General features: G+C 37.7%; 28 protein-coding genes, 1 long non-coding RNA gene and 1 pseudogene across 54 annotated transcripts; 20 read left to right on the top strand and 10 right to left on the bottom strand.

The window, feature by feature from the left end:
- The first annotated feature begins 274 nt into the window (after positions 1 to 274).
- Positions 275 to 42,983, top strand: sertad2b (SERTA domain containing 2b). Of its 3 annotated transcripts, none has more exons than XM_079439832.1 (2): positions 275 to 356; positions 38,802 to 42,977. In XM_079439832.1, exon 2 carries the CDS (start codon positions 38,809 to 38,811, stop codon positions 39,922 to 39,924), a length of 1,116 nt encoding a protein of 371 aa, XP_079295958.1. In that variant the 5' UTR covers positions 275 to 356; positions 38,802 to 38,808; the 3' UTR covers positions 39,925 to 42,977. The 3 variants fall into 3 exon arrangements, with proteins under 3 accessions (XP_079295958.1, XP_079295957.1, XP_079295959.1); XM_079439831.1 differs by lacking the exon at positions 275 to 356 and adding an exon at positions 27,098 to 27,299 and having other exon boundaries at positions 38,802 to 42,983; XM_079439833.1 differs by lacking the exon at positions 275 to 356 and adding an exon at positions 27,122 to 27,299 and having other exon boundaries at positions 38,805 to 42,977.
- Positions 42,984 to 47,173: 4,190 nt separating this feature from the next.
- On the top strand, positions 47,174 to 56,351 carry LOC306883888 (galectin-related protein B-like). 2 transcript variants are annotated; one of them, XM_079439391.1, is made up of 6 exons: positions 47,174 to 47,279; positions 49,287 to 49,401; positions 49,819 to 49,905; positions 49,994 to 50,082; positions 51,783 to 51,969; positions 52,438 to 56,351. In XM_079439391.1, the coding sequence occupies exons 2-6, from the start codon at positions 49,369 to 49,371 to the stop codon at positions 52,579 to 52,581; spliced, it is 540 nt and encodes a 179-aa protein (XP_079295517.1). In that variant the 5' UTR covers positions 47,174 to 47,279; positions 49,287 to 49,368; the 3' UTR covers positions 52,582 to 56,351. The 2 variants fall into 2 exon arrangements, with proteins under 2 accessions (XP_079295517.1, XP_079295516.1); XM_079439390.1 differs by lacking the exon at positions 47,174 to 47,279 and having other exon boundaries at positions 49,134 to 49,401.
- A 646-nt stretch (positions 56,352 to 56,997) lies between these two features.
- On the top strand, positions 56,998 to 59,011 carry echs1 (enoyl CoA hydratase, short chain, 1, mitochondrial). The gene is made up of 8 exons (XM_079440946.1): positions 56,998 to 57,128; positions 57,530 to 57,727; positions 57,815 to 57,942; positions 58,027 to 58,126; positions 58,232 to 58,336; positions 58,420 to 58,539; positions 58,708 to 58,775; positions 58,864 to 59,011. Exons 1-8 carry the CDS (start codon positions 57,038 to 57,040, stop codon positions 58,927 to 58,929), a joined length of 876 nt encoding a protein of 291 aa, XP_079297072.1. The 5' UTR covers positions 56,998 to 57,037; the 3' UTR covers positions 58,930 to 59,011.
- A 2,785-nt stretch (positions 59,012 to 61,796) lies between these two features.
- LOC306884507 (fucose mutarotase) lies at positions 61,797 to 64,404 on the top strand. The gene is made up of 6 exons (XM_079440427.1): positions 61,797 to 61,951; positions 62,435 to 62,503; positions 62,822 to 62,889; positions 63,036 to 63,134; positions 63,352 to 63,425; positions 63,537 to 64,404. The coding sequence occupies exons 1-6, from the start codon at positions 61,867 to 61,869 to the stop codon at positions 63,601 to 63,603; spliced, it is 462 nt and encodes a 153-aa protein (XP_079296553.1). The 5' UTR covers positions 61,797 to 61,866; the 3' UTR covers positions 63,604 to 64,404.
- A 32-nt stretch (positions 64,405 to 64,436) lies between these two features.
- On the bottom strand, positions 64,437 to 77,517 carry LOC306884506 (uncharacterized protein). Of its 4 annotated transcripts, none has more exons than XM_079440425.1 (5): positions 77,228 to 77,517; positions 73,479 to 73,577; positions 70,160 to 72,535; positions 65,082 to 67,627; positions 64,437 to 64,971 (listed from the first exon to the last, which is right to left on the bottom strand). In XM_079440425.1, the coding sequence occupies exons 4-5, from the start codon at positions 65,195 to 65,197 to the stop codon at positions 64,443 to 64,445; spliced, it is 645 nt and encodes a 214-aa protein (XP_079296551.1). In that variant the 5' UTR covers positions 65,198 to 67,627; positions 70,160 to 72,535; positions 73,479 to 73,577; positions 77,228 to 77,517; the 3' UTR covers positions 64,437 to 64,442. The 4 variants fall into 4 exon arrangements, with proteins under 4 accessions (XP_079296551.1, XP_079296552.1, XP_079296549.1 ...); XM_079440426.1 differs by having other exon boundaries at positions 65,082 to 65,119; positions 65,496 to 72,535; XM_079440423.1 differs by having other exon boundaries at positions 65,082 to 72,535.
- Positions 77,518 to 103,846: 26,329 nt separating this feature from the next.
- On the top strand, positions 103,847 to 106,488 carry LOC306884175 (homeobox protein MSH-C). The gene is made up of 2 exons (XM_079439894.1): positions 103,847 to 104,406; positions 104,915 to 106,488. Exons 1-2 carry the CDS (start codon positions 103,998 to 104,000, stop codon positions 105,328 to 105,330), a joined length of 825 nt encoding a protein of 274 aa, XP_079296020.1. The 5' UTR covers positions 103,847 to 103,997; the 3' UTR covers positions 105,331 to 106,488.
- A 728-nt stretch (positions 106,489 to 107,216) lies between these two features.
- LOC306884565 (zinc finger protein 511-like) lies at positions 107,217 to 109,886 on the bottom strand. Its single transcript, XM_079440529.1, has 6 exons — positions 109,645 to 109,886; positions 109,373 to 109,446; positions 108,777 to 108,978; positions 107,841 to 107,965; positions 107,495 to 107,674; positions 107,217 to 107,387 (listed from the first exon to the last, which is right to left on the bottom strand). The coding sequence occupies exons 1-6, from the start codon at positions 109,840 to 109,842 to the stop codon at positions 107,321 to 107,323; spliced, it is 846 nt and encodes a 281-aa protein (XP_079296655.1). The 5' UTR covers positions 109,843 to 109,886; the 3' UTR covers positions 107,217 to 107,320.
- A 1,904-nt stretch (positions 109,887 to 111,790) lies between these two features.
- LOC306884124 (disintegrin and metalloproteinase domain-containing protein 8-like) lies at positions 111,791 to 119,521 on the top strand. The gene is made up of 25 exons (XM_079439815.1): positions 111,791 to 111,911; positions 112,029 to 112,135; positions 112,233 to 112,306; positions 112,433 to 112,511; positions 112,593 to 112,669; positions 112,941 to 113,124; positions 113,482 to 113,547; positions 113,636 to 113,704; positions 113,809 to 113,978; positions 114,176 to 114,257; positions 114,388 to 114,521; positions 114,650 to 114,827; positions 115,453 to 115,542; positions 115,663 to 115,858; positions 116,058 to 116,124; positions 116,221 to 116,389; positions 116,475 to 116,552; positions 116,801 to 116,885; positions 116,985 to 117,102; positions 117,198 to 117,381; positions 117,491 to 117,520; positions 117,615 to 117,671; positions 118,320 to 118,397; positions 118,487 to 118,561; positions 118,704 to 119,521. The coding sequence occupies exons 1-25, from the start codon at positions 111,860 to 111,862 to the stop codon at positions 118,746 to 118,748; spliced, it is 2,544 nt and encodes an 847-aa protein (XP_079295941.1). The 5' UTR covers positions 111,791 to 111,859; the 3' UTR covers positions 118,749 to 119,521.
- Positions 119,522 to 119,617: 96 nt separating this feature from the next.
- On the top strand, positions 119,618 to 127,097 carry LOC306884771 (sperm flagellar protein 1-like). 2 transcript variants are annotated; one of them, XM_079440958.1, is made up of 7 exons: positions 119,618 to 119,808; positions 120,075 to 120,186; positions 120,494 to 120,644; positions 120,749 to 120,791; positions 124,036 to 124,076; positions 124,191 to 124,287; positions 125,717 to 126,780. In XM_079440958.1, exons 1-6 carry the CDS (start codon positions 119,691 to 119,693, stop codon positions 124,284 to 124,286), a joined length of 561 nt encoding a protein of 186 aa, XP_079297084.1. In that variant the 5' UTR covers positions 119,618 to 119,690; the 3' UTR covers position 124,287; positions 125,717 to 126,780. The 2 variants fall into 2 exon arrangements, with proteins under 2 accessions (XP_079297084.1, XP_079297083.1); XM_079440957.1 differs by having other exon boundaries at positions 119,622 to 119,808; positions 124,036 to 124,081; positions 125,717 to 127,097.
- A 6,482-nt stretch (positions 127,098 to 133,579) lies between these two features.
- Positions 133,580 to 140,405, bottom strand: LOC306884159 (erlin-1). 4 transcript variants are annotated; one of them, XM_079439868.1, is made up of 12 exons: positions 140,303 to 140,405; positions 139,243 to 139,370; positions 138,616 to 138,697; positions 138,355 to 138,401; positions 138,148 to 138,209; positions 137,854 to 137,979; positions 137,612 to 137,685; positions 137,469 to 137,527; positions 136,571 to 136,662; positions 136,395 to 136,484; positions 136,231 to 136,310; positions 133,580 to 135,200 (listed from the first exon to the last, which is right to left on the bottom strand). In XM_079439868.1, exons 2-12 carry the CDS (start codon positions 139,353 to 139,355, stop codon positions 134,985 to 134,987), a joined length of 1,041 nt encoding a protein of 346 aa, XP_079295994.1. In that variant the 5' UTR covers positions 139,356 to 139,370; positions 140,303 to 140,405; the 3' UTR covers positions 133,580 to 134,984. The 4 variants fall into 4 exon arrangements, with proteins under 4 accessions (XP_079295994.1, XP_079295996.1, XP_079295993.1 ...); XM_079439870.1 differs by having other exon boundaries at positions 140,315 to 140,357; XM_079439867.1 differs by having other exon boundaries at positions 140,247 to 140,352.
- A 354-nt stretch (positions 140,406 to 140,759) lies between these two features.
- Positions 140,760 to 169,598, top strand: LOC306884185 (cilia- and flagella-associated protein 43-like; annotated as a pseudogene). Its single transcript has 35 exons — positions 140,760 to 140,810; positions 141,152 to 141,405; positions 141,533 to 141,629; positions 141,724 to 141,891; positions 142,015 to 142,165; positions 142,381 to 142,543; positions 142,640 to 142,719; positions 142,831 to 142,962; positions 144,834 to 144,914; positions 145,028 to 145,176; positions 145,278 to 145,381; positions 145,833 to 145,982; positions 146,100 to 146,255; positions 154,895 to 154,986; positions 159,549 to 159,716; positions 159,841 to 159,972; positions 160,362 to 160,487; positions 160,596 to 160,684; positions 160,834 to 160,950; positions 161,122 to 161,310; positions 161,481 to 161,688; positions 161,906 to 161,995; positions 162,999 to 163,079; positions 163,176 to 163,302; positions 163,644 to 163,763; positions 164,208 to 164,315; positions 164,550 to 164,636; positions 164,723 to 164,811; positions 164,912 to 165,116; positions 165,223 to 165,335; positions 165,412 to 165,571; positions 165,829 to 165,993; positions 166,244 to 166,324; positions 166,500 to 166,653; positions 169,464 to 169,598. The product of its transcript is annotated as a cilia- and flagella-associated protein 43-like (transcript).
- Positions 169,599 to 170,901: 1,303 nt separating this feature from the next.
- Positions 170,902 to 188,054, top strand: LOC306884100 (uncharacterized protein). The gene is made up of 57 exons (XM_079439776.1): positions 170,902 to 171,093; positions 172,182 to 172,242; positions 172,442 to 172,492; positions 172,683 to 172,790; positions 172,936 to 173,160; positions 173,301 to 173,348; positions 173,433 to 173,462; positions 174,112 to 174,159; positions 174,465 to 174,605; positions 174,854 to 175,027; positions 175,263 to 175,337; positions 175,443 to 175,517; positions 176,392 to 176,466; positions 176,570 to 176,722; positions 176,843 to 176,932; positions 177,089 to 177,133; positions 177,231 to 177,392; positions 177,810 to 178,049; positions 178,158 to 178,208; positions 178,346 to 178,372; positions 178,491 to 178,517; positions 178,614 to 178,667; positions 179,031 to 179,135; positions 179,305 to 179,358; positions 179,566 to 179,583; positions 179,695 to 179,748; positions 179,850 to 179,885; positions 179,976 to 180,011; positions 180,107 to 180,160; positions 180,670 to 180,705; positions 180,826 to 180,897; positions 181,093 to 181,119; positions 181,252 to 181,287; positions 181,458 to 181,493; positions 181,573 to 181,653; positions 181,838 to 181,873; positions 181,980 to 182,063; positions 182,147 to 182,215; positions 182,447 to 182,497; positions 182,578 to 182,640; positions 182,733 to 182,792; positions 182,911 to 182,937; positions 183,068 to 183,112; positions 183,266 to 183,343; positions 183,424 to 183,471; positions 183,702 to 183,839; positions 183,921 to 184,028; positions 184,113 to 184,211; positions 184,301 to 184,417; positions 184,504 to 184,608; positions 184,692 to 184,835; positions 184,923 to 185,063; positions 185,291 to 185,476; positions 186,824 to 186,985; positions 187,085 to 187,165; positions 187,281 to 187,343; positions 187,500 to 188,054. Exons 2-57 carry the CDS (start codon positions 172,188 to 172,190, stop codon positions 187,541 to 187,543), a joined length of 4,548 nt encoding a protein of 1,515 aa, XP_079295902.1. The 5' UTR covers positions 170,902 to 171,093; positions 172,182 to 172,187; the 3' UTR covers positions 187,544 to 188,054.
- A 70-nt stretch (positions 188,055 to 188,124) lies between these two features.
- On the bottom strand, positions 188,125 to 214,778 carry LOC306884101 (STE20-like serine/threonine-protein kinase). 2 transcript variants are annotated; one of them, XM_079439777.1, is made up of 19 exons: positions 213,753 to 214,720; positions 209,289 to 209,453; positions 207,453 to 207,501; positions 206,390 to 206,539; positions 205,890 to 205,962; positions 205,552 to 205,746; positions 205,121 to 205,202; positions 204,898 to 205,029; positions 203,595 to 204,734; positions 203,382 to 203,512; positions 203,134 to 203,257; positions 201,237 to 201,416; positions 197,473 to 197,565; positions 194,818 to 194,947; positions 194,087 to 194,211; positions 193,814 to 194,002; positions 193,598 to 193,723; positions 193,344 to 193,457; positions 188,125 to 189,820 (listed from the first exon to the last, which is right to left on the bottom strand). In XM_079439777.1, the coding sequence occupies exons 1-19, from the start codon at positions 213,900 to 213,902 to the stop codon at positions 189,674 to 189,676; spliced, it is 3,495 nt and encodes a 1,164-aa protein (XP_079295903.1). In that variant the 5' UTR covers positions 213,903 to 214,720; the 3' UTR covers positions 188,125 to 189,673. The 2 variants fall into 2 exon arrangements, with proteins under 2 accessions (XP_079295903.1, XP_079295904.1); XM_079439778.1 differs by lacking the exon at positions 197,473 to 197,565 and having other exon boundaries at positions 213,753 to 214,778.
- A 1,112-nt stretch (positions 214,779 to 215,890) lies between these two features.
- LOC306883942 (dual specificity protein phosphatase 13A-like) lies at positions 215,891 to 216,988 on the top strand. Its single transcript, XM_079439481.1, has 3 exons — positions 215,891 to 216,022; positions 216,113 to 216,330; positions 216,506 to 216,988. The coding sequence occupies exons 1-3, from the start codon at positions 215,895 to 215,897 to the stop codon at positions 216,706 to 216,708; spliced, it is 549 nt and encodes a 182-aa protein (XP_079295607.1). The 5' UTR covers positions 215,891 to 215,894; the 3' UTR covers positions 216,709 to 216,988.
- Positions 216,989 to 233,853: 16,865 nt separating this feature from the next.
- On the bottom strand, positions 233,854 to 263,648 carry LOC306884635 (histone acetyltransferase KAT6B-like). Of its 3 annotated transcripts, none has more exons than XM_079440689.1 (17): positions 263,526 to 263,648; positions 259,370 to 260,241; positions 249,948 to 250,056; positions 247,573 to 247,688; positions 247,285 to 247,366; positions 245,695 to 245,827; positions 244,301 to 245,196; positions 243,533 to 243,654; positions 242,934 to 243,034; positions 242,629 to 242,770; positions 242,091 to 242,252; positions 241,748 to 241,841; positions 240,647 to 240,878; positions 240,299 to 240,455; positions 238,783 to 239,022; positions 237,816 to 238,092; positions 233,854 to 237,720 (listed from the first exon to the last, which is right to left on the bottom strand). In XM_079440689.1, exons 2-17 carry the CDS (start codon positions 259,988 to 259,990, stop codon positions 235,103 to 235,105), a joined length of 6,102 nt encoding a protein of 2,033 aa, XP_079296815.1. In that variant the 5' UTR covers positions 259,991 to 260,241; positions 263,526 to 263,648; the 3' UTR covers positions 233,854 to 235,102. The 3 variants fall into 3 exon arrangements, with proteins under 3 accessions (XP_079296815.1, XP_079296814.1, XP_079296816.1); XM_079440688.1 differs by lacking the exon at positions 263,526 to 263,648 and adding an exon at positions 262,110 to 262,273; XM_079440690.1 differs by lacking the exon at positions 263,526 to 263,648 and adding an exon at positions 262,110 to 262,273 and having other exon boundaries at positions 233,860 to 237,717.
- Positions 263,649 to 266,456: 2,808 nt separating this feature from the next.
- On the bottom strand, positions 266,457 to 427,842 carry LOC306884107 (adenosine kinase-like). Of its 2 annotated transcripts, none has more exons than XM_079439791.1 (11): positions 427,688 to 427,842; positions 420,577 to 420,651; positions 418,338 to 418,391; positions 388,226 to 388,304; positions 344,098 to 344,270; positions 338,749 to 338,857; positions 303,825 to 303,995; positions 290,253 to 290,288; positions 281,573 to 281,687; positions 270,081 to 270,167; positions 266,457 to 267,090 (listed from the first exon to the last, which is right to left on the bottom strand). In XM_079439791.1, the coding sequence occupies exons 1-11, from the start codon at positions 427,741 to 427,743 to the stop codon at positions 266,966 to 266,968; spliced, it is 1,080 nt and encodes a 359-aa protein (XP_079295917.1). In that variant the 5' UTR covers positions 427,744 to 427,842; the 3' UTR covers positions 266,457 to 266,965. The 2 variants fall into 2 exon arrangements, with proteins under 2 accessions (XP_079295917.1, XP_079295918.1); XM_079439792.1 differs by lacking the exon at positions 427,688 to 427,842 and adding an exon at positions 421,850 to 421,934 and having other exon boundaries at positions 266,465 to 267,090.
- On the bottom strand, positions 370,804 to 372,412 carry LOC306884108. The gene is made up of 3 exons (XR_013785414.1): positions 372,283 to 372,412; positions 371,966 to 372,043; positions 370,804 to 370,920 (listed from the first exon to the last, which is right to left on the bottom strand). It is a non-coding gene; the product is annotated as an uncharacterized lncRNA (long non-coding RNA).
- A 1,350-nt stretch (positions 427,843 to 429,192) lies between the features above and the next one.
- LOC306883891 (AP-3 complex subunit mu-1-like) lies at positions 429,193 to 437,985 on the top strand. The gene is made up of 9 exons (XM_079439395.1): positions 429,193 to 429,515; positions 430,342 to 430,622; positions 430,821 to 430,992; positions 431,068 to 431,205; positions 431,485 to 431,570; positions 432,146 to 432,279; positions 432,388 to 432,595; positions 432,713 to 432,857; positions 435,202 to 437,985. Exons 1-9 carry the CDS (start codon positions 429,434 to 429,436, stop codon positions 435,300 to 435,302), a joined length of 1,347 nt encoding a protein of 448 aa, XP_079295521.1. The 5' UTR covers positions 429,193 to 429,433; the 3' UTR covers positions 435,303 to 437,985.
- LOC306883890 (vinculin-like) lies at positions 436,292 to 476,986 on the bottom strand. 2 transcript variants are annotated; one of them, XM_079439393.1, is made up of 22 exons: positions 476,637 to 476,986; positions 467,861 to 467,931; positions 464,515 to 464,665; positions 461,879 to 461,987; positions 460,487 to 460,609; positions 459,952 to 460,112; positions 454,123 to 454,213; positions 450,974 to 451,121; positions 450,044 to 450,197; positions 448,435 to 448,610; positions 447,816 to 448,006; positions 445,921 to 446,120; positions 445,488 to 445,616; positions 444,717 to 444,866; positions 443,494 to 443,602; positions 443,107 to 443,409; positions 442,894 to 443,018; positions 442,629 to 442,814; positions 439,955 to 440,146; positions 438,459 to 438,662; positions 438,253 to 438,357; positions 436,292 to 438,177 (listed from the first exon to the last, which is right to left on the bottom strand). In XM_079439393.1, exons 1-22 carry the CDS (start codon positions 476,802 to 476,804, stop codon positions 438,031 to 438,033), a joined length of 3,393 nt encoding a protein of 1,130 aa, XP_079295519.1. In that variant the 5' UTR covers positions 476,805 to 476,986; the 3' UTR covers positions 436,292 to 438,030. The 2 variants fall into 2 exon arrangements, with proteins under 2 accessions (XP_079295519.1, XP_079295520.1); XM_079439394.1 differs by lacking the exon at positions 439,955 to 440,146.
- A 6,677-nt stretch (positions 476,987 to 483,663) lies between these two features.
- On the bottom strand, positions 483,664 to 488,260 carry LOC306884419 (urokinase-type plasminogen activator-like). Of its 2 annotated transcripts, none has more exons than XM_079440250.1 (11): positions 488,170 to 488,260; positions 487,140 to 487,233; positions 487,001 to 487,043; positions 486,752 to 486,887; positions 486,537 to 486,634; positions 486,403 to 486,447; positions 486,068 to 486,245; positions 485,335 to 485,486; positions 485,111 to 485,251; positions 484,628 to 484,776; positions 483,664 to 484,510 (listed from the first exon to the last, which is right to left on the bottom strand). In XM_079440250.1, the coding sequence occupies exons 2-11, from the start codon at positions 487,194 to 487,196 to the stop codon at positions 484,313 to 484,315; spliced, it is 1,197 nt and encodes a 398-aa protein (XP_079296376.1). In that variant the 5' UTR covers positions 487,197 to 487,233; positions 488,170 to 488,260; the 3' UTR covers positions 483,664 to 484,312. The 2 variants fall into 2 exon arrangements, with proteins under 2 accessions (XP_079296376.1, XP_079296377.1); XM_079440251.1 differs by having other exon boundaries at positions 488,175 to 488,215.
- Positions 488,261 to 493,482: 5,222 nt separating this feature from the next.
- Positions 493,483 to 502,089, top strand: LOC306884411 (inhibitor of nuclear factor kappa-B kinase subunit alpha-like). The gene is made up of 23 exons (XM_079440234.1): positions 493,483 to 493,856; positions 494,001 to 494,065; positions 494,297 to 494,401; positions 494,507 to 494,601; positions 494,746 to 494,863; positions 494,957 to 495,026; positions 495,117 to 495,205; positions 495,280 to 495,369; positions 495,962 to 496,086; positions 496,175 to 496,282; positions 496,371 to 496,506; positions 496,645 to 496,839; positions 496,937 to 497,039; positions 498,035 to 498,158; positions 498,251 to 498,402; positions 498,495 to 498,556; positions 500,183 to 500,292; positions 500,382 to 500,431; positions 500,582 to 500,690; positions 500,839 to 500,986; positions 501,205 to 501,332; positions 501,447 to 501,546; positions 501,654 to 502,089. The coding sequence occupies exons 3-23, from the start codon at positions 494,297 to 494,299 to the stop codon at positions 501,711 to 501,713; spliced, it is 2,277 nt and encodes a 758-aa protein (XP_079296360.1). The 5' UTR covers positions 493,483 to 493,856; positions 494,001 to 494,065; the 3' UTR covers positions 501,714 to 502,089.
- A 2,377-nt stretch (positions 502,090 to 504,466) lies between these two features.
- Positions 504,467 to 508,213, top strand: gsto1 (glutathione S-transferase omega 1). Its single transcript, XM_079440261.1, has 7 exons — positions 504,467 to 504,589; positions 504,813 to 504,879; positions 505,491 to 505,599; positions 505,762 to 505,984; positions 506,081 to 506,182; positions 506,334 to 506,440; positions 506,739 to 508,213. The coding sequence occupies exons 2-7, from the start codon at positions 504,849 to 504,851 to the stop codon at positions 506,887 to 506,889; spliced, it is 723 nt and encodes a 240-aa protein (XP_079296387.1). The 5' UTR covers positions 504,467 to 504,589; positions 504,813 to 504,848; the 3' UTR covers positions 506,890 to 508,213.
- Positions 508,214 to 508,382: 169 nt separating this feature from the next.
- Positions 508,383 to 512,102, top strand: LOC306884428 (glutathione S-transferase omega-1-like). 3 transcript variants are annotated; one of them, XM_079440264.1, is made up of 7 exons: positions 508,383 to 508,472; positions 508,985 to 509,075; positions 509,462 to 509,570; positions 509,777 to 509,999; positions 510,099 to 510,200; positions 510,277 to 510,383; positions 511,006 to 512,102. In XM_079440264.1, exons 2-7 carry the CDS (start codon positions 509,045 to 509,047, stop codon positions 511,154 to 511,156), a joined length of 723 nt encoding a protein of 240 aa, XP_079296390.1. In that variant the 5' UTR covers positions 508,383 to 508,472; positions 508,985 to 509,044; the 3' UTR covers positions 511,157 to 512,102. The 3 variants fall into 3 exon arrangements, with proteins under 3 accessions (XP_079296390.1, XP_079296388.1, XP_079296389.1); XM_079440262.1 differs by lacking the exon at positions 508,383 to 508,472 and adding an exon at positions 508,526 to 508,827; XM_079440263.1 differs by lacking the exon at positions 508,383 to 508,472 and adding an exon at positions 508,757 to 508,827 and having other exon boundaries at positions 509,019 to 509,075.
- Positions 512,103 to 513,203: 1,101 nt separating this feature from the next.
- Positions 513,204 to 517,787, bottom strand: LOC306884186 (inositol 1,4,5-trisphosphate receptor-interacting protein-like; the record flags this gene model as incomplete). The annotated part of the gene is made up of 2 exons (XM_079439908.1): positions 517,683 to 517,787; positions 513,204 to 514,837 (listed from the first exon to the last, which is right to left on the bottom strand). Exon 2 carries the CDS (start codon positions 514,821 to 514,823, stop codon positions 513,204 to 513,206), a length of 1,620 nt encoding a protein of 539 aa, XP_079296034.1. The 5' UTR covers positions 514,824 to 514,837; positions 517,683 to 517,787.
- Positions 517,788 to 523,342: 5,555 nt separating this feature from the next.
- Positions 523,343 to 524,883, top strand: LOC306884424 (calcium homeostasis modulator protein 3-like; the record flags this gene model as incomplete). The annotated part of the gene is made up of 3 exons (XM_079440258.1): positions 523,343 to 523,629; positions 523,939 to 524,194; positions 524,431 to 524,883. 3 exons carry the CDS (start codon positions 523,343 to 523,345, stop codon positions 524,881 to 524,883), a joined length of 996 nt encoding a protein of 331 aa, XP_079296384.1.
- A 1,015-nt stretch (positions 524,884 to 525,898) lies between these two features.
- LOC306884422 (calcium homeostasis modulator 1-like) lies at positions 525,899 to 527,599 on the top strand (the record flags this gene model as incomplete). The annotated part of the gene is made up of 2 exons (XM_079440256.1): positions 525,899 to 526,447; positions 527,093 to 527,599. The coding sequence occupies 2 exons, from the start codon at positions 525,899 to 525,901 to the stop codon at positions 527,597 to 527,599; spliced, it is 1,056 nt and encodes a 351-aa protein (XP_079296382.1).
- Positions 527,600 to 529,368: 1,769 nt separating this feature from the next.
- On the top strand, positions 529,369 to 530,390 carry LOC306884187 (calcium homeostasis modulator protein 2-like; the record flags this gene model as incomplete). The annotated part of the gene is made up of 2 exons (XM_079439909.1): positions 529,369 to 529,914; positions 530,007 to 530,390. 2 exons carry the CDS (start codon positions 529,369 to 529,371, stop codon positions 530,388 to 530,390), a joined length of 930 nt encoding a protein of 309 aa, XP_079296035.1.
- A 3,259-nt stretch (positions 530,391 to 533,649) lies between these two features.
- Positions 533,650 to 535,564, top strand: LOC306884426 (calcium homeostasis modulator protein 2-like). Its single transcript, XM_079440260.1, has 2 exons — positions 533,650 to 534,754; positions 534,880 to 535,564. The coding sequence occupies exons 1-2, from the start codon at positions 534,209 to 534,211 to the stop codon at positions 535,261 to 535,263; spliced, it is 930 nt and encodes a 309-aa protein (XP_079296386.1). The 5' UTR covers positions 533,650 to 534,208; the 3' UTR covers positions 535,264 to 535,564.
- LOC306884430 (RING finger protein 122-like) lies at positions 533,691 to 543,492 on the top strand. 7 transcript variants are annotated; one of them, XM_079440270.1, is made up of 9 exons: positions 538,180 to 538,511; positions 538,611 to 538,662; positions 538,852 to 538,922; positions 539,028 to 539,139; positions 541,100 to 541,256; positions 541,604 to 541,646; positions 541,736 to 541,777; positions 542,181 to 542,263; positions 542,656 to 543,492. In XM_079440270.1, the coding sequence occupies exons 5-9, from the start codon at positions 541,147 to 541,149 to the stop codon at positions 542,774 to 542,776; spliced, it is 399 nt and encodes a 132-aa protein (XP_079296396.1). In that variant the 5' UTR covers positions 538,180 to 538,511; positions 538,611 to 538,662; positions 538,852 to 538,922; positions 539,028 to 539,139; positions 541,100 to 541,146; the 3' UTR covers positions 542,777 to 543,492. The 7 variants fall into 7 exon arrangements, with proteins under 7 accessions (XP_079296398.1, XP_079296392.1, XP_079296393.1 ...); XM_079440269.1 differs by having other exon boundaries at positions 538,202 to 538,511; positions 538,852 to 538,933; XM_079440267.1 differs by lacking the exon at positions 538,611 to 538,662 and having other exon boundaries at positions 538,178 to 538,511; positions 538,852 to 538,933.
- Positions 543,493 to 547,954: 4,462 nt separating this feature from the next.
- LOC306884188 (ATP synthase membrane subunit K, mitochondrial-like) lies at positions 547,955 to 548,301 on the top strand (the record flags this gene model as incomplete). Its single annotated transcript, XM_079439910.1, has 2 exons — positions 547,955 to 548,041; positions 548,212 to 548,301. The coding sequence occupies 2 exons, from the start codon at positions 547,955 to 547,957 to the stop codon at positions 548,299 to 548,301; spliced, it is 177 nt and encodes a 58-aa protein (XP_079296036.1).
- Positions 548,302 to 551,062: the final 2,761 nt, after the last annotated feature.

Below are 551,062 nucleotides of genomic sequence, written 5' to 3' on the forward strand. Positions count from 1 at the left end.
CTGTTCTGCATTTTGATTGGCTGAATCTGCCAGAGGGGGCGGGGCGTATGAACTGGGACTTCGCCTCGTCTCACAGATCAACCTATCATTCAAATCCAATGTCTTGCAACAGCGACTACGAGGAGAGTCACCGAAGGCAACCTGCCTACTACTTTTGGGGACACTTTGAAGTCTGACTCTCATACTGTTGACTCTTTTCTCAGACTGATGAGGCACGGGGCGCTCAAAAAGTGCCATGTGAGTTCATGTCGATTAGCAAGGCATGCAGAATGCACTGATACAATGTAAACGCATTCGAGAATAAATCCGCTGAGATTTACACTCATTTAACTGGATCGTACAAGTCCTTCAGAAGGGTGAGTGGACCTTACTACTGAATTATCAAAATAAAGTCCTGTTTTGACAGGTCAGACTTGATGTGGGTCGCTCCTGCAAGCGTGTATTGACCCCAGCAGTAACCTGTTTGCATACAGTACGTGCGTCTACAAACTTGGCATATCTGTAAACACAGCCTGCCAGTAGAAGCCCACCTTTTCGGTTACCTGAAAAATGTGCAAATTAAGGTGCATTTAGGAAAAATGTCAATTTTAGACTAAGCACTTTGGTCAGTGCAGTGAATTCACATGACCAGCTTGAACAAATCTGTGCCAAAGAAAAATTTTGATTGCATAAAATGCACCTCAATCAATTATGAAAGTAGCCTAATTTAATGAAAAGTCTTTTAAAGTTGTGATGAAATGGAAGCAGTGACTTTAAAATAACTTTTCTTTCATATTGTGACATATATTCAAGAGTAATGGGTTATTGAAAAAAAAGTAGGGCAAGGACTTGGTTCAGTTCACTGGTTGTTGATTGGACCTTGATATGTAGACGGGGTTTAAGTGGACTTAATGATTGGAGAAGTCCTGCATAGGCCACCCAGAGAACAGTCTGTTATTTCACAAGACAGAGTTATGATATTTTGATTGAAAAATAACATATGCATGAATTAATCATTTACAGTAATATTAATATGCATTAAGAAAATAATTTTATTGCACACCAACTTGAAAAAGTTGACCTTCTGGAAAATAATTATTACACTGCTAAAAAAATAATATGTTACATGCATGAACCTTGAACTGCAGTAGACTGAAATAACTGCCTTGTACAGTTTCTCAAACATTTAATTTTCTAGTTAGATAATAGAGATCTAAGTAGAGGATGCCTGGAAGTGAACATGTAGACATCAGCATGGGTCAAATGGGACGTACCGATAAGGAAGCCCCACTGGTTTTGTGTTTCCCGCCTATCCGAAATCAAGTGGTTAAGGCAAGAGTTTGGCAGTGGCGGATTAGAGACACATCTAATTTAGTTGATAATCCAGATTAGGGTGTGTGCTGTGTACAGTGCTCTGTTGGGTCAGAGAGCTCAGAGTTCAGACTCGTCACCTTATTAGAGGTTACTGTTGACCAATTAATACACTCTCCTGCCAACCTGTTACGTTCTAATAATATGCATGGTGTCAAAATTTTAAGTTTAATTTTTACACAGTATTTTATTCTAAAGCGATATGACTAAACAAGACATTTTGTTGCTTACTTATTTTCCAATAGGCCTACAATGGCAAGCTTTTAAACTTTAAAAGGATGCAAAAGTGACTTTGGTTGTTGAATACAGTTGTCGCTCCCATAAATAACAAAACTCTGCGTTTACAGAATAGGATTAAGCACTAAGAAGACAATTTACAACTGTATTTAGCTGCAGTGTGTAGCCTGCGTGGATAATGACAGTGTCCTGCATGGATATGACATTTACCAGTTAGGAGCAAGTCTTAATTCCATAGTCTGTTTTGTATTCCTTTAACATGTGCTTAGGCCCAGCCTGTGTCTTTAATAGACTTCTCATGGAAGACTTCAATCCAAAACATGGCCATAGTTACATTTTCTGCCAGTCTATAATGTTTTAATGTGCTATAAATTATGAGTCCAGTGTTACTGAATTGCTCAAATGCATTTGCATTGAATTCTGTGTAAATGAACTGCCAGTGCCTGGGGCAGTGACCTGCTTTTCATTATAATGTGCAGGAAGCACATTCACTGTATTGCACTCTGAAGCGTCAAGCTGACGCTGACGACCTGGGGATTTTGAATGCTAAACCTCTAGAGAGATGTGTCAAAACTACCCTTAAGAACTTTATAATCTGTGGCTTGCATTTTCTTGTATTGCTGTTTTGTATTGCTATAATATGTTATAAACTGTTAATGTCACCACAGTTTGATCAGGATCAGACATGTCATTTTTTGATTAATTTGTTATCCTGCAGTTGGTCCAGGTATTTTTCATGTGTATTTTGTGTTGATTTTCAAGATGCTTCTAATTGGCTAAAGTAAAGCACATTGGAAACAGACATTTTGTTTTTAAGATTTCAAAAACAACTTTCATAGCACAAGAAAATTCTAGATAAATATTTTTCATACCTTCACAAATTCTTTATCATTCCCCCCAGAAATTACCTAAATTTTACATACGATAAATGTATACATACAACATCAACACCAACTACTTTTATTTTTTACTCAAATTATGGTTACAGGGGTATATTATCAATTAAAAAAGACTTATTTTCTCTCAGTTCCTTGCACAAAACTATTTTATTATGACATCAAAACTTTTCATTAAACACTTGTAGACTAATATATGTTGAGATTTGCATCATAAAATCAGCTTCTGATGTAATAAACTTGGAACGGATCTGAGAGCTAAAGACTATAAAGAAGCTCAGAACCAAGCAAAAATAACAAGCTAGCTTCAACAAATGTATTATCTCATGTTTGATTTTGTTAACACTATTGCTTAAGTTTGGGGTACGTATAGATGTGTTATTTTCAAATGCAATAGGGAATTAACCTTTTAACACCACTCACATATTTCATTTCCAAACTGGCGTAATATATAACTAATGTAACAAAACATTGCCAGATTCATGTTCATCTGTTTCAGATAAAACTTAACATGGTTTTAGCACCACTTACTGGACATTTCACTTTGAAAGTGTTGCAAAATGTGCAAGAACCAGTCATTCATTTAAAAGAAAATATGCCAGGGTTGAGAAATGTGGTTGATCCTCTCATCCTCAAAGTCAGACTTCTGATACAAGTGGCTCTGTTTAAGTTTATTTCAGCAATTTTCTTTGAATGAGTAAAGAAAGATCCAGTCATTTATACTACACTTTTAGACATTTGAAAGAATATAGTGACACAAACAAGTAGCACTTGAGAACTACTGCTTTTAATTGTAATACTATTATAATTGAGTGCTGATGTTGAGTCAGTGTTCTCGAGTATTTACTCTCAAATGATTTGCAGTAGCAGTGGCAGCGAAGGCCCCAGCAGGTCGGGAAGCTTTGTAGAGATCGGGTGTCTCTGGAACAGCAGCAATGCCAGAGTTAGTCGACTGTCTCTCTGACACAAACACACACACACACACATCGAGAGAGAGAGAGAGAGAGAGAAAGCGAGAGAGAGAGGCCGCTCTCCTGCAGCCAGTTGTACTGCAGCATTAATATTTCATACACCCACCTTTAAAGAAGGAGGAGGCCTGAGAGAACGAGCCGGAGAGGGGCCTCAGAAAAGCATAGCTCAGAGGGGATTCTCCATGGCTCAACAAAACATGCTAAGCATCTGCACACACCATGACAATGCATGAAGCTTCACATGCTCTCCAATCCTAAATTCATTTTCAACCTTATATATGCTCAGAAATGACTGTTCTGCCCTTGTGGATTTAATGTGATACACAAAGCTGTGTATTCATCCAGTCTGACATGGAAATATTGAATATTTCAGTAGGTTTTTTTGTTGTTGTTGTTGTTGCAAATGGATTTTCTGGTCAGAATGTTTTTTGGAGGTAATTTATGTCAATTGTTGCTTGTTGATTACTTGCAGTCTATTAATATTTAACCTTTTTTATAGTTGTATTGATCTAGGACCTTTTATATTTGACACCAAAACTTCCGCTTTATTTATATTGAGCTAGTTAAAATATTCAAACTGTAGATGTGAGCATTTTTTTTGGATATTGTACTTCCCCTTACGAATTTACTATATTATTCAGTTGTTTAACTGTGGCATTTCTGATAATTAAAGGATCCAGATTATCTAAACTCTGAAAACAAATGCCATAGTTGTAATAAAAATACAACAAACTTCCTCATTCCTCATTCGACTGATTATTGAATATGAATCTAACCATGTTTCCATAGTTGGTGTTATTACTGTAAATGGTACTTTTGGTAACACTTTATTTTAAGGTGTCCATAATACAGAGTAATTACCTAGTTAAGTACTTAGTAGCAGCAGTTGTATTTACATGAAATAAAATGTACTTACCATGTAACTAAGTTATGGAACAGCCTGTAATTACAGTTTGTAATTATGTAGATGTAATAGGCAGCTACTGTTACACACATGTAACAGACCGAGTCTGTTACACAGCTACTTATGTAACCAAAAGATTGATGTATATGTGTTGCAGACTTTATACAATTTAATTATAAAAGTACACAGACTTAAGCTTAAAATAAAGTGCATCAAGATTGTACTTAAGTGTACTTTGTGTGTATCTATACTATACACCTTATCCAGCTGCACCTTAGTTTGATTTAACCCACCAGTACACAGCTTAAATACATGTAATACCTTTCTAATTACATTAAAATGACATATTACACATTATAAGCTACTTAAAATAAAGTGCATCAAGATTGTACTTAAGTGTACAAGTAGCTGTGTAACAGACTCGGTCTGTTACATATGTGTAACAGTAGCTGCCTATTACATCTACATAATTACAAACTGTAATTACAGGCAGTTTCATAACTTAGTTACATGGTAAGTACATTTTGTTTCATGTAAGTACAACTGCTGCTACTAAGTACTTAATTAGGCAATTACTATGTATTATGACACTGTTACCGCACTTTTTTTTCTGTTGGGGTTTAGAATATTGACATTTTTCTGATTTCTTTCATAATGTTTTAAAGTATAAAATTCTTAAAGTATAAAGTTTCACACAAGTAATCTGCTTTATGTTATTCAGTCATACATATTGTGGTTCAGTTAGCAGCCGCGTTTAGAGGTTCTCATATAAAAACACAGATTGCATTAGATATTATTCAATTCCATAAAATCACTTGCAAAAAATGCAGGAAAACCCCTGATAAAGAATCTCTGTCTGTTTATCTGGCATATTTTCAATGCAGCCTTTCTTCCCTCCGCTAGCATGAGAAACATTTGTGCTGCATGCATAAGTTGTGCATGAGAAGAATTTTCCCTCTCTTCTTGTATAAAATATTCTTGGTTGTCATGAGATGTTTGAATATTGTGGGTGGAAAATGGCAAATCAATAAACATTTCTGAATACATTAATACATTGTCTGTAGGCACCTCTTTAAGTTGGACAGAGACTAGTGTCTGTTTGTCAGTTTTGTGCCGTAAATGTGTGGAATCATCATAAGCTCATTTACGTACATAGCTCTGAAATGGTTCTATATTAATTTTTTCATTTAAGAAAAACAAAATAGCTGTATATAATAGTTGAATATTATTGTGGTGTAGTATGTTTTCTCCCTGAGGGTTGCTTTGATACGCTCCTGTGTGTATTGCAGAAAACAGGGGAATTCTGATGACTAAGCACTGAAGCACACATCTTCTGCTGGACATACAAGATCTCTCTGACCTGCAGTGAACATGTCTTAAAGGGACAGTTCACCCTGAAATAAACATTCAGTCATCATTTACTTACCGTCATATCATTCTTTATTTCTTCTTTGAACACTAAAATTAAAAATGTGCTGATTGCACTGTCTATACAGTTATAGTCAATAGTGGTAGTTGCTTTTGAAAAAAGGATGAATTAAAACGGTCCATCAAGGAACACTCCACTTTTTTTGAAAATAGGCTCATTTTCCAACTCCCCAAGAGTTAAACCAGGGGCGTCATGCACTCATTATTTTTGAGGGGGCACAAGTTGGAGGGTTTGTGGTCGTAAAGTGACACACAGTAGCCACAGCCACAACACTTTATTTATTTTTTCCTTTTTATTCAAAACATTCCCAAACGCATTAACTATATAATGAAATATCTAAATTCTCACATTTATAGATTATGTTAGTTGATCTAGTGGGCGATGGTTAAAGTAACCTAATAATGTAATCTATTAAATAGGCTATGGGTGTCATGACATAACATATTTTAATACGACTGACTTTATATTTTTATCGTATCGCATTTTATTTCTCCTTTTTCCTACTACTTGTTTCACTTCCGTTTCATTTTTTTTAAATAACCAATTCTCAATTCTTGTGTAAGTAAGTTGTGTTTTTTTAGCATGTTTGGCAGTGTTATTTTTAAGGATTACTGATAAACTACTGTGTTTGATTTGTATTTGAATTTATTATGTCTGTATATGGCTTTTATTAAGTTTTAGTTTTATTTAATTTAAGTTATTTTAATACTTCAACAAACTAAATGGAAATGATATATATATATATATATATATATAGGCTATATATAATTTATAAATTTGTATGTATATGTATGTATGTATGTATGTGTGTGTGTGTGTGGTTATACGTATATATATATATATAGTTGTTTTTTTTATGTTTGGCTTAGTGTTATGTTAGAATCATTATTATACTCTTATACCTTTTGTTCTTTAATATTTTGAATAGTTTTTAGCTTTATTTTTTGTTGTTCATTTAAATGTTAAATTTTTAAATTTTGTTGTATGCATTTGTCATTTTTATTTAATTTCTTTATTTTTAAAATGTTTATAGGTAGTATGTATAAAGTTTTAGCTTTTAGTTTTGGGTCTGTTTTAGTTGTTTAAATACTACAATTGATTGCTTCTGTTATCCTCATTTGTAAGTCAAAGCGTCTGCTAAATGACTAAATAATAATAATAATATTTCATGTGAATTTAACATTGAAAGTTAATGTGAATAAGAGCATTGTAAGTTAGTCTACTAATCATAACACTTTCATTGTACAGAAAGAGAGCAAAGAACATTTTTACTGACATTCTAGAGTTCAAGCACTCTCAAAAACTCCCATTAAAATCACTGAAGGTTTTTACACTATGAAATGAATATCTTACTTACATATTCATATACACACATTTGCACTTTGTTGTTTCTGAGGGGGGAATTCGTCAGAAAGAGGTATTCAGTCCGCGAGCAAGTGAAGAAATCACCGTGATTTTAGCGATGACTCATCTGAACGCCTTCTGATTGGCCATTGCATTCATAAGCTCAACAGCATCGTGTGTGATTGGTTGTAATGCGCAGCGCTGTAAAAACGCCTCTGGCTCAGCGCCAGCTGAACACAGATTTGAATTTAGCAGCTGATGATAGACGCAATCATGCCAGTGTGATTGTATTAAATATAGAAAATATTAATTGGCTATTTTTTGTCTTTTGGAAGCTGCATTCAAAATCCATTTGGCTCAAAAATCTGAGGGGGCACGTGCCCCCTCACTATGAATGGGCATAACAAGTTAAAACAGTTGAGTTTTACCGTTTTTGAATCCATTCAGACCATCTCCGGGTCTGGCGGTAGCACTTTTAGCTTAGCATAGATCATGGAATCTGATTAAACCGTCTAGCTCAAAGATTACCAAAGAGTTTCATATTTTTCCTATCAAATGGGTGCATCAGGCGCAATATTACTCATGGTTCTATGAACTGGATTAACTGAATTATTAAAAAACTATTCATTATTGCTATTTGAATGTGCCAGTGAATAATGACTCAATTTCTATACTGTTCAAAATTTCTATACTGTTCAAAATTTGGGGCCAGTATATATATATATATATATATATATATATATATATATATATATATATATATATATATATATATGGATTAAATTGATAAAAAAGCATTTCTAATGTTACAAAAGACTTTCCATTCAATTCTGAAAAAAAAGTATCACATTGTCCACAAAAATATGTAACCATTTTTAGAATTTATAATAATTAAAAATGTTTCTCAAAGAGCAAATCAGCATATTAAAATGATTTCTGGAGGAACGTGACACTGAAGCTGAAATAATAGCTGCTGAAAAGTTTATATTTTAAAATATATGACCATAGAGAACAGTTATTTTAAATTGTATATATATTTTTTAAATATTTATTAATTCAGTCACACTTTATATTAGATGGTCTTAACTACTATGTACTAACATCAAAAAGTAAGTACAATGTACTTATTGTGGCCATATTGCATTGCAAAACAATTTTGCTGCTATTGAGGTGGGATATGGGTAAGGTTAGGGACAGGTTTGGTGGTATGGGTAGGTTTAGGGGTGGGTTAAGGTGTAAGGGATGCGTCAACAGTTTAAATATAAATGTAATTACAGAAAATAATTACAGATGTAACTACATAATGGTATTTTTAAAAATATAAGTACAATGTAAAAACATGTATGTACACGTAAGTGCATTGTATCAAATGATTAATTTAAATGTAGGTACATAGTAGTTAAGAAAACCACCTAATATAAAGTGGGACCATTAATTCTAATGTATTAAATTGCATTTCACAATATTACTGTTCTTAGTATGTTCAATCAAATAAATGCAGACTTGGTGAGTATAACTTTTTTTTCAAAAACATTATTTATTTTTTTTGACCCCAAACGTTTGAACTATACTGTATATAGAATATATGAGTCTTTTATTTTGTAGTCTTTTAAGTCTTTTTTTTTGAAAGATGCTTGAATGTGCCTGCACTTATTGCAATTAAAAGAACCAATACATAGCCAATACATTCTTATCTGAAAATGTGAGAATATGCTGACAGAATTTTCATTTAAATACAATTGAAGGGGACAGAATCAGCCAGGATGAATTTAATTCAAGGTTTTGCATGCCAGAGATAATTCCATTCGTACAGTATTGTGTTTATTGATCTATTACCTTTGGTTAATTTCATTACGGAAAGAAGCAGGTAGCCTACATAGACATTAAAGTCCTGCATCCTGCCTGATCTCTTTGTATGTCAGAGACATGGCGTTGTTGTTGCTTTTCAAATGGTCTCTTCTCTAGTCTGATTGTGCTGTGAATTGTTGGTATTATTGAATAATAGATGAGGAGAATCCGGGGGTGTGTCTGTCTCTGGGATCTTATCAGACAGGCTGCAGGACACTGTGTACAGTAAGAAAGATCAAACCCCAACCTCTCATACAAGAAGTTACAAACCTCAGCTTATTTTCTGCCACCAACACCAGATATGTCTTGATGTGCAGCTTTATTTTCAATTTATACCATGTTTTTACAAAGTGTCATTACTTTGCATGCTTGGTACCTTATCAGAGTACTTAAATAATAAACCTCTTGTCATTTCACAGTCGCTCTGGTCCCTGTGGTCGTGATTGCGTTTACATCAGTGGGGTAATTATCAGCTGATTAACTACTGTGGGATCATTGCTCAGTGTGCACCATGTGTTAACATCTGAGCCCCATGTTGTATTCAAAGATGCAAAACCGGCGCTGGTTTGGTGCCCTGTGTCATAAATGTATGCCAGGCCTGCACAACAGAGCCTTTAGTGAGGCTCTGAGCTGCAGGAATAAAGGGCGCATTCTCACACTGGCCCTCTCGTCCAGCCTCCTCATTATGTCTGTGGAGTGGAGCAAAGTCGACTCGACTCTTATTATAAAACTGTCTATTATCACACCGCATTGAGCCAACTTCTCTTCTCCTGCCGCCAGAAGCTGTAAAATAACTATCTTGTACAAAAAGGCCTCTTAGTTAACATAGAAACAATGGAGCTGGCGTGTTGAAGCAAGTTCACTCTTTTAAGCAGTGGTCTTTAGAAATGTTTTGATGGCCTGACAGCATATTTTTTAAAATTGATAAAGTGAATTGAAAATGTTTTGAACAGCACTGATACTGATACTTCTTGATTTAAAAAAAAGAGTAAAAATTTATAGACTATGGATCATCAACAGGTAGACTTCCAAGTATTTGGTCTCTAATATTTGTGATTTTTTTTCTTTATTTTTCTGTTGTCTGCAAAACTGCTTTTGAACCATGAGTATTTAACATTTTTTAATTTAATTTAATTTATTGTTTTAAAGTAAAAAATAATACAAAAGTCAAAACAGAATTTTAATTCAAACATAAATTAAAATTCTATTAAAATATAGTTTTTTTATTTTCATTACAAGTTAAAATTAAAGTTCGGCAAAATATTTTGTCACATCCACACACACAAACACTTTTTATATATTAAATACATTTAAAGTGTGATGTTTAAATACAGTCCCCTCCATAAGTATTGGTACAGTAAAGACAAAATTGCTCTGTTGGCTGTGGAGTCAAGACATTTGCAAATATGATTAAAAGATGAATATGAGACAAAACTACAGAATGTCACATTTTATTATTAGCCATTTCAACACCTACATGTTTTACCAAAAAAAAAGAACTTTTAGAGTTCATCCCACTCATTGATGATTGTGAGCGTATTGGGACAGTTGAACATAAGGCAGATATAAAAGATTAAAAGCTATTATTTAGTTGCAGATCCCTTGTGCGCAATCACAGCAGTGAGTCTGTGACCCATAGACATCACCAGACTCTTGGTCTCATCCTTTGAAATACTTTTCCCAGCCTTTAATGCAGCCAATTCCAATTGTTGCTTGTTTTGGGGAGTTTCTGCCTTTACTCTCCTCTTCAGCTGGTGAAATTCATGTTCAATTGGATTTAAATCTGGAGATTGACCAATTCTTTGCCCTTATAAATTCCTTGACTGAACTGGCAGGGTGTTTTGGGTCATTGTCCTGATGCAATATGAAGCACTTCCCGATGAATCTGGTGGCATTTTCTTGAATATTGGTAGGCACGATGGTTTTGTACCCTTCCAAATTCATTCTGCTACTGTCATCATACATTAAGTCATCAGTAAAGTTGAAAGGGCCTGTTCCAGAGACAGCCATGCATGCCCCTGCCATGACACCCCCTCCACCATGCTTTACAGATGAAGCTGTATGCTTAGGATCATTGCAGTTCCCTTTTTTTCTCCACATTTTTGCTTTCCCATCACTTAGATAAAGGTTCATCTTTGTCTCATCAGTCCATAAACACAGTTCCAAAACTCTTCTGGCTCACCTTTGTTGTTTTTTGCAAACTCTAATCTTGCCTTTCTAATTTTGGTGCTGGTCAGAGGTTTGCATCTTGCTGTGTAGCATCTGTAATTCTATGTCAAAGTCTCCTGAGGACAGTAAATTGTCAGAGCATCACCCCAGCCTTAAAAAGTTGTTGGTGATTTTACAGACACTTCTTTTAGGATTCATTTTCACAGCTTTTATGATTTGTCTGTCATCAACTACTGTTGTTTTCTCAGCCGATCAGGTCGTTGTTGGTTGCTGGTGTCACTGGTGGTTTCCAAACTCTTGATTTCTCCATGCCCTTTGTTTTTGCTAGAGCTCTAACTGATCTCCTCTTTTCTTTTAGCATCCAAATTGCTTGCTTTTCTCTCAAAGTCAGCTCCCTCGTCTTCATCCTGGTTTGTGTGTGTCATCATCGAATGGCAAGATTCAGAATGCAGAAGTAATGGATATGGAGCCCCCACTGCTCTCCCCTCATCAACCAGAGCCATCTGGAAGCTTTTTCTACTGCCTCCACGTTGTTGCCTATGGCTCTTCTTCGGTTAGCAACTGTTATGCCCAGCATACCGTAGGCCTTGCTCAGGGAGTGACTGGAAAATCCCCTGCTGCCCACCTCTACTGGCATACACCTGGTCCTTCATCCGTTCCTCCGACAATCCTCCACCAGTTCTTGGTATTTCTCCCTTTCTCTCTTGAGCCTCCTCCATCCTCTCCTCCCAGGGCACTGTCAGCTCCACCAAGATCAGTTGTTTTGTGACCTCAGAGACCAAGATGATGTCAGGTCTCAAATTGAACTGGGTGATGTATGTTGGAATTTTCAGCTGCCTTTCCAGGTCGACTGTCATTGCCCAGTCCCGGGCTGTGGAGAGCAAACTTACAGAGCAGTTTTTCGATGCTCTCTCTGGCTTTTAGCCTTCCCTGATGAAATGAATGGCCTTGGCTGTATCTTGGGTGTGTCGGCTGTCCTTGATCCCCTTGCTGATTGCCTCAGCGATGGATTTGAGAACCTGGTCGTGCCTTGTCAATACCGGCCCTCACCCAGCGCCTTGGAGCAGCTGCTTAGGATGTGTTCTAATGCCTTGACCTGCATACCTGGGCATGCAGGTGTTTCTATTTTGCCCCATATGCACAGGTTGGATGGACTTGGGAGGACATCATAGACCCCCTGAATCAAGAACTTGATCCTCTGGGGGTTCCACTTCCAGATGTCCTTGCAAGTGACATTCTGCTCCATCGCCTGCTCTCACTTCATCCAGGCGCCTTGCTGCCGCATGGCCACTGCTCTGCTGGTTCGCTCTTCCTCGACTGAAGTTTGCACCTCCTCCTGTACCAGCCTCTGCCTCGCCTTTCCGCTGGCAGAGTCATATCGGGTCGCTCTTAGGCTCCCAAGTCCGGCTCTGCCTTGCGCCACTGTTCCAATGATGGCCTTATGCTTCAGCCGAGTCTCTGCTTGCTGATCTGCCTCGGCTGCCCTCCACTTCCTCCCTGTCCTCACAACAATCCCTGCATCGGACATTTTGGCATCTCTGGATCCAGAGTACTGCAGGTGTTCCCGTGCCCGTGCAATGATGAACTCCTCCCTGACTGAGCTAAAAGGGAGCCTGAGCTTGTTGGTGTTCCCATATAGCCCGATGCTGCTTAGGCTACGCGGTAGACCCAGCCATCTACGTAGATAGCTGCTCACCTTTTGCTCAAAACTTTCCACCACAGTCATGGGGACCTCATAGATAAGCAGAGGCCAGAGGATTCTTGGGAGGATTCCATGCTGGTAGACCCAGGCCTTGAATCTTCCAGGGAGCCCAGACTTATCCACTGTTCTCAACCATCCCTCCAGGTCAGCACCGGTTGCCTTGATGAGTCTCTGAAGAATTAATGCAACAGGACACAGCTGATCACTTAGAAAGACCTGTGAAGCAACTGTTCCAATACTTATGCTCACATAAGATAGAGGGATGAAACTCTAAAAGTGCTGAACTTCTTAGCTGGTAAAACATCTATGTGTTCAATCATCCAATAATAAAATGTGACATTCTGTAGTTTTATCTCATATTCATCTTTTAGCATCTGCAGAAGCTCTAATAGCACAGCAGCTGTCTCCGAGAGAGGCACGCCATTCAGACGCCTTTACCGTTTTATCAAACAGATGCTCGATATCTAATCCAACTCGTTCACCTAGCGTGTCAGGGTCAAAATCATGACTGAGTGTGAGAAAAGGCTGTGGGCACTGTGTGCCATATGAGATTCATGCCCTCCTTCTCGTGGTGATCGGGTGGGTTGTCAGCGTTGTGACCTGGTGTTTGACAGGCACTGCTCCTCCCTGTTGTCAGCTGGCTGTTGGGAAACTTAAAGCTCTGTTAGAAGACACCTATTGTATTTCTCTTTAATCCTCCTCATTATGGTGTCCAACATAAAGTTTGGAAGAGATAGAAAGTTTATCGTACAGAAAGAGACACCACCACCCTCTTTATTTCAGTCTATGTCTTTTTACAAACCTGCATTGGGCTTCAAAAGTCAATGATTACATTGAAAATCTGGGATTCAAAGACTAATTTAAACCTGGAAATTAACCAAAAATTGTATTGCATGGATTAGGGGTGTGCAATGTATATAATGCAATATGTGCGAGCTGATCGTTATTGTGTTTACAATCACTATGCACAAAATAAATAAAAAATACACCCAAAATTCGAGATAGTGGGGCATAAAACTACCCTGTATAAATTATGATAAACAATATCGCAAGAGTTAGAGTGCTGCTTTTTCTCACAAGTCATTGTGATTATAAATGTAACATTGATTGACAACAGTTCAATAAACAATAAGTTCATATTAATTAACTTACATTTTAGACACAATAATGTCATTATTGTCTGTTTCGCATTTGAAAATAGTTCTAAACAAACCCACAACAGAATTGTTGAATGTTTTTTTTAACAAATTGGGTGAGTCAGTTATTCAATAAACCAGTCATAAAGATAGCTGCTGTGTCCAAAATCAAAACAATTCCCTACTGTACAGTAGGATAAAAACAGAGTAATATGTCTAAATCGATAGTATTCGAAAAACGAAGGCAAAGAGTACCTGGATGACCTACTACTTCCGGCGGGATTCTGAATTGCGCATTAGATGGTCTCTTTAATATCTCATGGAAAAGGATTTGTGAATGGCAATAACGCAACACAACTGACACTGGTAGGTCACATGACAGTAACAACATGGCAGATGTAGTCTGAATTTCATCCACATTCATACTATATAGAAAATACTTTTTAACGATCGCAAAATAAGTTAAAATGTAAATGTAATACACACTGTGATGTAGTACATTATGTGATTTCGGACACGGCACCACATCTTTCCTGAATGAATCAGCCATTTGAACAAAACATTTGAATGTATGACTCAATGACTCAATCATTAAAACTGTGACTTGGTGCCACCTACTGGCATATTATTTCTATTATTTTCTTTCCTTTTTTTTTTTCAATCATTAGCTATTTCAACATTGGGATTTCATTTTTTGTCAATAGCAAACACCCTGCTATGGATACATGATATATTGGTATCAGTCGATATCAGTTTTTTAACATTTATTATAATAATATTGGCCCAATATTGTCCCCTTGCTTATTTGTGTCTGGCCTCCCTCTCACTGTATCTTAAATATGTCTGCCTTAGACTGGGCAAGAAGCATTTAATATGCTTTCAATGTTTCGACCCAATGTTATATTTACCATGCCAGTTAAAATAATGTCTTGTCTCACTACTCTCAATGTTTACATTTAGCCTGCATTTGCTGAATATATGTGATTTTTGCTGCCACTGTTGGGACTTAGTCTGTGTAAAAGTTTATATTCTTTTAGTCTCAAATTTTCAGACTGTCTTTCCCAAATGTATGTTGACAGATTAGACTTGTGACAATGTGTTTACCTTAGTAAGTTCCTCAGCAAGTGAATCACAACAACAAAAATGACAAGTTGGTATGGAGCTTTAGTTTGATTTGTTTACTTATTGGTTTGTTTCAACAGGACACGAGTAGTCTACTGTTCGTACTACTGTTCTGGCTAGACTCCTAATCGCTCTTAGTGCAGAATATATATTTTGCCAAGTGAATGTGGACAAAGGACTTGGTGTTTGTGTGTGAGGATGGTGGGAGGGGTGAGGGTATGAGGACAGAAGGGGTGTGTGTGTGTGAGCAGGGGCAGAGCGAACGGTTCGTAATGTGGTAGTGGTGCTGGAAAGGGCTGAAGGGGAGGGATGTGCTTTTGTTTTGCTCTCTGTTGCTGAGCAATGGGGACTAAAGCATTGGGAACAGCTGTGATGGCCAAAGCTTTTCTCTTTCACTCTGCCGGAGAAGCCCTAAGGCACATACACAGATACGGCAGCCTAATATGTGTGTGTGTGTGTGTAAGTGTGAACCAGGAGAGGGAAAAAGAGGGAAAAGGAGGCTGATATTAACTGAAGGAGGCATTAGTGCTCTTATGAAGGTCAGGTAATCACTGTGTAAGTGAGTGCAATTAGTACAAAGAAAAAGTGACTGCTGAAGCAAATTAGTTCAGATGGCTTTGTGTTGAAGAGGATGCTGGGAAATGTAGTCACACAAAAAGGGAATGAGATGTAGAGAGTTACAGGCATGGATATACATCATAGATATAGTGACAGTAAGAATTGTATGTAGTTATTATTTTTTGGAAAGAAATTAATATAATAATCGATCAAGGATGCACAAAATTGATTGAAAGTGACAGAAAAACATTTATACTGTGTTTATATATTAATGGTATATAATATAATACATTTCTTTTGAACTTTCTATTCATCAAAGAATACTGAAAAAAAATGTATGAGGGTTTCCGCAAAAATATATAGCAGCAACTGTTTTAAACACAGACAATAACAAGAAAAATAGTTTCATTAGCACAAAATCAACATTAAAATGATTCTGAAGAATCGTGTGATGCTGAAGACTGAAGTAATGGCTGCTGAGAATTCTACTTTGCCATGACAGAAATAAATTACATTTCAGAATATATTAAAATAGAAAAATCTTGTAAATTTGTAATAAAATTACACAATATTACTGTTGATGTAGTTTTGTTAATCATGTATTTAATAAATTATTCATATTTATTAATTTGCGAGTTTTATCATTTTGTAAAACTGTTTGAGTTTTTTAAAATTTGTATTTGAACTGTAAAGTTGTTTAAATTAGTTTTTATAGTCATTTGACAGTTTAGGGCGTTACCATTAGACATTGGTGTTATTTTAAAAGAACATTCCTACAAATTGTTCTATTTTAATATCAGAATTCTCGATTTCAGGTGCCAATAGCCTCGTGGGCAGCGCGCCAATATATAGCACTGTTGTGCTTCGGGCATTCCAAGTTCGGGTCCCGGCTCTTTCCCGATCCCATCCCCCCCTCTCTCACAATAAAGGCAAAACAAATGTGTAAAAATTCTGTAAAAAATTCAACCATTGACCGATTAACCATTTTAGAAGAAAAAAGCATGCTGAATGCATTTGAGACCTGTTTTACTTTGTGCATAACTTACATCTTTCGGGTGTATCCTTATCTTAAATGGTATAAAGCCATGGTATTATTTTGATTTTGCATAAAGAATTGTCCTGACACTAAACTAACTAATCTCCATTAAACTTCACAGACTTCACTGAACATCCAACAGAGGCAGCGCAATAAAATAGGAGCTGACTAAAATGTACATTTTGCTAAAATATTTGTTCAGCACGAAGTTCATAGTGACATGATGTGTTTGTGTTGTAGAGTTGTTAGTCTGGACCTTAGTCATTGGAGCTGCAAACGCACTCCATAGGGGTCTTCCTCCATCCATTGTAAACAGACTCCTCTAACGCACCCACCACAAAGATCACTCCACTGTGCTCCTCGAACAACCACACTGACCAGGCTGAACAATGTACCCATAAATGGCCTGGCTCAAGGGAGTCTGGACAGCAAATATGTAATTATTGTCTCATTTTTCTGTTTTACAGGACAAAAATTGGGTCATCAAACTCTGAATTTGGCTAATATTGATACTGGTATGAAAACATCGCACTGTGATCAGTGATTATTGGTATAGCTCTTATCCCAAGTGACATCTCAGCAGTGGCTTCCGTCCAGGGCCGTCCAATCATTTCATTACCCACAATCCTAAGCACTCTGGTGCCTTTCATTTTTCTGTGTTTGATGTTCTTAGTGACATCTGTGGCTTCATTCTCTTCAACAGGCCATTTCAGAGGGAGCAGACACGGCAACAAATGCTGTAGTGTTTTCAGCAAGTAAACAGAAACTAAAATAACTGAAGCAGTGGACCACAAAATACCAAAATTAAATAGGGGAAAAAAAGAAGAACATGGAAATTGGGATTTGAGACATTCTGTAGGAGTCCATAATTTTGAAATCACAAGAGACATGTTGAATACGGAGGTGCTGGCATGCAGTAGCCCTAAATACCAAAATGATTGCTTTTTGCTATGAGTTGTTTTTCATCAAGACATTCTATCTTTTTCATTTGAAACCTGCTGTTTTTCGCTACTTCTTCTTATTCTTCTGTCATGTCTTTTAGTTTGAAGCCATGTTGGTGAAAACGTTTTTTATGACTCAGACCATCTTCAGCTGTGAAATAAATTTTCATAAATTCATGCTTATTTAAATCGGTGCTGCTGTCCGTACCACTGATTAAACAACTGTACCCTATCAAACAACTGCTTGATGTGAGAAAGACAAATATCTGTTATGTTTAGAGAAAACAGTTTCAGAGTTTGCAGATGGTGCAATGTCCAAAGCTCGAATGTTTATTGAATTAGTCAACCAGAGAAACAAGGCAAGTCATGATAGGAGAATGTTTGCCGTCAAGTGTGACTACTGAAGAAACGTACCTGTTTTCTGCAATTACCATCTCTCCCAACATGGGTTTGGTATGGTTATATTAGTCGTGAGTCTATGAATAGCACAATAGGAATGCAATAATTCATGGGGCATTAAGTGCACAGACACACACCAGAAAGACTTGCTTAGTTTTCGTGCTCGCCCATGTAATTATGTTTTCATTTAAACACATTATTTACAGACATTATGGCAAATTACTCACAAGCACACGTGATAAAGTTTTGATGGAGCCAGTGGACACACTCAGAGAACGTGCCAGTGCGTGTCCAACAACACTGAAAAATAGAACTGCACTTGTTATGTGGGTCAAGAAAAGTACATTATATTTACATTTACATTTAGTCATTTGGCAGACGCTTTTATCCAAAGCGACTTACAATTGGGGAATACAAAAAGCGATTCATCTTGAAGAGGCAATCAGACAGAGGAAGTGCTCGTAACACCAAGTCTCAGTCATTGTTCAAATAAGTACAAGCTAGTAAGCGGAGAGAAAGATAGAGGGAAAGAGGTTTTTTTTTTTTTTTGAGTTTAGGATGAAGTCAAGTACTGCCGAAAGAGATGGTATAAAAGTAGTATTTGTAGTATTTGATGTAGTGTGGAAATCTCAAGTAAAAGTATTTTCCTTACAGCTTCAATACATGTGAGTACAACCTAAATCTTTATTGTCAGTAACACTTTCAAATATATATTTCACAGTATTTTTTTAAATAAGTACAATGAATTAACACATGATGTTTTACAACTTTGTGTTCTTTTTCTAAGATATAATAATAAAAGATCCTGCTTAATATGGTTTTCTTGTCAATAAAAGTCTTTCTTGGTCCCACTTTATATTAAGAGGCCTTACTATGCACTTTTACATTTAAATTAATCATTTGGTACAGTGCACTTATTGTGTACATATGTTTTTATGTTGTAATTATTATTATTTTTAATTACCTGTGTGTAATTACATCTGTAATTAATGTATTACATTTAGAATTACACTGTTGACCCATCCCTTACACCTTATCCCACCCTTAAAAATACCCATACCACCAAACCTGTCTCGTATCCCACCTCAGTAGCAGCAAAAGTGTTTTGCTATAAAATATGAACATAATAAGTACATTGTACTTATTTTTTGTTGGAAGTAGATAGTAGTTAAGGCCACTTAATATAAAGTGTTAAAATTATAATAGTAATATAACACTGGTGTTTTAGACCTTATGCCTCTCAAAAAAATGTATCAAAATGAATTTTTATTTATTCAAATGAAAATGATGGTCATTCAAGTCATTGCATGAGTTACAGAATTTTAAATAAATTAATAGACGCGGACAAAAAATAAAAAACGGTGTCGTGTCATTGACCCTTTTCCTTCGTATTTACATTGAATTATTATCTCTTTATCCTCCTACAGAGAATTTCCTTTTAGTCGTGGCAACAACCTTTAATGAAATATCTTCCTTTTCCTGCTAGATTTTATTGAATAGGTTCTGTGCCAAAACATCATGCCATTAATTTAAGACCTTTCCGCTCGTTCTGGGTCTTTGTGTCCACTCAAAAATTTGGCTCCCAATAAACACATCTTGAGCGTTTTGAAGTTCCCCAGCCCCAGCCAGGAGAGTCACAGAATGAAATAGAAAAACAGCATGATGTATGGTGTCCTGTCATATTCCAAAACCACAACCATCACTGCGTTGGTTTTGCTCCAGCCGGGGTGTGTAAGTGTATTTATGTGAGCGTATGTTCATGTGAGACGTGCAAACCGACTAATGTCTGGTGGAGGGTTGGAAAACGCTGTTATATCAATATTGTTTTGCATAATCACCATGGAAATGGGATAAAACACAAGTGTGTACACAAAGTTCAGCGTTCTTTAATTTTTTTTTTCTTAAAGCACAGCAGGCCTCATAGCATGGCCTGTTGTTCTTTGCCTTAAGACACAGCACCTTAGGGAGAGCAGTGATGGATGACTTACAATAACCCTTTTTCATTTATCTTCTGTTTCCTTGCTATTGAGATGATGATTGTTATCCAGCTATCACATTTTCTGTTTATTTTAAAATAACTGTTATCACAGCATTGCTAGTAGGCTTTCTTGTAAATTCCCCTGCTTGCTCGTGTTAAGATGATCCCTATAATTAAATATCCGAGTTCTTTGTGTATCCACTCTTTATCTTGTCCTCTCTTCTTTACCTGCCCACCTCCTGCAAGGCAAGAGTGTTACGCACACACATTCTCATATCTCTCAGTTTTCCCTCCAGGTTTCTCTTTCTGAAATGTTGCATGACTCAGGGTTTGTAGCATTGCTCTGCACATGTATGCAGTAAGAGGAGTTGGGTCGTGAGGGTCTGATTCTGATGTGGAGGCGGCACAGGAGGGAAATGCAATAACGTTGGCCATAGGGAAAGTGGGCAGCTGGATTCGCATAGGGAAGATTCATGTCATGCTTGTCTGACAGCCTGGCACGTGGTGCACCTCAGACACGGGCCGAGCACGGCAAATAATAAATAAATGAAGAACAAAAGGGAATCAGATTTCAGACCGGCTTTGACTTCTCACCTTCCCTGGCCACTATGGCTGGGCAATATAGTAGACGAGAAATATGTTTTTCAGGATGATTTTATTTTTTTCTGCATTCAGAGAAACCATCCATTTCAACAGCCTTTTTTTGGCAAATATTTCTAAATAAATATAGCATTTTTTTAAATAGCTAAAAGAAAATATATCGAAGCTTGATGAATCCAGGAAAAATTTAGATTTTCTTGATTTTCTTGAAAAATCTTGATTTAAAAAAAAAAATTGATATGCAATATAAGTCAGTCCTCTGTCGTGTGTCATGTGTTCCCGCCTCTTGTGTCCATATTTGGTTTGTTTCCTGTCCTTGTTTAGTGTGATTATTAGTTCATTCTTGTCCAGCTGTGTTTGTGTCATTAACCTGTGTATTTAAGTTCCTGCCTGTTCAGTTTCGTGTAGTCTGGTCTACTCGTTACTCCCCGGTGTTCCTGTCTGTGTCAGCCTTGCCTTGTCTTGCCCTGCCTTGTTTGGAGTCATTAAAGGGGACCTAACACACACAGTTTCACCCAATCTCATGTTAATCTTGAGTACCTATAGAGTAGTACTGCATCCTTCATATCTCCAAAAAGTCTTTAGTTTTATCATATTAATAAAAGAAAGATACAGCTTTATGATTCTCTCTGGAAAAAGCCAAGCTCCTGGAGGCGTGCCGTGTGGGCGGAGCTAAAGAGTGACGAGCACTTGCGCCAATCGCCAACAAAACACAGACATTTGATGCCGTTTCACTTACCGTCTGCAGTTCTGAATCATGACCGGGATCTTTTATAGCCGGGACTGCTCCATCTTTCAGTATTAAACGATGTGCAAATCCAGCGTCGAACTGGGCCTTGTTTATAAAACGTTCGTCAACAAACACACTTGAGAAACTCAATTTCTGCCCCGAAAAAACAAATTGTATCCACTGTTCACGTAACGCTGGGTTCTTTTGGGAAGCTGAACAAGGTCATCTTTCCCTTACAACCAAAAACACACTTCTTTAGAGACATTCTTCCCGAGCGAGTCCCTTGCAATGCAAGCGGATGAAGCGCGTTGATGTTCGCGCTCTAGCTCTCGCTCCAGTTGATGTGTGCACTGGCGCGTTCTTCCGGGAGAAATGCCCATATAAGGAGTTCCACCGTCGTTTACGTCAGCAAGAACCATAATCGAAAAAACCTCTCCGAAGCTTGTCCTAACCCGGAAATTTTTGATTTTTGAGATTTTATACATCCAAATTGTTTTTTGAAACTTTGTCCATGGTTAGCATGTGAATCCAACTCTTTAACAGTGTAAACAACTCTGAATGCATGAAACAGGATTGTACCCCTCCTTTAAAGACTATTATTTGAGTTTACATCCTCGTCTCCGTGTTCCTGTATCCTCCTCGTTTGTGCACCGTGACAGAAGACCAGACCACAACAGTAAGCAGCACCCACTCACCTCGTTTTGTTTTGTTAGTTTTTTGAAAAGTTTTTATTTATTTCTGTTTGTTCTGTCCGCCGGCTGTGGCTATCCCAAGCCCGCTGGCTGTTCGTCAAGTTCACCGGTTGCCGATCCCTCAATCCGCCATTTGCGGGAGATCGACGCTGCCGTCCGCGGCTCTCCCAAGAGAGTCTTGTGGCAAGCCCGCCTGCAGTTAATGTGGCAAGCCCGCCGCTGACTCAAGCCCGCCGGCCACCGCTATGGATCCAGGTTCCCAGGTCCCGTGGATCCAGTCCACATGTCACGGCCAGGAGTGCCGTTTTAAGTCTTGTTGTGCCCACAGGAACATTTTAATCACCTTGTCATGTCAGTCTTGTCTTGTCCACGGAGACTCGTTGAGGGCAGCCTGCCCCTCCTGTCATGGAAGTGGAGGTGGTTGCTGAGGGACCCTGTGAGGGCCCCTGACTCCTTGTCATGCCCAGAAGAAGTCTCAGATTCCAAGCTTGCCCAGGAAGGCTTCTTGTTCCTGTGGGGTGTCCTGTCCTGTCTTGTTCCTGTTTGTTTAGCCCCGGAGGGCTCCTGATACCCCGTAGCTGCCCCATGGAAATTTTTGGGGGTAGAAGGGTTCCGGCTGGAGTAGCCTGGCTGAGGGACAAGGCCACGGCCACAAGCACCACCTGCCATGGCCTCCTGAGCTCCCTGCACCGCCATGGCCTCCAAAGCTGCCTTGCAGAGCTGCAATGTCACACAGAGAACATTTGACTTTCTTTATTTTGAGTCATGACAAGTAATTGAATCAGTTTTAAATTGACGGACAGTTTAGATGGACTCTTTTTCTGTTTTACATCGAGAAAAGAATAGTTTTTTTTCAACCCCAGTGCTACTGAAACGAGTTTTAACATGCTCATATTCATGAGTCATGAGACAAGAAAAGATATGTGAAACATGTAATTGCACAGAAACTTGAATTTTTAAAAAGAAATTAATACTTTTGTTTAGCAAGGTTGCATGATCAAAAGTTACAGTAAAGTTATGTTCCAAAAGGTTTCTGTTTCAAATAAATGCTGTACAGTTATTTTAAATTATATTTATTTCACAATATAACTGTTTTACTATATTTTTATCACATAAATGTAGCCTTGTTGAGCATCTTACCAACCCCAAACCTTTGAATAGTAGTGTATATCTACAATTCTATATGGCAAAAAACAAGATTTTTTTTTTTTTTTTTTTTTCATATTTTCAAATATATTTACTTATATTTCATAATATACAAAAATCCACCAAAAACAATCCATCCCAGAAATACATTTACATATGTTATGTTTGATTGATTTGTTGTCTGTAACATATGAACATAGCACATTTGAATATAAATAAATAATTTTTAATAAAGCCTAAATGTAGGCTGCTGTAAGGAAAATATATTTTTTTTCCCCTGGTTATAAAATATACAGTATATATAAAATACATTTTAATATAATATATAATTTCTTTCCATATGGGATTCTTCCAGGCCACTGATTTAAACAGGTATTTATCGATGGCCGCAATCAGTTATGACGTTAAGATGAGGGAGCACCCCCTGCTGAAGTGTGTCTGCATGATAATGAGCCAAATTAGATAATGAGGGAGACAGACGTGCCAAGGGTACTCAACGGAGTGGACTGTGGTGTGGAGGGGGAGGGTTTAGCAGGAGTTTAGTCAGGACCGTTTCTGCTGGCACCAGAACCCTGTGTGTCACTGGGACCCTGAAGAGGCCTGTAATTAACAACACTGCAATCAAGCAGCTCTTTTGTTTGCATGACTATGTGTAATAGAGCAACACCAAATATCTGTTATCATATCATGGAGTGGAGGGCTTCACATTTTACCTCAATTATGCATGACCTGTTGTCCTGAGGCCTTTCAGTTAAAGGGACAGTTCACCCATAAATTAAAATTCTGGCAGTACTTACTCACCCTCATGACGTTCCAAACCATTCTTCTGTGGTACCATAAAGAACATATTTTAAAGGGATCTATTTACTGTATATGTGTCTGTGTGTCTATATGTGTATGTATGTTTTAATGTGTACACTCTTAAAAATAAAGATTCTTTATTGCCATGTATGGTTCCATTAAGAACTTTTAACATTCATGGAACATTTCTATTGCACACAAACAAAAATGTTTTTTAGATTAAAAAAGAAAAAAAATGTTTTTCATACAATTTGTTTTTCACTGTTCACTTAAAGGTTTTTTGGGGAAAAATGGTTCTTCTGAGACCCCCCGTTTGGAATCTTTATTTTTAGGACTGTATGTAATAAAAACTTTAATAAGAGTTTTTGTTTGTTGATTTGTTTGTTTGTTTCTCAACTTAAATGGGATAGTTCACCAAAAAATGAAAATCCTGTCTAAACTCTTGGTTAGAGTTTAAATAAACTTTACTCTCCAAAATGAGTCTCTTTCTTCAGTTAAACACAAAAGAAAATATTTTTGAAGAACGTCAATTACAAACAGTTGCTGGTAGCCATTGACTTCCATAGTTTTTTTTCTATACTTTAAGTCAATGCCTACCAGCAACTGTTACACACATTCTTCAAAATATCTTATTTTGCTTTCAACAGAAGAAAGAAATTCATACAGGTTTGGAACAACATGAGGGTGAGTAAATTATGATTCAATTTTCATTTTTGGGTTAACTATCCCTTTAAATATGAAAGATTTGCACATCATAGTAGGATTAGCTCAGGAAATAAAGCAGTTGCTCATTATTCAGTAATGACTCATATGTTTTTTGAATGAATGCCCACACTGTTCGTGCCATGTTCAATGCTCTTGCTGAAGAGGCAATTGTTGGGAGGTTCCCACAACAAATGATCATACACTGTCACAACGTATAAGACAGGCTTCGTAAAAAAGGCAGGAGAGAGAAAGGGAGGGGAGAAAGGGAGACACAGAGAGACGGGGGAGAGAGAGAGAGAGAAATGGGACGGGCTGCGCTTCCTTGCTTGTAGTGTGGGGGAACAAAGGGGATGTTGTAGATGCCGCCCAGCGGCCAGCACTACTCCGTCCTACCTCGACTGCTCACTGAGCCATTTCCTGTTTTTGACCTGAAATCTTTATTTAGAACCACCCTTCTGCTCAGCTCTCTCCTCATTTATAACAACACGGAGACACAGGAACACGGATTCACACCGCTGCTTTTTATCTCACGTTCAATCCGGTGCTGTTTTAATGTGTGAAATTTGAGAGCCATAGCTCTTGAGAAGTGTGAGATGTATATGTGGCTTTAGATATGAAATAAAGTTAGTATGTTTCGTGCAATTAACTGTTGTTTTTTGTTTGTGCAATATGCAAGCCTTTCTCTAACATTTGAACAAGCAACATCCTAAACCTAAGCACGCTGCTGACTTAAAATAGATGAGCATTGTGCCCGTCATTATACCTCATTGCCAAATACACTGGCGATGGTACATGAACGGTGTACGCTGTATGGAAACGTGCCCTGTGTTATTGCAGTGGTAGAAATAAATCACACTGCATTGCTGAAGTGTGCAAACTGTGTTAGTTGGTTCCCTTGGAGAGAGAGAGAGTAAAGTTTATTTATGTGTTTTGAATTGTGTATTTACTTTGGAAATAATGCTTAATTGCCACATAAATACAGGGGATCAAGTCTAAAAATAAGGGCAGACAGTGAAGCATTTTATTCCGGGATGATGCATTGCTTAAAAGAAGTGTGCCACTTTTATGATCTCGTATGTCATCTTGTGTCCAGTTTAAAATTATGTGTATTTATATCTGGCAGAGCAATCATTCAGACAGTTTTAAAGCATGACTTTTTGCATCAGATATGCTTGAGGTTGGCAACAAATTTGTGAGCTGTTTATTATACATTTGAATTGTATTGTTTGATTTAACTGTTATTATACAGCTGGTGTATTAATTTAGAGGGATACAGTATAAAGCAGGTTATGAGCCATGCAGTGCTTGTCCTTGCCATGTGGTGGCAGTTCGATAGCTTGAGGCATCTACAGGAGCATCATCAGTAAGGTCATACAGTATGTAGCTGTTGGGAACTATAGGGTCAAGCATGCATATTGCTCTCTAATATGCTCACTCTTCATAAACAACCCCTTTTTCATTACATGCACTCAAGAACATCTTTTTTTAGCCTTTGTATGACAGTACACTTTGGTATCACATGGTTTAAAAGCATTAGAAATTTGATTTATTTGTTTTATGTATGCATTAAAAAACATTTTTGATGAACTTTTAATGATACAAAATTTAATATTTAGTGCTGTCCATTCTGTACACAACTTTTTTAAAGCATAGCAGTAAATAATCACATTGCATTTTCTCAATTTTAATTTTAACACAAACTGTCATGTTGACTGCATTCCTCATGCTCAACCCTGTAACTTAAGTAAAAATGATCAAACAAATATTTTCCTTCACTAGCTAGCCTGTACTGACCAACAGCTTAATTTAGGCTAAAAGTGCAACCCTATTAAGCATACTTCTGTATTATTTTTCTTTTACATTTATTTAATGTTTATTATAAGAAAATTGATAAAAGTAGCCTACACAAATCTGGGGTTTAAACAGTCATACATTTGAGTAAAAAAATTGCAAACTCAAAATAAAATTATATGCAATTTAGCTTGACCTGCTGAAGTTGTCATTCACATTTTCTGCAGACTAAGCAGCTCCTTTCAACGAGCAAAACCTGTTTAATTTTTAAGAGCTTCAGGCGCTGTTAGGTTCAGATGAAACCAGACATATCGACTACAAAAACTTTTTGTCAGTCCCATTTCTACTGCCTATACGCTATATAAAGAGAGAATAGGGCCATGTTTCGAAACCTATTGAGCTGCCTACTTCATCACAGACGCGTTTGGCGTCAGCTCGACTCGCGCAAGTGTCTCGCGACGCGCCCGTGACGCTGTCTAGGTAGGCAGCCAGCTAGTATTTGAGACACAGCCCGAGAGTTAGTGGGTGGACGCGTGGAGGCAGTGCTTGCGTGTGTAGGGGTTGGACTTTTCCGAGGCCAGGCTCTGTAGTCGAGCACAAGTCTCTCTCGACGTCATTCGCATTGGAAGGCGATTGTGTCGGTCATAGTGAATGACTCCGGGCTCGCGGATAGTCTGCTGTCCTTTTCTCTCTCCACAAACTCACTGCCGACCTTCCTCATCAGCTGCGAGAGTTTTATCGGTGCCGACTGTCAACAATAAAATAAAGAACCATCCCGATGCTTCAATTTATTCCTCCACTTGAAGCAGACGAGGTAAGCGCGGAGCTTATTCATAAATAACTGAGATCATGTAAGTGGCGTGGAAACGCTGCGGCGTCGCTGATGTTGCACATAGCAGAGGCAACAGTCATACGTGTATTCACGCATTGTTGTCTGGCGGTCGGTGTGAGTTTAGGAAAGTTCACAGGCATGTCGCAACCCAAGGCAGACCCTCTCTGTAGCCGAACCGAGTCGCCAGTTGAGTAAAATTTTGATATTTCTAAACGTTTTTAATGGTTGCGCTCTATTGTATACTGATATTAAAGATAGCTACTGATCCGATTGACTGAAGAGCTCGGCTCTGGGACAGAGATCCAGAACCAGACAGACACTTTAGACTAAGGTGCATGATGTTGGGCTTTACTGTAACTGTATGCAGTTTCAACTCACTAAAATAGAAGTTTAATTTTTGTTTACTGATTTTTAACTAAAATCAAAGTGACAGCATGTTTATTGCACTTTCCAACGACTTTGAATTTCACTGCTGATGAAATTGAAACTCTGAAATGACTGTGACATGTTAAATGAATGGAAATAAGACATAACATTATGATGGTTTTTACAGTCTCACTTTGTACAAAGTTGAATGTTCACTTCACGGTTGAATTAGACATGGTTTTGATTCGATGGTAAACAGGCATTGATTGGCTTTGACACAGTAGATGGTTTTATTTTTGGCTTCTGATTACGATAAATAAATTTAAGCCGTCATGGAACAAATTCACATAGCTACTGGAAAATGGCAGTGGGGGGATTGTGAGGGACAGTGTCTTTATGTCTCATTAGTGTGTGAGTAATATCTTTCTTCACTGTTTTTGAAAATTCACTTTAAAATTTAAATTGTATAAGAAAAATCTTAAGTCACAATCTGCAGCAATAAGTTTATAACAGTGTAGTGAAGATACTATGTTGTTTTCATCACTTAAACTGTTTATTCATTATCTTTACTGTAAAGAAGTCAGTGTAATCTGTGGCGACTCACAGCAGAAGTTATTTTGCAATTGCTATCCTTGTCAGACACACTGGCATTCAAAGTCCGAATAACTCACATGCACACACACACACACACACACACACACTCACACACACTCAGTAAATTCAGAGGATCAAGGTCCAGCTGGATTTTCTAGTGAATGCACGGTTCACATTAAGCAAAGTAGATTACAACTCCTGTTTTTGTCAGTCTGCTCGTCAAATTGCTGTCTTATTTCCTTTAAACAAAAAGACTGACTCTGTGACATTTACATGTTGTACCCTCCGTGTCATCTTTAAATGTGCGCTTCCTTCCTGCAACACAGTCACAGAAGAAAAATGAGGTTTTGTCCCTCATTTAATTCTAAATGTCACAAAGTGGGTGTATTCAGTGTCCAGAAATCACCTCGCTGACTTTTTGAAGAGTGGACATCAGAAAGTTGTTCTGCACCAGTACATGTTGTTGTGCCACTCATGTTTTTCCTGTAAGGTTTATGCTGCAAAATTGGGCTTTGTTTGTTAGTCTTGTGAATTAGATAATTTTCAGTTTACTTTCAGTAAAATAGCCTGTCTCACATTCTAATCACTTGAGACGAGATATGATTCTGTACCTGATTAGTGAAAAGAGGAGGACTAGTAACGCCAAAGAAGGAAAACTAATAATTGTTTAATAGTTTCATTTCCATCACCTGTTGCTTGTTGAGTTTTATTTTCATTTAAATGGTGTGTGTAACTGTGTGTTTGCATGCCTATCTTACACTTTCACATAGTGCTGTAAGACTGCTGCTCCAAGTGCTCTGGTCAAACCGGTTTGAATTGCGTTCCTCTCTCAGCTACTATTTAGCTGTTTTTAACAGGAGTGTGACGTTTAGGAGAAGTTTAAGGGAAGTTTTAATCATTCCTCTCTTATATTGCACTCCCCATTTTTTTTTTGTTTAACATTAATTACAGCTCAGCATAAGTTACTCCAGAAACAGTGGAATTTTTTTTAAGGAATGATTTTAGTGTGAAATTACTGTGAGTGATTTCTGTAAACATACGTGCAAACTTTTCATACATCCTTCCTTAATTTATGCATAAGGTGTCCAACAAAGTGAACATCTCCAGTGTTAGTGTGTACAGTTTATGTGCATGATACAGTGCTTTGCAACATTCAGTGCCTGTGGGGAAATCTGTAATGTGGGTTGTCTTGTTACTCTTGCTGACGTAAAGAAGCTTCTCAGAGTATGTGCCGCCTCTTTGCTGCTCTCTGAGACCGAGATCCACAGCTCTGCCTGCTCTGAAGTGTCATCCACTCCATCTATCTTTCATTTATGAGAGACTTTTGTAAAATTACAGTTTTATGCTGATTGATAGATTGATAGCTGCACTAGTCATATTAGTTGGGTGATATTTGCATTGGAAAATGCCTGTTCATGGGTTCCACAAAAAAAAAATGTTTTTAACATTGCACTGATAATTAGATTTTTTTTTTTTTTTTGAGCACAAAATGAGCATATTTGAATTATTTATGAAGGATCATGTGACACCTGAAGACTGGAGTAATGGCTGCTGAAAATTCAGCTTTGCCATCATAGGAATAAATGATCAAATATATAGAAATAGAAAGCAGTTGTTTTAAATTGTAATAATGTTTCACAATATTACTGTTTTACTGTATTTTTGACAAATAAATTCAGCTTTAAGATAATTCTTTCAAATTCAAAAAAATATATAATTTAGCAGAATTATATCAGCCATTACTCATTCTTTTTACATATCGTTACTAGTTATGACTCACAGTGGCCCAAAAAAGCTGTGTCAAACGGACATCTTATCTGCTAATTTGAAGAGCATTAGTTGCAGAATGAGTTTTCATCAGCTCTCTTAGACACTCTGAAAGTAAAGACAGACAGCTCTAAAGTTTTACGTGGCTACACAGTGCAGACTTGCTTGTTACTGATGTTTTTGTTTATTACATTTCAGTTTTGGCCAATACAAGTGAGATCATGTTCTAAAAAACTGCAGTAAAGCAACAGATGCATATCTGTTGGCTGCCTTTAGTGTAAGACTTTATGGTATAGTAAAGGCTTTACAACAGGCTCTGGTGAGGTACAGTACAGATCCAGCATGTGGCAGTTTTACAGACATGTTATTTTGTTAGTTTTTAATATGTCAGACGGTTGTCTGACCCCTGCAGCTTTCACTCGGTGCTGTGTGAGAATGTGGCGTCTGGGCCTTCTCCATCTGTCTGTCTCAATCGCTCTATGTTTACCGTCTCACACATCTCTCTCTCCATCTATCCTTTCTCCCACAGCCTTCTCTCAATCTGTCTTGCCTCTTTCCCTGTTTCTGTTAGTATGTCTCACTTTCTTACTGTTTTGCTTGTTTGTTCAGTGTCATTGAGCCTTCATCAGGAGGTCCCATATAAACGACAGCACTGCAACAAATTTCAGCAAGTACAGAGCCCAGGTGAAGAGCATGGTGAAACATGTGCTGGAAATGTTTCTGTATAATAAGACTACAGAAATTAGTTTCTCAGTTTCTCCCCTTGCCTATCATCTTCGTTATTGAAGAGCCCATAAAAAGCACAATTAAAATTTTGTGAAAGTTAGTTCTTATTGATGAACTACACAGATTTTTGTCCAATCAAATCTTTAGAATGAGAATGCCCCTCCCCTTAATTCCAAGTGCCACTGTCGAGCAAGTAGAGATAGATAGATAGATAGATAGATAGATAGATAGATGTGATTCATCTTGTAGCTGGTTGGTTTGGTTCTTGACTTAAAACTCTTAAAGACTTTTTAAAAATCCCTATGAGCAAAATAGCATTAACCAGTAGCATCATCTGCTTCATGACTGGTGATGTCCTTTATGTGTGTTTATGTCCGTTATGTCTGATGCACCCATTTTCCATTAGTAAATCTCAGTGTTTTGCAACATGCATGTGACTTTGTCTACATTCGTGCATGTATTTGTGCAGGTGTTTGAGAGCTAGAGACAGTGTGAGTGAGTGTGTATGTGTGTTTGTGGGAATCAGTACCCTCCGGATCAGAAATAGCACTGTGAGGGGGGAGGGGAGCTCTAAAGCACAGGCATGGAAACGTGCAGATCCTGTTACAGGATCATAATATCACTGAAAACTCTGCGCTCTGTGCTCCATCCTCTCCGCTGCACTTGTTTGCCTGCTCACGCCATCCTTTCTGCTGCATTCTCTCAGTCCATCTCCACCAGTACACCCAGTGCCGAAGCTCCGACATCACACCCGGTCCCTCATGAGCCGTATGTGTTGTGTGTAGGATTGGAACAGAACGTACAGCCTGCTTAGCAGCCCTGACATATTTCCAGACTTTATTCTGACAACTCAGTCAGAGCTCTCCTCCCGAAAGGCCTCGTAATTTTTTAGGTTAATTCCACCTTTATCCGGTGCTGTGTCTCAGACACTTAGCTACCGGATGGAGCTGTAACCAGGATCTAAGTTGCGCTTCTGAAGGCGTCCTTTAAAGGTGGGCTTCTGCCAGCCATTTTGTCAAACTCTATAAAGCCCGTCTTGCACCATAGACATTTTTTGACGCTGTGTTTTTTCTTCTCCTTGGAGAGTTTTCACTCAGGGTCATTGCTCAGCGCTGGTGCATTAGGGAGCAAAGAGACAGGTTGTCTGTTTATGAATGTCTCTTTGCGTGAGGGAACACTGTGTGCTGCCCCAGCACTTCTTACTGAGGAGAACTCGACATTCCCCTCTTTTTACCTCCTCTCTGGCTCCTCCTGTTGTCTCCCTATGGTTAATATATCCAGGTCAGGAGCCAGTGTACAGGTTGCCCAGTCACTCTGGTGAAGGTAAGTTGCAATTGACAAGCATAGAGAGTAAAAGAACCAAGAGAACCAAGAAGTGATGAAGATCTTCCCTCCTGCATTGTCTATCTCTTTGGTTGTGTCTCATCATCGTTCTCAGTTCCACTATAATGTGAGTCACTTTATCTTGAACACATGTGTACACTAGCAAGGGCCTTCAGTCCTCTATAGACACTGATGATTCTTTGATTTGATCACAAGATTAAAAAATAATAGTTAAATAATTATAAAAAATTAGACAGTATTAATCAAAAGCCTCTCTAAATAGCATGCCATTGTGCATATTTGTTATAGCCACAACTGTTATAAAATATGTGCTTAAGTTTGGGTTAAGTTGTTAGGCCTAATTGTAACCTTATAATGTAAAAGGGCTCCTTATAGTTTTAAGCATAAGCTGAGGTAGGTTTTTATCACTAAGAAAATTTAAACTATAACTGAATGTATTTAAAGAAAGAGCAACTTGTTCAGTAAACCACTGTTTATTTAAAAAAAAAAAGTTTGGTTTTTCCTTGCTGTCCCAAAATCATACCGAACCGTATGAACGTTAAAACCGAGGTACGTACCGAACCGTCATATTTGTGTACCGTTACACCCCTAATATATATACACACACATACATACAAATATAATAAAGCCACAAAAAATTATAAATTAACAAATAAAAAAAGACAAATTAAATAAAAAATAATTCCTGAATAATAAGCTGTTATGGATGTGCATGTGAGTGGCAAATCTGTACTGGTTTTTATGATGCTTTCTGAGAATTTCTAGTTGCATGTTTCAGTGCAGTGGAATGAATCTGACAATGGAACTGGACTGGCCTAGAAACACCCTGGCCAGTGTGCTTCTGAACTAGGGAGCAGAAGGATACACACTTTGGCCTTTCACACTGAAGATGAAAGTAAAATGATGGAGTGAAGCAGAAGCAGTCAAAGGCACAACCAGAAGGAATGCGTAGGGTGGGGCGGCAGTGGCATTTGAGTGCTGGAGACAGTCGCATCCACTCCTCAGCGTGAGTCACAAGGATGCGTTCAGCTGCCGTGGCATTCCTCTGTGTGGATTACTGTGGGAAACTTTATTTGCTAGAGACTTTCTTGAAAGCTTCAGACAATGGCATACAGTTCTAGGGCCACTCTGGGTGAGTTTATAGCCACAATGAAAGACTAAACTGTTTGTGGTACTCCATGATTTTTGCCTGTTTTTTACAGTTACATTTTTGTCTTTCTCTTTGAATCACTCAAATCTGAACATAAATTTGCTGTGACTTTTTAGTTGACTTTTTGTTTAAGATGCTATTTTTATTATTTGATTCATTCTTGGATTCATTTTCTGTTACTCATCCTTCCAATAACCTCTCGAAAACAGCCTGAAATTGCAACTTTTTGGCAAAACTCTAGTCTAACATTTTTATGGATGTTATCATTTTAATTTTAATATCTTGACTATCATTTGTGTTCATGTCTGTCACTGATCTGTTATTAATTTATTTATTGGGTTATTTTTCCATTTCAAACTTGTTTTAGTGATCATCTCATGGCTTATAGTTTTAAATGCCTCTCTAAATTTTCTTTAAACTCACTAATCCCCCCCCCCCCCCCCCCCCCTTCACTAAATTAACTGAACTGGACTGCATATGATTGTAAATCTTGTTTACTTGTTCATAAACCCTCCATATTATGAATTATTTGTGTGCTCTGCATGTAAACGCCATGCTTTGGAATCCATCTCCGGCAGACGTAACCTGTTTTTCTCTCTAGCTAGTCGTTTATTGTTTTAGAATCATCGTCTCAGAAGCAGTGCAGTGAAAGAAGAGAAACATTTCTTTCTTTAACTTTCCTCAGCCCCTCTTCTCCCCCAAACTCCCTCTCTCTCGCGCGGTCTTTGTCAACTCTTTGGGTGGATTCCCAGCTGACATGTCATGGTAACAGGCAGTAAGGTAACAGGCCCAGCCATTTGCACTTCCTGAGTGAGAAGAGCTGCCTGACAGATCTGCGTCTGCGCAGAGTGAGTGTGTGTGTGTGTGTATGCAGGCAGGCTGTCAGTCTGTATTAGGTTCAAGCACACTGCAATGCTGCCTACTGCTACCGGGCTTCACTTTATGCTAATGAGGGGAGGCCTCAGGAACGGGCTTCCTTCTCTTTCTGTCTCTCTCACTCACTCCTTACTGCCTGTCTCTGTGCTTTCCATGTGAGCTAGAGAGAAGACTGATCTGTTGTTTTAAATGACTTGTACATGTTTTACTCGATAAATAACCCTCACATTCTGACCTTAAAGTTGGTGTGAAATCAAAATCGACTCTTTTTACTTTTTTAACCCATATTCATGGTCTTTTTGTGAATGATTCATTGGCACTCTTTATTCTAAAGGAAAAAATATCAGTCTTCATAATCTTTCATGAAAATTTAATAACTTCTGAAACAGCTTTCAGGAATAAATTAAATTTTAAAAACTGTTATAATACAAAGCAGTCATTTTGATTTGTAATAATCTCACTTCTAATAATAATGCATTCATGTTCATTTTAAGAGACTTCATCCAAAAACATTGAAAATAGTCTTACTGACCTCAAACTTTTGAACGTTAAGGTATGTTGCATTTAGTCTCGGGTAGCCAGACCTTCAGACTGACGGCTGAAGGTCTGGAGTGGATGGCCTCATTCATTGGCCAAGGCCCGCCCATGAGGCCGTTTGATCGACATGTCAAACAACCAATCACAGTTCGTTTCGTTCAGCGTCACGTTTCGGGGCGTGGAAATGTCGTCACAATAACAGACCGGTGTGTGAAATGCCGCGAACTTTAAATATTTCACATACTTTTGAAAATCCAGCATTTAGTTGATCCTGATAAGCGTTCGTCGTCACATTTGTAAACACAACGGCTTTCTTCTTTCGTGAGGGGCTTTGGCACCACGGCATCTTTGTTTCCCGGCGGACTGAAAATAAACGCGACACTCGCATCTCCCGGAAATCTGGTGTAATTCAACCAGTCAGATTACATTCCTGAAGCGTTTCCAGAAAAGTGCCATATGCATCAGACATTTAGCCAACGTTGCGTGGGCGTGACGTCTGAGGCTGAAACTATGTTGCATTAAACTATTAAAAAAGAGGTGGCAAATGCCGTTTCAAACATGCTAGAGTATCACAGAATGAATCAAATGTAGCACGACTGGTAGATTATAGTGCAATAAATTCCAAGGTCTTGACCTCAGTTCTCTGGAAAAACACATCCTGTAGTGATCAAATGTACGGTATAATTTGAATACAGTAAAACTCGCTTTGGATAAAAGTGGCTAGCAAATGAGTAAATTAAATTTAAACAAATACTTCAATACATGACAGAAACCTTTCATCAACGGATCCTTTTCTAAAATAGCTTCCACATTTGAGTCATGCTAAGTTGTAAGCACAGTGAAATGTTCCAGTGTATAACTTTAAGATTTTAAGTCCATCTGTCAATGGTGTCTCCATAACCCCAACCCTTTTTCCTCTCTTCTTGCAGAGCAATAGTGAATTAGTGTACTGTAATGTTACAGTGGCTCATGTGATCTGTTTTAAATCTCGTAGCATGAACCTAGTGCACAGTAGATGAGAACACAGCTGTCTAACATTCAAAGCTCAGCATAGGTCACACACTCGCTCCTCCTCTCTGTCCCCCTTTTCCACCGAACACTCAGCTGGATCTTGTCTTCCTGCAGCCAGCATGTGTTTAAGCAGGGAGTGATCAGGGCTTTGCGCTCGTGTGACACATTCTTACCGTGAGTACTTACTGAAAGTCTGACACACATTTGCCTCCCTCCTCGCTGCAGTACGGCTCAGGAAGGAGTAGTCAGAGCTGTATTCCTGTAAACGCTCCTGTGGTAGCAGCTCATGCAGTACAGTTATTTCCAGCAGTACGTCTTTCCCCGTAACTTGAGGGTGAATTCTCATGCTTAGATATTGTTGTCGTTAATGTCCTGTTCGAGATGCTGTGATTGCATAAACATTGTGCGTACATGTGAGTGCCTTCCCATATTGTTACCTTGTCTGTTTGGCACAGTTGTAACGCGAGGCATTTTGGTCTCTTTGTGACGAATGTACAGAGCCTGTACTGACTTTCACCCCAGCGATGGCACCGAATGCTAATATGACAACCAAGCTTCAAGTCACAAATCTGTTTATTGAGACAATTTATTGTATTTTTAACCAAGTCTGTTTGGTCATACCAACTGTTGTATTCATCTATTGGTTATATAGTTTCAAACATGTTTTTATGTAAATAGTCATAATAAAACACTATTACAAGAGTTTTTTTATTTTTTTTTGGATTATCTCTTTTAAGCATAAAATTGGTGTTTTTGTGAATCATCAAAATGTCGAGCCAAGATTGAGTGATGTTCTGGTCCTATTTCCCCTGGCGCTTTCTGTACTTTCCTGTCACCTTCTTCACCATGATTTCAAATAAAAGCCTAAAAAAAAATATTTTAAAAAAGTTTTTGTTATTCTGGACAATGTTATTATTTTAAAGTGAAATGTGCAGCTTCTGTGAGAATAACAAAAATAATCAAACAGGTTCCCCAAACACACCCCCTAACTGCTATTAGTCAGATAAACCACTGGCCACGCCCCCGAAATCACCTCATTGGTTGAGCCAGTGCTGCTATGTTGGACTTGTCAGAATCCTCAAACAAACGGAGCAATGTTTTGATAGCGTCACAGTGTTTATACTTTTCAGCAGATTTAATGCTGCCATTAATGCACCTGGGAAACTTGTACCTCCGAGTCAGGCGTTCGTTATTATGACGTCATGTATTCAAGTAGGAGCCGAAAGTAGCCTAAACAAAACAAAATAATTACATTGTGAATGATCAACCCATCTGATTTCAAAATTATTAAAAACATTGTTTTCTATTACTTTTATATATAGATTAGTGCTGTCATACGATTAATCGCGATTTATCGCATCCAAAATAAACGTTTTTGTTTGCATAATATATGAGTGTGTACTGTGTATATTTATGTATATATAAATACAAACACATGCATGTACAGTATATATATATATATTTAAGAAAAATATGTTATGTTTATATATTAGATATATTTATATATAATATAATTATATAAATGTATATACATATAAATTCAAAATATATACTCTATGAGTGTGTATTTATATATACATAATAAATAAACACTACACATACATATATGATGTAAACAAAAACTTTTATTTTGGATGCGATTAATCGTTTAACAGTGTTGTCTATATTGTGAAGCAGTTAGGGATGTAACGATTACCGGTTTGACGATAAATCATGATAAAATTCCCCGCGGTTAGTATTACCGTTTCATATTTTAATTATCATTAAAACCGTATTCGATTACCGTGATTTAAACAACTCGCGATAATTAAATACTGTCCAGCATAAAGCAGAGTTTTCAGTAACAGTCTCACGAGCGCACAGCAGCACAGTAGTTTCGTTCTGAGTGAAAATAGGGCGGAAAAGCTGGGAGGTTTTAAAAGAGTGCTAAGGGAATTATACAAATTAATATATCAATGAATTAATCATATGAATGTACCTCTGAAGGATCTGACTGTCTTCAGAAACAATTCGATGGCATTTTGTTTTCATCTTCGCTCCATGTAATACCTAAAGGAAGTGTTCGCGGAGTTCACAGGAATCAGCTGTAATTCAGCTTTTCCGTATAAAGCGCCACCTGCTGCCAGAGAGTGGATTTACAGACACTTAATTACATTCAGTCTGCGTGCAGTTTCTGTCTGGCCAAAAAATTGACCAAATTTGCATGACCTGCTGTAAATTTTAACCGGTTGATGAAAAACAAACTTATGTACATTTAAACAATTCAGATATGCTATATAGGATTATTTATGGAGCAGATAAAATACATATAATCATTTATTAATTATCATTTTAATTTAACCCTTTTCTTTAAAGGCTGAAATGTGTGGTCTACCTTTATGTTAAACTTTTTCAAAGCTTTATTTGAACATTTACATTATTTATTTGAACATGCTATTAAACTGGTGTCAGTCAAATTGTCATTTAAAATCCAGACCTCACTGGTAATGTTATTGTTTTAGTGATTATGCAAACAAAAAGTCATTTTATTTGCTGTTTGTTGATTTTTAAGTATGAAACTTGGTGAAGTGATTTATGTTTCGGTACTTTTTGAACATCTCCAGCACATTTTAATAATACCGTGATAATACTGATAACCGTGATAATTTTGGTCACTATAATCGTGATTAGAAATTTTCATACCGTTACATCCCTAGAAGCAGTGTTTCCGCCATGTTTCAAATCAAAACTCCCATTCCAATGTCACAGTTCAGCAACTCAGCTAGAATTCCCGGTTTCCCACTTGGAAATACAACTTCATTCATGTGTTCAGAACTCATAAATATGATATTTTGAACTTCACCTGAAGGCCAAATAACCTAAAACTTGTTGTTATCTCTGCATGTTCAACTGCTATGGAGAAAGTATTTTACCATATAAGAATTACACACTTAGGCCTTTAACATATCAGTTTCTAGAAATGTGTGTTTTTTTACCATTAGTTATTTTTCTATAGATCAAGAGATTTGTATGGAACTAGTGCTGAGTCATCAGCGACATAAACAGCAATGAGTCATAAAGGTAATGAGTGGCTGCATGGCTAACACTCTCTCTGTCTCTCTTTACTTCCTAAGCAGATATATGTTGGGTAAAGGGGCAAAGCGGAAACTAGATGAGGATGAAGAGGGGCTGGAAGGCAAAGCGTTGGCGGCAGGGGCCGGAGCGACGGCAGACGGGCTCTCGAAGGTCTCCTACACCCTGCAGAGGCAGACCATCTTCAACATGTCTCTGATGAAGCTGTACAACCACCGGGCCCTCACCGAGCCCAGCTTGGAAAAGCGCGTGCTCATCAACAACATGTTGAGGCGCATCCAGGATGAACTGAAGCAGGAGGGCAACCTGCGGCCGCTCTTCTTCCCCCCTTCCCCTCCCCCCGACGACCCCGTGGATGAAGGTTTCCGCGAGGCCCAGCCTGCCTTCAGTGTGTTGTCCATGGTAGCTCCGCCGCTGTCCCAGTCGCCGGCACTCTCCTCTCCAGTCCTCACATCGCCTTCGTCAGGGCTGTCAAACCCAGCGCCTTTGGAGGCCTGCCTCACCCCAGCTTCGCTTTTAGAGGAGGACAGTGTCACGCTTTGCACATCACCCTCTCCGCTGGCTCCTCCTCTTCCGCCAACTCTTCCCAGACTCCCTTCATCTGTGGCCAGAGACAGCTTTTCTTCTGCCCTGGATGAGATTGAGGAGCTCTGTCCTTCACCCTTACCTACAACTACATCAGTGCCTGGTGCTACCTCCCCCTCGTCCCTTACGGTGTCCCTCCAAATGCCGTTGTATCCCCCCAGCTTAAACTCAGGGGCCTTGGACTCCAAAGACTGCAGTAAGCCCTGCAGCCCAAAGCTTGAAGGGCTGGTCCCGCTGCCTGAGGAACGCTCTGCGCTCCCTAACGCACCAGAGACTCTTCCTCCTAACAGCCTGGACATGAGCACCTCACCCTCCGCCTCGTCCTCGGGCTTTCTGACAGACCTGGCCCTGGATGACATCCTCTTTGCAGACATTGACACCTCCATGTACGACTTCGACCCCTGCACCTCGTCCTCGGGCACGGCCCCCTCGAAACTGGCACCCATGGTGACTGCAGACGAGCTCCTCAAGACTCTTTCGCCCTACAGCAGTGGCGCTCCTGCTGTCAGCTCGAACCAGCCTTTCAAAATGGACCTCACCGAACTGGACCATATTATGGAGGTGCTTGTGGGATCATGACCAGGTTTGGAAGGGAACTGGGGAAGAAATGCAAATCCAATCAAAGAGTTTTTAAATATGATCTGAGAACGAAAACTGAAGAATCACTTTGTGAGTGTTTTTTTTTTTTTGTACAGTTTTGTGTTTGTTTTGTTTTTAAAAACAAAGGAAATTGACCATTTTAATGGTGATGTTGCCCAGTACTACTTCCCAACACTGTGCATGCACTGTGCTTGCCTTTCCCAAAAATGAACATGAAGAAATCTTATGGAACACACTTTGGCTTCTGGCAGATCTGCGTGCCTTCATCATTTATGACCACTTGCTAAATTCCTGTTTGTTTGTCTTGTCTTATATTCCTTGTCATCACTTCTAATCGAACAAGATGTATTATCAGAGGAGTAGCATCTCTCTTTCCCCTTCTCAGCATACAGGTGCAAGAATGTGCAACGGCAGCCTATTTTCATATTTTTCTTTCATTTTTACGAAGCACAATGAGAGTTATTTTATGTTAACATTTTTTCTATTCAAAGCTGTTTTATTGCTTTTTAGTAATATTTAAAGAAGTCTGTTAATATGTGGTCATTTATTAAATTTTTTCATCTGCTTCTATTTTAGCGTTTGTTAAAGGGATAGTCCACCATTTACTCACTCTCATGTCTTTCCAAACCTAAATAAGTTTCTTGATATTTTAAGATATTTTCTTTTCTTTTTTTTTGTCCATATAATGAAAGTCAATGGGGTCCAATGTTGTTTTGCACCCTGTTTACCTTTTTTAAAATAGCTTTTCATGTTTCACAGAAGAAATAAAGTTACACAGGTTTGGAACGACATGGTGAGTAAATGAAGATAAGATTTTAATTGCAGGAGAACTATCTCTTTAACATTCAATCAGTGAAATGCATACATTTATCAAATATGCTTTACCGGATTATTTATACATGGATGTGTGTAGTGGTCAGATATTTACAGTCAACCAAACAAATTTCTTGTGATCTGCCATAACGGCTCAGATTCCATGTGTTTACATCTCAGCTGGCAATAAGTGAACATTTGTTCTGATGCACATGGTTTTACAGATACATTTCTTTGATAAGCCAATGCTAAAACCCCTTTATGCTACAAATAATGTATGCAATCAATGCTTTTCTGATCAGTAATAAGCAAACTGTCAACTTTTCTCAGCCATTTCCTTTTTATCTGTGTCAAGGCATTGTCGTAACTTCTCTTTTTTGGACTTTGGTTTGGCTTCATATCATCACTCAGTGAGTGGCTGGTTCAGTTTTAATGCTACACTAATGCACAACAAGAGGGTCTATGCATGTCTGTTCATGCAAAATGGGGGAAAAAAACTGTACCGGGCAAGAAGGTTTATGGTTGCTATTCAGTTTTTTTTTTGTTTTTTTGTTTTTTACCATTTCCATCATCATCATCATCTGTTTTGCCAATCATTTCTTTCATATTCATCTCTCACCAGTACAACGGTACATTTCTGTTAACATACTAATGCATGCAGGATTATAGCTCATAATTGTACAGATGTCAGAGGATTTTTGTATGGTTTGGTCTTATTTATAGCATTGTTTGTTTGAGTTTTATTAATGGTATCTGTTCATGTTCCAATCAGACTCTCTCTCTGTTGTCCTGCTGGGTTTTAGTGTCGTTTGGCCAGTAGAAATGGTCACATTACATTTAGGTGGAGTTTAGTTATGCACAGGTATGATGGGAGAGTATTCTGCATGTATGTGCAATAAACAACACAGTGTAAACACTTGGTATAAACCACTGATGTTGATCAGATTAGGTTTGGAAGGATTATTTTATGTGCACCTGACATAAAAGGAAAGGGACCATTTATTATATCAACTGTATTAGTTTCACATAGTGTTTGTCACACTAAACTAACTTACATTAATAATGTTAGATATACATGCCGACAAAAACTGTGCATAATATGCCTTCCTGGTAAGAATCGATTAAAATGTAGAGTGCAATGTCAGAGAGGGAAGTAAGCGTTTATTTTTAAATGAAATCTTATTTGTCATATAAGTGTGACCATTAATAATCTGGGATTTGAACTTCCTGTCACAGAGACCTAAGACAGAGGTGATAATTTAGATTGTTACCACCCAGAGTTCAAAAGAGAGATTGTCTGAGATTTGAAAACATGAGTGAACAAGAGCCGAGCGGACAAATCTATGGAATCAAAACTATGATTAATATTACTTATTATAGGATTTTTTTGGATTTGGAGTGTTTTTGTTTTGTTATTTATTTTTGTTTCCTGTGTAAATATATTTATTTTTTTGATGTTAAGCTAACATCCAGATTGTAATTTGTACAGAATATGAGATAGGAATGTATTATGCTTATGGGAATGTATCACTGCTTATTAATTGAGGTGGAAGCCATTTTTTTTGTCTTGTTTAATGCATTATTTTGTGTCTGTTTAGTTTCTTGTATTATAATTTGGGGTGGTGTTTGTGCTAGTCGTCTAGGTCAACACTCCCTGCCCCTATTTAATTATAAGTATTTAATGTTTTATATATTTCAGATTGTGTGCAAGGGAAAGGTTTGTGAAGCAATACTTTATTCTCTACAAACTTCAGAATTTCAATCTTCCAAAGCCTATTTCTGGGAAAAATGTAAAAAAAAGAAGAAAGGCAGCATGATTTCTGATGACATTGGTTGTTGTTTTTTAATTGTATCTCACTGTCCCATGGTTCAGACCACACATTCGGGGAAGTTTAACGTGGTTTCAGGATCGTGACCACTGGGATTGTGTGTGTGTGTGTGTGTGTGTGTGTGTGTATATGTATGAGAAAGAGAGACAACATGTGGTGGAGGGTCTAAACCCTATTTCTGCTCATTAAGAAAGGCTGTATCTTCAGGCCTTGGAGCTGTGCCTTTTTCTATGCAATATTACAAACATATTCATTTTGAGAAAAATAACCCATCAACTGATGATCACTGTATTTGCATCAAGGTGTGGACTGTAGAATATATATAAAATATGGACATGTGTCTATGAATTTGAAACAGTCTTACTTTTCTAGTTTTATATCATACAATAAATGGATAAAAATTACACTCTGTGTTTGTTTTCTTCATCACACTAAAGCATGCCACTATTAAAGGTTATACAGTGAGTGCATACACTCTTAAAAATGATGGTTCTTTATAGGATCTGTGGTTCTATGAAGAACCTTTAACATCCATGAAACCTGTGCACAAAATGATTCTTTATACTTGAAACGGGTTCTTTGGACTGTTCAAATGTATTTAAACTAAGAAAAAAAAGGTTATTTTAAGGACTGTTCCATAAAGGTCTTTTACCACAAATGAACAGGTAAAGGTGTTTAATTTCGGAGTCATTCATCTGCCCTGCATGAAACAGCAGACATTTCTCCGCATCAACAGTTGCCTCCATTTTGTACCTATGACTCATGAGCTGGTAGCGGGAGTCTATTTCCAGTATTAGGGCCACACAGCTGTGTATCAGGGACAGTTTTAGCACATGGCAGTGTCTGTGTAAAGTGTAGGGGGATGGCCGGCTCAAAACATGGTCAAACTGATCTCAGGTCAGCAAGAATGTTTTTTCCCTTGTGGATCATGTTGCTTTTTATGAGAGTGGTGAGTCAGTGTATGAGCTGTTGGATCACTCACTCTGACCATCTCGCTTTTACTATGTTTTTCTTTCCTTTATCTAAAACAACTCTAGTTGTTTCTCTCTAACCTTTCAGTTCAGCTCTATGCGGACACAACTTTAATACTGCGCTGTCATAAAAGGCTTGTTTTCGTTTTCCGGCCCTTTATAGTCAAGCTTAACAAGTTTCATTTTTCATGTGCAGGTAGTGGGTGAAATATTTGACTTCTTATATTGTATTGTTTCCAGTAAGCGTTATGGGGCCTGTGTCATAAAGCTGACTAATTTGCTGTGGTTGGTATCCGTCCTTTCCCTTCAACGTTCTTTGTTGGCCCACTTTTATCCACATGAAGAAATGGGTCAAACTGAAGAAAAAAAAGAACGTATGTTTCCTTACTGCAGCTCACTGTAATGCATGACTGGAAGGTGTCAGAAAACCCAAACACTCTAAATGACTGATAGGTAGAGTGCACCTCTCAAGTCTTCAAATACAATAAAATAATATTTTTTTGACAGGTTTGATTTTTCAGCAGTCAGATTGTATGTATTAATTTATTATTGTTTACATAGACAGGTATATTCCTCTAACTTTTTAACCTCTTGACCTCTGACTGACTCAATTCCAGTAATACTCACTTTTCAGCATCCAGTCATTGATGAATAAAAGTTACATTCAGCATTTTCCACTTGAAAATCCTGTTTTTCACGTCATGTCAGATTAAAAAAGTCATTGTTTCACATTAACTTTAATGATTATAATTTAATTTTATATTTAATTTTGAGAAGGTGGGGGGTCTTCAAGCCTCTTCTTTTGCTCCGATAGTCCCAGGCCAAGAATAGTCAATGGACAAAAATACACCAGAGTGATTTTTCGTTCTTTTTCATGACAGTTGACACACCTGTCCAAGGAGCCAGTGTCGTGACAAACCTTCAAATTGGGTCTCCATCAACTATCAGTTATACAAAGTAAAAACAAACAGCATTAATATATTTAATTGCTTAATATACACTTTCAAAAAAAGAACAAAGCTGGGACTGATCAATGAGGTATAAAAGTTAATCTTTGTATCTTGTTTATCCCTAAATAGTACATATTAGTGCTTTAAAAGTAGGCCTACATCTTAGTGACACTTTTGTACTTTTTTTCTGAGTGTTTCGTTTGGACATAATGTCATTTATTTCACTTGATAAACTGTTAATTAATAACAATAATAAACAAATCATTTTTATAACAGTATTATCTGGACACTGTACACTGAAATTAATACACGGTTACATTAAAGATTGTTGTAAATACAGGGTAAGTCCAAATGTGTAGTGTATGATAAGCTATAAGGCTATTCAGTATCTGTGCTAACTGAAACAGACATTAATGGTCAATATCATGTAGTTTAAACAATATATATCATATTGTGATTTTGTAGAATTGTAAGCAGGCACTAAAAAACGGGACTCATTGAAGTTCTTTGAGCCAATAGGATCACTTGGGAACCTAAAGGAGACCTGATTTAGAGGGAGGTTACGATTTGTCAGCAAGGTCAAAATAATCCAAATGATTTTACTGTGAGCTTTGATTAACTGTGTACTATCCCTACTCCTCATTCTCTTTTACTGTACAGAAAGAGAGCAGCTCGGACATTCCCCTAAATTCATCTGAAACAACATGCGGCTGAGTTAATGATGACAGAATATTTATTTTTGAGTGAACTATCCCTTTAAATTGAATGAGAGGTAGAAAGTAAACTGCCCATGCAGCTGCATTTCTAATTTGATTCTGCTCAGTTCACAGGCCATGAAGTAGACAGTCTTCCTTGTTTCTGTGGAGGCAGAGAGAGAAGAAAGAAGAATGAGAGAGACTGCAAAAGCCTTGCTCTCCCCCTCCATCTCCTCCCCTTCTCCCTGTCAGGTTGGCTTTGTGCAAATATCTGAATGATCTTGTTCTGCTGTGACCACGGAAGGAAAGAAGCCACACCTCCTCTCCGCCAACCACAAGCCCAGCTCAGCAGGCACACAAGCAGTTGCATGTTTATGTAACACACACACACACACACACACACACACACACACACCAGCCCATAGCTGCCCCCTCTGGCAGGAATTTGAATAGTGCACGATAGCGGCATCTTCACCCCTCCTCTGAAGAATGCATGGTAATGCTTTATTTACAGTGTCCCTGATACAGATATTACAACACTGTTACTGTACTTGCTTACACACAGTTATGGTTAGCTAAATTCAGCATTATCACTCTATAAATAAACATACATTTATCTATCTGCAGAATCTGTCTGGTATAGATCATAAATCATAAAGGAAGCATTTCAACGGGGAGAGATATTCATTGGCTTAATATCTGACATAAAAAAAAATGTCAAATTAAATTTCAGTTTCCATATTAAACAGGAGAGCAACTGCTTGACCAATTTACACTAAATAATACACTGTTGTCTTTTGTATCGTTATAAATCTATTGTGAGGACTGAAAGTAAGGCTGAAAGTAATATTTAACCATATGATACTAGCAAACCTTTGAAATACATAGAGGAAAAATATTTTACATTTTTACATACTGTTACATTAAGCATAGATTGAAAGTTGAACAAATGACTTGGAGTTAGCCAGTAAACTTTCCCGATTTGTTGTAATTTAAAATGCATTAGCTGGAAAAGACTTTTAATTATGCAACATCTACATTACCTACCAAAAGCAATAAAGGAGCAAAGCTTAATAGAGTCAAACATCCCGTGTTGTATGCAGTATTTTGCAGCACCAATCAATACATTACATTTGATCAGTATGTATGCTGGGCAAAAACACATTGGCATTGTTATCACCATGCTCTACCAACTGAGCAGTGGGAGAATTCTAAACTATCTTCTTTAAGTCCCCATGCTTGCTCAAGCATACCAAATTAGTTTTTTGAAATGTAAAGTCTTATGGGTATTCCCCCATTGTGGGATCCTTCAAATCAAGGACCATCCAGTCATGCAATAACCAAGTTATTTCTCTATTTTTATTTATTTATAAAGTCATTTATAGTGTTACGACATACATTGATTTACCTCTAAAATTCAGAATTTGTATTTAATTTTTTAATGTCAGAATACAGTCTATTATTGTTTGAATTTACTGTAAAAAAAAGCAATGTAGAACTCTGTAAATTCATAATAAATAGTATTTCATATTTAAAATATTAAATATAAATATTTAATAGCCATAATAAAATAATATGTTTGACTTGATAAATGTAAAGTAATAAATGAATCAAATCAATTACATTTATGAGAAATATTTTTAAAGTTACCTGAAAAACAAACAAGTACTTTGAATGAAAACATTGGTGGATAATGTAAGATTTAAAGGCAGCAGACATATAGACTCATAGGAGCTTAGAAGATTCACAAGAATGAAAGTTTGTGCCATTTAACAGTGACCTTATGCCGGGTTACATTTGTATCAAAGGTCACTGAGAGTTAATTATTATGAAGGACGCTGAGCCCTAAAGGATGGAGCCAAGACTGTCAGACTTGCTGGTTTTTTAAACGTATTGCATAACACAGACACTTCATTCAGATCAATGTTTTATACAGTTTTATACGGTGTTGCTTTGAATGTGTTTGCAATGTTTTGGCAGACATGTGACTGTACATAAGTTCATGTGATCTTTTGTGTCCGTGTGTGTGCATGTGTGTTGAGGGGAAAGGCCCAGAGTGAGGAGCCAGAACAGGAAGTAAGAAACAGACCACACACAGCTGCTGCATGGAGAGAGTGGGTGTGAGGAAGTGTGTGGGAGCTTGACATTCACAAAAACACACAATAAGCCATATTCAGTGAGGGAGCGAGACAGAGAAAAAGAAACAGATTGCAATATATTGATATGGGGGAAGCAGGCTGAAAGAAAAATCTTGAATAAGACATCCTAAATTCTAAGTTTGTTACAGCTGTTCACCGGATGTTTATTTCTTTAATGCCTCGGAACACTTTTAGGCATCCAACAGCATTTTCTACAGTTAGTCATATTAGCAGGTGACGGTTAATGTCAGTTAGAGGGTCGAACATTGGCATCATGTGTGGCAGGTGGGTGAGGTGTCCAGCAGGCCCAAGTGGGCATGAACAGAGCATGGCGGGCAGTGCCAGGTCTGTCTGTGGTGCTTTCCGCCTGAGCAGGTGAGGAGAATGGAGCTGTGGGAGAGCAGTGCAGAGCGGCTGCAGCATTAACCTAATTACAGGCTGGCCCTGCTAAATAAACACTTATTAAATTTGCATGCTCAAATACACTTCTGGACAGAGCAGGTCACAGTGCATGCAGCCTTTTGCTGTCACCCAAAAGTCCACACTTTATTAAAGAATATTCATTAGTTCTAAAAGCACATGATGTGATGACCCTGCTCAAAATAAATTAAAATAAAATAATGTATGAAATTAAATTAAATATACCACATATAAAATCCAAGGTGCAAGGTCTTTCCCTCTACAGCCTGAAATGCTTGAATAGGATCGAGCACCCCCATGAACCTGCATATAGGAAAAGTGGTTTGAAAATAAAATAAATTAGTTTAGAAGATGATAATAATAATAATCATTATTATTATTATTATTAACGAATGTAGGGAAGTGGAATTCGGACACCACAGAAATTAAATTAAATCAAATAAAAATATAAAATTAAATTAAATAGTTTAGAAGATTTAAAAAAATTACGTTTTTTTTTTAATGAATCCAGGGAAGTGGAATCCTTAGATAAGTTATTTAACTGAATACTAACTTATTATATGTTAGGTTCAGACACCACAGAACCACCACTCTCTGACCAAAACCTCGACCTCTCATTTAGTTGGTTAACTGCACAGTTACCAAGGGTCAGGGTTTGTCTGCTTTAGTTGGACCTTGATGGCCTCTGCTGGTAGATGCTGGAACTACACCATCTGCCTCTGAAAAGCATCTTTCTCCATTGACTGACATGCAGAATTAGCCATGTTCTGATTTTAGGCACTAACCACTTCACAAGACGTTAATTGAGGTACTAGAGTTGTGTAGTCCTTGTGGATTATTGTGATTCTGACGGCACCCGTTTACTGCAGATGTATGATTGGTGAGCAAGTTGTGGAATGCTACGTTTCTCCAAATAAACAAACAAACAAACTCATCTACATCTACGGATGGACCGATGATAAATTAAATGTTCAAGAAATTTCCACTTTTATTTGACTTTTCACTATTCCTTTTTAACACAATCACTTCTGTCACTAGGTCATTCGTATCAGCCGCCACAAGGGGTCTCACTGAAGGCGCACATTTTAAAGATCACAAATACCTGAACAATGTCAATTCGTTCTCAGAATTAAACAACAAAATCCAACACAACAGACAAAACATGCAAAGCAAGGAATACATTTACCTAACAACAAATATTCAAGCAATATTAACAAAATAAGAGTCATTACAATTAACATAAAAAAATTCCAGCGACAGTCTCCTAGACCGTTCAGGAAAGAAAATTGCCATGTTTTAAAACGTGTTAAACTGTATCCACTTTTTATTCAGTTGGTAATTATGTTCCGATCCAATGAGATTTGTGCAGATTAGGTTCATATGGAGGCTGGATTAACCTCCACCCGTACGATAATCCGCGTCAGCATATTTCTTTCACAGTAGCAACACAATAGTTGTTTCTTAATTCGTTTCGAGGATTCCTGTTTGCTTTACAGTTTTCTTGTTGAACTTCGGCACCTTGCAGCTCCCCGTCCAGTCTGCCACGACACTGACAGATTCCTGGGCTGGACCGCCTTTGATAAGCATCCTATGGTATTTTGTTCAAGATGGCGGTGGCGAGCATGGAAAAGGACGCGATAGTAAGTCACAAATACCTTTGAAATCTTAAATGCTTCCGATTTTCGTGAATTAGCTATTACTGTAAGTAAAATAGATGTATTTAGTAAGAAGCGCAGTGGAAATCAGCATGCATCACATGCAATGAAGTGACTCGTTCATCTCTCATACCTAGAGTTGAAAAAAAATCATGATTTTGTTGAAATGCAGAGGTGGAAAACCGCAATGAACGAAGAATACTTCAAGCCCTCTTTATCTCTGATGCATTTAATGCACATCCTGTTTTTTCTGTGTTTAAAGCTGAAGTGCAGATGTAGAAGGCGTGTCGTTTTATTGTTAAAATCTGCATGTGCATCTGCATGACAGCACTCGTGTTTTATTGCATTTCTCACATTTAAGGGCTTTTTAAACCTTGTAAATCTTCTCTTTTTCACCTGAAGAACACCGAAGATGATCTTCACCTTAATAACTCGTTTGGAGATTCTGGGCTTATCTCCCCTGATAAAGAAGACATCTCTCGTATTCTGGTAGAGTAGATGTTTATAAGCATCGTGGTTATCTTATGCTATAGTTTCTGTTGCATTGATTATTTTTGTTCCCCATCTGAAATACCAGACAGTTCCTTTTAGTGGACGGATCAGAGGTGGGATGAGGCCTGGGAAGAAAATTATTATAATGGGCATCATTGATCCAGAGCCAGACAGGTATGTTTTCATAAATTTAAGAATGTACACATTCTAGCAGTTGCAAAGAGTTACATCAGACAGAAGCTCTGTCTCAAAACCTTGTAAACTTCCTTAAACGGCATTTTTGGGTATCACTGGCCTATATGTTGTCTAGATAGGCAGCACTATGTTTTGAGAAACAGCCTCTTGTTTCGGATTGCTTTGGGTTGTAGACACCGCATGGGTGTGTGCACTGTTGAGTGATGATGGGTGTTTGCATCAGCTGTTAAGGAAACGCATCATAACTGTGAGAGCATTGGGTGTGTCTTGAAAACTTTACATTTTAGTATGTTTATTCAAATAATCAGTGGTAAATCTTTTGATTCACAGCTAGTTCACGTTAACCTTATGTTGTTCCAGCCATTATGAGTGTCTTTTGTGATTTACTGTATACATGGGTATAGATACTCCAGGAACACTTTAGGGGTACATTTCCTAGAAGTCACCATTCATGTTGTTGCAGTTGCGTCGCTGCTTTACTTTTATTTTAAATATAGAATACAGTATATCTCCCCATTAGCAGAGCTGGGCTAGGGTGAAACATTCATGTATGTTTTATTAAGTATTTAGGTATTGTAAGGAAGTGGAGCACCAACAGGCATGTTCCATATGAGAGCCTAAGAATGGGCAAGGCTTAACGCTAATTTGTGATTTATTACACTACGGTTCAAAAATTTGGGTTTGGTAAGGTCTTTTATGCTCACCAATTCTGTATTTGATAATAATAATATATTTGATCTATATACACTAAAAACGGTAATGTTGTAAAGAAATTATTTCAATTTAAAAACGTTTTTTATTATTATTTGAATTTATTTTGACGTGTAATGAATTCCTGTGTTGGAAAAGCTGAATTTCAACAACCATTACTCCAGTCTTCAGTGTCATATGATCTTTCAGAAATCATTCTGATATGATGATTTGGTGCTCAAGAAACATTTCTTATGTTGAAAACGGTTGTGCTGTTTAATTTTTTGCTTTCAGGATTCTTCGAATGGAAAATTCTATCCCCATTTTGATAAATCTCTTGTATTTTATTTTTTATTTTTTTTGTATTTAATAACGCTTGATTAATGTAATTCACCCCTGCTGAATAATAATAAGGGATGTGTTTTGCTGGAATTGTTCTCTGAGAATCATTTATTAATGTGCTTGTCATTTTTGTTTTGAGAGTATAGTACTGGTTCCTGGACTAAGGGGATGGAGCAGTTTGTTAAATTGGTGGCTTAGTCTTTAATTAAAATGCTGCATAATTACAATTTAAGCATGCACATTACAGTCCTGATATGCTAGTGGTTAAGTGGTACTAATGTGTCATTTAAACTCAGGAATTCAGCCTTTCTAAACAGACTGCTGATCCATTAGGAATGCACTGTGATGCTCATTCAGTGTGAGAATGGATTTCAGTACAAGCCTAAATTACTACAAATTCATGTAAAGTAGATGCATGCTATTTCTCTGTAATGTTTGATATATTGGCACGCGGTTTATAATGCTGCATCATGCAACACTTGGCATATTTTTATTAACACTAATGGCTAGTCATATGGTTATGATGACATAACATATCAAACCTATTAGTACAGATGAATGAATCTATAAAGAAGTCCAAGAACTCTAGGCAGTGTATTGCAACAGAAATGGGCTGTTTACATGCTTAAAGTTTGTTTTCTGTACAGCTTTGACATCAGTTTGACCTGTGGCCACAATGAGGAGAATGATGAAGAGCTCACTGATGTGGCCCTTAAACTCAGTGCACGATTCACCGAAAGGCAGTTCCTGAGGAATGCACGGGTTTCTGGGAAATGGAGTGAGGAAGAGGCACCCATAGCTTACTTCCCTTTCATCCCAGACCAGCCTTTTAGGGTAATGAGCTGAAACACTGACATCTACATGCTCTCTAATCTGAGATCTCTAATCTGCACGGAGCATGAGTCCAGGGTTTGTGCAAAACTGATTGCAGCTGCTTCATTACTTAGTATATCAGACTTAACCGACACTGCTGATGTATATAAATGTATCTTTTCAGACATGAGGAAATACCCACTTAATGTGATGTATATTCCTTTTATAATAGCCAGTTACAGAATTATTCTGTATAGTAGAGAGTTGTACGACCAAAGTGGGTAAAGATGCTTGAAGATAATGAGTGCTTATTGTTTGTAATCTGGTCTGAAGGCGAACCAAAAAATGGGTCACTGTTGAGCTGAGATAAGCAGTCATGCAAAGTAAGACAAGCACTGCCTTTCAACACACTGTTCACAATGTGTCTCAGTGACTGACAAAGGATTCTTTTGATTTGATCTCATTTTGCTCTTTCTCTCATTTATACAGATTGAGATCCATTGTGAGCACCAGCGTTTTAGGATCTTTGTGGATGGACACCAGCTGTTTGACTTTTATCACAAAGTAAAGTCTTTGCCAGCCATTAATATGATCCGGATAGTTGGGAGTCTTCATATCACCAAGCTGGGCTAACCAAGCATACCTGAGCACGCGCAAGAAAGGACTTCTCACAGGTGACCATCTGCACCTGTGCGTTTGCCGCAGCTCACACAAAGACATCAAAAACATCTGCATTTCCACTACTCTTTTGCTCTCTAACCTCACATTGTAATGATTTCTGAGTATTGTATCATAACAGGTTTGGTGAATGGTTGCAATATCAGATGTGTGTTTTCCAGTATCTTTGCTTCACTTGTAGCTTATTTGTTTAGCTTCAATAATTTTTCAGGGATCGCACACTTTGATATGCACTCTGTGGCAGTAACACACGCCACTGGGATTTAGCTGCTCTCCATGGACACCGCCAATGTACTTGTGCTTGTAGTCTAGCAGTGTAGGTTCAAAATGGTCCAAAACTCAGGAAATCAGATAAAGCTGATTTTACTTCATTTCACTCTGATGATAAATTTGCTTTAAATTATTATGAGTTACTCTGAAATGCTTTGACTGCTAGAATATAGGAGCTTCAGGTTCAGCATTTGCTGTTCCACCTGGGTTTAATTTCTGTTATTTAATCTGAATAATTAAAATATTTTGGAAGGAATATTTATTTTATCTCCAAATTGTGTAGCGGGGATATGGTAGGCATTTAAATAGTGTACCTTTCCTTTCCCGTCTCTGTTCATTGCAACCTATTAATTTTGGGAGATCTATAATGTGTTACATTGAAATTTTGTAGAATGTCACATGAGGATTATTTAATTTGAGGTAGAGGAAGTGTTTATTTTTGGAAATTTGATCATCCAGTCATTCTCTTCCAAGCCAGCACAGTATTTAAGTACAACAGTATCATGTTAAATCCTTGGCAACCAAACCAACACAGATGTTGTTTAATTACATTGTTTTCAGTGAGGAATGACTTCAGTACAGTAGTTTTGCAAAAAATAACTCTGCTTATCTGTTTACGCTTTATTATGAGCACCTCGTGAAAGTTGAAGGAGCAGATATAACAGGGCTGAATTGTTTCTTGAATGTACTATCATCCACTGATAGGCTTCGTAATAGCTTAGCTGTGGGTGTAAAATGAGCGTCTTCAAAACAAAACCTTGTTCTCTCCTCCTCCTTCGTACTCCTTATGTCACTCCTCTTCAAATATAAAGGCATAGTCGATGGTCAGCATGTTTCTCTATTCAGCTGAGACCCTCTGCCCTGTACACCCACAATGCTGTCCACTCGGATGTCTTCTGCTCAACTCCACTTGTAGGATTGGATTGGTATGATAGCAGTGATTATTATTGCAACTTATTACATTACAGTATCCAAAAAAACACTTCTTGGCTTACGTTAATTTGCATGACGTGTATATATATATACACTACCTTTAAAAAGTTTGGGTTCAAAAGGAATGTTTTCGAAACTGTTTTGAAACTAACTGCAGTAAAAACAATATTGTTTGAAATATTATTTCAATTTCAAATAACTTTTTTCCATTTTATTTTAAAATGTAGTTTATTTCTATGAAGGGAAAGCTGAATTTTCACTCTGGTCTTCAATGTCACATGATGATCCTTCAGAAATCATTCTGATATGCTGATTTGATGCTCAAGAAACATTTATTTTTATCAGTGCTGAGAACATCTGTGCTGCTTATTTTTTGGAAACTAAGTGTATATTAATTTCTTAACACTTACTGACCCTAAATTTTGAATGGTGGTGTATGTAGTACTATTGTCACATCAACTCTTGTGTTGATGAATGTGGCCTGTTCTGTAGTGAAAGAGTCAGCAATGCATCTCATGAGTCAGTATTACTGTATATTTAGTATTATGGTCACTATTGTAATATTATTTAATACTATATTTCTAGTCAGTCTGTGTCCTGGAACACATGGAATCGGAGGCAGTGACGAATGAAGTTGAAGGACCGCTGTTTTGTCTGCTTTACTGGTCGATCTACTTGACTGAATTTCATGTGATGAAATAATGCTATTATACGCCAGAGAGTACTTAGCACCAGCCAAAAACATTTGCCCACATCAGCATCTGGTCAACATTTGAAGTCAGAATATTTATTCAGTGCAATATTAAAGGTCCTTAATCTGTTGAGAAGGTACTCCTTATAGAAAACTCCAGCTAAATAAAGTATTGTACATTTTAATGTGAAATAGGTCATTTTTATACTTGGCTGATTTTCTCTGCAGTTGTTTGTGCCTCAAACTCATGCAGAAATTGTTTAATCTAGACTGAGAATTGGTACGGCAGCACAAGCAATATGGTCCTTGACCACACACCCATGTGACGTGTTGTGGCAAATGCACTTTGATTTACATTTACATTTATGCATTTAGCAGACGCTTTTATCCAAAGCGACTTGCATTGCATTCAAGTTACAGTTTTTACATTTTAAAATGCTTAGCTAAATGAAACCTGGTCATCTGGACCAATATGATACACTTAACAGTATTGCTATTTAACTACTAAAACTGTGAGTTGTGAGCTTCATTCTGTCTGGTGAGGTTTAAATGTTGACCATGCTTAATTTAGTCTTTGAACAATGAATGTGTGAAATTACACCTTGATAACTGAAAAATGGGGAGGGAGAATATGTATTTACAAAAATAACAAGTGAGAGAGAACACACAAGGAGAGAATGTCATTAGTGTTGAATTTGCTTTAAGAAACCTTAGCATACTAATAGATTGTTAATGTATTTGGCAGACGCTGTTATCCAAAGTGACTTAGCTCATTGAAGTTTTAACAAACATGCATTTCTCCCTATGATCCTGCTAATATTCCCAATTACTGATACCAGTTCTAATGCTTCCATCTTTATTGACCTTTCTTGTCTTGTATCTCAAAAGTAACAATCTATCAAACTGGTTCACATTTATGAGGGTTGAAAATGAATGTCCTGGTTGTAAAACCATTGTTCTGAAGCCTTCAAACTTTGGATGTACATATACTAAGCAGGGCCTCTGTATGCTTTTTTTTTAACATGTATATTTTTTTTTTTGCTACTGCAATGTCTTGACACTAAAGAGTGTTTGTATGGTGTATGTGATATTTAGTCTGAGTTTTCACTGGTTTCCAGTTGATCAACATTTTAGTTGATTCCTTAAGACTGTAGGTAGCATGGTATGTTTCTTTTTCCTCTTTTGGTCTTTTAGAGCTTTGCTTTTAGAGCGTAATATGTCAGTTCTTTTATTTAAAGGGACTATTTCAGATGTGTTTGTATTACTAAAGTGGCCCATTACTTAGAGGTAGTTTGTGGTGTTGGATGTAGTTGCACAATCATTTTCATGAATTAAAACTTGTTGGTTGAGTGCTTTCGAAACTTGGTATTTATCAGAAATGTGCCTATTGAAATATGGCGTTGGTGTTTGGGATCTAAAATTGTATTCTTATTAATGATTTACACCTACAGACTTCAATTTTGAGTTGCACTTTTCAAAGTATTTTTTATTTTTTTGTAATGCACTTAATGTGTGGTTGAAGCTGCTATTGAAACTAATCAAAAACAATAAATTCATAATTTATCACCCAGAATCCCCTGTAAAATACTTCAATATGTATGGTACAACTAAAGGGTAGCATTTGAGTGAAAAAAAAAAAAAATTGTGCATTACAAATACCGAAAAGTACACTTGTGGTTATTAATTCTGTTTGGTCCTCTGTATAAACCTAAATATGTGAATGCATTGTGTTTTGATTTTAAAGGCAAGATTTGGTTAATTTTGTAACCTCCATGAATTTCGGTGCTTTTCTAATGGATTTGCTGACCAATAAATCAGGACTTTGAACTCATTTAATGTCTCCTGTGTACACTTGGCATGAGCTTCACCTGATTTTTAAAACTGCTTGGCGCTTTACCAATTCAAACAAAACGCAATACAGTAAATGGCATCAAACTCTGTAAATACTGTTAAACTGCAAGAGTAAAGTGCACTCTACTGGTTGGTTTCTTTAATTGGAGAAAGATTATTTTATTTCATTGACTAATATGTATAACATGTTTTGAAGCCATAATTAACATTACCCTCAGATCAGCCCTTCTGTATGTTATACGTTTTCTACTGGCAATACAAAAACAGAAAAGGCAGTGCATTTGTCACATTGTTCATTCACGAAAGTGACCGATAGAGGGAGCTACGCGCAAAAACATTCCGTTGCCATATATTCTTTTCTATATAATTCTAGTGTTAAAGTCTAATCATTAACACTCTAAACATTTCTGAAAGACGTGCAACGTGTGTTTGGTTCAATGCTAATTAATAATGATAGTCTTCTGAGATAGTTATTAAAAAAATCCAACAAAAGACGAAGACAACCACACGCCTATTCTTTATTAGTACAGAAAGCAGTGGTCAAATAATAAAGGAAGAGGGATTTTCAATACAGTACCTGGCATCCCGACTACGCATTGACGTACCCATTGACAGCCAACCAGCGCGACTCCAGCGTCGCAGTGTTCCCCTTGACCCCGCACAACCATGGCGCTGCTCTGCAGATCCACAGGGTTACTCCTCAAACACAGTAAACTGCTGCCGTCTGCATTAGCAGCAACAAGGCAATGCAGTTCAGGTAACAAAAATCATGTCTCCGTAAAATGAATGGCTTCTTTTTCAGTGTCACCATGGAGTTGTGCTTTGGTTGGAAACTTGAGTCATTTTCCTGCGCTAGCTCTGTGACTACCGACTGTGTTGTAACGTTACTAGTATCTGCAACTTAATAATGGAAAAACTGAGCTTTATAGTAGCCGCAGTTACATTTCTGTGCGACTGTTTACAGTTGAAACATATTTAAGAATAAAATAACAATATAGATACAAAAATAGTGCGCATGCTAGAGATATCTCCACAATTAAAAGCCACGACAGCTTGTGAACTCTAATGAGATGCTAAATCAATACTGTTTTACGTTATTTAAAAATTGCATGGATCCATTGCGAGTTAGTATGGCCCCCACCTTCATCTGTATTGCAGGTGGCCAGTATCAGTACATACTAGTTGACAAAAAGGGTGAAAAGAAGGATGTTGGCTTCATCCAGCTGAACCGACCAAAGGCTCTGAATGCTCTTTGTGATGGGCTTATGATGGAGGTGGGCAAAGCCCTTGATGCATTCGAGGCTGACAGCGAAGTGGGAGCAATTATCATCACAGGAAGCGAAAAAGCCTTCGCAGGTGTGAAACCGTCTTATGAAATTAGTTGGGTGTTTTATAGAATAGTTTTGGACTGATTGTGTTTTATTGACACTTTTGCATTCATAGCTGGAGCTGATATTAAAGAGATGCAGCATCGAACCTTTCAAGAGTGCTATGGAGGAAACTTCTTAGCGCACTGGAACAGGGTATCAACAGTTAAAAAGCCTGTTATTGCAGCTGTCAATGGGTTTGCGGTAGGTCAAATATCTAAATGCATTCTCTAGAAACGCTCTCCTTGAGTGCTTCAAGCATAAACACACATTTATTTTCCTGTATAGCTTGGTGGAGGATGTGAGTTTGCCATGATGTGTGACATAATCTACGCCGGGGAGAAAGCACAGTTTGGACAGCCAGAAATCCTGCTCGGGACCATTCCTGGTACAGTTCTTTTTTATGATGTTGATTTAATTGTTGAAGAATAACTATGAATAGGAATACTGAAAACACAAGGCAGCTGAAATGACATGATTTCTTTGGCTCCAGGTGCTGGTGGCACTCAAAGGCTTACAAGAGCAGTGGGAAAATCCCTTGCAATGGAGATGGTTCTCACAGGAGACCGAATCTCAGCTCAGGAGGCAAAACAGTCTGGTTTGTCTTTCAAACTTTCTTTTGCACTATAGCTTCTTTCTTCTCTCAATTTAAGAAGTGGACTAATGTATTCATCTTTATAGGTCTGGTAAGTAAAGTGTTTCCTGTGGATCAGCTGGTATCAGAAGCGATCAAATGTGGAGAGAAAATAGCTGGCAATTCCAAACTTGTCTCAGCCATGGCAAAGGAAGCTGTTAATGCAGGTAAGAGTTTCATTAAAGAGATAGTTGATACTTTTATTGTTGAAATATATTCTGCTCGTATTTCATGAATGACTTACATTAGGTTCATGCATCCAAATCGGATTTAAAAATACATATAGTCCTGTGCAGCCATTTAGAAACTGAGTTTTATTTGATCTTTAATTACAGCATTTGAACTGAATTTAGCTGAGGGCAATCGACTTGAGAAAAGATTGTTCCATGCAACCTTTGCGACGGTGCGTCCCTTTTTTCCCCACTTATTCATTTCCTTTTTTGAAGAAAAAGATGACTTAATTCTTGAACTTGCTGTGTTCTAATTTTCAGGAGGACAGAAAGGAGGGCATGACTGCTTTTGTCGAGAAGCGAAAGGCTGCTTTCCAGGACAAGTAAAATTCCAGTGGAAAATATGGTGATTTTTAAACCATGGTGTTTAGTTTGTGATCAAATGCTGTTATTAAAATACTCTACTTTGCCTTAATTTTCTTATCAAGTGTTTATGAAAAACATCTGGATCTGTACTTTTGGGTTGACAGATTTGCATGTGTTTCAATGAGCTCACATTTAGCTTGGTTTATACATTACCCATTTCTTATTAATGTCTGGGTATTGTTGATTGTCTGGTATTATCACTTTGACACCACCTTTGCTGATACACCATAAATAGAGGCATCCAGTACAGTAACTGTGTAATTTAAACAGTCATGCTTTGTACTAATATAGCCTACACTTTAGCAGTTAAGAGAGAGAAAATGGGATTGCCATAACCTTTCTAAATTGTTTGTAATTACTGTGAAACACTGTTGAAGGTTTTGCAAAAACCCCTCTGATTTGATTTTGTATGTTGATTATTTGACTAAAACTCATTGGGAATTCCACTTAGTACACTCTAGGTGGTGCTGTGGGTGTATTTTCAGTCACTCGAGCGGTTTATTCATTGAGGGAGCCTAATAAAGTCGCTGTAGTAGTATTTTTGTAGTGATTTTTTTAAATGATATATCTGCTATTTGACCAATTATTTCAATGTAATGTAATATTATTAAGTGTTTTCATCTGATATAGTGCAAAATGGGGTTTTGGCGAACTATAGTGTATAAATACAGCGCAATGCAGGTTTCGTGCGGCATAGAGAAGTTTGTTTATAACCAACGACAGAACCAACATATTCATAGCAAAAACTCTTAATCGAACCTTGTTCTTAGTCGGCATACTTTTTTTTTTTTTTTTTACATAACTGTATGTAGGCTATAAACGATGATTTCTAAATAACTAGCATTTTCATGTTATTAATATGCGCTTTTTTATTTTTTAAATGTTACTTTAATAACTTGCTATTTGTATCCGTCTTTCAATAATTTAAATGCAAGTTATGAAATATCTCAGCTTTTTAAACTAAACTGCTCAAACTTTCTAGTTGCTGATGAATAACTGCAATGTCGTTTAATCATAACTTTCATCAGTTGTCAGGTTAAAGATCACCAGAGAACTTACTACCCACTTTGACGCATTAAACGCTGACTATTTTATGTGAAATACAGCGTCCAGAAGGACCACATCAAATATAATTAAAGGAAGAGGCTATTCATCTCAATTGCAGATCAACAGAGCATTTTCTCACTTGAAAATCTCGGCTTTTTTCGCACGGCGTCTTTCCAAGCACTCTCAAAAGTCCATAGCCTAATTGATTTTAATTTTCATTCAATATTCCCTCAGACTCCAGCTTTCTTCTCAGCCCCTGGAACAAAACTTTTAAAAGAGGAGAAAAAAACTTTCTCTCCACACACCGCAACAGCACAAAGGTCTCCTTAAAGACAGCAAAAGAGAGGTTCCACTTTGAAGTCTATCCCCTGCTAACGAAAGGTCAAAATAATAAATGTAGACCGAATTGAGGCGCTCAGCGCAGACAAAAGGGGCAAAACGTTACATTTTGGCCGAGGCAGCTCCTCATAGCGTGATAAACTCATTTAAAAAAGCAGAACCAAAGATGGAGCAGCATGGTTCCTCGGTCAAAGAAAAGAGCTTTGAACTGATCAGACGGTCTTGGCTCCTCCGAATGTCTTTTCTTCCATCAGTCTTCCATCTTTCCACTTTCACTCTACATTTCGCAGCTGCAAAGCCTCCACACACCTCTTTTGGAGCAAATTTCCCTGAATTACAACCACATCACCAGCAGTTCCTCTTCATCAGTAGCAGTTGCACGTCTAGGTGTCGTTCTTCATTTAGAGGCGAGTTTAACTTCAATCAGCTTTCTAGTTTCTTTTTTCCAAATAAATGTCATCTCATAGTTTTCCTAATGACATTACAATTTGCTTAAACATTGAATAGCTACTTTATTATCATTATAATTATTTAGCATTGGATCTTGTGGGAATTTAATTTAACACCATTGTGGAACAGTCAGGAGCAATAATGTACAATTTCACGCGCAGAAAACCTGTGCGCGCGGATCTTTGAAAATCAGTTTAAAGTGCTGTAATTTCAGCCACACCGCAAACGATGGGCTCGAGTAGCCTACAAGGATCTTTCCTCAACATTTTAGATCACCTTAAGTTTTATAACAAGATAGCTTAATGGTTCACACTGTGCGCAAAATTACTGCTTGGTCGTCAGAGATGCAGAGTCATGCATGGAAATGATTTGAATGGATAATGATTTTGAAAACACCTGTTGGTCTGCTATGCACTATTTTAAGATCTATGCGGATATTACAACTAGGCTTCTCTAGCACTGCTACTGATGTTGTTTGGTCATTTTAATGGCTAGTAGTTTGCTAATTAATCATTTATATATTTTTGAAATGTAAATGCAAAAATAGGATAACTAGCACATATATATATATATATATATATATATATATATATATATATATATATAGGCTATATATATATATATAGGCTAAAAAAACTTGGTAGGCTATATCGACCGATCGAGTGGATGTTTATGGTTACCTCTCACGCAAAGGCCATTTCTGTTTGCTTTCTGATATCTTGTCAATTGTATTATTTGCATTGTGGGTATCTGAAATCATGTAGGCCTAATTATGACTCGAATAACAATAACTTTATGAAAAGGCAATGCTTCAAATGAATATACCTTCTCATTCTGAAACGGAAGGTAACATTAGACCTATATGCATAACCAGTCATGCTTAAATATGAAATAAATAGTTAAAACTAGGCTGCTGTCATGAGTCCCCAGAGGTACGCAAATTACGCAGGCTATTGGAAACGCAGGTTGCGCTAGAGACGTACTGTAGCTCTACCAATTGAAATACATTAAAGGGTCACATGATTCTCCACAAACTCTCTCGTGGTCTGTCACTGCTTTGAAATGGTTGTACTAAAAGGAATCCCGTCCATACTTACGCCTGAATTATTGTATGTTTTGGCGCAAATGGGTCATGGAGATGAACTAGGTAAGTCGTTAATAAGATCAGATCGAGCGTCACGCCAACCTTCTGAAGCCTGGCGTTCTTGTCACGCATGTGATATCTGGATGAATATAAGACGATATAGCTACCTGTTAAGATACATATATACTGTCATTGGTTTATACGAGGTTAGATACGATGTAAAAACGCCACGGATAAATCCTAGTTCGTGCAGTAAAGCAGGAAGTCGTATTGCTTTCTCAGCGCTCCGTACCGCGCAACTTTCGCTTTCATTTCGATCATCAAAATGTCAGTCAAAAAACTTTGTAGGCTGTCTCATAAAAATGTCACTTTTTTATTATCTCTAAGCCAAAACACATATCCGCATATTCGACTCCCGTTGATTCTCTGTCCGTCTGTAGTTTGAGTGGATCTGGTTTGTCTTGTGAGCTCAGACGAGACATCAGTGCAATACTTTTATAAGAAATGAACTCTGTGTATGGATTGTCATGTATCACTTTTTTGTAGTTCTTGCAGACGCAAATTTTCCAACCTCATCTATTTGTAAATGTGGTCCAGTGGAGATAAGAGCGGATGGTATGTGTCCTACAAGCGTCTAAACTTTTACAAAATGTAGCAGGTATTGTTTCTACAATGAAACCGTTAATAATTATTACATGCACTTTTGTAGTTAAAGACATTGTTTTGCACATTTCTTACACTGTTAAAAATAAATCTCATGTTAATTTTTTTTATGCTTTTACAGAAGAAATGACAACTGATCATTTGTAGCCTAAGTTATTGTAGTTCCAGATGTACTCAGCCCAAAATAATTCTTAATATGCAAATGACATTTTTGTCACTGATTGTTGTGCATTTAGTTGTTTAATCAAGTATATGCTTTTACTTTTTAAGGTGTAGGTATACCAGAGCTTCTGAAGGCAATACTGAAGCTTTTTCCTCTTGATACCTACGATGACTCGGTTGGTAATAACATTTGTACCATTACCTGGCATCTTTTATTATTTTTTTAATGGCTAAACCACAAATTTCACCTCCGTTTGTTAATGTATGTAACTTATCATAATTGTAGATTGTGTCTGTCACTAAATAAGGTCTGATTTGTTAGGCAGCTGTCATGGACCTTGTGCAGAGTGACAAATTAAAGGGGCTGAAAGTGCCGGTATGGGACCAGTACTCTAACCTCCTGAAACAAGCAGGATCAGATGTAAGCTATTATATACATAAAGGGTCATAACTCATATGATGAGGACTATTCATCACTGCTTAAATTATATTTGACCAAACTAGGTTTTCAAAGGGAATACAAATCATGTGTCCAGGACATAAAATATTATCTCAATAATATAATATTTTATTTTAAATATATATATAATCACATTAACAAACAGTCTTAAAATTTAGTATGCTTTTTTTTCTTTCAGGGTAACTTCAGGTTTGTTGAGCGGTTTGCATTTTATGAGCGTGCCAAGAAGGCATTTGCTGTAGTGGCAACTGGGTGAGCATTTCTATTTATGATCTATGAAATGTCTGTTTAACTCTTAAATTATTATATATTTATATTTAAGAAAAATAATAATTCTGGATGATTCATAAATCTGTCTGACAGGGAGACTGCACTGTATGGAAATCTCATAATCAAGAAAGGTGTCATTCCGCCTGGTGAACAGTGCTGAAAGAAGGCTGTTTGGTACAGTTTTTCAGTGCCAGAATTTTTACACCAAATTATACCGCACATACAAAATACCTTTATGTATAAAAAAAGATTGTATATATAAAAAGTGTGTTATTAATTTAATGCCATCCTTTTATATTTTGATTGCAAAATGACTCTGTTCAAAAAGTTCAAGAATTTTCTGTTCATATTTTCTGTAATGTGATGTTGTAAAATAAGCAATAGGACAATTTCTTTAATAAATAGATTAGAGAAAATCTGCAATAAAATACAATTTGAAAATACAATGCATTTTTCTTTTCTTTTTTAATGAAAGTTTTGTGAAATGAAAGTCAGCTCTGTTTAACCTTTAAAGATTTAATCTTAAAGTTTAAATATAACTGGTCAAATTGTGCTTTTCATGTTCAACAGGTGTAGCTCAATCCCCACCTGCACATTTCATTTTGTTGCCCATTGTTCTGTGAATTAACAGCTGCTGAATTGAGCTCTCTGAATGTTCTCATGTTAGGACTATGGAAATGTGAAATGTTTGTTCTTCTTATACTTTGCCTTGATAAATACTTTCTTCTTTTAAATAATTTGATTAAAATGTATTTAATTTACTCAGTTATTTCAAACTGATTCAATAAAAAAAGTGATCCATATGGCTTATTAATTATGGTCACAGTCTTCTCAGCATTAATGAGTTTGAGACATGCTAAACAGATAAACTGTTTTCTTTTTCTATGTTCAATATTAGCTATATTAAACACATTTTATTTTAAGATTTAAAATTAAAACTACACATAATGAATTAACATTCAGTATTACAATCCTTTAGATGTGACATGACTTATCATATCATTGTTTATGATAAAGCTCATCCAGGTCTATCTCTGGCTCTGTGTGCACCCTTTTGGGCCGAATGGGGAATATATTCATCGGCAGAGCCTGCTGGTCAGACTGATGTCCTTTAACATCTGCGTGGTACAGGTCATCTTTGTCATCTTCAGGGCTTGAGTAGATGGGCCTGACATTACCTCCAATTACATCCTTCTCTCCTCTCATTGGCTCGTCAGCTACATCAAACATGCCGTGGTATAGATCATCCCTATCTTCTTCTGGTTTGTCATACATCCGTACCTGATCGTGTCCCAGTGGTTGAAAGTAGTTTTCAGGCTGTTTTGCATCACCTGGATGTTTTATGTCAAAGGAGTGGTAGAGAGCGTCTTTATCCTCTTCAAGTCTGTCATATTTCTGCTGTATTTCTCCTTTTACGGCTTTCCAGATCAACATGTTGGGATCAATGTCAGAATCTGTAATGTCCATGTCCTGTGGTGGCTCCACCTCCTTCATTTCCAGGATCATCTTCCCATTGGGATGATCAAAACTACAATGGATAATATCTTATTTGAATGATTTGTAAATATTCTTACAGATTTATTATATACAGACCTATTTAGATCCTTCTCAGTGTGCAGAAGGCAAGACAATACTTACTCTATAGTGTCCTGAACTGCTTTGCCCAAGACTTTTTCCTGCAGGACAAATGTAAATGTAAAATTATAAATGTATACATTTTTTATATGTAAAATCAACAAGTCAAACATTAGCATATAGATTATTTAAAAAAACAAAAAAACATTTTAAATAATTCAGTTAAAAGATGAAAGGGTACTGCCAACTCAGAAATCACAGATTTATATATTAGAAAGTTCATTAAAATTAATGTTAAATTCTTTACACCCTTTTCATCTTGCTCAAAATGGCAAGAAGGGTCAGGGCAGACCTTGTAAAAACAGTTGTAATTAAAAGGGCCTATAGCCATTGTTTATTTTTTTTTCTTTTGTAACTTAAGGCAGTCAAAATATTTAGCTGTAAATTAAGAGTGTCCATATTAAAAGTAAAACTTACCCTGGGTCTGTATGGCTTGGCTGAAGTGCTGAACAGCAGCACTGATAAGCAGACTACAAAAGAAAACCTTTATGTGGGAAGCAAAACGTGAGTGTTGAAGCTCATACTTTTAGCTCAGAGAAACAAAATATTTATATATCCATGTAACCGTGAAGCTCATCAAAACTCACCTGATCATAGTGGTTCCTCATACAGTGACAATCACGAAATATGAATGGTGTTTTACATGGAGCTGATAACTGATTTACCCGTAATAAAGATCAAAGTTCAGCAATAAACTGACTTTGGGTCTGAACTCAAGGAACTGCAAGGAATTTTGATGTAGCCTAGCTATTATTTTTTTATCTTGTGACTGAGTGTGTGTGTGTGTGTGTGTGTGTGTGTGTGTGTGTCATAGGCCCTACGCTATTATTTTTATTAATTTGTATTATTATTAGGCTATTATTATTATATTTGCTTTTATCGTTGATATAGGCTAATGGTATTCACCTATAGGCAATTAATCCTTCACTGAAATAAACACTATACAACTCAGTCAATGCTGCGTTTATAGGTTTTATTATTAAAATTATTAAAATAATTTGGTATTTTAATTTTTGCACTTCATTCCGAATACTGATATTATGTAATCTCAATCATGATAAAGGAAGCAAGACTCACCTGTCAACATAAAGTCGAAAGTGCAGTACAATTGAAAACAGATAGGCTAATCATTCGACAGTTATCTGACCTACAGTATATTGTCGAAGATTAATAAATGTATAGCCTTTCCCATAGTCATTTACACGTGCATAATTATAATGATGATGACTGTGAAAGGCTAGGGAATCGGCCTTTGGACTCAATTCGAGAGTTAGGCTATTGCAGACTATCCTTGTTTCATATTTAACGTAGCCTATATGGACAAATAAGGAAACACGTTAAGATCGAATATTTAATAAAGTAGCCATGATTTAATAATGACATGACTAATAGGAATAACGTAAACCATGTGACATTTTTATTCAACACGAAAATCCCAATGTTTTGGTTTTAAAGATGTTTGAGACAGACATCCGACAACTAGACGAGAGTAAATGCAGTAGGGTCAGGTTTGGGTTGAGGATTAAGGATTAAAGGTTAGTTAGACTTCGGGATTCTGCCAGGGCTCCAGCCACCCAAGTGGTGCTCTTTTCCCAAGCATCAAATAAAAACACAACCCTGCAGTCACGCCACAAGATGCACAAGAGCTCTTGAAATGATATCCATCGTATCTGTGTAGCCTATAACGTTTATCGATGTATGTGAAAACTATAAAATATCTATTACAGATGACTAAAAGTAACTATTTTTAAAGCACATGCTGTTGAAGTTGGAACTGTCTGTGGAGTGAAACTGCATGTAGGCTAGCTGATTTGCTAATTTGTCTAAAGAATAACAAAACGGGAACAAGACCTGAAGCTCAATGTGAATGTTATGATGAACTGCAAAACAAATCGTGACCAGGTTCAACACTTTAAAAGTGGAAATTGTATATTTTGCGATGCATTTACTACAAATAATTTTATTGATAATTTTTGCAAAGTAGCATTAAAATTTTGTAATCCTTCAGTGGCAGGGCAAACAACTGCAGCCAATAAATCATACTAAAAAGCCTCTAAGACCCTGAATTGGAGTTGATTCACGTTCCAAAAATTGCTGCGTGATAGGCCGCACAGCATCATGTTTGTTCAGAAAGCCCCTTTGTAAAAGCGATTGATATCCCACGGTGACTAACGGCACCCGTGCAGGCGCTCTCATCTCCCACGGAACTGAGTCAAAAATCTGTGCAGCAGCAAACAGCGTCTAACTGTGCGGCATGAGACTGAGGGCAGATGAGCATTCTGTGATCTTGATGCCAAGTGCTTGGCCTCATTATTGGGCTTATTGCGGGATCAAGAGCGAGATGATGTTTACTCACGGCTCGAGTGCAGACAACTTGAGTCACGGTCTCACTCTCACCTGGAAGGCTGATTCAAAAGGCTCTCAGCACAGGAAATGTGGCACCTGAGTTCCTTGCATGAGGAATTTATTCCAGTCAGTGAATTAGCAAAGCCTTCAAGGCATCTCTGTAGAAAACATTCTCCTTTTCTCACTACTGTGACTGTGCATACCTGTAATTAGACAGATTGTGATTTTAATACAGCCGAAGCCTGTGGGGCCCCATACTGCGCTTTGATGCTTGTTTCACAGCCATAATACTCAAGTGGTTAAAACGGAGAATGATCAAACCTGCTTGGTTAATGAATACAAATTATGGCATTAGTTATTACATAGTCTCGTGGACTGTGTTATGATGTCTATTTGTTTTTCTAAATTAATGAAGATTTGTTTTGTGACAGTATATATGCTCCCCTCACAAACCATGACTAAAGAGAACGCGTTTGCTTATTTGGTAGCTTTATGAAGCAGACTTATGCTGTACAAACCACAGGAAATAGCATAGAAGGAAAACATAAGTGTAACTTAGAAGAATCTGAGAGGATAGTGTGTAAATCAACTGAATGTCTGCCATGTCTTTTTTAAACAAATCCATTTTAAACAATGGATTATTTGTTTAGAAAGAATTTCCATCCCAAATATTCAGGGCACTTATAAAGAAACATACTGAAAAGGTTTATGGGATATGACTTTTAAGTTAAAAGGTATTAAAGCATAATAAATAAATAAATAAATAACTTCAAGGACTTTCAGAACTTTATTTCAAGGTCTTTGTTACACGTTACATGTACTTACTAATATAATAACAATTAATTATGCATAATTACATTGCAAGCAATCCTAAACCAAACCCTAACCATATAGTAAGTACATGTAGTTAATTAATATGACTCATTAATATGAATGTATAATTACACTGTAACAAAGACACCTTAATAAACCGAATATATTAAACAACCTTATTCTATAAAACAGTGCTGTTGCCATCAATTTTAAATATGCAATTCAAATGCAGTAATACACCATATCAAAATTGTAACCAAAAATAAATATACTAAAATGTATTTGAAATACATTAATTTAATGTTCAATATATTTAATTGTATAATACACATTTAAAGTATACTACAAATACATTTACATGTTTATGTGCTTAATAATTGTGTTTTTAGTATACTGAACTGGTATATTTAATGTCTGCTAAATTCACTTTAATTGTGCAGAAGTAGTGCTGAAGTCCAACTAAAGACATACTTAAGTATATTTGATTGTGCTAAAGTGGAACTATTACAAGTATACTTCAGGTACACTTTAAAAATCTTGCATTTAAAGACCGATATTATTCAAAGATCATACAATCCGCATCAATGACATTAAAACATATTTTATACTTAGCCTAATATTAAGAAATGTGCAAGTAGTACTCCAAATAAAGTTTAATAATAATTTTTATATCAGTAAGTCTCAAGCGATATGTCAGTACATTTGTTAATAGATTTGAACTATACTTCATTTGAAATAAATGTATTTTATCAAATGCATTAAGTCTTTAGCTTTTGTCATTTCTTGCGGATACTTTCTTGCAGAGTTTAAATGAGTAGCTGCAGCGTTTTTATGGTTATGAGGGTTATTATTTTAAGGTCACAAGGGTTATCAGTTATCTTAATGATTACTTAAACAATAATCCTTAGCGTTATTACACTAAATCTGTTTATCAGAATAATATTTTTGTTGTGTGTGTGTGTCTATATGTGCGTGATCACCTTTCTGAAGTGAGCAAATAATCTCTTTACACAAATATTTGATTCTGATTCTAGTTAAATGTTTACTTTATCTTTGCAGCTGATTTTCTTTATCCAGAAGTCCCAATGTAATATGTACTTTTTTTTATATATTGTAGGTCATTCATAGTCTGCTAATTCTACAGTTCATTTTATTACATTTTATAATGTTTTATTTTAAAAAGAAAGAGTGAAGCACAATGTTTCTTAAAATAATGACCATCAAAAGGTCTCTGTTGTCAAAGAATGTAAATTATCTTGCATTTCAAAATATTGTCTATAAATAATACATTTGAAACAATAACAAATTATTGTCTATTTACTTTTATTTAATACTAGGTTTCTCAAGTTTTGCCTTCTATTCTTGTGCACTGGCAGTCCACTAATTTATCTTAATAACAGAATAAACTCAAGAACTTATACACATATAACTTAAAATAACATTTTGTGCAAAGGGGCATCAATAGTAATTTCTGGTCCTGTCAGAAATGTGCTACACGTGGCTGATGAACATCCACACCCAGCCAAGCTGGATTTAATTAAATTGACACTGCTGTGCCTTTTCTCTCCATCAGCCGCACAGTTGCTGAGTGACGGACTGTAGGAGCTAATGGCCCACGGCATGGAACTAAATTAAGTGCTACAAAGTATTTATTGGGGCCAGTTATGTGGACCTCGTGCTTGATAAGGCACCTTCGTTGCCAAGGTAAACATGGTTTGTATATAGAAACATTTCGGGAGAGAGAAGCTCTAGAGTGGATGTGTAAAGATAAAAGACGAGACTTGGTAAACAAAACCTAGAATAATCGGCAGACTCTCATGATCAATAAAACATGAATGTTACTCATTAAGACAACTGTTAATCATGCCCACTGAAATTTCATTTCATTGAATGTCAAATAGCAAAAAACACACATTGCTGACCTTGCATGTAGACACTTGACTCACTCCAAGTTTATCCAAGTTTCAAATGTTTATGTCCTCACTGTTGTATGAATCCGTATTGAACAGTTGGTGGGTAGTCATCACAGATATTGGGTTTCCAACCATTAAAATCAATGCAAAAAATATTTATTGACCCCTCTGCCATAAATGAAGAGCATTTGCTAAAATGCAAAAATATACAAACATTCAATATCTACTCAAAAGTTAAAATATGCTTATAGAAAATGCTTTGAGTATTTAGACAGCTCTTCAGAAGTGCCTAATGCAACAAATTTATTACTAAGAACTAGCTGATTTATTAATCAACACGACTGCGTGAAACCCTTAACCACAGATGTCAGCAACATCATCACAGCCATATTTCTATACCCCAAATACCCTCACAAACCATATGCCTTGTGTAGACATGATGAGTTATCAAATCTAAATGAAATATCTTGATTTAACAGCAGCACAGACACGCATTTTTCTCTCATAACTTTTAAGGGCCGACTAGATATGATCTCATTTACTCATAAAATGTAAACCTGGATTTATTTTTCTTGGGCTCGGTCCAAACTCCCACTGTGTATGTTCTTCTTTGAGTCTCTCCAGGAATGTTCCAGAACTCTGCGCTGCTCAGTCACTGCGGCTAACAGAGAAACACGAGTTCTGTGTGAAACTCTGCCCGCGCTCACCGTCGCCTACAGAGCGCTACAGCACATGCCTAAACTATATATACGCCGCACAACACTGTGATTGTTTTTACTATCATTGCAGATGTTCAAATAAAGCAGAATTAACTGCAGTATGGCAATAATACACCTTTTGTTGCTGTAGATGTCAGAGGTATATTCAAATTACTGAAAACTAAACATATTCGGTGTGATTACAGTGATGGTATTCCTTTTCATATTCTGCAAACTCTAATTTTAAGCTTGGCCGGCAATTTTCATTTTCACTAAATCTGTGGACTAAGCACAGTGCAAACAAGCTGATTGATTTATTTGTTCTGGCTGTACATTACGAACACTATTTGTTTTACTTGGTCAAAGAGCAGTCTGTGGCATTGGAATGAGAAAAGCATGTTACCATTATTCCTTCATGGATGTAACCCTAGCAAAATTGTTCGCCTCACTTTAGGAGTCAATGTGTCACCCAAATCTGCCTCTGTTCAGCATCTCGCCAATTAATGTGGATGAATATTTTGACGTGTCACTGTAAATCTGTGAAACCACAGGTTGTATTGAATTGTCAAAGCCAAATATACTTTGGGTTCATTAAGGGCTAAGTGGCTGAAAATGATATTTACTGGTTCATGCTCTCTAGTTCTAAAGGACTTAGTTCATGCCAGATTTGATTGAGTTTGATTACTCAGCATTCATGACTTAGAACCCCCTAATTTTCAGTCCAGCGGATGACGGTGCATTTGAACACATTACGTGATTTACTGCTGATGGTGTTTTCATCTTGAAGCAAATGACAAAAGATATTTTCTGATGCTTTTCTGACTGATATCTTCATTAGTAACATTTTATTTTACCTACTGGTCAGGTCTGAACTGGTCAGCTACAATTCTCACACCAAACCTTCTGAAAAAAGGATTGTAAAATCAGTTGTATTATTAAAATAAATGTATTAGAAATTCTAACCAAATCACTTTATGTTACTGTAAATGTACAGCAAATGTATGTTAATGAATTTATAGCTGCAACAAAGTTACATTATAGTTGTATAATACTTTATAATTGTTTGGTATAATTTAGAGATTTATTGCACATTCAAAACAAAATTCTAAATGTGTCTTGTTAAGTAAAAAAAAAAGTTCAGTAAAGGAAAAATATATTCAGAAAAATGTGTTGTTTTTGTAGTGGTGCTAGTGAAAATGTTTTAGGTTAGGTAAAAATCTGCTAACAGGCCGACCATGCTCATTTACTTAAGGAAGACAGACTAACAAGTAATGTCTCCAATTCTGAAAATGAAAGAGCTTTAAATAATCAGACATCAGTTACAATCTGAAAATCTTTACAAATCACATTGGCTGGAGGTACACCTTTGCGTTTGTGAAAGGGGAAGTTGTTTGGAAGTCGTTCAAAAGTTTTGTGACTGCAAATGAAAAACAGTAGCAGACATGAACACCACTAACTTCCTCCTCTGAACGAAGGATGGCTCCATGTCGTCTACTTCTTCTGTATGAAGGTTTGCCTATATTGGATCCATGTGTGTCAGTTTTCCCTTGGAGGCTTGGGAGACTCCACTTTCTAAACATGCTGCCACCCAGAGGACATGTACATCTACATGTATTGCAAAAATGGGTGGTAGAATTTGCTCAAAAGTGAAGCACTCCATCCAGTGATGAGATATTCATTTTGAAACCTGAAGAGAGAGAGAGAAAGATTTTTTTTTTTTTAAATTGGTTTTAATTTGGACAGAAACTAAACATTTATATGGCAGATCAAAGCATTGGCTGATTGAAGAGACACATGATGAAACTGATATAAAGGAAAAGTGTATCCAAAAACAATATCCATAAAAAGTTTAGAAATTTGTAACAAATATGTCACAACAGATTTAAATGTTAAATTTTTTATTATATATTTTTTTGTGTGTATATATGGCCTTATGACTACACTGAAAGAATGATGTGCATACAATTACAAACCTTTTTTTTTTTTTTTTAAGTGGAAAAATTGAGTTCTGTACCTTTTCAAAATAACAATATCATCTCATTTAAAAACCATTAAATTAGCTAAATCTGTTTGGAAGAGGGACTCGAAAACCCCTTACGTTTATTAGTAAACAATCTATCCAAAACTAAGCATAGCTAATCTCTAGCTTTCATCATAATGGGAAGAATAGTAATTGGCTACTTTGTTTGACCTACTTCAGAGCACAAATATTGTCATTAGTCATAGACCAAATCCTTTAATGACATCCTGTCATTATGCTCAAGCTAATATGCTAATGGTACAAATGAATTATAAAAGAGCAGAGTTGGTTTTCATTAGCGTTCGGCTCTTAGTGAATAGCTGGGGCACAATGTTTTAATCTAAACCATGCGTGCTTTCATTTAAACCGTGGAGAAAATGAGTGCCAGCTCAGTTTGGATAAGGCCATTTCTGGTGAATCGCAGGCAGGGGATCGCAGTTGGATTTTGATTTTTGTTATGTTAGAGAAATTATCAGAATTCTCAGAGCCAGCCTGAGCATTGCATAAATCACACAGGGTGAAATTTAAACAAATAGCCATAATTAGTGGAAAACTGCTTAGTCACAATCAAGCCGGTGTGACGAATTAGGTGTAGCATGTTTATACTTACTAAAAACGAACTAAATGAAGTTGAGCTGCCGATCAGAACGGAACGATTCGTTTGGATTCTGTCCTGTCTGCGTCTGGTCTGAAAGACCATCACACAGTCCTGTGGAAACATGACGGTTGGTTAGTACTTTTCAGTGTTAAAGAAAACAGCAGTGATTTTGTCACAGCCAACCACATTTAACAGTATCTTCACCTGCCGTGTTTGCTTGAGAATAATCATCGTGCCGTGAGAGCGGTATAAAACCAGTGTTTTAAAATCATGAAAAGGAACAATAAAGAGTAAAGTGACTCGTGAGCTGTCAGCAAATAATGACTGCGTAACACACTCACACTCGCACTGGCATAGATACGGAGTCCAGTGTGTGCCAAGAATAAATTATCTGTCTGTAACTATTTAAAGGCACTATTATGGTGTGATTTATGCACAGAAAACTGCATTGTGGGCTCGAACATTTTCCAAGTGCTGCAGCTTGCAGCAATTTAAATTATATGGGGGGAAAACCACCAAAACGACTATTTGACTGTGGTCCCATATTGAAATTGATATATTTATATGGATTAATTTGGCTCAAAGGAGCAGTTATACATTTTTAAATCTATTTAAGGGACTGCAACGGTCCTTCATAGTAAACATTTCATAAATTCTACACATGTGGGGTTCACGGTCCATGGATGGCATAACTGAAACAGAAAAAAATTGCTTTGATTTGTTTCAACAGCATTATTAGGCTTATTCTTCTTTAATTAACACTGCAAATGGCTGAATGTTGCATGAAATTTACAGCATGAGTGTACACATATCCTAAGGGCCAGATTGGGCTAATGCAAATTTTGAACAACCTTCTGTTTCTTCAGCTGTAATTTTCAAATAAAAAGTACACATACCATGTGATGTAGACTAAATCACATGCCCTGTGTATAAAGGTCACTTTTTCTTAAATTGATTGTTCACACATTTAAATGAAAACGATGGTTGACACGCTGCATATGATGACTGATAAACTGTCAACAAAGTAACAAAAAGTCTTGAATAGATTAATTCAGGATAATTTGGACATTTTTCCTGGTCATCTCAACGGTGTCCCAGTTACCATGAATTCACCTTATGTGTTTACTGAATTTTTCTCACAGCTGAAAGGAGATTTAAAATCATGCAACATGTACAATCTTAGAAAGCTGTTAGTCCTGCTTAAAAGAACCAAACTCAGAAACAGTTTACCCAAAAAATTAAAATGTGCTAAAAAAAATAAAAATTACACCCCTTCAGGCCATCCAAGATGTAGATGAGTTTGTTTTTTCTTAAGAACAGATTAGGATAAATTTTGCATTATATCACTCTGCAATAAATGGGTGCTTTCAGAATGAGAGTTAAAGCTAATTTGTTTATAACAAACACACAGCTTCACAGGATGTTAGTTGGTGGACTAGAGTTGGGGCGGATTACTTGTGGATTGATGTGATTTTTTTATTTGCTGTTTGGACTCTCATTCTGACGGCACCCATTCACTGCAGAAGATCCATTGGTGAACAAGTGATGTAATGCTAAATTTCCCCAAATTTCATTTCTGGGAGAGATATTCATTTACATTTTTCCCACACGTTTTTCAAAATTCATGTGAACAACTTTCAGACCCCTGAAATGAATCAAGTGTGAAAGCACTCTAAAATATGCATTCTCTCGAGTATGTGGCCACAATGTTGGATGAGTTGTTTAGCCTCTGTGGTCTCCACCTCAGGTTTCCCAATGTAACAAATACCAAATGTGATTCTTTCATTTTTTTATTTATTTTATTTAATGATAGAGTTGTCCCCTATTCTTCAGCTTCAGTTTACATTACCTTGAATAAATTCCATAAATAACATGACAGACATTAAGAAGTCGGATTCATTCATAGTGAATCGGCTTGCTCGCTGGGCTCGTATAAGCAATGAACACATCAAAAAATTGTGCCAGAAAAAAATATGTCTCTAATTAAATTACAAATTATTGGACAGAATATTTTAAGTAACTTCAATGTAGTTTCATATTTTTTGTTTTGTTTGTAGCTCAGATACGTAGTGTAGTACTTTAAAAAAAAAAAAACAAGACTATAGCTTGACTACTTGACATTACAATTAGCCTGAAGCTTGCCAAGTTTTAATGTAGCTTCCACAACACTAAATGTTTTGTAATTTTATTTGGTCATAAGTACTGTAGAGGATCTCATGAAACTCAAAAAATGTCATTATTGCCAGCCTTGAGCTGGTTACTTGACGTAGCAATTGTGCTTATGAATATACTCAATAGAGAAATGCTGGGAGGTTACAGTCATGGCCATCCACGTACTATTTGGGTGTTATATTTTCTTTACAACCAAGTTAAAGAACGCAATGGAAATATGCATGCTTTGTTCGGTGGTAAATTGATAAGTGCTGTCTGTGTCAGCCAAGGCCGCAGTATATTTCCACATTTGCTAGGCATATGTGAGTAATTAGAAATAACTCATTTGGCAGACTGTCTGGTAATAGTGAGGAAATCAGTGTAATGTTTGGCTCATGGACCTCAGGGCCATACAATTATCATTTACAACGTGTTTGTTTTTTACACACAACTGCCATTTGCTAGATATGCCTCACGTGATGGAAGGCAATCTCAATTCATTGCAACAACACCTTTTAATCTCTTTATGCTATGAGCCAGTGGAAAAATTAGTTGTGCAATAATTTAGTTTCAACATGGTTTCAATATAATGTATTATGCATATTATCTCTTCTCAAATTATTACTAATGAATCAAAAATAACAGAACGCAGAAGTGGAAACTCTTAGTAGTAGTCTATGGCTTTTTAACCAAATGACAATTTGCCAACTGGGGTGTTTGTAACATGCTAAAAGATGAAAGATATTCTCAGTTTTATTTGATTCTAAATTATGACTGATCATTGCTTGTTATCTTGACTAATTATCAGTTAACTTTATCGTGCATATGCCAGAGTCATTATAATTGATGATTCTTAGTTTCTTTCACTGTAATTTTCAAATTCAACTTCCACATCCAAAAAATGGTTATGGTAGAGGAAATGACCCTCTCAATTAAGTCAATGAGCAGTAACTAGCATAATTATAAACCTTTCCAGCATATAATAAATACATATGAGATAATTTAAACTGCATCTTAAAAGTGCAAAAATTACAAGCCATTCACTTAGACCTCCATGACTGACTGACGACAATATAAAATGTTATGATGAATGGGTCATGGTGTCTCTGCAATAAAGTCACATTTGATTTTCATTCCAAAACATGCAGTGGGTGAACTTCACTTGGAAATAAGACAGCCATTCATCCAGCTATTAGAGGATGAGTGTCTAGCTAAGATTAACTGACAACACAGACCAAGACCAAGCAGCAGAATAAAATAAATGAATAACATCTGCCCATGAAAACGACACTCATGTCATGAATGAAGCTTGTGCAATACTTTCTCTAAGAAAGTCTCTTAGAGTCTGTTCTAACTGTGTCTGTTGTACTGTTTGTTTCTCTTGTGATTTATGGCAGATGTCCTTGGTCTTTAAACATCCCTGCCTGTGATGTCCAACAATATACTGTATGTCACTATAAGTCACAAAAACATACATTTACCTTAAGAGTAATTCACATTGATGTTTTGAGCTGTCTGCTGCCAGATTCTGGGGTCAGAATAAACTCTGAAGTTACTAACTTAAAGGGTTAGTTCACCCCAAAATGAAAATTCTGTCATTAATTACTCACCCTCATGTCTTTCCAAACCCATAAGACCTCTGTTCATCTTCGGAACACAAATTAAGATATTTTTGATGAAATCGGAGAGCTCTCTGACCCTGCATAGACAGCAATGCAACGGAACTGTTCCCAGGACCAGAAACGTAGCAAGGACATCAGTAAAACAGTCCATGTGACATCAGCGACTCAACTTCAATTTTGCAAAGCTACGAGAATAGGCTACTTTTTGTGAGCAAAGAAAACAAAAATAATGTAAATCATTCAACAATTCTTCTCCCCGAGTTATGCATGCACGCACTTTCCCCTGAATGTAATCAACATCAGCATTGTTTACGTTCAGGGCAAAGTGCACGCATGCGCCATGGTACTCTACAAAATGGTGGAAGACGGCCTAGGGGGAAAATAATTTTTAAATAAAGCCATTATTTATGTTTTCTTTGTGCACAAAAAGTATTCTCGTAGCTTCACAAAATTGAAGTTGGGCCACTGATATCACATGGACTGTTTTACCGATGTTCTTACTATGTTTCTGGGTCTGGGAACATTTCAGTTGTGTTGCTGTCTATGAAGGGTCGTATATAGAGAGCTCTCCGATTTTATCAAAAACATCTTAATTTGTGTTCCAAAGATGAACGAAGGACTTAAGAGTTTTAAACGACATGAGGGTGAGTAATTAATCACAGAATTTTCATATTTCGGTGAACTATCTCTTTAACAATATTCCTAAGTATCATGAGTTTTCGAAACAGTCCCACAAACAACCAACTTTTTCCAATGACTAGCAGTGTAGCGCGACCAAACACCACATCACCGTTTATAATGCCAGACCCAGGACTGAGGGAATTCATTCTGAATCGACTCACTTAGACGGTTCATATAAGCGATGGGCACATCAAAAAAATTATTCAGCGTCCTTGTGCTTGTTTTTATTTTTGGTTAGGGTGTTGTGTGAAATAGTATAAATATTTGCTGCCTGATTAAGTTTTATACTGTCTGTCAGCCTTTTTTAGATTCTTCATTCATTTAAAACCACTCATTGTGCCAGAATATCGCTCTGATTAAATAATAAATTACTGGACAGAATTATAATTATTGGAAATATTTCTGAAAAAACATATTACCATTTTCAGTAACTTCAGTGTAGGTAACTACTTTTTTGTTTGTTTATAGCTCATAGTGTGCTAACAAGCCTACTTTTTCAAATATAGCATGACTATAGTTTTAAAGTAGATTCCCCAACACTGCTTACATCAGTGTTAATGGATGTAAACTAAAACACAGCAGGTCTTTTTGAGACATTTCTTTTCAAAACAAAGAAATTTCCATCCATTTGTGTTTATAATGGACAGATATCGGTTCAAGCAAGACAACAGGCCCACATATTATTTTGGATCTCATTTGCTTTGAGCTCCACAGGAGCAGTGGGAAAAAAGCAAAAGTGGAGGAGTTGTATTATCAGAGGCCCTAACTCATCTTTAGGGGAGCTCGAATCTGCCCATTGTCTGAGAAGAGGAGCGCGCCCCACACTGTGGCGCCGTGCATTTGAATTGCTGACATGGCAGAAAGCTGTCTGGGTCACAGAGTCACCTGGCACCAGCGGTAATGGCCGGCGAGGCAGGGCGTTTGGGGGGGGTGATAGTTTTGAGGGTGTGCTACATACAGCCGCTGCCGGGCATCGGGGCCATTATGGCGATGCTGAAATGCTCCCCTTCTCCATGATGACAGGCCAATCTTCCTCCAACAATACAGTGTAATTTGTGAGGGGACCTCGCTGTGAGAGTGAGGATGGGTAATTAAGGGAAGAGAGGACAGTCGGGGACACACACAAGCCAACAGTGATGACAGCCATCAGCTGACTGGTGTATGGAGCCTTGTTATACGCTCCATCATCATGGAACTAAACGCTCCCTTGACCCGGCGATGAGCTCGGAGCGAAGCTCAGTGGGGCGGGTGGCTAAGGGGGGCCGTTCGGAGCCTGTTCTTCTCAGGGGAGAGAGAGGAACCAGAGAGAACAGTGTGGGGAGCATTGTCCCCCGGCTTTCTCGTACGTGGGAAAAGCCTTGGAGTTGTACGACGGGAAGTTATTATGAGGCCTCGTTCAGACCCCCCTCCATTACTGTTACTGCCCAACAAAGCCAGCTCAGTCCCAGAGCCCAGCACTGACATGTTGTGGCTGAGCTCTCGCCACAGTCCTAACTGCTGAATTAGGAACTTTCATTTGGCTATTAAGTCATGAATGGGATCTTCCCTCTACTGGCTCTTTAAATGTGAGGGCCTTTATGCTTTTCAGGGGAGTTTAGGCCCTATACTTAGGGGAAAATGATTGGCTCTTTTGTGGACTGAGATAATCTCTCTTGTCACTTAACAGCTCAGACTGCAGTCAAAGAAACGACACAAAAGTCCTATTTAGTGAAAAGGCCATCTCTAACACTAATACACAGCTTGGTACCCATTTGTGTACTAAATGGACATTAAGCTGCTTAAGAACAGAATACGATATGACTTTAAGCAGTGAGGGAAGTTACTGAGACTGGTCATATTGTCCATGTGTTCATGGATCCTGCTGTAAATCTAACATAAACTTGCATTTATTCATTTAAAGTGGGGTTTTATTCAAGTCAACTTACACAAAAGTAAGCAATATACCATGAGATCCAACCATATTTGCAGTAAACAATGGCAAGTTTCAACTATAAGCTAGGTTTGTAAAGCTAGAGCAAAAGTGAGCAAAAGTTTTATTTTTTAATTTATTAAAAATGTTATTCTGCAAGAATGCATTAAATTGATTTTTCTTTCAAATAAATGCTATCCTTTTAAACTTTCAATTCTTTAAAAGAATCCTGAACAAAATAGTAAGCAGCACAACTGTTTTTAACACTGAAAACAATCATCATATTACAATATTTTCTGCCATCGCAGAAATAAATTACATTTTAAAATATATAAACATAGAAAACAGTTATTTTGGATTGTTGGACAACTTCACAATATTACTATTTTTTGCAGTATTTATGATTAAATAAATGCAGTTTTTGAAAGTAATGAAACATTTGACTTGTAATGTATACAAATATTTTTTTTATTAAAAACATTATTTTATTATATCATTATTTTAATGCTATTTATATTTACAATTTACAGGAATACATATACATTTACATTAAAATCATATGTGAATAAATATTTATGTACTATATACAGTAAAGGACAATATACATAATTCAGACTGGAGGCTTTTTATCCTCCTTCAGTGAGAATGGAGCCTGTTATTGCAATTGTTCTGAACAGCGTACATGGTTAATCACAGTGGCCAGAGTTCATCACACTTGAGGTTTAACATCGTCTCACTGCCCCCACAAAGTTTCAGTGGCTTCTATCTTTCTTCAGTGCTTCACACCAGAGCAGATACAATCCATATGAGTGTGTGTGTGTGTGTGTGTGTGTGTGTGTGTCTGGAGCTGCTTGGCACAGTCATGGGCAGACTGTGGCTTCCCCCTCACAGACAGCGCACTTTCAACCACATTTCAACCCTCATATTCACCATGTGACCGCTGATCTGCTGACAGATACTTGATTTACAATTGCTTTGCAGATTTTTATTGCAAATGTTAACGTGACACAAACCACTCATGGAAGTCATTTTGGCATCGGCGGTGATGGCTGTATTAAAGTACTTATGTTTTGCAAAAGCAATGGATTAATGATATGCTTTCCACATCATCTTCTCTGGATTTTTGGGTCCTGTTCTGACATTGCATCAGTCATCAAATCCAGGACCTCTGTATCTCTTAAAGGGATAGTTCACCCAAAATGAAACATTCTGTCATCATTTCCAGAACGACTTCTGTGTTCTGCAGAAGAAAGAAATGCACAGTCCTAAAAATAAAGGTTCCAAAGGGGGGTTTGTAATGATGCAAGAAGAACCATTTTGTGGTCTAAAAAGAACCTCTCTGTGTACAGTTCTTAGAAAAATCTTAGTATGAAGAAGAACCTTTTTCATTATGAAGAACCTTTTGTGCAATGGAAAGTTTCAAGTTTTTCGTGGAACCATCAATGCCAATAAAGAACTTTTATTTTTAAGAGTGCATACAGGCTGGGATTGACATGAGGGTGAATAAATAATGACAAAATTTTGGGGTGAACACTTCTTCACTGCTTCAGTGTACCTCTGTGATAAATACATAAAAAAATGTATGTTAAATTATATTTAGGAGGTTCCAAATTAACAAAATAAAGGCAATAATGTAGCTGGTGGTGTGAAGCTGGACAGTAACTGTTGAAAGCTCAGTACATGACTAAAATACAGCCATGCATGCCTACAGGGTGCCCTGCATTTTAACGTCCCCTTAATTAGGCTCTTTTAAAATGCCTAATTATACATTTATTGTAGTTCACAAACACACAGACGCACTCACACACACACAAACACACCTTCCCTGCCACAAACACATGCATAAACATATGGTAACGCTTAAATCCATTTAATAGCTATTTACTGTGATCTGTACTTTTTTATTTAAACACATTTTCCACTCTGCAAATGCTATTTTTTTATAAAACCACTTTTTTCTGTTTTGAATTACATTATTATTATGCCAGCACTTAGAACATTAGCTGTTACATCTGCGTGTGAAGTGATGCACTTGTGTATTGGAAAAAGTCAAACAACAATTACCCCCGTTAGGCTGGAAGAAGCTGATGTCAGGCTATCAGTCCCTGCTCTCCTTAGCAACACTGGGCCACCCTGATAATAATAAACGAGACTCTCTCAGCGAGGAAAAAAGGCTCTTTGGCAGAGTGTGAATCATGCAGTTTTAATAAACAGTCATGAGAGCTGGCCAGGCTAAAGCTTTGAGGTCAGCAGTAGTTCTGCCATCTACAGCGAGTCTCGATCGCTGCGTACTGAAGGCCCTCAAAAATGAAACCCGACTCCACAGCAGCACAACGGGACATGTGTTCACTCTTACTCTAATGTGAAAATGGACACTTATACATTCAGCTGTGACCTGTTTTATGGTTTTACACAGTCATAGAGCCCTATAACCTCTAATGGGACACAAACCTGTGCCACAGAGCAATAACACTCCACCAGCTGTTTCACAGGGAGAGTGACAACGAATCTTTAAAATCTTAAAATAAAATTACACCATGCATGGAAGAGGAAAAGCAACGAGGAGCAGAAACACGGACACTTCACAGTCACTCTAACAATTAAACTGGTTATTTTATAGCTGTTGGACTTTAACTATCTCAAATTTATATGTAATATTTTCTTGGTAAATAAGTAATATTTTAATGTACAAAATAGGGTGCATAAACAAGCACGCTACAAATCACTTTAAAATGAGCTCATAAAGACTCAGTAAATAATGTTTTGTTTAAGGATGACAGATACAACTTCAGGAGGCCTAAAATGGCCCATTAAGCATTTGGTTCTTTGTACTTTGGCAGGAGAATAACAGCTGGCAGACTGGGCACTCCTCGTTTGGCGGCTAAAGAGGGAAGAATTTGTTTTTTTAAGGTAATTACTCAATTCAGAACTGACACGTACCTAATTGATATGGAATATGAAACTGCTTGTTAAATATATTTTGCTATTGCAATCAATCTAATGAAATCAGATAATAAAAGTAAGCTTCATACCACATTTACATCTGAAGGACCTGAAAATGTTTTCATTATACTTTGCCCCACGGTATATTAAAGTATAAGTAAGATAGGGTGTTCCATAATTCATTTGAATTAATATTGTAGTAATAAATGGCAAAAATGACTGATTGTGTCCTACTTTTCTCAAGACAGTAAGTACACTGTACAACACTACCTTTAGAGAAAAAAAGCCATAATTCCCAGACACTGTAGAAGAAGTGATCTGTGGGTACAATTATCACACATCATGTCCTTGAAATAGAGGAATGTGAATTGTACTCTGTGGCTGTAATCTCTTATTGATATATTCAAACTATTCTTTTTGGCTGGAAGAAATGCACAACATTTGAGAACACCATTTTTCATCGTTTTCTTGATAGGTGATTAACTGGAGTTTTCCAGGAATCAAATGACACACATTATAGCAAGTTTTATGTGTATCCATTTTTGTCCTTTGGCTGCTCCTTTGCTTTCATGTAAACTCCTGATCTTTTCAAGTGCACTAGGAAATCTGTGGGATGTTTGTTAAACTAAAGGGTGTGTTATACACAGGTGATTTGTTTAATGGTACGTTGTCAGGAATTAATGTACTATTAATGATGTCTAATTAATTGCTAAATTTCATTAATTACTCTTTGTCTAAACTAAATGGTAATTGAGCACTTTGTCAAGTCTTTGGCCTGTAACATATTTAATTAACGTAACACTGTTCACAGCAACTTAAAATGACTTTGAAAAACAAAGCTCACATTACATTTGTTTGCGAATGAATCAAACAAAACTATAAAAATGTTTATCATCTAACAAATAAAGCATCATGTGATAAAATCTATTAACTTGCTTCATTCATCACAAAATTATTTAATCTGGCTTACACCAGTTGTTTTTATGGGTCAGAACATGTACAAATAGCTTCTGTGAAAGTTGTTCACTTTTACAGTGAACAACAGCAATAATTCAGAAAGAATGGTTACTCTGTGAATCTTTCACAGAACGTAACTTTGAGGACAGAGTCAGTGTGGGGTTGAACACATGGCCAGCGCTCAGTCAGGTGAAAGTGTCTCCCCCATGCTGGCATCTGAAATACCCGTCTCCAGGTCCCACTGTGGCCCCTGCCTGCCAGCTGGAGCCCCTGACCTCTCTAATGCAGCCAGGCCCAGAGTGCCGTCACTGAGCAATACACAGAAATGAATGAACGGGTAAAGCAGGACCATCTGAAGCCCAGTGGGGTTAATATACAATGTAAACACTGAACTAATATTAGATGAAATTCAAATTTAATATGACCAGACAAGGAAACAAGTATAATTTGATAAAAATCACATTTTAGCACTATTGCACAAATCATTAAAATGCACATTTTGGGTTTGATCTTTCAATTTCTCAAATTTTCTCAATTAAAGGGCCTACTTGAGCTTGCAAGGATATTTTTTACACACCGAAAAAGGTATTTAAAACTGCAAAAGTTATAAGTTATTTCTACCTCATCTAACTCTTTAATTCAGTTTCATTGGTGTAACCTAATGTATATAAGTTGATTCAGTGAATAAATATTAAAATTAAATGATATTTTTGACTAATGAAAATCAAGGCAAAATAGTCAAAACAATAATTTGGAAGTTACTACGTGAAGCAGATTTTTTTATGTTAAAGGAATAGTTTACTAAAAGATGAAAAATTGCTGAACATTTGGAAAATTTAAAAATCTAAATGTTTAAAACTTAAATCCATATTATGGATAGAATACTCATTTTATAGGCAGAAGCAACGGAAGTTAAAATGTCTTGATGGATTTATTTATTACAAACACACAGCTTTTCACTTCACAAAATATTAATAGATTGACTGAATCATGTGGATTATAGTTGTCAACAGCTGTTAGGACTCTCATTCTGACGGCACCCATCCACTAGTGAATAAGTGATGTTATGCTGAATTTCTCCAAATCTGTTCAGATGGGGTAACAAACTAATCTACATCATGGATGGCGTGAGAGTGATGGGCAAACCATTATTTTAACTTACACCGTGGAATACAAAAAGCTAAAAAGACAAACAGACAAGTCAACTTTTTGTGGTAGTAAAAAAACACTAAACCACTCACCTGGATTTTCTGAATTGATATATTTCTCCAAAAAACAACAGGCTAATGCATTGTTTTCTCAAATTATAGAAACACAATGTCTATGACCTGTCGCTGACAAAATTACAGCGCTATTTTAAATCATTATGGGTTATTCAAGGAGCCAGAATGGATTGGACACTACAGACCCAAAAGCTCCGTGGAGAATGTAACTCTGGAAAGTAGACCTGCAGGCAGACAGTCGTAAATTCCCCAACATGAAAACCTTTCTTTCCTGTACTGATATCTCCCTCTTAGGCACTAAATCTTCACTGTTAACTTGAGGCCATTAGAACCAAACACAGGGATTGCTGACTAATTGATAACATTACGATTTGAAACATTCTCAGAGGCCCTAATTGAAAACATTAGGGAGGAGGCCAGGAGATGTCTGGGGAATGAGAGGAGGGAATCGAAGGGGGTCTTTGATCTTGGAGCTTGTCTGTCATCCTGTTTTCCTTCAAGGTTTCCTGGTTTGTTTCAGTAGACTGAGGCAGACTCTTGGGGACAGGACGTTAATGGATCACTTAAAAGAGACCTATTCTTTACGAGGAGGCTAAAGCGTTATCAGCTGGGTTAAAGACAGTCAGGCCGCAGAACTGCATTTATGGGGGGGGGGGGGGGGGGGGGGGGGGGGGTGACAGATAACCCTACTGAGTATTACAGTAGCTTTTTGTTGCAGGGGAGGAACTGCACTTTTCAGGGAGGAAAAATGGGAGAAAATCATTGCAGAGTTCAGGACATTGTTTGAATCAATTTGTCACATTGATGCAAAACCAAGTTTTTACAGAATGCAAGAGCAGAACGTAACGTAATCATGTGTTTGTGGCTTCATCCAAACATTTTACAGGAAAAAAAACAGCTAAAAAAAACCCCCCATCAATTTTGTTTTTAAAATAGGTGCTTAAAACGTTAAACAACAGACAAAAGGTTGGATTATAGAATCTTACTACAGCTGACAGAATCAATTAACCCTTGAATGTCCCAAACAATAATTTATATAGAATCATGTAGTTTTACTTAAATGACTACTACAAAGTGCTTGAATGATTTACAACAAATATGTTAACAAAACGATCATCAAATCTTCCATAGTTTCACCGATATTGTGGTCTTCGGCTAACGGTGTGTAAAAGTTCAAGCAGTAACAAGTGCCCCCCCCCCCCCCCCCCTTTGTTAATTGAACGTTATGAAATATATTGGCAGAAAAAGGCTTGAGTGAGTAGTTTACATAGGGTCATTTTAACATTTCTCAGCTTTAGTAGAAAAAGCAAATAAGTTATGGTTATGTCAAACTCTAACACATTCTAATCACTGTTGTCTTTGCAAAGAGAAATCTCCAGGTAGGCATCATGGCTTCTTATCATTGAGATAGACTGACATCAAACTTGCAGTAAATGTACTGATACAGCCTAATATGAAAATAAACTGTCAAGACCGTTTGAATTTGATCTTGGCCAGTCCAGCATTCTAAAATCTTTACACTTGATCCAAAGCACCAGCAGAAAATTACTTTCTGTCCCATGCATTTGGATTACAAACAAAGCCTGAATAAGGTGGGATATATCATTGTCCATTTTTTTTCTCCACTGTGAATTAGCATCAGTTGTCTCAGTTGAGTAAAGACTGCGCAGAGGAGGACCCATCTGAGTACATAACACAACATGATTCTCCAAGCTGTCCAGGCTCCGGAGCACAGTTGGCTTTGATAATGGGATTCCAAATCACAGTTGGCTTTGAGCAGAAACATTTACTTTAGAGAGATTTTTTGTTTGCGTGTCAAAGCCCCATCCATTCCAATGGCTCTGAATTATAGTGGAGATCATGCTGTTCCAGCATGAAATGGTGCCTGCAACAGAAAGATCAGATTTCATGAATTTTGGCCTTTCATCCTTATGAAAGAAATGTGTGCGCCGTCTCAAAACGTTATGAACGGCAACTCTAAAGTTTGCGTATAAAGCGCACTGTATTCTGAAAAATTTGAGAAAATGACATTCAATTGTAAAAGCAAATTTCACTGAAGAGGCAATTTGCTGAATACTATAAAGACCATATCGTCATTTTAAATGTTCCTGAGATCTGAATATCTAATGGCATCCAAATTGGGAGATATCAGACACATAAAACCATTGAAAATGCTAAAAATGCTAGCTCTTATGTATCATTTAAAATGGATAGCATTCATGACGGCACTCCTGTTTGCGCCCTCAGGCTTTCACACTTTAATTGGACTGGTGCCACGGCTGCAGTGGGGCTGGAGATCAATGGATTGCACGGCCAGTGGAGCGTCCGTGACCCATACAGTCGGACTCTCACTGAGCGTCTGCCTCTCGCTGCCTGTCTCACTCTCCTGCCCCAGGCTACATCGTCTCTATGTATCCAGGCACGTCAATCAAACAAGCCTTATCACAGTCTGAGTCAGTGTGAGTCCTCGCTTAAATGCTCTTAATTGCAGCATGATTACATTTGGTTATCTGTGTCTTAAAGGAATACGTTCTGTTTTGTTTATGGTGTGGGGTGACAAAATTTAATCAAGTTTTAAGACGGTAATTGCTATCAGACCATGTTTTCATGAAAACAATGAGACCACAGCTGTATTTACAAGCTTTTTCATATTGAAAAGCAAAACATTTAAGCTTAAAACAAATTTATGAGATCATTAAGAAGTAACTATGAGAGTTGTAACATTTTTAATTTAGCAAAATGATGACAGCAAAACATCAAAGGACACCTGGTTTTTATGAACAGACTGTTGTGTTTTTTCCTTATGCTACACCATAAATAACCAAAAAGTTCAGATTGGAGAACTTTTGCAAATCATTGTGGGGAATATTACTTTTTATCTACTTTGAAACATGATTTGTACTTGTTACTACACTTAAAACAAATTGGTTTAGAGACAATATTTACTCAGAAAGTGGTGGTACATTTCAAATTTACCTACAAAAGATACACTAAAAACACCTAAAATGTTATGATTAATTTAATGTTGCTTGCCATTTCATCTAATTTCACAATTTCACAAATAGAAAGAATAAAACAGTATTTTCTTGTAAAACTTAATCGAATTATATTTGTTTTATTTACTTAGAAAAAAATAAAATTTTTACAGTGCACGTTCATTTCAACAAAACTGAGCCGACCTCTTCACTATCACAATACTTGTGATACTCATAGGAATCAGCTTCTCCTACAATATTCGATCATTCATACACCTCTATATTATGATTAACCCCTAAACCACCTAATATTTAAGATCACAGAGCTCGTCACCTTGGAAGAGTTTTAAGGTGTGCTGGTCCAAATTTAATTCTATTTGAGGAAGAGATAGTAATTCATATCTGCAGGGCTTTGCATAGGAAGTACCCGGGCCCTTTGCTTTTGAACCTTTGGGTTTGCTTTAATGTGGGTCAGTTGGAGGTGTAGTCCAGAGGTGTGGGGTGATATTACAGACTGCTAGAGAGAGTGTTTGCTCTCTGCTTATTATGGAGAGGAGCCAGTCTTCTCTGAGACCGTGGGGAGAAGATGGCAGCACTGATAGCAGCCACATGGGTTCCATCAGACTAATTGAAGCAGGCTGCTCTGCACCAAAACTGAGCCCTGAAGGACGTGACAAAACCAATTGATTTAAAGGCAATAGAAACAGTACTCAAAAAATGACATTTCTACCAACAGCCCTTAATGCGAAGCAGGGTTGTTTACGGCCGAGTAGGTGTCTCCCGAATATGTACTTTACTTTTGCTGATTAGAGAGAAGTTTGGGCTTACACGCTGCAGGGTTTCAGAAACAGAGCTGCACTTCAAAAACAGAGGAGTGATGAAGGCATTCTTTCCAGTGCAAGAACCCAAGTATGATATTACAATAATCTGAGTGATTCGGCGCTTATGTCAGATCCATTTGGAGCACTAAAAGATGTTGACAGAGACAAGGATGAACAAAGGACGGCTCACATGCACCATGGAACATTTTTAAAAATGCATGTAACATGATCAGAGATATGACAACAAAATAAAGGTCATTTTAAAAGGATTTGTCATAAAACAGAATAGATCTACATGTGCATCATTCATACATTATGCATTCTGTATAAATAACTTTAAGTGCAAGCTAAGATAATTTTTTGACAAACAATTAATTACTAATATTAGCAGATCAAATGATTGGTCACCAATATATCAAGATTTCTGTACAGTGCTTATGAAGAAAGTCATACTGAAAAGACCTTTCCAAAGAATGTACATCTGATCATCTTAAGTGTCATCATCTGACTGCAATGAAAAGCACTCTCATAGTGTCAGAGAAGCATCTTTCATAGTGTGTCAGTCTCATAAACACTAATTTTTATTACATAATTTAAAAAAACATACTTGAAACTACAATCAAGATATCCTTCAGAAAAAAGTAGTAAGCTAAACTACAAACACCTAAAAAAGGTTGACCATCAATTTATACTAAAATGCTCATCACCAATAATAATAAAACTCCACATTCATGAAACTAAAAATTGTTTAATACACATCAGCATTTGACTATAATATTATATCATTGTAATAAATATTATTATATTATGTAGATTGCTAGGGAAAAAAACTGCTGAAATGAATCAATAAATCATTTATTTATTGTTTGAAATGGGTCATTTTACTGAACCAAACTGAGTAACTAAAATGAATCAGATTTTTCCAGCATCTGCGTTTCTATATTATCTCAGTCACACAATAGTGTCATGCTATAGTAATTAGGAAAAGTAACTTGTTACCAGTAAAGCTACGCTGTTTTGGAAAGCTATTGTCAAGCTACTGCAAAATGTAGGTAGGTTAGTGTCGTCACTGCTTTGAATTAGTTACTCCTTATAACATTAGAAGCTAAGAGACAAATCAATAAGGCTTTCGAAAGGTCCCTAGAGCAGATTAACATAGGTTTTAGATGCAGATATGCTAGGTTAAACAGCCAGTGGTCACAACAAGCGGTTGACCTAGAATATATATTTCTAATTGTGTCATTACACTAAACTGGACATCCTTGTGTGTGATGAGGCAGGGAGAGGCAGGGTTCACATGTCCGGCCTGCACATTGTTCAGAGCCATTGTCCCCGGGATTGTCTGGCTCCAGACCTCAGAAACCCTAATTACATGTCTGCAAAAACCACATACAATACCAGACCAACAAGGCAGCTTATCACTTGAGACTCTCCATGCACAATTTTCATCCCCATTGTTTTGCTTTTCTCTGTCTTGTGTCAGAAGTAAAAGGAAACTGATTGTGTGCTCATATACTGTAACAAATAAAGCAAGCAAACAATGAAATGTGCATAGGCATATAAGTGTCCTATGATTTAACAGGGGGCACAGAGTACTGGCCATGGTTTTCAGTGGTCAAATGTAAAACTGTAAAAAGAAACTTCAGTGCGTAATGGGAAGAAGGCTCTTCTTCATCAACAACAACAAATGTGTATGTCTGGGTATTTATAACATTTGTGAGAATTAATGAAAATGTTATTAAAGATCACTGCCTAATGAAAGAGATAACTGATAAAAAGATGAAACAGGCCCACATGCAATCCATAACTTGCTTCTGCTTATCTGGTGTTTCTTCAAAGGCTGCACCAAAAGAACATTAAGGCTATCTGAGTCAGTAATAAGACATGACATACAGAGAAAAACATACAACCAGGGTCAAATATGGTGCTTGTTAAGATAACGAATGCCCCATGTGAACACTATGCTGTACAGCTCTCACATACCCACTCACATGAAACTGAAGCCAAATAACAGACGTTTGCACTAAACTGTATTTTATCCTGAATATTGCAAGTTTTCACTGTCCACAAACATTCCTTTGCGTTCTACATGGCAAAGACCCACATTCTCTGACTAAACAGATGCCAATGAAGTCCAAGCAATAAAAATATATAAATATAATGCATGTTATGTGCCAAATATTAAAGACAGTTACTTTAATGAGGATTACTTTATCCATTTTAGAGCTTCACTTTCTGTATTTAAACTACAATATTATGAAAAATCACGTTTCTTCTAAGATACAGTCTTGCACCCCATAGTTGGCAATGAGAAGATGTGTAGTTTACTGGTCTATATTAAAATAAAACAAGCTACTAAAAGTCAACAGGGAAGCTTGGGCTCTTTTTAAACTGTGCCTCATATAAATAATGCAGAACTTGGTGATTCTTACTAAACTGGATTATAATTGCATTATTGGTTTACGTAGCCTCCTGAAGTATCCCAAAGGGAAGTTCTTTGGCAAAGACTTGCTTTAATATGTCTTGAAATTGTTACCAGCTGACTTGGCTACAGGAAATGCGTCTCTCTTAAAAACCTCAAAGCAAATAATACAAGTAGCATGCAATATACATAACCCTGTTTGGTTTTATTGCCGTCCATTCAATGGCGATATGTAGACATCTTGCCTCTCGGTATTTCATTACAAGTATTTTTGTTTAATACTTTGCACAAACTCCGTGATATCATTTAGTCTCATCAATCTGTCGTCTCCCAGGGCTTAGTTTTATCCACGCTTCTATGAAAGCATCTCTTGACCTTCTAACCCTCCTGAGACTATCATCAGAGCCTTGTGGAGCCAGATCAAACCCATAATAGCCCTGTGTTCTTTTTTCTCTCTTTCTCTGCATGAGACAGGACACAATGTCTTCAGGCAGTGGTGTAAAGTACACCCTGCCAGCAAACTTAGATCTTAAATATCACACTAAGAAGGTATTTCACCTTCTCAGCTTAAACAAGCAGAACTTTTTTTTAGAACCTGTTTACAACTACACTGAATCAGTCAAATAGATACATTTTTTGTATGACATTATGCTTAACTTTGGGCTGTGGGAGAGATTTCATTAGTTTCCTTTTTCAGACAGGCATAGAAAGACAAAGTGTGTTTGGATGGTGACATCATACATGCTGAAGCATTCAAAAGGGCCCAGTGCAGAAAGTCTGGTCTGCATATCTGGTCTGGTATCTACCTGGTCTCCAACTTTATCATCACTTCTACGGAGTGGAGAATAACAAACTCTGAAGGTTCACAGTACAGAACAGAACTTGGAGTAATATAAAAGTAGCCACAGAAATTACCCCCACCCCCCCCCCCCCCCAAAAGACAGAATACATTAGACAAGAAATATCCTACATGTAATATGCCAATTGGAAAATGTGAGAACATTGGCAGGACTTTGACAGGAATCTGAAACGTGGCACCACATCATATTTAATATAGTTAATTGTGAATAGAAAATAAATACATTTCCGTTACTTAGATTTAATAATATAGATTATTACAAAAAATAAAAAAATAAAACTTTAATATTAAAATAAATATATATTTTTATATGTATATTAAAAAACAATCGTGTTATTTGTTTAGTAGAATGTTTAGTAGAATTAGACTATTAGATGCATACTGGATAAATGGATAAAATTTTCATTGCACTTTTTTTTTGTCCATTTCTGTTGATTCAGGTAGTTGTGTTATGTTGTAACGCAAGTTAAAGCACATGTAATTCCATTTGCGTTCCATCACCTTAAACTGTGTGTCTAAAATTCCAAGGTAACTAGTAAATAGAGTAGTAATTCACCCTATCGAATCGTGAATGTAATTAAGAGAAAAGTAAACAGCCCTGGGCAGGCAATAACACGAAGTGGAGTTGATTCAAGAAAACCCTCCGACAGTACTTAGTGAAATTAGACCAGAGCTGATAACATCTACTTACCAAACTTAATTAGTTCAGGCACTCAGATGTTTCAAAGCATTCCAGGCTGTCTATGGTAAGGCTGTCCCATCATAGCTTTTTTTCTTGGCACACACGATACTTCTCAACTGCTGTTTTATCACTGTTATTTGTCATACCAAGACGTGCACCGGTCTAATACAATGGATATTTTAAAGCAGTCGAAAACTCAGCTGTCTTTGATCTAAAAAGGAAAAAGAACCCACACAGAATCTATGAAACAAGTTCAGAGAGAAGACACGTGATTGAGATATACTTTGTCAAAAACAACTAACGCCGCTTTTCGTTGACATCGCGGATGACACGCAAAACACGAAAGCAGAGGGGGGAGCAGGCACACTGGTGTGAATTGAGAAGTCTTTGTTTTCTCAATGCGGCCCCTGCTCCAAACCTCGCTGATGTGAAGGAAAGTCATGCAGTGGTGACTTTCGGCCGTCAGCATCGGGGAGTCCTGCTCCCTTGTCTACTTAAGCCTCTTGATATGAGTGTGAAAGCTGTTGTTAATAAAAGTTTCAAAGGGAGAGATGAAAAGGAGGAGAAATTGAGCAGCCTGGGCAGCATTATTGCCGCTCTGTATGGTGGCCGCCCTGGCGGAGGTGTTCCGCCGACCGCAGGGGCTCGCAGAGGTCGCCGGAGATGTCGCCACCGTCGCCCAAGGGCAGGGGCGAAATCACTCGCCTCTCACAAGCTTCAAAGAGCTGGGCAATTACACTCAAGTAGCCAAATGAATAGATGTCTCAGCTTGCCAGCAGTTTCTTCAGAAAAACAGAGGAAGCCTTTGAGAGGGAGAGGAGGGGAGAGCCACACCTTATGAGTAATGTGTAACAACTCGTTTGATAATTGCAGGGGGAAAAAGCTGCCCGTCTTCTATCCCGAAAAAAGCAACCCGCGCCAGCCGCTGGCTCTGATCGCAGACAGAAAAACCGGAGAGAAAAAGGCAGAGTGGCAGTGCTCCATATGAGCAATGTTGTTTAGAGAAGGCATCCATTGTGAATGCTACTCTCGAGCAGTGGCACATACGAAGTCAGCTTCCCATTGAGTGGGCTGAAAAGGGCCTTTGATTGGAAATTGCTCTGGCAGGAGAGCACACCTGCAGAGAGCGCTCTATAGAGCCTTTTGGAGGGCCCAGCAGCTGCCAGAGCTGTAAGTCTGGGCACCTAGTGGGCCGAAGAATAGAAGCTGTGGAGTCTTTCAATGCAAAGCCACTTAGTAACAGAAGGCATGTGCCAAGCTTGCAAAGGCAGAATGAAAAGTGCCCTTCGGAGTTGACTAAATATCAGGGGGGCACTTCTTCCAAACTCGCCCAACCCCCTCTTGCACTTCTATTTGGGAGAACAATAACAGACCTGAGAGCCCAAACCGCAGAAATATACCAACAATCGCCAGGGAGAGGGGCGAGGAACTCAGCCGGAGTGTGGAAGCCATCAATTACACAGAGCAAAAGTTAAAAACCCAGCGGGACCAACGCATTAGAATGCAGAGATATGCAGGCCTGCAGGCGATGGACGGCTCTACTGTGCTGTGGTCGAGGCCCCAGAAATGTACTGTGTGGAAGAATATGGACCATGACTGAGAAAATTCGACCACAGGCCTCGGTTTTAATGCGAGTTTCCGTCTTTCATTGTTCGGAACGCTATCTTTCGGAGGCTTGTATAATGCAGAATTGCTCTTAAAGGGACAGCGCACCCCAAAAGACTAAAATTTGTCATCATTTAATCACACTTATATCATTCCAAACTTGTGTGAAGATATTTTGAGAAATGCTGTTTTCACTATTTGGACAGAAATCAGTTCAAAATGTCTTCTTGTGAAAAAAGAACAACATGAGGGTGAGTAAACAATGACAGAATTTCCAGTTTTGGCTGAACTGTCTCTTTAAAGATACAACTTCCTGAATGCAGCTGGAACATAATTTTAACAAACGTGGTCTCCGTATAAACACAACATGAGGTTTAACAAGACTTCCACTGTATACCACTTTGGAAAATCTCATCTGAAAGACTTCAAGGGATCAAAAGCAGTTGACTGTCCGGGCACTGAGGTCCCGGATCCCCTCGTGTTCTTTCGGCTGAATCCCTCTGAAGGCGCCGCCTGACACATAGAGAGCCATGTGCAGGAATCACACAAAGCATTGTCAATTGAAGTATCTCCCAGCAGCTAATTTATGATGCCCTCAAAGCAATTTTCACAGTTAGAAAAGTGCAATTGTATTTTCCAGCTCATTAAACCCAAGCACAACAAAGCTTTCATCCTCCCGCAACCCCCTCCCTCTCTTTCCACCCCTCCAACCCACAGTCTGCATTTCAAAAGAGGCAACATGAAAACACAAGCCTCCGCTAAGTGTAAAATAAACATTTCGCTCTCATTTCTATGTTTTTACGGTCACCAACAGGAATCTCTTTGCGCGTACGGCACGGATGAGAGCGCGGGGGCTTGAAGTGTTCATAAATGTGGCGCAGCTTAGATTCAGTGAGAATTTAAGGCTTGTTTATTCAGAGGGCCTCTTTCCTCTCCTCCCTCCCCTTTGTTCTGGGTTTCATGGGAGGACTTGGAAATTGTAATCTCAGGACAATCAGCCTGACTTATTTGTTCAGGCCCTGTCTCACTCGTAATCGCAGTAAACCCTTTAAATCATGTGAGTACCTGTTAAAGAGCCTCACTGTGGGTGCCTGCATTCCCCGGCCTCTGAAATCTCTCTGCTTGAAACACTCTCTCAGTATCAAGTGCTTAATAAGTGTTAGCAGTTAAATCAATCTCATGTTAAAAAGTCCTCTTGATAGATGGATCTTGTTTAGTTTTGATCTTTGTTTGTAGGACTTGAAAACGGTTTGGTTTCTGGGGTTCTTTACGAGTATGATGCTAGAATATGCTGACTATGACTTCTTTTCTTGTCTGTTTTTGACTGTGAACTCTGAGCTTCTAATTATAAACAAGAACCAGCATATCTGCCACAAAGAAATCAGGAATTACATTTGCAATGATTCAAATGACAAACATGGTCTTTGAATACACAGAAGTATCAATGACGTACAGACAAATGCTTTTGGAGTGGTTGACAAGTAGGCTCTGCACAAGAACTGCCACTTTGATGCAATACTACATTTCTGCTGAGGGAAACGTGCTCTGAGGAACATTAAGTGCTGGTTTTCTGTCAGGCTTCAATCAAAGTTGGACTGAAGAACCAAAAGGGATAATTCACACTTCTGTGGAAACCTAACTCATCGATTCATACAGAGAGATTTTGTGGACAGAGTGAGAGCGGATGGAGCATTTGAACGTGTGGACACATTCTTTGGTTCCTCACTAAACCACAAAATGGCCACAATTAGTTTCTCATCCCAACAGTCAAAACCATGTGACCACGCTCATTGTCCTTTGCTTTCCCTCAAAAATCTTGGCTTGAATCTACAGCTAAAGTCCAGAAAAATTGCCTCAATTGTCCGCCGTCATCTTTGTGGTGCACCTTAAGTGTTATTTGCTTTTTAGTGTAATGGATATTACATTTCCACTGGAGCAGAAGAGAAAAGGAGAAAGTGACTGTAAATGCCAGTAAATGAAAAAAAAATATGCTTAGTCTGTCAGGGCATGCAATTAAACTTGATAAACTTGAACATTTAGGCAATTCCCTCACAGCATGTTTTATAAATGATCCTGACATGAAAATGACACTGCAAAGCCTCATCTCATTTTCTCAAAATCTACTTGCACACAACAATATCCTCTCATTAAAGGGATAGTTCATCCAAAAATTTAAATTCTGTCAACATATACTCACCCTCATGTTGTTCCAAACCTGTATGACTTACTTTATTCTGTGGAACACAAAAGAAGATATGTTATTTGGGACATATGCCAAAATTTCTTAAAGAAAAAAATCTGAAAGTCATACAGGGGGATAAACAACATGAAGATGAGTGAATGATGACAGAATCCCCCACTTCATAAAAAAAGTCTGATTTATTGTCTCTCATGAACCTCTTAAGACCCTGCGCCTCATATGAGGACATTATATTTTAGTGAATTTCTCTGAGACTATACATGCCACAGTTTTAAGTCTGGATGTCCTGTACAGAGCACATTCAGGGCTTTTCAGAGATATCAAATGATTGGATGTTTCACCATGACCACTCCCTCTGCTTGGTCTTCAAAAATGTCTGAAATTAATTTAGTGACACTCTTATAGAAATATGATAATATTTTGTAATTATCATTTAAATCTGTCAACTTTTAAATTGTGTGTCATAAATCAACATCTCAGGAAAACGTTATGGGGTTTCAAATCAAAATATGACCTTCTGTTACGAAACAGGACGTTGATTTCATACATGTCCTCATATGAGGACACCGGGACTAAAAGCATGTTTATTACGTATTTTGGGAGACATAACAAATGAATAGGGAAAGAAATGATGTTTCAATATTCTATGAAATATTATATATTATTATGAAAATCTGGTCAATTATTACTCCCATTATTATACTTCTTTCTTCATTACATGTTGCTCCAAAAATACATTAATATGCAAATTAGATTTAGTTTAGATACATTGCATATAATGAGAAAACCCGTTTATGGCCATTTTACACACATTTTGCATAAAGAAAAAAGGTATATCGAATCATTCTGTTATAATATAGTTGAGACTCATCTTTATACAAAGATTGGTTAAAAAAAAAATCTTAAACTAAAAATGTATTGGTGATTTAAAAAATCCATTGTTTTTGCCCATGCATGTTCATTCATGTCTTTTTAGTTTTTCAAAGAAATTGAGCCCCGATGTCCTCAGACGATTACATAGCATAACTTATGAATGAAATATCTATTTTTTTATTTTTTTTTACATTATTCTAAATGCTCTAAACAATTTAAAGACAAATGAAAATTTTTGCCTAAAACTTTTTTCTCGGGTCTTAAAGTTAAACAAGTTATTTCTACAAAAGAAAACCATGTATTTCTTTTAAAAAATATAAACCAATTAATGGTGTAACAAGCTGTATGTGTTCAGTTTTCATTGCTGACTACTGAATAATTTCATTTTCCTCTTCTTTGTTTTCTCTTTGTGCTTTGTAGCTAGTAAAGTTAGCCAGCTAACAAGCCATAAAATAGCAAAATACTGTGCCCAAGAGAGTCATTCATTTGGTTATGCTGCTTTAAATGATGTTTCAGTTGAGTTTCAGACTAAGGTTGGCATTTGGGTTATTTTCAATAAAATACCATTGATTTTTATTGCACATACATACATATCTGATATGCACTTGTTCGTTTGCACAAAACACTCCATGACCACAAATCATTTTTAATCTATGCATACAAAATAATGTGTATCAGTTTGTATAAAAATGAATGAGAAATGGATGGGCTGCATTAATAGGTTCATGGCTCTGTGGTGGGTTCAATCTCTCAGCTGGGATGCTCAACAGTTCATGGGCGGCTTACCCTTATAATTGTTCCAAAACATGAGTGCGACAGTTGAGCTAAAGCAGGCAAGATTTTTCTGTGGGGAAGTCAAATGGCTTTAGGATTGGGACCATGATGTTAGCCTAAACTGATTGGGTCAGGTCAAGCTCTTGTTAAGTCAAATAAAAGGTCAAGATACTTTCTACTTATCCGTGTCACCCGAGGCCTCTGTTTTAAGTGCCCCCTCTGGGCAGAGTGAAAAATCTTAAGGAAACCCTATGCGCATGGACATAAACACAAGCCCAACTTGCCAAAGCAGTTTCCCTTTCGGGGTAGTTAAGCATTTATGAGGTCTGACCTCCGTCGGTTTCACTCGCAATAACCCATTGGGTTCTAGTTCAAAAACGGCAAGAGAACGCTGGTCAGAAATTGAAGAAATACTAGAGAAATAACTCGACCCAGGCCTGTTCCTAAACCGTTTATCTTAAGCAACAAGTTTTATTCTGTTTAAACAAACTACTACTATCCACAGATGACATATCTCAATACAGTATTTGAATGTGACACTCTCAGGTCACTTGATAAACTTAACAAATAATAAAATAAAGAGACAACAAAAATGAACCCGTAACAGACACCTCAGTCTAGAGCAATATAGGTTTTGTTAACATTTACATAACACTTTTTGGAGGCCTGGGATTCAATTGCTGCTCTTGTTTGCTGTCACTGATACAGCAATAATCATTATCCAAGCGGTAATTCTCCCCAGATTTGGCAAAGTCATGATTGTGAGATGTAAATGATAGTTTTAATTTTCCCTCAGTGGGATACAGGCGTTGCGCTCTGCCTACGTCTGTCACATCAACACTTCATCTTGGCCACCATTTCACAGAGGGCTATAACTGTGTCCCATTGTGCCTCCGACAAGGGTTTAAGGTTCCAATTGTCTCTATAAAACCCGGGAACAATGCTCAGATGTAATCCTGTTGGAGCTTGATGCCACTTGCTGGATTTTTATGCGAGCGGTCAGTTAACGGACATAATGTCCCTTGTGGCAACAACTTCATCTTAGGCATTTAAGCAAACGGTTACTCTACAAAACTTGACTCTCACTGTTGTGATCACCCTGGCAACACAACGAGAGTTACTCATACTCAAACACATACTCACTACAGACTAAATGAGACTGCAGTTTCTAACATTTTTAAAGTGGTACAATTAGCGCAATTGCTCTAGTCTAGAACATACTTGTTTGCATTCAAGCCTCTAAGGTTTTGAGTCTTTGTACCGGATCAGCCAACTTTCAGTCACATTGTGAAAATGTCAATCCTACTCCATGGCGACCTTGAAGAACTGATCTGCTTTCAAGGTCTATAATGACTTCTGACATAGTTTACTTGCCTCCACGCTGTGACAGAAATGTCTTCTGGAGTCAAAGGCGGAAATCTCTGAAACAGGGCACCACTTTGGAAGCCTAAAGCCAAACATAGTGAGATTATACTTCAAGGGGGATTTTTTTTCATAAAGGTATATGTATAAAAATGTGAACGATAATAGGATAGATGTATAATATTCTGAATATTGTCCTGCATAATTATGTTGATTTGACAGGCTCAAATCATTTGCAAGCAATAACCTCCTACCACTAAATTATATGGACATACGGAATGGAAAAATAAAATAATAATTATCAAAACTTAAATCTTGGGCAAGAACCTAATATGCACAAAAGGCTGAAAAGCAGCCAAATTTAAGGACAGCATGGAGAGACTGCACCCCACTAAGACACCGCTTGACACAGAGAAGAAAACGCTCAAAATTGGACTACTGTAATGTATGTATGTAAATTGATCTTGACAAGCCAAAGTATTATCCACAGAACAAGATCTGATTAAAAAAACAAAAGCCTTGAAGCCAAAAGTTCAAGTTCTGTGCCTTGGAGTATTCAAAAAAACTGATCTCATTTAAAATGGTTACTTGCGCCCTTTGAAACCTCTGCAAGGATTTTCTTTGATCGTCTAAAAGCCTATGATTATCATAACATGATGCCAATACAATCTGTACGGATATGCCACAAGATTTAATGTTTGTAGACGGCCCATTTTCGCGGAGACTACAGAAAAGCATAGACTTGGTTCTGAAGATGGAAATCTGTGAAGATGACAGTCAAAGATTTTATATGCTTAGAAGTATTGCTTTCTCAAAGGTTTTCATGGTCCAAAGAGAAATGAGGCACAGATCAGAAAGACACTAACATGCTAGGATGAGATCACAAAATAGAGCTGTAAAACCACAGAGATGAGATAGGTCTGTGACCTTAAACTCCATAAAGGGCATGTGTATGTGTGCATGTGTGTGTGTCTGAGGAGGGGATTGCCTCTCTGTATGGCATAACCACACATCTGTGATTGGCTCGACGTACAGCATGTCAGCACGGCTGGAGAGGGTATGAAACGTCTTGAACTATTAACGTCAGTTGGGCCAAGACGATGCCAATTTAACTAGAACTTCAACTATGCATCACACATTTGTGTAGGAATACTATTGCATCATACAACATATTAGCATGATTCTGAAACATTTGTCTAAATTGGCATTAAAAATACATTTAATGTCGTGTAAATCTGGAATATTTATTTAACTATGCGAGTTTTCGGTTTTCGAACACTTAAGTTTGCTCATGTCCAGTGAACTAGGAGCAAACAGAAATGTATCACTCTATAACTGACACAACTTTTGACAACAACTGACAATAACTTGACACAATTTTCCCTTTGAAAAGATGCATTTTCCAACCACAAGAGTCTCTCAGCAATCAGCGTAGAATTCTGCTTGGCTTTATTTTTTTTTAAACATGAAAATCAAAGCTAAGGATGCATGAGAAATCTATGTAACCCCCCTTGGACATAGACAAACATTCCATCAAGAATCAGATCTTTGCAAAACTTTGAACTCATGCACAGAGGACTAACATAAACAGTATTGTACTGCTTAAGAGCAGTTGTTCCATTGGCAGAGCAATAGTCAAATCATGCGGGATTCCCAAAGAATAACATTGCGTGTTTACATTTCAAGTAATTATACTAACCTCAAGAAGAGTAACAGGAAAAAATAATTCAATAAAAAAGGTTGAGAGTCAAGGGAGACTGGAGGAAAGTTACGCATGACATTAAATTCCCCAGAGATGAAATAATGTCCTGAGATGACGGCAAAGGAAATTACTTAATAGCTATATAGAAGCAAAAGGCAATAGCGATGTCCTCAGATAGAAATCTTAATGTGGTCTTTTAACATATCAACTCTGACACTGGCTCTAAGAATATGAAAAGCTTGGTTTGTTAACAAATAATGAGGACATTGTGGCACAGTACAGCTTAAGTCTGGCTTAAATCCTGGTAGTACCAGGAAAATATATATACATACATATCTTCAGAAGCATTTTACAGTCCACATATACAATTGTAGTATCAAAAAGCAAATATATCACGTCTCACATAAATGCCAAGAACATTTAATTTATCCTATCTACTGAATTAATTTAGCAGTAGATAGTAAGCTAAAAGTACTCTTTAACTAAGAATTCTGCATACAAAAACAATCTCACTTTAAAGAGGTAATAATTGTACAGTTTTTAAAAATCACTCGACTTTTGAAAATATCCATATCAGATATGCAAATATTCCAGTTATTTGTCAGTACAGAGTACAAGCAAATAGTTTTAAAGGTCCTGTTTTCTATGCACATGTTTATATAAATATAAAAGCTGTTTGGGCTCTTTCACATCTTAACCCTGTCAGCTTCTGCCATTTTGGGGTAATGAGTAGCACATAGACACACTACACTACTTACAGTATTTTGCTTTGTAATAAATCAGAGAACCACTTCCTTAGTAAATGTTTCAATATGTGCACTGGTTTTGAAGAACACTTGGAGTGGTATTCTCATGGGAGGAGGTTACATGGGCCTAGCAATTACATTCACCGAGGATTTCGCTGAAATACCGCCTTACCGAAAGCAGGCACTGTGGATCAGCAGAAAAAGCAGTACACTTTTTTCTCACCGGTGTTGTTGGACTGAAAGACATGTAGGCTATAAAGCAGGAAGTCCACAACAGCACTCATTTTAAAAGACATAGCCTTAACAGATAGAAAAAGTTCATTCTTGATCTGTCTAACAAATATTACTATACAATGTAATATTTAATAGGCTGCACCAGCAACTCTTAATTTTATAAAATATCAAATATCGGACAGTATTACTGGTTTGAGTAAGAATCACTGCCAAACCGCAGTTGTGAACGATGAATCATGGTTCTAAAGTAGATTCAATTACACATCTGGCTAATAATAGCTGACCTAATATTGCGGGTCATCTGTCGAGGTGAACAAACAAAAATAGAAAGCGTCTAATACCGTTTTTAGTCCCTAAAGGGTCTGCATTTGAAACCGATCAAACGTAGCCTATGTCATCATGATCCATAAAGAGGACGCTATTCTACTCATAAAAACAAACATTCGAGTCTCACAAATTTAAAAACCTGAATGTATTTTCATAGCATGATTTTAAAACTAGTGCATGATTTAAAAACTAAAAATTGCTTAAATTCAATATGAAAAAACTATTATTAATCGTTGGTTATTAATTTTAGTTTACCTTGGCTCAAAGGCCTAAATCCGTTTTGAAAGTAGGGTAGAAACTTTACTGGGATGATGGCCTACTGACTTATTTTCCCTTTTATATTTTCACAGAAATCTGCAAAGTAAACATGCTCCAATAATAAAAATGATCAAGTCCAAACCTTCTAAAAGGAGACATGTAGTAAGGCAACAGTTAACTGAGTGGTGCGCGCTGTCTGTGGGAACTGATTGCCCTCTGGCTATTGCCTTGACATTAAACTCTTCGAGGACAATTGGTTAAGTGGAGTTAACTGTTGCATATTCTCCCTGAGGTAGCTTCCTTTTTGATCTTGCCGAGACTGGCGCCTTCCAAAACAGGGCTTGTCTGCGTTATGAAATGCTTTGACTTACGGTGAGGGGTTGCCAGTTGCGCCTCAATAGAGGCTTTCTGCAGCCTTAAAGGGCCAAGACAAGCTTTAAATTGTAGTAATGCAGCGTGACAAAATCATCGTCAATTCAGTCACATCATTTTGTCCCGTCACAGTTTTACGGAAAAAGCTGAGAATGTTTTTTTTTTTTTTTTTTTTAAACCGACTATGCGTTTTAGAAATTAAATTTAAAAAAAGCAACTTAAAATATATATATCCATCACAGGCCTTAATTTTAGTAGGCTATATGTAGGCTACACATTCAATAAAACCCCTTAAAATTCTATCCCACATGCGTTATAAAAACGTTTTTCCACTATCTCCACTATACAGCGCTTTTATAAAGAAAACTCCCAGAAATGTAGACGAAGAGGCCAAGGAAGTGGTTTGTTTCGCTGTATGTTTTCAATAAGAGTTCAGTTAATGAGTACGGAGGCCCGCTATACAGACATCCCCTCTGGTTAATTGCAACAAAACTTCTCAAATGGCTCCTTGCCTCCAAGACTGGAGCCCCCAGAGCAATCAATAAACCACCTCGGCAAGACAAGTATGATTAACCATGCAACATTTCTTTCAAAATCATTGTGACGTCTCAAAGAAACTGGTTTGACCAATCAGGATGAGCACCCGGAAAGTCATGTGGGTGAAATGTCAAGCCGATTGGAGGGCGGCAGGGAAAAAAGAGAACTTTTGGAAGTTTATAGCTGCGAGTGCGCTCTGCTAGGAGAGTGAGGCAAGCGTCGCAAACGCGCGACGGGACAAGGGAAAGGCACTGCTGGACGAGTAAAATTCAGGGCGACTCACATATTCTTATTGTATGGCCCCTTTATCATCCATGATGAATTCTTATCAAGGGCCACTCTCCCAAGAAGGAAAACTACAGGAACGCAAAAGCGCGGACAAAGAGGAGGCTCAAACCAACGATAAAGCGACTGTCAAAGGATGTAAAGGCAAGGCGCTGAGTCTTCCGTTCAGTGTGGAATCTTTAATATCAGACAGAACAAGCACACGGACTTTATACACGTCATCTGAATCTGGTATTATATCTCCGACATCCGGTGGAGATGAGCGGCTGAGGCTCTCGCCCATGGCTCTTTACGCAGATAGAAAGATCCCAGTGGAGAGCGTCTCCAACCTATCCGACTGCAAGAGAGGAGATATGGAAGAACTAAATGACAAGGGACAGTCCGGCTGGTTTCAGACACCCTCGTACACTTCTCCGCCAAGTGAGTGGCTCAGCAGGGAAACCTGCAATAATGTGACATGATGACGCATGACAGTTATAAACATGCATAGGCTTTTACATAGGCTAGGCTAGTAAAACGCACTGATAAAAATACCAGGAAAATCAATTAATATGTAGGCCTATATTATATTTAATCAAGCCGTTTAGATTTTTTTTATAAAAATTAAAAGAATGTGAGAGAAATAGTTGACCAGCTACTTCTGCAAATAAAAGTTCCCCAAAAAAAAAAAACCCGCATTCCAGTTTAATAAAGACAGTTTAGAGGACCGATTTGAATTAAAAACAGGCTATATTTCCATATCTGCATGTAGCCTATACATTTTAAGATTAACCTGATTTCGCACATGATGCACATGCTCCTCTGAAAATAAACGTGTGGCTTCTGCAAAAAACTAGCCAATGTAATATAGTTGCATTACTGTAAAGTAATATCACTGTGATATAATTTGTCAAATGAATCAGTTCAATGTTTTGTTATTTGTCCACAGGGCACTCAAGTCCACCGCCGTGTACCCTCAGAAAGCATAAGAACAACCGAAAACCGCGGACCCCGTTCACCACCTCGCAGCTGCTCGCTTTGGAGAGAAAATTTCGTCAAAAACAGTATCTTTCTATTGCAGAGAGAGCGGAATTTTCCAATTCACTCAACCTCACAGAGACTCAAGTTAAAATCTGGTTTCAAAACAGGCGAGCGAAGGCAAAAAGACTACAAGAGGCCGAACTAGAGAAACTCAAACTTGCAACCAAGCCATTATTACCTGCCTTCGCCTTTCCGTTCCCCCTCGGAACACACGTTGGTTCTGCACCCCTCTACGGACCGTCCAGTTCCTTTCCTAGACCTGCGTTACCAGTCCCTGGACTTTTCGGAGGCCCAGTGACCTACGGAATGTATTATTTGTCTTAACCATGTGAGCACGTCCTTCAATTCACCGTCTGTAGCTGCTGCGGTTCTGCCAGTCAAAGACGAGTGAAATAAGAGCAAATTAGTTTTGTTTAAAGAACTCTACAGCAATTTAAAATAAATTATTCTTGATCTACACAGTTTATTCCAAAAGTGAGAGTCCACAAATTGGCTTTAAAAGTGCAATGAATCTTCCCTGAATACTTTTATCTTGTATTATAAGTATACAGATAACACACTATGTGGCTAATTGTCTTAGTCTCAGAGAAAATAATTTCCAAGAGATTATTTCTACTGAGGACACAGCCGATTTGACAAGTGTCTAGATCAGCATCACTTGTTGATGAGTGATGCGCTAGAAAACACCTAGTGTGCTCTGAAATGGTCTGTGCCAGTTCCAACAAAGCTCTTAGATTAAGGAAATTACCTTAGAATTATTACTAAGGTTTTTCTAATTTAAAGAGCTTTGTGCGACTGACAGCAGAATCATAAAGTAAAAATGTAAAAACTGATTACAGTTGTCTTATGACATTGCTACTTTCCATACTTGGCTATAGGCTGCCAAATTCGGGCCTAAATGGATAGTCAATGTGAGCCTTTTTAAAATGAATACGTGTATTTTCACGCAAACCAAATATTTTGTAGTAGCCTATATTACAAAGATTGTACACAGTTAGCTACAGTTTGCGAAATGTACACATAGGTCTTTTTTTCCTTTCCTTTTTTCATTAATTGGACAGGCTACACGGTTTTATGTTGAAATACGTGGCTTGAAGAGGAACTAGATGCAGAGACAACCAGCATCGTCCATTATACCATAATTTTACTAAACTTTTCCTCCCAAACATTTTTACATGCCGTTGGATACAGAGGATTTTTGGCCTGTGTTTATTGATTTTTCGCCTGTTTAGCCATAATCCCTTCAGTAGACTACATGTATGCTAGTTTGCTAGGTTGTAAGATTAATGTCTAGATTTTTATTATTGTAAATACACGTATATATTACAGATTTTGCATTCCCCATTTGAATAAATTACAAACATGATTGCTGATATTTATACACTGTGTTTACATTTGTCTTCTGTAAATTATTGTATATTTTATATGTATATACAAATTAGAAAAATAATCTTTTGCATTAAAAAAATTAATCTCACAGAGACTGATGTGTACAATGGTATTATTTATAAGTTTAAAAACACAAACTTTTAATTCAGTAATCCTCCAGATGATTTTTTTTTGTCATGCATAAACCTAAAAACTCTAATCGATGCGCTACGCAACTAGCTTTTGAGATTTGTAGCCTAACTGTTGCTGTATTGAATTGTTTCGGAGACCGACGATGAACGTTTAATTTACGCTAATAATCAGCGCTAAATGGACAAGAATAATAATTTCCAAGACACGAATATATTATAATACACAAAACACGAAGAAATAATAATAATACAATAACAAGCAAAATAAAACATATAAATCAAGAATACACGACCAATTTTTTTTTTATTTTTTAAATCTGAAGCAGTCTACATGCAGATACGAGCACTTCAGATAATCTTCTACGGCTTGCCATAAACCTTCACGCTATTTATAATGTTACAAAATCCAAATCCCCGTGAAACCGACTGGAGAACACATTAGTTGCAACGCGTCTTGAGTTGATTTGTGTTCGAAACATCCAGCGAGATGCGTGTGCCATTAGTTGAAAGTTCTCGAAACGCTTACATTTATTGGAATACATTCTACATATTTATCAAGTTTAATATTTTTGAACATATTTTAAGTCATTTTTCTCGACATTTGACTTTCAAACTCCTTGCCACAACCGACTGCAAAGTTTTTCATCTGATTACTAACCTCAACCATAAAAAGAGACAAGACATCTTTTTAAAGACTGCTTTGACAAGTTTTATTACAAAAATACTGCTCTGGACAAACAAATGCTTTACCAAGCAAACGTGGTAAATTGTTTGCATTTAATAAAAGCTTTGGCCTACTTCTTCCTTCTTCCTCTGAAGCCTCTGACTGAGCCTTGACCGAAGCAAATGGATGATGGAACTCTGGAGGAAAGATAATAATCAACACAAATAGTTCTGATCACTGAGTCTACAGGGTAATGAAACTTAATCAAGCATTTATATTAATCCATGACCATGAATCCACCCACTTGTATGAATATCTTGGCTTTAGATTAGCTGTATGCATTGGTTCTGTTTCTACAGTCTTCACGCTTTCTGGCTCTGGGGTCAAGGAGAAATCCATCGACTCGCTTTCTTGGTGAATAGTTGCTGTTTCAGAAACCTCCATATTTGCATCCTTCTGCTGTTGGATCTTTCTTTCTCGTATTCTGTTGATTTGCATGAGATTATGATAAAAAAAAATTCTCAAGTGATAAAACTGGCTAATTATATGAGGCTGTTAAGGTAAAATATGAAATGACTGGATATGAGAGCAAAAGTAAAATTTCTATAGTCTAAAATGGCCCATAATTTACATAAGTATTAACATCAAACCTTCCACTTTTCTTTGCTTTGTCAAATCTGAAGTCGGCTGGATAGCTATGTGTTCTGATAAGATGATCTTTCCTCTCTTTACTTGTTTTGAATTTCAGTCCACATCCCTCAACCAAGCACTCATACTGAAAATCCACATTAACAACACACAATCAGCAAAAGGAAAATGTTTTCATAAAAATAAGCAAAGCTGAAAAACATTTGCTGGTTTAAACAGTGTATGAGGAGGAGGAAACTTGTACTCATGTATTCTTTTACAACTGGTATTTCTGTCCCATTAAAATCAGTGTTTCAAACCACTGAAAAGCAATGCATTTAAAGCAACTCGCTGTTGAAACCAGTAGATGACAGCATTTCGCTACATAAAAGATATTTGATCTCATTTGGTTAATGTATACTCTTCTTTCCACATGTATAATATAGTTACGATTACCAATTTCTAAATGATTTTATGTAGTATTTCCAGTGAGAAAGTGATATAAAACATTGAAAGTATATGTGGTGAGTATTCACTACAAAAAAACAAACTGCAAAAAAAAAAAAAAGTTTTTTTTGCAGTCGTTGTTCTTATCTAGCACGCATTTAAACCCAAATAAATCATGGAAGACTGCCTGCAATGACACTCAACTTCTTATCAACTTAATCAAACTGTGGTAACTTTTTGATCAATGCTGCTGGGCAACTTTGGTTAATGTTGCCGTCAGCGGGCAACAAGTGAAGACACAGGGCCCACGACCGATCTAAAGTATCCAGATAGAAATTTGTTACCCATTCTCAGTGGGAAAGTGTCAAAGCAACATTGTTCAAAAAAAGTTGCCCCGTGTATCATCAGCCTATATATAGTATGCACATAATCCTACAAATACCACACAACTTCATAAAACAACATGCATCGCTACCTACACTCCTATAATCTGGTGTTACAAATGATATTACCATGCATTGTTTCTCTGCCATGACCTGGAAGAGAGAGTCATGCCACTCCAGGATGTGCATCTCCAGCAGACGGTTTGATGGAAATGAGCGCTTGCAGTTGGAACACACATTTCGATGTAATGAATTGTAGTGGTGTTCATACCCTTCCAAAGTGTCAAATAACTGCCTGCACCCCGCAATGTGACATCTGAACTCAGAGATACTGTGAAGAGGGTTGAAATATTAGTGGCACATTGGTATCAAGTCAAAAGGATGTTGCTCAAAATGTTTCACCGCTCATCCAAGTGATATCATCAGTAAACTTATAGTGGAGATTCCCCAGCACTTGACCTCATCTTATACGGTCACATGACTCAATAATAATAATAAAATCTACACTTACATAATGACAGCTACACAGAAAGAAACACATCCCGTTGACCATAATAAATATACAACGACCTGGACAGATATTCTTCATAGACATGATTAGTTATACCTAGTTTTAAAAGCAAATAAGATTAATAATAATTATCTCAATTGTATCTACCGATTAATTTATGATTATTAATCATTTGTTAATTCATATTTGCTTAATTTCAAAGCACGTTACTCACGTCGGAGGATGTTCATCATCTGTAATAGCAGTCACGACATCCTGTAGGTACATGTGCCTGTGTATGTCGCCATCCTGTTAAATTACACATTAAGAAATCAGGATTTTGCTAAATATCCCATCATCATGTCATTACAATCATGTAATTTCTACTAATTTCGACACTCTTAACTAACACATACATTGAAAGATAAACAGGCAATAGTTGCTTTATTAGCAGAGAGGAACTTTTCTGAAGTGCAATAAAAACAAAGACCAATCTACGTTACATACCTCAAAATATTCATCATCTACAGCAAATTCAAGTCGTTGAGGTCTGAAGCCAAAAGGTGAAACAGCACTTTCATTCCCTCTTTCAATTTGTTGTAAACCATGCCACTCAGATTGCCTATTTTCAATCACCGGAATCTTTTCTGAAAGAATTTTTGGTGTTGCAGATCCCAACAGTTCGATTAATTCAGGTTGCAGCATTATATCAACATTCTACATGTAGCCTACAACCCGCCTTGCGATTCCCTGTCAAAATAAAAGTCCTCAAACTTGAGGGCACGCTGGGTGAACGATTGCTTGAGAAACTGCCTTGTCATTTTATTTTGATACAAAACAAAGTGTAATATAATAATTAAAACACGGTTTTTGTTTTATAGTGTTTCATATAAGTTATATTATATTATATTATATTATAAGCAGTGCCTACACTACCAAAAGGAACTAAAGCAAAACTCTCAAAGCTGCACCTGCAGAATATAACCACAGGATGTCAGCACAGTCATTCCAGTTCTGGTTTTCATCCATCCATCCATCCATTTTCCAAACCTCTTGTCCTACAGTAGCCTATCACATAATATTAATAATTAATATCTTAATATATTGGCTAAACTGACAACAATTAAATCATTTGAAATTATATTAGTTCTCTTGTATTGGTTCTCAATCACAATTAATTTATTTATTTATTATTGTTTCATTACTAATGTTTCATGTCCTTGGCAATATATTAATAACTATTAATAACTAATAACTAATATTCCAAGTGTTTTTTCATATTTATCTTTTTCTAGTCAAAATATTAAAATATGAGTTTTATTTGGAATGTTGTTTTAAATGGTATTCATTTAGTTTTTTTTTGTTTTTCCAACTGTAGTCTTTTGTTGCCTAATATCCTTTTTGCAATAACGAACAAAACCTGGTTCCTTAATGACATCATTGTAGCGGCCTAAAAGCCAACCAAAGCCGCAGGAGCTGAGTGCGGAATAGCTTGTGACGTGTCAATCATCTTTTCCCATTGCATCTTGAGGTTTATTTTGATCCACCAAAAATTTACAATGAAAGACTTCTTGAGGCATTTGAAGATCATTTTTTAATCAAGGAAGTTTGATGAATTTACGGTCAACAAAAAAAGTGTGCTCCCACACTCACCCCCTTCCTTCCTTCCTTCCTTCCTCTCCTCACAACAGGTGCTTTAATTCTCACATAATTAGTGGCACTCCCAAATTTTCCCATGATCACATGACATCACACATAAATATTTACATGGCTCCTATAATCATCTTCCAGGAGATGACATAATTTCTGTTGGGGAAGCAGCACAAAAATAGGGGTACGATGTGTATTTTAGACATTTTGGCTTTTTATTTAAACTATTTAAATATATGGCTATTTGAGGCAAATCGTTCAATTTATATTCACAGTGTTGCTATTGTGATATATCTTCAAATAAAATATAAGCCATTAAATATTTATATATTCATATAGGCTAGGCCTACCTGTAGGCTATGTAAGTTATTATAAATTAAGCTTTCAGATGAATCTCTTTTACTAGGATTGTGCCTTGTCTGTCATTGGTAATTAAATTATTCAAATTGTCAAAATGCAATTTTAAATAGAGTAGTTAATTTATTATTGTTATATTAATTTCACTTTAAAAATGATAGCCTATCAAAAGTCATTTACATTCTGCAAAAATTTAGCCTAAAGGCTTCTTGGCCCAGACAGGGTGCCATCTTACCTTGGTAGTGGGCCTTTATGAATAATTTTACAATTTGTTCTCCTCTGCACAATCTGAACATTCTCCTTAGGGGTGCATCTTCCCCCATCTTAACCGTTCAGTCTATGAAGTTTTGAGGTATTAATTTGAACAGAAATACATACACAATATTCACTTTAGTTACAGAGTTGAAAAAATAGCTACAAACTCTTAGCGCTCTAAAGTAAATTCCATTCTGTGCGGTGGCCTACATAGGCCTATAATTAGTGTATAACAAAAAATAAATAAAAAAGTATAGTTGTGCCACATTAACACAATGAAAAAAATACTGATACATTTACAGCGTGACTCAGTGACACGTTTGCCTTTACCGGATGAGGATGTCGTATTAGTCTCTTCATGTTAATTAACCGGATAACCGAGGCGGAGCTTGAACTTTTAAGTAGCGGAGTTCCCACAGCAGCCCACGAGTCCCGGATCGAGTCCACAGGACAGTGAACCATGCGATACACTGGATTATTTATATCACTGCTTTCTTTTGTTTATACATGGGGTGAGCGCGCAGCATTATGAGGATTCTTTTACAGCACGAATCATGTCACAGTGCGTGATGTGTTTTTAATTTACTGTTAACACATACTGATGATTTGTTTATTCATTGTTGCTTTAGAGAATCTCGAGGCAGCTTTATCTCATGTGATGCGCTACGATGTGGTGCGACTCCGACCTCAGGCGCTGAAAGCGCGAGCGAGGAGGAGCGCCTCTTCTTCACTCAAGGTCCGCTCTTTTTACTAGTTTTTGTAAACTACTACTGACATCTCTTGGGATGCTTGATTTGACTTTTATTCATGCATGCTTGCTTTCACCCGTTCAGATATATCCTGAACAACTTGAATATGATTTGGCAGTTGATGGAAGGAACTTCACCATTTCTTTGCACAAAAATAGGTGAGAATGTGACTATTTAGAAATACAGGCTTTAACAACTTGCTCTAAACAAAATGTGGAGGACTTGTATTCTTACCCAGCCTAATTAAACTTTCTTTCATTCTTTCTTTTTTTCTTTTTCAACAGGGAGCTTTTAGGAAAACATTACACCCTCTCACATTATACCAAAGATGGGATTTCAGAGACAAAGTCTTCAGACAATATTGTATGTTTAAACAGTAGCTTATTTCTGTCTTTACACAGTATGTGAATGTTGCTGCTTAACTGTTTATGTTTTTGACTTTAGGATCATTGCTACTATCAGGGACACGTCCATAATTTTGAGGACTCCTCAGTCAGTGTTGGACTTTGCTCTGGCATGGAGTAAGAAAAATGTCAATTTTAAGCAAATTTTGTAAACTATAGATGTGATTGAATATAAAATGCACTAAAATGTGTATTAAAATATGTTAAAATTACTGAGTCCACTTACAGTAAAAAAATATATTTCAGAGTTTCATTTCTTGGACTGTGCCTGTAATAAGTTGCTTTAGATAGTGTATACTAAATGACTTCTAAATGTGCACAATTAATATCAACAAATATTTCCTACATCTCTCCCTCTTTAAAATATTGTATCTTGTTCATCTTCTAGAGGGTTTCTGAGGGTCAAAAATCAAGTTTATTTGATTGAGCCCCTAGAAGAGTCTTTGGATGGTGACCATGCAATTTATAAGCAAGAGCATTTAAGGACCAAGCAAGGGGCCTTTGGATACATTAATGACACAGTCTATAACCTTGGTCCAAAGTCTAGTGGGCTGTATACAGGCAAAAATATGGTAATGATTTTCTAATGATTCAGTTCAGTTCATATAGTGCTTTTTGCGATACACATTGTTTCAGTACAGATTTACATGAGATGTATGTTTCTACATTAGAATGAAAAGAGATTTGTTATCAAAGTAATATTCATATGGCAGAATTATTCAGTTAATTAATGGCATGTATTCAAGCAAGTAATGATCTCTTGTGGATTGTAAGCTTATTATGAGAAATATATTTAGCATCATATATTAAACCATATATTTAGTGTAAATCCTGTACTTGCTCCTTATTTTGTTATTAAGCAACATGTATAATTTGTACCTCAACATGAACAGTTTAATGACAATAACTTTATTTCAACTGCTCTTCAGAAAAACAAAGCCCCCAGAGGAGGACCGCGGATTGTTGAGATGGTTTTGGTTGTTGATCTTACAGAGGTATGAATTTGGTTTAATGGAAAAAATATCTTGAGTACCGATGTGTCGTGTTTATATTGTTAAAATATATCTACATATTTTCCTTCAGTACGAGCAGTTTGGAAGTTTTAAGAAAACTGAAGAAAGAATGATGTTGGTCGCAAATCACGTAGATAAGGTATCAGACAACTTTGGTCTTTCATTAATTAACGGGTTATGCATGGTGATTACTATAGGATTTTTAAAATATTATTTATAGAATTTTTTGTTGTTCACATTCAGCTTTACCGGCCTTTAAACATACGTGTCAGGTTGGTTGGACTTGAGATTTGGTCTAATAGAAACTTGATTGATGTCAGCAATATACCAAAAATTACTCTGGAACGATTTTTACAATGGCGTCAAGATAGCCTGCTCAAGAGGAAGAAGCATGACAATGCCCATTTTGTTACGTGAGTCACTGCCTGCTCATCTTAATCACTTTCTTTCCTGTGAATGCCACATTTTTACTCCCACTAAACAGTTCCCTTTAAAATGCGTCTTACCACAAGCTTGAAAACATGTTATTTTTTATTTTTAAAATAGTACAGTGGAACAACAACAAAAAATCCTTTAATGCCTCAAGTTCGTTCTCTTTTTTTTAAATCAGTGCTCTAGATTTTGAAGGAACAACAGTTGGGTTGGCCACAATGCATTCAATGTGCTCTCCATCCTCTGGTGCTGTGAATGAGGTATTTTTATGAGCATATGTTTATGTATGTAAATTAATAGATTAAAAATTTTACTTTTCTAATGTTTGAAAGAAAGTGTTGGTTGTGGTGAGTAATATAATGACATTTGATGTTTTTTTTCTTTACAAAGGACCATAATAAAAATCCAATTGCAGTGGCTTCTACCATTGCCCATGAAATGGGACATAATCTGGGCATGTCACATGATGATTCAAACTGTGCATGCTCCTCTGACAAGGGCTGCGTTATGGCAGACACCATTGGGTGAGGCTAATTGAAAATACTTTTGATTAGAATATATTTATGCAATGGCACAAGAGATAGGCAACTTTTGTATTTTTTCTGCAGTTTTTTTCACAGACCATAACATTTCTTACATACTTTTCCAACAGGTATGTTTACCCTGATTCCTTTAGTACTTGCAGTCAATCGTACTTAAAGGCGTTTTTGCAGAGCTATGACACCAGCTGTCTACTAGACGTGCCAAATGAGGGTGAATTATATGGAGGCCCAGTTTGTGGAAATGCTTTCGTTGATAAAGGAGAGGAGTGTGACTGCGGTACTGTTGAGGTGTGACATGTTAGTTTATAAAATTTCCCAGTTGATGCAACTTTGGCTTCTTAGTTAAAGTATGACTAAAATAGATTTGTGTATTTGACTCTATATAGTCATTAAGAATACAGCACAAACAGTACTGTTCTGTAATGTTATTATAACTTATTGTGAAGTATTACAATTTAAAATAACTGTTTTCTATTTTATTATATTTTAAATGGTAATTTATTCATGTGATGGCAAAGCTTTACTTCAGTCTTCAGTGTCACATGAAATCATTCTCATATGCTGATTTGCTGCTCGGGAAACATTTCTTATTATTATCAATCTTAAATAGTTTTGCTGCTTAATGTTTTTTTCAGTAATCTTTGATGAATAGAAAATTCAAAAGAACCACGTTATGTCTTTACTATGTCTTCACTTTTTATAAATTTCATGTGTCCTTGCTGAATAAAAGTATCAATATCTTTAAAAAATCTTACCGATCCCAATTATAGTTTTTTAAAGACAAAACATTAGTCTCAAGCCAAAATACTGACCCTAGACTTTTGAATGATAGTGTATTCTGGATAAACGTTCTTCTTCCTTTTTTTTTTCTTTTACCTTTTTTGACCATTTTTTTGAAAATGTTGAATTTTAGGAATGTAAGAATCCCTGCTGCAATGCCACCACCTGTCAACTGACCAAAGGTGCCCACTGTGCACATGGAGAGTGCTGCCACAATTGTCAGGTATCAGCAAAGCTGGCCATCAAGCTCCACAGGAAGATCATAATAAAGTTGTTATTGGACTGAAAATACATGTAAAAGTAGATTATTGCCTTATTCTGTTTTGCTAATCCTCCCTTGTAGCTGAAACATTCAGATAGCCTATGCAGAAAGAGTGCTCACGACTGTGATTTGGACGAGTACTGTACTGGAGAGTCAGCCTTCTGTCCTGAAGACGAATATAAGATGAATGGGCTCCCTTGCAATTATAATCAGGGCTACTGTTACAATGGACAATGTCCTACACATAAGGAGCACTGCAAGATGCTGTGGGGATCAGGTACTATTTTTACTGAGCCATTGCTCATACACTGCTTTATGGGTCCTCTTTTATGCTTTTACATACACTTTAACACAAAATCTGTACAGCTTTTTTGTTAAATTAATGTTTTTTTTATGTAAAATAAAGTTTCTTATAGAAATGGAGGAAAATCTATAATTTATAATAATATTTTAACATCAATATCTTGTACGTTTAGATGCTGAAGTGGATGCTGCCACCTGCTTTCAGTATAATGTATTTGACAGAACCTCCAAGAGTGACGAGTAAGTGTATCTTAAATTTTCTTTGATGGCTGAAGGCTAAAAATAGTATTTTGTACATTGTTCTCTAATGACACAATGGTGTTCTGAATCCTACAGGCACATGATGTGTGGGAAAATATACTGTTATGGTGGGAATCTGTACCCCATAACCAATACAAAAAACCCAGTAATATTTAATTCGAGAACCTGCTACATGACTGTGGATTCCTCGCCCACAGATGACTTGGGGATGGTTCCAGCAGGCACCAAATGTGGCATTAATAAGGCAAGTAAATAATGAATGTATATTACCTTGTAAAAAAAAACAGTGTATAAATCCTTTATTTTATATTTTTCTTTATAACCAACAGGTGTGTTATCACAACCTTTGCCAAGACATCAGTATATACGGCACTGAGGACTGCTCTGATAAATGCAACAATCGTGGGGTGTGTGATTTCTTTTTTTCATTTCCATTTTTCCATTAATTTTATAACATATTTTATGTTCTTTCTCTCTTTTTTTTTTAAGAAAACCATTATTGCATGCAATATTTGCCATTCTGTGATATTCCGAGTCATATTGCTTGAATGTGCTAAAACTATGCATCCTAGTATTTAAAAAAGAAAATCCATTTTGAATTTGCATTGGAGACAGATCATTTAAAAGCATAAACATGTAAACTTATATTCTAAAGGTGTGTAACCATGAGAGGAAGTGTCACTGTGATCCAGGCTGGGCACCACCTTATTGTGATGTTCAATTCTCAGAACAACAAAAAAGTAAACCACATCCTTGCTATATCGTTATAACTTCACGTAATTCAGTCATTGACCAAACAAAACTAATTCTGTGTCATTGTCAAATGTTTACCTTTACAGTGAAAAAAGTATCTGTGATAATTGGTGTGACTGCAGTTATAGTCGTTCTTGGATTGATCATTATTATTGGAGCACTTGTGTGTCACAGGAACAAAATAGCAGAATTTAGAAAGAAAAGGTAGGATCTGTTATGCACCTGACAATCATGAACTATCAATTTCATTTATCATTTCAATTACTGTACTATTAATGAAATACATTCTATTCTAAAAGGTCTTTGAAGGACATCCACACTTCCTCAGGCCAGTGTAATCCGGCATTCCAACCAGGAAGTGCAAAGAACAGCCCCAGATTCACACAAACACGCATAAATCCACCAACTTTCCTTGAGTCATCCACTACTCTGGCCTGCAAAGCTCTCTATTCTCCAGCTACGCCCTCTAGACCAGCACCAATGGTAAAGTCATTCATTTAGCCTTGAAATGGGCTGTTCAATTTGTTCTTACATTAAAAGTCCATTTTAGGATCAAAGACTTAATCATTCACTTATTTCTCACTGTGCACAGCCTCCAAAGAATGCATCACAAACAGAGCAGGTAGTTTATCCTCTCAAAAAAATGTATTTAAATCTATTATTTAAATCTAAAACCATTTTAACAAAAATGAAAATGTATGCCCATATACTATTAGATTGTGAAGCCTTCCGTTCCACCTCTTGGTATTTCCAGAAACATTCATCCTGTTCAGGTGAGGCACAGAGTATCTTAAAATACACTACTACCATTCAAAAGTTTGGGATCATTACGATATATTTTCAAAGAGATAAATACTTTATTAAGCAAGGATGCATTAAATCGATCGAAAGAGACAGTATAAAGACATTTATTATATCATAAAATAATTTTCTATTCATCAAAGAATCCTGAAAAAAACATATGATTTCCACCACAAAAGTTTTCAAAACGGATAATAATAAGAAATGTTTCTTGAGCACTAAATCAGCATTAGTGCTTGATTTCTGTAGATTGATAGCAGATTAATTTCTGAAGGATCACGTAAGACTGGCAGCGGAAAATTCAGGTTTAGGCCATCACAGGAAAAAATTACATTTTCAAATATATTTAAATAGGAAACAGTTGTTTTAAGTTGTAGTAATATTTCACAATATAAATGTTTTTACTGTAATTTACCAAATAAATGCAGCCTAGGTTGAGTACAACAGATTTCTACAAAATGCACCAACCCCAAACTTTTGAATGAGAATACACTGTTTAATTAAGTATAATTTAAATTTTAATTTTGGTTACTTTTAACGACTCTAAGCTTATTACGGAGGTGACATAAAACAGAGGTGACTTGTCATTGTGTCATTTCTCATGTCATGTCTAAATTTAGTTTCAGGCAAAGCCCCTACTTCCATCAACTAAACCACTTCCTCCATCAAGACCATTGCCACCACTGGCATCTAAACCAGTAAGAGGCTATTTTTTACTTTACCATCTGGCACCATCTGACATAAATACCATTCAATACTATTAACCATTCTTTGTATGCACTGATAGGTGACAAAGTCAAAACCACCTCCAGTGCCTCCTGTAAAACCCACTGGAATGCAGCCAGCGTTCACTCCACCTCAGGTATTGTAAGGTCACAAACTATAAAAACGCTTTCAATTATTTGAAAAATGACATTGTTAATGCTAATTTATTCAAACTGCTTGACAGTCTAGTTGTGTGAATAAATGTCAGTGTTTTAAAAGCTCTTTTGCATTTACTGTAGGTAATCCAGAAAGTTGCACTGAAACCTCCTGCTAAACCCAGATGATCTGGAACAATATGAGTTACTCTGAATCATTGGGAGCTTCAGAAGGACCTTGGTTAACAAAACATGGGCAGCAGTTTATGAGCTGAAGAAAGCTTGTTGTTTTTTGTGGTTAACTCTGAATAACAAGATGAAGTTAAGGAGAAGGTAAAACGGAATGAAAGATTTGCACCGTAGGAATCGCTTTATACTTTCGGTACTGCTTGTTTGTAATTTCTTTTATTGTATTTTGGCTTTCTTTTTCAGTTTATTTATTTTATACTTTAATTTTAAAGAATGTTATGTGCAGCTGTTTACAGTCCGTTCAGATTGTGTCTCTATGGAAGTCTACAGAGTTCCTCCTTTAAAGTCCACATCACATTGCTGCATAGAAAATAATGTAGAAAAGTTTTTTGTTGTTTTTGCAGTGTATTATGGTGCATTCATTCTTGTTTATGCAGCTTTTATTCAACATTTTATATCTTGTAATTGAGATTTCATTATTTTGTGTAGAATTTCTTATTTACTTTTTGAAATTACAAGAGGCGACCTGTATAAAGGCTTGTGCCATATGGCCTTTCTGAAGCATAATCCGTCCTTACTTTAGTAATTTGCCTTATTTATAAGTTTCTTAAGTTACATCTTTGTTGTTTGGTTGTGATCCTTGTGGTTTTGGCACAGACAAAGGCTATATTTGCCCACCAAATATTTAAATTCAAAACGTGCAATGATCTCAGCTGGTCTGATTTTACAATTTTTTTGTTAGCTATAATAAAGTTTTTTCACACTTCTCTTTTAATCAGTTTATTTGGTTTATTTCCAGATATTTGAATCGCCGTCACACGTGTATGACCTCTACAGCGCCCTGTATTTTCGTTGCCTAGTAACGATTCAAACACACATACTAAGTAATGCGTGTACCATTGAGATAGTTGCGGGTTTTAATCACGCAGAAGCTTGTTTCAAATGATGGACGGGCCTAAACAATTAGACGAAGAAACTTTGCAAGACCTCTACGCGTGGATAGACAAGATACCGCTCTCCAGACCCAAACGGAATATAACAAGAGATTTTAGCGATGGAGGTATTTAATTCCTACAAGAAGCAATTAAAACCGCCAGCTAATTAACTATTCATGATATTTGTTGACATTTTTAGCAGTGTTGCCCTGCATTTGAGTTATATGAAAGTAAATAGCCTGAATACTGTGTGTGTGCGCGCGCTATAATTGCAATATAATATTATACTTAGAATAGTATGCCATTCAAAACTATAATCTAATTAGCTATATAACATTTTACTAAGTTCGGTATTGTTGTCATTGAGTATTTTAACTATTTCCATAAGCAGTTATGACTGCAGAGGTAGTGAAGCATTTCTTCCCTAAGCTGGTGGATCTGCACAACTACACGCCCGCGCATTCCACGCAACAGAAGCTGAGTAACTGGAGCACCCTGAACAGGCAAGCATATTTATTTGTTCTCCACGCAGACAGTAATGCAAACACCGCACTGCTTATCTGACCCCCTCTTGTCGCTTGATACATTCCCCGGGGGATTGCAGGAATGTGACATTATACCTCAGCAACAACACTGGGATCTCCAGCTGAACTGTTAACACTGGTTGGATCTAAAAATCTAGTGAACTGACTACCTAGACAGTATATGTAGGGCAGTTAGGGGAATAGACAGCAGTTTTCTACCAAATAAACATCTTTTATGTTTGTCTAGAATTGAGCAACACACAACTGCATGATGTTCTCATTTCAGAAAAGTTTTCTCCAAGCTGAACTTCCATATACCTGAAGAGACGGTGAAGAATATTGTAGTCAGCACAGCAGGCTACATCGAACCAGTCCTTTGCTCTCTGAGAGAGAAGATAGAGGAGAAACAGGCAGGAAAACACTTAGATGGCACACTGGTGGGTCTGTGTGTGTATTTGTATTTGCATTGCTGCAGCATCTTTCTTTCGATATCATTTCCTGAATGATCAGTAATTTAACCCTGCTTTAATCTTTTTTACAGGACTTGGAATATTACAGCACTACAACTGGACAGTCGAGATCAGGTAAATACTGTAAAACAAAAATGTGGATACAGTAGGGCAGTGAAGGTCATCTTGAGGAGAAATGACAAGGAGACCATGGCCCAGTAGCGGGTGGGGGAGGGCCTGCCAAGGACCCCCTGGGCTGCGGTCTGCTATAGTAGAAGACGCACTGACTCTGGCTTTGAGTCTAGGTTCATTAAGACGGATTTTATGAAACAGTCCCTCTGCTATTCAATGTGATTTAGTGTTCAGCAAGTTAAAGGGATAATTCTCCAAAAATGAAATAGTTTAATCACACTAATGATGTTCCATTAGACTTTGGTTAGTTCTGTGAACCGAATTAAGATATTTTTAATGAAACTTAACTTGTTTCTGTTCCATTGAAAGTTGAGGTTACCAAACTCCAAAAAGGTAATAAAGACATCATAAAACAAATCCATATGAGTCTTGTGAAGAGATGTGATCGATTCATATGGATTCATTTTACAACACCTTTTTGGATCTTATAAGTTTTGGCGAGCAGGACTTTTAAATGGAGGGAGAGAAACCTTAGGTTTCATTAAAAATATCTTAATTTGTGTTTCGAAGATTAACCAGTCTTATGTGTTTGGAGCAACATGAGAGAAAGTAAATGATGACAGTTTTTTGGGGAAAATGTCACATTTAAGCTCAAGAAGAAGGCCAAACCCTTTACAGACCATTCCTTTTTTAACCGTTTGTCTACTGTAGAGTCGTGAGGATGCTGTAGCTTATTATGACAAACTTAGACATGCAAACCAAACACAAAGATCTACAACTTTACTGGTACAATACATTCATCTGTACACATCATCTTCACACAGGAAGGAAATAAACAAATGACTTCATTTCTGCTTTTTTTTACATGCACAAAATGATTCATAATGCTAACCGCAATAACCTTCCAAATAAATGAAGTCAGTGGCCAAGTAGCAGAAGTCCCACACCATATGTTTTTTGAAGATGAAGAGAAGATGTGAACTGTAGATTTGTGTTGTTTGTCTCCTCATATGAATTGTGATGATTCTTGTTGATGCAAGTAAGAATGGTAATGTAATTCAACTACTTAATGAGCTCATCAGTTGGATCTGAATACTTGGAAATGTTTCATTAGATTATTTAGGAAGCTTAGCATTCATGAGGTTTGTGGTCATAAATAGTCTGACTGTCATAATATTCGGAAAACAGCCCTTGCCAAACTGCAAACCAAACAAGCAAGATTAGCAAGTTACTGTAAGTGTCGCAAATACCAAGATGAGTGTTTTATGATGGTCATGCCATGTGTCTGTGAGGCTTTGTGTGCTCAGACCTTCTGGTTAGTTCACCCAAAAAACATTTCTGTCATCATTTACTCACTTTCATTCTGTATGAGTTTATTTCTTCTGTGGTACACAAGTTCAAGTTCAAGTTGAGCTTTATTGTCATTCCGCTACATGTGGGGACATACAGTGGAACGAAATGTCGTGCCTCGCAGGACCACGGTGCTACATAATTACAGACATACAACAATGAAGTAAAAAAACACTATAAACCTGTACACAACTAACCTACTGACAGATTTAACTATAAGTATACTATATATAAGTATTTACCCTATACAAACAAAAAAAATAGAGGATAAAAAATACAAACTATACGAATGCTTCACAAATACTGTGCATGTGCAAAGAGAGACATTTGAGTCAGCAGCTGGTTGGGGAACAGTGCGGGATGATTTGTAGTGCATGAGCATGTAAACATACATATATTGCTGAGTCTTTTGTGGGATTGTGTACACGCAGCAGTGTGTCCATAAAGTGTCCATAGTGCACATAGTGTAAAGTGTCCATAGTGCACATAGAGGAGAGTGTGGTACTACAGGTGGTTTGTACAGGCCCACTCACCTGTGTGTAGCACACTTCGGATTGCACATGGGGGTCCATGTTTCAGGGGTAGGGGTTCCAGAGGGAGGCGGGGTGATTTGAGTTCAGGGCTCTCACAGCCTGGGAGAAAAAGCTGTTGAGCAGTCTGGCGGAGCGGGCTATGATGCTCCGGTACCGTCTTCCTGATGGTAGGAAAAGAAGATGTTTTAGAAGAAGTATTTTAAAAGAAGATATTTTAAAGAAAATGCTTTTGGCCATACAGTAAACAAAACCCCACTGTACTGCACTAAATTTCATTGTATGGACAATAAATGCACACTAAAAACACTAACACTATTTTTACCTTGCTGCCCTATCAGGCAATGAATCTGCAGGCAATGTTTGCAGATAAAGGTACCTTCTGAGGCAGCGTAAAGGTTTAATACTCTGTAGCAAAATAAAAAGCTTTTGGAAAAAGTTGGTCAAATTTACTTTATTATATTAAAATGGACTAACAAAATGGTCAGCTGTGTTTGGAAATAGGGCAAATGCACTGCATTTTCAGCACTCTTAACAGTACATAGAAGGGGACCAGATAGGTCAACTCTCCATTTCCCACACCTCATCATCATAGCGTCTTAGTCGTAACATCATCTGGTTTCAGGTCCAACTCCCTCTTTTCATGAAAGAAAAGGTCCTGCGTCCATCAACTCCATTCATCAGATAGCCCTTATCACTTCTAACAGGCTCAACGCATTTGGCTAAAAGCCCTTTTTGTCCACACAAAATTCAAGCAAACAGTAGATGATTGAGTCTATTATGAGACCAGAGAGGCTATAGATTGTTTCTGATATATCATATTATCGAAGTGCAGACTATTTCTATTAAACAGGAGTCCTGTGCTTTTTACTTTTATTTTTCCTGTAGGTGCTGTTAAAATTTTACTTGTTATTTTATCTTTTATGAGATGTTTATAAGGTGAAGCACAGCTGGTGTTGATGATTCAGAGCTTAGAGCCAAATAAAACTCTCCCACTCCACAGTTATAGCCTGGTGCCCTGTCAATGTGTCTTTTTGACCTTATTGTGTTTAATGGGTTCAACTGGAGTCTAATTAGTTTAGCCTTCCTGGTTAAGCAGTTCTCATGAGCTTAAAAATCTTAAAGTATGGGGGAGTACTGCTCAGCTAGAGGAAATTGATGCAGGGTATCATGAGAGTAAAGTCTCAGTGCATGAATTTAGCCTGGAGGGATCCTGAATCCGCTGTCTATGTCAAGACCCGGCACTTGAGTTTTAGGCTGTCACCGAAGACACATTTGTATAACACATTTCCCTTTGTTAAATCTAAAATGTTTAAAAGAAAGATGTTTATTTTTTTTATTAATCCCTTTCTCTGTTTTCTCTGAAGCCCCTCATACCAGTCCAGCCACTGTGAAGAAGAAAGACAAAGTAAGGTACTGAATGATAAACTGTGATGTGAAAACGACTTTCTGAGGTTCATGAAGTCTTTCATATAGGCCTAAAAATACACATTTATAATGGACTTGTTGGAATCTTGTGTAGTGCTGCTGCAGCCTTGAGACCAAATGTGGATCCAGATGTCCGTTTGCTCTTGGAGGAAAAGGAGCAAGCCATTTTGGCTTTGCAGGAGACTGTTGAGGTAAGGTTTTGATGTTAAAATGCCGTCTCCTTTTCAGTTTAATATCCAGAAACAAGTATATTTGTTGAGTTCTCGGAAAAGTGTAAGCACTGTTGCTATCTGGTGTTTTCAGCATTGCAATGCAAACAGTATTCAGTATAACAGTATTTTTTTTTTTGCATTATTACCGTAATGCACCTTTAAAGCTGGCATGAAATTAAATCTGTTTTCTAAATGCATGTTATTGGTGTCATTGTGAAAAATACATCAATGCATGTTATTTTGTAATACAAAAAATTTGTAGTAAAATAAAAATATCATCATTCAATGTTTTTGTGAAATGACAGACCTCTCTCCTGATGTATGCTAGGGTTCTCCAATCATTTAGTCCACTTAAATCCCCTGCACGCTTGCATTCATCTACATCTACAAATTATGAATAGTACCATGTCCCCATTCTATATTTTCTTTCTTACGGTGTTAGACTTGCATATACATCACAATACAGAAGAATCTGTTTCATTGTGACTGTAATGTACATAAGAATTAGTATAAATTCATTTGAAATCTTTATTTCTTGCATAAGATCTTTTAAAAAAATGCAGATATTCTTTAAAAATGTTAAATCTTATGACTTACAAATCGCAAAAAGTAATAAGTTCCAGCACTTTTTACATACAATGCAAAAGGAAATTTGACCTTCCTGTGCTGTTCTCCTGGCAAGTGGTCAAGGGCTGCAGATCACAAGTTCTTTGACATGCTTCCTGTCATTGCTGCAAATGTGGTAAAAAAAGTGATTAAACTGATTAAAAAGTTCAGCAGCTCTGATATTTGTCACTTGGCAGTTAGTAAGACAGTTTTAAGGTTGCAGCAGCACATTTAAATGCTTGAAGATTAATAATTTCAACAGTTTGCATTTCAATAAAAAATATTCAGTAACTGGTTGTCACGGTTGGTGGTTGTAGTAAAGGCGCCCACAACGACGACTAACAAAAGGTATATTTATTAGCATCAACACACTATAAACCATTACAAACTTAAGATCCAACAAAGATGGGGACAAAACTGAATGCTTATAAAGAAAACAAAGGAGTAAACTAGATAATTAATCAAACACAGGTGACAGGACTAAATGATAATGACTAATTAACTAAATCAGAACAGGAACTACCAAATAAGGTCAAAACAGAACTGAAAGGAAAACTGACATGTGACACTGGTCTATTTTATGAAAATTTTATCAACTTCTGCATCAAATAGTCATCAAAGTTTCTATGGAAGGAAATGACAATGCTACAGAATGATTGTGACAGCAAATCAGCAAAAAATGAGAGCAAACCCGTTTGTTCTTTTGTGACACTGTAAAGCCTTTGGTTTGCAGGCATTATATATCATAAACATACAATGGCTGTTGAATATCATGTACAGTAAATGTTTTACTTTGCTCCAGATTTTACAGATTAAGGTAGACCGATTGGAACATCTTGTGCATCTTAAGGATCTACGCATCGAGGACTTGACAAAGCACTTAGAGCGATATAAGGCACGCAACTCATTATCTCATTATTAACATATAGATCCACCATCAGGAATTTTATTTCAGGAAAAGGATACTATATGCATACTTAAGACTCATAATAAACTGTTACAGAGATATGAAATCATCTAATTTTCCTCACCTGTTTTCTGATCTGTGATTGTTAGAGCACTCAGAAGCACTGATGTCAATAACTAGCATATTGTATCAGCTGAGACCATCTATAGGAGTTTATGTACTTATGTACTGGGAGATTTCAACAATTCTGTGGGTGATTTAGTTTACTCTGAACAGTGACTGCAATTGGTATGAAAGTGTTTCCATTTCATGTAGAATTATTGAACATTATTTATAGTCACTTTGATGTGACAGTATTGTGATTTTTTAAAATCTTAGAACTTCATTTTCTAGAGCTTTCCAGTAGATTCAGTTTAAAAAAAGAATTTACTGTTAATTGTACTGTTATCTGAGGTCCACTTATAATGTTATCAAGATTTTTACACCAAAAAACAAACAAAAAAACACATCATTTAGAAGTGATTGGCTATTTTCTGTCCTGGTTTTAACCCCCCTCATCAGAACACTCTGTTTGAATAGGCGTGGCGGATTGAAGACTCTGAAGTAAACACCCGCTGCTATGATTGGCTAATAGTTGTGTATTTTTGACAGCCTACATCCTTCAAAGATGGATGCTGCTGTGATTTAGGTTAAAAATGCATAAATACTCAGTACAAATCAAACGATCTATAATAACAGACAAAGAAAAAGTGATCATATAATGAAAACAGTTACACTTGTGTGGTGCGACATCGGATCCAATATTTGGCACAGCATCCTCTTCTAGTTTCAATCTTTCTTATAATCTTGTGTTGAATTGTGCCTTGTTTGTAAATGAATCCACAGTAAAAATGAAGTGAACAGAGGACCAAGTTCTTACTGATGTGGTCTGGAACTTCATTAAATATAAAGTTTATCATTATCTCTCGTTATCTACACTACATGCGCGAATCGGTGGGCGAGGCTACACAGGCTGTGATGTAGAAGCAGGCATTGATTTTCTGCTGCGAAGGTGGTGTTTAGCCACACACTTACATCATAAAGTGTCACATTCTAAAACCTGTCGTTTTGGCAGATTGGTTTCAATATAAGACTGACGAGAAAGTTTTGAGTTCTGAAACTTACAAAATGTTTTTATAGTACAATGACCTCTTATATGTCAAAGATCAAGGGCATTTTGATTTCTTAGTTCATGTCCCCTTTATAAAAGAAAAATAAAAGAATTAAATATTTTCTCATTTAGGCTTCACTGTATTTTGGACTTTTGCTGAGCAGTGTACATTGTTCATAAGTCACCTGACTTCACAATATTACTAGGTTTCACGTCATAAGACCAGTATCATGGTCTGCCATGTTTGGGGTTGATGTTAGACTCAAAGTAAAGAGTTTGCATTAAAATGGATTTCATTCTGACCTCAGCATGGAAACTGACTCCTTTGGCCTTTATGACAAAGGCTATGCATGCTTATTTATATAAATACAAAAATATCCCATGCATGCAGACATTTAATAGGAAATAGATGATCAAATTTCACTTCTCCTTTCTTTAAGAATAAATATATATTATACCTCATTTGACACATAGGGAACATGCATTGACATTGCATGTCAGATTGTGTTGTTGACACATATCTTTTTTAGAAACATCATTTCATCGGTTCCTTTTTGCTCAAAGGGTTCGTCAGAAACAAAGAGTGGCTTTGAAAGCTCCCTTGAAGAAGGCTTGTCAGCACTCAGTTGCCCATGCCAGTCTTAGATTCACTTCCCCCTTGTGCCTATCCAATGTGTACAGGGGTACAGTTCCCCGTTTTCACCACAAGTTATTCTTTATCATAAAGTCATCAAAGGGGAGACCTGTAATTTGGGGCTTTAATTCAAGAATGCAGATTTGGCTCCAGCAAAATTGCAGCTGCTCATCCTCTCTCTGCTCTTTTGGCCAGAGGAGTTCACAAAGCCATTTTCGGACCAGTATTTCAAGTATTTGCAATCACTTTGTGTCTCTCCCGTGAGGCATGTGTTTATGCTAACATCAACCCCATGTGGAAACCTCAGACCAAATGTAAACATTTCTGAAGCAAAGTTGAGAATTGTAAAAAGTTTTCTCTGTCTATATGTAAGAGATTATTATGAATTACGAATGATTTCTTATAATTGGTTGAATATATATCCTGAAAGAGATATGTTTCATATGGGAAATAATTATAAGAATCTGATACTCTGAGTATTTCACGTGTCCATAAAGTTCTCAGAGCTCCCTGGTGACTCAAACTGAGCTCTCGGAAAGAGACCAGCAGAACTTGGAAGTTGGATCTTTGGGTGGTAAAGCAGCATTAAAGCTCTCTGAGTCATACTGAATTACAGTCAAAAGCATGCCCGAGCCTCTCAGCATGCAGATGACATGAAGCACACTGTGAGAACGTCTGGAACGGGAGTTGTTCTCATAAAGAGAGAATGAGTGGGGTTCTCCCCCTGGTCTATAACAATGTCTCATTTTTAAGACCATCAGTTTTAAAGAGTCCAATCCAATAGAGAAAAAGTAAACTGAAGTACTGCAGATAAACCTCTTCAGGGGGGGTTTCCACGATTGTTCAAATGAAAGCGTTTACTCCTTCACTACCTTTTAAGGGTCTGTTTCAAGTGTGCGTGTTTAGTGCTTACACTTCAAAGAAATCTGGTCTTCAAATGTTTTATTTGTCATGTTTTATGCACAACTCCTTTCATAATCATGTTTAAGTTGTTTTCAAGTATGTTTTTGCAGTTATTTATAATTCTGAATATTCTGGGTACACAGAGCACAATCGACAAAAACTGATTGATTATTGAATATTGATTACAACAAAACTTAATTTCAACTTGTACCTCCTTTATATAAAATAATAAACAAGAATCTTAAGTTTGCATTTCACTTTTTTTTCATTTTGAGGAATACTGAAAATGTTTTTTGCAGGGGAGATGAGTAAATGTATGTTCATATTTGTCTAGATCTACAGTAAGCATCATGTTAACACAGCGCACACAACGCCTCTGCACTTGCTCGCGATTTCTCTCAACATGGGAACAGGAGAGCTGTTAGTCAATAAATGGAAAATCAAAGTAACTGGTGTTACTTATTTAAAGTATTATTTAAAAGTTACTCATATTTCATTAAAAAGTAATGCATTACTTTGTAGTTACTTGTGGGGGAAAAGTAATCTGATTACTTAACTTGTGTTACTTGTAAAGCATTACACCCAACATTGATTCTGGATCTTTTTTTAAAGAAAATGAAAAAAAAATCATGGTGAAAAAATGTGGTGATTCAGCTTAACTTGCACTGAACCCAGAATATTCCTTTAAGAGCAATGGATAATAGTAGGCCTGTAAACCTCAAACTGAAAGTCTTCACCGCTGTGCTGTTTGGATTTGCACTGCAGAGACGTTCATTATGGCAATTTATCAACATTTGGAAGGTTGAGATCATCAGGTCAAGTAAAGAAGTGTAAAATGTCATGACAATAGTGTTGTTTTGTTTTGCACACAGTAAAAACAAACAAAACTCAAGGCATGACACTGCATAGTAAATTCATAAAAATGTGATGGTACAGTTCCAGTGAATAAAAAAAACAATATTTGTTTGAAAAAGTTCAGCTGTATGGGATAGCCTTGATTACTATCCCAGTACATCTGTTTCTGTTCTGAAGCCTTTCTTTCTTTTATGTTGTATAAATGACTCTTGGAAGATTAATGAGGGAGGAGTTTGTAATGCAATGAAATCCACATGGTAATCAAACTGAATGAAAAACATTTAAGAAAACGTTCTGTAAATAAAAATGTCTTTTTATAACAGGTAATTGGCATGTTTATTGTGTTTTCCAACATACAGTCACTTCTTTTTTCATGAGATCGCTGAAGATGAGAGAGCTCCATAAACTACTTTGGGATTGACTTGCATGGATGTTTCCTTTGCATCCTTGCTGTATATAACTGCAGATGTTCACATAACACAATCTGTGTTCTCTGTTGAACTTTTCGCCTATGTAATCTGTAAACAAGCTGTCTGCTGTCATCAGAAACATGATCCATCAGTGAATATCTGTTAGTCTAAATGAGATGCATCCTGGCTGATACAATAAAGAAAAATACTTTGCTGATTACTATTCTAGACACGACTGTTGCAGGACTGAAGATGGCCTAATTTAAGTTTCATTATTGTGCCAGTGTTGAAATGAACTAGTCCAGGAGGAAACGGATGACAAGCATGGGAACAGTCTTGGAGTGCAAAACGGAGTGAGTGATAAACTCAGATTTCAGACAGGTGTTATCAGGGAGAGATGTTAACCCTGTGACACACCTAGGGGTGAAACAAACCTCAAAGCATAGCTTTCAAATCTTACCCCTTAAAAACAGACCTGCACTGAGTCAGTATGAGTAAAGGGTTGTGCAAGCAGTAAGATAACTGTTCCTTCCTTTGGCTAGATAAGAGAAGCACACGCATGCACATTAACACTTGCCAAATGCTAGATACAAGTAAAAACTGACAAGAAATGGCAAAGCTGAATTTGCAGGAGTCATTATGATCCTTCAGAAATCACTGTAATATTAACTTTATTTTCAGAATCACTGACTCATACAACCTCTGTAACAAAACTGCAATGGGCTTGTATTGCATTCTCATGCTTTTAGACAAACAATTGATTTTGCTGAGGTGGAAGTTTTCATAAATAAAAGTTTTTAAGAAATTAAATAATTTTTGTATGCTGATATGGCACTAAAGAAACATTTATTATTAACAGTGTTAGAAACAGTTGCGCTGCTTAATATTTTTAAGTGTTTTATTCTTTGATGAATAGAAAGTTGAAAAGAACAACATATATATAAAATAGAAATTTGATATACATTATAAATGTCATCTTAATTAAATTTAATGCATCCTTGCTAAAGAAAAATATTAATTCCTTGAAAAACGTATGACTTTTGAATGGTACTATGTGTGTGTATATAATGCGAAATACATTTCATAACCAGTCAGAATTATTTCAAGTCTTATGCTGTCTACAGTTTCTTACTGATATTCTGTTAAAACCACAATGTCATGTGTCACAAAATCAGATTTGAGCTTGTTGAAATCTCCTTAGACTGGCCTGCATTATTGTGTTAATCAGAGCTGGTTGAGAGAAGCCAGGCTTATCATCTATCATGTCCTTACAGAAGCTGCCCCATGACTCCCTGGTAAATTCCGGCAGCACGGCGCTTCAGGGTACGGAGCAGGGCGATGAGCCAGACTGAACACAGAACACAATTGTTTAGGCTGCTGCTAGTAATTCATAAATCTCATCATAGTTGTCATGGGAACATGGCAGTCACTTATGCCAGAGTCCCTCCAAACAGCTACAAAACCTGGGCATTGCCCTTCCTGCAATGGTTGTAGGCAGGTCACACATTTGCCATCAGCTCAACAAAAACAGAAAAAACAAAGGTTCTACTGGCATGTGTCCTGCTAGGATGATGGCCTAGTTTTACAAATAAATAAAAGGATTTAGTGGATATTTCATCTAACAGTGCACATGTGGCTTATTTTCATTTCATTTCAGTGAACTATGGAAAGAAAAGTTGGCCAGCGTCCCTGTGCTGAGTAAGACTGTGTAAGTGATGTATCCAGTGTAAGTCATTTGGGAGTCATTAAAATCTTGCTGTCCTGTGAACTTTGTTTAACATGACTTAGAGTCAGTTCTGTTCAGTTAATAAAAATTTTCATTTCATAAGTAAACAATGTTTAAATCAAATAAGGCAATGGAATTTGCAATCATGTTGGCCTGCCAAATCAACCACAATCAAAAATACTGTTGGTCTCTTTCACCTCCCACCTTTTTGGTGGAGCCACTTCCTATATATCATTGATGAGTAGTGGAGGAAGGAAATATGTGGTACACCCTGAACACACAAGCACATTTTAAACTAAAATATACAGACTCATTTTCATTTCAAAATTAGACACATTAATTGAAGAAACAGCGTGCCTTTTATCCAATCTACAGGTCTTAATGCTAAATTCACTGTCAGGAACAGGAAATGTACTCTGCGTCTGGGGTTTGACTCAGTCTGGTGACCAGATCTGAATGGTTGATATTTACTCAGGAGTTCCTGGGGGAACTCAAGCTTCTGTTCTCTCTTGAAGGTCAGCTGGAGACATATACCTTTTTGCTCACTTCCTGAAGTGACTGTTTCCTTCCTTTGTCATTCTTCCACTCATGTACTGTTAGTAAGCATGAGTCCTGCATCAAAAAGTTGAAGCAGGCTAATTTGTTGTTACGATGAGAGTTTTTGACATTTCCTGGACTTGGACAAACACCACTGACTGAGACACTGTGAGTTTATTTGTAAAGCAAACAGGACTATATGGGTCATAACTGCTTGTCGGTATTGCTCATCAAGCGGTTGAGTTATTTTTGGAGAATAACTGGCTATCAGATTATTCACAAAACAATGTAAGATTGAATACAAGAGTAACAAACACTCTTTTTTTAATGTCAGCATGGACCTTTTTTCTCTTTGTCATCAGGTTAGAGATTTAAACACATTCCATACTCTAGACATCAAATAAATCTCCTATTAAATTTTAGCATGTAATCATATATCATTCTGCTTTTAAAACAGGTGAAAATCCCATAAACATACATTTCAGGAGCAACCAAAGTCACATCTGAAGATCTGAATATTAGAATAAGAGTGGCACCTTGAATAGCCATCATGGTGGCAAGCTTTGCACTTATGCTTTAGATTTGAAAATATAGTTCTTAAATGCGTAAGATCTAGTCTCTAGTTCTTATTTCCGGGAAATATAGCCGACTCACATTAAACTATGCACACTTAATTCATGATCCAATCTATGACACTAACCTTTGTGAAACTTCCTTAATAGGACATGATGTACACTTCCTTAATGTGCAAGGCAAGAACAGTATGATCACACAACTGCAACACCAAGAAAACAGTCATTTTCCTGGTATCAAAATAGGTTTTATTTCACAGAACTGAACATCGTCAAAATTTTATAAATTTTGCATATAAACGTTTTAAAATTAGGAGCTTAAATTATGCTGACATAAAAAAGTGACATTCAGAGAGTGGGTTTATTCCAGGGCAGTCAAGTTCTGTCCTCTCTCATTTAATCAGCCATTAAAATTACAGGGATCATATGAACAGAAAAATCTTTGAGAATTGCTTCAAAGATTTTGAGACAATTAAACTTGCACCCTGAAGGAAAACAAAAAGTACATTTTAAGGGGGAATGGGAGAAGCCAGACTAACTGCATTAAATTAATGTTTGTCTCTTTAATGGAAAATTATGTAGAGGATGTAAGACTATGTGCTGTGTGACAGATTTACACAGACAACATGACCTTATATCTGACCTTACAACTTATGTTTGATGTAGGGTACAATAAAATAAAAAAAAATCCAGGTCAAGTCTCTTTTCCTGAGAGATAGTACTAGTAGACACTATTCAAAGATTTGTTTGATTGAATGCATTGTTATTATTTTTGATTTAGATGATTTTGAGTCACGTAGGTCTAGTTTGATTCTTAAAGAACACCAGCCTCCCCTAGTGGTTATATTCTGATGAAGTTTTTGAGGCTTCAGAAAATCATCATCTGGCTCCCAGCATGCAATAATATGTTGTTAGAACGTATGATCATTAATGCATTCACCCATCAAAAAAAAAACAATAGTGCCTAATAATACAGCAGCCCTTATTTTTATTGAATTCCCTATGAAATAAACTCCTTCCAGTAATAACAAGACAAGCAAGTTTGATTAAAATCATAAAGGCATTTTCAGTCATAAAGAAACAGACTCAACTATATAGAATCCTTTAGCCGTCCATCTCAAAGCTTTTCAAAGGCTGGAGCCCCGGATCAACACTTTAACATCTTATGAAACTTTATGAAAGCCACATACCCATGTTCAGTATGACACCCTCTAAGAACCAACAATTCAAAAACAGGCACAGGGCACCAACAAACTAACACACTGCACAACACTATACCAAACCCACTATTATATTAAATTAAATTCACACCAAAGTATTCAGGTGTCAAAATTCTCAAAGATCAACAAGAAACAAGCAGGGATGATTTTAAAACAATCTGATTCTTACATACACATGTAAAAGCCACTGATCTCTGCAGTTGTGGCTGGACTAAATTAAGATTTTAGTGATAATGACGTTAGTGATTATGGAAATGAGGACTTTTCTACAGGGATGGTTTACCTAAAAATTAAAATTCTGTCATCAGATACTTACCCTCATGTTGTTCCAAACAAAAAAAGTTTTTGTCCATATATTGAAAGTTAATGGGGTCCAAGGGAGGTAAAACACTGGATCCCACTGATTTATTGTATGGATAAAATAATAATATACATTTTTTTTTTTTTATATCTTTTTTTATATATTCCACAGAAGAAAGACAGCCATAGAGGTTTGGAGTGACATGAGGGTGTATAAATGATGACACAATTTTAAACTTTAGGATGAAGTATCCCTTCAACAACATATGAAGGAAAAATAGATGACAAATTTTGGCTACAAAATGAGTTTTATCGGATTGTAGCTGCATTGGCCATTGCCTTTGATCGCAATTAATGTGATGCCTTATAATTCCAGTTATGTAAAAGACAACACATAAAGGTAAACCTTGAAATGTTCACATACTTCACAGATGCATCTGCATCTGCCAAATAATTAGCATGGATTTGTGAAACAGAAGCAAAAGTTGAGTGCAAAAAAAGAGGAAAAAGCATGCTGATGTCAGTCAGGGAGGGGATTTGGATCGCATCAATTTGACCTGGCAATATTCACAGTTCCTGGACATTCCTTTTTTGTCCACAAGTGACTGCTGGAAAACCACAGGCTCTGTGTGTCAGTCTCCTCAGCTGACTGACTCACAGCACAGTTAGCCAAGCACACAACCCCACTGCAGAAAAAGAGTGAAAAGTATCCATGTCAGCATGCCTCACAAGCACCCATGCCCCACAAGAAAGAGAAAGAGAAAGAGAGAGAGAGAGAGAAAGAGAGAAAGAGAGAGGGGGGGGAGAGAGAGAGAGAGAGCAGAGGAAGAGGGGGGGTGGACAGCTCTCAGACCCCTCAGTGGCCTTCTGCAGTTTTGGGCTTGGACGCTTTCTTAAGACTCTCTTTCATAGTCAAGGCCTCCAGCTGCTCTGCCGCACCCTGGCCCGCGGTCGGACGGGAGGCACTGTTGTCTACAAACATGTTTGGGATGTCTTGACCAAAGTAGATCTTGCTGTTCGCGGCTATGGCCTGATATTTCATCAGTTCCAGATACTCTGGTGTCAGCTTCAGCTGTGGAGGAGGGAGACAGTGGTGTAATAAATGACATGAAACACATCCTGTGTGGAATCATCTCTGCTGAAGAAATGTGTCAATGTGCCTTCATGTGTTCAGAGTGGACACTAGTACCACTATGACAACAGCTAGAGCTTCCCACAGTATATTTGAGCTTTGGTTAAGCTGAAAAGTGTAAAAATATTTTACACAAAATCTACTTTATTATGTGTTTTTGTACATATTAGATTGTACAGATATGCACTAAAAGTGAACAAACTTACTGTTAAAGGGATAGTTTACCTTCAGTTGCTGGTCCCATTTGACTTCATAGTATGGGGGGGGGGGGCACTATGCAAATCAATGGGGACCAGCAACTGAATGTGAACTATCCCGTTAAACCAGTCTGTGATTTAGGAATAGTTCAGCCAAAAATAAAAATATTGCTTAAAATGTACTTCATATAAAAACCATCCAAGATGTAGGTTTTCATTGATACAGATTAAGAAATTTAGCATTATTTTATCTAGAAGCAACAGTTTGAAGTTAAAAAAATCTTAATGATGAATTTATTTATAACTAACACACAGCTTTTCACTTCATAAGACATTAACTGATGAACTGGAGTGGTGTGGATGGATTATTGTGATGTTTATATCAGCTATTTGGACTCTCATTCTGACGGCACCCATTCACTGCAATGATGAGCTGGTGATGTAATACTAAATTTCTCCAAATCTGTTCTGATGAAGAAACAAACTCATCTAAATCTTAGATGGCCGGAGGCAGAGTACATTTTCAACCAAATTTCATTCTTGAGTGAACAATTCCTTTAAACCTGTAGTTTTAACATTTTTTAAATGCACCAAATATAATTTTTTAAATTTCTCTAAAAAAGTTACAGCAATAAAGCATTGAATGTTGAGTATTCAGTCTTACACCAATATTTCATATTTTCCTAATATTAAATTGTTAAAAAAAAAAAAAATACATTAGGATTTACACACAAATGTGAAAATTAAAAAAAAAGTGTTTTTTTTTTTTTTACCCTGTTGGCTTCTGCAAATTTTGCAGCAGTGTAAAATTCAGCATCTGCTCTTGCCCTCTCTCTTGCCAGGAAAGCAGCATCTGTTACAATCAAATAAATGTGTCTAATGAGCAACACACCCTGTATGGCACGTACTATGAAAATTCTCAGTAGATAAACCAGACCTTCAATTTCAGAGATCTTTTTCTCTGTTTCCTTCTCCATCACTTTTTGTTGGAAGTGAATCTCTGCCACCTGAGCCATTTTCTGAGCCTCTGCAATAAGAGCAACACATAAGATGAACGAGGACAAACCATGACTCTATACATGATCAGCATTATATTTGGAAGTTTAGACTCACCTATGATGGCCTTCTTTCTCTCAGTTTCAGCCTCCTTCTCCACCACTTTCTGTGTCTGAACGGTGATGAGCAACCTGGTTTTCTCCGCTTCCCTGCAGATGATGAAAGCGAGGGAAATTTTGATTAAAACCATTGATAAGATGCATCCATGGACAATTTATAATGTTACAAAAGATTATTTCAAATAAATCCTGTTCTTCAGAACTTTCTATTTTTCAGCAAAATCTAAAATTGTTAATAATGGGAAAGTCGTGGCCTAATGGTTAGAGAGTCGGACTCGTAATCCAGAGGTTGTGGGTTCGAGTCTCGGGCCGGCAGAGCAAGGCACCGAACCCCCAACTGCTCCCCGGGCACCGCAGCATAAATGGCTGCCCACTGCTCCGGGTGTGTGTTCACGGTGTGTGTGTGTGTTCACTGCTGTGTGTGTGCATTTTGGATGGGTTAAATGCAGAGCACGAATTCTGAGTATGGGTCACCATAGTTGGCCGTATATCAATAGAAATAGAAAGTTTCTTTAGCAGCAAATCAGCATATTAGAAAGATTTCTAATATGCTGTGTCAGTGTCACTGAAGGATCATGTGACACTGGAGTAATGATGCTGAAAATTCAGCTTTATCATCATAGGAATAAATTACATTTTAAAATATATTAACACAGAAAATAGTTCATTTAAATTGTAATAAAAACTTCACAGTATTTCTGTTTCTACTGTATTTTTGTTTAATAAACGCAGTCTTGGCGAGAATAAAAGACTTATTTCAAAAGTTTATAAAATGTCAACACATACCTTTTAAAAATCAACAAGAGTAAAAAGTGCTTAAAACTGCTCAAGGAAAAAAAAATAGAATTTAAATGAAAAAAATAAAAAACATGGTACAGAATAATATATTAACTCACATTAGCTCATAGTTTCTTCTGATTGCCTCAGGAATTTTAGGTTTGGTGACTCGCACAGCCTGCAAAATATCACAGAATCATGTAATTCTGCTCAAGACAAAACTGAAACCACAGAGTCAAAACCATAGAGATAAAAACCATACCTGAATTGTGAGGCCAGGAGCCATAGAATTCAAGTCCTTCTGCAGTGCAGTCTTTAAATTCTCATCAATTATGTCTGTCAAACAAAAACGACACAAATGCAAGTCCATGACAAATGTTCTTGCAGTGAGAAGGAACCAAAGACAAAACTAATGACACAGCAGAAACTGCAGCACTCTTATAAACAACTGAAAGTTCATAGTATACTTGGCTGAATAAAGTGTTTGATATATCAGTGACTTACCGAACAGTTCTATGTAGACTTCCTGTAGTGTGTGCACACTGCAGAACTGGTTTAACTCATGATGAATTTTGTTGAAGATTAGCGTCTTGTCATAATCTGCGGTGTAGTTCTTCACTATGTCCACCACTGTGGAGGAAGAGAACAAAAGCGTGACCTTGTTTGTCAAAAAGCCTAACATTTAATTTTTCCTTCCACTGAAGACGGTCAGTCATACAGGTTTGAAGAAGGCTTGAGGGTGAGTAAATGGTGACAGAACCTTTATTTTTGGGTGAACTATCCCTTTAAGGCTCTTACCTGCTGATGGAACCAGCATGTTGACCACCTCAATCCTGTCAAAATATATCATGACACCCCCACTGTGGAAGACATTAGAAGAAATTATTATTTTCATTCAGGAGCCCCAGAAAACATCCAGTGCAATTTAATGATGATCAAAAATGATCCATTTTAAGTAGTTTTTCAGGACATACTTGATGGAATAACAACAACACAAAGGATTACCTGGTTCCACAAGGCACATTTTTTATTTCATCTGTTTGCAGAGTTGTCTATAAACATGAAAAGAAAAAAAATCAGCATCTTCAACTAAATTCTAGCTTGGATTCTTTTCTAGCCTTCTAATAAAAACTTTTGCTAAATGCATAAATGCAAATGTTTTAAATGTCATAGAAAAATCACAATAAATGATATACAATATGTACAGCTGTAATAAAACAAGAATTCATTTTTATTGAGCCAACTGTAAATACATAACATTTGTACCTGCACTGATCTATAAGAAGTGATGAAAGGCAGCATTATATGGTAACCCGGGCCATTAGGACCTGTCAGCAAAGCTCCTCCTCTGAAAACAAATGGGAAAAAACATGAACCAGGATTAGGAAGCAAAGTAATTAGGTCCATTATAAATATGGCATCAATTTAACTTTTGTTGAACTATACTATATTACATTACTATAAAGAAGCTGTGAAAATACCTAAAGAGATAGTTGACCCAAAAATGAAAATTCTGGCATCATTTACTTAACCTCATGTCATTTCAAACCTGCGACTTTCAATGACTCTCATTGTTCTTTGGAACACCAAGGAAAATATAGAATGTTGATAATCAGATGGTATTGGTGACCACTGACATACATTATATTGACAAAAAAAAAAAGTTTCTCTTTAATCTTTTTCTCAAAATATATTCTTTTATGTTCTATAGAAAACAAAAGACAGTTTTCTTTGTTGGATCAACTATGCCTTAAATGAAAAGCTGGAAAAATACAATGTTAACTGATCTAGCCTTTCCACCAACCTACACCTAAAATACAGGCATTTTGTTAATTATTAACATAAACAACATAGGTCCTGTGCATATTTTCAATGCAACTTCCTTACACTCACCTGTAATACACAGCTAAATGTCCTTCCTCAATCTTGTGTATGGAAGAATGAAGCAGAATGGCCATCACACTGGCCATTGCTGCGACTACTGCCCCAACATGTGCCATTATCATTTAGCCAGCAGTCACCTGCAGAGAGAAGTTTGCAGAAGTGAAAGTTGAGCTGATCCTTAGAAAAAACAAAACAAAAAAAACACTCAGTTTAGGTGACAAAATATCAGCTTAGAACACAAGCAAGGGCCCTGATTGCAAACATGTAATCAGATCAGCCTGTGCTGCATAACCTCCCTCAACGGATCCCACACACACATAAATAATCTCTGGAGAGCTGCACAGCAAACGGAGATAACAGGTTTTCAAAGTCCATTAGACCCACCCACAGCCCACCACACACGGAAGTAATGTTGCCAAATGCAAATGTACAATACAAATATATACAAATACATTCTTATGGCAACATCGTACATGTAAGAGCTGCATGACCCCCTTTAGCTATTTTAGGGAAACGAGTGTTAATCATAAGGCTGTCAGTGACCAGATATTGCAGTCTGGCCCTGTTTCAACACCTAGGACGCTCCCTATAAAGACAGCAAGAGCACAAGCGCAGCTTTTTGTTCGAATGCAGATGGTGCTGTCTAGATAGGGAACTCAGTGGCTTTTTATAACACAGCCTCTCCATTCCCTGTCATAGCTATTTAGGCTAGCTACTTCCTCAAAGTGCTGAACTACTCGCACGTACTACTGTATATGGCATGATATGATATACTACTGATATGAATGAGCGTAATGTGTCGGTACACACGATTCAACAACCCTTACAGTCATTCACGTGATCTAGCCATCACAGCGCTCACAAGACTGAATTTAAGCTAACCAACGCCCGCGGCTGGCTAACTAAGCTAACGTTAATTATTTGAAATGCAAGCAAACCTTGTAGCAAAACAACCTTCGGTAAAGTTAAACGACATATACGAGGGGATAATAGTAGCCGCAGCAGGCATTTACCGATCATTCAATTAATTGATGGTCAATGCTGTCCTTTCGCTTTTGCAAGACATTACTTTATTACTCACGACGCCGTGCCCAACATTGCAGGTTTGAAGGTTCCCACTGAAACGCTTTGTGAATCCGAGAGTGATTTCCCTTTCAAAATCCGCCTCAAACACACTTTCAAAATAAAAGTCACCAATGGGATACGTTACAGCTTTCCTGCTGGGATAAAATGACACAGACAAGTCGTTAAATTGAACAACCTAACTACTAGCCAATTAATAATAATAATAATAATAATAATAATTATTATTATTATTATTTTATTCGTCGCGTTTGTAAAGATATTTATAAAACGTTCTCATCTAATCTTTGAAACTACCTTATGACATTAATTAAAAAACTATTAAAACATAAAATTATTACAAACAATATGTGTGTAATATCAAAGAGTATAGAAGCAATAAAATTTATTTGGTAATATATATGTTTATGTGTACGAAATGTTGCTATGGAAACGCACGCTCAGAGGGTGAGCTGACGGATTGAAATGGATGTGCTGGGAAACTTGGAAGTTCGGTGAGTTGCGAATCATTTCTTTAAGAAAACTTGGACAATCTTTAACATTGTTTCCATAGCAGATTATTAATTTGGAGCCTGTACAGTTATCCTGTCTGGAAAACAAAAACAATTTTGCATCATTATCATAGCTAGCTACCTAGCATTGAGCAGAAAACTGCGGGTGTTATAAAGTAAATACATTTTAAACGTACTAATCTCAAAATCTGGTAGAGAAAATCAACTTAAAAACACAAACTGTATAAATACAAATAAAACATGATCAAATCATGTATTCAATGCGTAGAAAGTAAATAGTAAATAATGCTAACGTTACTTTTATTTTTATAACTATGTGAAAGGTGGGTGCAAGGATTCAACAATGGCACATTTAGATTTGTCAACAAGAAAACAACATGCTACACGTGCGGGAACTTCACTGTTTTCCTCAATATGGAAACTAAATCGAGGAAGACTCTGCAGAGTCCTGGTTCTGATATTGGGGCCTTTACAGCCAGTGGGCATCTCCGGTGTCTTGCCTTCTGTGACCTCAAACTCAATCCTTCCATCTTTGTCTACAACTATCCAGAGCTTGAGCAGATGTGTGAACTGAAAGGTCAGTCATTTTCCTTGAACAACAAGCCACTATGGCTGATTGTAGTTGCTCTTAAACTGTTTTAGTGCACACAAACTTTTATAAATGTATAAAAGTTACACTTTTAGTGCTCTTTTCATGTTTTTAGGCACAACTAAACTGGACTATACAGCTTTGGCACTGTGTGACACTGACCCTTATTTAGTCTGTGCTTCCTTCATGCCTGATCACACCATTTCTTTATGGTAAAATGCATGTTTTATATTAGTCTGATGTTTGCTACAGCAATTATTTATAGTTTGCCTTTTTTAATATAATATTTTAATATCCACTATTTAGGAACTGGGAGAGCGGCATTCTCCTTTGTAACCATCCACTTTTGGAAGAGGACATCACAGCATTGGTTTTTAACCCCATGAACTGGTGTCAAATTGGTGCTGTAAATGTGAGGTCCCTTACTATCTGGAATGTTGAAAGATGTGACAACTATCATTTGATGAAGCCTAGGTTGAGTGTCTCTCCAGCAGATGTCACTGTTATTTATACATGGATTTCATAAACCAACATTAGGATTAATGCACAGACAGTGTTTATTTTACCCATTATGCTTTCTTTATGTTTTCTTGGCAGTCCTGTCGATCTCCCTGCCGCCGATGGTTCAGTTATTGAGTGTGAAACAAACCTGTCTGGTATGCTCAGTAGGGAGTTGGCACACTTAGATCCTCAGATGCCCATTTCAGCAATCGCTGGGCTGAGTGGAGACAGAGCTGACGATTTTGTGGTATGGGTTATTTCTCCAGTAGAATGTTTTCTTACATACCAGTAGTTCTCATGAATATTTTTATTTTTAAGCTTTTATCAGTGATTTTTTTGACAATATTTTATGAACAAAATAAAAGTACAGATGTTGTATTCAACGTCTTAATCAAAAGATTTACATAACACTTTATTTTTTGTTAGAGTCACAGCATAATATAATTTTTTCTGTCCCAACAGCCTTTGAAACAAATAAAACCAAAACTGTATCCAAGTGCCATCTGCTGGTCAACTTCTTCTGATCTATATGTTGGTTCCAAGGAAGGTTTCCTGCTTTGTGTGAATCCTGACACTTTACTTGTCTCTGTCCTATATAAACCTCATACTGATTTAAATCCCACAGGTAAACTCATACTTGATACATTTCAGAGACTAACGTTAGTTCCTTGTCTTCTTGAGAGTTTATTTTAATTGCATTTGTTGTAATTTTACATCACAGATGACAGTAAAACATCCATGCAGGAAGGCAGCTTCCAGAGCTTAGTACTACAAGACTGTAATGTTTTTGCTGCAGGAATGGTAAGAAATTGTATTTATCATCACACTAATATGAGCCCTGAAACTACACATTAATCTGTTTTCAAGTGAGACATAATCCCAAATTCAAGAGAATTTCCAAACCTATTACAGGAAGGCATTATACGAAACATACACATTAAAGGAAACAAATTGGAAATAGTGCAGACTTGGGCTTTGGATGAGGCAGCCTCGACTGTATGCTTTTCCCCTGATGGTGAGACACTGCTGATAGTTTCTAATGCAGTAAGTGTTTATATGTTATAATGTTAGTGTATTTGATCGTATATGATTCATATTAATGTAAAAACAGTTCTGTTATAATATACATTATATGAATATAATATTTAATTAAAAAATATCTCACAATGAACTCACAGTATTCTTATATTATTGCCAGAATACAATACAATAAAGACAATGCTGAGAAACATAATTAATACATTTCGGTTTTGCTTCTTAGGGTTGTGTTTACAGATTGAAACCACTGCTGAATGATAACATTGTCAAAGTTCTGGATATACTCTGTGGAGATTTTGTAGCTGTTGCTCCATTATACACTGTGTGACGAGTCGGCTGCCTCCCCATTATACACTGTGTGACGAGTCGGCTGCCTCCCCCCTTATTATCATCACCACCCCGTCCCGTATTCGCCGCCCTTCACCAGGCTCCCGACGGGAGTGGGTGTGCGAGAGGAGGGGCGCTGAATAGCCACGGCTGGCGGCGTGTGATGAGGCGCACCTGATGTGAATGGAGCCTCATCACCGCCGCTGCTTTAAATGCCGAGCGCGCCTCTCCTTGAGAGGCCGGTCTCTTCCCCGTGCATGCACGCTGGTGTCCTCGTGGGCCCAGGAAGGGTGCGTCGAGGAGGAGGAGGAGGATTGCCGCACCCGTGAGACGGCTGACGGGCCAGGATGCCGGGCCGTCGAATCCCCCAGAAGCGCCGGGAACCCAGGAGTTGGAAGAAGCCGCGCAAGCAGGGTTGCCAGATCCCAGAAATATTTCCAGCCCAATGACAACTCAAAATCCGCCCTAATGGAATGAAAACTAGCCCAATTTTTCAGTGTCCAATCAGATTAGACAACGGCTGGATTCTGAATTAATTAGTGCTGTGCATTTCGTTCGATGTAAACTAATGCCTTTTTTCGAAATTTCTTCCACAACACTTCCTAAGTGGTCAACAGTGTAAGTGCTTGAGTGACAAGCAACATGGGCAGCCAGCTTCAACTCTGCCTCTTTCACAGGTGCATTACTTCTTAGAAAGGAACTGCCTGTGTCAAATAATGTTCTGGCATTTGAGAAAGGAGCCGCATTTTTTTTTATGTTTTTCAGTCGCAGCATGAGCTACCAGATCACCGTGGTGAGCTCTTACTTCACATTTGCAATATTTGCAGAACGCTTTTCTATCATCATTTGGAACACTTCGAATCCACTCCTTTAATCCTTTCTCTGTCTCCCATTCTTTGCGATACTACTTTCCATACTTTCCCCATTTACCTGACATTTTAGAATGCTGCTTGTTCATCCACAGACAACCGAACCGACGCTTCTGACTACAACGCTCTCATGGAGTGACGTGATGATGATGCTTGATTTGTGATGTCAAAAGCACATGTGGCGCGCGCGCCTACTCGCGTCTCGCGAGCAGCAGCGTTTGTTGCCAAGTATTCATTCCCGGGGATCAACACCCACTAATAAAAGGTTCCCTTTTATCTTTGTCCACAATTATTTTATTTATTTTTTTGCGGCCGCGGTACATTATAAATGTAGCCCAAAAAACCGCAACCCGCAACTCCGTATTTTTTCCCGCAACTCCTTTTCTAAAATAGCCCAATTGTGCGGGAAAACCGCTACCCTGGCAACCATGCGCGCAAGAGACGCCGCCGCCACTCGCTCCCGGCCCCGAGAGGGGAGCGTGTGCGGCCACCGAACTCCGCCCCTTCCCTTCTGAACACTACCCTCCTGCACAAGCCCCGCAGCACAACGAGGACACCAGATTCCCCGTTTATTTGGACACTTTTCCCCCTTTGGACACTTTATTTTATTTTACCTTTTGTTTAATAAAAACCTCTCCGAATATTGAAAAAAATAAGGTATCTGTATCTTCATTTTTGCAGTCAGTCAGAGAAGCAGGAGACGTACAGCTGTGGGCTCTGGATGATGGACTTTGCATGGGCTCCATCTCTCTGCAAACACATGTTAGTGCTATAATTGGAGATTCAATACGACTTCACAGTAATTATTTTTCCCAAATCAGGTGAATAAGTTTGCTCTACTTAAATCTGTGTTATCTGGTATGACTTTACCTCAGGTAACCAGTATGGCATGCTGCCCCATAGCACAGTATGTTGTTGTAGGAACAGCCACTGGAGACATTCTGTTTGTGGAAATGACCACAAAACAAATACCCAGACTAGTTCACAGAGTTCATCTCTACCATGTCCCTGTAGACCATTTGGTGTGAGTTTCACTGTACTGTGATTATTTGCTATCATCTTCTTGTGAATTGGGGCATTGTGAACTGAATGTTGAGAATACTGTATATTATATTTGTTTAACAGGTTTGATCAAGGTGGCAACTTCTTAATCACAGGAGCATCAGACTCACACATGTTTGTGCTGAATGCAAGACCATCAAAAGGGTTTGAAATTATTGGATGGTTTGGTAATTCTCAGGACAACATACACTATTCAGTTCTCTCTATTTGGGGTCGGTGAGATTTTCTTTTTTAAATAAATGTTTAATTTTATTCAACAAGGATGCTTTAAATTGATCAAATGTGAGAGTAAAGAAATGTAATGTTACAAAATATTTCTATTTCTAATAAATTCTGTACTATTGAATTTATTTATCAAAGAATCCTGAACAAAATACATCATGAATTCCACAAAAAAGCAACACTGATTATAATTAAAAGGTTCTAGATTGTAATAATATTTCACTATATTACTGTTTTACTATAATTTTGATCACATGATAAAATAATTGGTGAGCAAGAGGGTTGTTTAAAAACATTCAAAAATCTCAATACCCTAAACTTTTGAACTGTATTATATTTAAAATTTATGCCTAAAGTTTAAAGTAATTTCTAAAAAGTCTTTTTACATTCTTCCAGAGGCTCCAGGTGCCATTGTAAACCTTTCCACTCAGTTCCACACGGAAAGGAAACAGGTTAAAGTGCTGGTGCTATGCAGCAAGACAGAGAGAGAAATCATTGAGGGAAATGTGCTTCTGCTACTGACGTTGTTTGCGCAACAGCTTACAGGTATCAGGAAAACACACCATAACTTAGGCTGGCATGCAGAAAGCTTCTCTAAAAAATAGGAGAACAAATGATTCCAAAATTCCAGCACTCCTTCTCATAATGCTGTGCCACTTCCAGACTCGTCAGGTTGTGTGGATGTCTATGGCCGTCTGTGTAAAGATGTCCTGCACAGCTGCCTATATGAGATCCCTCACGCTCTCTGCTCTTGTGTCCTGGGCCTGGCCATAAACAAGATATTTGGTTATGTTGTGGAAAATCGTGCTCTCGTCGATGGTCTGGATCTCAGTCATGCAATTAGAAAGGCTCAAAAACAGCAGAGTTTCAAATGTGAAAGAAAAGACTTTATTATAACAAGACAATAAAGTCGAGAAGCAGCTGTCCCATTGACTGATTCTGATTCTGTGAGTGTTGGTACAGAGTATATATATATTTCTTATTGCCCATATTTGGTAGTTCCTGTTATTCTCATTGTCTATGTCTGTTTGATTTACCACATTTAATTACTTGTTCACCTTGTCTATTTTTTAATGGTGGCATTCGTCTGTATTCGTCATTTTTAAAAAGTAAAAGTTCTTCTTCTACTCTCATTGGTTGGCAGTGATCCCAGACGACATACATCACAGTTGGTTACATGTATCTGTCATATTCCTCATATTCTGGAAATCACCCAAAGTTCCCCAGGTTATCCTAAGTTTACTGTACTCCTTGACCGGTGTATACGGCCTATAAAACATCTATACTCAGTATGACCAATAGATGGCACTCTAAGACCATTTATCAGTATTCAGACATCCAGTACAGTAGGATATCACACTTTTGCATAGACTAGTACATGTTTGCATAGAACAGTGCATGAATTACATTTTTAAGCATGTTTTATCATTTTGAATAAGATAATGTTATAGTGAGTAAACAAAAATATACAATATATTCCTCTCTTTGAGACTTTACTAAGTCTCACAATCATGTTCATTACCTAGAGTGCAGTTCCATGAGTCCACCCCTCAGTTCATACCCTCTTTCAGCCAGTGTATGGCCTCTCATAACCTCTTGTCAGATTGTTTCTTCATGATACCGCACTCCAGAGGAAGCCAGACCCAAACATCTCTCCTCACCTTTGACTAGAGAAGAGTAAAAGAATCTGTCTTCCTATCCAACCATACTTTTCGGGATTAATAATTCAATCATTAATGTGTGTGTAAGCTTGTGCACAAAATGTTCAAGCCTTGCCCATGGTAGTCATGGTTATGTAGAATATATGAGTGATTAATCAACACATCTAGAAAATAGATTTAAAACACTGGTTTGTCCCACGCAGCCAGAGGAACTCTAGGCATTTCCGGTAGCCTAGAGCGCTATCTGGTGATGTTATCTTTCGTTGCCAGAGGAGCTTCCTCTAGCCCTATCTGGTGTTGGAGTAGATGGTGGGTTTTTTAAACCCCAGTTGAATCTACTCGTGTTGCTAAGCACTGAGGTGCTCGTCGATCCTTCCTTCTTCCTTTCTGACAGCATGTTCCAGTGTATACAGCAATCATTGTTATAGTAACTAATGGAATGTTAGTGTAATAGCATAAAAATAAGTATAGAAAAAATACATATTGATCTCTGAAGGCTGGGCTAAATGAATAAACACTGTTATTGCACTCCTGACTTGGGTCAGACCCTCAATCACCTTTCAGATACCAATTAATCCTTCTTTGTCAGTCCCTTTTTCTGGTTGCAATGCCTCATAACATGGACAATGACCTGCTTCATACCCTTATCGTTCCCTTTTTCTTTCAGTATTCACATTATACATGATTAGTAAATAATTTCAATATAAATGATATAAGGAGTAAATATAAATGATATAAGGAGTAAATGACTTCAGGAAGGGGCATATGCCAAAGGAAAATACATAGTACCCCTATCTCTCTCCCTACACTATCCCACACCTCTAATATATCTACAAAAGTAAAAATAAAGAAGTATAAAAAATTAAAAGGCACCCCTTCCCTACCACTCCGTTGTTCTTTCAGGAAAGGTTTCACAGAATAGTCTCTTCTAGGTCAAAGTCGTCTAGTTCGTCCAGTCCAGGGCCCACAGTGTATCCGTGAGCATATTCAATGTCAACTCCGGTTGGTCTTACTGATATGCTTAGCATCTGTTTGGCTGCAGCACTGGCTAGCATGGATCTGATGAAAGGTATAACACAACAAAACAGTGCAAAAAACACAACAATAGCAATTGCTATTACGATGCCCACCTTAATCAACCACCCTTTCCAAGACCCAAAAATTGAATTTAACCAGTCTCCAATCTGCAGATCTGTTCCAGCATTCAAGGTTACTTCTTCTCTCAGATTTTTCAGTTTGTCCATCGCTTGGGTGAACAATCCATCTGGCGCTGTATTATTTGGGATATAGGTACAACAGTCAGAACCAAACATTACACAAACTCCTCCTTTCTCCGCCAACAGCCAATTCAAAGCTTGTCTATTTTGCCATGTCATTTTGCTTGTTGCATCTAATTGTTCTCCAAGAGCACTTAAGGCATCATTGGTGTAATTAATGAACCTCTGCTGATTATAGTAAATGTAATTAATCCATTCAGTGTTTTTGTTGGTGGCTATCCATACAAGTAGAGACTCAAAGCCAGACTTTACCTCATTTCTTGCTTTAAATTTATCTGGTATTCCTCTAGGTTGGCCAATTGCATCTAAGTACACCTTTGGGTCTGGAGCATACGCTCTCTTTGCTCTGCTTACTTGTGATTTGGGGTTCTTTACACTATCTATGTTTCCCTCAATTATTGTTATTCCTTGCATCAATCTTACTCTGGTACAAATACCTTTCCAATCTTTTGGGAGTGTGGTTCGCAATCTTTTTCCTCCACACATCCAATAGTAATCTGCCACGGCTTCTGTTTGATCCATTAGATAATAAATAAAAGGAAAGTGAATTGTAGCTTCTGCACATTTGTCTATTAATCTCACAATTGTCATATTTGTTTTTATAGTTGCGGTAGCATACATTATACTATGAAACTTAGCTACATGTGGATTTCGAAACATGAATACATCCATATGCCAAATTACCGCACAGTTGCCCCCAAATTCACCCACATCTTGTTTTCCGTTGGTTCTGTTGAAGCATTCATAATCTAATGTGTAGTCAATATCATAGGCTGATGGGATCTCTCTTTTATTTCGAGCAACTCTAATATTCATCTGATTACACTCTTTTCCTATTCTTATTTTGCCAAAATCTCTATAGTAGCCCTTGTTTCCTAGCATAAGTAAGCATTCTGCTGGACAATATGTGGCATTTATAAAACGTATCCCTTTAGCTTTAGTGTCTTTACAATATTGAGCATAATGTTTACCACATTGGATGAAATCATAGGGACTGGGCACTACTGTTAATTTTTCGAGAGGGGATGGAGAACAAAACACACAACTATCCATTCCTGCTACTTTTGCAGTGTATTCTGCCCATTTGAACCACTCATTGTCATGGGCTGCACCTAGCAGTCCTTCTTTCTTTAAATCTGATGTTTTAGCATTGTTTTCATTATCGTTAGCCCTACTTACTGACCCCTTTCTAACATGTCCGTTTGCATAAATACCTGGTTTCTGATCAGTCATTTTAAGAGAATAATTCAGCAATGGTGTTTGGATCAAGCGTGAGGAATTCATCAGGTTGATATCTGGGTTGAACACTAGTTGATGGCTGTGGTTCGAATGGTCTTGTGGATTGCCCCGCGTCTTGGGCAATCTCTGCAGCAGATATATCATCACCAAGATCACGATCAGTTTCACCCTGACTTTCATGTTCCACTTCCGGAGGCTGCACCCCATCTTCAGTCAGTGCTGCGGCTTCTGCGCGCTCTGTTTCCCTGAAATGAGGTTCATCAGCATTACTTTCTTCCCCCTCCCCGTTACTTTCAGGACTCTGCTCTCTTGGAGGGGGCCCTACTTGCTCATTTTCTTCCCCACCTCTCTCTGGACTGTGCTCCCTTGAAGGGAGCTCTACTATCTGTTCTTCTCGTCTTCTGGGTCTCAATCTGGGTACTCTAGTGCAATGATTTAAATGGTACCAAGTTGTGCTACCTTGCACCTGTACTGCTGTTGGGGTGGCTCTTTCTACAGTGTATGGCCCTTCCCTTCTTGGCTCATTCCATTTCCTTCTAAAGACCCTCAAATATACCTGATCTCCAGGTTGTATAACACTAGGTGTTTCCTCTTCCTCTCTTGGACCTCTATTCTGTTCTTGTGTATGGATGGCTTCATGAATTTTCGTCAGCTGTTTCATATATGCTTTTAACTCCATTTGCAACTGTTCAAGGGGCGGTCCTTCATATGGACCTCTCAAATATGGGACTGGCATTGGTCTACCTGTCAGCATTTCATGTGGGGTCAAGTTTGTTATCCTATTTGTTTGCATACGATAACTCATCAACGCCAGGGGCAGTGCATCTACCCAATTTAATTTTGTATCGGCGCAAATTTTGTTCAATTTTGCCTTGAGAGTCCCATTAATTCTCTCCACGATCCCTTGGGACTGAGGTCTATAGACGCAACCTAGACGTTGCTTTACCCTTAACTGTTGTATTACTGCCTTTACTGTTCTTTGAATGAATGCTGACCCATTGTCTGAACTAATTTGGGATGGTATTCCAAATCTGGGAATTACTTCTCTGGTCAGAAATTTAATCACTGTTTGAGCCCCTTGGTCTGCTGATGGAACAGCTTCCACCCATCTACTAAATCTGTCAATTATAACCAGTAAATATCTTTTACCTCTGACAGTTCTTATCATATCTGCATAGTCCATTACCAAATGTTTGAATGGCCCTTCTGGGACAGGAATGTGACCTACGGGTGCGGTTGTTCCCTTTCTTACATTATTTTGGGCACAGACGTCACACTCAGACAGATACTCATCCACCATTGCTTGTAAATAAGGTGACCAAAATCCTTGGCGTTTTACCTTTCTAATCACTTCCCCCCTCGCGCAATGGTCGAAACCATGCGCGTCAGAGATCAGGATTGTAAGCAATGGTGTGGGAGCTATCATTTGTCCTTCATGTGACCGCCAAAGCCCATTTGCGTCTCTTGTCGCTCCTCTCTGTTGCCATACACTGAGTTCATATGGGGTAGCTTGTTGCTGCATCCGTGCTACATCTGCTAATTGAGGCTGAGGTTGAATTAGAATGGACGGAGCCATTATTGCTGTAGTGCAGCCAGATGCTTGTCTAGCATATTTATCTGCTTCATTATTGCCCCTAATCACAAAGTCATTACCCTTCTTGTGTGCTTGGCATTTAACGATGGCCAATCTCTTTGGATGCATCATAGCTGTTATTAGATCAATTATCTGATCACCATGTTGTACTGGTGTACCATCACTTTTCTTAAATCCCCTTTGCTTCCAAACTGCTCCAAAAAGGTGACATACACCATGAGCATACGCAGAATCAGTATAAATATTTGCTGATATGCCTTTAGCTAATTTACAGGCTTCAGTAAGAGCTTTCAACTCTGCCAGTTGTGCTGAGCATGGTTGTTCACAATGCTGCACCACCACTGGAATAAAGTCATCACTGTCACATCTAACAATTGCAAATCCTGCGTGATTACCCAAATGGTCTCTGAAGCATGATCCATCTACAAAGTAATCAACCTGTGCCTCAGAGATGGGTGTTGATTCTAAATCTGGTCTTAATCTGGTGAATGCTAAGGAGTCAGCTACACATTCGTGAGGTATTCCCTCATCTTGCAAAGGTATGTGATTGGCTGGATTGACTGTTGTGCATCTCTTTATCGTTATATCTGGAAAGGTCAATAATGTTGAATATGCCAGACACCTAGAAGGGGTAAGAACGAATTTACCCTGTTCCCACAACTCCACTATCTTATGATGTGCATATATTATGACTGGATAACCCATAGTTATTGTAGAGGCTTTTTCATATGCAAAGTACACTGCTGCTAATCCTTGTTGATAGCATGGCGGGTATCCTTCAGCCACACTGTCTAATTTTGTGCTGTAGTAGGCAATTGGTTGTTTTTTCCTTCCACTACAAGTCTCTTGCATAAGTACTGCAGATGCATAGCCATCTTTTCTATTTGCAACATACAAATGAAATACTTGGTCATATGCTGGTGTTGCTAATGCAGGTGCAGACTGCAATTCTCTTTTTAATGATTCAAATGCTATTAATGCATCTGTTGTCCATGTCAGTGGTGCCCTAAGATTTTGATGACCCACTTGTTTCATTAAGGCTCTTAACGGGGCTGTTTTAATGGCATAGTCTTCAATCCAATCTGAACTAAAACCTGTCATTCCTAGAAAAGTCATCATCTGCCCTACTGTTTGAGGTTGGGGTACTTTGCTAATGCCCTCTAATTGACTGGGTGATATTGCTTTCATCCCATGTGATATTGTTCGTCCTAAGTACTCAACCTGTGGCAGGCAATATTGGAGCTTGTCTTTGGAAACCTTATGTCCCCCCTCTGCTAATTTAGTAAGCACTTTAATTGAGTCCTGATGACACTGTTCCAGAGTTGCAGAAGCAAGAAGCAAATCATCTACATACTGTATTAGGGTACTATCTAACCTGAGGTCCTCTAGATCTGTTTTTAATACCTGATTAAAAATGTGGGGCGAGTGCTTGAAGCCCTGGGGCATTCGAGTATAACTTAATTTTTTACCTTGATAGGTGAACGCAAACAATGGTCTGCTTTCCTCTGACAGGGGAACACTGAAAAAGGCAGAACACAGATCAATCACAGTGTAATAATTAGCAGTAGATGGAACATTGGTTAGCAGCGTATGCGGATTTGGAACCTCCGCAGGCCAGTCCTCCACAATCTCATTTACTGCTCTCAGGTCATGCACCAGACGCCATTTGGATTTATCTGCTTTAGCTACTGGCAATATTGGAGTGTTGCTAGGACTATTGATTTCAATTAGCACTCCTGCTGTCATTAACCCCTCAATTGTCTTTTTTATTCCTTCTACAGCTTCTGGTTTCAAGGGGTATTGTTTTTTCCTAGGTACTGTAGCTCCAGGTCTAAGTATTATTCTAACCGGGTTAGCTGACTTTACTAGCCCTACATCAGTATCATGTTGTGACCATAATTCTGATGGCACTTGCCTCTCCATTTCTCTTATTAATTCAGTCTGTTTTGTTTGATGTTCCTCAACTTTTGGTTTGCTTTTTGTATTTACAATCATTCTAGGAACTCCCATCATTGGAGTTGCACATAAAATTTTAAGATACTGATCATCTGTTGATTGAAATATTAGAGGATTTTCTGTAACTTCCCACTTACTTTTTTCTGCTTTTTTCATCATGGGGCCTAAGTCTTTGGAAACACAGTCTTTATTTACATACAGAGTGACATGGGGAACTGAGTTAGGCACATCAAACCACTCATCAATGAATTCTTCTCTATCTACCTGCAGAGCTGCACCTTTTGGTCCTATCACTATATATTGTGACATCATGGGGATAGTTAGTTCCTTTGTGTCTTTTAGCCACCTTTTTTCAAATTCTGGCTCTTTGCTTTCATCATACTTCATAGTACAATGAAATTCAGTTTTTGGTAGACTTGGTTCACAAAGTTGTTCTCTTATGTATCTTCCCCATTTGCTAAGTGTTTTTTCTACGTCTTCATACAAATCCCCTAACCAATATATATTAGCACATGGCTCTTGTGTTTGTTGTAATTCTGTCAAATTCATTTGTCTCACTGCTCTATCATTTATATAAATTCCATCTGGAGTACACCATATTTGCATTTTCAATTTACATATAGCATCCCTACCTAACAGGTTGACAGGTGTATGTTCTGAAACTAAAATTGGTAATCTTATTTCTGTGTCTTCTAAGCTTATGCTTACAGGGGTCGTCATAGGAAGTAGCTGAGTCACTCCCGAGAATCCTACTGTCTTTATATATTTTCCAGACATGGGGAGGTGCGAGGCATATCTTGGATTTAAGCATGAGTACGATGCCCCTGTATCAAGCATAAGAGTTATTGGTTTTCCTTCAATATTAACTCGCAACATTGGTTCTTGATCGGCATCCGAAGATATCATTGGAAGTTGGTTCCTCCCCTCAGGATTCTCTGGGCAGCCCTAGTAACCTTGATTAGGACCACGCCACGGGTTGACAGGTCCTTGAACTCGGGTCTGCATTGGTTGTTGTTCATAACCAACCCCTGTTGTCATCAGTTGGTCTTGCATCCAAGGATTGGAGGGACAGTCTCTTTTAAGATGTCCAGGCTGATTGCATCCCCAGCATATTCCTGGTCTCTGTTGATTGTTGTTGAATCTGCCTCTACCACGCCCTCCTTGTTGTGGTCTGTTCCAATTCCTGTTGTTTGCTTGCTCTGGCTTGAGATATATTACCACTGGTTGCTGTCCTTGTGGTGCATTCCCTGGTCCAGCAGGTGGCGCCTGTGTTGTCACAATCTGATTTGCTGGTGCAGCCACATTCATTGGTGCTGGTGGATTAACTGGCACTGAAGTGTTGACAGGTGCCATAACAGCTGAGGAGTCTTCTTTTTGCACAGCAAGGATCCTTTTCTTTTTGTTCAGGAGCTCTTCAAGTTGCATTTGGGTCAGCTTTCTTTGTAGTTCTTTTTCTTGATTTCTCATCTTCAGTTCTTGCTTTCTGTATTGTTCCACAGCATGAACCACATGGTCTCTGAATTCTTTGTGTGACTTTGAATTCAGACCTACCACATCTTCCAGCTTCAGTTTTACTGATGCAGGCATGGCTTCCACAATTGCAGTCCTGAAGAGTGCTGTCAGTACTCTGTCTTGTTCAGGATCTCTTTCCAGTTCTTCTTTCCATCGTCTCAGTTGTTTCTGAATGTAGGTGGTAGGATTTTCTATTTCTCCCATTGGCTCTCCCTTCAGGCAGCTTGGGTCAGTTTGCATTGGGTACTCAGCTCTCAGCACCCTCCAAATATCACGTCGATGTTTGTCAAAGGAGGTTCCATCTGCTTCAGGTCTGTCCACTGCATGCAGAAGGCCAGACTGCTTTAGGATGTCATTCATCTTGGAGGCTCCTAGGCACTTTACAAGCAATGCTTTGATGTCACCAAGTGCCAAAAGCTTTCCAGTTGTTTCTTCTTCCACTGTTTTGATCCATTTTCCAGCTCCTTCATGAATATCTGGGAGACGGGACACTAGAGAGTCCAAATCTTGACTAGCCCACGGTATATATTGGGCATGCCCTTGCTTGATGAGAATTGGGCACTGATGTCTTGATTCACCATCCTTGGCTTCTTCTGTTGTTCTTGTTGGAGATCTCATCGTCCGTGCTGATCTGTCTTCATTTCTTTGCCTTTGCACTTGATGCTGATCTTTCAGTGGCTCTATGTCCTGTAAGGTCAGTATCCCTTCAACTTGTTTGTACTGTTTTCGCTGAACTGGGTAACGCAGACTTGAATGAGGCTGCTTTGACTGAAGATGCAATAATTCATTTGCTTCTTGTTGTAATGATCTCTCTACCTGCTCATATTCTTCTCTTGTCATGTTAATAGCTTGCTTGATTTTCTCTCTTGTCCTGTTGCATCTTTCCTCCATCTCAGCCAGTTCTTCCTGTATTGAGTCAGCAGAGGGCGCTCCTTCCTCAGATGATCTTTCTGACTCACTCTCCTCACTTCTCTCACTGCCTCCACCTGCTGCTGTTTCGCGCTTATAACGCTCTTCCATCTCCTTTAGCATCGATTCAAGCTCATGACGTGTGGGAGGTGCTCCTGATTTCTTTTTCTCCTTGTAGTCTCTGGCCCCCCTTCCTTCAATTCTTGGCTCTTCTTTGTAGATTGCTCTCTCTCTCTCTCTTCTCGGCTGTGGTGCTGGTGTAGATGTCCACTGCCCCTCCTCCTGCAGCTCCAGCCTTTCCTCCTGTGGCTCCAGCCCCTCCTTCACGACCCTGCAAGCATATTCTTTCTCCCTACTTTCTAATAACAATGATTCTGGGCAGCTCTGCGCTTCTATCTCTTCGTCTGAGCTTGTTTCATGTACATACCCCTCAAATTCTATGGGTCCTTTTATATCTATTTTTCCCTGTATGATTGGCATCTGATTGACGGCCTGGTCACAGCAAGGAGCATATGGAGGTGGTCTTTCTTCTTTTACTTCACCCGTTTTGTTTCCCCTTTCCAATTTCCATAATTTAATCCCATATTGCTTGAATAAATTCAACACCCCTAATTCTTGTTCCCTCTTGTCATTTCGTTTTCTAGATTTGTCATTGGTCTTGTGATTTTTAATCAGCACTTCCATCTCTCTACACATAGCCACATTAAATGTTCCCTCTACCGGCCACTTGGTGGCCAATTTCTTTGTTCTTTTTGCCCATTTTTTCGAGAGTCCCCCTATATTTTCTTTACATGCTGGATTTTCAGAGGCCAATAATTCTACTGGACTAGACATTATAAAATTTTTCCCTATCAATTTATTTAGCAAATAGTTTTTATCTAATTATTTCTCTGTTTATTAGGTGATTTTACCTCTATAATCCCAGTGGTTTAAAACTTAATAGCTAATTCTTCACCAAGCTCATCAGACGAGGATCACTAAAAGTATCCGACCCCTGATTACACCTGGACTTGTACTGGGCTGAGGACTTTATCACCTTTTTTAAGAAATCTGGTTAGTGTATCTCAAATATTTTAGAATAATCACAATGTGTTTTCTGGTTAATAACTTAAAAGGTAACCCAAAGCCCTTTGTTTCTTTTATCCGAAGATTAGCTTTTGTCCAAATGATGTGTTCCCCCAAGCTGAAAGCTTCAAAACTCCACAGTCTCCTCTCATGAAATTTGCGACCTGTTGCTGTCAATCCTCCTGTCCAAATTGAGTAATTGAGAGATGGCATTAATTCTATACAAAATTCTTTTATCCTAATTATATTGATATTCAATTCATTTCTTGTGCACCACATCGGATACAGAGGTTCCATATAGTCAATCAATAAGCTTCTTTCCGGCATTGTTAAAATTTTTCTACCTCTTTTTCCCCTTTTCTTTTTTCCCTTTATTTCCCCCTCTGCCATCCTTTCTTTTTCTTGTCTTTTTCTAATTTAATTGAGTATTGTTTTTAGCAATTTGCACTGAGATGAATCCGATCTTTCCTGATCTCCGTGAATCTCCACCCTCACGTGACGTATGAACTGAGGCTGTAACTTCTGCTCAATCGTCACTAGTAGGCGCCTCAGAGTTCTGCCAGTCACAAAGAGAGGCTGCGCACTTCCTATCTCTGGTGACTCAAACAACACTCTGGACGTCCAAATCACTTCTCTCGTCTCAGCTTCCACTCTGAGATGGATGTTATCTAGAATTGTAGCTCCTTTTTCGAGCACTGGCCAGGGTGCCCAACTATTTTTAATATACGGTGCTACAACTGGTTCAACTGGGATGTCAATTGCATTTGACTCAGCTCCCATCCAAGGAAGAGCTGCATCCCAAAGTCTAAACAAATTGTATTTCAATCGCCGAATCGTTATATGTTTCATTACCACATCTTGCCAATTTATTCCTGGCCATTCAGCTGATTTTTCTCCCAAATTTGTAATCTTAATCAATTTTCTGAAAAAGATATTTTTCTTGTATTCTGTCAATTTCTGTTCATGCCCATAGAGATCAATAAAGCTGGATTCCAACCAAAAATGATTGCGAATACCTTGTGTCTGTACCAATACTGCCTGAAACTGATTTTCTTGTTCAGTGTCAGGGTCATTCAAATCGATGTGTTTTATTTTTTCTGTCCGCTTCATGTCTCCGTATGGGCAAACTCAGAATAACAGAATCTCTCTCTCCCTCTCCTTCCTTTTCGCACACACACACACACACTGCTCGAGCACTTCACACACACAGAAAGCCTCAGCCCCCACCCTCGCGGGTCCCCTCTTCTCTCCCTGGCGCAACAATGGGAAGACAGGCGCTCAGATTGCCTTTTTCAATTCTTTTTCTTTTTATCAACAATTTAGTTTCACAATTTGGATCACAGCGTCGACACTGTGGAGAATGCCCAAACAAACGACACAACCAATTTTTTGGGGTGTTTCTAGTTCTTTCAATTTTCAATAATCCGTTAAAATATTCCATTCAATACAATATGATCTTTTTCAAATCTTAACGTGATTTTCTTCTGCAGTTTTATCAAATAACCGTGCACTTTTACTTTTAGACAAACATATATTACTCAAGTGTACCAACACTTACATATGACATATAACATATAACGAACAAAAACTAACTGTTTCGTTTCGAAACGATCTGCCCGAGCAGTCACCCTCTGTCCCAGGGCCGGTAACCGCAGATCCACGCCTCTCACTTAGGCGTTTGCCGGCATTCAGCGTCCCTCTTAACTAGACGCTCACACTTCTAGCCCTTCTTCACTAGGCTTTTTCACTACTACTTTATTTTGGCACCATCTGTGCTCTTTTAACTAATGGGCATATCCTTTAACACTTGAAACTCATCAATCCATATGCACCTTTTTACATTTAAATAATTTTACGTCCGTTAGCTGGTGAGGCCCTGTCCCAAAACACCGCCACAGGCTCAACCCTTAGTCAACCAGCAAACAATCTCCTTATATCCAAATATATAAGCAAAACTTGCTTACCTTGAGGCCTCGTAATTTCGGATTGTTTGCGTGTTAACCCAGGTCCCTCGCCTGCAACGGCCCTTCAAGACGCCGGAGCCTCAATCCAGTCCCATCTGGGGTGCCACTTTTATGTTGTGGAAAATCGTGCTCTCGTCGATGGTCTGGATCTCAGTCATGCAATTAGAAAGGCTCAAAAACAGCAGAGTTTCAAATGTGAAAGAAAAGACTTTATTATAACAAGACAATAAAGTCGAGAAGCAGCTGTCCCATTGACTGATTCTGATTCTGTGAGTGTTGGTACAGAGTATATATATATTTCTTATTGCCCATATTTGGTAGTTCCTGTTATTCTCATTGTCTATGTCTGTTTGATTTACCACATTTAATTACTTGTTCACCTTGTCTATTTTTTAATGGTGGCATTCGTCTGTATTCGTCATTTTTAAAAAGTAAAAGTTCTTCTTCTACTCTCATTGGTTGGCAGTGATCCCAGACGACATACATCACAGTTGGTTACATGTATCTGTCATATTCCTCATATTCTGGAAATCACCCAAAGTTCCCCAGGTTATCCTAAGTTTACTGTACTCCTTGACCGGTGTATACGGCCTATAAAACATCTATACTCAGTATGACCAATAGATGGCACTCTAAGACCATTTATCAGTATTCAGACATCCAGTACAGTAGGATATCACACTTTTGCATAGACTAGTACATGTTTGCATAGAACAGTGCATGAATTACATTTTTAAGCATGTTTTATCATTTTGAATAAGATAATGTTATAGTGAGTAAACAAAAATATACAATAGTTACTGCCAACAGAGAAAAGTATTGCAAAGTTTCCGTATCCCTGAGGTGGTATAAGAACAGACAACACCCACAGTCTGATGACAGTTTTATTTTGTGTTTTTGGCACTGCTCCTTACTGTTTCTCATGTGATATACAGCGTGGAGAAAAGCCCTCTAATGCACAGGAAGCAGTTCATCTGATCCTAGAGAAGGAGGCAGGGGGCCATTTACTGAGTCCTGCTTTTCTACAGCTCTCCCCACATCAAATCTGCCTGGCAACAGTTGGCAGGGATGGACTGCTGCGCATTTGTGAGATCTCAACAATGGTATTGTTTGTTAAAGCCAATCTCTACAAGTTCACCCATGTTTATGAGTACTGGGCAAAGTGAAACATGTTTCTTGGCCCAAATATCTGATGAGTATGTAAATGTGTGTACTTTTGACATGCAGGACTGGTATGTGCAGCCTGCAGTGCCACTCATGTTGGCAGGGTGGAGTCGGATCTGTTTGTTTCACCCCAGACAGTCAGACCCTCATCACCTCGGGCCTGAGGGACGGCTCTCTTGTCTGCAGCAGGCTCAGGTGAGCTCAGGCCTCTCAAAAAAACATTAAACAGACAAATATTACTATAGAGCTTTGATCTAGAGCAATATTTTCTCTCTCTGGTAGTTTCAAAATGCCCTTAAAGCTGGACCTAAAGCGTTTTTGTTTTTACAATGCATTCAGATTTAACAGGTTAAAGCTTTCTGGAGCTGGCAAAGCAAATGCAGCTACCCAGTATGCTCAGTCAGTTGCTGATTCTTTTGAGTCAGTGGTATCCTCAGAGAACACCGTCCTCTCCAAAATGACTGACTGGGATCCACAGTTCTTCGTGACTCAGTAAGAGAAAGGATCGTCCTCTCTTTCATATTATTGTTTCTATACACACATTTGAATTTGAAAGGTTAATCTTTGTCTCTGGATCATTCCAGATCAAAGCAATGATGGAGGAGAATGAGAGCCTGCCAGACATGGAAAAACCTGAGCACCAGGAATTTAACCTGGATGTGGAAGAGCAACAGAGGATGCAGCTCGAGGGAGAACAGGAAGTTACCAGGGTAAACATGGCTATTTACAGATGATGAAGAGCAGATTAATTAGACATCTTCTGTACAAACAAGCTTTCCAGTTTATATAGAATTTTTTCCTACCGTATTTTGTTTAAGGTGAGGAAAGAGATCAAGATGCTATCAGAGGGAGATCCTGAAGAAAGAATGCTGGGATTCCATGCAAGTGAAAGGCAAAGATCATTAAGGTCTCTAGTCTAAAAAGAAATTTGATTTTATGTAGGGGAAAAACTGTAATAATATCCACATCCATCGATTTCACCTGGCTTACCTGGAACTAGAAATACTATACAGCTGCCAAACGTCAGTGTCTTTGTGTACATTTTGTTGCCCTCAGGCCTTTCATTCAGAAAATGAGGTGAAGAACTACCCCATGAAGGAACGCACTGAAAAGGAACTTGAAGAGCTTCAAAGGATTGAGACCATGAGGCAGATTGAACAGGAAAATTCACAAGTACGTGTACAGTGTGTTACTTAAACAATAATGAGTCAGCTATTGGAACAGATTCCTCCATAGCAACTAAAACCTTAGAAAAGATACTGAACATATAGTAGCGCACCTTGATACATTACTTGTTTCTGTTATTTCACAAGATTTGACAAATAATATGAATATTCTTCATAGCTTCAAGAGATGATTTTAAACACAATCTCTGGAGACAAAGAGGAAGAAGAGGTAGAGGACAGTAAGACCGAGAGTCCTGCTCTGACTGGAAGTCTAAGTGCTCTATACGGAGGTGTCAATTCTCATCTCTACAGCCAGTTTAACTTACACATCAGAGAGCAGAAAATCAACCAAATCACCTTGCCAAAGGTGATGACTTCTCTGGTTTATACTTGATACTTGAACTTCATGTTTTATTATGTTTCATTTGGGAATTGGCATCTGCTTTTGAATACAGAAAATGTTTAAATAGTAATAAAGGGTTATACAGTATGGTTTACTACTGGTCATTTGATATATTTCATGGTTGTTTAATGAAGGATGTTATCTACAAAGTGAAGAGTGCATTCAACAAAGAATTTGAGGCAGTTTACAAGCAGAAGGAACAGGAAATCAACCGTTTTAGAGAGAAGAACAAGCGTATCTCTGAAATTATGACCGAGCTGGAACCTCAGTGAGACCCTGTGGGAGCCTAGTCTCACGGATAATGAGTGTCCTGAGAGAGCTCTTACTGTTACCGACTCAGAGGTAACACAGCCAGTCTATATATAAGATTTTTAAAAATCTAAGGTTAATCCAGGATTTATCTTAGCTTTATTGGTCTAACAAGTCTGAACATTGACCTATTTTTAATCTTTCAAACTTACATAGTTTTTATATAATTTAATTCATGTAATTATGGCAAACACTGATTTATTACTTTGAACAATGGGCCTGACAGACAAGTGTGTGTGTGTGTTTCTAGATCAAGGTTGAGAAATACCTCACCCCTGAGCAAAAAGAAAAAGAAGAACAGCTAAGAGAGGAAGACAAACAGCAAAGGCTTGCAACCAAGGTATAACATTACTGTACCTCACAACAGATGTGCTTTTAACAGCACATTTTAACATGAATCACAGAATTGATCATCTATTAATTATATATTCATGTATAATTACACCAAATTTACACCAAACCTTTAAACAAAAGTGTACATTAGAGTGTATAAACTTTTTCATATGTGTGCGTGTGTGTGTGTATATATATATATATATATATATATATATATATATATATATATATATATATATATATATATATATGTCTACTTGAAAGTTTGTGAACCCTTTAGAATTTTCTATATTTCTGCATAAATATGAACCAAAACGTCATCAGATTTTCATATAAGTCGTGAAAGTAGACAAAGAGAACCCAATCAAACAAGTGAGAGAAAAATATTTTCTTTGTCATTTATTTATGAGAAAAATGATCCAGTGTTACATAACTGTGCGTTGCAAAAGTATGTGAAAATTCTAAAGGGTTCACAAACTTTCCAGCAGCACTGTGTATATATATATATATATATTATATAATATTAATGCTATATTATATAATTGATCAAAAAGGGACATTTATTATATTACAAAAGATTGAACTTTCTATTCATCTTATGTATCACGGTATCAATAATAATATTAAACAACTGTTTTCAAATGTAATAATAATAAGAAATGCTTCTTGAGCACCAAATCAGCATATTAGAATTATTTCAGAAGGATCATTGGACACTGAGTAATGGCTGCTGAAATTTTTGCTTTGCCATTACAGAAATGTTACATTTTAAAATAATTTAAAATATATTCAAATAGAAAACCGTTGTTTTAAATTGTAATGATATTTAACTGATCAAATAAATGCAGACTTGGTGAGAATAAGAGACTTTTGAAAAGTAGTGTAGTATATATAATGCATTAAACTGAAATATGAAAGCTGTCTTATATAGGCAGAAACTGTAACATAGATATATCAGTTTGTCTCATGATATAGATGATAACAACTGTTCTGCATTTCCAATGCAGTCTGAACACGTGAGAGATCAAGCGCTCAGTGTTATGATGGGTGGAGTTCTGGAGCTTAAAAAAGAGGATGTGCTGAAGATGGTGAGCAGAATGAATCCTACTGGAATGCATAACTTAATTACCAAAAAAAAGATAAAGGCAGGGCAAAGTAACATTCAAAATATGCATATCTTACAGGAAGTACCTCAGCCTGAGTTCATGTCTAAACCTGAGGTACAGTGGACAGAAGAAGAGAGAAAGAGCTTCAAAGAGTTTGAGGAAAAAAGCAAAGGAGCTCAGTGAGGAGAAAGAGAAATACATAAAAGTATGATAACTCCTTGATAACACCTTACAGGGATACTTCATTCAACTGTCAGGCTTCAAAAATGAAAATAAAAACTGAAGTGTTCCATACAGTACACACACATACTGTATTACAAATCATCTGAAACCATCCAATAACTTTTTTTGTGAGAAACAGACATCACAAAGTCTTGTTAACAAAATGTACTGCTCTAAAATCAGTCACAGTAAATGCGAAAACCAATTGTGCTTGGCATCATTGATGTCAAATCTGCATATTTGGGTGAACTTTTCTTATTATCAATCACTCCCTTCCATTTCAAATCATTTTAACATGGTGGACCCCTTTTCCTGTTTCTTTAGACGCTAGAGACAGAAATGAAGAAACTGCTGACTTCTATTAAAAAGACTACCCAGATGTTTGATGAAAAACTCACAAAGCTGTTTGAAAGAAAAGTGAAATCAGAGATGGTCATATACCAAGTAAGATGATACAGTACATCACTGCACCTCATGTCACCTTTTCAGGGGCCTATTGTGTGCAGTCACATAATTGTAGTTATGTAACAGTAACTGCACATATAATACTTAAAATATATATATATTGTAATATATCTATAATATAATTAGGTATATTACAATAGACAGTTTTGCATGTACAGGTATATTATTGTACATACAAAACTGTCTATTGTAATATACCTGTACATACAATATTATCCATTTGTATATTGTTATTCCTTATTTACTTATTCTAGTTTTATTCTTTTATTATCTGTGTTTTGTCTTGTCACTGTCATTCTGTTGCACTGTGGAAGCTCCTGTCATGAAAACAAATTCCTCGTTTGTGTAAACATACCTGCCAATAAAGCTCATTCTGATTCTGATTCAGATTCTGATTATAGATTGTGAGTTTTTATTTTTCAGGAGGAGCTCAAGATTGCAAATCTGGTTCACTCCATTCAAACCGAAGAAGAGATCCTTAGCAGAGAGAAACAGTTGAGCCTTAAACTTGCAAAGGCACGAATTGTAAAGGTGATCTATACATATTCTATCTTTTATCTTTTTTCAGCCCTGCTGTTGTCTGTTCACAGTAACTCTATATAACGTCAGAAATTGGCAGTTATAACACGAGACAATTATAATGTTCCTGATGATGAGACAAAAATGTAATGCAAGAACAAACTTGTGTGGCACGCTAATCCGTTCCTGTGAGACTGATGGTTTTGCACACGTTGAAGTGTATGAGTCACTTATCTTTCCCGTCAGAATGAAATTGGGGAGGAATTGAAAAAACACAAGGAGACTGTTGATGAGTTTAGAGAGGAGTATGATAACACAGTCACTGAGGACAAAGTAAGATTATGAACATGTTTGCATATCCATATCCATAATGTGAAATATATCAAGAAAGTATCATTTAATCATTTGCCTTTTTTAAGCTTCTTGACAAAGGATTTCGCAAAGAGTTTTTTGACGTTCCTGGACACATAATTGACCAGCTCTATAAGCTTTACAAACGCAGACCAAAGTATTATTTCAGAGGAGTTGCAACTTCATAAGGCACGTGCATAAGACATGCAATTGTCTGACTAGTTACCTTTGAAAACAGTAATGGTGTTCTTTAACAGGGTTCAGAGGATAAAAACACAGACTGAAAATAACCAGTTTAAAGAGGGAGCACTATTAGGAACAGCACCATCTGATGGACTGACCCTGATGATGAAGGCCATGGAAGAGTTGGACGCACCAGAGAACATGTCGGAAGGATTAGATCCATTTGTGTGGGAGAGGTTTTGCCTGGCCAGACGGGCCAAAGTGGAAAGTGAACAAAAGGTGAGAATGGGTAGAGAGAGCGCAAATGTGCTAGAAGTCACCCAAATCACATCTTAAGCCATGTTCCTCAAAATCCAAAATTACCTTTTAACATTGACTCCTGTAGGTCAAACTAAAAGCATTGACCCTGGCAGAGATGCAGGCTTTTCTTCAGAGGAGAACAGATGAGGACGAGAAAGCTCAGCTTGAAATAAAAAATCTTATTGATGAACTCAATAGGTGAGGAATAAAAATGAAAGCACACTGGAAATAGGATGTTATTGAGTATCTATGACCATTGCTGTTATTGTCCTAGGATCTGTGAAGAAAAGATGAGGTTTCGACTAGACAGTATGGTGCAGATCGTTCTACAGCAAGGTCAGGTGGAAGTGGAGGCTGGGGACTTCATCGCTGACTATACTAATGCTCTGCTAATACATCGCAAAGTAATTGAGGACCTCAACAGCACCATCAGGGTACATGGAATTACTCATCTTTTGTACTAGAAGTAAATGAAGGGCGTAAATTGACACATTAAGACAATAGTTGATTAAATGCAATTTAGATTATTTCAGCAAGTAAAAACTATTGATCAAACACAATGGCATTTTTGATAATATTTTATAACAAGATTTCAGTTTCAGTTATAGTTTTTTAAATACAGTATTCTCAGTTTGAGGTTAATTTGATTTAAATTATCAAATAACTTATCTATTACATTTTTATCTATCAGGCTTTAGGAGATCAGAAGATCGCCAGCATGGTGGAGTGTAAAGACTTCCGCAAAGGAATCATACAGCAGGAGTGGGACCACAGGAGAATGAGAATGCAGCTGGAGGATCTCAGCAATAAAGCCAGAGACATACAGACCCTGCGCATCACTCAGGAGATTCAAGATGTATGTATGGATTTAATCTGTAGTCTTTCATTTAAAGTAATATTGCTTGAAATAATCTTCATTCATTTAGTGTCTTTTACCTGACAGGCATATGATTGACAAAGTAAGCTAGTGAAAATTGAAAAGGATGATTTAACCGATTTAAGATAAGACGACACTTTGGCTCAGGACTACCTTTGTCTTTGCTGTAAAGTGAAATTGAATGACATATTACAATTACAAATTCTTTCTTTGCGTTTTTTCACATCAGTGCCTAAATTAAACAAGTAATGACAACAGGGTGTCAAAGCAGCTCACAACTCTGGAGACAACCCTTGATTTACAGAAAACGGTAAACTTGCTCATAACTGTTTAAGTGCATAGCAAAGATATTAGGCACAGTGTAACTTTCCAGATGCATATTTCTCAGGGCAGATGTTCCTTTGTTGTAAATTCAGTCTGGATGATTACATGAATCAAATTCATTGACAGATATAAAAGTTTGGTTGGTTTCACTTTTTGCCCAGACTCATCAAAAGAAAGTTGAGGCTTGCAAGAAACAGATAAAGCACCTGGACAGGCAAGGTGTGCAAATGCAAGAGAAGAACGCAGCCCTCGACTTGAAAGTGGCTGACATGGAGATATCTGTTGCAGAGAGAAGAAATATTTACGAGGCTGTTGGTAATTGACTTTATATCTTGTCCCATTTAAGAAACAATTTGTTTTTAGCAAAAATAGACTACTTTGTAGTTTAGAGAACAAGGGGCCTTATTCATGAAACATGAGGAGAGATTTCTGTGTTAATCATTCCTGAATGCATTCTTACATAGGCCTACGCTACTGTTTAAAAAAGATTTTTTTAAAGAAATTAATACTTTTATTAAGGAAGGACACATTAACTTAATCAAAAGTGACAGTAAAGACATTTACACAAGATTTATATTTCAAATAAGGCAATGCAAGGCAAGGCACAGCGCATTTAGTTCTAAAGCACATTTAAAAACAGCCAAAGCTGACCAAAGTGCTGTACATAAATACTAGGAAAATAAAACATATAATAAGAAAACAAAAAATAGGCATTTTTGTTGCGTTTTTTGTATGATGCAGCCACTGAAAAAGCATGATCACCTTTAAACTTCAAATGGGACCTTGGCACAGTCAGCATCAACCTATTTGAGGACCTTAAGTTCCTAGAACATTTCCGGTGGTTTAGGAGATCTGTAATACATTGCGAAGCATTTAACCCCTTATACATATATAGCAAAACCTTAAATTTAACACAGTATTTAAATGCGGGTGGTGATGGCGCAGTGGATAAAACACATGCCTTTGGTGTGAGAGACCCGGGTTCGAATCCACTGTGAAACACCAATGTGTCCCTGAGCAAGACACTAAACCCCTAGTTGCTCCAGAGGCGTGCGACCTCTGACATATATAGCAATTATAAGTCGCTTTGGATAAAAGCGTCAGCTAAATGAATAAATGTAAATGTAAATGGTAACCAGTGTAGAGACACCAGAACAGGAGAGATGTGTTCCCTTTTAATTATACCAGTAAGCAGCAATAGTATGTCCCTGCACAACCAGAGGCTGCCGTTCTAGAACCGCATTTCTAGGACCCTATTTTTTGTGACAGTGCCATCTAGCCAGTTCTATTTCAACAGAGAAGACCTGATTCAAACATCAAACAAACAGATGCAAAAACATTTTTTATCTATCTTATTTTTCATGTAAGAGCTGGCATAAACTTGAGTGTTCGAGGGGGTGTCAGATATCTCAATTTTGCCTATTTAGCTGTGCAAAACAGTTCATTGTGCTGCTGGATGTTGTAAACTGGTATTTGAATACAAATTATTTTACTGCTATAAAATAGTATGAGCCACTAATACATACATACAAAAAAATGTATAATTAAAATACAAAAAAAAAACCTATAAGTTCATAGAAATGTGGTCCTGAATCTGTAGTCTCCGGTTGTGCAGTAATAAGAAGCCTGACAGCAGCGTTTTGTACCATTTGAAGGCAGGCTAGAGAATCACTGTCTCAAAAAATAAATGCTGATTTCTTTAACTTTCTATTCATCAAAAATTCCTAGGGGAAAAACACACTCACGGTTTCCACAATAATAGTAAGAAGCACATTTACTTTGAACATTGATAATATAAAATATGTTTCTTAATCAGAATATTATGAGTTATGAACGATCATGTGTGGCTGGAGACTCAAGTAATGGTGCTGCTGAAAATTAAGTATTACCACAACAGGAGAATAATGCATTTTAAAATGTATTCAAATAGAAAAATAATAATATTTAAATTGTATTAATATTTCACAATATTACTGATCAAATAATCTGAATGTATTCTTTTCTGAAAAGGCTTTTTACATCCCATTTAAATATCAACAAAAGAATACAATACAATGAATTTAAGTTGTCTGTGAAGTCTTCCTCTGTCCTGTCAAAGTGCAGTATTTTGTCATCTAACCCTAAACTGTCTATAAGCTGAGACTGACTTGTTTTCCCTCTGAGGGTAATTCACACAGCACAGACTGAGCACAGGATCTCCATTTGTCTATGAGTCTCTGTAGCTGGGTCAGGTCATTCTATGAGAAAAGACAATATAAAGAAAATAAAATAAAAAAAACTTCTAGAACACCATCCTTGAGCAATACTCGACATAGAAATAGATGTTTGCCTTTTTTCTATACATCTTGGCCATCTTTAATCTTCGCAAGGTTTCTGATTTGTCCTTGACTGCTTTTCTTAGCTCTTCACATCGCTGAATCAAGTCTTTTTGTGCAGGCTCAGCTGTGTGAAGTGAACAGTCTCTTTGCTCGCTCATATCATTCCGATTCACATCAGTATCGGTCACACTGTCTCCCGGTTGTTGTGAGGTCTGTGATTGACTGTCATCTTCAATTTTAAGGCGTTTAGAATAACATATGATAGATCTAAACATATTTCTTCAGTCTTCTTGTCTCGTGCAGTTTAAAGAGACTAATAGGATTCCAAAGCTGAATCAGAGGTGAAATTGGTGACAAGGTTTGAATGAACCCATATTTAAAAATGAAAAAGAAGGATGTCGAAATAAATGAATCAAACTCTGAATCATTATAGTGATGAATCCATTAATTATGTAGCTTATATAACAAACATAGGCCTACTCAATAAGCATCTTGCACAAAACCACTGCAAAAACAGTAGTTAAGAAGATAAGAACTCTCTTTTCAAATTAAGATGAATATATTGCTGGTTCAGTTTGTTCATGTTCGTTTTTTTTTTTTTCAACCAACCCCGTTACTCTTCTGCTTCTACTGGAAATCTGTTTTGTCTTGTTATAACTTGTCTATGAAATTTAAATGGTTTAGTAGCCGTATAGTCATGCAACTACGCCTTCTCACGTTTCTAAGATTTGTATGGGGTCTACAGTGAAGGATGCATATGGGGTGGAACTACAAATTTTGTGACTAATGTGCATTTTGTATCAACAGGGTGTGCACACTGGGAAAAACTGTATCCATAGAAAATGGCATGTAAATCCCAAGGGAAGCAACACCCTTTTCCCGTGGAAAATTTGTATGTGCATGTATTCCTTTTAGAATGTTTGCATTGTTCTTTGATCCAGCTGTCTTCAGATTATAATGAGTAATAAAATGACTTAATATGTATCACATAGGATTGGCTAAATGGTATGCATTAGCACTAATGCATAAAACTGTAAGGATAGGTACTAGTTAAAATCTTGCTGGTAATGAAGTCTGACATATCCTCGTTTGACCCCATTTTATACAAATGTTCTCTCAATAATCAGCTGACACATTCAGCTAAAGTACAATTATTATAGTCATGTTCCTACAGTTTATTTAAAGATGCATGATTTTATGTGTTTAAACATGATTTGATTCCCAGAAAATGTATGAGCTTATCAAATGGGGTGGTATCTTTTCAAAAAGTACTAATATAAACAATTTAGGTACTAATATGTACTAATATCTGCTAAATTACTAAATAATAAATAATATATACTTTTAAAGTAATATGTACCTTTTTCCTGAGAATGTATATCTGGAATGCAATGTATGTTGCTCATAAAGCACTTCTGTAGTGTATTTTAATAAGAGATGAAGCATGAGCCGTTCGAGGCGAAGCATCATGCCTTAACTTCCTAGATGGAACTTTATTTTACAATGGCTTAAAAAATGTATTTTAGATAAATCACTTCAGTCTGAACAAAATGCAATGCTACACTAATAAAAAGGATTTTTTTGTGAAGTAGGCTAAATACTACATTAAAAACAAATGTAATTTCTACATTAAATAATTTAGTTCATGCAAGAATGAAAAAATTAAAGTAAATTTTATATTAGTACTCAATTTAAGCTTGTTGAAATTAAAGTTTGAATTTATAAGTATATTTTACTTGGAATTGTTTGTTATGTTTACATTGATTCTTTAAGTAAATATCAAAGTCATGATCGTGTTGTTCCCATCATGCACTTGGGCATGAATAATTAATAAGGTGAATTTTTTTTTGCTGTGAAATGTACTTAAGAATTTCAGATTTAACTTAAAATAATTAAGTAAAAATTACTCATCAAACTGTAACTGGCCATGTTAAATTTTCTTATTTCCTTTGCTAATTTTACCTAACTTAGTTAAGTAAATTGTACTTGCATTTTACTTAAAATTTATCTGTGCAAAAATAAAAATTAAGTAAATCTTAATTAAGTAAACAGTAGATTAAACTTTTTTTTCTGCATATGTGTCAGTTTAGACGAAGTTACTGACGCACAAATAACGCATCCAGCCACACCTGCGTTCACCTGAACATGTCCTGAAGCTTTAGTTTGCTGGAACATAAAGGACAAAACTGTGATTCCTGAGGGTATTGTCTTCTTTAAAAGTCTGTCTGTGTACCTGCCAAAAGTCAGGGGAGTGGCTCGGTATAAAATCCTACCCAGAAGTACTGTGGAGACTTGCCGGTCAAATAAGAGAGAAAACCAGAAAGAAAACAGCAGAAGGCAGGTAACAACATTCATACTGCACAGGTGAAGTTCACAGGCAACTCTTAAGTGGACTTTATCTATAATCTCATTCTCTTCAGATTCTCAAGGATCAAAGGTAAAACATTTTATTGATGATATTGCTTTCAAACATTTATCCTTTTTTTTCTTACACAAAAAAGCAACTATAAATTATTTGCAGTAGCCTACATTTGTGCTTCAGACTATATAAATATATATATTTCTTCATATTTATTCATAATTATTGCTTTTTATATGGTTCTATCAGGCTGTTGCTCTTCTGAAAACTTTTGAATGTAACAATCAGATTTCTTTATATCTTGTTTCTGTGCAGGACTGCACCAAAGACTAGAACCCAGACTGAAACAGTAGCAACCAAAACACCTTTATGATATAAATTATGAAATGTTTTTAATGTTTAATTGTTTTATTCTAAAGTTCACAGTAGATGTGGGGAAAAAGTTGCGTTAAACTCAACTTTCTTTCTTTTTTTCAATCCAACCATTAGCAAATAAAGGCATTATTTGTCTGTGGTGGACCATTCACTGAGTTTAGCTTTTTTCATGTATTGTGGTTTGCAGGGAAACAGTAGCTGGTCTTGCATTTGAAATTGAAGATGTGAGGAGGGTGGGGTGGTGATAAATTGCTTTACTCTCTCCACTGTAAATACGAGTCTGTAGTTGTACTCGCTAGTCTTTTGTTGGAGCAAATAGTTGCCCCTTAGGCATTATTTTTCATTAATGTTGAATATGGGTATGTGTCATTTATAATTACTTTTTTGATGTGGAATAGGCTGCAATTCTGTAACATCCATACCTTGAAATCTGAGCAGAATCTGTCAGGAAAGCGAAGAAATCCTTTTATCAGTGTGCATGCAGTTACCATTTCTTGTGAAAACTTGTTGTTGTGAAGGACAAAGACAGAAAAACATAACATCTTGTAAAAACCTATTTCATACAGGGATATATCACAAATGAAGTATAACTGATTAAATAAGTTTGTGTAATATGCATAATATGTATTGCATCTCTTCTCGTCCAGTACTATCCCACAGTTCAGCTGTAATAGAAACAGCTTAATGCTTTATCAATATAGTAGCCTATATCTTTCATTATGTCTAGATGAAGAATGATTCTGCTTTGTATCACACTAATGATTTGTAATTGTTTTGCTACATTTATTTAGCATGGAATGGATGATTTAAGACAACAAAGAAACTTTTCAGGAGGAAGTTCAGGGGAGAGAGGTAAAGGTGTTTGATTAGCTCGATTTGATCAATTTGCTGCGAACATGAACCAAAATCTTTTGTGAAGATCTTTTCATTGTGAAGACTGTGCCACTAGTGCTTCTCTAATGTTACTTAGAAGCTGTTTTATTCAGCTATATATTTTTGAATTTCAAAGCAAGAACTGTTCACATTTATAAGACATGTATTATGAAAACAGGCATCACGGAAACAACAATCTCTACTACGAGAATTACATCTTTACCTCCACGTAAGTTACCCCCGTTCACCCTCCCATGTACAGTTGTACCTGTTCTCACCTGTCTGATTTATTCATATTCAAAGCCTTCTCTACAGAATTTGTGCATCATGGGAAAATTCATACTGTGGCTGTAACTTGAGCATTTTTTTTTCAGTATGTCAAAGTGGACATTGCTAACTTACTGTGTTTTAACCCCCAGGAGGCTTCAGTGCATCCGCAAACAAGGGCATGTCAAGCGCTTCTGGGTCTTCTGGCCTGGAGAACAACATTTTGACTCAAAACAACAGCAGTCCTTTTTTCTCATCCTGTAAGACAATCAAAAATGATTTTTGAAGAGCTACTCAATAAATAGTTTCAGGTTTTGCTCTGATACAGTATTTATATGAATACTCTGTTTAATATATCTCATATATCTGTAAATGGCTAAAATTGTCCCTGCTTCTGTGTCTCAGCATCTGTGGGTGTGAGTGCAAGTGTGTTAGGATCTGAATATCTGGTAGAAGAGACAACTGGGAGCAGGAAGACAGGTGGTGCCTCTGGAGTTCTCGAGAGTGTCTCTGGATCAGGAACAGGGTCGAGGGTGAGATCCATCTCCACTAATGGCATGAGAAGAACGAAAGACTCCCCTTTGTTTGTGGAGAGGAAAAGCAAAACTTCTCATTCACGTCGTTATGATGGTTAGTCACAGCTAAGACACCTGCCTTAAATAAATAAATAAAATCTATATGTTGTAGCATTTTTAGCCAGTCCTTCATAATTACTCTAGCATGTAATATATATATACTGTACATATATATATATATATTAACTTCAACAGGAAGTTCAAGTGACAACTCATCTCCAGAACTAAAAAGAAAGGACTATGGTAAGCCAAATAAAAATGATTAACGTAGTTTTATATTATGGAGACAAGAAATATAAACTTTTGTTTCAATTGCTCTGTTTCCAGGTTCAACTAGAGGAAGGAGTCAAAGCAGGGGTGAGATTATTATTTACACTAATGCAAATAGTATATAAATGACTTTGCATAGGATAATCATCTTTACTGTACAATGATATTAGCTTTATAACTGTTTTACTACTTAATTGAAAAAGCACCCCCTCCCCACACATGCAGTGTTTCTTTCTGATTGGCTTAAAACGGTTACACCTTTAATTTAGGCCTGTTTCTTTCATTGTCAGAAATGTATTCACAACTAGGCTATTGATTCTTATTCGTAACTCGAAACATTCAGCTGTCAAATATTTCTAAAAAAAAAAAATAGCTACCATTGTTTATTGCAACGCTACATAACAGAGAGCTCATCGCGGAAAGTTGTTTCCTACATAGCTGTGTTCCTATTTTGTATTATTTGGCAAGTTTTTTTTCCCTAGTAGGCTAATTAATGAAATAATTTCCACTCAATTAAATATTCAACATCTATAGAATTGGAAAAGTATAGAGGAATAAACTGCACAGTGTGCGGTAAGTCGTCAATAGAAAGTTGCATTCAGTGTTTCTCAACACTGGTTCCTGGACACTATTGATCAGTTACATAGGCTATTTAAATATATGTGATAAATGTGTGTGTTGGTGTTGAAATAAAGTGGAGATAATTATTAGTTGTCTATCTGTGTTTCTGTTTTAGAGACGGAAATCAGGACCAGGCTACAGAGTGCATCTCCCTCCACTAGATGTATGTTATCCCTCTATTTCTTTCTAATTCAGTTGTCTTAGAAAATCACATACATAATTTAATAATATAATTCGATCTAAAGAAAAAAATAATTGAATGAAACTAGTATGTTGAGAAATGTTTTGAGCCCCATTAAAACTTGAGGAAACAAGTAAACAAATGTAGCCTATACAGCTACAGTTTTTTCTTCTCAGAGGCTCAAGAGAAAGCTATATTATGTTGTTGAACGCCACAGTGGACAGTAATATGAGATAGTGAACCTCAAGGCACGTTTAGACACGACTAATACAGTGCTGCTGCTACAGGGACAGAGCTGGACGATGTGAAGAAGCTGCTAAAGGGATCACGATCGGCCAGCGTCAGCCCCACACGATCTCCCTCCTCCTCTCCTCTCCCTATACCTCGCAAGGCCAGCACCTTAGACACCAAGATCTCTACCAAGCAAGGTATGGAAAGCTGGGTTAGAAGAGCTCAGGTCGTTGACAGATCATGCATTATTAGTAAAGCTTAGATATTAGTACATGTTAGTAAAGATTTTCTAGTAGTTAACACTCCTACTACTACCACCACACCCATGGTGTGCAGAGCCATTTATTTTGATGCACCAAAAAAGTCTAAATTCCCCAGTTCATCTGTGCATCGAGATCTTGTGTTCAATTCCAAGGCGTTAAGAATTCTTTTAATTTTTTTTCAGCCGAGCAATATGACACCACTATTCTTGATGCTGACCTGGCCTCATACTCATGGAACAGCTCCACACTGCCTTCTACAGTCTCCACTGGCACTGCTTACGGCTTCCACAGCAACACCAACAACATGTCAACGGGAGCTACTCTTGTTAACGGCACATCACCATCCTCCTTGTCAGGTCTGCACAGTTGAGCATTGATTTACTAAGATGACCTGATAATAAAGAGAATTTATCAAGTCATCACAAATATCACACTCTATTTTCTGGTGTATTATAAATAAAATTAGAATTGCATTTGGTAAACATTGTCACATTCTTTACTTGCATAATAAAATAAATAAATACAATTACTGACACAAGCTGAAAGCACGGACATGTATAAGCAAAATTTTTTTTCTTTCTTCAATTACAGTGTATGGCTTCCATAACAATTTAGCTCCTGCAAGTGCAGTTCTAACTTCCAGTGGAGTTAACACACACTCAGCAGGTATCCTCTGAGGCATATAATATTAAATAATTGTGATGACATTGCTTTGACAAATGACAAGTTAATAATATTCCTTGTAAGCATGTTCATTTGTTTATGTTTTAGGATATGGAGTGCAGAAGAATTATTTGACAAGTCCCAGAAGCACTCTTGGTGTTGGCACAGGCGTCTCCACTGCAGGTGTGTGTTACGTTTACATCTGTCAATGGCCAATGGGTCAATGAGAGAGAGTTTTGGGACAGTTGATAGAATCATCACTTGTCGCCACTTGTTGTCACTCGTCTCTGTCGCCCAGTGCTGAATTATGAAAGAAGTAAACAGTGTTCTGCTGTTTAAATATGTTACTATGTGGTTAACATAAATGCAGTTTTGTCAAAATTGCATAAATTGAGGCTTAGCGGCAGTAGTTAGGATGGAATGAAAGTGATCAACAAATCAGTTTTCACTGTATTTCATTGTTTTGCAACAAAAGTGCTTTCAAAAATACAAAGAATCATGAAATTTAATGCAAATTATAAATACAATATTATATAAATACACTACTTTTCAATAAGTTAGGGGTTGGTATGGTTTTTGAAAGAAGTCTCTTAAGCTCACTAAGGCTGCATTTATTTGATCAAATTACAGTAAAACTAATATTGTTAAATAATATTACTGCACAATTTAATATGCTAACTCTTTTCTAATCTATTATATTTTAAAATATGACAGCAATGCTTAGTGTCACATGATCCTTTAGAAATCATTCTAACTTGCTGATTTGCTGCTCAAGAAGCATTTCTTCGGATGATTGACATCTTATGATTATCAGTGTTGAAAACAGTTGTGCTACTTATTTTTATTATTATTATTTATTATTATTTTTGTGGAAACTATGATAGATTTACTGACAGTTTTGACCAATTTAATTTATCCTTGCCTTTACCTGTTTGGGTCAGTGAAAATGTTGTAAAAATCAGAACTATCATTAGGACTTCAGGAAGTCATTGTTGCTTGATGAACAGAGATACTTGAGATTCGAACGTCTTTGTTTATTTGTTGTGTGTATTTTTAGGATATGGAGTGCAGAAGAATTATTCCTCAAGTCCCAACAGCACTCTTGCTGTCAGCACAGGTGTCTCCACTTCAGGTGTTTGTTATACTCACACAGGAAAAAGATTTATGGCAACTGTAGTTCTCTAAGATGCATTCAGTGTAGCTTGATAAACAGGCAGATTTTGTGTCATATTTAGGAACTGGTACAAGGACCCTTAATGAGAATGTGTCAAAGAGATACCTGACGTTGGAGAAAGAGAACATTCCAGTGAAAAGAGAAACCGACGAACTTATCCTGACCAAAGACAGTGGCAAGCAGTTTACAAACATCACCCCTAATGGGACAGCAGGTAAACACAGGACACTAAATGTTGTACTTGATGTTGCAAGGGGAATTATTTGTGGTGTTTGAATTAAAGCAATTCAGAATATAACGTGGTTAATGAATACACACAATATTTGCTTTAAAGGGTCGTATTCAGATGTTTCAGTGAAGAAGGAAACTATGATGACCAGCTATTCTGAAAGTGCTCCTGTGAAGTCTAGCTCTGGCACACATTGTAAGGACCTAATTTTCATGTATCTCAATGTTTTTTTTTTTTTTATTTACATGTTTTCATCTTGAGGGATAGTAGCTTAATAGATGTCACTGCTTGTCTCAAAGAAATATTAAAAATATATGTTGACATCACAAAACATGTTTTACCTCTCCAAAGATGGGTGTACATCAGTGTCAACAAAAGATAAAGCTACATATGCAGGTAAAACTTTGAAAAAAAACATTGCACATAGTACAGTGTAAAGTCATACTGCATAAAACTGAGACTTACATGTCTCTTGCTGTGTGTGTCCTTTCAGAGTTTCGTAAGGTTAAGGTTGTTGATGATGATGATGGCTGTAATTGTGGAGGGGGTCTTTGTGGATGTGGGCCAAAATGCTGTTCCTGGTGGAAGTGGCTGCTGGGGTTTTTGCTCAGCCTCCTGCTGCTCCTCGGCCTTCTGTTTGGACTTATTGCTTTATGTAAGTCTAGTCATTTTAATGAAAGACATGATTCAGTTATTCACTATTTCTCTTGGGGTACAGTTATTGCTAAAAAAACATTTGAAACAGCTTGTAGCTTCATTTTAAAACTGTGCAGCAGAGGTTGAGGCAAATTATGATTCACCAAATAATTTCAATAAAATATAGAATTGTATTCAAAATTTTATTCAAAATGTATTTAAAAAATAATAAGCAAAAAAAAAAATCATTCTTACCTCTGTGGATTTGGTTAAAGTTGGGAGAAGGGAATTGTATCTTATGTATCAATGTGTAATTATCAACAGAGGATTTCTGTTTGTGTGAAGTTCAACTCAAGAATAGGTTTTCTACCTAACTAAGATATATGTGCTATTGCATATTGTATTCTAATCTGTAGCAAATCTCTTTTCCTTGAAGCTGAGGAGGTAAAGAACCTAAAGTCTCGTGTCAGCGCTCTTGAGGGAACTTCCTCCTCCATGAAAGCCCACTCGAGTCGTCAGTCCGCTCCTATTGATGACATTGGCATGTATAAAGAAGCTGGAAGTAAAGCGGCATATGTTAATTCACTGGATTCTGCAGTTTATTCAGACAATCCTGTACTGCAGAGAAATGTACAGCAAATACTGAGAGCAGAGCTGCAGTCTGAAGCCATGAAAGGTACAAACAACACCTAAACATGTACATTGTTTATAAAATTTCACGCATTCATGCATATGTTTAATACAAATAACAATACATTTAATACATATTTTTTTGTGTGTCTAGCGTTCCTTGCTTCTTCACTTAAAGCTGAAAGAGGACTTCCAGGGCCTAAAGGTACACCAGATATTTAGTTTTTACTGAACTTTCAGTACAGAAAACTTTATTTGTACATTCTATGGAGATTTAATAGTCAGAAACCTGCTTTTCCATCACTACATCAATCACACATTTGCTCTTTTCACCACTTTTAGGTGACACTGGATCTCCAGGAATAAAGGGTTTGTGCAATTTTAAAACTGGCAGTGAAAAATCTGTGAATTAGTTTAACTGTATGTTTATATTGATATGCTTACAGTCTTAAATATGAAAACTTAAACAATTTAAACTGTTTTTCAGGAGATAATGGTTTTCCAGGCCTGCCAGGTAAGAATAATGTTTGATCCTCTGTAGAGCTAATCTTAACAGATGTGCAGAATGAAGTCTTAACAGATTTCATTGTTTTTTGATGTGCATCTCTAGGTCCACCAGGAATGCCAGGACATCCAGGAAGAGAAGGACAAAAAGGAAGTGCAGGTACCTGAAACATTATTTTGTGGGAAAATTATTCACCATCCTTAATTCTGTGTTTAAATCACAAAGTAAATTAACAAGTACCCCAAAAGATAAGGCCTAGCGGTTAAGGTTTAGAAATACAGCCCATAAATGCTGCACCTGACAGGTGCTAATACTGTAGCACTAACAAATAACTTTAAATAGTCAATTCTTACAGTCCAGTTGACAGACTAGTCCCTACCTACATTCAAGATACATCTCTACTGTGAACACTTGACTCAGTCCTGTTCATGCTCTTACTTAAAAAAAAAAAAAAAAAAAAAAAAAATAGAATGAACCTTTTCCAGATGTTGCCTTATCAAAACTTTAAAATGTGTATGACAGGTGAACGTGGTCCAGAAGGACCACCAGGTTTCAGAGGAAGAGATGGTCAGCCTGGACCCCGTGGAGAGCCAGGACCCCCAGGAGCCGGAGAGAAGGGTGAAAGGGGTAAGATACTGCATGCTTTGAGAATATGGCTCTTAAACATGATCCTAGCATTTGTTTTTTAGTATTTCATTCATTACAATTTGGGTTCTCATACACAACATAAATTTAAGAATAAAACTGCTGTTTTGATCTCATTTACAATGTGTCTGTGTATCTGTTTTTTCTTCAGGTATTCCTGGTCCTCCTGGCTCTCCTGGTCTTGTTGGTCCACCTGGGCCTAAAGGTCAATACACAAAACACAATTTATATAAAGGCTGATACTCATTATATTCAGTGAAATTAGCTGTAAAGAATCATTTGAGATTGGCAAATGCAATGCATTGGCATAAATATATGTACTTAAATATGAATGTTTACATAATAATTAAGCAGTAATGCAATATTAGCATGTGTTTGATCTTTGTTCTCTTTTTGTTTGTTTGTTCAACAGGTGCTAGTGGTTTACATGGTAATCAACTCTTTCATTAAAAAAAATATTTTAGTGGCATTTTGTAATTTTTTGTGTTCTGAAATAATGACATTAAATCTGTAACAAAAAAAAAAAATGTTTTCTGTGTAGGTGAACAAGGACCTCTAGGCTTCAGAGGTGAACCTGGCCCTGCCGGTGCTAAAGGTGTGTATCACAATGAACACTTGGTGTGTTTTCACAAAGCATTACAGTACGTATATGAATAAAATCCTAATGTTTATTAAAAAAAAAAAAATTCTTTCCAGGTGATAGAGGACTTCCTGGTCCACCTGGAATTAAAGGTTTGTAGCTAATTATATGTCAGCCTGACATACAGTATCCTGTTCTTAATTATAGTCAATGTGAATTCATGGAAAATTGTTTTGTGTCAGGTGATCATGGTGATAGAGGAGAAAGTGGATTGCCAGGTGTGTATATTTGTACTGAGCCATAAGAACTTTATTAATTTGTGCCATTTTGACAAATATTTGATTCATTGTTAAATCACTGTACCCTCCTTCAGGTGTTCCTGGTGCTGCAGGACGACAAGGGCCAACTGGGGAGAAAGGATCAGCAGGTGATTCATCTGTAGGAACAGACACAAACCTGAGATTTTTGGCTTTTAATAAATTAAATTTTGTTTTAATAAATGCTGTTCATTCTATTCATCACGGTTTGCACAAAAATATTATGCAGCAAATATTAAGGACACCGAAGACCGGAGTAATGGTTGCTGAAAATGTATCTTTTCCATTACAGGAATAAATTGCCTGTTAAAATATAATAACATACAATACAGCTTTTTAAAATTGTAATAATATTTCACAATATTTTTGCATTATATCTAAATGATATATCTAAATGAATGGAAAATGGCCAGGTTTTGTTAGCTAAAACTATTTGTTTTCCAAAAACTATATCAGTAAATAGTATAACTATATTGTATATTCCAAGACTGGATCTACTTAGTTGGCTGTGGGTGCATGCAATCTGTTAAAGCTCTGTTATTGTCTGGATCTATTTAATGCGACGCTTAGATTGGTATAAAAGAAGTTCTTGGATAATAATTTTGTCATTTCATTTTAGGGCCTCAAGGACCTGATGGTGAAAAGGGCCAAAGAGGTTAGAGGCATTTTCAGATTAGATGATTCCAAGCCAAATAATTTTTTTTCTTGTGTACCTATATCTACATCTTTATTTTAATCTGTGTCTGTATTCTGTATCATTTTTGCTCATATCTAGGAGAGCCAGGGTCAATTGGCTTACCAGGAATCAGAGGACCACATGGACCACCCGGTGATCCTGGGCAACCAGGTATAAAAACATGAATCCTCATTTAATATAAATTAAAAATAGAAAAACATGATCCTCATTTTGAGAAAATGACCTTAATCTGCATGTTATAACACAGTTATACACATTCAAATTACTAAAGTTTAATCATGTTTGAAAAAATAGGTGAATTGTGGTAGTTTTTTTATGTTTTTTCTTCTGTTCTCTTTAAATCAGGAACTCAAGGGATTCAAGGACCTCCAGGTAATCGGTCACTTGAACTGCATTCTTTTCTCTGCATAATGTTTGCTTTACATTTGTATGCAATTTAGATTTTTATAGTTTATCTCAACTATGTATGAAAATATAATGGTCAACATGTTTCTTTTTGCATAGGTATACCTGGCAATCCTGGTCAGCCTGGAGCTAAAGGTGCTGTGTGGTGGCTGTTTTAGTGAAATAGACCATAGGATCAATGTTTAGCTGCCTTTTGAAATCTCGCATTTTTAGCAATATATTTTGTCTTATTATTGGACATTAGAATCATATGTGTGCTACTAAGTCTACGAATGTCTAAATAATTAATCTGAAAATGTTCACAGGTGAGACTGGTGAGCCTGGAAGAGTGATCAATGCAGGTAAGAATACGTAAAGTATTAAAACACATTTAACAGTTCACTGCGCAGTCAACTTACATTGAGAGCTTTCATTGTACAGCAGGTTCTAGCTCAGTGGCAATCCCAGGACCTCCTGGAAGCCCTGGTCCTCCTGGCCCACCTGGATCTCCAGGACTCTCAGGTATGTTCATAATCTTTATTCTTTTAAAAACCCAGATTACAAAACCTCCTGATAATCAGTGAAATCACTACGTGCTTTGTATATTTGAACAGTCCAATGAATGACACCTACTTGAATTAATTGCACTGTTTGGGTACATCAGTATATTTATCGTTTGATTTTATCATATGTCTTGTGACGCTAGGACCCGCTGGCCCTGCTGGACTTCCCGGTCAGCCTGGTAAATTTGTATTTTTCATCTGGTGTTCCTGTGTAATATTGTATATTAGTAAAATAAAAAATATATCCAAATGGCCTTCCATCCATCCACCTTGATTTTTGTGCAGGTCCTAAAGGTGATAAGGGAAATCAAGGACAACCGGGTATTGCTGTTAGCACTGGTGAGACTTTGGTTGCAGCGCGAGCAGAAAGTGAGTCTTTATTTAAAAGATCTAATTTGAACATTAGTAACTTATAGAAATGCATTAATTTAACACGTGTGTGTCCTTTTTAGGACAGTATGGTGCTGCACATGTTGGTGTTTCTGGACCACCTGGTCCCCCAGGGCCTCCTGGACGTCCAGGTACAATAACATTATCCATTAAAGGTTTAAGGATCAACATCTGATTTTTTTGCCACATACATTGTCTTTTGAATGTGAAATGTAATATGTCTGAAATTATTTAGCTATATATATATATATATATATATATATATATATATATATATATATATAGCTTTAAAATAAACAATACTTTTAGAGCAGATTATATTTGAACGCATTTAATCAAATTTCACTGTTTACTCCCTTTAGGTGATACTAGACCAGGTCCACCGGGACCACCTGGCGAACCAGGCACACCAGGTAAGATGAACATTCATGCTTATTTTCATATTTTCCTGAAGTGGCATACTCTACTCAACTCTTTTGTTACCGTCTCATAGGATATGGCAGACCTGGTCCTAAAGGAGACAAGGGAGATCCAGGAAACTTTGTGCCTAATTCAGGTTTGATTCCAGCATATATATGGGTCTATGCATTATTTTAAGAGTGTTGTGGTTTCTTAAGTCTCACAATTTTACAAATGTTGCCTACACAGGGACATTTTTTGCAGGACCACCTGGGCCACCAGGACTTCCAGGGTCTAAAGGAGCGACAGGTGAGTCTTACCCAGAACTTGTGTTTAGTTGATTCTACTTGTTGATACCTTTATTCCAGTCAGAAAGTAGGATATTTAACTATTATCAGATAGTTTATGATATATTTATGTATTTCAGGTGCCCAAGGTCCAAGAGGATACCAAGGTGAGGATCCATTCTCCAGCCAACACTTCATATTGGTCACAAGAATTGATATAAACAGTAAAACACATAAAGTACTTAGATCCCCATGCCTTATAATAGTGCTTCATTTGTCATATGTGACATTTTTTAGGAGAACCAGGTCAACCCGGCCTTCCAGGGAGTCCCAGTAGAGTTAGTAAGTTAACATTTTTGTTTGGTTTATGACCCTATATTTAATTTAGACCCTATAATACTTCATTTGCTTTTCATTAAAATATTGTCAAGAGATTATACGTTTTTAAGTGTAGTAAATAATACAGAATTAATGATTTATTTTTATTCTATATAGTCTCTGAGTACGGTGTGGCTCAAGGTCCACCCGGTCCCCCAGGACCTCCTGGACCACCTGGACAAGATGGGCGTAAAGGTAAAAACCTTGAATAATGATGAAGAGACATTGTATTCATTACTCTCTAGAGTACAATAATCTTTAAAATAATTTCCCAGGGGATCCTGGAGTACCAGGTACATCAACATTCCAAGGAGAATCAAGAGGTAAATGTTAATATGTTCACCCAAAAATTACAACCCTCATCTTCTTCCAAATTCATCAGACTATCGTTCATCTTTTGTTCAACACATACTAAGTTTTTTTTTAAGTTCTCTAATCCTATTAATTTTTGGGTGAACTAAATCTTTAATATAGAACCATTATTAGATAATCAAATGAGGTTCCTAAAGCAAAACCGTATCGTAACCCTTGTATCTCTTCTTGTTGCCTTCAGTATCAGGAGCAGTTGCAGTGGGGCCCCAAGGACGGCCTGGTCCTCCGGGACCTCCTGGTCCACCCGGTCCTACAAGTCATTCTAGTGGATCCCATTCTACTGCAGATTATCGTCGTTACATCATGGAGTATATGCAGAGTGAGTACCTGTTCATTTGGATGATCACACTCCTGCTCCTGAGGGTCATTTTCTCATGAATGTGTGACATCTTTTCCACAGGTGACAGCATGAGGCAGCATTTGTCTGGTATTCAGGGGCCACCTGGTCCACCTGGGCCTTCAGTGTCTGTAGAGGACGTGGCGTCTCGGGTTATCGCTTACATTCAGCGTAAGTTAAGATCTGCTGTGTAATGTTTAATGTATGTCTGTGTATCCTGCTTCATTTGTGGTAAAATATAACATTTTGATTCAGGCTCTGGAATTAGCGGTAACAGTATTAGCCAAGGACCTCCAGGACCTCCTGGCCCACCTGGAAGTATGAGTGCAGAATACATCATTTCCCTTTTACAGAGTGAGTAAACCATGTCAGACCCGATTGTGTATAAATGGTCTTTTGAATCTTGAATCTAAGAATTGACCCAGTGACTTTCTTTTGCTCAGGAGAAGATGTGAGGCGTTATGTGATTGGCCCTCCAGGACCACCGGGTTCACCTGGCATTAGTGCTAGTACCTTTAGCGCACAGGAAGTGGCAAACTATGCCATCAGAATGATGAATGGTGTGTCTTTAACCTGAATCTTATTTTGAAGTGGCAATAGATTGAATGCTGCCTTTCTAATGGCATTTGTGAATTTGTGTTTTTAGAGCAGGGGATGACAGTCAGAACTGGACCACCAGGTCCTCCCGGCCCACCTGGGCAGCCTGGCCAGCCAGGTGCTTCCTACAGTGAAATAACCACTCTGCTTCAGAGTATGTACTTGTGTTTTTGTAATATTTTGTTTTATAACATAAGGGTTTCCTTTCTTAATATTCCACTTTGATTGTGTTTAAAGGGTCAGGGCTTAGTGGAAGCGTTGGACGTCCTGGGCCCCCTGGTCCTCAAGGTATACAGGGACCCCCTGGTCCGGCTGGCACCCCAGGAGGTTCCTCCGCAGTCTCTGGTTACAAACTAGAGGACATCCAACTCTATCTACAGAGTGAGTCCTCTCATGAGTTGCATTGTACTGTCTGACACACATTTGCAGTTTTGCAAAAAACTCATTATATGATTCTCTGTTATTTAGAGTCTGGTTTTAGGGGACCTCCTGGCCTACCTGGCCCACCAGGACCCCAGGGTCCTCCAGGAGACACTAAGGGCCTTGCATCATATTCAGGATCTTCTGCACGAGAACAGATCCATGTTGAGCTGCAGGACTACCTAAACAGTGAGTGTCACTCACCACACACTCTAATCTGGGAACTGACACCTCAGTGTAACTTTACGTTGGTGGACGTTTGACTGATTTTAACAAGTGATCTCACTCCATTCTACATTCTCAAAGTTAAATGCATTATTTTAACACTCTCTGTGTCCTAGATTTGTCTGACCAGTTTCTGGAAACATTTTGTGGTTGTTTGCCGCATCAATAATTTGTCTAATATTTTTTTTCAGGTGACACCGTGAGGCGCTACGTTCATGGTCCCCCGGGGCCTCCCGGACCGCCTGGTCAGAAGGGTGAACGTGGTGAAACCGGACACAGTTATCACAGTGCCAGAGGCCAATACCGCCATGGCACTGAGATCAGTGAACCAGTGGACTACTCCAATGTCGCACTCAAAGTCACTGATTACATAAAGAGTGAGTACAGTATCATTCAAGTCTTATGCGCCAGAGTTATATTCATAATAAAGCAGTAAAATTAACTTAATCTTATGATTCCTGAAAATATCCACACCATTGAATCATTCATTTAATTTGGTGTAACAGAATATGTTGACATGCTTTATTGTTCAAAAAACACATTATTTTTCAAATACTGTACATTATTGTAGTTCCTCTATGCCCCGCCTCTCTCAAACGCGTCGTTTTCTACAAAGCCCCTCCTTCCGACAAGCGTAGTCTGCTCTGATTGGCCAACTGACCCAGTATATTGTGATTGGCTGAACACCACAAGCACGCGTCGGAAATGTAACGCCCCTTACCATAATCGCGAGCTTCAGTGTTCAAGTTAGTTTTATCAGTCCAAGCCCGAAAGGAGAACAGAGTCGCCAAATAAAGCGATTTTGGTTTCGCATTGAAACACGCAGCGTCTCCCTATCATGGCTGCATCAACACTACTGCGGTTACTGAAACCACGCCTTCTTTTTTGCGTCAACATTTGGGCTGCATTATGCAAATATTTCCACATTGTGCGTAGACATGTGGGGGCGTGTTTGAATGAGGCGTTTTAGGGGGCGTGGACGAGTCTTAACTTGGATAAAGAGTATCTCTTTGGGTTTGAAACTTTAGTCTTTGCAACTTTAGGGATCTCATCTATGCACGAACAATTTGTAACACTCCAAAGAGAAAGAAAAACGTGTAATTGCATCATATGACCCCTTTCATTTAACCAATTTGTTCTCCTCTCTAAGTAGATGCTTTTTAAAGAAAGTAATTGTCACGTTTAAAAAAGTATGTTCAAATAGTATGAATGTATTCTGGACTTAATGCATTCACCTTTTTATTTATAGGCATTACATAATTGAAAAAGTTAATGGGATTGATGGAGAACAGTAGAAAAACTCGAATTTATATTAAATTAATCCATTTTTATTTATTTGCCAAGTTTTTAAATATGCACAAATTTACTATGCTATGCAGAAAACAGCTATGTTAATGTTTTCTGTCTTGTCACATTCTGTTATATATTGCATGAATCACGATTTGTTCAAAAACACTGACTCATTTAGGAACAAAACACCACTAACTGTGTATGATTCTGGTTTGCTGTACTGCGAGTATATGGCAGTGTTGTGTCTAAAAGACAAAAGTAGTACAAAGCACTGTAACAATAAACAAATCCATCCTTTTTCCAAAATCCTGTGCAGCTGCAGAGATACCAGAGCCAATCTGAGTGTCTTGGGCTATAGTCAGGGAAACACTGTGGACAGATGGTCAGTCCATCACAGGGCTAATGAGCAAATCCATCTGGCTTGTTTCCTTTAGATCAAGGTATACTGCAGGATCTGACAGAGGGATATTGGAGAACACAAACAGGAAGGATCCAAGGACCCGCTGGGCCTCCTGGTCCTCCCGGGCCACCCGGGTACAGCCGTGTGATTGGTGCCTATGGGAATGTGACGGCTGACTTAATGGACTTCTTTAAAAGTTAGTACTTTTACTCGCATACTTTATCACATATACTTATACATTTAATCACCGTATTTGTCTTGAATCATTATTCCTAAACATTATTTATCTTTTCAGCATATGGGACCATCCCAGGGCCTCCTGGCAGGACAGGACTCAAAGGAGACAGAGGATACCCTGGACCTAAAGGAGAAAAAGGTACCAGTCATGATTCATATAGCCCTACTGGTCAAGAAATTGAACTGAAGTGCTGCCTGCTTGAACATGAAAGTGAAGAGCTGTGATTATAAAACTGTTTGTATGTGATCTACAGGGAGCTCAGGGATACCCGGCATTCCGGGACAAAGAGGACCAGAGGGACCAAGGGGAGAAAAGGGTGAAAAAGGTTAGAAAGTCATAGTATACTTGGTTTCTCATCATATACTGTATCCTAGCATGAAAAGTTTTTATATCATCATCAAATAATGATGTATTTTAAGGCAGCGCTGGATCCAGCGGTCATTCTGACATGTATCTCCATATTGAATTTTAGGTGATTTCCAGACTGGTAGATGGATTCGGAACAATGGTGTGTAAGGACACACATTTGCAGCAGCACACTTTTGTGGATGCACTGCCGGTGTAAAGAAACAATACATATCTTTAAGCAGATAAATTCATAAACTAGCCTCTTTTTATGAAGTAACACAGCTCAGAGGCTTGTTTGGGTCCTATTTTATCACAGTATACAGTTTTATAATCAACCAAATGCATGCAATATTGTAATCCATACATTTCAAACAATTTTCAGCTTTACTAGTGTGGGTTTAAGACATCAGTCTTACTTTTCATTATCTAACATTTAATATAGCACTTGAAATGTACTTTTTACACAGTAGTGGGCTTTGTAATTGCCTTTTTGTGTGTGTTTTGTATTGTTTGAATCTTGTCTATGGTGAAGTTTGCATTGCAAATGCAGTTTTTTTTGTTTTTTTTGAAAAGTAGCATGGATGGTACACTAAAAAAGGGATCTTAAACACTTGAAATTTTTCAGACCATGTGCTGTAATGTGAGTTATTACAAATAAAAAGCCACTGAATGTGTAACAAAGAATGGAGTATGATTTTACTCCTACCCAAACGGTTTCGATACTGAGCTACAAAAAACACCAAACAAATCAAAGAAAATACAATGAGTTTTATTTACAGCATTATTACAGTATACCAATGGACACAAGCGATTAGATGCATAAATTGAGCTCAAAAATTGCATCAGATATTCCATCAAAGTGCTGCAGGAGTTTAAGGTCACTGTTCAGCAGTATGACACTGGGATATCGGCCCTTTCTTTCCGTCTCTGAACAAGTATCCTGATGTGTAATGCACTGTTTGTGCAAATACTAACTTTTAAAACCAGCCTTTGTAAAATGCTTCATCTATTCAAAATGTTCATGTCTCTGGTAAATTACAGCATTTGGGATTTCTTTCAGCATGCAAAAAGTATATGAGCACAGCATGTCATTTATGGATAAGATACAGGTGTGTAATTTCTTGCACAGAACGCGTTATCAAAAATAGAGCTTGAATCAGATGAAAAGTCCTCAGCAACCGCGAGAAATGTTCATGCCTTCCCACTGAAGCACTTTTGCAGACTGCAATGGACTAAACACCGCTCTACATCTATCAAACTGTGTCCTTTAATAAAAAGAAAACCTAAACTTCAGATAAACCATCTAGCATGTGCAAGTTCATATTGCCCTTATATATATTGATGAAACAGAAAATAAACGAACAATAAAAACGTTCAACTTCAGTGAAATCCATAAATAACTTTTTAAACACCATATAGGAAACATTCAAGAAGTCAAAGACTGCCCTATTCTTCTTCAAATATGTGAAATTAATTTGCTCATAAAAAAATAAACTCAGGTACTCTGGACCACAAAGTGGCTTGCCAAATGAGAAATGACATCATTGTATACAAATATTTGGGCACCGTTTCCTTCATAATGCACTAAAGAGATCACTACTGCATACGTTTTTGTTTTAAAGTGTGCAATGTCATCTTACGGGATACATTCCTTGACTGCAAATACCTTGAACCATAAGACAAATAATAAAAAGTTAAAATGAGTAGTTTGTTTTAAAAGTATCTTTACGTGGACGTTAAAAACAGAGTAGGCCAGATTCACAGGAGTACTCAAAAAATACAACATGTAACAGCTGCTACAAGACCATAACAGCACTGATGCTTCATTTACTAGCTGTGCAACTTGAACATTTAGAGAATTGAGTGTAACAGTGACTAGTGTGTCCACGTGTTCTTTTTAAATGTGACTTCTCACCATTTAAGTGGTATTTTCTGTGTGATGTTTTGTTTGTTCTGGGCATCATGTGACCCTTGTTAAGGCTGTCTCATGCATGTATTCTACAAAGACAAGATGATGTTGCCTGAGTGTATTCATTCCTAATTTGTGCTAAAGTCTCGAGCACAAATGAACCTTAACAGAAGAAAACTAAATTGTTAATCCATTGGATTCAATGTGGCAAAAAAGCATGTCTAGGTAATGCATGAGGTTTGTTCTTCATCAATGTTAGATTCCAACTTTCAGGTATTTTGGAATTTCGTTTCAACCCCATGCAACTATTCTGATCTCATACCTTTAAAAGGTTAATGGGCTCTTGACTGGAACAACTCTTCCTCACTTTAGATAAAGCTCAGTGAAGATTAAGAACCGGAGGAGTGCACACTGGGAATGGGGTAGAATTTAGAGACTCTGCTCTGGGCGGTGGGATTGAGGCATTCGGACTCTCCACTCATCTTAAAGAAGACTTCCTGTTCCTGCAGTTTACGTGTGAACTCTTCCTCCAGAGCCTGAGAGAGAACAGGAGAGATTTATACAGTATGTGTACTTAAAGAATAGTCCTACTCAAAATATAAGATGGCTCATTATTCATTCCAGAGTACTGTGATCGAATTCTAATATTTACTTAAAATTATATTTTAATGTTGATAATGCTGTTCTTTTGAACATCTATTCTGAAAACAACAACAACGACAAACAAAACTTATCAGTTTCCAAAAAATCTTAAAGGGATAGTTCACCCAAAAATGAAAATGTTGTCATTAATTATTCACCCTCATGTCGTTCCAAACCTGCAAGACCTTCATTCATCTATGGAACACAAATTATTATTATTTTTTTTGATGAAATTCGAGAGCTTTCTGACCCTGCATGACAACAACGCAACTACCACCTTCAAGGCCCAGAAAAGTAGTAAGAACATAGTTAAAATAGTCCATGTGACACCATCGTGGTACTCATGAACGTGTGGCGGAGACTGACACAGAAGAGAAGAAATTGTTTAATAAAGTCAATTTTTTTTTTTGATTGTGCACAAAAAAATAATGCTCGTAGCTTCATAAAATTAAGGTTCAGCTACCGATGTCACATGGATGATTTTTAAAGATCTGGGCCTTGAAGGTGGTAGTTGTGTTGCTGTCTATGCAGGGACAGAAAGCTCATTTCATAAAAAATTGTCCTCTGAAGATGGAAAAAAAAAAAAAGGTCTTACAGGTAGTCCTGTCACAATAATCAATATATCGACTTGTTGCACAATATATGTACATGACCTCAATAAGTTTTTGTGACGCATTATATTAAATTATTATATTTACATAAAAATGTATGTTTTTGGCATTCCACTTGCGCCTATGTCTTTTGCAGCTTCTCATACATAACATGGTTTAGTCATGAGGTGCTAATTCAAATTTAAAAAATGCTTCTACAAAAAAAAAAAAAAAAAAAAAAAAAATTCATCTGCAGAAATGGCCTTGTTTACGGATCTGTGCCTTTGTTCATATGGACATATGACTGCTAGGTAGTGATTGTGTTTTTCAGTAATAATGTGCTCCAAAGTATGTGAGTGGAGTAGTATGATTTTGACTGGAGCGAGGAGCAGATTTTTTAAAAGTCGGAGCGTCATGGTTTTCACTGAATAAGGTTTAAAAACCTTATTCAGTTGGAAGATGTCTCCAGTACTGCCCCGCGAGCGCGAGGTCTCTCTCCCGGCGCAGTGTCGCCTCTCTCTGCGTCTGTTCTGAGCAGCGAGCGGCAGAGAAGCAACGCTTTCAGTTTGCCTTAAAGCAGCAGACTCATCAATAAATAATTTACAAAACAGCGTTTCAAAGCACTTGTCGCTTACTGACTGTTTGGACTTAAATATGAACATAATTTGTCTGTTAATATGCGCAGTTTATTACTCCGATGCAAAACGGTGCTTAGCTCGTTTGCAAGCCATAATGTCTCTCGCTCGCCTCGCACGGTCGTAGCTCATTTTCTCATGGGCGGGCAAAGCAGAGAAAGGGGAGGTAACCTTTCCCCCCGTATGACGACATAAGGGGAAAATTCCAGATCGGGCCATCTGAGCTTTTATTTTCTCAAAGGCGAAGCAGGATACCCAGGGCTCGGTTTACACCTATCGCCATTTCTAGCCACTGGGGGACCATAGTCACGCTAGGGGAACTCATTAATGTTAAAAAACCTCATAAAGTGACATTTTCATGCCATGGGACCTTTAAACAAGTACTACAACACATTCACACGCAATCGCTCTCTCAATAATGCATTCAAACAAATGCAATCTTACAGTGCTACTTCATCTGCATCGATCCGTAGGTAAAATAACTGACGAAAATGTACTGTTAATTTCATCACAAACGAAATTTGCAATTATACATTTTAATGCTGACAACAATGCCATTAGCTTGTCATGTGGTTGGAAAAAAGTTTGCACACTAGTGTTCCAATAAGCCACTTGAAAACTCTCCTGTTATTTAATTTTTTAATATAGGCCTACGTTATGTATGAACAGAACTGTGATATTTCAAACATACTGAAATACGTTAGATGCGGATATGTTTCTGATATCAGTGAGCGCGGAGCGGAGTGATTATTAAATGCTCAGAGCGCGAAGGGGCAATTGCTGATGCTCCACTCCGCTCACAAAAAAAAAAGTGTTCTTGCATTATTATGCTGTTATATTATGATTATATATTAAGTGGCATAAAATGGTCTTAAAATCACAATAAAATCGCTTATCGCAATTATTTCTGGGGCAATATATTGCACAACAAGAAGTTGCTATTGCTAACTTGCAGGTTTGGAACGACATGAGGATGAGTAATTTAGGGCTGCCCTCGACTAAGGATTTTTCTGGTCGACTAGTAGATGTTCATTTTAAGCATTAGTCGACTATTAAATGTTTATTAATAAACCATTTAAATCATTATAAATGAGCCTTTAATTGCCTACATAGTCTAATAAGCGCTCAAGCACACGCATAAAGCTTGCCACAGTGCACCGCAGAAGTAATGATTATGAATGTCTTAGGGAAAAACAGTAACAGGCTGCATTAACATTTTAATATTTTGATAAACTAGTGGTTTCTTTGTTCTCGGTTTAAGAGATGAAGTCTGCGGCACTGACCTGTCATCTCTGCAGTAGTGATGCGCCTGTATGCATGTTTCATATGGATTACATAATCTGAGAATATTTGTCTTCCATTTGAATTGGTTCATTTGAAAGTAGACATTTCGCTCTCTATAAATGTGTTTTCATATCTGTAAGGCAAGCATACATGGGAGTCACAGAGGCTGAGAGAGCAGAAATCGCATCCTGTTTGCTTTCATTATTCTACAAAAGTGCAATGTTTTGTTGTTATTGTGAGTGCGCACAAATAAACGTAGAGTCTTTACAGATTTGAAAGATGTATTACTCTTATCTGTATGACCAATAATTATGGAGTATTTTAAGAGCAGGTGAGCGCACCGGTGCCTCCATCTGTCATGTACGGAGCACGCTACTGTTCAGCTTCCACACTCTGCACAGACACTATAGTGCACATCCTCTAGGTTAACATTAGATTGAGCGGCCATGTAAAGGTCTTAAACTTACATATTTCAGATGATAAGCCATATTTGAGGTCGATGAATGATAGGCGAGCGTTTGGTTGTCCTGACCGATGTAGTGTATTACCATAGACTAGCCGTTAACGAGCTGTCCTTCACGATCTGTGTGACTTCACCTGTGGATATTTTTATTTATTTTTTCTGCAACTAAGCGACTAATAAAATGGACAAATTTTCAACTAACTAACGATTAGTCGACTATTAGGGGCAGCCCTAGTAATTAATGACAATTTTCATTTTTGGGTGAACTATCACTTTAAGTAGCACAACTGAAAACTTGAGTAACAGCTGTTAAAATTCAGCTTTGCCATGACAGGAATAAATTACATTTCAAAATATACTAAAATGGAATATTTATATATTAGGTTTATTTTTATATTTTCTATGTACTTGAAGTGATGAATGAAATGAAATGAAAACCGAATACCTTTTTCCTGGGCCGAAGCTTCTCCCGCCAGTCCTTCAGCTCCTGACCATGCTCCTCATCCAGCTCCTTCAGCTTCTGAGTCTCATGCTCAATCAGGAGGTGGCATTTCTCATTCTGATGGCAAAAAGACAACAAATCAGTTGTTACAACCAAAGATAGAGGGCAGCATAATTTAATTTAAAAGTAAACGTAATTGAAAATGCAGGCACCAAGGAAAGTGGTCAACAGTAAGATTGTATATATGTGTTACAGACCTGCATCTGTTGAAGTTCTCTGATGTTGGAGTCACACTGCAGCTGCAGGTCTCTCATCTGGTTCTCATGTTTCTGATGCTGATGGAGTCTCTCATTCTTCTGTCTCTTGTCCTCCTGAGCGGCAAACTGCTCGAAATAAAGCAGAAAACACCCTCAGGTTTGAACACAAGCCTGATTCCTCTGATCTTTATAAAGCTTCCTGACAGAGGGTCTGACCTGTTTGATCTTCTCTCTGTCCTGCTCTGGTGTTCCTGTGCCAGTGATCCGCAGGCTCTTTTTAAACATCGCCATACGGGTCTTGGCTTCACTGCGCTGGATCTTGGGCAGCCGAGCTCTTTCCTGTGCCTGCCTGTTCTTCATCTCCTCTATCAGCCGCTGGTTATAACCCTGCATCTGCTCCATCTCCTGATGACCCGTCGTGTGGGAATAACCATGAGTGGCTACAAAACATACCAGTCTTTTATTCACTGAATAGACTGACAGACTCACCTTGTCATGCCTTTTGAGGAGCTGATGTCTCTGCATGAAGTATTGATCCTTCAGTTGCTGCTTCAGCAACTGGTGTTTCTCCTGCAGGTGGCGCTCCTCCAGCTCCCACATGGCTGCCTCACGAGCTGTGGGTTAGTGAGCCAAAGAAAAAAGGAAATAGAATGATTCTCAGCCATTAGAACCAGACCGTTCAACTTCATGCAGGTTTAGACAAGTTCTGCAGACATGAAGTCATGCAGTTCATTACACATCATAGACGGCAAATCTCAACACGACATGTCTGGAATCATTTTCACACACACATATCTCATCAAATGAGATCTGGGCTGCACCTCAAGAGACATATGGCTGGCCTTTATAAGAACTTGAGAACTTTATAATTGGACCCCTGTCTGAAAATAACACGCAGTTTAGCTCAATTCCAGGTAGAGAGAGCTTTACTGTCTGTAGAAGCAGGTAACATATTTGGCTTGTTTCCTTTGTGGTTGGAGTTGAAAGTGTGACCTAGAAAAATCTATCACCACATACGCGCAGCTAATTTATTTATAATGAACATAACCACAATTTAACACAAAAGGTCTACAGGACTTCCTCATAGCATCAAACAGTGAAGTCTGAAGTGCACCTATTTGAGGACTTACTGCAGGCAAACAAAAACGTTAACACAAATGCTTTACATTATTGTTAATGTAAGAATATTTACAATGGCCACTATTTATAAAGTGCCTGACCTCTCATGAGCTGCTGCTTGTGGTTGAGACAGTCTTTCTCTATAGTAGCGATCTCTAGTTTGTGCTGCTGGATGATCTTCTTCAGAGCTCCATCCAGCTCCTGCTGCTGTCTCTGTAGAAATTCTTGCTCCTAAGATAGATATGTGGAGAAAAAACGAGAGAGAGAGAAAGAAGGGAAGGAGGAGGAGGAATCGGGTACAGAAACAACGGGGGTTATAAATTAGTAACTGTACATTATCATGCTCCAAGGGGAAGCAGTGAAAGATCACATGAGCACTACCACAGCACTGATAACACTGCATTAAGAGGAAAGTCACATACTTAAACCATTTAACAAAGATAAAACATTTATAATTCATGATAAATGGATAAAGATTTGTGAAAGGAAGCAACTAGAGAACAGATTAACAATACATATAAAGTCACAGTACAGCGTAACATAACCTAAAGGAAGGCCCAGACTGAGGTTGTATCATATTTTCTGTGTTGATTTGGGAGGGGGAATCATCAGGATGGATTAAAACGTGGTCAAATGTGTATTACAACTTTACTAGTTGCTGAAAGCTTGAAATGAACAAACGATTTAATGAACGCAAAAAGTTTGTACACGACCTTTGAAAAGTTTTTGGTTGGCAACATTAAAAAAAAAAGTGTTTTTGAAATAAGTCTCTTACGCTCACCAAAGCTACATTTATTAGATCAATATTAAAATACTGTAAAAACAGTACTATTGTGAAATATTACAATTTAAAATAACTTCAAATGTAACTTATTCCTGTAATGGCAAAGCTAAATTTTCATCATTCAATCATTCCTCCAGTCTTCAGTGTCACATGAACCATGAAACATTTCTTATTATTATCAATGTTGAATACAGTTATGTTGATTATTTTTTGTGGAATTCAATTCTTTGATTAATAGAAAGTTTTAAAACAGCATTTACCTGTATTTAAAATGGATTCACTTTCACTTGATCAATTTAACGCATTCTTGACTAAATAAAAAGTATACATTTCTTTAAAAATATTACAAAAATTTTACTGACCGCAAACTTTTGAATGGTAGTGAATGAATTTGTATAATTTTATAAATTACATTCATTCCAATCCTGTCAAACCAAAGCAGATTTCAGATCCATGCAGGCCTGCCTAAAGGACATGTATAATAATATTGAAATATGACTCAACCAGAGCAATACTGTTAATATATACATAATGTATAAGCTGATACAATACTATTAAATAATAATAATAATAATAATAATAAACATAATGCATTTCAAAAGTCACCCTGATCTTCGACTCCTGCTCTGAACTTGGCCTTCAGTGGCATATAGAAAAAAAGCAGCACAGGTGCCGCACAGAAACATGACTAGAGTTTCAGTAACAGTATGAGAGAGTGAGGGGATAGAAGAGATGCCGAGACACTGCAGCAACACAGGCGACAGCACTCCAAAACAACAGAGCACCTTCCTGCCCCCATGTGCCGTCCACATCACATTCAAACGCTACTGCGCTGTTACAAAGGGACGTGCTTCAGTGGAATCGTGTTGAACTTAACCAAATCAGTTCTGCTACTGTCACTCAGCAAATATACACTGTAATTCAGGTGTGACAAAGTGTACTGAATCCAGGCAGGCTCACATCAACCTCTCTGTTCTGAGAGAGATCTGCTGACAACTTGCATTTTAGTACTGGATTGTATATCATTTTATGGCCTATTTTCTCCTATTTTAATGTTTGTAAGCTAATGCTATTTTAATGACTAAACTACAATTTAGCTAAAATATTAGAACCGTTACACTGTGAATGTGCATTTGTGTGTGCATGTGTTCTGTATCTTGCGTGACGGATGGGCACATGTGAGAGGGTTGAGTCACGAGGAGAGTGGAGACTTACATCCTGCATCTGAGCGTTGAACAGAGCACATGAGGACAACTGAAAAGACTGTATCATAACCTGGGCCACACCCTGTGGAGCAAAACACAGCCAACTCCACCATGTCAGGAACAGGGGACACACACCAGCACTCAAGCGTATCACACGCAAACCAGACACACATCTCACAATATCATCTAGTCTTCTCATTGCATTGCAGTAATCAGTTTCCTGGGTCAAGTGCAGTGAAATGAGTTCTTCCAGACGATGGACAGAGCGGGTTTAAAAGCTGGTGAGTCTGAAGGACCACGATCAGTTGATCACGTCCTTGACATGCGTGACGAGATGCAGCAGTCATTGTTAGTCTGTTTTACTCCTCGAGATCGATGCAACATCCTATGTGGCCAAAGTATGTGTACACCCCCCCCTCCCCTTAAACCGGTTTGGCTACTTTAGCTACACATTTTCAACAGGTGCATAAAAATCAAGCTGCATGTTTCAGAGAGAAGCACAACACTGTTCAGTTACACACCAGCAACTCATTTGCAGCAGATACTGAGTTTGGGCCTCTTATAACATAGATGGGAAGTCAATGATGAGCCATCAGAACAGCCATCAGAAAGTACAGGACAAAGTCTCCATTAATGCCCATGCACAGTTTATTTTTAAATAGGAAATCTATGGAATAACCTTGATTTTAGTCAGTCTTACGATTTAAGACCAGAGGGGCAGAACACAGAAGTGAAAGTGTGTAAGTAGTAGCTGGTAACCAAATTACCTCTTTGTGTTGAATGACTGCTAGGTCTTCCTTTAAGCATTTCATGAGCTCTTTTCTCATGTGTTTAGGGGACATTCCGACCTCTTGTTTGACCTACAGTGTGAGCATGCAGACTGTTGGGAATGAAGGTTTTACTTGCATAGGGACTGATTATGTAATTCATTAGTCGAAGACTCTCATGCAAAATATGCCAGGATGGGTTAATTTACTACAATGATGAACGGTTTAGTATTTGAGAGATAATCATTCCCAAACCATTGATGATTTCTGACTGGGTTAGCAGTTAATATAAAGATAAATCCAATAGCCCATGATCAGCTACTACCGGTAAGAGTTGTTCAGAAGCCGAAGAACAGTGAAAGCCCACTAACAGCTGCTAATATAGATCCCTCTTTTACCTCCACAACCATTATAGCCATCAGAATATAGATCCCTTCAAAGTAATCCCTAAAAGATGCACACTTCAATATTGCTGACATTTATTCTTTTGTGAAGGAAGCTGAACTGTTGTGTCAGCAGGTCATTGTTTTCAGTAGATCAGCATGAGAAATCAAGTGTCAAAATGTCAAATTGTTAGGAAACAGAGACATATTTTGCTGGGGGTCAAAACTATTGAACTGACTCTAGATTGCCTTCGTTCTCAAAAATGCCAATCATTGCTCAACTGAAAATATTAACACTTGCTTTTAGTGACAAACCAACAGTCTGTAGACTAATGGTGCGTTCACACCGGACGCGACTTGCGCGAATAAATCGCGCTATTCGCGCGTAGTTGGACGCGTGAACATTTTGGGTTTACTCGCTTCATTCGCGCGTGAAATTCGCTTCATTCGCACGTGAAATTCACTGCACAACAGACGCGAATTCGCGTCATGGGCGGGGCTTCTGCAGGCGGCACAATGACTGCCACAGAGAGCATATGTATAGAATTTGGCAAATAAAATCAGCCCTTTATGTGCTATGGAAACACTGGACGCGTGTATTTCAGCCGAGAATGTAGTTGTTTAAAACTCAAATCTGCGGTTTATTTATAAAAACAGCCCCTATTTGAAAATGTGCTTCGCCGATTTCGGAGCCGTGAGCTCCAGGCGATCACCGGGCGCTCGTGCTCATGTATCCCAAAGAGAGGAGCATAACCTCGGCTAGTCCTTCTGACATTTGCCGCTGGCTCTGATGTCTCTGTAGTGGATAAACATAAGATATAATTTGTTTTGGGTAAATCTAACAGGTAATCTTTGGTCTATAGTACACCTCCGGATACAGCTACGATGATTTAGTCCTCTATTGTTGTTTTGATTTCTGCCTCCGCTCGTAATCACGTCACTACTAGAGCAAGCTCCTGATTGGTTAGCGCGGCGCGAATATCCGCCAAAGTTCAGATTACTTCGCGGGAATCGCGCGTTCCGCGCGTCAAACGCTCGAAACGCTCAATTCACGCCGCGTCATTCGCGCCGACTCATTCGCGCGAATCGCGCCTCAGGATGTCTATTCGCGTCTTTGCATTGACTTAACCTTTAAATCACTCGCGCTTAATGCTTCATTCGCGTCTGGTGTGAACGCACCATAACCCAGCATGATTAATCAGCTAAAATGATTTGCATTGGCTAACTGCCATGTCTAATTGGCAGATTAATAAAAGGGATATTTCCAATGTCTTTTTTTTTTTTTAAGTAAATGCATTTTTGTGAATTTTGAATAAATATTACACAACTTGAGCAATTTTTTTCCATTCTAAAAGTAAATATATTATAATTTCATATACACTAACATTAAATTGTTTGGGATCAGTAAGATTTTTTCATGTTTAAGAAGTTTTTAATGTGAAAAAGTCTCTTATGCTCACCAAGGGTGCATTTATTTGATCAAAAATATTTATTTTTTAAAAATACAATTAGAGTTTTAAATAAATATTTTCTATTTTAATATATGTAATTAATTTCTGTGATGGGAAAACTGAATTTTAGTCTTTAGTGTCACTTGGTCCTCCAGAAATCATCCTAATATCCTGATTTGTTGCTCAAGAAACATTTAATATTTTCATCAATGTTAAAAACAGCTGCGCTGCTGAAAGGTCTTGTAATAATTATACATTTCAGGATTCTTTGATGAGCAACGTTCAAAAGCAGCATTTATTTGAAATAAGAAATGTCTTCACTGTCACTTTTGATCAATTTAATGCATCCTTGCTTAAGCATAATTTTAATCATACTAACCCCCAAACTTTTAAATGGTACTGTATATATTACTTTATCTGCTTCTCAGCAATTGAGGTGTGCATTTTGGAAATGAAGTTCAATTTAAACAGTATTTTTTAAAATGAAAGGAAACTTAAATCTCTAGTACGTAGAGTCTATAAATACAGTGTGTTCCTATCAAGAGAAGATGCCCTTCACCACAGCACTGATCTCCACGCATTACATCACACTCACACAGGCAACATAATTAGTGACATTTACAAAAGCATAATATCAAAAACAGTACATTTTACATGCATTTGCTCTCAGTAAAAAAATAATAAATGTTTACACTTGATATGTAGAAATAATAAATATCAAGAAATATTTGAACAGTGTCATGAAAGAGAGAAAGAGAGGGAGAGAAAACGAGACACTGCTTTATCTAAATCCATTAAGGCACTCGGTTCATGCATATGACAGCATTAGAGAGGAGCAAGCTGTCTACTACAAGTACCAAAGAAAAACCAAAACCAAAATGAGTGAAAATAGTGATCATTTACAGTTTGCCAAACGCTCTGAGCATGTATTATGCTGGCTGATAATGCAACGAGAGACAGCCAAAATGTGCTTTATTATTATAATGTTAATAACTATGACGGCAAATGCACCATGCACCACCACCTAAAAGCAAACAAGACCAGTCATATATCCTCACTTCACTCGCCATTACCATGAAGCCATGCATGCACTGAAATCCCTCCATTTGAACACACCAGCAGGAGGAAGATGAGATGAAGTGAAAAGAGCCTTTATTTTGCTCCTAAGCCATTGCTTAGCACCCAATTAACCTTTAAAGCTGTCCCTGCAGCCTCTATGAGGATGGAGGTAATTGAATGTGAGAGCCAGAGTTTCATTAAGAAACCATAACATGATAAGAAAAGAACTGCTTTGCATTTACAAGTCTGAATAGAAAGCAGGAGACACAGCCGAGATGTGTCTAAGAGGACAGATGAGGAAATCAATTTCATTTGCAGCTGCATTGTGATTCAGAAGCAAAGCTGCCAATGTACATTAGCGAAACGACAGAGTGTCTGTTTGGTTTTTGCATCCCCAGAAAATAAGAATGAAAAAAAGCTGCTAAAAGCATACTAATTAGGGATGAGCATGAGTAATCCAACGGTCAAGTACTCATTCTCCAAACTAGTTGACTAGCAAATGCAACTCACAAATAGATTGTCACCTTTGTCTGCTATACTCTAATGAAATGTGTAAAAAAAAAAAAAAAAAACACACACCTTCATTGTGGCAGCTTACGAATTAAACTTTTTTTTTTCCCAAAAGAAAAGCATAGGTTGCTAAAGATTTTTTTTTTCCAACAATGTGAAATAGCTTAGCATTATTGAATATTGCATTTTTAACTGAAAAATAAATGTGTCAACTAATTTTGTAATTAAGTATCAGTGTACCTGGCTATTAAATTACCCTAAATGCTCATCCTCAGTACCAACAATTAGCAGCTCATCGCCTGAACAACAAATGCATGCAAAGCAAATACAGTGCATCTCTACATCTCTCTTTCTCGGTTACCTCTTTTCTGCGGTTCTTCAGCATGTTCTGGAACTTGGAGAGCTCCTTATCCTGCTCTGCTTTGATCCTCTTGGCCTCATCTCTTAGCCGGTTGGTGTGGTCCTGCTCCAGACGCTCTATGGTCTGTTTCTGCTGTTTCTCAAGGTTCTCGACCTCTTGGTCATACTGACATTTCTTCCCCTGGACAGAGAGTGAGAAAGAAGAATACTGAATTACTGTTACTGACCACAAATGTGTGTCAATCAACTTGCGCTTTCTGCTTGTGTCCCCCCAAGACATCATCAGTCTGTTAAAAAAGTTAACTAGGGATTCACGATATTATCGGAACGTTATCGGAATCGGCCAGTAAAGACTTAAAATGTAAACATCGGCTGATTTGAAAAGATATGCTGATATGGCTTGCCTATAAGACGGATAAGCTCACATTTGGGAAGTCGTGGCCTAATGGTTAGAGAGTCGGACTTGTAATCCAAAGGTTGTGGGTTCGAGTCTCTGGCCAGCAGGAATTGTAGGTGGGGGGAGTGAATGTCCAGCACTCTCTCCACCCTCAATACCACGACTGAGGTGCCCTTGAGCAAGGCACCGAACCCCCAACTGCTCCCCGGGCGCTGCAGCATAAAATGGCTGCCCACTGCTCCGGGTGTATGTTCACGGTGTGTGTGTGTGCACGTTGGATGGGTTAAATGCAGAGCACGAATTCCGAGTATGGGTCACCATACTTGGCTGAATGTCACTTCACACTTCACATGTGCTCAGGGGGTGATAGTGATAAGATCACGTCAGCAGCGTGCTCATTCTTGAAGTGAACTTTTGCCTGAATGATGATTAGATTCACTGTTCTGGATCGCTGCATTTAATTTGAGAATGCACGTACAGAAGCACCTGTCCAGTGTTCGAGAGAGTCAACAGTTTCTACTAGCAAGTGCAGTAGCAGAATAATAAGAATAAAAAGAAAGAAAGTAAATTACACAAATATCAATAAGATACTAGTGTTTCTGAATAAATAAAGCAGTATATACATGAATAAAAAAAAATAAAAAAAATCACAAACATGACGCTTGTAAATTAAATAATTTAATATACACAGATTTATATTTAGCAATACGTAATATATTTTTCAAGCGGATTATGACAGCTTAAATATGAGGAGCTCTAAAAATTTTTTTACAGAAAAAAAAAAATCTATTAATGTTAAATTCAAATAAATAAACAGCAGAGATTGATTTTATTAGTTATTTTCAAGGCTTTCATTAAAAAAAATACTTTAATAAAAAGTTTATTACTCCTAACAAAAGTTTTTGCTCAAAACTAACCAAAATTAAAAATAATTTGTTTATAATTTCCTCACAGAAGAGACTTGGGAGTTGTTTCAAAACAAAGGGAAACATATCAGTATCGACTATCGGCCAAAATGATTTTAAAAATATTGGCATATCAGATATCGGCAAAATCTAATATAGTCTCTAAAGTTAACAGTAAGTAGCCCAACCAAAATACTAAACAAAGGCTACAATTAAGTCATGATGTTTAATCAAAAGCAATTTGAAGACAGATTTTGGACCAAATTTGACTTTGGGTGGAGCTATATCACACAACATTACAAAAACATGAACGAAGCATTGCTTGCTACAGTGGTGGCTGGATAGGACAAAATTTCAGATTAACATGAGAGATGGCTAGAATATGGTGTAATACACTGCCTTTCATTTAAATCAATCTTGATGCATTTAGATACTTGTAACATATGCATAGTGCTACATTTGAGTGCAGTGAATAAAACTAAAACTGTTCTTTCAGTGTTTAAGGATAAAACAAAAGAGTGTACAATAAACAGTGGATGATAATGGACTACAATGTTGAATGTAAACAAAACTAATGAGGGAATGAGGGTGCTGACCGTCATTTCCTGCTCGAAGCGCCTGAAGAGCTGCTCTTTTTGCTGCTGCAGTTTATTGCTGAGCTGCTGTTGAGCTCTTTGCTCCTCTTTTTGCAGAAGCCTCAGTTCTCGTAGCTCCTGACGTCTATAGAACAACAAATGTCACACTTTTTCTGACAATCTAAAATGTGATTTACGCATTATCAGATACATTATCATTTGCCTATAGCAAAATAACTAGAAACAGTAAATTATGTCAGCTTACATACCTTAAAAATCTCAGTTCCTCACTCTTGGTGTCATTGTCGGTGACAATCTTGGATGTGGTGACGCTGACTTCCACCCCATCGACCATAAACTTGCGAGTCTTTTTCAGTGTTTTCTTTTGGCGCTTGCTATCCTGTGGGATTGAATAAAGTTTAATGAAGATATTTTCTTCCAGGACCTTGATTTTAAGCACATCTGGGCAGAGTTATATGTACCTGTATTGAAACAGATCCTTCTTTGCTTTTGGAGAGGAAGCTGGAGATTGACAAATTAATGTCAATGCTGTTAGTATCTGCAGCAGAACTGCTGCCTGAGTCAGAGTCTTTTTCCTTTTCAACATCAGGTTTCGCTACCTCTGCATTCTGGTCACTCTCAGGCAAGGTTGGTGCTTCCTGGATCTCAGGTCTGTCTTCATGGGCTTCTTGAGGTTCCTCTGTTGCACTAACCTCCTCTTCTTTTACACCATTGATGACAACAACAGGGAATTCATTCAAGGAGTTGTTCTCTACTACATCTACCCCCTTGGTTGCAAGATCTTCTTTGGGTTCTGAGCTCTCACCCTTAACTCCAGCTTTTTCTTGGTCCTCTGTTGCCACTGGAGGAAGATCCTCCTTTACCTCTTCTGTAGAAACATCTGGTGAAATTTCAATTTGCACCTCTAACTCTTCTGTTGGGACATGTGGTGAGGGTACGGTTCTTTCATCTTCTGCTGGTTCCTTTTTATTCATTTCTTCCTCGGTCTCAATTTTGTCTTCAGTTTTTTCTGTAACCTCAATTGGTTCAGTGATGGTTTCTTCAGTAACACCATCAGATTTGTTCTCTGGTTTGGCTATATCTGAAGGCATAGTAGGTTCCTCTTCATCTGTGGTGGTTTGCGTTTTGTCTTCTTGCTGTGTTTCTTTACTCTCTTCTTTTTTCTTCTCTGGTGGCTCTTCCACCTTTAATTCCTTCTTTTCTTCCTCCCCAGTTTCCTCACTGACGGTTACAATCTCTTGGAGGACAGTGTCATTTGACACTGGAGGATTTGGATGACCAGAAGTCTCTACTTCTGTGGTCACGGGTGTGTGAGATTCTTCATGTTTTGGAACAGCCTCCTCACCAGAACGTGACTCCTCAGTACTGGTGTCTGATGGACTGGCCTCATTCATCTTCTCATCCTTAGCATGGTTGGGTTCGCTCGCATCCACCACCATGTCAGAGGTCTTATCTCTAGCTTGATCCTCTGAACTTGGTTTTCTTTCAGGTTCAGCATTCTCCGTGACTGACTCAAGAGTTGGTGTGTTCTGATACTGCCTCTCATCCTCCGAGCTGCCAACGCTGGTGTCCGATAATGCACGTTTGTGTCCAGGCACCACCTATATATACAAAATAGACAAAGGGACTGCAGCAACAAAATACTGTGTGCTGTGCATGCAGATAATCAAAGAATTCTGCATGGAAACAACAGCACCATATTATCATGACAATATCAGATTCTCTGAATGGGTTTCTGCATTCTTAAAGTGGTGGTTTGCATACCGGCTGGGACTCTGGCTCTTCTTCCTCCTCTTCCTCTTTGCCCTCTTCAAACTCCTCATACACTTCGGCTTTAGCCTCAGCAATCAGCTGTCGCAGTGGTTTGTTATTCACCACATTTGAAACAAATGGATGCTGAAAGCAGATCATAGCTGATCACTATCTTGTGCATTCTAATTTTTAACCTTTAAATTGAACTGCATCAAGAAATACAAGATGGCCCAACCTGTAAGAGCTGCAATGCACTCCACCTATTGTCTACATTTTTATCCAGTGCTTTCCGCAGGAAATCACTGAACTCAGGAGACCTGTTTAACAAAGCAGAGGAACAAATATGAACTCCGTGCTACATGTGAAAGGGCTCTTCATTTGGGGTATTACAGTCAAAACTATTAAGCAACAGGCTATGCAGTTCCAGGCTGACCATGAGTTGGTACTCCGGTACTCCTCAGCTCAATAGCCTACAGCCTGGATTTTTCATTTTTCAGATGGGAGGTGATTTATCATATCAGTCAGTTTTTCCAAAAATGACCCTTTAACTAAACTCACTGAAAAATTCTGGCCTCAGAAACAATGAATATAGTTTATATTGTTAATCACATTTTGCTTTATTAATGACACGTGGAAGATCATGGCACTGTGAGTCATAACTCTCACCATCGTGAAGGAGTTGCGAGTGTGGGGGGCTCAGACTTTGCTATTTTTAGCAGGACTCTCATTGGGTTCATCTCGTGGTTGGGCGGCTCGATCTGTGCCAGCTCGATCAGAGTCACCCCCAGGGACCAGATGTCCGCTTTGTAGTCATACGGCCTGTCCTTTGACGTCTCACACATCACCACCTCGGGTGCCATCCTTACATTTAAGAGAGAGGGAGGGAGGGGATTTTGAAAAATTGAGAATAAAGAAGCTTATTATGTGCCATATTCATAGCTCTGTTCTAACGTAGGGACAGATCTCATGATTCAATGCAAGACTTTGTAAATTGAGTGACTAACCAGTATGGTGTTCCAATGAAAGAGTCTCTTCTCTGAAGGGTCTTTGTATTATTTGCAGACACTCCAAAGTCAGCTGAGAAGAAACATTGATCAAAATTAGAGACACACAGTATGGCTGACAACAATTTGCAAAAAAAGAGACTTGATTTTAATCAATAAGTAAACTTAAAAGCTAAAATAAACCCATTTCAGTTTTCTTATATACGTGCATATTAACTGCTAAAGACACTTATGATACTTTTTACCAAAGGACTTTTCCATGACTTTTTAGGTTACAGGATAAGATTTTTTTTTGTTTTATTACAGAGAATATTTGAAAAAGAAAGTGAAAAAGAAAACAGGAAAAATGAAAAAATAAATAATAAATAACTAAATAAATTGAAATTATAAAAATATATACATGAATAACTTGAAAATATATATACAAATTACATTATTAAATAAATAATTAATTACATTTAAAATAAACACTTTTTAGGTAAACTTTATGAGGCTATTACCCAATTTGACATCTCCATCTGAGGTAAAGAGAATATTTCCAGCTTTCAGGTCCCGGTGTATAATCTTATTCTCATGGAGGTAAACCAGCGCTTCCAGAGACTGTTTACACACAACCCGGATCTGAGGCTCTGTCAATGGCCGCTCCAGCTCTACAGACACACACACGCAAAATGGCTGTAAACAGAGTCACTGCTAAGCAAGCACACTTTATCAGCTCTTTTTATTTGCAGTGATATGTATTTAAGTTAAACCAGACAAATAAACTACAATGTAACAGTGACAAAGGGCTATGGCTCATATTAATATACATATTCTCTGTTGTTGTTTTTGACTAGGTAGAGCACACTTGTCCCTTGTGACTGAAGCAATGTGAACAGGTCTTTATTACAGCAGCGCTGCTGGGATAGGCCCTCATAGAACAGACAGAAGGCAACAGAGGGAGTCATAACAGCACAAACAATGAGTCAACAAAAGCATTTCCATCGTAAGAACACCTCCCACAGCAACACCTCTCTTATAGGCTAAATGTAGAAGAGGCCAGATTTTCATCACAGCAGACTAAACAGTCATAAGAAAGAGACGTTTTATTCTTACAGGACATTGTTTACAATTGTGAAATGTTTTTTCCATCAACTACGGTGATGAGATTTGTGATTGGAAACAGTTTTTGTAAATAATACAGACGACGCTGTACAAAAAGAGGAGAAATGGGACTATTTGTTAGACATTTATGCATTGTTTTTGGCTGTATTAATACCACTGAGAGCCATGAAAATTTTGCTGATAGGGCATGTCACTGAAAAGATCTGATGCGTGTGGGGACGTTTCAACAATGCTTCCAACCAACACAGAAAAAGGCTGAGTAGCTTTAAAAAGAGCCTAACCACTCCTTGAAATCTGACTTTGATAATTATATGGTCCAGTCCAGTGGCAAAAATGAGCACATCGTGCTGGTGTGCCAGTGAGGTCTGGAGGAATGGAACATCATCGCACAGTACAACAGACACGGGCGACCACAGTGCCTTCTATTTCCTTCAATTAAACAAAGACCATAAAACTTACCCAACATCACAGCGTCCACTGCTCCTCCAGCACAAAACTCGATGAGAATCTAAAGGGGGTGAAATAAAGAGATCCAGAAGATGAATGAATGATGAATGATCTAAGAATGACACCGATTCCACAGTGTGCAATGTAGAGTTTCCTTTGATTACAACCATATGATTGATTTGGTTGGGTGGGTGTTTATCCCTCTTGGTAGAAATCACGTTCTGGGGGCACAAAGAGTGGGCCGAAAGGGCATTTTAGCGTTGTCAATTAAAGGGGCAGGGACACAAGCCCCTAGCACTCCCTGTGCACACCACTGTTTTTGGGGGGATATACCGCTGTATATTTTTAAATTCCTCCTTGTTTTGTTATCGCTACCACATGTACATAACTTAAGACATTCTATACATTAATAGGTGCGCAAATATATCTACAACAATGTAAACGGTGTTACACAATATTTGGGTACATTATGGGCATATTATTTGTTTCTTCTAGCTGCCATTCAAAGCACTAATGACTTCCCTTACAAACCTGTTCAGAGATCTTTGTTAATGCCCCTCTCAGGTGTCATTAGAACAACCCACGATGAGATGAGAGTATTTTGTGAAATTGCTAACCCAATTACTAGTTTTATTAGATTACCCAAGCATTCACTTATTTTTTAGTATATTGGATAATGGGACTGAAACTTAAAACTCTGACTGAAATGATAAAAGCATTATGTAAGTGAACACCATCATATTACGCTGAAGATAACAGGTGCTGCAGGAAAATCAATACAAACCTTATACTATGCTATCACCCATGAGAGAAGAGTAGACATAGATGACAGAGAATTACACAGTCAGTCACATTTGCAATCTCATCACAAACCCAGGGAACTTACAGTTTATTAGACACACCTCTTCACTTTGCTGGAGAGCTTCAGCTCTTCCATATAATGTTAACTCATACTGTGTCTGAATTAACTATGAACACTGACAGGAGGCTGAAGTGTTATGACAAACCACTGACTGCTGTGCAGATTTTAGGCTGCTTTCTATGAATATTTTACACAGCTGACACTGAGTGTAGGAACGATCTCGCTATGCATTAAGAAGCATGCTTGTGCTGCTATGAGCTATGCATTCATATCTCTTGATTAGCAGCCAGGCTAAGCAGACTGGACTTGCATCTAATTAATTCATGAGCACTTTCTCTGGTCATTTGAAATAGGCCATTGTCCTTCTATACATGCCAACCGCAGAGGGGAGGATCATATGAAACCATTCTGCCATAATTATCCTGGGAGCTCTATGGTAGAAAAATAGGATCCACTGACACTCTTTAGACAGGGATGAATAGAGAGGTATTGTTGTAGTCTAATATGGAGCTGTTAAGCCTTGCCATTGTCATTATTCAGTATTAAATTATGAAACATGAAATCAGCAGGTTTATGAATTGTTAAAGAAATCCTGTGATGTGTTTTTGAACGTTACTGAGAAAAAAATAATAGGGGAATGGACTTGGGATCATAACACATAAGATTTCACTGAGAAAAATTATTAGCTTGATTTAATTAATTAATTTAATTAAAAATACAACATTCAAAACTTACACGGAGTATCAAACTTGTTACAAAGATGCCCAGAATGAACATTATGTTTCTTTAATAGGCTGTAAGTGCATGAGACATGATTTGTGTACAAACACTTAACTAACAGCATAGTGCTACTCTTTGATGAGTAAGGCGAGAGTGAAGTGTGCTCTCAATCCTACTCCTCCTACAGAGGTCAGTGTGTGTATGTGTGTCTGGCTGGCTGCAGTACAGCTGAAGTAACCAAACCCTTCCTGAGAAGAGTCACTCACCCATAGTTTGCTCTCATAATAGAAAGCATCCAGCAGTTTGACTATGTACTGATGGTCACATGAGGCGAGGATGTCGATCTCCACCATGTAGTCCTCCAGCTCCTCTTCTGTTTTGGTATCGATCACTTTAGCTGCAGCCAGGATCCCGGTCTGTTTGTTCTGAGCCTGTGATAAAAGCAACCAGTGGGAAACATTCAACAGGTAGCAAAAGCATACAATGTGTTCTATGATGCTGTACAGGCCTGGTATTCAAACTTAATGTAATAACGGTTAGTGTCATTGCAAGTCACAGATCTATGACGCAGATGGCCAACTCAGATTGACGGCCAGTCCACCCAGTGTATTTAAGTACAAGTATAAGCAAAAAGTAATACAATTCTGGTGGATGAGTGCTGATCTATCAGTTGTGTGCATCTATTCTGTGGCAAATGGTAAATGCAGGAGCCGAGTGATCAATCCAATCCAAGTGCAACAGCCATCTCAACATCTCAATTACCTCAACATCTACACATTGTGTTATGGTGTTTGGGTATATTTGAATCTAGAAATGGAACTGCTCTAAATTTGTTTTTGTCTTTTTGTTTTTTACATGAGAGAAATCTGCATTCCTATTTTTCTTTAATTTATTGCAATGATGTACTTTAGTTTGAGAGAAGGCTCTGTGGTCGTCCTATTTCACTAAGGTCCACTCTAAAATTTCAGGCCTCGCCACTGCTATAATGTGCCACTGCACACTAACAATCAATCGGGCACAATCAATTTGAAGCTCAATTTCTCTGGTCTCAGCCTCAGACTGCCCACATAGCATTTGCTAAACATTTGATGCATAAGGCACACTAAACTGGAAACACTCCTGCAAAGTCTAAATCTGATTGGCTGACTTCTACTACGTTTCTGGGAGCCTAGTGTGTGGCAGTCTTTATTGGTCTGTCAGGAAACAAAGCCATGTCCACTGGTGGTGGTTGAGGAGAGACCCCCACATGATTGTAAAGCGCTTTGGGTGTACGGCAATACACAATAAATGCGCTATATAAATGCATCATTCATTCATTCATTCCTTGAAGACAACGAGCACCTCACATGAGATACTAAACTCCAGATTTCAAAAAGTTTGTGAAGGTGAACGCTAGTCTATTACTGTAGAAACATTTACCTGCCTCTAATCAAGAGATGGAACAAAACAATGTTATTAGACTCTTTACATGTCAGTCAGATGGGCCTCTTTCTTCCTATCATCTGATATGAAGTGCAGCTTCAGAGATTGTATTTTTACAAATAAAAAACACTGTTAACGTGACCTCTGAACCGTCTGATATATGTTGCTTTGTACTAATGGCATGATAGGACATCTCAGTATCACCTTGTGGTAAAAGGAATTATCAAATAAAACTATCAATAAAAAGAAGGAACTTAGGTGTACAACCTGTAAATGAGAGCTAAAATGACAGAGAGAAACAAATTCCTGAATGTACCCTGAGATTAGTCCATTGCCTTTGACCTACTTCATTACAAAAGCACTTATTCACAGCTTTACTCTAACAGGAGAGACATTCAGAATGAAACCTTTAACCAAAGCACACTGGCCTTTCTAACAGATTAATTTGTTAAATACTCTGTTTTGAACAATAAGCCAATAGACATCATATTTGTAACCGTGCTATGAAACTAATGGAAAAAAGAACATTTGTATATAGAGATGTGTGTGTATGTATGTATATATATATATATATATATATATATATATATATATATATATATATATATATATATATATATATATATATATATATATATATATATATATATATATATATACATATGATAACAAAAAAACGGAAACGTCTTGTAAAAGTTTAGCCCTTCCCTGTAACCTGCAACTGACACACACCAGCAACACCATCTATTCTTCAAAAAAGCAGAAGAAAAAAAAAAAAGGAAACAAGAAGAGTTACCTCATCTAGAGGCGTGCCAGAGGCTGTTTGAGGAAATACATATCATCCCTATGAGCTACGTGGAGATCTCAAAGCTTCAATACAAAACCAATTAAAATCCTCCAGTTGTGTTAAGTGTTTGCATTAGCTAACCGTTCCAGAATATTCTATTCAAAGAGGAAGTGACTAATGGCGGGTGTAACGTGTTATTCCATTCAAACTCTTTCCATCTATGCCAAGAAACACTGTTTCTATTCTGGGATCAAGCTCTTAGTGTTTACAGCTACCCAAAAACACAGAAGAGCAGACAGAGAAAGGAAAGTGTCAAGTGTAGAGTGAAGTGTGCGAGTGGGTCAGAGTGTAATGTAACCGTCTTCTCTCGATATATTTCAATTTGCACTGCTTCACACCTGTTTCTACCCTCAGACCAACAGGAAATTAACACAGCATCTGCATATTTGAAACAACCACAAAGAAGGGTTAACTTTGGTTTCACAGAACCAGCGAGTCTGGGTGGGTCACACTTGTCATCAGAAGAGTAAATAACTGTCGTAACTGTATTGTAATAGTAGAGATAAGAATACACACTGACAATTAAATGGCAAACCTATCTCATTGTTTTAAGAAAGATAAAAGATTGGTCAATAAAACCAAAAAACAAATTCAGGTCTTATAGCAGTCAAGCAAAGCTTAAATTCACAATATAACGAAGTAAGTAGCGACACATCTTATCTTACATACTGTGATGTGCGCAATTGTAACAGATTATCCAAAAAGAAAGTTCCATCCATTGGTTGTTGATTAGATTTTGAGATTGCAGCTTGTAGTGGACTGTGGAGGGGCAGGCTTTAAGCAGACTAAATGAATTGAGAATTCCTGCCTATGTCTGTTGTTTTCACTGAAAGATCCAGTTATGACATTTTAACTAAACATTATGAGGTCAAAAACAAAGAAACATGCAGCCTGAACAAATTGTTCACAGTAAGATCTATAACATGTTTTGACAAAAATAGATAAGGCGAATTGTCATTTCATGCTTACTTTAAGTTTGCAACAAATCAAATCTCAGAAATCCACGTACTAAACTTGTCAAGGAAAACATGTAGGACGGGGCTTGATTTTATCCATCTGGAAATGACCGAATGGTGGGCGTTAGATATCAGAATGTAGCCACGTCGAATGTGAGTTTGCTATAATAAAAGCTGCCTGAATAGCTATTTGACTATTGATTAATATATCCAATAGCCAACATGGCTTAAGTGATGCCACTGGGCAAGGAAAGTTGTTTCAGAGGAGTGTTATTGCATTCGGATATATGATTACTAAGACAAACAACTGTTTTTCCTTTTTGTAATAACATTCGCTGATGAATCGTTCACTGAGCATGAATGTGCAATAATTTTGTGTTTTGAATAGTTTTGAAAAGTTTTAAAGAGGAGGCACAAAACACAGCACACTGCATCTCGCTATAGGCAAGAGAGGGGAGAAGAAAAAAAAACAGTAACTCAGACTCATGTTTCCTCACTAATTTGGAATAAGATGTCCATAAATTGAAGACACCGATTATATTTTGCTAAATATATTTGTATAAAAAGCATCAAATTAGCTTAGTCTTTAAACGACAACGACTAATCTGACAGCATTTCGAGCCTGTTACTAAAAGTTACCTCAAGATGCATTTGTACGATATATTGAGTATGACACACCCAACTTGTGGTGTCAGAAACACAATGCATTCCATAAACGGGAGCAGTATGGAAACATTCTCAACCAGATTAAAGCCTGAGGCAGGGAATGACAGGAATGGTGTGAATTGTGTGAAGCTTAATTATCAACTAAAACTGGTCCTACAACACCAGAAAAATATACATGAACTAGGTATCTGAGAATGAAAAGAGATAAAACAAAGCCAAATATTAAGTTTGACTCTGTAGTTGTCTAATTCATGCTCAATTAAGACAGGAATGTCATTAGGTTTAACATATATGCATTGTATGAAGTTGTCATATCCTTCACTTCTCTACTGCCCTCATTTATTCATCCCCAAGTTGTTCCAAACCTGTTTGAGTTGCTTGCTTCTGTTAAACACAAAAGAAGATATTTTGAATAATGCTGGTAACCAAACAATGTGTGGTCCCCATTGACTTCCATAGAATTTTTTCCACTAGTTATCAATATTCTTCAAAATATCTTCTTTTGTGAATTTTCATTTTTGAGTGGACAATCTCTTTAAATGTGTATAATTGTATCTCTGAACTCAAATGACCTTTCAGGTCTCATTTGGTCAGTCTGATGATATGCACCACAATGTGCAAGAAACAGGCCGATATGAAGAAATGCGTTACATGGTTTTAAAGAAAAAAAGTGTGTTCCCCAGATAAAAACAAAGTCATGCAGGTTTGAAAAGACATAAAAGGTAAATAAATAATGACAAAATTTACATTTTGGAGTGTACCTTTAAGATTAATCAGTAGAGCAAGGGAAAACTACAAATACACGCAGGTAACAAAGTCACCTACTGGTTGATATTTACCTTGTAGACTTTACCAAAGGCTCCATCCCCAAGTTCTCCCACGATCTCCCAAACCTCCTCTGGGTTAATGTCTCTGTGAACGTGCTCATACTGTTTCTTCTTCTTCTCCGTGCCCAGCTTAAATATCTTCCGAAAATTGAAAAAGGACATTTTCTAAACGCAGTCTAAATGCCAATAGGTAAAAAAAAAAAAAAAAAAAAAAAAGACTGACACAACATAAACTGTTAATACTGTACTAAACGAATCACTTGGGGAGTTGGCTAATGGGCTAGCTGTGGATGATCGATCCCCGGCTAACTCATTAAACTACACAGTTGCAGACAGTAATCCCGTGAATTTTGGCGAAGATATTAGTCTCTCTGGAAGAGGCAAAGATCAGGCTTTATGTGGCATTTCGCGTATCCATAACAGTGAATCATCAAGGCAAGTCCTACCACCATACAGGGATGGAAAAGTAACAGTCCACTTCCTCAGCTAGCTTCACAACGGCTACATGTGTGTGATCCTCTGTATTTACCTCACCCGTCTAATAAAAAATACAGCTTCCTAGTCAAACAAGCATCGAGTATTCAAATATGTCGTTTAAAAAAAACTAAGGTACAGTAAAATCCATAAGGGTGGAGGCGGATAGGTAGCTAGCACACCGTAAAAATGCGGAGCGGATGCTGATGGCCAAACTCCTGTCTGAGCTCAGTCTACTCCTCGCGGGGAGGGGTGTGTTTTACAGCTTAGCCGACCAAAACTGTTCCAATAAAACCGATTAAACAAACCACAGCACGCCAGTGGACGCTGCTCACGGTGTTAAGAAGGACGTTTGGCGCGCCTCAATCAACGGTCGCTCGGGTCTCTCGCGACCAACTTCTCGAGGATGTTGCGGGAAAACTCGAAGCGCGAGCGTTTGGACAGGGAAGGCGCGTGCTCGGCTGAGGAAAGACTGGCGCAGGCGCAGTTGGTGCTGAACGTGTAGCGTTCTGACAGACTGCAACCAATAAAGGTGGTGGGGGATTTGATTCATTCCACTGAATCGACTCTCTAGAATCACTCAGTTTAATCTTTCCTTTAGTTCGTTCAGAAACAGCACTTCAGTTCATTCAGTTTGTTGAACTCAGACTCATCACAGAAGAGACTCGTTCATTGAAAGGGCGTATTCGTTCAGTATCACCACTTTTGGGGAGTAACTAGTACATTTAACTAAATTACGTAATTTAATTACAAAATAAATGTAATTGTAATCAGTTACAGTTACTGAGAAAAAAATGTGTAGTTAAATTACAGTTAGGCTACTTATGAATATGTTAACGATTACAAAGGGATTTTTTTTTTCACACACACCCACATACAGATTTAATTGATATCTTTCATAAATTGCATTGACTGCTCTAACATATGAGACACCAATGTTTAAGGAGGTTAGAACACGTTTATTCGATAACTGTTTTATTTCCTATATGGGCTGATGCATATTTATTTTTAAGATGAACTGTTTTTGCCAAGCCATTGTTAGATGCCAGTGTTTCCTGTCATAGCTATGCAAAGACTTGATTTCAAAAACATTATCATAGCTATTAAACCATCTTGTTATGGTTTTAAATCTGTATTTAATCTCAGAACAAACTCAAAGTAAGTCTGATTTTATGGCTGTGCTTCTAATTCAAGTGATGGAGGATTTTGAAAGTCTGATAGTAATCAGTGTTTAGTCCTACTGTAATGTTAAAGATTAACAGTTGAAAACATTACATGTTTAGAAAAGTAATCAAATATAATCAGTAACATTACTTTTTTTAAAAGTAACTGAAATACACTACTTATTAGATTTTAAACAGGGTAACCTGTAATCTGTAACCAATTACATTTCCAAAGTAACCTTGATATTGTTCCTTCACAGCCCACACTCATAAACTCGTGAAATAATCAGTATTTGAAAGCAAAAAAAGCAGTCACACACTTTTGGTTTACTAACAATTTACTGCATAAAGGCATACCTAGACAATAATTGGGAAAGGGGCAAGGGCATGCTTGTTGAATGAATGGCCATACACTGACATCTACTGCGGTAAACAGGGTAATGCAGAAGTGTCACACCTGGTAATGTCACTCATGTAGCCTACTCATGAAGCCACTGCTCTTCTGTTATTCCTGAAAATGGAGAACGTGGATCGAATTTTGTCTGAAAGTCCCTCTATTGAAGAGCTGGAGGATATTTTACATGGGGGTCAGCTATCCTGTAACCATGTCGATGAAGTGTGGCCTAATTTGTTTCTGGGGGACATGTAAGTGCATTTATGTGGGACTTCTCTTCTTCTAAGGTGTTGATTAAAAGAAAACAATCACCCTTTATTATGTCATTCTTTCATATACAGGTACATGTCTCACGACAGATATGGCCTATGGAGACTGGGTATAACTCATGTTTTGAATGCTGCACATGGTAAAATGTGTTGCAAAGGAAGAGATGATTTTTATGGGACAGCCGTAAAGTACTATGGCGTGCCGGCAAATGACCTGCCTACATTTGATATTTCACCATTTTTCTACCCTTCAGCACACTACATTCATGATGCTCTCAGCACAACAGGTGGTATGTAAAAAATATAATTTATGCATTTTAAAAACAGTATGACATTTTTAGACGAACAACACTTGTTAGGATTTTTGTTTACTTTTTAAAATTCATTTGAATTTTTGATTTTTCAAAATGTATTTATCAGTTAATAAGAGAATAGATAAAGTATTGAAGCATATTTTTTCAACAGCTAAAGTGTTTGTGCATTGTGCTGTGGGAGTGAGCCGTTCAGCTGCTCTGGTCTTAGCTTACCTAATGATATACTGCAATTGCTCTCTGGTGGATGCCATCTTGAAAGTGAAAGAAAGAAGATGGATCTTTCCAAACCGAGGATTTCTGAAGCAGTTGATAACGCTCAACAATGAATTAAACTACAAGGCGCAGTCAAAGTAATTTTTTTTAAAACAAGTATGCAATTCAGAAATCTGTAAATTAATAATAACGCCTAATAAATTTTGAACAGTAGGCCTACTGCTGATAAAGAACTTTCATTAACTTGATTATAAACAAACTTGATTTATAATAACAGCTTTGTGTCATACTCCTGTTAAACTTAATGTAATATGTAAGAATTCCAAAGCAATACTTGTACTATATATGGTCAATAAAGGGGTCATTTTTGGGCTCTGTAAATGTTCATTTTTCATTTAACTAATAAATGAATGATGTATTTATTGTTTGATAGCCTATTAATTACGGAATACCTCACCACATTGAGCACAAATTAAACCTCAAAGTCTTTATATCTTTTGTATAATTTATCAAAACATAAGTTGTCCGAAAATGATTAAGGACATGAATCTTTCAAGGATTTAAATCTTGAACTGAACTTAATGCAAATGTATTCAAACCAAGCTGATCGGCAAACACAGTTACTCTGTTTCCCTCTTTGTTCCACTATGCAGTAAAATACTCCAAATGTTCATTGATGTTCACAATTGTCACTTATTGTCCTGTTCTCTCTTCATCGGATGAATCATCTCTAAACTTAACTTGTGGAACAGATCACAATGTCCTACCACAGAAATGGAACAAGCTAGAATGGAAAATGGACATGAAATATATCTTAAAATAGCCGGGGTACGAAGTGTGTAAATCATCATTAACACATGTGAATGCTTTACAATATATTGTAAATTCAGAGAAGATTAAAGTTTTCAATGTTATTATTTAGGTTTAAACCGATGAAACGCGCTATGTGGTGCCTGCTATTTTTTTCCGCGCTAGTCAGAATGGACCAATCAGAGTCATTTGTGATTACTGGCCCAGACATTTTATTTAATAATAGTAAGCTAATGTCGTAATGTACCTGCATATGCTGTCTGATACCATGCCTTGGTATTCATATATTTCATGTGGTGTTGCAGCTTATATGCAAATGGCGCTTATTTAAAGATTGATAGCATACGAGCAATGTCTAATGACTGCCAGAGTGGTTGCCCTGTTTCATTACATAACACATATTTCACTTTTTCTATAGGGCCATTGCTCAAAATAGAAATGCTTTGAAGAAAATGGGCATCACTCACTTCTTAAATGCTGCTCAAGCAAGGCAGCATTGGGGACCAGAGTTATTACGGCAATACAATTGTGTATTATGGCATCCCAGCAGAAGACTCTTCATCATTTGATCTTAGTGTTTACTTTAAACCGGCTTCTCATTTCATCCACAAAGCCTTGAGGAAGAAGAACGGTAAGTGACCACAGTCAATTATATTAATTTAATGCAAAAATACAAAACAAGGGAATCTAAAATAAATGCACTAGGGAGAATTTTGAAGTATTTGAAACTAAAACAGTGATTTATATAAATAGCCTAGAGTAGTTAAGTATTTATGCAACCTTTCACTATCCTAATAACCCATGACTTCAAAACTAATTTGACCACCGATTCCATCAACATTGTTGAACTTATTAAAATCATTGTTACACAACAAACAGGTTTCTTTTACTGTACATGATTTTAGAAAAAAAACAACTCATTCTGTTGTTGAAATACTCTGAAAAAAAAGTTACTTTACCTTTTAAAATTTTCCTCTGAACTTAATAAACTGCTCATCTTCATTCTGAAATTCATTATAATATCTGTTTTTAAGGAAATGAAGTAGTTAGTTTTAATTATAGTATTAGTCTGCTCCTGACAGTTACGATGTCTTTTATCTATAGGAAAGGTGCTTGTTCATTGCATCATGGGAATGAGTCAGTCTGCCACTTTGGTTCTAGCGTACCTTATGCTGCGTCAGCATCTTACTCTCCGCACTGCCATCCAAACAGTTGTACTGCGAAGAGCAATCGATCCTAACAGGAACTTTTTGAGTCTTCTCCTGGATTTAGACATTCAGCTACATAGAAAGCGAATGCTGTGTCCTATTCTCTGATAGAAAAACACAAATGTCATGAACACACAAATGCACATGCATTCATTTTATATAACTAAAAGGTAAAGAGGTAACCACCATTGGTATGTTTACATTATTTATGATTAGGTTATTAAACAAAGAAATAAAGTTTAAGAATTTCGCTATAAAAAAAAAAATAATATTGAATGAAAGTTTTAATACTGACTTGAGAAATTTGTAACTTAATTTACATTTGACATGTTTGCATAGTCATATTAACATAGGTTGCTTTAATGCGCAATAGTGTAAATGAAGGAAATGAGGATGGTGTTTTTTTTAGAAAGTCTATATGATATATTCAAGTTGCAGCTCTATGAACCACAGTACACAAGTGCCACATGCTCCTCACACTGCGAATAATATTTAAAAGTGGAGTCAGTATTCAGAATACCAAATTAAGCAGTATTAAATGATTGAATTGTGGTTTATTATTCAGCTGCAGAGAAAACCCTCACTGTGAGCAGTATTAGCTTTTACATTGCTTTTGGCTGCCGCATTTGGAGAAATATACGGGCCAAGCACAACACTCTTCTGTTGACTCAATCCTAAAAGCCTTGTTTAAATGACTGAGCAGCACTCGCTGATGTGATTTTAGTGCACCTTTTTGTTTTAATAGCAGAGTAATGCGTGTTATTTAGCTCACTGATTCACAGAAGTTCCTTTGTTATCTTGGAGAATATTTAGAGGTGTATAATTGCACAGTTTTGTTAATGCACTGTATACATTTAATTGCACATTCGACTCTTATTCAAAGTATTTGTGAAAGTGTAACAACTGCATAATGGATTCACGTTCAGATGTTTCGTACAAACAAGGTGCCAAATAAACATACTATTTATATTATTTGTTCAAATAAAATAAATGTGAAAGTTCTTTGGATTTTACTTTTTTGTACTTGTATACTCATAACAAATAAGAACAACTAAATGTAATTTCTAAAATTAAAAATAACGTTTATGGTATGTAATATATTTCCATTGATTTCTCTCATGTTAAGACTATGAAAAGCCACACGCTCATCCGAGTACAGCATTCTTCATGTAGTTTTGCTTTACTTTTCCTTGTGCTTCTGGCTGTTTCCAGCAGGGTGCAGTGGTGTGTCATGAAATGTTTGCAAACGGGTTTCTTCCAACAGTGTAATCAAATTAAAATCTTGCTGTTTTTTATGCTGATATTTTTCTTTGACTTCTCAAATGTTGTCCTTCATACGCTACATTAACACACGCTTCTTTTGTTGAGTTCAGTCACATTCAAAGAAATCTAGATAAATAGGCTGCAGATTCAAACCTGTTCTTTATCACTTGTCAATGACATTTCATCATGCAGATGTACTTGAAGGACCCCATAACCTGACCTACCAAAACCGTTACAGAACAGCATTAACCCCCACAAACCTCGAGGAGAGAAACTAATTCCCCTGGACTGGCTCTTCCTGTCGTCACCCTGACAGCATGACCTGCAGCTGTGCAGCCAGAGGAAGCAGGACCAACACGAGTCCCCAGACACACATCGCTTTCAGAGAACATTCAATTAAGACACTACTTTGCTTCCTGATTATCTGCTTGGCATACAGTGTATGATGATAAATCATGGAAACATTCGAGAATAGAAACAGAGAACAGACGCAAGCAGCTAAGCCATATTCTCAGCTAAGCCAAGTCATCATCTGATTTGACTGTGGAAGAACCAGAGGCACAGACGGGGTGACGTTGATGACCACATTAGTGTCACACAAGTGCTCTGGAAAGCAGATGCATCTGTACATGATTACATTGTGTCAGTGTTTTCTTAGGGAAGACTGTCAAGATAAGATATCATGGATAAGAACAAACAAACAAATCAACCCAGCAGCATCATATATTTTGGCTAAAACAAACCGCTTTGAAGAAATAGCAATAGTAAAAGGAGAGCTAAAATACATGCATTCTTTTCCCTTTTTAAATGCTTTATTTGATCATACAGTGAAACGGTTAATCTGTTTTCTGTTGAAATATATTTTAAAATGTAATTTATTCCTGTGATGGCAAAGCTGAATTTTCAACAGCCATAACTCCGGTGTCACGTGATCCTTCAGAAATCAATCTAATATGCTGATTTGGTGCTCAAGAAACATTTTTTTTTTATTATTAATCAATGTTGAAAACAGTTGTGCTGTCTAATAAGTTTGTGGAAACTGATACAATTTTATTTGAAATAGAAATTGTAACATGTTTTTACTGTCACTTTTGAGCAATTTAATGCATTTCTCATTGCTGAATAAAAGTATTAAAAAAAACTAACTGACCCCAAGCTTTTAAACAGTAGAGAATGTTATTGTATGACTGTTTACTTTGAATTCAGGAAGTCTCCATGACGTTTAAAAAACCACAAAAGAAAAGCAGTCTGAATGATTCATGGATTGGATCTACTACTGCAATTTGAAACTGGCAAATTTGGACCACTTAATAGAAATGACATATACTGCTTTTCCAAATAAAGATTAAAGAAAGCCAAGCACAGTCACTGTAATGCACTTCAGTGTATTATTTGATTTCAACAGGACAAGGACTTTTAAAAAAAGTCTATTAAAATCCATGAAACATACTGTGTGTATACTGTGATTATTTCGTATACAGTATAAGGTTTCGAGAATAGTGAGTAATAAGCAGACCTTGAGAAGGAACAGGTGTATGCGGCTTTCACACCCAGGCCATTAATTCCTTTTTATTAGCTTCATAAAACCATAATTACTACGGGGCTCAAAGCTTATTTTACCAGCATGGAAAGAACAACTCTTAGTTAAGTCTTTTCCTGCTTTACACATATAGCCTAATTTACTGAAGCATTTGAGCACTAACTAAACACTTTCAGCTGGAGTGCAAAGACGACAGCATATATTTGAGAGGGGTATCTGACACACTCCAATTACCCAACATGTCACTGCACTTGCATGTGCAAAGATCTCACCATTTATCAAAGACTCGCCCTTAAGGCAAATGAAAGGAACATCTGGATTTCAAGAGTGTTTAACCTAGCAGCTGGTGAGACCTCGTGAGATTATGTGTATTTCCCTGCACAATGACATGATAAAGATGTATGCGTTCAATGAAAGCCGCTGATGACCCACCTTTACCTTCGTCTGCACTGCAAGAGTGATTTACAATATTGGGAGTCTAGCTAAGATATACACAATATGTGCAGAACATGCTCAAAAGATCATTGTCTAGGGAAAGACATTCTTCTAAAAGCAAACCTGACTGCCCACTAAGACCTGGAAGAGCTCTTTGTATCCAGGGAGTTTTATAATTATACACCATTTAAAAAAAGAAACAGCCTCCAGAGACATATCTGTGGACTGGCTGTCGACAACGTCCCTGACCAAGGAGAGAAGAGTAGGCAATCTGAGAACGAGGGGGAAAAAAGGGACACCGGCTGCAAAATGTAAGTTCACAAAAGGAGGGGAGATTTTAGAGGCTTTTAGAAAGTAACATTTTGGTGTTTTGGAGAGCTATTATGGAGGCTAACTTCACTGAATCGCTCTCGGCTCTGGCATTGCACGTTTTCTTTCCCAAACCTGAGCTGTAAACATTTGCCACAACAGTCAAGGAATCCTAAGTGGAATGATATTCCATAAAAAGCCCTCAGTATTCATTTTAATGATGTTAAGAGCTGAAGTGAAGTGCCAGTGTGCTCTCAGCCTCTTAGCAACAAGAAGATTTTATGGGCGAAAGCCTCAGGTGGGCTCAACTAGTTTGATGGGCTACTGGAGAATGCATCTAAACTGCATGTCAGGCAGCGTGATAATTTCCAATACCTTACTGCAATTTTCAAATAAAAATAAATGTCCCTTTTTAAATATTTTTGGGCCAGGATGTCTCTCAAGGAGCTGTGTGCCTATGAAACACCATCCGTTGCCGAAATGCAGAACTTCATGTTGGTTGACAGACAGCCCACTGGACATGTCAACCAAGTGTGGCCTAATATGTACATTGGCAATGAGTATGTATTATGTTTTCCATTTAAATGGAAATTGAATGAAAATGTACAGAACTACAGATGTTCTCTGTGTTTGTTTTTTCTCAGGGTTGCGGCACGAGACAAGTCAATGTTATATAGCATGGGGATCACACACATTGTGAACGCTGCTAGTGGACCCCCCCATGTCAACACTGGACCCCGCTTTTACAAAGACATGGATATTGATTACTATGGAGTGGAGGCTGATGATTCCTCAGATTTCATCATAAGTGTGTTTTTCTATCCCACAGCAAGGTTTATACGAGCTGCTTTGTCAAAAAACGGTGAGTTAAATTGGAGGAAACATCCTCATGTACATTCTTAATGCAATATTCAATAACATATCACTGGAAAGTCTTTAGCCATCTAAAATATATGAAAAAAAATCAGTACCTTGCTTTGCCCAACTTTGGGAATGCTTTATTTTCCCGCCTACCGCTGTATGCGACGCATGCAAAGTCACGCGCTACGACTGCTAAACATGGTGTTTCCACTTTGTCTATTTTTTTCTTTCTATTTTACAGCTTCTTTTTTAAAAAGAAGTTAATAGTTTTTAAAATCGCAATCACAATACATGATCATAATATTCCATAATATGCATACATGTGCATTATACGCGTGTAGACCACGTGTAGAAGGTTGTTTGTGCGGGACGTAACCCAAACAGTGATGAGAAAAATTTGCTTTTCTAAAGTCAGAAAAAATAGAACAATACTGAACTGCTTCATAGAATGATTCATTTTTCCGAGGCACTGAAAAAAGCTAGAAAATTTGCACTCAAAACTGTATAAATGCAATGTGAACATAGCCCAAGGTTACATAAAAACACATGCTTAGAAATTAATCGATTTTATTAAATAGCTACCATTATATAAGAAATGTCTGTTTTTATTTTCCGTTCTTTTATTTTTATGTTTTGGCTAATTAGGTCATTTAGAAAACAATTACCTATCACATTCCCTTTTCATTATATGTGAATGTTTATTCAAATCTATTGAATTAATTAAAACTGAACCTAGATTATAATTGGACTTGGCCGTAGGGTTGAAGGCTTAAAACAGTACGACCTAACAAAACCACTGAAGCATTCTTTTGGCTATATAGCCTACTAAAAGTAGCATTTGCACTGTAAAAAATGGCATGCATTGATTCTGTTCTGTTCTTCAGGAAGAGTGTTTGTCCATTGTCTGATGGGAGTGAGCCGCTCTGCCACCCTGGTGTTGGCCTTCCTCATGATCTGTGAGGATCTTACTCTAATGAAGGCCATTAAAGCAGTACGGCTACACAGGGACATCTGTCCTAATCCTGGCTTTCTTAACCAGCTTCGACATCTTGACGTGAGCCTCATCCGAGAGAGGAAGAAAAAACTGGAAGCTTACAAATTGTAACTAAAAACTTGGTAACAATGTGATGAATCCCATTTCAAGAGCACATCCCTTAAGGGCCTCCTTCCCCATGGCCTTAACCCAGTTCTATTGGGCCAGATCTTATTTGCTAATATCTATTGTAGTGCAACAGCAAAGTGGGTATCAAAAGGCAAAATTGAAGATTTTCCCCATAAATAGCAAATAACCACCAAAGGGCAACAGGGTCGCAAAATAAATGGCAGGTTTTTAAATTTCTTCCAGATGAGATATACTTTGAACTCGTCTCGAAATGAGCCAGCAAGCATGTTTGGTTTTTTTACTGAAGCGAAATGAAACGGCTGTGGCTTACTCTTTATCATGGGAAGGTGGAAGAGCCATGCATGACTACATGACTTAAGGGTTGGTCCCCTGTAGTGAGTTTCTAATGGGTATCATATGCTTCAACATATTTACAGTTTCTGGTCAAAAACACAAGTGTTGTGACCTGCAGATATTGATGACCAAAGAAGAATGTGATGATAAAGCATTTAAATTATTTCTCAGTCCAGTGGAACAGATCAAAAATGTCACATTGTTCCCTCTGAAACGTATTTTCTTGTTGGTATGTGAAAAATTACACAGTACCTCAGGAATTATGTGGCGTTTTGTTTTAAAAGAGGACCTCTGTTAATTTTCACCTAATTTCCCACTTTGAAGGCAAGAAAGGTCAAATGTGTAATGTGTGTAAACACAAACTGTCCCATGAAAATGTGCATTGATCATTCTACTCCGAACACATGCATTGAATTAACACAGGCTATATAAGGCTATAATCTTTGATTCCAGGGATTTCTAACCTTTTTTGACAGAAAAGCTCCTAAAGACAAACCACTGGCCTCTCAACTGCAGGCAGTGTATGAGACGCCATCTATATCTGATCTGCGGTGTCTGCTGCTGACAAACAGACAGCCTTTCGGACCTGTCAGTCTTATCTGGCCCAGCCTCTACATCGGAGATGAGTAAGAACCACCACAGTCTTGGGAGTAAAACTACTGGTGAAAATCCAAAGTTTCACACTATAGGTGTCTGTGTTTGCAGTTTATTCTGTGTAAATGATGTAATCAAAAACATGAAGACGTGTTAAACAGCTGCTCATTTCAGGTCAACGGCTCGTGATAAAGGACTCCTCGCTGATCTGGGAATCACTCATGTTGTAAACTGTGCCGACGGACCGCATCGCATCAACACGGGTGCCCAGTTCTACTCAGACATGAGTATAAGTTACTGTGGAGTGGAGTGTTCAGATCACCCCCAGTTTGATTTGAGCCAGTATTTCTGCTCCACTGCATCCTTCATTAAAGCTGCACTCACTCAAAATGGCAAGTCTGACATCCTTGACCTTTTTCTGACTAATTTTGTCAGTGATTGCATTGAAATTAAAAGAAGCAGAGCAAAAGAATAAATGGAGCAGTCCAAAGTCAGCAGGCAATACAGTCGTTTTAATAAGTGAAATATGTAAATCGTAACCAATGTCAGAGATACCGAATAAGTTAGGATGTTCTTTGTGTGCTGCAGGCAAAGTGCTGGTCCACTGCGCAATGGGAGTCAGTCGCTCCGGAGCCTTGGTCCTGGCCTTCCTCATGATGTACGAGAACCTCACTCTTACGGACGCCATCATTGCTGTCAGGTTGAACAGGGACATCTGTCCCAACTCAGGCTTTCTAGAGCAGCTGAGAGCTTTGGATAACCAATTACAGAGATAATTCACTCAAAACTGAAGGCTCTGTCATTTACTCACCATCATATTTTTTCAAACCTGAGACAAATGTAGTCATGTGGATACCTTTTATGATACTAGAAAAAGCATAGTAAAGTCAAGTCACTATTATTTTAATAACGCTTTTAACAATGTAAATTGTGTCAAAGCAGCTTTAAAATTAGCTTGAAATTAAGCTGGGTGGCTTTTTGTCAGCTTTACAGTATTTAGACGGGGAAATAATGTGTCGAAATAGTGCCATTCTCTAGCCAAACAAAATCAGCCGTTTAAATCTAGTTTGCAGCAGAGTCAGATTGTGCCAAGGACTCATCTGGTTCCTGTAGTCTAGGAGACAGGGTCTTCACTGGGGATCAGTCTCTGGGGCTCATCTAGTTGTCCTGGTCTCCGCTAATGTTTAGGCCTGTAGAGGTCATCTCTAGGTGCTGATCCACCATCTGATCTGGATACGGACTGGATCCGGGTGGCTGCAGTGACCATCTGATCTGGATACAGTCTGGATCTGGGTGGCTACGGTGACCTCGGAATAAGAAAGAAACAGACTAATATTAGCGTAGATGCCACTCTTCTAATGATGTAACAAGTACATCGGTGTTTTGGGAAGTGTTCCCGGTTCCGGTTGACCTAATTAATGCAGCATATCCTTAGCTGCTGCATTTTGAACCAGCTGGAGTTTGTTTATTAAACGCGCAGAGCCACCACCCAATAAAGCATTACGATAATCTAGCCTCAAGGTCTTGAACGCATGAATTAATGTTTCTGCATTTCACATTGAGAGCATAGGTCGTAATTTAGATATATTTTTAAGATGGAAAAATGCAGTTTTACAAATGCTAGAAACATGTTTTTTGAGGGAAAGATTGCTATCAAAAAGTACGGCTAGGTTCCTAACTGATGACGAAGAATTTACAGAGCAGCCATCAAGTATTAGACAGAATAGGTTATTACATGCAAAAGTTTTTGGTCCATATTTTTTCAGAATTTAGCAGTACGAAATTGCTAGTCATCCAGTTTTTGATATCAACTATACATTCCGTTAGTTTCGTACTATCTGATGCGATACTGTGGCTGACAGCTGCATAGTTACAAGTTTATCTCGAATAGTTTCGTTCTTGGAAGTAAAGTAGTTCATAAAGTCATCACTACTGTGCTGGGTACTGTCTGCACCTGCTGATGTTATATTTTTTTGTTAATTTAGCCACTGTATTGAATAAATACTTGGGGTTGTGTTTGTTTTCTTCTAAAAGAGACGTAAAGTAAGCAGATCTAGCAGTTTTTAAGGCTTTCCTGTAGGAGAGAGTATTTTCCCGCCAAGCAATACGAAATACCTCTAATTTTGTTTTTCTCCAGCTGCGCTCCATTTTCCGGGCTGCTCTCTTTAGGGCCTGAGTGTGCTCATTATACCACGGTGTTGGACTCTTTTCCTTAATCTTCCTTAAGCATAAAGGAGAAACCGTATCTAAAGTGCTAGAAAAGAGAGAGTCCATAGTTTTGGTTACGTCATCAAGTTGTTCTGAGCTACTGGATATGTTGAGTAACTGAGATAAGTCAGGAAGATTATTTATAAAGCAGACTTTTGTGGTAGAAGTGATGGTTCTACCATATTTGTAGCAAGGAGTTGGCTTTACAGCTTTAGCTATATGGAATATACATGAAACTAGATAATGATCTGAAATCATAACTCTGCTGCAAAATTTCAACGCCACTGACATCAATTTCATGTGACAGTATCAAATCTAGAGTATGATTTCGACAATGAATAGGTCCTGACAAGTGTTGTTTAATACCAATAGTTTAGAATGTCTATAAATGCTGATCCCTACTAATCTTTTTCATTATCAACTTAGATATTAGAATAAACAACAATTAGGACTTTATCTGCAGCCAGCACCAACTCTAATAGAAAATCAGCAAATTCTTTAATAAAGTCTGCATGGTGCCCTGTATACAGTAGCTAGTACAAACATCACAGGGGATTTATCATCATCACTTGTTTCTTTGGATAACGTTATATGAAGCAGCTTAACTTCGAACGATTTATGTTAGAAACCCAACCTCTGAGAAATACTGAAAATATTGTTATAAATTGTAGAAACACCTCCCCTTTCACCTTTTGGACACGGCTCATGTTTGTAACCGTAATCTTGGGGGGTAGACTCGTTTAAAGTAATGCAATCATCTGGTTTTAGCCAGGTTTCTGTCAAACAAAGCACATCTAGTTTATGGTCAGTGATCATATCATTTACAAAAAGTGCTTTTGTAGAAAGGGATCTAATATTCAATAAGCCAAGCGTTATCATTTGTTTATCTGTATTATATCTGTTTTTTGTTTGTTGAACATCAGTTAAATTTTTACTCTTAATTTGGTTTGGATGTTTTCTGTATTTTATAGTTCAGGGAACAGACAGTCTCTATAGTGTGATATCTAGGTGAAGGAGTCTCTATGTGCTGAGAATTAACTGACTTCTGTGACGTGGGGCAGCTAGCAGACAGTCGGTTTAGCCAGTCTGTCTGCTTCCTGATCTGGGCCCCAGTTAGTAAAGTACGAATTCTAAGACTATGTGCCATATTTCTAGAGACAAGCGCGGCACCAACCCAGGAGGGATGAAGAAGACCATCTCTTTTCAACAGGTCAGGTCTGCCCCAAAACTTCTTCCAATTGTCTATGAAACATATGTTATTCTGCGGGCAGCACTTAGACATCCAGTCACTGAGTGATGTCAGTCTGCTATGAATCTCATCACCATGGTAAGCAGGGAGCAGACCAGAGCATATTACAGTGTCTGACATCGTACTTGCAAGTTCACACACCTCTTTAACATCGTTAGCGCCAATGTGAATAACAATCTTACTGAATTTACATTTAGCATTAGCCAGCACTTTTAAAATTTGCCAAGATATCAAGCACTCTGGCTCCTGGTAAACATTGGACTATGGTGGCTGGTGTCTCTATTTTCACGTTCTGTACAATAAAAAAAAAAAAAAATCGCCAATAACCAGATCACTTTCATCAGGTTTCTCAGTGGGTGCGTCACTGAAAGGGGAGAACGTTTTTGATGTTTTGATTGGAACGGAAGAGCGGTGTTTTGACCCGCGACTATGTCGCATCACAGTCACCCAGTTGCCCTGCTGCACGGGCTCTACCGGAACCAAACAATGTACAGGACTCCCTGAGCTAGTCGCATCCAAAGCAGTATCTACAGCCCTCACATTCTTACTGTCCTCAACTAATGTTTGGATGCGTGAAATCTTCTGTCAGCAGAGAAGCAAAGAAACCGAGCGAGAGAGAGAGAGAGAGAAGCAGTAGAAAACGTGAATGGAGATGTGATTGACAAGCTAATAGGCTAACACGCTGCTACTGCACTCACGGTTTAGATTAAGAGATTAAAGGTGGATGATGTCAAATTAGTCTTAAATCAGAAATATGGTGAGAATCAAATTATACTTTAGCTATTTAAACAACAGATAGATATTTCTTCAGATAAACAAAGCTACACGGAGCTACAGACAGCAGCAAGGCAGGCAGGAACAGGAAGCAATCTCAACAGAAGAGATATCAACAGAGATATTGGAAAAGCATACATTGTGTTATTTAATTTTTTTTTTATCATTTCTACTTTTGTGAAAAATGGAAATCAAGTCTGGAATGATTGGGGGTGAGTAAATGACATGATATTTTGATAACATATGACGACATCTTTTTAAAACGAACAAAAGCACTGAACAATCAAAAAAAAAAGTTCAGAAGTTTGGGGCCAGTAAGATTTTTTCTTTAAATGATTTTAAAAGTCTCATTATGCTCTCCAAGACAGCATTTGTTTGACAGAAATACAGTCATTCCTGTTATTGCTCCGGTCTTCAGTCATGTTATTCTTCAGAAATAATTCTATGCTGATTTGCCAATCAAGAAAGATGTCTTATTGTTAATGTTGAAACCCGTTGCTGCTTAATATTTTTGTGGAAACCGTGATACATTTTTTACCCAAAATTCTTCAATAAATAGTTCAAAAGAACAGCATTTTTTTAACCGAAAACGTTTGTAACATTATAATGTAACTTTATAATTTTTAAATCAATTTAATGCACCCTTCCTGAATAAAATTATTATTTCTTTTGAAACAGTAGTGTAAATAATGATACTTTAACATATGCACGGGACATTGAGTAAGCAGCTTCATACCAAATTATGAATCAACTTTAATGGAAGATGAACTGCTGAAATGCAGTATGTCTGTAATACTGTTTCAACAGAGAGAAGCTATAAATAAGATCATTGTGCTGCTATCTCAGGCATGAAGTATGAACGTCACTCCCCACATACCGCGCAGATATATCTTTACATTTTCTACATTTCACACATATGCTATAACATACTTTAAAGGAGTATATAAAACAATGTCTAACGGAAATGTAGCTCGAGACACTAATTTCTTTTGGAACATATGTGCTGGAATGATTTGAAATTCATGAAAATTAAGACCTCGCCTCACAGTAGAGCTGCTTTTGTGGGAAAGAAAGAAGATTTCAAGGTTGAAGGAATAAGTGAACCTGACAAAACAGTAAAAGGAATTCAACATCACCAATTTAATGAGTTCCCTGTCAAGGTGAGTGATGGTGGTGACTGAGTATGAGAGGAGGGGGGAAAAAAATAACATCCAGTGCTGATGGTTTTGAAAACCATCCCTCTCCGGAGATGATTCATGTGTCCTTTTCACATATCTGGGAAGCGAAAAGCAATTACCATTCCATTTGCAGCGGCCAAGCTCGCATTACAGAGACTGTGTTAAACTCGGTTCAAAAAAGAAACACCTTTTGGATTAAATTACAAGCACAGCTCTACAGAGATTTCCTATTTTTGTCAAATTTAGTCACTGGGCGCCAGGAAGGACAGCTGCCTGTAGGAGGGCTCGCAGCAGGCAGTGTAAGGAGGGAATAATTGGCTTGTGGAATTGGGCCCAGGCTGTACCGTCTCCTCTGGGACAAAAGTCAGATTCACTGGCCTTTGACTGAAGCTGCCATCTTCCTCCCTTGTATCTGTCACAAACCACAAACATGACAACACAGGCACGATCCGTGATGAGAACATGATTTTTTTCAAATTTGCATAATGATATGATATTCCATTCCTCAGGGCCATGGGGCATGTTTGGGGGTGTTTTATAGACCAATTTTTCCCATGTAGATTTTGAGCAGTTTTTAAGGAGCTAACATGCTGTGCAGAGATGTACAAACAAGGTTTCCTTTCATAACGGCGGTTTATACTGACAATGAGGGAGCATTTTCACATTTCTGTTTGGAATGTTTGGAATAAATTATAGCAGGGTTAACTTCTGCAGACATACTTGGGAGACCACAGCAAATATCATTTTAGTATCAACATTTGCTTCAATAGCAAACATGGGAATATATCTAAGCAATATAGTGTTACAAATATAAAATAAATTCTCTTTAAACTTATTTTTGCCATTTTCTCCTTTTTTATTGGAATAGGACAGTATTGCAGACAGAAGTGAAGTGGGAGGGGGTGGGGGATCGGGAAAGGTCCTGGGACTTGAACTCGGGACACCCAAAGCACAACGACGCTACATATCGGTGTGCTGCCCATGAGGATATTGGCGCTGACAACATTTTTCTTAAATTTTTTAAAATTCTCCTAGAAATAACATTAATGACCATTAATATCTGTTTTAGTTAGCTTACAAACTAGAATAGCATACTCAATTAGCCTGATTAGATTTATACAGCATACATTTGCACTTACCCTTCTTGTATTCACAACTATCTTTAATATATGTGACCCTTCACAAAGAGCTTGATTGACAGAGACATTATGATAATGGTATTACTACATATTTTCATGATGTTCATTCATGTTTATTTCACGCTATAAACAAGTAAAGAGGAAGAGATGTGGAAGAGCCTGACTGCGGTGACTACCAATGAGTGCAGAAAGTGATCCACAGCTTGGATGCCAGTCAGATTGCTTACTAGAATCTGACAGATCATTGATTTAATCACTTTAGTCACACAATAGGGAAACCGTTACATGAATCCGGACCGAATACATGGTGCTGCATTTGTGTCTACAGCTGGAGGTCGCAAACGTGCCACTTCCCTCATCAGCTCCTGCGCTGCGAAGGTCACAACACATAGATCAATAGCCTAAAAATATCATTTCAAATACGCAGGCTATTCTGGGCCAAGCAAACATGCCGTGTCTACTTGGTACAAACGGACCACCCGAGGCAGTTAATATTGGAGGCAAGCACCACACCATTAGTGAGACAAATGTAATCTTTTTTCATGTTTACACATGCAATCACTGATGTGCTAAGTGGTGTATTTTGGAAAGCCAATCTTGTGTTTGAAGAGAGGGAGCAATTGTTCAGACTGCAGGGAATACAGGACTTATTCTGATATTTCCACAGGCCCTAACTATAGTAAGCAAAGTTTCAGCACACTAGCTTAGAAAACGTATTTGCAACCATCTACTGAAAATTGACATCTGTTTTGACAGAGCATTTCAACTGTCATATCAGTGTAATCATGCATACTTGCAAGTTTTAAGACACTGACACCAGAAGCCTTGTGAAAATAATTAGTCAAGTGTTTGCTTTCAGGCTGAACTAATAGAGCCTGCAGATCAGAAAACAGCTTTGACAGCTTTTACAGGTCCCTTATTAGCTGCATTAAAACCATAGCATGCTAACATACAATTACAAAAATGTAACAATGTTTTTTTTTAGTTCCACTCCAAGGCATAGTAATACTCACATGTTCAGCAATGGGAATTAAAAGGAAGATGCATTCAAAGAACACACACACTAGTGCAGATTAATTTAGAAAGTGACTGTACTTAAGTATTTCAACAGCAGGAATTACCAGGAGGAAAAAAAACATATCCATCCATCTGGTCCATGTCTAAATGAGTAAAATGATAGTAAAGCTAATAGCAACACAACTATGTCAAATAGATTAACATGTAAAAGGGATAAAAGTGAAGTTAAAGTGTTTGGTTCGATGGAAGACAACTCTAGATTGCCACCAACTTCAGAAACAAGGAACGAAACGTTCTCAACGCGGCAGAGGGGAAATCGAATAATGTTACTAATGCTACCTAGGCTTGAACATTGATTACTATGGAGTGGAGGCAAACGACTTGGCTACTTTAAACCTCTCGGAGTTTCTCTACCCTGGAGCTCAATTTATTGACCATGCACTCAGCAAAGCAGAAAGTAAGTAAAGAGAGAGACAGGGCATGTTAAATCTCTTTAGATAAGAGGGATGTAACAGGCACTCAAGGACTCAATCAAGTGAGCCCAGTAGAATTCAAATGAGAGGCCCAAAAAAGCAGAACTGATGGAGGCAAGTGTTCCTGATGCAGCTTCTCCCAGGAGAGAACAGTGCTCTCTTGTTGGATTATTAGCGCTGGCCTGTGAAGTCAGCACTAATATCAGTGACTGAGATACATTCTTATGCATGTAAACCCAATGGAAAATGGAAGGTGAACTGGAATTCAATTGGATTATCCTCAAAATGGTTTGATCTCTGTACTTTAGTTTAGACGATTTGGCTTAAAGTCGATTAGTTCATCGTTTAAGGTTTACAGATAAAGCATAAGGAAATATGAAATTTCTTTGACACAGCCAGCTACTATCATATTTAGTGATTTGTAATGTTTGTACGGCAGGATTATATGGTCTAAAAAATAAAAGGTACTTCCTTTTGCTCTAGCACACTATATTTAATGTGTAGGTCTATATCATTTCTAGTCTAGGTATATATTGGCTCATTTTTATTGCTAAGGCAGCTATGCTGTTGCATTAGATACATGTTAGTGTTTTGCAGCTAAATTTATCCATCCTCTACAGTCAAAAGCATCCGTTTGTCCATTCAGTAGTCCCTGCACTCCACAAAATTGTTTCCAATGCATTTGAAAATCTGTTGGCTGTAATAGATCGGTTCAAGAAAGAAAGCACGAGTTTGGATAAGCATGAGATGAAAACAGAGTCCATACACACTTAAGTCTGTCAGTGGCTCATAATTTATTTTCTGCTAAAATGTACAGCATTTAAGTGACCGACTAAAAAGGTAACTCATAAATACAGGACTGTTGCTCTGTTAATTAGTACAGTCCGGATATCCCTCTTACGTCAAACTGCCATTCTGTACAGGTACAAAGGCTACAAAATAAGCTATACAAACAGACACCGATACAATTTACCTTTTTACATGCCATCTGTTTTGTCTATCAACAAGGCTATGCTCTACATTTCAGTAAAATATAAATCAGATGTTTTATAAAGATAAAAAAAAAAAAAAAAAAAAAAAAAAATCTACAGATGGAATGAAAATGTAAGTTTAAAGGCATTTCATAAAAGACTAACTTTGGAGTAAATTGACACTCGTAATAATTTTGCAACTCTGCCCCATTTGAAATGGTTTCGTTTCCCCTTCCCCTTTGATTTAGATTTCTACATGTACAAATACTGACATTGACTGTTCTTTGCTATTGTGACAGAAATTGCTTTAAATTGTATAAAAACAGAAAGCTGCCTCAGGTAAAGAAACTTGTTATAAAGTAACAAATTATACACAATTAGCAATAGAACCTTCCAAGCCGAACGTGACAATGTTTTCAAATCTTTACAGTATTAGAATCAACAAAAATAGAGTTTAATTTTTCCTTCCATATGAGGGAAACCTAACCAAGGCCATACATTTAATATAAAATTGCTTGCTATTAAGCACAACACTGTACAGTACTACTTTGATGCACTGTCACTAACAAAGATGTTATAGCATGCTAAGTATAACCTTACATTTAAAAAAATATAAAAGTAGATTTACAATAATTTAAATAATATGAAGGCATGAGTACAGACTTACATATATAACCTTGCGATTGCTAAAGGTACATTGAAAAGGCTCTTTTGTCCAAAAAACATACAATGCAGGCACATTTAAAGGTTCCATAATGCAGGTTCCAACTTAAAGAAAATGTAACCTCCATTCAACTGCAATGCAGTTCGGGGGAGATTTATGCTTACACAATGTTACATTTTAAATCTTATGCTGTAAGGCTTCCCAAACAGGGGAGAAAAGCTAAAATTTAGCCAATAAACAAAACTTTTTTTGCATTCTTACCAAGTGCTGGTTCTTTCAGAAAGATCCATAAAAGCGAACATTAACCATGAAAATAACTAAACTAAATACCTCAAGTCAACTAGCTGACTTTGCAACGTCACGACCCTTCACTTTCAGGTCGTTGATTATCGTCTCATGTAAGGCCCATTTAAGGGTTGTTTGGACATGCCAGTGTTCACATAACCATGATGACCTGCTGGGCTGTACATCATATTGCCATGGGGAGGGGCCTGCATGGGCTGCTGTGGGTAAGGCTGAGTACCCATCATGCCCATCTGCATAGAGTACTGTGGAGATTGATTCATATAGGCAGGATTGCCATGGTAGCCCCCGTTCATCATGGGCTGCGTCACTCTGTAAGAGTTCATCGCCATATTGACGTTCACGTTCATCGAGTTGACGTTGTAAGACGGAGCGGGCATGAGGTTCACCCCCATGTTCATCCGCGGCGGCATAGCCAGCGTCCTCCTGGGAGTCTGCATGGCCACAGTCTGAGGACCCCTACCGTACATCTGCTGCTGGTGGTGGGGCGGCAGAGGGGCCGATTTAGAGCGGATGGACACGGTGTGGTGGTGGTGATTCTTGGGGGCCATTTGTGTCTGTAGTCTCTGAGACTGGGCCAGGTTCATGTTAGGTGTAGCCATGTTGCGCTGCAGCATCATGGGCGGTGGAGTCATGTTGGGTGGTGGAGTCACCGTAGCCTGCGACTGAGGGCCTCCGCCAGATTGCGACAGGGACACCAGCGTGGGATTGTGAGGGCCGAGCTGCGCGGACAACGAGCCGTTGTTATTTGCATAGGATGAGATGGAGTGCGAGGCAGAATGGCTGAAGGGCAAGGAGTGGTCCATGAGGGTATTGGTGAGCTGTTGTAGCTTATGCAGGCTGAACGTAGCTGAGTGCTGACTGTAGTGTCCACCTCCATACTCTCCCTGGCCCATTCGGTCATACAGGCCCAGGTTGCCAGAGGGGTTGTTGGACTCTGGGATGTCGGGCAGCTGCATGGGAGTAGGGAAGCTGGCCGGCATGGAGCAGTGCGAAAGAGGTTGCTGGTACTGGTGTTGGTGTTGTGGGTGTTGGTGATGTTGATGGTGCGGATGGTGCTGGTGATGGCTGTGGTGGTGACTGTGGCTATGCCCGTGGCTGTGTCCGTGCGGATGGCTGGGCTGCCTCTCCGGCACACAGCCTTGCGGAGACTTTACACTGCATCCCTGAGGGGAGCTCATGCTGGTTTGCTGGAGCATGCTGCAAGTGCCAGTATTGTTCACCACAGGACCGGCCATCTGCTGGGACACAGCACAGCTGCTCTGACTGTGGCTGCCACCGGAGGAGAGGTTGCCATAGGAACAGCTGCTCTGGGAGGAGGCGCCCGCTCCTGCTCCCGTGCCACAAATGCTGTTACCCAGCGTGGAGTCGTAACTGCTGGGATTCTCGTAATTCTCTGTGGTGCTCTCGATGCTACCTAGGTCACTGAAGCCACTGTCCACCACCTGCTGAGAGTGGTCCGACACCGAGGGCACATCCATTATTGGACTAGTCTCCATGTTATGAAGTGAGTGCACAGAGACGGTGCCCTGATCGGGGCTGATCTGCGTGTAGCCACTTTCTAAAATGGACACCGCTGGACTGTTGACTGATCGTACAGATTGGCTCGGGTGAGAATGGACAGAAGACAGAGGACTGCTGTGATCGGACTGCTGGCAGTCGTCCACGGGAGTCATCTGAGGGCTCTGCTCAACGTGAACATACCTCTGTAGGCTGTGGCAGGCCTCCTGAGTCTCCGCGCAATCCTGAAAGTGCCTCTCCTGCTCAGACTCTTGAGTCAGAGACTGCACTGCTTGGGCCGTCTCCATGTCAAGCTCAGGGCAAATGTTATGGTCCTCTTTTATTGCCGGGGTCAACGGGCCCATGTGCTTTTCTTCAGGCCTCTGACTGTTATCCTCTTCCTCTGTTTCGGAGTCTGGACGGTGATCCGACTCCACAGGGTCACCCTGTTGCATGGCCAAGCTCACGAGAGTGCTTTCAGACGCAAGCTCCTCTGAGCAATGAGGCGGTGGGTCTACAGGGCTTGGCTGCACTTTAGGATCTTTACTGGTATTACTAGGAGTTGGAACTGGCTCTGGGTCTTCCGTAAGGTCTCTTTCTGGAACTGGCACTGGGTCATCTATTCTCTGCTCGTGGCTGTCATCTTCATCATCCGCATCATGATCGTCCACATGAGATGGTTCCGGCTCTTCTTCCTCATCCTCTTCTTCATCTCGTTCACCTGAGCCCTTACCAACCCTGCCTTCTGCTTCACCCTCTGGCTTCAGGTCTTTGACTTCCTCTGTATTTTGAGTTGACTCTTCAGCATCATCTATTGGACCTGATTTTGTCTCACTGGTCTCATCAACGCAGGGTGAATTTTCCACTGAGTCAGATTTGTCTGTTGGCTCATTCTCGTTTACTTTGTGAGACTCAGGTGGCTCGGGACTGTGGGGCTCAGAATCGCAGGGGACCAGCTCTGGATCCTCTGGTCTGGGCTCTCTAATGGACTCACATGGTCCTGAGAAGGAGGCAGGGCTGGCATCCTGCTCCTCTTCTTGCTCCTGCTCCACTGTGACCATTGGCGTCTCAGGAGGCGTGTAGAGGTTGAGCTTAAAGCCCATTTTGCGCTCCTTTAGTCTCCATTTGGGAGGGCCTCGTTTGACACCTTTGGGCCAGCCTTTCTTCCGTTTTAGAGGTCGAGGATTGTCCTTTTTCACTGCTTCAGAAACACCAAAAAAAGAGGTTCCATGTTAATTTATCTTTCAAACATGCAACAAAACATTATGTTGTAAATATTAACATGTATGGCTTTACCTTCCACATTCCCATCTTCTTTAGACTGATTTAAGTGATTGTCATCTTCATATCTCCTTGGTCTACCAGGCCGACGCATGGCTAATCTCTGGCTCTTCTCCTCTTCCTCATCCTCACTGCCACCCCTCCTGCTGGGCTGTGGCAGAAGGCTTTCAACATCAGAGTTTTCGAATGGCTCATCTAGCACCTCTGTTCGCTCCGATATGGTCTCAGTCGTGACACTGCTGTTGATTCGTGTTCTCCTTCGCCCTCTCTTCCGTCGCAGAGTTGGAGCCCGCTAAGAGAAAAAAAACAAAAAACACCACACATTTAAGCGGGCTATTCACTTAACAGAGAGGTGCATATTGTATGCTTGAGAACAACTTGTGCTTGAGAATGGAATAAATACAGGGAGATGTCAAAGACGGTTAGACTTAACAACTGTCATGGCAAGAGTTGGCCACTTTTTTGTCGAACTGTCCCTGGTGCCATTTAATCCAAAAAGCAGAGGTTTGGAGGAGACCGATACGGTCAAGGGTGATGCTAAACATAGGGAAATGTGGCTGCGTTGTGAATGGGTTGCTTCATGATCTAAATGCAAAAGCCCATCATTTAGACCACAGTGCCTACACCACAGGCCATTCATTTGGAAAGCTTAGCCTGCCCAAAACCCCAAATGAGAGTGTTCAGAATCAAGCTGACCGCAAGTTCCTCACAACATACTCTCCCCCAGGCATTCTGGGATAGCAGTACCCCAATGCAAATAATCTGCAGCATTACTTGGTGATACAGAACACAAATCACAAAAGCAATATTACTTAATTATGGACTTAAGAACTGATGGAAATTTCTGACTAATGGATAGTTTTGGATCTTTTTCCATCCAACTAAATACGCCTCCCAAATGATGAGGGACATTCAATGTGAACAATGATATACAGAACTAAAAAAAAAAAAATTGCACACTACCATTTATTCTGATGTTTACCTTTCGCTTGAGCCCTTGTCCAGACTGGGATTTGATTGCACAGTCTTCACCATAATCATCATTGCTGCTGCTTTCTTCACTCACTTCGAACTCTTTCCCAGCACTGTTGGAAAACAGTGGATCTGAGTATCTTCTGCTGAAGTTCTTGCACTTGGTTAGTTTAGGTCTTGTGCTAGTGTAGCCCACCCTCATTGCCAAATTCCTGGTCGATGTACTACAGCCCGCACGACGGTCTCCTGCCTGTTGTGCCACAAAAACACAAACATGAGCTCGTCTGAGCCGCTCTGTACAGGCTGAAGCCAAGCAGACAAATAACATCTCAGTTATTCATTTTGCTTCTGCAGCACCCCTGCAGTGCAGAGATTGTCTCTTGATTAGCCGTTGATCTCTGCAACATTTATTTTTAAGCGGCTGTGGAAGATTACATATCATGGGATATTCAGAGGCATTAATAATACAGGGCTTTGATTTAGGTCACTCAGGAAGCTGGGTTACTGTTGAAAGTGCTTTCAGCTATCTCTGTGAACTCACCCTGAACTCCTGAAACGCAAACGATGGGATAAATTTAGCTCACTTTTCATGCAAGCATCATCTTGTAGCTAATAATGCAGAGCCAAGGATGGAATGAGTGACCTGCGCTCATCGTGATCGCCATGACCTGCCTATTGAATAGGTCTGAATTAAAAACATAAGCTCTGATTTTAGACTCAGCCACCAGAACAGCTTTTGATCATCTTACCAATTATGGTCCAGTTCAGCATTATGCAAAAACAGTCAAGCTGTGTCAGAGGCCAAAAGGAAACAATAACGGAACATTTGACAAAATCTGCTGTTTCCACTGTATTATCTGTGGCAAACGATAACAATGCATGCAGAACATAGTAATTTGATGCGAGACAGATGTAATTATAAAGTGGACTTCAAGTCACCCTGTGGAACATACTGATCAAGCCTCTGTATATGTCTGGAAAACCGCCTAGATGTTTCTTGTCTATTTATATAAAGGTTGTTGCAGAGGGGTTCACACTATGAATTCAGCAACATTCCTAAGGTACAATGCATACTTCTGGGGGCTTTTTTGACATTTGAAACAATATAGGTATACCTGTGGTTGTCTGTGATTACCACAACAACGTGATCACTGATAGTGAGTAGAAAGTCTTACAAGACATGAATTTGTAAAAGAAAAGATCTATGGCAGCTCAGATTTCTTATATTTTGAATGACAGAAGCCTGATTTTATGCCAAATCAAATCTGAAAGCTCGGACTATAAATCATTATTAAAAGCTTAACATAATGACTGTAGTGTAAAGCAAAAAAGTGGCTTTAAACAGATTTAACTTATGTATTTGCAATGGCTCAATTCATTCCTGATGGGAAACTTAAAGAAATCCTTGATAGTTTAGTTTTAAGTATTAGAGCTCTCTGTACTTGGACAGACCAATAAAAACTGTGTTCACTAAAATCAGGTGTGTTCACTCCCTGATCAAATCATGAATAGACCTTTAAGCCTACCTGTGCTATAGCACTCTTCAGCTCCCCCGGAGGGCTTCTGCAGACTGAAACTGGAGTCCAACTCAGGCAGTCAGGATCAACCTCATGAAGCCGTGGCTTCATTCTCAGTCTATCCATGTGCTCTTCAATGAGCTGATGCCTTCGAATTATTACAAACCTAGACAAACATGTTAGAAAATATTAAAAACAAAAATTGTAATGTGGTATTGATGCACATGCAAATATAGCCATAATGTGTCCACCCCCCACCCCCTCTGGAATATAGAAATGTCTTTAGAGATGATGCAGTGTACTGAAAGCACGTGAGTGAATTGTCAGATTGACAGATACCACCACAGTCAAACCCACCTGCCATCCTGGAAATCAATCATGTTGAACTGCTGAAGTGTGGTAGCTATGTCATGTGGACACATGCCCGTGGCTCGGCTCATTCCCCTGATGCTGACACTCTTATCTGGGTGGTTGTGCAGGTACTCAAGTATGACACTTTTCCAATAAGCCAAGTAGGACAGACGACCCAGATCAGATAGAGGCTTCTCTGGGGAGCCAGCCTGGCCCTCTAGCCTGGAAAGTAAGTAACCTGGAAAGACAGGAAAAGAAAGAGAGCAGATGAGGAAAGATTGTTTATGAGTATTGTTGTCAGATCGGGTTTGAGTGTCACTATGACAAAACATGAAAACTCAAAATCACAAATTATGAAGACATGGAGTAATGTTTATGTGCAGATTTTTAAGGTCTTGAGGCACATTTCACTAGCTTGAATTGAATGATATTTTACATATAAACAAAAGCAAGTTTCTCAGAGCTAAACAGTTGTATACGAGGAATTTAATGATTATGGTTTTGATTCTAATGGCTAAGGACTTGTCTCAGTTCTTGTGATGTCAGTGTTACATTAAAAAAAGCAATATTACAGTAAAATATTTTAAGACAATTACAAACAAGTCCAGTGTAGATAACCACTAACTGTACATGCGTGCGTGTACACACACACACACACACACACGTGTATACAAGTCATTTATGTAATTTCAATTTTAATCTGACTCATAAGAGTTATTAATTAACAAAGAAAATTTTTGGTCTGTTTTTTGATTGGTTAAAGTTTGAGCTGATCTTGCACTAAGCAAAGTCAGCTTTAGATCCAAGTATTTTAGTCTTTTGCATTAACACAAAGTATGCAAATGCTCTTCTGATTCTACACAGCGAGGAAATCAAAACATTCACAAGCAAACCAATTATACCATACACTACATTCAACTGCATATAAAGGACATGCAAACCCAGTACTCAGTACAATGAAACAGGCAGTCTTTCCATCATGACTGTCTAGTCTGAAACAGATCCTCTTTTTGCTTTCATGCAAAGCACAGAAGCATCTGTTCATGATACAAACAATCTTATGCTCACTTCTCATAAGCCTTCCAAACTAGTTAATAAATAACTTACTGAAATCAATGAGGAACCTCCCAAATCCTTGCCTTTGGTACTGAGGCATGATCATTATGCAGGAGACATTGTACTTCTGCTGGCAAAGCTTTTCCTGTGGGAGAGAAAGAGAGAAAGATAGTGTGTCAGCGCACTGCCAATGCATGCAATTCACTGCACCTGCCGTTGTCCTGAACTGAACCAAACAACCACACAAAACCCCTTCAAACATATTGCAGAAAAGGCTCAGATCCAAAAACGAGCACCGTACAAGAAATACTATCTTTAGCAACCCACTAGATAACCCCGCTGTTACTCTTACTCAGCTGTCGTAGGATTAGATACATTTAAGGGGTTGCAATACCTTTGAGAAGTATCCAACAAGATGACAACCTCTCATATCATTCTGTGTTAGAACGTAGAAGAGAAAAGGCTCCACATCGTAATACAAAGTCTTGTGATCCAGAAAAAGTTTTGCAAGCAAACAAAGGTTTTGACAGAAAATTTTGCTGATATTTCCATCAACCTGAGGAAAGATGACAAAATGGAAAACAATTAGAGTCAGGTAGGCCATATAAGGGCAGTTCTTGCTAGTGGAGCACCTGTGAAGTCCACAACTCATAAAACAGAATGCAATGAAAGGTCTTTAACACTTTTGGAGGCCTGCTAAAATTTATGCATTTCCTGTTCACTAGACAAACAAGATCATTGAAGAACTGGCTTAATCTGACATAATTCATGCAAGTCCAGTTCTCATCCATGATGCAGAGATGTGTCTTTCGACAATCTTGGCACTTCATAGCCTTTAATCTCTGGACATAACCCCCTCTTGTTTTAATTGCAAATGCATATGAAGTTCTGCATGTGCCCCCTCTGTGCAAGATTTAAGAGCAAGCACTGACCTCAAACACAGAGAGGTTATCCTTCCTGTAGATCTCATTAGCTGGCGGGTGAAACCACCCACATTTCTTTGAATGCCTCTGCAGAATGTCTTGGCTTTTCATGTACTTTAAGCAGAACTCGCAGAGATAAAGCTTCGGTAATCTGAGGAGGTGAGCGGCAATTAATTATAACGAAGAATGTGCCATAAGTAACAAGAGCATGGAGAAACTCTAAAGTCACATACTAGTTTACATTTGCTTAAGGCTGTATCTGGCAAACATTTTTAGTGCTGTAAAAAATGTTTCTGAATTAATTTCAGACTTACCTTGAGTATTCTGGAGGGTATGGTGAGGAATACCAAGTTTGTATTTCATATTTCCCAAATTCAATCAAAGGAGGGGATTGTCCTTGATCGCCACCAGCTTTCTGTTTTTGTAATAAATCACAAGTTAGAAACCGATTTAAAACACTTAAAATAATTAGATTTTTACATTACAGCCACAATGCTAAGGTGTTTGCCAAGGGTTGTGTCCAGATGCTCTAATAAAGCTCACTTAAACCAGGCTAAGATGGTCTGCTGGTCTAAGGTGATTTATGCTGGTCTCTCAGTAAGGAAAATGCCCAAAACCAGTCAAAAGACCAGACTGGGAGACCAGTTAATAAGGCAGCACAATTTTAGAAAGGGAATAACAATAATAAAAATAGTAAACAAAATTAAATACTACTATTGCAAATTTCCACTAAATATACATACATACATACACATGTACATATACACATGTATATATATAAAAAAAATAAAAATAAGTACAACTGTAAAATTACAGCAGCAATATTTAGGTCTTAATTTCTTCGACTGTCAAGCTTTTTATTTAGCTCTTAAACATTCTCTTCTGTTGACAGTGGGTGGTTTACTCTCCACACCTTTGCTGTGATCTCCTTGATGCGTCTAAACAATTTTAGATCCTCTTCAGCCACGTGGTCATTGAGTAAAGTCATCCTTCCTTCCTGTGGTTCTCTTCTTGAGCATCTCTCGGCATTAAAGGCTGTGAGAGGTCAGAAAAAAGGTATTTGCACAATATAGCACAAAAGAACTGAAAAGGTGCTGACACAAAACCCAAAGCTAATATAAACAAGCACTAACTAACTTAGACTCGATAACATGGCATTCAAAATCACAACTGCTAGCATGCAAATCAGTACAGTCATGGAAAGAAAGGCTGATAGGAAAGGCTCATATCAACATTGCTGGCCAACACACTAACCTCAAACCTCTAACCACACATCACAGTTTGTTTCTAGGCAACAGTGACCTCTAAACAAATACTCCATTTGTGCAGAGGTTGAGAGGGAACCAAACCAGGAGCAAGGGTCATTTGAAATGCAAACACTTTACATTAAAGTGCTTGTTACTAAAGGCAAAAAGCATTAATAACTTGGGTTTGAGAGGCAGGTGTGAGCAGCATGAGGACGTGAGCAGAGAGCAGAAATCTAAGGCTTTAGTGGCTTCAGAATTAATATAATAAAAAAAGATTGAAGAAAAAGGTTAAAAACAAAAATGCAGAGATGCAGTATTAGTTGAAAAACAAAAAAATCCATGTTACTTTGCTTCTAAAAATTAGGAAAATGAGTAAAACGGTTGAAGATGAAAAAGCCAGTTGGCCGTTTGGAGGTTCAGGCCCCTGTGCTTACCATGGTTTGGGTCTGGTTTTACTCTTCCGTCTGCCAATCTGCCCTTCCCTGGTGTGGTGTTCTCCCTCTGCGGGGAGGCCTTAAACCTAAACCTGCCTAGCAGCTTGTGCTTTCTCAAGAAGGGTGTTCGTTTGAAATGGAGCGGCGACTTAAACGGCCGGCCGCGCTTGGGTGCCCATCCTGAGGCTGAACCGGACAGGGATGCTAATTTACTACCAAAACCCTTGACAGACTTCTTTCCTTGAAGCTGCAGCGTTTTGGGTGAGGTGGAAACTTCCTGTCTGCGGCGCACTCGCTTGGGCGGTGCGTAGCTGGGGAGTCCCTTTTGGCGGGACTGTCCCTGAGTGGTAAAGATGTGAGACAGTCCATCAAAGAGTCCCTTCAGCTGGTTGTTGCCAGGGAGGCTACTGAGGGACGGGCCGCTAGACTGGGAGGAGGAGCTGTGGGGGGAGTGGGCAGAGGAGGGCGAGGACGACTGGGCGGGGTTCAGCGAGATGGGGCTGTGTCCTTGTGAAGGGGACGGGGTAAGGAGAACGCTAGACGGGGCGTTTAACCTCACACCTGGCATCATCACACTGCCATGGCATTTCCGATAGCCCCGTTTCCTCGGCCTGTGCTGTTTTGAGGAGCCCGATGCCTCACTGCGCAACCGGCGACCCAAGGGCGATGGCGTGAAAAATTTGGAAAGCCCATCAATGAGACCTTTGGTTTTCTTGTTGATTGGGGGCAACGTAGTTAGGGTGGGTGTGGATGTGAGGGGGTCAGTGAGACTCCTGCCGTCTGTGGTGGGTATAAAGGTGCTTGATGAGGGTGGGGTACAGAAAGTGCTTATGGAACCCCTACCATGCCGTGCTTTTTCAGACAGCTCAACGGATCCCGGACCACCACTGTCAGACCTGTGAAAGCAGATGGTTGCATTTAGAACACAAGCCACAAATGAACAAGAATCAGTGTGCACATCTCGACTGTGACTAAGCCTGAGCCCTGATTTCACAGTTTCAACAACACATTCCACCGTGTCTATCAGTGCTCATCAAGCCTTTAGGAAAGATGTAATCCCTCGGGTCTTGTACAGTTAAAAGCTTGCTGACCCAGACTCACCCAGTCTGACTGACAGCGTTCCGACTGAGCTTTACTGCACAGCCATATGTTAAAAATAGACTTGCAAAGAATGCCCCAGGCTAAAAGTACATTGTAGCAGCCATGCTAATTTTAAACCTTTTGGAAGAGAGGGTATGAAACCTACATATACTCTCAAGGCAAGGTTGTGAAGGACAAAAATCAGAGTAGGCCATCAAAAAAGAGCATTTACAGTTTAGGCAACATACTGATTGTGAGACCTGTAACCTTAAGCCTGAAGCATAACGAACAAGAGATGAAATTAGTTATCGTACACTGTTGGATGTGCTAGATTTTTTCTTGGCCTTCCTGGCTTTGCATATCGCCTTTTGATCTGGGCCGCTGTCTTGTGTAGCAACCGTTTTCCCTCCTGCTCCTTTGGCCTGCATACTTGGCAGATCCACATTCCTGGGGGAGGTCCAGGGAAAAAAGAGAGAGAGCGAGAGAGAGAGAGAGAAAAAAGAGTGGGAGAGACAAAAAGAAAGAAGCATTTCAAGGATGGTTCATCATGTCTGCAGCTGTGACACTTTTCAGATACGTCTTTGTAGTGCTGAGCAGAGATGACCCGCTGTGCCTTTCCCTTCATTTCCACTGTCTTTAGAAGAAAAGAAACAGAGCAGAGGAAAAACAAGCTTTCTACAGGTAACATACCAACAAGGAAGCACTGAATAAATGGCTTTGAAGTTGTGTGGGGTGCTCTTTTCCTGACATGGCTTCAGCCTTCTCATCCTCTTTAGAGAGGAAAATAACAAATGAACGCAAATTGAATGATTAGACCTTTAGTTTATCAGATTTTGCGCAACTAATTAAAGCTAAATTTGCACTGATGTTCAGCATAGAACTGAAACTCATATCTTGTGCAGAAATACGTGGCACTGACTCACAAGATAGGCATCACATCCTACAACAGAGAGCAAATTCATAGTGGAGACCAAATGGAATTGCAAAAATGAATAAAGATACAGAAGCTGACAGAGGCTAAGCATTACACATTTTCTGTATTCTTGTGATCTTGACATCAAGACAATAAATGAAACTCAACAAATTTTATATTGAGAAAACAAGAAAAACAAAGCCTCAATTCTCAGACAGGTAGACTAATTATTTGAGGCCTGATATTAGAAAAAGTGTCTAAGTCATTATATTGTTTGGCTTTCTCCATATCAATAAAAACATCTATTGCTGAACAACAATCCGTGTGAATATACTTTGCAGTCACGTGAATAAAAGTTTGTCATTTTGTCTACAGCAGACTGTCGCAAAGTCCCACAGGCAGAAACGCAGAAAGACGTCTTTGGTCTCGCTTTTACGAGACGTCTAGCGTCTCTCACTATGAATAACCATGTTATTTTTGCTATCATTAATCACACTAATTTAATGTGCTAAATTGACACTGAACATATAAGTTTTAGTTAAAGCATTTGCATTTCACCCATAACAAAACCCAAATGAAATTTGATGGGATTTCTTATGGCAGAATGTCACCTCCCTCCAGCAGTTTCAGACATTCAGCACTGAAGGCTCTTCTAAAATTAAGTGAAATGAACCTGTTCTGCTCTATTGAAACACTTTATGATGCTTCTCCCTTTTTATCTTGGCACTTACATGCCCATTTCAGACAAACTGCCATTAACTGAAAAGGACAAGCACAGTCATTTACAAGCCAGAGGCGAAATCATTAACAACGAGAAAGAGGCTGGAAAGAGAGGGAGAGAAAGAGAGAGATACAGCCACTAAATAGTTCAGGACACAAGGTACATATCATCTTACTATTATGTAACCAGAAGCCTTTGTGTAATGGCACATTTAACAGCTTCACCTTGAGAATGGAAAAATACATAGAGGCAAACAAAAGCCTAATGTACCTTTTGGCATTCTGGAGAGCGGTGGGTCACAACACTCCATATGGAAACCCCTGTCACAGGAGTCGCAGAAGAGCATCTCGTCCTGGATCCACACACACACACACACACACACACACACACACACACACACACACACAGTGTCGGACACACAAAAAATAAGATGCAATCTACACAACAGTAAACAACATCCTGCAGTAAAAGTGTCAGAACACAAGCAGCACTCTGACACTATAAGAGATGTCAGCAGGAACTGGGCCAAGGCCATCAGTGCATTTGAAAAGAACTTACAGCATTCTTCCCCTGAATCTGACAGGAACTGCATGTTTTGCATTCGATGCATTGCCATCGCAGGGCCTTGACATTTGCAGTCAAATCAGCGGAGAACTTCAGGCATGATGGATGGCCTTTGAGGAGAAATGTGGAATAAAACAAAAAGGCTTTAGAGAGAGAGTCTCCAAACAAGCTCAATTAAAAGAGCGACATTACCTAATCCTTTAACTTTGGCAGGAAACACAAAAGCCCTTGCTGAAACATTACAGGATAAATGTTAACAGAGACTTAATCAAGCGGAGAGAGAACATCAAAACTAAACAAATGAAAGATTCCCCCGACCGTGGATCAGTTAAATATTTACTCGTGGCATCAACAGTGCGAAAAACCATGCGTGAAGACTTTCCAAAATCGGTGTCTAAAAGCACTGTATTATCAAACACTTCTGAGCAGCTAATTAAGGATAATTTGATCTTAACGAGGCAGAAATGGTACGCGCGTACACCGTAATGGCAGTCGATCCGTTATAGTCATGTAAAAGCATGCACTCCTGTTCCCTGAGGGCTGCGAATCAGCTGCGGTTTACAGTGGGAGCACATTTTCTATACTTTCATGAACACTTAATGAAAACCACCTCTGCGTTGTTAAGTCAAACTCAGCCATAAAAATGTCACCGGGGGAACAATTCCTTGTGGCATTTCAAAATCACTGTTCAAAACAAATTACGACATAAGAGCAGGTAATTTAACAGGAACATGGCAATTCTGTCTGGAGGAGGGAAAAAATAAATAAATTAGAGTAAAAGAAACAAGCAAGTGAACTTGAAGCGGGGGGAAAAAAACATTAGGACCAAAAACAACAACAAAAAAAGAAACAGACTGAATCTGGGCTGAAAATATAAACCGCACATTAAGCAGATTGAACAGAAAAGCCCCGTTCACACTACAAGCGACACGATCCCATTCATTTCAATGGAGAGCTGGCAATTTCCGGCGACACGAGCGACAACGACCGTTGGTGAACAGATGGGCCGTGTCCAGCGATGCGACAGTTCAGAATGCTTCAACTTTATGCAAATGAAGAGCGACTTTCAGGAGCGACAGCCAATAGGAAAGACGGTAGACGGTTCTTCAATGGAAGAAAGTAGGCTCTGTTTCTCATTCATTTTTGTTTGTATATATGGATTTAATTTAGATTTAGATTATATTTAGTCTTTTACCTCCAAAATGTTTGTACTTGGTGGCAAGAAACCTGATTCGTTGTCAAGGCAACCAGTAGTGGGAACGCCCACTAGCGACCTCAAAAGTCGCTGCTAGTATGAACGGGGCTAAATTCAGACATGAAAAATTATCCAGGTAAACATATTTAATGCAAACACTGGCTAATGAAGATGATGTCTTGTCAGAAAGAGTGTTTATAGTTGAGACACACACCACCACTCTGATGCGAGATGAGAAAAGTGCAGAGAAATGCAGATGGACAGCAAACACTGCTGCACATCAATCTTATACAAGACAGTGAAAGCATATTGCGGTCAAAATTCAAACTCCATTGCAAATTGAGTTCAGATTTGTTTTTCCTAATTGTGCATGCACAATGTGTGGCAATTCAAATACTTGAAAATAGAATGCATATTTTGAGTTTGCATTTTCCTTTTGGATCCTGGCTGATTAATAAAGATAAATTCCTGTTCTTAAAAAGACCTATCTGCCTCATGCACTCATACGGACTAACCAACACCTAATGTAATATACTCTAGGGTACATTATGTGCTTAAAAAAAAATATACGAATTAAATTCAATTAAAAAATGTAAATGAATTAAAGTTATTTTGAGGGAATTGTGATCCTTTTTACACACAGAAAATAGTCTATAAAAGTAGAAGATCTCTTTTGAACAGTTGTTTAAACAATATTTTAAAAAGTAGCCTGTGTGTTATTGAAAGAAAACACCAATTGAAGGAAGTTATTGCCAATGATACAGAATTGATACAGATACAGTTGTTACAAACAAGTTACAAAAGTTTTGATTTTCATTCGAATTGTCCAGAATGTACAGCTTCTCTTTTGGCCAACAATTTAGGTGCATCACTATCTCTGACAAACTTGTTTGACACTGCTGATGATTGAAATACTGTAGCTGTACTACTGAAAAATCATACTAAAAAAGAATTCCTAAAATTTTAACAACTGACAATTATGAGCAGCTATTCAAACAAAGATTGCTGGTTTGTTACAGCTAAATGGTTAGTTACAAAGTTTGAATCACACTTCAACCAATAACATTCCCTGTTATAAGATAACTTGCTTTTGCCCACTTGGCACAGACGCTCAGATGATGCACTGTCCATATATAGGCACCACTCAGGCTGAGAGTTCAAACACTGGTCTTACCGCTACTCCCACAGTCAGCACAGGACAGCAGCTCCTCTGGCCTCTTGTCTCGATTGGACTCCTTTGTGCCCAAACAGAAGCTGCATATGGGTATGGGATCAGCACGTGGCTAGAGAGAGAGAGAGAGAGAGAGAGAGAGAAAAAAAAAAAAAAAAAAAGAGCACACTTATAATTGATATAAATTTTAATTTAAAGAAATGTTGGCACTTTGTTGCTAGTTATTCAAATTCCTCATCAAAAATTTTTTTAAAAAAAAGTCTACATGTTTTACAAAACTAACACTAAAGATGTACTCCAAATAAACCCCCAACAGCTGAATGAGCGCAGTGGCTTAAATCATATTATGTACACACACCAAGATTTGAAACACAGTACGACTATTATTAAACACAAGGCACATGAGTGGCATAGACAATGAGTACAGATTGGAAGATAAAAGATTTGGCATGTGTTTTGATTAGCTCTGTTTGAATATCGGGTGTCAAACTAGACAGGTGGTTACAAACCCAGGGAGCCAGCTAGTCATTAAGCATGTGATTATAGAGGACAGATACGCTGTGCTAGATATAAAGCAGTTCCTGGCAGAGGAAGGGTACAAACACGAGTCAAATCAATCTCAAATCACTCCATTAAATGAAAATGCACATCATAGGGATGTTAGACGTACCGATACTTTAGCACCAAGTAACAATATGAAAATAAAGATACTAGTAAGAACGATACTAGCCTTTCTGCAGTATTGATAGTACAGACTCAAATGGGATTGAGCGCTGTCTGACTGATGATGGCTGCTGATCCAAACGATCAGCTCTGTGAATTTGGCATTGCAATGTAAATGCAACCTATTAGTGGTTATGTATAATAATATATTAAAATTAAAACCAAGCAATCAATCAAGCCTAAAAAAAGAAAAATTAAAACCTCACATCGGTCTTCACTTAGAAAGACTACTTAACTTAGACTATTCAAAAGTTTAAAGTCAGTAGGATTTAAAAAAAAAAGAAAAGAAAAACACCTTTAATCAGCAAGGATAAAACTCATCAAAAGTTACATGTAGAAACTTAGATTATTGTAAAGCAATTCTATTTTGAATAACTTATGTTCTTTTGAACCTCTTGGAAAAAAAGATCATAGTTTCCACAAAAATATTAAGCAGCACAACTTTTTTTTTAAACATTGATAAGAAATATTTATTGAGCACCAAATCAGTATATTATGACTTTTGAAGGACCATGTGACACTGAAGACTAGAGTAATGACTGCTGAACATTCAGCTCTGCCATCACAGAAATAAATTACACTTTCAAATATACTTAAATAGAAAAGATATTTCAAATTGCAATAGTATTTCATAACATTACCATTTTTACTGTATTTTTGATCAAATAAATAGAGCCTTGGTAAGCATAATATAATCAATAGGCATATATATGTTGTTATTGTGACATACTAGCACTGAACAGTGTGGAGTGTTCAGGTATCCAAGATCAGATGCAAATCTAGACACAGAATCCATGAGACGTGATACCACAAACAAAAGGAAATTAAATCCAAATGTCTGGAGACGTGCTGCATTTGACTACTGTAAAGATTACATTCTTGTGTAAAAGCCTTATAAAAGTCAGTAGCCAAAACAGACATCAAACATACATGCAATAAATCTGGTACTACTGATGAAGGATAAAGGATGCCCAGCAGGATGTGTGTGCACGTCACCCCACACACACACACCGCCGAGCGCTGTGATACACAACGCTGAGCCTGTGTAAATATTGGCAATGGGATGTTATACAACTGCGAGAGGTGTAGCCAGTGCCCTCTGAACGAGGGCAACGCAAGGTGCTGATGCCAAAAGAAGATTAGAGGGAACCGAACAGGCTCAGCGAATAACTCGAGATAAGACTGTATCTTTCCTCCCACAAAAGCCTGTGGCATGCAGGACTCGAGTAGTGGAGATCAGAAAAAAGGTTACATGGAATCTGACGGGAAAGTCTGTCACCACACCCTCTGGTTTCCAAACAGTTGCGTCTAAATCTCCGCAAGGGTTGCGTAAGCCCATTCAAGCTCAAGTCCTTAGATTCAGCATCAGACGCTCACAAAAACACACCAGTCTCCTGAGAAGAGGAACCGGTACAACTTGAGAGTAAACAAGCAAGCAATTCAGCTCAATTCTCTCCCAAAAGGCTTGTCAGCAAGAGACGGAGCGTTCTGTTGGGGGATGGTGTATATTAGATGCAGATGGGGCATTAGGAGACGGAGTAAAACTACATCTAGTGGGTATGTGCTCTGTACCATCTCAAGAGAGCCACTCAGGCTGAGCTCCCGCTGTGCCGTGTTGATAAATATTGAGTGTCTGTTCTGGTGAGAAACCTGTTGAGAGTAATGCCAGACTAATTGTTTTATGCAACAGGCAATCAATCCCTAGCCTATTAATCATTTTGGCAGACCATCAATTTGCAGATGGGTTATTAATAAACATCGCAAGTTTTCATTTAAGTGCCAATTGAAAGGCTCCAATCGATGGCCCCTGAATGATACGCACAGCTCTTCATACAAATGACGAGTTGGTTAGTGCTCAGAAATAAATGCGTGCTCATTGCTTATAAAGGGCTTCTCTCCCCGAGGGCAACGTAATCACGATACACAACAAAAATCCCACCATGCACATAATGCTTGACCTCAATTGCCTCCAAACAATACATCTGTATTCACGCACAGGAGGGGAAAAGCACAGGCACCGTCGTCTCGTATAAATACAAATAAACCCTCTACTGCAGCTCTACATACCACATCATTCAATAACATTAGCGCTAAATTGATTTCAATGGCAGAATTCCACTGCCTCTCGTTGGATTTCAGCAGCACATGAAACACGCATTTACTTCACACGCATAGTGTGTTCATGTGCACAAAAAAAAAAGAAAGAAAAAAAAAAAGCATAGCTACTTGAAAGCCTGGCATGCTTGACATTGAGTTAGATATGATCTGAACGCAAGCTACTTGATATGTAGGAAAAACGAAACAAAAATAAACACGCAGGCAGATTCTCAGATGATTTCTTAGCACTCAAGACATAAATATATGATGTGAACTTCTGTATGTGTAGCCAAACTGTCATTATGGAGGTGATTATAAGCACTATTTAAATGTCATGTAAATCCCGCTAGAATCCAAACCGTTTTCTAGAAGGGCCATCATGTTTTCTCCCCACTGCAATTTTACACCAAACCTTCAGTATAAATTTAACACCTCTAAGAGTTGCAATCATAAATACATGGGCTTTTATTGCCAGCTTAATGGAGATCCGGAACCACCACAAACATTTAGGACTAAAATTACAATTAATACATTAATATGGGGTTCAAGTTTGTTTTTTGCCAATACAATAGAAGTCAACAGGGTCTAATGTTGTTTGGTTCCCAAAATATCTTTTGTTCCACAGAAGTCAGTCAGTGATAAAAGTTTGGAGTGATAGCAAGGTAAGTAAAAGATGATTCCTTGATGATAACCACCCCCAATAATGAGCATTTAGGATTAAATTTAGAACAGCACACTCCATTTACTATTGCTGAAGTGTTTAGTATGTACTGTTTATGGCATGAACAGTGTACCTACAGTTTCATATAGGTGTCTTGTTAAATTGGCTAAAACTGATGCACAACAGAGTTACTGAAGAGAATACAATGCTGCACTGTAATTGACTAGACCTTCCATTTCCAGTCTGCTGGATTAACCAGAATTTACGTCAGTCACAATTTTTAACCTCTTTCCTGACTCGTCATTTAATGATTAATGACATTGTAAGACATATGACAATGTCGCAAACTACTGTTTCAGATATGTACTATGGAATATCGCTTCCTAGTATTTTTTAAAAAGCACTACAACTTAATTTAGCACTGAAAAATAATGTAAGCAGCATATAGTTTATACTGCGCAGTAAGTCTTAGTATTCCATTCCAATCCTAGCCATGGTTACATATTTGACTGAATGTACACCAACTTAGCAACAAACCTAGTGTCTACTTGCTCATAAATTACACTAGGACACATTCTCACGTCAGTGAGAACAAATATGTGCTGGCTGGTGACTACACCCTGCTGAATATTGTGACAAATATGTGATCTGGAATGTTTGCAAAAGGCACATTCCACAGATGACACAGCATTCCCATCTAAAACGGGCAATAATAGCGTTGTTACTCCGAAACGGTCTATTTCGCTGAGGGACACCAATCCTTTTACCTGAAGCACTCAGCTCATTAATTAACAATATCCTTCTATTTAAGGCAACATCGCAAAGCAACACCACAAACATGCATTTGTCAGTTGTTTTGTCCACTAAGTGGAGCTAGCGCGCATCCACACCAGGCTGATGACAGAACGTTCTGTGCCATGTTTGGCTCTGAATTAAAGGCCAATGAATCCTGACTGCAGAGGCTGCACTGGGAACAAGCAAGTGCTACAGGTGCAAGAGTGCAAAACACTTAAAAAAGAGCTACGAAACGAATGGCTGTGATGACCACAGGGGCACCTACGTGTCTTTATTTGAACAATGCAGAAGTGAAATGCTTAGAGGAAGAACATGAGGTTCTCAGTGATGTTTACAATTTGAAAAAAAAAAAAAAAAAAAAAAGTTACTTTCAATTGTGTTGTGCACAAATTATTTTTAATTAAAAAAGGCTAAAACTCACTTTACTACACTCTAGACTAATGAGACAACCAAATGAAACTACAATGTGAATGAATTTATGAAATTAATTAGCTTACAATCCAATGGACAATAGAGAAATTAAACCATTGGCTTGCCATTGCTTTGTACATTTTCAATAAATCCTTCAACATTTGTTATCCAAGAGGCTTTTAATATGTGTTGAAATTGCAAATACATTGCAAGTGTAGTGCATTGTTTAAACATCAATACATATGGTTTTACAAATAATGTGAGAATATGCACAAATCTAAATAGTGGAATAAGTAAATGATTAACGATTACACACCCGCGTCCTAGTAGTTTCATAAAAACAGTTCAAGAGGAACAGGTAACCACTCTTTGGTGTAGTTGAAAGTCAATAGTATCTCCATTCATCCACCACTGTTTCTACTACTCCAGAAAAGCTAAGTATGCCTACTTCGGCATGAGGCCAAATGTTGTGAAAAACATGCACAGTGTTTCTTACAGGTCTAAAGGATTGCATGCTAATTAATCACTTAATAAAAACACTAGCTAAACTAGTTGGACAATGTATCTGCTTGTTGTTGAGCAATTAGTCAACCTCTGCAAACATATAAACTCTGCTTTTCTGTAGTTCAAACAGGACAGCATGAGTTTGACTCGCATTGAATTGCATGAATTCAAAGACAAACTGCAATATAGGTTGCGTCACATAAAAGCATCTGCCAAATACATAACTAACATTTAACTTTACGTGAGCCATTCGTAAAGCAGAGTAATGTTGATCAGTAAAAACCACTTAAAGCAAAGTAAACATGGCTTCATTCCACATCAAACGTGACTGCTGTGCCTCTTATCTACATAAGCTTCCTGAGATCTCACCTTGGATAGCCACAAGTAGAAGCATATCACTTTTGAATGGTGGTGTGCATGCGGTTATGCCTTGCCCTCATCCCATAACCAGACACTGACAGTAATTGACACGTAAATTGTGTCTCTCTTGGCTCGGTTTGTGTGATCCAATGCAGTGACATGCACATCAGCATCATTTTTCAAGTGGTTTGAGACCAAATAGAGCCAGAGAGAGAGAGAAGTACAGTTTTATTTAAGCCTGACAACGTCTCATGCTTCAGTGTGAAAGAGGAATGTAGGGCAGATCTGTTCTAACGCTGACCCGTGACTCGTCCTATTACATTTTCCAACAGCTCTATTAGCTCTTCCAGGTCTCTAAAGCCCAGGAACTTAACGAGGATGGCAGGGCTATTACATTACCATTACTTCATTCAGGTCAGTCTGCCTGATGAACAGCAACATGGCACACGCTCAGGTATCTGAGACTCAGGTTAGCAAAGTGACAATTACTCCAGCACTAATTAAGCCATCTCCACTTCAGGCTGTGTCTGACCCTTGCTAATTATGCATATATGTGGTGGCAGAGGCTTAGTGCTTGGGGACTTGAGTTGTTAACACAACGCAAACAGGTTCAATGGCAACAAAAATTGATCCAGGTGCTCTAGAGTTACAGAGATCTCAATCTTGACCCATCAATAGTGACTTTGAGGAAACCACTAAACCCAAACAGCAAGTACAAATCTGTACTACTGGCCTGCTTAGGCCAGCAAAAACAATTTTTGTGTTAGCTTCTCATCTTGCCTTAATATGCATCTCAAAACATTAGCGAGTATGAGTTTCTTCTCATAAGCCGCAGGCTCTTTGAGACTGCTGTGCAAACAATAATGCTGATTGAACAGTTAAAAATATACCAGATACACGGAAACAAAGTGGTGCTGCTTTGAAAGGAGCTTTTAGCAGAAGTCACAGAGGATGAAGATGACATCGACAAACTTCACACTGAGTTGAACAAACAGTCGCACGCACACAGAAGAACAGTAATAAATTTCACCTATGTGGGTTAGCTGACTTAAGCATATCAAGTCATTTTCCAACTGCAAGTTCACTCTAGAGCAGTTTTTTCTTTGCATTTTTGGTCTTAAGTACTACAGATGCAGCAGTAAACCCTGTGTACACTATCAGAGATGTACAGCTTTATACAAATGCAGAGTAACTTAATACAGCGACTGCCAGTGGGTGTGAAAACAGTGGAATTACATTGGTAACCATTACTAGCAAAACCACTACTAGGAACACCAACTTGCATCTAAGCAGTGGCAAAATGAAGCCTTTGGTGGTGCACCTCTTAGAAACCAATCAAATGTTTTAGTTAATATTTATTGCAAATCTGTATTGAGTTAATAAAATGTACATAAAATGTTAATATATATATAAAGTAACTTTGGTGCGTATTTATATTTTTCAGTTCCTTTTTACACAACTAAAGAATCACTATTAATTATATTAATCTATTAACAGACCTTGATCAAACCAAAACTGAAACGTTTACAAGACCACCCCTGGTTAGGAATCAACCAACTGGACTATTTGATTAATCGTAAATTAATCATGTACTTTTGGTTGCAACTAAACTTTTAAGGCAAAATTCTGCAGTTTCTTAGGGAGACTAAAGTAAAATGCATTTCTAAAACCATAATGCCGTAATGAAATTTCTAGAAAGTGAGCAAACTGCATCAGCCACAGCTGGTAAACAGCAGTCTAGTACTGTTTCAACACCATTACTGGAAAACAGATGTAATCAGCAAAGCTTTAACAGACCTTCATTGAATTACTATCTTTTAAACTAAGTAAGAGTTTCAAGAACGTCAAAAAGAGAGGCCATCCATGAGATCTAATACACCTTCAACGCAAAATCTAATCCTGCCAGCTAATGGGACAAAAGAAAGCCGGATTTGGCCCTCTCTTTTCTCATAATTTAACCCCTCGCAGAATATGATAAAGAGGCCTGGAGCAGCTGCAGACTGACCAGTCCCCAAGCACACAATTAACAACAAAAGAGCCCTTTTAACGCATTGAGCTAATCAGCAGCCAGCCCACCACTGCAGTCCCCCTGAACCATCTGCAAGATGGCAGACCGTCTCCGTGATTGTGAAAAAAAAGACTGGCACCATGCTATCATGTCCTAGGGTCAATGAAGCACATTGCTTAGCAACAGTCAAGCCCCCATGCATGGAAACCAAAAGCTTTAGCTTTCAAAGAGAAACTCAAAGAGTGGACAAGGGAATGTGCTGCAAGATTTGATTACCAAATGGCCTCTGATTGTTCACTGACCACTGTAGGAAAAGAGAGCATTAAGAGCCACCTAGCTTGGACCTTAAGTGACCAGCAAGTGACAAACAATGAAACACTTACATTTTCATTGGTCTATAGACTATGCCTACATTGTGCCTAAACTATGTGAGATGAGAGAGATAAAGAGCTATATGTAGTCCAAACTAAACAAATGATATATATGAAGTCTGGAAATACCAGTCTGCAATGTCACGACTGGTGCAGGAATAATTTAAAGGCATAATAAAAAGATTGCAGCTTTTAAAACAAATGTTTAGAGGGAAAGGACAGACAAGTTTGAGTCCCGGTTGAAAGCAACCAGAAACAGGACACCAGAGAAGGGGAATCTATAATAATCCCTGTAATAATAATTAGGTTATAATGGGTTGTCAACATTTCCTAATCAAATTTGCCAAGAATAATGTAGGGATCTCCATCATTAAGCTTAAAGATGAAGTCAAAATAAAAACTAAAATAAAACCATTTACTTTAAAAATTCTAATTGCAATCTTTTTAAATGATTAATTAGTGCACATTATTGCAAAAAAAAAAAAAAAAAACAGCTTTATTTTAGAAATATTTTATCGCTGGCTCAGCCTCTGAAACGTTTTAGCTGACGTCACAAAACTCTTAAGTCAACCCATCTACTCCAACCAGCTTCATATGGGCACATAATGGACATTTCACAATCCAAACAATTTCTAAATGATACATTTAGTTCACAGCCTACATTTTCACTCATTAAATACACTTAACATGTTTTACATTACAGATGTAGAATGGCTTGCAAATGCTGTTTCGTGTTGACTTAAGATTTTTAAATATGGAAATCGCACCAGCGAGGTCTGGATGATGAAGCTTCAGGACAACAAACACAGTAACAAAAAACAATTCCTTAGTTCAATAACGCACAGCTACTCCAATATCTGTAGCATATCATGCCCTCATTTAGAAAGCTATCTTGGAGCAAACCAAAGATGATTAAGGAATAATAACAAGGTCTACTCATTTTTCACACAACATTTCAATCACACAATGTTAAAATCGAAGCCAAGCTCACTCATGTGGATGACAAAATGGTTTAGGGCCAATGGTGAAGAAACGCTTTACCTAAACACTGAGTTAGGCTAGGGTTTCAAGATGTGTCAACAATTTTGAATGACAAAGCCACTTTTGTATAGTTAAGCCCTGAAAAGCTACAAACACTGGACTTAATACTGACTTCCTGGATGTTACAACCTCTAAATGACAGTGGTGACTCTGGTACGCATGTCAACATACGAGTATTTCTGGAAGGAGTATTTCTGTTCCAGACACTTCTTGTGTACACTAGATTTTGAAACTCTGCTGAGGTCTCAAAACAACAGTCTACGCTAACAAGTTAAACTGTCTGGATGAAAACACCACAAATCTGCTTGGTACTGAATGAAGAGGTTCCCAAGGTCGTTCATAGGTAAAACCTTGGCTTTAAATAAGTTTGCATTTGCAGAAACAAAAAAAGTTTTGATATTCACAGCTTTTGAGACAAGCGCACACAGCCTGATACAAAAAGTTCTAGATGTACCTGGTCTCTCTCATGAGGGAGTAGTGTCACGGGTGGGAGGTCGACACCAAAGACCCCCACGCTCCTGAAGCAAGCTTTGCCTCCCAGCCCACCACTGTTCATCCTGTAGAGAGGCCCATCCTTGAGCAGCCGCCCGTTGTTAACCGCCCTCTTAGCAGCTAGCCGCAGCCTCTGCTGAAACCTGGGGTTCGCCACAACATTCACCAAGTCGCCCTGGCTTCTAAGGAATCTCTCGATGTTCCTTAGAGAGGAGCCAGCCGGGACGCCCAGACCTTCGATAGCCCTCCTAAGGATTTTATTCCAATCCACATGACGCAGATCTCCAGCAGGTATCACAGATCCAAGCGAGACCGGGCCAGAGCCTCCCAGCTTGAAAGGCCCAATCCTTCCCGGGTTATCCGGGTCTTTGTATGAAGCGCACCCTTTGCTGGTAACCTTAAGGATGGATCCATCCTTCACAGAGAACTCCAGCTGCTGGAGTACGACGCCCTTGTCTAGTCCATGTGAGGTTGAGACGGCATGGCAAATCCGCTCCTCCGAAGGCCGCTGCTTCTGCCTTTTGATCTTCTGGATAGCCTCAAGAATCCACTCTGTGTACAGGGGATTGGCCAGTTTCACCATGGTGAAATAAATTGTTTCATTAAGGTGTGATCCATGAATACATTCCTTTACTTTTAAGAGCGAACAATATGCATCCACAAACAAAAGCCAGCCATTAGTACATTATGCCGAGCAGGATATGGGACTGATGTAACTCCTCAAAGATCAGACTGGCTATTCATTTCTTTTCCCCTTTGTCAGAAAGAAAAAAAAAATCCCTTGTGGTAAATCCAAAGTCAGAGGACTTGCTGAAAAATCCTTTCGTGTTTCACCTGTGGGTGTGAAGAGGAGAAAAACAGAAAATACATGTTACTTTGCAATAAAACAAACACTCTCTCCAGAGCTAGTTACATGGGCATGGCAACCTGATCCAGGGGGTTAGGCTAACCAACACTACCACTCGTTTACATTAGTCATACTTCTACATTAGTCATGCTATTTTACAGAAGTACAATGTAAAATAGGTTTAAACAAAGTGAGAGTTTTCAAAAAATGTGAAAAACAACAACATGATTATATAAACCATGTCATTGTTAAACTAACCCCTTGTATGCATGTATGCATGCATGTATGTCTGTACACACAAAATCGTTAATCTATATACTATTACTATACAACTGATACAGACATATGCATGTAGGCTATATATTTACATGTGTGTGATTAAATTGGCTTAGTTAAACGCTACAGTGCCCTTTATTTTTTATTTGCATGCATACACACACATGCATTTACACACACACACACACACACACACATATACATATATATATATATTCCCAGCCATTTTTCCATTTGAAATAGAACATGTGACTTCAGGTGTTAGGTGCACACTTTCCATAAAAGGAAAAATCACCAGTCCAAATCAGACAGACCAGTATAACCATGAGATTAAGATGAACATGTTAATTCACATTTTGATAAAATGTGAGCCACTTTATGAGTAGCTGGTACTCAAAACCTGTCTGCCCACCTATACAGCAAAAATGCTACACGTGTTTATGATGCCCATATATGCAGTCTAGCTAGGGAGCTCACTATATTGAGACATTCATTCACTCCAAAACAACGCAACAATATATTTTGCGCATATATATATATATATATATATATATATATATATATATATATATATATATATATATATATGCGCATATATATATATATATATATATATATATATATATATATATATATATATATATATATATATATATTTTTTTTTTTTTCCTCTCTCTTTTCTTTTTCCTAAAACACAGCACACCATGGATAACATAACATTTTATTCAGCTCATTGATTTATGATAGCGTAAAAACCCAAACAGCATAAGCAGGGGAAGAACAGTGCTGCGAGCAGCCAGCAGGTGACATGCAGGGAACAATTTCTCAAAAATTCCTCCGCTCGCCAACAGCAGCCGTGTAAACTCAACCACAACTTATCTGCCATAATATTGTTACATAAAGCCTCGCACACATACTGAGGGGAACACTTGACCCATTCCTCTGAGACATTAGAGAAACAGATCCAAGAAAAGCTACGGTAAATAATTGAACGGCGCAACTTGGTTAGCCAGCAAAATAACCACTAAATAACTCGAGTTTAACTGGGGAGGCATGACAGCACACACAGTGTTAGCAGCACATAAAAAACAAGACAAAAAAGTCTTATCAACTGACACTCACTCCTTGTGGATGTTCTGCTCAAACTTAAAAACACAACATCCAGCGTTGTTTAAGATTTGACACTTGTTTCATCGATTTTAAATCTCGTCTACACTCTTCCAGCTTTGGTCACATACTACGACTTGGCCGTGACATTTCACATTAAGACTCTAGCAACATCATCTCAAATGTTGACAGCTAAAACCAAACACAGCATCACAAACGCGTACTGACATTCTTACTTCAGCTCGAGTCCTCTGATTAAAGCAGAGATAGTGAGCTAAAGTCATGCGAATCTCAAAAGCATTCGCTTCTTATCTCCAGCATCGGCTTTCTAAACAGCCCCGGAGCCCAAGTCTAGCACGCTAAGCTAAAGCTGGTTAAATTAGGTTATGCTTTATGACTACTTCCGACAGATGACTATCTATAATTTATGATGACAAAGTCAACACGTCAATTAACCTACGGTCTCGCAAACCTTTTTTCTGGACGCTTTAACACGGTGGACAGGTCAGGTGACTTCGCCGCTTTGCCCGGTCGCGTTACTAAACAGACGCCATTTTGTTACAATGTTGTAGTTTACATGAATCCGACATGACACTGATTACAACCCAATGGAGTCTCATTAAACCTTACCTTCACAAAGACGGTCCCGCCCAAGAAACTTTAATATTGGTTAGAAAGGGCAAATACGTATCCCTGGTTTGATAACCAAAGTGTCAATCACAAGAAAACAGTTCAGCCTCTCAGGAATCGGTTGGCTTCATAATCTGTCAATAATCCCTTGACCCGCCTCTTAAAGGGACAGTTCAACACCGCTGAACAATCTGTCATCATTTACTCGCTCTCATGTTTTTCCAAACCTCTATGACTTTTTTTTTCTTCGGTGGAGCACAAAATGAGACATTAAGTAGAAAGTGAGGAACTGACAGCCTCAATCATTATTTACCTTCAGTGTTTTTAGTTTTTTTACACATACAATAAAAGTGATAAGTAACTGAAGGCTGTCATTCTTCATATCTCATTTTTAGTCATATGGGATTATTACAACGCGAGGAGGAGTAAATGACAATATTTAAATTTTTAAACAAAACTATCCCTTTAAGGTGTCAACTGCTCTTTAGTCCATCTACGTATGGAATGCGATGCCTGCCATTCTATCCGCATTAGAAGTACAGTTAACAGGGATATATTTCATCATCATGTAATATGAGTTTAAAACTACTTGATGGCTCTTTAATGTAAGATCAGCCGAAACTCGCTCTATACCTTTAAGAAGGCTCCCCCTTATGAGCATCGCACAACACTGCAATATGAGCAGATCGTCCAAGTCACACTTTTTGGACAATAATGTAATGGTGAATAATTAGTCCAAGTGCTCGAGTTATCCCTGGCATTCCCCGTGCTGTGCGCACTGTAATCTAATATTATAATTAGTTTGCACTTTACAAAAGACACGGGAGGCCACGAAATATCGAGCGCACGTACAGCCTCACGAAGGACGCAAATAGACATTTATAAATCCTGCGAATGCCTAAACGGGTGATGGCATATAATTTCTCCCGTTACTCCGAAACGCTAAAAGCAGCGATGAAGACTGCCATTTGTTAACGCGCTTCTGTCTAAAGCATGGAAACTGCGCTCATATTTCAAGATCAAGCAACTGAGAACAGATCGCATCTGGAAAATTCCATTTATGCGGGTCAAGCAGTAGCTTGCGATACTTGCGCGTAACCCAATAACCTTAATAGCCCGAATTAATTTACACGCTCGCGTCAAGTTACATCACTCACGACAACTTAAACTTGAACGATTAAAACATGCCACCGATAACGAGCCACTCAAGACACCGCCGAGATAAATGCCCGACAACGCTGGCAAAGCGAACATTTACCTTTAAGTTCCTCGCGCGATCTCTCCACACTCCTCGTATAAGCAATAAAACGCTTATTTGCGAAGCTGATGATATATGTGTAAAGTAGCCTGATATATCCAACGGGGTCCTGTTTGATTCGGAAGATGAACGCACGCGTAGGCAGAGGGAACCTGATAACAACTAATTGAAAGGTTAATCTACATAGGAGTCTGTGACAAAGTAGTACCCTCCCCTTTCGGCACTCCATCAGCCACTGAGGAGGACTAACTCGCTGTAACCGCTATGTGACATCACATCGCTCATTGGGAAACAATGTACATTGTTTCAGACTACATGGCATGGGTGGGAAAATGAGGAGACATAATGCGCCCTGTCTGTGAGGAGGAAAAGGAAACTTTTAATATCGCTTATTGGGATACGAATGTATGCATACAAAATCGGCTCCAAGGCAATAGCCGTATGCAATTATGATTTGGGGAAAAAGACAAGATGCTGTCTGTCTGATATACAATGTTTCTGAAGAGGAAGGTGAAACTTTTAATGTCACCCAGCACAAATCAGTTTATTATGAATACGCGCATATAGCATAATTATAATAAAAGTTTCACACTGTTTAATTATGGCTTTATAATTGCTGAGAAGGTGTTGCGAATTTAATTGATGTTGGTTTGCAATATAAATACCAACATCAATTAATTGCAGTGAGATGTGCTTCACCACAGTTGGAATAACAACCCCCCCTGACAGTTTGCAAACGCACCTGAAAGCCCATGGCTTCGCCCTGCGGTGAAAATTTGGTGTAGCGCAGGGCAATCTAAACCATGGACGTTACTTTTTACTGTGCCTGAAAGGAAAACAAATTGCACATTAAATAAAAGTTGAGCCATGCAGGATGTGCTTACAGTTTGGCAAAAGCCTTCATATTGGCTTCCAGCAAAGCCAATATGATTTGACACCAAAGGGTTGTCTTCAGTGGTCTTTTTTGAAACACTGGGTTGAGCTGCTTACAGCAGCTGGTCTGGGTGTCATGTCACGCCACTAAATATTGTGTTATATGTAATCACACTGCCTTCAGTTGGATCCACTTTATAGTTTTGACGTTTTAGATCATTACTGTGCTGTTATTTTAAAGTTACAACTAGGTATTGTTGTTTTTGATCATCTGCACGATCATAACATTACCTGTCAATTCTCAGGTGTAACTGGTGTTATTTTCAGCCAGAGACCCTTTTTTGTAGCACTGTAATGTATGTGGCTATTGCAAGTCAGTGTTACTTATTTGTTTGCCAAAAGGCAAGGTACATTTGTTTACAGTTACGCAGATACATTGGAATTATTCATGTTTGCATATTTCAACCACTGGCACATTCATATTCACATGCAGACAGAGGCAGGATAAATGTCCAGCACAAGGGTATAATAGCACTAGGGTAAGTAGATTAGCTCAAACTGATGACCTTCCCGATACTGCTGCATTTTTTGAACTACAAAAATACAACTGTGTTGAATGTTCCAACTAAGCAAAGACAAACATTTCCTGGACTAGATGGTTTTCTTCTTTATGATATTATAAATAACAATATTTGCTATAGTGGACCAAACCAAATCAAATAGCTCTAAGCATATTAAGCATCAATCATTATGAAATGAATAAACTTTAAATGAAGTCACAGAGTAGCTGGTCTGATTCATTGTTTTAAATAAACTGCTCCTGTTGCTTTCCAACTTGATACAGTTTGGCATTTTTAATGATTACACATTTATATCAAGTTGTGTACTGAAAACGTTTGGTAACACTTTATTTTAAGGTGTCCTTGTTACACGTTGCATGTACTTAACCAATATAATAACAATTAACTATGCATAATTACATGCAAGTAACCCTAAACCAAACCAAAATGTGTGTCTAACCCACTTTATATTAAGTGTCTTCAACTACTATGTACTGACATTTAAATCAACCATTTGATACAATGGACTTATTGTGTAGATCCATATATTTAGACTGTACTTGTATTTAAATCATACCTGCATGTAATTAGTTGTAATTTATTTCTGTCAATACATCTGTAATTACACTGTTGACCTCAACCTACCCCTTAAAATTCAAGTCAAATTTATTTATAAAATACAACTGGCCCTCAAATCTACCCATACCATTAAACCTATCCCTAACCGTAGCCATATCTCACCTCAAGTACATAATATTTATGTACTGTATATAGTTGAAGACACCTAATATAAAGAGAAATCAAAATTTCCACTATATCTGAAGTGTTGTGACTAACTTTATTCTTCCATAATGTTTTCTATACCCATTGACTGAAATGTTGTCCAACAGCAACACACCTGTGAATCAACTTATGTTTTAGAAACCTCACAGGCAGCTTTCGCAGGTCTTAAAAACACCCAGCATCATTGTAAAACACAGCGGGAGGATTAGAGAAGTGGAAAAAAACACAAGCGCGACTGTGTGTGTGTGAGCTGAAAATGTGAAATGTGCTCAAGGACTTTGTCCTTCGCTGTCATTAAGGATTTCACATGAACTCGTGGGTTGTTTAAAACCATGTGCTCAGTGATGCCAGGGCCTGAACAGGTTTGTCAGTGACAGAAACTGAATCTGCTATGATTGCTGTCACACACCGGGACAAAGGGTCAGCTGTACCTTCAGTCTCTCTAATGATGCTCACAAATAGCTACTCCTCATCCCATATCACAGAGATGATCCAATGCAGACCTGCCACTGTCATCAAGAGGACAGGTAGAAGCTGGAGGCTTTCTAACCATCCAACAGGACACAGAAGTTGAGAGAGTAAAAGTGGAGTTCAGGTTCTCTGTTGAACAAAAACACAGATTAAGCAAAATATAAACGCATTTCAAGTAATAAACATCCATTCTGTATAAATCATTATAGGGTTATAATGATTTACAAAAGAAGAATACAAGTGACACCAGTAATACAGCCTTTTTTGTTTATTTTGGCAGTTTGTGACACATTTAAGTGTTTCCCACAAATACATTTGGTTTACAACAACAAGACTGGCCAATGAGATTTCTTTGACATAAAATGAGCCTTTGATTTCAATAAAGTTCAACTGGCTATGTTTGTTTGTACTACCGGCTTCAGTTTTTACAGCTAATTACAACTAAAATAATTTTGTTAGCAAACACTAGATCTGGAAAGACACTAGTTATGATCATCTATCATAATCATGATTCTAAAATGGATTTAGTAAAAACTATTTCCAACAGAAATTCCTCTTTTGTAAACAGTTTTTAATGTGAAATATGTCTCTGTGATCGCATTAGGCTGTGAATCAGAGAAAACAGAGGCACAGCAGAAGGCAGGCAGTGAACAAGAGAGGAAAGAGGAACAGAAGATAAAAAGTCAATTAAAAAAAGGCATTAGTCCTATAAAACACTCGGACGGCCGTATCTTCCGGTCTCTCAGCGGCCCATCAATGGAAGTCTGGCTTTTCTGGGAATGTGCAGCCCGCGTGGCGAATAATGACGTTAGCAGCATAGTGTCCAGCGCGGATGCACTGCTCAAAGGTCTTATCCTGTACCAGCTGAGACAGGAAACCTGCACACACAAGCAAACAGACATTGAAAAAAAAAAAAAAAAAAGACAAATCAGATTCGCTGCTTGCAAAAGATTGGACAGACAGAAAGCATGTGCAAACATATGTTTAATGAACGCATACATGCACACACATCTGAGCGCGTAAACACACAAACATATGCTGGCGAATGTTAGCTCAGAAAAGTAGTCGGGTATCGATTTTGTTGCATGTACTTTCTTTTAAAAAATTAAGGAAATCAGGCTTAAGGGGGAAAGGTGATGCAAAAGGCCCCCTTTAGTGATGTGTGATACAGAAATCCTCCAGCTGCCCCCAGGCTCTGAACCCTCCCACCTAGATCTCTGCTCTCTGCAGCAGCGCCGGAGCGCATTGAAAAACAGCTGGCAAATTCATTTTCCAACACGGCAGAGCGCTGGCCTCCAACCTCTTGTTGGAACGGATAAAGGAGTTAAAAAAATCAATACGACGTTTGAGCAAACACGCTCACAGCTCTATTAGTCGCAAGGTTGTCCTGGAAGAGCTACAGGAAGACATGTTAGCAAATCAGGCTCGTGGCCTTTGAAAAGCAGAGGGCCGCGGAAGAGGCGTCATATGAAGATAAATTACGCGGACCCGAAAGACCCGTGCGAACGGCGTGATCAACATCGATATTTCTGTTTTTCATGGGGAGCCAAACAGCGTTGTGCTTTACGCTTTTGATGGATGGCTTCACAGTTCAGATTGGAGTAGACACGCAGCTGCTATCTGAACACGCGGTTATTAGCGAAACCCGCAGATTAAAGATAACGGCTATGGGGAGTCTGGAAACTCCATAATCCATCATGAAAGTGATCCATTTCCCAGTTACTGTGTTATCTGAGGTTAAATAGTACAATAGTACGTTGGCGGCTTCATGTGACTAAACTAAGCCAAATGAATGAAGTATAACTACAATTCATCTACAAATTGTCATTCCAGAGCAGCTGTGCAGGAAATAAATAAGCATTGCGTGTCAGAGCTCTTGCATCACGGTTCAGTTCCCCAGAGGTTACAGATCAAACCTAATCCTGGATTAAATGGTCCTGTCAATAGTGATTTTCCATTGAACATACTTTCGTCTAGGACCGGTCTGAGTCTAGGACACCTGTTTCAACAATACAAGCCATTTGTGTGCTGACTGTGATTTCTTTCTTCTGCGATTTATGCATTAATTAATCTATTAGGTTATTACACCTTGTGTTGTAGAGAGACTAAAATATTTGTAATGAATATTTGAATATTTAGAGTGATCTTTTCTTTAAACATACTTGTGTCAAAAACTAATCTGTGCCTAGAGCCTTTGGGCCGGTACTCTGTGTTTCTGCATAGCAGGAACCAGGATCTAAATAAAGTTCCGGGTACAAATTTGCCCCTCAGAAAGTCCCTGCTCGCGAGGTAGTACTTTTTCAAAGGTGCAGAGCTTTCGGGGGCGGGACTTGGGCGCTGAACATGCTGATTGGTTGAGTTCACACAGCACTTCAACCACCCTATTGACATAAGTTTTTCTAATATTACTGTTATTGTGTCATGAAATGTAGTTTTAAATGTATTTCAGGCGAGAATGTAGTTGTTTAAAACTCAAATCTGCGGTTTATTTATAAAGACAGCGCCTATTTGAAAATGTGGTTTGTCGATTTCGGAGAAGTGAGCTCCATGCGATCACCGGGCGCTCCGTGCTCATGTATCCTGACGAGAGGAGCATAACCTCGGCTAGTCCTTTTGACATTTGCCGCTGGCTCTGATGTCTCTGTAGTGGTTAAACATGATATATAATTCACTTTGGGTAAATCTAACAGGTAATCTTTGATCTTTATTCTATTAATCTATTAATATGTTAAAATGAAAAGAGGCAATGCTGTTTGATATAATATTTAGTTTCATTGAAATGTACATTCCCTGAACTACATTTCCGTGGCTATTAATACGTTTAAATGAAAATGAAAAGAGGCAGTGGTGTTTGATATATTTCATCTTATTGTAAATACAGTGAGTAAAACTGCAGTAGCCGAGGCGAGCTGACTGATGTTATCAAGTACGCTGCTCTTTGCAAAATTACCGGACTTGCATCGTCCTGACCGCGGGAGCTCCCACTCCCGAGACGAACTCGCAAAGTCTGATCTACAGAGGACGCAAGTCCGAAATTTGCGTACTTGGTATTGAGAAATGCGCACAGACCTACGTTACCAGACTACTTGCCTATTCTTCTCGGTACTTTAGACCGCGATGGAAATGCAGCCATCAACAGGTCTGGGGTAAAAAAAAAAAAAAAAAGTTCCTGGGACAAATTATTCCAGGTAATTTCGGTGGAAAAGCGGTTTAGGACACCAGTTTCAACATTTCAATTCATTTGCATGCTGACTGGATTTTCTTTTTCTGTTATTTACGCATTAAATATTAGGTTAATTAGTTTAGTAGGTTATCAGATCTTGTGTTAGAGGTTTAATTAATTAAAATAATGTTTGAATATTTGTATGAAAATTTATTTCATAACAACAATCCCTTTGTTATTATAATTCAATCAATTTGTATGCTGACCGGAATTATATTCTTCTGTAATTTAATAATGAATTATTGGGTTAATTAATATATTAGATTAGGCTATGAATACTTGTAATATTTGTTTAAACATTAATAATAAAAATAATAATCATAATAATATTACTATAGAATTTATTGAACACAAAAGATGATATTTTGAAAAGTCTCAGTGCTTTTTAATCCATACAGTCAATGGAAGTCAATGGGGTCCAAATGTTGTTCTGGACACCACTGACTTCCATTGTATTGACAAAAACAGTTGAAATCATAATCATCATTATCAGTTTTGCAGGAAAAAGAAAAGTCATAAAGTCTTGCAACAACATGAAGGTGAGTAGATGACAATTTTAATTTTTAGGTGAACTATTGCTTAAAGTATTGAAGTTATTAAAGATGTACTTTGAAAGTACATCTTTATAGCTTAGTCCCACAGTACCTCCAACAAAGGCATCTCCAGCACCGTTGGTGTCCACTATCTCGCTCTGGTCCATCTCCAGGACAGGGAATGTCTCCACCTTGTCATCTGTGGAAAAGACGGTTCACAGTAAGTGTGAGCGTGTTAAACTATTGTTGGACTGAAAAATGAGCCTCATTCACAAACCGGCTGTTTGGCAGACGTGCAAGACTTTCTGCTGTCAAAAATGGTCGTTTTTTTTTTTGACAAAAGACTGTATATTTTCCCATAGAAGCTCAAAGAACCTTTTCATTTTACAATAGTGTCAAGTGTAGATTTAAAGCTGCAAAAATAAAAGCCAGTCATCTTTTTGTCAGCTCGCACACCTCGTTTCTTCCTTGCAAACAAATCTAGTTAGCATGATGCTAATTATCTATGACACAGCAGAAACGGCAACAAACTTAGTACTGAGAAAAGATGGAGAAGTTCCCACAAGACATGCAGAAAGGAACAGAAGGATGCGCCATTTTCACTTGATGAGCTGTAAGAGCCCTGCTTGGGCCTTGAACTCAAGGAGAGGCAATTATATAGTTTGCCGGTTCTTCGGCATGACAATTCTTGCACAGAAATGGATCTGCTTTCCAAAATAGCATTTGAAAGACAGCGTCAGTCTATTTTCAGCATTCAGTTTGAATAATCTGTCCCCATTTGGGCTAAAATAATGCATTAACTGTCCCGCGGTTCGCTCTCGAATGCCTTCTGCTGTACGCTTGTGTTTTATTCATGGCATTAGCCTCCATTAGGGTTGAATGAGGCTGATATAACTTTGCTTTGCAGTAAGAAGAGCACTTCAGAGAACCCAATATTAGATTCTTGAGGACCTCCAGAAAATTCCACATGTGGCAAGTCTGGCAACCCACTCCAGTGCCGTGATTTACCATTTGAAACTGAGCTACTGCTGTCTTCAAGTGTACCTGGTAAACCTCTACTCCACAGTTAGGCAGTCCCTATTACGACAAGTTACAAATTCAAGTCTAGGGAAAAAAAGTGGGAAGTAGCCAAAACAAAAACAATAGATGACACAATTGCTGTCACTTCTGCATACCATTAGATAAGCATAACTGAATACACCAGGATACTGCATTACTTTTACACCACTTGATTTATGCATTAGGATTCATTAATCTATCAGGGTTGTGTTCTAAAGAGAATATTTCTAAAGAGAATGTTTGAATATTTGCATGAAATTAATGATAATATTAATAAAATATTAACATCACATACAATAATGTTAAGTAATAAACCACTATTAAATAAAACAATGAATAAAATAAAATCAACATAATATACAATATTAGTATAATTACATAATATTAATGCACATAATGTATTAGTGTATTATTATAAATACATAAAGTATATTAATATTTATTTATATTTGTGCATTTATTTAATAATGACTTATTTCCTTTGAATAATGCAAACAGTGAAGGGCATGTCTTAAAGTGGGCATGAAATGAAAATTAAGGAAATCTATTTTTTAACTGCATGTTATTGATCTTACTGTGAACGATTCATTATTGCATGTGTTTTTTTATTTTTAATAAAATTTGTTTTTAAACAACAGACACTCTGGTGTGGATTCTAGATTTCATTTAGTTGGCTTAAACCCTGCCTCTCCTCAATCAACTGCAAGCATGCATTTATTTTTTAGAGCAACACCCACATCTCAACAACAGATAAATCCAACCAAATCCCACCCCACATTTTTTCTTTTTTGATATACAATTACACTCAAAAAAAGAAGAAACGATTGGTCGCTACCCCCATTTGATCGTGACTTAAAGTTTGACATGTTTTGACACCTGAAAGTCAAAATGACTCAATCAGCAAAGTCATTCATCTGTCAACTGCAGAGTTGCCTTTTGCCATCTTTGTCAACATATCCCTTTCCTACATTACTCTGGTATCAGAGAATTCAGAGCATCCCATAAGCAAATACAAATTCTTCTGGTCATTTATGTGCACGTAACTCAAAATTACATTACTACACTTGAAGGCTGCATGAAACTTTACATTTCCTGACACAAACAAGAGGACCCCAGGTAGAAAGAGTCTCAGCTAGCCCTTGAGATGATTCTTTCACCAAAACAACCCGTAATCTGAGACAACACAGGGCTTTAAAGCATACACCTGCTAATTGAAGTGAAGTGACATACTGCCAATATGGTGACCCATACTCGGAATTCGTGCTCTGCATTTAACCCATCCAACGTGCACACACACAGCAGTGAACACACACCCGGAGCAGAGGGCAGCCATTTATGCTGCGGCGCCCGGGGAGCAGTTGGGGGTTCGGTGCCTTGCTCAAGGGCACCTCAGTCGTGGTATTGAGGGTGGAGAGAGCGCTGGACATTCACTCCCCCCACCTACAATCCCTGCCGGCCCGAGACTCGAACCCGCAACTTTTGGATTATGAGTCTGACTCTCTAACCATTAGGCCACGACTTCTCCACGAATTGTAGTCTGTAGGTGTCAAAGACCATCACTTTGTGTGGAGAACTTCAGAGGAAACCTTCAGAAGCAGACAGTAAACAACACAGAACGTGAGCAAAGGCTTTCAACTGATGCAACAATGAGCACTCAAGACACGTCTGCTGCGTGTGTGAGCGGTTTCTCACTAAACGTGGCAGTCGATTGTGTCTTTGATAATTAATTACACAAAAAGCAGATCCTTTTAGAATCAGCTAATTAGCAGTAAAACGACTATGCTTAATTAATGCAGGCAATGAAGCATGCTCGCCCGCCTTCCTCTTGAAATGATTAACTAGAGGATCTTCCATGTGAATTAAGTTAACAGAAACTCATGATCTATCTATTATTTTGCAATTAAAGCTTACAATATTTCCATTGCCATCATAGCATGCTTTCGCCATCATGACAAACTACAAAAGGACGCAAATACACGCGTGTATATGGAGCCTACAGCTGCAGTTTTGGTTGAACAGACAAATGACTCAAGGTGGAAAAAAAAATGACCAGACGCAAATGAATATGTTCAAAATGAAACTGTATGTGGTTCCTTCCTTCCTGTACATAGGCTAACCTGATTCTACTTCCTTTTATGACTCAGAAACAGCGCAGCCTGAGAGTGAGAGAAAAAATAGCCATTAACTGTTCCTCCCTTTGATACCCATTACTGAACTGAAGAGGTTCTAGACAACAATGGACATCAAACTGACGATTAAGGCTCGTATGAAGCAACGACACTCTTTTCTTCAGATTTGCGAGGGAGGTAGCAAAGAGACAAAGCAATTCAGCATGGTGAGAATAGGTACTTGCAAAGACTAACCCCTCTGCCCTTTGATGACAGGTCACGCACCAGAGGCATGCTGGGAAATGTCCAAACATCCCAGCCGTGGTGAGTCATCTGTAAAAAAAATTATGTGGTTCTTGGAAGTACATGGTACAACATTAGGTCATATCCAAGGGTCAGAGTCCACAATAAAAAAATATGCTACAATAAAAAATATCTTAAAACACGAGCACGCTGCCTATTAAGTCCATGTAAATTGCTGCACGGAACAAATGTCAATACAATAAAACCTTGGTGTGTAAAACAGATTTAAACTTGATTTAGGGTTCGGAGGGAGGGCTGGGAGCTCTAAGAGCTCGAGAAATATACACTGCCAGTCTTCAAGCTTGGTAAACAAGGCTGAACTTGCATATGTGCTAGTCCGCTTGCATTGATGTTTAATGGTGCATGTTGCTCTAGGTGGTTCCCATAACCTCACTTTGTCTCCTACAAGCTGCATCAATTGATATGATAATGGGGGGAGGACGTGTGAAATGAGAGGGGCTGCGCTGGAGGACGAGGCGTCCAACCACTTGGATGCCAAATGGTGTCCAGGAGCCTCTCTCAGCTCTCAATGGGGACAATGACAAGAGTTTCAAGGAATGGAGGCAAGAGGCAGATGCTTAGTAAAAAGAAAGATTCACACTACTAATTGGTCCAATAGGATGTTTTCATTACTGTCCATGTGTGTCATCGTTAACCAACATCCACAGCGAAAATAATATAATAATTCAGTACTGTCTTCCAGTACTCAAACTCAAAATGAGGGATGGGAAGACTTCTTTTGTAGTTTTGTGAAAGAAATGTTTGGAAAAATGAAACGCAATTCCACATAATAAATAAATATAAAATAATATTTGTAAAATGTGTTTACGCAGACTTTTTACAAGTTGCTTAAATGCAATCCAATAATGGGCCTTAGCTATAAATTAAATACAAAATGTTTTGTCAACTCAATGTGTAAATAACAAGTGAATCAAAAGCCTTGAAGCACACCATAAAGTGTGTTTGATTCACAAAAATGTTTTGATTCATTAGTCGTTAGCTCAGGAATCAGTGGTTGAATTATACTGCTCAAACTGTGGGTTTCATTCATTTTGAAGAACTGACTCATAAGAGTCATTCACACTACACTGGTTGTGGAATATATTTTTGATTCACTCATTCAAAACAAATTGCTACAGAGTGTGTTTTTTACTCCCAAAAAAAAAACCATCCTATTAGTCTCATTTGTTTGTGAATCACACTGTTTGGTGCAGTAGAATTAGAAGAGTTGTTGTAGAACCCCTAACTGTACCACAGGAAACACATGAAGAATGAACGCAAGGAACCATTAACAGAATCAATCGGTTAATTCCCATATATTTTTTAAAGGAACAGCTAATAACCAGAATACTAAGCCAATTCTTGAGTGTCAAATGAAAGGCAAAACGGTATGAGGGAAAGGACAAGACAGCTGAACAAAAGAAAATACTTTTAAGAGTAAAAATGAATTAAGGTTTTACAAGAGTTTCTGGTCCAATGTGAATGAGGACAATTTACATAAGCACGCAAGAGCAAACTAGGGCAAATAAAAACAGAGAAATTAAATTCCTAAATCGCTACACGCTGCTCTCATTCCCCCAAAACCATCCTTGATGGACATCTCCTTCCATTTCATCAAACCGGAGAGAACACATCACATCTTTATTCAAAACATATTATTGAACTTGGCTCTCAACATGCTGCTTTGGTTAGTCTGAGAGCGTTCCAGGACCAATTTCATGTTAATGTATAACACAAAAGAGGCCATTGGCAGGGCTCTTTAATAGGCATGGCAATTAAAACTTTGCTGCCAAAACCTGTCTTTGTTGTTACTGGCTTGTGGTCGTCCCTGTAAACATAGTCTCTGGGCAGTTCACAGGGAGTTCCATCACTTTTGTGGTTTTGCCATTCTTCGCTTTACATGTTCATGCAGAAAGTGAAAATACTTTCCTCTGCAAGACTATCCAGGGAGCGGAAAAAAAGGGGCAACGAAGTTACATCTCCTGAGCTGTGAGGTTATATTAATAGCTCCTGTACAGCTGTTTCTTTTTGGTGCTGTGTTTGACACTTGTGTGCACATATCAGAAGTGAGATGTTGCTTTCAGGGTTTTGCATCCCTTTGGCACAGGCCTTTCAGGAGGAAGAGGAAAACGCGGCTCTGCTCGCAAAGGCACTCCAGGAACAAGCAGCACTGTAAACACGTATTTGACTGGCTCAAAATAAAACAGGCCGGCGAAGACAAACCATGCATGCGTGACTATTTATAGAGACTGAGCATCAGAAAAGCCATCGTAACATTTACAGCGCTCTGGAGTCATGCCAATTACGTGTAATAAATTCTCTTGTTATCACTAGTTATGTGCGACGTAATATGATTATGCTCGTAATGTGACAAGCCAGAACCATGAACGCCTCGGGTCATGCGATAATTACTCTTTTACTGTATCTTAGGCATTGTCGTTTCCAATATATCACTGCGACTTTCAAAAAGTGATCGCACAGTGGATTATTCTTCGGCTGTTCAGACAGCAACAGAAATGTTTCACGTCTCCAATAAATACCTGAGCTACTGAATGACAAGCTATTCACTACACAATGAGACATGACACAAAACCAATGAGCGGGAGAGAGATTCAAGGCCTTCAGACAGCTGCGGAACGGTGAGAGATTATTCCTCTCAAATCCACTTCTCGTCAGCTCCAGAGCCAAACAAAAGCTCCAAGGAGTAAACAAGGATGGCCCTCCTCTTGACAAACAGACTGAGGAAACTGCCCTCGCTTGCCTTCTTTTCTCTGATCCACTATCTCCACGCTAGGGCTGGTCAGAGAAACATGAGCGTGACAAACACATTTAGCTGCTAATAAAGGGCACCCACCATGCCGAGAGTGGCAGGAGATAACCGGCACAAATAATCAGAGGAGTCTGGGACGGAGAGAGCTTTAAGAGGCAGTTTTGCCCTTTTCAAAGCGAGACATTGATCAGATCCCCTCGCCTCTGAGCCATGCTAATTAGCTGAAGACGAGCGGTGATGATGTCACGATCGATTTGGCGGACGTGAGGAGGTCTTCATCCGTTGCCCTTCCCATCACGAGTGAGATACTGAATGAATGTGATGCGTATGCTCAAATTTCATGGGGTGAATTCAAAATTGGTGTTCAAAAACAGACAAAATCTATGATAGCTGGTTTCCACCTCTGAGTAAAAATAAAGGTAATTGTGAGTTTTAAATAAAACATTATAGAAAGTCACAATTGTGAGATATAAAGTTGTACATATGAGAAAATAATATCAAAATTGAGATAAAACACTATATAATATAAAGTTAATAGTGAAAAAAACTAAAATAGGAGATAAAATGTCACATTTAGAGATGTCATTATGAAAAATAAGTTTACAGTTATGAGAAGGTCAGCTTATTTCCACATCAGAGTAAAAATAAAGGTAATTGGGAGTTTAAAATAAGAAAAAAAACACTTTTGAGATCTAAAGTTATGAGAATTAAAGACTGGGAGATACAAAGTTGAGATGTGAGATGTATAGTCACTATTATGATAAGCAAGCAGCAAAAAAAAATTGTAATAAGATATTAAGTTGAAATTGTGAGAGAAATGTACATTTGTGAGATTTGAAATCAAAACAAAGCAAAAAATAAATAAAATTTAAGTTGCAGGTATGAGGAAGAGATGATAAAAAGAAAAATTTCGCAATTCACAATGACACACTGTAAAATGTGTCAAGAAAAATGTTGAGAAATAAAGTCTTAATTGTGAGAAATAAAGTCCCAACTGTGAAAAAATCGTTTCAGTTATGAAACAATATTACAGATGTGACATAAAATCACAATTTTAGACTTTACTTTTTAATTTTTACTCTGACATCCAAACTATGGTGCCTAAACAGGAAAGTTCAGTCCACCTTGTGTCAGTAAAGTCATCACAGAGGCCGTTTACATAATCAATCAATGCTACGTCTTATATCTCTTTTCTTTTGCTTTTTAAGCCTATCAAAACAAGCAGCCGCTAACTGACTGTTTACAGCATTTCGGTTTTAGCTCAGCTGCTTCAAAGGTGCATTGCATTAATGAGACACAAACAAGGACGGGCAAACACTACAGAATAATAGCCCTAACATAACACAAGAAAAATGTGAGGGAGAGCGTGAACACTCACACACACAGGAGGACGTGTGCGTTTATGAGTGCATAATGACCTTTGCTAAGGGCTCACGGAGATGGAGGAAAACAGACTGAAACGAAAAGGCTCCTCTAGGGAGTTCATTAGGTGCAGGTAAATCTGACAGCGCATTAGACACATTCCTCCCGAATAAGTTTCAAGACGAGCAGCACCTCTCCAGGAGCAGGAATGAAAATGTTCCTCTTTAGTAGACGACAAAAACAAAACGGATTACATGGAGCGACTTTAGAATTATATCGCAATTGAAGTAAAGGCAATTTATTTCTCTCACTCTTAGAGTCACAATGATACAGAAGTAGCGACAGAACTTTTCTTCCATATTGTGATGTACATCTGAGAGAAACAGATTATTGAAAAAGGAAAAAAAATGTAGGGCAGGACTTGGTTACATACATTAGTTGTTGGAAGCAGATCTGAATGCAAGCTTGCAGTGACTTATAGCAAAGGGGCAGGGTTTATGCAGAATAAATCATTGCAGAAGTCCTGTGTGTCACCAAGGAAAAGTTGTAAAGCTATGACATTTTTTTTTTTTTAAAGAAATCAAACACATGCATGGATGAACTATTCACAATCTATAACATGCATTTAGAAAATGGGATGAATTTTCATTTAATGCCAAAACACCAGGGAAACTTTGGAGAAGAATTTTAGAGTCATACAGAATCACATGAGGGTGAGTAAACGATGACAATTTTCATTTTTGGGTGGACTATCCCTTTAAATCACATCATGTGCTTGAGCTGGGACAACCACATCCAAGCCCCGTGTTTTCCAGCCAGATAAGGATATGGTCACGTCCAGATATCACTGAACAGTGGAGTTTACAAGTCAACTGGAAATAAACAAAACTACAGCAGCCTCGCTCTCTTTCTGCAGAAATGCAAAGACGCCCCTCCTGTTGTGGTGTTAGTTTCACTTCTTGTGATATTAAAAGGAACACAACAAAGGTTATCTCTCTCTCGAACCTCAGTTCCAGGAAGTTAGAGTAAAGTGTGACACTTATGAGTCATGACTCTGCCCGAAACTGTCAGCCTGCCCTCGTTGGGCTACATTCCTACGCATCAAGTAGTTTGGGATTAAACGGGACATTCTATTTTGCAAAGCGGTCACGAAGAGTGCGATTAAGTTAGCTTAATACGTGAACTCACGGAGGAGGGAAAGTACTAATAGAATATCACAGACTCTCTTCCTCCCCGTGACGCCGTCGTCCCTGCCGGAGCCCCTGGGCGACCCTGCACACTCAGCCATCATTAGATCAAAGACTGTGGGTTCCGCGCTCTTAATACGAACCTGTAATAGGTGCGCCAGCAGGGCCGCGCTCTGTTCAGCGATGTCACAAAGGTGCTTCATTAAGGGCTCCTCTTCTGGCAGCTTTCATTAAGGAAATTAATGTTGAGGGGGGAGGACAGCCTGCGTTTATGCCGCGAGAGAAAGCCGGCACGCACAAAGAGGAACTACACAATAACAAATCTGCATCTCTTTGGAGCGTCGCCCCCAGGGCCCATCATCCCAGCCTTCTTAATCACCATTAAAACAACTTCATTGTGACATTCAGAGCCTGTTGAATGATCACATCCCCACATAGAGAGCAAATTGCAAATGAAATGTAGAGATCAGACAGCATCAGAGCACAGCCTCTGGGAGGTTGAGCAAATCTTCAATTCTCTTTTATATTGATGTTTATTGGCGGAGGCAGCGGGGAGCAATATAACGTCCCTCTCCTTCTCCGTCGCCCCTGCTATTTGAACCCACTTATTTCTGCGCTCGTGCGACACCTGACATTCTTTACGGCCAACCACCTCGTGCGCGGCATCCTCGTTCACTTCGCATAGGTTCGCCGGGGTTGTCGCCGACCCCACGGCTCCTTTTGAAAGGACTGCAGGAGGTTAGCCAAGCCCGCCTTTTTCCTCAGCGTAGTGTAAAATGCCTCCAGGAGAGTATTTTCTCTAAAGCCGATGCTTAGGCTGAAAGTTAGCTAGGAACAAGTGGGAGCAAGGCGGTTCTGTAGCAAAAGGAAAGGATTGTCTTGTAGCGCTTTCCTCTGATGAGGCTTTACAGGAGTAGCAATTGCCTGAGCAGCCTTATCAGCCCAGGGGGACTAATGCTATTAGCGTTTGTGTGATAAACGCAGCGCAGTGGAACCAGCTTTGCCGCGTTACTCTGGTAACATGTTGTGTAAATTGTATAATACAGAGCTCTGCAACAGCTCTGTTTAACAACACTTCAATCCTTTAGTGCAGACTTGTGAATAGGATTAGACCTATAAGCTAACAGGGGCGAGGGACTCGGAGAGGCCTGCGGTGTCATCAGGATTGTCATGTGTCAAGTCACTCTAAGAGTGAGGCCTATAAAATCAGAGAACAATCTTAACATGGTATCTTATTGCATCAGTGGTCGGAAACCTTAGGCACTCATGTCACCTTTGGCAAACAAGTGAAAATAGTGACAATGTTATAGGATTGTAATTTTATTTAACTGTTTAAGAATGTTCAATAAAAATAAGCTTTGACGAAAATAAACATGGTTTAAATCAAATTAATCCATTAATTAAATATGGTCAGAAAAAAAGGCCGATTTATACAATCGTTATTAAATAATTCAAATTAACAGCATGATGACACACTGCATTCAAAACATTTTTCTTTAAAGGAATTAATACTTTAATTCAGCAAGGATTAAATTGATGACGTGACAGTAAAGATATTTATAATGTTATGAAATGTTACATGTTGTTCTTTTGAACTTTCTATTCAAAGAATTGTGAAATAAACACCATAATTCCACAAAAAGTATTAAGCAGTACAACTGTTCAACATCAATAATAATAAGAAAAGTTTTTGAGAACCAACTTAGTAATGGCTTCTAAAAACAGTTTTGCCTTCACAGGAATTAATTACATTTTTAAAAGATATTAAAGTAATATTTCGGTATATTACTTTTTACTGTATTTTTTGGTCAAATAATTGTAGCCTTGGTGAACACAAGAGATTTCTTTCAAAACCATAACAAAATTACCAACTCCAAATGTAAATGAACAAAAATGTGACTTTATATCAAGATTTTAGTTTTCACCATTTTTAGCTGAGAGGGAGGAAAAACTGGAAGAATACTGGATTCAAGCTTTTGTTTCTTGCATGAGCACCAAGGCTCAACTAGCTGGTGCGTATGTGCTAGGCCAAACCTCTTCAGGGTTTTTGCATCTAAAGGTCATGTACCATGTTTACCTCATTGTTTTTCCAGGGTCTCCAGAGCGTTGCAAGGGCAGCCGCTCTGTGTTCCCGAGAGATTTAAATAATGTCCAACCTTGACAGAATTCATTGTAAGAACACTGTGAAATTCAATGAATCAAAATACAAAAGGCAATAAAAGGCGAATTATCCTGAACAAATGGAATTTAGCCGAGACTGGGCACTGGCGGACTGTAAAGAGAGGAATGCCGTTCTGGCAGGTGCAAAAGGAGAAGAAATGAAGAGCAGGAGAAGAAGAGCATAAACAGCTCAGCCTGTCCCCTTTACATTCCTGCCGCCTCCCTGCTTTCTACTTCAAACCCCGCTGGTTTAATCAGCTACAACTGTTTTGCTTTCCCCACTATTCGGTTAAACTTATCCACTCCACAGAAAGATCTCCCACCACTCAGTTACCATAGCAATGTGACTGCAACAGCCCTTTGGATTCAAATTCTGCATCTGAGAGATAGGAGGTCATTGCCAAGGGCGAATTCATTTCACACTGAGCAACATCGAAAGCCGCCAGAGAGAACGGCATTCTATTCTTAAGATGACCTTGTTTGAGGCTATTCACTAATGTTTACAAAGGAAATCTATCAACATCATTCCAACTGTAAATAACTAAATAAAGTGTTTCTGGGGGTTGTGTTATTTCTTTTTAACACGAGATGGTCCTGATCTAAAAGCGTGATTATGAAAACCTAATTCCGAAGAGATGAAAACTGACCCACGCACCTCTGGTCATTATAGTTCCTTCTTTGCCTTGGGTGAAGACAACAATCCTCTGCCTTTTCTTGTTCTCTTTGGGTAAGGTTTGGGCCTTCTTCGCAATCTCCTCAATGTCTTCAGTCTGCACAGGAGAAAAAATAAAACGCATACTTGAGGGTAAGCAGAAAATATTAAGTTCTTCCAGATCAGATTAGATTTACTTTAATACTGCAGCTTGTAAAACATGCACCTGAGTCATCATCGTACCTACTGAGCATGTTTAGTGACTGCAATTGCCAACTACATCTCACTCAGAATGGCTGTTGTGCTGAAATGCTAAATGTCATGTGTAATCACATCACCCATGACTCAAGTATTCATTCCAAAGAAATGTTTAAATGCTAACAAGATACTAAAATGACGCATGTATTGCTCAGTGGCTTTAAAGCAATCCAATGATGTATTCAGTGTTCTGGCTTTTGAACGGCTACATCTGCAATACGCCAAGTTTCTTTCAAAAAGAAAGTTGGACAGTCTAGCAGCTATTCGAAATAATGGGAGCGAACCAATGATTGAATAAACAAGTTTAAAAGTAACTGTCAACAAAAACAAAAAAATGGCAAAACTGATGTTCTGAAAATAAGTAATCTGATACAAACGTAGGATCTAGTCTCAAATGCTTCTTTAGCACTAAATGAGGCAGGCAATCTTTCAGAAATTGTTTTGGAGAGCATATTTGTGTAGACAAAGACAAAAGTAACATGTATCACTGTCTCTGTATATTAAAAATATATTTCTGTGGATTTGAGGTTTACTAGTTAACAGTCAGACTGATTGACTGACAAAGCACAGTTGGTCGCAAACTGTTTGATTCACTAAAAAGAATAATTCAAAAGAAACAAACATTCAGAGTCATTCATTTGGGAACTGGCAGAGCTGTATGGGTTTGAGTCATGACAAAGAAAAAGAATCAAATTGAGACTTAACAGTATGTTTTTAGTTCATTTAGAACCACCTCATAAGAGTCATTCGTTTGGGAATCGGACAACATTGCTCGTTCTGTAGATTCTTATGCTGTTTTGCTATAGTGCAGGAAATTCTGTGAGAGTATTTTTGCACAAAGAACCATTAACACCTTCAAACATCATTTGGCTCAGGGTTTTTCTTTCATAATCTCTTTCTCTTTCATAATACTGTTGTGGAACAAGCCATTACTACTACTGCTACTACAATACTTGTTGAATTTGACTGTAAGGACTTCTAATGAGTCCAGTAATAGAGATGCCACTAACAGAACATTTTTGTCTAGAAATAAATACAATAGTAAAATATACCTATAGCAGCATGCTGTACATGCTAAAAAACCTGCACCTCCTGATCTGACCTTTCTAGTATTGCACAGCTTACTTGTTTGTCCAGTACAGTCTGCTGTTTAAGTGGACTCCAAGCAACCTGTAGAACTACACCAACTCCACGCTCTCTCCCTGGAGCCTCGCAAACTTCTGCCTGCTGGTAAAATAGTCTATGATTTAGGAGATTGTGGAGGCGTTCGCTGGTATCGCGCTTGAGCTGGTTACCAAGTCGGAGAGTCATGTTGAGGGCACTGAAGAAGTCAAATTACAAGATCCTGGATCCTGGGAGTGGGCTCCAAGCATGCAGATCAGAGCACTGTCCACACCTACAGCAGGTCCAAAAGTATTTGGAGTCTTTTGGAAACCAAAATTTATAAGTTTCATTGCATTAAATAACAAAATATGAATTCAAATGACATCTGCAAATAAATAATACTATAACTTCCATATATAAATTATTTTTCAGATATATAATTTATTAAATATATAAATTAAATATTAGTATAGAACTAACAGTTAAGTGTGTATGTGAGTGCTTGATGTTTAGGGAATTGAGTTAGATCATCTGCATTTCCTAGTCCTCACACCTCCCAGCTGGCACTGGACAGAAGGAGCTGGGGTGGGGGGTGTGTGTGTGCGTGGAATGGGTGGTGCCGGTGCAGGGGGGTGGGTTGATCTAAGGGGTTGAGTGCTGGTAGTTCGATACCATCCCCCCACCCCCAGTCACACAAAGCCCCAGTAAGAGGGTCTGAGGCAGTCCAACCCTGCCAAAGCTTTGAGTCTGTCACATGTCCACTGCCAAAAGCAGGCTAGAGAGGCTGCTTGGCAATGGCAGCCACCAGCCCTTGACAGTTTTGTTAATGGCGAGGTAGTGTGGTGTCCCAGGCAGGCCCAGCTGCCTCATCACCTCTGTCTCCCTCCACACTCGACTGAAAGGGTCCGCTTTCCTGCAGTCTGACCAATCAGCAGAGCGCCGAACGGATTCAATCAGATTACTGCAGCACTTGCTGTTCAAGATATTGACTTTGGTGTGAGTTTACACTGCCAGGCAGTTGTTTTCGTTTGCATTTGTATTGCAAGTGAAATTGGCTCAGTGATTCACGTTTTTCAATAAGACACTAAAGGTGCGGACAATTTTCTATTGTCAATAGAGAAGCAATATAAGAAGCACAGCTCGCATAGAAGACACTTAAAAACCAAGGCAGCTTTCTGTTGCAAAGCTAAATTTTGTGACCAGTTGAACGCAATATGAAATCTGCTTTGGTAATTCCCAATCGTTTTGATTCGTATTGAAATGACTAGATTTTGAGACCTTGCAGTGCTTGGATATATAGCGCAACTGTGCTTCGGGCGACCCAAGGTCAACTGTTCTATCTGAATAAAAGCAAAATTGCCAAAAACAAATCTTGAAAAATAAACAAATAAAATCACCCAAAGGGAATTTACAAGACAATGATACATGCGACCAGACCTTAAGACCAAATTTACTGTGAAGCATCAGGTTAAAATGTACTAATGACCCACATTTTGATAGGAAAAAAAAAAAAAGTCCCCCCCCCCCCCCCCCAAACAAGTATAAAGCTACTTCATAAATATGGATGAAATCATTAATACAGCGTGCTTTGGGGAAGGTTAACAAACAGAATGCAAAACTAACTAGATAATTACGTCTTCTCTGGAAAACTCAACCACAGACAGTACAGGCCCAAGGCTAGACCCAGAAAGCAGGCGAGTACGAATGTGGTGGCTTGTTTTAAGCAGAGCCCAGGGCTCTATAAAAACCTTACTGTTTTACGGTATCAGCTGACTGTGCACTGTAAATCTGTCAGGGGCTGCGGGTCTATAGGTATCCTGTGACGAGAAGTGGCTGCCTACAAGCCCACCATTATCCCGTCATTATAACTATCAAACACATGATAGCCATGAGAGAGTGTTGCTACACATGCTCATGAACATTTAACCGCCAGGAGACCCAGAGGGGGGGGGGGGGGGGGGGGGGGGATGTACAGGCACCTATGGAGTCATATATTCCTATGGCGCTCCATTCAACTGTGCAGATTAAATGTCTGATGTGCTTGAATAGCATTACTCATTCATAATTTACTCTCTTTTCTTGGCCTCGAACAATGCACATAAGAAATGCAAACTCTTCGTGTCAAACCAGCTTTTTTTTGTTACTCCTAGAAGAGCGAGGAGGTGTTTAATTTCAGACATAGGGGAGTCTGCACGCATAGAAACTTGCAAGGCGCTTGTAAAAGCCGAGAAGTCTGTTATATGTATTCAGGATACAGCGATTGCCCATTGAAAAACAGATGTTTAGCTGGAATCCGAGGACCCTGAGCTCTGAATAAAAGCCCCCAGCAGCCGCTGCCTACTCGTTTTCTTTCTACATATATATCTTGGCGCTGCAACATCTGCGATCACAGTTTGTCTTTAACCCTGCTTGGCATTTCAGTTATGATTACAGTGTATGCCTGTGACTTATTAGAATGCAAGGCTTCATTAGCAGAAGTAGAACACCTCTGCAGCTTCATTAGATTAATCATCACTTCTAAAGAGTCATTTAATTTTTAGTATCATGATTTTGAGGGGTGGGGGGTGGGTGGGGTAGAGGAGGGGCGAGTTGCATGCGGAAGAGTTGGGAGAGAGAGAGAGTGAGTGAGGGAGGATTTGGGAGGTGTGGGGTATAAATTAGCCTTCCCGCCTCACTCTCAGGCACTTATCTCTGCATAGCTATCTGCTGGTGTGAATACATATATGCCTGAGGGACCGAGAGGGACTGAACGCCTGTTCGCTTTGATCTGAATATCAACTGTCAGAGCTATTCTCATAATTAACCCATCAAGACACATCACAACAGGATCCTTCAGTCCAGACAGAGAAAGGCAAGAGCCCTTCTGGGAATAAAGAGGCTTTCTGTGCGCATCTCTCCTGCAGACAGGTGCTGCGGTTGGGGGGCAGAGGGCTGCGGAGACTGTTAGGAGCAGCTGCCGTGGGATGTGTGCTCCCATGTTGCCGTTTCCCCCACTGGCGCTAACTTGCTCCAGCTAAATTGCGTAGGGGGCTTTTAATCACTTCCCCAAACACAGCCTTTAATCACCACTAAAAGGTTGATCATTCCCAAGGAGGAGAGAAGGGAGAGGCGTTGTGGGAGTCTACAGAGGTGCTAATGGAGAGGTTAATACTGTGATACTGGATTCCAGGGCTTGTTGAAGGCAATTTGTCACTGAGACTGAATGTAAAAAGTGAGACAAGTTGAGGCTGTGGTTTAGAAGTCATGCTTCTTTATTGTCTTAAAGAGATATTTCACACAAAAATGAAAATCCTGTCCTCATTTACTCACCTTCATGTCATTTTAAAAATGAGCCTTAAAAGTATACACTTGTTGCTTGAAACATATGCGTGTTAAATTTTAATACTATTTTTAATATTATATTATATAATATTATTATATATATTATAGTATTTATTAAAAATAAAACTATTTTTAATAATTATTATAATAACAATCTTTGGTAATATGATGAAAGCATGAACAACAATTAAAGTGCCCTATTATGGATTTTTGAAAATGACCTTTCATGCAGTGTGTAACACAGCTCTAAGTGAATGAAAACATCCTGCAAAGTTTTAAATCTGAAAGTGCACCGTGTATAAAGTTATTGTCTCTCAAAAGAAGAGAATCATTGAAACGTGAACATGAAACATTAGCATATAGCCCGCCCACTTCTTGGTCTTTTCCAGTAGATCTAAATGAAAATGCAAATTCATTCTTTGCCACTAGGTGGCGCTTTTGGAGCAGTAAAACATCAGTTTCCCCGGTAACGCTGTACACAAAGCAGCACTGCTGCTTTATCAGGCATTACAGGTATTTAAATGAGACCCATCGGACCAATCACTGCAGATTAGCCACACGCAAGGATTGGTTTGGAAAATGGAATCGTTGAGCAAGTAAGGTAAAAATAAATGCATATTATATTTTGACCCTGCATGCATGCCAACCTGACTCCCAACCTGACTCCCAAAACCAAAATATGAACCTTTCATAAGCAAGGCACTTTAAACAATTATAAAAAACAGACCAAATTAATTCCTAGAATTACATCAAAAAGTTACATGACTTTGCCTCAAGGCATGTGATGAGCAATTGGCTCAAGAAAAAAAAAAAGTTGCTGCTGATCTCTGGCAAGAGATCTGATCTCTGGTTTGCATTTTGAAGTAACTCATTAACTAAAAAGTGCCACAGCAGCTGGGACGGATAGGATGGGACGGAAATGCTGCTTTTTCACAATTTCCCAATGGCTTTCTTTCTTTTGTGTAACACCAAAGATGATTTTTTTGGAAAATGTTTTTGTTAGTGTTGGTTTTGGACCCCATTAACTTTCATTGTATGGACAAAAACTGATAAAATATTCTTCTAAATATTTTCTGTTGTGTTCTACAGAAGAAAGTCATTCAGTCAGGTTTGGAATGACATGAGGGTGAGTAAATTATGACAGACTTCTTTGGGTGAACTAACCCTTCAGTGTAAAAAACCAGACTACATAGTTCCCTGCTAAGGTCTCAGACATGCATTAGCATATTCATGCCATTGACTACTTGCTACTCAATAACGGTTTTTGATCAGAGGGGTGTGTAATGAAGGTTTTAAGCGTAAAAAACATAATAAGCACAAGCTTAATTAAGCTTAAGCATAATATCTCTCCATTAACCATCAGTTCATGAAAGCCATAATGTAGCTGTCAGTGATTATCATAAGAGATGTTCTCCTTTAATAATGATGAAAGCAGGCGAAAAAACCCTGCCTTATTAGGGTGTCCAATTCTGTGTCCATATTAAAGCTAATAAAACAGCTCCTTCATTGTAATCTGTAGGAGGAACAGCAGCCAATAGAACATCAATTACCCTGCGGCGGATTCAACATCTAAGGGTATTTAAGTAAAACAGATGAGGATCGGATCACACTGCGAGCCAGATCTAATGCCGGCTCAATACAGAGAGAAAATAACACTCTTATCTACCTTCTTGAGATGTAAATTGATTTATTAACAAGGCATCTCTTTGAAGCAAGGGAAATGGATTGACGCTAAGCAGACGTGTTTGATTTTCACTTTCATAAAGCGTGTAGATTTTCACGAGATGCAGAGTTGTATTGTAAAAACACTCTTCTTTCACACTTCTTGAATGTTGCCACATTGTTTAAGACGTGAGAAAAATATTATCTTTACAAAGGTACAGCATGTCTAGCAGCGTCTGCTAGGGAGTTCTTTGGATAATCACAGAGCTTATTGGAAGTTTGTATTGAAGAACATGCTTCCTGGGAAGACTACGAGATTTAGAGTGCCTACAACCACAATAATGCATATATTATCCAGGTTTCGATCCATGTATTTTATGCAAATTCTGAGATATTGCATAAAAATGCTGGGAGGATATATCAATATAATGAAACTTAATACAATAATAATAAAAAAAAATTCTAAATCCAAAATGCACCTTAAAAATGTCTAAATTTGAAAAAATATATTTAATAAATGTTATATTATATATTTAAAAAATTGGCAAGACCTGGCAAACTACAATGAAAACACGTTCCTGAAATTGTATAAATTCAAAATGCACCTTAAAGTATAAACCTGGTGGATGATTTTTTTTATATATTTGTGTTACAAATTAAGCATTATATTATATTAGGTTATGAAAGGCAAGCAAAAAAAAAAAAAAAAAAACCAAAAAAAATAATAATTTACTGAATAACTTCCTAAATGTCCATTTAAAAAGTCAGAAGTAATTATAAAAAGGACCACAGCTGATACAATTTCCATTTCTATTTTGCGCCAAGTGATGATTTTGTTCTCCTAAACACTGGAAACGGTGTATTTGAAAACTGTTTTCAAAATATTATGATTTTTCGAATAAATTAAATTCCCAACTTGGATGGAAATAGCTTTTGTGGCTTTATTGCTTTATTACCCAATAAAATAAAACCTCAGTTTTCGCTCTAGGTATGAGTGGGGTACAAAGTTTATTGTCAATAAATGAGGGGGAGCACATCTGTGATGTTACAAACCACAAAAACTGAGAATCGGTCTGCAGACGTGCAGATGTGGAAAGTCAGCTGATGTGTGGAGGCGTGTATGAATAAGATCGAAAGACAAAAGATGACATGCTTCTTAGCAGGTTTGGGGCCTGAAACGAGAGCGTTTTCTCGATTTCTCTCCGTCCTGTCACTAAATGCTTATATTTCAGCTGCCATACTCTGTTGAGATGTTTATTTCTGAAGCAAAATCAGGGGCAAAGACTCGTATGTCAAAGATTCCCTTTTCTCTGAGCCCTAAATCAACATGACGTGTGTGAAATCAGTGAAGAGGTACTCACAGTGTGTGACAGTGCTTGCCATATTTACTCTGTGCGATGCAAGCTCTCGCCCCCTCCATCTCCCTGGCTCACAAACTGCTGCTCCTCCTCTCTCTCTCTCTCTCTCGCCCCTGCATGCTCTCTATCTCTCCCTCCCTCTCTCTCTCTAACTTACTCTGCTGCCAGAATCTGCTTTGCATTCCAGTCACGTCGATCGCACCTTGAGTGATCCTGGAAGACAATTATTCATACTGAGACGAAACACATTCAGGCGGATAGCACTGCATTTGAAAAAAGATAAGCCACTTCAATTATTTAAGCGTGCTGTTCCTAAACTCACATTTACTTTGCTTATGAATTCACATTTACCCCCCCCCCCCCCACACATTTCCTTGCTATTCAGAGAGATAACTCATATTGTTTTGACGTGTTATGTGCAAACAAGGCCAATCAGTGTTTCCACATTCTCAGACTGGAGGGGAAGGTGATCCTGATGAAATTGGTGATGAGTTGTGTAATTGAGCAGATCCTCATGCGGTCTAATGAAGCTAACAAGGTGGGTTCCTCGACAAAGGCACCTGCCAGCCCTGTCCAGTACACCGACAGAATTGAAAGCAGCCACTGAGGATTTCTTTTTCTCCTCCCAAGAGCATTCTCAAAATTCAATAAATAACATCTGTAGGCGATGTTGGGTGCAGACCTGGGAGGAATGCGTCATAACAGAAAAGGAGGGGGATGAGAGAGAGAGAAAGAGGAGAAGAGAATGTGTGAGAGTAGGGGAGAAAATGTGTTTGTGTGTGTGAGAAAGAGAGAGTGTGTGAGCCAGAGTGCTGGCTGAACAAAGAAACCATGACGACTGCCAGGTTGCTATGGCGACCACTGCAAGGGGGCCAAGAGAGTATAATAGCACATCAATCACTGTCCGAAAAAGAACTTCATTATCAGCTAAAAAATAATCCTTTAGGATCTGTTTAGTGTGTGATCCTCCATCCACTCACCTCAAAGCCTCGTTCTCGTGCAAACGCGGCGGCCTCCTGCAAAACAAAGCACACATGTGGCCTTAATTAATGAGAGCTTAGTGTAGCAATGACATTTAATTTAGGACACATTTCAAAGCCCTGTTAGAGTATGTAGAACAGGATATACATTATATAACCTTCAGTTCTTTCTCCAAAACCAGTGAAAGAAGTGGAAAATGAGTTTTGCTTGACCTAATAATTCATCAATTAGGTCATGAATTCCCCCCCCCCCCAAACACATCTTTATACACTATTCATAAACAAATTTGGTAACACTTTTGTATAGGGACCAATTATAAGTATTAACTAGTTGCGTATTAGCATGCCTATTATTAACATATTGGCTGTTTATTAGCACTTATTAAGCGCACATTCTGCATGGCCGTATTCTACATCCCTAATCCTACATAATACCTATTAATAAGCAGGAAATTAGGAGTTTATTGAGGCAAAAGTCAGTTAATGATTTATTAATAGCGGGAATTGGACTTTAAAATAGCATGACTGCAAATTTTTCAGCAGCGTCTATGAGATGCAGATTCACTCACAACCATGTGGGGTCGCTCTCATGCATTTGGCATGCTTTAAAACGTGAATTATAATATAATGAATTAAAATATTCGGACGTGTCACAATGTATGTTTATGGTATGATAAGCTAGTATGGTACTGTAAGCTAGTTGCAGCGAATGTTGTTCACACCAAGTTCAAAAACAATAACTATATTAGTAACTACACCAATGGACAATAACGGACCTTTACTCTGGATAGTGTGTACATTTGCAATGACGCTTCCGGTTAAAAAGACTGTTACATAAAATACCTGAAACTCAAGCAAGATGTATGAATAAAACAGCTTTATTTCAGATAATAAAAAACCTCTGTGAGGGTTAAAAGATTCCAATTACGTGTGCTGGGCTTCGCCCTTTGATTGACCGAACGGCTCTAGGGACCAGTTGTGACAACCTCGGCCTTTAGAGAGGAAGAGGAAAGAACCAGTGCTTCATGGATGTAAGGGGCCAAGACCACCTGCAGTCTGTCTGTCTGTCACAGACACTGCATAATATAGCTGAGACATGTACATTAATCTATAATAGACCATCTGACATCACTCCAACCTGGCATTTAGCTGTTTGTATTTGGTTCCAGTCAGAAGATGTTCCCTTTTCCGGGTCACTGAGCTGCAGCTACACCTATGTTTGTGTTCACTGCACAGAGCTCAAACACTCCAAGGTTAATCTTTGCGCCATAAAGTTGGGGAAAAACTCCAGTCCCCATGGAGATAACCCACCACTAGGTTTCATGACACCAATTACAGCTCAATGATCTGATAATGCAGCCATCCAGCAGCCAAGGTGAGCCACTCTTTTATTAAGAGTGATTAAGCAGCATTATTTCAAGATTAGCTCCAGGAATTAGAGTTAATGCAACCCCACTGGAAAACTGCAACAGACCCTCTTTACCAGGCAAGTCTATGGAAATGCTGGACTTGTAATAAATCTACACTTTAAAGTCACTCTGTTCGCACAACAGACTACCCAGAACCATATCCAAGGCTTTGTGCCTCATAATTAGGAAGAAGATACAGTGACATGTCAAATGACAGAAGCCAATCTCATCATATTCTGTAAGGAGATAAAGAATTAAATACATGTAAGGCTGCTATCACACAAGACTTTGCACTCCACTGACTTCCATTCATATGTATGCAAATATAATTTTTACATTATTATTTGAAATCAATTTGGAATATGCAAATGTATTACTATTTGATATTTATTATTTGCTAAAAAGAGAAGCCGTAGGCCTAGAGCATGACAAACACTTCATATGTTTATGGTAGGTTTCGAAGACATTTCACATGCTCAGAGTGAAAATGGTTTACAACAGCTAAATATTTTTCATAAACAACAAATCTTCACACAAATTATTTTTAAAAGCTTTATGTATAATTGCCTTATGTATATATTTCCCAACAGATTTCCCAAACATTTTACCATGAGCATACAGACATGTCCCGCTTCAAACTATAGAGTGCAACAGTCAGAATCCCGAAGAAAAAAAAATCTTGTTAATTCCCTCCATAGGGGTATTGATTTTTAATGACAACTTTCAAAGATTCAGATTCCTGGTGAAATATATATTGCCTATAATTCTGTAGCGAAACCTCAGCCAATTAGAAAACTGGTTTGGAACTAGCAAATATTTACAGTTACATATATTTTTACCTCGCCTCATTAAAGCTGTTAGGTACATTTGTCTGTTTTTTCTTCACAAAGTAATGTACATGGTTTGCTTCATGCCCTACATCTCTTTAACAAAGGTTTTTAAAAATCCCTATGGGAAAAATTAATTGGAAAAATATTTCCGCCACCAAGGCAGTTAAAAAAAGTGGGCATGCAATGCTGCACTTCATTGGCTGAGCCAGAAGTTTACCCATGTCAGGCAACTGAAACAAATGGGCTGAAATGTTTTGAAGGCACCACAGAACCACAATGTTTGTGCAGTTCATGGATTAAACCTACACATTTCTAACTTGTTGTGTCTACAAATTAAACTTGTTAAGCATGGTGTATACTGGATATGGTGCAAAAAGAACCCTTACGCTCGTCAGACTCGGGAATGGCACAAAAATAGATCATGAAAGAAGATGGACGGGGAAGAACAAAGGTGGCATAGAGGAGGTGAGGACTGTCAGGGTGAGCGCACACTGACATCTGGTCTGGGTTAGAAATGTGGCCCTGACAGACCGGGCCGGGGAGCTCGCGAGGGCCAACCTCACTGGTTATTTACTTCAGCGACCACTTTCATCTCCATCCTGTGCTGTTATTCATGTTGTGATGAAGCTCAAAGCAGAAATGAAGAGAGTATTTCTCTTTGTGAATCGGGCCAGTGGGTTAACCAAGCCAGCTGCAAGAGGAAGGAACCTAAAAAAAAGACAGTTCAACAAAACGCACCGCCTGAGGGATGGGTTGATCTCTAAAATCATCAGCTAGCTAAATGAAGAAGAAAATAACAGCAGCAAAAACATACACACAAAAAACGAGAACCAACTTGACCACACGGTCATAAGATGTTATTTTTCCCACATTGTTTTTGCGCTGGTGACATAAACACTGGTGAACCAGCGGGAGCCCAGACAGAAAGAAAAACAAAGATGCAACTGTTGGTTACTCACAGGCCAATCACAGTGCAATTTCATTATGTTGTCTCAAACGTCCCACGTAATCCTGCATGAGGCAGGACTGTATGACCACAGGCTGTGACTGTACCAGGGGCAGTGCTGTCTGAGGGGGCCCGCAGATGGTTATTGATACAGTAATCTGGGCAGGGGAAGGGGAAGATTAGAGAGAAGCCAGCCAGCACTGCTGAGGTGTTAAAGGTACTCCCCTGAGAATGCAGCAGGCCAACTGGAGCGAGACGCGCAACCGGCAACAAACCAATAGAGAGAGACAGACAGAGAGACGGACGGATGGAGAAAGAGAGACACTGAGAGAGCGATAAACAAGCCACAGAAGACAGGCCCTTTTGGTGGAAATTTATCTAAAGCCACTAATCCTATACTTACCACCACCAGATGCAATTACTGCTAAAGAGCTGGGAGTAAGCGAAGCCTGTCCTAGACACCACTTCCATTACTGATGACATGTCGCCCAGATATAGCCGCAAACAAAGCTTAAAATTACATCAGGAAGTAGCTGATCGGCAGCGAATGACACAGCGCAGTGGTTACATCGCTAGGCTGCAAACCCAAAAGGTCACAGCCTGAGACCACCTTCCAACACTGTGACCTTGAGAAAGACACTTTTTCCTCACATTTCTCTCTCATATGTCAATACATTTCCTGTTGGAACAAAAAAGTTAGGGCAAGGCATCAATAGTTCTATCTATCTATCCATCCTTCTGCAAATTTGTATCCAAATTGGCTTGTGAAAAATACATTAAAATTCTCACGCTTAAAAAATATGCTGCTAAACAATAAAATTTTGCAGCCACGTGAAAATGTTGGCAGGGCAAACAAAAAAATAACTACTGGCTTTACCAGGCCTGCAGAAAAAAAATCCTCATTATTGAGTTCAGCACTCTGTATCACTGTCACACTTGGGTTTATGATGCTTCATCGGATACCACAGAGATCTGAGAGGTTGAGAAATGCTATGGGCATGTTCTGTAATTCGGCGTGAGATGTGTTCTGGTATCCTGGATGTGAGCGTGTGTTGATGCTGTTTAGAGCGTGTGGGATGATGGATGTTGATGTGGCTGCAGATGGCGGGCGTCCAGGTGGACTGCAGACTGCAGAGGCAGTGTGGAGGGGGGGGGGGGGGGGGGGGGCTGACTGGGCCTGCTTTTCCTGCAGCTCACCTCTGCTAACTGCTCCACTCCCGCTGGCGTAAGTACAACGAGCATGTGACAATTCAGAGGAGAACGAAAATATCCACAGGGTACATCATCAAAAACCCCCACACTGCAGCCATGATAACAAGATCATCAAAACATACCATCTGCATATAAAGTGGCCTGATCTAAACCATGATTAAAAATGTACAGGTGTCTTTAATTGTATTGTATTTTATTAAATGTAATTTATTATTGTAATGCATAACAGCCATTAGTTCAGCCTTCAGTTCACATGAACATTCAGAAATTAGTCTAATATGCAGATTTAGTGTTTAATTATTATTGGTGCTGGATTATTAATAATGGTTCTTGTTATCTTTTTGATTTTATTATATCACTGTTGAAAATAATTTTGCTTTTTAATATTTGGAAACCATGGGACATTTCTTTTAGGATTTTTTTAATTTATTTGAAACTTTTGTAACATTATTAACATCTTTACTTTCACTTTTGGGCAATTTAATGCATCCTGGCTAAATAAATATAATTATTTCATATTTTATATTTCATTTATACAACACTTTTTAATGGTAGTTTATTATGGTTTCCACAAAAAAAATATTTTGCAGCAATTCTTTCAAGAAATATTTCTTCAGCACCAAATCGGCACATATGAATGATTTCTGAAGGATCATGTGACACTAAAGACCAGAGTGCTGAAAATGCAGCTTTGCCATCATAGGAATAAATGACATTTTAACATATTAAAACAGAAAACAATCATTTTAATTTGTAATTATTTGTATTGATATTTCATCATATTACTTTATTTTTCATCAAATAAATGCAGCATTGGCGATCATAAAGGACTACTTTCAAAAACAATAAAACTTTTTTTTGAAAGAAGTATATTGTAATGAAATAACTTTCTAACATTTTAAAGGTACAAATTTGTTTTGGGTCACTATACTGCATAGGGATAGAGAGAAGAGTGTTGAATATATATATATATATATATATATATATATATATATAAAATAAAAAAAAGCTTTTTTACAAGCTGTCATTTTGGGATGTTAATTTAACTTTCTTCTCTCTGGCAAGTGGAGAGCTTAAAAAGGTGTCTCCTGCTCTTGATCTGCTCTCTGCCTTTTGATTCAGCTTGCAAGCTGAGAAAGCTCTGCCTGAGCTCTCTGCTGAGCACTTCAAACATGTCTTTGTTAAACAATGCATGAGAAGCAATGACTAGTTGTAATGATATCATTACCAGAATCATGAGTGCTGACTACTGTCTCTCCTGGCCTGTACGGCATGGCCTGTTAGAGAGGTGGAGAAACAACAACAACAAAAAAAAAAAAAAACACCCCCGCCCTGGGCACATGACATCTCCCTCAATGACAGCCTTATTAGCACAGAGTACGTTCCGATCACTTTCAAAGCCTGCCATTGTCCTCACTTCATCATAGGAATGCAAGTTAGCACATAAACAAGGTTGTGGGAATCTGACAGTAGCTTAAGCTATTGCATGATTAACACAGGCTAACGGTAAATATAGAGACCATGCATGCATACACACACACACACACATGCGCACACGCACGCACAAGCAAGGCCACAGAGTTCCAGACTGGTCTAACACACACATACAGATGAAGAATGACGTTCTGCTTCAGATGAGTCAACAGCGCTTGTTCGATGCAGTCATCCTCAGGGGAACGTCCACAAACATCCACAAACAGGATAACAAAACCTACTAGAGGAGCTGAAATGGCTCAAAACATTACATTTCTCACTAAATTTAGACAGGTTACATCATAAATCATTGCTATTCTTACATCATGACTATTACTTTATACCTAGTCATTAAAAAGCAAAGAACTTCCTTTTCTTTTGTTGAAACTCTTGACAATAAGCACTGTTTTTACTTCTACAAGTTTTCAAAAGGAGTAAAAATTGAAATTAGTAAAAGATCAATTAAACTTTTTTTTATCAATTTAAAATTATTAGCATTAGCTGGTTAACAGTCTTTAAATCTATTCAAATTCTACCAACAGTCTTAAGGAAAGGATAAAAAAAAAAACATTTTCAGCAAAAAAATATTTTAAATATTTAAAACAGTTAAAAAAGTATTAAAATTATATTATATACCACTGGACACCCTGCTCTTTTTTATTTATATTTACTTATTTTTTTAATCAATAAGCCACAAGTTACAGTGATTTTAATATGGTAATAAAGTGCAAGAAACAACATGAAACTTCATATTCACTAGTACATCACACTACACATGTCACGGTGCACACACGAGGAGGACACAGGAACACGCAGACGAGGATGTAAACTCAAATATATGTCTTTAATGAAGACATCAGGGCAGGACAAGGCAAGGCAGACATCAAACACCGGGGAGTAACGAGTAGACCAGTAGATTAGTAGATTAACTAATGATTGCATTTAACAAGGACAGGAAACAAACCAAATAAGGACACAAGAGGCAGGAACACATGACACACACGACAGAGGACTGACAACACATCCGTGACTATAAGAATTATCTAGGATTATTAATTTATCACTATTATACAAGCCTACAGTTTAAATAAACACTCAACAATATATACTCCAATTAACTTTAAACAGTATAACAGTGGAAAATTCAATAATTAGAAACATCAGAAATACATCGTCATAAGCAATTATGGGTTTCACACTGTAAATACTCCAGATTTATTATATAACATCTTAAAGATGAATTCGACCAATTCTAGTACAGTATATTAAAGAAAAACAGAAAGTTCTAGTTCTTCATTCATGCCATTTGGTGTCAGTGATTTAAGTTTATGAATCCAAAATGCTTCCCATTTCAATAATTCTTTATTTATATTACCTCCTTGACGTGACCCAAAAAATGTTTTTAATTATTGAATGTTTCTAATATAAAATTCTATTGAATTTTCCACTGTTATTCTATTTAAAGTTAATTGGAGTATATATTGTTGATCGTTTATTTAAACTGTAGGCTTGTATAATAGTGATAAATGAATAATTCTAGATAATTCTTATAGTCACGCATGTGTAGTGTGATGTACTAGTGAATATGATGTTTCATGTTGCGAAAATTGTTTAGAAGTTAAAAGGAAAATGTTTTAATGATTGTGGTGATTCAACATTGATTAATGACTGATGACATCGGCATAATTGGTGATTTAAAAAGTTGGTGGAGGGATGTAATTGCTTTACACACTGAGGAAACGTTTGTGTCTTTCCCTATTGGTGATGATTGTTGAATTAAACGGAAAAAGAAGACTGTTCTCGTGAGTGAGGATCATAATTTCTTGCACAAAGTGACTTAACAGATTAACGCACCAAAAGAAATAAAAAAGATCAAGTAACGGAGGAGCGCGGTGCAAACGACGTTGTTAATATGGTAATAAAGCACATTTAAAATGCCTTAAGGTGGCAAAATCCCTGTAACAAACATACAGCCTTAAGTTGCTTACTGCTTATAAAGAATAATACTATAAAATAGTATTTAATAATAATATCATCATCACTAATACAATTTATGATAATAAAAGCCATCATAATGAACAAATAATCTTTAAACAAGTATAATAAGCTTAACTGCAGGCTGTTTACAACTATCAAACAACAAATTTGCTCAATACAAAAGGAATGTTTTACAATACCTTCAATCATGGCTCATCCAATCAGAAATTAGAACCATAACTACCTGTTTTTATGAATTGGCTTTTAACAGCCTTGTATAATGGTGTCAGCTGAACTAAATGGTGAACGATAATAGTAAAGTCACTAATGAGAGGTACTTCACTGCAGACAACATAAGTACCCCACACAAGAGAAAATCAATATGAGACATACATGTGTGTGTGTGTGTGTCAGAAATGACCGTGAAACCCTTCTGTTACCCAAAATGACTGATGTGTGGGGCGTCAGAGCGGGTTGGTGTTAAACTTTCCCAAATCATCCTGGCAACAACCAGCTGACATCCTACACTCAACTCCACAGTGACAGAAATACACTGGGCTCGGTGGCAGCTATTGATCGGCCCTCAACACAATACCATCTCTTCCATCCATCATCACTCTGCGTCTCTCTAAAGAGAGCCAGGCGCCTCTGCCGCTGTCCCTATTAAAGGCAGTGCCGGCCCGGGTTCACTCTCACCCTCAAATCTGTGTTATGGTACTCCCCATCAAGCTGAAAATGGCCTCTGCGGCTCAATGTGAGGGATATTCTGGGGAAAGCCTCCTGAGTCCTCCGATTATAGTGGTTAGCTCAACTTCCCTATTGTGACCCTATCTGATCCAGCAGCGACACATACAAGCCCACAACTATCATCCCTGAGATATAAAAACCGACTAGGATGGACTATAAATCTACAGAAGTATTTGTGTTTTATGTAAAGAGCACAGACATTTATGATGCCTTTTCTATATAATTTTGAAATGTTATAATAATATTTCTAATATTACTAACATAAGTTATTACAACAACAATCATCATCAATCAAACAATCTTCAAAAAGTAGTATAGTTCACACATTATGGCAGTAATCTATAACAGAAATGTATGGGCGATAGTGAAATAAATTGCTTTTATTTCACACTTGGTATTAGCCGATACATCGGTGCATCTCTAATAATTATATAATAGTAATTTTTTCATGTTTTTTCACCGCGGCAATACGGTTTGAGAAAAAAAAAAAAAAAACCTTTGGTACTGTTTTGTTAGTACCTCTTGCAAATCACTTGTCCTACAACTAACTGTCTCTCCACACAGCGATGTCTTGCAGGTCATTGTATAGGGGTCGAGAGCAGACAGACGGCTGTAATTGAGTGCAGTGAGTGATGCAGTAAAGCTCGTGTAGAGTATGCATCGCGTGAGTCTCCCTGACAGCATCCAGCTCCAGCATTGTTTTAATGACCTCACCTTGCATCTCTCGATCTCTGTGCCTGTCCCTCTTTCCTTCTGCTCTGAATTCAGACAGCTGCTTTCAAACTACTTTAAAAAAAATTTTGTTAACCATGTAAAACATCACCAAATGTCTCAGGAAGACTTCTAAGCATCTCAGAGGGGGCCTGCCACGGCTCAGAGCTCTGGAAATGTCCGTGTTTGATTGTCAACAAGATTTTTAGAACTTGACATCTGTCTCTCAATATTTGTGTGTGTGTGTGTGTGTGTGCGTGCAGCTGTCTGAATCAGCTGGGAGATGGGGGCCCAATGTCAGGCATATCCCTCATCGCCTCGGGCTTCTTACATGAACTGTCCGTCACCTACACGCAATCAGCGGGGGAGGACACACACTCCAGCACAAGAAAATATCACTGTACTGTAGATATGCAAACATGCACGTATCCTTCCACAAAGAAAGCACAGTGGTTTCTGTCAACAGATGAGTCTAGATGTAGAACACCATAATTAGGCCCAGACGGATTTTGGACGTTTTCTTCATTTTCTGTTCTGATTTTGGAAGAAAATCTGTGGAATAGATTTACTTACTTAAATATGGTAAAAGATCTTAAATGGACCTGAGAGTACTGCAGTTTTATTGGTATTATAAAGTATAATCACACTGGCTAAAATATTGACTCAAAACTGTATTGGGAATTTTGTAGAATTCTGCTAATATATTTAACCGTGCAATAAACAAAGTTAATATTGAGTAAAAGAGTTTAGATAATGTCGGAAGATACTTTGGGCCAGATTTACTAACAGCTTGCGCAAGTGCAAACCGTCTTTTGGCATTACGATAGTACTGTCAGGATTTACTAAAGACACGCAGTGAAGAATTAGCGCTGGAAAGGTGTGGACAGTTATTTTTGCGACTGACCTTATTGAATATGCATTTGTAGGAGTTTCCCTTTCAGATGCAAAATTTCTGGGAGGAGAGTATTATTAAAACGAATCGTGCAACGTGATTTACTAATGTTTGTGCTCATCAAATGACTGGTATTTGCGGCATAATTTAATGCTCAAAAAAAAAAAAGAGCATGTCAAACTAGTTCTAAGTAGATCACTCGCACCTGCTTATTTGCGCTGCACTTGGTATATTGCGTTGGTCGACATGTAAATGAGATGTTGCGTCTGTGTTCTTTAATTTGTGCATTGTCAGTAAATCATCTGCAGAAATTTCCATGCCCATGGGCACTGTTTTGGAATTGCACTCTTGCGCTAATTTGGCCTGTTTAGTAAATCTGCCGCTTTGTCTATTTTTGCAAAGCCAATGAAAATTAGGGATGCAAAATATTTCTATTATATGTAAAATAATAGAAATGAGCATGAATAGTTAAATATCCAATATTGGTTGATATAGTTAAATAATTAAAAAAAGTCTAATATTATCTGATAAGTGGTATATGGTGCTGGCATATTTTGCATTTCTAATGAAAATAATTCCAAGTAAAGCTAAAACAACTGTAAAAACAGTGACTGGAATGTGCAAACAATGACACGAGGAGTCAGACAAAAAGTGAAACTTCCCTGCCGTTTGACTGAATATCAGTGCCGCTCAGCCAATCAAACTGGAGGACTGGTACTAAATGTTTTATAAGAATGATTAACATGCCACACAGGCAAACAAGGAGGCTTCTGATGCAAAGTCCAAGATCATTTGTTCTGGGGCATGTCAAAAGCCTCCAATTTCCTTGTCTGTCTTTTGGGACACGAATAACATTATTTAAAAGTCAGTGTTAGGCTGAAGGCCTTTGGGTAGATCTTCACAATGAGTCAACTATTCCAAGTTCTCGTCTTCCTCCTCCTCCCTCCCTCGACTCTCGCTCTCTCTCTCCCTCTCCCATAAGCAGCAGCGGAGCGATTTCAATCATTTCGTAACCTCCCAGCAATCATGGCTTTAACTCCCCTGTTATTTAAAACAATCTGAGCTCTGAGCGCGAGTTAATCACTGCTTATACAACATCAGTCAGGGTTATTCATTCTGTTCCAATTAATCATGCCATTTATCTACATTGTCTGAGCCTTCTGCTCAACAAATTCATCTGTAATGACACAGACAATTCACATTGTTGAATTTTATCATGTATGTGGCAAACGGCGAGCAAATTGCTGGAGATTACATATGCGTTTGTGTACGCGCCGCTGTGCGCGTCGATTTCGGCGAGCATAAATTCAGTGCCATCTGGTTTTGGCTCTTTACTGCACGGCTCTCTCACTTAATTAACTGGAGGCCATTACATTTCCTGAAATGTTTCACTTTCTCTGGTTCATGTCATGCAGGCAGGCAGGAGGGGAGCAGGGAAGGACTCAATTAGACCAACACCGCTCCCTGGATATTACACACTTGGTGTGTGCCAGTTAAGGGGGCGTGAGGCTGGTGCAGGGCCTGGACGTCTCTCGCTGCACCTACCCTGTCAGCACAGATAAAGGCCTGCCTGTCTGCGTTAGATCCCACCCACACACACGCATTCAGACAAGCTCCAGCTGCCAAAACACTTCATACCAACCAGCAGAGAGCTAGGCGTACATAAAGAATAACACGCATTAATACTGCCCAACAAAGACTGCAGCTACACGCCACGTATGCGTCATTTAATTAGCCTGAGAAAAAGCAAAATTGTGGCTGTCAGTTTAACAGGAACTACAGCAGCTCTATAAATAGTCTGGGTGAAGAGAATCTGAATCTGACCAGCATCAGTGTTTAATTTCCTGGTTGGGCTGTTTGACAGTATACAGTATAACGCAACACTTGAAATCGGTCAAGATTTATATTGAAGCAGACATTTATGTGGATATCGGTGGGCAGGATTGCTTTATGTAATTTATATACAACAGAAACAAAGAAATGTGAAAATACACTGCCAACACATGGCTCAAAATGAGGGAGAAATTCACATTATTAAAATAAATTCAAATGGTGTGTGTGCAGAATACTGCGTACTGTACGTAGTTCACAATTCAAATATCTGTCACATGACTTTGCACATTTTTGTTTTGGAAATTGGTGTGCAGAATCACTTTGTGTCATTAGTTTTTAACTCAAGTGCTACATAAATCAGCTACTTATTACGATTATTTTAATTTCTGTCAATCTTTTGAAGTTCTAAATAAATGGGAAAAAAAGTATCCTTTCATATACCACCATTCATATTTTTCTTTAAAAAAAGTCTCCCATGCTCACCAAAGCCTGCATTTATTTGAAAAGTACAGTAAAACAATAATATAAATATATTTATAGTAAAATATTATAACAATTTAAAACAACTGCGTTCTACTGGAATAAGTAACATTTTATTTATTCCTGTGATGCAAAAGTGAATTTTCGGCAGTCTTTACTGTCTCGTGATTCTTCAGAAATCATTCTAATGTTTATTTAGCGCTGCATAAACATTTTGTATTATTATTAACGTTGAAAACAGTCGTGCTGCTTAATATTTGTGTGGAAACTGTCATTTAAAACCATGAATCACATTAATACAAATTTTTAAAACAACAGCATTTACTTACAGAAATATCTTTACTGTCACTTTTGATCAATTTAAAGTGTCCTTGTTGAATAAAAAAATTATTTCTTTCTAAGCTACTATTGATAACTGAACTTACTGCAAAATCTTATTGGTAGTGTGGAAAAAAACAACCAAGCAAAATAAACTGTTACCACGAAATACATTTTCTCACATCATGGAGTTCTTGGCCATACCGCCCACCCTTACCCATAAGATGAAAACATGTGCTGAAAAGATATTTAGTTCTAGAAGTAAAGCTTTAACTTGTTAAACTAGTCAAACACCTTTACCCCACACTGCCAGTCAGTAACACGTCCCTACCGCCTGTACAGAACAGAGCGTGGACCTGAGACCACGATGACTCAGAACATTACTCCAGTGACTGAGTCTCAAGCTCTGAGGTAAGAGGCTGTTTATGGCCCAGTCTGCAGACGGTCTGTGTGGTGTTACTCTCACAATGAGTACAGTCAGTGCTGGACGACCATGCATTTAAAGTGAGATGACTATTCCATGTGTATGATTACAAAAACATAACATTTGTAATTAAAAACAACTTCAAATTTGAATTAATTTGGGTTCCTTGTCTATGCAAAATCTCAGATCTGAACTGTTGCAGGGAACTGAACACATCAAGTAAACAGCAAGAACGGAACAACAGAGTGTTACATAAGACAAGCAATTGAATTCTTTCGCATGTACTTTTATGCCGTGTGTCCCCACATAAACAAACTCACCGTCTCGTTGCCAAAAAGGATGTCCACATAGGGCATAACCTTCATCAGGGCCTCCTTGAAGAACTCACAGATGAATGGAGCTGACAGATTTAAGCAGAAGATCTTGTTGTTTTCAGAAGCGTGTTTGGCTACCTTCAGGATCGACTCCAAGGATACGGTCAGGAAAAACCCCTTCAGAAGAAGACAAAAGTGATAGTCAAAACTTACTCCGTTTTTGAGACCTGACCTGGTTTGCGTTATTTTCTGCACGTTAATTCATTTAAAGCCACATACAACTAGAGATTTTGAAGCTTCCATATCAGTAAATCTCAGCATTACAACACACCAGAAAGTAAAAGAAAAATACATGTTCCTTCTCCAAGTGGAGTAAACATGGCTAAGCTTGATATAATGGAGAGTATGATGAGGCACAAATAGGATTAAGGTTTTAGGAGATGAGAATGAATGATGACAAATAGAGTCCATAATTGCGCTGGTGCTTCCATCAGAGAGCAGGGAGAGTTCACAGAGACAATCCAATACAACAAAGGGCACCTTGGCCCACCTCCTCACACAGGGACAACTGCAAGGTCACGCGGCTCTCTGAGGAGCACTTACACATCTCGTTTATGCCTGCACTGAGGGCTCTCTCTGTGAAAACATAAATATGCATACAACATTGTTTTTGTGAACCTGGAGAAGCCAAAAAACAAAAGGTTTTTGTTAAAGATAAATTAAACGACTTCTATTTAGATAAAAAGTAAATTAAAAGTGTTTTACATATACCTTTTACAATGTAATTAATTAGCTTTTCATTAAACTCATGAACCCCCTGCAGTTGCTTTACGAACCACAGTTTAGGAAACCTTGAAGTAATGTAATGTTTAATGCACTTCATGTTGTTAATTACAACGAATGGAATATTTTCGTACTCTTTGTATTTTTTTTTTTATATCAATATGGTACAGGATTATCCTATTTAAAACAATGTGATTAAGGAATTAGGTCAAAAGTAATCTAAAAGTAAACAAAAGCAGTCTGATTATATTACCTAATGTGTAATGTAATGTAACAAAACTTTTGTCATGTAATTTATAATCAGTAACGGACTACAATTGGTAAGTAATCTATACCGAGCTCTGACTGGGACAGTGTCCTGATATAGTAATATAATAGTGTTAGATGGTAATATAATAAAACTTTGATATACACACACACACAATAGAGAACCCCCCCCCCCCCCCCCCCCCCAAAAAAAACACTTTTATATTAAATGATACCATGATACTTGAAATGTACAAGAGCAAAAAAAAAAAAGAAAAATAAAAGAAAAAAGAAAACCCTAATTATAAACAATAAAATTGAATAATGAGATAAAATACAATAATATAATTTATGTAACAAAACACTGGGCGCTGTGGCAGTATCCAGTATCAGATGGTAATACTGTGACACCATAAGTTCAATATATACCATAATACAAAAACCTATGATTACCATGGTACCATGCCCAAAATACATGTTCATATCACAATTAGAAAAAATGTTGTTGTTTGTATGAATTCTGTGATATTTGTAAGCTATCCAAAAACAGTTTGTCAAATGCATTATACTCCCAGAGAGTCAATTCGAAGACACGGTGTGATTTTCCCCTTGCTTGCATAGCCCGGCCTAAGAGAGCCATTTGAGCCCAGTGTGGTGGCTGCTCTCCAGCCTTTGTTCCAGAAGGACAGGAGTAAAAAAAAAAAATGCTTGCATCTGATGAAGTGGAAAACAAAGGTCTTGTCTGGACTCTTCTTACCGAGAAACAAGAGAGGCTCCTCAGTTCATTGTGTGAATGAATACAGACCTGGTAAGGAAACACCTTCACGTTTAAACCTGAAACCCTATGCTGGGCCTGTTCCTTCGATACAGTTCTTCTTGCACTGAGAGAATAATTCAAAGATACAGTGCAGGTGAGATTAAGGGGGATAGGAGGACAAGGAGAGGGAGAAAATAGAGAGAGAAACACAATATAGAGAGTGTGTGAACGAGAGAAAGGTGCACTGCTAGAGGAGCACTGGCTTTTACTAACGCTCAGAGCACTCCATTAAAACAGATGAGGCTTTTGTAGCTGAGAGTGGAGAGAAGTGACCTTCATGTGTTTAGTGTGACTGTGTCAGCTATTACACCATTCACACACAGGAATCTGAGAGGCTTGTTCTGCCACCAGTCATTTGGGCATACATTACGCTACCGCCACTGACTACAAATGACGACATCGTCACCTATCTGAGATACAGCACACAGATGAAAAGACATCTGTAATATGACAAATAAACTCTGTAAATATAAGGTATCATTTCTGCCCCTCACACAAACTAATAATAATAAAAGTTTCTTAGGGGGCAAGAAACCAAAAATTCACATTGTTAGTGAAATAAAAAAATACTGAATTTTTTTTTCTAATTTCTAAATATTGATTCTTTAATTTAATTTTTTAAAAATGTATATTTATTTTTACATTATACTATATACTATTTAGTATTTACATTATATAAAATATTAAATGCAATATTTATATAATAAATAAAATGTGTCTAAATTATATTGTATAAATATTATATTTATTAGTATTACTGTGTATACAGTGCACTAAAATTATATTATATTAAATACAAGCTGCAGAAAAAAAATTACATATAATATTTTATATATATATATATATATATACATACACGCACACACACACACACACACACACGCATCTGCTCAAAAGTTTGGGATCAGTAAGATTTTTAATGTTTTTGTAAAGAAGTTGCTTCTGCTCATCAAGGCTGTATCTATTTGATCAAAAATACTGCTTTTTAAAAATATATATTTTGTGAAATATTATTCCAATTTATTTTAATATACTTTAAAATATAATTTATTTTTGTGATCAAATCTGAATTTTCAGTAAACATTACTCCAGTCTTCAGTGTCACATGATCCTTCAGAAATCTAATATGCTGGTTAATCTTTTTTTGGGGACCTGTGATTTTTTTTTTTTTTTTTGGATTCTCTGATTAATAAAAAGTTAAAAAGAACAGCATAAATTTAAAAAACAATTTTGTGTATTACAATATACCAAAATATATACCAAAATATTTGTGTTACAATATACAATGCTATTCAAAAGTACATTTTTCTTTTTTCTTTTTTTTAAGGAATTAATACTTTTATTCAGGAGGGGTGTGTTAAATGAATAAAAAGTCATAGTAAAGACTTGTATTGTTAGAAAAGATTTCTACTTTGAACAAATGCTGCTCTTTGCAACTTTGTATTCATCAAAAAAAAAAAAAAAGAATAAAGTATTACGTTCCAAAAAACAATATGAAGCTGCACAACAGTTTCAACACTCATAATAAATCAGCATATTAGAATGATTTCTGAAGGATCATGTGACACTGAAGACTGGAGTAATGATGCTGAAAATTCAGCACAGCGTCGCAGAAATAAATTATGTTTTAAAATATATTAAAATAGGAAACCAATATTAGAAATTGCAATAAGTTTTCATAATATTACTGTTTTTTCTGTATTTTTGATCGAATAAATACAGCCTTGATGAGCAGAAGAGACTCCCTTAAAAAACATTAAAAATTTCACTGATCCAAAAACTTTTGAGTGGCAGTGTATTTATACATGTATATATGTATATGTATATACACACACACACACACACACACATATATATACATACACACATACACACACACATGCAGTATGTATATATGTACACACACAATTACATTAGTTATAATTTAATATAACTATAACAATTAACTAATTATTAATTGATAATTACAAATTCATGATTATTAAAGGGCAAACGATCCCTCAACTCTCCAATCAAACTGTGCAAAATATAGCAACACAATTTAGCTGTAAACAACTTGACTGAGTAAAAAACAAAATGGCTTTGAGAACAAACATTATGGTGGTTATACTGGCTCAGAACCAACAGCATCCTGGGTAGCTTTAGATGCTGTCTGTGCAGAGGTAATGGACCATCCGTGTGTACGTCTCTCAGCATTACCCCCATCATTAGCACACCTCGGCTATGATGTGCGAGCATCGTTTGGGAGAATCAGCCCACTGCATTATTGGAACCTTAATGTTAGTGTGTTTGAAGTTGAAGAGATGGCCAGAGAAAGCTGCTTTAATGGATGTGCCGCTCTCTTTCCTCCCTGAACCTGACTCCACCAGCACTGCCACTTCACAGCTTTCTGAGGAGGAACTTTTTTGTGCAAGAGCAGAGTGCCAAAGCCATACTACCATCCTCCTGCTTTCAAAAGTTTCGCAATTCTCTGGACATCCATCTGAATAAAAAGCACTCACTCAACATGAAAGGTCACCTGTCACTCAAAGTAGCCTAAATGCACAATGTATCATTTATGAATTACCGCTGTCCGTCACATGGAAATGCATGTATCCAGACGAGTCCATTCGGCAGCAGAAGACGCAAGCCCTCTACTTGCAAGACATCTGCTCCAGTTTATTAAAGCCCTTCAAAGGGCCGTGTTTAGCATTCTCTATTAAATCTGCATGCTAAACAGCCCTCTCAAGCCCATGTGCTCAGAGAAAGGGAAGCCTGCTGCTGGCTCGGTGCAGGCCAGCTTGAACTTCCCCATACCAGAGCGAGCCCTTGAGATGAGAATCTTCACCCTTTCACATGTCATACGCAGGTTTTATCTCTGTAAGAGTCCCACGTGAAGGATCAATACATGGCCTGCTTGGAACAGATTGCACTGACCTGACACCTGGCTATCACAGCAGCCATCTTAAATGAGTAATACACTGCTGCCTCACTTCCCTGGACCTGATTGTCCTCCACCAAAAGGAGCATAGTGGAGTCTCGTCCGTTGGTTGGTGACTGTTGGTGACTAGCTGATTTGATCAAAAATTTTAATTGTGTCATCATTTACTCATCCTTATTTCATTCCAAACCTGTATGACTTTCTTCTATGGAACATAAAGGAAGATATTTTGAAAAATATCAGTGTTTTTGTGCATTCAATGGAAGTTACCAAAAATCCATGGTTTCTGTTAAAAATATTTTCTTTTGTGTTTCACAAAAGAAAGAAATGCATACAAATGGTTAAACATTTTTGGGTGAATTCTCCATTTAAGACTGTCCAAGACAAAGAAAAACATTTTAAACCAATATTTTTCAAAAATGCTTAAATGCATTTCAAATGTCAAGACTTATTCATTCATAAATATAATTCCTTTTTAATGGAGATTCTCCTACATTATACAACATGAACAAACCTTGCCTTGTGATAAAAAGGAGAAATTATCTAATATTTTAAGAGACTTACTGATTTGGACACACAGCCAAAGGGGTCTGCAATATTCCTCTTGTATAATTCCCTGTTGTGTTATTTTTGCTTGCTGGTTGTGTAACAAGATTTTGATGTGGCAGACAAAAGTTTTCAATTATTAATAATACAGTATTTTAACATCCGCTTCACACATTGTTTATAAAAAATTAACAATAAAATAATACAAATTAACAAGGTTATTTTTTGAAGAACATTTTTTATTTTTAATGAGAAAAATTCTCTTAACGATGATACCTTTGATTTTTTGGGGGAAAAAACATTATTTAAGAGCTGTTTTGTAAATCGCTGTATACATTTCTTTTTTAATGCTTTTGAATGAACAGATCTGAAAAAAAATTAATGTTAATGTTTAATGTTATTAAACCAAAAACCAGGAGGAGTTTATTCAGAGTGTCTCAATTACATCAATTCAACATTAGATAAATGATTTTAATAGGAAGACGTGGCAGGATTGCGCATACCAAAGGGACTGGAAAATGTTTGATGTTTGCTGCTCATCTAACTACACTGCAGTCCTCACAGTCCACATCACATCTGGTTTCTTTTTGCCTGTCTTAAGAAACATGTTCTACAGGGCCTTATCTAATATTGCTGCTCAGTCTAATGGCAGGCAGCCTTTGACATGAAAGCTCAACAGCTGCCAGCTCTTTTCAAACGCGGTATTCTTTTTCGATTTCTTCCTGGGCCTCATCAAAAGTGTCTTGATCCGACTGCGACGCCAAAAGGAAAAGCCTGCGCTTGATTAAAGAATAATTTTATTATAATGAACACAGAGACAACCATAACAAACATACAGAGACCGTCAGCGCAAGCGGGCCAAAGTATCACATCGTGATGGACTTAATCTGTGCGTTTATTTTTTGTTAAGGGTCCTATTTAAAATATACACAGCTGATTAAATCGATTAGCCAAATCTCATTGCAGAATCGCATGTCAGGAAAGGACGATGTTTATAAATTCAATATTAAATTGAATCATGACGGATTCTCAGCAGACAGGTACAGGTGAATACAAGTCAAGATACATTTAAAAAACCAGACGACTTAACCACCGTCCTCTAGGGAGAGCAAGGCTATTATATTCATCTTCAATAGCTGAGGGAGGGAAAGGGGAGGTCAGTTTTCTGGTGGGCCGACACAGCCTTCAACTATAAAAATGACTGTGTAAAGAAATTAGACACTAGAAAAATATGTAATCAGCAATTTAGCAATAATGCCCATAAATAAATAATCAGCACCTCCATTAGCCTGACATGTATCCGAGACGCAGTGCGTGACGCGACTACTGGATTGCTTGCAGACGGCCAGTCCATTAAAGAGAGCCATCCGTCCTCTCACACTTCCCGCCGCCACTTCAGCAGGAGTGTGTTATTCTGTGAACTGAGGGGCGGCAGGCCCAGAGCGCTCATTTGTAGCACCACAAGACAGGTCGTAATTACACTCACCCAGCGCAAAGGCCATAGCGAGAGAGTCCCGAACCTGACAGATTAACCCTATGAGGAGGTTAACCGTGATGGACATCAGAGAGCTAAAGGGAACTGCTGGGTTTACATAATTAGAGTCGCAGGATCCCTCAGAAGCCCAAGAGATCAAAACTTTAAGCTGTCGAGTTCACACAACGTGCCGAGTACTTAGTGTTCAGAGAGCGAATTTATATGGGATTTAGCATGGACCAAAAAAAAAGTTTGAGTCCAAAGCCTTGAGGTGCCAGCGTAATAGTTCATCACCTCGATCCAATAACAAAACATCTACTGTAGTGAGCGAGAAGACTCTCCAGATATGGTGTTATATGTGCACCGGCGTGTTTTTGTTTGTTTTGCCTTCATTGTTAAAATGTCAGTTTGACAGACTTCAAGATGGGGAGAGGAACGTGCTAGTGCTAAGAAAGCTTATGAGGGAAAACAAAGTAAACATCTTTCTGTGACTTTTTTCAGACACAGAGACATTTTTCATGGTGCGACTCCACATGGGAGTGAGTGCATGAGGCAGATTATTTAGCACACAATTAAGAGCTGCTAAAATATGGCAACAGCTCGCCTCCTCTCGCTATCCTGGTATAATTAGATTTTCACCTGCTGTTGAGATACCAAAAAAACGCTTGATTCGTTGGACAAGACAAAGAGGCACCTGACGCGCCACTCCGTATCCATCTCGTTCCTCAGCATGCCGGGAGTTTGCAAGGTAAATTGAAAATGCTGTTGAAAGCTTGCCTGGATGAGTTGCACAGTCTGCTTAACACATTGGTATAGGGACAGATGCTACTTTGGAACAATATTGCCATCAACATATTTTTGTTTAAAAAAAACAAGCAGATGAATATAAACAGCTAATATGCAACCAACGTGGTTTTGACAAGTGTGGGGATGTCTTTATACAGTTAAAGGGATAGTTCACTCAAAAATGACAATTCTGTCATTACTCGACATCATGTTGTTCCAAACCCATAAGACTTTCATTCACATTCAAAAAACAAATAAAATATATTTTTTATATTTTCTCTCTCTTTTTGTCAAAATATTTTGGTAAGTACAAAAAAAAACATTGTAAAAGTAATTCATATGTACTCCTTTTTTGATTCGTTAAAGTTCTGGACCGAAATGATGAGAGAATATTAAAAATATCTTCATGTGTTCTAAAGATGAACAAAAGTGTAATGAGGGTGAGAAAATCAAGACAGACTTTTCATTTTTGGGTGAACTATCCCTTTAAATCAACAGTTGCTGTGATTTCATCAAGTCGTTGTTTAACATTGTTTCAGTGAATTGCTCATAACTATTAGGGTTACAGCCAAAGAAGCTGAAGCAGCCAAGAGTAATAATCACCGAGCAGAAAAAACACTTTTAATTTACGGCACGATGCCAAGAGGAGGTAATATGTTATTGTCTGCTGAAAATTTACGCCGTCGAATGCCGGGATGCCAGAAGACGTTGAATCGCAAGCCAAGAACACAGTCTGGCCTTGTCTTGCTTTAAGTGGATACATATTCTACACCAGTCTCAGTCTTTCCGAGGAACCGTTGGGTTTATTAATCCTCCACACGCTCTCCGGGCTTGTCAAATCCCATTCGAACGCCACAGGAAACAAATGTGTAAACACATCCAACATAGTGTGAAGGCTGTCAAACTCGATGCCTGCCCTAGCGTAGAGATGTAGGCTAAAAGTGAAATATAAGCCGTATTCGAAGGCGTTTTTTCGATTGCGACGTGCCACACAGCGTAACCGGCTCTCACACCCTCAGAAACATAAGAGCGCATGCAAAAGTGGGCCATTAATGATTAATGGCTGTTTAAATAATCATCTGACGGCAACTGTGGAGAGAGTCCCTGATGAAAACATCAACAGCAGTGCCTCTTGTCAATGCCTAACGATGAGACTAAATGTGGGCAGGGTGTTTGATAGCAACATCAGTCATTCATAAAGGGAAAAGCAGGCCAGAGATGCAGCGCGGCAACACGGGCAACGGTCAGCGGTGGACGTAACCTTCTATTCTACTGCGACCGTCGCAAAGTAACAAGAATTGTCACTATTTTCAGCTCATTCCTCATGCTATTGTGTAAAATAACTCTAAAGGTCATTAATAAATCTGGGTCAAGCGCCTTAAATGGGAACAGCGGGGTTTGTGAAGTGAGAAGAGGTCCGCTGTGAGTTAGTGTGTGTTGATGGACCTCAGGCCTCAGCCAACCTGACATCTATTATGTAAACATTAGCAGCCGCCCAACGCGAGGGCCGGCTACTCACATGATGTGCGCTATAAACCAAAATCACATAGCAGGCAGGACACTTCCAAACATTGAGCCGAGGTCACATCAGGTGAATGCCATTTTCTAAACAAAGAAGAAAATGAGAAGCTCGGTGGAGGATAATAACCTGCGTTTGACGCCAGAACAACTCATGATCTCGCTGCATCATTTTAAAGAGTATAAACGGATTACATGTTGATTTGATTATAGCTTATCGCTCCTCCATTGATATTTTCTATTTAAGGATTTTTGTATGTTTATATATCTATATATGTATATATATGTGTGTGTGTGTGTGTGTGTGTGTGTGTGTGTGTATATATATATATATATATATATATATATATATATATATATGTAAACATGACAAGAGATGATGTTTTTTACACAGATCCTCAGTTCAGAGCTGCAGACATTGTATGTACATAGTCAATTGAGTAAATTGCCTTGCTTAAAAATAACTGTGAGGAATGAAAGAGCCAACTTGATGCCCGACACATTCGTGGTGGGTGGCACAACTCCACCGGCTTCTCTTCTCTCTAAACTACAAAGGTTTCATCAGGACACTCAGGCAATTATCCTTTCAAAGACAAGACAGATCGGCTCATAGAGCATGTAATTATGCAACAAGTCCTCTCCTGTCCTCCCAACTAGGGTGTTTTGGAACACAATGAAACGCCTGTAACATTATCATAACATGCAATACTACTTTTCAATTAGAAATAATTTGTAGCCAAACACTTGTCTAACAATTTAATCGGTATTTCATAAAATAATCAATTCATAAATCTACCTGAGAAAGTAAAGTCATCACCAGGACCAGATAGAATCTGAAGATTTATTGGTGTTTATTTCAGATGGAAGTCTGTGGAATGGATGTGAATATGGTAATGCTGTTAAACTAAGAGTATTAGACGCTTATTGGCATCTGAAGGCATAATTAATAAGCCAAAATGTTTAATAAACTAACACGCGAGGGGTGGAGGATGTGAAGAACTCTGTGAATGATTGGCAGGTCAACACCGGGGATAACTGTGAATGTTATGATATCATGTGTTTTTAAGGCCATCAAAAGTAAATGTATGATATAAATGTAAATTAAAACTTAAGTAATAATTAAACATAATTTTAATGCAACATTTGTTAATTTCAACAAAATGGGATATTATTACCATTTCATTCTGTTTCCTAAAGACTGATAATAAATGCAGAAATCATGACATTAGGAAAAAAAAATATTTGATATATTTTTACATATTTAAAATAGATATTGATTTTAACTACTACACTTTCGTTCAGAGATTTGTGGTCAGTAAAATGTTTATGTTAAGAAGTCTCAACACAGGCTGCATTTATTTGATCTAAAATACAGTAAAAACAGTGATACTCTGAAATATTATTACAATTTAAAAAAAAAAAATTCCTGTGATGCAAAGCTGAATTTATTAGCAATAAAATATTTACTTGAAATGGAAGTCTTTCCTAACATTTCACTTTACAACTTCATGAATCCCTGCTGAATAAAAGCATGAATTTCTTATTAAAAAAAGGTAGTGTAATTTACTAGTGTTATAAATATATATCTGATTAAATTAATCAATTAAAAATAATATTAATGGGAAAAAATAAATAAATTTGCTTTATAACATTCAGCATTTCGTTCCAATTCTGTAGAAATCTGCAAGGCGCAGATTCTGTGTAGGCCTGATAATCACATACAGGATGATATTTTTTAGCTCCTCATATTAAAAAGACCTTTGCTAAAAGACTAACAAAAGAATCCGTCTGCATCCGTTTATTAAATGATCCAATTGGATGATGTCACAGTGCTTCCTCTTTAAAAATATGATCATTTTAACTCACATTATGTAAATGTCACCCTCTATCCCTACAAGAAAATGAGAGTGTAATAACATATCCAACAGCACCGAGGATATTGGTGCTTTATAAAAAGAGACGGTACATACTAATGTATTTGGCTCCTCGGAGCAGCTGCGAGGCGGGCAGCTCCTAATTACTCCTCTAAAAAATTCTCCTGAAAGTCAACAGAACATAATCGATGGAGAGGATTATATTAGTGAGGCCTTGGACCTTAGCCAATAAGAAAGGCATGCTGCTCCCTGTCTCATCAGCCGCCAATGATTGAGCGAGCTAATGGAAAGACACACAGCTAAAGTGACACATTTGTGCAATGGGGGGAAAAAAAGGATCAGTCATTGATCTGCCAAGGCCATGGTAATTAGAGTGGTGGCCAAGGCGAGAGACTGTTTGCCCTTAGAAACAGAAGACAAGCAGTTCTGGTATACATCACCCTTGAGACCAGACACTGAAAGGGGGGGAGAGAGAGAGAGAACATTTGTGTCAGATAGCAAATCAGCCCTTGTCACCTTCCAGCGCAGCATCACAAGAGGAAGCTGAAGAAAAGGTGGAGCTGGGGAGGTCACTGAAAAACAAATGTTTAATACAGTGTTTCTGTGATATCAATTATTCATCACACAAGGTTAAGCTACCAGGGTCAAAATGGGTTTTAATGGTACAGCGTATGTACACATGTGTGAAGTTAAATGCTAACATTAGCTAACAATTACATTACTGCATTTTATATTTATAACATATGTGTAAGGAAACATGGATAGTCAAGACAGTCATTATAACAAAAAAACTGAAAAGATTAAGTCTCGTATCATTCTAAAAGGGTTTATTTTACATTATACAACAGTTCTTTCTGGTCCTCGAAGCTAATTGCCTGAGAGGAGTGTAATATTCTAGTAATAACAGAACTCCATTCATTTCACCATTTGTATCACTCCGCTTGCGCTGTTTCTCAAAGCGAGTGTCATGGCGGACGCCCAAATCCACTATTATTTTATAAATACTGTTTTTGTTACAGAATGTAGTTTTACGGGTGAGAATGTGCTTGTTTAGACTTCAGATATGCTGTTTGTTACTAAAGACATCTATACAAAATAAACTGTTTATTGATCATTATGCAAAAACATCTGGCCACAGAAAGCGGTGACAGAAAGCCATGTAATAATGATTATTGCTCACATAATCATCAAGAGCCATTTGAATTAGAATTTTCTACATCAAAGAGTCTATGATACGGCAAACTAACTTCATATAAGGCTAGTTTACTGTGCACTTAGCGAATCAGGACTGTGCTTCTAATGAAAATATTTGTTTCCTAATTTTTTCATCAGGCTCATAATGATTTAAGCAACCAAGGCCAGTGTTTATTCCCTACAATCAGAGAGCATTAGAACAGAAAACATTTTACACAGGAGAAAAACAAACATCTTGGTGGAGATCCAGGCTTTAAAGACCTAGATTCTTTAGAGTTTATACACTTACCCTTACTGAATACTAACAATTATTCTTCTACTTTAACTGTGACATTTGTAATTATGAAAAACTAAACTATGTAATACACTGATGGTCCCCCCATGCAAATACTGTTTCTACAAAAATTTGTTATGAATAATAAGGGAAGCCAAAACAAATTGAGAAAATATAACTAGAACTCCCAAAGTTATAATAAAAATTAAATACATTTTCTCATTACCACAACATATTTCGTATGAATCTACAATATATAAGCCACTATCTTACAGTTACTACAATAGCAGCAAAGTTTTCTTCTTTCTCCCATCTGTTGAGATGTCTGACTTCCTCCACAGCTCCATTCAAAAGGGCCACACAGGTTTTATGGCCAAACATACAGTGACCCGTGCAGAAACATTTCCCATGTTATTGAGAAGCTCATTTAGCATACAAAAGAACCGAATGAAAAATTAAGGGAAAAACCACACACATTAGATATGATTAAATTTGCTTATTTTGCTTGAGTGGACACAAAAATGTATAAATGCATGAAAAACCCTGTGGTCAGGGGCCTCTTATATATGAAACAGCTTGTAGTTGTAGCATATAGGAGTGTGATATGAAGGAAGCTGGTATAAGAAGCCCTTCAGCATGACTTTAAGGCTTGATGCCACAACGCCACATGGACTGATAAATATGCTGTCTGTTTTAGGCTCTGCTTGTCTGGTTGGGGGGAGTTTAGGCTGGAAGAAGCTCATCGGTACTGCACATTACACACACAGCGAGAGAGAGAGAAAGAACAGAGAGAGCGAGAGGAGAGAGAGAGAGACCTATGGAGTCATTCTGTCTGTAATTGCAAGGCTAAATGCTCCCCTCGCTTCCTGCCCTCCCCCTCAGCGGCATCTCCCTGCCCGCACCAAGAAACTGCAATTGGCATAAGCCACTTAAGGCAATCTGTGTTAGAGCGAACTACAAAACCCTGAGAGGGCTTAAATTTACTGAAGCCTTGAGAGACGTGAAGGAGGGAGAGGAAAAACGGTGGTGCTCCTTATTTAGCAACTGACAATCCAATTCTACAGCTGTGAAATTTAACTTCCATCTATTGCATTTTAATCCCTTGGAAGAATATCACAAAACGTAATGAAACAATTTATTGATTTCTTCATTTGAATCAGTGAATGGGTGTTCAAATGACTGCGCTGGGAATAATGTTTTGTGAGTTATACTTGATGCATTTCTCTCTTGCTTCAAATCTACTAGAATTGTTATCCGTTATTAATCATAATGAACACCAATAATTCAAGCAATTATCTTTTTAACACCCCCCCCCGTCAAATTGTACTACAAAAACATTACACAATATTCAACTGTAACAGTAGCCCAAGTAGCATAAGACAACACCCATAATAATATTATTAATAATAATAATAATAATAATAATGTACTGTTATATAAATAAACATGTAAATATAAAATATATATAAAAAAACACAAAATCACAAAGTGATCTAACATAACAGGAATAGTAAAAAAAAAAAAAATTTTAATTTAATAAAAATATATAATAAAATATACATTAATTTTATTTTGCGAGTATACTTCTACTACTATTACTAATAATATTAAACAATAAAATAATTACAATTTTTATTGTTACATTATTATTAGTAGTAGTGGGATATTCACACAAAATAAAATAATTATATTTTTTATATATTGTATATATTCTATTATTTAAATAAAATATTACTGTTACTATATAATTATAATTTTCTATATATTTATGTATTTATAATATAGTACACTATAATACAGTACAGTACATCATTTATTATTATTATTAAGCTGTTTGTCTATGAACATCAGTCCTAAAGGATGGTCATTTTGGAGGCAGAGCACATAATTTGATGAAGGATTATGAGGACAAACCTTTTATTTGAAATAATTGATAAATTTACAATACAACCAAAGAAGTGCATTAATAAAGTAAACATTGTCAATTTGGTTTCATGCTGACTTTAATGTCTTGCAATCAGGATGTGATCTGATGGCTGCTTTTAACTAATTTCTTTGATGTATGATTACAGAAAACATAATAGAGCAGCTGCCGACAGCCACACAGAGACATTGTCTTCATAATCATAATCAATAAAAGCGAGGCAAATAGAGAGCACCCCTAAGGACTGGTTACCGGACACAGGATTGATTATCACTGAGGAAGTCAGGTGTACGCTGACAGGAAGCATGTCTTAATGAAGGAAAAAAAACTCTCTGCCACTGTGTGCATTATTTAGTCCTGTAATAAAGCACTCAATGAAACTTCAAAGCAACCAATTAATTTTTAGCTTCACTGGGAGACCGAAGAGGAGAGAGTGATCACAGGGCTCACTGAGAGAGACAGATGGATGGAAGGAGGGAGGGAGGTTAGGACAGAGAGAAATAAGGACGAACAGCAGAGGAAAGTGAGATGGAAGCTAAGGAAAAATGGGGGTAAAAGAGGACAGGCGTCAAAATCGGGTACATGCTGAGATGTAAATGAAAGATGAATAGAGGGAAAGAGCAAGAAAATGTGGAAAAATAAAACGATGGAAAAAAATTAACAAACTTACAGGGATAGCTCACTCAAAAATGAAAATTCTGCCATCATTTATTCACTCTCATGCCATTCTAAATCTGTATGACTTTTCTTTTGTGAAACACAAAAAGTGATTTTTTTTACGAAATATCATAGCTGTTTTTTTCCATATAATGACAGTGAATGAGAACAGGGGCTGTCATCTTCAAAATGACAAAAAGCACAAAAATCTAGAAGCCTATATAATTTGAGCGTTATATTTGAACAGACCTACATTTAAAGATAAAACTTACTGAAAAACATACAACAACATACAATATATATTAGAAATTAATACTCTTGAGCAACTCATTTTATCAAAAGTGGAAGGATGCTTACATTGTTACAAAAGATTTCTATTATATATATTTATACGTGTATGTATGCATGTGTGTGTATGTGTGTAAATATTTATAATAAAATGTACACACAGTATATACACACATTTATTACATATTAATAATACTTATACTTTTAAAAATGTATTCTGTGTGTTCAACTTGAAAGAAAGAATGCGTTAAGGGTGACAAAACTTGGAAGAACATACTGATTATAGTTTTCATTCTTGGACTTATCCCTTTAAGATCAAGATGTCCAAGAATCTATGTTTTGTAACCATGACAGCCTCCCATCCGAATAACAATCATCCTGAGGATATAAGAAATGTCTTTGTAATAAAGAGGACACTTAGTGCCACAGCTCTGACAGAGCCACCTGACTCTGTGCGTTAAACAGCAGTCCACAGCCAGCCGTCTGCAGGAGTGAGAATAATAAAAAAAATAATTCCTGGCTGGAAAGAGAAAAAAAAAAAAAAAAAAAGGCGGCGGCTCGTCCTCTTCTGGCCCAGTAATGACTTTCAATGGGAATAAGAACACTTAAAAGAGGAATATTTCCTCTTGATTTTAATGTGCAGTCATACTGAAGCAGGCGGTGAGTTTTCTGGAGTGATAAGGGCTTAGCCAATGTAATCCTCACAGGCACTTGGCCTTATCTCTCCTGCGCGGAAAAGGAAAACTTTCTGCCTTTTTCAAAAGGCAACAGTGGTCCAACGAGAGGCTTCAACTGTATGGTTTTCTTCCTGCAGCTCAACAGAAAGACTTACAATAAAATCCACCCTCACAATGCCCAAACACACTCGGAAAAATGAACATCCTACAGTAAACAAAAAATTGCAAACATATTGCATCGAATCTATGACATATTGATATGAAATGGCACAATGTTACGATCTCCTTTACAGTTTTACAGGGACAATGAGGGCAGTGTTACACCAGCGCACAAGAAACTTGACAGCGTGTTGATAAGGATCGATCAATCACCACCAATTCATCACGTCTGCTTGAGAAACTGTGAGGAACGGAGCGGCCGACAAGTCCTCCGAGTTGACAGACAACTCCTCAACAATCCTTTATGTGGGGCAGCGGCTTCGCTCGGCTGACCTTTGGCATTAAATATTGAAACAAGTGCAGTGAACAAGGGAGGATATGGCTTACAGCTACACCCTTCAAAGTGACGCCACTACATGTGAAACAGAGCCGAGAGGAGAGCGAATCGTCTGTCAACAGTCACATCAGAAGGGCCTGTTACATGTCAAGCGTCACTCCTCTACAAGCGCGTGTCACTCTGCCCTCACGGCACAAACATCTGTGTTCTCAATTCCATTGTGCCACTAACAGGGAAATACGTTGCATAATGCTGTTGTGCTACCCAAATGATGTGCAAATCATATTTGTTCAAGGCTCCCCGTCTATGGTAAAAAGATCACACGGATCTGCTCTCCAACGCAGAAAAAGGGGAAGAGGAAAAGACAGAGATATGACACAGAGGAGAAATAAGTGAAATGTCACAAACATGTCATGCGCTGTATGCTTTTAGAAATGATAAACTTTATTTTTTTAACATTCAGTGTCTGGTGATCTTTACCCTTCACTTCTGAATTTGTGATGTTAAAACGTCACAAAAGATAAGGAGCATTATAGGTTTATTTCCATAACGATACATTCTCACTAAAAGAAGATATTCAGCATGAAAAAATGCATGGTTGAAATCTTGAAATTCAAAATTATATCATTTCAAACGTTTGGGGGCAGTAAGATTTGAAAAGTTTTGCAGTTTCCACAAAAATATTGGCCATTTTTGACCAAACAGCCACTGCAGCCAATACAGATTCAAATGTTTATTTGAATCTATATTGACTGCAGTGGCTGTTTGGTCAAAAATGGAAAATGCATAAATAAAAATGCAGTGGCTCGTTTTTATTTATGTAATATTTTTTCGGAAACAAATTAAAAATGGCACAAACAAATCTCTGAATTTAAAGGTGGGGTAAGCGATTTCTGGAAGCCAATGTTGATATTTGAAATCACCAAAACAAACATGCCCCTACCTGAAAAGGGTCTTGGCCCAATTTTGATAGCTCTGCCCCACACATACTACGCAACCCAGGCAATGATTAGTTCTGTGAAACAAAGCAGAACCAATGTTACACCGTGTCTACAATGGATGCGAGCGGCTCGACAAAATACTAGGCCTATAGAAGTAATTATAATCAGTGATGCGGTCTACACTGGATGCTGCGCGGCGCGACAAATCCCTGACAGAGAACTTCTGCCGCATTCTATTTATGACGTGGTGACACAAATTTCAAATGATTTTCAATGGTTGCTTTATTTTGTCCAGTGTAGACAGACTTTAGCTGTTGTGGCACGTCTGGTGTAAACACGGTGTTACTAACCTATAGAGAACAACCAAAGCAACCTCGGCGTCCGATCGCAGGCCTTCCATTCCTTGAGTCCTCTCCAGCACTGGAAAGCTGATCTGAGATTTATACGGGTCCTACTTCTTGCCTTATCGTTCCGCAGACGTTTTCCTCTTTTGTTTTTTATTCGCCATGTCTATCTTTCTGTCGCTCGGCTCGGCTTTTCACTGAATGCTCTTTCCACCACATCATGAGTAGACATGCCCCTTACTGCTGATTGGCTACAAGTTTGTTTTGGTACTTGGCCCCGACTCAGTTTTCTAAAGCGTTTTTGAAAAATTACCTACCCCCCCTTTAATTTTTAAATCAATTCATTAAATCAGACAGTTTGAACTGATTCACAGAAATCAAGTGAACTACTAACTCTGTTTTGCCACTGAAATTTACATCAGAGATGCTATTTAAATGTCTCAACACTCTCTTAATACAAATCTAGTCTAATGACACGCTGTTTAGACAACTTAATGGCCAAATAAAAAGCTCATTAAAATCACTGTGGTATTCAATGTTGTTTAAATTTGAAATTGCCAACAAAATCAACGCAAATATATTGTGTGGATATTCAAAAAATCTAATCAAATAGTAGATACAGCATAAACAAACAACACTAAAAATGTGAAATAAATAACATCTGATCAAGTCACGTCATTAACATTAAATACACCAATGTGCAGAAAACTAATTTCTTTAATGAGAAAATCTCCATGCATAATCTACTTTGATTCCATGTTGCACACTGTATTAAACATTTCACAAGACACTGGATCATCATACCATAGTGCTAGTATTATTTCACGCCAAACAAAGGTGATTTGTGAAACACACCACACACAGATTCCCTGATGAATAGAGTCTCTCCATAAAGTCCCTCAACAGCTTGAATTGTAGTTTGTTTGTATACACTGATCCTCATGGTAATGTCCCCACAGATTAAAGATCTGAAAACACATCTCCCTTGGGTCTAGTTCATATTACTCTCCAGTAGCTACATTTTCTTGTCAAAATTGTGTCAGCGCTTCTAGTGTACACACAAACAAATGATACCACCTGTGCTGCTTATAGGAAACCGATCTCAGAGCAAAATCCTTTTTAAAAGGTCTCTGGCAGACAGGGAGAGCTAGTGAAAACAGGGCTTCTCTCTCTCAGTCACATTATCTCCCTCTCTCAACACTGAAGGGTTCATCAAAGACGTGTCATACTGATTTCAGAGCCACTGATCAGCGCGCGATTCCTTCCTCTAATCTAATTGTGCCACAAAATGGAAATCATCAGAGCCAATTTAACAGCCCCGACTCGTAGTACAAGCACATACATCCGCTTCCCCCTTCATTCATCTGCACAAGTACATCTGCCTGGTTTAGACTCAAGGGTTACTAATTGGAGCCTGAATCCTATGATGGCTATGCTTTTTACCAGGAAAAATAGAGGGGGAGGGCAGGAGTGGGCCAAATTGGTGGGGATGAGACGCACATGAAAAACCCTTCCTGCTTTTCTTAAATTAAGGTCCCAGCTTGCCCTCGTAGGAGTAGTACACATCTGTCCAGCATGAGACATGAGTGGGGATCCTCGTCACTGGTTGTGAGAGTGGATCCTAACTCATTTGAAAAACAGCAGGCATTTACACTCATAGCAAAGCAACAGGTGAGTCATTCCCACAATATGGTGACAATCAAGTCCATGACTTTTCCATGACAGTCACGAGAAAAATGTCAAATAGTCAAGAAATGCAATATAAAATAGCATTATTCAACAGCCAAAAAAATTTTTTAGAAAGAAAACGCTTTTCACTTTATTTCTTCACATTGATACTACTGATGTTAGAAACTAAACTAAACTAACTAAACTAATTAACTAACTAAATAAATGCAGAAAAGTACTTCCAAGGTCAAAGTTCATAGTTATTTTTTCACCATGTTGAAAGATTATTATTATTATTATTTTAGAGGTATATTACTACTTTATTATTTAATGTTAATTTAAGTCTGATGAATATATGCTGTTTAGAGATTATGTAACAAATATAATAAAAATTTTAGAAAATATAGAGTAATTATACATTATTTTTATTTTTATATATTTTCCATGATAATTTTTTAATATTGCACTCGAATGCTTATCCACTTTTCAGGATGAAAACAAAATTGAATTCAAAGCAACATGTTTTGCAAGATGTAAAAAAACAATTTTTGGGGAATGACCCTGGCGTTTACAAATCATATTGACAGTCTACACTAATGTCTGGCCTTCGAATGATCTACAGTAAAATGCATCGAACCTACGGTGGTGTGAGTGAAACTTCTTGTAACTCGAACAAGCATGGTTTTCAGAAGCCAAACACGGTAAGCTGTTAGTTGACCACATCCTGGCTGACAGTGTGCAGAGTCGTGTAGTTTTAGCTACAAGCAGGACAGCGCAGGGCTGGGCGGTGTTTATTACTGTGCTAACATGGTTTGTGGTTTCAAAACATGTGAAATAATGTGTTAGAATGAAGCCTGCAGTTGCCACGGTATTATTAGGCCTCTGCAATGCAGAGCGCGTGCATGTTACATTAAGGTTAGCGTGAGATCAAGAGGGGTTTAATAAGCTGTAGCATCTGTGATTTGCCATGAAATTGAATACATTTATAAAAGGTAATGCGAAGTAGAAATTGCTGCTGATTAATTGGAACGCTGTGATATGTGAATACAAATGGAATCAAAAGTAATTTCCTGCGTTATTTATCAGTCAATAATGTCAGGCGCGCAGTCGGCTCATTAACCGAGTATGACATGATGAGGAGGAAAGAAAACTCCCTCGTTCCACTCCACCATGAATCCAAACAAACAGGCCATTTATTACGGGGGCAGAAATTGATTGTTTTTCGAGAGAAGCTCACTGCATCAATCCAGTAGTGATATTTTCTGAGGGAGAGAAAGGAGCTGTCTCCCGCCGCTATTCCCCAGCGCACTGTGTCACGACTAAGCTGCTTAATCATGATAACCCACAGTAAATGTTTTTGCTTTTCCAGACACATTATCTACTTTACAGATGAGAAATCTGGTTTCATGGATTAAGAGCGATGCCATAACAGGAAATACTTGTGGGGTTAACCTTGCCTGATGGCTTCAAAGCCAGCCTGTTAATTCAAACTACTTCCTGAGCCCAAAAGATAAGGTAAACTATTACTTTCTTGACTTATTTGGGTGGCTTTCAAAAACACGTGCAAATCTAAAAAATAAAATAAAAATAGCTTGCATATATAGTTTGCAAAAAGAAAAGTAAAGGCAGCTCTAACCATCTAGTGTTGAAAGAGGTCAAGAAATAACAGATCATTCAAATGAGTCGCTGGTTGTAAGAGATCATATCTTCGCTTCATGATCCACTATTGTGGCAGAAACTAGAAAAAGAAATTAAGAGTTTTATTCAGATAGGATGCAATAAATTTACCAAAAGTGACAGTAAAGACATTTATAATGTTACAAATGATTTGCATTTCAAATAAATGGTGTTTTCTCATATATTTAAATGGAGAGTTCTCAATTGCTGAACCAGATGCTTCAACTGTGATAATAATAAGAAATGTTTCTTGAGCAGCAAATCAGCATATTAGAATGGTTTCTAAAGGGTCATGTGACACTGAAGACTGGAATAATAATGCTGAAAATTCAGCTTTGCCATCACAAGAATAAATTACATGTAAAATATATTAAAATACACAACGGTTATTTTAAATTGTAATAATATTTCTAGGGCTGCAAAACTATTAATTGTGATTAATCATTCAATATAAAACTTTATGTTTACATACTATGTGTACTGTGTATATTTATTATGAATATGTAAATACACACGTAAATATAAAAAAAATGTGTGTGCATTTATATAAACTTAAATATACACAGTAAACATATAGCATGTAAACAAACTGTTATTTTGAATGAAATTAATCATTTTGCAAATATTTCACAATATTACTGGTTTTATTACTGTTATTGTATTTTTTATCAAATAAATGCAGCCTTAGTGAGCATAAAACTCTTTTAAAAACATTAGAAAATATAGCATTCCGACCCCAAAATTCTAAACTGTAGTGTTTATGTGCCCTACACTTCATCATTTAAAAGCTTGCCTTTTGTGACAGAAATCCGTTGCATCATAATTTCTTGTAAAATGACTCATTAAAGCGCTGCTAATTAACTCAAGCAGATCTGAGAATTCTACGCCATTTCAAACTCTCTTATTGACAACACATTTGTGTTTTCGCCTTGAATAAGATCCATTTCAAACGTACAGTTATTTAAAAAAAAAAAAAAAAAAAAAAAACGGGAAGGAAAAAGAAGAAAAGACTTCTTTCTGAGAAAGATCCCAGGGCAGAAATGCCCCCGCATCACATCCTGATGTGCGTATACCCACCAGCTGCGCTGCTTCAAACTCATATTGAAGCGTATCGCGGAGCCTGCAGCCTTGATCCAGCTCTGTTCTCATTAATGGAGCTGTTTGAATATTCATGCAGCGGAGCGCTGGAAACTCCAGAGCCAGCCACAGCACCCAAAACTGTAGGGAATTCAGCACTTACCATTAACAGGCCTAATAAAAGCACCACGCCTCCGCGATTGTTATGGGTAATTCTAAGCGCTCATTAGTATTTCTGTGTGAAAAGTAGGAAAGTGCTAATTTATTAATAGAATTCAATTTCTATACAATAAATGTGTATAGTCATTGAATTAAATACACTGGGGAACAATATGCTTAACTAAGAGAAAATGCTATGTAATCTTATTTGTAAGATATGCGATTTAACTCAATAGCAGCCTCTGCTCTCACGACTGATGATTTATTGTATCCCTTAATGGACAGGGCTGACATCTGAGATACCGATAGAGTCAAGATGCTGACCAGAGCGGGAATCTTGTTCTTTCAGGTTTATTTATTCACCCACCCACTTCCTCATTTCATCCCATTTTTGCTCTTCCTGTTCGATGACTCACATCTTCCAGCAAACCACAGATGATGAGCCCATCACAGAGACGTCACCTTGTTATGTCACAGGCTAATAGCTCTTTTAATAGTTTCTTGTCAATGGCTCAATAAATAGGCACAAGACGGTCTATGATGCTAAGAGGTCCTGTTCTAGGGTGAATACTGTAGCGGTTTATTAAAATATATGGGAGTTTCTTCAACTATGGACATTCTGACCTTTAGGAAATAAAGAACACACTTTTCACTCTCTCTCTAGTTTCAATTGTCTCCTAACAAAAATTCTGTCATTACTGTCCCACCACATCTCAAATCATGTATTATGTTCAATAGCATTTTGTGGTGGAAATATAATTTGAAACATTTTTGGAATAAAATATCTGACCTATTTGTGTTTTTAAGGATAATCTCCAACAATTTTCTATTTAATAAACTCTTAATATCATCATAATATTTGTATGATGGATTTTCATGGTGTAAGATTGAAAGTCTGGGTTCGGTAGAATGTTAAAATCATAAAATCTCTACTTACTGGCCATTCGATAAATAGCAAAAAATAAACGGTAAAACATTTCCAAGACAGTTTTAATGTGACCTTCATACAAGAAAAGAAAAATGTTTTAAACTTCTAGGACATTAAAGTGACCAAAGTTGAAGAAACACCCAAATACAGTCAGATTTAATCATCTTTCTTAAGGTTTTTGTTTTAAATGTTTAACCAACAGAAAAGATCATATGAATGAAGGTCAAACGACCCATACATGTATTTGATACTCACTGCTCTGCTCCGGCATATTCTACAAGTCCTAAACATGACCACAGCATCCAGCCAGGAGGCTTAAGGCGGCTGTTATGGATGGAGCATGTCTTGTTTATAGGAGGGAGGGTGTGTGTGGGAGTACAGCTGCATTGCTGCTGCCTCTTTCAGCCGGTGCCCTGGAGGCTGTATGATGGGCCTCAGCCAGGTGTGCCAGGTTACAGCCAAAAAAACAGCTTGAATTGAAAACAATATACAAATAAATCAGAAACCGCTTGTTAACATCATAGTCCAGAGGAAAGCAAACGGAAAAAATGTATAACTCAGGGTTAAGACATTTCATGTTTCACTGAGCATGCTTCCAAACATGTCTCACAAAAACATTTTATAGGACTAGAAATTTTTTTATAAAGCTAAACACAACAAAAGGTAAAAAGATATTCAGGTGTTCGGTATACGTGCCAACCAAAAGCTCAACATACGCTCACCCACACCAGTTCACACCAGCGCTGACTCTCAGAAAGTAAAAAAAAGGAGGGGGGAGAAAAACGAGCTCTAGTGTACAAGAAAGAAAAATAACCTACAACCTCTTTTGCTTTTTAGAAAAATCTCAGTGCTTAAGCTAGATGCAAGGGGGTCCACATTTGGGTCTGTAGATACACACAGAAAAATGGATTTGCGTACACGCGCACATCATTACCCATCAACAATTGCAGGTGATGTAAAACGAGCAATTGCTCTGAGAGAAGTGCGAATCCCTCCTTCCCCAAAACCCCGTTCTTGACATCTGCTCCATGCCCAAACATCTGCACAGTGTTACTCTAACGCTTCTCACACACATAGCTGGGATCCGCCGACCCAACCGCCGCCGCTAATAAACGACGTGGTGAATTGTGGCTTTGAAGGAAACTTCATCTCTTCTCTTTGAGGCCCCAAAAGTGCTCATAAATCTTAGGAAACGACAGTATTAAGCATACCACAGACTGCGCCTTTAGCCGTACAAACACGGGTGAAGAGAAGTTCGGGGGCGATACTCTCAGGTAGCCCTACGTTGGGCGCCAAGTCTCAGATTGACCCGAGGGGAAGGATTCTAAACAAACTCCAGAACGAGGTCAATAGAACGAGATATTCAGTGTCATTTAGCGTTTGAATCATTCACCATGTTTCGAAACGCCTGCTTCATTCAGCTAGATCTCAGCATGTTCTTGATACAGTATTTAACACTCTGTGATATTTTATTGATCCTGTCATATCGGAGAACTCATCCCCTTCTCATACTCGGATCTGTGTAGTAATGTCCGATTCTCAATGCATTAAAAAACAATCAGCTGCAACTCAGGTGTCTCCGCACTTCATCTACTCGTGGCAATTTCACGGCCGCGGCACATGAATGTTTCAGCTGGAGTGTCTGGTAGAGTAGTGATCCCGTGTCTGAGGTGGCATGAAGGAGGGGTTTCTCGGAGCCGGGTAACTAACCCTTAACAAGAGGCCTGGAGACCTCCAGCGGTATCCACTTATCATCTCTAAATATTAGCCTGACCTCTCAGCCGGTCGCTTCCTCCCCGGGGGCAGGCAGGAAGAGGGGTTTCCATTGGCCGTGGAGAGCACTCCGTCGGATCAAACGTTCATCTAACACGCGACTCCACGAGGCTTTGATCGTTTCGAGTCCTATTCAGCGACAGGAAAGGATTGTGTTTGAAGGAGGTTTACGGCAATGAGCGTGAGAGTGTGTGTACACTTTAGAGGCATCGACTGTGCTCGAGTGCCGTTCCTCTGAGTGTGTGCATTTACTGTAACTTTTGGAGAGCACTTGCTTTTCTGAAAATGTCCTCGCAAATGTACTGAAACCTGCTGGCCTCACCTGTATAAAATATTGATGAAAGGGTCAATTAAGGTGCTCATTTAAAAGTAAAAAAAAATCTGGTGAAATCATAACTGATTTAATTGGAGGACAATGAAAAACAGAAAGTCACAAAATGTTTTGTGATCTGATCACTCAAGCCACATTTGGGCAGATGGTCAGTAAAACATTGTTTTGTTTTGAAATAAGGCTGCATTTATTTGATCACAAATACAGGAAATACTTTTTTTAAATACTTTAAAATATAATTTATTCCTGTGAAGCAATGCTGAATTTACTGCATCATTACTCTAGCCTTTAGTGTCACATGATCCTTCAGAAATTCAACAGTTGTGCTGCTTAATATCTTTTGGGAACTGTGATACTTTTTTCAGGATTCTTTGACAAATAAAAAGTTAAAAAGGACCGTGTTTGTGTGACACTGGCTAATGGACTGATCAAAATTCAGCACTGCGTCACAGAAATAAATGATATTTTAAAGTATATTAAAATGGGAAACCAATATTAGAAATATTTCACAAAATTACTTTTTTTAAATTTAATTTAATTAAAATTTTTGATCAAATAAATAAAAGAGACTGTTAAAAAAAACATAAAAAATCTTTCTGATCCCAAACAGCAGTGTATATTATTATATACTGACTGCTTCAGTCTTCAGTGTCACACGATCCTTCAGAAATCATTCTAAAATGCTGATTTGGTCAAGAAACAGAAATCTTTTGTAATGATATAAATGTCTTTTACTGTCACTTTTGACTGATTTATTGCATCCATGCTGAATAAAAGTATTAATTTCCTAAGTATTAAACCCCATTTTTTTTAAAGATGTATCCAGTGAAGAAATGTGAATGAAATCACAAGTCGTCAAAGGAGATGCCATAACGTCACGTTATAACACACAACCCCATGTGTGCTCACGTCAGCTAATGATGCTTCAATTATATTGCAAACATGTCTCCGCCGGGTAAACAGCCTCCTATCCCCAACCAGCATAAATGCCTTCCTGATTCGCAGCAAATTAGACACATGGCAAATAATACCTAACTGGCTGCTGTTGTGTTTGCACTACGCAAGCATAAATGAATTGGTAAAAGGGGGAGCGAGGCTAATGGTTAAGATGCAACGTGCGTATAATTGTACAATTAGGCTCTTATCATCATGTAGGACCTCACCATTACTGACTGCTATTAGCGAAAAATAATAAAAAGGTAAACAGATTATAAGTGCAATATTATTACTAGGTGAAATTGATAGATTCATTTAGAAAGGTTTGATAAATTTGGTCTCTCCCTTGATACAGCAGTCTGGGCCACAAAATGCTTCCTCTGTGTTGTCTCATATTTGATGAAGTTTGCATCATTGATTCGGTTATTTTCCTGTTTATTACTGTGAAGCTATTTTGAAGCAGTCTGTAATGTATAAAGCACTATATAAATAAAGGTGGCTTGACTTGACTTGTTAGGATATCAGAAATGAATCACGCTTCCACAGGCATGAGATTCACAGACCACAGAAAAGCTAAACGAGCCATTTCGCTGACAGCATGACTCACGCATACAGTATGGCAGATCTCTTTAAGTGTGTCCACGTCCAGCAACATGGAGACAGAGGCGTGGCAAACACTTCCAATCAAACACTAATTCAAATCAACAAATCTCCTTAAGGTTTACAAAGAGTGAATGTAGCTTTGTAAATGACAAAACATCATTTTACATGAAGAAAATGTGAGCATTAGTCAATATGCACCAATATTTTACCAGTTTTTTTTTTTTGACCTGCCTGTTTATATTCACTTGAGACATACTTTGTTTACATATTATATTATAGATTTATTTATTTGATGAATAATAGATTTTCCAACAAGAAAGAGAGAAAACAACTTTATTATTTGAATTGATTGTTTACTTTATTATTAATAACAATTAATAATAAAATTATTCAATAATAAAAATACAATTATAACAATTAATTATTATACAATATAATATTAAATGTAAACAATCAAAAAAAGATCAACATTCAATCCAATCAAAATATTGGTTCTGTCATATCATTTATATGACTATTTATTAGTTTGTTTGTTTGATGAATAAATATATAATTTCCCAACAAGAAAAAATATATATTTAATTAAAATTCACATACAATGTTTTATTACTGATTGCTTACTTGAATAATAACAAGGGAAAAAATATAATACAAAAAAATATAAAGAAGACTGACACACTGAGGTTAATTCTTAGGTGTAATACACAATACATTTGCACTTTATGTTTATGATGAATATGGTGCTTTGGAGGTACAGTAGGCTAAAAAAAAAAACATTGTCATACTCAGTTTTTCATGTTTTGCAATGTTTACATTTTATTTAATTTTATCTTTATTAGATTAAAATGAATGAAAATGCTTTTTAAATGTTTTAGTTAACAATAACAACACTGGCAGCTATCATAATGTAAATATTAATAAAAAAAACATTCCAAAAAAAGAGAAAGCAAGTCACTTTTTTTAAAAACTGATTTTCATCTGAAAATAGTTATAATATAATATAATATATAGCATTTAAAGAGTACATAAAACTGTTTTATGTCTATTTTATTTGTTATTATTTTATATTAATATTTCACTTTAATAAATTAAGAATGTACATGCTTATTCACCAGTATCTCTGGGCCTGCACACAATCAGCTTGGAGAATGAATATAATATAACGTAATGTAACGATACTTAAGTGTATCAAATTTTATTTGTTAATATTTTAATAATAATTATTAGCTTCAATAAATTAAGCTTAGTTATCCACATTCATTTCTTGTTGTGGTAACAAAGAGAATAGCGAAATTTCACTGCTACTAGTATCGACTACTGAAATACTGGTATTGTGACAACCCTAGTAAGCTGCACTAATTAAATTTCATCGGAGCAATCCAGCATAGTGACCAGCCTGCAGTGATGGGGCGGCTGCCAGTCATTTTCTTTCCCTCACTAGCTGGATTTGCATTGTGTGATCTTTCTGGGTGGAGTAGAGTGGGGTGGGGGATACAGTTTGGCGGGCAGCTGACGCCAGATTCAGCTCAAGGTCAGCAGGAGGGCTGCCTGAGTGTGTGTGTGTGTGTGTGTGTGTGTGTCTGAGCGAAAGCAGCGATACCTACGTGGGAGGGATGGCATTGCGAGTCACCTCGCCGAAATCATCGGCAGAGCCCTTGTGAACGAGGTGTCATTATGATTATGAAATACAACCAACCCCCAACCCAGTGCCCAATTTTGTTGCCAGGGAACTCTGATGTCTGATTGGTGAAAAAAAGACGAGAAAAAAAAACACAGAGAGAGGGTGATGGAGAAAAAGAGAGAAAGTATAATGCCACTTCAGGGTGTAGGCTGCCATACTGCTTGCTGTATCAGTTAATGGTCTCTCTCTCCTGCTCTACTGACAGTATTTTAGACGTAGCTCAACCTGCTTTGTGTGCACCATAGCACTTACAGGTCTGAAAGCTCACGCTAGGCAAATGCACAATGTGAAAAGTGAGCTATAGATAGTGTTAGAGAGAAAAACAGAGAGAGAAAGAGTGTTTTCCCCCCCCCCCACAGGTGACACTTCCTTTCACAGCTACCTCTGCAGCAGAGCCACATCCTCCCTGGACGAAGCATCCACTCAGTGGAACTGGCACACGCCTGCAAGTGTCAAGAGCTCCTCTTTTATGTCCCTGGGCTGCTCTAGAACCATCTGCAGCTGGGGCCTCAGAGGCCCGCCAGGCCCCGCTTTTAATTATCTTCATCTCTCTCACACATCACCACACCCACTGTTTCTATTTTCTCCCTCCCCCATAACGTGACTACGTGCACACCTTTAAATGCTCCTGTCTCTTTAAGAGAACAGTTGTATGTCAGTGCCTTCAGAGACTGCGTGTTCACTCAGAGCAGAGAAGACTGGCATGCTGAGGTTAATGCTCAGGTGCTATACACAATACATTTGTGCTTTATGTTTATGACAAGTAGGATGGTTTGGAGGTACAGTAGGCCCATAATAATAACAAATAAATAAATAAAATAAACATTATCATATATTCAGATATTCATGTAATACTTAAATTTTATTTAATTTCATTCAATTAATGAAAATGCTCTTTAAATGTTTTAGTTAACAATAACAACACTGGCAGTTATCAATGTAAATATGAATAAAACAATTTTTCAAAAAAGAGAGAAAACGACTGATCAAAATTAATTCTAAGGTTTTTTTTAATTTTATCTACAAAAGTTATAAAATCATATAATATAATTTTTTTTACATCACATAAATATAATAAATATTTCAAGGCTCCATATAAATGCTTAAATTTTATTTATAATTTTTTAAATTTTAAAATGTAACAGAGCAGAGACGACTGTATAATACACAACACAACAATTTCTTCTGATGTTTATGATGAAAAGGATTATTTAAAAGAACAGTACGACTGAAATTTAAACACCCGTGAACATTTACTCACCCAGATATTTTGTCCCAGATCTGTGCAACTTATTTTTGCATGGAAAACAAAAGGAGATATTTAGAAGAATGTGCATGCTGCTCTTTATATCATACAATGAATGTGAATGGGGACTAGAGGCAGTTGTGGAAAAAAAGAGCAGTTTAGACATTGTCAAAGGGAGATATTTAGCACAAAGTTGAAAAAATGACAGAATACATTTTTTTTGCGAGGACTACCTCTGTAATGGACATTTTGATCATAATTTGACATTCTTACAGTAATCACGACAAAAATGTGATACGTTTTTGTGCAACTGGCCTTGTGAATGTGCACCGAAATCCATCTCCATTTTTGGTGTGCGTTTTTTGCAGCTCTGTTCCTGTCTCTCATTACTGCTCGCTGAAGAACACTCTGCCTCAGGATTCTGATTTCCTAGCAACAGCCTGCCACCAAACATTTGGCACAAGTTCAACACCCCTCTCTCCCTCCCTCCTCTTCCCTTCCCTCCCCTCCTCTCTTTCTCTTCTCCAGTGAAAAATGGCTGTTCTGCCTGTGTGCTGTCCTCTGCCGTGCCACGGTGGCAGAGCGGTGCATTGCCCGGCCCGGCCCCAAACCTCTATTACCTCTCCTCTGGTCCAATTGCACCCTTTGGTAGTGGGCGCGCTGGGAGTCAGCAGCAGGCATCATTAATCAGTACTTTACCGCACAAATTCCCTCATGCTAATCTGATTTACAGATGAATGAAACTGAGGAAAGAGGGAGGGGAGCAGAAGAAACGAGTGGAACAACAATCAGGAGTATTGCTGTTAATATTTACAGAGCTTACAAGCCGGCACAGTGTTGATATTCCCCAAACACTCTGCCTGGGTTTTGTTATAGTTAGTGTAAAAGTATAACTTCTGCAATTAATATGGCCCGAGCGACATTACAGAGTTAATCCAAACTGTATTTTGTAGATAATTTCAGTTTTCACTGTGTTAGCGGGTTTTTTTTAAGCTTTAAATGTACATCAATATATATTTCAAAATAATGACAGATGTTAATATATACTACAAATAGATAATATTTCAATTAAAATAATGACAAATGTATTATATACTACAATTAGAAAATAGAAATGAAATATGCCAATATATAGTAATAGATAAATTATGATTTTTATAGAAACTAATAGTAATATAACTTTTTATATTATTTATAGAGTCTATAAAATATATAATATATACTAATGGATCAATGCAGCGAATATAAATACATATATACAATTTTCAATGACTTAAAAAAATAATGATATAATTTGTACAAGTTTAAAGATATATTACATGATATATAGTAATATAATATATAAATATATAATAAAAACAACAACAATATATATATATATATATATATATATATATATATATATATATATATATATATATATATATATATATATATATATATATATATATATATATATATATATATGATGTTGTAATTTTTATATATTTGTATATTATATTACTATACGTTATGTAATAAGTAATACACACACATACTATAAATGTGTATTTGTATTCTTAATCATTATGTGATTGGTTGTGTCATCCTTGCAGATATTTAAAATGACTTTTAATTGCCTTTACACTTTGCGGTGATGTTGATTAAGTAGCAGCTGACTAATAAAAAGTTGGGCCCTGAATGTCAATAAAACAAGAACCCGTCAATAATTTAGCATGCAGAACCACAGCCTAAGGCTTCATTTTACCTAAACCTGTGCCACTATTATTCTTATGCCTTGCAAGCACTGGTATTTCCTTCAGGAAATGCATATCTATCCCCTCAATAGAACACCATCAGGGTAAATTAAAATCAATCCCTGAGGTTAAAGTGAGCAAGTTGCATGGTTTCATGTTCACACAGGGATGTCTTCCACGCTGAACACAAGGTCAATGGAGATTACCGCTCAAGGAGGCCTCCCTTATCACTGCACTGAAGCATGCCACAGTGCATTAAGTGGAAATGGCGCTGGATGGTCTCCACTCAGCTCTCTTTAAAAAACAATCTCAGCAAAATGCACCGCCGAGGACTATCGAGCAGACCTTTGCACTTACGATTCACAATATGTCCTTGTTTACCATTAAACGAGTAAATCTAGCTGGTTACCGAGAGGTGCTTAGGTGGAAAATGGAGCAGTCCTGATTGATGCCATGATACGGTACAATTCTAAGGCCATGACTCCGTAAATAGCAGATAAGAATTCTGGCAGTGGACCAGGGTGCCAACACAATGTGCTATCCCATAATGCCAAGGGAGCTATGAGAGAATCGAACCAGATCTGAAGCAGTCTAGTGTAAGAGGTCTCTGAGGGGGTGAGCTGAGGATTGACCACCACTGTATTGTGATCTCACAGATGGGCTCACACGGTTGCCAATTACATGGCAATTACATATTTGCACAGCCACCAATGATAAATCCGGCCTAACTCACTACAAACCCAGCCAACATATTTGCATTTTAAATGAATTGGGATTTAATTCATCGCTTTTATGCTGAACACCTAAAATGTGGATGAATTACTATGCCGGTTATCAATATACATTTCCTGTTTCCATTCTGATTCACCGATTCTCCATTTGATTCAATTAGAGCTACATTAACATCAAGTTACTTAATTAACATCATAATTATGTTCAGTAATTGAATACTTTAATATTTGATGATAGACAGATGATACAATGATAGATAGGATGGTAGAAAGATAACAGAACAACAGACATATTCTATTGCTGAAAGATTCAACTTGATATAGTAACAACTCAAATGGCTCTAGCATGATTTTGACTCACTAAAGAATCATTTATAAGAGAGTCATAAGATTCTTTTATGAACCAAACTGCACTGGTCATGCTGTACATAGAGCAAAATATCAATCTTAGGATTTTATGACTCAATATCTACATTTAATGGCTAAATCAAATTAATTGTTTAAATGGAAATCAATATTTTTACCCTGCCCTAATGAATTGGTGTAGAACCTATTCATTAGATAACAAGGTAAGACACATGCCTCCTTGTGTATGTAAAGAAAGAGATACTCAAAAAAAAACTAAGGTCAGCAGTGAAAGAGCGAGACAGAGAGAGAGAAAGAGACAGATGTGGCTTGATGCATAACAAGGACAGACTGGCTGGTGCCATAGACTGTGATGGTTATATGGAAGAGGAAATCGCTTACATAATCCTGCGTCAGTTGAATACAGAGACTCCTAGATAACCAGCAGGACTACGAACAAGAGTGCTCAGTTTATTTGATCAACCGGCTTGTTTTCAGTCTCTCAGTTCAAACAATCAAGATCTGATGCCCAGCCAAAACAAGCACTGGAGTCCCTTCAGAAACAAGTGCGTGTAGAACAAAAAGGAAGTCTACTGAGACTTCGACCGCAGAGACCTCGGTCGGTGCTCCTGTTGCGGTCGAGTCGGCTCCCTTAGGGACCACGTCCATCTCTACCTGCTCACCGCTTTTAGACCAGGGGCAGAACTCAGGAACGTTCGCTCCACCATTAAGGTGGGAGAGGATCTACTCCAGTAATGAACTTTCTCTGGCTGGATAATCAATTCTCACACTCCACGACCATCCCGGCCCGCCTCTGGCCAGAAAGTGAGAAGAAAAATGTGGGGCTGGAGTGGCTGTGCAGCTCGGCCAAATGCATTAAACATGTCTGTGGAGCGGAGAGCTGCAGTGCACCTGGAGAAGCTGCGTTCACGGCTCAGTTTGGACCTGTGGAGGAAAAACAAGCCAGCACTCCAATCTCAGCTGAAATTTGAGCCTCGGACAAACCGAGCAGGGCATCCACAACAGAAACTATCACCTCTCCCTCAGGATCGCTGTCAAACAAGCACTACTGAAAAGCCTGGGCTGACAAAACGGGGACAAGACTTTCAATAAACACTGGAATGTGCTTGCTTTCTCTCTCTGCAATCGAGGACAGCCATTCATCCAAGGGCACAGCTTGATGTGGATCTCGATGTTCGGCGGAGCGCCTTGTGCGACTGCACACTTATGCAACAAGCGTGCTGAAAAGAAATGACGGTGACAACAAGCCGATGAAGCGGCAGAGCCATTAGGGCACTTTCCCATGAACGTCAGCTTATTCAGCCAAGTTTGAAAACACAAAGGCCGTCAACACGCAACGGCTCCTCAATATTCATGTATAGCCTCGAGCTTCCCATTCACCAAACGGCAGCATGATGAAAAACGTTTAATCAGGGACAAAAATGATTTGATTAGAGTGTCACATTACAATGGCTGCCAAATTGAGCTTCAAAGACTGACTCCTGCTTCGAGGTTAATCACAGTCCTACAATACAGGTATTCAACAAATGATGTCCGAACCGGTGCGGATGCCAGACTTTCCCTCGATGAATGGAGCTTACAGCAGGTACAGACCCACATGGAGAGCCATCCCAATCACATTTGCAATGGCTCATTAACAATAAGGTCGGAGTGTAATGGGGTCGCTCGTTTCACACCAACCTTGATTACCGGTAATTACGAGCAGCGGCTTTTTGCATTTATCTCTTCTCATGGTGTGTACTCAGAATTAACCAGCACAGTTGACTACCGAAGCAGACGAGTGCTTAGACAAACTTATTTTTTTAAGGGCTTAAAGTAAATGAAAGCGTCAGGTCGGTCGGTGACCTTCAGAGTGAGTCATCCTACCCCCTCGTGACCTGTCGATCAAATCTCTCGACTCTCACAGTTCAAAGAGCAGCGGCTGCGCTTCAGACTCCATCCCCCACCTTCCAGTACCAGTTACGGCCCTTCGGGATTTCATGCATCGTGGCAGTGTAGGGTTTGGAACAGAAGTTACATACTCTAGATGACAGTGTTTCTACCATTAGATCACAATTGCAAACACACATCCAAACAAAATGTCCCATCCTTCATCAAGAGGAAAAAGCTGCACCCTCTGCAATCTGATTTTTCTGAGTTTGGCACAGAGAAGAATAAGCAAACTGCCAACAACTTGAAAAACTGAATTTTAACACTTCGCATCATGTGGTGACAAACTGCAAAAAAGGCAAAAGTGTCAAGAGAGGCATTTCTACTTACAGCGATGTAGTAAACTTGGGCTCTCTCAACAAGTTTCCAGTTCTCATCCAGATCGAGGTGTTTCTCCTTCTTGTAGCAATTAGCGGCTGCAAGATTCGCAACAAGAGACCTAACAGACAACAAAAACACAAAACTACAGTCACTTTCAGAGTATAAGCTCGGGTCAAAATTATTATATTTTCCAGCAAAATATGTGCATGAATATTACATAATGGTGTTACATTATGGAAATATAATTTCCAGATTTCAGAATGGCAATAAATGAAAAACATTTAAATAAATTATTCAATATTTGTAATTTTTTACAAATATTTTATTTTATACATTGTATGATATTTTAGATATTTCAAGAGTAGTAGTGTGAAATAAATAAATAAAATGGGTTCAGGTGAATGTTGGTGGGCATCTAAAAAAAATCCAGCGAGACAAATGGTCCAAGAAGATTTAAAAAGAAAAAGAAAAAACAAAGTAGTTGAATACATAAAATAAAATGTTTCACAAATGCATTTCTCTCCAGAAGGTTTTGGAGAAAAATTGTATCTTTAAATTATCATCATTATAAGACCCAAAGGCACTGTCTATTTCTCATAACACCAGTGCCCATTTCCTTCTCTTAAATGGCTTTATATGAAACAAACCACATAATGCGGTTGAGAAACCGACTTTATCTTCAGGGTGATAGCGTAAATTATGTAGCTCCTTCACTGAGTAAAACGTGCTGCTGCTGTACCTTTGTAAATTGCTGTAGGCGGAATACAGCTAACATATGGACTATGGTTTTCTAAACAGCTGCTTAGTGTCAGCTCTGCCAGAATTAAATATCAACATACTTTTTTCTTTATTTCTCTTCTTTTTATTTAAGTGCAAATGCCTTACAAGACCTTTCCCATAAATAAATGAACAAACAAATCAATAATGCAGGAGAACTGCAAACATCCACCGGGACTGCTGTTTCTCCATTAACCTCCCGGTGGTCCTCGTATCAACAAAAACAACTAATTCCACTTTGAAAAACAACCACTCTCATTATTCACTTGTTACTGAGAGGATGCTGTCCCAACAGGCCAGCCGCTACAATGAAGCAGCATTAGCCTTAGAGAAAAAACACTGCTATGCACAGTCAGGCCACAAATGAGAATCAATAGACCTGCGGTTATGGCTTTTGGAGGAAAAGCGAAGAGGTTTGATAGAAAAGGCAGACACAGAGAATTTATGAACAGGTGCATGCTTGTTAAAAAGGCTTCAAGAGAATATAAATGTAAATCACGTAATCAGAAATAAATACATATATATTATTTCTGGCTTACAAATTTGATTTGCTGTTGGAGCTGTGTTGTAGCGCATAGTGCACATGATCAAGACACAAAGCAACATTGCTCATGCGGCTGATGCAGGTTTCAAGTTCAGCCTGCAATATGTCCACATCATACATCCTTTCTATCGGTTTACTATGTATTTGGGATATTCAAATTCTGGACAGTGCAAAAAGTTGATAATCATTTTAAATTTTATTATCGGCCATAACATGGAAAATGTTAAAACTTAACTTTTATATATATATATATATATATATATATATATATATAAGATAGATATATAGATAGAGATATAGATAAAAAAAAGTGTGTGCTTTAAATGTTAAAAGTGAATTTAAGCATCACAATATTATAATGTACAATATTAAAAGTGTATGTTTATTACTCCTTTTGCACTTTGCTAAAGATTTCACTTAATAGTGTTATAAAATTATTAATGTTTTTTATTTATAGATTTTCTTTGAGTGGTAGATGACAGCAAAAAGGGGATTTTAATCTGTGTGTGTTTGTGTATATACCCCGCCATTCAAAAGTTTTGGATCAGTAAAATTTTCTTTTATTTTTTTTCTTAAAGAAGTTTATGCTCATCAAGGCTGCATTCATTTGATCAAAAATACAGAAAAACAGAATAACAGTTTTCTATTTGAATATACTTTAAAATATAATTTATTCCTGTGATGCAATCCTGACTTTTCAGCATCATTACTCCAGTCTTCAGCATCATATGATCATTCAGAAATAATTCTAATATGCTGATTTATTAATGTTAGAAACAATATTTTATTGGAACCTGTGATAAAAAAAAAAATTCAGGATTCTTGCGTAAAGTTAAAAAGAACGGCATTTATTTCAAATAGAAATCTTTTTTTCAATCTGAAAAAAATATTCAGATGTAATTAATCACTAAATACAGAAAAAAATGTGATGTATTTAAAAACAAAAGTCAGCTGATAACCAATGTGGTACCAACATACTGTTCATTGCTACCATGTGTATCCACATCTAATAAAACAGCAAGCCTTCTTGACAAAAAAAAAAGAAAAAAAAAATCATCTGATTGTAATTTTCAAAGAGGAACATGCAAGATGCTGATCTGACACCCTCCAGCTTGATGTCACCATGTTAATCAAAATCAAATCCATTAAGGCATAATAAGCATTTCAAGTGGCAGAGTCATGCTGATCTGACCAGGCAGATTGTGTCGGACTCTCCTCCTCGCTATCATTGCGGCTCGCAGAGAGGAAGGGCAGACCTCTCGCTGCAGGCTGTAGACCCGTGACCTCTCCCTCCCCCCTCAAACCAGTCTGAAATCAGTGGCCTTTTAACACCGCTTCTTGTCTGGCGGTTGCATACAGGTGCGCGGCGTAGCTGGAGGGAGAAAGTATCGAGGAAGATATTGATCAAACCGCTTTCAGGCCTTGAGCTGCAGGTCTGCGAGTCTCCTGTAATGAAAGGGTCTGCTTTGACAGGTGAGGTGCTAATGAGAAGAGTCTCATAAGGCCAAGGCTGACAGCTCTACAAGCCGCTGCTCTTTCAAACTGTCTCTAATGCATAGCCCGCTCACACTAACTCTATGATAGTGTAAACAAGGAGACCAGCCCTCATAAATCTCCTTCTTGAATTTCATATGTTCACTGGTTACATGGGACCTTTTAAACATATATTATATGATTATAATTATGTGTACTCCAAGGTGGTCTATAATACCTGGAGAAGGCTACATTTACATTTATTCATTTAGCTGACGCTTTTATCCAAAGCGACTTACAATTGCTATATATGTCAGAGGTCACACGCCTCTGGAGCAACTAGGGGGTTAAGTGTCTTGCTCAGGGACACATTGGTGTCTCACAGTGGATTCGAACCCGAGTCTCTCACACCAAAGGCATGTGTCTTATCCACTGCGCCACCCCCACCCCATGGCTATTTGTTAGTATTTGCTTTCATAAATACTCACTCAACATCAATTATATAATAGCAAATGCATAAATCCACAAAGTGACCAGGATGATCTGCAATGCCTCTCCTTTGTCAGCTTGGCTCAGAGAGAACACACCTGTGAGCGGTTGTTCACACTTACAATAGTTTTGTTAGCAGCTCTGATTAAAAGGCAATAGCATGGCTGACAACATGCAAAACAAATGCAGATCACCACCCGAACGATCACGACTGCCTCAGAGGAGCATCTATTATTCAGCTGATGTCACTGACACCGGTGCCCCTGCAGATGCATGCTTATTTCATTAAAGGAATAGTCCTGCCAAAAATGAAAATTATGTCATAATTAAAGTGTGTATGTTTTTCAATGAATCCCAAAAATATCTTTGAAGAAACCCCAGGCACATAAAAACTGTTTATAGTGAAAATACAGTTTCCTGCACTAATACTAAGCAGTGCTGTTGTGAATCTACAGCATGAAAAATAGAGTCTAATTTTTGAACAAATAGACTCTTTTGAGCCGGATCTTTCTAGGGAATCAAAATATGAATCAGCCAGTGTGGTTACTGAATTAACACCATTTACAAGACTCAACAAACTGAACTGAAAGATATTAATTTTGTCATCAGCTAATATATGTATGTGTACTGTTTATTTATTACGTATACATAAATACACACATACAGTATATATTTGTATAAATATATATGTTTATATATTTATATTTAACATATAAACTAGTGCTGTCAAACGATTAATCGTGATTAATCGCATTCAAAATAAAAGTTTGTGTTTACATAATATATGTTTGTATCCTGTGTATATTAATTATATATAAATACAAACACATGCATGTATATATTTAAGAAAGATATATGTTTATATATTAAATATTCTTATAATATAATAATATAAATGTATATACATGTAAATAGTTTTAAAATACATGCATGTGTTTGTATTTATATACACATAATAAATATACACAGTACACATACATATATTATGTAAACAAAAACTTGTAATCGTGATTAATCGTTTGACAGCACTAATATAAACAAACTTTTTCTTAAATATATATATGAATATGTTTGTATTTATATATACATAAATATACACAGTACACACTCATATATTATGCAAACAAAAACCTAACGGCAATTAATTGTTTGACAGCACTACATACATATATTAAAATGTAAACATATATAATATAAATAAACAAACAATAGTATAATAACTATAATTGCAAAAATATGGAACTCATACAATAAAATGTAATAACATTTAAGTATAATTACATTTAATAATTAATTAATAAAGAATTAAAGAATTAAAATGTATTATATTTATGCGACAAAAAAAATGCAAAAAGTGCAACTGGGGTGGGGAAAGAATCATTCATTCTGATTTGTTACATCTGTTCTGTTAACAAGTAAGCATTTTAGTTTATATTTTACTAAATACTTCTTACAAAGTGCTAAAAGAAACAATGAAATTAAGGAACCACAAACATTAAGAAATTCAAAATAATGAAATTCCTTACGACGTCCAATCCAAATATCCATAGTGCTAATTTTTTTTTCCTGATATAACTTTTAAGATTATCTGAGCAAGCTCCAAAAATGTGTCAGCTGTCCATCAGAACTTTAAACCTGGTGTTCATTTGAACAAATCCTCAGAGTTCATATACGATTACAGATTAGTCAATAAGCTTCCATGCTTACTATAGCATTTTCTTTGCAAGCAGAGAAATAGTAAGTGACACTTAAATAAACACATCAGTCTGCTCTGTTCAAATGTGTAGGTAGCACATAACTCGGCCCAAGCAGTTTCACATATCTGCTCAGTCATGGAATCTAGCACCCTTCAGGGCCAAGTCATGCGGTGTATCAAAATACCTCTGTGCTGATCTAACCCCGGCAAATAAATAAATCAAGAGCTCTGGCGGAAAAGAGCAGAACAGCCGGCAAGGGAACAACAAGTCCCAATGCATAGTGAGGTGGGGTGTGTGAATGTGCACTGTGTGTGTGCAGGGGGGGTGCTATCCTGAGGAAGCGATAAGGGCCCTCCCTAGAGGAAAGGGGTGGCTGACCTGTTGTCGCCAGTGATGCAGGCAGCGCAGGTCCCCGTGGGCTCTTCGCTCTGCTCGTAGTAGTGGGCGTCCACGTGGGCCTCCTCTGCCTTCTCCTTAAGGATCTTCCCAAACTTATCCTTCCCAATGCAGCCGAAGAAGGTGGCCACTTTGTGCGGCTCCTGGATCATCCACTGAGAGGAAGGACAGATTGAGCAGGTGGGGGGAGTCAAAGGAAAGCAAGAAGAGGAAAAGCGATTATTCTAACACGTAAACATAGCTTCCATATCTAACAGTTAAAAAAAGACTGGAAATCACATATCCAGGATCTAGGAAGTTGTCTATATATTGACAATTCCTGGAAAGCCAAAATAGACTGTGGTAGAGAGGCCCTGTGCGTGCAACTCTGCAAGAGAATAACTAGTGAAAACAGGAAGTAATAGCTAACTGATAAGGAAAAGAAACAAATACATTTCAAGTAAAAAAAAAAAAAAAATTAAGTCAAGGAACAATGATTCGTTTAGCATTTCATAAAGTCTTTGTTAAGGAAGTGCCAGCAATGATCAATGATGAAAACTCAATTGCGTGACTAACAAATTGTAAAAGTTTACATTTATAATGTTTTAAATACTTAATTTTTTTTTTTTTAAATAATACTTTAAAAAAATGTCCTGCTTTATTTTTTTCTTTTTCTTTTTACTTTCCATATATGTGGTCTTATTTTACCATGGTTTAATATTGTAAATTTTAATCTGACACAGTGACTTAAAAATGTGGTGCTCAAGGTGCAAAAAAAAAAAAAAAAAAAAAGTAGACCGCGAAAGACTTCTAAAACATGTACACACTGACAGACAATTAAGAATAAAATTATATTTATATTTTAAAGCAGATAACCTACAAACTGACCTATTTTAGATATTGATTTACATTTGGACTGATTAGGAAACAGGCACTTTTTTTTTACCCCACAGTTAATTGAAAAATACAGTATAGGCCTACTATGAAGAAAAAAAAAACTTTAACAAAAACCGATGGAACAATGAAATGAGATTTTTCTTTTTGTAGGCTGTGTTAAACTAGATTACAGGGGAGCTCTAATTCCAGGACCCTAGACGGTGGCTTACCACAAACACTGTGACATTGCCACTTTTATGGGGATGATGAAAAGGTCTTTCTAGGTTTTTAGCGCTGTGGGGTTTAACCTCCGAAGATTTATTAGAGTACACGGTGCTACGTTTGCTGCTTTTATTGCAACCTTGCAATGTCTGTTGATGGGGCCCCTTGTGAATGAGATGCTCTGCCTGAGAGATGACCTGTATACATTAGAAATTAATCAGTCCAACCAAAGAACAGTTTCTGTCTGTGGAGCAATACACCTCTGTTTACAGTATGGAAGTAGTTCTGCATTGTCTGTTCAATGTTAGGCTAAAAAGACAAACATTCTAAAGCTGTTGATGAGGCTAATGTTGCAGTGGGCACCTCAGGATCTTTAGTCAACGTGAAATCCCTTTCACAATCCATATTACTTTACTATTTATTTACTATATCCTGTCAATCTGTCAATCGGTAGTTTCCTCAGCTGTGCTATACACTTCACCACTTCTTAATTAAAGATTTAAATGAACTCCAAGGGATATTCAATGACTTGGAAATCTTCTTGTATCCCTCTTCTGCTTTGAGCCTTTTAATTACTTCTTTGTGGAGTTGTTTGGTGCTTTCATGTTCATGGTGTAAGTCCTGCCACAATATTGACTTGCCAAATTGAACCTTCCAGATGGCGCATTTACACTAAAATCAATTGAAAGCCCTTCATTGCACACAAGTTATCTCCATTTAACTATTGATGTGTTTTCTTAAACCAACTGGTCACACTACTGATGGATTAAAACAGGTGAATACTTCTCAAATGAGTTTTTTTTTATTCATACTTGAAATTATTTTGGATCAAAGCCAAATTAAATGGATAGTTTACACAAAAATGAAAATTCTGTCATCAAATACTCACCCACATGAGTACATTCCAAACCCACAAGACCGTCATTCGTCTTCAAAACACAAATGAAGATATTTTGAAACTTTTCCAATTCAAAAGAAAGATTCCAATGCCTCCACTGAAAATCCATTCACCCAAAACTTGGACATTTTAAAAAGTTCATAAAGACATACTCAGTAATCCGTATGAATCGAGTGAAGTCTTCTGAACAGAATGAAATGACATTAGGGTGTATATTATATATAGGGCATATATATTTTAGTTCTGTAAATCATATATAATCATGTATTGTAATTAAGTTAATAATTTTTTTTTTTTGGGGGGGGGGGGGGGGGGGTGAACTACCTCTTTAAGTTCGCTTTGTGCATTGAATATGACGAATCACAACACTAGAGACTGAGGAAAAGTGGGGATTAAAGTCCAAAACCTGGCTTGAAATAACCTAACAAATCAATCGGGGCTAAAGAGGTTATAAACGACAATGTAAGTTCACACAGTCTAACTAATTTGTGCACGCTTTTTCTTTAGCAGCCCTTAATGTCGATCATGGATCAAATCAATCCACCAAGGCAAACAGCGAATATATTTGTGCTGTTTAACGCATTTGAGACGTTCTGTTTTCCTCAGTGCATAACTAACATTTCACGAGTATATTTTTCATCTAAATGTTAGAAAGTCATGCAAATATATCCATTTTGCTGTCAGGAGTGGGCTTACGGAAGTGGACGAGCACAATAATTGCTAAACAGTGGACTAAAAAGTGGACTAAACAGACGGAGCGCAATACAAATATGCATTTTATGATAGCAGTAACTGTAAAGGGACTATTGTAATGGGTAAATAAAATGTAAGTTAATACAGTCCTAATTACTAAGCTCAGATGAGTTAATGTGTGTTTCTTATAGCAGTTAAAATGTAGTTTTAATTTAGTGATTTTTACTTTTAGTTTAGTGATTGTTAATGCTTAATTCAGTGTTAGGGGAGCTCAGCTTAGCCTGACAGTTAGCCTTCCCTGAACCAGGTAAGCTTTCCAGCATAAGTAGCCACAGTTACAGAGGTTGATCTTTGTTAAATTTGCTTTATGGAACCAAATCATTTGACAGTGAGTCAGACTAACTGAAATAAGCCTGGCCTATTTGGTAAACTTGTTTTTTGAAACAGGCCTTGAGGCGTTAGAAGTCAGAAGAGAAAAGTTCATTTATGATTTGCTGTCTGTCTGAACCAAAGAAATAAGTGATCATATTTTTTTCCATCGAATCGCATTGTGTTGAATCGAATCGAAATCAAATCGCACTGCAGCGTAATAGGGGTGAATCATACCGCATAGCATCGCTAGCTGCTTCATATGTATCTTCAATGTATCATATCGTTGGTTATGCATTGAGATGCATATTGCATCGGCCTCAGTTATGGAGATGCACATCCTTAGTATGTACTGTGTGTGTGTGTGTGTGTATATATGTATATATATATATATATATATATATATATATATATACACACATAATAAATATACACAGTACAGACACATATAATGTGTGAACAAAAACTTTCATTTTGGACACGAATCGTTTGACAGCACTACTTCTTATAGACAAGCTCAAAAAGACCAGGAACATGCGTTCAGAAAGTAAAGTCATTTTAAAATCAAAAAGCATCCACCTGGTGGAAATATATCAATCCTGATAACTCAATGAGCAAATGCTTAACTCTCTTTGATCAACCCTGTTGAATCTAAGATTTTCGGAGGTCATCTCCCATGATTCCTGCTGCTGCTGTGTACAGACCTAAGACTTACAAACAACAACACTCCCCTATGACACGCTGCATTGCATTTTAACTGCACCTGGAGAGTTTTACTCATTTTAATGGTAAACCTTGGGTATATAAAAAATAAATGTAAACTGTAAAACACACATGCGTGTCAGCACTGCAATTCAAAAGATACACACGTACATCTTTGATGGTTTTAGAAACAGCAGAGCTCCAATGGCAGCTGATTAGGAAGGATAGGGTCGGGCGGTGCTTCTAATAAGCCTCCAAAAACAGCTTGGCACAGCACACACCTTTGTTCCAACTCACATAATCAAAGCCAGGCAAAAACTGCAGCCAATCAAAGAAGTCTGCTGTGAAACACCAGTCTATTCGTCTCCATCTACTGCAATAACCCCCTCCTGCTGACAATTACTTTCAAATGGAGACCTAAATAAAAGATGATATGTCCATTAAGACAAAGAGCTATCTGCAGGGTCGCGGGGAGGTCGGTCTGCGGCAGGCGTAAGGGATATTCATGCTCAGTCACATCCCAATTACCCGCCAGCAGCACTGGCAGGGTGTGAGCAAACGTGCGTGAGGGAAGCTTCATTACGGAGGGGGATGAAGTGCTGAAATTAAACAGCAGTGTCTCCCGCTGCGTTGAGCCCCCCGGCCTGGCGCGCACAGCCCGGCTCTGACATAATGTGGCTGCACACGATCACGTAAGCAAAGAGTCTCACGCACTCACTGTACTGTACACGCATGCATGCATTAGGGTTGTTTGGGGAAGTGAAGAGAAACATGCAAACAAAAACATGAATTATGTAAAATGCTGACGTTCTCTCAAAATTTGCTGATCGTATGGAAAATACTTTATTATTTTAACTTTAAGACTACAGCACAGCAGTTAGAGCCAGAGTAGGCCATTACAGGAATAAAACAAATCAGTACATGCACACATGCCATAGTAAACAAAAATTATCCCATATTCCAAAACTGTCCATGCAGCTTGGTGGGCAATTCTGTGGTTTTTACTTTTTACATTTCTAAATATCTAAAAACAAATTACATTTGTTTCTTTTCACTAGGTTTAAGTTTTTAATTGAATCTATGAAAAGGAAGTGAGATCAGTTCTTATTCCACATCAAAGTTTAGTCAACAGCATGTTATAAAAAATAAATAAATAAATGATATGTACACTTTTTTTTCCTTTAAAGAATTTTACATTTTCAATAAGGATAATGCTTTTGAGATACTGAGTTTAATAAAGTCCCAAAATATACACAACTTAAACAATTACACAATGTAAATAAGTTGTCTCAGAATAAGAATACGTGAATAACTAAATTGACAAATGTCATATTATAATTCTAAGGTGACGAAATGGTTTTTACAAAAACATCAACTGTTTTTAACATTAATAATTATAAATGTTTCTGAAGCTCTAAATCAGCATATTAGAATGATTTCTGAAGGATCATGTGACACTGAAGACTAAAGTAATGGTTGGTGAAAATTCAGCTTTACTGCCACAGAAATAAATAATGTTTTAAAATATATTAAAACAAGTAGAATATAATAATATTTAGCAATATTACCATTTTACTGTATTTGTGATCATTTAAAGCCTTGGTGAGCATAAGAGGCTTCTTTCAAAAACAAAATCTTACCAAACATTTGAACCTACTAGATATGAGCACATTTATTTGTTTCTGTGGCACTGTTCTTCAATGTATAGCTAATATCAATTACAAATCTTTAAAAAAATAAACAATCCTATCATTTAACAAGGGAGATATTTCAACCAGAATGATTAAATTCTTTACAGTTACATGGGTCAAATTATGACCTATACTTTGATATTCCTTTACATGTCTGAAGCATTAATTGTTACAGATGTGAGGGCTTTTGCTTGGGGAGGTGACCCAGCACGTATCCCTGCATCCACCAGCTGCCTCTCCTCTCCGTCACATGCTTGCTGCAGTTATCTCTCATTTGCCAGAGGACAATCAGAGCGTCCGCCAACGGCCCCTAGCACAGAAGCCCCATAACAGAAGCCCACCAGGTTCTGATGCATCAAAGCACATGGATAAAAAAACCCTAAGAGCCTAGAGTGAAGTGATCCGTTTCATAATCACGTCTTCTCTTTTGATCTATACCACAAAGAGGCCGACTACTAACCACAGCAGAGCTGTAAACTCCCAACAAACTGCGCTAATTCAGGTGAAAGAGCGACATAGCCTAATTTTGAACTATAATCCTTAGAAAAACCCGATGTACCTCATGCCAGGGGCTTAAAAAGGAAGTCTGAACACAATGCCTGATTAGGGTTGACTGTTTGGCAGAGCTACGGAAAGGCAAAATTAGATTAGTTTGCTTTTGACACACTGTAATAATCTAATAGCATTTAGCGCAGTGAACCCAGGCTTAAACAATGGTGGTGAATGCTCTTTAACCTGAAACCCAGCCAGAACCAGCTCCAGAACCCAGCCAACACGTCTCCGGATTAAAAGCCCTCTGTAACCTGATGGATGCAACTCCAATTACAAGCTTATCAAACTGACAAAAACCGCAGCACGGTTATTTATAGACCGACCGAAATAGACAGCCAGCGCTGGCCTCCCAAAAGTGGTCATGAGGCAATCTGGCCCACACGAGCCGCCCGCGTAGAGTGATTCTTGCGCCGAATGTTGACGCGTACCCTCTGTGCGCTGACGTGGGCCACTAGATGTGACTGATGCATGTTGCGCGTTCGCGTGTCAGTTTTGAAGCTAACTGAAAGCAGCACTTGACAGAGAAGAAAGAATGATGTGAGCAGAAAGAGAGAGAGAAATGAAAATGAGTCATATCTCTGAGGACGCAGACAGAGAGGAGAGCTGTGCACAGGCACGGCTGTCACTGGCCACAGACACATGAATAAATAAAGGCATTATAATGAAGACAACTCGCCGTCTGCCCATCAGAGCCTGCCCAGCCTGGCACCAAAGCTCAGGAGGGAGAGAGAGAGGAGCAAACAAATTTAAAAAATAAGAAAGAGCGAGAGACAGGACGAGACGAGACAGGAGAGGAAGAGAGAGCGGCCCATCACTGTGATTGACAATGATGAGCACTGTCTGCTTCTATTAAATCAATCATCGCTATAGGACTCAAGTCTCTGCTCTCTCAATAGGCTAACAAGCTCAGGACTTCAGCGTTTCTATCAGCCGTTTACTCTCGCGTCCCCTCCGCGGAGCGAAACATCTGGTCAGTTTCTCTTATCTGCTTTATTTCACGCTCAGGTGGCTTAGTGAGGTGTTGTGTGCCATTTCCCCCGCGTGCCCCCTGCCAATGGTGTCATATTTGGACTGCTGTCTGTGACATTCTCTTTCACACCTCCCACCGCTGGGCTGTTTCCATGTGACATCCTCACCATAGCGACAGGGCCGGAGGAGGAAGACAGCTGGCGACTCTGTGAGGTATGATCAGATGCGTGCGGGCCTGTCAGGAGTCTTCATCGCTCTGTCCAGGCTAGGAATAGGTCATGCTGGTTGAGTCATTCAAGAACCGACTAGTCGATTAGTGAGACTGACTAGTTTATGTAGACTTTTTCTTTCTTTTTTTACTGTCTATCTGGAAAAAAAGACACCAACACAGTTGGTATAAACCGGTTTAGGTTAAACTACTTTAAATTATGATTGTAACTCAACAAGAAAAGTGCTTAAACTACAGTAGTCAGGCTACAAACAAAACTATCCTACACTAAAGCTATTAAAAATGTAATATCTTTTAAAACACAACTATCCAATTAAAATATGTATAACTTAATTAGTGTCAAATTTTCTGGAACAAAAACAATCAGTCTGAACTGATAAACCTACCAAAAAAAAAACAAAAAAAAAACAAAATGATGCTTTTTTTAGTGTGTTTATAAGAACTCCCTGAACAAACGGTTTCACTAGAATGAACTGAATGTCTAACAATTCATATGAGAGAAAAGACTAAATTAATTTTAGAATAAACTCATTAGAATTAATCTTTTCTAGAAATAGTTGAATAAAATGAAAAAGGACCATTTAGGAAGAAGCGATTCACTAGAATGACTCATACCTTCTACATTTCTAAATTACATTTTTATATTATGTTTAATTTAATTGGGCTATAGTTTTCTGGGATAAAAACAACTAAAATGTCAAAACATTTACACTAAATGCAACAAAAGGAAAAACTAAAAACACACTTTAATTTATAACTGAGTTAACGGTAATAAATTAAATATTATACAATAAAACAGACCTAAAATGTAGGGATATGAATCAATGATGAACCTTTTCTTGATACCGTTATTTACAAGAACTGTCTGAATGAACCAATCCAGTAAAATGAAGCAAACATTTTAATATTTCAAATAAGAAAAGGACAGCTTAGAATTAATCAACTGGCATTTCCTACAATAGAAGGATAGAAATATAGATAGATAGAATGATATAGAATGATAGATAGACCAATAGATAGAATGATATATAGAATGATAGAACGACAGATAGAACAAAATATACAACAACAGATAGATATAGAATGATAGATAGAGCAAGGGCTTTCTTGAGACTGACTAGCTGACTATTTCATGCAACCCACCAACTAGTTGATTCTGAAAATATGTAATTTTGCACATCCCTCCCTACTCCAGACAAACACAACAGATCTGGCGACAAGTCGAACATACAGATCTCATCTTTTCCCATCCACAGCCTGGGGAGCAACATAAACACGCAGCCACGCTTCCCTGTAATCCCAGGCATTTCGGCACCATCTAATTTTCTCAGAGTGTAGGCAGACAGAGATGGAGGGGGAAAGTGAGAGGGAAAAAAAATGTCTCATTACATAAGCTGCTTGTGTGACTGCAGTGCCCACACCATTCCAATAAGTGGCAGTTTTAGAGCAATCTAACGTAACAATCAAGGGACAGACACACACACACACACACATACAGGCACAGAGCTGATGGGTATGTTCAGGAACGCAGGCTGCTTTCATACTGGGTTCGACTGCTTGTTCAGAACCAGAGTTTCACCATCCTATCCCTGCAGGTCTCTGTTAATATCTGGCTCTGAACTGAATTATGTGTCATCATGACATCCAAGACAATGAATACTGCAGGCAACTGTAACACAATAAATGTCTGAAACATATTCAGCACATGCTAAGGAAAGTTCTCTAACTGGAAATCATTTTTTTAATAATATTTTATATATTTTTGTTTAATATTACTACTATTAACTACTCCCGAAATCAGGGCAACACACTGACTTCACTGATTTTTAGTATTATACTCAACTTTATGATTTATTCTTTCTCACTATAAAGACCATTAATAATGCAATTACATTGGTACATATAAACATTTCTTATACCAAAAAGGTTGATTTGTAGCAGTCTGGTCTAAGAACAGAAACAACCCAACCCCTAAAATATATATAGCTAAATAACAATACAGGAAACAGTTGGAAAATCATATCACACTGCTCAGACATTCCATAACCCAACAAACTCCGATTTAGCATGTTCAGTCGGGTGAAAAACTCCAACCAATGGCAACAGACACCAACAGGGGTAACACACTGATCCAACAAACTCTGTCAGACTTGTTTGTTGGTGTTTTGTTGCCATTTGCCTGTGCAGTGTGAATTGGCCTTTACTGTTTTACTCTTATGTACTTTAGGTTTTACTATTAATACTCAGCAGATTTCCAAATGTAATGCAATAGAAACAAAGAGCTTAATCCAGTTTCTGTGGAAAGAAGCAGCAACAGAAAAATGCATTATAGGCTAACAGGTTAAGCAATCATATGTAATCAATAGAAGTTCACTCTAGGCAAACTCTGTTCATACTCATTGAATACACCAACAGTTTCCCAAACCACCATTTTCAAGTGGACTTGAGTGCGGTTTGCTGGTGATGTAAGAGAGCTGCTTTCAAACCAACCAAAGTCAGGCCTTCACCAAAAGCCCCAGTGTGAAAGCATCCTCAGAGAGGAGAGAGCAGGTCTCTGTGAGAGCCTGTGAAAACCACTTCCCCTCTTGGCCAGGGCGGCGGCCTCCAGCGTGACTGTGCGGTGTCGTGTTTCGGACAAGGGCTTGGGAGAGAGAATGGAGTTATTTTACCAGTGTCTTTGAACACTGCGGTAGCACAGTGTAAATGACACCATCCGGTCTGACTCGCTCCTTTTCTATGCAACTCACACACACACATACTTGTAGGGAACCACCAGGTGCTATCAGCTGAGAGATCAGATCAGAGGCACCAACGGAGGCCCATTTCCCAGAGTAACCTTTCAGACGTGGCCGAACAGACCACTTAATCATCAAGGCCATGCAGAGTTTATCTGACAAACATACTGGTTTTCCCTACCCAACTGGTTAAACATACAGTACAGGCCTCTGTTGTTTATTGCTGGAGAGGCCTGCTGAATTATTCATAAGACAAACAAGCCCGTGCTGTCGGGCTGCCACACAATGATCCATCACAATGGACTCTTTCTATTGGGCGTCCTGCAAGTTGGTGCTCTCAATGGGGGCATAGTCTGGGTGGTGTTCGTGGGAGACTCGTCTCTCTCGATCTCTCGTTAATATGAGAGCGAGAGGTTGCGAAACCCACCGGTCAATTTATGGCTAGAGTTTATCTGGTCGTAAAATGGTGCTTTGCACTTCTCGGTCCAGGACCATGACACACGGGAGACTAATCCTGTCTACAGGTTGAGGGGGGAAGAAAGGGGAGAGAGTGTGAAAGAGCGACAGAAACATCCCCCTGCCCAGACGGAGCTGCAGGTGAATTGGTTTTGCCCCTGAACCTTGGATTGACACTCTGCTTTGATCTCCAGCACATGCCAGACGCCCATAGGGAAAAGATCAGTGGCGTACTGGGACATGGTGCTAGTAACAGAGACATGGGGGGAGGGGGGGGGGGTGTGAGAAAGAGAGGATGTGAGAAACAGGGGAGGGGGTAAATGGAGAGGTGAATGAATGTGTACGTGTCTAAAAGGGATAGTTTAACACAAATGAAAATTACATAATTGTTTACCAACCCTTTACGGACACCTTGGCAATTGAATCGCCATTGGCTAGTATATTTTTTTGTTTACTCGCCAGACTAATGATAGAACTTTAGCAATTAGAATTAGAACTTGGTAACCATGTATGAATGCATATTAGTCATTTTAACTGAACTTAGGACTGGTGGTGGTGCTTTTTTGGTCATTCAGTGTTTCTGTAAAAAATGGGGGAAAAAATATCAATAATACTGATAAGATAATCATACTATGAATTCTACTAATAGCAATATAAAACGCACTAAGGATTAAATAGCTGCTGGATTCGTGAATATTAATCACATTGTCTGAATTCGATCGAGCTGATTTGCTGTAATCAAAACAGGGATGATAATAGGTGAGCGCAAGCCAATTGTCGTTTGCGCATTAGCTCCGCCTACTACCGGAAAACTCGGCAGTTCTTTCTAAACTGAAAAATTTCAAAAGGAACTCCATTATTTTGACAGGAAAATACAGCAAAGAATATCGTTTACGTGTAGCGCGTCAATTCTGCATGGTAAGACTCTCTCGCTCTGTCTGTCTCTTTGCGTGTGAGAAATAAAAAGCAAAGCGACGGCGAGTCGTGCACCTTCACACTAGAGTTTACGGTATGTCAAATACAGGTGACCTGCGCATCCATTCAGATAAACTGATCGCTTGAGTGTTTGGCGAGTGAAAATATATCTGTGCTAAACTTATACTTAGCCTCCAACTCACGCACTGGCGAGTAAAATCTGAGCATTTATTAGCCAGTGGCTAATATTAGACATCATTTAGTCACACAGGGTGAAGATTTAGTCGCATGTGCGAGTGATTTACTCGCAATGTAGAGGGTTGTTTACTCACCTTTACCTCATTCTAATGTACTAAGTACTAATGTGCGTAAGGGCTAAGCACTGTACTGAAATATTCACAGCTATTTGAAAATAAAATTATTTATATAATTTATTAAATTATGTAATTCTAATTCTAATTTTTAAATTATGTAATTCTTATTTATTAATGTAATTATTATTATTATTTAATCTAATAATAATAAATTAAATATATAAAAATATATATTTTAATTTATTATTATATATGAATTTTATGTAATTATTAATACCATCTAATAATTACTACTTTTAATTATTATTAATATATTATTCATCAAATCTTGTAAATATTATAATCATTATTAAGTGCGTAATTTATAACGAATATATAATAATTTGTGAAAAACTGGGGAAAAGCTTGAAACATTTTAGCAACATTTACTATTTGCATTACACATTTACTGTAAACGTGATTGATAAATTGATGGTTCTTCTGATGTGCTGAAATTTTTTAATAAGATGCATGATACTGACATACACATTCTTGTATTGATATATCACCCCACCTTAATACATGGTATCAGAAACATTTTAACACCGATCCCCATAATGCAATGTGTATTCATGCATGTGTCATGTTTATTAATGCTGTAGCATGACCGAGACCACTCTCTTACTGGGTGGTGTATGTGTGTCTGCATCAAACTGGATGTTAACTGACGGCAAATGAACTGCCATAAAAGGTTTCAAAAACTGTGTGTGTATGATGGTATTAGTGGCTCGGGGCTTGAACACCAAACAGATTCATTGAGCTCCTGTTTGTCTTTCCCAAGCCCTGCAGCTTGATTCTAAAACAGAAGTCCAGGAGCCACTCTAGTGCAATTCATAGCGTGTTAATAAACTCCCCTGTCTGACAGGGCTGTTCATTGCTCTGTTGCTTTGTGTTCTTTTATCGGCACAAATTGACCCCCCCCCCCCCTCGCCCTCCTCTGAGAAAGAAAGACCCTTTCAAAAGCTGCAGGCAGCGCTCCATTCAAATCAAGCTACGGGATCAGAGGCATTGTCGAGTGACCTTTGACCCCACAGTGCCGCAAGAGTTTGCAAAGCAAAAAAAGCCAGTTTTACACCCCTCACAGCCTGACAAGAACACGGCAGGAAATTATCAATTTATCCAAAGAATGAAAACAAGCCAAGAGAAAATTGGACGCTGGAGTTAATGAATGTATTTTTTAAATGCACGAATTACGATCTTTTATGCAAAGATGAATATGAGTCCTGTTTTTATTTAATTCACCACTGATACTAACTGAATGCTGAATTGAGAAAAGAGGACCTTGGACGTCTTTGTGCTGTACAGGTTAGAGATATAAAAGGAGAAAACAGTGACAAGCAGGGATAAATAAACACTATAAAAAATTAATGAATAAATAAATGAACAGCTAAAAAAAATGTAATTAAATAAATTAATTGCAGAAAATGTAAATAAATATAGACAATAACAATAAAACTACAAACTGATGCATATGTAAATCCTGACAATTCAAAATAGATGACAGACAAGGTTACAACCGTTTTTTAGATTGTAGTATACTTAATAAATGCAAGGAATCCTTAGAGGAAAGTGTGTGAGTGCGGAAACAATAAAGTGTTGAGCAGCTACAACATTAAGGAACGGCTAGCAGCTGTGTGTATGCGATTACATGTCTCTGCTGTGAGCAACATAATCCCACCCCCCGCTCGACCCCCCCCTGCCAGGCCTGGAAACATCTGTGGGAGTTTAATGGAGAGCAGTAAGACTCATATCTGGTGGCTGAGATGACTGTTTGAGACATGAGCGAGCGTGGAGTGTCTGATTTACGATACCGATAACACTCCAGATTCCTCACTCCACTACAGCAGAGCCGGCCCAACTCTTCTTCATTAATCTCCATAAATACTGGCCTGATAAATAAAACAGCCCCACTCTGGTGAAAAACAAGGCTGCCATTACCAAACCATAAAGCAAGCTGTCTCGATTGCCCCCTTTGAGTACGACAGTATGAGCAGAGCTTGCAAAATTTGTCGCATTATAATTTAAAAAAAGCTGTCTAGACTCGAAACCCATCTGCGACAGTTTGGAAAGTAGACCATACGGTAGTTTTGCACTTGGTGTTGGATTTATAAAATAGCTAAATAGCTGACTCTCTTTGAAAACACACTTATTTACCACCTCCAACCACGCACTGCCAGTTCAATACTCGCTGGAATGGATAAAAACATAATTACACAGCATTCAGTCCAGGAAAGCTTGGTCATTCTTTATTAAACTGTGAATTTAATTAAACAAACTAGGATCTCAAGCTGAATGTATTCACATATGCAGCGATGTACTGATGTACGTTCTGTGTATTGATAACTGAAGCAATCAGTGCTCCCTTATTTCTTTTCTAGCAATAGCTTCTCGGCGTTAGACAGATCTTGATTGAGAAGGAGCCGTTATTTGTGACCTTCTTAGACAAACCCAGTTATGCGCTACAAAATCCTGTAAAAACATGATTTTATCTCTGCTAATTTGTATCGATAGCTACGCAAACCTCAAAAGCATAGCAAACCCCGTAATTAAGGTTTGTGGTTCCCTTGAAGACAGAACAGGGTTAAGCAAGGGTTCAAGTCACGGATGGGTCTCACACGCTATACGCTTTGGAACGGAGGACAACTAGGTTGTTTTACCCCGCGTTGTGTGCCATAAATCTAATCAAGGTGATAAATCAAGGCCATTCTGACTGGGCAGACTGTAACTGTATTGTAACAAAACCTGAGGAGAACGGCCAGGGCTGGGAACTAGGCCATTAGGTCCTCTCAATCCCCAGCTTTGGGTAAGGTTTCTCTAAGCATGTAGTTAACTACACTCAGGAAATGATTCCTCTCCAGACCATTAATGCACTATAGAATAATAGACACACTAAGGACCGTGGCAGATGTATTTCTGCGCCTATAAAGCTGTCTCTCAAAAGCCCTCTTCGCTTGCCAAACGCAACACCTCTTGCTCCAGAGCAGCGACAAAGCCTGTAAAGGTTGGCCTGCTCTACGCGTTTCCAGACAAGGCAGAATGTTCACAGGGTCAGCGCTGGGGACTGAGCCCTACAGTTAAATCCATATGAAAATGCAAAAATGTGAATTCTGCTTTATAATGGCTCCCGCAGGTCCCGGCGTTACGGGCCAAAAGAAGCTTCCCCGAAGCCAACTGCTGGATCAGATTTCAGACCTTTTACCCCACCCAGAAAAAAGAAAAAAAAAGTCAAGAGAAAGACAGACGGACAGAGGAGGAGAGACATTTAACGCACATTTCACTTCAGACAACCATACCAAAACAATTCAATTATCCCATCGTCCTTGGGGCCCCAAAGTGATTTATCGAGTTGTGGCACCTGAGATGCAGATCATTCCAGGTCTTCACTCCCTCTCATTTGACTTGACTTCCCCCATCAAAAAAACCCACTCATTCTCTCCCTGCCTTTCAGACCCCTGGGTTCCTGTTAAAAACCCAAGCAAGAGATCCAGGAAGAGAGGGGCCAGGCCCTGACAGCCCTGTCTGAGATTACAGCGAGAAGGTCGTCTTTGAATGAAAAGCTCGTTTATCCGAGTTAACGCTGGCAAATTTGCCACTCCACATCCAGCCCCTGTTAGCTTTGGCAAGTCTAGTGAAACGCAGCGGTAGCGCTACGCAAACACCAACGGGGCTGTGCTGCGCCGCGCTTCTTTTCTCTTTTCGACACTTTTGGGAGCTGGAGAAATTATCCAGCACACATGGGAATGACGAAGCCACTCGCCATCCAACTTTAACTACTTGAGCTGACTGGCAGAGGCTTTAAAATTTGGGTAGCTGTAATTCTTCTCGAGTCTTGGCGTTCGCACACAGAAATTAATATATAATTCTCATGAGCATTCACTGGGTGCTCAAAAAAAATCTATTAGTTTTAAATTGTCTGTCTGATAAAACATTCAAACATTGACAGTGCAGCATAACAAAGGAAGTGAATAAAAAGGAGAAGTTTGATATTTTCAAAGTAATAGTTATACTGCACGCTTCACTGATAGCTGCATTTATGAAGGTCGTACTTTCAATTGCCCGTGGAAATTCTTTTTATTCAATGTATTTTATTGTACTGCATTGAATATAATTTATGTGGCCTAGTCTGAAAATTAAACAGAAGACTATCTGTCTAAAAAAATACACAAACAAATTCTCCAGCTCAAATCCGTCTGAGAGTCAAACAAACAGCTGCGGCACAACAACTTCTTGTTTAATATAATTTCAATGATGACCTTGTGGGCCATCATTTCTTGTCAGGCCAAATTTTACTTCAAGTTTTCACAGCTCATGAAATATTCATCTGAGGAGCTTCCCGCTCTATGGCATAATTCGGACCAGTAATGAACAATATGGATTCAAAAGGGGATACGATTTCACAAACAAACAGAAAATTACCAAGCGTCTTGAATCCCCCTGCTGGGCGACTATCCTAGTCAATTAAAATGACTTCACTGTTGCTTTTCTTCGATGCATGTTCTTTTCCTTTTGTCCTGTTTTTAGCACACTGCGCATTCGACACGAATCAAGGTCAGGATTAATTATGGAGCCAAATCCAGTCACTTTTATTTCTCAGTCAAAAGCATGATGTACTGTTTATCAGTGGCAAACCCTGCTACGAGCGGCTCCTTCTCAGCATGGCGGCAGCCTCGGGGCACTGCCCAACAACACTGCTTCTGCCTGAGTTTACTACTCTGCACTGCACCGCTAATTTAAGCTGTAATCAAGGGGTCTCATTCATTAAAACTTAAGAAAGGCAGCAAGCAAATCTCTAATGCTTTAATCTCCCTCGTGCTCTCATACACACCCACACCGGAGTATTTGTGTTAGGCTAATGTGCTAATGATTAGAGAGCCCACATCTCTACCTCCCGCCGCTCCTTAAAGAGCAGTATACAGAAGAATAACAAACAGCTGCCCACCGCAGGAATCCACGGCTGCTCCACTGGCACTCATGATTGGCATGAAGAAACTACACCCACCTCTAAAAAAACCCCACACACGCTACCTGCTGAATAAAGTGCAGATTAGCCATCACATAGACTACTGAGATCACATTTGATTACATGATTGCACTGATAAATTAAAACAGCCCAATAGACAAAGATGCGAGTATGAATTCACTCATACATTCATACTTTATCCTACTATCGGTCTAATAAGAGCAAGTGTGTCAGAATCACTTGGAACAGTGCAAAGTAAAACATTTGGCAGATGAACACAGTTTTAGTAAGCCATAAAGAATAACATAATCATGGGCCAAGCTAAAGGTTATTTCAGTATAGTTTATACTGAGTTAATTTACAACAGGGGTTAATATACTGGAGGCTTGAGCACAAAGCAGATGCTAAAAATTCTTATCTGCACAGACCGTACTTTAAGTGGGGTTGTACTTATCGGTATGCAGTATTATAAATATTTACTCACATTTTTATTTGCCCTGTCGCTCTGACCAGACAAAAATTAATAGGCTTTAGTCTCAATTGTTTTTTGTGTACAGTTTAATTCAAATTTAAAAGAATTTTTTTTGTTAAAAGAAATCATATCTAATATATACTGTAACATTATCTGCACCTAAACGAACAACTTCATAAATACTCATTAAAATACATACAATATAGTTAGTAACTGTGTATCATTTATATGAACAAACGCTACTGTAAATTTAAGTAATCAACATTCACCTCGATTTTGTGGATAAACATTGAATTTTGCTGAAATGTGCCGCTACACAAGTTTAATCGCATTTAATTCCTCATTAAGAAAATAACATTTACAAAACGTGTCACTGCTCACATTAAAACTAGCAGAAATTTAGGACTATTTAGAAATAAGGAACAGTTTAAATTGGAGTTATTAACCAATCAAAATAATTTATTATTAAAATCAACAACATTAAAACTGATTTGACCCCATTTATTTACTTAATGCATTTTTGTAGTCTAATTGTGAACGATGTGTGTATGTTTGAGTTTGTACTCAACTTATAACTTGATCCACAACTTGTTTTTCCTCTGAAGCAACTTCGCTTAAATTGAGCAAGAAACTGGATAAACGTTATTCAACAACCAAATAGCTATTTGATTACTGTTTTAGTGACCTCTCACATTCAGTTTGACTCTATTCTTATATGTAACACACACTTTATCATCATCCAACAAATTCTTTATTGATACAAACCTGCCCACTTGTGTCACATTACAGAAAATGGGCTGTAATCAACAAATCACATTGACTTATACTTCAATAAATAATTAAATGAAGTTATCTTGGCAGCCCTAAAACAAAGCAAACTTATTTCCCCTACTTCAAATATTGCACATAACGCGCTAAAAAAAGGCAATCAGGCAACAAGCCTGGACTGAGAACCCAGACCCTTACAAGCAACTAAACAGAAGCTCTTGTGGGAGGCAAAGCAGGTACAGAAGTAGCTCTGTAAAGCAAAGGCAATACATCAAAACAACGAGACAACACAGTAACACCTGTTCAGGGTGCACGCTACTATTTCTCTTTCTCACACACTCTCTTTTTAAAGACAAATATAGTTGCAATTGCAGCTTGTCACAGGGTGACCTGCTTCCTCAGCAGACCTCCTGTAGGTCTCCAGGGATGCTCTGGCACTGATCTCAGCACAGCTGCACCTCAACAATCTCAGCCGCCAATCAAAATACGACCTTCCTTTTCTTTTCAAGAGCACGCCGGAGATGCTCCCGTGTTCGCACACAACTACAGCTATTGCTATGCTAATTCCTGTCTAATTTCTCACCCCCCTTATCTCTCTCCTCCTGTCACTTAGACAAACAGAGGTCGTCAAACATCCCAGAAAGCATGGCAGGCTCTCCCCGAGCGGCATGCCGATTTTTATGAATTATGGAGAGCGCTGTAAAGCATACTGCCTTCACTTTAATTAGGTTTGAGTGTGGAGGGCCGTCTCTATGGGAAGTCTAGAAGCAGCATGTAAGACAACTTCTGCTCTGTACTGTAATATCCCTCGGCACAAATGTCCACGCTACACTCTACGCCGGGTTGCCAACATCTACAAATCAAGTGAATGGCTAAGGGGAAGGCAATTAATTTGTCCAAATGTTTCTTCTTTTTTTCTAACAAGATCATCTTCTCAAAAAGAAGCACATTCAAGCATATTTTGGAAAGTTTGATATAGGTTTCAATGACAGACAAACTGAAGCATGCCTGCAACTAAACTTGACTTCTCAGATCAGTAATCTGAAAGCTAGTTGAACCCTGACCCAAGCAGTTAATTAATAAGTCATGTCAGCAATTAGATAACACTATAAGCATCATTTGCAAGTCAAATTACTGGTAATCCTACTGGTATGTTAATGATGAGTCAGCGATGCAAGCAAGACGTAAGAGCCGACAGGTAAATCAGCATGACGTTAGCTGTGTGTTTATTAGTGCAAGCTAACAAGGCATGAATTTAACAGCACCACTATACTATAAACTGGCCAAGACAGACAAGCTGAGTGATTATATCAAAATAATAAAAAAGCTAACAGTTGGATTTTAAACATCTAATTGGCAGTGGAAATTTAGCCTTTATTGCCTGGGATGATACCAATCAAAACAATGGCAGCACGGATCACTTCACAGGTTAATGGCATGCAGGAGCAACATTTCTATAAAACTTGCAATTACCTTGACAGTTAATGCTCTGAAGGAGCCTGAAGACTCTGGCAGCCATCTTGTTTGCTGCTGCAAGCAGTCAGGTTGGAAACATTTTTCAATGTCATATGGAAATAATATTATTTCTGGGATGAAATGTGGCTCATAATCTGCAATATATAACTCCTTAACCAGCCTTAAAGGGATAGTTCACCAAAAACTGTTTTATCGTTTATTCACCCTCATGTCTTTCCAAACCTGTGATACTTTCATCTGTGGAACACCAAAAAGATGATGATGATGATAATACTTTGTCAGACAAATCTGAAATTTTCCTTGCGTAACAGTATCTATGTTTACAACATTCACCACTAACAAATACATTTAATCTACACAGTACAAAGACATCACACATTATACATTACACTTACATAAGTATTACATAATATCCTACATTACATATTCTAAACGTTTGAAGCCAAGACATCCTCCATTACATATACTACACCCTACATTTTACAGCACATTCACCTCTTATACTCATGATTTATGATTCTTATGTCTTATTCAACTCAAGGATAGCCTTGATGCACAAATGAATGCTTCAGCCTCTGTTGAAACTTGGGACCCTGAACCTCCAATTTGATGGTAATAAAACATGATTAGAATCAGCTAATATATTATTAGCTAGCCTTAACAAGTTGTTATAATAATGAAATAAAAATATAATTGAAAGTTTTTGGATTTAATTTAGTTTGGACCCCAGTGACTTTCAGTATGGAGGGGAACTTGTTCCACAGAAGAATGTTGTCAATTTCCCCTATGGGAATTACAGTATTCCTTTAAAGGTGTCATATGACGTTGCTAAAAAGAACACTATTTTGTGTTTTTGGTGTAATGCAATGTGTATACGTGGTTCAAAAAACACATTATTTTCCACATACTGTACATTAATGGTGCTCGTTCAGAGAAGCGAGGCGTGCTCTGATTGGCCAGCTATCCAGGGCGTTGTAATTGAGACGGGAATGTTACACCCCTCATCATATTGTGATGGCCTTTCCCAGCGAGATGAGTAAAGGGTGCGTCCGAAATAGCATACTGCATAAGTAAGTACTACATTTGAATTTGAACGTACTTCCCGACCGTTAAAAAAAGTACGTTCTATGAAATTCGGACGTACTACATACGCCATGTTGATATCACGTGACATGCGTCGTCACTACAGCGCGAAAATTTAAAGAGACCACTCTCCTGAACAAACATCGGCGATGTGTTTTTATTCTTAACGCTTTCGTCCGCGTTTTTGTGTCGGTCAGCTGCTCGCAGATTACCCCTTCGTCGACAGCTTGTAAACCATTTACTAAACATATAGCAAGTAAAATTTACCTCAGAATAAAAGTAACCACAGCTGTGAACCTGCTGATTTTGAGTAATTTATTGTATTAAATGAGTGCAAATAAAAATAAACGATAATTATATACACACACCAATTCATTCATATATATATATATATATATATATATATATATATATATATATATATATACATACATACACACAATACATACACAAAACACAATAGAAGTGTGATCACCTATCTAGTAAATTTTACCTCAGAATAAAAAAAATCCACAGCCAGCTGTAATAAGTAGTGTAACTAAACTGATTACATTTGATAACTTCTCTAAATTTCTAATGTTTTCAACTGTTAATCATTTTCAATCATATAAACCAGACAGGGTTAATTTCACAGTACTCAACACTGATTAGTCCTTCATCACTTGAATTAAGATTAATAATTAGTAATTTAATTTAAAAGCACAGCTACCACAAAATAAGACTTACTTTGAGATCATTCTGAGGTTAAATACAGATTTAAATCCATAAGAAACAGTTTAGTAACTATTATAGTTTTTTTTTTTTATCAAATATTTGCATACCGGAAACACTGGCATCTAACAATGCTTTGGAAAAAATTGTTAATCTTAAAAAAAAGCATATTCATAAATCCAAATATTAAATAAAAGTTATCGACTAAGCATGTGTCCTGTTCTGTGTCCTAAACCCCTGAAACATTGGGGTCTCATATTTTACAGCAATTATAAGAAATCAATTAAATCTGTATGTGAGTGTGTGTGGAAAAAATCTGATATAACCCCCTTTGTAAATATTAACATTTTCATAAGTAACTAATTTAATTACACATTTTTTCTCAGTAATTGTAACTGATTACAATTACATTTATTTTGTAATTAAATTATGTAATTTAGTTACATGTAACTAGTTACTCCACAACACTGTACATATACATAAATACATACATAATATATACATTATAGACAATATGCACACACAGCAGCATCATAATACTGGGTGCTGTCACTGGCCTTCGACATCCCCCAACTCCTCTGTGCATGACATTGTGCCCAGAATGAGCAGGGCAGTCTTCAGGATTTTGAGAAGGCTGATTGCTTTCCCCACTGCAGATGACCTGGAGACAGTGGGAGCAGGTTTTGCCCAGATGGCTGGGTCTCCAACTTTCCATGTAGTAGCTGGAACAATATATGGCCGTCACATCCGAAGTGAACCACCAGCAAATGAACTGAGCCCTGCCTTTGTGCCAGATGTTGTTGCGTGCTGTGCTCCACAACCTTTGTCTTCAGAACAGGGACATTGTTGATCCAAAAGTTGTGAGGATCATAACGATGACCAACCTGAATCCCGAAACACAAAGCCAGTGCAGGAGAGAATGTGTGGGACAATCTGGCCACAGGTGTGTCTGATCTTCAAGTGCATGATTACCTGTAAGACAATTTAACAGGTTAAGACTGCAAATCAGTTCATGTTCTTCTCATATTGCTATTGTAAGATAGTTAGTGTAAGAAATAAATAAATAAATAAATAAATAAATAAATATATATATATAATACACATGTACATACAGTTCTTTGAAATTCTAGCAATATCACAAATGTCACTTGGGGGTTATATTTATTTGGGCTTTATTTTACAAATTTATTACTTCATTCCTGGGGTAAATTTAGAATTTCCACTTTTTCCCCACTCATTTTTGTTACGCAAATTTAAAGTCCTCATCTTATACAGGGGAAGAAAAATATTTTGATACTGTTTTGAAGTTATATTTATAAGATATTGCTTTAAAATAGTTTCTCAACGTCACATCAATATTAGTGATAATTATTGATCAATCTATCAATGCTACAATGGCAAGCTAAGGCAATTATTAACAGTATTTTGCTATGTATCCAACAAATTTTTCTCAAAATATCCGCACTGGTAAAAGAGAAATAAAATCGAAATAAAGTTTTGTAACTATCTCATTAAATTACTAAACGAACCGTCTGTTCAAGGAAAGCAGTGTTAACAAGCTGATGTACTGCATTGATTAAACATCTTTTAACATCTTTTAATAGTCTCATCTGTTTACATTGTTTGAACCTTCAACAAGTAAGCCGTTTACTTGGATGATTTTAAACAAGTACAATTTAACCACAATGAACAACTTTTTTTCTTGAGGTACTTACACTTGAAGACAGTCGCGTCGCCTCCTTCCGCCCTTTTTCGAATATGTCGCCTCCTCTCCCGTGGCCTCACGGGATAGTAAAGTGTCCATCGTTTGCCTACTACAGAATTCGGGCGGAAGTAGTAGTTCATCCGGGTACTTCTCGCCTACTGTTTTTCAAATACTAAGAATTCGGACATACTACCTGCCTCGCATACTGTTTTTCGCATACTATATAGTAGGGAAGTATGAGATTTCGGATGCACCCTAAGACAATAAAGCTCATTACAAATGAGGCATTTGTTGCATCCAGTGGGGACATAATTACTGATTATAATGACTTGTACTGTCTTTTTACGCAGTGCGATGCAATGCGACGCGTATACATTACCATGTCTGCATTTGTGATCGGAGAAACAACAAACAACAAGCGCTACTCTACACAGCTCAAAACTCGCATTAGAATCAGTCAGTAGCAGAGACGTACTTGCAGGCTGTGAGTCAGAAGCACCAGACTGTCCTTGCAAATTTGGAATTGCCCCACTTTATAGAAAGAGCCTTAGTGCAAGCCTACAAGCAAGGCTACTCTCCTGCCAGGTTCAGGAAATAGTCCTCTGTAAATTGCGCTGCACACACTCGAATATTTGCGTTGTACTGCTCTGGAACAATGTTGTAAATACAACTTAACCACTGATTTTTAGTGGCCTCTTTTGGAAGCCCAAACAAAGTAGTTTTGCTTTCACAACGAAACAGCGTCTCCACGATATGGCAGCAACAATACTACAGTGAGAATAAAAATCACACTCTCTTTCTTTGCGTAAACATTTGAGTAGTGTTATGAAAATCTCCCCAGACCGTGATGTAGACATGTGGGGGCGTGTTTAAATGAGCCACAGTAAAGGGGCATTGCAGAGTCTCAACTTTTATAAAGAATATCTCTTTGGTTTTGAGACTTTAGTCTTTACAACATCAGGGATCTTATCTATGCACAAACAGCTTGTAACACTCCAAAGAGAAAGGAAAATTTGAAATCATATATGACCCCTTTAAGAGTTGGAAAGAGAAAAAGTGACAACTTAACACAAAATGAAAGACTGATTTTAGGCAATTAAAATGAGCTAAAGGAACTAAAATCAGATCTTTGCCAATGCTGAAAACAATTGATGTAACAAACAATATCAGAGTTTGCCACCAATTTACAGAAAACGATGGCTTCTCAGGAGAGAGCGCAGACTCTCAAAGCTGTAAATTGCTGTGCACAGGTGTGTGCAGTAATTCCTGGAGATGTGAGGCATGTGACAGTAGACAGGCGGACTGTGACAGCAGAATTGACATTGGACGCTCATCTGAAGAATTACAGCCACGGCTGGATCCCAAAGCTATTACACAGCATGCTGTGAAGCGGTCACTATCAACTCATGCCGAAAACACTGGCCAGGAAGTGCTTCACTTCAGGGATTCTGGTGTACATGGAGATTTCTGAACATTCCTGTGGCTTCAATATCATCTTTCAAAGCAAGGATGGATAGTCGAGTTCTTCAGCCATCGGTGCCACTAGATAGAGCCCTAGCCACTATGAAGTCAAGGTTCAAAGTTGTATGCATCACATGCACAGTGGTACCCGGTAGTACAAAAAAGTGAAATGTTTTATTTACATCACCACAACAACTGTGGAACAAGAAAAAAATACAAATAAATAATAATAATGCTTTTAAGACAAAATAAAACTTTGAAAGGAAATGTACAGTTTTAAGTATTAAAGGAATAGATGACACAAATGAAAATTGTCATCATTTACTCATACAGGTTTGAAACAACATGAGGGTAAGTTTCTGTCTTATGTTGAACACACAAGATGATATTTTGAAAGATTTTGAAGCAGCAAACAGTTGCTGGTCCCCATCGCCTTCCATGGTAGGGAAATAAATACTATGGAAGTCAACAGGGACCATCAACTGCTTGATTACCAGCATTCTTCAAAATATCTTCTATGTTAAACATAAGAAACTCGTACAGGATTGGAACGACATGAGGGTGTGTAAATGACAATTTTCATTTTTGAGTGAACTATCCATTTAAAGGCCAGAGCAACAGCAGGATAAATAATGCAAGATTGGAGTGCAAGCTGTGTACAATATTCAAAGATGCAATGAACTTGGCACTACGCAAAGCAAATTAAGAAACAAATTAAATGATAAAATAGTGTTTTTAAGGATTTACTTATACAGTATATACACACTACAGTTCACAGGTTCTGAGTCAAAACTTTAACATTTTTATTAAAGTCTCTAATGCTCATCAAGGCTGTATTTATTTGATCCAAAATATAGTAAATGCAGTTATATTGTCAAATATTGTTACAGTTTTAAATAACTGTTTTCTGTTTTGATGTTATAAAATGTAATTTATTCCTGAGATGGAAGAGCTGGAAGAGACTAGTTCTGCCTAATGTTTTTGTGGAAACTGGTACATTTTTATCAGCATTATTTAATGAATATAGAAAGTTCAAAATAACAGCATTTATACATATATTGTAAAAAGACTGCTGTAAATTTTACAGTAACTTACTGGCAGCTGGATGCCAGTAAGTTACTGTAAAAACGGTTACAGTATTATTACTGTAATTGCGTTTACAGTATAACAAATGGCTTTACTGTATTTTCAATTACAGTATTACCGTATTTTCATTTACAGTGCTGTAGTGTTTATTTTCATGTACTTTTAAACATTTTTTACCTGTAAAAAAAATCTAATTGTGGTACAGCACTGTAATCCATGATTTTTACCACCCCAATCCCATAAAGATCACAATAACTCACGAGCATTAGTTCTGATAATATTATTTTTAATTGTTGAACATTTTCTTTTTAAAAGTACAAATGACAAGTCTTGATCTCCAGGATGAACTATCTGAAAAAAGGGCATCACCATAATCCCCTGGGCACTTTGTATTATGGCAAAACATACACATACTGAAAAGCAAAAACACAAACAGTCAAGAGTTTTTGAACAGTTAGATTTTTGATGTTTTTGAAGAATTCTCTTCTGCTCACCAAGCGTGCATTTATTTAATCCAAAATACAGCAAAATACTGTGAAATATTTTTACTATTTAAAATAACAGCTTTCTATTTGTATTAAAATGTAATTGATTTCTGTGATCAAAACTAAAATTTCAGCATCATTACCCCAGTCTTCAGTGTCACATGATCCTTCAGAAATCATTCTAATATGCTGATAAACATTTATTATTACTATTATCATCATAAATATTTAAAACAGTTGAGTAATTTTTTTCAGGATTCTTTGATGAATAGAAAGATCCAAAGATCAACATTTATCTGAAATGAAAACATTATATAACATTATACACTATAACATTCAGGGGTGGGGTGACTACTTTTAACAAGGATGGCTTAAATCGATCAAAAGTGAAGATAAAAGACTTATGTTACAAAAGATTTACATTTCAGATAAATGCCTTTCTTCTGAACTTTCCATTCATTAAGGAAACCTGAAAAAAACACTCTTTCCAACAAGTTTTTTTTAGCAGCAAATCAGAATATTAGAATGATTTCTAAAGGATCAGGTGGCACTGAAGAATGGAGTAATTTAAAAATTCAGCTTTGATGACAGGAATTAAATTTAAATATATTCGAATAGAAAACATTTTAAATAGTAAAAATATTTCAAAATTGTACCGTTTTTGCTGTACTTTGGATCAAATAAATGCAGGCTTGGTGAGCAGAAGAGGTTTCTTTAAAAGCATAAAAAATCTTACTGTTCAAAAACTTTTGACTGTTAGTGTTAAAAAAATTAAATACAGTAAAAATGAGTTTGTGTTGTTGTGTTAAATTTCAGTAATTTTGACAGTCAAAGTTGACAAGCTCTCCGATGAGAAACAGCAGGATGAGATTCAGGTAGATCCTTTTTCTTTGCACGCCCTTTCCAGAATTCCAGCTGATCTGTGACTTTATGCATTTGGTGCCACAAAGATTGACTGTCTGCAAGCACAAGAAAAAAAGAAGAAAAAAAAAACATTATTTTTCAAAGCAGTGTTTACAGAATTTGCCTCAACTGTCAAACTTGATGTTGATAAAAACATTATATACTACATCTGAACGCACTTACAAGGGAAGGTACATAATTAGTTGATAATCCATCACATTCAAATTATTAAAGCTCCATTTTAGAGGAAAATGCTAGAATGCTGAATTAATGGGTTTGATTCCAGGGCGTTTTCTAGGGTGAGTGGATATCCAGTGCTTAGCCCAGAGACATTAATTTATGTATCAGAAAACACGGGATACAAGTTAAATAAGTTAACTTACATTGGCTAAGTGGCTTAATTTTTTTAAAGCAACAAGTATAAATAATTATAATTTGCCCTTAGAAATTGCAGAAATATGAAATGAATGCTTTAAATAAACAAAATTTGAACAAAAATATGTAATTATAGAAAAAAAAAAATTGAATAATACTTTTAAAAATTAGACTAAAACCAGCTCCTGTCACTTTGAATGGGGAAACATCAAATTCTCCAAAACTGTTCACTAAGCTTAAGTTTAATTTTCATATTTGAAATCACCAATGAAATCGGACAACAACTGTGTCATAAATATTACTTCTTTTGCTCAAATATCGTTATAAAAAGCTCATCTCTTAGGCTAGATCAGCCAGTGCGCATGCACAGCTGAAAATAACATTAAGATAGATTAATAAATGCTGTAGAAGTTTTGTTCATTCTTATTTCAGGTTTACTAATGTTTTTAACTAAAGTTAATGTTAACTAATTAACCTTATTGTAAAGTGTTACTAGTATTTATATTTATAAGGAAAACGTAATAATATATTGCTAGCCCATTCCTCTCTTTAAAAAGTAAACTCACTGAATAGGGACCGTCTCTAAAGTTACATACAACATTGGTACACGTTTCTAACTTAAACAGCATTTGAACAGAATTGCACTTGCGATAAAGAGGCAGTGTACAAAAGATATTATGCTTCTCTGTGATCGTTAACTTCAGCTAACTGACATTATTAACTTACCAGTTGATGTTATCAATGGCATTCACAAGAAGAGGCTTGCTCCAAAATACACCTCCGACGTTGCAGACGAAATCTAGACTAGAAAAGAACAGACAAAAGTAGTACTTGAAAATACTGTTAAAAATCTCCACTGAAACAGTGTTGTTGCCTACGCACTTTACCTCAGTAACGTTATTTCACGTTAGTTCGTTGTTAAGGTTAAGTAAGGTCTTGCCAGATTAACTAACTTGCATTAAAGGGCAGCAGAACCTACAAACGTGTTTCTCGGTTTAATTGAGGTTTATTTTGACTAATATAGGTGACCTTAATTTACTCACCAGTCGATGTTATCACCGTTATGGCGGCGTTAATCCGGCAGTCAGTCAGAAAAAAAAGGCCACAATTCCCGACATGAAAAAGGACACAATGAATAATGTTAGTTTGTTGTTAACAAGTTAAAACATCTTAAAATCTCAGTTTTGCATGAAACCAATAATATACTAACCTTTTTGTCCAGTTAACAGTGCAATGTTTCTCTTTTGTCCTTTTACCGCTGCTTCCACTAGACAGTAAATAAAAGAAATCACCCTTGCCATTGGTCAGTTTTTCGCGGGCAAGTTCACTACTGTAAATTTACAGCAGTTTACCGTAAAATACATATATATTTCTATTTCTAAAGCTTTCGGACTCCAGCGAACCACAGTGAGCACCATTATCCACAAATGGCGAAAACATGGAACAGTGGTGAATCTTCCCAAGAGTGGCCGGCCGACCAAAATTACCCCAAGAGTGCAGCGACGACTCATCCAAGAGGTCACAAAAGACCCCACAACAACATCTAAAGAACTGCAGGCCTCACTTGCCTCAGTTAAGTTCAGTGTTCATGACTCCACCATAAGAAAGAGACTGGGCAAAAATGGCCTGCATGGCAGAGTTCCAAGACGAAAACCGCTGCTGAGCAAAAAGATCGTGTTCGTGACCTCAAGCTGAAGGGAACTTGGGTTCTGCAGCAGGACAAAACACACCAGCAAATCCACCCCTGAATGGCTGGAAAAAAACAAAATGAAGACTTTGGAGTGGCCTAGTCAAAGTCCTGACCTGAATCCTATTGCTGTGGCATGACCTTGAAAAGGCGGTTCATGGTCGAAAACCCTCCAATGTGGCTGAATTACAACAATTCTGCCAAGATGAGTGGGCCAAAATTCCTCCACAGCGCTGTAACAGACTCATTGCAAGTTATCGCAAACGCTTGATTGCAGTTGTTGCTGCTAAGGGTGGCCCAACCAGTTATTAGGTTTAGGGGGCAAGCACTTTTTCACACAGGGCCATGTGGGTTTAGATTTTGTTTTCCCTTCATAATAAAAAACTTCATTCAAAAACTGCATGTTGTGTTTACTTCTGTTATCTTTGATTAATATTTAAATGTGTTTGATCTGAAACATTAAAGTGTGACAAACATGCAAAAAAATCAGGAAGGGGGCCAACTCTTTTTCACACGTATGTATGCGTGTGTATATGTGTGTGTATGTGTATATATATATATATATATATATATATATATATATATATATATATATATATATATATATATATATATATATATATATATATATATATATATATATATATATATATATATATATATATATATATAAAACACACACAGTATATATACACAAGAGAGAGACAATTTTTCATCAGGATTTTTATTAAGATCTGAATAGATAATTGTAAATGGATTAATCTATCCATCTAGACAGGCAGACACTGTGACTCACAATCTAAACATTCCTTTGAGCCATCTCAAGCAAGGTCACAGACATTTGTATATAAAAGAACTGACTAATGTTACTAATGACGCAAACTTAGAGGAAAAAAAAAAAAAAACAAAAAAAAAGAAAAAAGAGCAAGAGAAAAAATGCTACAGATTTGCGATTTGTTTGGGCACACTTAATGACAAGCAGAAACTGATCTGCAACAATGCAGCAGTAAATTGCAGCCTCCAGCCAGTTCTTTTACAGAGAATATTATGGCGATTAAAAACAGACTGCAAAATCCATCCCTGGTGGTCCTCTCAATAACATGGAGACATCATGACTCTTGCCAGCTTTGCTCTTGGAACCTGCCTGCTTCTAATTTTGCAGTAAGAACAGCTCATTTCTGGACAGGCCAAATTCATTCTGTCTTTTTGGTGGGGAGGTACATTCTCCTGTCATCTTGGGAAAACAGGGGCCTCTTTGATGAACTTCTGAGCAAAGACTTTACTTCATCTGCTACTCAACTGTCCAATGTTTAAATAAACAACCAAAGAGCACTTGCTTTATAATCATATCTGGAAACAAGCTAAAGGATTGGGTTTCTATTGTTCAGTTGGTAAGAATATTGTATGCGACAGCACATAACATAAGCTTTACCTAACCTCATCCATCACCGTGCTTAAATACCCAGTAGAACGAAGCACAACGGCACACCTCACAACACCACAAAATTTATATACAAGGCATAGAAAGAACATGCATCAGTATATTAATCAGCACAAGCTGATATGTTTTTATGAGTCAGACTTTAACATCTCCATTCTCTTTGAACGTGACAACAACTTTAACGCCAAAAGGTTTATCTGACATTTCAGCCATGACCTAGAGGAATAGAGGAAGTGATCTGTGAACAACAAGTACAACAACTTCAAAAAGTACCCTACAAACTTGAGTCAAGCCCTCAAAGAAAGAAGCGAAGCATTTAGGATATGAAAGACGTTCAAATTCCAGTACTTCTTAATGACCCAAATATTCCTGACATCACTCAGTGTGAAAGAACAGAAAGGACATTTTTCAGATCACGACTTCAGAACAGAAAAACAAAATGTTCTGGCTGGAAGGAGTGTGGAAAGATTTAGATTCCACGCCATTTGGCAGACTTTTCTGGTTTAGTGGCATCCTATGAGCTTTACCATCTAAAAGCCCAGCGCAGTAAGGCAGGCTGCAGCTCTGCAGGGAGCTTGAGCAAGCATGCAATGGTAAGCAGCAGACTGTTAGTATCTTGTCTGTCACCTGCTGTGTGTCACCAGGCTCCTGTCACTTCCCCCCCATTCATTTTTCACAGTCACTCAACACTTCGACTCTCCATCTCCTCTATATACTCCTCCAATACTGTCATTTTGGGAAGTGAAACAGAACACGAAAAGACTGGTACTGACACTACCAGATACAAGGATGTGTTCATCTAAAATTTATATAACCTGTTTTTTTCTGCTCTGCTCCAGCTGTTGTCAGAATATGCTGGTGTTTGTGAGCTCTTCCATTTCAAAATCACATGACATGTTTGTAAACATGTTTGCACTGCTTCAAAATTCACATTTTGTGTGAAATTTAGTCATTACTAATTGTTCATAGTCAGCTACTTCATTGCATGCGACTTTTACACAAATAAAATAAACATTTGTGCCATTAAACATTATTGCGAAAATAGGATTGGATATTTTGAGGAACAGAAAGCAGAAATAGAAATCGTAATTAATGGGCCCTATGAAATCCGTTACACCCCCCCTCCCTCCAGTTTAATTTTTCTGGATTCTGTGTTTTTTTATTTTTTTATTATTATTTTTCTCACCTTATGCTTGTTACCAAATTCTGTGTTTAAGCATGCGTAATTATTTTAATGCATAAAAACAACTTAATTTATTAAAATTAATTCCTACAATAGTCTTATGATTTTTTTTCTAAGAAATTCTGTGTTGCGTATTTAAATTTTTCTGGTTGTCAAATGAAGGCATAAAACATTCATTTAATTTATCTTTCAACTATTGAAAATTAAACAAACTTTATCCGCATTATGGAAATTATAGGACCCTACACTTATAATACTTGCTGAATAAAACATAAAAAGCACATATTAATGCCTTGGTAATGCCTGCATGACTGCATATTTTAGATCCCTTAATACTACCTCATACCTAAACTTAATGTCTACCCAACTAACTATTAATAAGCAGTGAATTAATTATGTTGTTAATTGTAAATGGATAAGCATATTTTTTTAAATAATTTGTAAATGCACAGCGATTACACTCACAAAGTGCAGCTTCTTACAGCAAAATATTTTAGAGCTGAGCATAACTAGAACAATTTATATTCAACAAAGAAATGTCCATAATTTTACATTTTATTCACTTTCCTTTTCCAGGCCTGGAAACCACAATATAAAAATTCACTGATATTTCCAGGTTTTCCATGACCGAAGGAACCCTGCATTAGTCATAAACGCCACAGGTGTCAACCTGAATCACTCAGATTACTCATAATTTCATGAAATTTCAACTCCATTTAGATTCAAACATGACGGAAAGTGATGACGTCTGAGTGAGTGAGTTACTGAGTGAGTGAGTTTACCTATCCATTGGGTTGTTAATAGCAGTCCATTTCCAACAGTTTCATCCATTTGTGCCTGTAATTCGCTGTTGCCACCTCAGAAGGCAACAACCTCAAAAGATCTCAAGACACTATTCATGTTGTTTTATTTTTGTACCACCGATTATTTTCCTCTTCAAACTTTTTTTTTAGAAATGCACTGCCTTGCCTCCCTGGAGAAAACGTCTCTGCTCCAGACTATGAAACATTAAAATGAGCAAGCAGGAAACAGACAGTAAGACAGAGGATGCCTAGGGAATCTTTTCCCTAGGCATCCTCTGTCTTACTGATGACGACCCTAAAAGATGACTTTCCATGTAATTGCCGTTCTTTTCTTCTGGTCACATCGGTCATTGATTTTTATCTGGAGGCTTCCTCAGGATTGCATTAAGACTCCAGCAGAGCAAACATAAACAGGAGAGCGAATCCGGGGCTGGCGGGGAACGCACCGGAGCTTAAAAGGCCAAAGCGTCTTTTCATGTAGTCCAGCTAGCCTTTGCGCTACTGCCCGAGATCTTTCACATGACTTAAGAGGATTTTGAATGGATCTGGGAAGTCTGGCGTGCTACCTTTCCTCACCAGTACAGCTGCCGAGATCCAAGGTACAGTTATTGGACCGATGGGTATGTAAATCAGAGTCCAAGTTTAGCCATAATGATGCTGGGGAGAAACCTAACACTACTTCACTTTTCAGACAAATTTAAAAAAAAGAAAGAAGACACTGATGTTGTGCTCCATTATAGACAAATAAACTGGAAGCAAGTGACTAATTTCCTGGACCAAGTCCTAAGTTAGGACGAAGGGAAAAACAACACTGATAATAGGATTTGCTGAGAGAGAAACATTAAGCGAGAGCTCTGCCTGTTCTATATCAAGAGCCGGTGTTGATGCCAAATGAACAGCTTTGTTAGTGCTCCAGTTATGAGACGGACTGGAGGCCCAGTGTTCAGCAAGGTGGCGTGTCATGAATACTGAATGGAAGGCAACAAAGCGCCTTATCCTCCAGGATAGGCCGGTGTTAAAGGACAGACAAGACCAGGCTGTGCTCTCTATAAGCTTTGTCCTCAAAGAGATCTGTAGCAATTTAGCTTGCAAATGACCAATTCTGCCAAAAATAAAAGAGGGCACAAAGTACACTGAGTTCGAGTGCGATTGTGTGTGTGAGAGAATGGGAAAAGAGTTTCGTATTGCACCCTCAGGCCCCTAAACACAATGTGTCTATATGTCTCATTCAATCTAAATTGTACAGAGGTTTGTGTCTCAAATGAATCTCCCAACGCTTCCCTGGAGTACATAACATTAATCAACAAGCTTACTTACGAGGCGCTATCCACACCGTTAAACCCCCGCCGGCTAACGACGAGAGTAAATTAAGCAATATGGAAATCCATACAGCCCACAGCTTGTGAACTGTACCCCGCATATTATCGGTGGTTTAGTCAAGACATTGATTTTATATGTAGGCACATGATATGGAGCTGATTGTGTAACCACACACTGAACCGCACGGTTTTAGTACTGAATGAATGAGTGCTTTAATTAAGACCTAAGAAAGCTGCAGTCAATTTAATTCAGGGAGCGGTGAGAATTACAACCACACCACCAGTAAAGCCATTGACTAAATCCACTGACTGATTCATCAGAAGCTCATGTTGAGGAAAAAGAGGATCTGGTTTTAAATCAAAGCCTATTGGATTTTGTTAATAAATCTGTCATTTAAACACTACAAAAGGTCTTTTTTAAGCTCCAGGCATGTCAACTCTAACAACCCATTATTTATATTTACGGTAGTCTATCTCCAACAAGTGGTGTGTGTGTAGGGTTGTTCTTAAAGGTATAGTTCACCCAAAAATAAAATTTGCCACTAGTTACTCAACCTTCATTTTGTTCCAAAGCAGTATGATGATATATGGAACACAAAACCAAATATTAGAATTTACAAGCTACTATTTTACATAGTATTAAAGTGGCTGTTGATTTACAATAAAATAAATAACCTTTTACATTATATTCAAAATTATATGAATTTATCAGAAAGCTTTACGTGAGGTACAAACCTAAATTTAAGCTGTAATCCCCTGATTCTCTCCAGGGAGCTGCTAACTGCTGCAACAAGATCATTGAGATGAATCAATTCAATTCATGAATCAATCAATCATTCAAATCAACTGATTCACTGAAAATATTCAGCTTGAATGAGTCGCTCACAAAACGCATTACAACTTCTATGATGAATGTTGACAAACAGAACTATGATGAACATCAAAATTTATGGTGAATGACGACTTAAATGATTTAAAGTGATGGGTTAAAGTGAATGATGTCTGTTCTTCACATAAAGCTTTCTTTCAGAGTAAAGGTTTTAAAGAGATTGAATGAGGTTGTGAATATATCTGCATCAATTCGCAAATAATTCATTTCACTTATGTCACATTAAAAATATTTTTTTATACATGAATACAATATTTCTTTATACAATTATACTTTCTAACAATATTTACCATATATTACAATCAATCATTAAAAAGAAAATTAGTTACGGGCCAAATTACAAACAAAAGCTAATAAAAAAACAACAAAATAAACAAAAAAAACAACATGGTTTCAATCACTTAATGCATTTCCAACCAGATTATTTTTTATTATTGCTAATGACAATCACAGATTTGATTGCTAAATGATATGAAGTTAAATGACGCCTAGAATAATGCAAACTAAAAAAAAAAAAACTTCTGGTTTGAGGTTCTACTTGAGCATTACTGGAAAAAAGTGGTCTATTGCATAACTCTAACAGCATTTTCAAGCTTCATTTAGTCATTTTTGCCAACATGGCAGGACGCTGCAGTAAACCATAAACCACAAGCCTCAACTGCATCCTTTATAGTCCATTTAGTGCTAAGTGAGATCTTCATATAATAACTTTAGATTATAAACATTGATCATCAATATCCATCGCTCTGCAATGCATTAGCGAGACAGATTCTCAATGCTGTTTTCTCACACACAAACTGAACGTATGTTTTTCATTGATACCAAGACCACGTGCTTGCGAAAGGTCAACTATATTCTGAACGTGTTTTTGTGTGTGGGCGTGTGTGTATATATGCAAATGCTCATGCATAGTATGGTTTTGTTAGTAACAGTGAGAAAAAGTCCTTTTCTGCCATATCCCACATGCCTCATTGCTTCCTCCTACAGTCTGAGCCCCTTCTTTAGTGTGATAGCAAGCGAATGAACAAAAGACAGTCTATTTATATCTCTCCCCACCAAGCTCTTCTTGGCAGTTGCCTGCAGTTAATCATTATTCATAATGCGGGGGAAGCATCACCTTCACTATGTCACGTAACACTAAGTGCTGGAAGGATCTAGAGTTCTGCGTTCATCACCATTTGTCACATCTGAACACCTGCATCTATAAATACACGTGGCGTCTATGCATGTGCCACTCACTTTGACCTTTCCACAATGTCCCCAGGCTTGACTCATCTCTGCTGCCTTTGTAACAACACCATGCTATATCATGTAACAAATGTCACACAATTACAGCACAGAGAATGCAGCACCAGATGCAGTAAATGGCACACTGTCACAATTCAATCCAGGGTCTGACTCCAAGGGCATGACAAGTGTTGTCCTGAACTGCTAAATCAGAGGTCGCAACCTTGGGCACATGTGCCACCATTGGCACGCAAAGATTTTACCACTGAAGCAAAAAATTAAGTAGCTTATTAAGTAGTTTATTTGAGAAATTAATTGCTTTTTTTAAAGATTTTTTTTAGAAATAAAGGCAAGGTTTTTCCCTTTATTTGACAGGACAGTAGTGAGACAGGAAGCGAAGTGGGAGAGTGAGAGGGGACGGGATCGGGAAAGGTCTGCAAGCCGGGACTCAAACATGGGACGCCTGAAGCACAACAGCGCTACATGCTGACGCGCTGCCCACAAGGCTAACAGAGCCGATGGAATGAATGTTTTAGATCATTGCAATGTCTTTGGGCTGTACAAAATGGCTGTATTTATTTAATCAAAAATACAGAAAAAAAAAAAAAGGAAAATATTACTACAAATTATTATATTTATATAACTTTTTTTAAAATATAATTTAAAAAGTGGAATTCATTCCTGTGATGACCAAGCTGAATTTTCAGCAGCCATTACTCCTCTTCAGTGTCAATCGTCAAATGAGAAATAATTTTAATGTGTTGGTTTGGTGGTCAAGAAACATTTCTTCTTAATGAGAAAATAACATTCGTATTTTAATATAATATCATAAAATATATAATAAAAAACATTGTAAATACTGTGATATATTTTTAATATTAGAGTAGAAAGTGCAAAAGAACAGCATTTACTGAAATAGAAACTTCTTAAATTAAGCAAAATTGACTTTCCTGTCACCTTTGCTCAATTTAAAAATGCATCTGTGATGAATAAAAGTATCAATTTCTTAAGAAAATCTTTTCTTGATGTCACCAACAGACTGTCAATAAATTACAGTATGTTAACTAGTCTGTTTGTGACACTTTATTTTAAAGACCAAATTCTTATTTTAAAGACCAAATTCTTATTTTAAAGACCAAATTCTTATTTTAAAGGACCAATTCTTGTAATATTGGCTAGCACGCATATTAGGCTGTTACCTTAACGTATTAATGCCTTATTCTGCATGGCCATTTATATCCCATAATCCTACCCCATACCAAACATGTGTAGCTTATTCGGAGTTAGTAAGGTAGTAGTTATAAGTTTGAGGCAAAGGTCACAGTTATTAGTTAGTTAAAAGTGAGGACTGGACCTTAAAATAAAGTGTGATGAACTAGCAGAAGTCACTCCATGACTTGTCGACCTTCGTGACCCAAAGTTTTTTCGCATATGTATTCATATGTATTGCCTGTAGCGAGTGTAAGACGAGGTGATTTTTGTCTTAAAGTGAAACCACATAAATTTATAGGTCACATAAATAAAGCCCAAGACCGAAAACAGTGTGGGAAACTGTGCATCACTGACCCTTTTAGATTATGAGGTCTTGAGATAAGACAAGAGCACTCTGATAAACGAGAGTGCTCGAAGAGAAGTGGGAGCCCCTGCTGGGAGGCCGGTGGACTGATCAAACCAAAGATTAGAGCGGTTATGATCTACTCTGCTCTCCAACTCCCTATGAGGCACAAATGGTGAAATATTAGCTGAGACACAGCACATGTACTCCAGCCACAGACAGGGCAGTCAACAACGGTACAGTCTAGAGTATCCGCCCCTTCACGCTTCCAGTAAACAATGTTAGTGTGGAAGGAAGAGGAAAGGTGTGATTTCTCACGAATCCTGCTAAAGCTCACCGTAAGCGTTTGGGTGTAACTGCTCTGGCCTCACGAGAACCGCAGAGCTTCCTGCTCAAGACTGAAATGGATGCCAGTCCACTGCTCTCCAGGAATGCAAAAGGTGAGTCTGGTACACTTTTCTTTTTCAGGGCGTTTCATTGTCTGTGACCCTTCATCAACTCAGGAAGGAAATAAACTGTTCTTGGCAGCGCAGCCGTCCAAGAAACCGACGCTTTTGAATGTTAACATTCAATTAACCTTCTGTCGAGAAACGGAGGAGCATGCTTAATGATGGGGATGTTTTCAGCTTCTCACCACACTGCACATCTTCAAAACCTGCAGGTATTTAGCAATCATTAATCAGACAACCTCCCTGTGCTCAAAGTACATTAAACATTGCCTCTGCAGAAATCCAGAGCAATGAGGAGGATTTCACACTTGCACGTATCTAAATCCTCAATCGCATACACTGAGGCACTGAGACGTTTTTCTACTTCCATTCTCTCCTTTGTGAATATCGGACACAGATGTTGCGGCCGTTCACCGTGGAGAGTTTAGTGTTCCCTGGTATGTCTCTTGTTAATCTCATGAGCCTTCAGAGCTTTCAAACTTTCCTTTCTTTTGCACTGAAATTTCCTTTCGTCCAAACATTTCCCCCTGCCAAGTTTGATACACATGTAACATTTGCCATTTTCCTCCCCTTTCCACTGAGACCAGCTCTTCCATGAAAGACAAAAAAATATATTAACTCTTTATCGAGAAAGGTCAGATGGACACAAGATACTTTTTTTCAAAAGGAAAGCAAAGTAGTAAGTCAAGTCAAACATGAGGTCATGGAACGTTTCGTCTTCTAGTCTGATGTCTGGTTCTAGGCACCAGCTTTTCCCCAATTTAAGTTTCCATGCAAAAAATATGAACTGGGAAAGGCCTTTGTGTGCTGAAGAGAGCTAAGTGATTTTCTTCACAGAGGAGTTCCAACTACAGAGCGCACATGTGTTTCCAATAAAACAGTCCGGTTTGAGTCCAAGGTTGGGCCCCCTCACCACTTTGAAAAAGAATCTGCGAAGGCACCATAGGCCAGCGACAAATGGAAAAAAAAAAAAAAGAAAAAAAGAAAAAGAACAGAAGACATTGAGGAAAGAAAGGTTGCAGAAGCAAAGAGATCCTTTTGCTTGCTTGCTTTTGTTCACCCAAAAATGAAAACTTAATCATGATTTATTCACCCTCGTCGTTCCAAACCTGCATGGACTTTCTTCTTTGGAACACAAAAGATGATATTTTAAAGAATGTTGGTAAGCAAACATTTTTGGTGACTACTGATTTCTATTGTATGGACAAAATGAGGCATTTAAAAATAAATAAATAAAAAAAGTCATTTAGCTTTGGACTGACATGAGGGTAAGCAAATGACAATTTTAATTTTTGGATGAACCTTTAATACGAAACACCAATTACATTACACTTATGTTAGAAGTTGCTTTCAAAAATGTCAGTTTGTAGACAATGAACCTTAAGACTCTGTCTGCAACAATTTGCAAGTGCTCAAAAGTGGCAACTGTTCAAAGCTGTAGGCCTATCGCGCTCTAGAGGAGTAATTTAACCTCCCAATAGAGGCAGCACCTAACAACTGCTCTCTCTGTTGGTAAGTGTCAGCCTCTTCCCCTCTCAAACTCTCCGTTGCTCAAGGGGCCGCACCAGGGGTGCACATGTAATGGAGCGGAGTCTTGGATCACAGTATAGAAGAATGCTTGGGGAACATTGTATATACAGTGGAGGAGGGTGTGATTCTCTGCCCTGGCTTTGATGTCTGGGGCTGTAGAGCAGTGCTGGTGCGTTCTCTTTGCAGTGCTATATAAAGAGAATGGGAGATCGTTACTTTCTGCAGGTGAGAGTCTTCATCTGTGAAAATCCTGTGGGGCAGAGTGGTGCCTGTCAGACTGACTATATGTCTCCTGTACAAATTTACCAATTCAGACACATCAAAAGAACCATCCGGGGAGGCTTAGAGCTGAACCATTAATAGATTTATATTGACGTCCTAGGCTTTATACAAGAATGAGGAATGTATGCGGTAACAGAGCTTTCAAACTTCAAAAAGCATTATAAATGTAACATTTCAAATTTCATTTCAATATTTTCCAATGCCATTTGATAGGTTTGTGTGACAAAAAAAATATTGTAATGCTGTAAAACCAGATCAGTCTTGTGCGTCAATGAATCATTGAGAATGATTCTGTAAACTGAATCAACAAATGCACTGAAAAGACCTCATTCAAAATAATGGCTAAATCAATCATCAACTGTTATGAAGGAGATCTAGGCCGGATTTTAAGATTTTCAGTGAACAACTTTTCTTCAATGGCAATTTAATTCCATTTCCTGCACAAAGATATCAAATGGCTTCAAAAGACATTGAATATAGTGCACAACTCATGTATTTTGTCATTTTGAAGCTTGACAGTCCCATTATTCCAACTTTTGCATTCCACAGAAGAAAGCAAGTCATACATGAAGGTGAGTAAATGATGAGTGACTGAACCTTTAAGAAAGACTCTTTGGAGAATGCGTGTTTGCTGTGTGTTTCTCTCTGGAGCATACAAATGGAACGAAGATAAAGGAGAGGGGATAAGGTGGCCAAAAAAATTATCAGGAAGAGCAGGGGAGAAGTGAGAAAAGGTGATGCAGAGCAAGCGAGATAGCTCTGCCTCTCCAATGACTGGTTGTTCTTGTGTAAATGGTCTACCTATCTTGGTCAGGTATTGGGAGCAGAACATGCTCCCTCCCACGTCTGCGCCCGAGGCTGAGAGCAGCCTCCGATTGGAGCACCTCATCTCCACATGGACGCTTTGATGTACGCGCACAAGGCAGCCCATGTCATTGCGTTTGAAAGCGCTCGTTTTCCGCGACACCGACACACAGGTTGCGTTGCTCCTGGCGTTCCAGGTGCTGCCATGTGTTAATCTCAGAGGCCTGGTTCCGCATCAAGCTTCCCTTTTTACGCGAACCGGCTTTGAAGAGCTGTCTGATCAAACCACTGCTTAACAACCAACATATCACTGGGAGCCTTCGTAACTACCGCCGCTTCAAATGGGCACAACTTTAACCGCCCCGACTCCGTTATCTGCGACGGCAGGTGAAGAGCTGGAAGATAGCGCAGACATCCTCGCAAGGACGTTTACATCAAATCCTGTTAAGCAAAATAAATGTTGGAAGGCAGCAGAAAAAGAAACACTTAAATGAAGAATCATTTCTCTAAGTCCTTTCGGGCTGTATTCGGGTCATAACAAACGCGCCCAGCAACACGAGGAGTCAGACACTAAAGTAATGAAATCACATTTGCTTGCACTGGCAGATTCCCAAATGATTATCCACAGTCTTACCTCATCACACACCGAGGTCTGTATTTCACAGTGATAGATGCACTGTGTGTGAAAGCCTCTGCAGCCTAATGCATCTGTAGATTTGGATGCTGTGCATCATCTGGAGATCATCAGAAAATTCCATGTGTCTGTTTAGATGATATATATCTAAATAACTCCTGTATTTGAGGTCTTAAAAATGTTGATGTCTGCAGCCACCTGCAAAAGTACACAGCAGTACTGGACATGTGCTGGAGGAATCAAACTCCATCTTGTTGGGCCCTGAGGGCAACAAGGCCATCTGAGCAGATCTCATTCTCTGCTGTGACAGCACCCTACTGCACCATCAGGGATTTAAGATTATTTCAGTTGTTGGCCTTAAACAATATCACACAAATAAAATATCCCACTAAGATATGAAGCATCATGTCTTGGGAATTCTCGAAAAAAGCTTGAAAAAGGGAAAAACAATATTTAGACTCTCTGGAAATGCTCGAACCCAAGAATCGCTGCAGTCTAGGCCAGCTAAAGTGAAGTGCTGAAAAGATCTAAAGATAACCGTCTCTCGTTTGGGCTATAAATCAGGGAGACGCATCCAACTTTAAATCTTGCTGTGTCTGATGTAACAAATATGACCTGTAAAACTGGAGTAAAAATGGATCCAAAAAAGATAAATATACTGCATGCAGCACGTTCTTAAAAAGTTTTACTGTGTACTAGGGATGCATCGATCCGATACTCCGGATCGGTATCGGCTCCGATACGGTAATTTTCTGCAGATAGGGTATCGGTCAGACGAGATTGATCCAAATCCGATATTGTGCGCATACTGTGTGTTATTGTTAAGCCCCACGAAAGCACAAAAACATTTTAAAGCACCATAAAGTTTTGTGCACTATATTTCAAGTGTTCTGAAGCTGTTCCATAGTTTAATCTGAGGTACAGATGAATATTTAAGTCTTTAAATTCAAGTTCAGGTAAACTCTTCTCTCCTCCGCGGCTGTCTGTCATCCTCCATTCAGCAATCAAACTGTGTCGCGTTCGGTTATTACAGTCAAACTCTCTTCAAGAGAACACAGTAGCTGAGGTTTAAAACTGTTAAAAGAAAAGGATCAATAAACTAACGCACAGATTTAATACACTACGCATCAATATCTTTTCCCTTTGTACTTTTCCGTGCGGACTCGGGCTGCGCAGCCTGCACGCTTTGACTCCGTGCTGCTTCAAGCACATCATTTTGCGCACGGGATGCGCATAAGCGCTTTGTGCCGCTCTTTATTGGAGCCTTTCGTTTTATATTACTTTTACTTTTGCGAAAGACGATTAATAGTCTTTCTTGTTCTGTTCTATCTATCATGTGTTGCTGCCTTCATTACTGTGCTATAGATTTAAAATAAATGTCTTTTAATTTTATAGTAGGCCTATATATTTACATTTACATTTATTCATTTAGCTGACGCTTTTATCCAAAGCGACTTACAATTGCTATATATGTCAGAGGTCGCACGCCTCTGGAGCAACTAGGGGTTAAGTGTCTTGCTCAGGGACACATTGGGGTCTCACAGTGGATTCAAACCCGGGTCTCTCACACCAAAGGCATGTGTCTTATCCACTGCGCCATCACCACCCCCTTATACATATATAATGCTTTTAATGTCCTTATTTTTATCCCTTTGGATAAGCGTCTGCTAAATGACTAAATGTAAATTAAATGTATTTGCATGAATGTATTTTACAACAATACAATACCAATATACCAGATTTAGTCCTACACTTATTCACTTTTATTTGAAAATAAAAATTTGTCTAAGTTTGACTAAGTTTTATAAAATTATATATCTTTTGCTGCTGAACTATCCACTAACCTAGTTTACAATAGTATTTTTGTCATAGATTATGATTATATATATTTTTAAAATTTGTTATTTTTCATTAAAATTAAGTTATCTAGGCTATGTAGATTGTGCTTAACACACCAAAGAGTGACGATCAGGTCAACACAGAGAAGTATAGAAATTCTAGGCTACAACAATTAAAAAAAAAAAAAAAAAACTGCCATGGTATCGGATCGGTTCTGAAAAAATGGTATTGTTGCATCCCTACTGTGTACAAGCTTCACCCCTGACATTATTCTCAAAAACAATGAGATGGTTTTATGGTACATTACTTTTGTACAGGCCCGAGGGCCAACAATTACCAGAGCTCAAGGTAAAACTGCACTAAAAGTAACAACTTACCCACATATCAAACAAATTTCATAATATTCTAATAAAGGCCAATATCTAGTTGAGTTTACGGTCTCTACAGACACCCTATAGTAACCAAAAACGCTGAGATATATCAGTTATATCTTATTAACTGTGAGAAATCTCAGAAGTGAGTGCAAACCAATGCAGCTAACAAACGTTTAATGTTAAAATAATTAAATACATTATTATTATTATTACAATATTAAATAATAATAATAATAATTAGTAATAATACATTTCCACTGAATTATAACTCTGCAGAAAACACGTTAAAACTTGACAAACAGAAATATAAACATCAAAATATACCAAAGTAGATTGCAGATAGCTACAACAATTAATCAACCTTATTGTTGATTAATTGTTATCTTATTGTTATTATATCTTATATAATCTGCATTATTTACAGCTAAAAAAAAATATTTTATAGGTACACCCATAATTATTCAGGATTAGGAATTATTGTTAATTATTGAATTATTATAAATGTACATAGACATATTTTTACTAACCATATAAATAGTTCTTGTGTAAGGTTAAAAAATGCTCTCAAATAATCATTGTAAATATCAATCTGTATAAAGATATTCACTGATGACATATATCACAAACAGACAATCATCTGACATCTTGACCTTTAGAACTCTGCTACGGAACTCTTCTAGATGCACTAAACTTCTTAAACTAAATGGTAGCATTTTTTTTATCTTTGTGGTTTTACAGACATCCTAGTTGAGCAATTTAGACCACAGATGATGTAAAAAAACACCATCTGAGGGAGCTGTGTATGATGCCTTTGCCAGGCATTTTCATCCAAAGAAACTTACATTGCACTTAAGCTATACATTTTATCCATATGGAAAAAATCCATATCCCATTCCTGCATAGAAATTCATGACCTTGTCATTGCAAGCACGGCATGCATTTAATACTGGCTACAGCTTTGAGCACAAACCTGTGCGACTTTTACAGAGTTCTGAGTGGCACCTCCAGCGTAATATTCAACCTTGAATTTCTTGACAATCTCTTCAAACCTAAAGTACAAAAGAGAAAGAGAGAAATTAAAAAAATAAATGCATACACAGAATTAAAAACAACAAGTGAGACTTTTGATGACACTGAAACAAGGGCGTTTTATTTTTAACACAGGCCTTGTCCAGAGTACAAATCACAAGATCACCCAGTGGAGATGCATCGAGAACAGGAAACCTCAGACACTGTAAACAGGAAATAGAGGACTTGAAGCCTTGTGCCGCAGGGCAGTGAGCCTTCTGAGAAAGTGTGCGTGTACTGTACTTCTGCACGCATCTCTTAGTGTGTAGAGACGTGCACATAGACACACACAGAAGACCTACACAAAGGCAACAAATGACCTGCCCCATGTCTGGACATTATTACAGAGAAAAGCATCCACCACAAACCTGTCTGTGCAACAGATTTGAACAGCATGCAAGTAGTCTGAGTCACTGAAGGATGTCACCTCCCATGGCCTCTGCAGTCCAAACACAAGCATCAAAACCACACACACATCGAGTTCCTCTCCACAACATCGATGTCTGAAGCTGATATCTGCTCACAGCTAAGGCTCACGTGCATACATTGTGCGCATGTAAACAAAAGATGAATGTGTGAAGAATATTTATCCAGTATTCAAGAACCATCTGACATTATGACAAACACTGTTACACTGATATTAAACAATATTTTCATGCAGTGAATCCAGGGGCAGCTGTTGCTAAGGGAAGTAGGACTCTGAACTGAACATTTGATTAAAAATTCCAGGTGAATTTGTAAGAAATGCTGACAGATTTCAAATGCATTCCAAAGGCAATAGCTACAGCAACATGCTGCCACATACATTAATACAGTGGGGCAAATAAGTATTTGATACACTGTCTATTTTTCAAGTTTTCCCACTTTCAAGAATGGAGAGATCTGTAATTTTCATCGTAGGTACACCTCAACTGTGAGAGACAGAATCCAGAAAGTCACATTGTATAATTTTAAATAATTAACTTCCATTTTATTGCATGAAATAAGTATTTGATCACCTACCAGCCAGCAAGAATTCTGGCTCTCCCAGACCTGTTAGTTTGTCTTTAAGAAGCCCTCCTATCCTCCACTCATTACCTGTATTAATTGCACCTGTTTGAACTCATTACCTGTATAAAAGATACCTGTTCACACACTCAATCAATCAGACTCCAACCTCTCCACTATGGGCAAGACCATAGAGCTGTCTAAGGACGCTAGGGACAAAATTGTTGACCTGCACAAGGCTGGGATGGGCTACAGGACAATAGGCAAACAGCTTGGTGAGAAGGCAACAACTGTTGGCGCAATTATTAGAAAATGGAAGAAATTCAAGATGACTGTCAATCTCCCTCGGACTGGGGCTCCATGCAAGATCTCGCCTCGTGGAGTATCAATGATCCTGAGAAAGGTGAGGGATCAGCCTAGAAATACACAGGAGGACCTGGTCAATGACCTGAAGAGGGCTGGGACCACAGTCTCAACGGTTACCATTTGTAACACACTACACCGTCATGGATTAAAATCCTGCAGCGCGCGCAAGGTCCCCCCTGCTCAAGCCAGCACATGTCCAGGCCCGTCTGAAGTTTGCCAAAGACCATCTGGATGATCCAGAGGAGGCATGGGAGAAGGTCATGTGGTCAGATGAGACCAAAATAGAACTTTCTGGTATAAACTCCACTCGCCGTGTTTGGAGGAAGAAGGATGAGTAGAATCCCAAGAACACCATCCCAACCGTGAAGCACGGGGGTGGAAACATCATGCTTTGGAGGTGCTTTTCTGCAAAGGGGACAGGACGATTACACCGTATGGAGAATAAGTTTTCCCTATCGTTACCGAATAAAATCTGAAAATAAATTTAGTATAACACTAGTATAGGGACCAATTCTCACTATTAACTAGTTGGTTATTAGCATGCTTATTACTAACATATTGGCTGTTTATTAGTACTTAAAAAAAAAAAAAAAAAGTGTTCTGCATGACCATATTCTACATCCCTAATCCTACCAATACATTAGACTTAACAACTACCTTACTAACTATTAATAAGCAGCAAATTAGGAATGTGAGGCAAAATTCATTGTTAATGGCTACAATTGGACCTTGAAATAAAGTGAGACCATAAATTCGAGTATTTTAGATTCTATGAAGTTTAAAAAGTGCAATATAGAAAAATGGTTTTACCAACAAAAAAGAAAAACTGATTTGTCACATTAACAGTAAAAACTATAAAAATGGCTTATCAATTTGTTCATATTAAATGAAATTTGGGTCCATGCTTAACTAGTTTAACATTTCTTTGAGTGCAGTGGTGTTGTGGGTGGTTGTCAAAGCATTGCTATGTGGTTGCTAGGGTGTTTTGGGTGGTCGCTTGGTGGCATGAGTCAAACAAAGCTGGTCACCAAGACTATGATATTCAGACAGTAGATATGGCGATACACAGAATTTTTCATTCGGTTTAGGTTAAAGTCAAACTGGCTAGATAAGTAATACGGTAGCACATCTTTCCTCAACGACTCACAATCTGAGGTATCATTCATTTTTGTACAATAACAGACTTCAGTAACTTTCTTAAAGTCTTGATGAAACAGAAGTAGCGACATATCTTTTCTTCCATATTGTGACGCAAAAAGTGTAACAGATTATCAAAGAAGAAAAATGTAGGACGAGGACTTCAATTCATCGGTTGTTGATTGGATTTTGAGACGTGGCCAATTCAATTAAATTGAATGACTAAATGATTGGAGAAGTCCTGCATTCATCACCAGAGAAGTCAGAACTTCCACCTGAAGAGTAATGACAAACGTCTTGAGGTCAAACATTCTTAGCAATGAAACATACATGGATGAATGGTACAAAATGAGATCAACAACATGCATTTGCATAAAAAGATGGGTTAAAACTAACCCAATACTTAAAGCTGGCCATTAATATTTTTATCTGGCTGGAATCACTATCATCAACATGGTCTAGTTGTTGTTTTCACACATACTAGGCTAGATGGGTAACCTTAACTAGGTGTCGCTCTCAATGACAATTCGTGTTCCCATGACCTCTGAGCAAAGCGATGACGGCACTGATGTACCGAGCCCACAGAGACACAAGCGCACAAAAGCAGCGGTGCACAGTGCCTCATGAAAAGCTTATGTTCCATTAGAAGAGAGTGGCCTTCGGCCACTGAATGGGTCACCCCTGGCTCCCAGCACTTCCTCTGGGAGGAGGGTCAGCTCTCCCACAGATCTGTCACTCCTCTTGTGACACTGTCAGAGGGGAAAAGCCCATCAAGCAACACTTCATATCCAGCCAAGGAGCAGGAAGAAGCAGCGGGGGGGCGGCTTCAGCGAGGAGGGATCTCACATAACTACACATTTAAGTACTTCCTTTAGCAACAGGAGCTCTGCACGCTTGGCAACAAAAGGCTCAGGCTGGAGATGGCTGGCATGTTGAGGCTCTTCAAGATGCTGGCCGACAACAAATGCACCGGTTTCTCACTCCAGCTCGTCTTCAGCCTTTTGATGCTTTTGTAAACAGTGGAGTGACACCTCCTGAGAGCATGATCACGTGCGTCTTCCTCATGTGTGCCTGTGAGAGATGCCTCTTAAAGGGGCCGCCCACCTAAAAATGATAATTGTTTTAAATTTGATCACCGTCATGCCATTCCCTTTTTCTTACTGAAAGTCTAAGCTGATATTTTCTATAAAATTCAAGAGCCAAAAATCATAAGTCATCAGTACGACTTCATAATATTTGTAAAGTGCACAATATAGTATACAATAGGTTTGAGTAACCGATCAAAATACTGGTCACAAAAAAATTTCACCATTGCAAAACTCAAAAATGTTCAACCATAAATATCATTAATAATTTAGTTATTTGGTTGTTATATACCATGTAAGCACCTACGGCTATTTTTTATGGAAAGAATAAGGTAAAATCTGCTTTAATTTATTAAAATATTTAAATTAATCAAATTACTGGACATTTAAAAGGAGATAGAGATACACAAATTTCAATACAGAAAGATCAAATCTATGTAAAGATCTTTAGTTGCACTCTTAAAGATTATGATTTATGATGATGAGCCCTGCAGAGTTTAGATGCAACCATAAGTCAACACACCTGATCCAGCTAATCAAGTCCTTCAGGCTTAAGCTGGCTGCACACTAGACGATTTCTAAATCTTAACCGATTTTAAAACCATGGGAGACCACAGACATGAAGACAGTGCAACCGATTTTTAGTCTTATAATTCTCTGAACGCGCACACTACATGATTCGACCAGACTGCGAGATCACACACTTGAAGATTGTAGGAACGATTTCACAGTGACACGTGATCTCACGGAGACTCGCGAGATCAAACATGACTAGAGAAGAAAAACAAATAGAGGACAATCGATGTTGTCAGCTGGCTCTCCTGGCGTGTTAGGTTTCACAGTGAAAAACAGTCAAAAGAATATGAATGATGTTGTCTGCTTTCACGGCATGTTTATGGCTGCCAGGTTTCAGCTATAGAAGCACGCAACAGCCGGTGAGTGACGCTTGCTCGCAAAATCGGGCTTGAAATCCTCTAGTGTGCGGCCAGCCTTATTTGAAAACTATATGGTTTGTGTGTTGGAGCAGAATTGGAACAAAACTCTGCAGGGCTGTGGCTCTCCAAGAACTGAGTTTGACACCCCTGCTTTAGATCTGCACTACCATTCAAATGTTTGGGGTCAGTAAGATTTTTTTTTAACGACATTAATACTCAGGAAAATATAATACTACAATAATACTTATAATTAATAAATTAAAGGGTTACTCCACCCCAAAATGAAAATTGTGCCATTAACTCGCTTACACCCCCCCCAATGTCATTCCAAACCTGTAAAAGCTTATTTTGTCTTCGGAACACAATTTAAGATATTTTGGATGAAAACAGGGAGGCTTGTGACTGTCCCATTGACTGCCAAGTAAATAACACTGTCAAGACCCAGAAAAGCATCGTCAGAATAGTCCATCTGCCATCAGTGGTTCAATCTGAATTTTATGAAGCGACGAGAATACTTTTTGTACGCAAAGAAAATAAAAATAACTACTTTTTTCAACAATTCTTCTCCTCTGTCTCTCTCCGCATCACCGTAGCGCCATTTTGGAGAATATCCGCTGAACGCAAATGGCGTACGCTCTTCTGTGTCAGTCGCAACATAAGGATGCTCTATTTTCATTCAAATCAAAGCATAAATACACATAGAAAACGTATCCTTGTGTTGCGTCTGACATAGAAGAGTGTACGCAGTTTGCGTTCAGCGAATATTCTCCAAAATGGCGCTACAGTGAAGCGGAGAGACACAGAGGAGACAAATTGTTGAAAAAAAGTCAATCATGTGACACTGAAAACTGGAGTAAAGGCTGCTGAAAATTCAGTTTTTCCATCACAATTATTTAAATTGTAATAATATTTCACCATATTACGACTTTACTGCATTTCTGATCAAATAAATGCAGCCTTGAAGTAGGGCTGGGCGATATATCGCATCTCGTCAGTAAAGCTGGTTCCTTGATTAGCGCTAAATCTCAATCACCTGTTTTCAAATAGAGCGGCATTTAAAACACGGAGCCGTAGTTCACTGACAAGCTACGCAATATCGCGTTTATTATCGAAGGCGATATATCAGCGATAATGAAAACGATATTGCGTAGCTTGTCAGTGAACTACGGCTCAGTATATTAAATGCTGCTCCATTTGAAAAGTGTTTTTCCAACATTCCCATGCAGCCTGGGTCAGGGCTGAATGCAGAGACCGTCAGCACCCCCTGCCTGAAGCACGGGACCCTGAACTCTTCATAGCGTGGGAACAATATACACACTTCCTCGGCCTACAGAAAAAAAAATACCAACCACTCTGACCACAGTGCGTGGGACTGAGCTAAGCAAGTCAAACCACGAGCATACGCACACACAAACACATTACCCTTTACACACAAGAAAAACACTCTTGCACTTTGTGCCCAGTGCTTCACTGGAGAACACATCTTAGTTCTGGCCTGAAATGGGTCAGGAGAACAACTCTGGATGGGAGATTTGCCACAGAGCCTCAGTGTAGGGTTACAGAGTGCGCGCACACACACACACAGACTCAGAAAACTCACAATAAGAATAATAAAAGAGGTAAGGAACATACATCTGAGCATTATTGATTGAAAAAGGAGCTATTCAAAACTGTTTACTACCTCAGCAAAGAAAAAAAAGCAGTCTACCTCGCAGCAAGAGGCAGCAGCACCGATGCTCAATATTGACGGTGGTTTTATTTAGTGTATAGTAGCTTGACTGGAAGCAGCTGATGTGGCTACATAGGCAATTCACACAAACAAACAGTGAGCCTGCAGGGAGAGGCAGGGACTGTTCATCAATGGCCACAGGCAAACACTGCTCTACACACAGCCTTGTATCTAGGCACTCCACGAACAACATCAAAGCAGCACTCCAGTCAGATTGTGGAAAACACAATCGATTGTGAGAAGCCTCTTATTTCAGAAATGTAAATTGGGCGGCTGTAGAGTGGTGACAAAGGGAGTAAGTGGTACAGTGGGAGGTGGTGTGAATCAACGGACGGAAACAGGTTTGAAGTCAGATGTAGTTGTTGCACCTAGGGGAGAATGTTACATTAAAAGTACTGAATATATCTGGTACCTTGCCTTATTTAGACAATTCTGTGGTACATTTAAAGTGTCAACAGAAAAACTTTTTTTTATGTCAAGCCTAGAAAAAGCTCTCTATGGACACACTGACTATAGAAATGCCATGAGTTAGGATCTTCCAACCATACAATAATCCAAACACAAACCTCAAAAACAACACAAAAATGGGTCAGTGCACAGAACCAAGCTTCTGCTTTTGGCCATTCCAGTCCTCTGACCTGAACCCTATAGAAAATGAGTGGGGTGAACTGAAGAGAAACACCACCAACAGGGAGCTGGGAATCTAAAGGGTCTGGAGTGATTCTGGATGAAGGAATGGTCTCTGATCTCTTGTCAGGTGTTCTCTAACCTCATCAGGCATTATACGAAAAAATTTAGAGCTGTTAAACTGGCAAATGGAGGTTTCAAAATGTATTGAATAAAGGGTGCCGTTAATGGTGGCCAATGTGTATTAGAGAAAAACATTTCATGATACACCCCCTCCCCCCCATTTTAAGATCTTATTATCAAATGAAAGGTTAGATTGTGAATTTTTTAAATAAAAGATCAAAAAGACTAACAATGCAGACTTTGATCATATTTACCAAGGGTGCCAATATTTTTGGCCATGACTGACTGTATGTATTAGGGGTGTAACGATATCACAAACCGAACCGAAAGATCGCGATACACCACCCACGATACGAATCGCGGAACTCTCGTGGCGTACCGCGGTACTCTCACGCCCCCTGCTGCCCATTGTTGAGGTTAATGGCACTTATCTCTAACTATTAAACTAATTTTTCTTTGCTTACATTTGATTAAATTGTATTAGTAATGACTAAGAGCTTTTTAAATTTTGTTCTAAATATTGTATTCTAAAGTTACTGCTTTCCAAGTGCATGTCATTTCACGTGACTTGGGAGTGAACGTCTCACTCGGTTGCTATTATATGCAGGATGGCTGCTTCACATAGTACTGAAAATGCAGATCCCCCGGACACATTTAAGTCTCCTGTGTGGGAACACTTTGGTTTTCCAGTGGAGTACAGGAATGGAATTCGTGTCGTAGACAAAGCGCACACAATCTGTCGTAACTTTCACAAAACTCTCTTATACGACAGGAAACATCTCATGGTGCGTTCACACCAGACACGAATTAAGCGTTAAGCGCGAGTGATTTACATGTTAAGTCAATGCAATAATTAGACATCCTGTGGCGCGATTCGCGCGAATGAGCCGACTGCATTTCAGTCAGAATGTGCTGCATGATGGTGTTTTTGAAAAAGAACTCAAAACTTAATTGAACTTCCAAATGTTTACTTCAGGTAAGCTGACTTCACTAAAGAGACAAATGTTTATTTCTGACTATCTACATTGGAGTTCTCTCATTTTAGTTTACTCTGTTAAGCTGGCTGCACTAAAGAGTTAAATGTTTTATTCTACATTGGAGCCATTTATTTCATTTTTGTTTACTCAGGTATGCTGACTGCACTAAAAATGGAGTCCTACACTTATTCACTTTTAATTGTAAATAAAAATGTTTCACTAGGTTTTATAAAATTATTGTGCACCCATGATTTTTCTAGAATATATTTTGCTGTATTATAAACCAAGTTTATAATAGTATTTGTCACATTATGATTATATATTTTTCCATTTGTTATTTTTCATTAAAATTATGTTATATATATGTAGTAGATTGTGTTTAACACAAGAGTAACACACACAGACACACAGAAGTATAGAAAATCTACATCGATTTAAAAAAAAAAAAAAAAACTGCGCTGGTATCGGATTGGATCTGTATCGGCAGATACTCAGAATTTTCAGGATCGGATCTGAAAAAAATGGTATCGTTGCATCCCTAGTTATTGAGTTAAGTGAATCTATTGTTCCTTAGCATTGCTGGTAAAATGACATGAACCCTACCCCCCAGTGATGGGGACTCGAGTTTGAGACTCGGACTCGAGTGCGACTTAAGTCGCACACACAGTGACTTCAGACTCGACTTGAGACTCGTCCTCGAAAGACTTCAGACTCGACTCGGACTCGAGCTGCGGGACTCGTGAACAATGTTTATTTTTAGGAAACAACTGATGAGCTCGCTGTTATTCCCCTCCCTCCGTTACCTATAACCTGCCCATGTAACACGTGACGTACTACGTATTTGCTGCGCGCGGTGCGGCCACACTTTTTTTATTTTAGGCGCGGCCGCCATACATTAGAGGACAACGAACAAACATGTCGACTGCTGTGCCATTCATCGTTAGCTTTGGATTTAAGGATAGATTATACAGTTGGTACATTAGTAAAACCATTACGCCCATGGAGAGTCCCGTAAACCACATATCCAAGTGAGTGAGTGAGTGAGTGTGTGTGTGTGTGTGTGTGTGTGTGTGCGCGCGCTTGCGTGTGAGAGTGTGTGACCAGTGTGGTCATTGAAAATGTGTTCAGATATATATTCTTCACAGAAAATGAGCCAAGGCCAATGAGTCTGAGTTTAAAAAATAATTAATCGTATAATTTTTCTCTTGATAAAAAATGAAAACGGGTCCTACAGATCCGAACACTATACAAGGGTTAATTGCCAAACTTGTGGTGGTCGATTAACGTAATCATTTACGTGCCGCTGGCTTCCGTCACATTAATTAACATTGTCTGCAAACAGGTTACAGGATTATTGTTGATCATGTAACATTACACTGGTTTGAGAGTTTGGGATGTGTTGACTTACAGTAGTTTATAAACTATGATTAGTTGCATTTGCATTGCCATTTAAGTGAAATTATTGAACTTAAATATACAAGCTTGATAAAAATGATCATTCTGAAGAAAATTTCAGATGGCTTTTGCATCTGAACTCTTCATATATTTCACATCGTTTGGTTTGTTGCAATAGTGTTTTGCATTTAGCTACAATGTGATGTTTGACCATATTAAGTCTCTTAATTTTTGGTCTGTACTGTACTGTGTGTTCATGCTACAAGGCAAAATACAGATAATATTAGCTTAAAAGTAAAGCATTCTTGGTGTTTTTGTCATGTTGCCATAGCCTGTTTACACTGATTATATATAAAAATCAAAGCTGATACTGTATGCTAATAGATAAAGGAGTCATAACATATCACATTCTTTCAATTCTTTATATATAGCTATGCAGTGTTGGATGGGTCGCTGTACGTGATGCAACACTTATTATAACCAGAGACTTAATATAATAAAGAGACTTGAGACTTGACTTGGACTCTAGCTCAAAGACTTGAGACTTGACTTGGACTCTAGCTCAGAGACTTGTCAGCATCTCTGCTACCCCCACAGCAAACCAAACCGTGGCTCCAAAACCGTGAACCGAACCGTGCCACTGGTGTATCGTTACACCCCTAGTATGTATGCATGCATGTATGCACACACACATATGAAGAATTAATTTGCAAAAACCGATAACTCCATTTTTAATTTAAATTTTTATTTTCAAAAATCATATTTTTTATTACGTTACAACCCTCTACAATGTGAGTAAATCACTCGCACATGTGACTAATCTTCACTTTGGGCGACTAAATGATGTCTATTATTAGTCACTGGCTAATAAATTCTCAGATTTTACTCACCAGTATGCGAGTTGGAGGCTAAGTATTAGTTTAGCACAGATACATTCAGAGCCGATCCTCCCTATACGCAGAATACGCAAGCTGCGTAGGGCCCCCGAAACACCAGGGGGCCCCCCTTGCTCTCTAAGATATTTTAATTTTAGTTTTGTTTTTGATTTTGGCCTGCGGTTAAGAAAACATGAATGATCATTTCTTTTAATGCAGTGCGTTGTCACGCGGTCTACGTAAAATCAGCCAAATCATGTAACGTGAATGTTGTACAGTCTTTTGCGCTTATTTAAAAAAAAAAAAAAAAAAAAAAAACATTTGAAAGCCTACCGAGCTGCGGAAGAGATACCGTTTCTTGAGCGCTTTCTGCGAGCACGATTCGAGACGGAGTGAAACACGGACAAATGTGCATCATCCATTCTTTCATCCCCTCATCCCCACCAGTCCTAAATTCAGTTCAAATGTATATGCATTCATACATGGTTACTAAGTTTTAATTCTAATTACTAAAGTTCTATCATTAAATAATACTTGATTATCATAATGTCATATTATAGTGCTTGATTGATGTTAAGAGTGTACTTTCAGATATTTAAACAGCTGTACCATTTTACAAACAGAGCAGGTTTTATACACACATACACGCACACACATATATAATGTGTGTATAAATAGGCCTAGTACTATCAGTCTGGCGAGTAAACTATTTGAGTTTGATTGAGATAAACCGGAATGCACAATGAAAAAACATGATTTTTGAGAATTGTTAAAAACGGAGTTCTGTTTTTGCAAATGAACACATTTTATTATTATTAGTATTATTATTATTATCATTATATGTATATAAAATATATACACCAAATGTAAATTATATTTTAGTAAGACAGGTTAATTAGGGCTTAAAAATAAACAAATAAATTAATAACCTTAATTTAAATTAATTTAAATGTACCCTCTAAATAAGAAAAGAAAAAGAAAATATGTAAATAAATATGATTGTCATGTCAACGTATGTATTTACATTGTTTAAACTAATCAAAATAAGTTGAGTTTCAACTTGATTTTTTAAATTTGGATTAGTGTGAAGTGACATTCAGCCAAGTATGGTGACCCATACTCGGAATTCGTGCTCTGCATTTAACCCATCACGCGTGCACACACACAGCAGTGAACACACACACACCGTGAACACACACCCGGAGCAGTGGGCAGCCATTTTATGCTGCAGCGCCCGGGGAGCAGTTGGGGGTTCGGTGCCTTGCTCAAGGGCACCTCAGTCGTGGTATTGAGGGTGGAGAGAGCGCTGGACATTCACTCCCCCCACCTACAATTCCTGCCGGCCGGAGACTCGAACCCGCAACCTTTGGATCACGAGTCTCTCTAACTCTCTAACCATTAGGCCACGACTTCCCCGATTCAACTTAAATGATTAATATCATTTAAGTTGAAATGACTTATACTGCTTAAGTTCAGCTTACTCATTTTAAGTTGAAATAAACTTTTTTCTTTTACAGTGTACAATTTTTATTTTATTTTTTAAAATGGTAAATAGTATTTTTTAATTGTTTAATCGTAACTTAAAATCATATGTAGCTATAAAGTGCCTAAGAAATATAAACCACAAATCAATGATGGTTCTTAAGCATGGCTGGGCAGCAAACCATTTAATTTAAGTGAAGCACGAGGACCACATTTTTCCTTTTTTTTTTTTTTTTTGCGAGCACCAAATGTTCACTTATGAAGAGAGGGGGCACAGTGAGGAACGTCAGACTGTGCTCTTTGAAAGGCCTCACCACAAATGTTACAAGAGCTGAAAAGAATGCGCTTAAACGTCAGATTGATAAAACCAGAGGCACCATGTCTTGCATATGCTTGTGGTTAGACATATTAAAGCAAGATGAGAGCCCAGTGTCTATCCAAGATGGGGATACAACTGATTTTTCAGACAGAAATGTAGAAAAAGCCACTATTTAGGAACTTGGTCTTCATTTTTTTGGTCAAAGCAAGCTTAAGCAAAATATAGGTGCAAAAAATAAACAAAAATAAGGAGGAAAGCACAAGGATGGAGGCGGGGAGAGAGAGCGCAATGCAATGATGTTAAACAAAACCAGGTCAAGTCTTCAGAATTCTTTCAGATGGAGCTTTGAAACACAACAATCGCAGTTAATTAGATCCAGAATATCCGCCTCCACTCCAATAACATTGTTTTTGTCAATAGAACTGGATACAATTAAACAAGAACAATGAGACAGCTCGCTCTAAATGCTGAAGTGAGACGTTCTGCTCTGCCAATGACATTGTTTGCAGAAAAGACCTCTAATGAAGGAAGAATACAGTGCTTTACTAATGCAGGCCATATTCTAAACAGAACTGACAGCTTCTCACAGAACCGCTGCCTTTATGACAGCCGACACCGCACACCCTAAACATACAGAGCTAGCAATAATAACAAGCACTTAAATACTCATTAGCAGGCCGATATAAAACAACCTGTCAGGGTATCCAGATAGCGAGAGATATAGACTGGAAGTTTGACGGATAAGACAGTGGAAGGGCTGTAAATAAAACAAGGCGCGCCGTGTCTACGTCTGAGCTCACAGCTGCCCGCTCCTCAATGATTCATGGAGATCCTTCAGAACACTTTATGATGAACTGTTCAGAAGTGGTTTGGGAGAGTGCTGGTCAATGGAGCCGAGCAACGATTGCACCGAATCCACAATTCCTCATAGATGCCAATACATCCCCAGCTCAGGATGTGTTGTACACTAGAGAGGACAACTGACAAATAAATAAGCGCCTTTTTGTCTGTAAACACGAGTTTATGTAAGTCCAAAGCTCCATGAGGAATGGATGGAAAACACTCAAGAGTGCAAGGGAGGGAGATCATAAAAGAACAAACACTTTACTAGGAACAGTTTGTTTTGCGAGTAATCACCCCACTGAATAATAAAGTGAAGTGCGTGTTGAAGCTGATGCCAAAACGTTAAGATGCGGTGAGAAACTCTGCAATAGCTGGTGTAGTGACACTTCTAGTGGAAAGTTGCATCTAATTTTTATCAAATGAGAAAGTACACCGACAGCAAATGTGATCTGCCAATTCTGCCATTTATTCACCTTCATATTGTTCAAAACAAGACTTTTTTTAAAAAGGGAACTTTCTATGCAGTTAAAATGAATGGGGACTGGAGTTTTCATGCTTTGAAAAGGACACAAATGCAACAAAGGGTTACTCCACCCCATAATGAAAATTGTCATTAATCGCTTACCCCCCATGAAAAGTATGAAAAACATCATCAGAATAGTCCATCTGCCACCAGTGGTTCAACCGTAACATTATGAAGTGACAAGAATACGGTAATCTACGCAAAAAAAACAATTCCAACAATTCATCTCCTGTGTGTCTCTCCGCGTCACCGTAGCGCCATTTTGGAGAATATCCACTAAACGCAAGCAGCGTACGCTCTTCTGTGTCAGCCGCAAGTTTTGTACCCTTTTCTTTGTGTACAAAAAGTATTCTTGTCGCTTCATAAAATTCAGATTGAACCACTGATGGCAGATGGACTATTCTGACGATGCTTTTCTGGGCCTTGACAGTGTTATTTACTTGGCAGTCAATGGGACAGTCACAAGCCTCCCTATTTTCATCCAAAATCTTTTAAATTGTGTTCCGAAGACGAACGAAGCTTTTACGGGTTTGGAAAGACATGGGGGTAAGTGATTAATAGCAATTTTCATTTTGGGGTGGAGTAACCCTTTAAGACAGGGGAAGTAAGTACAATGTCAGTTTACTTCTGACCTGTAACATATTTAGATACAAGTTTGCAGGATGTTTGCATGTGCAAGAAAGATGATGCATCAGCCAGTCTGTTATTAGGGATAATAAATAGAAATGTTTGCTAATTTAGTTAATTAGCAATTTGATTTAAATTTTTAATTTAAATTTTTTAAAGATGTAATTAAGTATTTCACAATATAACTTCCCCATATTTCTGATATAATAGCAGCCCTGGTGAGCATAAAAGACTTTATTAAAAATATCTTAATGACTCCAAACTTTTGAATGGTATACAGTCTTCTGAAGTCAAACAACAACATTGCCAACATTTGGAATAAAATCAAAACTGATCTCTACTAATCCCCTTCAGTGAGCTGTAAATCATCAGCTAGGAGCGATTCGTCTGAGAAACTGATGAGTTTGATTCATGAACAATTAAATGTGACCCTGGACCACAAAACCAGTCTTAAGTCGCTGGGGTATATTTGTAGCAATAGACAAAAATACACTGTATGGGTCAAAATTATCCATTTTTATTTTATGCCAAAAATCATTAGGATATTAAGTAAAGATTATGTTCCATGAAGATATTTTGTAAATTTTCTACTGTAAATCTCTCAAAACTTAATTTTTGATTAGTAATATGCATTGCCAAGAACTTCATTTGGACAACTTTAAAGGCGATTTTCTCGATATATAGATTTTTTTGCACCCTCAGATTCCAGATTTTCAAATAGTTGTATCTCGGCCAAATATTGTCCTGAAAGTATAAAATTGTATAAAATGTAATGTATAAAATTGACATTTAAGACTGGTTTTGTGGTCCAGGGTCACAAATGAGATGCATTTGGTGAACATGATTCTCTGAAATTAAATGCATTCAGAAGACTTAGATTTATACAGTGCATGAAGTGCCATTCCAAGGCCCCTTCGAAATCCATTTTATTTTTGTCCAAGTTCTGTTTTTTTGTTTGTTTTTTTAATATAATTTTAATGAATTTCCATTCTGGATTGCGTTTTTTCCCATTTAATTTTCTAGACTCTGTTTTGATGCTTAAATTTAATGTTATTAATCAAAAAGCATGTCTAATTAATTGAAATCATTAGATTTAACAGCAATTTATTAAAAGTTTAAAAATATATATATTTTTAAGGCCCTATGAAATACGTTTTCTATTTTCTCTTAAATTTAGTTTTATTTTTACAAATTCTGTTTTCCATTAATTTTCTGGATTCCATTTTAATGGTTTCATTAAATTAAGGCATCTCTAAATAGTTGATTTTATAAAAAAAAATAAAATAAAAAAAAAATAATAATAATAATAATAATAATAATAATAATATACACATACATATATACACATATACATGCATATACACACACACACTCTTTATTCTTTTAAATAATGTGTTGTGCATTTACATTTTTCTTGTAAATAAATTCAGGTAAATTTTTCTGGTAAATATTCCTTAATGTTTTAATTTTATTAGTAGTCGTACTATCATTACATTAAGTAATATTTATGTCACAGTTTCTTCAAGTTAAACCAAACTTTTATTTTGACGGGTTGTGGAGACCTTTAACTTTCTGTTTTAATGATATGACAATAGGTTCTCTCAAAAGAAATGGTAAAATGCTCATGAAGTGACTCAGAGCAGTTGTAGAGACTATGTTCATGCGTTTATGTACTCATACATTGAGGCATATATTGTACTCATTAAGGCTGAAATCACCACGTGTTTCAGTATGTGTGTAGTAAACAAAAGTATTTTGCAGCTTAAATAGTCCAGATCACATTTTGATATAAGTGTACTGACCTACTTTTGATTTATGCATCCAAAATTGGGCAAATTCCGTGACTCTCCACGTTATACACTAAATTCAATTTTTATGACTGGAGTTCGTGATTCCGTCTGCTTTTTCTGCATCGCGGAAATCATAGAGCCCTATATTCCCCATTTATTGCAACCAAAACATTATTTAAAATATTTCCTAATATGTTTACAAAAAACAATGAGAATAAATGCCAGAATGTTCTTTGAGTAAACTAAATACAGTGAATGTCAGATACGCTGTATTCATTCAACGGTGCTCAGGAGAGACCGTCTGGACCGGGATGCACATAGGTGCATGTCTATACAGCACTGAGCTTTCTATTAAAGATTTATATAGCATCTGTTAGAGCTATTGACATACAACTGTGACCTCAGAAAGAGCTGCCTTGTTTTCCCATTTGAAATCATGGCAAGCATTTGGACTCTGTCGAACAAATTCTGCAGAGGCCAAATCGGGAGTGAGCAAACACATGTCCTCACATATACATGAATACAGACACCTATACATGTATAGAAAAACACACAGACAGACACAGTCAGGATTAATGGCAGGGAACAAATTTATCCTGCTGTTGGGTGGTCGTGAAAAAGTCCGGATAAACTTTTGACTGCCGAGCACGTCTGAATTATGAAGTGAAATAGATGGGTTCATTTATTTGGAAATGCACATACCAGGTGGCAAGAGCGTGGGACATTATTAATGTAGCTGTCATGTAAATTCCACATAAACACAGGAACAGAGAGGAAATGTACAATTTACAAGCATCTCACTGACCGAAGCCACAAAGCAGCCATTCATTCGCCAGGGCCGCACGTTTAAATAGAAACAAGGTGGTCAATGGTTGCACGTCATCGTTAGCCTCTCAATAAACAAGTGAATTATACAGGCCTGTCACAAAATGGACTCGAGGTTTTGATTTAACATAGAAATGTATATTTCAGAGAAGGAAAACAAACAAGTTACATTTAGTGTAAACCGCAATGGCAAAAAAAAAAAAAGGTCATGCAGCTAATGCAGATGCAACTTGAGTGATGACGCTTGAAACCCGGAGTTTGCATTTAGACTGTACAGAACAATCTGAAATCTATAAATTGAAGCTCAAGCACCGCAGGCTGGTGCGTGACGATCCAAAGCAGAGTGTAGTTCGCCGGCGGCTGGGCAACGGCCCTTCTCTCTCCTTCTCTCTCCCCAGATGAATCATTAACAGGCAAGCAGAACCAAGTGTCCTGGCTTTAAATGCCACCCTCTAAAAATAAACCCCCAATTGCAGCCTGACTAATGTCTCCATCAGTATTCACTGTTCCTGGTCTGTATGCTAGTTTAAACGCTAACCTGCATAGAGCACTTTTCCGTAGGAGGGGGGACCTCCATCTTGCTCTCTCTCTATGTTAATCATAACACGCTTGGAAATTTCCACCTTTTACACACAGTTCTGAGTTCTCTGAGGGTTTTCTTTACACATACCTAGCAGGGGAGGGGATCTGCTTTCTCACGTAGTCATATGTTAGGAAAAAGCTGTAACTGCTTTGAAAGGTGAAGAAAGCCTTGTGTTGTACAATATATATGGGCGATTCTTCAACTACAAGCACATTTATGTCCCAGAGGATGATTTGTATTACAGATTATAACATTTTTCTGTTTATTGAAGATCACATTTAAACACTCTTTGAAACTTTTTACCTGGTCTTCATTATTTTTGCTACTTTTCGAAAGTCTTTTCTAGAGTTCAATGATTTATCATTGTTCCAGACCCGGATCTTCCAACTAAAAATAAGAAAATCTATTATGAAATAGGCCTATTGATCTTTACATTTTAAAAATCATGAGATGTTAAAGAGTGATTTAATGTAACATCCTTTCTAGTGCAAAAAAAATAATTTACATATATAATACCTGGGTATTTCACATTTGTGGTGTAATATCACACCCCAAAACGTAGTAAAATAATGCCCCTAATAAAGTTATCAAAAGTAGGTGTACTTGGTTATCAGGGAGACAGTATAAGTGAAAAGCATGCTTGATAAGAAATTAGGCATGATGGCAAATTGTCAAAGTATTTGTTGCATATTTCCATTCAAACTCTAATTGACAAGTTACAGTACGTAAAAAGAGAAAAAATCTATTTAAAACATAAAATGCTTGCTACGGAATTAGCCTTGGCAAGACCGTTTATTTATAAATCCTGCATTTATTTCTATTCATTTTTTGCTAAGCTAAACCTATTTGATGTAAAATACACCTGGTTAATATTTCAATAAATTACCAACATATTCATATGTTCACTGTTTATATTAAAATGTAAATTTTTCTGATGCAATTCTCCTGCAGTTCCTTCACAAACCCCAGTTTAGGAAACCCTGCCATAATATAATGTCCTCCAGAGAACTTGATCAACTACAATAACTTGAGGTGGTGGAAATTATATAAAAATCAGAGGACAAATTAAATAAACCAGCTGAAAAACAATAGTATACCCATAGTTAAAAGAAACACCTATAAAACATGACACCCTGAATATACTGCGCTCGTGAACTGCTGGAGATCCCTCCTTTTAAAGAGCAATTCGCCAAATGTGTGGGGGAAAACATGAGGTGAAGTCGCCAATAGCTGAAGAAAACCAAACGTGCAAGATTGATGTAGAATGAAGATGGGTCTCAGTCTGAGGTGAAAGAGGAGGGGAGGTTCCTGTGGGCTGAGGGCGATAAGAACCCTCCTTTCAAATAAGGCTACATAAAGCATGAAACAGTGTGGTTAAGCCAGCTCTTGTGTGGAATGCAGTGGTTGACGTGCATGCCTACATGGCCTTTACATCTGAATCGCAGACAGACAGTGTGTCTACGGCCTCCTGTGAGGGCCTCTTCCCCACCGGACCACATTCACCATGTTAATGGAGAGAGATGGAGAGGACTTAATAAAGCTTGGTGGGACACCTGCTCCTAGTCATCCACACTGGGGAATCTGAGCAGCCTGGGTGTTTTTCACACGAGGGGACTCCAACGGCCTGGAATCGAACACACATACACACACACATTCACCCAGGCAGAGACACACAGGGGCTCACAGGATTTGGGATTGAATAACTGTTTTTCAGCACCTTGGAGCACAGACGGCGAGGGGCCCTGCTCTCAGAGGGCTTAAGGAGTCCTGCTCAAAAGCAGCAGCTGCCTCGGGACCTTTCCCCCCTCGCAGGGGCCCAGGGGATCACGTGGCTCGGCTTCAAATCAAGAGCCTTTTAACCATTTAATCATTTAGCAGAGAGCACACACATATCATTCTCCACCCTAAACAGCTGTCACGGGGCATCCAGAGCCGCTGAAACCATAGGACGTCATTAACCGCCATAAAACGTGCTCTGAAACAAGTTAGTATTTTATCTCTGACACAAAGTTATCCCATGGGATGCTACTCAATCAATGTCAGGACGTCCTGGGTAAAGAGCTTTTGATGTGTACGGCTGATAAATTGCAGTCTGCAATAAAAAAAAAAGGCTGTGCAAGCTGCAATTCAAGTTCATTTAAATTAGTGCTGTCAATCGATTAAATTTAATCGCGTTAATCACAGTCCTGGACTGTGATTAATCACGATTAATCGCAAATTTTAAATACTAGGATAGTCCTGTTAATGTGCTGAAATAAAGAAATGCATGACAAACTAGTTTAAGGAAACAGAACTTTTCACATCTCTGCCAGGAATGAGACATAATCCTTATTATTCTTTTGTTTTAATTCAGCCTTTATACTGGCAATAAAACGTTTACCAAGCCACATCGCTTCAATCCCAGTACACATTTACCCAACTATTATCAAAAGTATGTCTAAATAAATGCAACTAAACATTTTCTTGCGACCTTAAATTAAGTATTATGATAAAATGCATTATGAAGAAGAATTGGACCTGTTCTGCAGGTGCTTTAGAGCTAACATTAGCATCATGCTACATAAGACAATTTATGAGATTAATAGTACACTTTTACTCAGAACTCACTTTAAACCACCAACGAGTGTTTGTAATAACTTCCTTTTGCGATCACGTGTGTATATGTAGGCTATATATATACCGCGACCCTAGCAACGCTGGTTCACTGTACCCTTATCACATATGAATATGCATATCTCTCGCTCTCTCTCTTTCTCTCAGCGTTCGCTTCACTTTTGTTTAGCCTACATTCTTTAAATATTATATATTTTTCTAAGTTGCTTTTGAGCATACTTTGTGAAATTGCTTTGTCGATATATACATTTTTTTTCTAACATTGTATTTGAGCTTCATTTTACATCTGATATATATATATATATATATATATATATATATCAAAATTATAATAACAAAAAAATTTCAAAGCCATATACAAGATTAAGCAAAATATAGTTGACATCCACCAAGTATCCCCACACTTTCTCTCTCACACACACAAAACCCACATCAAACTAAGTAAAACCGACTGAGTTTACCAACCACAGTAACATCTAAAATGTACAAGACTCATTTGCCAACAGGAATCAGTACTTCAGAAACTCAACAAAACTACAGAAAGATCTGAAAGACAAGTGTTTTCTCCACATGAATTCTCTGTCGAAATCACTTGAGGAAAGTTTTCCATTTGATTGGCACTGAAGGCTATATTTAGACAAACAGCTAACAGACGCACTGGGACGCGCTCAAACAATGCAGGACGACACCGAATGTAAAAGCGGCCGTCAATCCTCATTTCAACAGAGTCATCTGGTGCGGCAATTCTTCCAGACCTTCAGGAATTAGCAGCGTGATCAATGGATATATTTTCCCTCTTTTCTTCCTCTCTTGGGTGAGGCTGCTAATCAGCAACACCAAGCTTAGCAACATGGTTTGTTTAATTATTCTGGTAGTTTACAAGGAGACTGAGAACTTCATGAAAATTAAAAAAAAAGAGTGGGGAGAGGGTGGATCGGTGTGAAAAACTGGTAATAAATATTGTTGTTCCAGCCCTAATTAAATTGTTCAGTAATTTCTCAACAAAAGAGAACACAGTTTATCTGTTTAAAATCAATAGCCCATTTCACGGTGAGCCACGTCCCAGCAAGACGACAGTGTCATTACTTATTCTGTTCTCTAAGCTTCCACTGTGCCTGTTCTCCCAAGGTTGAATCTGTTATTTTTTCCCCCTTGTTTAAAGGAGGGAGGGAGAGAAAGTCAATAATAATTCCTCTTTTATAAATGGATGGATTTGGCTGTCATGGGACAGCTTTTCAAACGCAGTGTCTCAGCTCTCTCAATGACTCTTAAGTAATGTCTACAGAGCCACTCACGCACAAATAAGATCATTAAAAGCACTGATTACCTCTGAGCCTTCACCACTCATCTTTAAAATATTCTTTACTCTGACAAGTGGAAAGCCAATTTAAACTGAGATGTTAAAATGAGCCGAATGTGATGTGCTGCAGCGGAGGCTGTCTTCCAAAACAATTCAGAGGCGGCCCGATGACTGATTACCCAACCGCTTATTTGTTTTGAAACAATTACTGGTAATCATATTGATGTTTATGCGCGGTGCCCTTTCTGAGAAGTAAAACTCCGCTTTGTAATTACATCACTGGAATCTAATCAAGAGGAGATAAACCTTCACCTATGCTAACAACATATTAAAATGCAAATCAGCGCAGATGCGGACTCGTGCGCACTCGCAGGCCTAATTATCCAGTGATGTCACAGACGCAGTCCTTGTGTTCCATTTCCTTGGCAATCTATCAATCTGAATCTGCTCATTAACTTTACAAATATTAACGATGAGACGTACAAATCGGAAATGATCTGTTTTTGATGAGCGGCGCAGGTGCGGACCAAGCTCGGCGGAAGCATGACATCACTGTCGCCCTATCAGACAGACATCATTGAGCCCTTGGACTCGCATTACCAGATCGCCCTGAGGTAATGCTACTGATGTCAGATCCTCTTCGGGTCAGAGGGCAGGACCCCTCACACTGTCGTGACTCGGACCCTTCGTCTGGGATGAAACGATGTGTCTGTGGTGACAGTCTGGGTTTCAATTAGACTCAGGGTTTGAAGGCGGACAGATGGTGTGAGACGGTCCTGCTCTTCAGACCTGAAGGAACAAGACTGCCCTTAGCCGACCTCCTAAGGGAGACGCATGGGATGATCCGTTGAGCAATGATGTTCCATGTCAATAATTCATATCCATGCAGAGAACACCACACAGCCTAATGTGAACCATCTACAAGTGCACGACTGCAGAGTTTCATCAGTAATAAAGAAAAAAGGCATTGAAGAATTATCCAGTCCAATTTACTCCCACAAAATGGCTGTAGGATCTTGGTTTCTGTAAAAGTACGCTCATTTAAAGGAACTTTTGGCTGTGAATCAGTCAGAGATAAATGAGGGTAATTACACACATGGCCCAACTGTTTAAATTAGGTTACAAGTTAGGCTACAACTTAGGCTTTTAACTGCTGAGCTAAAACGAATGCTGAAACTGCTGGTTTTCTCTGGCAAAATACATGAGCTGATTTTTTTCTTAACAACATGCCATTTCTGTAGTGTTCACATGCTGCGCCTCTGATCTGCTCCCTAAAAACATGTAATAAATCAGACGATAAAAGGGACGGACGAGAAGAGACTCAACATAGAATTTGATAATTTTGTCACCTTTATGTCATTCCAAACCCGCATGACTTACTTTTGTCCATGTAACACAAAAGAAGTCACTTTGAAGAATGTTAAAGATGCTCTCTTCCATGCAAAGTCAAAAAAAAAAAAAAAGGACAAAAAAAAAAAGTGCACCAGAAAATAATTCAAATACATTGTGTGTGATATTTTCAGCTGCCTGATAGTTTCGTGTAAGGGAAAACAATGCAATAAATCACGTATTTTGTGTTGAAGTGTATCCTTGACATTATATTAGATAATGACTATCATGCAAATAAAATCACAAGAACAACAGGACACAAGGGTGAGTAAAACTGAAAGTTTAATCTGAACAAACTAATCATTTATAATAAATTTACATAACATTTTTTAATCTGAGCAAACTTTTGGATATTACTACTACTATTATTATTATTATTATTATTAATCATGAAATATAAAAAAAAATTGCATTAACAGTAGTAATATCCAAATATAATACATAATTTATTATATTTTTACAGTATAATAAAACATTTAAATCCGATCAAACTACAACACTAACAATTTTAACTTTTTTGTGAAACATTTCATAATTATATTTCTAAAAATCTATATAATACTGCATTCATAATATTTTACATTAATATGTAAAAGGTATAATGTATGTTGTGTAGAAATTAAAAATGATTTTTTTATAACACATGGAGATCACATACATTTACATAAACATTTACATATCCAACCCTCTACATTGCGAGTAAATCACTCGCATATGCGAATAAATCTTCACTCTGGGCGACTAATGATGTCTACTATTAGCCACTGGCTAATAAATTCTCAGATTTTCCTCGCCAGTGTGCGAGTTGGATGCCAAGTATATAACTCGCCGAACGAGTTTAAATATATCTGTATATTTAAACGTACACAAGTAAATAAAAATAGATAGTTATGCAAGTAATCATCTAAAGTAGTTTTGCTGAAACTGAACAAACCCTGAATGAGATGACAGTCATCACAGCTATTAAAATCTTGAGAATCATTCAACAATACCACATTAGGAAAAACTTATTCCTCTACAACACACCCAGCACAATACTTCATTACACACCCAGCATATTTTCCATGATGATAGCTGGCTGACGCTCAAGAGCACAGTGACTTACAGCTCCACCTGCAGGAGGACCCGCACGGTGCCTTTCAGCTAAACTGCAGGCCAACCAGGACTAGGGGGCAATAGTGTGCACATAATCATTCGGCTCTGTTGGTAATGAGGTGCTAGGGAGACAGTAAGCACAGAGCAGCAGGTCTGAGGTCAGTTTTATAGAGTGATTCGAGATGATTAAAGTCAAAGCTGGTGTTTGTGGCCATTCGAAACCCTAGAGCCAAGCGTACAGAACCAAACACTTAACCAGGAGTGAAGAGGAAAAGGCATCCGAATGCTGTCGTAAACATGGCAGGCATGCATGCTTGTAAGCAGAGCGTGGAGCAGGACCAGCCCACTGCCAATCAGGCCAGCATTTAGTGCAGCAGGAAAACAGACGGCCTGGCTGGGCTCCACGGCGGCCCGCAGCTTAGCAATTAGAGACCGTCCAGCTTTGACTGGAGAACAAACAGACTTAAAAAAAAAAGAAAAAGAAAAAAAAAAAGACTCTACCTGACCCCCTGTAACACTTGGCTACAACCTACCTAATGCATCTCAGCAGAAAAAGATCCATGTTCCCACCTGAGAGGGCAAAGACCAATGGAAAATCCCATAGTGGCCATAAAAGCCAATGTTGCGTTTCTATGCTGGGCCGCAGTGTACAGTCTGGAGTTTCCTGGCAGTCAGCTTACTGCTGCCGTAATTCACAGCACATAAATCTAAGCAGTCATAACGTACAGCAGAGCTTGAACGATGATGAAGACTGAGAAGAAAAGCGAGAGAGAGAGAGAGAGAATACGACAGGCGATATCCTCTCTCTCTCCTTCCTCAAGATCAACTGAGCAGAGACCGGGCAGAAGTGGATGCAGAGCTGAGCGTTAAGAGGTTACCGCTCGGACATCGAGCCATTAGGGGAAATCACTTAGAGGACTGGCTGCGAAGGGATGGCTGATGGGAAATGAATCAGGCAGGAGCCAGAGTTGGAGTCGGAGCCACCAGGGACCATTGATCCTGAGCTGAACGAGATTCTGGATCCTGTAGACAAACCACCTGCTTTAAGCCTCCCTCCTCATCTGTAAGGTCGGGGTAAGGTCACCGTCTTGACCCCTGGAATGTGATCCTGAGGTGTGGCGCTTTATACGCGCTTCCAGCCAAGGCTGGACGAGCACTGGTGCGCGTCTGCCAATGGGAAGGCAGAGTAAGGACGGCTCACACAGGGATAACCTAACAGTAACATACAGTACAAGTTTTGTGGCTCATTTAAGTGAACAATATGTTTTTCCGAGTGTATAGCTCTCGACAGAAGTGTCAAGAACGCAATGCCGGTGATTAATTGTAGCCGTCTCCTCCAACTCTAAAAGCCAAGCATCCCAATATATTTTTTTCCTTTCTTTAATGTTGACAAAGCGTTTTGCCCCAAACACTGCTGAGTAAATGTTCATACTGCAAGCATGCACAATTTGCAAACGGTTTGTCCTGCTCAAATACACTATTTTTCATGATCCTCCATGCACCTGCAATTTAGCTTTTGGTGTGCAACAGCTCTTTTTCCTGCCCGCTCACAAATAAAGAACAGTACACTCATCAAAATCTCAGCTCCATCTGAGACACAGGAAACAGTCAGACTCCGCTCTCTCCGGGGGGAGGCAGATTGCCTGTGGGCTGCGTGGCGTTAGGACAATCTACAGAACAAAAGGACGCAGATCAGAGCTGGTATGTTCTGCGATTATCATGGTATTTATGAACTCAATGCAATGTGTTCTCAATAACTTTGACGTTTCAGTATATACAAATGACTCAATTCGAAAGTTTTGAAACAAATAACTTCAGTCAAGCTTTGCCTTTCAGCCTGGGAAGCATCTCAATTGTCCGTCCCTAGCTAAACAAAACTAATCTGAAATCGGATAAGATTTCCTGCGGTGCACGAGCAAAAGCCACCCTGCAGCATGGTGCCGTGTGAAACTTAAAATGCCTGAGCATATGCCTCCACCTGCTGGGTGCCAGTGGTACTTTATCTGGGGTCTGTTCACATGAGCTGATATTTTTTCCAAACATGCTGCTGTGTTACTAGACTAGAGGCAGCTGCTCACTACTTTAAAACACTGGCACACATGGCACCTCTTAAAACAGAAATGACTTCTATTACAATGACAAAAACACATTGCAGAGCTATATACAAATATTTTTTGTCTCTTGATATTTGTGGAAAATTTCAAAAATAAAAAAAATAAAAGACTAGTCATTTATTTTTTATTGCCACGTCAGCATCTAAGGCTAGAGTTGAAATACAAATAAATCCAAATAAAACAAAAACACAGCAGATAAAATTACATAAGATTTTTTTTAAATAAAATCCATTTCAGATAAAATCTTACCTAAATCGAATAAAATCAAATACATAAAGACATTCTCATTATAGATGCAAAGAAGCTGTGAAAAATGTAATTTCCAAATTATTTACAATTATTAGGTAAAAATTAGCTAATGTAAAAAAAAAAAAAAAAAAGGAAACAATCCTTAAAAAAGTAACTACAAATAAATAAAATCATTTAAAATAATACATTTAAATAAAAACAATATATTCATAGATCATTATAGATATAAACGTTAAAAAAATATTTGTCACAAGATGGCAGTGTTGTACAAGTGAGTTAACCATCTGGGTTTCTACAGGGGTCAAGGTTTTTTCTGGTTAACACGGCTCAGTTAAGCCCCTGCTGGTAGATTCTCTAACTACACAATCTTGTTCTAAAAAGCTTCTATGAAGGATGTTCAAAATTTACTTTTTATTAATGGCACCAACAAAATATTTGGACACGTTATCGGTCATTTAATTAATTTCATGACTGAATTTCACTGCATTAGTGGCATCTGTAAACAAATTATAAACCTATTTTTGTAAAAAGCTCTATTTTTCGCTTTTACCATTATTTTCCCTTCACCCAAATGCACGGTGGCTGATAAAACAGGATCTTGCCTTCCCCAACTGATACAATGTTCTATGAACAGATTAAAGAAAACCAGACAGATGGGACCAATTAATGCCAGCGTACTGCCAGTCTACAGCAAAATGCCAGGGTATCTGTCTGTGATATAAAACTCAAGCACTCTTCAGTTCAAATGACCCAGAATGTAAATGAACAGAATTATGCAATGCAAAAATCTATATTTAAGCAGTAAGCTCTGAGAGGTTGGACAATATTGTGAATGTAGTAATGGCTAAAGGCAGATGTTGAGCACTACACACAGCAAGGCAGTGACTGTATTCATGAAATTAAATGCTGGCAAAGCAGCAGAAAACAAAAGCCGAAATTCTACACCTTTTACAATTAATTATGAACAATATTTGAATTATACAGTATTCTACTTCAGGCCAATTCCAATAAGCTGCTTTTCATGCAAAATAAAATATAATAAAGTGCTATTTTATTTTGTTTTAAATAAATGGGTAATATTACAATTCTTGAACCGTCTAAATACATCTAAAAACACAAAATCTACAAATATAAACTCTAGCACGTACAGAATGAAATTGAGATTTACACTCATCTACATTTATTAAATTTTCCTTAAGTTTCAAATTACTTTTTTTAAATTAACTTTGAGTGAAAGCATATGATCATGCAAAATATCTAATATTGACCAATACCAATAAAATATCAGCCTAAAAAAGGATAAGGTATAATATTGCACTTTCATAATTACAAAATTACAACTACAAATTCAAACAGTTCTACAATAAACAAAGATTAAACTATTGGTTTAAGCGTGGGTCAAAGAACAGCAACTAGACAGAGGAACTGAGATCGGGTTGAATGTGCTTTAAATGCAGGCTGAATCATATATAGCAGGTTTATCAAGTGTCGTGATTACTGAGGAACATGTCTGGCCTCTCCACCTGTTGCTTACTGGCTGTTTGCCTTTGTGTCTGGGCAAAATCTCTGTTAAGCACAATGAAAGAGAACAGAGTGCATTTATAATACTGCAGACTCACCAAATCAGACCCTTTCAACCTGAAGTGGTCGGAAATAAATTGAACACACATCGATGCACAAATCAAATTCAAAAAGGAACATATACATGATGAGAAAGTGGGTTTAAAAAAAAAAACAAAAAAAAAAAAAACTGCTCAATGAGTCGACTGTGAAAGTAATTGTTGTGGCAGCTCTGAATGTCACTTCTTTCAAAGGGTGCTTTGGATCAAATGCTTTAAGGTTTAGAGGTTGACATACACCTCCACACTGCTTTAGGCAGATTATAGGACTTTTCTCACTTTTGTATGAACGTCTGAATTCTTTAGACACAGTGGGATGTAGGGTAGCGCAGCTGAGTAAACCAATACAGGGCAAAAGGTCTCTGTCTGATCCATGTCTTTCGGCTCAATCTCAATTTAAACACTATAATCTATGAATCCAAACAAAAACAACCCTACAACCTTTGGAATGAATTTCTGAGAACAGCTTGTTACACACAACCACATTCTGATCTGGACAGCCAAACATTTCCTATAACCTTAGTGTTTTGAAAAAGAGAAAAAAACATTAACAAAATATTTAAGTCATTGTGTGTTCAGTGTTTATATTTAAATTTATAGTACATAATACAGTGTCAAACATATAGAGGATTCACCATTAAATATATAGATGCTATGATCATTAACAGTTTTCATATGAAGTTCTGCTGACATAAGGTATGTTTTTAATATGTTAAGTGTTATCAGTTAAAAATGAACACTTACAGCATTTACTAATCTTGGTTAATGGGATGGTTCACCCAAAAAATGAAAATGGTCATTTACTAATGCCATTCCAACCCTGTATGAGTTTCTTGCTTTTTTTGTTGAGCATAAAAAGATGATATTTTGAAGAATGCTGGTAATCAAACAGTTAATCTTTCCCTACTATGGAAGTCAATGGGAACCAAACTGTTTGGTTCTTCAAAATACTTTATTTCTTATGTTGAACACAAAAGATATTTTTAAATTAATTATTTATAGAATAAAAAAATAAATGTTCATTATCATCCATGATACAATAATAAATACCAAAAACCACTGTTCATTGTTAACTCAATGGCACATACTGTATGAAGGTAATAGATCATGTAAATTCAACTCACAACTTATGGTGTTTTTGTCTAGTGAATTTTTATTTTTTATTCTTTTTGGGAAAGACCATCAACAATCAGTATGTTGTTAAACAACATTACAACATATTAAATTCATTGTACTTCTATTCCTTCTTGCAAAATCAATAAGCCCACTTATCAAACTCTGTCCATTCCAGAATCCACTTGGTACTTTCTGACCAAATATAACTGGACATCAATAATTTCCAAACCAAGATGAATGAGGAGGAGTACTGGGTAAAAAATGAAGTTCTCAAAACCAACTACACTGAAGGAAAACAAGTTAAATATATCCCAAATTACATGCAATTACATGCAGTAAACAATACATCTCTGTTCTACTTCCTAAGGCTTTCCACTAACTCCTAAGCCCATTACCAAAAGCAGGACATACTGTACTCTACGTTGAGCAAATGTAAACTGTAAACTTGCTCCAGCCACTCAGAAAAGACAGCAGAGTTGAGTGCAGATCAGCTGGATTGTGCTAAAGAACATGCATATCATATCAGCCTTTATGCTGATATGATAATGGTGCATATCAGCCTTTTATGATGCAACTATGACATCAAAATATTTAGACAAAAGTGCACGTTACCATAAAGCTACTGAGAGTTTTCCCTGATGCTGAAATTACCGGGGCCACACTACCATATTAAATGACTGTATCCATCTGAGGGTCTAATCATTATGGGATTCACTGCCGAGACCAAAGAATACAATTTCAGACTTATCAAATACTGCTTTCACACGATTAGATCAAAGGAAGTGGGATCAGATGAATCCAGCCGTCTGAACATAATTCAGAGTTGTCAGTATCCAACTAATGCGTTAAACATCCTTATAATCTTTGCATTAAAGAGGATTAATCGTTTAGATCAGATGCTAATCAACATGGAGTAACATCAATGCACAAGATGACAAAACTACAATGGTGCTTTGGTAATGCATCATACAGGCACTTTCCTCCTGAGGAGATCTCACATCCTCTAAAGATGAAAAAAAGTGAAATTGCTTTGTTGGCATACAGCCATGAGTATAAAACCTTTTAACACACATGCAACTTATTGAGTGCTACTAAATAGGTAATTACACTAGAGAAGCAGATTATGCCACACGCCAGTATGAGAGCTATTCTCATGAACACTAGAAATAGATTTTTCTATTCATATGAAGGGGTGAATGTCTATAATCAGTCTTCAATATCACTGAACATACCAAAATGGCCTGTGTTAAAAGACACTGGTTAAAAAAAAAAAAAAAAAAAAAACACTTACATTTCCTTGTGTTTCTCTTCTGCTAATATCTGGTCATTTGGCTTGAGTCCATACCTGTAAGACACACAAAGCATCTTTGTAACACCAGATCTACTCATCAAGAACAAGTAAAAGAAACATCTGACTTTTTTTTTTTTTTTTCATTCAGTGATACTAGTGGCATTAAATTACGGTTAAAAACCCTATGTCTAAAGTAATTCATGTTAAACAAATTTGTACCATATTTTGTCACGTGCAGCTAATCATCTTGAAACTTGAAACTCAGTCAACCGAAATCATGGCACAATCTACACAGAACAGATCTATCCACCCCGAGATAAAGATAAGCACATGCGACAGCTCATTTTAGTAAGACGGCTGTAGGTGAAGGTCTTAGGCCTAACACAAAATAAAGCTTCTTTCGTTGAGCCATAATCACTTCATCAACTTAAAACATCTTTGGAAGGGAGAACAACTTCATTTAAACTGAACTTGGTCCCTAAATCCATCCAAAAACATGGTCACTCATGAGTCATTTGTAACAGAAGAACATGAACTTGGTGCACTTTTAAAAAAAATGGAAACAAACTGCCTGTAGTCTGTGTTTATGGTACAAACGGTCATAACAGCTCATCTAATAAGGTTAAATTTTACATCTGAAGAGGATTATGGAACTAGACACTGACTCATCGCAACTATTAGAGGTCTTATGAAACAACTAAAAATATTTGGAGCAAAGGCAAAAATACTAAAATGACTTGTGTATTACTTACACCGCCATTAAAGGTTTTTGTTGTTGTTTACTGTCAAAAGATAGTAAAACCATTTATAATGTTTAATCTTAAGACTCATTTCTAAAGCATCATGTGATGCTAAAAATTTTAGCTTTGCCATCAGAGCAATAAATTACATTTCAAAATATATTCAAATTGATCAGTTATTTTGAATTGTAATATTTCACAATGTAGCTGTTTTTGCTGTATTTTGATGAAATAAAAGCACCCTTGATATGCATTTCTTTAAAAAAAAAAAAAAAAAAAAAAACACTTTAAAATGGTAGTTTATATGCAGGTAAACTGGTGGGAATCTTATGATTCCCTCTCAAATGAAAGGAAAGGTTAACAAATTAACCCAAGGAGTCAAACCTTAATTTGTCCATGAATAATGTCTTAAGAGAACATAATAAGTGACCCAGTGGCATTGCTGAGATTTAGGTGATAGAGCAGTTTTTTCGCTTCTCATCATCCAGACAGATTGCTCAAGTAGCTAGAACTCTTTTTCCATTATCTTGAAAGTCTTTTTATATTCGGTATGTGGTCAGTCATGTGCTGGCCAATATCTAATCATTAAATAGGCAGCTTACTGAGCTCTCTTAACACATCTATTCTTTGACTCGGCCCTGCAAACAACAGGTCATGCAACTAAAACTGCTTTACACATTAGAATAAATTGAATGGAAACCATTACAGTCAAAGTCCATCTGTTCTGTCTGAAACGGCAGTTTTAAGATTATTAAACCTGTTTGCAATGGTGACAGTTAGGATCCAATAAACTGTAGTTTGATTGTTTAAAAAACATTTATACTTACAGAAAAAGTGACCTGGTATATTCTGCAATTTGATCTGATCAGCTTATACATTTCCGCATGAAGTACTGACAAATGAAGTGACCATAAACAAAAACAGATCAAGCCAGTTAGACCTGCACATTTTTTTTTTTTTTTTTAAACGGTTCAGAAAGGTCAACGACTTGTCAACTACTGAAAACATCTGTTTAGTGAAACCGCTCTAAGTGTGCCACCTCACGGTCACGGTAAGGCAAGGACACTAATGGCAAGTTGGGCACTGCCAGTGTGTTTGAGTGTGTAATGGAGGGGGTATTGTTTTATGACTAGTGCTGGAATGGCACTCTGTGAGGGAGATTTCCTCTCACCCGCAGAGAGTCCATGGCACATGCTGCCTCCTTAAAGAACAAGGACACGTGGCCTATTAAACGTATTAGGTTTGATTTCTTTACAAAGACGAAAGAAAAAATATTATGAACTCAAATGCTACTGGGCTCCCAACGTCTCTTCAAACCTAACATAAGCTGGCCAAAGATCAACCACTCGGTGACATGTTAAAAAAGAGGTTTTAGTTCACACGTCACAAGACAAAACGCTGACACGACACACTGATACAAAAGCAAACATACAGCAGTGCCCAGTCATGTCATTAAATAGATTCAAATCAAATTGATTTGAAAGAAACATGTGACTTACTTGTCTAGAAAGTCTTTGTCCACCACAGTGCAGATGTCAAGCAGGGGGTTTCCCATCCCGAAAAGGGCATTACGACTGCAAAACAAAAAGACATGCGTATCCAGTTAAGACATTAGGAAAACAACCGAGTAGTCCTGACAACAGACATAGCACAGTTACACTAAAAGCATATGCATAGGGCCTTTGTGATTCACTTGCACGATGTGTCTTCTAAAGATAGCAGGGACATTTCTTTGACCACAAGCAGACTATTTTCAGCATTTTCAACAAAAAATAAAAAATGTGCATAACTCAAGCATTTTTGTCTTGAGGGACTTTTCATAACAGAAATTCAGCATAAACAGGATCCATTCAAGCATAAACTACAGCACATTACACAATTTGAAATACATAAGCATTGCTTTTTAATGAAATCCACGATGAGCTACAAGCTAGATATTTTGTCTATCAGACACAGAAACAGTATTTGTTGGACCAGACACAGTTTTAAAGCAGAAAAGCATGTCATAAATATTTCAAACGAGACAGCACTAAAACATTTAAGAAAGCATTAGACAGTCACCACATCTAACAAACCAAGCATTCAAGCACGTGGCTGTGACTGAACGTTCATTCACCCTGGATCAGACATGTGTGGAGGAGACCCTAAGATTAAAACTTTGCCTCTAATCTATTGTTGACAGATGTGATAAAATTGCTCATTTTGCAAAGAGTAATTATAAAATTCTGCATGTTTTTCCATAATATATTCTTCTCTATTATTAATGTAAACAATTCAGGCAGCGCTTCCAAAAAATACAAGGAATGAGACATGATTTCTAACACAAAGCAGGCAACTAAATTTGTCTAAACGGTTATTTGCACTCCTACATTCAAAGAAAGACAATTGTTTTGTGTAAGTTATAAGAAACGTGTGAATAAGCACAGATGTGTCAGTGTGGGAGTTTTTGAAACTCGTGGTGCTCTAAAACAGATGTTTAGGAGGTGCTGTTCAATGCATAAAGAAATATATAAATATCATTTCTTTAGTGACTAAAACCATTTCTGTACAACTAAAACTTAAACAGCCATCTCAGAAACATGGTAAACAAGCAAACTATCCAGAAAACAATATAGCATCACATCTTGTGAGCTTCCATTAGCCAAAACATGACCAAATTCTCTTAAAACGACATGCTATTTGAGTTAGAAAAAAAATTCTCTAATTCTCTTTATGGAATGACAATAGTAAAACTTAGCTGAATAGGTGTCTGACTATCCAGTTTAGCCCTACCTGGCTGTAGGCATGAGGATGGCTTGAGGTGATGCTCACTGGAGTTTACTGACAGCCAGAGCGGTCTGCAATGTTAGTACTCAGAGACGCAAGAGTACCTCGCTACTGATTGGCTGAACTTGCAGCATTGTTGATTGGCTAACTCAGGGCTGTCCAAGCTCGGTCCTGGAGGGCCGGTGTCCTGCAGAGTTTAGCTCCAACCCTAATCAAACACACCTGAAGCAGCTAATCAAGCTCTTACTAGGCATACTAGAAACTTACATGCAGGTGTGTTAAGGCAAGTTGGAGCTAAACTCTGCAGGACACCGGCCCTCCAGGACCGAGTTTGGACAGCCCTGGGCTAACTAATAGCTAATACCCAAAATGCAAGTACAAACAATAATGAGCAATATCCAGATGTGACCTAACAGTCTTCTTACATGATCAGGGCTCGACATTAACGCTTGTCCGGGACAAGTGAATGTTTTGGACGGGCAAGCGAAAGATAAATTTACTTGCCCAATCGGAAAACAATAATAACTGCCTTTATTTATGATTTAGCCTTTGTTATAGGGGTGTGCGATATCGTTTGCGATAATTTCGTAAATAGACAAGATGGCGCCGCTGATGGCAGCTACTGTGCATTGCTCTCCAGTGTTTGTACAGTTTGTTCGTTTTTCCTGTTTTTTGTTTTTCAAATAAGATCAGTTTTACCAGGGATGACTTGCTGAACATTCGGCAGAACACACCACAAAATCTTTTACCGGATTTAGATTTTTCAGACGTTTTGCTGGACATTGTAGTTGGCGGAGCCGTAGCTCTGGTCAAACGCTACAGGAGGCGAAGGCGGGGAAAGAGAGCCAGCGCGCTTGTGAAGCTCAGACAGCGTGGATTTCGAACGGCGTTGCCTAGCATCCATCTGGCGAATCTCCGCTCTCTACCCAGCAAAACGGACAAACTCCTTCTGCTCTCCCGGACAAACAAGGATTTCTCGAACTCTGCTGCCCTATGTTTCACGGAAACCTGGTTAAATGGCGACATACCGGATAGCGCGATTCATCTGCCTAATTTCACACTGATCAGAGCAGATCGCGATGCAGAATCAACGGGGAAATCGTGCGGCGGCGGGACGTGCTTTTACATCAATGAGAGGTGGTGTACAGATGTAACGGTGTTAAAGAAGATGTGCTGTTCAGATCTAGAAACGCTCTTCATTAACTGCAAGCCGTTCTATTCACCGCGGGAGTTCTGCTCGTTCATTCTCGTGAGTGTTTACATTCCACCGCAAGCACACGTGAGCACAGCTTTACAGAAACTCACTGATCAGATCACAGACACAGAACAACAACACCCGGACTCGGTTTTAATCATTCTCTAGGACTTTAATAAAGCAAATCTCTCACGTGAACTGCCAAAATACAGACAGCACATCACATGTCCCACCAGGGTAGTGTTGTCACGATACTGGAATTTCTAACTTCGATACGATACCTTGAAAAATATCGATACTCGATACCATTTTCGATACCACGGTGAAAAAAACTGCCACAATATTAAGGGGGTATTTTTTTTAATTTAAAGATAAATATAACAAGTCGAGAACATGCGGTATATTTTACATGAACAAAAAAATGTCTTGAGGTACTGCCTTTGTTGATTTATTTATTAATCTTAGTTAAATGTTAATTGAAACTAACGTTTACTAATACATGTACTAATTAAAATCCAAAGTTCTATTTGTTGATATTCTCATTTGCTTCATAACCAAAATATTTCCAGATATAGGGCCCTATGAAATCCCTTTTATTTTTCCCCAAATTCCGTTTTATTTTTTTCTACATTCAATTTTTTCCATTTTAATTTTTCTGGATTCCATTTTTTTCCGTTTGAATTTTTCTGGACTCTTTTTCTTTAATGGTCAAATTAAATGCTATTAATCTAAAAACATGTCTAATTCATTAAAATCATGAAAATTATACAATTTAACATTTAATTTATTAAAAGTGTAACAAAAATGACACGTTTAGGGCCGTATGAAATGTTTTATTTTTTTCTCACCTTATGTTTTATTGTTACCAAATTCTGTGTTTTAGCATGTCTATTATTTGAATGCATACAACCTATTTTTATTTATTCTTACAGTAGCCTTATGAAATGTGTTTTCCCCCTCAGAAATTCTGTGTTGTGTATTTAAATTTTACTGGATATCAGATGAAGGCATAAAACAATTTTAATTAATTTATATTTGAATTAATGAAAATTAAACATTTACATTTTTGGCAAATGAAGGGGATTTACTATTAAAATAAAAATATTTTGTGATTATTTCTTTAAAAAAAATTAACAGTAGTAGAATTATGTACATTCTACTAAATAATAGTAATATAGCCTATTTCTGGCACACGGTCTTTAATAAGTTAAACCGAACTTTTATTTTGACGGGTTGCCGTGAATACTTCTAAAGTTCTGTGTGTGTATGATATGATGCTAGTTTTACTCAAATTAAATGGTAAAATGCTCGTAAAGTGCCTCTCAGATCAGTTCTGGAGATATTGTTGATGTATTTATGTCCTCGTTGAGACGGCAGACGCTGAAATCACCGCGAGCGCCACATTAGTAAACACAACCGCACATGCAGCACATTCACACAGAGACGCGCAGAACATGCAGGATTCATATTTAAATCCACTTTTGCAGCTTAATATTTACAGATACTAGTCCACATCGCGATTTGATTTAAGTGTAATGACCTACTTTTGATTAATTCATCCAAACTTTGACAAATTCTGTGACATTCCGCGTTAAACTGTAAATTCCGTTTTTATGACTGGATTCTGTGGCGTTCTCTGCATCGCGGAGATCATAGATCCCTACAGATAGCGCTCCTGCGGTGTTCTTTAACAACCAGAGCAGTCATCTTTCTATTCACTTCACTTTTGCTATTTAACCAGAGCGAAGGAGACGAGTGCGGTCACGTGTGGTGCTTGTCCACGCGCCTTTGGAGAGAAGTGAAAGTGACAGCTCGGCTAGTATCGGTGTATCGATACTTCGGGAAATTAATATTGGTACCGTTCAGATATTTCAGTATCGATATTTATCGAAATATCGATATTTTTGACAACACCACACCAGGGCAAGTAATATATTGGATCACTGTTACACAAAGGACGCATATCACTCGGTTCCACGAGCAGCTTTAGGACTCTCTGATCACGGTGTTGTTCATTTTATTCCGACCTACAGGCAGAAACTTAAATCTGCAAAGCCTGTGCTAAGATCTATTAAAAGATGGACTAATGAAACAGCAGGATTTACAAGCCTGTTTCTCTCTCACTGATCGAACTGTTTTTGAAGCCGCTGCCATCGATCTGGATGAGCTCACAGAGACTGTAACATCTTATATCAGTTTCTGTGAGGATATGTACATTCCTAACAGGACTCATCTAATCTACAACAATGACAAACCATGGTTCACTGCAAAACTCAGACAGCTCCGTCAGGCCAAAGAAGATGCTTACAGAAAGGGGGATACAGTCTTGTACAAACAGGCCAAATACACACTGGAAAAGGAGATCAGAGTGGCAAAGAGGAATGATTCTGACAAGCTAAGGAAAAAAAATATCTTCCAGTGATCCTGCTTCAGTGTGGAAAGGCATAAAGGATATCACCAGTTACAAGTCACCATGCCCCAGCACTGTGGAGAATCAACACCTGGCAGACGACTTGAACGAGTTGTCGTTTTGAGAAAACAAACCACACCCGCCCTGAACACCTCTCCACACAACCATTAACACCTCCAGCAACCCTCCTCTCCCCCACACCTACAATTCAAATCAGCGAAGATGATGTATGCCAGGGCCCGTATTCCTAAAGATCTGAGAGCAATTCTGAGCGAGGAAAACACAACTTTTATCTTAGTGAGGAGGGGGGGCTGACCCCGTTGCTAGCTATGACACATTATTTTGAAGACTGATTGGTTGGTTGTCAAGAAGGAAATAAAAGAGTGCTTTTAAGAGTAGGGTATATTATAAGCCTTCACTTTGAAATTACAGGCGTAACTTTTCCTCTTTTACCGTACTCGCCCTTGCTCTCTCGCTTTCTCTCTCACACACACTATATATATATATATGTGTATGTATGTATATATATATATATATATATATATATATACACACACTTTATTTTTTATTTACCATGCTGTCATACCGTATTTTATAGGAAATGAACAGCGACATAGCCTAATAAGTGCTGTAACAGACCCAAATCATCGCTGCTGCATAGCATTTTTCCAGTTGCCAGATATGTTAATGTAATGATTACGTCCATTTCTGGCGCTATGTAATTTCTGTGCGGTGTCTGAGATGTTAGCATGCCTTTAATAAGATCGGTCACAAACATGATCCCTGCACGATCTAGTGTAGCGTCTTATTTACTCACTGTCATGCATTGTGTGCAACATTTATTCTCCCTCTTCATGTTTCGTCCATTTTCTCCACTGCTAAAGAAACTCTTAAGCCCCTTAAAAGTCCTCGTCCGTACTCCTAACAATTTTGGACCTTAAGACCTCTTTTAAGGGTTAAGATGCTTTCTGAATGACTTTTTTCTTTACTAGGATCTTTTCTTTCATTTTAAGAGGAAACACATTTCTAAGAATTTTGTTACTAGGAGCAACTCTTAGCACTAAGATTTTTCATGAATACGTGCCCAGGTCTTCATGAAGAACAAAAGGAGGAAAGCATCAGGCCCAGACGGTGTGTCACCAGCCTGCCTAAAAATCTGTGCTGATCAGCTGGCCCCCCATCTTCACACAGATCTTCAACAGATCACTGGAGCTGTGTGACTGTGTCACTGGACCCCTCTGTCAAGCTCCTGAAGTTTGCAGACGACGCCACACTGATCGGCCTTCATCCAGGACGGTGACGAGTCTGCTTACAGACAGGAGGTTAAGGAGCTGGCTGTATGGTGCAGTCTTAACAACCTGGAGCTTAATACGCTCAAAACTGTGGAGATGATCATGGACTTCAGGAGAAACCCCCCTGCTCCCCTCCCAATTATAAAATAATTGTATTTGTAATACTCCCTTTTTGTTAAAATATAACAGTATAATCACACTTTATTATTTTATTTAAAAATAAAAATCTAACTAAATAAACTAATTTTGTTTTGTATAACCACAACAAATAATTGTAACTCAATTTTTTTTTCTCCCGCGGAAATATCCGCCGGAAAGTGACCTACAGAACTTGCAACCAACATTTGAACATGGAGCATAAACTAAACGAACAACTATATTGGGTGTGTATGCATTGTTCTTTTAATGCATGCATGTATTGGTGTAATGTATATATGCGTGTTCCTTACTGACTGTACAGCAGGAAGACCTTTTTGCAGCAGAGCCCGACTGCATAACAAAAGACACGTGGAGCCGGAGGGACGCTCTCCAGTGGTAGATATAAAACACTCAAGGACACGGATGTTTATAAAGTGTACACAACAACACGAACTCACCACTCGACTATGAATAATTCAAGTAATTGTGGAACGCTTTGGATATTGTTCGTAAAAATGCCCTATGATCACGAGTTTGTGATTTATGTTTTGCAGCAAAACCTAACGGATTAATCGGCATCGCTTTATAACGGGAAAATGCCCGAAACATTCTTGTCCAATGCAACGACAATGTGCTTTTGAGAGAAAGCACTGAATTGACAGCACATGGACTTTAAGTGACACGCAGCCTAGACCCCTGACCCAAAACAAAAGTGCTGGCAAACAAACCGCCCCGTGTTCAATAAAATACCAAACACACATTTTGACTGTCATTCTAAGCTCTTCAACCGATGCTTGCGTTTGCTTTACCTGAGCTTTTTTTCCTCGAGTTTAATCCTCTTGGCTTTAGGTTCATCGGACGCCATGCTCTATCAAATATGCACCTTGTTGAGCGAATGAATCATCTGACTGGAGCCGAGGCGCGGTTCGCGGATAGTTCTTCTTGTAGAATTTGCGGCAGACTAAACGCAACACCGGCGTATTGCTGCCCTCCTCAGGTCATCTGGATACTCCACTTAACACATCCTTGTGTAAAGTCCAGTCATATGCAGAAAATTGATAACTTTCGCTGATTTATAGTCCTTTATTCTTAGAATAGATTTTATACAAGCACTCGTGACTCCACATTCAAATAACTCTTGCTTCATGATGAATGACACACTCCTTTATTTCCAGTCCACATCTACATCTGGATGTTTTCCAATCTTTGCTATCCCAAAATTCAACGCACAATGACCCAACCTTAGTCTAGTTAAAACAACACTATCCTTTCTTTCTAACCTTATTGTACTAGAATGCCCTACTATTGGCTGAATATAATAATAATTTCTGCCTTTATATCCTTCATTCCCTTTGCCACAATTTTACTGTTCCTTCTTGGATAATACTTTTACACTCAACTCTACCATACAAAACTCTACTTCACTTCTATTTACAGCCTTTCTTGCCATTTCATCTGCCTCTTCATTTCCCTGAAGACCTATATGAGCCGGCACCCAAAGAAATCCCACTATATTCCCCATTATTTACACGATTCAATGTTACTAATAATTCTACTATTAAGTCTGACCTAGATTAATTTTTCCTTCCCTTTAATGCCAATAAAGCTGCAGTTGAGTCTGAACAAATTACTCTTTTCCCCGGACCATTTTCCTCCACCCTCTCCAAGGCCAATAAAATAACCACTAACTCTACAGGAATACTTATTCCTATTGCTATTTTTCCACTAATTGAATTCATTGAACCATCTTTAAATAACTTGATATATTCTGACCAATTTCTCTTCAAATAATTAAAAACCATATCCACAGGACTACCTTCATCTTTCTTTATTTGATCTAAAATACTGAGGTCTACTTTTGGAACTGTCTTGGCAGATAGTTCTTTTGAATCGAATCTTTTCACTGAATCGATTCACAAAACCGTTCGGAACTATTCCTTCACGAACCGGACTGAAACGGTCAGAACTGTTCTCATAAACCAGTTTGAACTGAGAATGGTCTCTCTTGAATTTATCCGTTTCGTAATGAGCCGAGAACCGATGAATGAGCTGCTAATAAAAGCATTCGATTCTCTGTTCAGTGAGTCAGTAAATAACGTGAGTGAATCGAAGATTTGACCAACAGGGTGAAAGTTGCTTTAATAGTCAAATAACAAAAGTGCTACAAACAACCTACTGCAAATGTATGAATTTGTAAATGACCCTTAAATAAACTTGAATCAATCTTCAGTCAACTTTAATCCTACACGCCAGGGACCACGTGATAATATAAAGAATCAGTGAATCAGTGAACCAGTTCATTTGATTGTTCTTTAAAAAGAGTTATTCAAAAGAACCAACTCCGTGGAGATGAAGTTACCACAGACACATAGCTGTCCCGGTGTATTGCCGGAACAAAAAACAAAAAAAACACTTCCAAGCTAATACAAACTTTAATTAAACACACGCGCTGTAGAGGCATCATTGAATGTCTCAGATCATACGCTTTTTTCACAAGGAGCGAGTTTTGTGTTTTAAATCTACTTTAAATTCGCGACAGTCTTAGATTCGAACGCATGAAGCGGGACGGAGTGACATCTGCCACATTTACAAGCGGGGATACTGCCTTAAAACATTTATCAAGACAGCTGTCTACAGGTAAGATTTATTTAGAAATAAGTTTAGATATGTGTAGTTATGAACAACCGACTGTCTGTATTTGTTCAGCTGAATATGAATCTCAAATAACGTTAATCGGTAGACGCAGGATATCCTGTAACTCTTCCTTCAGGAAACATAACTTTTCTGCTTTTGTTTTGAGTATTTTCTGAGGGATTAATGATTTAATTAGCTACCACACTGTCCGGCATTGCCTTTGAAATAATAATAATGTTTGTTACACGTTTGTTTGCGACCAGTTATGATAGATTTGAAGGAAGTTTAGGTTATGAAGTTTTAATTTACTGCCATAGGATAATACAGTTGTTTGCACAGAGCTCAGGACCTGAAATGTAGCTTTATAAAGTGCACAATGAACAGCATTTAGATCTAACCCCTGGTCACTATTCATTATTTAACTGATCATATGGGATAAACATTGATCAAATAGGGATACATTTGTAAAAGCTTTCAAAGCCACTATCCTAATTACCTAAAGTAATTAGAATACGGTTTTATTTCTTATACAGAGGATTTAATTTGGATAGTGACTTTAAAGCAGATTACAAAGACTTTAAAAAAATAAGTGGACATTAATTTGTGGGTTGTGAGTTTACCTATAGTTCTCATAGTACATTAAAGTTTTATCCCAACAACCCTCTTTTAAATGTTATTTTTATAACCAGTGTTAAAAAATAAAAAGGTTAAAAACTTTGTTCTAGGCATATTTCTCTCCAAACACTGGAATAACATAGTAGCTCATACTTGCTGTTAGCACCGTGACTCCCATTTTCATTGTCCCATTTTCATCCTGTTGAAATTCCAGCCCTCATCATGATTCACAGCTTGTTTCTGATAAACAATGCTGGTGATTTATTCCTGGAGAAACACTGGAAGAGTGTCGTAAGCCGCTCCGTCTGCGATTATTTTTTCGAAGCACGAGAGAAGGCAGTGGAACCTGACAATGTCCCTCCTGTCATCCGCACCCCTCATCACTATCTCATAAACATCTACCGTGAGAAGATCTTCTTTGTTTCTGTCATCCAAACAGAAGTGCCTCCACTCTTTGTAATAGAATTTCTGCATCGAGTCACAGAGACGTTTCAGGTATCAATAACCCACTGACGGTGTGGCGTAGAAAGTATAAAATGCTAACATACACTATGGTCAAAAGTTTGGGTTCAGTAAGAAGTTATTTTAAGAAATTAATGCTTTTATTCAGCAAACTTGGTGAACGTTTTATTGTAGATAGTCTTGTATAGAATGTGTGTTCGATAATATGGTATTTTATAATCATTTACTCAGGACTATTTTGGAGAATGTTCTGAGACCACTATCATGGACAATGTGGTCATAGTCTATGAGCTCTTGGAGGAAATGTTGGATAACGGCTTCCCCCTCGCTACAGAATCCAACATATTGAAAGAACTCATCAGACCTCCCACAATGCTGCGGTCGATGGTCAACACCATCACAGGTCAAACGACACATTCCTGAGTATTTTGTTCATGGCTATGTGATGTCGAGAATCTAACGGATTCATAATCCTCAGGCAGTAGTAATGTTGGTGAAACACTCCCTACTGGTCAACTCTCCACTATCCCATGGAGAAAAGCTGGTGTGAAATATACTAATAATGAGGCTTACTTTGATGTGGTGGAAGAAATCGATGCCATCTTGGATAAGTCTGGTAAGACTGTTTGTGGTACTTTAATTTCACAGTTTGTTCACGTCAGCGGTTCCCAATTCCAGAATTTTGCATGTCTCTCTTAGTTATCACACCTGATTCCGATAACCAGCTCGTTAGAAGTGAGCTACGTGCATGAACTGTGTTCCAATTGACATGCTCCCTACACAGTGTTCATTGCTCCCTGAGCAGGCACGAGGACTGGGATTGGGAAACGCTGGTTCACGTGAATCCATAATTCTGAAGGTTTGTGGTTGATATTGGTTTTCTCTTCTGTTTCAGGAACTACCGTCTTTGCAGAAATCCAGGGAGTTATTGATGCTTGTGTCAAGCTCTCTGGAATGCCAGACCTTACGCTCTCATTTATGGTGAGAGCACTTCTTCATATTCATCTCTTTTTTTTTTTTCTTTTGGGTTATATTTTATTTTGCTGTGTCATCAACCATATTTAAAGTTGCAATGAAACTGAAGTAGCCATAGATCTTTTCATTTGTATTGAGATGGATTATCAGGAAATAAAACATTTAGTGCGACTTGGATTATGGCATTTTCCTTAAACATTATAAGGTCAAAAAAAGAAAAAACATTCCCATAGTCAGTCAGTTGTTCACAGTAAGATCTATAACATTAATATGCGGATTTTCTTTTCACTGCTACCTTGGAAAATCTTGTCCATATCCGTACTCTTATCTAACAATGACCTTATTTAACGAAAGTTCAGAGTACAAGCACCGCCACTGGGGACCTGTAATGAACCTGAGGATTGAGTATCTTGAGCAAAAGAACAAAAGATAAAGCATTATACACACTATACTTGATCTAAAATTATTTTAAACATTATGCAAACTTAAACGTATTATGCATGCAGCTTTTATGATCCCATATTAATCAAGGAACAACGGGACATGCTTTTTTTTTTTACCAAACTGTATGTTGTCCACAGAACCCCAGGCTCCTGGACGACGTGAGTTTTCATCCATGCGTCCGTTATAAGAGATGGGAAAGTGAAAGAATTATCGCCTTCATTCCCCCCGATGGAAACTTTCAGCTCATGTCATATCATATCAGTGCGCAGAAGTAAGCAGAGTATAGGTCTGGAGTAAATAGTTAAGCCATAAACCTAAAACATGTATGAAAGATAATTAGATATTGCCCATTAAAAGTTTTTTTTATCTGTTTTTACAGCCTTGTAGCAATCCCGGTATATGTGAAGCAGAACATCAGTTTCTTTGAGACTGGATCTTCAGGAAGACTGGACATCACTGTGGGTCCTAAGCAGACCATGGGAAAGACTGTGGAGTGTTTGGTAGTGACCGTACACATGCCCAAAGTGGTTCTCAGCGCCAACCTCAATGCAACTCAGGGAACCTACAACTATGACCCCGTCACAAAGGTCAAATGCAATTCCATTTTCATTGATTTATTGTAGTTGTGTTATTTTAGCAATGTCACAGCTGTTGATCATTTGAAACTCTATTTCTGGCTAATTGTTCTGACTGTTGTCTTGTAGAGTTTGGTGTGGGATATAGGGAAACTTAACCCCCAGAAGCTTCCCAATCTGAAAGGAAGCCTAAGTCTGCAGTCTGGAGCTCCTAAACCAGAGGAGAACCCAAGTCTGAACATTGACCTGAAAATCCAGCAGTTAGCCATCTCAGGTAGGCTAGGGTCATTTATCAGCTTTGGTCGTTATTCATTGCCAGCAGGAACTTGTGATAAAGCACTGTTGTTATTAGGGGTCGACCGATTATCGACCTGGCCGATTATTGGCACCGATATTAAGCATTTTTATAATAATCGGCATCGGTCATTTTCAAAACCGATGTGCCGATAAAATTATTTAATTATGAAACGCGCTATTTGGCTCTGATGCAGCCTGTCGGAACTCACCACTCTGTGGCCTAGAGCAGTCTCCGCCCACCGCGCATATGATCTGTTGAGAGTCAGGAGTCCAACCAATCAACGTGGAAGACTAAAGCCGCTCTCACACCGAAAGCGCTTGCTAACAGGTGCTGCTTCATCAGCGCATCAGTTATCTCTCAAAGGCAGCAGCAGACGTTGCTCAAGTTGCAATAAATTACAATCCACTACACTGAAGTTGTAAAAACCTCAATATTATCTATTTATGATTTCCGAGATGGGGGAAACGCAGGGCGCAGGGGGAATCGCGGAATCCAGTCATATGGAATTTACTGTATAACGCGGAGTCACGGAATTAGTCAAAAGTAGGTCAGTACACTTAAATCGACTCATGATATGGACTATCTGTAAACATTAAGCTGCTAAAAGACTATTTAAATATGAATTCTGCATGTTCGGCGGGTCTCTGTATATGTGAATGGCACAGACGCGCGGTTTTGACACACACACACACACGCACTGAAGTGCGCGACGCTCGCGGTGTATTCCGCATCTGCCATGTCACTAAATGAGGACATAAATACATGAACATCATCCCCAGAACTGCTCTGAGAGTTACTTCATGAGCATTTGACTGTTTCGTTTGAGTAAAACGATCGTCATATCATAAATAGGCTACAGAAACTTAAGAGGTCCTGACGGCAACCCGTCAAAATAAAAGTTCGGTTTATTTACTAATGCTACTACAATTATTACAACTTTTGTTTAAAAGAACAATCACACAATACGCTATTTCTTACATGTTTTAATTTTAATAGTAAACCCATTTGTTTGCCAAAAAATAGAGTTCAACTCTCATTTGATTAAAAGATAAATTAAATTAATGTTTTATGCCTTCATTTGCACTGCACTGTAAATGAAAACTAATGGAAATTACTGTCACATAGGCCAAGACTAAGATACTGTCACATAGGCCAAGATTAAGTTACTGTCACATAGGCCAAGATTAGGATGACGGAAATTGGGACATTTCAATAGGCTATTGAACCAAGTGAGCCTATAACAGGCTATTAGTGTTATAGTTTCATTAAAATAGTTGCGGTCTTCTTCGCAACTTCTACAATGGAGCTATGAAGACAATTAAATTATTTACACGTATTATATACATTGTGCTTTTTAAATTAATCAACTGATGTGCATTAGATGATGAATTGAATAGTCACCTCTTGTAGGTTATGATTTAGTCAACCGAAAATAATTAATGAAGAATTATGAGAGGTTATGCTATTACACATACATTTCTAACATGTAAATTATTGAAGCCAAATACTTACATTTTCCCAAGCTGTTTAGCTTTGGTATTTAGTATTCATAGGCTTAATCATGAAGCATACAGTGGCCCCACTTTTAACTCTCTCTTTATATATTACCCTTATTGTAGATGGATGCATGGGGGAAGACAAGAGTAAGAAGTGCAACCAACACTAGGGAAGGCCATTTTTGTCAGAGCCCTTGTTATTCTTAATTTTGACATTAATTTTCATTTTTACACCAGACATATATATCGGTTCAATATATCGGTTATCGGTCTACTTGGTCTGTAATAATCGGTATCGGCATCGGCCCTGAAAAACACATATCGGTCGACCCCTAGTTGTTATTAACGCTTTTAAAACCCTATTTAATTTACTATTTGTTCGCTTTTTTTCTTTCTAAATTTATTTTCATCTCCTTCCACGTGTTTGTATGTAATTGCTGAAATACCATCAAACGTTTAGGGTCATTTTTTTTAAAAAGACTTTTACTTTTATACATTCAGTTGATCAAAAGTGACAGTAAAGACTTTTATAATGATATAAAACTTTTCTATTTCAAATAAATGCTTTTGAGCTTTCTATTAAGTGTTAAAGCTACACAAGTTTATCTAAAATCTGATGATCATATGATCCAATGAGCATTGACCATGCAATGAGAAATTGAGAATGATATTGAACGAAATCTGATCTTTTGTAGAGAGGGTGTTCACATTGTCAGTGTCACAAATTTGCTTATTTTCAGACTTATGTAAAGTTGCCTTAAAACACTGTTTTCAAATGTGTTATATAAATACAGTTATGCTTCACTCTCTCTTCTGCTTCACAGGACTAAAAGTCAATCGTCTTGACATGTACGGAGAGAAATATAAACCATTCAAGGGTGTGAAATATGTGACCAAAGCTGGGAAGTTCCAGGTCAGGACATGAGGCCAGCTGCAGATTATCACAAGGATATGCCAAAAGTTTATTAGAGGTGCCATTTTCTAAGTGACAAATCATACAGAATTGTAACCTTGTGCACAATCTCCCTTATTTTTAAAAAATATCGCAGTTACATTTGTTATTGTAATATTTATCTTTCTTGTTTTGTGGGAAATTACTGGCAATTTGCAAGAAGTGAAAATATTTCCACTGGAGAGCATTGGGAGAGCATTTGCTTTGGGAATCTTTCACTTCATATCATCAACATTCCATTAATGTGTTAAAACTGTATTATTTTAGATTTAAGGTACGTAAATCTTTGCCAGAAACGCATTACATTAACCACAATACTGCTCTACAGTCTTTGATATTGTCACAAAACAATACTTAAGAGTTTCTGCACATATTCACAGGCCTTATTTTTTTATTTAAGTTTATTTGCCAGTTCAGTGGCCTTTGAATGAAAAACAATTCAAATACTTTGAGGAGGCCTCACACACTCAAATGGCCTTGAGAACAGTCATGCTTATAGCAGGACATATTTACAATGATGCAATCTACTACACAAGCACATCACTGCTCAGAGGTGAATAGAAGCTGTATCTGCTTGAGAGACGATTTACACTTAAAGTAGTTTGCCACATACAAGCACTATGGAGCCATTATGAGCTCAAGTGATAAAATCAGCTCTGTTGCACTGACCTGTAGTGATACGGTAGATATGCAGGTCTGCCACCTTTCGATGAAGCTTTGAGGATTTGCACACAAGGACACACAGTTGCATTATTTTGTAAAATGTCAAGGGAACTGCATAACTGCATTTTAAGATATGTATTTAAACCAAAAGCCTTCAGATTTATAAAGTTTGCGAAGAAAACTTTTTTGTGTGTGTGTTTCCACTTCTGAGTAATGCCTGTTTATTATAACTTCACTTGAATTTGTTTGACAAAATTAGAAAGTAACTTGTCCCTTTAATGAAGTTTCCAAACAAAATACCTTAACAGAATTTTTTTTATTAATCTGAGGCACATAAGATGTTTTTTCTATGTGACACTGAAAAAGTCAATATTAGTGTCGTATAAACATTCACAAAGCAGTAATTTCACCCTTTCTAAATGTCACGACATGAACCCACGACATGCTAGTACACAGACAAATACAGCCCTGTAAACTTTCACAACGAGGCACTATATTGGGGGCTGAAAAGGTACTCTTTCAAATGTATATGTTGTAGATGAGAGTTTTTAAGTGAATGCAAGGCAGTGAAGCATCATGACAGCGTTCTTGTAGCTGTACAGAGAATTCAGACTGCATCTTCAGCTAATAATGGTGATGAGCTTGTGCTACTGAGTTTTTCATAGTATGACTGCACAATGTCAACACATTTGGTTCTATACTACTGTCCTTAAAACGGTAGATCACACAAAAACTAAAAATCTGCAATTTACTCGCCCTCATGTCCTTTAAACCTGTATGACCAGAACACAAAAGAAGATATTTTGAAAAATATCTCAGTTTTTGTCCATACATTGAAAGTCATTTATAGTTTTAGAACAACATGAGGGTGTTCACAGACTTTTCATTTTTGGTTAAACTCATCTCCAAACTCATAGGTATCACATATAAACAAGCCACCTGGGTCTTGTTACCCACTCTATTTAAATGGGTAAAAACATTAAGACAGTTCCATCATCAATATACTACAATTGCAAACAATCACACAGAGAAATGTCAAAATTACAGCTGTAAACTAAGAGCTAAGAGAGAACAGTTCAACTGTTGTGAGGATTGTGCTTTTCTTTTAATGAATTTAAATAATCATTCACTCTCTCACAAACTTAAGGTGAATGAAGTATAAAGAATTTCAGTGTTAACTATCCAAGCTTTCGCATGTCTATGTAGATTTACATGATAGATGGGTTTTTTTGATAGCTAATGGATATTAAGTGTAAAAAAACTAAATCTTTGGCATCAACCATGCCATGTAAAATACATCTCTGTAATGGCACGACCCATCAAAAAAGGCATTATCATATTTAATAAATAGCTAAGCAAAAGTTCATTATAAATATGAGCAAAGAACAGTAAATTATAGTGAATTATAACTCAAAAACAACCAGCCATAGGGTTTTTGAATAGCAAAGTAAAACTTACAACATTGTACGTGTTGTATGTTTGCGACTAAAAAGTGATCTTGAATAATGTTCTGATGAAATATAAGAAATATAAATATATACATTTTCAATAAGAAAATTTAATTGTCAAAAACTAATTTAAAGTAAATTTCATCATGAACTCCAACATTGTTCGAGAGAGGCATCATGCCATTTTTCTCCAATACAAAATAGAAAACTTCCTCATGCAAAAAAAAAAATATATATATATATATACCTGGAATTTGGAAACCCAACATACCAAAAATATATATTTAAAAATTAGCTTCCTGTATACTCCTACACTATACCTCAGAAGTGTGAGATTAAGGTAACAACAGCAAACTTTCAGGACAAAAATAGCCTCCGTAAGGAGCAGCGGAGGTGTACCAAGTTCCCATACCAGCAAGTAAATAAAAATAAGCAATACCAGTCACCCCGAAACTCGAGCCGAACACTGATGTCCAAAAATGTAAGAATCAGACAGGGTGCTTTTTTTCCACCTGCCACCCCTTATCAGATCTCAGACATTTGAAAAGGCAAGGATGCAGATTGCAAATGGAAATCAACTAGTCCTCAGTTTACTGGTACCAGGGGGTCTTTCGTACCCAGCGAAGAGTTAACCCTGCGTCTGTGCGGATCTTGATAGAGGCAGCTTCTGCTTCTCTGACTGTCTCCTTCACGGACTGCATGAGGTTCTGGGCGTTGTGCACAAGCATCTCGGTGGCCTTGGGACCAAACACAATTTTAATTTCAATCCAATCCAATAAATCCTTCATTAAAGATGTGCCTTGTTTCATCACCTGCTCAGATTCTTCCTCACTGATGTTTGTACGTCCCAACATAGTGGCCTTTACTGTGGACAGGATCTTCAGCTGAGTGCTAATAGTTGGGATACGCTCACAAACCTGGAATAAACATTCCAGAGTTCACAGAGGAGAAATGTACTTCATAAGCGAGACAATTTGCAAATCGGTTCTCTACTACTACTGATATTTGTGCCACTGACCTGCAAGAGGTTTGTGCGAATCCGTTTGTCGGTGCATTGCTTGGCTACCTCTTTAGCCAGCCGCGTGACCTCGTCGGAGGCTTTGGCGATGTCCTTGGCGCACTGAATGAGGGCACGTTTATTTCCACTGCCTCCACGCACTAGACGAGACATCTCCGCCATGAGCAGGGCCATGCGCTTAGCTGCTCCAATGATGTCGTTACCCTAAGAGGAAAAACACCCATGTGGACATAGCATAAGGACTTAAAATAAGGGTTTGATTACAGACATACTTTGGCAAAAACAGGTAAAATCGAAAATTACTACAAAAATCGGTTGCTGTTCATGTAGATATTTTTTACCTGTTATTAATCTGTGATTGATGATGAGCTCTATGTATCTAACTTCTATCTCTAACATTTTAAAATGTCACAAAGACAAACAAATAGTGTTTAGAATCATGTCATTTTCATCCAGTGCACATCAATCATGCGTTATTGAAATTAGTATAGGTTTATCATGTCTCCTGAAGTCACATTTGTAGGAAAAAATATGAGAAACAAATGCACGTGAACAAGAATTTTTTTCTGTGCACACGGAAAAGCATTTGCATGCTCGTTACCGATTTACAAATATACTTTTCTGGTGTGGGTGCAAAAGTTTCCCATCATGAAACAAAGTTTCTCGTACTTTTCTTGGAATTAAGAGTTTACATCTCACTTTTTTTTTTTTTTAATTCTGAGTTTATACCTCACATTTGCAAGAAAAAAGTTTGTAAGATTATACAATAAAAATTATGCCTTTTTTTTATCCGTGACGGAAATAAGTTTCCATAGTCCTCCTGTGTGCACAACAAATTCTGAGGGCATTTTTTTGTTCTGCAAACTTAACTTTAGGGGCTCCGTAGAATCTAATGTATTTTCCTCTAGGCTGTCAACAATATGGTGCCCATCTAATGAATAAATCATATTTATTGATTAACAAAATACCTTGAGTAGAATTCTGCATGATCCTTTAGTGAGACAGTTGTTTATATACAGGCATGCAAAGTTTGTGTTAAAATGTAACATCCTACTATGGCTTTGACATGGTTCATTTAAATGGTTAGAAAAAGTGTGCAACAAACAAACAGGCATGTGACATGACTTCAACACGTGTAATTCCGAAGTCATTGGGAAACTGTCATCCATGGCTTCAGAGGTTGGCAAAAGCAGAGTGTTTGGCAGCAGCGGTTGAGTAAATGGCTCTTCGTTCAAATCGGGGCACAGAGGCGTGACAACTATTAGAAATGAGCAGGGAAGTGACTTTTGAAGCCAGTATCAGTTTGTCCAAGAAATGCACAACAAACTTGCCATTCCAGTTGTGGTCATTGGCAACCCCAGCAGCAAAAAAACACACCGGACCCAAGTGTGAAGCAACAACAGCAGCAGCAGCAGCTATCTGGTTTCAGCATTCCCACAGTAATATCTGGATGCAGAAGGGATGCTGCGGCCCGCCGGGGCCAGAAAACGGAGTACCTTACTGGACCACTTGCGAGCCTCCTGGTGCAAAGACTGCGCAGCGGCCAAAATGGGCTGGTTAACTGGCTGATTGGAAGACATTAAGAGCAGCTCTGGCTCAAAATCATCCTCGTTGTCTGTGAATTCATCCTCATCGTCTATATCTACTTCCGCCTCAGCGGCCTCAAAACCCTCGTCTGTCACTTCAGGCTGGGGAGGCTGGGAAGGAGGGGGAGGGGGAGGAAGGAGCCAGCATGGAGAAAGAAGGACAGAGTTAGTACGAGAGGCACTGCAAGGAGATTCCCAGGACATGATTGTGGGAACAGCTGGGGTTAGGATAGCTGGGAGGGGCAGCATTCTGGGTCCTGCTGGGTAACGTCTGCCACAGGGTTTATAATGTCAACTGAAAATCTTGTAACGGATCTATTCTCACTTAAAGTTGTGGGTGGTTAATTTGGACAGAGCAAACAAGCAAAGCCTCCAACAAGATATGATGAAAGACATGATGGGTTCTCCATAAAAAAAAAAGCAGCTTTGACAGATTGTGTTACAATGAGTTTATATGATACTTAAGTAAAAATACTCCTAATAAATTATTTTATATAGACTGTCCTTAAATTGTCCTGATTTTTTTCTTTTAACTTTTCCAATCATTCATTATTACTGAATAAAGATTTTTAAAACATTTATTTCATAGAGACTGTTCTCACACACACACAAAAAAAAAGCTGCCATTTATAGCTGCCAAAATAGTTAGTCGTATAGCCCGTAATTTCCATGAACACTAACACTGAAAAATCTGGGGTTTAAAGTTTTTTATTTTTTTATTGGATCAAAATAACAGTAAAGACATTTATAATATTACAAATGATTTCTATAAATGCTAAATAAAATTAAATGCTGTTTTTTTTTACTTTCTAATCATAAAATAATCCTAAAAAATTGTGTTGTGGTTTCCACAAAAATATTAAGCAGCACAACTGCTTTCCACGTTGATAAAAATAGGAAAATGTTTCTTGAGCACTAAATCAGCATATTAGAATGATTTCTGAAAGATCATGTGATATTAAAGACTGGAGTAATGATGCTGAAAATTCAGCTTCGCCATCACTGTAATCAATTTCTTTTTAAAATATATTAAAATAGAAAACAGTTATTTAAAACTGTAAGAATATTGTACAATATCACTGTTTTGCTGTATTTTTAAACAAATAAATGCAGCCTTAGTGAGCATAAGAGACTCAAAATATATATATATATATTTTTCCAACCCTAAACTTTTGAATGGTAGCGTATCGGTCTATCTATCTGCGATATCTCAGTATTTCATTAATACAGCTATCCCTAATTTTTACACTGTATTCAATTTAGTGAAGTGAATATCATAACTAAACAGGCAATAAATGGGGCTGTGTGCAGATACAAACAGGGAAAGACCATGTTAACACGCAAGAGATCAAATAGTTTTCACAAGCACCGAGACAAAGCCATGAAGGGACTGTTCAACTATTATAGAAGTAGAAGAAATAGCTCAGAAACATCCCACAAAAGGACAACGACACAACCAGTAAGTCAAACCCACCCAGTGGGCTCTCACTATGGTCACCTGATTGGAAGAATTATTGCTTACGATCACCTACTAGCACCTACACGAGCCTTTGTAATGAGCTTGTATCAGCTCTGCACTAGTTCCAGTTGATATCACATCCACTGAAGAAGACATTTCCCATTAGTTAAAGTTAGCTCAGGTAGTCCTGTCTGTCTTGTTTCATAGCAGAAGCACTTTAGGGGTAAAGCTGCGAAGAAAAGTCATGTATTGCTCCTTCACTTTGGTCTGAGTCTACTTGTTAAAACGTTAGAGCATGCAAACATTTCTTTCATAGATGACAGTTTCCGTTCTTTTTCCCCCTGAAACTGGAATCATCACAGAGATTTCCACATTTCAGGTTAAAGACAAAAAAACATTCAACAAATTTCGACAAAGGCAACATTTCACAATCATAAAAAGCAGACCAGTACACAAAGCGCATCTCAAACACTTGAACACATAATTTAGTTTTTTCATTAACTTTGTCATTTCATCTCGACAGTCTTTGTGAGATTCAGTTTTTTATTTTTAATTCTAATAATTCTAAAATGATTTATTATTGTGTTTTTTTTACAGTCCATTACTATTAAAACGTTTGGGGTCGGTAATTGTTTGTTTTATTGAAAGAAGACTTATGCTCACCAAGGCTGCATTTTTTGTTTAAAAATACATTAAAAATTAAGTCAAAATAAGCTTTTTCCTGTTTTTAGATATTATAAAAAGTCATTTATTCCAGTGATGGCAAAGCTGAATTTTTATCAGCCATCATTCCAGTCTTTAGTGTCATATTAGCCTTCAGTAATCAATCTAATATGCTGATTTTGCTGCTCAAGAAACATGCTTTTATGAATATTTTGCTGCTTAATATTTTGTTGGAAACCCTGATAGATTTTTTAGGATTCTTAGATGAATAGAAAGTTCAAAAGGACAGTTTATTTGAAATAAAAATGTTTGGTAACATTATAAAAGTCTGCCATTGTTGTCTGTCAAAAGTATTAATTTCTTGAATAAAAAATAAAAATCTTACTGACCCCAAACTTTTGAGCCATTTCTAAAGAACTACAAGGAATGGTTTTGTGTCTATAACATAATAGTTCCACTCACCTTACTGGACCATTTACGGGCCTCGTCGTGTAGCTGCCTGGCCGCAACCATCATCGGCTCGCTCACCATCTCGCCGGCTTTCTGCTCAGGGAATTCCTCATCTTTCTCCTCTGGGGGTGGAGGTCTCGGGGGAGGAACCTCTCCCTCTGGGAGGGGAGGTTTGGGGGGAGCCTGATCATCACTGACCTGATAGAATTATATGGGTGAGTAAATGATGACAGAATTGTCCCTTTAAGGCCTGATTTGACACTTTAATTTCACTTACATGCAGCTGATCAAGGTCTGGAGGTGGAGGGGGAAAGTCAGGTTCCTGAGGCTGGAAGGCTTCCCTGACTTTCCCAACAGCAGCCAAGATCCTGTAGCCAGAGTCCAGGAAGCTCTTTTGTGAACCTTATCAATAGGAGAAAAAGATTTTCTGTCAGAAACAGGAGAAATTGTTTTCTATACATGTAACCAGAACATTTACAAAAAAAAAGACCTGGATCCTGGATGTTTCCTGCCACGGCTTTAGCAGCCATAACCATGGGTGAGATTGTTCTACCAAGTTCATCTGAAGCAGCTTTGACCAGTTCTCTGAATTTAGGGTCCTCTGAGTTCTCCACTTCCCGTTTGGCCACCAGAAGGACCCGGTTAGCCCGCCGGGCAATGCTGGTGGCCCCTGCAACCAACATCTGGGGTTGAACGTTAGCCATTGCCACCCGACATTTATCAATGTCTTTCTTAATGGCCTCCTCTGATGCATCCAAGAGGGATTTCGTGTCAATGGCTTCATCCACAAGACCTAAAATAAAGATAAATAGTGAATGTGTGAAAGAATTTCAAAAGATTTGATGTGGTATTTTATGTGACATGCGCTTTTGCTTACTGGTCATTTTTTCAATGTTGTCAATCCATTGGTTCTTCATGGTCTCAAAGTGTTCATATGCAGCCTGGTTGCCAGGGTTCTTCAGCAAAATGCGTGCAGCAGAAGTGACCTGCTCATGAGTACAGCAGAAGATAGATAAACATGTCAAACAAACAAACAAGATTACAACTAGTTTAATAGTACTCATTCTGAAAGCCTTTATTGGTAGAATTTTTAATAAGGCTAATAAGAATTAGATTTTATTTACACTAAGTGCAAATAGCTATAGATTCTATTTACACTGTTAAAATAGCAACACTTTCTGCTATTTATACTACCTGTTACAAATAGTGGCAATTATCTGCACTTCAGTATTTTATTACATTATAAAACAGTATAACATATTGAGTGTAAATTCTCATTTTAATTCAAATTATTAAATGGATGCCACCTTACTGGTACAATAAAGCCCTCCCTACACCTACCCGATGATTTATTTTCAACTTTTTGATTATTTCCTTAATTTTTATTGAAAATAAATGCCTTTATGATGTGATACAAGATTTGAAAAGGGAGGAAGTTTGGCAAAAGGCAGGTTTGAACCCGGGTCGATCGCGTCAAAAAGACCATGGTACATGCTGACTATCCCAGTCACGTTGGTGGGCAGAGTTGGGCAGGTAATAAAGATCTGTCAATTGGGCAGGTAATAAAGAAATACAGATTTTTTTTAAAGGTTTATATTTCTTAAATTACAAAAATACTTTATTGTTCAAAAGTCAGGGGTCTGTAAAATGTTTTAATATTTTTTGAAGGGTCTCTTATGCTCACCATTTATTTGATCAAAATATCAAAATACAGTAAAATTGTAATGCTGTGAAATATCATAAAAATTTTAAATAAATTTCGTATTTTAATATTTTTTACAGTGTCATTTATTCCTGTGATGAAAAAGCTCATTTGTTTTGACTTTAGTACTGTGAAAACATAAAAGCTAGTTACTTTAGAAACATCCTCATAATTTAACACTCAATACTTTTCTCACACAGTCTTATTTTAAGAATGAGGTCTCACTCAAGATCATCATATTTGGTAGTATCTGGCATCACAAAGCTAGAATGCCCCTGGAGACTTGATACTGTGGCTAATGTCCAGCTATCAGGCCAAACACTGCATTATATGTCCTTAAAGTAGCTCTGGCATAAGTACAGAGTCACACATATCATATACATATATGAGCTGCATACCTGAGGTGTTAGATCTCTGGCTGATTTCACAGCCGCCTGGATGCCTTCAACTGTGCTCTTATTGGCTGTTCCCACAGCAGCAGCTTTCTCCGCTGTAGCACCCAGTCTACTGGCATGATTCTCAAAGTTAGACGCCCTTTCTTCAAAGACCTAGAGGGGAAAATACTGAATTAATTATAATTATTATTTTATAATTAATCATTCCGTTTATAGTTTTTGTTAATATTTTGTATTACAATTTAATTTTTACATTTTGCTTTCACTTTAATTTAAAAGCTTTAGTAATTTTGTTGGTTTTGACATTTTAATTAGTATTTTATATGTCTATATAATTTTTTTAAATTAGTTTTTAGCTTAGTTTTAGTTATTCAAGTTAAACTAAATAAAAATTAGAAATGTTGCCATGGCAATTAAATTTTATTATATTTTGTTTTAGTTAATGCAAATTTTTTCCCCAAGTAACTTAAATGTTTTTGGAGTTTTTTAATGGTTTTAGTATTAGATAACTATAACAACAATACATAATAACTATGATAATGATTATGAGTATGTTTGTATGCATTTCTGACCAGGTATAAAATAATGATTTTGGGGATTCCTTCAAAATAAATAATAACCCTAAGAATAAAAGTGTTTATTTACTTCTAAAAACGTCTAGTCTTTTTACAATTAGGTTTAGGGCTTGGAATGCTTTGTGTGAATTAGCATATTTGATATGACACTGAAAATCAAGCTGTGCTATGTTTAAAACGGGTTGTATACTCAACAGACCTCGTCTCTGTTGGGGGCCTCAAGAGGTGCTGTTGCTGCCACAGCCAGGAGTTTAACTGGTGTGGTTGTATCACTGAAAACATCAGACACCTCCTGGGTCATTGCTTCCTGCATCTTCGCCTTCAGATCCTTGAAAGAAAAATATGACATGATGATTTATTTATGTGTACGATTAAAAACCAAAAAACATGTCATTTGCTTGAAGCGGAATAGGAAAAAATAAATTGTGTAGTGTAAATATTTTCCAGCAGAGGGCGGCATTTGCTTATATATTACATTGAGCAAAAAGCCCTGGTGCATTGTGTACCAGCAGATCTGACCTCTGCACTTCCCATTTGAGAAGATCTAAGCATCTGATTATGCTTCACCCACACCTGCTGTGTGAGAAAGATAGCAAGATCTTTTAATAGAAAAGGGGGACACGATGCCTTACTTTAATTGCCTCCAGAAGATGAGCAGCCACAATGCGCGCCTGAGGACTCTCTCCCTCTCCCCGCGCTGCAAGATCTGCCAACTGCATCATCAGCTGCTCCACTCGCTCACACTTTGCTAGCAGATCCTGTCTGTGCGGCCCTGGTAGAGAGTTCCCCAGCCGGCGGCCTTCCGCTATTAGCCCCCGTATGGCAGCCTGGCCTACAGACAGAGACATGACAAGCTTCCATTAAAATTTAATGGTGAAATATGTCATTTCTAGTTGAAAGAATCAAACAGGTTTCCCAAATTCCCAGGTTTCATTATACTACTGTTTGGACAAACAGACAGTCTCTTCAGGGAAATTAACAAACAAATTGTTCACCCAAAAATCATTAATCATTAAATGTCATTAATTACTCCCCCTCATGTTGTTCCAAACCCGTAAGACCTTAGTTCATCTTCAGAACACCAATTAAGATATTTTTGATGAAATGAGCTTTCTGACAGCAATGCAACTACCACATTAGAGGTCCAGAAAGGTAGAAACAACATTGTTAAAACAGTCCATGTGACATCAGTGGTTCAACTGTTATGTTATGCAGCTACGAGAATACTTTTTGTGCCCAAAGACAACAAAAATAACGACTTTATTCAACTATTTCTTCTCTTCCATGTCAAGTGTTCAACCTAGATGTTTTACTGATCATTCATGACAGAATTTTCAATTTTGGGTGAACTATCCCTTTAAGAAGAAGCCACAATCATAATAGAAACATTTTGTTTCAAGCCACATTTAAACTAAAAACTATAAACATGCATTTTAATTAAATTAATTATTTCAATTATTTTGCACTAAAATATTAATTTTTAAACACTATATCTATAAAATGGATGGTTATAATAATTGTGAGATATAATTTTGTAAATTTTACATAATTATGTTAATACGCCCTAGACAGCCTACTATGCTTTTCTTTCAAACACACTTGCAGTCATTTGTTTTGTGTGGATATATTCATTCATTCCTGATTCATTCATTTTACCAAGTGGAGGGCAACAGCTGCTTTGAAATTGCCATTAATGTGACAATTGTACACAATTTTTATTTTTTTTGACTGATTGGCTAATAATTCAGCATTATTAAACTAGCACTACATTAGTATCTCTACTTGCTGGTTTAAAAAATATGTTTTTGCTGAGTGCATCCAAAATGATAGTATATTAAAATAACAAGCCATAGGTGTCCAGATAGTATACCATTTCTGGTGGATTTTAAATGGAGAATCTGTGCCATAGCAGTTTTTTAAGCTTATTAAGGATAATTAACAATGAATTCATAAGTAATTAAGTTAGCAAGATGACAAGGTCTGTGGTATCAAGATGAAATTTAATGACGTGATAATATGTCCCAATACTGGCCTTGCTATACACTTGAAAGTATGGGTTTTCCCTATCACGAGCGATGTACAAACTAGTGTAAATATGTAAACTGGGACAAGCCCTGGTACTAAACTGTGCAGCTCTGGTCTAGAGTTACTTCAAGACTAAGTTAACCTGAAAGTAACATGACCTGCTGTGAATAGGACATGAAGCAGCTATTTATGGTTTGAAATATTTTAAGTATGAACATAAATACAACAGGGACAGAGGAAATAGCCATCTGTCACATCATATAAAGGTCCAGAGTCAAGTGCCTAGTTCCATACAAATGAATAAGTCATTCAATATGCCAGTGTTATCCTTTGGGGGGAAAATAATGGCCTCAGATGACCATATGAGGATTTTACTACACTAATAACAGATACAGATATAATAACAGTTATTGATTCAATTCTAAATGTAAATTCAGTGGATTGCCAAACAGCTTTTTTGTCACATTTAAGGAGTAATGTTTCACCTCATCCTGCCACCCACCTACTCCATGATCGTCCACTCCAGGGTTGTTGATCCAGTGCAAGGCCTGCTCCATTTTGCCCTCTAGTGTAACAGCGGTCTTGGCAGGTCTCATGTTGGCCACGGCACGGTTAGTCTTTGCCTGCAAGTTCTGCAAAGCTGTGCCAATCTGTTTGGCCAGCGCTCTAGCCTCAGGAGTATCCCCTTTACCCCTGTGGCACAAAAAAAGTTCAAAAGAACAGCATTTATTTGAAACAGAAATCTTTTGTAACATCATAATTGTCTTTCCTGACACTTTTGAACAACTGAATGCATTGTTTCTGAGTAAAAGTATTATTTCTTTAAAAAAAAAATCTTAATTTATTTATAATAAAATGTTTCAATATTATGAACGCACCAAGAGTCACATCAGGCACATTATCTTGGTTACACAATCTGTCCTAACAGTGAGCATGATACTGGTTTATCAAGTTCACATTTTTCATCATGTGCTGATCAAATTCACATTATCTAAACATGATAGACTGGCATGAATGATATCAAGCTGAAAACCATCTGTTTTTTGAAAGTGGAAAGAACACTTTGAATTTTCCTGTAAATTAAAGGACTCTAACTTTATGTATTGTAGATCTATAATTACATTTTACGAAGTTCAACTAGTCTCGCAGTGAGTCCTGCGACCTCGTTGATGGAGCGCAGAATGTCGTCTCTCTCTTTAGGGTCTTCACACAGGTCGGCGATGCGTTTGGCCTCCACCAGAAGAGCACGGATGTTCTCTTCCCCCTCCGGACCACCGTTAGGATCAGCCAGCCAGCTCTGTACAGATCAGTTACAAGTTTTACTACTGCCACAATCCTTTCATACCTAAATGTGTATTAATGAGTTTAAAAAATTTAATTGATTTGTTATTAATTTTTTAAATGTAAAAAACATTTTATTTTATCAGTAAATGGTTTGCCTTTAATTTATTTTACAGCACTACAGCTACACCTACTAGTTAGTTAGCAGTATCTTCAAAAGTAATCTCACAGAACACTCTCAGACTCTCCTGTTCCTTTATTATCAGAATGAACATACTACACTGACACTTGTCAACATTTCCTGTTTTGAATTTGAAGGAATATTTATAGTCATATTGTCATTCAGCATAAGGAATCAGTTATATAATCTCATGCTTTGCTGTTGTCTGTCACTGCACAAACAGCACAAAGTAAAAGTATTCTTTCTGTTTTTCAGTTATCCACCCTTTAAATACTTAGGAGTCACAGCACATCTCCACTAAATAACATCAATCCAGACAGATTTATGTAACAGCTATTTAAATGAGGACACGTCTGTAGTTATGAGTACACATTTCAAGAACCCACTCGTCCTCTGGGATGCATATACAATCTCTTCAAATCTGTAAATATAGCAAAATGAACAATATAATAAAATCTTAACAATGGACTATAATAATAATAGATCATTTAGGGAAAACACTTCACATATCTTTTGTTGTTTACACCAATGGCCATTCATTGACTCAAACCTTAGGAGAATGAATTTGGTGGAAATTCATCTGATCTGTGACTTGATTCAAACTGAAGTTTTCCAATTCAGTTTATGTTATGTTTAATAATTGAAATATTTTAGGGCCTGCACCTGTATTAATTATAACAAACCATTTGCAAAGAGCCTGACTGACAGGCGATCTGACCAATCATAACGCCAAATTCCCCGTCTTGCCCGACAAACAAATCAGAGAGGAGAGTAGATGATTAACTTCGGTGGACTCAAACTTGATAAATAGTGTGTATTGATGTCTTTCTGTGGTTGAAATAAAATACATTATGATGTTCATTCATGTTTATTTCGTGCTTTAAGTAAATATAACAAAGATGATAAGTTCACGTATGCCGCTTGAACTGAGGCAATACAACAATCTGTCACGACACATTAAAGAGCCACATAACGGTATTTATTGTTTGAATTTTTTTTAAAAAGACAAAATTTTAAAGCTGAGACCTTGTTTCATACCAGAAGTAAGTTGCTCTGTCTTGTCTGTCAGCTTGTTGTCACTTTAATCTTTTCTCCGCAATGTATTTTTTACTGCGTGAGAACATGATATGTATTGTGAGAGTGCCATGGCTTGTCGAAACTGGCCAACAGTAACTAAGGAGGGCGGATTTTTGCGAAGGGTCAATTGAGTACCACTTTAGACACACTAAACACACCAATTCACTAACAAAACACACTTCAAGACTTACCTGGGCTGTGTCGATTCTTTTGGCAATGGCTTGTTTGGCATTGGTAAGGGCCTCCAGTTTCCGAGCAGCGTTCTCCACTTTCCCCACCAGAATATCCAAACCCTGGCCCACCTGCTGAGCTTTCTGCATACCCATAGGGGTGGCACCCTGACCTCTGAAGAAACAATATATATAAAGAATAAACAACAACAATAGAATAGAATAGAATAGAATAGAATAGGATAGAATAGAATAGAATAATCAACAGGAGAATAGAATGACTTCATAATACATTAAGATCTCTCAGAATACCCGTTAACATTGATTAAACATGGAAATTGAACATGGAAAGCATCTGAACTGCATGTGAAGGTCAGTGTAAAGAGCCCCCGCGTGTGAGAGTGATCAGTGGGCCGGGGCAGCTGCTGATTATCCGGCCCTTCAGCCTTTAATCTGCTTTCCTTGAGTCTCACTAATGAAGTCAGAGCCCAACGTCTGATCTTTCACTTTCACTCCAGCTTTCAACATCCTTGACACATGGACCCAAACTGTACCACACCGTTCCTTCCTTCTCCTATACTCAGCAGCCAGGGATAAACAATCCCCAGAGAATTAGCCCGCTAACAAACAACGTCTAAACTGTGTTTATTGAAAAACCTGACACACTTTCTCGTGTTGCAAATTAGAAGCAGTTACAGCTCCTGAGACACATCACACAGGGGTAATACATTGTATAAATGATGATGAATATCGTTATGAACAGCAAACAGCTGCATTAATGCATAATTCAGCTCACGCGAGTGCTACAGGAACATGTGGTGGCATTTGGCTCTCAGTGTGAAATGCTGAACTGTGGAATCTCATAGTCGGTTGAATCAGCAGTATAATGGGCTTTGATTATATAATATATAATTCTGCCTTTTCTCCACGTGCACCTGAAGGGGGGCGTACCTGGCGCGCACATCTGACACCTGATCAGTCATCTGGCCCAAGGTCTTGGCTGTTCCCAGGATCTCTCGTCTCTCTTTGCCCGCACAAAGCTCACCCACTTTTCCTGCTTCATCCAGTATCTGACGCAGCGCATGCTCTCCCGGATCCCCTGCAGGTGCCACAACATACTTTTAACCCAATTCAATTAAAATCATGTAATTACACAAATATTATGTACATAATAAAACAAAAGCTGTCACTGGGGCATACCCTTTCAAAAGCTACACCTTTGTATTTATTTAGCACTAAAGTGTCAGGGTTCTGTCACTTCGGTCTAGTTTATTCATGGTTTTGTGACGGAGCCCTGACACTCCCTTCTTGTCTTGTTTTCTGGTGAGCGCGTGGCTTCGAGTGTGCTCGAGCTGCGCGCTCTCTTGTCTGCGTGCTCTGTTTCATGTTGGGGCGTGGTGTTCGGATCCCGGCACTCCTGTCTTGTTCAGACTCTGTTCTGGTTTACGTGTCGGGGTTCGGACACTCACGCTCCAGGTTTGTTCTTGCTGGGGAGCGTGCGATTTCGAGTTTGCTCGGGTCGTGCGCTCCCCTGTCCTCTGTCTGTGTGTGTGTGTTTTGTTTGTGTTTTTCTTGTTTTGTTTTGATCTGTGCTTTCATGTTTGTCATGTTTTGTGAACATGCAGCTTATGAGTCTCCTCGTTAGCTGCGTGTTCGTGTCCTGTCTTGCACATGGCTAGTGATTTGTTTTGCTGGCCATGTGCTTGTGTTTTTGTTTTGTGTGAGCACATGGCTTGTCTTGTTTGGTTCTATGTGCCATGTGCTCATGTCAATTGTCTTGACCCCACCCACCTTGTTTCCTAATTATTGGTTAATTTTCCCCACCTGTGTTTACCTCATTACCCTCCTCATTTGCTCCCTTTATAATCTCCTTGTGTTTGCAGTCCTGCGCCAGTTCGTCGTCGTAATTTCCCGTGTGCTGATCCTGCCTTGCCTTGTCGTGCCCTGTCCTGTCCTGCCTTGCCAAGCCTGCCAGCTGTCCTGTTTTTCCCCTACGGGGTAGTTTTGGTTTGGTTTGTTTATTTTTATTATTAATAAAGCCCATTCTCTGCAGTACTGAGTCCTCGCCTCATCCCTTCTCCCCACAACCCTGACATAAAGGGTACATATTAGTACTTAAAATGTATGTATTTGTGTACACTTAAGTTGTAACATTATGTTTTTAAATAAGAAATTCATATTTTTATTCAACAAGAGAGCAACAGAGAGCAACAAGAGAGCAATTGTGCATTAAAATGTAAAAAATGACAGTAAAGACATGTATACTGTTACAAAAGATTTATATTTCAAATAAATGCTGCTCTTTTAAATTTCAAAGAATCAAAGATAGGTTTTTCACCAAAACATTAATCAGCACAACTGTTTTCACCACTGATAATAAATGTTTTTTGAGCAAATCAGCATATTACAGTGATTTCTGAAAGATCATGTGACAAAAATGGCTTTCCCATCACTGGAATATATTACATTTTAAAATATATTAAAATAAAAAATAGTTATTTCAAATCAAAATAATATTTCACAATATTTCTGTTTGATTTTCGATCAAATAAATGTAGCATTAGTGAGCAAAAGATACTCATTTCAAAAACTTTTGATCAGTAGCATATGCCATACACGACTAGTTAGAAGGGTTATATCAAATGTTTTTAGAATTATTTTTTCCCTTAAAATTAAGGAAACATTTTTATTAGCGCAAACGATTAATCGCGATTAACAGCATCCCAAATGAAAGTTTTTGTTTACTTAATATATGTATGTGTACTGCATTTATTATGTGTATATATAAATATATACAGTATATATTTAGAAAAAAATTACATGTATATACATTTAAATATTTTTATTATTTTATTTTATATTATATATAAATATATTTAATATAAAATAGTTTTTTCTTTAAAAGTACTGTAATCTCAAAAAATGCATAATTTGTTATTAACCTTTTTTCTCATCATATAATCAAACGGCTCCATTGTACGTGCTGCTCTCTTAGCATGTAAAAAGAGATACAGATCCAAAAAAAAGTGTCATTAATGCACAAATGTTACTGATCATGTGCATATGCTCAGATCTGAAAGTTGCAAAAAATGAGCAATTTTCACAGCATAGTTTTAATAAATGGTCTTATTACACTTTAGAAGTTTTGACTGAAAGTTACAGTGTTTCTAGCACAAAAACCTGAAATATCACAATGAGGGTGTACTTACAGTCAGGTCCATAAATATTGGGACATCGACACAATTCTAACATTTTTGGCTCTATATGAGACCAAGATCAACTTGTACCAGAGTGATGCGAAGAGAAGAGTATGGAGAAGGAAAGGAACTGCTCATGATCCTAAGCATACCACCTCATCAGTGAAGCATGGTGGTGGTAGTGTCATGGCGTGGGCATGTATGGCTGCCAGTGGAACTGGTTCTCTTGTATTTATTGATGATGTGACTGCTGACAAAAGCAGCAGGATGAATTCTGAAGTGTTTCGGGCAATATTATCTGCTCATATTCAGCCAAATGCTTCAGAACTCACTGGACGGCGTTTCACAGTGCAGATGGACAATGACCCAAAGCATACTGCAAAAGCAACCAAAGAGTTTTTGAAGGGAAAGAAGTGGACTGTTACGCAATGGCCAAGTCAATCACCTGACCTAAATCCGATTGAGCATGCATTTCACTTGCTGAAGACAAAACTGAAGGGAAAAGGCCCCAAGAACAAGCAGGAACTGAAGACGGTTGCAGTAGAGGCCTGGCAGAGCATCACCAGAGATGAAACCCAGCGTCTGGTGATGTCTATGCGTTCCAGACTTCAGGCTGTAATTGACTGCAAAGGATTTGCAACCAAGTATTAAAAAGTGAAAGTTTGATTTATGATTATTATTCTGTCCCATTACTTTTGGTCCCTTAACAAGTGGGGAGGCACATATGCAATTCCTACACCGTTCACCTGATTTGGATGTAAATACCCTCAAATTAAAGCTGACAGTCTGCAGTTAAAGCACATCCTGTTCGCTTCATTTGAAATCCATTGTGGTGGTGTATAGAGCCAAAAATGTTAGAATTGTGTCGATGTCCCAATATTTATGGACCTGACTGTATATTACCTGGTAGACCATTAGGGTCCCTCAGCCAGCCTTTAGCCTGACCCATCTTTGACTCGATCAGTGCTAGTGCTCTCCTCATGGCCTCTGTGTCCTTCAGAGAGAAAGAGTGTGTTAGTCAGTAATGTCTGTCATATTGGCCCACAGGGCAGGATGTCATAGCATGGATCTGAGTGGTTACAGCTTTTTGTTGCAGTTTAGTTGCTCATATGAAGGAGTAGATGCTGCAGGGAGGGGGCTCTGCAGCTCTTTCCCTCTGACGAGTAAGAGGAGCCTCTGCCTCTCTCAATCACACACACAATATGCAAGAGCGGCCCACATAATCACCACTTCAGACTCCATTGCACCACGCACACAACTGAAGGACAACCCGTCGGGTTCGGTAACTCAGCCATGCATATGGCGCTCCACTTTACTGCAGTCTAAAGCAATAGTCATCTGCACAGGCAATGCATTCAATGCACACATTATTAGAAAAATGAGCATATCAAGAGCATAACACTGAAAGACAAATGAAGGGCATGGGTCTGAAAGTAGGTTCAGTCTGAGTATCAAGGTCATGCCTTCAATACTGATGCCTCAAAATATTACAGCTTATTGAGGAGATGTGTGCTATAAGTTTTCTAAGCGATTGGACTTATAAATTTGGCTTGGTCGCAATTATTAATACCCTAGCAACACCTGAGCAACCATCTATAACACTTTACCAACTGCAAACATGATTGAAGTTGTAAATAAAACAAAGGTTACTGGAGTAGGTTACAAAATCTGTTACTTGCAGGGTTATTACAGTTAACTAAAACTAAAACTAAAACCATAAAATGTCATGAATTAAAAAAAAAAAAATCAAATAATAATAATAATAATAATTTAAACGAACGAAAACCATAGCCAAAATGTTAATTGAAACTAAAATGTTAACTAAAATAAAAATAAAAAAATAAGAAACTTTATTTTAGATATTTGCCAAGGCATCATTTATTATTTTAATTTAGTTTAACTTGATGTACTAAAATAACTAAAAAATAACTTAAAATAAAAATGAATAAAAACTATACAGACATATAAACAACTAAAAATAGCAAAAACACAACAAAGTAACTATGAAATAAAATAAAACAAAATAAAAACAGAAAATATAACAATTAAAACTGATTTAAAATATTAATAAAATACTAACAGTATCTTAATGATACAAAATGATACTCTTTTTAATTGTTTGTGAAATTTACTAATAATTTGTGAAAATTGTTTCTATTTCTTTTTTTTTCTTTTTTTTTTATGGCAGCGTACTTCAGCCATATTTGCATCTTTTTATCTTTTGACTTGTGGCAAGGTTTTGAGGTCCCATGTGGGGCACCACTGGCCCCTAAAGGCCCCAGTCTTACTACTAACATGGGACATGGGATTTGTATTTTTTTACTTGATGCAGTGTATATCCTGGCCAGAAGTTTTGTGGCAAGCAGCACTCAGATGCTGATCTGCAAATGTACAGATCCAGTTTTTTGCTTTGTTGTCTTTAATTCTGCAAGACAAGACGATAATGGACCTTTAAAAAGACTTAGAATTGAGTTCTTGTTTTTGCTTGTAGTATTTCCAGCAGGACACTGGCAGCTGAAGCAGCAGTCAGATCCAATCAGGAGAGGGAGACGGGCAGGAAATTAACCCCTCACACCTGCGCCTGCTGCCTATTACACTCCACCTCACTGCTAAAATAGTGTATGTTAAGATTTCTCTAAAATATGCAGCTAAATTCATGACAACCCGCTTTCATAAATCCATATCAAAAAGCTTGAATATAGTTTGTGGTTTTCCTGAAGCAAACCTGAAGCACAAATATAATCGATGAGTCTTCTCTCAGCTAAAACGAATTATCCGCCCAATCCATTTCCTCTGCCTGCTTTGCCTGCCTGCTATCCAGTAACTGCTGCTTTCCAGCCAACCTTTCAGCATCCAGCAAGACAGATCACATTATTTATAAGTTGATGAGTCATTTCCTTTTCGTGTGCATTAGGGCTGGGTGGCATTTGCAAGCTTGGAAAAATGTTATACAGTATGCATTTGTTCAGGTTTTTATTGTTCTGTTTACTTCACATATGATTTTAGAAAAAAAACATTCAATGTAGTAAATGCTTTTGCATTTATATACAGTTCAAATGTTTGGGGTCAGTAAGATTTTTTTTTATACTTTTTACTTTTATTTAGATTGAACTGATCAAAAGTTGGTTAAGGAGATTCCCCCCTTCTATGTAAAGCGCTTTGGGTGCCCAGAAAAGCGCTATATAAATGTAACAAATTATTATTATTATTATTAAAAGTGACAGTAAAGACTTTTACAAGATTACAGATGATTTATATTTCAAATAAATGCTGTTCTTCTGAACAGCATAAAAGAATCCTGAAAGATGGTTTGCAGTTTCCACACAATTATTAATTAGCAAAACTGTTTTCAACATTGAAAATAATTAGAAATGTTTCATAAGCACTAAATCATATTAGAATGATTTCTGAAGGATCATGTGACACTGAAATTCAGCTTTGCCATCACTGGAATATATTACATTTTAAAATAGAGAACTCTTATTTTAAATTGTAATAATAATAATAAGAAGAAGAAGAATTCGCAATATTACAGTCACAATATTAACTGTATTTTTGATCAAATAAATGTAGACTTCATGAACAGAGATTACTTAAATAAAGACTTAAATAAACAACCCCAAACTTGTATAGAAAGAAATTATATATTTAAATGTAAAAATGAACCTAATTCTAGCTTTACAATTTGATGTTCTATTAGTTATTTGCATGCTGTTGTATTACAGGCAAAGAGTTTAGAGTCAGGGCAGGGCGTCTAAACCTGATCAATATTTCATGATGGAGTCAGACGACCTGTTTGAACAATTTCTGCTTGAATATGCCTGATCTCATGATAGATATAACAAGCACCTGCTGTGGAGAATTACAATATGACGGCAGACTGATGACTGACAATGATGCACTGGAAAGCACAGGACACTGGCTAACAACATCTGTCTCACTTTGGCTAACAGAGTAAATAATGTCAAGAAAGATTTGGACCAACTTTACTTAGGTTATTGGCTGACAAAAACTTTTAAATATTTGAAATATTACTGAATAAGTAAACAAGTCAAAGTAATTTTCTGATTACAGTTTTGAGTGAAACAATAAATGAATCTGGAAACGCATTGTCTTTTTCTTCCATTAATCATTCCCCGCAAATGGACTTTGTGCTGTGTGTATGAAGGAGCTGAAGAGCAATAACTATGTCAATCCATCTTTCATGTTGTCAGTCATAAGCCACAAGGGAGCACAGAGTGAGAACCGAGTTTCAATTCAATTTTGTTTTAAGACAAAAGCAAGTTGGTCCAATGCTAAATGTATTCTACACTCAAAAGATTGAAAATGTGTCAGAACTCTTTTATTGTGCCAGAACGATAACTAGATTAGCTACAGTAAACAGTTATAAATAAATCATTTCCGTATATATCTCAGATATATGTGTATTTTCTTAAAAAGACTCAAAGTTTTGTGGCTTTGCGCTCTAATGATATGCTATACTCCTTAAAAACTAGGTTAATTCTTAGTACATGCAAATTAGTACATTTAAAATTCTTGTCAAGGAGAATAAACAAAAATATTTCTTATTTATTAAAAAAAAAAGATTCAGCCCATTAAAATCCATTTTTAGTCCATAAAATTGGGCCATTGTGTGATGAAGAGGCAATGCCTTGAAATTTACATATTTATGAGAACATAAAATACAATTTTTTCTATTTTATAAAAAAAAAAATCCCCTTGTTTGTTATTTTTTGTAGTTTTATATTTTTGTAGTATACTCATTGAGATTTTTTGCCTGCGACGTGCATAATTATTGTCACAAAATCTAAACCACCTGTTACTGCTAAACTAAAAGGTAAAATAAAGATTATTGGCTATTTTAATAAAAAGGGAGGAGCTTTCCAATATATCCCACCCTAATTTCCTATTTCAACAGGAAATACGTGAACACGACAGCAAAATACACTCATCGAGCAATTTCACTGGGTTGCAAAAACCAGGAGGAGCTGTGTATCAGGAGAGACAGAGCATAAAATCAAGTTAATCTGGTAAGACAGCATTCAGGTGAAGGAAATGTGTAAAGCGGGAGCCATGGAGACAGACACCAAGCATAAAAAAGTTGTCACATCCTGAGACAGACATTAGTGATTAACTGTGAGACGGAGTGTCTAAATGAGGGATGATGTGAGACTGGAGTAAATATGGATGAGGCACAGTGTCATTCTACAGCACATCCGACAACAACCTCTCTAATTGCAAATTATTGTTTTGTTTTGGTCCTGGGTTTCTGAAATACAGCACCCCTACAGCATATAAAATGGCAAGCCATGCTAAGAAAAAATGTCTTCTATCAAAACAAGAATGAATGTACTAACACACACATACTGTTAGCAACACAATGATCTGGCATGCAGTTTGTCGCATTACAGAGCGGGAGAGAGGAGAGCTTACCTTCTACAGGAAGGGAAAAAATGGAAGAACACAGAAAAGAACGAGAGCAAAAAGAAAGAGGCAAGTTTACAGAGTTATATCAGGGCAAACAGAAAAACAGAGGTGACAGCAAAGTAAATGAAAGCTCAGGAAACTGATTTTGAGAATAGAGTGATTTCTTATGGAAATATTTAATATGCATGCTAAGCAAGCGAAGGGTGTCATCAGTCAGCGAGGGATCAAATGATTCAGTAGGCTTCATGAAATATTGAAAGGCAGATCATTAATCTTTCGGTTAAACACTGATGCCATGTGTACGGTATATGGTGATGTTTTCCACCTTTGCTGGTTACTAGGCCTGTGTTTTTGTGTCATAAAGTCAGTGAATTCTGCGCCTGACTGTGAACAGCGCTGGAAATGGAACAGATTATTACATTAGCAGGATGGGAGTGTCACATTCATTCAGGGAGAAAAACAAAGATACACCAAGGGGTCTCAATACAGCGCAGCTTCATGTATTATTTCTATTAATTTTCTTTATATGCATTTTAAAACAATATTCTTAACCAGATATTCTAAACTAAAACAACCAGCTTTGAGGTAAATCACAAGATTAAAACAGTTTTAAGTGTAAGACTGGGCTACAGCCAATAAATTTGATATATTCATATATACTACTATTCAAAAGCTTGTGGTCAGTGAGATTTAGTTTTAAAGAAATTAATATGTTTATTCAGCAAGAACATATTAAATTTATCAAAAGTGACAGTAAAAACTTTTAAATTGTTACCAAAAATCAATAAAATGTGGTCCTTTTTAACTTTTCAACAGGAAAAAGCTTTGCGCAACAAATCAGCATAATAGTTTTCTGAAGGATCAGAAAATATATTACAGTTAAAAAGAGAGCATCAGAGACTTCTTTTCAAAACACTGAACATTCCAAACTTTTGAACGTGCGTTATATTATAAGTATGATTATAAGTATAAAACAGCATCTGATCTAGTTTTTTTTTTTTTTTTTGCTTTGCTTTGTTTTGTTTTGCAGATTATTCAAATATATCATTTTTGTTTTTTTATTAAAAATTACACCAAAAGCTTGACTCATTACTATTAGAAGTCTTTTTTTCTATGGAGACAATGAATGGGATTTTTACTTCTCTCTACCGCTCCCACTGTCATGTTCAGTTTATAAACATAGTTTACTGAAAATTGTTCACTTAACTTGCTTGACCCACTGAAGCCGACATAGCTTAGTGTAACCGTTTACGGTCGAGTTGTAGAAAGGGGTGTATGTGTGTTTAAGCATGATAAAGCTCATACTTTGTTGGCCCAGGCATCCTCGTCCCATGAAGTGAGTTGCAGCACTCTGATTATTTCATTGATCTCGGCGCTCATCTTCTCAAACGTGTAGTTTCTGTTCTTCAAGGCCTCCTCCACGCCGTGACTCTTAGTGCACTTGGTTGTCACAAAGATTTTAATGGCTGATGGGTATCAAAAAACAATTTTGTTAGTCCTCCCTTTCATGGGCTAGCTAAAATTGCTGTACAAATCAAGATGAGAATGCGGTTTATATTTGATGTGTCCAAAAATCAGGCAACTAATTATCCCCATACGAGTAGACATATTTGCACACATCGACATTAAAGGCCTTTCTGCGAGTGCAGATGAGCTGCCATCAACCTGGCTATTTATTGCTGAGCCAACAGCAGAAAGCCAACTGGATGAAGGGAAAAATCTATCCCTCCCCGCATGGCGGTTAAATGGCTCCAATTATCAGTGTTGCCATATCAACGGGCTGGCACACAGAGACCGCAAGCTGCACACACGAACACACAGCACTTCGCTGGCCTCTTACCTGATATAAGCACGGGCAGCAGTTCCTTCACTGTGTTCATGGAGGTGACCAGCATCACACGGTGCTCCTGGTGTGTCAGCTCCTGTTGCCGCTCGTCAATCATCTTTGCCATTTTCGTCATGCCTAACAAATTCATACATCAATACAGTGGCAATGTAGAGGTCAAAAATGGATGTTTCTTTTGAGATTTGCTAAAGATTACATTTAACAGTGTAATTATATTAGATTTTTAATGATTAACTTGAAGTAAGCATGATGACAACAGGGGTAATCTAATTTTACATGTACGTATATCCAACATTAAAATCTAAAAATATACACTACTGTGTGGGTACGTTTTTAAAATGTCTTTGAAAGAAGTCTCTTATGCTCACCGATTAATTCAAATAAAAAGAAATCATATTGTCAAATACTATTTCAACTTATTTTAAATATATTTTAAAATGTAATTTGTGACCCTGGACCACAAAACCAGTCTTAAGTGTCAATGTTTTGAAATTGAGATTTATACATCATCTGAGAGATGAATAAATAAGCTTTACATAGATAGGACAATATTTGGCCGAGATACAACTATTTGAATATCTGGGTGGAATCTAAATATTGAGAAAATTGCCTTTAAAGTTGTCCAAATGAAGTTCTTAGCAATGCATATTACTAATCAAAAATTAAGTTTTGATATATTTGAGCTAAGAAATTTACAAAATATCTTCATGGAACATGATCTTTACTTCATATCCTAATGATTTTTTGCATAAAAGAAAAATCGATCATTTTGACCCATACAATGCATTTTTGGCTATTGCTACAAGTATACCCCAGCGACTTAAGACTTAAGAATTAAGTTTTGTGGTCCAAAGTCACATTTATTCCTCTGGTGGCAAAGCTGAATTTGCAGCAGCCATTTATTATTACTATCATCAATGTTGAAAACAGCTGTGCTGATTCATATTTTTGTGGAAATCATGATAGTTTTTTTTCCCAATAATGTGCATTTTTTTTTAAAGATTTTTTTTTTTCAATAGCTCATGTCATACATAAAATAATAAAAGTGAGGGAAAAAGCCATATCAAGGCTACTAGCAACTGAAAATACCTCACATAAATAGAAATTCTTCCTTCAAAAACAACCTACCACCTAATAAAAGAGGAGATATATAACAAATAATCAGTTTTCAAGGTCATACATCAAGTCTAGTCTTTTAAAAACAACAAAAGCATCTGAAAATAATAATTCAACCATAATAACAATGAACTCCATTCATGCAAACAGTCTCTGCCAACTGTCCAACTGCATGAGCCACATGCCAACAGCATCAACTTTAAATTCAGAAATTCAAATCAAAATAAAATGAAATCTCTTCAAAAGGAAGTAACAGGACATATAAAGTACCTGGTCCCAGGTTTTTAGTGTAAGTGATCAAGTCCTCCATGGTTTCCACAACCTCTGCAACGGTCAGGTACTCCAGGATGCCTTTACACACCCGGATAATTTTACGCACCTTAGAAAAACACAAAATACAACTGATACAAAACAAAAAGACACATTTAGACACACTGACATTTATGCATTTTGGCATAAATGCTTTTATTCAAAACAGCTTACAGTGCACCAAAGCTACACATTTTTTAAAGCAAACATTTCCTGGGATTCAAACCCGTTGCCAGCTCCGTGCTCTACCATTCAAGCAGGGATCCCATAGGAATACTGTTTTATTCTGCAGGTCTCTGCCACAAACAGGCAGACCCACAAAATATAGTACTATAACATCATGCTTACTCAGTGCCCTGTGAACAACACAGCTCCTTGAGAAAGATGATAGCAGCACTATTAATAGAGCTCAGAGTTAGCTTTCACCACAAACCGATGATCTAATATCTTGTCAGTATGTACATACACACCACAATATTTGCTCTCTTGGAAATGTTTCTATTATACGTTAGAATAGATTTTTTTGGTCATTAGTACAGCAGTCGTTGGCACTAAATCTGCATATGTTCTCACTGGTTTTAGGGCGTATTTTTGGTTTTGAATACATATTACCAGCCCATTTACACTGTGCCGTTGGGTTCGTATCTTGTCTTGTGATAAGAAATCTTGTGACCCGAAGAAGCAGACACTTCAAAAGTAACTCGCGCTGATAGAAGACACACTGTGTGCGAGGCGGCTCACTCAGATCATGTGCTCCGTGTGAGCTCCATTATGCTGCGCCCACACGGCAGCACACAGGAGAGGCTGGATATGTGGAGCATGGCACATTAAGACCGCAAGTTACAACGCATGATAAGGGACTGTGTGTTTAATGTTTTTAGGCCAGAAGAAAAGCCTTTTTTGTAAAGATGATCCAAAGAATTTAAATTCAGGATTTGCCATGAGCTGATTATTATTCGTCGGGAAGACAGAAATATTTTACAAATCCAATTTGCTTTATTTCAAGTTCAGATTTTAAAAAAACTATATGTGCATTTTACACAGGATCTTTCACGTATCTAATGAGGTTAAACAAGAAAGCATGCATGCGAGATTCACATCCAACTGTCAAATAATCTAAGGTACATAAATCACTCTCCACAAGGAAATTGCTTGGTTAAGATAACAATCTTGCTTTCAGTCAAAACCCTCTTTGGAAATTCATTATGACATTTCGCAGAGAAAAATGTGTGATATCTGATCTCATTAATGCATGACAAAAAAAAAAAGTTAGGTTTGTCAGTTTCACAAAGCAGGCCTTACATATTATTTGTTACTGTCGACTGCCAGTTTCACATTAATAGCCAAGCATCTGAAAAATTGCCAAATGTGAAATAAACAAATTACTCCAAGCAGCTCAAAATTTTTAAGTGAATATAAAAACAGCATGAAACCGTCAAGTATAAAGAGAGTATTAACAAAGAGAGTAATAAACACTTTCTTTTGAATTTTTACTTAAAATATTGTCATCTACCACTGTGCACTATTTGTTCACAAAGCCAAGAAAAGAATACGTTTCATGGTATGATTCCAAGTTTAATGTCAATAAATGACATTGTAGGTGTACAATATTGTTCAAAAGTACGGGGTAATATCTCTTATGCTCATCAAGGCTGCATTTATTATATCAAACATACAGTAAAAACAGCAATATTGTGAAACATTTTTTTAGTTTTCTATTTTAATATATTGTAAAATATAATTTTCCTACATTGGCAAATCTGAATTTTCATTAGCAAAATCTGATCTCATTCTAATATGCTGATTTGCTACTCAAAAACATTTTCTATTATTATTAATAATGAAAACAGTTGTGGTGGTTAATATTAGTGGTCGACCGATATATCACCAAGGCCGAGGAGGAGAGTTCAGCTTGACTGGAGACGTGCCATCGACCAACTTTAAACTTGTGATTTCAAATTATTCTGCGCTTTATGCATTTGCCCACTGATATATTCATGTCATTTTCACTGTGTGCTGTATGTAAAATGAGTGTTATCTTGGCTTTATTTGAAAAAATGCACACAAACTTCCCAGAATACTGAGTCCCCTGTTGGTTACAGTGTTTACTTCCTTTTTAATTACATTTTTATTAAATAATTATTTATTTGTGAAAAACACTTTGTCATCTAAAGCATAAGTATGTTTATTTTACACATTTATTTTTTAAACCATTTTCAAATTATTTTAAATTTGTTAAATATTAATTAAAATAAATAAAATTATATCGGTTTTATATCGGCCACCCTGCCTTCCAAGATATCGGCATCGGCTGTCAAAAAAACAATCGGTCGACCACTAGCTACTATTTTGGTTAAAACCATAATTTATTTTTTGGGGGAAACTTCATAAGAATAGCATTTATTTGAAACAGAAATCTTTTATAAGAAAAACAATTTGGTGGTCAATTCAGTGCATCCTTGCTGAATACCGAACTTCTTTTGAATGGCAGTGTATGTGTATTTAGCTTAGCCTAATCATTAATCTCAATTACTTTTTATGAAAATTAATCATCAGCCTTGAATCATCATCAATATAGCCTTCATTTCCATTCGTACCTCTGCCTCGTCAAAGGTCAGAAGCAGGTCTGAAGTGCCTGAGAGGATGCCCCGTGAGCCATCGATGAGGTAATCACGGGCCGGGACAGAGTACGGGTCTGTCCTCAGCATCTGAGCTGCTTCCACCAGTTTTGCACAGGCATTCTCCACCCTGAGAAAAAAAAAAAAATCACAAATTATATGAATATTCTAAAAATATATATATAAGGTATAGTGTATAAATCTATAATGGCTTGCACTATTAAAAATGCTCAATATTATGACTCAAATAAGAGGTGACATTACTAATTGATTTAATTGAAATTAAATCAATGGCCCACTAAATCACAAATCACGATTATTTAAACACTCAATTCCCAGAAATGAGTGCAGTAAACAACTCCAAAGCTTTCCAGCAAGCAGTGTAAAATCTTCTCTCAGACTCAATAACACTATATTAATAGAAATTAAAGCACGTCCCTGTCGCCCTGCAGCCCACGGGAGAGCGGGATGATGACGTGTTCTGGAGGAGGCCTCACTTTTTCGTTATTCTGCGGTGGAGACCCAGACTTACGCAGGCACCTCCCTGTATGAGGCACCACCCGGGTGTCAATGCTTACAACACAGCCTATATATAGAGAGGTTCACATTTCCTGTCACTAACCACATGTGTGCTGATTGATGAGCCCTGTGCCAGCTTGTGTTTATGGTGCCAAATGTGTCAGCTAAGACTTTTGCTGTCTTTAATTGAGCCCATCTGCCCGGCCATTTCAAACAGATACGGATACCCACACTTTATCATTTGCCAAGCCTGATCAAGTCTAATCGCTTTGTAAGGTAATAGCACAAGGTTGATATGCAGCACAACTTGAGTTAGTATCATGTCTGAAGCATAAATGGTTCAGAAACATGTTAAAACCTTATTATAATTAACTAGGAGCAATAAAAATAATGAATCATGTCTTAGCAAACACCACTAATAACTGTAAACATTTCATATAAATTTAGCCTCCATCTGTTTCTCCAACTAAATTTGGATTTGCTTAGTATGAATGACCGCATCACAGTTTGTAATTCTGGTTTGTCATGTATTTCACATTTGTACAATCTTCTGAAAAATGATTCCCCTCAGCAGCTTGATTAGTGAGCCAGGAGAAGCTGTGCAGGGTCCACATGGACCTGTCAACTCCACTGCTGCTCGGAATATGCTTCATACGCCACTACATGTGCATGAGGTCTTACAAATCTATATACAAACATCTATATAAAGTATAATATTATATACAAAAAATAATAATTAAATGTAATAATTGGTCATACTTTACGTAAAGCCTGTGTAATGCATTATAAAGGGTTATTTATAATGCATTATTCTAACGGAGCCGACGAGACATGAGGCGTACGGATCCATGTGCAAGCTTTTATTATACAGAGACGTGGGCATACACAGGCAGGTTAAACATCAATAAACAGCTATGCTGAGGGCAAGACACAAGAGGATTCCGAGAGCATGCGTGGGTCATCGATCGGCAAACAATATTCAAAGGGCTTGACAAGAGGGGTAATCCGAGTGCACAAGCAATAGTCCAAGACGGGGCAAACGCAATCCGAAACAGCAAGCAAAGGGTTAATCCAAGATAAGTGGGCAAGAATCAGGACCTAGGAAATCAGAAAACACATCTAGACTAAGACTAGAACTAGACACTGAAACTAGAAACTAAGACAGGGAAATGACTCCGTAGAGTGCTACCACTAGGAGAGCGATAAACGCAGACATTACATGAGACTAAACAGAAACACAGAATTTCTAGGTAAGGAGAACAATACATGGCGATCTGTGAAATGAAGTCCATGGTTTATAAAGGGTGTGTGATTGTGAGACGGTTCTCAGGTGTGAGCGTGTGATTGAGACAGCTGTGTGTACTTAGTGCAATGAATGATAGGAAATGCTGTCCAGGGTAAAATGTAACAGTCTGTGTGGTGTGAAGGTCAATGTGATGGAGGAGTGACCTCGGGTCGTGAGTAAACGGAAGTTCACGAACCGGATTCGTGACAATTATAACTATTCAAAATGTGCACTGTAATACATTTTATCTTGCCATATATATAACCAAATTTAAAATGCATAGTGTAACAATGAATTGATAAGGGTTTTAATGTATTAACAGTGATTACAATTATTCATGAGATTGTACAATGCATTATAAGGTGCATTACAAGGCATAATTAATGTATTTAAACGAATCTTATAATGCATTTTACATAAAGGCTTTAAGTAAAATGTTACCTAATATTTACATTTTTATGAAAAATCTCGTTCTCTCTCTATATATGTTTTACATTTTTATATTTAATAAAACGTAATTAATTATTATAATTATATATTATAAAAAAATATTTAATATTAAATAATGTTTCATTTTTTGTTTTATGCAAATTAAATATACATTAGAATATATCATTACCTATAATATAAAAACATGATATATAAAATTGTGTTTTGATCCAGTTTTCTCCTCTTCTCTCCATCATTTCTTGCCATCTCTCCACTTCCAAAAAATATTAATATTATACATTTATATTCAATTTTTTTCTATAATTTATAATATTTGAGATTTTTGTTTTATGCAATTGTACTATTATATATAATATATATATATATATATATATATATTCTTGACCCAGTTACCTGCTCTTCTCTCATTGCTAGTCATCTCCCCACTTTTCTTGTTAAAAAGCACCTAAAACAAAAAAATGCTGTTTTTATGGACTTTTTAACCTTTAAGGTTTGAGGAACAAAGGGACAAGCACCTCTTTGTGTTCTCTGTGACTTTCTGACTTAGAGCATCTGAGAAAGTGAGGAAAAAGATGGTGAAAAACAGACACAAACAGAGTCTGCATCAATATTAAACAGATTCAATACTAATGGAGAGCACTCATATAGTTTTTGCATAGACTTATCAATTATGCATCGTAAGCTCAGTGGAAAACACCCCCCCAAGCTTCAGCAGTGAGGGGATGACTCAGCCACTGACGGCAAGCAATCGCACCAAAGGAACATGTCCTACAAGACCTTATTTAACCTCCATTACACTGTACATTATTTCAAGCTTTCTCCAAGGTCAGTACATCAAAGACCTCAAACTCTGCCATCAGGCTTTACAGGTATCTAAAATCGGGAAGAGCAAAAAGCTGTAGATGTTTGGACAATCCTGTGTAATGTATCATCACTTTAAACTTCTCTTGACAAGGCAAAGGCACATGTTTGTTAATCCCGTGTAATGAGCGTGTATGTGTTCAGCGTGAATAGAACTGATGTATGTTCACATGATGGGTGCCTGGAGAGAGACAGGAAGACAGGTCTTACTTAATGAAGGCTGGAGGCATGTCTCTCTTCATAATCTTGTCTTCTGTGGTCTGTACCGTCTCCTTCCCCACCTGAGAACACATGTAAAAAAAGCTTGTTTACAAGATGCATAATGAGATCATTAAATACATTTCTATTTTTCTGACACCAGCCTCTGCTCAAAAAGGTTATACACACTTATAGAGAAAAGCTTCAGCTCTTAGGCAGACCAGATTGGCACAGCTTGTGAATGGGGTCGCTCTGAGTGTCTGGACACAATAAGGACCTGTGTGTCTTGGATGAGCCCTGAGGCAGATCTACCACTCGCTGTCTAGGATGCTGCCAATATTTCCAACTGTCCAATCTGAAACAACAACCCATGCTGCTTATCTGCCATTACCACACCCAGTTATTGATAATTTCCAGAATGAACTCACTGGAAAAGGAAGATGCAATCAACACATCTACAAACATGTAAAAAATTTAATAAATAATTAAAAAATTGAAAAACAAAAAATTAAAAGGAAAACTAAACAAAACAAAATGAGAAATGAAACAAAGTAATGAAAACTAAATGAAAAAAACTAAACTAAATGAAAAACATAAAAATAATAACCAAACAAACAAAAAAAAACAAAATAACAGAACAAAAAACAGAAAAGAAAACCAAACAAAACAAAGCTAAACTAAATGGAAAACAAAAGTAAATGAAAAACAAAACAAAAAAAACTAAATGAAATGAAAAACCAAACTAATCTAAACTAAATTAAATGGAAAAACAAAACAAAAGGGGAAGATCTAATTGCACTGATTTGATCATTTTGCTATGATTTTAATTTAATGTTATCAATGTTATGCCATGTTATTAAACTCTTTTCAGATTCAGTGATGTATTTATTTAATTAATTTCCACAAATCAGTTCAAACTGTCTCGTTGATTGAAAACCCGTCTCTGGGTCATTGATTTATTTGCATCACACAGAAATAGATATTTTTAGCTAAAATCACCTAACCCTATCAGACATTACTGTAAATATTTTCAGTGTCCATGCAAAACAAAAAGTTTTAAAAAAGTGTCCCTAATTCTCTCTTACATCACAGCAAAACCATTGTTTGATTTTTAAACCATAATCCTGAGGTGACAAGTTATCAGACCACACACACATGCTCCTGTCCACGTGGTCTATTTGCCCTTTCACTGGACATCAGGAATGACATTACAGTGTCCTTCTTTAGAGTCCACTAATGCAGAGATAGCAGCGTAACAGAGAGATGTTTGTTATCTCCACACGGCACATTGCCACTTCCCGCCTGCTCTTTTTTCCAATGATGTAATTACACCGAGGCAGTCACATTCATTTTTCTATATCTTTCCATCTCTGAATCACATTTGAAGAAGATTTTTCAGCTCCCATCAAGCTTTTCATTTTCATTTTTTATAGAGAGAGAGCATTTATTTAATTGGATGGGTGAAAATAGCAGGGAATAACAATGAGATGAAAAACAGGTCAAACAGACGCAAGTAGTAAATAATAGAGTGCATTGATTCACAGCAGATGACCTGCTAAGGACCACTGATCGCACTGGAATGCGCAAAGAATGCGGTTGTATATGGAGGATGGTGCTTTTGTAGTGCAGTGCGCTCTTTTACAAACTCTAATAGACCTAATTGGGTGAAGGGGACTCATAAATAAGGCTAACTGAGTTAACTGCTGGGCTAAAGTGGGAACAGCGATCACACACAGTAGCCAGTCACAAACATCAGCCCTATGCACGCTGTGATGAATGCTGCACAGGGCCTGTTTGGTAGACATATTCAACTTTTAAACATGATGTACCCATCCAAAAAACATCCAACGGTCAAAATGTCATGTGGTCAGGGGGTTGAACACTTGCATTTATTATTTTCACTGTATCTGAGGCTTATTAGCGTCTATTGGCACCTGATATATTGAAACGCTCTTTTCAGTGGGGCCTCCACCTCACTCTTCTCTTGAGATACTGGACCTGCAACCACATTCCACACAGTTATTCTTAGCTCAGTGTCATGGTCTATAAGGCCATCCGAGGGGCAAGAAGTAATGGTGGTAAATAAGAGCCCACTAACAACTTAGTCAGGGGTTTACAAGCCCCTAAAAGCAACCAAAGTGACAAGGGCACAAAATATGTATTCAGAACAATACTAAATTGAGCATCCTATTGCTTCGTGTATCTAAACTCAGATAAGGGAAAAGGATTCTTAATTAAATGGTATGTTCACTGATTTTCAACCAGCTTTTTATTGTTACTAGTATAAATAAATGTACAATATGTATTATTTGCTGTGTTATCCGCACCAAGATATTCCAGTTTGTCAGCAAATAAATGGTTTTACATCATCCGATGGACTTTTGACAGGGCCTTTGTGAAAACTAGATTGTACTTCCAAATTCTTGTATCCTCACCCGTTGATAGTCTGATCGAGCCATTCATTTTTCTCAGTTCTCTCTAGTCTTGTAGCACTGATTTGACTACACTGTCAAAAAAGTCTAATAAATAAGATACCTTGCATTTAGGATTAAAAATTATGTTACATTTGATGGGGCAATATGATGGACATAATAATTATTAACATTTCCAGAAGTCCCAGTGTGATGCATCACATTTGATTAAAAAAATTTAAAAATTATGTCCATTAAGCCATTTGTGTAACATTTAAAATTATTATTATAAAATGCATTAATAATTAAAAGTAAATGTTTATTGTGTTTTTCAGTAATCTGAGTTATGATAATGGTACACAGAAGAACAATAACTATAAGTTTTCATAAAAAAACTCTAATTCATCTCTAATTCAATAAAAAGTCCATTCCATAACAATAACACCAGAGAGGAATCGCTTTCAGAGTGATCATTTGTTCAGTTAGTGAATATTAAAAATGACAGCTAATTAAAAGCCACTTTTTAAGCATGTACTGCAGTTATGTTGACAGACCATAACTACTTAACAGCCGCTGATATGGACGCTAATATAGTCATCACTATAGTTATCATTCTTGTTGAGTACAGGCCTTTATCCTGATGGTTTTGTTTTTGTGTGGGTGACACTGTACGCTGTCACCGTCTAAAATTTTGCTGCAGCATTCTATTTCACCACCAATACATTTTTATTTATTATCATTTTAAATGTACTTTTCTTTTACAGCGTAGTGGCATGTGTTAGCAACAGGGCAGCACAAAATCCACCTGTTCAATAATGTGATTATAACAGGCAATGGCATGTTTATTTATGACACTGGCTCATAAAAACTGAGCTGATATTTGACATATTTGGTTGTACTGGACACATACACAGTGAGAATGTGACTGCACCTGCAGTAAGATGCCTCTCCCTCAGCCGAAAGCAGAGCGGGTGCGACTGCATTCTCTCTCTACGATGGCTGTTTATATAACAAGGCTCCTGGTCTGTCACAGCACTCTGTCATCTGTTGACTGTTTACGCTTGAACTCTGAAGTATCTCATTGATTCCCACAACCTCCGCAAAGAGTCACGACTCCTTTAAAGGGAAACTCTGCACACACAACGGCGAATCCATAAAAGGCTTTGACTTTATAAAAGGGCCCTCAAACACACATTTGGCAGTTTCCGTGGTGTCAAAAAAAGCATATGGGTAACAGAGAGACAGACTCAAGAGGCATCAGTGCATTGATTGTGTACTTTTGATGCATAATTAATGCAGAGTGCCTATAGCAGTTGTAGCTTGACTAAAAGGCCGTTTGATCTCAGGTGCATTAGTGCTGTGATAATGGGTTTTGAGAGAACAGCCCAGGTCAGCAGCTGCTCCGGCTCCCTTCTATCGGGCCACTGTCAGATATCATTAAAGACAATTCAGATCATTTCAGCAAACTGAACTGAGGAAGCCGGACTTAAAGGACTTGTGCATTGTAGATGATTACATTAAGTACAAGCCCAAGTAACACTTTAGTATATGGACCAATTCTCACTATTAACTAGTTGCTTATTAGCATGCCTGTTAATTAACATATTGGCTGTTTATTAGTACTTATAAAGCACATATTCTGCATGACCATATTCTAAATCCCTAATTCTAACCAATACCTAAATTTAACAACTACCTTACTACTAGGTAAAAGTTGAAGTTAAAGGTGTGTTAATAGCAAGAATTGGACCTTAAAATAAAGTGTGACCTAACTAAGAGTTCCATTGAGTCAGTTTTGAAACTTGTCTTATGGATAATGTTTGTAACTTTAGCAAAAGTGATAGACCAATATACAGTATTGGTTTATATTTGACCATTTTGAGATTATTGGTCAAATATAATTACTTTTCTGTTCTGTTTATGCCCATTTGGCTGATTTGATCTTCATCTTCATCCTTCATCCTCAGTTCTTTATCAACAATTTTGTAAATATTGAGTAAAATAAGTTATTTTTAGTTTATTTTTTAAAGAAAGTAATACTTTTATTCAGCAAGGATGTATTGAATTGATCAAAAGTGTCAGTAGACATTTATAACATTGCAAAAGATTTCTATTTTGAATACTAGATGTAGCTAATGTAGCTGTTTGTTTTTTTAAACTTCTATTAATCAGAAAACCCTGAGAAAAAATGTATCATGTTACCACCAAATATGAAGCATTTCAACATTGATCATGATAAATATTTCATGAGCACCAAATCAGAATATTAGAACGATTTCTGGATCATGTGACACTGAAGACTGGAGTAATGATGCTGACAATTCAGTTTTGCCATCACGTGAATAAATAAATATCAAAATATATTAAAATAGAAAATTATTTTAAATTGTAATATTATTTCACAATATTATAGTTTTTACTGTATTTTTTTTTACAAATATACGCAGCTTTAGTATACGCACAAGATACTTTTTTCAAACACATTAAAAAAAAAACTCCCCAACCCTAAACTTCTGAGTAATATTTATACTGTATATCAAATATTATATATTCTACAGTGGTCAATACTGAGATCAGTCAACCACTACAGAAAAGGAATTCTTTTTTTTTTAGAATTCCTTTCTTTCCTTCATTTTGTTAGGGGTAAATTTTGAGAAATGTATAAATAACAGTCATTTCAAACAGATACAAATTTGAAAAGATTGCATATGTTCACTGTCACAGGTAGAATCATCTCAGCCCTCATAAAAGAGCCGTGCAGATGCTCATCTATATTGTGATTCATAGAAATCAGACTGGAGCATTATAATGCAAACATTCAAGCCAAGGCGAAGCTCTCGATTTACCGGTCAATCTACGTTCCTACTCTCACCTATGGTCATGAGCTTTGGGTCATGACCGAAAGGACAAGATCCCGGATACAGGCGGCTGAAATGAGCTTTCTCCGCAGGGTGGCTGGGCGATCCCTTAGAGATAGGGTGAGAAGCTCGGTCACTCGGGAGGAGCTCAGAGTAGAGCCGCTGCTCCTTCACATTGAGAGGGGTCAGCTGAGGTGGCTCGGGCATCTGTTCCGGATGCCTCCTGGACGCCTTCCTGGGAAGGTGTTCCGGGCGCGTCCCACTGGGAGGGGACCCCGGGGAAGACCTAGGACATGCTGGAGAGACTATGTCTCCCGGCTGGCCTGGGAACTCCTCGGTGTCCCCCCGGAAGAGCTGGAGGAAGTGTCTAGGGAGAGGGAAGTCTGGGCATCTCTGCTTAGACTGCTGCCCCCGCGACCCGGCCCCGGATAAGCGGAAGAAGATGGATGGATGGACATTCAAGCCACTTAAAATACATTCTCTATAGTCAAGGCTGGATTTATTTTGTGAAGAAGTCACAATGGAGACTTGCTTTAAAAAGAAAATGCCTGTTTAAAGTACTGGAGGGATTATGGGAGCTGGGGGAAGCAAACTGCAAACAAGTTTATGCTTGTGTCATCAGTGTGGGTCTTACTATGACATTGTGATAGATCTGTATGAATGATTGGGATTATCTGCAGTTTAACACATTTCAAAGGGTATCACATCCTCTCACACAATCATTTTATCACTACAGGCGTTTTCCATGCAAGTGGCAATTCACTAATGTACTAGAGTTTGGCTTTGGGTTAGTAGGTCATGTCTTTAATCACTGCATTTTGCAGTTGAATGTGACGTTAAAACAACAGCAGCAGTTTACATCTACTGTAGCTCCGCACTACTGCTGACTCCAAAGGGAATCTAAGACCTTAGCCATGGATGACATAAACGGCACACATTTACAAATGCATATGGATGGTATGCCAATGGCTCTCTTCCAAAGCACTGTGACAGACTTGGCTGAAAAGACAGACAGACAGACAGAGATGGAGACTCCCCTCCATGCCAGATCCAGAAAAAGCATTCAGAGATAAGTAGATAAAATAACTCAAATAGTCCATATGAATCCAGGTAGATCTAGTTTTCTATTCCTCACTGGCTTCATTCCAGCCCTTCCACACAAAGCAATGATCACTAATCAGTTCAAGTTACAGACTAAGACCAAATATGGTTCTGGATTGTATCTATTAGGTCATATCTAATATTCTGTGGAAGCATGAACTATTGAGAGTCAACATTACAATAAACAATTACAAATTCAGTTCCTTATTTTTAACAATTATAGGGTCAGTCTCATTATATACATATTAGTTAACTAAAATGTATATAATCTAATCTCTTTCCACAATCCCACAGTGACCAAGAGAATGTTGACAATCTAAACATAGAACAGTCTCCAAGATACAGACTGGTCTTTAGAGTGAGAAGAGATATAAAACCTCTTCCCTCATCCTTGATTTCGAGGCTTGGCTGATGTGCTGGACACTTCAGCAGTAACAGGTGGCGCATATGAGGGGGATGGGGTGTGTGTCCATGAAGACGCTGACACCTTAAGACTTCCTCAAGGCAGCAGGGAGTCACTTTCCCTGTACATGAAACACCCCTCCAGCCATGCACCGTGAGACCGTGTTACTTCCCAGACTAGAAGACCTATTTATTCCCAGCACAAAATGCTCACTCTCTATTTGTGACTTACTCACGTACATTAGGAGGATTCTTTTTGTGTTACTTTACTTAATGACGGCTGGGAGTAAATTATCGAGTTACAAATAAACAAGAAGAAATAGCCTAATACTTAACAGAACCGCTGACCGCTCAGCACAGGTCATGCATGAGTTACACCATATAATTGTGAGAACATACTGTATACAACTTTCAATAGAATAGAATAGAATATTTATCTACAGGTATAGACTTGTTAAAACAAATATGTTCCAGATGGCTGAAGGCATTAAAAAACTTAGAACACATTACAGAATAGAATAGAACATTTAATCCAAGGATCAAGAGCTCATTTTCAAAGGCTTGAAGTTATTTTAAACACACACACACACACACATCAATAGAATAGAATAGAATAGAATAGAATAGATCTACAGATATACACTTATTAAAACAAATATGTTTAAGATGGCTGAAGGCATTAAAACACTTAGAACACATTACAAAATAGAATAGAATAGAATAGCTTGTTCAGAAATGTCAAAACCTAACTCATAAAAAATATGCATGATTCTATATCTTTTTGGTATATAACAGGTATTTTCTACACAACTATAAAGCAGTAAACACTCTGCTAGCAATCAAATTTATTCTTTAAAAATATTTACTGCTTCAATAACAGATTTTTGTTGTTGTTGTAATTTTCTTCAATAGAGACTCACTTATTGAGACCAGAGCGGAAGGAGAACATACCAGCAAGGTTCTGTCTGGTTGCTGTGGGTACACTGGGAAAATAATGGTACAACACTTTTGGAAGTTTCTGGGATTGATGATTCTGTTTTTGATGTTTCCTGGAACTAACAAAGTACTTTTCTAAACAGATATACTCCTTGTACGGAGAAGAATACAGCCCACCAAAGACTCCACTATACCAAAATCACTTCACCTTTATGATGCAAACATAACAGCTTCCAACCAGTTCACTTGTTCACAATACTGTAACTACTCCTATACAGAATAATGCATTTAGGGAACGTCTAAAATCATGACAACACTGGAAAGTTTAGAGCCTGTCTTAAACTACAATATCCCTGTGCTCTTACGGATTGTATCAGGTTGAAAATAATTTTGCTACTGTACACTCATTGTCACCATCTTCAGATGCAGGAACTTTAGTTTACTGTGTGTGAACTATGTTTTAGGAGAAGAAAAATACAGAAATCTGACACTGCCTAACACTTCCCCGACACATGCTCTGCTTCAGTCCATCTCCTCACTGACCCATGAGGACCCTGTATTTACATCAACTATTATTTCCTTCAACCAAAAACTCAGAGAAAAAGTCATAGATGTTAATTATCAATTATTAATTATTATTATAGATGTGATTATCAAACCAAAACCAGTATGATCAGTTTACACTGACAGTTGGTAAATTCAATTCCTATTGCAACAAATTGACCTGATCTGATCACGACCCTTCACCCGCCTCAAAAATTCCACCTAAATACCACAGTGTTATTGTTACTAAAACAAAGCAATACATTTTCACAGTAAACTTGGTGTCAGTCACCCACTGTCATGAAAAAGAATCAAAATGTCAAAGTTTCATACTAAGTGAAGAAGACCTCATATTTATTATGAAGTAGCAGCAATAACTGCAGTGCCTATGGTATTTAGGAAGAAACTGTGGTTACCACGGTAATGTTTTATAAGGGGAGATGTTTTAACGCAATGAAGTGCACGTTGATAAAGACAATAAAAGAACAAATAAACTAAAAGAGCAAGAGGATGCTGTATGGATGGCAGGACTCTCACCCGCACGAGGTTGCTGACAGCCGCTTGCACTGCCGCCACTGCGCCGGTGAGATCTGGGATCGCTTTCCCATCAACTTCGCCCTCCTCGTGCATGATAACCAAGTGGGATATCTGCTGAGCCACCGGCTCCAGGATACTCTCTATCGTCTTGGTATGGAAAACTGGCATTCTGAAATCTCAATATCCTCAACAACACAAGTGAGAAAAAGGCACGAGTTCGCTCTGTCCTGCGCTTTCCCCCGTTATTTCTTCCAAGGGCACCACGATCCAAACGTCTATTCCCAAGTCTATTCCACTCATGCAGTGAAATCCCTAAACGCCTCCTCAACGACCGAACCCTTCTTGTGGATAACCAAAGCACGGCGCCGGTGAGCGCGAGGGAACGCACGGCTTGAAAGAGCCAGCGCTCGTCAACCAATCAGCGCCGAGGTTTCACGCCAGGCGGAGCATCTGATTGGCGCGCGCTGACGCTGTCTCCACTCTCCTCCCTACCTGTGATAAGAGCTTCCCTGGCTACGTCATGCAGGCAATGGCCAAAAAGGGAATGCGTCGGGCTGGAATGACAAAGTGAGGATTCCGTGGATTGCATTTGGCTTAATGATAGGTAATGGCGTTAGTGAAACGGCAACAAGTAAATGATACTCAATGACAGACCGTGCAAGCATGTCTATACTTAGGCTGCAGCGTACATCTGCCTTCTTCACGTGATAATATCTGCTTGACTGAATGGAATGTGTAGGTGGACAATTAATTAATCTTAGTTTTAGAAGATAATGCTGATGAGTAACACACAAAAAGTTCACCTGCCTGATAAATTACTTTCTGAAATAGCCTGAAAGGATACTTTCAAATCTAGGTTTAAATGAAGCACAACCATATGTAGGCTATTTATGTACACGTTTTTGAATAGAAAGACTTTTAATGTTTTTAAAGAAGTCTCTTCTGCTCACCAAGCCTGCATTTATTTGTTTGATCCAAAGTAGGCCACAGCAAAAACACGTTGAAAATGGCTGAGTAGAATTTTTCAGGTTTCTTTGGTGAATAGAAAGTTCAGAAGAACAGCATTTATCTGAAATATAATTTTTTGTAATGTCTTTATCATCACTTTTGATCAATTTAAAATGTAAAGCATCCTTGCCGAATAACAGTATTAATTTCTATAATTTCTTTCCAATATGTATATATACGTGTGTGTGTGCGTGCGTGCGTGTGTGGGTGCATGCGTGTGTGGGTGTGTGCGTGTGTGGGTGTGTGTGTGTGTGTGTGTGTGTTAGGGGTGTCATCTGAAAGCTGAATAAATAAGCTTTCCATTGACGTATGGTTTGTTAGGATAGGACAATATTTGGCTGAGATACAACTATTTGAAAATCTGGAATGTGAGGGTGCAAAAAAATCTAAATATCAAGAAAATCGTCTTTAAAGTTGTCCAAATGAAGTTTTTAGGAATGCATATTACAATTAAAAAATGAAGTTTTGATATATTGCAGATATTTTGCAATGCAATGTATTTTTGGCTATTGCTACAAATATACCCCAGCAACTTAAGACTGGTTTTGTGGTCCAGGGTCACATATATATATATATATATATATATATATATATATATATATATATATATATATATATATATGACTCAAGCTTGTCAATGGTATAGTGTATAATGTTACAAAAGCTTTTTATTTCAGATAAATGCTGATCTTTGGATCTTTCTATTCATCAAAGAATCCTGACCTGAAAAAATCTACAATTGTTTTTTAAATAGTGATGATGATAATAATAATAATAATAATAGTTTCTTGAGCAGCAAATCATCACATTAGAATGATTTCTGAAGGCTCATGTGACACTGAAGCCTGGAGCAATGATGCTGAAAATTTAGCTTTGATCACAGGAATAAATTACATTTGAAAATAAATTCAAATAGAAAGCAGTTATTTTTAATAGTAAAAATATTTCACAATATTAACAACAGGACTTAAAGTAAGATAAGTTTAAATTGTTACACTGCTATTGCTGTATTTTGGATCAAATAAATCCAGGCTTGGTGAGCAGAAAATAATTCTTTATAAAACATTCAAAATCTTACTGTTCAAAAACTTTTGATTGATGGTGTATACACAACCATTCAAAAGTGTGATACATCTTTTTTCAGGATTGTTTGATGACTATAAAGTTTAAAAGAACAGCATTTATTTGAAATATAAAGCTTTTTTAACATTATAAATATATTTACTGTCCCTTTTCATAAATTGAATGTATCCATGCTGAATAGAAGCATTAGTTCTTTCAACAACAAAAAATAAAAAAAATTATATATATAACTAAAAATTTTACCCATGCTTTTAGATGTGACCACTTGGAAACTGTATAACAATGTATACATTTAAGTGCAGTTAATATGTTTTTTTTTTTTTTTTAAGTGGCGAGACACTGTAGAAATTCTTCATTTGAAGCTAAGCACTGGACACTTAATATATTGACCTTGTTTGGTTTAACTTAATACTTAGAGTCAAGAATAAACATTTGGTTAAAGGGAGACTGACTCCCCATAATGAAACACTCAGTTTGCTGGCAAAGGGACAGGACTTCATTTAGACATCTGATAATGTGTTTAGGATCTCCAGGAAAGTAATGTTGAAGCATAATAATTATACATAATTCACAGGTTAGGTCTTTAGACAAGTAAGACTCACTGGTGACTTTGTTTCAGGCACCATTCAGTGCTAAGGAAAAACAAGGCAGCTGTAAGGCTACCAAATAAGGTGGGATTTCAGATGGAGGAGCACAGAGAAGTGCCTTTCAACACTAATAAGGTAAACTGTTTATTATATAACTAGCAGCTGTCACTGAACCTTGTAAGTGCAGAGTCGCTTAGGGATGCTGCTTGCATATCTAGGACGTTGTCTGCAGTCTCTCAATGTTCTCAAACTTGACAGGAGGACTCCTGCTTTGGCTGTGCTTTTAAACTCTTTCAGACAACAAAAGTTGTCAAGTTGTCAGTCAGTTCACTCTTCTAAAAATCTTATAAATGTACAGTTTTCCCCTTCAAGATCTTCAGTTTCTGTCTATCCACCATTTCAATCACAAGTTTTATTTTGGTAAACTAACAGTTTTGATTAGAAAATATAAATGTAAAACAGCTGACTGATTAATATGTTTACTGATATGAATTATTAATTGTCATCATAAATTATAAATCATATTACTGTTATTGGTGTTGAAACTGTTTGTATTGAAATGGAACGGTGCAGAATTGGACCCATAATAGCCAAGGTGAGTAATGTAGTGCACAGCAATTTCATGTCATCCAGCCCTACTGCTGAGTCCATATTTGCTGCATTTGCCCCATTGGCTGTGATCACATTGCTTTCTCTCACACACAAACACATTCGCTTACTCACACACTTTTAAACATGCAAATAAACAAATACTAGTATTTAAAAAAAAAATAATAATAAAAATAAAAGCACAAGATGCTTTTTGGATGTTTCTCAAATATAATGCTGGATAATGTGACCATCAGGATTTATACAAACTTCAGTCACCAAATCAAAATCATGGCAGTTCGGCTGCAATTCAGCATTTCACTCAAATTGTGTTTATAATATAATTTGTAATGAAAAATGTTGAATTTAATTAGAAAAGGAATGAAAAAGCACACAATTTCTAGGCTATTAGTGGTCTCTGATGTTTGGATTCCACTTTATTTTTTCTGCATATATAATGAATAATATTTAGTCACTGCAGCCACAATACTAATTTCATTAAAAGACAGCACACCTAAAAGCAATAAACTAATGTTCTCCATTAGGTTGTATGACTCAGACCTGCTTCAGTTAAATATAACCGGCAATGTGGCTGTGAATACCCTTTAATGAGGGGTTGGAATATGACAGAAGAGAGAACCATCTGCTCATCCAGATAACAAGATGACAATAGAAATATCCATGAAGAGATTTCACTATATAAGATAATATGATAAATGCCATCATTCCTGTGATGTAGCAGCGCCCTCCAATGTGCAATGAGAGTCATTACAGAAATAAAAAACGTCATACAGCACATGCTACTGTATATAAACATCTGTTCGAGTGAAACTAGGATTTATATATTGGCAGATATATCTGCACAACTATACTAGACAGTATAACATACTAAGGAAACAGTTGAAAGCATACAGTGCCATAAAAAAACATGTAATTTGATTTAATATATAGCATGGAAAGTTGATCTTTAAATATAGCTAACCTTAACTGGTCTGCTATAGTGAAGGATGTAGAGGAGATGTCATTGATATAGGTTACAGGAAACAGTGGGTTTACGGTGTTATTTATATATATATATATATATATATATCTCATTGCTTGTCATTTGTCAGTAAACCAAGCTTTCCTTTTTAGGTCAAGAGCTTTTCCTTTCATAAGCATACTGTATTCTTGGTAAGAGGAAGAATATTATGTTTGAGTCTACATATAATCTTTGGTGATTCACTACTTCCCCCTTTCTCACGTTACCATGTTTTATTTTGAGACCAACTCTTGCAATTAGGAAATTCTGCTTAGTTTCCGCACAAACGCTTCCCCAAAACTCTGATATCATCTTACACAACACCATGTGGTTCTTCTCAGGAAACTTCTCAGCAGTTGAAATGCATCTCACCAATTCACACCAATGACCATGATCAGTCAATATAATACATACATGTATAAGGGAGACCAGAGCAAGCGGTCACTAACTCTAAAGGTTGTAATACACTACATGATTTTTAACCTTGAGTTTCCCCAGATTTACAGTTAGGATAAGTCAACGCTAGTTGCTGAACGTCTGAGCCAGAGAAAATTATATTCCATAGAAAATTGTGTATAATGGTCACAGACTCCAATTTATTAGAATCGGAAAGAGCTTTATTGCCAAGTGTGTTCACACACATGGAATTCGTCTTGGTGTTAGGAGCTTCCGGCACAGAAAGTACAAACATACATAAAGTTAAAATGTAATAAAACACAATATACACTTAAAAATAAAGGTGCTTCAAAAGGTTCTTCAAGCAATGCCATAGAAGAACCATTTTTGGTTCCGCAAGGAACCATTCAGTCAAAGGTTCTTTAAAATATACACACACACACACACACACACACACACACACGCATCTTCCTTACTGTAACGGGGTGAACAAGACGTGAGATGTGCGGATCCATTTGCAAGGCTTTTATTCAGAGACATGGTCATAAACACAAGCAGGATCGAACAACAGCAGACAAGTATGGCATGGGCAAGACAGAGTAATCCTAGGGCAAGTTAGATCGGCAAACGATATCCAGAGGGTTTGAGAAGAGGGGTAGTCCCATAACCTGAGCAATAATCCAATAATCCAAACGAGGTATAAACAGAGTCCGAACGGCGAGACCAGGGTTAATCCAAGATGCACGGGCAGGAATAAGGAAACGAGGCTATAAACAAAATAAACTAACCTTAGAAAACACGGAAGGGCTCTGTAATGTAGCTATCACTAGGAGAGCGATAAACGTTAGACAACACTGGAACTCAACAAACACAGAATGGCTCTGTAAGGCGGCTAACACTTCGAGAGTGCTAAACACAGAACAATACACAGCAACCTGTGAAAAGCAGTCCATGGTTTATAAAGGGTGTGTGATTGTGAGATGGTTCTCAGGTGTGAGCATGTGATTGAGACAGCTGTGTGTACTTAGTGCAATGAATGATGGGAAATGCAGTCCAGGGTAATATGTAACAGACTGTGTGGTGTGAGGGTCAATATGATGGAAGAGCGACCTCTGATGGTGAGTGGACGGAAGATCACGAACCGGATTCGTGACACTTACCTTTTTATAATCTGGAGAATCGACTTTCACCACAAAGAACCTTTTATGAAAGGTTCTTTATGGAACCATTAGACAAAAAGGTTCTTCTATGACATCGTGAAGCACCTTTATTTTTAAGAGTGTACAATAAATTATAAATAACAGTAGTGATAAATATATACAGAAAAAGGAAATATGTCCAGACAAAATTGTGAATGTGCTTATGTGGTAAATAATGAAGAAGGTTTGTTGAGTTGTAAACAGTTCTTGTGTCTGGCTGTTTTGGTGCACAGTGCTCTGTAGCGTTGGCCAGAGAGCAACAGTTCAAAGAGAGAGTGGGCTGGATGTGAGGGGCCCAGAGTGATTTTCTTAGCCCTTTTCCTCACTCTGGAGGTGTAAAGTTGTTTGAGGCTGGGCAGAGGGGCAGCAATAATCCTCTCAGCAGTCCTGACTGTCCGTTGTAGTCTCTTGATGTCTGATTTGGTAGCTGAACCAAACCAAATAGATATAGATGAACACAGGACAGACTCAGTGATGGCAGAGTAGAACTGTTTCAGCAGTTACTGTGGCAGGTTGAACTTTCTCAGCTGGCAGAGGAAATACAGCCTCTGCTGGGCCTTTTTCACAGTAGAGTCAATGTGATTGTCCCACTTCAGGTCCTGAGAGATGTTGGTACCCAGGAATCTGAATGACTCTACTGCACACTATAATTCCATATAATTCTATCTTCACACTATAATTCCATCCAGTCTGAGAACACATATTGTTTTCATTTGTCAAGCATCTTCTAACCACTTGTTTGAGTTTGTTGTGATCAGAATAATTTTAAAGTCTGGTATGTGTATGATGGCCTGTTTTTTCCTTTGTGACTGTTGCAAAGTTGATAAGTGATGCCCTGTGATTTAAAATCTGTATAGATTTCAGCCTTAACTTAAATATTTCTCAAGATGGGTTTATTTTAACAGTCAATTTCTGTATATACTCACGCTTTAAGTATTGGCTGTAAAAAGGATATTTCCATCATTATTGACCAGGAAAAAGAGGAACATGCTGAACTTTTGTGACAACAATTTTGCCATACAATAAATGATAGTGAATGAAATATGATAAATCAATGAAAAATGATATTAAGAATTCATCAGTTGGTTGTAATTTAAAGAAATATTTACGATGATGCAAAATGAATGAATGAAATTAAAACTTGAAGAGATTTAAAGCAAGTTTAATGTCAAATAAAATGGTGCGTTAATGCAACTGCACATACAACTGTATCATAAAAATGGAAAGAATGATAATTTTGTATTAAATTAAATGGCTGTTTTACAATCAGAGCTATGTATGTAAAAATAAATGAAAACATTTGTCATATATACACAATAAATTAAATATTAAATAGTGTATAGTAAAAAGTAACAATAAAAAATAATTAATAATGAAACAGATTTAAAATAAATTAACAATCTAACATTCTGGAACACTGCTCCTTCTTTATATATATAGTTATTGCCACAAACTGAACCAATGTCCATGTCATTAACATCAGTAATTTTAGATCAACTTGTTTAGAAAGGTATAAAAAGACAAAATACATTATTTACAGTTCTCAAAAACTGAACAAAGGTCCTCATTCTATGTATCCTTCATACACCTAAACACTGGTATCACTATTCAGTAAATCAGTAACATGTATTATAACACTATCAAGGATGTTTCCTATTGATTACAGTAGCTGCCATATATAATCTAAATGGTATAAATAATTGGCACGTATTCTGCTCAGAATATAACATTACCCTGAGTGTCTAAGGATCTGAGCAATGCTCACATTTCTGTTGTAAAGTGACCCTGTCGTAATTAATCCTTTTGTGGATACCTGGAGCCTGCTGTATATTTGGGTAAACCAGTATGCTGTGATATCCAGTTATTATAATTGGTGACTTTTGTGTAAACTCCTGGGTTAAGCGTTTTTGCGCAGTCTTTTCCCCAGCTAATGACACCGAATAGGAACATGGTGTTATTTATTTCACACACCAGAGGCCCTCCTGAGTCACCCTGAAAGCAGAAAAAAACACATTCAGATATGTATTTCTTACAGTTTTATGAAGATATTTTCACTTGCCTAGGCCAAATGTCGTATTCATCAATCATCAGTGAAAACATCTGGTTTACCTGGCAAGCATCTTCCTCCCAGTCTCTACCAGCTGCGCACAACATGTTTTCATTGACCTCATCCTTGCTGTAAAACTTGTTCTGGCAATCATGCTGGGAAATAAGCTTCACTTGAGCCTGTTTCAGATATCGAGAGTACTCAAAGACACCTAAAAAAAACAAAACAAAAAAACAATGGTGACTTTTATGTTTATCTCTCACATATTACATAGTTCTAGTCCTGGCATTCAACATTGACATCCAGAGTGACTAAATGACTTGATTACCAAAATGTCCAGCTACATTCTCTGCTAGATTTTTAGAGATCCAGTACAGTATGTCAAGTCATAATCATAGGATGTCCAAGTTTGTTATATTTCATATCATAGATCAACTTTGTGGACGCACCATGTTGCCCTCGTATCTTGTTGTCGGAGGAAAATGATCATTGTTATTGTTTTCGGATACACTATCTAGCTTCACATACAGTGTGTGTCATCTTACCCTTTTGATGTCTTCCATAGCCAGCAATCTCACAGTAGAATCCTGTGGGAAGCATCTGCTGGAAAGGGGGAAGACACGCGGTTCTCACAGAGTCTGTCCTCACCGCACATTGTCCACTGCTGTCCCCTATCTTCAGAAGAGCTAAAGGAGGGGAATTTGCACTACTTATTATTCATGCACTCTTCTTTTAATTGCTCAAATAATCAAATATAAAGCAAACATACCAATGTCGTTATTATAGTTTTCAGTCGTGTAATCATAGTTCTCATGGACTACAAGTTTGCTCACGTTGAACTGCTGCTCTTTGACAGTGTTGGTTTCATTGATGGCATTCTTTCCCAGATAGACAGAATATCTCATTATGCGTGTTTTCTTACTGTTTAAAGGAAATAAACAGTAAGATTATATGACATTTTATACCACAATGCAATGACACTACATCAACTGCATTAAGCTGTTTTATTACACGGCCCTTTGGAATACTTGATTCTGATCGCAGGATTCAGTGGTCTGGATAATAATTTATTAGTTTGCATTTGGCTACCCACAAATTGTGGCATTATTATTACCAAAATGTTCTTTGTGATCTACATGCAAGTTACCGCCTAGACTATTTAAAAGTTGTTTGTTCATTTGTTTTCCATCAATTCAGCACCATCTTGCAACTTATTTAATGATATTAGTGAAAATGACCTTAGATAACTTTATTATTACTATTACTGTAATATTGTTGAAGTGTTCATCGTGTTGATAAGCTGATTGTTTTGTATGCTGTAGTGGACTATTTTTTTCTTAGTGGAAGCTGAGTAATAAGCAGGATAATGTGCTGTCAGCAAGTCATTATTGCAAAATAAAGCTGACAGGGTGATAAAAGAACCAGACCCCGAAGCAGACTATGCATTGACTGATTACTTGTATAGAAGGTCAGATTTGTGCGTTAACAACAGGTTGACATACCCATCAGGGAAGCAGTGGGCTGCAGTGAGGATCCAGCATGGAGCAATAAGAGTTCCTCCACAAAGGAATCCCTCTCCTTTGAAGATAGCTGCAATCCAAGGCTGTGACTCAACAGTTGACCTTGATCCTCCTATTATCTTTGTAAGGCGTTTCAAGCGTCGCTCCCCACACGTTGATTCTGAATAATGAAGAAACATCAGAAACATGAAGTCTGTGAGGAGAGGTCATTTTCTAGGCTTTGTAAACAGATCCTAGTTGGGGATTTTTGTTAACATTGCCATTAAATGATTTTTGTTTAGAATGGGCAATAAAAAGTAAATCAATCATCATTTTACCTGTGTCCTGAATTGGTGGGTCAGATGTGGGTGGACTCATGGTGGCTGCATAAGCAAATGTAAATCATATTAGTCAAACTGCTATCGATATTTCCCATGACCTAAATGTTCAAAAGAGATGGACTTTTACTTACTTGGTTTAATTTCCCTGTGGGGAATATCACAGTATTGCCGTACATAACGGTTTCTTTTCCTTACAAAGCACCATGGCTGAATCTTGTTATCTGGATTCCTAATACAGCAAAATCCAGAGGTTTTAGACATTTTAGAAATCCCACAATATAGTGTCAAAATAATCTCAGTTTTCATTCTCCAATAATGGGCAACAGAAAATATGAATATAGAATACCTGCAGTAGTTATGATTGCAGTTCATGAAGGAGGAGTTTATGCTTGAAAATAAATTCCATGATTGACATATCCGTCCATTGACTGTCACTGACACTTTGTTTTTGCTCTCCTTGCTTCCATCAAGTATGCACTTATCTGAGAAGAGAAAAGTCAGGATTAAACCTATACATGCTAAAACTACAACCATAATCAAATAGCATATTAATGGACAACTTTAATCTAATGTGACAAAATCTAAAGAAATTTACCCTTTACTCGAGTAGAAGAGTATTTTCTCCAAGGGCTTTTAGTCTAAAAACAGAAATATTAATATTAGCTGTGTGGGTAAAACGTTAATTCTATTTAAAGACCTTTTGTAGGAAGTAAGAATTTTGTTTTTCCACTTACGGCTTCGGTAAAGTGCAGGGCGCATGTCAAGAGTAATATCCTAAGTATACACTTCATCTTGACCGCAAACCAATGTTTTCCTTTTTTGGCGATCCTAAAAACATTTTGAAGAAGTGAGCTATATATTCACAAGACACATCTTTCACAGAGAAAGCACATGATCTCTCACCACAAATGGGGAATTAAAGTTAACAAGAAAATTTTTAAAGTTAACAAATGAATAAGCTAGCATTGTCAAGAAAATCATATGAATTTGCAAGCACTGATTACAAGCAAGCATGCATGTAATGGTACTATAAGCCCAGTGTTCTATAATAATGCTACCTATCAGATTCTGCTACCAGCACTGGGTTTTTAATACTGTCACGGTAGGTTTAGGGTTGGGGTAGGTGTACGTACATGTTAACAAAGCCTCACACCACATTAATATCTGGAAGCATAATCTGATAGCACAAATCGTCAGAACAACACCATTGATCAATTTTTTCATACAATCTGTTGATTCCATTCATTTTCATAGTTCATTGATCACTTATGAAACTACTCCTAAAGTACCTTTGAATAAATTATTGGTGCATTTCAGGCATGTTACTATAATAATATAAACAGCAGCCAAATTGATACATTATATTTGTATCCTTAAGTATGGTTGAAAAATATTTTACTTGTGCACTTACAATCGTAAAAATAAAAGTTACATAAAAAACCTTATACATCCATTGTTTCCATTGGGCTAAAGGTCCTTTGCAATGGAAAATGTTCTTTAAATTATTAAATTATTCCTCACACTAAGACTGAAATGGTTCTTTTAAGAACTTTTCATTGAAATGTGCTTTGTGGAACCCAAAATCGGCATTGTTTTATGTGCAAAAGGGGAGGATAAACATATTTAAATGTAATTATAATTCATTCATATTCCCACATGCAATATGTATAAATCAAGACAATAACAATAGCTATAAAGGGACAGTATGCAAATGTAAAAGAATGAAAGCAAAGCTGATCCAGGAAAAGTGTATTCGGTGCTTACCTTACTGATAGTAGTTGATTTGCTTATTTGCTTGCAGATGTTGCAGTGTAGAGCTGCACTGGGCTTCCTGAGCACTTGTTGTCATGTGCCTGTTAGTGTTCCTCGCTTTATAGTGATGAGGCTGTGATTGGCTGAGGGGGGCCTGGCCTCAGGCAAACTGGCACATGCGCTGTTCACTAAACAATGAGATAGATAGCTATGCTTTTCGCGGAACCTCATACTGTGACTCATGCTAAATTACTCAAGATCTCTTCCCTTTTTCTAACACATAAAACACTGTGAAGAGGAAATATTCCTAATAGGGACTTTGCCCCTGAGGCAATGACAATCACTGTGGTTTTTATATTGCAGTGGCCATTTCACAACATGCTGTGAGAATTAAAAATATGTTTTCTGTGACTAGTAAAAATGGGTAACTTGTAAGGGTTAATATGTTGTTGAAGTATAGATAATATTTAAAAAACTGGATCTTCAGATTAATTAGATATCAAAACAGATGTGTGTTGTTCTTGTCACATACATCTAGCTGATTCATTGCTGTCAGTCAATTTTAACTCAGACATTAACTCAGACAATCTATTTTTAAAATCACAGAATAATGTGGCATGATGAAATCACATTTCTTCATTGTTTCCTAACATCCGGAACCATTCACATATGTTTTTACTCTCTGCCCACATGCGTGCCACATTTTACATGCCTGATTTATTATAAAGTTGAAATCCCGGGCTTTTATTTGATATTACATTTTTGTAATTTCTTGATTTTTTTGTTTGTTTGTTTGTTTGGTTTTAGCTGGATTTCATCCTGTGAGATCTATACATGATAAATGAGGGGCTTTCATGAATGAGAGAGCCAGAGGAGATGATGTCACCCCTCTATCACCTTAAGAAATGTGCAGACACGCATTTCCTGTTCAACACACTGCCGAACTTCCAGTGTTGCTGATGTTTGTCTTCTGCGATGATAAGATATGATGTGTCAGTTAAATGTTTGGATCACCTTTTATGATGATGTCCATCAGTGGTGTAGTCCTAAAGAAAAAAGTGGTTTACTATTACCCAGTCACCCCTCAACCCCCGTCCCACCACCACCACCACCAATATATATATATATTATTGTTGTTGGTTTATTAGTAATTTATAGAGTAATTTTGTAATATTAATACAGTGCACTCTAAAATTGGTCGATAGATTATTTTTCAAGTAGTCTACAGCATGACTTCCTGGTTGTTACAGCCCATCTGTCGACCGCATTATTACAGTTCTATATAATTTCAACATGTTTCTTTGGAATTATATTCATTGTGAAAAGTGGTTCACAGATACATCTGAATTTAATGTTTTATTTTATGCATTTATACACTGATTGTATTATTTAGGAAGGGAATTATACTTCCTGCAAGGGGATTTTGCATTTAGGCAGGGCTGGACTGGGGTTAAAATTTGGCCCTGGACATATCCGGCCCACGGGCTCCCCCATGAATAATGATGATTACTGAATTCAAAGCAAATGCATTTTTGTCCAGATAGAAATACACTTGACAATTAAGTAATGATTTTGAGCTAGAATGCAGAAAATTTAGGGCCTACTTCTAATCAATTCTGTCATCCTCTCTCACCCTCATGTGTTTCCAAACCTGTATGACTTACTTTCTTCTGTGGAATACAAAAGAAGACATTTTGTAGAATGTTACCAAACCATTTTGCTTATACCCTACTGTATGTACAAAATGTCTTGAATTTCTCAAATTATCTTCTTTTTTTATGTTCCACAGTAGAAAGAAATTCATACAGGTTTGGACTAACATGATGTTGAGTAAATTATCATTTTTATTTTTGGGGCGAACTATCCCTTTAAGAACTTTAATATTTGTAAATAATACACACCTAATTTATATAAGACACTGATATTTATCTTTAATTGTGCTCTTACTGAATCAACATTTTACTTCTATTAAAATTAATTAGACCTAAAAATCTAAAGAGAGAAGTTCTTGCTTATAATTTGTATTAGTAAGATGGTGGTCACAAGAAGTAAAACCATGGTAAATTACTATGGTGCTGAATCAGTAGCGTAGCAATTCAACCCCAGGCCCATATGCAAAAAATTTGTACGGGCCCCTCCAAATGATATGGGCTCCAACTCGCATAACTTGTTGATTTTTTCTGATGTAAATAACGTTACATGACTATTCACAAGCTGTATTAATTACGGTAGGCCTATAAATGCTTGGAAATAATATTGAATGTTTTCAAGTCCATTCATTGAACGCAAGCCACCCAATAATCGCAATAATGATTATAATTTAGATAGGTCAACTGTCCAGTGCTACTGATGAGATGGATTTGAACATGCATTTTAAAGTCTTGAGCACCATCTCCTGGACATTGGTGTTAATAATTATCCCATCACATTGGGTCAAGTAAACCACATGAGCATTTTACAGATTAGTTTTAGATCTGTTTTCATGTCTATCTGCTATAAATACAAAATAATATCTGAATATATGTTTTTAATATAAATAAAAATATATAAATTAAAAAAATTATATATATATATATATATATACTGTATATAGATATATATGTAATCTGGCAGTTTTAGGAATACACAACAAAAACACGAACCACGGATGTGAAGAATAAAAAATAAAAGAAATAAAAGAACAGAATTATTCATACTCAAAAGTGTGAAGTGAGGCAGCGCTGCAGTACTGGTGAACAAAACCAAATAAGAATAAATGCAAAAATACATATTTTGTTCATTAGATAAACATGAGTAAAAGTCCAAATAAACTGGAATGCTATGAGGCCCTAAATAGAAAGCAGAGTAGCAGAGCATCACTTCACTGTCAAAGATAGAAAGTAGAGACAGCGGTCAAACACAGACACACATTGTTTCCTAAGAACATAATTGTCAGTGTATGAGTTTGAGACACATTTTGCTTCTCTCTTCCCTGTAAAAAGAGATGTATGAAAGAAATTCCTAGAAAGATTGTTTAACATTTTTCAGAACTGTCAAACTGTCCAAAAAGGGGGAAGCAGCATGTATCCATAGCAGCAGTTCTGAGAATCTATCTATCTATCTATCTATCTATCTATCTATCTATCTATCTATCTATCTATCTATCTATCTATCTATCTATCTATCTATCTATCTATCTATCTACATTCATGGCCAAAAATATTGGCACCCTTGGTAAATATGATCAAAGAAGGCTGTGAACATTAATCTGCATTGTCAATCCTTTTGATCTTTTATTTTTTAAAAATCACAAAAATCTAACATTTCATTGGATAATAAAAATTTAAAATGGGGGGAAATATCATTATGAAATAAATGTTTTTCTCTAATACACATGGGCTACAATTAACGGCACCCTTTTATTCCATACTTTTTGAAGCCTCCATTTGCCAGTTTAACAGCTCTAAATTTTCTCCTATAATGCCTGATGAGGTTAGAGAACACCTGACAAGAGATCAGAGACCATTCCTTCATCCAGAATAGGGATGTAACGGTAGTGACCAAAATGATCACGGTTATCAGTATTATCACGGTATTTTTAAAATGTGCTGGAGATGTTCAAAAAGTTCCGACACATAAATCACTTCACCAAGTTTTATACTTAAAAATCAACAAACAGCAAATACAATGACTTTTTGTTTGCATAATCACTAAAACAATAACATTTCCAATGAGGTCTGGATTTTAAAGGACAACTTGACTGACACCAGTTTAATAGCATGTTCAAATAAATAATGTAAATGTTCAAATAAAGCTTTGAAAAAGTTTCATATAAAGGTAAACCTCACATTTCAGCCTTTAAAGAAAAGTCAAAATGATTGATTAATATATGATTATATGTATTTTATCTGCTCCATAAATAATTCTATATAGCTTATCTGAATTGTTTAAATGTGTTGAATCCACATACGCTTGTTTTTCATCAACCGGTTAAAATTTACAGCAGGTCATGCAAATTCGGTCCGTTTTTTGGCCAGACAGAAACTGCACACAGGCTGAATGTCTGTAAATCCACTCACTGACAGCAGGTGGCGCTTTATACGGAAAAAACTGAATTACAGCGGATTCCCGTGAGCTCCGTGGACAAAGCAGTATTGGATTAAAAACACTTCTTTTAGGTATTACATGGAGCGAAGATGAAAACAAAATGCCATCGAATCGTTTCTGAAGACAGCCAGAACCTTCAGAGGCACATTCATATAATTAATTCATTCATATATTCATTTGTCTAATTCCATTAACATCTTGTCTAAACAAGATGTCCAGGACCTCCAGCAGAAATATAGGCCCACAGCATCAAAAATACAGCAGTATATTTCATTGTACACATGGGGTACTTTTTATCCCTGTGTTCACCAAACCCATCTTGAGTGTTTGCTGCTAAAAAGCTCATTTTTTAGTTTCATCTGACCATAAAAGACAGTCCCATTTGAAGTTCCAGTCGTGTCTGAGAACTGAATATGCTGGAGTTTGGTTTTGGATGAGCTAGGAGAATTTTTCTTGAAATCCTCCCAAACAGTATGTGGTGATGTAGGGGCTGTTTGACCATTTTTTAAAGGTTTATGACCCCGAGACTCAACTATTTTCTGCAATTCTCCAGCTGTGGTCCTTGGAGAGTCTTTGGCAACTCAAACTCTCCTCCTCACCGTGCATTAGGATGATATAGACACACGTCCTCTTGCAGGCAGATTCGTAACATTTTATGTTGATTGGAAATTCTTAATTATTGCCCAAATGGTGGAAACGGGAATTTACACTGCTCTAGCTCTTTTCTCAAAGCCACTTCACTAATTTGTGAAGCTCAATTATCTTTAGCTGCACAGAAATATATTATTTGGTTTTTCTCATTGTGATGGATGATTAAGGGAATTTGGGCTTTGTTCTCCCTCCTATTTATATTTTTGTGAAACAAGCCATGTCTGGATAATTTCATGTTCATAATCACCCTGAAGTGCTCAAAATTGTGAATATGAATGGGAATATACTTCAGCGATATACTCATAAGAGTTTCTAGGGGTGCCAATCATTGTGTCCAACGTGTATTTGAGAAAAACATTAATTTCCCCCATTTTAAATTCTTATTATCCAATGAAATGTTACATTTTTGTGAAATCTATCTATCTATCTATCTATCTATCTATATATCTATCTATCTATCTATCTATCTATCTATCTATCTATCTATCTATCTATCTATCTATCTATCGTTTGTCCAAAGATTCATATAGAGCACGTACAGAGAGTTCACAATGAATTGTGATTTGAAGATCTGAACAAATTTGCGTCACTGGAGTTACTTTCACAACAACCGGGTACCATTTTCTGAAGGTCCTCGCCGACCACGCTGACTTGAGATCAGCTCGACGAACTTTGTTTTGCCTTCTTAATATATGGCATCGGCCATGATCAACTGATCCCAGATCAGTGCTGATGAAACCCAGGCGGCTCCCGACGCACCGCGCATGCGCGTATTGTTTCGCTTTTAACTGGAGTTGACTGGCGTGGCCGCCAACAAGAGTTATCACAACAGTGCGCCAGTCAGAGCAACTGTATCCAATCATCAATTTAGGGCAGCAAGTTTTAGTTGTTTTGATATTCAGGTGCTCTCTGGTCCTCATTTTATCGTGCCTGGTGTTATGGAAAGCTGACATTGGAGGCGTGTAAGAGACTGCAAGCTAACAGTTGACATCGAGTTGTTTACGTGTAGCTAGTTAGCCCGTTAGCAAATCTGACATCCGATGCTCGTTTTAGGATGAAATGGATAGCTTTGTTGTTTCCCATGGATTAATCCGCTTGTTTAACAGGTCCCACAATTTTCCACATCAGATGTGGTCGGTTCAAGCAAGTTAGAAACACAAACTGACGCAAGGTAAGTCATCACCGGCTGACACTTTGGATTAGCTCGCCTGCTAGCTGTGTCACCATAGCTAAGTTAATTATTAACAGATAAATAGATTTCACTTATTAAGCGTCATCTACGGTATTTACAGTAAAGAAACCTCTTTATAAGGCCTACATCATGATCCAACACGAGTAGTTGTCATAATGTGGGTAGCAGCCATTATAAATGTCTGATGAGGTGTATTACTGATGCGTGCAGATGGAGAAACCTCCTTTCAGACAGAATCAGGTCTGTGGGTCATGGCTCATGAAGGAGAGGCTGGGTACAGGAGGATTTGGACATGTCTACCTGTATCAAAATCAGGTAATTTACCGGATTACTGTTGATGTGGGAATGTATACTTTGCTTAGTTGTCTTACCTGTAAAGACAAAGAAAATGTGAATTTTCCTCCTCATTATTTCTTGCAGGAAACCTCGGAAAAGATTGCTGTGAAGCTCTGTCGCCTTGAACTTAATGCAAAAAACAAAGACAGGTGGAGTCGAGAGATCCAGATTATGAAAAAGTGTGTAAATCTATAGCAATCAAATGCTTGACTTATTTTTTTGTTAAAACATAGTTCATGAATGTATACACACACACACACATATACATAATTAGCAATATCGTATGAGGGGGGTTTCATCTTTTTTTCCCCCCAACTTTTCAGACTGAAGCACCTTAATGTGGTGACAGCAAAGGATGTGCCTGAGGAGATGATGCACATTGCCTTGAACGATTTACCACTTTTAGCCATGGAATACTGTTCCAAGGGAGACCTTCGAAAGGTGCTTTTTCTTTGCATCATCTCTCATGTGCCCTTTGTTGACATTTTTACTAACTCATTTACTTTCTTTGTATCCTTGTATTGCATCTTGTAGTTACTCAGCAAACCAGAAAATTGTTGTGGGTTAAAAGAGAGTGAGGTGTTGGCGCTACTCAATGATGTTGGTAATGTGTCATTTCCAAACTGTTATCAGTATTTTTTATTATTGATCAGTAAGGGGTGGTAAGTAAAACAGCTTGTTTTATTTTCTACAGGTTCTGGAATCCAGTACCTCCATGAGAATAAGATCATTCACAGAGATCTCAAACCAGAGAATATTGTGCTACAAGATATCAATGGAAAGGTATTTTCAATTCAGTAGTTTGATTTTTGTAATATTGACATTTTCCAACCAAACTTGTTTTGATGTCTCTGCAGCTTGTCCATAAGATAATCGACCTTGGCTATGCCAAAGATCTAGACCAAGGGAGCCTATGTACTTCATTTGTGGGGACTTTACAATATCTGGTACGTCTTTGCATTCATCAGTGATAAGAAAAGGCAATTATCACAATAAGTCGACATAATAAAAGTTTGGGTACAGTATATTTGTTTTGTTGTTGTTGAAATGAGTGCTTTTTTTAGGAATGATTTGTTAAAGGGATTCTGTCATCATTTACTCGCACTCTACTTGTTGTAAACCTGTATGAGTTTGAACACAAAAGAAGATATATTGATGAATGTTGTTGGTAATGTTAGTTGATGGTAACCCTTGACTTTCATAGTGTTTTGTTTTTCCATACTATGGAAGTTAGTGGCTACTGTCAACTTGGAGGTGAGTAAATGATGACAGAATTTTCATTTTTTGCATAACCATCCCTTTAAATTAAACAAGTGAAGACATTTAGAATCTTACAAAAAAGTATATTTCAGTTGCATGCTGTTCTATTGAACTTTCTTTTCATCAAGAATCCTTTCTATAAAAGAATGCGTTCTATAAAAAACATTAAGCAGCACAATTGTGTTTCAACACTGATAATAATAAAAAATGTTTCTTAAGCTCCATATCAGCATATTAGAATGATTTCTGAAGGGTCTTGTGACATTTTGAATGTTTCAGGCTCCAGAGCTGTTTGAAGGCAAGTCATATACAGTCACTGTGGACTATTGGAGCTTTGGCACCATGATCTTTGAGTGCTGCTGTGGATTTCGACCGTTTCTTCATAATCTTCAGCCTGTGCAGTGGTATATGTCCTGATAACCTACATATGAATTATGCCACAATGCTTGTATCTTACTTTCACGTGGAATACAACATATTTTCTTTTAATAGGACAAGCAAAGTGCGAAACAAAGGTCCTAAGGACATAATGGCTGTAGAAGACATGAATGGCGAAGTCCGCTTTTCCACCCGCCTTCCATACCCCAACAATCTGAGCAGGTAGCCTTTATATAGACCAAAAAACCTTGCGTTTCTTGCACCATCATTTTTGTGACTCTGAGTTGACTAGTTGTTTTTGGTACTGCAGGACACTACTGGAGCCCTTAGAGGGGCTGCTACAGCTGATGCTAAAGTGGGACCCAGTACAAAGGGGAGGAGGATTGAATCCAGAAACAAAACAGCCCCAATGCTTTGCTCTTCTAGATCAAATACTGAACATGAAGGTTTGACATTGGCATTATTGCATCATTTCATTAAAATGTTGCATTTTTAGGCAATAAATGTAGGCTTTCTTCTGTAATGCAAAATAGGCAAAGAAAAATGAGCTGAAATATATTTTTTTATTTTATTTTTTTTTGTAGGTTGTGCACATCTTAAACATGACAACAACCCAGGTTCACTCATTTCTGCTTAGCCCAGATGAAGGACTTCTTTCTCTGCAACAGAAGATTGAGACCGAGACCAACATCGAACTATTGAATCAAGAGCTTCTGCAGGAAACAGGAGTCATGTTAGATCCCAGGAAACCTGCTGCACAGTGTGTGTTAGATGGAGTAGTAAGTATTTTTTTGGCTTCTTGAATGCGTTCTTAATTTTCCAATGGTCATTTTAGTAAATCACTAGCAATTTATTATTCCTTTTTTTAATCATCAGAGAGGATGGGACAGCTACATTGTATATCTGTTTGACAAGAGTTTGACCAAGTACTCAGGACCTCTAACAGCTAGAACACTTCCTGAGAGTGTGAACTTTATTGGTAAGAAGTGATTGATTTATGTGCCAATTCTGTGGATAGGGGGGGGGGGGTGTACTTTGTAAACTTTGTGTGGGATTTTAACGTTTATTGAGTTTCCCAAAGAAATCTCCACCACATTCATTTTGTTGGAAACTTTTCCTTCGTCAAAGCAGAGACCAGGAGACGTTGGGATATCTTTCAAACAGAAGTTACTCTTTATTGAGAACTCGCTGTGCGTCGCTGTAGTCATCCAAGTCTGACTATATCTCAGCACAGTAGAGTTTATACCTTTCGAGGGGGAGGGATACATAGAGGTGGAGACAATCTAAACAAAGCGTGCAAATGCAGTACAGGAATCGGACCATTACCAGAATTTCCCCAGCCCTGACATCATCAGCATAACAGTGTGATTCAAATGCATAGGTGCTAATCCAATCAGCCTGACAGTATCACCCATACCTTAATTAGTGATTAGTGAAGTGACATTCAGCCAAGTATGGTGACCCATACTCGGAATTCGTGCTCTGCATTTAACCCATCCAACGTGAACACACACACACCGTGAACATACACCCGGAGCAGTGGGCAGCCATTTTATGCTGCAGCGCCCGGGGAGCAGTTGGGGGTCCGGTGTCTTGCTCAAGGGCACCTCAGTTGTGGTATTGAGGGTGGAGAGAGCGCTGGACATTCACTCCCCCCACCTACAATTCCTGCCGGCCCGAGACTCGAACCCGCAACCTTTGGATCACGAGTCCAACTCTCCATTAGGCCACGACTTCCCCACCTTCACATTATCATAGCTTAACTTGGGACAATGACACTGTTAAGGAGGTGCATAAAGACAAACGGTTAATGTCAGACACCTGGATTTCTTGACTTAATCTTCTTTGAATATCATCATCTATGCCTCAAATGCTAAATTCAGTCTACTAAACTTTCTCAGTTTATATACTATTGTATTGGAACCTAAATTAAACATTTAATAAATTTGTAATACAACAATTTCTCTGTTTCAGTGCGGGAAACCAAAACTCAGCTCCCTCTGAGTGCCCTTAAAAAAGTTTGGGGTGAGGCGGTAAGCTACATTTGTGGCCTCAGAGAAGACTACAGCCGCCTCTTCCAGGGCCAACGTGCAGCCATGTACGTGCAGTATATTACCATGCTCATTAATGTGTATATCTTGTGTTTTGGGACTTTTCCACTTACAAAAGTCAATTTTTTTCGGTTTGTAGGTTGAGCCTTCTCCGCTACAACACCAACCTTACAAGATATAAGAACTTGATGTTCTCCTTTTCGCAGCAGCTCAAAGCAAAGCTTGACTTTTTTAAGAGCAGCATACAGTACGACTTGGAGAAGTACAGTGACCAGATGCAGTATGGCATATGTACGTTTTAATGTGCTAGATTTCCTTGAATGGTCAGAAATGTATTATTGCATTAGTGATGATTATCTAAAATGACTTTTTTCTTTCTGAAGCCTCTGAAAAGATGCTGAAGGCTTGGCAGGACAATGAAGAGAAGGCTGCTGCGTTTGTACAGGTGCTGTGGATAAATTATACATTTTACATATACATAAATGATAAATTACAAGCATACATTTGTTTTGAAATCTAACTGCTCATCTAAGTATTCTTCATGTCACATACAATGTAGCACACTATTGTTCAAATGTTTGTGGTCAGTAAGGTTTTAAGAGCTCTCTTATGCTCAACAAGGCTGCTGTAAAGTCCACACATTTGGCCCAAAGAAGGTATCCAATGGTGGATGAAGGTTTCCTGCATCTTTGGTCTTTTCAATGTGCAAAGTTCTTCAATTTAAGTTAAACTCTAATCTGACTCCATTTTATTGTTTAATCTGACTCCATTTTATTATGACCTCGTATTTAGCTTGAAATGCAAATTGATTGTCTATTTCTAATTAGTATTCTTCTGATATTTGATTATTCTAGTTAACTCTTGACTTTATATTTACTCGTTCATTCAGTTGCTCATGATGCTAACAAGGATACAACATAATTTACTAGTGTCAATAATTACAGAGTAAAACAGAATAAGGTCAAATGTAACAATTTATTATCAGTCAGGTAAATACTGTATGCGTTATGTCAATTACATGGCCAATTCAAAGAGATCAAATCATATCAATACAAAACATCGAATTCTCAAAGATAAATCTACAAGTAAAGGATGCATACCTGACTTTATAGAAATACATAGTGTGAAGTATTGAGACACACCACACTACGGGCTTCTGGCTACAGAATCGCCCCGATCCTTTTGCAACATTTCCTTAAGTACTTCAGACCAAGACCAACACCCCCTGAGATGGAGACAGGAACTAACAATTGGAATTTGCTTTGATCAAGTCGAGTTAACACCTTTTGGGACAGAAGGTAATTTGCATGAAAGGTACTGGGAAGGTACTTGACCCACCCTCTACAGTGTGCAATACATCTCTAAACTCTTAGGATCTGTATTACCTTTTAGTTTACTTGTAAGAATGAGACCATTGTACCAGACACTCTGAGATAATTCAAATGATACCAAACATGACTGTAAATATCACTTGCATTCATGTAGAACATTATATTCTACTATCGACCATTCTGAGTAAGCTGAGTGAAGGGAAGGATGGGTGAGGGGATTTAAGAAGAAACAAAAGGGAAGGAAGTTTCCTGCACCTCCACTCTGTGGGGTGTCTCGAAGATGCCCATGCATGTTTTTTCATCCTTACACTGCATTCATCAGTAAAAACAGTAGTATTTTGAAGTATTATTGTAATTTCAAATAAATGTTTTCAATTCTTATTCTGATTTAAAATGTATTTCATTCCTTTGGTAAAGCTTTACTCCAGTTTTCAGTGTTATATGGTCATTCTAATATGCTGATTTAGTACTCAAAAACATTTCTTATTTTGAATCTTGAAAACAATGTTCAATATATATATTTTGTGGTAAATTATATATTTTTTTCAGGATTCTTTAATGTATTTGAAATAGAATTCTTTTGCAACATTATAAAATCCTAATTGTCACTTTTGATCAGTGTAGTGAGTCCTATTTAAAAGTATTATGTACTGACCCTCACCTTTTGAACAGTAGTATATATAAATTTATTGACACGTGGGTTGTTTTAGCAACAACTTAGGTTTTATTTACTTTTGCAGGTGGCAGAGATCGGCCACCTGGATGAGGAAATAATGGCTTTGCACTCAGAAATTGTTGAGCTTCAGAGAAGTCCTTATGCTCGTCGACAAGGAGACGTCATGGAGCAACTGTAAGTTCATTCTTTCAGCGATACTGTCTGAACTTTCTCAGCAGAGATGCCCCTTAAACCTTTTGAATTGAAATCATGTCTCATTACAGGCAAGACCGAGCAATTGAACTCTACAGACAATTGAAAGCAAAATGCAAAAGTAAGTACAGTCCCATCTTGCATGCTCATTCTTCCTATGTCTCATTCCAAGTACTTGGATTATTTATCTGTGTAGGCAAAATTTCCTTACATATTCTTATTGTTATATAAGTTTTTGGGGTCTGGATATAGTGTTCTTCATTTCCCTTAGTGCCAGACCCCCAGCACGGCTACAGTGACAGCTCTGAGATGGTGAAGGTCATTGTACAGACCGTCCAGAATCAGGACCGGGTACTGAGGGATCTATATGCACACCTCAGGTAAAAAGCTTTTGAAACCATCCAGTTCACAATCAGAGAGGATTGTGATGGTTCATGTTTTGCTGTTCAATCTGCGACTAGATAATAAATGAATGCTGCTGTTGCATTTTATGTATGAAATCCAGCTTTGCTGTTGTCTTATTTGCAGTAAAATCCTTCTGAGTAAGCAGAAGATCATCGACCTCTTCCCTAAAATTGAGAGGACACGGGAGAGCATTAAAGAGGCAGATGGCACTGTCATGCAGATGCAGATCAAGAGACAGAGAGAGTTCTGGCATTTACTGAAGATTGCCTGTGTGAGTCACATGCTTCTAATGTCTCAGGGCCAGATATTCTCATAATATGCACATAATCATGGACTTTCCATTGTAATGGTTTAGTGTGTATTAGGGGTGGGTGTGATGGCTATTATCTGGTCATTCCATCTATTTGGAACTTGATAGACATGAACCAAAAGGCTCTTTTTTTTTTTTTAGCTTCAGCAACAATTGTGATTGAATCTGTTTGTGTTTAGGCACAAAACACCACACGAAGCTCTGTGAGTCAGAGTGGAGAGATGCCCTCCTCGCTGTCAACATGGAACCAGACTCAAGCCCAGTGCTCCTCTCGCCTGCCCATGTCTCTGCAAGTGCCACACGAGGGGTAAATTTCTCTTCCAAGCCTTAGTGAGCGGCCTACTAGTAGTGATATTAACACCACTTCATAGGTTTCAAGTTGAATTGATCAGCGTATTTGATCACGAGTGTTTGTTTTCAGAGATTCAGTCAATCATTTACTTGAGGAGAACCAGCACTATTTGAGTCAGCTTACCAGTTTACTGCAAGAAACCACTGAGGAGAAATCAGAGAGCATCATGGTAAGTGTTTTTTGTAGGTTTATTATGAAATTCATAGAATTTCTGTATATGATCATGACCGCACATATTTGCTGCTGTAACACTCTCTGCTTTTTTCTTTCACACAGGCTCAAGACTGGAGCTGGACTAAATACGAATCCCTGGTTGATAAATCACAACGTTTGTAGAGTCATGGTGAACTCCGTGACAGGAAGTAACAAGTCATTCTTTGAATACATTTATTCATCATCACTGGACTGGGTTGTGTTGACTTGTATGATTTGTTAATCATAAAGTAACTTCTTTCTCAGTATCTGAATTAATTTAAAATCACATTTTGCAGTCTTGTAGCAACTCTATATATTTTGAGGATGCATTTGATACAGTACCAAGAACATGCAAACGAAATTCAGGCAATGTAACAATGTAACTCCAGAAATGTATTTATTTACGTACTTCATAGTTCTCTGTATGGGCTGATTGTACTTTCATTTTAGGTGGTAGAGTTGTTTCTTTTTTTTTTTCTTTTTTTTTTTATATAAATATGGTAGTTCAGCATCTGCACTTTAAAGGCTCACTGTGAATGTTTGGAAAGGTGTGAGGTCCGACAATGAAATTGGTCATGTTCAAATAATGCACTTCAAGATCACTTTTTGAAATTTTAAGAATTCTGTGAGGCCCCAAGTAAAGGTTTGCAACAGACAGATTGAAAGGCAGAGCAATGTTGAGGATGATAAAAGCATAAATGTTTAGTCACAGGTCCCATGAAAATGTGTTTGGTCAAACGTATACCAGCACAGTCTTTTTTATATTTTGGATTTGGCAGTGATGGCAACAAAAAATCTTCATATCAGGTAATTGCGGTTAAGAATGAATGAGATCATTCATCAGTGGGCAAATTATAATCAATAATTTTATATTATTCCCTTTTTACATCACATTTTCAACCATGTTTTTGTCCAAAGATGATCAGCGTCACACAAGAGAGTTCATCACAAACTGTTGTACAAGATTTTGCATATTATTATATTTTGTTTGTTTTGTTGGATTATTATCTGAGGATATTTCAGACATGGGTTAAAAGCATCTTATGAAAGAACACTTAGGTTTTAACGTGTTTACTGTATACATGACAAATAAAGTAATTAAAGTGATATCCATTGTGATCCATGTAGTGTGGAAAGACTCTCTACTAATCGCAGTAATAAGAGGGGGACTTTACTGGTAATTGATGAAGACAAGACTTTTGAAAATGTTTTGTAAAATGTTCAGATTTGTCTATTTTAAGATCCACATTTTTACTCAAAAAGATCTCGCACAGAATGAGTGACATTATTTCCATGTCCTGAAGTGAATGTCGGTGCAAGACAAGTGTCAAAACATTTCCTGCAGTGTTATGATTAGGGCTGGGACTCGATTCCAAAAATAATCGATTCCGAGGCGTTGGGAATTGAGAGTCGATTCCATTAGGCGGAATCGACTCCTCTTTAAGATTTTTTTTTTTTTTTACACAAACCGCAGCCTGTAGCCGATTTCATTTGTCAACACAATCATGTCACCTGTAAAGAAATAAAGTTCAGACAAAATAAATGGATCCAGTCGTAACACAGAGTGGTTTAGGTAGGATGATTATTTCAGCATTGTGTAGCAATCAGCGCAATGACTGACCCAATGAAATCTTTAGAATCGGTTGCTGGGCGGGGTTTGATCTTCCTCCTTGTAGTTTAGGACAAGAAGAATAAATCTGATTTCTTACACTGCTTTTTTAAAAAACAACCACGTACAGTATGGAGACTGGCGCTATCAGTGACTGTTTACAGGGGCAGCAGTAATCTAATTATTGACCTTATTCTGAATAAGACAATATTCTGATTAAAGTGATTACATACACGAGTTGCTTTCAGATTATTCCGTTCATGTTCCCGTTTTACGTGTTACAGATCGATTAATGGCACGCGTCATTACGTCTCCATGCCATGCAGTCCAACGTTTCTTCCAGAATTATCAACATACAGTTTGTCTTCGTTATGGTACTATAAATAGTTTTGGCTGTTTCATTTTCAAATTATACGAAAGCTACGAGTCACTTCGTCGTCGTATTAACAACGTTAATAGTTAGATTAAGGTGTGTAGCCTACATGTCTGTAATGCAGTCCGATAATGCGACTAAAATAGGAATAATCCACGTTTTATCAATTTGCGTTTACTTCTATTATGACTTTAGCCAGATTAAGGTAATTAGAAATCACTGTTTACATGGTAGTTTCTTAATCAGAGTATTGTTTTAGGCTAATCAGGTTCATATCGGAGTATTGTTGTCCATGTAAACAGTGTTTTTTGATTATGTTCCATAGAGAAAAGTGTCTCGTTCTATTTATGACCAAGCAGCACTCTCGCAATAGGACTAATAGGAAGGACAAATGGATTTGCAACATTCGATTTGTCACGCCCGGTGTAGAGAGTTTCTCACTGTGTGGCACGGTAAAATGCGAATATGTTAGACAAGGTGTTGGTATAAAAAAAGAAAGAATCGAAAATAACAGTGAGGAATCGATTCTTGGAATCGATTCTTTCGATTCCAGAAACAAGAATCGGAATCGATTCCAAAAAATCCGGAATCGAACAGCCCTAGTTATGATTAATCCAACCACAAATCAGTATGCAAATACAGGGACAAATGCCATTCAGCATGCAAATAGGTGTTGAGAATGCCAAGTCACTTTACCTCTGTAGAAGGGAAATGCTCACATTTAAAAATTTGAAATATTACATAAATTTGAAATTACAAAATAAAACCGAAAATGCTTTGCATACTTAAATGATCATCATAAAGTTTACATTTAGTCGAGAAGAAGAGATAATATGAAGTTTAAGGTCTTTCATTGCAGTAATCCTGAGATTTCAAGTACAGTATAGTATCGTTAAGTATTGTATGTTTACTGGGGACTTTTATTTTGAAACAAGTGTTTTCAGTTTAATCATTGGATCACATGTCGCATTCTAATAAATAGACTAACTTCCCATTTACTATCGATATTGTGTTGCAAGTCAAACTGTTAGACAGGTAAGTGTAATATTAAGTGCGCCTTATACCTTTTCTGTATCCTTCAGGTGTTTTATTTATTTAGGTTCGAAGCGGTGAAATATTAAATGATTGAATTTATGAAAAGACAGTGGTTACCTAACTTCCTACTTAACTACTTGCTGTTGTGTCCAGTTAATCAAATACAACAGTAGTATTTAAACTGAAGTTGACTTAACTTATCAATTCAATTCAACCTTTACAGGTCTATTCTTCCACCACCGCTCCTCAACAGCTAATAATGGCAGCATCTCAGAAATGTCTTGGAAAAGGTAAGAAATCATTATGACACACACACACAAAATTACATTTAAAGCAGCATGTTTTTTCATTTTTATTCCATGACTGAGCAGGATTGTGTTGTGGTTACAGTCTAGTCATATAATATCCCCTCGATCATCATGTCCAGATATGTGTCCTTGTTATGTTAGGAAACGGGGGAGTTTCGTTATTTCATTGTGTTGAATCTGTACACGAAAACTTGACAAGTCACGGTACCTTTATGGCCTCCAGGTGTGTTTAGTGCTGACGACAGTATGACTGCACTTTTATGAAATCACCACTGCATCTATAACTAATGATTTCCCATACAAGTGCTGCGTCATGCGCTCGTGGAATCAGGTTTACAAAAGACTATTATTATATAATTAATCCACATAAGAGACTATTAACTTTAGTTAGTATATTGTTAACTTTTTAATATGAAAATGTAATGCATAATGACAACATTATGTGCAATGCTCTTGTCAACACTAAAAACCTGTACATACTTGAAAATACATTTTGATCATTAGAAACATATGTACAAGTGACTATACATCAATGTCATCGCAGAGATGGTTAGATTAGTTCTAACATGATTTTTGTTTAAATTGGGCCACAGGAAGCCCTGCTCCAGGCCCTGTGCCAAAGGACCATATACGGCTCTACAGCATGAGATTCTGCCCTTTTGCCCAGCGGACAAGATTGGTGCTCACTGCCAAGGGAATTAAGTGAGTGCAAACATTCATTGGCATTAGTGAGTTCTTTAGTTAGTATGAGGGTGTGCATGACATTGCATGATTATTAAAATCATTTCAAACATGTTTGGGGAACAATAGTTTCTGCTTTGAGTGAAAAGAAAAGCCCGTATGAATAATTGTATTTTGTCCTAGACATGACATTGTTAACATCAATTTGAAGAATAAGCCTGACTGGTTTCTGGAGAAAAATCCTCTTGGTTTAGTGCCAACACTTGAGACCCCGAGTGGTCAGGTGATCTACGAGTCACCAATCACCTGCGATTACCTGGATGAGGTTTATACTGAAAAGAAACTGCTCCCATCTGACCCGTTTGAGAAGGCGCAACAGAAAATGCTGCTGGAGGATTTCTCAAAGGTATTTCCCAACTCGCTTCCTCAGGATATTATATATAATCTTGCTAGATTGAATGAATTGAACGTTTTCATCAATATGAATGGATGTTATTTTTAGGTGACTCCCTACTTCTATAAGATCCCTGTTAGCAAGACAAAAGGAGAAGATGTGTCTGCACTTGAAGCAGAACTTAAAGAGAAGCTCGTCCAATTTAATGAGGTTGGTTGAAATGCTGATAATATGATAATTGAGTGGAATATTGATCCAATATTGGATTTCTGATGTTACGGATGTTAGGAGATACTCAGATCTCTGTTACCCTTCCTGTATAAACTCATGCTTTCTCTGTGTGGTTAATTGCTTTTGTCAGACCCTTGCCAACAAAAAGACCAAGTTTTTTGGAGGAGATTCAATAACAATGATTGACTACATGATGTGGCCATGGTTTGAGAGGATGGAGATGATGGATCTGAAGCAGTATGTTTTTATCTTCACATTTTATCTATCACATTTATTTGTTTATAGTGCACAAGCAATAAAGAGATAATAGATTATAACAGATGTAAACAAATGCAGACATTTTACTCCATAAAAAAAAGATGTTAATATAATTTGAAGATGTTTTACACAAAAAAAGAGTATTCAATTTAAACAAATTATTTAAACTAAAGGGGTAAGAAACTCAATCAGTTAGTGGATTACAAAAATTAATTTCAGTTAAGACTTGTGTGAATGATTTCTTTGAATATTCACACACGCTCTTCATAATTTCCAGCTGCTTGGACGACACACCTCAGCTGAAGAAGTGGACTGAACACATGTTGGAGGATCCCACTGTAAAAGCCACAATGTTCAGCACAGAAACCTACAAGGTGTTCTACAAGTCCTACATGGAAGGAAATCCCGATTATGATTATGATTTATAGAATAAATAATTGTTCTCTGGTAAAACACACCTGTCTGTTTTAACAGATTTTGTTTCAGAAGGTACATTAATATCTGTCCATCTTTTATTCTGTGATCCTGATTAATACTGATTCTGTGAGCCTGATTAATAGAACTCAGGCTCGAGTTTTTCTAAATCTGAGTTTTTTTTTTTTTTTTTTTGCTCTGTAGAACATAGAAGGTATTTTGAAGAATGTGGGGAACCCAACAGCTGATGGTAGCATTGACTTCCATAGTGTGAAAAAAAACTCTTGATGGTCAATGGCTACCATCAACTATTTGGTTACTAACATTCTTCAAAATATCACCACCTGTGTTCAGAAGAAGAAAAAAAAAAACTAAACATCTGAGGGGTTAAAATGCAGTAAAGGGGTTAGGTGATTTATTTTTTTTTCAGTGCTTGTTTGCTCAAGTGCTCCACCCCATCCAGAACAAAAAAGCAACAAACTAATAATGGACATCTGCCAGTTGCCTCTTAAATATTTATTGCATTGCTAAGTGACTTTGCACAACAGAAGCTTTGAGATGTCTGTGTCATAACCTATGACCAAGTGACCCTTGTGTTAGTGTAAATTCACAAAAAATATAGTTTTTCTCCAGAAAGGTCTATACTGACAAACTAACAAGCTGACTCATTCTGCAGCTGCAGAACTGCAAAAGAAACCTTTGCATGACTTTGCAAGTCGCCCACACTAACAACAGAAACATAAACGGTGAGCATTATGTGGAAACATTAGATTATTGTCTTTTTATTTAATAAGATGTTGTACTTGACTTGTGATAAAGATAAGAAGATTAAAAGTCACTAGACAATCCAGAAATCAGTTGTCATCCCAGCTCTTACGTCTGCAATATGATACAAGAAGCTATTGTGAATATAGTTGTCATGTCTATTGTTGTTAGACAAGGATTAATAATAAATGGTTAATAAAATGAAGTGAAATGGAAACTTTGGACATTTCCTAGTTCAGTGGCCTATACTGAAATATTATCTATGAATTAAAAATGCGAAAAATATATATTTTGAATGTTTTTAATTGTTGTGAGCTCCATACACTATGGAATTTTTATAATTAATATGCTAATTATTATTATTTGCAGGTAAAACTGTCCCCAACTGATTTTGTTACAGTTTATCAATATTAAAATACAACTTAACGACGTGTATTTTCTAAATGTATTTAATGTTTTCATTTCACAAACAACTTTAATTCGCTTTTCCATTATATCAATTATTTTTATGCTTGTGCTTTTGGAGGCTATGTTGTATAACTGTGTAATAAATATTAAAAGTATTAAGAACACACACTGTTTTTAAATCGTTATTTTATTAAACACATTCATTGGTTGTACCCTTCCGCTAGAAGATAAAATCCCGAGATAGGTATAAACGGAGGTCGGAGCCTTGTAAATATGCCCTACACCTACCCCAACCCTAAACCTACCCTCCCTCTTGGAGCTGCCCAACCTACTTCTCTCCACTTGGAGGTCTCCGGGCTGCAGCGATACTTGAAAATCCCTGGCAGAAAAAACGAGCAGTGATGCGTGTTCCGCAACATAGCTGGTACTATTTTGGTCTGGTAGTTGATTGAACAGGAAACAGGACATGGCACAATCAGAGAAATGTACAGTAAATCGGCACATCTGGAGATAATAGCAGACTTCTGAGAAGTGTATCACTTATAGTCGTTAAAATGAATATGGTATAACTTACTCTTCAAGCCATTAGAAGTAGCCTACCTTTAAGAATCTATTGTAGTGAACTAGTTTGGTAGAAGAGCTTTATTTTGAAAGTAACATGGGTAATAAGTTAACAGTATGTAAGAGGAGGGGTCATTATATTCAGCCACACCCATTCCTCCATAAAAACTCAACTTTCTAGCTAACATTTACTTCAGTCAGGTCAGCCGATTCAACGGGTAAGCAAACGTTGAATTAATTTTTGTTTGCTTTCAGTAAAAGATATTAAGCATCTATAATAGCCTCCAAAGTATTTTTTCTTTCTTTCTTCCTTCTGTTATGTAACACATACAGTTTTTGATTGTTATGCATAAAACGTTTTTCTATTGTTTGTAGGCTCACCATCGATTGTTTCATTTCCTCCTTTAAGATCTTCTTTAAGAAAACACTCTTATAATGGCTCCATCTCCAAAATGCCAAGGAAAAGGTAAGAGAACGCATGGAAATTAGACTCCCTCACAAAGCTTTCATTGTTTGATCTTTAACTTGTTAATGCAAAAGCATTCATAAAAACATCCAGATATGAATTCACGTTCATCTGCATAGAATTTCAGCTAGTTTCATTATCCACAAGAGTTTCACTGCAGAAAACTCTCCCAAATGTTATCGGACCATGACATTGCGTAATCATTGTTAAAAAAATGCTTTCTGATAAAACAGATTATAAACTCTTCAAATGTAATTCATAAACAGTTTAGTGGCCAACATAATTTTACTGATGAAATTCCATCCTTTTATTTAAATAACTTTTTCATATGTAAGCTATGTAAATATTTACATTATTGTGTCCCATGTGTTTCATTGGTGTAACAGCATGTCCTGCTCCCGGACCAGTGCCGAATGGTTTTATTCGCCTCTACAGCATGCGATTTTGTCCATTTGCTCAGAGAGCAAGACTGGTGCTCACTGCCAAGGGAGTTAAGTGAGTATCAATGTTGACCTGCTGTGCAGTATTGGGTTACATGAAGGGTTGAGGTGTGCCTAATGTGTACATGTGATATTTAGAGCATAAATTAGATTTGAGTTTCTTAATTAACATTTTTTTGTTGTGGTTGTGAGGACAATCACTATCTTAAATATCTATCCACTAAGTAGTAGGCCTATTGATTTTATATTCATTTTACATAGACATGAAATTATCAACATCAACTTGAAGGATAAGCCTGATTGGTTTCTGGAGAAGAATCCTTCAGGGACAGTGCCCGTATTGGAAACTTCAAGTGGTCAGGTGATCTATGAGTCACCAATCACCTGCGAGTACCTGGATGAGGCCTACCCTGTGAAGAAACTGCTCCCATCTGACCCGTTTGAGAGGGCACAACAGAGAATGCTGCTGGATCATTATTCAAAGGTAGGCAATTTGTCAATTGGAAACATGTTATGTATCTTCATTGTTTTTTGATTGAAGTGAATTTATGCATACATGTTTGGAAATTCATCCTCATTTCAGGTGATTCCATACTTCTATAAGATCTCTATGGGCAAGAAAAGAGGAGAGGACGTCTCAGCAGCTGAAGTTGAATTTACTGAAAAAGTCTCCCAACTAAATGAGGTGGGCTGAAATTACTACACTTTCTGAGAGTATACCTTTAGCAATTTAATAACTGCTTTTTTATTCTTTTTTTCAGTATCTGGTGAAAAAGAAGACCAAATATTTTGGGGGCGATTCAATCACAATGATTGACTACTTGATCTGGCCATGGTTTGAGAGGGCAGAGATGATGGGCGTAAAGCAGTAAGTTTTTTATTAGATACATGTATATACAAGCATATTACATATATGCAATATATAATGAATGTATGATAAAAACACACATATTTTACTCAACAGCAAGAGGAATAGTGTGCCGAGTCATAGAGGTTAAGTTAAACAGATACGAAAACTAGGGCTGGGCGGTATATAGAGTTTGTACGATATATCGATATATTCGATATATTTCTTTATAATCTGCTTTAAAAGCATTATTTTTGTTTTTAGATTGCAATGTTAGAATGTAATTTTAACCGGTTTTTAACATAATATATGGTTGAATTCACTTTATTTGTTTAATCCAAATACAAAAGTGTAGAAAATACCGAGATATATACCGTATATCACAAATCAGCCAAAAAATACAGAGATATGAATTTTTTCTCATGTCGCCCAGCCCTAAAACATTGATGAATGACTGAGATTAGTAAAGGTAGGGCTCTGGTTCCAGCTGAATTGAAAAGCACTTTGGTTCAGTGAACTTTATGCACACAAGTACGTCTTCACACGTAAACTTCTTGTGAAAGCAACCATCTTTTGCATGTATTTCTCCAAAGCATAGCTTGTTTGTAAACCTAATAGTTCTGTGTCTCTGTTTGTGGTTCAGTTGTTTGGCCAACACTCCTGAGTTAAGGAAGTGGATTGAATGCATGTTCGAGGATCCAGTGGTCAAAGCCACCATGTTCAACACAGAGGATCACAAAGTGTTTTTCAACACCTACATGGACGGAAATCCTAACTATGATCATGGTATATAGAGTACAACGGGATGATATCTGTTCATGTGTGTGTGGAATTTTTCATCATAACTCTTTTCTTAGTCTAAGTATTTTTATTCCGAATTTATAGCCAGTTATGCTTTTAAGCCTCAGACCTTAGACTAGATCCCAGAAGGCCATGTAAAATGGCTACAATGGGTATATTACTATGTCTGTCTGTCATACATGAATATAAATAAACTAAACATACAAAATATAAACATATTTTTGGGCAAATCATATATCCTTGTGTTTATTCCTTTAATCGCTTATCTTTCTAGTAGGTCATGGGTTTTCCAGGAAGTCAAGAACTGATAAAACATAAACGTGTACCTTGAATGCAGTGTAACTTGCTTTGGATAAAAGCTTTTGCCAAATGCATAAATGTAAATATAAATGTCTCTCTCTATATAACCAATTTCCTCTTTGGTCTCAAGTGAAATGCTACTGAGCTACGCACTGCATGTCTTGCACAACAACATTGTTTCCTGGGAGGGGAAACTGCACAACTGCATACTGCTTAAAAGTTTGTTTAGTGAATCTCTGTTTTAAAAAAATCAAAGACTACAAAGAGTAAAACCAGTGCATTGTACAGAAAAGGTAAAAAAAAAAAAAAAAGCCCTTTTCAAACCAGTGAAAGCGCTTCTGCTTGGGCCTGTACATGTCACTGCGCACCATTTCTTTAGATGTGCTTGCTGCTCATACTTTCGACATTTCAACAATCCCTTATGTTGACAGACAAGATCAAACCTGATAATACTGCTAAATACTCTCATGTTACAGAATTTAAATTCTTAACATATAACATCATTTACAATATCTCATGGTTCAGAGATCCTGAATCAGCTGCCAGAATTATGATGAATAGCAAATGGGTGTTTCTTCAACCATGTGCACTTTTTAGCCCTGTGGACTTTAGGAAAATAAACTTTCTTAAAATCCTATTACTTTATAGCAGCAACGACTTTTCAGTCACATCTCAAATGATGTATTGTGTTTGGTAACATTCTGTGGTGGAAATTACATTTTAAACTTTTTTTTTTCTTGCCAAGGTCAATTTCACAGCAAGCATTTTAGATATTTTAAATACTTGTTTTCACTTTTTGCATCATTGAACAACATTACAGCTTGAAATGATGCATGATAAAAAATAACTATTAAGTGATATTTACCTTGATTTTCTTCACACATTACATATTATTTCAACTCCAGCATGCTCTAAACTGACACTGCCCCCTTGGTAAAAACAAATAAACAAAAAAGTAACTTTTGCAATATACTTGATTATTATTATTATTATATGAAAAGTTTGTTTATTGTTGTGATAATGACACCAAAACTATAGGAGAAGTTGTAAAGTGTACTAATTTATATATATATATGTATAGATATATATATAAAACCTTGCTACGTGTACTGCGTTAAGCTAACTGAAACTTATAGCACTGGCATATCATTGCCATAGCTCTTTTGTTGATTTTGATTGTTGATGGTTTCCATTGTCCTCATTTGTAAGTCGCTATGGATAAAAGCGTCTGATAAATGACTAAATGTATTTATATATTATATATATATATATATATATATATATATATATATATATATATATATATATATATATATTTCATTTAAATTACTAAATTAATTCACTCTTTGTTATGATTATTAAAAAAGGTGTCATATTTTTATGATGGATTTTATATTTTCAGATATATATTTATATTTTTGAAAGTCTAAGTCTGGGACAAGAGTAAAACAATAATATATATATATATATATATAAAAATGGCATCTGAAAAGTAACAAATATAAATGTTAAAAAATTGACAAAAAAGAAAAGTGACCTACATGCAACAAAAATGTAAAAGTTGAAATTTGGCCCCTGGGACAAAAAAAAAATGCCCACAGTTAAAGAAACACCCAAATATCATCATAGCATCAGAAACCGTCAATGCTTAATATGTTGTTTACATTTGAGGTGCATAAGGTCATCATGCAATTAAGCTGTAAAAATCCCCTTCACTCAAAGCCAGTGCAGTGAGTAAGTCTATGTCTGGTCTGTTGAGCTAAATTCATGTCTCACGTAACCATTAGAAAAGTGTGGGGTATATTCTTGAACAAGCGCAGAGGTATTTTTGACCATCTCTTGAAAATGGTCCTCCATTTTGGCATATACGTGCCTCTGCAATACAAGAGGCCTAAACAGGTTTATCGGTTCCGCAGTACGGATTATTTTGGGGACCAGAATTTCCACTGGGATGCGAGGGTTCCCAACAACAACGTGATAGAGTCTCTTTTCCTCTAGGCTTTGCTGCAGGAAGCTGAGCAGATCTCGTAATCTGTGATTGAGATTCTGCGGCTGCCACATCGCAGGACGTTTACTCAACAGCAGATGCAAAAGCGCCGTCTTTATATGGTAATTAGAAAGGGCATTTCTCCCAGTCAAAGCCGTCTGCTTTTTGTGCAAGAAAGAAACTATCTGAAGACAGTGAACATGACACGAATTTGTAGGAAGTCGTTTTGCTAGAAGTTTAAGCAGGTTCTTTTCATAAACAGTTAGTGAGAGTTGCCAGTGAATGTCTGAGGAGTTACTTGTGTCCGATGGAAAATGAGAGATGAGGTAAGCATCCGTGTCCTCAAACTGAACGGCAGGGGTAATGTTAAGAATGACAGTCTTTCCAGACCTAAATCTGATTTTCAGAGCTCCAGGGAAGTCTAGGTTCTGAAATGCCAGCTCAAAATCGTACTTGTGAGAGATCTGGCCCCATGCTTTGCTCACCGAGATCTGGAACCATCTCATGATCTGATCTTTCAACAAATACGAGGTGTTCTTCTCACAGAGGAGCTCCACCAGTGTGTGTTCCTCAAGCTTTTCACTCTCATTTCTATTGTGAAGCAGACACAGCATATCATCACCGAGATTGGTTGAGCCACAAAGACAGTCTGTGCCATTTCCACCTGGTTTTATTAGTTTAATCCTTCCACATCCTTGCAAGTCCACTGGAATTTCAGTGGAGGGGTCACACCAGAGCTGAAACTGGAACCTGAATGGCTGTGGAGGAGCAAAAGGCACAATGAGGTCACATGTAGGAGGTTTAGATACCCTCCAGGACTCAAACATGCTGCCTATGCCAACAAAGTCCTCGACTTCCAGGTCAGAATCTTGATTGCAAACACTTCTCAAAGCCTCAAGCAGATCATCTGCAAAGCCCTCGATAAACTCTCGCACTCTCCCGCTCTCGTGGATGAAAGGATGGAAGCAGGTCTTGCAGAAGTTACTTAGGACACCTTTATCTAGGGCTACAGTCTTAGCGCTGAGATATTCTGCACTGGATTCTCCATCTTCATCTTCCATGGTGTCTGGCATTTCAGTAGGTATCATATCCTGCCTACACACCTCAATTGTGAAGAAAATGACTAGGCAGAGAGTGCTCCAAAAGTACCAGCTGTAACTGTCCGGATCATCAATCAAAACTGTTTCTGCTTGTGAGATCTCCTGTTCCAGGCGCTTCTGTTCGGCCTCCAGCTTCTCCTGGTGCTCCTTCATCCGAGTCAGAAGCTTGTCATCTTGCTCAGGGATGGTGGTGTTCTCATCAGGGAAGAGCAACGGGTGGTTGAGGATAGCGGCTACTACCACCATGCAAACCCGTGCAATTGCACCTTGCATCCTTCACTATGCGTCTAGGAAAACACACATTTCTCGATTAATGTGAGCTGCTTAAAAGGAAATGAAGAGTTCAGATGCAAATGCCTCTAAGTGCCATCTGTAAGTTTCTTCCAAAATGAGCATTTTCCTCAGGCTCTCATGTATGGGTTCAGTTATTTAACTTTAATGGCAATTAATAGGTTCTGTTCATTGTCATTAAAGTGAAATAACTGAACATAAATATAGGAGCCTGAGAAAAATGCTAATTTTAGAAGAAAATTTCAGATGGCATTTAGAGGCTTTTGCATCTGAATTCTTCAAATACATCTTCTAACTTTTGAGAAAACATACTGTATCATTCTTCTATTTTTTGAATTGTAATACAAAGGACTGTCCTGCACTGGGGAAGGAAGTCAGATAACTTCTGTTAAATGTCATAAAGTAAACCAGCAAGATAACTGTATCAGATAAAAGTATCCACTGAAAAAAAGAATAACAAAAAATGCTATCAGGGGGGAAAAATCTGTTAATCTGTTAACTTGAACAACAACTGTGGTACCATTTCATCTCTTTTTACAGCATTTTTTAATTTTGCCTTGACTGAAGCTTTGGAAGGAACCTCATATACACTGTGGAGGACGTTACATAATTGGTTTATTTATAGTGTTATAGTGATTCTTGGAATGAGGCAGATAAAATTCCTTATTTATACAATCTACAAGCTACTGGCACATTCCATGGATACGGTACACTTTGGTAACGGAATCTATAAAGGTATGAGGTCTGTTGTTGTTTGGGAGGGGATTTTGTATGTGAGTGCTGCTGAGCTTCTTGCCGAGGCTACCGTGCCGGGACGTGGGTTGGATGTTTTTTCTGCGACGTGTGCGAAGTGATTGGGAGGTATAGTTTGTAGTTTTGGGTTCCCTAACTAATATTCGGCGGCCGCCACTTGTCTTCCCGAACGCTGTACCCCATGTCCAGTAGCGGGTAGGATGGGGCCAGCAGCCCATTATCTGCCTTTATGGTTTATTGAATTGGGTGCATGTATGAAGTGTTTCATTCGCCGGGGCGTCCTGGTTGAATGTGATTGATTGTTACCGGTCCCCTGGCGTTTGTGTGTTTGTAATTGCGTGTGTGTGTGTGTGTGTATGGGGTATTAGGGCAGGTTATCCTCTTTCATGTGCCATTTTTCATATTGTTTTATGTTGACGACGGCTAAGTAGTTAGCCAGAGTGGTTTTGGCCCATACTGAGTGATTTTGTGGTGTGTATTTAAGTGTGTGATTTAACTGATGCACTTACGGATTTGTGTACCTTTGGTGTTTGCTGTGTAATGAAATTGTGTATAATTGGTGGGCACATGAACTAATTTTAAGGTGTTGAAACTCTCTGCTGAATACTTCCTGCTCGTCGACTGTTTATTTATTGTAGGCAGTGTTGGGGAAAGTTACTTTTAAAAGTAATGCATTACAATATTGCGTTACTCCCTAAAAAAGTAACGAATTACGTTACTTAGCTACTTTTTATGGAAAGGAATGCGTTACGTTACTTTTGCGTTACTTTTTAAATATGAGCAGGGCTTGATTGTTTTTAATACAAGAAATTACATTAATACAAATGTAAAAGCCCTGTATCTTGTGAAGGAAAAGTAAATTCACGTCTGTAAAGTAAAACTCAGGATAAGAAGGTTTAACACTCTTCGGCAATAAAAAAAACAATGAAGCACAATTGTTAGTTCATCTAAAGTCATTTTTGCTTATTAGTATGGTTGAACTGGATCATCAAAGGTCAGCAGCAAAGACATTGGTTAATAAAATGGGATTAGATACATTTGTGTTGTTTAACATATCTAATTATTGCAGTTTGCGTCATATTCTGAGTTTGCATTTCACTGTTTTAATTCATTTTGATGAATACTAAATCTGTTTTTTGCGAGTGGGATGAATTAATGCATTCACATTTAGTCTAGAACTACAGTAACAGCATGTTCACACAGCGCACTGTCAGTCAATAAATGGGAAAAAAGTAACTGGCGAATATTTTCTTGTAAATTAAAAAGCAATGCGTTACTTTACTAGTTACTTGAAAAAAGTAATATTATTACGTAACTCGCGCTACTTGTAATGCGTTACCCCCCCAACACTGATTGTAGGTAATTTGTGATTTGTCAAATACGCTATTAATTGAAGTATAGGCCTCTATGTGATAACCATCTTAGCCTGCTGCTTTGCCCTTTTGAGGTTTTAATATTGTAGTATTATTGTATGAGAATAAAAGTGCCGTATTCATTTATTAATGTTGTGTTCTTGAGTCTCCTGCTATCGATGCCCAAATAAATTATCTGGTCCAGTCAGGAACCTTGTGGTCTCTTTATCTACTCCTTTGACATTAGTTTGAAGTGTTACAATTGGTATAGTTGACTAATGATGGCTGAGCTCCAGTAAAGACGATAATTGAGAGATTTGTGTGGCGCTGCAAAGATTCCCACAGTCTGCAATCACTAAAGGGCGGAGGAGTATAGACAACAACAACAATTTACCCATTAAACAGAGAGAAATCTACACTGTTACAGAGGAAATATTTGTTTACGCGTGACAATGATAAGTTTATCAGCAACAGGACGAGTGAAACGTTTAGTGTGACGCAATAAACTAACGACTTACAGGCAGAGCATCTAACAACTTCTCTTTTTAATCGATACAGTTGCATATTTTCTTAACGACGTCTTTGAAGGTGTTTGAACTCCTGTGGTTTACCAAACTATTATTTTTTTTACATTTTAATCACAGCTATTGCGGTGTCTTGAATAATCTATGAAACAACAGATGGCCACTACTCACTACTAGTCTTTGTTTAGACCAAGAACAGAAATATAACTTACACTGTAATCCAAGAGTTAAAGTCCAGCGTTGTTCATTCTTTCTGGACAGACACAGGCGACACAAGAGAAACCGCTGTAGTACCGTTGTTCCCTCATCTGCTCTCACATCCAGGAAGTGACCAATGGGGCCGTTTTCGCTCCTCTATAAAAAGCACGTGGGTCAGTTCCGCTCTTGAGTCAACATCATATGTCACGCGCACAAACACACACATGAAAACATTAACTTTTTTGAGGGAAAAACTTATTATGCTTACAGACTGTTAACACTATAGGCACATAATATTCACTGTAAGTTACAGTGAATATGTGCCTATGGTGTTAACTGTGCATGCAATTACAAAAATACATGTAGCCTATACATCCCCGTTGAAAAAAGCAAAAGCATGTTAGCCTATGATAATATCTACAAACGACGGTATTCAAATGAGGTTTTTCGACAAGGCATTGAGTTTTTTGTTTCTTTTCTTTCCCTTTCGGCTCGTTTGAGGATTACTAAAGCAGACGACAAATACCCACACGAGGTCACTGTTGTAACCTTTCTGGTTATTTCGGATCGAACCACACAGACACCAGATTGAACTTCTTCTTCCATCCTTTATCTCCGCATTCTGCGTAATAACGTTGATGACGTCACATCAATACACAACATCCCCCCTTTACTTGAATATGAACTTACCCCAACTAAACAAGTTATCGTTCACATTTTCTTACAACTTAAGACAGTTAAGAACATTCAAAGTACATGTAACACTGTACATCTTAATAGAACATCAGCACTGCTTTCTGAACAGGTGCACCACAGCACAACATAATCTTAAACTCTTAATTAGATTTTTACTTGTTTTCCTTCTCACATAATCTAGCCTTTATCAGTCACTCAACAACATAGTCTCTAAACCTTTCAGGAAATCTGATTAGTCTCTGGGGTCTGCAAAGTTTAGGAATCTGCTCCTCTCTCTGAAATGTTTCACAGTTCTCTTTGCCTTCCTCTGAACTTTCCTTTTGCTCTTTATCACAACTCGGCTCTCGAGCACATATCATTTCACCATCCAATGTTGGTGTTTCCGCAGACAGAAACTTCTTGACAAATGTCGTATTCCGTGTATACTTTGCTCCAGTGGGTGACTGAACAACAACGCTGTTACCTTCTCTGCGTACAACCTTGTGAGGAGTGCTATGAAATGTTGTTGTGAATTTGTCTGTTTTATCCTGTCTCACAAGCACTTGATCTCCAACCTCTATGTCTGATGTCTTAGCACCTCGTCTGTGGTCTGTGTATATCTTGGCCTTTCCTTTCTGCTCTGCGTCTTTGTCTCGAGCTTCAAGGTCACTGTGTGGAGTTGTAATGTCTGGTAACTTTCCTCTGATCTTCCTCTGAAAAAGAAGCTCTGCTGGGCTTTTGCCCGTTGTGGCATGTTGTATGGACCTGTAGACAGTCACATATTTGCGTAGCTCTTTTTTCCAATCCTGGCCCTCAGTTTGGGCAATCCGTACTCGTTTCATCAGTGATGCATTTTGTCTTTCCACTTCTCCATTTGCTTGCGCCCATTTTGGAGTTGTTTTGATATGGTGTATTCCGTTCTCCTGACAAAAAGCCTGAAATACACTGGACTGGAATTGTGGGCCACAATCTGACCTGATTGTTAAAGGAAGTCCGTGCCGACTGAAAATATCTTCCAAACGGTCGATCACTTTTTCCGCCGTTGTTGACTTGAGGATTGCATATTCATAGTACCTGCTGTAATAGTCAACGACAACCAGAATCGAATGTCCATCCGGTAAAGGACCAAGTAAATCTGTGGCTAAGTTTTGCCATGGCCCTTCAGGCATCACTGTGGGCGACAGTGGTTCAGCAACATCTGGTCTCGCTACCAACTGACAACCGTGACATGTCCTCACAAGTCTTTCTGCAGCCCTGTCCATTCCGGGCCACCAAACCTTTGTTCTCAGGTGTTGTTTTGTTCCTACCACACCAAGATGACCCTCATGTGCCAACTGTAATGCTCTTCCTCGCAGCGACTGTGGCAAAACAATTCTTGTTCCCCTGAGTATTATTTGGCCAATGGCACATAGCTCACCTGCAATATGTTTGTATGCAGGACAGTCATCAAAACAACCTGTTTGAATAGCAGTTCTCAGTCTCTGTAATTCCACATCATTTGCTGAGATCTGCTCAACTTCTTTGGTGGTGAGGGCGCTGGGTGTGGCACAAACTGCTATAAACCGCACATATTCCTCTGCTTTATGTGTGTGTATCTCACCTTTGGCTGATGGGCCCAGCAGCCGTGACAGAGGATCTGCAATGTTATGTGTTCCAGGTATGTGAATCACCCGGAAGTCATAAGGCTGTAATCTCAAGACCCACCTTTCGATTCGTGCGCATGGTTTTGAGCGAGGGCTATAAATTGCTTCCAATGCTTTGTGGTCTGTGACGAGATCAAACTTTCGACCATAAACATAAGGGTGCAATCGTTCACATGCCCACACCAGAGCAAGTGCTTCGCGCTCAGTTTGTGAATACCTTTGTTCGCACTCTGTCAAGCTCCTGCTCACATAGCAGACAGGAACCATTCCTTCACGTTGTTCCTGAACCAGTACTGCTCCAACACCTTTTGGTCCAGCATCAGCAATGACTTTTGTTGGTGCGTCCTTGTCGAAGTAAGCCAGTGTTGTTGCCTCGGCCAACTTATCTTTGAGAGTTTTGAAAGCCTTCTTCTGGTCAGTTCCGAAATGAAATTTGGTGTCTCTCTTTGTCAGTCTGCGCAGAGGTTCTGAGATGCTCGCAAACTGAGGTATGAATCGGCTACTATAGCCAGCTAAACCGAGGAAACTTCTCACCTCTGAAACGTTTTCAGGCTCTCTTGCCTCCACAACTGCTCTCACCCTCTCTGCCGTCGGTCCTATGCCTTTCACTGACAGCAGCATGCCCATAAACACCAATTTGTCCATGTTAAACTGGCACTTCTCTACATTCAGAGTCAAACCGCAGCTTTCCAGTCTCTTTAGTACTGCATGCATTCTTTTCTCATGTGTCTCTTTGTCAGGTGCATGGATGATGATGTCATCTGATATGTTCTCTACTCCTTCGATGCCAGCTAGAACAGTGGCTATTTCATGCTGGTATTGCTCACTAGCTGATGACACTCCAAACACCAGTCTTTTGAACCTATATATGCCATTATGAACGGCGAATGTGGTGATGTCTCTTGATTCTGGGGTCAATTCCAACTGATGGTACCCCCATTTCAGGTCTAGTTTGCTGAAAACGACTGACCCATTCATTCCTTGCAACAATTCATCCACTGTGGGGATCGGGAACCGCCCACGAATGATTGCCGTGTTTGCTTGTCTCATGTCCAAACACATCCTTATTTCCCCATTCGCTTTGGGTACAATGACAACTGGGTTTACCCAAGGAGTTGCTCCATTGACTTTCTCGATAATGTCCATGTGGAGCAGCTCATTTATTTTTTTCTCAACAGCCTCTCTGAGGTGGAACGGAACGCGCCTAAGGGGCTGTGCAACTGGCGTCACTGTGCTGTCTATGTGTAGGCTCATTTGTTTTGTATTTAGTTTGCCTACTCCACAGAACAATTCGGGGTACTTCTGGCGTATCATGGACTTCACATCGCTTACCACTGCAACATTAGCTCCAATCCTCAGCACTCCTAATTTAACTGCTGTGTCTTTTCCGAGCAATGGCTCCCCTCTCCCGCAAATAACTGAAAATTCAGCTGTTGTGCTGCATTTTCCGATTCCAACCTCACACCAGAAAATTCCTTTCACTGGTAGGGGTTCACTTGATGAGTATGCATACAGTTTTTTGTCTGATTTGGCAGAACTGCATTTGATCTTTTTTTCCTTAAGCATTTCCCACGTTCCTTCATCCACTATGTTGCTTGTTGCTCCTGAGTCAACTAACATGGGTAGTCTGACACCTCCAACTGAGAACGTTATTCTGTCCATGCTGCTCTCTTCTCTTACAACAAATGCAAAGTCTTGATTTTCCACATCTGATTCAACTCTTTTCACTGTCTGTCTCACACTTCCCTTTGTTTTACACATTTTTGCAAAATGATCTCTTCCATTGCACTTTCTGCATGATTTTCCACGTGCGGGACATTTATAATCTTTTGCGAAATGACCTGTTTGTCCGCATCTGTAGCAGGTTTTGTTTGAATCAGCATTACCTTTATTACATTGCATTCGTTTTTTCTGATCTCTCACTCCTTTTCTGGATACCAGACTCACCGTCTCTTTCACCTCCGTCTCTGGAGAAACGTGCAACGCCGCCATCTGCAGTTCAACACGTTCGCACTGCGCTGCGATTTCTAGAGTACGAGCAAGTGTCAAAGCCGTTCCTTCCTCCAGCAATTTTCTACGCACATACTCAGAGCTGCACCGACTCAGAACAGCATCCCTTATTTGGTTGTCTTTATCAGCTCCAAAATCACAATCTTTTGCCGCTTGCCTTAAACATGTGGTAAACTGTTGCACGGTCTGTCCCGTTTTCTGCTTTAGCTGATAAAACGTCTGTCTTGCAAACGCCGTGTTTACCTGAGGCACAAAGTATGCGTTCAGCGCTGTTACTGCTTGCGCGTAGTCTGTTGGCCCTCCTGTGTCAGCGAGTGTAGAGAAAATATCCTGCACATCTGTCCCTGCGTGATGTAAGAGCAATGCTCTCCGTCTTTGCTTTGTAGCGTCGCGTGTATCGTCAGCCAGGATCAAACCCTTTCCATCGGCAAAAAGTTCAAATGCATTTAACCATCTTGTCCACCGCGGACCCAATGTGGCTGGATCGCTGTAGCAGTCAAACTTGGGAACAGTACCGTCCATCTTTAACGCGCGCCGCCTCTCTCCACTAAACTTTTCGGTTAATCGAGATAAAAAAAAAATCGGCGTGACACACGTCTAACTCACTTTCAGATTTAACTAACGAGTGAGTCCTTGTTGCAACATCCTCGTCGCCAATGTTGTAACCTTTCTGGTTATTTCGGATCGAACCACACAGACACCAGATTGAACTTCTTCTTCCATCCTTTATCTCCGCATTCTGCGTAATAACGTTGATGACGTCACATCAATACACAACAGTCACTATCTCACCAAAGTTCAACTTATTATATACTTACAATAATACTTCGATATGAGTTTGTCAAACAACCCCCGAAGCAATCATCCGTTTATATTATCATTATCATAAAAACTTTATTTTTAACGTCCATTCTCCAAACCGATTATTATAGGGTCACGGGATGGCTGGTGCGTTTTGAGAAAAATGTGGAAAATGTAAATATGACAAATACCATCCGTTTACTCAAAGGTAAGAAAGCAAACCCGTTTAAACTAGTTTTAAAGTCAGGTGTTCTTGCGCACATTTGGGTGTGGCCAAAGAAGCAGGTGCGCGTGCCCTACAGGTGAACCCATCACACTTCAGCACGCAGAGCTTGCGAGATGCGTTAATATCTGTGAAACGTTCATTTACACGTGATCCATACAATTACTTTTAAATTAAATTAACCATTTCTCAAGTGAGTTTTTTTCCGTTTGTCTTTTTCGCAGACTTGAACAGAGCAGATTTGAACAGCGTATTTGGCGGTCATTATCAGATAAGTAGCCTCTTATCTGCAGCCTCTTATAGCGATAACCTAAACTAATTAATGGATCGTTTAAAGTTGGTTCTGCAATATTTCCAATCAAATTCTGAGTCCATCTCCAATGGTATCTGTATAATATTGTCACTGATAAGCGTAAAGTTGTATACAAGTTTTGATTTCAACTGCCCCTGTTTACCGCAATACAATAAGATGTACGCACTAGGGGTCATGTTCGTTCCTCCAATTATATTGTTGCTTTTGGGGGTGTTAGTTAATCGTCATACTGGGGTGCTGATGGAAGAGTGGGTCAGACCCCTGGGCAAGAGGACAAAAAATCCAGCAGTGGTGAAGTAAGTTTGAAGCTAAATGATATTAATATTAGGCTATTCATTTGTTATTAATGTTAATCATATAAAAAGTACTGGTTGCACTTTATTTTACAATACGTGTAGACTGCTTACATGTACTTACAGTGTACTTACTACCTAACAAGTACTGGTAATATAAAGTAACTAAATGTGTTAAGGTTAGGTTTAGGCGTAGGTTCAGGGTTAGTACCTATTACCTAATTATTGTAATTACATTAATAAGTAGGCCTACATACATGAGGAACAGTAAAATAAAGTGCTACCAAAATACTTATATTATCCTTCTCCCAGATTTTTGCTGTCATCAATGTTGCAACGATCCCTGCTTGCCCCAATGGTCTGGATTCTGATGACACTCTTGGACGGAAAATGTTTCATCTGTGCATTTAGTATGAATGTAGACCCTAAATATTTTACAGGAATACCAAACAGCACTGGCCTAGAATTGATCAAGATCATGGCTAAGGTGCCTTGCAAAGAGGATGTCATCTTCAAAAACAGCAGTTTTCGGAAAGCTGTCTCACGCTATGTGCGTTGTTACTCTCAGGTGAATGGGTTTTCTCACATTTTTTGGCGCATTTTTTCAATGCTTACATTGTCTTTAGTCAAAGAACAGTGATGTCAATGTCATTTTTGACTTGATAGCTGCTAAGTAAGATTGAGCTGTACAAAGTTGACAGGAGCAGACCTTTAGCAAATCTGTAGGTGGTTAAAATCCTTTCATGCTTTGCATAACCAGATGATTCATCTGTTCTTCTTGTGTAACTTATCTTCTTCTCAAAGGCAATAGGTTGGTCAATCCTCCTCTTCTTCATTTTTTTGGGCGCTGTGGGTCGTGTCCTAAAGCCTTGCTTCAATCACGCCACTTTTCTGCAGACACGCTACTGGAGCAATTACCTGGACGTTGAGCAGAAGCTCTTCGATGAGACCTGTGTCCTTCATGCCAGAGATTTTGCCAGAAAATGTGTGGTGCAGTTTTTTGAGAGTATGCGAGAAGACGTGACTGTGAGAATGCCCCTCTCAAGTGCATTCAGACCCAGCACAAACCATAATGAATATGAAGAGGAAGAAGAGGAGCGTCTACATGGTATAACCAGACAAGATCAGGTGGATCACTTGCTGCAGACCTGGTATGAGTGTAAACCAGAGCTGGACGTGACCAGGATGGCCTATAAACCCAAAGCGTGTATCACTTGGGAAGATATCAATGGAAAAGCATTGTTCTCTGAAGTGTAAAACTGAGGGGGAGGGGGGGGGGAGATCTTACTTAATGTCAATATGTGACATGTTCATGAAATATTAGTAAAGATAATGAAAAATGTTGACCCTAGAAATGTACTAATTTGAGAACTAATTGACTTATTAATGTTAATTCAGAAGCAAAACTTACAAAGCTTGCATGCTGGTGCATTGGATTTATAATAATTATTTATTATTATTATAATAATTATGCAATGAGCCCTTCAGGCCCCATAGGATTCTGATGCAATGATACCTGGATGCCTGAATTTTTCATCTGCATAGAATGTAGAACCCAAACATTTTTTAATTGTAATGTTACTATCAGATTATTGTCCTTTCAGAAAGCCTTGTTTTAACCTTCCTCAAGCGCTTGCATACTGGTTCATTTGAATATGCTGGGATTTAGTTTGTGTATTTTTGCATGTCTCTTTACACACACATTACACAACAACCTCATGGATATGGCTTGGATGCAAATTATTACAGAACCCTGGCAACACCTGAAAAAATATGTTGTATATGTATTTGTCTGTATATATTGTGTATGTATATTTATTAATAACACTGATTAATAAAAATATGTTTATCATCTTAGCTGCATGGCAGTTAGGACACTGTGTTCTGAGTTGCTAGTCCATGTTTTAAAATGTACTTTTGCCTTCACCTTTTGAGTAAGGAATATTTTGACTTGTAGTAACGTATTATGCTTGACAGTAAACAGTTTAAGCACTGGACAATGCGAGGACAAAAATCACACCCAACTATTTAGTTGAGGATGTGTTAGAGCCTCTAAAGGAGGGGCCTGTCACGTGCATCCATGCATTAAGGTGACCTGGTGAACCTTTGTTCACTTTGGACACAACTCTGCCCCAGCAGTCTTGCTCTCTTTTCTCTCTGAGAAGATAGAATAAGTCTTTGATTATTATAATAAGATTTATAATTTATTATTGCTCAGCTGTACTAATTTGATCTACTATTTTGCTCTAAAAGGTGAACTGACTTTTTAAAAATGGATAAGTTTAGAATTATGGTCCAGTTTTTGCAAGCCAACCAAGAGTCGTTCATGAATGGCATCTGTGGGATCATGGCTCTGGCAAGTGCTCAGATGTATTCTTCTTTTGAGTTCACCTGTCCTTGTCTTCCTGACTACAATTATGCGTATGGGATCGGCATTCTAATCGTTCCGCCAATATGGTTCTTTTTACTTGGATATGTACTTAACAACAACATATCAGTGTTAACTGAGGAATGGAAGAGACCGGTTGGGAAACGCAGGAAAGATCCGGCGGTTTTGCGCTACATGTTCAGCTCCATGACGCAGCGCGCTCTCATCGCTCCGGCTGTATGGGTAGCCGTGACTTTAATGGATGGCAAGAGCTTTTTGTGTGCTTTCAGCGCCACGACGGATTTATCCGAGTTCCTCAACGAGAGCTATCAAAGCCTATCCAAAAAGGAGCTTCTGAAATTACAAGCAACGATTCCATGCAAAGACGTATTTGATGGGCATGAGATTATTTCCAGAGAAGCGGCCATTAGATATATTCGCTGTTTGTCACAGGTAATGACATTATTTCACAACTTGATGAAATGGGGGTTTCTGAATTATCTTACATATTACTATTAACTCTGGGTAAAGCAATATTTGTAATTTTGTCAAATCTGACAAACGTCATTTTGAAAGACTGTAGCACGCACCTGGGTTGTTATTAATTATAGCCTAGTGCCAAGCGTGAAGAGAAGCGGTGCTAAAGTTGTTTATCAACAAACAACCAATCATGAAATGCTTTGGTGCTTACCTCATTAAATATTCACACGCCTATAGGAACTTCGACGCGCTGAGAGAAAATGAAAACGTCAAACGCCTGGAGAGACAAACATTTGAGAAGAAATTTGAATTTATTTTTGTGTTTGTGCATTTCATAACGATTTGAAAGCAAATCTTCACAGATATACAAGAGGTATAATTATGTATTATAAGTAGGCTAATTATGAAAATGAACACAGGTAAACTGCATAGCCTAGACCAGGGAATTGAAAGTTTAGGCCTATTATTAGAGAAATTATGTAGGCTATGATATTCAGTTTGATACTATGTATACTATAGGCCTATATTGTCTATATAAATCTAGGCTAGGCTAAATATATATAAAACGATATATTGTTTTATTTTTAAATTAATCGGTTATCGCAATGTTTTTTTTAGGCCTGTGGATGGACCTTTTTAATGGTAATAACTATAGCAGCCTTCTTGATAAGGGCGATAAGACCTTGTTTTACACAAGCCGCTTTTCTTAAAACCAAATATTGGTCACACTACATTGATACAGAGCGCAAACTATTCGACGAAACATGCAAAGAGCACGCCAAGAGCTTCGCTAAGGTCTGCATACAGCAATACTTCGAGAGCATCAGTGGTGAAATTGTTCCACAATTCCAGCTACCCGCAAAGAAAGGCAAAGGCAATAAAGATGATGATGGGGAAAATCAGAAGAGTGACGAGGAGAAGCTTCTTGGGATCCGTAAAGAAGAAGACATGAATAAAGTCCTGTGGAACTGGCATACATGTAAACCCCCACTATTTCTGAACAAACACGCTGAAGATACGAATATAAATGGACATGCGCATTTGGATACACTCAACCTCTCAGATGAGCGCTACACTCACACACCTATAAAAAACACAGCTGTGGCATACTACTCCAAAGTCTGACTTCATGGTTTAATCTTAGTATGGTATAGCAGTACTCACTGTCAAGATCTCATTTCTATTTATTGCATGCCATTCTTATTTGATATCCTCCTGAGACTCAGTAGTCATTTAATTGAGCCACTGTTGTAAACGTGTTTTTTGTTACTGTAAATAAACGAGAACATAAATAATAGGATAATATGGGCTTTTCTGTGATAAGGTGTGACCAAATATGACAATAATAATATAATGATGATGATGTTAATAAGGAATGTCACTCTTTTTCTCTACTTCTTACGCAACAAATTAAGGTTTACTAAAATTAAGCTAAAAGTAAATTCAGGAGGAGATTGTTAATGTAATCAGTCATAGGATATCAAGAACATATCAGCAGCTGTTAACGTCACTCCGGAGGTACTTTTTACAGTATTTAGCCTTGCCTACTAATAGCAAGTTGCTATATGGCTGCTAAAGCAATTAAAGTAGTTTACCACATCATAAATTATGTTTCCCACAATCACAGACAATGGTATTGTCCAACAGCAGCTGCCGCAGCAGTTTGCAACTGTTTAGCTTGCTTAGTAGGCCAGACTTTTGACATCACGTGGTGGTCTTAAGCTTAAGTTTCACTTGCAAAAATATTTAGTTATGCTCTTCAGTTTAGAGCAGCAGTATTACGAACTCCTAATTGATTATGCATATGATTTTAGGATATCTTAAAGCAGTGCTTACACTGCAAAACTTACAAGAGGGCCTCAAGATGAATTAAAATGTTTTAAAATAAGACAAAATTAATTTTAGAATAAGGTAAAACAAACAAAAATCAAGACATTTGTTGTTTAATTCACCCCTAATTTTTGCTAATTCTAAATGTAATTATTTAAATTTGTAACAAGGCCTAGTTACTTATTTTATGTATGGACACTATCCCAATTTCTGTAAATTAGCTTTGACTATTATTTTGGACAGTGGATGTAGTCAGAAAGGTTGAGAACCACAATTCAGAACTCACTTACTGTATGGCTCTCCAGTGGCCTGCCATGGGGAATTGTGCTTTCTGAGATGATCTCTTCATTCCGAGATGTTTCGTGCACTTCAATGTTCCTATTTTGTATGTCTCCCTAATTCAACACGCATTCCAAGACCTGTGAAAGGAGTGTCCGATAATTGAGACATGCAAAAAAAATTAACTGGAACTTTTAACTTTTTACTGGGTCTCAGGAGGTATTTTGAACAATACGTTGGATGACATTTATACAGAGAGAGAAAGAATGAGAGAAATATGTTTTTTTTTTTTTTTGCGCGTGTGTCTGATCTTTCTCATTTACTTTAGCCCAACCTGTTTTAGTTAAATGCTTGTTGGTTCCACTGGGGCTGAAACCAGATTGTAATTGATGTTGGTGATTCACTGCTGTATGTACATAACAGACAGAGCGAGGGAATGATCTCACTTTTTGATCACAACAAATACAGCTACATACAGACAGGTGTTTGTTTTGTTTTTACAATCTGCTTCGGCTTGTACATAATCTTAAAACTTTATAGATGTTCAGCAAGACCATTTGTACTCCCTGGCGATGAAATGTAAGTCTTCATTTCAGAAATTATTGTTTTTTTTCAGGTGATATTTGGTAATTAACTTGAGTGGCTTGAGGAAACTTTGCACAATTAATTGCTTTTATATTAACTGAATGTACTGTCCTTGTCAGGTTTTAGGGTTAATTTACAGAGACAATAATTATCGTCAGTGGAAAGAAACGGAGAAAGAGAAACGCCTAAATCAAAATAGGATGTCTGCTTTCCTCTCAGAATACATCAAATTTATAGCAAATTACTTCAAGAGTAAGGATGTCATGGTCTTCAATGGCCTCATTGGTTTAGGAACAGTGGTTGGTCAGACAGCATACAACATCTTAGCTTTTAACTGTCCATGTTTACCAAAGAAGAATTACCTGTACGGCCTGGCTGCCATTGGTGTACCAGCCCTGGCTTTCTTTGTCATTGGGGTGATGCTGAATCAAAATACCTGGGACGTTGTGTCAGAGTGCCGCACCAGAAGATGCAGGAAATTATCAGTGACTGCTGCTTTTGCTCTGCTGGCCTCTGTTGTGGGCAGAGCAGTCGTTGCCCCTGTCACCTGGACTGCAATTTCCCTCCTGAGAGGGGAGGCATATGTCTGTGCTTTCAGTGAGTTCATGAACCCCTCATCTTCGAACGACTTCTTTTCAACTCCACCTGGTCCAGAGATCATGGCACGGTTTCCATGTAAAGATGTTCCTGCTCCATTTATGAACTACTCAGAAGAGGTTGAACGCAAGTTAAAGTATGAATCCCAGGTACTTATCATTTTTCATAGTGTTGTTACAGTCTCTAATTGCATCCACACTTCTGATATGTACAAACTTCATTATTTCCCTTTTTCATCTAGCTTTTGGGCTGGTTGCTGGTTGGAATCATCTCCCTTGCTGTCTTTTTGCTCCTATGTCTGAAAAACTGCTGCTCTCCGCTTGGCTACCATCAGGAGGCGTACTGGTCTCAGTATTTCTCCAGCGAACAAGCTCTTTTCCAACGTACAGCTGAAGTACATGCTAAATACCATGCAGCTAAAAATGTCAAGAGTTTCTTTGGCTTTGTGGCCTTGGAAGATCAGGAGAAGCAGCTTCTAGAAAAATGCAATGGAATAAAGAGCGTCATTCCCAGACTGGAGTGGAACCGCATCACAGGGGTTTACATGTACAGAGAGAGTGATAACACTCCCATCTACAGCCGCTTAAACAAATGGGCCATGTACACAACTGAACAAGCCTGTTAAGTAATTGACAACGAAATTGACATTTTATCCTTTGTCTGACCAATTAGTGACTAATAATGAATAATACTACACACCCAAAGACTAATATCTTTGGAATCAAGAAACACCCAAGAAATGTGTGCCACACAGACCATAAAGGGAAAAAAACGTACATAACAAATTATTATGTACAGTAAACGAAATACAAAAAGCTTGTGATTATTTTTATTCCTAGTGCAAATATGTTTTTTTTAAGAATTCAGATAATTCTTCTTAGAAAAAAAGTTTAATATTCATTTAATAAATTTTTTTTTTTTTTTAATATTACTGTTAGAAGCACAAAGCTAAATGATTATAATAATAATGTAAAAAATCATTAAAAACTTAATAGCAAACAAAGAAACAAATAATATATTTCTGGATAATGTTCTATTGAGTCTTGTTAAAGGCTGTATTGATGATGGCTGTTGGAACATTCAAACCTGCAACCTTTCAAAAAATAAACTCAGTTCACAATCCACAACTTTGGCTTTTTTCTAAACAGACATCAAGTTGAATGTCAAAACATAGTCTATGCATTGTTGAGATTAGTCCACTGTTGCTGTTAAAGGCAACCGGTTTTAAATTGTCAAATGGATATTTTGTCAGACACAATTTCAGTTTTGGTAAAGATTTGCAGGAGGAATTCTACAGAAATGTATCCGTTTTAGAGTATAGTGTACAATTTGCTGTGCTATACTGGACATTGAAACCCACAATATAATGGACATTGAATTATAAAATAATTTTATGTAGTTTTAGATATAAAAATATTTTTCTGAAATGATTTACATTTATTTTAGGGCTGAATTTGCAATCTGGCCCCTTTTTTTGTTGTTTTCATAATGCAGGGACAGCAGCCCATTGGTTTGCATCGTGCTTTAATCCTGAAAATATGTGGAAATATTTTTTTGCCTCGGAAGACTTGGAATATTAATATTCTTTTAATAAATTATGACTGTAGCTGTATCTGTCTACAAAGCTGTATCTATTGACAAATGTTTGGTTTAGGGGCAGGGGTTGGGTTACGTGCACGTAAATGTGTATATAGTGTAATAAATAAAACTGTTGGGTTGAAAAATCACACCCCAACATATATGCAATAATGGCAATATTATTACCCAATATATAATTTAATCCTAATTATAAAATTCCCAGTGCCTTTCGCATCGGCAGTATGTGGGAGTTGGGAGTTACATAGCTTAGAACATAGCATTGAAATATTGACCACGAAGTAACATGCAAAACAGCAAATCAAAAAATGAAAAAAAAAAAAAAGTATATATATATATAAAAAGTAGGCCTCGCCTTTTTTAGACCTGGAGAGAACTCTGATTTGAAAAAAAATTCAAACCGACTCATTAAATCGACTTACTCAACAGGTAAGATATTTTATTTAACCAACAGATAGCAATATACAGTAGCTCTCCAACAGTGGGAGTTCAGTAGTGTTATCTATTGAAAGGAGTCATTTCATTATGGTTTGCTGTGTAGTGCATGCTGTGGTACTTATTTTCAAGGATGGACCGTGTAAATGGTTAGCTAAATTAACAACGTCCAGCTGTCAGATTTGTAAATTTGTGACCCATTTAGTGTAGACTGGTTATTTCTTGTGCCGGTGTTTTGGTTGCGTTTCTTCCACAGATGCTCATCTTGTAACGGAACTGCAGGACACAGAGGTGAGTGGTTCAAGTGAAAGGGTTTATTAACGGAGTTGGTGAACACACAGCTAAGGTGGACGACGTGGAAATTGGTGAGTGGTGATTCTCCGTGAGTTTGGTGATAGATCGTCAGGATTCTAACAGTCCCTTCCTTCTTTGCAGGTCCGTGGATAACTGGAGTACCAGAGAGCTTGGGGAAGACGGCGTTCACCAGGAGCTGGATCCTGAGAGCGAAGAGGATGAAGAGGAACAGGGCAGAAGGTAAGTAAGACAGGTAGGGAATTTCAGGTAGTATACTCAGCCAGTAGCTTCATACGAGGTCAGTCCTTGTAATCACAACAGCTTGCAGCATGTTACTTCAAGATCAGACCAAGAAGTGAACTGAGGGAAGTGCTTTTATGAGCGTGGTGATTGGAGCTTGATGAGGTGCAGGTGCGGGTGATGATTGAAGACAAACAGGTGACAGTGATGAGTGACGGGGAAGACGGGCCATTCTGTGACACATCTGACTTGTAAAGTTGTAAAGCACAGCCGAAACATGTTCTTCTGCAAGGCGCGTGCAGTTTTATTTACTAACCACCAGCTTCAAGTGTTACAAATGCTATTTTTACTGAATAGTATACGCAGAAAATGATCTGCAGTGATCTGCAGAAAATTATGCTTCCTGAATGGTATAATTGTCCAATAAAATATTTTAAAATATATAATATTTGTTAATAGAAGTTTTGACGTTTACACAGCACTAAAAATGTTTGTTTGTAACGAGTTAATGGCTCATTTAATTTCAAAACAGATACTTAGTGTGCCATTAAAATTGTAGATTTTTGGGCATTTTTCAATATCAAAATAAATAAATATATAAATAAAATCCATTTGAATTGATGAGAAAAAGTAACTACTAAGAACTAAAAAAACATACTGAGAACGTTTTATACTACCTTTATTGAGAATATCTTGAGTTTTTCTTTTTTATGCTGGTACTCATCACTCTCTCTTAGGAACAAGAATCGTTTGCAGACTTTAGTTAGGACATGCTCAAAAATGATTGGTATGCCCTTACGGAGTCTAGCAGAATTCTACGAGCAACAAATGCTAAGGAAAACTCGTAGTATCACGGGAGATGACTCTCATCCCTTGAAGGTTTATTTTGAAGTACTGCCCTCTGGAAGAAGATTTAAATGTTCATCTAACAGATATAAATTTTCTTTTGTTCCAGGCTATTCGGTTTTGTAATTTAAAGTCTTAAGGTCTTTTTTTTAAGAATTTGACCCACAGTTGGAGTAAATTATATTTTATATTATTTTAAAATCTATTTTTAATTTTCATAACACTTAAGGACCATAAAAAAGTTTCAGTCTAGTGCATTTTGAAAAGTCATTTTGTGTTAACAAATATTTGTTAGTATACTATCAGTAATAATACCTTGTTTTCATTTTTGTTCTATCTCTTTTTTTTTCTTCCAACATGCAATAATTATAGGGGGAATTAATTTACAAGACATGCTTAATGTGGGGAGGTGATTTGATTTATGATGGTGTCCAGCTTGTTTTAGTTAAATGCTCATACTTTCCACTGGGTTGGAACCAGATGTAGTTCCTGCTGATGATTCAGTGCTGCATGCACACAACAGACAGAGCGAAGGAAAGACCTCACTACTTCAACACAACATGAGCTACCTACAGAAAACTCATTTGTTTTAAGGACTTATGTTGCTGTTTGTATTTGTTTGTACATATTTATAAAACTTTATGGCTGTTCAGGGAGACCATTTGAACCTCATTGCAATGGAATGTAAGTCTCTCTCCGTTTCTAAATGGTTTTTAGTTTCTAATTCGGGCTCAGTGTCGTGTGGAGACTTCCCCAGACAGTCTTTGTTCAGAGAGCTTTTCTGCATGAAATCAGTCTTTGAATTGAATGTTTATCTCATAATCTTCTGATCTGTACACATGTATATTTTTATGTATCTACGTTTCTCTAGTTTTTAGAGTCTGTTTCTGCTTTTCTGTATGATGGTGTCAGATAACAAAGGAGGACTCTTCACTCTTCTGTCTTTGTCAGTGTTTTAGGTTTACTTTACAGAGACTCTCTGAAAGACTTAGTTTAATCTGCATTAATTCACATTGAGAAAATTAGGACAAGATGGCTGCACTCATCTCAGAAAACTTCAAATTTGTTGCGCTCTTCTTCAAAAGTAAAGATGTCATGATTTTCAATGGCCTTATCGGTTTAGGGACAGTAGCCAGTCAGACAGCATACAATCTTTTTGCATTTAACTGTCCGTGTTCACCAAAGAAGAATTACCTGTATGGCCTGACAGCCATTGGTGTACCAGCTCTGGCTTTCTTTGTCATCGGGTTGATGCTCAATCGAAATACCTGGGACGTTGTGTCAGAGTGCCGCACCAGAAAATGTCAGAAATTATCACTGTCTGCTGCTTGTGCTCTGTTGGGCTCCATTTTGGGGAGAGCAGTTGTTGCCCCCATCACTTGGTCAGTTATTTCCCTCCTGAGAGGAGAGGCGTACGTCTGCGCTTTAAGTGAGTTTGTAGACCCCTCTTCTTTGGATCATTTCCCTCCTACTACAAAGACTCCAGAGATCATGGCCCGGTTTCCATGTAAGGATGTACCTGCTCCATTTATGAACTACTCAAGAGTGATTGAACGCCAGCTGAAGTATGAATCCCAGGTATTTATCACTGTAATATAGTCTTGTGATAGTCCTTAATTAAATATACACTTCTAATTTCAATGGGCATTTACTCAAATGTATGAAACGTATAACCTTTTTTTTTTTTTTTTTTCTTTATCTAGTTGTTGGGCTGGTTGATGGTGGGAATCATCTCCCTCTCTGTTTTTCTGCTCCTCTGTATGAAACACTGCTGCTCTACCCTTGGCTATCAGCAGGAGGCGTACTGGACCCAGTATCGTTCCAATGAACAAGCTCTTTTCCAACGTACAGCTGAAGTACATTCTAAATACCATGCTGCTGAATGTGTCAAGAACTTCTTTGGCTTTGTGGCCTTGGAAAATCAGGAGAAGCAGCTTCTAGAAAACTGCATGGGAATCAAGAGTGTCATTCCAAGAATGGAGTGGAACCGCGTCACAGGGGTTTACATGTACAGAGAGATTGAGGACACTCCGGTGTACAGCCGCTTAAACAAATGGGACATGTACACAAAAGAGAATAGCTGTTAAGTGAATGAAAACCATTTTGTGCGTTCTCTTTTAAATGTTAATTTTTTACATTCAGAATTTTTTATTTATTGTTTTTTTATTGTTGTTGTTCCTTCATGGTAAACATGCTTGAGTATTATGTTGATATTTTGTTACTGAAGGCTGTAATTCAGAGTGTTCAGTTTCTTCCTTTTTTAAGAATAATATGAGCTGTTTTAGCTTAGTAGAGAGGCGACTGTTTTTAGCGTCTGTTTTAAGAGACATGATGTACTCTCAGGTTGAGATGACCTCTTGTTATACTTTGCAATAAAGTGCATCTGACAATTTAGTGTCTAATGAATTAATAATAGTGCCCACTAAAACATATTTGCGATAACAAAACACAATAAAAAGTATGCTTTTCCACAAAGATGGAAAAAAACTGTCCAGATGACATTATTAACTACTACTGACATGTAATTTATGTATTTTAAGAGAGTTAGCAGATGCTCTTATGCAGAATGACCTACAAAAGTGCATTAGCATCATCACATATGAAACCATTGTGCATATTTAAAATGTATTTTAAATACATTTATTTTATGCTAAATATACTACAAATACATTTACATATTTATATACTTAATAAAAATACCCTGCAATACCCTTTTGGTATTGGAACAACTAATTTTGTACTTAATGCACTTTAATTGTACAGAACTAAAGTCCAACTAAAGATACACTGAAGTATATTTTGATTTTGCTAAAGTGGAACTATTGCAAGTATACTACAGGTACACTTTAAATATCTTGCATTTAGGTCGATATTATTCAAAGATCATACAGTCCTCAGTATTGACATTAAAACATATTTTAGGCTCAATATTAAGAAATGTGCATTGTGCACAAGTGGTAATCCAAATAAAGTTTAATTACATTTGTTTTACCAAAATCATTTTTTCATTGCACATTAGGTTTTTTGTAGTGGAATAAAAATCTTTATATTAAAATGTTAATCATACTAAGAACAACATGGTTATATTAAGAACTGTTTACCGAAACTGTGGGAGGGTACAGGAACTTTGACTGCTTTGAAAGCTGGAACGGTGTTTTGAACTTGATTTGAGCAGGGATAAGAAGCCATGGAGGGGGCACAGCAGAGATGTTACATGGGTATACTTGGGAAGGTTGAATATCAGCTGGGCAGCAGCATTCTACATGAGCTGCAGAGGTTTGATTGCACACGCTGGGAGGTTGGCCAGGAGTCATTGCAGTAGCTGAGACAATAGCAGATTGGTGCCTATACCACAGTCTGGCAAATGCTTTGCAGGAGGAATCTGCACGATATGACTATTGTTAGTATGGAGGTTGCAGCTGACAGCTCATTGTCCAGTGTGACACCAAGGTTCTTGGCTTTCTGTGTGGGTGAGATGGTCGAGTTGTCTATTGAAATGACAAGGTCTTGGAATGAGTGTTTCTTGGCTTGAAGGAACAACAGCTTGGTTTTTGATCATTTCAGCTTCAAATGATGTGCGTTCATCCAGGCAGAGTTTATTGCCAAGCACGCAGTGATTTGTGAGGGTACCTGGTTGTCAGAGGCTAGGAAAAAAGAGGATCAATAGAGCATTGTTTAAATGAAATTGCCAGTTTAACAGAAGCCATGAGAGGTGATCACATGGTAATTGATTTGCTGTACAGGGAAAATACTGATCTTTGTTCAGTGGGGTTGTTGATGAGGTGAAGTGAAGTCCTTTCATGATATCTCATCATGGGCCCTGTTAACTGAAGCTGAGAAACATTTGTTGGTTCACAGTTGCTGGGTTTACATCCAGTGCATTAGAAGCAACTTTACCAATTAAATTCTTAAATGTGCATCAAAAAGCTCACATGACTGCATAATTTGCTCAGAGAAGAAAATAAAAGATTTGATTTTCATATGTTTAAGAAATATTCCTGGCTGAATTTAGTTCAAGTTAGTTAACCACAAGGTTTAAACAATATGTTAACATGATTTTTTTGAAAATTGCTTATTGCTATTTTGTATAATGTTGTATCAATTTTTTCAACTTTGTTGGTATGACAATGCATTGTCATAAACAAAAATAGTCTAAACACCTTTAAGCACAAATAATACTCAAAACCAAAGAATTTCTGAGAAGAATTCAGTTAATTCTTTAAATCAATAATAATTTAAGTGGTTTCATAAAATTACAAGCTTCACATTTCTTTAAAATCATCCACAAATTTGCCCCGTTTCACTTTAATTGTGAAAAAAGGTAAAAGTGCCTTTTTTTAATTAAAGACAACAAGGCTAAACATTTTTGTCAGTCAACATTATGCCACAAATTCTATCGATTGAGCTTAACTTGACATCTTCATGGACATTTAGCAAAAGCACCTTTTACATAACTCTCTGATATTGTGCAACATGAATCACCAGTTGCATATTTCCTGTCTTACATGAGTTAAAAACAATCACTAAATCTCTTGACTAAAACTGTGTAATTAGCTGTGTTTTGTTTATTTATTTATTTTTGTAGTGACGAAATTACTGGCGTCACTGCTTCTGTCACATGTTCTTTTTCATTTTTTTACTATACGGTAGGGTTGCTCTCAGAGTATCCTTTGATTCTATTCTATTCTATTTTATATTTTTCCTCTTGCTTCACGCTCTCACTGTTTTCCCTCTATAGTCTCTTGCTGTTTTGGTGACTGCCAATCAAGCAAAGTGAATCAACCCTCATTCCCCTCCCAGCCTTGTCTTACACAGACTCATCAGGGAGAGTCTGACTCGGCCTGCCTGTCTGCTTGCCTGGCCACTGTCACCTCCTAATAGCCTTCAGCTGGAGAGAAGTAGGATGAAGAGAGAGAGCACAGGATAGAAAGGGAGAGGAGGAGAGCGAGGAGGGGGCGGGCGAAAGGAGAGCTGTGATCCAGACAGCGAATCACATGAGCAGAGATCTGTTTACAAACTGAGCAGGAGAGAAGTCATCGGCACCATTACGTGGAGGCAGGGTTGCTGGAAAAGGCAGCAGGAAACACACAGGAATCTCATCAATTTGTCTGGAAAATGCATTTTATCCTTTGTGTCTCTGTAGCAGAGAAGCCAGACCAGATGGTGTGAGGAAGACAGCTTTGAATGAGCTGCATTCACAAGCTCTCGCTCTGACGGCTGTGTGCCACCTCTCTTCCTCTTCCTTTGTTACTGGGGAAAAAAAGGCTTGATTGTAACCTGAGGGTGATAATCTTGAGCGAGAAGACTAGAGGAAAGTGGCTGACGGCAAGAAGGGGTGAGCCTTGTGACAATGTTTTGAAGATAGACAAAGAAATCTGTGACTCTCTGTAATGTACATGGTCTCTCTCACTGTTTTGTTATCGTGACTCTACAGAGAGGTAAAAAAATGAAAAAAGCCAGTGACAACAACTTCACGTCAAGCGGAGGTATATGGTGATCCATTGTCGATGTCAAAGACACATTGCAGATCTTTCATATTCTGTGCTGCCGCTTGGTTTTGGATCATGATGCTGGAAAAATAGAGTGCATGGTGTTCTTTTAACTTGCCTGCGGTTGAACAAAACCTTTTTGATACCAAGAAGTAGGTGTTGATATTTGTTCCCGTGTTGACACAGGTTTCTGACTTGGCTTTGTAAATGTTTCAACACAAAGAAAACAAAATCGCCCTGCCTTCCTCCATACGCCAGTGAGGAGCTGGTGGGTGATCGTAATGTGTTAAATAGAGGTGCTGAAGATTTTTCTGGTAGGAGTTTTGGGAGTCTAAAACTTGTATTATTCATCTGGTTTTGAGTAAGGGGATCGGCCCACTCCTTTGGCTTGGTTTCAACACTGTCTCCTTGGACACAAGTTACTGGATCGTTTGGTATAGCGGAGCAATCTAGCACCTATCCAGTGGTGTAACAGTGAGTATGAATCATAACCCCCTCCTCATCTTCCCTTCATTTCTAGTGGCTACATAATCTGGACAGCTCCATAACCATGTGTTATTCACAGAGCCCCCGACCCTCCCACTGGCTTTCTATCAATGTTTAACTAAAATCCTTCTTATATTACTTCCACCCCCTCCTTCACCTGAAAACCCAATCCCTTTTACCTTTCTCCTGGTTGGCACACTCTCTTCCAAGACCTGAACTTGTGTGCTGCCTAGAGAGACACACTATGTGTCTGTATCTATTGTGTGAGACACAATATTGTGTGGTTTTTTGGCAGCGTTTGACCCTGAGGTCAGTTATTATTGTTTTCCCCCCAAATGGCGCTTCCTGGCTGGGTTTGTGAGGCCTTCATATTTCTTGCCTCCCCCTCAACCCCTCACAGAAAGACCAGATGGTGGCTTTATGGCAGAAAGGGTGCACCACTAGTGTTTGTCTTTCTGCACAGACTTGGTCAGGCTTCACTCTCATTGCCAAACGCTCTCTTGCTCTTTCTTTTGAATCCACTTTCAAAAAGGAACATTGAGATGTTTACGAGTAACTGCAGATTGCACTAAATAAATACAGTTGTAATTTATTAAAGCATACTGAAGAGCACGTGTGTATAAATAGCCAAGCACAACAACAGCATTCTTTTTCTACTGTCAAATAATTTATACATTTAATTAGTTAATTTTATTAATTTTTTGTAGCCAAGCACAACAACAGTATTCTTTTTCTACTATCGCTACACTTCAGCACAATGGAGCATTTCTTGTCTGCTTTTGTTTCAATCGGCAAGCACAGTGCAGTGAAGTGTGGATGTCTATTCTTTATGCTAACAGTGCTTGGGTCTATAGCAGTTTGAAAATACTGAAAATACATGCTTCAGAAAACATTTATATTTTGTCAGAAACCCCAGAGCAAAATTCTTTGTACTAAATTATAGAGGCAACTGGTTCGTTTTGGATTCAAAGATGACCGTTTCACTCTCAGATACAACTAAAAGCATTGTAACATCATGCTGACTGGTTTTGTGTTGCTATTTACTTGTATTGCCTTAGGGTATAGGTTAAACCATTGTTGTCTAAATAATGTTCACTGCTCTGGAAATTCTCCCATGTGTGATGAAATAGCTTGAACCCGAAAGTCAACATGGTACACTTAACTTAAGGACTTTTGGAGGACTTCTACAAGACTTGATTAAGTAAATAAACAGCTAGCTAGCTAGCTTGCTAGCTAAATAAAAACACAAGATGACAGTTTTTCCATCACAACAAAGTATGGTTAAATCAATACACTGCATGAAAATTCAGTTGAGTTTTGTTTGTGCATATTAACAGCTGTATTTTGCTGTGATTTAAAAATTACATAATAAAATGTATTGACATACTGTTTTTAGACATTATAAGTAGAATTTTTACCCTCATAACATTTATGAGGGACAGAACCCAGGTGCAATCTATAATAAACTGTACAGTAAATAATAAACTTTAAAACATAAGCTATTGCACTTATATGTTGAACACATCATCTGACACCACTGTGACATCTCTTGTTTTTCAGTTTTAAAAGATGTATTACAGTGAAAAGTTCATGCTGCTCAGCGAGGTCCAACAATGAGAGCAGTGTTACATGGAGTTGAGAAACACGAGGACAGTCCACAGGCTCACAGTATGCAATATGCATGCAGGGGCCACTGAGAAGCATACACATGAGAATCACAGTGATGTGTGTTGTCTTTCAAGGGTCTGACAAAAAGAAATATGCGACCCACTCGCATAACAGATTCATAACGTATGAGTAATAAACAATGTCTATGCATTTATTCCATTTCAATTGTGTATTCATTTTAGTGATTAAAAAGGATGAGCAAAAATAAATCCTAAGCAGTCTTGAGCTCCCATGACTCCCACCATAAACACGGTTCATGGTTTTGTTTGTTCTCTTGCAGCATGCCTATGTGACGCAGATTAACAGATTACAGACAAGTTCTGCAAAATGACCAGAGACATCACCGGTCGTCTTCCACTCAATGTCTATGTCATCATTCTTGGGATAGGACTCTTCATCTTCATGTTGAGCATGATCTTCTGTTGCTACCTGTTCAGGTATCTTAAACTATATAGCAGTTAGTAGTTTCTACAGTGAAAGTGTTGTGGATATTTTCATAAAATGGCTGTATTAAGCATCATATAGCAAATGTATTTATGTAGCATTTTATTTAATAGACAATGGTACTTCATAGTCCTTTCCATAGGCATAATAAAGAAAGTAAAAATGTAATTAAAGTCCATTTCAAATTATCAAAAAGGAAAAACAGAAAAATGAAATTTAAAATGTAATAAGCTGAATGTATTAATACAGTGCAAGTACAGTACATCAAACTGCTGTAATGAAAGAATGTGAATGAAAACAGATCATTTTTAAAATATATAATACTACATTTTTCTCACAGATTGAGGCGACAGGGCACACAAGAACAATATGGATATAATGAAGTAATTTATTTATAATATATACACACACACACACACACACACACATATGCATATACTAATTATAAACAATATTAATTTTCTTCTTACAGGTCATTCTAAAAGGTCCAGGGAAAAAACTGAGTCTTCTTGGAGTAAGAAACTGTCAAAACAATATCTTTAGTACTCATTTCTATAATTTACTCAACCTTATGTCATTTCAAACCTGTATGACTTACTTTATTCCGTAGAACACAAAACAATTTTAGGCAAAATTTGCAAGCTGATTTTGGGACTATCCATCACTCTCCTATTCCTTATATAAAAAAGCAGCTTGAACATTCTGCTGCATAATTTATTTATTTTTTGTTCCAGCAAGGTTTGGGATGACAGAGTGAGTAAGAATTAAACTTTTTAGCCATCTATATTGTTTTACCAATGTACGGAACGATTGCAATTGATTAAATTAGAAAATATAAATAATGAAATAAAATATAAATAAATTAGACAGCCTCTGGCTGTCTCTGTTTATTTCATCTACTCTCTTTCACTCTGCAGCAGACCTGTGCAGTCTGCCTGGAAGAGTTTCGGAGCCGGGATGAACTAGGGGTTTGCCCCTGTTCTCATGCATTTCACAAAAAGTAAGCTCTTTTACCATCTTGTCACATTACCCAACATTTCTCATCATGTTTCTGTATTCTGAAAATAAAACATTAGGATGCTGTAAACACTGATTGATGCTTTAAACTCTGAACATTTAAAACAACACATTCCTTCGAAAACATTCAAGATTCCTGTCACACAGAATGTTGTTAGAGGCACTATAACAAGAACCACAAATTAAGATGTCAAGGCACAGCAACTTAAATATGAATATAAGCCTTGAGTAACACCTGTCAGACTTTTTGGTTATTCAAATAATCCTGCAGTTTCAGCGTGTCATCTTGTGACGTGGCCATAAAGCACTTGAGTCTATAGATAGCTGATGCATAACAAACCCGTCTCTCCTCTTTTCACTTTGTCTCCTGCTCAGGTGTCTGGTGAAGTGGCTGGAAATTCGCAGCGTCTGCCCCATGTGCAACAAGCCCATCTGCAGGCTCCAGCCAGATCCTCCGCAGGGGGCCGAGGGGCCCCAGAACCCCCTGGAGGTGTGACAGAAGAGGGATGTCGCTGCTCAGAGATAGGCAGGCTCTCACACACCTAAGAACAGCGTTAAAAAACACCACACTACTGGGGCAGGCGGGTGGATGGACAAGTCCCAAATACACAACAACCGCCCCTGTCCACCAATCATCAGATTTCTCCTGCATAGATGGAGGGAGGGAGGGGAAGCGGGATTTTCCCAGTGGAACTGAACTGATGTGCCGTATTGTTGGTCATAATGTAGCTTGCAGCAAGATAAATTGATGCCTTGTGGACTCCAAACAGACAAATATTCAGAACAGGACAGTTGCACAAAACATGAGGTCTGAGTTGACACTGTGCAATATTTGTGAATTTACAGAAGTCCTCCTCTAAGAGAGACTGTGGTCATTATTACTACCATAAAGAGTCATGTTTAGGAAGGCCCAGTTACAGAATCCAAAGTGAGGAGCAGCTCAGTGGACTGAGTCCTGACCTTAAGATTCAGTGCGCTCATCGAATTTTACTCTTGCCAATATTTTGACGTTTGACACTCATAAATGTGTTTGTTTAGAGTCAGTGAGGTATTCTGAGTGCTAAAGGGAGCTCATGGTCTTGATGGGAGCTCACGCTGTAATTCAGAAGCCTCAGAGACAGATTGGACGAAATTCGGCCTAATTTGAGTTAAGGTGGATGTTTTGTACTGTACATTGCTCTCAATAAAATGTAAAGTGTCTGTGATGGAACCAGTTTTTGTGTTCATTCACTAGTATGTAAAATATTTTTATTTTCCAGATAACGTCTTTACTTTAGAACTCCAAGGATTAGCAATATTAGCAATTTATTGTTAGCAATAAATTGCAAATGACTCATTTGAAGATATGATCAACAAGTTTAAATGAGGTCTATGTATATATATATATATATATATATATATATATATATATATATATATATATAATGTATGTATATTACACACACACACACACACACACACACATACTATTGTTCAAAAGTATGGGGTCAGTAAGACAGCAGTACTTTATTTAGCAAGGATGCTCATTAAATTTAACTAAAGTGGCTGTTAATGCAATTATGTTACAAAAGATTTCTGTTGCAAATAAATACTGTTCTTTTGAACTTTCTATTCATCAAATAATCCTGAAAAAAATGTATCGCTGTTTCCAAAAATAAAAAAAATTACCAGCAAAAGAGATTGCTTTCAAAAACATTACAAAATCTCTGTTCATATTCAGAGGTAACAGTACTACACTGAAAATACTTTTCTAGGCCTAGAAATGACCTGTTGGTGTAACCTAATGTCAACCAAAGGTTGATTCAGCATTTTACTGTGTACATTTCCCTTTAAATCCTACGGTGGCCGAGAGAGCTCAACAAGCTGCACATGCAAATAGAAAAATCACCAGCAAATCAGGAAAACATCTTCATCAGTTTGACAGCAGGTGCTGCAAATGTTTACAACGCAAACAAATAAAGAAACACGCTGCAAATGCTCACAACACAACCAAATAAAGAATTTTATTTGCAGCGTGTTTCTTTGTTTGGTTGTATTGTGAGTATTGGCAGTACGTGTGTTGACAAATTGATGAAGTTGTTTTCTTAATTTGCAAGTGCTTTTTTCTATTTGCAGCGTTGAGCTCTCTCAGCCACTAGAACATTGCCTATGACTCAATGCAAAGCAACAAATAGGAAGTCATGACTTGTGGATAATTTAATTTTCTAGTTTGAATTGCTCTGAATTTCATATGTGCTTATTCCTAGTCCAATAATCTACAAAACACAGTGATGAAAGTCTTGTTATTCTAAAAAGCTACACTGATGAGCTTTCATAATCTTTCTGACCCATGAACTTAGAAGCATCTTGGGAACACAGGGAGAGTGATGGACTGAGTTATTAGGGGCCAAGCACCGAAGGTGCTTAGGCACCTATTGTAATCGTTAGAATTCTTATTATTATTATTATTATTATTATTATTCTTCTTCCGCCGCAAAGTCAATGGCAGCCCATAGAACCAATTGCGGGAAAGTTGTACAATTTGGCACACTAATAGATGATACTGTATATACTAATCACACCAAATTTGGAGTCTCTAACTCAAACTCTCTAGCGCCACCACTTGTCCAAATATTCAATTTTGAAATGCTAATAACGTTTAATTCGTAAGCCACAAAATTCAAATTAAAATTCCTCTGAATCATTGGCTCAAGCCGAGTCGACTCATGTCCAAAATTCAAAATTCGTAAGGTTTAGTTTTTTCGCTATATTCAATTGTTCGTAAAACCTACTTCATCGAACTCGTCCTAGACGATTTGTCCAATTCTCACCAAAATTGGCTCAGATCATCTACAGACCATGGAGGGCAAAAGTTATGCAATTCAAGTCGATTCGTCCAAGCGTTCTCGAATACCACACTAACGAATTTGCCGAAAAGCACGCAAAAATGGATCTGAGGCTATATCTCCGCAAGGGTTTGGCGTATTGACACGAAACTTGGTGTATCTTATACCAAGCATGAGCTGAGGCTACGTGCAGTGATTCAGCGCTGTGCCACCTAGTGGTCAGGAGATATGAAAAATTCCTATTTTTGCTTATAACTTGTGAATGGTTCGGCCAAAAATCAACAAACTGGTCTCATTGGATTCGGAACATCATGCCGAGTCCAACCTTATCCAATTTTCCCATGTCAGCCATTTTAGGCGTCGGCCATGTTGAATTTTGTAATAAAGTGCTATATTTTACGAACGAATTAACGTATCGTTACAAAACTTGGTATGGGTCATTAGCACGACTCCCTGAAGGAGCCTGCGAAGTTTCGAAGCAGCGCCACCTAGTGGTAAAATCACATTTTCACATGCTTATAACTTTGAGTGGGGTTCACATATTTTCACAGCAGTCACCATTTTAGACTCCTGAATCGTAGCCGAGTCCATTGTTACCAAATTTGTCAGGTTTAGCCTTATGGTTTGCGCTACGTAGCATTTTTGCGCTTAAAAAACATCTGGCAATATCGTAGAAACCGTTACTCCGATCGACACGAAACCACCGTAGGAAGTTCGAAAACTTAGCGTCCCGGTAATTTTATCCATTGACCAATTGCCAAAATTTTGATCGTAAGTTGCACAAAAATGCAAACAAAGTCAACAGTCAGTCATTTTTTATCTACTTACACACAAATATGTCTATAACTCCAAAACAAAATGAGATATATTCACCAAATTTGACACGCAGATGTATGGGCACACTCTAAGGACACTTACAAAATTAGGTGGGATTGTGCCTCTTGGTGGCGCTATAATTGAACAAAACATGAAATTGTCATTGACTATAATGGAGATGGTTATTAATAGATTCCTTGGGTCATGCTGAGAACAGTTATACCAACGTTGCCATAGTCAGTTATCTGGTTTTCACATACCACAACAACGAATTTGAGGTATGATGCCAAAATCACACTTGAGGCTGTATCTCTACAATGCTTTGGCATATTGATACCAAATGATGTTGTGTGTGTCATTGTCACATCACACAGAACACATCAAATCGATTTGTTGATGGTGCCACCTGTTGGTCAAAAGTAAAAAGTCAATCAATCCTATTACTGCTAGTTTTAAATGATTTTTCACTCATTTGGACTGCAATAATCTTAAAATGGCTTCAATTTCTCATTTCTGCAGTTGGTCTGATGTTCCGTGCTATGCTTTGCTCCTCGTTTTGCTGCTGATGTGCTTGGCCCCGCAATTGCTGCTTGCAGCTATATTTGTTATTGTTCTTATAAAAAGGGGTGGGGGGGGTTGTAATATTTCTGAGCTGTACAGACTTTCTTGCTAAAATAAAGTAAATATCTGTTACTTGAGGATATCTGACATTTTGCCAGGATAAAATATTGCCTCTGAAAGTGGCCACTAATGACAATATTCACAAGACTAGCTTCACAGCTATGTCAAGATATAAGCATTTTATATGCATAATTACTGGCTTTGCTTTATGGACTGTAAACACACATTAGCATGTACTTACAATGCTATTACACTAGCTAGATCAGGGAGCTAACCACATGTTACCAGTGACTCACACAGCTGTGAAACACTTTCTGGTGCTCAAACTGAACACTGTGAGCCCCTCTGACTGCATGTGGATATTCAAAATAGAACCTTCTCCTCTCTGCATAAATACTTAAGAGGGAATTTTTATCTCATCAAGGAGGAAATGAAGGAATGTACTTCACTAAATGATTAAATTAGTTCTTGTTTGTGTAGTAAAATGAATTAAAGCAAATGAAAACAAATTACCTTTAGTAACAGATGGTGCACTTGGGTGTTTTCTTGGGCGTACATTACTCTTCTTGTTTTCATTTGCTTATGACGTTTTACAATTAAAAGCAGCGAAAATGCATTCACAAACGCTGAAAAGAGTAAACAGCACCACCTGGAGGTCAGAATCATGTCTGAATATATTCAGTCAGTAAACATTCATAAAATCGCTAAAGCATGTATCATACAAATAAACAAGACCTGTAGAAATACATGGAAAGAATGGAAAAAACAGTATTTGTGTAAATGTTTTAGAAGGAACCAATTCTGAACAAAAATTAGAATATCATCCAAAAATTGTTCTAAAAAATAACTTTTTTAAAAATAACACAGAACGATTAGCCGATCTACAAAACCACAAAACAATCTACTTGTCACTTGTTACAAACATAACATGAAAACGTATGTCATCCCAAAGAAACTAAACTAAAGCAGCCTCGTTCGCTATTTGAAGAATCCTAATGTTTTAGTAACTTTGGTAGTTTGCAGTGTTTTTATATGGACGGTAGATGGCGATATTTATCATAAAGTAATATAAACAAAGACTGCAGCAACACGAATAAGAAAGACTATCGCTTATAAATATCCACATTTTAGGTAAGACCTAATCGCAAATCGAGTATTTCCACTGATTGTGTATTAAGTGTATTTTTTTAGATGTGTTTTAACATGGGTTGAATTAAGATGAGTGTCATGAGACATGTGAGATTCAATCTCAAACCTCTCTCAGCTGCCCTGCTGCATCCCTATTTATTTTTAAATAACAGTGAAATTTACTGGGTTGCATAGTGGGAAGTATCACATCAGACGAAAATTTAAAATAAGGAAGTAACTAATTATGTAAGAATATGCATTGTGTTTTATCTGATAGCAGGACCATGGGGGGTCATGATGCTGGGAGCCAACACCAGTTTACAGGGATTGCCAAATATTTTAATTCATACACCATTACAGGAAGAAGGAATGTGCGTATTTTTAAATTGCATTGCAGTTTATCAAGACAGCTATACAGTATGTTCTATAACATTATCCCCTGTATAATCTAACTTTTCTCTGGAAATTGCTGTATTTTAAAACCAACAAGTTTCCTTAGTGGTGGTTTACAAAGCATACTTAACATATATTTTGGTTCCAGTGCGTTCTGGCCACTTATGCTGGCATTGCTGGCATTTTTCTATACTTCAAACTGAAACCGAAGAAAAAGAGGGCAGTTGCTGCAAAGTGATAATGAAAATTATTTGTGAGTAGCCACATACATTTAATTATAAATGATATATACAGTACATACACATTACACATAATAATTTTTGTAACCAAGCACAACTACAGCATGCTTGTATGATTTTTATGATAATAATGATAAATTATTAATTAAATGTGTTCATTTTGTTTAATGACAATTTTTGTTGTTGTTGTTTCTCTCTAGGTTCTTTGCTGTTATTATTATGCAGTGCAAATCTTTAATTGTCCCAGAGTATAAAAAAGCGATATCTCAATGTTAAAGTAAAAGCGACAAAAACTCTGTAACGCTGTTATGATTAAACAGTGCTGCTAAAGTAACATTTTCTTTTGCCTTTTTTTGTATTTTATGAAATCTGAAACATATTTCAGATTATTTAAATCTGTTAATATGTACATTGCATCAAATAAATATACAATACTTAAAGAAAAAAGAAAACAACATGTACATATGTTTCCATAAATAATAATAATTTAATATAAATTGATTCTTTTGTCTAACTGACTAGCTACAATAAGACGTTGCTTCATTGACCAGTTAAGATTAAACATAACTAGAAGGGAAAAAAGGTTCAAATAAGCATGAAATTACAAGCACCTTGCTTGACCTAATTCCAGAGACTAGCCTCATCTCACCAGATGCCCTATTTTGATGTGTTGGTGGGGTGGGGGTTAAATTCTCATCTTCTATGGGGGTCAGTGTTTACACAATATGCCTCACTTTCTGTATGACCTCATTGGTCAATATGATTTTTCTATAAATTTGATCAAAAATATCTTTAAATGTCTGTGTTTGAAGTCTGCAAACCTCAAACTGTTCTCCAGATAGAAGTGAACCTTAGCTTAGCATTGTCATCTTGTCAGTGGTTGTTTGTTTGATAGCTTATTAAATGAACACAACAGTTTATACTGATAAAATTAATAATATTAGTTTTCATTAGCAGTATTGATGTAGACTCATTCTCTGTTTCAGACCTGTGGTTTGGCTGTTAAGTAGGAGTTTAATCATAGCAATAGATTGTCACTTTTCCTTGTGTTTGGAGGATTACACATTCGATTTTTAGGAACATTTTCTCCTCTGGAATCAATGGTAACTGCTTTAAATGAAAATCAGATTTACTAAATCCTGGCTTAAGCTGTTAAACTGATAATAGATCTTCTCACTTTCCCCTCTTCAAGACTGAGTAAATCTTTAATCTGCTCAACACTGTCCTAAAGTTACAGAACTAGCTTGTAACATATGGCCTTTTTGCATAGGACAGCCTCCGTCTCCAGACAAGCCCATCATGTGAATGAGTGAAAAACAAGGCTGTTCTACATGTCTGGACCAAGCCCTTTAAACAAGACAAGCAGCAGCTGGCCAGCAATGCCAATCTGCAATCAATGAAATCAAACCAGTGGATTGGGTTTATATGCCCAATTGAACAGCTAAATTACTCGTCCAATGCAAAATGACCTGACAGCATGAGTTTATATGGCTTGGACCACACTCAGCTGGGACATGAATTATGTACAAGATATTTTGTAAATAAAACTGTCACAAAACTGATGTACTGATATATGTATTTAGAGCACATATTTAGCATAGAATGGTACTTTATGCTTGTAGGAAAATATTCAAAGAGAAATACTGTATTTTTATAATGTATTTAAGTAATAAAATGTATATAATTAATATTCTATTGTGCATTTTTGGATATAGCTGCAAAATGTATGCTTTTTTATTCAGTCAGTGTCAAAGACAGATTTGTGGTTTTTAATTAATATATTAATCTAAAAACATTATAAATATGTCTTTAATATTAATTAAGAAAAATCTTCCCACTGAACTATTAAAGGTAGAAATGAAGATGAGTTTATTGTTCAACAGGCTTTTGGGTGACACTGTGACTGAATCTACCCATTTTATATGATTCACACTGAACAGATTGAGATAGACAGCTTGTCAAAGACTTCTGTCTGTCTCTGTCCCATTGAGACACGCAAATCAATTATTTATTGTCCTAGAAATGTTTTTCATATGGTATTGTCATTAGTTTACTTCATTAGTTTAAAATCCAATCTACTAAACATACAAACTTAATTCTCACAAGTTTATATATATATATATATATAATATAATAATTTTTTATTAAATTAACTTAAATATTCAATTTATTTTCATTTATTTTTTTTATTTTAACTTTTAAATTTGCCAAATATAATATTATGCATTTGTTCAATGCATAAATGTAATTGTAATATGACCATAAATATAAGCATTTAATGTCTAACATACATTATTAATTTATAGTATGAAATGTAATAATATATCAGTTTAATATGTAATAAAAATCTACAATCTGTCTATCTATAATTCGAATATAATCATTGTAATATTTCAACATCACTTTAATACAACTAACAAACAGTATATAATAAATTTATAGAAAGAATATTACATTATTAAATGATTATATTAAAATGTTAAAGTCTTCATAAGACATAAACAAATCTAAATAAATGCACATTTTGAGAGCTAGAATCTAATGGCAAAATCAAATTGATTCCATACAGGCAAACAATTTTCTCATCTAAGAAATGCAAAGATGTCATGTTTGCTTAAAGATGCATGTACTTTTAATTAGGTAATGGTCCTTGTCATCCACCCCTGGTTGATGCAGTGGCCCTGGCCAGATGGTAAGTTATCTATGTTTTTAACGCATGGTTTCCGTGATAGACCAGCCAAAGTTAATTGGAATGTCATT

Source organism: Barbus barbus (assembly GCF_936440315.1).
Source record: "Barbus barbus genome assembly, chromosome: 18".
In the NCBI taxonomy this organism is placed as follows: Eukaryota; Metazoa; Chordata; class Actinopteri; order Cypriniformes; family Cyprinidae; genus Barbus; species Barbus barbus.

Bases quoted from the DNA above. Each gene is read 5' to 3' on its own strand.
- sertad2b (XM_079439832.1), top strand. From the start codon at position 38,809: ATGTTGGGTAAAGGGGCAAAGCGGAAACTAGATGAGGATGAAGAGGGG.
- LOC306883888 (XM_079439391.1), top strand. From the start codon at position 49,369: ATGGCGGTGGCGAGCATGGAAAAGGACGCGATA. The intron at 50,083-51,782 runs GTATGTTTTCAT...TTTTCTGTACAG, and splicing joins ATTGATCCAGAGCCAGACAG to CTTTGACATCAGTTTGACCT. The intron at 51,970-52,437 runs GTAATGAGCTGA...TCATTTATACAG, and splicing joins TCCCAGACCAGCCTTTTAGG to ATTGAGATCCATTGTGAGCA.
- echs1 (XM_079440946.1), top strand. From the start codon at position 57,038: ATGGCGCTGCTCTGCAGATCCACAGGGTTACTCCTCAAACACAGTAAA. The intron at 57,943-58,026 runs GTAGGTCAAATA...TTTCCTGTATAG, and splicing joins CAGCTGTCAATGGGTTTGCG to CTTGGTGGAGGATGTGAGTT. The intron at 58,540-58,707 runs GTAAGAGTTTCA...CTTTAATTACAG, and splicing joins AAAGGAAGCTGTTAATGCAG to CATTTGAACTGAATTTAGCT.
- LOC306884507 (XM_079440427.1), top strand. From the start codon at position 61,867: ATGGTTGTACTAAAAGGAATCCCGTCCATACTTACGCCTGAATTATTG. The intron at 62,504-62,821 runs GTATGTGTCCTA...TTACTTTTTAAG, and splicing joins AGTGGAGATAAGAGCGGATG to GTGTAGGTATACCAGAGCTT. The intron at 63,135-63,351 runs GTAAGCTATTAT...TTTTTCTTTCAG, and splicing joins TGAAACAAGCAGGATCAGAT to GGTAACTTCAGGTTTGTTGA.
- LOC306884506 (XM_079440425.1), bottom strand. From the start codon at position 65,197: ATGCTAATGTTTGACTTGTTGATTTTACATATAAAAAATGTATACATT. The intron at 64,972-65,081 runs GTAAGTATTGTC...TATCCATTGTAG, and splicing joins GCAGTTCAGGACACTATAGA to TTTTGATCATCCCAATGGGA.
- LOC306884175 (XM_079439894.1), top strand. From the start codon at position 103,998: ATGGCCCCTTTATCATCCATGATGAATTCTTATCAAGGGCCACTCTCC. The intron at 104,407-104,914 runs GTGAGTGGCTCA...ATTTGTCCACAG, and splicing joins CTCGTACACTTCTCCGCCAA to GGCACTCAAGTCCACCGCCG.
- LOC306884565 (XM_079440529.1), bottom strand. From the start codon at position 109,842: ATGCTGCAACCTGAATTAATCGAACTGTTGGGATCTGCAACACCAAAA. The intron at 107,966-108,776 runs GTAATATCATTT...GTGGATTTTCAG, and splicing joins TGGCAGAGAAACAATGCATG to TATGAGTGCTTGGTTGAGGG. The intron at 107,388-107,494 runs GTGGGTGGATTC...TCTTTCCTCCAG, and splicing joins AAGCCAAGATATTCATACAA to AGTTCCATCATCCATTTGCT.
- LOC306884124 (XM_079439815.1), top strand. From the start codon at position 111,860: ATGCGATACACTGGATTATTTATATCACTGCTTTCTTTTGTTTATACA. The intron at 116,553-116,800 runs GTGTGTGATTTC...TATATTCTAAAG, and splicing joins ATAAATGCAACAATCGTGGG to GTGTGTAACCATGAGAGGAA. The intron at 117,672-118,319 runs GTGAGGCACAGA...GTCTAAATTTAG, and splicing joins GAAACATTCATCCTGTTCAG to TTTCAGGCAAAGCCCCTACT.
- LOC306884771 (XM_079440957.1), top strand. From the start codon at position 119,691: ATGATGGACGGGCCTAAACAATTAGACGAAGAAACTTTGCAAGACCTC. The intron at 119,809-120,074 runs GTATTTAATTCC...TTCCATAAGCAG, and splicing joins AAGAGATTTTAGCGATGGAG to TTATGACTGCAGAGGTAGTG. The intron at 120,792-124,035 runs GTAAATACTGTA...TTTTCTCTGAAG, and splicing joins AACTGGACAGTCGAGATCAG to CCCCTCATACCAGTCCAGCC.
- LOC306884159 (XM_079439868.1), bottom strand. From the start codon at position 139,355: ATGATAATGGCACATGTTGGGGCAGTAGTCGCAGCAATGGCCAGTGTG. The intron at 138,210-138,354 runs GTAATCCTTTGT...TGTCTTCCACAG, and splicing joins AATGTGCCTTGTGGAACCAG to TGGGGGTGTCATGATATATT. The intron at 136,311-136,394 runs GTCTGGTTTATC...TGATTGTAACAG, and splicing joins AAAGATCTCTGAAATTGAAG to ATGCTGCTTTCCTGGCAAGA.
- LOC306884100 (XM_079439776.1), top strand. From the start codon at position 172,188: ATGGATGATTTAAGACAACAAAGAAACTTTTCAGGAGGAAGTTCAGGG. The intron at 177,393-177,809 runs GTAAGTCTAGTC...TTTTCCTTGAAG, and splicing joins GTTTGGACTTATTGCTTTAT to CTGAGGAGGTAAAGAACCTA. The intron at 180,706-180,825 runs GTTAGAGGCATT...GCTCATATCTAG, and splicing joins TGGTGAAAAGGGCCAAAGAG to GAGAGCCAGGGTCAATTGGC.
- LOC306884101 (XM_079439777.1), bottom strand. From the start codon at position 213,902: ATGTCCTTTTTCAATTTTCGGAAGATATTTAAGCTGGGCACGGAGAAG. The intron at 209,454-213,752 runs GTAAATATCAAC...CTTTTATCACAG, and splicing joins CCTTTGGTAAAGTCTACAAG to GCTCAGAACAAACAGACCGG. The intron at 189,821-193,343 runs GTATTCGGTTTT...GTTCTCTCTCAG, and splicing joins AGCTTCGGCCCAGGAAAAAG to GCTCTGGAGGAAGAGTTCAC.
- LOC306883942 (XM_079439481.1), top strand. From the start codon at position 215,895: ATGGAGAACGTGGATCGAATTTTGTCTGAAAGTCCCTCTATTGAAGAG. The intron at 216,023-216,112 runs GTAAGTGCATTT...TTTCATATACAG, and splicing joins AATTTGTTTCTGGGGGACAT to GTACATGTCTCACGACAGAT. The intron at 216,331-216,505 runs GTATGTAAAAAA...TTTTTTCAACAG, and splicing joins TGCTCTCAGCACAACAGGTG to CTAAAGTGTTTGTGCATTGT.
- LOC306884635 (XM_079440689.1), bottom strand. From the start codon at position 259,990: ATGGTGAAACTGGCCAATCCCCTGTACACAGAGTGGATTCTTGAGGCT. The intron at 247,689-249,947 runs GTAAGACCAGTG...TTCTCCTCAAAG, and splicing joins TGCTGACTGTGGGAGTAGCG to GCCATCCATCATGCCTGAAG. The intron at 242,253-242,628 runs GTCAGTGCTTGC...ATCTTTCCTCAG, and splicing joins ATAACCTCTCTGTGTTTGAG to GTTGATGGAAATATCAGCAA.
- LOC306884107 (XM_079439791.1), bottom strand. From the start codon at position 427,743: ATGGCGTCCGATGAACCTAAAGCCAAGAGGATTAAACTCGAGGAAAAA. The intron at 303,996-338,748 runs GTAAGTAGAAAT...CTTCTTCTGAAG, and splicing joins CCCAAGTTTACTACATCGCT to GGGTTTTTCCTGACCGTATC. The intron at 290,289-303,824 runs GTGAGTTTGTTT...TTTGTTTTGCAG, and splicing joins TCCTTTTTGGCAACGAGACG to GAGGCCGCCGCGTTTGCACG.
- LOC306883891 (XM_079439395.1), top strand. From the start codon at position 429,434: ATGAAGCGGGACGGAGTGACATCTGCCACATTTACAAGCGGGGATACT. The intron at 431,571-432,145 runs GTGAGAGCACTT...TGTTGTCCACAG, and splicing joins ACCTTACGCTCTCATTTATG to AACCCCAGGCTCCTGGACGA. The intron at 432,280-432,387 runs GTAAGCAGAGTA...CTGTTTTTACAG, and splicing joins TATCATATCAGTGCGCAGAA to CCTTGTAGCAATCCCGGTAT.
- LOC306883890 (XM_079439393.1), bottom strand. From the start codon at position 476,804: ATGCCAGTTTTCCATACCAAGACGATAGAGAGTATCCTGGAGCCGGTG. The intron at 464,666-467,860 runs GTAAGACCTGTC...TTTTTTTCTCAG, and splicing joins ATGCCTCCAGCCTTCATTAA to GGTGGAGAATGCCTGTGCAA. The intron at 443,603-444,716 runs GTATGCAGCTCA...ACTCATGAGCAG, and splicing joins CCAGAGATCTAACACCTCAG to GTCACTTCTGCTGCACGCAT.
- LOC306884419 (XM_079440250.1), bottom strand. From the start codon at position 487,196: ATGAAGTGTATACTTAGGATATTACTCTTGACATGCGCCCTGCACTTT. The intron at 486,246-486,402 runs GTAAAATGATGA...TTCATTATTCAG, and splicing joins CCCACCAATTCAGGACACAG to AATCAACGTGTGGGGAGCGA. The intron at 485,487-486,067 runs GTATGTCAACCT...TCCTTTAAACAG, and splicing joins GCCCACTGCTTCCCTGATGG to TAAGAAAACACGCATAATGA.
- LOC306884411 (XM_079440234.1), top strand. From the start codon at position 494,297: ATGGAGAAACCTCCTTTCAGACAGAATCAGGTCTGTGGGTCATGGCTC. The intron at 495,206-495,279 runs GTATTTTCAATT...ATGTCTCTGCAG, and splicing joins TACAAGATATCAATGGAAAG to CTTGTCCATAAGATAATCGA. The intron at 496,087-496,174 runs GTATATGTCCTG...TTCTTTTAATAG, and splicing joins AATCTTCAGCCTGTGCAGTG to GACAAGCAAAGTGCGAAACA.
- gsto1 (XM_079440261.1), top strand. From the start codon at position 504,849: ATGGCAGCATCTCAGAAATGTCTTGGAAAAG. The intron at 505,985-506,080 runs GTATTTCCCAAC...TGTTATTTTTAG, and splicing joins TGCTGGAGGATTTCTCAAAG to GTGACTCCCTACTTCTATAA. The intron at 506,441-506,738 runs GTATGTTTTTAT...CATAATTTCCAG, and splicing joins GAGATGATGGATCTGAAGCA to CTGCTTGGACGACACACCTC.
- LOC306884428 (XM_079440264.1), top strand. From the start codon at position 509,045: ATGGCTCCATCTCCAAAATGCCAAGGAAAAG. The intron at 509,571-509,776 runs GTGAGTATCAAT...CATTTTACATAG, and splicing joins CTCACTGCCAAGGGAGTTAA to ACATGAAATTATCAACATCA. The intron at 510,000-510,098 runs GTAGGCAATTTG...TCCTCATTTCAG, and splicing joins TGCTGGATCATTATTCAAAG to GTGATTCCATACTTCTATAA.
- LOC306884426 (XM_079440260.1), top strand. From the start codon at position 534,209: ATGGCTGCACTCATCTCAGAAAACTTCAAATTTGTTGCGCTCTTCTTC. The intron at 534,755-534,879 runs GTATTTATCACT...TTCTTTATCTAG, and splicing joins AGCTGAAGTATGAATCCCAG to TTGTTGGGCTGGTTGATGGT.
- LOC306884430 (XM_079440272.1), top strand. From the start codon at position 541,147: ATGACCAGAGACATCACCGGTCGTCTTCCACTCAATGTCTATGTCATC. The intron at 541,257-541,603 runs GTATCTTAAACT...TTTTTCTCACAG, and splicing joins TTCTGTTGCTACCTGTTCAG to ATTGAGGCGACAGGGCACAC. The intron at 542,264-542,655 runs GTAAGCTCTTTT...TCTCCTGCTCAG, and splicing joins TCTCATGCATTTCACAAAAA to GTGTCTGGTGAAGTGGCTGG.